We start from the raw sequence: 553,792 nt of genomic DNA, 5'->3' as shown, positions 1-553,792 counted from the left end.
ATCCACAAGAGCCCAGCTGCCTTTCAAGTCGGGCCTCAGAAAGCACGAGGAAGAATGGGGTGGCTGAGGCCTTCTAGGCTCTAAAGGCTTCACATTCTGCAAGCCATTCAAAGGCTGCTTCCTCTGCACTTTAAATAGCTGCGCTGTGCTGAGTTTTAAATTTGACACATTTCTTTTTCTGAAGCTAAAAAAGGCACAATGGAGAAAGCAAGCAAGCAAGAAATGTAGTGAGTCATCGGGAGGAAGAGAGCTGCTCCCGCTTGGAGGCCGTGGTCAGGGGAATGGTGGTGGGAATAGGTGAGGCCAACAGGATTGGCTCTGAGTCCTCTCGGGAATAGGCGAGACTCTGGCGGGTCTTAAGAGCTGGTAAGCCCCAGGTATGTTGGAAAGATAGAGGAAGGCGGCAGACATTTAAACTGAACATCTGGTCGAGTAGCACATCCCTCAGACATTGGAAAAGAACACACTTTCACCCCCGTACATTTGCTTAGTTAGATGACCATTCTTAGCACCAGGATTTTACAGATGGGGAAACGGAGGCTCAAAAGGCTTGTGAATTTCATAAATTCTCCTGCGTTAGATCAGGACTAAAGCCTGTGTTTCAAGACTCCATGTTTACCTAGATCTGGGCAAAGAATATCGCATTTCATTTACAAATTTACCTCAGAAGACAGCCTCTCATTTTCTTGGATTACACAAGACTTGGACGGCAGATACGGAGACAGCTATTGCAGGGGATGCATTCCAGCCTACTTAAGAACCAGACGCGCCGTACAGGCAGGCGCCAGGCCTCGGGTGGGCACAGAGCTCGGGGCTAGACTAACAGTGCTCCGAGCGTGGCCCTCAGCCGGCCCCTAGGTGGCCCTTAGCTCCCCAGCTAAAGCCGGGAGGCCATGTCCTGCTCCACTTTCTCTAAGGGTCCATTTCAATTGAGAAGAAATGTGGTTAGTGCTTTGGAAACTGCAAAGCTCTTAACCAGAGTGTCTGTTTTAATGTGGGCCCTGCCACCCTAGAGACCTTGACCAGATGGTGAGCCTCTGACAAAATTGGAAGCGAGGCAGAGGCAGCGGCTGCCTTAAGGCATCGAACCTGGCTTTGACCGCTTCCGGGGCCCCCAGCCCTTTCTCCCCCAGGCACTCTGGGGTCAGCCGGGCAAGCAGTCAGATCCCCACATTGCTGCTGGGAGCTTGGCACCCTTGGATTGTACATAGTCTCTTGGTGCCTCAGTTTTCTCCTCTGTGAGATGGGATGGGGATTATATAAACCGTCCTCACTGGAGGTTCCAGAGATTAACAGGATAATGTGTGTAATAATCATCATCATAATGTATATAAACTAATGTCATGATAACGCGTGTAAGCCACTGGCACGTGGCAAAGGCTAAGTAGACAGCGGCTGTAGTCACCTTCCCCCACGGCGCCGCCCACCTAGGTCTGCAGACTCCAATCTCCATGGGAGGCAGCCCAGGTGCTTTTGAGTGTGGGCTGTGGATCCAGACAGGCTGCTTTTTAGCTGCATACCCGTGGACAGCAAGTCCTTCCTCTGAGCCGCGCTTCCTCGTTTGTCAAGAGGGGATAATCAGAACTCTCCATTTAAGGATTTGGAGGACGATTAAAAATTAGATAATGGGAGTGAAAAATTGTTTAAAAGAAGGTCCGTCAGTACTGCAACCTGGCAAAGCTTGGGTTAAGCCCAATTCAGGTGTTAGTTATACTCTAGAGAGGCCAAGGTCACTGCCCTCTTCTCCGCCCTGAGCAGGGCTCTCTGCTGTGGACCAAGGACAAAGCAGGGCAGACAGAGGCAGGGGATGGCACTTTGGGGAGAAGGAGCAAAGAGTTTCAAAGCCCTATCTTCATCTTCAACCTCTGAATTCCTTCTTCCTCTTGGAACTTGTCATCAAGGGCCTGGCGTGACAAGAGAGGGCTGGAGCCTCCTCCCTTCCTTGGGAGAAGTATTGCTGCTCTCGGAGAAGAGAGCATCTGGGATGGGCGCAGGCCAGGCAGCAGCTGAGGGGCAGAGCCAGGGAGCCAGCAGGACATGGCGTTGCTTTGCTGAGACCACAAGAGCTGCCTTGCTTGGGAGTGGTTCAGAGCACCGCCCTGAGCTGGTGCCTGCCTGCCTGGGGTCCAACTCCGCTGTGAAGTGGGGCCTGTGATAGCACCTCCATCTCATATGATTGTTACAAGGATTAAATGTATTAATTCTTAAGGTGCTTGGATATCACTTGGTACCACAGTAAGTGCTAAGTAAATGTTTGTTTGAATTTTTTTGAAAAAATTAGATAGAATAAAACTCCTGGAACCTAGCAAACATTCAATGAATTCCTGTTTAAAAACAGCCCCCAAATGCCTTCTCTCCCCGACTGTCCTCACTCCAGCCAGTCTTCTGTTTCCTCTGAGAGACTCATGTTGCTGAAGTATTAGAGGAAAGAAACCTTGATGGTCATTGGCCATTCCCAGCCTTTTCAGGGGTGTTTGCCTTTCATAAGTCATGTTTTAGCCTCAGTGAAAGCAATAACTTGAAAGCAATCTCAGCCTCTGAGCTAGACAGTATGATGGGGAGCTAAAGGGGAAAGGAGATGGGACAGTAAAAGGCCCTCAACCCCCTCCCGTCATGTTTTTTGCTTAAGTATGGGATGGCACCGCCCGAGGCCATGGCGGGGGGGTGGGGGTGGGGGGGGGCACACGTGCTCTGAAGACCTGTCTCTTCCCAGAACTCTAAAAGGCAGGATGATACTAGTGGATAGATTCTTCAGTAATCTCTCAGGATACTTTCAGCTGTACATCATAGGCTACCCAGCTATCAGTGGCTTAAACAATAAAGATAATCATCATCTCATTTAACAAGGAGTCTGGAGCCAGGAGGTTGCAGGGTTGGTTCAGTGGCTCAGTAATGTCATGAATGATCCATACGCTTCCCATCTTCCTTCTCTATCATCCTCAGAATGTGTTGTTTCCTTCTCTCATGGTTGCAAGACAGCTGCCACAGCACCAAGCATCACACACTTAAAAGACAACCAGAAAGGGAGGGGCAGGGCTTTCTTCTTGAGTCTCTCTCTCTCCCTCTTTCTCCCTCAACCCATTCCAGGCAGGGAAATCTTCCCCAGAAACACTCTAATAGATTTTCCCATAATTCTGATTGGCCAGAACTGAGTCACATGCCTGTTTTAGACTAATCATTGGCAAAGACAATAAGGATTAACAGGAGAGTTTTAGAGCTACCATAGTTTTGAATATACAACTATTTGTGGCCCTGGGGGAAGGAGCCACCTTCTGAGACATCACCTGTCAAATACCTGACACAAAGTTGGGGTCCTGTTAACAAGGAAGGGGAGGGATGGCTGCTGGATGGGCAACCTGGAGCTTATCCTGAACACTTAACCCCCTGGGTCATTGTCTTGGCCTCTTTCATGTTTCTTGAAATTTCCTGTGCCTTGTCCAGGGCCCTTTGCAGCTGTAGGAAAGGTGTTGCTCACTAAATACTTCGGGCGCTTCTACTTGTTGCCATAACTGTAACCACCTCCCCCTGCCTTCCGACCTTCCTACATGGTGGATTAAAGCAGAGAAACATAGACAAGATGAGACAAGCCACAATGTAGGTGAAGGTGTTAGAAAAAAGCTACAAGAGAATCATGATTAAATGTTCCAGACTCACCAGTTAAAAGACAAATGTCAGCAAATTAGGTTAATATGGAGAGATATGTACTGCTTATAAGCATACAGACATGAAAGGTTGAAAGGAAAAGGATGAAAGAGGACATGTCAGGCAAATGTTAACCAAAAGAGAGCTGGTATCACTGTGTTCATGTCAGGTAAAATAGACTTCAGGACAGAAAGCAGTATTAAGGATGAAAAAGGTGACTATGTGATGATAAAAAAGCAAATTCACCAAGAAGAGATTTCCATTTTAAACATATATGTACCCAACAAAATAACTCCAAAATATATGAAGGAACCATTGATAGAACTACAAGAAGAAACCAATGAATCCATTTTCCTAGTGAGAGATTTCAACATATATCTTGACTACTAACAAGTTAGGCAGAACAAAATATCATCAAGGACGTAGAAGACCTGAATGACACAATTAACCTTGATCGAATGGACAGATAGACAAGTCAACGCAACATTTTGAGAATACACTCTGGGTTCTCCATGCACACGTGTAACAGTAAAATTTTGATTATATACTAAGCCATAAAGAAAAAAATTTTTTTACAAAGAGCAAAGCTGGAGGAATCACACTCCCTGACTTAAGACTATACTCAAAACTACAGTCATCAAAACAGTATGATACTGGCACAAAAACGGACACATAGGTCAATGGAACAGAATAGAAAGCCCAGAAATAAACCTACACACCTATAGTCGATTAATCTAGGACAAAGGAGGCAAGAATATACAGTGCAGAAAAGACAGTCTCTTCAAAAAGTGGTGTTGGGAAAACTGGACAGCATCATGTAAAAGAAAGAAATTCAAACATTTTCTCACACCATGTACAAAAATGCACTCAAAGTGTATTAAAGACCTAAATGTAAGACCAGAAACCATAAAACTCCTAGAAGAAAACAGAGAACACTCTGACATAAATTGTTTCAGTATCTTTTTGGATCTGTCTCCTAAGGCAAAAGAAACAAAAGCAAAAACAAATAAATGGGACCTAATTAAACTTAAAAGCTTTTGCACAGCAAGTGAAACCATCAACAAAATAAGACAACCTACTGAATGAGAGAAAACATTTGCAAATGATATGACCAGTAAGAGGTTAATATCCAAAATATAGAAACAGCTCATACAACTGAATATCAGAAAAACAACCCAATCAAAAAATGGGCAGAAGGTCTGAATAGACATTTTTCCAAGGAAGACATACAGGTGGCCAAAAGGCACATGAAAAGATGCTCAGCATCCCTCATCATCAGAGAAATAGAAATCAAAACCACAATGAGATATCACTTCACACCTGCGAGAATGGCCATCATCAAAAAGAACACAAATACAGGGAACTCTACTCAATACTCTGTAATAACCTATATGGGAAAAGAATCTGAAAAAGAATAGATATATGTATATGTATAACTGAATCACTTTGCCATATACCTGAAACTAACACAACATCGTAAATCAACTATACTCCAATATAAAATTAAAAGAAAACACACAAATAACAAATGTTGGTGAGGATATGGAGAAAAGGGACCCCTGGTACACTGTTGATGGACAGGTTAAGTTGGTGCAGCCACTGTGGAAACCAGTATAGATGTTCCTCAAAATAACTAAAAATAGAACCACCCTATGATCCTGGTCATGTGGTCCCCACCCCATCCCATGCCCCATCCCACTCCTGGGTATATATCCAAAGAAAATGAAACATTAATTCAAAAAGATACATGTACCCCAACGTTCACAGAAGCATTATTTACAATTGCCAAGATATGGAAGCAACCTAAGTGTCCGTCAACAGATGAATGGATAAGAAGGTGTGGTATATGTATACACAATGGAATACTTCTCAGCCATAAAAAGAATGAAATTCTGCCGTTTGCAACAACATGGATGGACATAGAGAGCATTATGCTCAGTGAAATAAGTCAGACAGAGACAAATACTCTGTTATCACTTATATATGGAATCTAAAAAATAAAATGTATATTAAAAAAAAACCAAACACTCACAACTATAGAGAAGAAATTAGTGGTTACTAGTGGGGAGAGGGAAGGGGGAGGGACAGATGGGGTAAGGAATTAAGAAGCACCAACTACTACATATAAAAATAAATAAGCTACAGGGATATATTGTACAGCACAGGAAATATAGCCAATATTTTATAATAACTATAAATGGACTATATTCTATAAAAGTATTGAATCACTATGTTGCACACCTGAAACTAATATAATATTGTAAATCAAGTATACTTCAATAAAGAAAGAAATAAGCAGACCACAATCCTTGACCTTTAAAAATGTAAATAACCCCGAGACATTTACAAATGTTTTAAAAATTGCTAAGTAACTCACAGGCTAAAGAGGAATTCACATGAAACTTTTTAAAATCTCCAGAGGTGAATGAAAATGAAACTGGTGCATATCAAATCTTGTGACATACAGAAAAAACAATGCTTTGAGCGAAATTTATAACCTTAAATACTTGTATTAGAAAAGTTGACAACCTCAAGATTGATGAGCTAGGTTTCCACTTTAAGAAATTAGAGAAGGAACAACAAAGATAATAAAATAAGCACAGATCATTGAAATAGAAAACAAAGATACAAAAGAGATCAACAAAGCCTAAGGTGACCTTTTTAGGAAAAGTAACAAAATAGGTAAACCTTCATCAAGTTTGCTCAAGAAAACAGAAGAAACAAAAAGTATTATGAATGAAAAGGGGGACATGACTACAGAAGAACTAGATGTTAATAAAAAGATAATAAAAGAATACTAGCAAATTCAACAATATGGCAGCAATTTTCAAAGTGAGACAAGAAGTGTCGGTGATGCTTGTGGCACACTATTCACGACAGCAAATGCCTGCAAGGGCTTCACCTGTCTGCGGGCGGGAATATCTTCGCCTGGCCAGATTTTCTGAGGGATTCAGAAAGAATGGAGCACTGTGAGATGCAACAACATGGATGAATCTTAGCAATACAGCAGGATGATCAAAAAGATTACAAACAGCATGACACCCTTCTTATAAGATTAAACACACACACACATTTTAGGAACACATACAGATGCATATGAAACCACAGAAAAGCAAGGGAGAGAAGAACAAGGCACACAGCCTTCTTTAACAAGATTCTGTTGGCTGGTGAGACAGGCATGAGATGGGGTAAGGACCATGTGACCAGGCTGAAGTTAGTGTCAGGGTTCTGACTTTTGTTTGGGGTAGTGGGTTTGCATGTGCTTATTGTTAAAAGTAGCAAGCTAAGGATTTCCCTGGTGGCGCAGTGGTTAAGAATGCGCCTGCCAATGCAGGGGACACGGGTTCGAGCCCTCGTCCGGGAAGATCCCACACGCCGTGGAGCACTAAGCCCATGCGCCAGAACTACTGAGCCTGCGTGCCATAACTACTGAATCCTGCGTGCCTAGAGCCCGTGCTCCACAACAAGAGAAGCCACCACAATGAGAGGCCCGCACACCGCAACGAAGAGTAGCCCCCGCTCGCCGCAACTAGAGAAAGCCTGTGCACAGCAACGAAGACCCAAGGCAGCCAAAAATAAATAAATTTATTTAAAAAATTAAAAAAATTAAAATAGCGAGCTAAATAACTAAATAAATAGGAGCAGGCCATGCTGGACCAGTGATGAAGAGTAGGTTGAGTGGAGAAGAGAAAGAGGCAGAAAAGCTATTCAGTTGGCAATCGTCATCATTATTCTTCCCCACAATCTAGGGGACAGACAGAGCTAACACAGCTGAGCGGGGGTCTTCGCCTGGGCCACTGCTGTGGGTCTGCTTCTTAGCTTCCCCCAGCTCAGCCCCGGCAGCTGACACCTCTCGTGCCATGTGGAGGAGACAGGGAGCCAGGGAAAGTGAGCCGCTGTAGGGTGGAACTTAGAACAGCTGAGGTCAGCTCTTCATTCTGACAGGAACCAGCAACCGTTGAGGATTATGTCTTGACCCTCCCTGATACAAAACTAACCAAAGAGGAGAGGACTGCTGAGATGGCACGGTTAGCCTGAAGGCAAAAGGACCAGGTGACAGGCCACAGAGACCTTGGAAACATCATTCAGGTGTCTCTCAAACTCAAGGGCCACTGGCTGCTGCAGGTGCCTGAGGGTGGCGGGTTATGACCTCCTAGAGAGGGTCTCCATCAACCTAGGGCAATTCAGGGGAAAGTAGTGCAGCTGTGAGTACTTAGTGATGGAGAGGGGGAGGGCTGCACCGCTGAGCGGGATGTGGGCGGCCACTGCAGCTTGCCTCTGCCTCGTGTGCCAGGCGCTCGGCTGCATTCTCTTTCACCTGTGCCATCGTGGCCGCACTTACTCTCATTCTGCAGGAGAAACAGAAGCTCCAAATACTCAAGTCATTTTTTCCCCCAGCGTTTCAGAGCCCCTTCTGCTCCTGGCAGAAGGACAGACGGGCAGAAGTTGTGTGACTTCAAAGGCCAGGTAGGGTTGCTAAAGTCACCAAATAAAAGCACAGAATGGCCAGTTAAATTTGAACTCCATGTAAACAGAGTCAATTTTTAGTTCACGCATGTCCCGGCTAATATCTGGGACATGCTTATACTAAAAAACTGTTTGTCATCTGGAATTCAAATTTAACTGGGTGCCCTGTATTTTGTCTGGCAACCCTGAAGCCCGCGGTATCAGGCCGCCCTCTGCCACCATTGGTGACTCAAGAAACAGAGGCCAGGTGGTGTGAATTACGCAGAATGCCAGGCAGTGGAGGCAAATGCACCATGTGCAGCTGAAATGCACACTAATGCTTTCCCGCTTTGCAGGGGAGGGGAGCTACTGGTTTTGTCTGCGATCAAGGATGTAACTGTGGGCTCATCCCCACATGTGTGAAGCGATCCCCTTCCAACGCAGAAGCTCCGGCGCCCGCACGAGCCAGCCGGGAGGCAGCCTCGGTTTCCCTCCACCTCGGCGCGAGGGAGCCCTGACTAAATGCTGTTTCTCCCCCTCCATCCATCACTCCAGACACTCCCGCTCCGATGCTCGTGCATCTCAACTCCAGCCTCTGCACAAAGGGGAAGCCCGAGACGCAGACACCGCACAAAGCTTTGCGGGCTTGGTGGAGGAGGCGCCCTCCTTGCCCACGTCCCCTAGAGAGCCGCCCGCCGCGCCTGATGTAACCAATGGCACCCGCGGCAAACCATTTCCAGTGCCCTCTGCCACTCCCCCCCAGAGGCATTTCAGCTTGTGGAGCACCACGGTAGGGAGGGATGGGGTGTGCTCCGGAGGCTCACCGAGGCAGCCGCGAAGCAAGGCTAAAATTAAATCAGACTGAACATATTGTTCGCGGAAACCTTAGCAGAGCATGAGTCATGGTGGTGAAGTGCATCACACAGCCTCAGAATTCCCATTTATATTAGGTTTATTTGGGGTCTTTATGCTTTGGCTCAGGATCCCTTGCTCCTCTACCCTCCCCCGCCCCGCACTGATTCTCCCTCTTTGGGGGAAAGCCTCAAGCCTATGGTGGCTAAGGGTCCAGCTGGGCAGCCAGGAAGCAGAGCAGGGTGGGCGCCTGGCGGGTACCAAGGGAATCAGCTCACCAGCGCCAGAGGTGGATGCCCCGGGGCCACCAGGAAAGAAAAGGTGGGGAAATCTGGCCATTTCGACGAATGCTAGCATCTCAATTTTTTTTTTTTTAAGTGAAATTCGGTGAGAAGCAAGAGGTTGAAACTCCAGGTTAAAATGAACTTGCCAGGTTCTTGTGCAGTTTTTGGTTAACTCAGCCTCCAGACAGCGCAGCCCAGTGAGCACACACACGCTCACTGCCTCACAGCCGTCTCCACAGACCACTTACCAGCTGCATGACCCGGGGCAACTGGCTTCATCCCTCTGTGTCCATGAAATAGGAGTGATGATAATAATATTTACCTCTAGGGTGGCTGCGACGATTACTGAGTTAATATGCGTGAAGTACTTAGCACTTGGCTCAGAGGAAATGCTAACGTGTGAGCTTTCATCACCATCACCGCCACCACGCCCCCCAGCAGCGGACCCTCGGTGGCACTGCCGGGCACTGGGGGAGCAGGGCCACACGTGCTTTACAGACAGCCACAGGCCAGAGACCTGGCAGAGGTAGGATTCACAGGCTGTGGGAGCCACAGGGCCTTCCCCTGCAACCTGTCCGGTCAAGTTGGTTGCAGGTGGGGAAATGCATGTCACGCACGTTAGCAACCCAGTGCGGCAGAGCCATCTTCTGACTCCCCATCCAGTGCTCTTCCATGTGTTCCCTGAGGGGCCCTGCTGCACTGACACAACTGGAGAGGGAAGCAGGTTTCGCACCTTGGGAGACTTGCAGTGCAGGCAGGTGAAGAGGGACCACCTGCCACTTTGAGCCACACCAGGCTGTGTAGGCAGAGTCCCCACAACCACAAGGCAACCACCCTCATCACTCAGCACACGTTCAGGCTACAGCAAGTTCCAACACTGTCACCTCATTTGGACCCTCACACCAAACGCAGGGGGCTAGTGGCGGGGGGAGCGGGTGCCCTGCTCTGACTGTGGATTCCCTGGGAGCTTTTGAATGAAGAGCTATTTCATCTACTCAGACCCAACATGTAAGTGGCCTCAGGGATCCCCAACTTTTTCCAATGGGGGTCTTTTTACTATCACCCCATGTTCCCTATGCTTTGAAAGATTTTATCTACCATGCTGCAAGTAATAAGTTAATTTTTTCTTCTGTAATTTATTAATTGGAGACCAACATAATGGCCAAATGAAGTTTCTGTGCAAGGGATAAATGCTGTGCCCAAGATGAGGAGCTGGGATTCCTGCCAAAAGCAAAGAAACGGGACATTTTTATTGGCCCAAGATGACTTATCAGAGCTCCATGAACAGTCTCTGGAAGGCTTTATAAAATGACAACATCTCATGGACTCCTGTTAAGATGACTGCCCTCCCAAGAGGTCCAGAGACCCCAGGAGGAGAGCCGTGTACTCTGATGCCAGCATGGCAGTCTAAGCCCCCCAGGATAATGGCTGGGTAAGGACCCAAGGAGGCAGCAGTGTGGAAGAGGAAGGGACCTAATTGCTGATGCTGGGAACAGGGCCTCGAGCCTATGCCCAAGGCAGAGACTACCCACTCTGATAACTTGGGGCCCTCTTCCCTTGGTGACAGCCCCAAAAGCCATAGGGGCCCCCAGAATGGCACCTTTCTAGACCTCTAGACACAGAGCCCAAAGCTCTGCCCCTGTCCTAAGATGCTCAGAGTCTAAGGGAGTGCCTCTCTAGTGGTAAAGACTCATTCTAGAAGGGCAGGAAATCCAGGGCCTTCCTAAGGGTCCTCCTGGAGTACACAGCCAACAGGCCTGCAGTTCTAGCCATACCAAGCCTGTGGAGCCACGCTTCCCACCTGAGATGCTCAGTTCTCACTCATTAGACATGAACATACCTCACAGATGTACCCCAAGAGAGAGGGACAGACCCTGACCCTAAGCTGACTTGAGCATGAGCCATGTTTATTTAGTTACAAATTCTTGGCTTTGTTCTAAATCTCTGGTATTGTGGAAAGACCACTTGGACTAGAGTCAAAGGGACATCATTTTGATTTTCAATTCCATGAATTTATCTCTGCTCCTTTGTCACTTCAAACTCTGTGAAAGGCTTAAAAATAAAACAAAACCTATACAACTTTAGGTTCCATTAGAAGTCGATTTACTCATAGTAGGTATCAATAAGAAGGAAAATGTTTGTTTGTTTGCTTGTTTTTGCGGTACACGGGCCTCTCACTGTTGTGAGAGGCAGGCAGACTCTCAACCACTGCGCCACCAGGGAAGCCCAATAAGGGGGAAAATGTAATGAATGGCAACTTAAACTAGAAAAAATGAATAAAACAACAATTTAATAAATAAACACAGAGCAAGATGAGTAAAGTTAAATTGAGTCTATCGGTCAATTCAGCAAAGTTGATTAAACTGAATTCACCCAATAAAATACAAAGACTGTCAAAGTTAAAAATAAAAATCCAGGGGCTTCCCTGGTGGCACAGTGGTTGGGGGTCCGCCTGCCGATGCAGGGGACACGGGTCCGTGCCCCGGTCCGGGAGGATCCCACATGCCGTGGAGCGGCTGGGCCCGTGAGCCATGGCCACTGAGCCTGCGCGTCCGGAGCCTGTGCTCCGCAACGGGAGAGGCCACAAGAGTGAGAGGCCCACGTACCGCAAAAAATAATAATAATAATAAAATTAAAAAAAAAATCCAGGTGTATGCTGCTTAGAGGAAAAACAAACTGACAAAGACCGAAAATAAGATGCCAAAAAGATATCAGAAAAAATGCCAACAAGAAGAAAGCAGGCTTTCCACCGTCCTTTTACCTCCCTGCTCACCAGCCCCATGCACTTAAAAAGAAGGTCATTGGAGCACACAGTGGAAAAGTGCCTATCTACAACCCAAGGACCCAAGGCTGCGCCGTGCACTTGAGGGATCTCAGTTCCCCAACCAAGGACTCAATCTGGGTCACAGGACTGAAAGCCCGGAATCCTAACCACTAGGCCACCAGGGAACTCCCACTTAATTTCTTGTCTTGAAAGCTCTTAAATTTTAGTAACAATTTCCATGAGTAAGAGAGTAATAAATCACGAGATTGGTTCAAGATGGCAGAGTAGACGGACATGCTCTCACTCCCTCTTCAGAGAACACCAGAATCACAACTAACTGCTGAACAATCATCGACAGGAAGACACTGGAACTCACTGAAAAAGATACCCCACATCCAAAGACAAAGGAGAAGCCACAATGAGACAGTATGAGGGGTGCTATCACAATAAGATCAAATCCCATAACTGCTGGGTGGGTGACTCACAAACTGGAGAACATTTATACCACAGAAGTCCACCCACTGGAGTGAAGGTTCTGAGCCCCACGTCAGACTTCACAATCAGCAGCTCTGGCAATGGGAGGAGGAATTCCTAGAGAATCAGACTTGGAAGGCTAGCGGGATTTGATTGCAGGACTTCGACAGGACTGGGGGAAACAGAAACCCCATTCTTGGAAGGCACACACAAAGTAGTGTGCGCATCGGGACCCAAGGGAAGGAGCAGTGACCCCATAGGAGACTGAACCAGACCTACCTGCTAGTGTTGGAGGGTCTCCTGCAGAGGTGTGGGGTGGCTGTGTCTCACCCTGAGAACAAGGACACTGGCAGCAGGAGTCCTGGGAAGTACTCCTTGGCGTGAGCCCTCCAAGAGTCCGCCCTTAGCCCCACCAAAGAGCCGGGGTAGGCTCCAGTGTTGGGTCGCCTCAGGCCAAACAACCAACAGGGAGGGAAACCAGCACCATCCATCAGCAGACAGGCGGATTAAAGTTTTACTGAGCTCTGCCCACCAAAGCAACAGCCAGCTCTACCCATCACCAGTCCCTCCCACCAGGAAACCTGCACAAGCCTCTTAGATAGCCTCACCCACCAGAGGGCAGACAGCAGAAGCAAGGAGAACTACAATCCTGCAGCCTGTGGAACAAAAACCATGTTCACAGAAAGACAGACAAGATGAAAAGGCAGAGGGCTATGTACCAGATGAAGGAACAAGACAAAACCCCAGAAAAACAACTAAATGAAGTGGAGATAGGCAACCTTCCAGAAAAAGAATTCAGAATAATGATAGTGAAGATGATCCAGGACCTCGGGAAAAAAATGGAGGCAAAGAGTGAGAAGATGCAAGAAATGTTTAACAAAGACCTAGAAGTATTACAGAACAAACAAACAGAGATGAACGATACAATAACTGAAATGAAAACTACACTAGAAGGAATCAATAGCAGAATAACTGAGGCAGAAGAACGGATAAGTGACTTGGAAGACAGAATGGTGGAATTCACTGCTGAGGAACAGAATAAAGAAAACAGAATGAAAAGAAATGAGGACAGCCTAAGAGACATCTGGGACAACATTAAATGCAACAACATTTGCATTATAGGGGTCCCAGAAGGCGAAGAGAGAGAGAGAAAGGACCAGAAAAAATATTTGAAGAGATCATAGTCAAAAACTTCCCTAATATGGGAAAGGAAATAGCCACCCAAGTCCAGGAAGCGCAGAGAGTCCCATACAGGATAAACCCAAGGAGAAACACGCCAAGACACATAGTAATCAAACTGGCAAAAATTAAAGACAAAGAAAAATGACTGAAAGCAGCAAGGGAAAAACAACAAATAACATACAAGGGAACTCCCGTAAGGTTAACAGCTGATCTCTCAGCAGAAACTCTACAAGCCAGAAGGGAGTGGCATGATATACATAAAGTGATGAAAGGGAAGAACCTACAACCAAGATTACTCTACCCAGCAAGGATCTCATTCAGATTTCATGGAGAAATCAAAAGCTTTACAGACAAGCAAAAGCAAGGAGAATTCAGCACCACCAAACCAGCTCTACAACAAATGCTAAAGGAACTTCACTAAGTGGGAAACACAAGAGAAGAAACGGACCTACAAAAACAAACCTAAAACAATTAAGAAAATGGTCATAGGAACACACATATCCATAATTACCTTAAAGGTGAATGGATTAAATGCTCCAACCAAAGGACACAGGCTTGCTGAATGGATACAAAAACAAGACCCATATATATGCTGTCTACAAGAGACCCACTTAAGACCTAGGGACACATTCAGACTGAAAGTGAGGGGATGGAAAAAGATATTCCATGCAAATGGAAATCAAAAGAAAGCTGGAGTAGCAATACTCCTATCAGATAAAATAGACTTTAAAATAAAGAATGTTACAAGAGACAAGGAAGGACACTATGTAATGATCAAGGGATCAATCCAAGAAAAAGATATAACAATTATAAATATATATGCGTCCAACATAGGAGCACCTCAATGCATAAGGCAAATGCTAACAGCTGTAAAAGAGGAAATCGACAGTAACACAGTAACAGTGGGGGACTTTAACACCTCACACCAATGGACAGATCAACCAAACAGAAAATTAATAAGGAAACACAAGCTTTAAATGACACAATAGACCAGATGGATTTAATTGATATATATAGGACATTCCATCCAAAAAGAGCAGATTACACTTTCTTCTCAAGTGCGCATGGAACATTCTCCAGGATAGATCACATCTTGAGTCACAAATCAAGCCTCAATAAATTTAAGAAAACTGACATCATATCAAGCATCTTTTCTGACCACAACGTTATGAGATTAGAAATGAATTACTGGGAAAAAAACCGTAAGAAACACAAACACATGGAGGCTAAAAACAATACGTTACTAAATAATCAAGAGATCACTGAAGAAATCAAAGAGGAAATCAAAAAATACCTAGAGACAAATGACAATGAAAACACGACAATCCAAAACCTATGGGATGCAGCAAAAGCAGTGCTAAGAGGGAAGTTTATAGCTATACAAGCCTACCTCAAGAAACAAGAAAAATCTCAAATAAACAATCTAACCGTACACCTATAGGAACTAGAGAAAGAAGAACAAAACAAACTTAGCAGAAGGAAAGAAATCACAAAGATTAGAGCAGAAATAAATGAAATAGAAACAAAGGAAACAAAAGCAAAGATCAGTAAAACTAAAAGCTGGTTCTTTGAGAAGATAAGCAAAATTGATAAACCATTAGCCAGACTCATCAAGAAAAAGAGGGAGAGGACTCAAATCAATAAAATTACAAATGAAAAAGGAGAAGTTACAACAGACACCACAGAAATACAAAGCACCCTAAGAGACTACTACAAGCAACTCTATGCCAATAAAATGGACAACCTGAAAGAAATGGACAAATTCTTAGAAAGGTATAACCTTCCAAGACTGAACCAGGAAGAAATACAAAATATGACCAATCACAAGTAATGAAATTGAAACTGTGATTAAAGATCTTCCAAAAAACAAAAGTCCAGGCCCAGAGCGCTTCACATGTGAATCCTATCAAACATTTAGAGAAGCGCTAACACCCATCCTTCTCAAACTCATCCAAAACTGCAGAGGAAGGAACACTCCCAAACTCATTCTATGAGGCCACCCTCACCCTGATACCAAAACCAGACAAAGATACTAAAAAAAAAGAAAATTACAGACCAATATCACTGATGAATATAGATGCAAAAATCCTCAACAAAATACTAGCAAACAGAATCCAACAACACATTAAAAGGATCATACACCATGATCAAGTGGGATTTATCCCAGGGATGCAAGGATTCTTCAATATACGCAAATCAATCAAAGTGATATACCATATTAACAAATTGAAGAATAAAAACCATATGATCATCTCAACAGACGGAGAAAAAGCTTCTGACAAAATTCAACACCCGTTTATGATAAAAACTCTCCAGAAGGTGGGCATAGAGGAAACCTGCCTCAATATAATAGAGGCCATATACGACAAACCCACAGCAAACATCATTCTCAATGGTGAAAAACAGAGCATTTCCTCAATTGGAAAAGAAGAAGTAAAACTGTCACTGTCTGCAGATGACATGATACTATACATAGAGAATCCTAAAAATGCCACCAGAAAACTACTAGAGCTAATCAATGCATTTGGTAAAGTTGCAGGATACAAAATTAATGCACAGAAATCTCTTACATTCCTATACCCTAATGATGAAAAATCTGAAAGAGAAATTAAGCAAACACTCCCATTTACCATTGCAACAAAAAGAATAAAATACCGAGGAATAAACCTTCCTAGGGAGACAAAAGACCTATATGCAGAAAACTATAAGACACTGATGAAAGAAATTAAAGATGATACCAACAGATGGAGAGATATACCATGTTCTTATATTGGAAGAATCAATATTGTGAAAATGACTATACTACCCAAAGCAATCTACAGATTGAATGCAATCCCTATCAAATTACCAATGGCATTTTCTCCAGGAGTAGAACAAAAAATCTTAAAATTTGTATGGAGACACAAAAGACCCAGAGTAGCCAAAGCAGAGTTGAGGGAAAAAGAACAGAGCTGGAGGAATCAGACTCCCTGACTTCAGACTATATGACAAAGCTACAGTAATCAAGACAATATGGTACTGGGACAAAATCAGAAATATAGATCACTGGAACAGGATAGAAAGCCCAGAGATACATACATGCCCATACATCTATGGTTAACTAATCTATGACAAAGGAGGCAAGGATATACAATGGAGAAAAGTCTCTTCAATAAGTGGTGCTGGGAAAACTGGACAGTTATATGTAAAAGGATGAAATTAGAACACTCCCTAACACTATACACAAAAATAAACTCAAAATGGATTTGAGACCTAAATGTAAGACTGGATACTATAAAACTCTTAGAGGAAAACAAAGCAAGAACACTCTTTGACATAAATCACAGCAAGATCTTTTTTGATCCACCTCCTAGAGTAATGGAAATAAAAACAAAAATAAACAAATGGGACCTAATGAAACTTAAAAGCTTTTGCAAAGCAAAGGAAACTAGAAACACGACGAAAAGACAACCCTCAGAATGGGAGAAAATACTTGCAAACAAATAAATGGACAAAGGATTAATCTCCAAAATATATAAACAGCTCATGCAGCTCAAAATTAAAGAAACAAACAACGCAATCCGAAAATGGGCAGAAGACCTAAATAGACATTTCTCCAAAGAGGATGGCCAAAAAGCACATGAAAAGCTGCTCAGCATCACTAGTTATTAGAAAAATGGAAATCAAAACTACAATGAGGTATCACCTCACACCAGTTAGAATGGGCATCATCAGAAAATCTACAAATGCTCGAGAGGGTGAGGAGAAAAGGGAACCCTCTTGCAGTGTTGGTGGGAATGTAAATTGATACAGCCACTATGGAGAACAGTATGGAGGTTGCTTAAACAACTAAAAATAGAATTACCATATGACCCAGCAATCCCACTACTGGGCATATACCCAGAGAAAACCATAATTCAAAAAGACACATGCACCCCAATGTTCATTGAGGCACTATTTACAATAGCCAAGACATGGAAGAAACCTTAATGCCCATTGACAGACGAATGGTTAAAGAAGATGTGGTACATATATACAGTGGAATATTACTCAGCCATAAAAAGGAACGAAATTGAGTCATTTGTAGAGACGTGGATGAATCAAGAGACTGTCATACAGAGTGAAGTAAGTCAGAAAGAGAAAAACAAATATTGCATATTAACACATATACACGGAACCTAGAAAAATGGTACAGATGAACTGGTTTGCAGGGCAGAAATAGAGACACAGATGTAAAGAACAAATGTGTGGACACCAAGGGGGGAAAGTGGTGGGGGGGGTGGTGGTGGTGGGATGAATTGGGAGATTGGGATTGACATGGATACACTGATGTGTATAAAATGGATGACTAATAAGAACCCGCTGTATAAAAAAATAAAATAAAATTCAAAAAAAAAGAAGAAAGGAGGATGAGAATGCCCCCATGCAGCAACAAAGACCCAACCCAGACAAAAAAGAAAGAAAAAAAAAGGAGAAGAAAACAGGAATACCAGAGGTAAGGAGAAAATTAAGGCTCAAACACTAAACAGGATCAAAAAGGAACACTGTGTATGATAAAAATACACAATTAAGAACATATCATCTTTAGGGCTTCCCTGGTCGCACAGTGGTTAAGAATCCACCTGCCAATGCAGGGGACATGGGTGCGAGCCCTGGTCTGGGAAAATCCCACATGCCGCGGAGCAGCTAAGACCATGCACCACACCTACTGAGCCTGTGCTCTACAGCCCGCGAGCCACAACTACTGAGCCTGCATGCCACTGAAGCCCATGCACCTAGAGCCAGTGCTCCGCAACAAGAGAAGCCACCGCAACGAGAAGCCCACACACTGCAACGAGCCCCTGCTCACCACAACTAGAGAAAGCCCACGTGCAGCAACAAACACCCAACGCAGCCAAAAATAAAAAAAAAATTTTTAAAGAACATATTGTCTTTATAAACTTATGTGCATTAAATAACATAGATGCTAAAATCACAAGGCAAAGAAACCAAACTACATAAATGCAAATAGAATAAAAATGCAGTGTTAGTGGGATGCTTCAATTCACCTCTTTCAGAACTATATACATCTAATAAGGAAAAAGTTAGTAGAAGCATAGATGAAATGATTGCTGCAACTACTAAACTGGGGTAACAAATACATAGAGAGCCTGGCATTCTTCAAATGGAAAAATACATTTTGTTTGTATGTACATGAAACATTTACAGAAATAGGTCAGGGACATGGCGATGAAGAAAATCTTACTAAATCTGTAAGAAATAATGAAAGAGTGACATTTAAAACTATGAACTATTTTAAATGTGGAAAGAAACATTCCACTAGAAACCCCTTAAAGAGGAAATTAAAAGGGGAATTACTGCCTAGAAACTAATGAAAAAGGGAACATTTCATACTGAAACTTACAGGACACAGTGAAAGCAGGGCTTAGAGGAAAATTTATTGCCTTAAATATCTTCATTGTTTTATTTAAAATTATTTATTTTTGGCTGCATTAGCTCTTCGTTGCTGCGCACTGGCTTTTTTCTAGTTGTGGCGAGCAGGGGCTGCTTTTCCTTGCGGTGCGCGGGCTCCTCACTGCAGTGGCTTCTCTTGTTGCGGAGCACGGGCTCTAGGCACGCGGGCTTCAGTAGCTGCAGCACGCAGGCTCAGTAGTTGTGGCTCACAGGCTGTAGAGCACAGGCTCAGTAGTTGTGGCACGTGGGCTTAGTTGCTCTACAGCATGTGGGATCTTCCTGGACCAAGGCTCGAATTCCTTTCCCCTGCATTGGCAGGTGGATTCTTAACCACTGCACTACCAGGGAAGCCCCTTCATTTTTTAAAATGTCTAGAAATGAAAGACCTATACGAATATTAAAAAAATTAGAAAAAGAACAGCAAAATAATGAACAGAAATTAGAAGAGAATATTAGTACAAGTAAAAGCTCTAACAGTGAACAAATACCCCTCCCCCAAAATAGTTCAAAGGAAAAATAAATGCAAAAGCTGGAACTTACAAAAGACAAGCAATAGTGTCTTGCAAGCCCCCTTGCAAGGCAGATCAAGGGAAAAAGAAAGCAGCAGAAGTTCACAAGAGGAGGAATAAGAAAGATAACAAAAACACAGATTTAGTAGAAATTAAAAGAACTATAAGAAACAGTATCTTTCTATTTTATTAATTTTTAATAAATATTTTTTATTTTAATAACTTTATTTTTTCTTTCTTTCTTTCTTTCTCCCTTTTATTCTGAGCCGTGTGGATGACAGGCTCTTGGTGCTCCAGCCGGGCGTCAGGCCTGTGCCTCTGAGGTGGGAGAGCCGAGTTCAGGACACTGGTCCACCAGAGACTTCCCAGCTGCACGCAATATCAAACAGCGAAAATCTCCCAGAGGTCTCCATCCCAATGCCAAGACCCAGCTCCACTATACGACCAGCAAGCTACAGTGCTGGACACCCCATGCCAAACAACTAGCAAGACAGGAACACAACCCCACCCATTAGCAGAGACGCTACCGAAAATCATAAGGTCAGAGACACCCCAAAACACACCACCGGACGTGGTCCCGCCCACCAAAAACACAAGATCCAGCCTCACCCACCAGAACACAGGCACTAGTCCCCTCCACCAGGAAGCCTACACAACCCACTGAACCAACCTTAGCCACTGGGGACAGACACCAAAAACAACGGGAACTACGAGAGTGGTAGTGTGGACATATATACAGTACCAAATGTAAAACAGATAGCTAGTGGGAAGCAGCCACATAGCACAGGGAGAGCAGCTCAGTGCTTTGTGACCACCTAGAGGGGTGGGATAAGGAGGGTGGGAGGGAGGGAGACGCAAGAGGGAAGAGATATGGGGATATATGTATATGTATAGCTGATTCACTTTGTTATATTTATAAAGCAGAAACTAACAACAACAACAACAACAAAAAGATGGCCAGCCATGGAACACAAGTGTCTAGGGGTCCAGACTTCAGAATATGAAAAACCATGTTATGTCTTGCCCATAGCATATTATAACAAAATGGGACCTAGTGGTTTTTTAACTTATCAGCTTCTTTATTTATAAGCTGGGGATGATAAAAACGCCCATGTTATGACATTAGAAACCTTACGAGTCATTGACATAAAAACTACAGTAAGTCATAAAAACAAAAAACAACAGCAACAAGTAAATGTGAACAATATACAGGAAATGGATGATTCCTTCGCAAAACTGAAGCCACCAAAATAGACCAACCTATCAAGATCATTTGCCATGGATGAGATTGAACAGGAGAGTAGCTGTCCACCATGAAAAAGGCACCAAGACCACCTAAGCCCACAGCTGAATTTTATCTAACCTTTTGTGGACTAATGAGTCTGATGCTCTTTGCACCTGCTTCTCTCAAACTGAATGTGTACACAAGTGATGTGGGGCTCTTGTCAAAATGCCGATTTGGATCCATCAGGTCTGAGATGGGCCCAAGACTCTGCATTTCTAACCAGTTCCCAGGGGAGGCGGATGCTGTTGGTTCATGGACCCCACTTTGAGTAGCAAGGATTTAACTATTTCAGGCAGTAGGAAGAAAGATATAAGGTTCTCCAGTTCCCCACAAGGCCAGCATAACTTATATACCAAAACCAGACAAAGCTCATTTCAACAATAACAAATTCTCAACCTCAATTTCATTTATAAACATAGAGGCAAAGTCTAAAAAAATAGTAGGAAATAGACTCAGATATGAAATTAAAAATTAGAAAGTGCTTCAATATGAAGAAACCTAGCAATATGAGTCTTTTTTTTTAATTAAATTTTTTTTAAAATTTATTTTTGGCTGCATTGGGTCTTTGTTGCTGCTCACGGGCTTTCTCTAGTTGCCGCGAGTGGGAGCTACTCTTTGTTGCGGTGCCCAGGCTTCTCGTCGCAGAGCACGAGCTTTAGGAGCACGGGCTTCAGTAGTTATGGCTTGCGGGCTCTAGAGCGCAGGCTCAGTAGTTGTGGCACACGGGCTTAGTTGCTCCGTGGCATGTGGGATCTTCCCGGACCAGGGCTTGAACCCATGTCCCCTGCACTGGCAGGCAGATTCCTAACCATTGCGCCACCAGGGAAGCCCACAATATGAGTCTTTATATCAAAAAACTAAGAGAAAATATAAGCATATTAATAGATGCTAAAATCAGCCATTCCTAATTAAAACTTTAAGGAAAATAGGAATAGATGGAAACTAAGGATATTCATCAAAAACCAACAAAAATTATTTTAAATGTCAAAACACTAAAAATATTTAATTAAAATCATGGAGGAGACAGGGATGCACACTAACACCATTATTATTTAACACTGCTTTAAGGCCGTAGTAGTTCTCAACCCCGCATGCCTATAAGAATCATCTGGAAAGCTTTCCAAAATATATACCAATTCAATCTCTGACCATAGGGGCCTGGCACTAGAAATTTTTTTAAAAGTTTTCTGGCTGATGTTAATGCAACCTGGGGTAAGAACCACTGTCTTAGAGATGTCATCAAATGCAACATGTAAAGAAAATAAGACAGGTATAATCTTTGGGAAAGAAGTGGAGGGTTGCCAGACAAAATACGGAACACCCAGTTAAATTTGAATTTCAAATGAACAATGAATACATTTTTAGGATAAGTATGTCCCATGCAATATATATTTCCAGACAGTCTTATTCTAAAAATTTATTGTTTATCTGAAATTCATATCTAACTGGGCATTCTGTATTTTTGTTTCCTATCTCTGGTAGCCTTGAAAGAAGATATATAAATTAGATCTGTCTGCTCATACTATAACTGCCTACCCTGAAAACCCAAGAAACACTATTAAAAAACTTTTAAAATTAATAACAATATTTGGTAAGAAGGCTGGATATCAGATATATTACAATAGAATTTTTTACTCTAACAATAACTACCTAGAAATGCAAATGGGGTTAAGTTTTTCATTTATAATAGTGGCCCAAAATGATAAAATATTTAGGAAGAAATTTAATATGAGAAACATAGACCCATAAAAGGAAACTTAAAATATTCTATTAAAAGACAGAAAACAGGGACTTCCCCGATGGTCCAGTGGTTAAGACTCTGCCTTCCACTGCAGGGGGCACGGGTTCGATCCCTGGTCAGGGATGCCTCATGGTGTAGCCGGGAAAAAAAAAAACTGTATTAAAAAAAAAAAAGCAGGATGGCTGAATAAAGGGTGATCCTTCATAGCACTAAATTATAATAGCCATTAAAAAGAATTAATGGACAAAAACATTCCTGGCAGCACTGTCCATAATAACCCCAAAGCCTATCAGTAGAATGGATAAATTCTGGTATATTCACACAATAGGATATTATACAGTAACCAGAATGAACAAACTATAACTACATACATTACGAATGTCACAAATATATCATTAAAAAGGAGTATGGGGCTTCCCTGGTGGCGCAGTGGTTGAGAGTCCACCTGCCAATGCAGGGGACACGGGTTTGTGTCCCGGTCCGGGAGGATCCCACATGCCGCGGAGCGGCTGGGCCCGTGAGCCATGGCCGCTGAGCCTGCGCGTCCGGAGCCTGTGCTCCGCAACGGGAGAGGCCACAACAGTGAGAAGCCCACGTACCGCAAAAAAAAAAAAAAAAAAAAAAAAAGGAGTAAGTACTGAATGGTTTCCATTTGTATAAAGCATAAAACAGGCTTAAAAGAAAATCTATGCTGTTACAAGTCAGGATGATGGTTACCACCAGGTTGGGGTAGAGGGGGGTATATGGAAGGAGGCATGAGGGGGATTCTGGGACACTGGTAATGTTGTTTCTTGATCTGGGTGCTGGTTACATAGGTGTATTCATTGTGGAAATTCACCAAGCAGTACACTCACGATTTGTACATTAAAAAAAAGAAAAAGAATTACAGTTTACAGGGATCTCAACTAGGTATTGTTGGTTGAGAAAAGCAGAATGCAGAAAATTATGTATACTAAAATACCATTTTTATAGAGCATATAACAATAAACCACCTTGATTATGTAGTACTGTATATGTAAATATATGTGTATATGAGGACATATTTAGCTCTATATAGGTCTATATGGGACAGATAAAAATATGGAAGAGGCCATATAGGAAGTTAACATGACTTCCCTAGGTGAGGGCCATGCTTATGTTGGGGGAGGAAAGGTAGAAGAAAAAAAAGTGTGCCCCTGTCTTTTAAAGATTGTATAATATGGTCCCATTTATGTTAAAAGAAACAGTAAAGAAGAAAATTATTTAGAAATAAGTTCTAACAAAGTTTAAAAATTGAGACCCAGTAAATGACATATGTTGCATAATTCAAGCCCCATGTCATATTATGAACACTGTCCAGGTAAAAATACGAAGTCTCAAGATTATGAACAAATAGCAGTGGATACAAAAAGTCTATTTCTCAGCTTTTAGCAATATGGTGGACTCAGACAACCTGAACATTCTTTTACTATAATCACCTGTAAGTACTGAGTAAAATGTAACATAATTACATTTAAATGTACAGCTAAGGTCACGAAAAATAAAAGCAAATCCCCAGGTGCCAAAAACAAAGAGGGAAGTGAAAAAGCACAGGGGTAAGTGCTTGAGCTACTAGCGGGTATTTGTCTCTAGAACCTATAGGGGTTTGGTGTTAATTCCCACACAGGGGTAGCAAATGAAGCTTCGGGCTTTGGGAGGTAGGGAATTGGAACTGAGAACTTTATATAAAGCCAAGACCCTCAAAAGACTATTCTGTTTATGAAAGGATTTAAAAACAAGACAGACCACAGGACACAGGGCTTTGGGTGGGAGAAAAAAAAGAAAAGCTCTCCGAGAATTCAAAACCACAGGACCTCAATTCACATCACTTTTACTCTACCCACATAGTGCAGAAACTGCAGACGAAAAAGTAATGCAAGATTTATTCCTCAAGCAGTGATACTCCTGACACACGAAGCAGAAGCAAACAAAAAACTTCTCTGAAGAGATGCTCCCACAACCCAAATACCACGGGATTTTCACAGAAAAAAATATAAGCCCTGCTAATAATGAGTTCACAATAAAAAATGTCAAAGCCCCTGAGTGAACAGTCCAACCTGTTCAAGTCTGCACATACAAGAAACATCCATTTCTACCCCCAGGAGCTCCAAATACAGAGAGAGAAACAGAAAGAGATTATAAAAGAAATACACAGGGCTTCCTTGGTGGCGCAGTGGTTGAGAGTCCGCCTGCCGATGCAGGGGACACGGGTTCGTGCCCCGGTCCGGGAGGATCCCGCATGGTGCGGAGCGGCTGGGCCCGTGAGCCGTGGCCGCTGAGCCTGTGCGTCCGGGGCCTGTGCTCCGCAGCGGGAGAGGCCACAGCAGTGAGAGGCCCGCGTACCGCAAAAAAAAAAAAAAAAAAAAAAAAAAAAGAAATACACATAAAATGACTGAAGACTAGAAAGGAAGCAATCAGATCTTATGAATAGAACTAAACCCTATGAAATTACGAACTTTTAGGGAATATACGGAACTTTTAGAGAATATAATTGATTCTCATTATTTGCAGTAGTATGTTCTATATAATCGCTATATAATGAATTAGTGAATACTGAAGCATCGCTCCTTTGTGAAATACAGGGTTTGGTCCTTGCGAGCCTATGGTCACAACATTTCAGTCGGCTGATCAATAACATAACCTTGTTTTATGTGTGCTTCTGTTTAAAGACAACTCATTTAATATATATTGTTGATTCATTAACACTGAACTCACAGCAGCACTGTAACTCAGGCCCGAGTGAACCTTACCTAATACACATATTTTCTTCTTAAGGCACCTCACAGCCTTCTTGCATTTAGGAACACTAGATAGTACTTCAGCACCACACATGGGGCTATTTTAGACACCGAGATCGCCAACAAAAAAGCATAAAAATGCAAAAAACAAGGCACTAAATACACCTCAAAAAGGTCACTTGTTTACAGTATGAGAGCAGACACAAGAAGGCAGAACGTCGCCTTGTCCCACCACAGCTGGGAATGTGTACAACTCAAAATAAACTCACTCCTTTGCACATGACCACCGTAAATATTCATTTTGGGTTACACATAAATTTTAGAGAGTAGGTGAATTTGCAAATACAAAATCCACAAATAAGGATCCACTGTATTTTTACGGTATTTCCAGAGTTGGAAAGGATATTTTTGTTTTTAGACAAGATGCAAAAAGCACAAATTATAAAGGAAAAGACTGATAAATTGAAATAAAATAAATTGAAATTTAAAACTTAGTTGAAAACATATGTCAGAAAGGAAGTGAAAAATCAAGTCACAGAGGGATAAGATACCTGCTTCCCGGGAGATCAGCTCGGTGCTTTGGTGCTTTGTGACCGCCTGGAGGGGTGGGATAGGGAGGGAGACGCAAGAGGGAAGAGATATGGGAACATATGTATATGTATAACTGATTCACTTTGTTATAAAGCAGAAACTAACACACCATTGTAAAGCAATTATACCCCAATAAAGATGTTTAAAAAAAAAAAAGATATCTGCTTCCCAAATCAAGAACAGAGAATTTGTACCAAGAAGCGTTTTAAAGTTCCTAGACATCAGTAAGAAAAAGACAAATAGCTATTAGAAAAATGAGCAAAGGATAAGAATAAGCATTTTCTTAGAAAACAGACTGACCAACAAACTAATGAAAAGATGCTCAATCTCATTTGCAATTAAGAAATATAAATTAAAAATGATATTTCACAACTCTATACATATAAATTTTTAAAATATATACATTTACGTTTATATACATACTTTGTAAAACTGAAGTGTGGTTAAGTACAACTCGTGTCAGGCATAAGTTTACAACATTAAATGATAATCTTTAGTAAAATCAAAGGATATTTTTAGGTAAAATTTCCAACAAAGGCATATAATTAATTGCAGGGATTAGAAACCCAAGGGAGAAAATGAGAGTTGCAGGAGGAAGCCCGAGAATAAATAACCAAATGACATTCAGGAAGCAACAAAAAAAGACTCATCTGGTTGTGCCAGAGATTGGACGTTTCTTAAAACAACTATTCCGGGATGAGCAGTGGATTTTCACGTGAGATAACGCAGCAGAAGCTCTGCACACATCAGCTTATACACATTCAGAGCACACGTTTTTTAAGATTCTGTTTTTCCAGAACCACTCTCAGTACCAAATTCTGTATCAATCAGGGTTCAACCAGAGGCCAAGCCAGTAGGAGATATATATACGTGTGCGTGTGTGTGTGCGTGTGTGTGTATCAACAGTTGAAGTGGCTTGTGCAAATGTGGGAGCTGGCTAAGCAGGCTCCGTAAGGCTGCTGACACCATACCTGATTCCGGAGCTCGAAGTCCACAGGGCAGGCAGTCAGGGAAGATCCGGAGCAGGCTCAAACCCACAGGCACAAGCTGGCACCCCACAAGAACGGACTAAAGCCTGAGGCCTTGGCGACCTGAAAAAGCCAGGGCCCTTCATCATGGCGGTCAACACGCACACTGGACCCGAGAAAGCTCATCATGGCGCTAAACACACACACCTGGCCCGAGAATCGCATCATGGCGCTAAACACACACACCTGGCCCGAGAATCGCATCATGGCGCTAAACACACACACCTGGCCCGGGCGGCCATCACGGAGCTAAACACACACAGTGGTCCCGGGAATCGGAGCAGCTAACAGGGGAGCCAGGGGACTGTAGAGCAACTGCAGGCCTAGCTGCTGCTTCACACCCACAAGGTGAATCGGCAGCTCAGCAAGAGCGTGTGGGAGCTACACGATGGTTGCCGCTTCTCTTTGCCTTCCAACTCTCTCAGGAATCTCCACTGTGGCCCACCTTAACCAGAAACATACAAGAAGGGGAATTCTGAGAAATGTAGTTCAGCCTAGCCAAACCGACACATTCTTTAATGGTTATGTGTCTCTTTAGCCCCTCCTATTGTTCTTGAGTTAGCATTAGTAAATTATATTTTTCCCCAGGAAAATTATGCACAATGACCAGAAAATGTAGCATCTTTGTTAACTGATTGCTTAGTATTTGAGATATGTTTTGTGGTCTAATACATGATCAGTTTTTATAAATGTTCCATAAGTGCTTGGAAATGTGTATTCTCTGAAACTGATGCAGAGTATACATATACATGCATGATCAGGTGGATTAACTGGGTTGTCCAATTTTCTATACACAAGTTTTTTATTTACGTGCTCAATTACTGACAGAGGTATATTAAAAATCTCCCTCTATCAATTTCTCCTATTAGTTATGTCAACTTTTGCACTATCAATTGTAAAGCTCTAATTTTTTAGATGCATATCAGTTTATAAACTATTACATCTTCCTGGTGAATCATTCCTTTTAGCATTCAGTAATGACCTTTTTATACCTAATGATATTATTCTTTGCCTTAAAGTCTATCCTGTCCAAAGTTAATATTGCTATGATTTTAATTAAGCTCTCTTTTTTCCTAACCTTGGGGTTTCTTTTTTAATTTTATTTATTTTTGGCTGTGTTGGGTCTTCATTGCTGCAGACAGGCTTTCTCTAGTTGTGGTGAGCAGGGGCTACTCTCTGTTGCAGTGCACGGGCTTCTCATTGTGGCGGCTTCTCTTGTGGAGCATGGGCTCTAGGCGCGCAGGCTTCAGTAGTTGCAGCACACAGGCTTCAGTAGTTGTGGCGCACAGGCTCAGTAGTTGTGGCTAGCGGGCTCTAGAGCACAGGCTCAGTAGTTGTGGCACACGGGCTTATGTGCTCCGTGGCACGTGGGATCTTCTTGGACCAGGGATCGAACCTGTGTCCCCTGCACTGGCAGGCAGATTCTTATCCACTGAGCCACCAGGGAAGTCCCCCCTGCCCCTGGGGTTTCTTTTACTTACTTGCCAGCTCAGCTATGCATTTTTAAAAGATATTTGTTATATGTGATCCATTATTTCTGGTGTGTGTAGCAGGATATCTAACCTGGCATATTCATAGATCTTAAAGTTCTCAAACTTCAAGAAGAAAATGAAACATATACTCACCTTCAAACAGAAATCTCTTATTATGTTTGATAGGCCATCAGAATGGCAGAATAAATTGCACAACGTATGCATCACCAAGGCCCCATCTTACCAGTGAAGGTGTCAAACCATATTAACTATAGGGCTCAGTCTGAATGTACTCACTTTCTATCTCCAACAGACAAGAAAAAAATACGCTTTTTCAAACAATACACTCCCACAGCTTCCCCCGCAGATTCTGATATGGCCCCCATCCCTGAAGGTGGTTCCCTCACAGCTGAAAATCACTGGTTTATGATATCTCCAAAGAAGATTACAGTTTAAAGATGGAAATATTTTTAATAGTTTGGTATTCCTCCTCCCATCCCTCAACCACTCACAGATGTTGAACTTTCCTCTGGTATTCTATGGGTTCTTTTCAATATGTTTACAAACTGCTCAGGTCTCCTGGTTAGGTGGCATCCAAGAGACCAACACTAGGCTCAAATCCAGTTACTACCTGGCAGTGTGTGAGTCCCGCCACTGGAGCCAAATCCTATCAGCTGACATTTAACCTAGTCTTACCAATAGCAGTTTACTAGGGACTTCCAATACCCACATTATACATCTGCTCATGGTGTGAATTGGGGTCTACTTTTCTCTACTACTCACTATGAATTTCAAGGGTCGTGGCAAAGATTGTGTCAGTGATTTGGGCCAACTGTTTACAAGGAGAGAAAGCCCTAATTCTTGTTAAGCAACCTTGGTGTCTGATTTACTCAACTTGTCAAATTTATGCACTACATAGAAAGCCTTTAAAAACTCATTAAAATCAATGCTTCCATCTTTGTTTAAGTCCATCCTTTCGGTGAGCTCATCTAACTGGGAATCATCAACACAGACACGGTAGTGACTTTTGAAAAGTTTCCATATGCTACGAAATTCTTCCATGGAGATCAGGCCTAAAAGAATATAGGAGAAGGTCATGAGTGTTCATTTTAAGACCCACCTTAGAGAGGGGTGGGGAAAGCCATACTGACTGAATAGTCCCAATTAGCAGCTCACTAACATGCCTGACCATCGAGACACTGAAGGAAATGGAAAAGTAAGATTGTAAATATAAGAAACAATATGTCACTTTCAACTACCAAGTGATCCTGAGATTATTCTTCTAAAGCTGGAATGAGTGAACAGTGAAGGAATGGGGCGGGGGAGATTGTAGATGTGGTACTATATGTAGTATAGAAATTACAAGATCTAAAACCTAAGGGAGAGGGACATGGAAGGAGGGCAGAGGAGAGCTACATCAAAGCAGAGGGAGAATTAACCCTGGGACTCAAAAAGAGGATTGCAGACAGTGGCTCTGCCATTTTCTATAGGCAGTAATTTACTTTTGTGTTTTGATTATTGGTTTTTTGGTATTCAATGGTCTCTGCAGTTGGGGATTATCTGATGATTTTTTTTTAAGTTTGAAAATAAATAACTGCACATCAAAGCTAAGCAGAAAATGAGTTCTTAGTCCCCAAAACAGAATCAGAACTCTAGGAATGATTTTTATTGCCAGGAATAAGTACAATTTTTAAATGGACAGTGAATTATCTTTTCATCTGTGCTGGTGATTTATAAAAGGAGCTATTCTTGTCTGACTAATGGATATATAAGCCTATACTATATGGACTCGAATAGAGAGTCTGTGGCCAAACTAAAAAACACAATAATATTAAACATGAGTTTGTCCCTACCCCCCACCCCTGAGTTAAATCAAGTTTGGATGAAGAATGCAATAGATGAAAACAGAATTCTGGTTTAAAAAAACAGACTAGCCTTTGCTTTCTATTGCTACTGAACCAATCAAAGTGAACCTACCTGAGTGATTAGAGTCAATGACATTAAAGATGATTTGCAGGTCAGATCGGTATCTGTACACTGTTTCAATCAGAGTAGACTGAACCTAAAATAAAGACTGTCTAAGTGTTAAGACATATAGAATTTATAACAGGTTAATTTTAGTAAAAGTAACAAACACACAACATGGTCACCAATTCGAAGTATGTGATTTAGATAGAAATTTGAGAAGGCAGGCCTTCCTTGGAGGCCCAACCCTCTTAAATCAGATAAAAGACCATGCTCTTGCGTTCTGTAGCGCCTGCAGTCTCTGTTCCTTAGGGGACGGGCCAAAGCGAATCTGTGTGCCAGGCTCTGCACTGACAGCTTCTATGGATTATTTAATTCAGTCCTCAATGTAGTGGAATAACTGAGGACATGGAAAGGAGACGTGACCCATGAGCCCCCCCCCCCCCCGCCAGCAAACCGGGGGCATGCGAATAAGCCAGAACTGCAAACAGTCCTGGATGCTTTGAGCCCCCCCACCCTACCCCCCGGCAAACCGGGGGCCTGCGAAGAAGCATTGAGTGCTTTGGGCACTGATCCATGAGGTGTCCTCAGTCTAATCAGAGTGGTGGGAACACAAGGAAACGTCCTTGTGCTACTTCAGTATAATCAGAATAATGGGAACACAAGGAAATGTCCTTGTGCTGCTTTTGCGCTCAAGGCCGAAGCACGGCATGTCTTCAAGAAAGCCCATTGTTGCTTGTATAATCAATAAAAGCATATGTTTCTGCTTTGGCATTTCTGGAATGTTAAGAAAACAAGTCTTGAAATGAAAACATAGATAATGCTTAAATAAAAGCTACCACAGCAGGACAGACCGCGCTGTTTTGCCTGAGCGAGCGGCAGCCCTCTACTGCTGTGCCTCGGCACAATTCATCCCGTGTGATGAGCTTACTTTCGGCCCTGTCATAAGAAAACTGCAACACCTCAACAATAGCCCCAAGGAACAGAACTATTATTATGCCCATTTTACAGGCTGGAAGACAGAGAGGTAAAGTAAGTTTCCCAAGGTTCACATAGCTGGTAAGTGGGATTTGAATCTTGGCCTGAAGCCAAGGCCTAGGAGCTTAGCCACCATGGTAAAATGTCTCTCAAGTGAAGCCAAAAGCCTCCTTTCTGTGGATATTTTAGTTTCCCACGTGCAGTTTTACTTCCCTTTTCCTGCTCAACTTCTCAACTCTCCTGCAAACAATCACCCCAGTTCTAGTTCCCATCAACTCACTTTCAGCCCAATATTATAACTAATTGCTGATGAGTTGTTAACTAATAAGTACTGGGGGTCTGACAACTCTCCCTGGGGTATTCCCATTTTAATAAGAAATTCTAAATTTTAAAATTCTTTAAGGTATAAGATGTCATATCAGTAAGTCTATACTTACTGACAGTTAATAGGAGTATGTTGAGTATTTTAAAGAGTATTATATGAAAGAATAGATGTCATATATGCCCTTCTGGTGGACAGCACTTAAGAGAAGAATCACATATGTGACACAGATTTGCTTGCAGAAGCCTTTTCTTCTTTTTTCTTTTTGCCTATCCTTAGAACACACAAACTTCCTGAACAGATCACAATGTATCTGGAAGATCCCCCTTAGGTCTTTCCTAAGAGTGCCACGCCCACCCATTAGACGATTCCACTCCCAACTTTTCAAAGAACAAAGGAACTCTTAAAAGTCGTGCAAAGGCTGTTTTGACGCCAGCCAGGTTTTAGCCGGGGGCTGTGTTTCACTTACCTCTTTCACAGGTTTCTGAATGTGGATATCCTGGAAGCTGGACATGTAGTCAATATTTCCATCTTTGTCTGTGGTTACCAGATGTGAACTCAGGGATCTCCATGGCAAGTTCAGCCCCAAAATGTTCTCCATGGAAAAAGCCCACTGGCCCACAGAAAGTTTTCCTAACGACAACAGCAACAAAGCCCATATAATTGGTTGAGAATTTGATAAAAAATGCAACCTCATCAATGGAGCAAGCAGACAGCCTTGGTTTTGAGGCCTGGGTGCCTCTGCTCCCCTTTATGATCTGTCCTACCAGACCCCCCGACTCTGAGGGAAGAATAACCTTTGGGGTGCTGCAAATCTTTCCTTTACTGTTATGGGTAAGCAATCAGAATTTGGGTATACTATATTTTTTCCCTTTTTTTTTTTTTTTTTTTTGTGGTACGCGGGCCTCTTACTGCTGTGGCCTCTCTCGTTGCGGAGCACAGCCTCCGGACGCGTAGGCTCAGCGGCCATGGCTCATGGGCCCAGCCGCTCCGTGGCATGTGGGATCTTCCCGGACTGGGTCACGAACCCGTGTCCCCTGCATCGGCAGGCGGATCCTCAACCACTGCGCCACCAGGGAAGCCCTGCTTTTCTTATTAACAAAGTAAGGTATGTTTATAATAGAAGATTTGAAAACACAAAAGGATATAAAGGATAAAAGATTACTTTTATTTTTAACATTTGGGCATATTGTTCATGTCTCATTTTCCCAGGTAATATCCTTTCATCCCCTAAAATTATATGTAGGTTTTTGAAATATAAATACCTTTATTTTTTCTGATTATTAAAGATATGTTCTTCCATGTATATAAACATGTATATTTTACCTTTCTTAAAGCCAAATATACTTTATACCATGTTTTACATACGTGTATTACATATGGCAACACACACACATAACAAACATATATATTCTAGCCTGATTTTTCACTTACAATAAATCATGGACATGCATCTACGTTAATAAACATAGATCTACATCATTCTTTTAACGGCTGTGAAACTATTCTATTATTTTCTTAGGATCATTCCTAGAAGTGGAATTGCTGGATCAAAGGGTATGTACATTTTTAAGCCTTTTGATATATATCGCCAAACTGCTGTCAAGAAAGAGTAGCCAGGGGGCTTCCCTGGTGGCGCAGTGGTTAAGAATCCGCCTGCCAATGCAGGGGACACGGGTTTGAGCCCTGGTCCGGGAAGATCCCACATGCGGTGGAGCAACTAAGCCCGTGCGCCACAACTACTGAGCCTGCACTCGAGTCCGCATGCCACAACTACTGAGCCCGCGTGCCACAACTACTGAAGCCCGCACACCTAGACCCCGTGCTCCGCAACAAGAGAAGCCACCGCAGTGAGAAGCCCGTGCACCACAATGAAGAGTAGCCCCCACTTGAGGCAACTAAAGAAAGCCCACGTGCAGCAACGAAGACCTAATGCAGCCATAAATAAACAAAGAAACAAACAAATAAATAAATTTATTAAAAAGCAAAAAAGAGAAAGGAAGAGTAGCCAGGGACTTCCCTGGTGGTGCAGTGATTAAGAATCCGCCTGCCAATGCAGGGGACAGGGGTTCGAGCCCTGGTCCAGGAAGATCCCACATGCCGTGGAGCAACTAAGCACGTGTGCCACAACTACTGAGGCTGCACGCCACAACTACTGAAGCCCACGCACTTAAAACCCATGCTCCACAACTTCTGCACAGCAAAAAACCAACACCAAAATGAAAAGCCAACCTACAGAATGGGAAAAACTTTTGCAAACCATATATCTGAAGAATGGTTAGTTTTCAAAATATATAAAGAATGCCTACAACTCAATAGCAAAAAAATTTTTTTAATAAAAAATATTCAGGGACTTCCCTGGTGGCACAGTGGTTAAGAATCTGCCTGCCAATGCAGGGGACATGGGTTCGATCCCTAGTCCAGGAGGATCCCACATGCCGCGGAGCAACTAAGCCCATGCGCCACAACTACTGAGCCTGCGCTCCAAAGCCCACGAGCCACAACTACTGAAGCCCGTGCACCTAGTCCGCACGCTCCACAACAAGAGAAGCCACCACAATGGGAAGCCCACGCACTGCAAGGAAGAGTAGCCCCTGCTTGCCACAACTAGAGAAAGCCTGCATGCAGCAACGAAGACCCAACACAGCCAAAAATAAATTAATTTTTAAAAAAAAGAGTAGCCATTTTACATTCCCACCAAGATGACTCCCCAAACACTTACCTGCTAAGGACATAATTCTTTTTTTTTTTTAATTGAAGTTTAACGCATACAGAAAAGTTCACAAAACAAATACAGAACTCAGTGAATTATCACAAAGGAGTTTCTTATGCAACCACCACCAAGGACAAGAAATACAACATTGCCAATATCCAAAAGCCCCCTCTGTGGACCCTCATAATTACTATCACCTCCCACTTTCCCAAGGAGAGTCACTATATTGATTTCTAACACTATAATTTACTTTTTGCCTTTTTTGATCTATATATAAACAGAATCATAAAGTAAATATTTTGGGAGGAATCTTACTTCCTTTGCTCAACACTAAGTTCATGAGATTCAGCCATGTTCCATTTAGTTGTAGTGTCTTCATTTTCATTGATGTATAGTATTCCACATATTCAAAATTTATATACCCATTCTATTGTTGGTGGACACTGGATTATCTACAGTTTGGTGCTATTACAAACAGTGCTGCTAAGAACATTCTGTACATGTCCCTTTGGTGCATTAAACCTATAGCTCAATTTGGGGAGAATTTATATCTTGACAACTTTGGCCCTTGAACACAGTAATACCCACCCATGTATTTCAGTTCTTTTTTATTTCTTTTAATAATATTTTAGAAATCTCACACATCAATCATTTGGTTTCCTTCTCGGTACTTGATTATCTATTGTGAATGGTATCTTTTAAGATTTTCATTATCTAAAAGTTAATGGCTGCCTATACCAGTTATCAATTTACTTCCACCCACTTAAAAATCTACCTTTCTTTGCCGTGTTTTGTGATATTGGAGCTGAACCCTGTAAATATTTCTCCTTTGGCACCTGGCATAATGCTAGGCTTTGTCAGCAGAGGGTGCAGGAAGAATGCTCTAAGACATAGCAGAAGAAACGGCTCTGGTGTACTTTGCTTCTTGCTTCTACAGCATAGCATGGCTGCTAGGTGTGTGGGAAATGCAGTGGCACCCACTCTCTAGTGAACTTCATGGACACCGCAGTGGGTGGTTCCCTTGCCAGCAGTGTGTGGGAGACACAGTGGTGCATAGCCCAAAGAGAGTTTTGATGGCACCACAGTGGGTGGCTCCATTCTCTTCCTAGCCCACTAGCTACAGGCCAACTCTGACCTGAGACACCTCAGTGAACTTTCACCCCATCCAGCAGGCCAGAGTGACACCCTCTCCAATGAGGTCTGAATCTTAGCCTTGGTTGGAAGTAGGGGACTCTTCCAAGTTTGTTCCTTCCTTGGATACTCTCTCTCAGCTTTAGAGACAGTAGTTGTTCCCTACACTTTCTGTTCTTGTATTCTTTAGAGTTCTCTTTTATTCCTACTAGTAATTAATCACCTTTTACTAGTTTATAATTCTTTATATTTTTTCCTTGTTCAAATTACTGATGTGGTTTCTTTCTCCTGAATAGACTCTGACTGATACACTAGTATATGGAAGTGCAATCAATTTCTGTTTATTGACCTTGAGGTTCTACAACTTGCTAAATTCACTTATTAATTCTAACAGTTTTTCTGTGGATTTATTTGGCATGTTGTCTATGCACAGTGACATTTTATTTCTTCTTTCTAAGCCTTATCATTTTATTTAACTTGCCTTATTGTACTGGCTAGCATCCCTAGTACAAAGTTGAACAGAGTCTTGAGAGGGGGCCTCTTATTAGTTTCCTACTGCTGCTCTAACAAATTACCATAGAGTTAGTGGCTTAAAATAACACATATTTATTCTCTTACAGTTCTGGAGGTTAGAAGTACAAAATCAGTTTCACTGGGCCAAAGTCAAGTGTCAGCAGGGCTGGTTCCTTCTGGAGGCTCTGAAGGGAGAATCTCTTTCCTTGCCTTTTTCAGCTTCTAATGGCTGCCTATATTCCTTGGCTTGGGGCACCTTCCTCCATTTTCAAAAGGCATTATTTCAATATCTGCTTCCATCATCACATCACATTCTCCTCTGATTCTGACTCTTCCTATGTCCCTCTTATAAAGACCATTGTGATTACACCAGACCCACCTAGATAATGCAGGATAATCTCCTCAGGTCAAGATCTTTAACTTAATCACATCTGCAAAGTCCCTTTTGCCAAATAAGGTAACAGTCACAGATTCTGGGGATTAGAATGTGGATATATTATGGGAAGGGACATTATTCAGCCTGCTACAGCATCCTTCCCTCATTCCCAAACTTTGAAGGAAAGGTTTCAATATGTCTCCATTAAGTATGGTATTTTCTATAGGCTTTGGTAGATATCCTTGATGAGATTAAGGAAGTTTACTTCCATTTTTAGTTTTCTAAATGTTTTTTAAACCCATGAAACCAGGGCGAAATACATGAAACAATTTTTTTCTTGAGAGAATTATATTACCTCTCTAAGTTTTGTTAAGTGGTGAATTACACTGATTGATTTTCAAATGCTAAAACAACCTAGAATTCCTAGTGTTCCTAGAATAAACTAAACTCTGTTCTGATACACTAACCTTTTGCTATTATTTCATTATTTCTTCCAGGATTTTTTTCATCTAAATGTATGAGTGATATTAGCTTTTAATTTTCCTTTTCCATAATGTTCTTGTTAGGTTTTGGTATCAAGGTTATGCTGACCTCCTAAAATCATCTTGAAAGTGTTCCCTTGAGAATTCCCTGGTGGTCCAGTGGTCAGGACTCCGTGCTTTCACTGCCAAGGGCACGGGTTTGATCCCTGGTCTGGGAACCCTCAAACCATGTGGCACAGCCAAAAAAAAAAAGAAAGTGTTCCCTCTATTTCTATTCTCTGGAAGAGTTTCTGTAACACTGGTTTCATTTCTTTCTTAAAATATTAAATATGCATACTGTAATGGCTAATGAAGCTATATGAGCTCAGAGCTTTCTATGTGGAAAGTTTCAAAATTTCAGATCCAATTTCTTTAATAGTTATAGGATTGTTCAGATTTTCTATTTCTTTTTGTGTCAGTTTTTATAAGTGTATGTGTACATATATATTTTAAGAATGTGTCCATTTAATCTAAAGTTTCCATTTATTAGCATAAGAATTTCCATAATATATCTTATGATCTTTTTAATATCTGTAAAGTCTGTAGTAATGTCCCCCCTTTCAATTCTGGCATCAGTCATTTGGTCTCTCTTTCTTTCTCTCCTTATGAGGGTTATATCAACATTTTCTTCAAAGAACCACTTTTTGTTACTTTGTTGATCACAGTTTCATCTTTTAAAATATATACATTGAAGGATATCAATGCCTCTCTAATTTGCATCCCATAAGTTCTGATATGTTGTATTTTCATTACTCAATTTCAGCATTCTAACTTCCACTGTGATTTCTTCTTTGATCCAAGGGTTATTTAGAAGTGTATTTCTCATTTCCAAGCCCAAGGGGATTTTCTAGCTACCTTATGTAATTGAGTTGTAGCTCAATTCACTATGTCAGAGAATTTATTCTATATGTTTCCAATACAAAATTTGTTGAGATTTACTTTATGTTCCATTTAATGGTCAATTTTTGTAAATGTTCCATTTGTGCTTGACAGCAATGTATATTCTGCAATGTTGGATGCAGAGTTCTATATATTAAATATGTCTTTTAGGGAACGTTAGCTAATCTTTTTGTCTGTTTATACTTTCGGTTCCTGTGAGAGAGGAGTGTTAAAATCTCTCACTATGATGGTAGGTTTTTCTACTTCTACTTGTTCGGTGCATTTTTGTTTTACATATATTTGAAGGAGGCTATATTAATAGGTGCATACACATTTAGAATGGATTTAGTTGGAAAACTGAATATTTTATCATAAAGTGTCCCTTTATTTTTCTAGTAATGTATATCTCCTTGAAGTCTACTTTGTCTGATATTAATACAGCTGTTCCCACTTTGTTTTTGTTAGTGTTTTCATGTTGTATCTTTTCGTAAATTTTATTTTCAATGTTTTGTACAGATTTTCCCTGACGTAAAATGCAGTTACATCCCAATAAACCTATCATAAGTTTAAGATATTGTGAGTAAAAAATGCATTTAATATTTACATCTAACCTACTGAACAGCATAGCTTAGCCTAGCCTAGCTTAAATGTGCTCAGAACACTTACATTAGCCTATAGTTGGGCAAAATCATCTAACACAAAACCTATTTTATAGTAAAGTGTCGAATATCTCATGTAATTTATTGAATACTGTACTGAAAGTGAAAAACAGAATGGCTGTATGGGTATGGAATGGTTCTAAGTGTATTGGTTGTTTACCCTTGTGATCTTGTGGCTGACTGGGAGCTGTGGCTCAATGCTACTACCCAGCATCATGAGAGAGCATTGTACCACATATTGCTAGCCTGGGAAAAGATCAAAATTCGAAGATGGTTTCTACTCAATGCATATGGCTTTCACACCATTTTAAAGTTGAAAAATTGTAAGTTGGACCACCATAAATTGGGGACCACCTATATATATGACTCTACTGTCTACTGGCTTCTGTTGCAACTGTTGAGAAGTCTGATGTCACTCTAATTGTTGTCTCTGTAGCACCGTGTGTTTCCTCTGCTTGCTTTTAAGATTTTCTCTTCACTGTTGGTGCTGTGCAGTTTCACCACAAGTGTGTGTAGGCGTGAATTTAATTTTATTTACCCTATTTGAGAATCACTGTTCCTCTTTATCTGTGAATTTGAGTCTTTCAACAGTATTGGAAAAGTCTCAGCCATCATCATGTCAAATATATTCTCTCTTACATTCTCTCCTCCTGGGACCCTGATTAGATGTATGTTACACATTTGATTCTTAATCTTTCTAATTCTTTTTTTTTTTTTTTTTTTTTTTGCGGTACACGGCCTCTCACTGCTGTGGCCCCTCCCGCTGCAGAGCACAGGCTCCGGACGCGCAGGCCCAGTGGCCATGGCCCACAGGCCCAGCCGCTCCGCGGCACGTGGGATCCTCACGGACCGGGGCACAAACCCGTGTCCCCTGCATCGGCAGGCGGACTCTCAACCACTGCGCCACCAGGGAAGCCCTCTAATTCTTTTTTAAGCAATGTCTAATCTTCTGTTAAACCCACTTACTATGTTTTCTTAATGAGTTTTTATATCTATATAAAATAAAAATGGTTCTTCTTTAAATCATTTTCAAATGCGTATTTGTGATTCCATCTTTCATTTCTTTAAACATTTTCTTTGTCAGTAATTTTTTATTTTGTATTTGATAATTCCAATATATGATGTCCTTGGGAAACTAATCTGTTGCTTATTGTTTCTGCTGACTCTCCCTCGTGGTAGCTTGTCCCCTTGTTTGTTTGGTGATCTTCGGTTGTGACCTCACATTAGTTGATCTTAATCTCTGGATATACTAGTGGCCCACATTAGGGACACTTCCCATGAAGATGGATTTGCATTTGCTTGCCAGGAGTTGGGGGCACTACAGACCTAGGACTACTTTAGTCACTTTGAGGATCTAGGCTTAATGTTGTCAGTCTCAAATTCAGCTTATCCATCTTTCTACTATCCTATGGTTTAGTCTCAGGATTGACTGCTACACCAATATTAGTATTTGCCCCCAGGACAATCTAGCCTTTTGTGCTTGCTTGCTGCTCCATGTTCCAACATGTGGTTTTAAAAATCCTTTAATGGGGAGAGGAAATGCAGCCTAGAGATTTATCTTAATTACTGTGAGGCTGGTAAATGCATTAAACTAATGTATCCTCTAGAATCTAGCTGTTTCTAAACAGGAGGACCTTCCAGAGTGTCTAGTCAAACATACTACCAGAAGAGGAGTCTAATTCTGGGTTGTTGTTGTTTTTTTTAAGTTGAAAGAAGCTTACTGAAAAGGAGGAATATGCTTTTGTCCAAGCATATAATGGATTATATTTCATTTTTATCTCTATCATTCCTTGCTGGTAAAAGTAGAAAACTGAAATCTTAAGGAAACAATGAAAATGAAAACTAATTTGTATGTAACCTGGTATGTTAAGAAATGGTAAGCATTACGTAATTTTTTTTACCTGATTTACTGCTGTCTTGAAGTTGGAAAACACGAATGAGGTCAGTTTTTTGTGAAATCATTCTCTCTTTTAACATCCTGATGGCTCTACTTTCAACAGCATTCATCCTATGTTAAGAAAATAATTATTAGGTGAAAGTTACATAAGTCATCCTGTTCTGTTTCATTTTAATATGATTTGTTGCCACTCATCAGTTTCTACATTAAATGAACTGTCTAACTTAACAAATAGCATATTACTAGGTGGTGAATGTGTTTATATGTATGTGTGTGTGAAATTTTAAAAGGATTATCACCGGTATTTTCTTTTTGATTTCAAAGATTCACATGAGGGCTTCCCTGGTGGCGCAGTGGTTGAGAGTCCGCCTGCCAATGCAGGGGATACGGGTTCGTGCCCCGGTCCGGGAAGATCCCACATGCCGCAGAGCCGCTGTGCCCGTGAGCCATGGCCGCTGAGCCTGCGCGTCCGGAGCCTGTGCTCCGTAATGGGAGAGGCCACAACAGTGAGAGGCCCACATACCGCAAAAAAAAAAAAAACCAAAAATAAAACAAAGATTCACATGAACAATTAGTGTACGAGAATATCCAAGACAAGAAGGAAAACAAAGAGGGACTTGCTATAGCAGATGTTGAAATTTACCTTAAAGTTACTTAAACAAAACAGCAGGTATTGACACAAGAGAAGACAGATACATACATGAATAGAATAGAATTTTCATAAATATAGTGAACTATAATATATATGGGAACAATATATATGACAAAGGAGGTATTAAAATTCAGTAGAAAAGGACGATTTTTAAAAATAGTGCTAGCACGATTAATGTCTGGATGTTAAACTTCTACCTCAGACCATTTACAAAAATCAATTCAAAATAAAGGAGGAACAGAGGAACAAAGTAGTCATGAGTCACCCCCAAAAAGCAAAATGGCAGATGTAAATCCAACCATATCAATAATAACATCGTATTTGAATGGATTAAATAAATAAAAAAGCAGAGATTATGAGACTGAATTTAAAAAATAAGATCCAACTATATGTTGTCTACAGGAGACACACTTTAGTTTCAAAGATACAAAGAGTTTGAAAGGAAAAAGTATACCATACAAACAGCAATCAGAAGAGAGTTAGAGTGGCCATACTAATAGGAGACAAAATAGACTTTAAGACAAAAGCTATTACTAGAGAAAAAGAGGGATATTTTATAATGATAAAAGAACCAATCAGTCAAGAAGATGAAATAATTATAAAACATATATGAAACTAACAACAGAGCCCAAAGCTACATGAAACAAAAACTGACAGAATTGAGGGGGCAAATAGACAATTCAATAATAACAGTTGGGGACTTCAGTACTCTACTTTCAATAACAGATAGAACAACTGGGCAGAAAATCAAAAAGGATATAAAAGACTTGAACAGCACTATAAACCAATTGGATCTAACAGATTTTTATAAAACACTTCACCCAACATCAGCAGAATATATATTCTTCTAAAGCGTATATGGAATATTCTCCACAATAAGACCCCATGTTAGGCCATAACATAAGTCTCAATAGATTTAAAATTATTAAAACCATACAAAGTATCTTTCCTGACTACAAATAAATAAATAAATTAGAGATTAATAACAAAGAAATTGGGAAAATCACCATGTAAGGAAATTAAGCAATACAATCCTAAATAACCAATGGGTCAAAGAAGAAATCACAACAGAAATAGAAAATACTTTAAGATGAATGAAACTGTAAATAAAACATGCCAAAACATATGAGATGCAATTAAAGAACTGCTTAGAGGAAAATATATATCCATAAATACCTATATTAAAAAAGAAAGATATCAAATCAATAGCATAATGTCTATCTTCAAAAGCTAGAAAAAAAAGATTCAACTAAAATCCAAAGCAAATACATGGATGGAAATAATTAAAAAAAGAGGAGAAATACATGAAATAGAGAAATAAAAAACAATAGAGAAAATCAACAAAACCAAAAATTGGTTCCTCGAAAAGATCAATAAAATTGACAAACTTTTAGCTAGACTGGCTAAGGAAAAAAAAAAGACCCAAATTTCTAAAGTCAAATGATTTTAGAAAGAGGGGTCATCACATTTGACCTTATAGAAATAAAAAGTATAAGGGAATACTATGAACAATTGTACACCAACAAATTAGATAACGGACAAATTCCTATAAAGATACAAATTACCAAAACTGGCTAGGAAGAAATAGAAAACTGAACATACCTGGAACAAGGAACAAGACTGAATAAGTAATCAAACAACTTCTCACAAAAAAAAGCTCAGGGCCAGATGGCTTCACTGGTGAATTCTACCAAACATTTAAAGAATTAATACCAATCATTCACAAACTCTTCCAAAAAATAGAAAAGGTGGGAATACTACCCATCTTATTATATAAAGCCAGTATTACCATGATACCAAAACCAAAGATCACAAGAAAACTACAGACCAATAACTCTTATGAATATAGATGGAAAATACTAGCAAACTGCATCTAGCAATATATAAAAAGGATCATATACCATTAACAAGTGGGATGTATCCCAAGAATGCAAGGTTTGTTTAACATCTCAAATTAATCAATGTAACACATCATATTAATAGAATAAAGGACAAAATCCACATGATCATCTCAATACATTCAGAAAAAGTATTTGACAAAATCCAACACTCTTCATGATAAAAACAGTCAACAAACTAGGCATGGAAGGGAACATCCTCAACCTGATAAGGGGCATCTACAAAAAACACATAGCTAATATACATAATGCTGAAAGAGTGAATATGTCCCTCTTAAGATCAGGAAGAAGACAAGGGTATCTGCTCTCACCACTTCTATTCAATATTGGTTTGGAGGTTCTAGCCAGGCAGTTAAGCAAGAAAAGAAAGTAAAAGGCATCCAGATTGGAAAGGAAGAAGTAAAACTATCCGCATTCACAGATAATATGATCTTGTATATAGAAAATCCCATAGATTCCACTAAAAACTATTAGAACTTTGTACAGCAACTATACTTCAATAAAAAAGATAAATTAAAAAAACTATTAGAACTAATAAAGAAGTTCATTAAGATTGCACAACATACAAAAATCAACTGTATTTCTATACATTATAAATGAATAATCCAAAAATGTAATTAAGAAAACAATCCCAGCTCTCACTCCCTCTTGTGAGAACACCAGAATCACAACTAGCTGCTGAACAATCATCGACAGGAAGACACTGGAACTCACCAAAAAAGATACCCCACATCCAAAGACAAAGGAGAAGCCACAAAGAGACAGTAGGAGGGGCGCAATCACGGTAAAATCAAATCCCATAACTGCTGGGTGGGTGATTCGCAGACTGGAGAACACTTATACCACAGAAGTCCACCCACTGGAGTGAAGGTTCTGAGACCCACGTCAGGCTTCCCAACCTGGGGGTCAGGCAACGGAAGGAGGAATTCCTAGAGAACCAGACTTTGAGGCCTAGTGGGATGTGACTGCAGGACTTTGACAGGACTGGGGGAAACAGAGACCCCATTCTTGGAGGGCACATACTAAGTAGTCTGTGCATCGGGACCCAGGGGAAGGAGCAGTGACCCCAGGGGAGACTGAACCAGACCTACCTGCTAGTGTTGGAGGCTCTCCTGCAGAGGCAGGGGGGGTGGCTGTGGCTCACCGTGGGGACAAGGACACTGGCAGCAGAAGTCCTGGGAGGGACTCCTTGGCGTGAGCCCTCCCAGAGTCTGTCATTAGCCCCACCAAAGAGCCCAGGTAGGCTCCAGTGTTGGGGTGCCTCAGGCCAAACAACCAACAGGGAGGGAACCCAGCCTCACCCATCAGTAGTCAAGCAGATTAAAGTTTTACTGAGCTCTGCCCACCAGTGCAACAGTCAGCTCTACCCACCACCAGTCTCTCCCATCAGGAAGCTTGCACAGCCTCTTAGATAGCCTCACCCACCGGAGGGCAGACAGCAGAAGCAAGAAAAACTACAGTCCTGCAGCCTGTGAAACAAAAACCACATTCACGGAAAGACAGACAAGATGAAAAGGCAGAGGGCTATGTACCAGATGAAGGAACAAGATAAAACCCCAGAAAAACAACTAAATGAAGTGGAGATAGGCAACCTTCCAGAAAAAGAATTCAGAATAATGATAGTGAAGATGATCCAGGACCTCGGAAAAAGAATGGAGGCAAAGATTGAGAAGATGCAAGAAATGTTTAACAAAGACCTAGAAGAATTCAAGAACAAACAAACAGAGATGAACAATACAATAACTGAAATGAAAACTACACTTGAAGGAATCAATAGCAGAATAACTGAGGCAGAAGAACGGATAAGTGACCTGGAAGACAGAATGGTGGAGTTCACTGCTGCGGAACAGACTAAAGAAAAAGAACGAAAAGAAATGAAGACAGCCTAAGAGACCTCTGGGACAACAGTAAAGGCAACAACATTCGCATTATAGGGGTCCCAGAAGGCAAAGAGAGAGAGAAAGGACCACAGAAAATTGTTGAAGAGATTATAGTCGAAAACTTCCCTAACATGGGAAAGGAAATAGCCACCCAAGTCCAGGAAGCGCAGCAAGTCCCATACAGGATAAACTCAAGGAGAAACACACCGAGACACATAGTAATCAAATTGGCAAAAATTAAAGAGAAAGAAAAATGATTGAAAGCAGCAAGGGAAAAACAACAAATAACATACAAGGGAACTCCCATAAGGTTAACAGCTGATTTCTCAGCAGAAACTCTACAAGCCAGAAGCGAGTGGCATGATATACTTAAAGTGATGAAAGGGAAGAACCTACAACCAAGATTACTCTACCGGGCAAGGACCTCATTCAGATTTGATGGAGAAATCAAAAGCTTTACAGACAAGCAAAAGCGAAGAGAATTCAGCACCACCAAACCGGCTCTACAACAAATGCTAAAGGAACTTCTCTAAGTGGGAAACACAAGAGAAGAAAAGGACCTACAAAAACAAACCCCAAACAATTAAGAAAATGGTCATAGGAACATACATATCCATAATTACCTTAAACGAGAGTGGATTAAATGCTCCAACCAAAAGACACAGGCTTGCTGAATGGATACAAAAACAAGACCCATATATATGCTGTCTACAAAAGACCCACTTCAGACCTAAGGACACATACAGACTGAAAGTGAGGGGATGGAAAAAGATATTCCATGCAAATGGAAATCAAAAGAAAGCTGGAGTAGCAACACTCATATCAGATAAAATAGACTAACATAAAGAATGTTACAAGAGACAAGGAAGGACACTACATCATGATAAAGGGACCAATCCAAGAAGAAGATATAACAATTATAAATATATATGCACCCAACATAGGAGCACCTCAATACATAAGGCAAATGCTAACAGCTGTAAAAGAGGAAATCAACAGTAACACAATAATAGTGGAGGACTTTAACACCTCACTTACACCAGTGGAAAGACCATCCAAACAGAAAATAAATAAGGAAACACAAGCTCTAAATGACACCATAGGCCAGATAGATTTAACTGATATTTATTTATAGGACATTCCATCCAAAAACAGCAGATAACACTTTCTTCTCCAGTGCACATGGAACATTCTCCATGATAGATCACACGTCGGGTCACAAATCAAGCCTCAGTAAATTTAAGAAAATTGAAATCATATCAAGCATCTTTTCTGACCACAACACTATGAGACTAGAAATCAATTACAGGGAAAAAAAGTAAAAAACAAAAACACATGGAGGCTAAAAAATACGTTACTAAATAACCAAGAGATCACTGAAGAAATCAAAGAGGAAGTCAAAAAATACCTAGAGACAAATGACAATGAAAACATGACAATGCAAAACCTATGGGATGCAGCAAAACCAGTGCTAAGAGGGAAGTTTATAGATATACAAGCCTACCTCCAGAAACAAGAAAAATCTCAAATAAACAATCTAACCTTACACCTAAAGGAACTAGAGAAAGAAGAACAAAGAAAATCAAAGTTAGCAGAAGGAAAGAAATAAAGATCAGACCAGAAATAAATGAAATAGAAACAAAGAAAACAGTAGCAAGCATCAATAAAACTAAAAGCTGGTTCTTTGAGAAGATAAGCAAAATTGATAAACTATTAGCAAGACTCAACAAGAAAAAGAGGGAGAGGGCTCAAATCAATAAAATTAGAAATGAAAAAGGAGAAGCTACAACAGACACCACAGAAATACAAAGCATCCTAAGAGACTACTACGAGCAACTCTATGCCAAAAAAATGGACAACCTGGAAGAAATGGACAAATTCTTAGAAAGGTATAACCTTCCAAGACTGAACCAGGAAGATATACAAAATATGAACAGACCAATCACAAGTAATGAAACTGATTAAAGATCTTCCAAAAAACAAAGTCCAGGCCCAGATGGCTTCACAGGTGAATCCTATCAAACATTTAGAGAAGCGCTAACACCCATCCTTCTCAAACTCATCCAAAACTGCAGAGGAAGGAACACTCCCAAACTCATTCTATGAGGCCACCATCACCCTGATACCAAAACCAGACAAAGATACTACAAAAAAGGAAAATTACAGACCAATATCACTGATGAATATAGATGCAAAAATCCTCAACAAAATACTAGCAAACAGAATCCAACAACTCATTAAAAGGATCATACGCCATGATCAAGTGGCATTTATCCCAGGGATGCAAGGATTCTTCAATATACGCAAATCAATCAAAGTGATATACCATATTAACAAACTGAAGAATAAAAACCATATGATCATCTCAATAGATGCAGAAAAAGCTATTGACAAAATTCAACACCCATTTATGATAAAAATTCTCCAGAAAGTGGGCATAGAGGGAACCTGCGTCAACATAATAGAGGCCATGTATGACAAACCCACAGCAAACATCATTCTCAATGGTGAAAAACTGAAAGCATTTCCTCTAAGATCAGGAACAAGACAAGGATGTCCACTCTCACCACTATTATTCAACATAGTTTTGGAAGTCCTAGCCACGGCAATCAGAGAAGAAAAAGAAATAAAAGGAATACAAATTGGAAAAGAAGAAGTAAAACTGTCACTGTCTGCAGATGACATGATACTATACATAGAGAATCCTAAAGAGGCCACCAGAAAACTACTAGAGCTAATCAATGCATTTGGTAAAGTTGCAGGATACAAAATTAATGCACAGAAATCTCTGGCATTCCTATACACTAATGATGAAAAATCTGAAAGAGAAATTCAGGAAACACTCTCATTTACCATTGCAACAAAAAGAATAAAATACCGAGGAATAAACCTACCTAGGGAGACGAAGACCTATATGCAGAAAACTATAAGACACTGATGAAAGAAATTAAAGATGGTACCAACAGATGGAGAGATATACCATGTTCTTATATTGGAAGAATCAACATTGTGAAAATGACTATAATACCCAAAGCAATCTACAGATTCAATGCAATCCCTATCAAATTACCAATGGCATTTTTTACAGAACTAGCACAAAAAATCTTAAAATTTGTACGGAGACACAAAAGACCCCGAATAGCCAAAGCAGTCTTGAGGGAAAAAAACGGAGCTGGAGGAATCAGACTCCCTGACTTCAGACTATATGACAAAGCTACAGTAATCAAGACAATATGGTACTGGCACAAAAACAGAAACATAGGTCAATGGAGCAAGATAGAAAGCCTGGAGATAAACCCACGCACCTATGGTCAACTAATCTATGACAAAGGAGGCAAGGATATACAATGGAGAAAAGACAGTCTCTTCAATAAGTGGTGCTGGGAAAACTGGACAGCTACATGTAAAAGAATGAAATTAGAACACTGGCTAACACCAAACACAAAAATAAACTCAAAATGAATTCAAGACCTAAATGTAAGACTGGACACTATAAAACTCTTAGAGGAAACCATAGGAAGAACACTCTTTGACATAAATCACAGCAAGATGTTTTTTGATCCACCTCCTAGAGTAAAGGAAATAAAAATAAACAAATGGGACCTAATGAAACTTAAAAGCTTTTGCACAGCAAAGGAAACCATAAACAAGATGAAAAGACAACCCTCAGGCTGAGAGAAAATATTTGCAAACGAATCAACGGACAAAGGATTAATCTCCAAAATATATAAACAGCTCATGCAGCTCAAAATTAAAGAAACAAACAACCCAATCCGAAAATGGGCAGAAGACCTAAATAGACATTTCTCCAAAGAAGACATACAGATGGCCAGGAAGCACATGAAAAGCTTCTCAACATCACTAATTATTAGAGAAATGCAAATTGAAACTACAATGAGGTATCACCTCACACCAGTGAGAATGGGCATCATCAGAAAATCTAAAAACAAATGCTGGAGAGGGTGTGGAGAAAAGGGAACCCTCTTGCACTGTTGGTGGGAATGTAAACTGATACAGCCACTATGGAGAACAGTACGGAGGTTCTTTAAAAAACTAAAAATAGAATTACCATATGACCCAGCAATCCCACTACTGGACATATACCCAGAGAAAACCATAATTCAAAAAGACACATGCGGGCTTCCCTGGTGGCGCAGTGGTTAAGAATCCACCTGCCAATGCAGGGGACATGGGTTCGAGCCCTGGTCCGGGAAGATCCCACATGCCGCGGAGCAACAAGCCCGTGTGCCACAACTGCTGAGCCTGTGCTCTAGAGCCTGTGAGCCACAACTACTGAGTCCATGTGCTACAACTACTGAAGCCTGTGTGCCTGGAACCCACGCCCCACAGCAAGGGAAGCCACCGCAGTGAGAAGCCTGCGCACCACAATGAAGAGTAGCCCCCGCTCGCCTCAACTAGAGAAAGCCCGCACACAGCAATGAAGACCCAACACAGCCAAAAAAAAGAATAAATAAAATAAATTAAAAAAAAAAAAAAAGACACATGCACCCCATTGTCTATTGCAGCACTATTTACAATAGCCAGGTCATGGAAGCAACCTAAATGCCCATTGACAGACAAATGGTTAAAGAAGATGTGGTACATATAAACAATGGAATATTACTCAGTCATAAAAAGGAACGAAATTGAGTCATTTGTTGAGACGTGGATGGATCTAGAGACTGTCATACAGAGTGAAGTAAGTCAGAAAGAGAAAAACAAATATCGTATATTAATGCATGTACGTGGAACCTAGAAAAATGGTACAGATGAACTGGTTTGCAGGGCAGAAGTTGAGACACAGATGTAGAGAACAAACGTATGGACACCAAGGGCAGAAAGCCGCTGGCGGGTGGGGATGGTGGTGTGATGAATTGGGCAATTGGGAATGACATGTATACACTGATGTGTATAAAATTGATGACTAACAAGAACCTGCTGTATAAAAAAATAAATAAAATTAAATTTAAAAATTAAAAAAAAAACAATCCCACTTACTACAGCACCAAAAAGAATAAAACACTTAGAAATGAATTTAACAAAGGAAGTCCAAGACTTGCACACTGAGAAGCACAAAATATTTTTCAAGGAAATTAAAGAAGATCAAAATAAATAGAACAATATGGACTGGAATATTTAATATTGTTAAAATGGCAATAGCCCGAAATTGATATTACATATTCAAAATAATCCCTATCAAAATCCCAGTGGGCATTTTTGCATAAGTTGACAAGCTGATTCTAAAATCACATGGAAAACAATCTTAAAAAAGAAGACTCAAATTCAACTCACCTTTCTCAATTTCAAAGTTACCAAAAAGCTACAGTAATCAAGACAGGGTGTTACTCACATTACGATAGTCATATAGGTCAATGGAGTACAATTTAAAGTTCAGAAATAAACCCATACCTTTATGGTCAATTGATTTTTGACAACTGTGCCAAGACAGTCAAATAGAGGAAGGATAGTCTTTCCCACTGATGTTGCTGGGAAAATTGAATATCCACATTTTAAAGAATAAGGTTGGACCCTTACCTCACACTATACACAAAAATTAACTCAAAATGGATCAGATATCCAAATATAAGAACTTAATCTATAAAAATAATCTATAAAATTCTCAGAAGAAAACATAGGAATAAAGCCTCATGACTTTGACTTAGGCAGTTGGTTCTTAGATACCTCATCACAAGCAGAAAACAGAAAAAGCAGAAAAAAAAGATATATTGGATTTCATCAAAATTAAAAACTTTTGTGCTGCAAATAATAACATCAAGAAAGTGAAAAGACATCCCATAGAATGGAAGAGACTATTTGCAAATCATATATCTAATAAGTGACATGAATATAGGATATATGAATAACTCTTACAATGCAATAATAAAAAGAGTAGTAACTCAATTAAAAATGGAAAAAGGATCTGAAAGAGACATTTCACTAAAGAAGATATACAAATGCCCAAAAAGAACATGAAAAGATCCTCAAAGTCATTGGTCATGAGGGAAATGTAAATCAAAACCAAGAGTTCCTACCTCACATCCACTAAGATGGCTATAATCAAAAAGACAGATCATAACAAGGGTTGTCAAGGATGTGGAGAAATTGGAATCTTCATACATTGCTGGTGGGAATGTAAAATTGTGCATCCCCTTGGGAAAAAAGCTTGCAAGTTCCTCAAAATGTTAAACATAACCATTACTATATAAGCCAGCAATTCCACTTTCATGTATATACCCAAGAGAAATGAAAACAAATGTATACACAAAACCCTGTCCACCAACGTTCAAAACAACATTATTCATAGTAGCCAAAAAGTGGAAACAACCCACATTTCTATTAGCTGATAAATGGACAAAGAAAATGAGGTCTATTGATACAATGGAATGTTATTCAGCCATTAAAAGGACTGAAGTACTGATACATGTTACAACATGAATGAACCTCAAAAGCACTGTGCTAAGAAAAAGAAGCTAGTCACAAAAGACCACATATTGTGTAATCCTATTTACATGACATTTCCAGAATAGGCAAATCTATAGGGACAGAAAGTAGATTAGTGGTTAACTAGAGTTGTGATGGGGGGGGCGGTGGCCAGGGATGGGGAGGCGATAATGATGAGTGACTACTAATGGATACAAGTTTTCTTTTTAGGATGGAACAAATGTTCAAAAATTAGTTTATGGTGATGTTACACAACTCTGTAAATATACCAAATATCATTGAATTGTATACTTTAATTTGGTAAACTTTCAACAAAGCTGTTAAAATAAATTACAAATATATATGTAATATATATATATATGTAATATATATATATGTGTGTGTGTGTATAAAATTTATGTGGAGACATTTTTCTACTGAAGGGGAAAATCCAAAAGTTATAATGAAATTATAAAATGTGATTTCATAGAATAAAGTAAAATCAAGACACCAACAAAATATATGCATCATGCCCATAAAAATCCTCCATCCCTTCTATGCAAACAATTCCTAAAAATTTATCAGAAAATGACAAACAGCCCAATATAAAATAGGGGAATACTATAAACAGGAAATTCAAAGAAAAGAAAATGCAATGTTCAAAAATATAAGATGGGTAAACTCAGCTGTCTAAAATATGCTAATTAAAACAATGAGATTTATCATTTTTATCCATCAGCTTGGCAAAAATTAAGAAGAGTAATAACTTATGAGACTAATGAGGATGTGGAGAAATTAATATGTTGTTTTCCAGATTGTTAATTGTTACAACTCTTTTGGAGTATCTAATGCATACATTGAAAATTGCTGCTCTTGGTTTCAAATATGAGCGCATTCACCACTTGGCTTCTGGAATTACTTCCATTTTGTTTATACTAATGAGTAATGAGTAAGTCATTTTCTTCACTCCCATGGCTGCTCTTAGTCACTCTGGACTGGTTCTACTTGGTCACTAGTACCAGAGCTCAAAAATCTCCTTAGAGTATACATACCTTTGGTAAAGAGGCCTCAAGCATGTTGCCCTAGTTACTTGGTACTGGAAAAATCGAGGGGGCGTACCAGAACTCACTCTGATGTAAGCTCCTCGATTGCTACCTTCTTCATAATAATTAGATGCAGAAAATACAGTAATAACCTGGTTAAAGAGAGTGTGAGGTTCACATAGAGTTAGTTCTCAAAAGGTCCTTCAATAAAGTCAGAAACAGCTCAATTCTTAAAAAGCAAAAATCAAAGTTCAAAATCCATACAAATCATCCAAGTCTGATGGGATTTCCTGTGATTCCATTGAAGAGAAACAAGGCTTTGAAATCACTGTCTCCAGGAGTACGAACTTCTAGCCACTCATCCCCACAGTGCAATCTTGTGTACAATTTCAGTTCCATATCTTACAATCCTCCTTAATGCTCAGTTCTGTAAATTCTAATTTTCCAAGGGGGTAAAGCCTTTATTTTCTTTCCTTGTGCTATTTGAGCATTCAAAATAAAACTTGTCTAGTATCACAGTCCTTTTCTTTTGTCTGTAGCTGACTGATTTAGAGGGTTCAGGGCCCCCCACAAAACCAGTGCTTTAAGGTCAGAGAAATAGTGGCTAGATAAGGGACCATGGCCACTCTGTTGGGAAGGAACCAACCTTGGGGGCGTGGGGGAGGATGGGGAGCCTTGGGAGGGTAATACTTGTCAGTGACAGGAAAGCTGGTTTAGGCCCAGTCCTGCCCTAATGGGCAGGTCACTTCAGACAAACCACTGCTACTTTCTCCCGGTTTTCTTATTACAAATAAACCCTAAATAATACTTGCCTTACCATTTCGCAATGTCAGTATGAGCCTCCAATGAACTAAAAGAGTTAGGAAAAGTAAAAGTGTTGAAACAGAAGGAAAGGCCATGCAATTTGGTATTCCTTTTTAATTATTGCTGTTCACTATGAGAAAAGGGGGCATCCCAGGACAACCTGGGACCAGAAACCAGCTCCTCAGGCCTCGCCTCTCTAGCCTATCAGACACCACTGAAGAAGCACAACGCATTCCATTTTAGTGGCTGCAGCGAAACTGCCCACAGAGAGGGACTTGCTAGAGCTCACCTACCCAGTGAATAGAAGAGAAGTATGTTTTGTGGTTCTGCTCTGCACAGGGAAAGTGCAAAAGGTGAAAGAGAGCAAACTGGATTCACTGCTGCCTTTCTGTGCTCAGTGACGATAAGTACATTCTTAACCCCACTACTGGAGATTTGCCTTGCGATTAGCACAGAACAAAGCCTTTCTGTGTGTGTACTTAGTGCCATGTGTCAGAGTTTCTATCTCTGGGATTAGGGAGGATCGGAGAAATAAACCAAATATCTCTTAGGGTGAGGGACAGTGATCTACCAAAGCATGCAGTTCTGTTTTGGGTCTAGGGAAGACATTTTCCCGTGGGCTTCGAGGTCAGACACATCCTGTGAAGAAAGACTAGGCTTAGGGGAAGGATGTCTGTGATGATGTCACCAACACTGTTAGCTTACCTTCCCATCATGGCAAATTTCATACCCTTCGGGCTTACATTCATGAGACCTAATGAGCATCTTCAACTGGTATTTATTAAGAATCTTGGAGGTAATGTCTGGTCCAAAATAGCAGCCCCCTCCTCGACCTGTATTTGGGTAACAGCCTCTTTTGCCTCTCGGATCACTCCACAGAATGTCGATAACCTTGGAACAACAAATCAGATTAGGCTGTCACTTACAACTGAGAGTTTATCTTTCTAGATTCCAACTTCTTTTCCAGAAATATTATCCCAAGTTATCCCAAAGTCTCACTATTTCTCATTCCTCCTTCAAAACTGTTTCACACTCATCTCCTCCATGAATCTTTTCCAGAATAATGTGAATGCCCATAGCCACCACAATCCCTTTCTACCCATCCCCAATAACCAATGTAGCAATACTTAGTAACCATGAAGGATCAGCCCTTGGGCTTTTTCTTTTCTTTTTTTTAAAATTCCATCGCAATTGCTTCACAATTGCTTAAACTACAGGGTCTTTTCTCTTAAAAAGAACTTCACTGCCATGTTCAAAGGAGAAAGTAGCTCCCCACAGTGAACATACAGCCACTTGGTGTTTTTAATATGTTCAAAGAGATAAGGTAAGTCTCCCAGCTATGGTCTTGGCCCTGGTTTTTGTCCTGTTGAGTACATAGCATGATAAAGCCTTTTCTCCATCACAAATATAGGCAACTGTTCACCCAAGAATACCTTGTAAAGCATCTCCTTCACTTTTTGCCCTCCTTGATAAGCACATTCTCAGCTTCAGGAGTACACTTAGCCGTTGACTGGGTTTCCACAAGTATGTTATTAGCATAACATTTCCTTGTGGGGATGAAAGAGGCAAGTGCAGCCTGCATGATGCTCACGACTGAAGACCCAAGTTTCTAATAATTTTTTCATAAAAAATTGGGGGCTCCCTGTTTGTAGCTCTGATCTACATATAATGTTTCTTTATTCAAACATCTCCTATGGGAGCTTCAGCAGTAGTGTGAAAAACTAGCTTTGTAGTTAAAGCTATGCAACCTTGAGAAAAGTCTTTGGGTCTTACTTTCTTTAAAATCAGAGATTTGGGCCAGATGGCTTGTGAAGTATCTGAAAGTTCTAACAGACTTCATTTTCTAATTTTTCATAGTCTAATAGACTGTATTTTCCACATGTTTCTTTGAAGGGCATGAAGAAGCATGTATTTTAAGTTGTGCAGTTATTCTAGTGGGTCCAAATCAGATCTTAAAAAGACCAGAAATGGTTGTCCCACTAAACCTGACTGTACACCCATTTATAGGTCTGGTATTGAAGGGGAGCTAGAAATAAGTGAGGGGAAAGACAGTGAGGTGGAGAGAACAGAACTGGTAGGAGAACTTCTCTGGAATGCTAAGCACCTCATCAGAACTGGAGACACTGTGCACCAGGCACATTCCGGACACTTGCAGATGATTGATTTTTTTGATGATTGACTGAAGTGAGAATTAAAACCACCTAAGAAGATGCAGATCAGGATTCTCCTTTCTCCCCCACTGAATTCCAACACTGGCACAACCCTACCCTACAAATAAATATAATGGAACCCATTTACTTTGCTGGTGATTATGATGAAAATAACACTTGCATTTGAAACTGAGCCATATCTGAATCTTACACCATGAATTCATGTCTGGGAGACATGATCTGACCTTTAGTATAATGAAGGAGAAAACATGGAACACGAGGAGGCGTGTTTTATAAGGAGGGGATTAACTTTTAAATTCCTACATAAGATGCAAGTCATTTACAGCCAAAATTACCCCAGGAAAACCTTCTAAATTACTCTTAAAGCATAGTATACATGATTTTGTATATAAAACCCTATACAGACATATGGATGTGTGAATATTTTATATATGTGATAATGTAGAACATATGATAAATTATATGAAACTAAAATTTTATACTTTTTTCTCCTTTTTGCCATATGTATATAGTTGAAATTTACATAAGTTAAATGTACATATGATGGGACCCTGTTAAACTAGAATAAGCACTGGCCATGGAGTTAGCTCTTCAAGTGTCACCTATGTCACCATGGAACCTATTCGGGCCTTAGCTGACTCCTCAGTGAAATGAGGAAGATATAGCTAACATTCATTTTTCTTTGGTTCAAGGTCATAAGGGGTCATAAGGGGTATCAATTTTATAGAAGGGAGCTTCTTCAGAACCATCCATTCAATGAGTTCTGCATTTCTTTTCTCTGCCCAGAATTCATTCATTCATAAACTTTACAGAGACTGTGACGACAATATAGATTTAATTCTGAGGCTCACAAACAAAAAATGCTATAAAAGTCACTTTGTTGGTGAAACAAATTCCTCAGCAGAGACAATCTCTTTCCTCTCAACAACATCCTATCCACTGAAATGCAAGGGCCTTTGGGAGTACATGAAAGAATAAGTATTTACAACATTCCTTCCTGAAAATTTTCAAACCAAAGATTGGAAAGGTTTTTACTGAATGACAACTTTTGTATGACCTGGTCAACAAAAATCTATTTGTGTCTCAGCCTTTACACCTCCTAAATCCAAAATAAATCCTGCAAGTGTCCCATGCTTGCCTACAGTTTTAAGTAATCCCGTTTTCAAAAGTATGCTTTTGGGGAGAGATAATAGCTCTGAAAGATGTATCTAAACGCTTCTCTTCTAAGACACTAACACTGTAGATTCACTTTTGTATTTTCCCTTAGTTATGTGTCCTCCTTCCAGCTTTTGAATATGTCGTCTTAAAAGCTGTGCTCAGTCCAAACCTTCCAGCCAAGTACCTAGATGGCTTTAGATACCTACTCCTTGCCTACCCATCGCCTCATTGGATGAGGGGAGACTAGAGTAGTTCATTTCTTTCTTGAGATCTCTCATCACTCTTTTTTTTTTTTTTTTTTTTTTTTGCGGTACGCAGGCTTCTCACTGTCGTGGCCTCTCCCGTTGCAGAGCACAGGCTCCGGACGCGCAGGCTTAGTGGCCATGGCTCACGGGCCCAGCCGCTCCACGGCATGTGGGATCTTCCCAGACCAGGGCACGAACCCGTGTCCCCTGCATCGGCAGGCGGACTCTCAACTACTGCGCCAACAGGGAAGCCCTCTCCTATCACTCTTAAATCATCTTTCCCTTCAGAAAAAGAGGATGGGCATTAAAGTCAGACCTGGGATCAAATCCTGCTCCATCTTTCAGTGACTAGCCAAGTGACTACAAAAAAGCCATTTCACTCTTGGGCGCCTTCTCAATGAAGCTGACTACCCTATTTAAAATTGCACCTCTGTCCCCTACCTCCAGTTCTCTGTTTCCCCTAACCTTGTTCTAGTTTTAATTTTTTCCATAGAACTTCTCACTTAACATAGTTACTTGGTATTGTTATATAATTATATATGTAATATTATATAAATAACTTCATATATACATATTATTTAGCTCCTCCCCCTAAAACATAAACTCCACGAGGGAATATATCTTAGGTCACTTACTTTCTCAAAAGCTTAGAACAGTGCCTGACACATAGTAGATACTCAATAAATTTTACTTGTTAAGTGGATTAAGAGAAGGGAGTCACTCAGGACATAAATAATTAAAATTATTTTTTAAACCTTTCTGGTCTCTTTGTTGTTTCAAGTCTGTCCCGAAAGAAGAGGTCACGCTTGTCTCTATACGATGACTCAGCTATGAATACATACATCCCCCACATCTCAGGGAATATAAGATAAAATTTAAATTACAGCACTCTGCCAAGAATCATGCACTTCCATGAGTATGGAACAAATAGCCTACGATCTTTACTGCAACACAGCTCACAGATATTAAGAAATAAAGTAATTGTGAAATCTGTTTTTATCTGGAAATTTCAACTCTAGCTAACTAAAGTGTGCATGTCCATGATATACCAGGAAATGAGGAAAGAAAATTAAAGGTACAACTGAAATTATTAAAATATTGGGAATGAGATTCTGGTCAATTTTACCCTGTGTCAGCTCCAGTCATGTACACTGAGTCTGTAACATGCCTCATCTACATTGTTGGGGTGAGGGGAGGTTCTATTACAGAATAATGACCACCAGTTTCCTTCCTCCCACTTCTTAAGGCTCCAACTCTCTACAATTCTAACTCATCCAAGCTTCCAGACTCCCTGATTTTCTTCTTGTGCAACTCCAATCTTTCTGGCATCATCCTTTTTATTCACTATAACCTTTGGTCTTTGGAATTTGGATATCAAAATTTAAGGAGGCATCTTTTCCTACTTGCTATAGGATGCCTCTTATACTTCTTTGATTTCTAAATACTTTGAATGCACAAGCCAGTGATGAATTCTATTTCTCTCTTATTACCTCTTCCTCTCTCTCTCTATCCTCCCGCCTCTCTTTCTCCTCATTGATTAGAGATTATTTTATATCAGAAATCACATTTTAGGGACTTCCCTGGCAGTCCAGTGGTTAAGACTCCACGCTCAGAGTGTAGCTCGGGGTGCAGACTTAACCAAACTAGTCCAGGGAAGCCACTAAACAAATAAATGAGCAAGAAAGCAAATAATAACAAGCCCTAGAGGAGCATGGAAATAATTAGAGTTACTATATTACCTAAAATATCCAGTTTTCAACAAAAAATTACAAGACATGCAAAAACACACACACACACACATACAGGGGAAAATAAGCAGATAATTGAAATTGCCTTTGAGGGGATTAGAAGTTGACTTAGCAGACAAGGATTTCAAACCAATTATTATAAATATTATATTAAAACACAGCTATATATATATATAACACTTCACTGAATAAGAACAGAATACATTTTCTTCTCAAGAGCACATGGAGCATTTTCCAAGATAGACCATATGCTAGAGCATTAAAAAAAAGCCTCAATAAGTTTTAAAAGGATTTTAATCATGCTAAGTATGGTCTCCAACCACAAGTGAATTCAAGCAGAAATAATTAAGAGAAGGAAATATGGGAAATGCACAAATATACAGAAATTAAACAACATATTCCTAAAAAACATATAGGTTAAAGAAGAAATCACCAGAGAAATTAGAAAATACTTTGAGATGATTGAAAACTAAAGTACAATACAGCAAAACTTACAAGATGGAGCTAAAGCAGTACTTAAGGGAAACTTACAGCTTCATTAGCAAAGGAAAAGGGGTTCAAATCAGTGACACTACCTCTCACCTTAGGAAACTAGAAAAAGAAGAGCAAAATAAATCTAAGTCAGAAGGAAGGAAATAATAAAGATTAGAGCAGAAATAAGTGAAGGAGAGAATAAAAAACAATAGAGAGAAGTCAATAAAACCCAAAGTTGATTCTTTGAAAAGACCAATAAAATTGACAAACCTTAGCAAGATCGACCAAGAAAAAAAGAGACTCAAATTACTAAAATCAGAAATGAAAGAGGAGACATCACTACCAACCTTGCAGATATTTAAAAAAATGTTTTAATATATATTTCACATATATGTATATATTACAAACAACTTTAGGCCAACAAATTAGATAAATTAGATGAAATGGACAAATTTCAAGGAAGATACAAGCTATCAAGGATACCAAGATACAAACTACTCAAGAAGAAGTAGAAAATCTGAATAGAACTATAGCAAGAAAGAAGACTGAATTAGTAATTTTTAAACTGCCTACAAAGAAAAAAGCCTCGAAAAGTATCAAAGTGAAGCCAGCAACATACAAAATGGATTATACACCATGACCAAGTCGGATTTATCCCAGAAATGTAAGGTTGGTTTAACGTCTGAAATCAACCAGTGTAATACACCACATTAGTAGAATAAAGGACAAACAATACATGATCATCCTAATAGATACTGAAAAGCACTGACAAATTCCAACACTCTTTCATAGTAAAAACACTCAAGAAAGTAGGCACAGAAGAGAAATTCCTCAATCTGATGAAGGGTAGGTAATATACGGACAAACAGCTAATATACTTAATGGGAAAGACTGAATGCTTCCCTCTAATATTAGGAATTAGACAATGATGTCTACTCTCACCACTTTTATTTTTCAACACTGTACTAGAGGTTCTAGACAGGGCAATGAAGCAAGAAAAAGAAATAAAAGGGGCTTCCTTGGTGGCACAGTGGTTGACAGTCCGCCTGCCAATGCAGGGGACACGGGTTCGTGCCCCGGTCCGGGAAGATCCCACATGCCGCAGAGTGGCTGGGCCCGTGAGCCATGCCGCTGAGCCTGCGCATCCGGAGCCTGTGTTCCGCAACGGGAAAGGCCACAACAGTGAGAGGCCCGCATACAGCAAAAAAAAAAAAAAAAAAAAAAAAAAAAAAAAAAAGAAGAAGAAATCAAAGGCTGCTTGATTGGAAAGGAAGAAGCAAAACTATCTTTATTCACAGATAACATGCTCTTGTTTATACAAAGTCCCAAGGAATCCACTAAAAACCATTAGAATGAACAAACAAGTTTATCAAGGTTCACAACATGAGATCAGTATACAAAAGTCAGTGTATACCAGAAATGAACAATCCAAAATGCAATTAAGAAAACAATTCTATTTACAATAGCATCAAAAATATTTGGGAATAAACTAGGAATAACTTTAACAAGTGCCTCACTGTACGTGATTACAAAACACTGCTGAAATTAAAGATCTAAACAAATGGAAAGACATCCCACCTTCATGAAATTAAAGATATAATATTGTTAAGGTTGCAATAGTAACTAAATTGATCCACGGATTCAAGGCAATCCCTACCAAAATCCCAGCTCTTTTTTGGTAGAAATTGGCAAGCTGATTCTAAAGTTCATATGGAAATTCAAGGGACCCAGAATAATCAAAATAATCTTGAAAAAGAAGAATAAAAGTGGAGAACTCACACTTCCCAGTTTCAAAACTTTCTACAAAGCTATAGTAATCAAAACTGTGTAGTAATGATAAAAAGATAGACATATAGATCATGGAATAGAATTAAGACTCTAGAAATAAACCTTCATATTTACAGTCAATTGATTTTTCGGAAGGGTGTCAAGAAAATTCAAGGAAAGGAAGTCTTTTTAACAAATGGTGCTGCGATAATTGGATATCCACATGCAATAAAATCAATTTGGACACCTACCTCACACCATGCACAAAAATTAACTCAAAATGGATTAGACACCTAGACGTAAGAACTAAAACTATAAAACTCTCAGAGGAAAACATAGAAATAAATCTTTATGATTTGGGGTTAGGCGATGGCTTCTTAGATACAACACCAAAGGCACAAAGCAAAAGCACTTCTTTTACTGTGACTGAGTAAAAGGAGCCACAGACAAAAGATCACATACTGTATGAATCCACTTCTATAATATGTCCAGAATAGAGAAATCTACTAAGACCAAAAGGAGATTAGTGGTGGGACTTCCCTGGTGGCGCAGTGGATAGGACTCTGTGCTCCCAGTGCAGGGGGCCCGGGTTTGGTCCCTGGTCAGGGGACTAGATCCCACATGCATGTTGCAATGAAGAGTCCGCATGCCACAACTAAAAAGACTGTCGGCTGCAACTAAGGGGCCCATGTGCCACAACTAAGGAGCCCGCCTGACGCAACTAAGACCTGGCACAACCAAATAAATAAATAATTTTTTTTTTTTAAAAAGGAGGTTAGTGGTGGTCTAAGTGTGCAGGGATGGTGGTCGGGGGTGGGGAGAGAATGGGAAGTGACTGGTAATAGGTATGTCAAGTACCTTTTTCAGGTATGAAAATGTTCTAAAATTAGATTGTGGGGATAGTTGTACAACATTGTGAATATACCAAACCCAATGAATTATATACTTTAAATACCATTTAAATATGGTATTTGAATTATATTTCAATTAAGCTATTAAAAATATAGTAATGAATTTAGAGAGAAGGATATGATCTGCTTAGAAAGGTAAGTCACTTTTTGTATATTAGAACAACATCATCTATGCTGCATCTTCACTGCCACTTTAGTGAACAGTTTGATTACTTACCTGTTCCCATTCATGCTTTGTTAATTGTTCAGAAAGGGATCCATTTGTTCTGATTCCCCGAGCTGTAATGGTTGTACCTACTTTATTTCCCTTCTCAGTAGCACGGTCTCCATCTATTGGAATTGGTGGCATCAGCACAGATTTCAACTACAAAACAAATTTATGCTTTAGCCAAACCCTATGCTCAGGGTGCTGCATGTAGAAGCTTCAGCACTAGTTGCTATTCTGTCTATATTGTTGTGCCTTGACCCAATGGAAAACACATGGTCCCCTTTTCCATCTCACCTACCTCATGGTCACCTTTTCCATCTCACCTACCTCCTTCATCTTATTGATCAACTGATCTCTAAAAGTGGGGCTGTTATGTTCTGTTTGTACATTTTTCAAAAAGAGATACTGTCCTAAGGGAAAGTTTCCCATTAGAGTTTCTAAAAGACCCCAGAGGCACAGATATCAGTAGAGATATGTTCTGTGGCGTCCTGACAGGAAAAAGAAGATGCTAAGGGAAAACTAGTCTCCCTCTGAGCCTTTATCTATACATGGGGCTAAGAGAGAGAACTAACAGGCCTAGAGTTCAGAAACACCTCAAGAGGATGGTTGCTTTTCCTTTTGCTGTGTTTTCCAGGAGAAATGAGAGAAAGTACATCTGTGCCTAGGAAAGTGCACAAAGGGGACATAAGTTGAAAACTTCGGAAGCCCTTCAACTTAAATGCACTGGGTTCTCAGTCAGACCTGCAAGCAATTGATTACATTCTCTAATCCTAGTAACAAAGGCAATGTATTTCTTTGGAAATAAAATATCTCTCTGATAGTACATCAATTACTATAATCCCTTCTACATTCCCTTACATAACTTGAGACTGTAATTTTATACTTGTTTCTTTGCAGTACCATACCTTTATACAAAACAATTGGAAATAATACTTCTGTTACATTGGTGACCTTAGTTCAGTGATGGACAATTCTCTGTGGTAGGCACTTAAGCTTCTTTTATAAACTAGGGTGTATATAAAATCTTACCTTTGTTTTTCAAAAATAAAATTGAACCTTATTCTGAGGTCCTGTCTCATTGAGATGGTTGGAGTTCAATTTCAGCTATTATTAGTGAGTTCACAGCCTACCTTCCCTGTCTCCCCACCAGCAAATGTCGCCAGGTCTTAGGCAGAGCATAGTATTCTGGGAGGACACTCTGGACGTGGCTCCACACAACTCACTTCTGATAAGGTCATCAGGCAGGGCAAAACCACATGGTCTCTTAAGTACATGTGGCTCCACCGTTTTCAAGGCCACTTGGGATCAGGATACTTTGTCCAGCCCCTGCTAAGGTACCACATCATCATTCTCTCCTGGGGGTCCTACTAGCCATCCCTTCTCACAACCCCTGCCAGGGAGTTTGAAAAATACTAAACCAGAGTCTTAGTGTTATAGAGTCTTCCTTCTCTGTCCCTCTGCATTCACCCTCCTCCCCAACCTGCCTACCTTACAAAATACCTTTAATGAACCTAGAATGGAGGTTGTCATCAGGTTCCCCCAACCCTACCCCTCTCCTATTAACAATTATACCATAACAGCAGGTATCAACAGGAAGCATGGTCACCCCTACACTTGGAGGGTCCAAACAGATGGGCAAGTGGGGGTTATAAAACTGAACTTGAAAACCTGTTTTTGTATCTCATCTGGTAGAGTTTCACACAACAAGCACGTGCTACCAGTTCAACTTCACTCTAGGCAGGGTAGACAAAAAATACACAAGTCAAATTTCTACCTTTAAAGCCAGTCTTTTCAGTAGGTGGAACAATGATCCCCAAAGGGGGTGAAATTTGAGGTATCCTGGTAAAATTCCTGGCCCCAAAATTTCTCCCCAGGGTCTGTCTTGGTGACTGAAATTCAAACCTTAGTTTTAAGTATCAGGAAAAAGAAGAGAGAGTTGCAGAAGAGAGTTATGTTCAAAGCTTACTCTATGCCATTTTCTTCATCTAGGAAATTATATTTAATCCTCCCAACAATTCAATACAGTAGGTATTTTTAGCTTCAATGTATAATACATGTGGAAACTGAGGCTTAGAAATCGTTGGCAGCTTGCCCAGTCACCCAGCCAGGAAGTGGCAGAAGCAGGATGTAATGGATGTAATGCTAGCTACATCTGTCTGATATCAGAGCTCCATGGTGTTTGCTAGGTTAAGGTGGCTCTCAATTTAGGGTCTCCACAGAGACAGTAATGGGCATTCCAGACACATGCTCTTAATATCTCAAATAGCCCTAGAGAGGCCAGGCTTCTCAGGCTAACCTCAGGAAAGGAAAAATTTTCAATCTGATCATTTGGTACTGGCTGCCATGGCTGATTAGCGCTGTTGTCACAGGGCAAGTGGTGGTGGACTGTTGCATTCCTGCCATGTGCTTGCCGATATTTGACTGACAGAAACATCATGTTCCCTTGCTCCTGGCTAGAATCATATCCACTCATTATGTTAACAGTGACTACCCCATGTTGATTGAAACGTCTTATTGACTTGACTGTTTGCTGATATTATAAGAAAGGTGACTTAAACTAGGTACCTTAAAATTTACTGCAACTGGGATACTTTTGAGAGTAAAGGGATGTGCTATTAATAACTACACCAAGACAACAGGTGTAAACCAGGAAGTATGGTCATCACTGGGTGAGGCTGGGGACTGCGGTATGTAAAGTCACCACAGAATCAGGAAAGGGTTGTAAAAAGATTTTTTTCCAGTTTTATCTTACACTTGCCCTACTTTGGTCTTAAACCTCTTAGGAGATATTCAACAAACATTAATTAATACTTAACTACATCTTGGTGCTGGGGTTGTATCAGTGAACTAGCGAAGCAGGGGAGGATGGTAAACAAACCAGTACTACAACTGCTTATTTAATTTTGGTAACTTTTATGAAGGATATGTACAAGGGGCTTGAAAGCACACAGAAGGGGACCTGATCTAGTGTGGAGGTCATGGATGGCTTTCCAGAGGAGGGGTGTATATTTAAGCTGAAATTAAAAGGATGAGAAGGAGTTAGCAACAATATTATCATTCATATGTGTATAAAGGCATAAGGGCTCTAAAAACTCAAGGTGGGACTTCCCTGGTGGTCCAGTGGTTAAGAATCTGTTTTGCAATGCAGGCGACGCCAGTTCGATCCCTGGTCGGGGAACTAAGATCTCACGTGCTGCGGGGCAACTAAGCTCACGCGCCACAACTACAGAGCCCACATGCCGCAACTACAAAGCCCACGCACTCCGGAGCCCGCGTGCCACAGCTAAGACCCAACGCAGCCAAAAATAAATATTAAAAAAAAAAACTCAAGGTGAACAGGAATCACATTTCTGTCCATATCAAATTAAATTCTAGCTCTAGACCCCACTTGCTTAGATTGGTTGGAAGTCGATTATCAGTCCTGAGGAGTAAGGGTTTAGGTTTCTCACTAGGACCGTACAAGATCACCTGGCTCCAGAGCTGCCACTGGTCCTCATGCCCACCTGGCACCCCGTCTACCCCCTAGTCTGGGAGTGTTGGCTGGGCTCTGGTACAGGCGGAAGACGATTGCAGTCACTCTGCAAGGCCCAGCCAAAGACGCTGTTCACTACGGCTGGGAGCTTCACAGGCCCCCCACACCCACTACCCTCAGAGTGTCAATACATATTCCTGCTCTGCTTCTGCTGTATTGAATATGATTGCTTAAGTTGAAATATTAAAATATTCCCCCCCAGATTACCCTGAGCCATTTGGAATATATAAGGGAAATCATACCAATTCAGAAATAAATTGCTGTATGATTCCATTTCTATGAGGCACCTAGAGCAGTCAAATTCATAGAGACAGAAGACAGAATGCCAAGGGCTGGGGAAGGTAGAATGGGGAGTCTGTTTAATGGGTAGAGTTTCAGTCTGGGAAGATGAAAAGTTTTAGAAATGGATGGTGGTGTCAGTAGTGATGGTTGCAGAACAATGTGAAAGTACTTAATGTCACTGAACTATACACTTAAAAATGGTTAAAGTGGTAAATTTTATGTTTTGTATATTTTACCACAACTTTAATTAATTAAGTAGAAATTTTAACTTTTCAAAAATCAGGATTTTTCACTTTTAGAAACTATACGAAATGCCGATACTTCCTCATTTTTCCACTTTCACCATGAATTTTTTTTTTTTTTTTTTTTTTTTGCGGTACGCGGGCCTCTCACTGTTGTGGCCTCTCCCATTGTGGAGCACAGGCTCCAGACGCGCAAGCTCAGCGGCCATGGCTCACGGACCCAGCCTCTCCGCGGCATGTGGGATCTTCCCGGACCGGGGCACGAACCCGTGTCCCCTGCATCGGCAGGCGGACTCTCAACCACTGTGCCACCAGGGAAGCCCTCACCATGAATTTTTAACAATGCATTTTCCATATATAGAAGTTATCCATTTAGTTCCTTATCATGCAATCATAGATTTTCTTAAAATTTGTACTAATCTTTTCAGAGTTACAGCAACCACTAAAACACGAATCAATACAAAATAATAAATGAAGGGAGGTACGTATCCCTTTATAAATCTCTGAGACAACATTCATGCAAACACTGCTTCTTACTTTGTTTCTTTCTATACGGTGGAGTAAATTCAAGTCTGTGGACTCTGATATCCCTCCGTGTATGACCAGGATTTCATTGTCAATGATTGTACCAATTGGGAGCCAGGTATAGATGTCTTCCAAGACTTGTAAGATCTTTTTCCCATGTAGCTGTAAGTAAGAGCTTGAGTAAGTTTGTTTTTTTCTGATAGTTCAAGTTTATTGAATAGTCCCAACATATGGACAAAAACCCACAGTTTTCATGCCACCCAAAGAAGGTCAGGATGGAATCACTAACCAACAAGCATGCATTAATCATGTCTTTTTGGTCTGTATTTTTGATACTTTGACATTTTGGTGCCTTGCTGACCCTTGAGAAGAGACTGCCCCTCCCAGGGCTAGTTAATTCCTAGAGATAGTAAAGGACTTGCCTTTTGTATGTAAATGAGGCTACCTTTCATATGCAAACCAAACTATCCAGAGCCTATCCTCCCAATTAGTCCTTTATGGAATTCTCACACCCAGGGTCACTATTGTCAGCTCCAGTCACCCCAGGGCCAGATACCAGACAACCTTGGACAAGCCCTAAGCCCCAGAGCCTGCTAAAACTATTCAAACTAGCCAATCCTAAACCTGTTTACAATGCCTCACCCATTTCTTCCCAAGGAAACCACAATAAAGGCTTTTGTCCATGTCAAGGAAACCACAATAAAGGCTCTTGTCCATGTTTGCCTGCATTCCCTCCGCCTCTGACTGACCCCCGGAGTGCTTCCCCATGTGGCCGCAGGGTGTGGTGTGCCATGCCTCCAGTTTCTAAGGAACTGTGAGTAAAAACCTTTTTCTTCATGACAGTCATTTCCATGTCTGCACGTTTTACCATACCTGAGTAGAACAAATCCCAGGTACCTTTAAAACAATGGAATATGTTTGTATCTATGCTAAAACTTACACAGAAGTCACAATGAAAAAGCTTGTGTCTAGAAAGAAAAACAGGTCTTCACTATGGCCAGGGCTTCCTTTTTTTTTTTTTTTTTTTTGCGGTACACGGGCCTCTCACTGCTGTGGCCTCTCTCGTTGCGGAGCACAGGCTCTGGACGCGCAGGCTTAGCGGCCATGGCTCACGGGCCCAGCCGCTCCGCAGCATGTGGGATCCTCCCGGACCGGGGCACGAACCCGTGTCCCCTGCATCGGCAGGCGGACTCTCAACCACTGCGCCACCAGGGAAGCCCCAGGGCTTCCTTTTGTGCTTTTATATTATTGGCATGAATTCTGACTAGTTCTCCCCTCACCCTTCTTGAAGCTTTCTTTTTTTTTAACTTCTATGTATAAACAGCAAAGAAAATGCAAAAAACAAAGAGCCTTACCTTATATTTATGCAAAACTTCGTTTGTGAAGCCATACCTGAAAAAAAACAATGGGATTTCAACGCTTTCATTGAATGTTGAGAACTCCTATTTACATGAGTCAAGTCATGCAAAAAAGGGAGCCCTTGCCATCTCGCTACCACAAGTATCAAGAACTCAAGAAACTAGACTTTATTTGGAATGATTACTTATCCAAGACTTTGCTAGGCACGATGGGAAAGAAGAAAAGCAGCAGATGACATTGTCCCTATCCTCAAGGAGCTTCGGGAAAAGAAGATAAATTTTCATGAAATAATTACAAGACAACTTAAGAAATACATGGTATGCACAGGTGTGTAAGTACTGTAAGTATTCAGAGATGTGTGCTGTGGCCACTGGGGGAGAGTGTGTGGGAAAATGCTTTTCATTTAGATAGAATTTCTCAGACATCCTATATTTTATAGTAAATGAATGATCAGGGGGCAAAAAGACTGAATAAAGACAAAGAAAAGCCTAGAAGATAACAAGTTGGCTCTTTATACTCTCTCATAAAGTTCATGTAATGGTACTGAGGGTTTTAATAGAAAGTGTCAGGAATTTTAATGCCTGAATAGCAGTCACTAAGGGAGAATTAATGATGAAAAATTTTTTTCAATTACTTTCCTTGCCTTAGGATAATAATATATACCTTTAACACCTTTAACACGGTGAAGTCAGAACACAGCACACTCACTCCAGGTTTCCATGCAAATCATATCATGTGAAGCTTCTACAGGGTAACGTTATGTTTTCCAAGATGAACTCAGCCCTGCCTACTCAACAGCACCTCGAATCAGCTTACCCCAAACTGAACTCATCCTTCTCCCTCACCCCAACTTTCTCCACTTATCATGTTCCTAATAACAGTGATCTTGCAAATTCAAGCTAGGAACCTGGAGGTCATCCCTAATTCTCTCTCCTTTCAAGTCCCCCATATCACGTTACCAAGCCTTAAATCATTGCCTAAACTTCCTCCTGAATGTATCTACTGCTTTGGGTCTCCATCTTTACCACACAAGTCTAAGTGAGACTCCATCATCTATCTCTTCAACTACTTCCTAATTGGCCTCCCCATATCAATTCTTGTCCCTCTCCAAACTAATCTTCCTGCTGCATTTTAAAACACAAATTGTATAATACTCTTCAATGATTTTCTCTTGTCCTCAGGAGAAAGCCCAAATTTCTTTGCAATCATTTCGTACGTCTCCAGCCCTATCAGGTACCATCCTGTCCTTCAGTCTTTGTTCCTCCCATCCTGAACTTCTTTCAAGTCTAAAAAGTCCTTTCTCAAGTTCTGCATAAGTTGTCTCCTCACTGTGGAACAGTTTCTCATCCCCCCTGCCACGGTCCTCTCTTGATCGCCTAATTCATCCTCCAGGTCTCAGGCTAATGCCGTACTTCTATGGGAGAACCTTCCAATCACCCCTCAGACAGATTGGATCCCCCACTTTACAAACTCATCACACTTGAAAAACCTGCTCAACTCGTGTCTTCCCTGTTAGATGTAAACTCCAGTAGGGCAGGGGCCATGTCTCTTTCACTAACCATTGTAGGCACTAGATAAATACAGTTGACTAGCTAAATAAATGGAAGGATAAATGGCATGCCCAAATAAACAGATTGAGCTATATTATATATAATGGGTCTCTGAAAGTAGCCTTGAGATTTTGGGTTTTTTTTTTCTTCATAATCTTATCATTTGCTTCCATACTTGAGGATTAGAATTGAAACTGTGTTCAGGCCAAGCGCCAAAACTGCCCCAAAGACAAAACTAATCAGCTGCTGAGCTTTGATCTAGGCACCCAAAAGCCCAGGACCATAGCATGAAACATGCCATGCCTTCTACTTCCCTAGAGCAAACTGGATTCTGTTTTTCATAAAACAAGAAACAAGAAAAACAAAAGGAGAAGGAGAGGAAGAAAAAGAGGAAGGGAAAGGGAAAGGGGAAGAGGAGGAGGAGGAGGAAAGAAGAGAAAGGAGAACATTTGTCACTTACTGAGCCTTTCAGCAAAAATTGGTAAACCATTTAACCAATCTTTATTCCCCAAAACTCCAGTGAGTCAGATAGTTGAAATGCTATGTTACAGCTGTTCTCAAATACGTTTATGAACAACTATGCCAAAAGCAATCACCGTGTCATAAAAAATATACACATCAGTGAAAAACACAGTACTAGTTTCTGAGACAACATGTGATGCAAGCCAAAAGAGTAGCAAGAGAATGAGTCCATCTAAACCTGCTCATACAACCCACCACACCTCCAAACCTGGCCCAACACGTCTACTCGGCACACAATTTGGCTTGTGAAGGCTGGGCACGGGAAGAAGGAAACATAATAGAAGGGCGAAGGAAGAACGGGAAGAAAAGATAGGAAGGGAACTTTAGAGCAATTTATACTCACTCACACAGCAGAAGATTGGGGGAGGTAAATCGCTGTAAGAATTGAGCTCTTCCTTGAGATTCTCCTCATCCCTGCTTCTCTACACTCACCTCTCACTCTCCGCTAGGAGCTAAACATGGCAGCATTTTCCAGAACAGGAAACAAAAGAGGAAATCCACAGGCCTAGGTTACCTCATATTCATCATAAAATCTTCATGGTTGCCTCTGTTCAGGTGCAGGTCATTGGGGTAGACCAGAAAACTCACAAACAGGATCATTAGGATCTCCATGGAATTTTTTCCTCGATCCACAAAATCACCATTAAAAACATATGGGTTGCTCACTGAGGGGAGACCATTCTGTGGAAGGAAGAAGGAGAAAAACAAGCAGTTAAAAGAATGTACTTTTAAAAGTAACGCTTTGTACTTAATGTCCATGTGGATGTGGAGAAAAGAGGCTGAGTTAGTTCTTCCACTGGGAAAAATCTGCTCACTCACTCAAGCCAGTTTCACTTTCCAGGGCAGGCATCTCCTGCAAGGGACCTTGGAAGTGAAGGATTAGCTTGGGACAGGAAGACTCCAGGGGGATGGGGATTGCTCATTCTACTCACCACCACCTACTATGAGTTTTCTCTGAAAGAACCTGATATTTGTCCTATTAAAAATGGTTATTCTCGGGCTTCCCTGGTGGTGCAGTGGTTAAGAATCCGCCTGCCAATTCAGGGGATACGGGTTCGATCACTGGTCCGGGAAGATCCCACATGCCGCGGAGCAACTAAGCCCGTGTGCCACAACTACTGAGCCTGCGTTCTACAGCCCGTGAGCCACAACTACTGAGCCTGCGTGCCACAACTACTGAAGCCCACACATCTAGAGCCTGTGCTCTGCAGCAAGAGAAGCCATGGCAATGAGAAGCCCGCGCACCACAACAAAGAGTAGACCCCGCTCACCGCAACTAGAGAAAGCCCGTGTGCAGTGAAAAAAGACCCAACACAGCCAAAAATAAATAAATAAAATTAATTAATTAATTTAAAAAACAAACAAAAATTAAATAAAATAAACAAAATAAAATAAAATAAAAATGGTTACTCTCATCTCTTCCTTAGGTAGAAGAGGGAAACTTCTACCCAAGGAAGAACACTAAACTAAGAGCCAAATGTCGTTCATTCTAAGGGACCCTTATTTAACTTCTCTGGGCTGTGATTCTCTCAATTTGAAAAAAGGGAATGACACTATATTCTCCACACACACCCCCACCCCAGAGCAAACGAGAGAACGGGTATGAAAGCACTCAGGAAAGTGTAAGGTACTGCCCAACTGTGAGCAGGGCTAACACACCATCAGTACACTCTGATACGATCACACCAGGTGTTACAGGCATGTGTTTTGACTTCTCACTGACCAGGGCCATATTTGTTGTTAAATATTTTGATTACCACTCCTGAGTATGAGATAATACTTTAAGATACAGTGTTAGCACAAAAAAGGACTGGGATCAGGACAAAGGTCTGGTCTTTATAGCAGCTATTCGCTCGTTTACTTCTGTACTACTAAACTCTAAGATAAAACACGTCATGCCTGGTAGGGAAATGGTTGAGTGCATTTCTATTGCATAGTAAGATAAATTCAAATGTTTAAAAAATACATTACAAAGAGAAAATTTTAAGTACTCATACATCCTAATATATGTCCTCCTTCAAAAAAGTTACCTTCAAGAAATAATGCACGTATTCTAGTTATATTAATCTTTCTCAAATGATTTTCAAATTCCTTTTTTGTTAGATTTCAAATTACATAAGAAAATCTTATTACTTTATACTCACCACCTAGTATTTATATACATTTAAAAATTTTCATATCAATATGATAGAAATAGTTGAAAAAATATAATACAAGTTGTAGCAAGTAACTTAGGGATTCCAGAAATCATTATGCAATGAAACATGTCCTGAAGGCAACTGGAAACAAACAAGCAAGCAGTGGTGTAGTGTTCTGGGCCAGAAGACTTATTCTCTAATTCAGCTCCACTTTTACTCATGTGCCTGTCCTTGGGCAAGTTATTTGATCTTTATGAACTCTAGTTTCCTCATCTGTTAAATGAGAATGATAACTTCCATACTTATCACACAGGGCTACTTCGGAACTAAAATGAGACTGTGTGTATAAAATTTCATGAAAACCATAAAGCACCATACAAATTAAGAGATTCGTTTTATTATGGCCTCCAAGTTATTTCTATTTTTAAGATCCCATTATTTTATATTTTCTTATACATTAACTCACATAACCTTATTCACACTGGGCTTAGATAGTGTGAGCCAGTTATAAAAATATAGGCTATTGGTCATCAAAACGTAAAGAAAAGGGGAATGATTCTGCATCTCTGATACACTTCCTTCCCTCAGCCTTCAGCTGGCTGGGATGAGTAAGCTGGAGAAGTCTGAGAGGTGCTGAAGGCTATAGGTTCTATTGGGATGTCCAAGACTGAAGGGGGCTCAAGGAGCAGCAGCAGAGAGCCATGGAAGAACTAGGTCTGAGAGGACATGTGGACTCCTTGATTAAGGGGAGACCCTGCCTCAGAGCATGTGTGTGGTCTTGCTTGGGAGAGAGGGATCTGGATCTTACCAGAAAAAGTATAGGAGAACTTCTTTTACATCTCTGAAGCTAAAAGAATACTAATACTTGTATTTAGAGACACCTAGGAACATAGAGACTTCCTCTCACACTCTTGATGCAAGAGTAGAAAGTGTTGTGCCTCCAACTATGGAGAGGTTTAACCTAGCTTAAGCAGAAAATTAAAAATGGAAATAACCTAGTACTTAAGGGGATCCACTAACCAGAGAGAGGCAGACCAATCAGATCTGCCAAAGTACAATCCCCTAATGAGACAAGACCGCTGGAGGAGACAGAGGACACTTTTTTTTTTTGAGAGTACCATGAAATAAAGAACAAAAAGTTAATAATTCTTGGCATGAAAAATATGCTATTCAAATTTAAAATAGCATAGATTGGCGCTAACTAAAAGAAGGAATGGTTGAAAAATACATTACTGACCTGAAAGAGCAAGCAGATAAAAAATCTCTCACACAGAGCAAAAGGCAAAATGATGGAAATCATGAGGAATGAGTAAGAGATTAGAGTTCAGAGCCAAGAGAACTAATGTGCCAATAATAAGCATTCCAGAATCAGGAAAAAGGAACAGATGGAGAAGAGGCAATAATTACATAAATAAGAGAGGGAATTTTCTATGGTTAAAAAGAGACTTCAGCCTGAAGTTTGAAAGAGCTCATGATTTCTATGCTCAATGAACATGTATTGATTGCTTGTTATGTACTAGATACAGTTTTAGGGTGTTAGAAACACAGAAGTAAACAATACAAAGTCCCTGCATTCAAGCAGCTTGCATTTAGAGAATCTAACACCCACATGCCCCATAGAGGAAAATACTCAAGACAATATTCTAACCAAATAATAGCAGTAACAATAAAAAGTCCTTAAGCCAGGGAAAGACTAAGAGGAAAGAATACAGATGTGAACAATGAACCTTGCAATATATAATTAAATATAAATCAATAGCAATAATATGGAAATTGTGTTTAAGTACAAAGCAAGGATTCAAGAAATAGAAGAGACATACTATGAAGGAAATCTAATAATGGTCAAGAAATAAAAATATGGCATGAACAATAGCTAAGGATTTGCAGGAGAGCTGAAGGGAGAAAAGTAAAATTCTCTACAAATCTCATCTGAATGGGAGATGTACATGGAAAATGTGAAAACAAATACATTTGTCTTACTGGAGGAGAGAGAGGCTAATGGTGGAGGAATAAAGTTATAGCTATTTGAGAAGTATACATACATACATCATTTATTAGAAATGTCAGGAATGGGAAGACAATGACTAATGAATGGAAAAGCACAGTAAAAGTGCCAAAGAAAACAATAATTTTAAAATCTTCACCAAAACAGCAAAAAGAAAGGAAAAAAGGATGAAACCAAGAGAAATAAATAGTAAACAAAGTAAAATAGAAGGACATTTTTCAAAAATATGTGTTGTTATACTAAATGTGAGTGGGTTAAATTCTACCATTAACATACCAAGACTACCAGACTACATTAAAACACAAAACTCAGGTATGTATAGTTTGTGAGAAATACACATGAAAAAAATAAAGGGAGACTGAAAACAAGGTAACTACAACAAAGAAAAAGCAAAAATGCAAATATTAATATTAGATAGAGTGGAATTTTTAACATTAAAAGTGCTAAACATGATGATAAAGCAACATTATATCATAATAACAGGCACTTTATAAAGAAGATACAATTCATAAACTTGTATTCAATAAACAAAAGAACAAGTTTTTGCTTTGTATATTTAGCTACTATAAATTCAAGAAGATTTTTTTAAAAATACAAACATAGTAAATCATTCAGATCAAATTATTGGTTTAAAATAATGTCCACAAATTATTTGACACTCCCTTTAAAAGGTGAAGTCTAATTTACCATTCCTTGAATGTGAGTTGGACTTAGTGATTTACTTTTAAGAAAGGAATAAGAAAAAGCAGAAGTGATGGTGTGCAACTTTGGAGACTAAGTCATAAAAGATACTGCAGCCTCCTATCTGATCTCTCTCTTGGATCACTCACTCTGGGGAAAGCTAGCTGCTATGTCATGAGAACACTCAGGTACCCTGTGGAGAGGCCCATGTGGCTGTTTTGTCAACAGCCAGCAAGGAACTTAAATGCTGTGCCATGTGAGTCAGCAATCTTGGAAATGGGTCTGCCAACCCCAGTCAACCTTACAAATGACTGCAGCCCTGGCCAATAGCTTGACTGCTAGCTCATGAGAGACCTTAAGCCAGAACCACCCAGCTAAACTGCACTCAAATTTCTGAACCATAGAAACTGTGAGATACTAAATGTTTGCAGTTTTAAGCCACTAAGTACTGGGGTAATTTATTACAAAGAAATATACAGTATACATATTTAGAAAGATATAGATGGAAAAAACTGAATATACAGTTTACCCTTGAACTGCAAGGGTCCACTTATATGCAGATATTTTTCAATAGTAAATACTGCAGTACTTGAGAACCTGCTGTATAGCACAGGGAACGCCACTGCGCTGTACAGTAGAAACTAACACAACACTGTAAAACAACTATACCCCAATAAAAAATAAATAAATAAATTTCATTATATAATAGGTAAAAAAAAAAACACTACAGTACTACATGGTCCATGGTTGGTTGAATCTGTGGACACAGAGGAACTGCGGATGAAGAGGGCCAACAATAAGTTATTCGTGGATTAACTCTTGCATTGTTCAAGGGTCAACTGTATAACTAATGAACTTAATAGATAGATATATGAAGAACTTTGCATCCTATGAATAGAGAATACAATTAATTTTTCATTTGTCCACAGAGGCTTCATGAGAATCAATCATATACTTGATTTCAAAGAAATCCTTAACAAATTCAAAATAAGAAACATTTCATAGAACACATTCTCATATCATAATCCAATAAAATCTGAAGTAAATAAAAATATGATTCAAAAAATTCCAGCTTCTTGAATTAAGATCCTTGGAAATTAAAAATTGTAGTCTTAATAACCATTGGATCAAAGAGGAAATTAATAGCAATATTATAAGTTCAACAGAAGGCTCAGTTAAAACTAAAATTAGAAAAGATGCATTGCCTGAAATGCCTTCATTATTAAAGAAGATGCACGTGAAAGACTGTATTCATCTTAAGACATTAGAAAAATAAAACCAATCAAATAAAGATAAAAGCTGAAATTAATGAAATGGAAAACAAAAAAATGAAAGTTATATAATCCAAAGGGTGATTCTTTGAAAGAACAAATTGATAAAATTGATGATAAAACTCACCATGAGCCTGATTGAGGATAAGTGAAAAAAGAGAATAAATGTAAGATTAAAGATTGGAAAAAAGACAAAGATATACAGAAGTAAATTTTAAAACTATATATATATATATATATATATATATATATATATATATATATACATAGAGAGAGAGAGAGAGAGAGAGAGAGAGAGGAGAGAGAGAGAACATAATATTGGCATCTGTGGCAATGTACTTTGACAATCTAGAGAAATGGAGGATTTTCTTGAAAATTAGAAGCTACCAGAACTGATTCAAAAGAAGTAGAAAACTTCGAAAGTGCATTGGTTGCATGTTGCTTTATAGCAGAGCTGTATCTCAATTTTTAAGAGCAAATAGTTTTAATGTTACTTAAACCAGCGATTCCCATCCTTGGCTGCACATTAAAATCACATGGAGACTCCTAGGTGTCCATCAGAATCTCTGGGAGTGGGACTCAGGTATCAGTAGGTTTTTTTCCCCATTTTCTTGGGTGATTACAATGTATAGCCAAGTTTGAGAACAAGGGATTTAAGTTCCAAACCATAGAAAATGATGTACATCTCTCCAATTTATTTCATAAGATCAATAAAACCTTAATATCAAAATTTGAGAAAAGCAACAGTCAAAATTTGAGAAAATATGTAAACATATTTTCCACTGGAATGACCAATTTTCTGGTAGTAGAACTCATCCCCAGTTAAACCAAACTTTATAAGTATTTCACCTCTACTATGAGCAACGAATTCACCTCTACTATGAGCAAGAAATTTGACTAATTTCTTTAGTCAAACCTAATTTTAAGCCCCTAATAGTAAGGGTCAGCTAAGCCATCCACCTTACATGGCATGCTTGACACCCAATAAGTTTTAACCTTTTCAAAAAATCACACGACTTCAAAAGATTGATTTGTGATAATGAAGCTCGTTCAATAGAAAATGTTACTGTCTGTGAAAGTGATTCTAAAAGGAGTCCTAAATATATACTGAACTTCTGTAAGTGTTGAGCCTCTGAAGGCAAAGGCAAGACTTACTTGGATGTATAAGAACTGCATTGTTGAGCCAGGACTAGTTGTATTACTCTATATAGTCTGAGTTCAAATACGTTTTAGTCTTAGAATAATAAGAGAATTGGAAAACAGATAAAAAGAATAGCTAAGTCTCCTGGGACATGGGTCTCTAGGATATTTAGGTTTCTAGCTACGCTACTGAGATTTCTCTGGATTTTCTTCAAAGAAGCAAACACTGCTGCTGAGGGAACCCATCCTTCACTCAGTTCCAGTAAATCAAACTCTCTGGCTTATTCTGCAGCTGATATACAACAAACCATCTATGACATGGTGATCAAGGTGACAAATACAGAAAACCTGGGGTAACTACAACTCTGAACAGCATTAGATGACCTTCAGGGGGAAAAAAATAGCAGATCACAATTAATTAACTTGAGTAGAGATAAGGAGACCTATTTCCCACTGAAGTATTTTACATAAGACATCTAGAAGTTATCACAATTTTGGGGGGGCATTTTCCCGAGGCACATCAAACAATAACCTCTGGACCTCAACTCCACATAATTTTAATTTTTATTTCTTTTGCAAACTCTATTTTAGAGATCTGTTCTGATTATAACACACTGCCTTAATCTCAAAAGGTAAAGAATTGACTACTGTGGCAGTGGGAAGCATATCAGCAATAGAGAAAAAAGAAAATATTTAATGACCTTCACAGCCGGAAAATTTGGGGCATAGGGCGTGGGGTGGAGGATAGTGGAGAAGAGATAGAAAAGGAAAACAAGGCTGCGTGGCTTCCATGGACAGCATCAGTATGACACCCATAGGGGTGAGAGGTAATTAGCTTCTCTCTGTCCATGTGCAGCTCTTTTTCAACTGTAGGAGGTTTCCACACACAGCATCAATTTAACAAACTAACTTGCCAATACTTGGTCTAAAATTTCAAGCTTTCTCGTCAATGAGGAAAAGGATCTGAATGAAGTATTCCAAACTGGTCACTCTAATTAAGCAAGAGTGGCTGATTAAAATTAACCTTTTCAGAAAATAAAGTCTAAAAATATGACCTAACTAATGCCATGTAAATTGCTTCACTTGATGATATGTGAAGCCATATAAAGTTGGGATGCCCTTTTAGGAAAGGTGTGCCATGGTTAACCGTGTGGAACCCAGAGGAAAGAATTCCCTTCAAATCCAGATAGGACTGTGAGCTGAAACTGTCTAGCTTAGTCTTAAGGTGCTAAATGATAGAATTTGTAAGGACAACCAAATATTAAAGAAACCAAAAATGTCAAAACAATCAAAAACGATCACTGGTACGGATTCCATCATTTATTGCAGCACACCACAAAAAGGGTGTGGGAATAAAATCTTTTCTGATCCTTCAGAACTTTCCTTCATGATTTAGGCACTTATCAAATTACTAAAACTCTTTGAAGGGATTGTCTTAAATGTCACCTCCTCCAGGAAGTCTCCCACGACTTAGACGCCCCTCCAATGTGCTCCCTTGGAAACTTGTTTACCCCAGTTATAACATGTCTCACCCTGAACTGTCTTGTCTTTTCATTAGGTGACCTACCCCACTAAACTGTGATATCTTTGGGGCCAAAAACAGTTCCATACTCTTTCATCGCTGGGCTCTCAATCTCCACTTCCTGAACACCGTCATTGGTTAACACTCAAAATATTTCTTGCTTTCATGTGAATGCTATAATTTCACCTTTAGTCCTTTTTATAGTACTTCTTACCACCCACCTCCTCCTGTTCAATCTTTACATTAGCACTTTCCAGTTTTATATATTCCATTTAGTTTTGCCAATGGAATTAAAGAAACATTCTCTTTTTGCATCTATCTACTCCAGAGTCCTTTCCCTGATCGCACCTTAATATCTTCAACTACCTCTTGAAAAATTTTCTAATTGCCTAGGAAGTCACTTTTCCCATTTAATTTACTCAACTATTTTCCCTTTTTTGTATTTTCCAAGACCTCTAGAAAAATAATTACCAGATTTTCTGTTGTGGCTATTCCCCACATACCTCCACCCCCTCCTCCTTCCTCAGATTGTAATTGTCAAAAATAGCAGGACTGTACTTCTGAACATTTATATGGTGTTATGTAGACTTAAACAAATCTCATTCCTCAAACTGCATAAATAAACTCCCTTTTGCCTTCAACTCATTCAGAAAGACTTCCCTCTGGAAATCTGGGCCTCCCTTCGGGATGGTGCCAGACTCCTGACTCCTGCAGCCCTCTGGAAGGAAAGGACCCACTCTTCACAGGATGGAGACCTCAGGGTCAGGAGTTGGGGTGGGTCCACTTGCTCTTTAGAGCCACCAACAGACTAACACTTTGCCAGCCTCTCCTCCTTCTAGGCCCATGAGCTCTAACTAAACGTCCTTCCTCTGCATCTCATCTCTCAGTCCTGTGGCCAACCCACTTAACACACCTGCTTTCCACTTGCTTGACCTCCTCATCCCTAATATTCTCTTTCACTCACTTCAGCCACCCACATGCTGGATTCCACCTTGGACTCATTCATCCCCTAGGACTACTCCCCTTGCAACTTCCCAGCCATCCTGCTTCCTGGGCCTCCTGCCCTGACCTCAGAGAGCATGGCAATCCTTCATTCCACCCACTTCTCCCAGTTGGTTGCCATCCTGGCCTCTTCCTTCCCTGCCCAGACTGGATTCCGTAGCTGATCTCCAGAATTGCCCTATTTACCAGAACCCTCAGTTCCCTGCCGGCAAACCTTTGGCTGGACTTCCTGACACCAACTCACTACCTGGATGGCCTTCTATTTCTCCTGACCCCACTCTCTGGCTACCAGGCCCTAGACCTTTGCTTAGGCCTCCTGCAGTCTCAACTGAACCTCTTCCTAAGTGCTGGCTCCATTCATCCACTCCTGGTTTGGCTTCCTCCATTCCCTTCCAAGCTCCCATTCTGAATGAATGAAATGAAAACCTTGTATTTCTATTATAATTTAGTACTTTAAAAAATGCTTTTGGATATTTATGTTATCTTATTCACAAGACAACCTCTTATGGGGTGGAAGCTCAAGAATACTGCAGCCAAAGAAGAACTAAATAGACATTTATCCAAAAGACAAACAGATGGCCAAAAGGCACAAGAAAAGATGCTCAACATCGCTAATTATTAGAGAAGTGCAAGTCAAAACTACAATGAGGTATCACCTCACACCAGTCAGAATGGCCATCATCAAAAAGCCTACAAATAATAAATGCTGGAGAGGGTGTGGAGAAAAGGGAACCCTCCTACACTGTTGGTGGGAATGTAAATTAGTGTAAATCAGCCACTATGGAGAACAGTATGGAGGTTCCTTAAAAAGTTAAAAATAGGGACTTCCCAGGTGGCACAGTGGTTAAGAATCCGCCTGCCGATGCAGGGGACATGGGTTTGAGCCCTGCTCTGGGAAGATCCCACATGCCACAGAGCAACGAAGCCCATGCACCACAACTACTGAAGTCCACGTGCCTAGAACCCGTGCTCCGTAACAAGAGAAGCCACCGCAATGAGAAGTCCGCACACTGCAATGAAGAGTAGCCCCCGCTCGCCACAACTAGAGAAAGCCTGCGCGCAGCAACGGAGACCCAACACAGCCAAAAAAAAAAAAGGTTAAAAATATGGTAACCATATGATCCAGCAATCCCACTCCTGGGCATATATCCGAAAAAGACAAAAACTCTAATTTGAAAAGATATGTGCACCCCAATGTTCATAGCATCACTATTCACAATAGCCAACATATGGAAGTAACCTAAGTGTCCACCGACAGATGAATGGATAAAGAAGATGTGGTATATATATATATATATATATATATATATATATATATATATATATACACAATTGAATATTACTCAGCCATAAAAAAAAGAAATAATGCCATTTGCAGCAATATGGATGGACCTAGAGATTATCATACTAAGTGAAGTAAGTCAGAAAGAGAAAGACAAATACCATATGATATCACTTATATGTGGAATCTAAAAAATAATACAAATGAACTTATTTACAAAACAGAGCCAGACTCACAGACATAGAAAACAAAATTATGGTTACCAAAGGGGAAAGTGGGGGGAGAGATAAGTTAGGAGTATGGGATCAACAGATACACACTACTATATATAAAATAGGTAAATAAAAAGGATTTACTGTATAGCATAGTTTCAGGTGTAAAGGAAAGTGATTCGGATATCCAAATCACTTTCCTGTATACCTGAAACTAACACAATATTGTAAATCAACTATATGTCAATACTATTTAAAAAAAGAGGGCTTCCCTGGTGGCGCAGTGGTTGGGGGTCCGCCTGCCGATGCAGGGGACACGGGTTCGTGCCCCGGTCCGGGAAGATCCCACATGCCGCGGAGTGGCTGGGCCCGTGAGCCATGGCCGCTGAGTCTGCGCGTCTGGAGCCTGTGCTCCGCAACGGGAGAGGCCACAACAGTGAGAGGCCCGCGTACCGAAAAAAAAAAAAAAAAAAGAAAACCCAACCAACAAAGAGGAGTCATAGCACTGGAAGAGCAGCTGAGCCTGGCAATGATGAATCAGGGTGGAGAAGAGAAGAGCAGTTTGGAACTTGCTATGGGGGACTACTTTCATGCATCATTAGTGCACAATGGAGGAGAAGACTGCTGTGGCATGCTCACTTCTGAACCAAATAACAATAAAATAAAACAGACTGTTTCCCTCCCCTTCCTCTGCCATCTAGACATTTGCCATATAATAAAGAACATAAATACAATCAGGTACAAATCCTAATGGATCTACAGATAACAATAATATTAAACAAAGGCCCAAATTAAATCTTTAAAATTTTTTTGTGAAACGTGTGAAAAAACCAAATCTTTCAACTTCTTGGATAAAAACTGTCCTATTATATCTGTATTTGTACCTATCCCTAATAAAACTAATATTGTTATTTGTCCTAGGACTGCCTTCCCCCAACAAAAATATAAATATTTAGCAAAATAATCATTTACCTTATAGTAGATCAAAAAAAGATCATCCAGTTTCCCATGCAAATCACCTGGAAATGAAATGAAAAATCGCTATTCAGTAGGAACAAGAATTTAAAAACTGAAAAGACAAAAACTCTAATTTGAAAAGCTACGTAACAGAATTTAAAAACTGAAATACTACTGATATACTCCAAGCGTTTTCAGGACATCGGGTTTTTACCCTATGATGATATTAATTCAACAGACAATTTGTTTCCATAGCACTCTATGGAAACTTTGTCCCCTTTCCTATAGGGGACAGCATCCAATGTGGCAATTACCTATTTACTCCTGCCATTTATGGGCCTCCCTTCGGGATGGGCCTCTGTGCCAAGTGCTCTGTGCCACTCTCTGCCAAGTGCTAGACTAAGGGTTTACGTGAATTGTCTTGTTCAATCCTTACAACCACTCTATGAGATGGGTATTGTTTTCATCAGACTCATTTTACGAATGAGGCTCGGAGTAGTTAAGTAACTTATGCAAAGTTGCCCAGCTACCAAGTAGCAGAGCTGGAATTCAAACTCAACTTTATCTCTCTTCAAAAGTGAAGCTCTGGGCTTCCCTGGTGGCACAGCGGTTGAGAGTCCGCCTGCCGATGCAGGGGACACGGGTTCGTGCCCCAGTCCAGGAGGATCCCACGTGCCGCAGAGCGGCTGGGCCCGTGAGCCGTGGCCACTGGGCGTGCGCGTCCGGAGCCTGTGCTCCGCAACGGGAGAGGCCACAACAGTGAGAGGTCCGCGTACCACAAAAAAAACACACACAAAAAAAATTGAAGCTCTTAGTGATTGTTCTGTACTACCTACCCTGTAATCTCTAGGAGAACAGCAGTATCATCTATATTGGCATTAAACCCCAAATGCCTCCCATAGTACCTGCTGCATAGTAGCACTCAATAATTAAGTTTAATTGCTAAATGCAAAGGTTTTTAAAGCCACATTTTCAAAAATATGCTCCAGCAGTAGCATCTGAAACTTAAAAATTTTGAGTAGATAGTTGACATTCTCTTGATGAGACTATTAGAGAAAACAAAAATGAAAGCATGGCTTTATAAAACTCAGCCAACTGAGGGAAAACATATAAATAGATGAAGCCATTAATTTAAAAACAAGAGTAAATATGTGAGTATTCAAAAGCCCTATTTGGATAACTATTTCTAGGTAAATATTTGACTTTCATAACCTCTGATCATAAGTTTTTATTCCTTGTATCCAACTTAATTACCAAATATAATTTAATTCAGGAATACTTTTCCTCAGTTTGCTTAAAATGCTACAACCAAACTTAACCAAATATATGCAAGAAATGACTGCAATTATAATGGGAATAATAAAATTAAAATCCTACATCACCAGCACTTATTTATAAAATGACTACAATATTAAGAGCATATTAATACTACCATATACTTAAATCTCATTGCTCTCACTCCAAATCTAAGGAAATAAAAATGGAAGGACTTTACTTATCAGTTAAATATATATTTTTAATTATTTTGTTTTCCTAATTTTCTTCAGGATACTCCAATAAAGATGGTTAAAAAAAAAAAAACAACTTCAGCTAAGAAAATATGAGCTCATTCACTCAGCAGCTACATTATGCTGCTTTAAAGGAGAGGCACCAACGTACACCATTGAGAATAAAGGTGCCTTTCGGGCTGACACAGCAGAGGCCTGTATATGTTTGCCAAATCTGTGTGTGGTTAGTGCTTCTGAGGCCACATCAGAAAAATATGAGTTCTGATGGCAGGGAGGAATTTCTGAGAGGGAGACAAGCATAATAATAAAAATGCTGTGAGTCAGGTATTCTGTAGAATTTGTTTAATTGGGAGCTTTAGAATATCTGCAATGCCTTAATGGACAAAGTATTTCACTTCATATCAATAAAACAAGCTACTATTAGCAGCTTTGGTTCCAGTTAAAAAAAAAGCAAAAAACAAAAAACCCCAAAGATTTGGGTGGTCAGAACTGTTGCAGCTGGTATGCTAATAAATGAATTGCTTTCAGAATATTAAGAGTTGAGGCTATACAAATATTTTTATTTTCATTTTTTTCATAAGCTGCCTTATTATTTTTTAATTAATTAATTAATTAGGCTGCTCCAGGTCTTAGCTGCAGCACGTGGGATCTTCGTTGCCGCGTGTGGGATCTTCCTTGCAGCATGCAGGGTCTCTAGTTGCGGCATGCAAACTCTTAGTTGAGGCATGTGGGACCTAGTTCCCTGACCAGGGATCAAACCTGGGCCCCTGCATTGGGAGCACTTAGCCACTGGACCACCAGGGAACTCCCTAAAAATATTTTTAACTTCTAGTTGGACAGCAAGAGATAAAACTCAATGTATCATGGAAAGGCAGCCACAGAAAGATATTTCCACTGCACACAAAAACCTAAGTGCATAACTGGTTATCATTTATAACATAAACTAAAACACCTACTATATTTCATGCACGTTGAGAAATGTGTAGCATGTTTAGATGTGCATGTAAAAAAATGCATCTGGAAATTAAAATAATGGTAAAGGTTCACCATAATTTCTCCCCCTTTCCTAATACTGTCTTAAACAGAGGATGTTTATGAAAATATGGCCCTGATTTTAAATTTTATTTTAAATGATGACCAAATTTTTCTAAGTTCAATGGGGCTATTAAAGACAGAAAATAATAATTCCTATGCTATGGGAACCTATGGGCCTTGGTTTTTCCTTCTATCAATGGTGCTACATGGAAGAAGTCTGGAAATAAATGCCCTGCCAAGATGTGAGTATCTTTAAAATAATGGAACTGTCCAATCAATCCATTCCCTAGTCCTTCTCTCATGATGGAAAATGAAACATCAGTCAGAGCAGTGCATGATGGGAGTTGGGATAGCAGATACGGAGTTGGCTCTAACCTGGGATGCAGAAGATCTGATTTTTAATTCTGACTCTGCCACTAACCAGCTGAGTAAGCTGAGGTGGAGAGAGGGGGACAAGTTACTACATAGAAATGCATGGAAGGCAATACACTTTTCTCTCTGGGCCTCAATTTCATCCGTAAGAGCAAGGGATAGACTAGATGGTCTCTGTAAGAACCACTCGGTTCTTACACTGCATGATTCCAGGACTTACATGCCCTCTAATTAATTCATGTCTTCTTCCAGATCCTTTTATGCAAAGCTAAGTCTCCAATGGCAACTGGAGGTATACTGGAAACATATGGGAGCAGATCACACTCCCTGTTTGGCCTATTATATACACTCTGAGAGCAAACCTCGCCTTGGCTCCAGAGGCTTCATGGGTTGGCATCGCTTCCTGAGCCTCATGACCCAAAATTCTTTATCTCCATGAAAAGTAAGTGCTGATGAGGCCTTGAATAAAAGGTCCCCACTGCTGAGATGCATCATCTGGAAGGCAGAGATGTGGTGGCCTGATTTGGCTGGAATTGAACCATTAAGGACTCTTCAAAAGCCTGAGTCAGGACATGTCAAGGAGCATGTACTGCTACATCGAGTCCCTGTCACCACTATCAGATGCTAGAATGGAAATAGTTTAATTAGATTGTCAAATCCATTCTACCTGCCAGAGTAAAAGAAACATGGGCTAAAAATTGATTTGGAAAATAACAATCACTGTTTTGTAACCTAAAGGCTTAATTAGAAGTTAAGGGAATTGCTGTTCCTTCCACGCACTCCATTCTCAGACAGTTGCAAGCACGCTGAGCACCAACTGTGTTGAATTTCAATGTGTACTGCTTCTTGAAGCAATATCCTGTCAGACTGGCCTATATGATAACAAAATCTCAGCTCTTGTTATTTAGAAGAACAAGGAACAGATTTCTGGGACATTCCCACTCTTCTAAAAGCTGCAGAGACCAGTTGGAAAAATCTAAAACAGCAGCCGAGGGCAGAGAAGAATTTAGTCTCCACCCTTCCTTGGGCTTTTCTCTTCCCAGCATAAGTGGCATGCAGAGGCCCACCTAGAAAAAGCTACATTGAACAAAGATAATGAGAGCCAGAGGGAGGGCAAAGAACACTTATTCCACCCATGGGTGATTTTCTGTATTAAAATGCTGCCTGCCTTTATAAAAAGCTATGAGTTCTTTAATTTCTCACATAATTAATTCCTGCCAGCTGGTATGCAAAACAAAGACAAGATAGGAAACAGTACTATCATGATAGAAAACTCTATATTAACACTTTTCCCTTAACACAGTCCAATTTACACAGTTTTCAAGTTAGGCCAATGATGTAGAACCAAGAGGCTCCTAAATATTAATTTGGCAACACTGCTCTGAAACTTACCACAGATTGTTATCTCTTTGGAGGGAGAAGTTTTTATGTGAGTGAAATTCGGCATTTGCTGCAGGAGCTTCTTGGTTTCAAAGAGCACCTCTAAGACATAATAAGCATGAAGTATCTGTGAGGGCGAAGGAGAGGAAATAGATATCATGAACTAGGAGAAAAGGCATGAGTGTGTAGAAAGCAGTATAGGTGGAACATATGAGCACGTTTCAGGTAGCTGTAGTTCACGACAATCTCTAAATTATTTTTAAATAGATTTTCCTAGCACAGTATCTGGCACATAATAAGCCCTCACTAGAGATGTGTAAGTTGAATGAATGAATGGTTCCTAGGACGTCTATATTCTCATGTTCTTAATTGACATCACCCATTCACAGAACATTTCTTATTATTCTTGGTCCTTAGAGCCCAAGAGAGGTGACAAGAAAAAAAGGAGACTCCCTTGCCCTAAGGAAATGTGCAGGCAAAAAAGTAAAGAAAAGAGAAGGAGGGAAAAGAGAGAGAAGTAGAAAGGAAGAGAGAAGCAGAGAGAGATTGTTCAAGAGGAGCTGCTTTGCATCTGCTTGTGACCTCCTGCCCCGGGGCTGGGAATTAGATGGGGGTGCTGGGTTAGGAGGTCTCACAAGGTAGCCAGACAGGCCCCAAGGGACTCCTGAGCCAGGTGTCCTAGGTGTGGCTCAATATTTGGTGCACAGACATGAGTTTACAGGACAGCAAGCACACTTATATACAAGTGTAAGTATAGAACATATTGCCAATTCAAATAAACCATTCAGATTAGCTCCTATTATGACTATTCATCCCTTGATCTCCTCCAGTTACAGTGTTGATGACAGCATTGTTTTGGACAGATTCACTGGGTTTTCTCTTCCAGGCTTTTCTGTTTATTTGTTTTTAAATACAGTGTGTTGTTCTCCCTTTTTTTAAATTATGAACTATTCCAAATACATAATTCAAAAAGTGATGTAGCTGATACAAATTTAACAGATGCTAACACCACTTTCTAGTCAGGAGTGTCTGCGCCTGTACTGTCCAATGCAGTAGACACTGGTCACATGGGGCTATTGACCACTTGAAATGGGGTCAAAATTGAGATGTCATGTAAGCACAAAATACGCATTGGATTTTAAAGACAGTATGAAAAAAAAGTAAAACATCTCATAAAAAACTTTTAATATGATTACATATTAAAATGATAATTTTATATGTTGGAGTAAATAAAATACATTATTAAAATTAATTTCACTTGTTTCTTTTTGCCTTTATAATGTTGACTACTGGAAGATTTTAAATTATGTATGTGGATCACATTATATTCCTATTGGACAGCACTGGTTTAGATTATTGGAGGCTGAGAGAGAGGTCATATCTACATATTGTTCAGATAACGCTTTGGGCATGGGATTCAGGACAGATGGAACCCTTTGGAACAATCCTATCTCGTGGTGTCCTGAAATTTCCATTTCCACTTCCTATTAAAATAATGAAATTATTTTCCATTTCCACTTCCTATTAAAATTATTTAATCATGAAATTCTCCAAACTTATTTTTTTAAAAAAAACCAGGAAGCAGGATTGGAAGCAATGTGAGAATTAGGAGGAAAGAGAAGGTCCCCTGGATGTTAGTGGGGAGCAACCCACATTTCCTGTCTCTCCAAACCTAATGGATTGCTAAGGATTTTCCCCACAAAAGCATTCTAAATCGGTGAGTCAAATCTTTAGCCAGATTTTAAAGGAAGAGGCAAAACACTCTGATAGCATGATTTATTTTAATTTCCATATTTAATTTATTGATTCCCAAAACTGGCTTCAGTGTTACCTTAAGTTGCCACTGTAGACTTTCTGGACCATTTGTAGTGCTAATCAGAGTAATTACTGTCTGAAAAGGCAGTTGTTTTATTAAGTTAAATTAACAAATAATCATTGAGGATATATTGCAACAACAGAAAATCCCTATTATGAAAATGTTTTTTCTGGGTCCTTTTTCAATTGGTTAAAATCACTTTGGTATTATTAGTTCCTACAAAGCCAGTCTACTTCTCTTTAAGTAGCATTATAATCGTGTTTATAGCAATATTAAATACTCAAAAGAGTTAACTCAGAAGTTGATTTCTATGTTTACAAATATATTCAGATTAAATGGCAACTTGAATAAAATACTCACATTCTTTTAAAGGCACTGAGGGAGGAAAATATTACTTTGAAAGGATTTTCTTTTTAAAACAATAACTAGTTTTTAAATGAAAAAAACCCCCACATTTCTAAAGTTGAAATAAAAATTTAAACAGCAAAAAGGAGTATAATAATGAAAAGCAATTTTCCTTCTTCCCCAGACTTCAGTCTCCTTTCCCCATTCCCCAAAACAGCCACTGTTAAGAGTATCTTTCCAAAAAATATTCTATGCACTTGCAAGCATATAAAAATCAATATAACCAGGCTTCCCTGGTGGCACAGTGGTTAGGAATCCACCTGCCAATGCAGGGGACATGGGTTCAAGCCCTGGTCCGGGAAGATCGCACATGCCGCGGAGCAACTAAGCCCGTGTGCCACAACTACTGAGTCTGTGCTCTAGAGCCCGCGAGCCACAACTACTGAAGCCTGCACGCCACAACTACTGAAGCCCTCGCGCCCAGAGCCCATGCTCCGCAACAAGAGAAGCCACTGCAATGAGAAGCCCGCGCACCGCAACGAAGAGTAACCCCTACTCGCCGCAACTAGAGAAAGCCCGCACGCAGCAACGAAGACCCAACGCAGCCAAAAATAATAAATAAATAAAATAAATTTTTAAAAAATCAATATAACCACATATGAATATGCAAACACATGTATAAGTACATAATCCCTTAAATAAAATGTGGTATATTCACACAAAGGAATATTATTCAACCAAAAACAGGAATGAGGTACTGACTGATACATGCTACAACATGAATGAACCTTGAAAACATTATACCAAGCAGAAGCCACCAGACACAAAAGGCACACATTATATGATTCCATTTATATAAAATGCACAGGTTAGGCAAATCTGTAGAGACAGAAAGTAAACTAGTGGTTGCCAGGGGCTGGGAGAAGAGGGAATGAGGTACAGGGTTTTGTTTTGAGGATGATAAAAATGTTCTGGAATTAGACAGTGGTGATGGTTGCACCACATTGTGAATATACTAAAAACCAATGAATCATACACTTTATTTAAAATGGTTAAAACAATCAATTTTATGTGATATGAATTTTATCTCAATTTTTAAAAATCAAAATATATAATGCTTATTAATTTTGTTGACAAATGGGAGCACATTGTACACTATGTTGAACCTTTTATTCTTCCCTTAGCATCATATATTTTTCATTTTTATAAAATCAAAATTGTCTATCTTTTCTATTATAGCTCCTTGAATTTTTGCCATAGCTTTTATGTCCTTGAGCATATTAAGCATATTTATTTTCAACTCTGAGTCTGATAATGCCATTATCGAAAAACTCTATAGGTTTGTTTCCATTGTTTGCTGTTTGCCTCAGTTTTCTTTTGTGACTCTTGCATCCTCCTGTGCCTGGTTAACATTTGTGTTAAGTTCTGGATACTGTATATGAAAACTTGAGGAAATCATTTAAGGCCCTATTTTCTTACAGAGAGGGTTGAAATTTTCTCTTGGCAGGTGGCTAGGAGCACTAGCTGTCTAGGATGATATCAATTCAATTTCAGGAATTAGATGATTCAAAATTTTGCTTCAGTTCCTACAGAGCCAGTACTTCTCATTCACTCTTACTCCTAGGGTACACCCTTAAGGTCCTAACCTGAGAATGAGGGTTCTGGGGTGATGTCAGAAAATAATGAAGTAGGTAGTTCCAAGATCCCATCCCTCTGCAGAAACACTGAAAAATCAAGCCAAAAAACCAGATCAAACAAACAAAAAAACCTGTCCGACCCAGCTTTGTCAGAACTCTGGAAGATAGTCAAAGCTCACAGCAACCAATGCTGAATTAAGAAAGAGGCAACTTAAAAATGGCACAGTGCAAGCAGAAAGGAAAGGCTAAGATGGATTTGTAAACAGCCAGGCTAAGCAGTAAAGGAGTGTACCAACACAGAGCCAATCTGCAAAGACTAGATTTTCCTTGCTTCCCTTTCCTTCCCCTCTGTTCCCTTCCCTTCTTTCTTTCCCTCTCCCTCTTTCCTCCTTTCTTTCCTCCTCCCTCCCTCCTCCTCCCTTCCCCCCCCCCTTTCTTTCTTTCTTTCTTTCTTAATGGCTCTTGGTGTTCAAGGAAATCTCTGTCGAAACACTAGGTGAACACAGCCTAAAAGAAAAGAAACTTTGGAAACCTCACACCCAACTAGACCTAAGAGACATCTATAGACGACTCCACCCAAAACAGCAGACTACACATTTTTTTACAAGTGCACATGGAACATTCTCTAGGATAGACCAGATGTTAGGCTACAAAACAAGCCTCAATACATTCTAAAAGACTGGAATCATACAAAGTATCTTCTCTGACCACAATGGAATGAAACTAGAAATCAATAACAGAAGGAAAACTGGAAAGTTCACAAATATGTGGAAATTAAACAACATACTCTTGAATATGTTGAAGAAATCACGAGGGAAATTAGAAAATACTTTGAGATGAACAAAAATTAAAACACAACATACCAAAACTTATGGGATACAGTAAAAGCAATGCTCAATGAGCAATGTATGGCTGTAAATGCCTACATTAAGAAAGAAGAAAGATCTCGAATGAGAAGCTTGACTTAATGCTTAACACATTATTGACCAGAGACACATTAATACGTCTTTTGTTATCTGAACATCATTGACCAGAGACATATCAATACGTTTTTAGAGAGTGATACAATTAACATCACCATGCAAAGTTGTTAGAGCTTAAAACTGATCAAGCGTTCATCATATAACTTATGATTGTCATTATCATTCACATTTTGCTCCATTAGGTTTTTGCTCCAACCTTGTGTATATCATAAACGTAAAATTTTCAAAAATGACACATTGTGAAATTTTGAGTGAAGAAGAACTGTTCCGTGAATTTTATGCAGAAACTTTCTCTGACTGTCCAAGCAACATATATACTAGTGTCCAGAAGATGACAGTTCTTCAGAATATAGTTCTGATTCAGACGATGTGAAAACAAGACCAACAGAAAGACAAAAAACCTTAGTGATTGATTCTGATACGGAAAGTGAAAATGAAACTCGTGGTGCTGGAGAATGCTCCTTTGCTTCTAAGAAGAGTGGATAGAAGACAACATTTCACAAAAATTAGAAGACTTTACAGGTGTGTCAGATATAACTACTGAATGTAATAACCTGCAAAGTGTTAGTGAAATAACAGAATTGACTTTCTGGCCAGCCAAAATAAAAATCGCCAGCCACAGGCATTAGTTTCTACAAAAATCCCCCCATCAGTAATGAGTTAAGGAGCTAGAAAAAGAAGAGCAAATTAAACGGAAAGCCAGCAGAAGGAAGAAGATAGGGATTAGAGTGCAGATAAATGAAATAGAGAACAGAAAACCAATAGAATCAACAAAAACAAAAGTTGGTTCTTTGAAAAGAGCTACAAAATTGACAAAATTTTACCTAGACTCGCCAAGAAAAAAAAGAGAGAAAGTGCAAATAACTATAATCAGAAATGAAAATGGGGCCATTACCACTGACCTCAAAGAAATAAAAAGAATTATAAGAGAATATTACGAACAACTGTATACTAACAAATTAGATAACTTAGATGAAATGGACAAATTCCTGGAAACACACACATTATCAAAACACTCAAGAAGAAATAGAAAATCTGAACAGATCTAGAACACATAGAGATTGAATCACTAATCACAAACTTCCTAACAAAGAAAAGTGCAAGACCAGACAGCTTCACTGGTGAACTCTATGAAACATTTAAAGAAGTAACACCAATCCTTCTCAAACTCTTCTAAAAAATAGAAGAGAAGGAAGCAATTCCTAACTCATTTCATGAGGACAGTATTACCTTGATATCAAAGCCAGATAAAGACACCACACAAAAAGAAAATACAGACCAGTATCCCTTACAAATAAAATGCAAAAATCCTTGACAAGATACCAGCAAACCAAATCCAACAGAATTTCTAAAGAATTATATACCATAACCAAGTGGGATTTATTCCAGGAATATAAGAGTGGTTCAACATAAGAAAACTAACCAATGTAATACACAACATTACTACAATGAAGGGAAAAAAACACACAATCATCTCAACTAATGCAGAAAAAGTATTTGACAAATTCCAACACCTTTTCATGATAAAGCCACTCAGAAAACTAGGAATAGATGGACACTTCCTCAACTTGATAAACAGCATTTATTAAAAACAAAACAAAACAAAACCATAACTAACATCAAACTCAATGGTGAAAAGATTAAAAGCTTTCTCCCTAAGATCAGGAACAAGAAAAGCATGTCCACTCTCACCACTGCTATTCAACATTATACTGGAAATCCTAGCCAGAGCAGTTAGGCAAGAAAAAGAAATAAAAGGCATCTAAACCAGAAACGAAGAAGTAAAACTCTATTCACAGATGATGTGATCCTGTATATAGAATATCCAAAAGAATACACACACACACACACACACACACACACACACATATTACAGCTAATAAATGAATTCACCAAAGTTGCAGAGTAAAAGATCAACCCACAAAAATCAGTTGTGTTTCTATACACCAGCAATGAACAGTTCAAAAGGGAATTAAGAAAGCAATTCGTTTTATAATAGCAACCAAAAGAATAAAATACCTAGGAATAAATTTAAGGTAGTGAAAGACTTGTACACTGAAAAGTATAAAATTATAAAGCATAGCTGAAGGAAATTAAAGAAGACCCAAATAAATGGAAAAACATCCCATGTTCATGGATTAGAAGACTTAATATTGTCAAGAAGACAATATTACCCAAAGCAATCTACAGATTCAGTGCAACCCCTACCAAAATCTCAGTGGGCTTTTTTGCATAAATGGAAAAGTCAATCTTCAAATTCACTGCAAGGGACCCTAAATGCCAAAACAATATTGAAAAAGAATAACAAAGTCAAAGGATTGACACTTCCTGATTTCAAAACTTACCACAAAGCTACAGTAATCAAGACAATGTGGTACTGGCATAAGGATAGACACACACACCAATGGAAAAGAATTGGAAGTCCAGAAATAAATCCAGACAGCTATGGCCTATTAATTTTTTACAAAGGAACCAAAACCATTCAATGGGGAAAGAACAGATTCTTCAACAAAAGGTATAGGGACAACTGCATATCCACATGCAAAGAATGAAGTTGGACCCATACTTCATACCATATAGAGATGTTAACTGAAAACGGCTCATAGAGCTAAATGTCAGAGCTAAAACTATAAAATTCTTAAAAGAAAACATAGGGGTAAACCTTCATGACCTTGGATTTAGCAATGGATTCTTAGATATGATGCCAAAACACAAGCAACGAAAGAAAAAAGGAGATAAATCGGACGTCATCAAAATTAGAAACTTTTGTGACTCAAAAGACATTATTAAGAAAGTGACAAGACAACCTACAGAATGGGAGAAAATATTTGCAAATTGTATACCTGATAAGGGACTTGTATCCAGAATATATAAAGAACCCTTACAACTCAATAGTAAAAAGACAAATAACCTGATTTTAAAATGGGCAAAGGATCTGAATAGACATTTCTCCAAAGAATGTGTACAAATGGCCAGTAAGCATGAAAAGATGCTCAACATCTTAGCCATTAGGGAAATACATATGAGAACCACAATTAGATACCACTTTACACACAACTAGGATAGCTATAATAAAATTAAAAATTTTTTTAAAACATAAAATAACAAATGTTGGCAAAAAATGTGGAGAAACTGGAACCCTCACCTATTACTAGTGGTAATGTAAAATGGTACAGCCACTGTGGAAAACAATTTAGCAGTTCCTCAAAATGTTAAACATTGAGTCACCATATGACTCAGCAATTCCACTCCTAGATATAGAAACAACAGAATTGAAAACATATGTTCATATAAAAACTTACACATAAATGTTCATGGCAGCATTGCTCATAATAGCCAAAAGGTAGAAAAAATCCAAATGTTCATCCACTGATGAATGGATAAAAATGTGGTATACTCATATAATAGAATATTAGTCAGCCATAAAAATAAAGGAGTGATGAAATATACCATGGCATGAATGAATCTTAAAAACATTATGCTACGGGAAATAAGCCACATACAAAAGGAAACATATTACATGACTCCGTTTGTACAAAATATCCAGAAGAGACAAATCCACAGAGACAGAAAGTAGAACAGTGGTTGCCAGGAGTGGGGGAGGAGGGAATGGTAATGGGTACGGCACTTCTTCTGGGGGTGAAGAAAATGTTCTGGAATTAGATATTAGTGATTGTTACACAATCTTGTGAATGTACTAAAAAGCACTGAATCAATCGTACACTTTAAAATGGTGAATTTTATAGTATGTGAATTAAACGTCAGAAAAAGAACAAGGAAATACTGTAAGCCTACAGATAGAGAGGAGGTTTCTGTGCACCTGAGGAGATTTGTATTTAATGGGTTAAGCAGAGCAGAGGGTAGCTCTCACTTAATGTGAAGTTTTTTCCCAAGGGAATGCATTTCTGCTGTAGTATTTTCATCTATTCATTCAACAGATAGCACATGTTATGTACAAGAATCAGGACAGTATCTGCTTCTACTTGCCTGTTGTTGCTTGAAGGCCTCAATCAGTAAATCAATATCAGTAAAAGTGAGAGGAAATTGCAGTCGAGGACCACAGTAGGAGTCTGGGACGTCTATCAACACCCAATAGTCCTGTCTATCCTTGTCCTGGATGTTGCTGTCAAAAAGGTGAGTTACTAATTCTGGAAATGGAAAGACAGAAAAGGGGGGAAAAATCTACATTCCCATACTTAAAATGTAATAAATAACTTCTTGAATACCTAGCCCATGTAAGGCACTGTGCTAAGTGTTATGAATACCAAGATAACCCACACATAACCATGAGGAATGATTTGTTCTGAGATCAGTAGGTACATTCACATGAAGCATCATTATCCCTTCCCAGGTGGACATTTTACCAAAGCAGTGAGTTCATCAGCGGGGAGGAGAGGGAGGAGCACAGGGAAAACTGGTCAATCAAGGTATTTTGATACTCTGAAGCTCTAACTCTACATTTTTTTTTGCCCACTCTAATATCTCAGATTTTTACTAATAAGGCTAGAAACATAACAATACATTGTATTTGGTTCAAATATCTGTGGCTATTCAGAATCTACAGAAAATTAAATGGCAACATTTAACTTTTCCCTGTTAGACACTTCAAATTCTACTTACGTAATTGATTTGTTTCTCTTGTCACATAAAAACCAATTTTCTGACATGATTTTCTTTTTCTTCTTGGTAACAAACCATAGGCAGAAATTCCCAAAGGACCTCTCTCTCGAAGAGATATTTCTGTGTAACGGATTACCTGCACTGCCCATTTCAGTAGGTGCTGAGACCCAGGATCTCTTTCTTGCTAGACTGCCTATGAAACAGTCAGCCCAAGAAAAGAAATCTGGCCAATTCAGGTGGAGAAAGATGAAAAGTGATATGGTAGATTGATTGCAAAAGTATCCCCAATTCTCTACTCCAACCTCTAGTCATGCTCTTTTTAATGTGATTTTGCAGCCACTCTCATCAAGAGTCTCCTTCCCCAGACCTTGAAGCTGGGTTGGGTTTGTGACTTGAGTTGGACTAAAGAATATGGTGGAAGTGTTATGTACCAGTTCCAAGCCGGCCTCAGGAGGCCTTGTATGCTTCCATGCTCTCTCTTTTGAAACTGTGCCACTACCACAAATCCCAGGCTAGTCTACTGAAAGCTCCAAGACCATGTGGAGCAGAGCTGAGTCACCCAAGCCACAGCCATCCTTGATCAGCCACCCGCCAGCAGACCTGTAAACACGAGGGAACTCCAACCAAGACCCAAAAAACTGCCAAATCAAGTCTGCCAAGATCAGCAGAAGTGCTCAGCTGATCTGTACACTTGTGAGCAAAAAGAAATGTTTATTACATGCTACTGAGCTATTATGGTTGTTTAATACACAGTATTATTGCAGTAACAGATAACTGATAGAGAGGACAATGACATACTCTTCAGCTCATTAATACTGAATTGCTACTAAGCTCATTAATTAGAAGTTCTCTAGGGTTTCCCTGGTGGCACAGTGGTTGAGAATCCGCCTGCCAATGCAGGGGACAGGGGTTGAAGCCCTGCCTGGTCTGGGAAGATCCCACATGCCACGGAGCAACTAAGCCTGCGTGCCACAACTACTGAGCCCACGTGCCACAACTACTGAAACCCGCACGCCTAGAGCCCGTGCTCCGCAACGAGAAGCCACTGCAATGAGAAGACTGCACACCACAACGAAGAGTAGCCCCTGCTCACCGCAACTAGAGAAAGCCCGCATGCAGCAACAAAAACCCAATGCAGCCAAAAATAAATAAATAAATGAATAAGAAGTTCTCTATAGGTTTGGAAGGTATGATGTTAGCAGATGTAGACAGAATACGTTGTTTTTCATTATTCAGTTATGCTGAGAGATTACAATTAAAAATTAAACTTGAAATTTTTTCTAAAGTCATAATATTTGGTAATTTTAAAATGTTTTCTAAATTATTGTGTACTCCAATATTTTTTTGTGGTAATTGACGATGTTTTATAAGAAGTTAAATTTAGGAGTAATAATGTCTGTCTTCAGTGTGGTCCAGCAGAGGTTATTTTTCTCATTGGGATTTGGTTTGAGATTTGAGAAAACTTAATTATTTCATTTTATGTTTGAAAACTAGAAATGCAGAGCATCTTGGTCAATTTTATCTCAGGTTCATTTTGCAGGCAGAAAAGCCAAACTATTCTACTTGACTATCTTAATGATCATTTCTACTTGGTAGTCTTTCTTAGAATAGCATCTTACTCCAAAAAAACACCTTTCTTCTTCCCAGCTTTACTTACTGAAAAATCAGGCTCCTCTTGGGAAAACAACAACAACAACCAAACAAACAAAACCAAAAACAACCTCAGCAGTTTCACTATATCATCTTTTTTTTTTAGCATCTTTATTGGAGTATAATTGCTTTCCAATGGTGTGTTAGTTTCTGCTTTATAACAAAGTGAATCAGCTATACATATACATATATCCCCACATCCCTTCCCTCTTGCGTCTCCCTCTCACCCTCCCTATCCCACCCCTCTAGGTGGTCACAAAGCACCGAGCTGATCTCCCTGTGCTATGCAGCTGCTTCCCACTAGCTATCTCTTTTACGTTTGGTAGTGTATATATGTCCATGCCACTCTCTCACTTTGTCCCAGCTTACCCTTCCCCCTCCCCGTGTCCTCAAGTCCATTCTCTAGTAGGTCTGCGTCTTTATTCCCGCACTATATCATCTTATAACTACCTCACTGAGAAATCCCAACTGGTGAGGTATAAAAAAGAACTGATTTTCTTTTCCCGATCATTGCCTTCACCAATGTTCTGTCAACTTTCCCTTTCTCATCAGCTAACTGACACATCAAGTCAATTCCACCAGTTCTGGTTATTAAAACTCAGTCTTGTTATTTAAGACCATAATAAAAATATTGCTTTTCTTCTTAAAAAAAAAAAGTCCAGTCTGGCCCTTCCTTTCATACATTTGATGACCCTCATTTCTTATAAGTTCAGTGATAAATATATGAAAAAGCACCATTTCCCTAAACCAATTGTTTTCTTTTTTTTTTTGGTCTTGCTGTGCAGCTTGCAGGATCTTAATTCCCCAACCAGGGATTGAACCTGGGCCCCCTGCAGTGGAAGCACAGAGTACTAACCACTGGGCCACCAGGGAATTCCCTAAACCAATTCTTTTTTTTTTTTTTAATTTAGTTTTGCCTGCATTGGGTCTTCGTTGCTGTGCACGGGCTTTCTCTAGTTGCAGCAAGCAGGGGCTACTCTTTGTTGCGGTCTGCCGGCTTCTCATTGCTGCGAAGCACAGGCTCTAGGCGCCTGGGCTTCAGTAGTTGTGGCATGCGGGCTCAGTAGTTGTGGCTCGTGGGCTCTAGAGCGCAGGCTCAGTCGTTGTGGCGCACGGGCTTAGATGCTCCGCGGCATGTGGGATCTTCCCGGACCAGGACTCAAACCTGTGTCCCCTGCATTGACAGGCGAATTCTTAACCACTGCGCCACCAGGGAAGCCCCCAAACCATTCTTAATCAAAACTACTCAATATGAAATATCAATAAACATCAAATCATAATCCTTCTGCTGGTTTTTATCCACATAAAAAAGAATAACATAGATTTTCTTCCTAACGTGGGTAGCTAACGTGCATCATATGTGAAAACAATCAAAAGCGTTAACATTTCAAATGCAAGTACTGTCCTTGTGGGCTGTAACTATTATAACTAATAATAATAATTTAATGAATGCCAGCTATAAGAATATTTGTGCAACAGGTGATTAGAATTAATCCATACCTATTTGGTTTACAATTCTGTCAACATGAATCTACAGTAATTAAATATAATAAAATCTTGACTTATAACTGAATGATGCCTTAACAAGTTGTTCTAAAGAAAATACCTCAAAAATACCCCCTACACACAATCTTCTTTTGCCCAGTACAGACTCAAAATCTGGACTAGGAAAAATCTAAAGCCCATAATTAAAAAAAAAAAACAATTTCTGCCTCTACCACCTGCATATGTCACTTTGAATACAAGCTCCAGACGTTGCTGGAAAAAGAAAAGCACAAACTGAACCATGTTTATAGTTATTTCATTTCTCAATTATGAATCTGGATTAAAATCATGAGTGTTCATACAATAAGTTCAATAGATGCCAAGATGAAAGTTTGTAAAATTCAACACCTGTTCTTGATTTTTTTAAAAACTCAGAAAACTAGGAATGGAAGGATACCTCCTTAACGTATTTTTTAAAATTTAAATCAACGGTAATGGTTTTTCCATTAAATCATTAACAAAACGAGGATGCCCACTTTCACTGTTTCATTTTAACACTGTTCTGTATCTCCAGCAAATATAATAAAACATGAAGCCAAAATAAGAGCAGTGACTCTTGCATAGAAAGATATAAAAATAAAGTTACTTGTGACCAGTGTGATTAAATATCTACACTCAAGGAAATCAACTGAAAAACTCCCGGAATTGATAGGAAAATTAAAATAATACAGCGGTTAATCTCACTGGTTTGAATCACAGCTTCACCACTGATAAGATGAATAACCTTGGGAGGTTACCTTATAAGCCTCAGTATTCTCATCCACAAAAGGGGGATGAGAATACTAATTCCACTGGTTTGTCATGAAAACTAAATGAAATGATATATTTAAAGCACTTAAAAGACATGGCACATGGCATTTAATAAATATGAGTAGTAATAATAATTATTATTATTATTTAATGTTACTGCTCAATAGTATCACAATACAAAATAAACAGACATAAACCAAACGCTTCACTAAATACTACCAATAATCTTTAGGGAGATATAGGGGGGGAGATATCTTATTCACCATAGCAACAAAAAATATAAAATACGTGGCTTGATAGGACATTTTGATTGATCTGGGAAGCAGAAAGAAAAGTCAAAACAACACTTCCACTCACTCCATCCCACTCCCCACTTCCACCAGACTCTGTTTAAACCTGTTGCTATGTATATAGCAGCTTTGGCTTTCTACCTGTGGGAGGAGGCTGATGTGAAAAATCAGACTGGGGAATGGATGTGCAGCATCTCCCCATCAAGTCCTATGAATTGGCTTTGAGCAAGCAGTAGGACATGTAGGTCACCTCTCATCTTTGGAACACCCAGAATGTCTCAGCATACTCTGTGCCTCAGAGTTAAAACCATTAATCTGGCCCTGGTATCTGGAAATGTTAAGTGACCTTCCAGTCCCTAAATATACCCTGCTTAGGGGTCATAGCACTTCTGCCAAACAGGCCTAGGTAGAGGTTGTCTGGGACTCTCCCACCAAAAAGGGCCATCAGAAAGCAACTTACAGTAATGTACAGTATGGTGACTCTAGTCAATAATACTCTATTATATATTGAAAGTTGCTAAGAGAGTACATTTTAAAAGCTCTCACCACACACACACAAAATTGTAACTATGTGAATGGATGCATGTGTTAACTAACATTGTGGTAATCATTTTGCAATATATGCATATAAGAAATCATTATACTGTACACCTTAAACTTATATAATGTTATATGTTAACTATATTTTAATAAAGCTGGAAAAAATTTTGAAAGTGAAATCAACATACAGCAATAATCTGTAAATCTCTTTTTCTGATACATATAATAACTAAATCAGTATGATTCTAGGACCCTATAATAGAGAGATGTATAAGATAACAGCCCGGAAATATGCCCTATTACACATTTTTAAATGAATATATTATGAAGGAGGCACTACAAAACATGGTGAAAAGATACATTATGAAATAAATGTCATGGGGAAAATTTGGTTAACTACTTGGACATTTTCTTCGTAGGTGTGTTTTTTAATTATTCTCAACCACTAGGCATCAAATTTTCCTTTTTTAGTTTAATATCAAAAATTCAAAATTTATGAAATGTTAAAACTTTTAGAAGTCAAATCATAAAAAATCTAGAAAAATAGCCATGGTAATCCACATTTTAAATATTTCAGGGCCTTCTAAGTTTAAAAGCCAAGGATTCACAAAGAAAAAGATATTTAGACTTGAAAAGAAAGATAATTTAAATAATTAATGGATGAAAATTTCCTAAACCTGACAAAAATATCAACTTAGATATAACAGAAGCTCAGCAAACCCCACACAGGATAAATAAAAATGAAACCTCATCAAGGCATATTATGGTTGAATGCTATTTTCCAATGTCACTTAGGTTATTTTGTTTCTTCCCCACCTCCTTTGGGTGATGGTTATTCATTTGTAATACAATTAAGTTCATTTGTCACAGTGTGTATTCTACTTGGGAATCACATTCTCTCTCTCTTCCTATTTTTAATTAATTATTATTATTTTTTTTAGGGATGTGAAACATTATCATGGTTCTAAGAGTCAGAACTACAAAAAGGTATTCTCAGAGATGTGTCACTTTCCCCTCATCTCTCCTACCCAAACCCCATTCTCCCCATTCTTTCTGCCCTGCTCCCACCCATCCCTCCATTTCCTGTAGGTAAATAATGTCATTAGTTTCTGATTTACCCTGTAGGTTTCTCCTGTATTTATTTTTGCACAAATGAGCACACATAGACACACACACATGCGTGAACACTCTTATCAGGCAAGGGTTTCTTAAGCAGGATACAGAAAGCACTAACCATAAAAGAAAAAACTTGTACTACATTAAAATCAAGAATGTCTACTCACGGGCTTCCCTGGTGGCGCAGTGGTTGAGAGTCTGCCTGCCGATGCAGGGGACGCGGGTTCATGCCCCAGTCTGGGAAGATCCCACATGCCGCAGAGCGGCTGGGCCCTTGAGCCATGGCCGCTGGGCCTGCGCGTCTGGAGCCTGTGCTCCGCAATGGCAGAGGCCACAACAGTGAGAGGCCCGCGTACCGCAAAAAAAAAAAAAAAGAATGTCTACTCACCAAAAGACATCATTTAAAGATTAAATACTAGGGGGATAGATAAAAGCCAAAGACTAGGAACAGATATTTGCAATAAATTTATCTAACAAAGATTCACATTCTCATATTTAGAATACCTACAGAACTCTTAGAAATTGGTAAGAAAAAGGCAGATACCCAATAGAAAAATGGGCAAAAGACCTGAACAGGCACTTTGCCATATGGGATGTCCACGTGACTGCTAAACATTCAAACAGGTGAGCAACTTCTCTGCTCACCAGGGGAATGCAAATTAAAGCAGAAATGTGATACTACTACATACTCACCAGAATGAATAAAATGAAAAGGACTGATAATTTCAAGTGTTGGCAAAGATACTGAACAATTGGAACTCTCATACACTGTTGGCAGTATAACTTGGTACAACAATTTTGTAAAACTGTTTATCAGTACCTAATAAAGCTAAGCATATGCATGCCCTATAACTCCAAACTTCCTTTCCTGGGTTGTGGTACATCTTTATAATAATGGTCCCCAACGAATCATGTCTCCTTGTATTCATATCCCTTTACAAGATAATGCTGCTGCTACTGCTCCCTGCAAGAGACGGATCTTTCCTAACCCCTTTGAATCTGCACCTAGCCTTGTGACTTGCTTTGACCAATAGGATATGGCAGAACTGATTTTGTGTGAGTTCCAGAGCAAAGGCCTAAAGAGGCCTTGTGGCTTCTGCCTTTGCCGTCTTGGGATCTAGATGCCATGTAAAGAAGTCCAGGATATCCTGTTGGACAGAGAGGCTGCATGAGGAGAACTGAGGTACCCAAGTTCACAGCCCACACCAAAGTCCCAAACATGTAAGAAAACCATTTGGACCTCCCTCTCTAGCCCAGCTAAGTTGAGTGAGCCCAACTGACAGCACGTACAACAAAGACAAGCCATCCCCACTGAGCCCTTCAAATGCCTGACCCACAGAATCACAAGCAATAAAATGGTTGTTGTTTTAAAGCACTAAATTTTGGGGTGGTTTATTATACAGCAATAGATAACTGAAAATGAGCATATAGCAAAAGAAAAGAATATATATGTTCACTAAAAAGGACAAGTACACGAATGTGCATAGCAGTACCATTTAAATTACCAAAACTGAAAACAACTCAAATGTCCATAACAATAGAATGGATAAACTTTGGTATATTCATAAAATTAAATATTATTCAGCAATAAGAATGACCAAATGGATGACTCTCACAAATATAAAGTTGAGTAAAAGAAGCAAAACTGTATGTTTTCATTTATACAGAGAAGTTCAAAAACAAGCAAAACTAAACTAGGAGGTAGAAGTCAGGAAAGTAGTGAGGAGGGTGCAGGGATTGGGTAGTGAGTGGCGGAGAACAGGAGGGGGCTTCTGTGGCTATGATAATGTTTTATTTCTTGTTCTGGGTGCATGTTACAAGGCTGAGTTTACTCTGAGAAAATTTATTAAGTCATATACTTATCATTTGTGTACTTTCCTATAATTTGTATACTTTTCTTCCAGAAAAGTTTACATAAGAAGTTTAAACCACTGTCCCCTTCTCTGATAAAATTTTAAAAATATTTTTAAATCACTGGTATAATTTTTTTAAACAGATTTTTAAAAATACAGAGCCTAAGTAAATATCTTTGCGCTGGAACCCAGCCATCTGTGGCTATGAATATCCATAAGTGATTCTGATGCATAGCTCAGATTAAAATATTAGGTCATTGGCAGAAAGAGGGCTGTTTCATTTCATTATTATTATATTTCCTCTCAGAAATATTTTTGCCAAAGAACATGAAGCACAAACAACTGTCTTCAAATTGTAATTAGCTAAAAGAAACAAAATGGCAAAATACCTACTTCCCACCCACTCCCCACTCCTCAGGTTTGGCTATTCCACCTTTCAGAAACCTTCTACAGATCATTAAATGCTTTAATTAGTTTCACACATATGTACTTAGCTCAGAGCATACCATTAAAACACCCTTCTTTCACCACTTTGAAGGATGCTCACTAGATTAAAAGATGCTTTAGATGCCATACACATTTTTAACTAGAGCAAAAATAGTTGGCCCAAATTAAAGAAAAATGAGCTTCTAAGTCAAGTGCCTACCTTGAAGATAACAACAGGCAGATCTTAATTTGCAGAGAAATACATGACTTGTGAATAACTATAATTTTTTTTTTTTTGGCTGTGCCGAGTGGCATGTGAGATCTTAGTTCCCTGACCAGGGACTGAAGCCATGCCCCCTGCAGTGGAAACACTGAGTCCTAACCACTGGACCGCCAGGGAAGTTCCTCAATAACTATCATTTTAAAATCATTTTGAATCACCCCTATATTGTCTGTATCTGAAATGATTTATTCAGTCATTTCAGAATGACTAAATAAATGATAGATAAATACACAGCCTGACAGACAGCTAGCTAGCTATGGAGAAAACAGAGACATGATGGTGCCAACTGTGTTTAATCCCCCACCCAGATCTGTTTCATGAAATAGTCAAGATATTTTGATCTCTCAGCACAAAAGTTCTGTAGATTAAAAATAAGATCCTCTTTACTAAGCTACTATTGTACATTAGTAGGTTGTGGTTCAGAGAAGGTATTCAACATACTAATGTAAAATGAAATCTAATTCAGTTTATTTATTTATTTATTTACTTTTTGCGGTACGTGGGCCTCTCACTGTTGTGGCCTCTCCCGTTGCGGAGCACAGGCTCCGGACGCGCAGACTCAGCGGCCATGGCTCACAGGCCCAGCCGCTCTGCGGCACGTGGGATCCTCCCGGACCGGGGCGCGAACCTGCGTCCCCTGCATCAGCAGGCGGACTCTCAACCACTGTGCCACCACGGCAGCCCTAATTCAGTTTTTTGAAAATGAAAAAATTAAATGGTCAATTAGTTAACAGCAATCAAGGATGGAAAAAGCCAGTTAAACTGTTTTCACCAGTTGCTTGGTGTCACACAGACAAGACAGATGGGCATCTTTTTAATTTCTTAGTGTTCTCTCATCTTCAGTTTACATTCCTTGATGAGACAATTCAATATTTAATGACTCCTTTTCAAAAGACTAAACTTTTTACTTACCTGAATCTTCCTCAAGTAGACGTGTATAGTTTTCCAACATGAAGGAGAAGAAGTTCGATAGCTGGACAAAATAAAAATACATTGATCAATTAATGAATCCCAAACAGGTACTGTTGGTATTCCACGCAAGTCCCCTTTACTCCTCTGAAGGTTCTCATCTCCCAGCTGCCATAGATGGTAATGGGTATCGCTTCTACCTGCCCGCCTCCTCCCCAAGATTGCCCTTGGCAGATGGGCAGCAGCTCCCCCAGAGTCGCTTAGGATATCAGATACCCCTCCCTCCTGGGGGGATGCCCATAGAAAAAGACTAACTGAAGCAAGAGTATCACAGCCCAGACCCCCACCTCTCTTGCCACTGGGTGGGACAAACTGACGCATTTCACACTTCAGAGCTCCCAGTGGGATCAGGCTGAGGTCAGACTTCTCCAGAAAACATATTTTTCCCTAGCTTCTTCCCTGTCCTATCTTGCTTTCCTCACTCCCTTATAGGTTTTTCCTGAGAATACTCTCTCAGGAAGTCACTTGTACCAGAAGCCCCTATCTCAGACTCTGCTTCTAGGAAACCCACTTAAGACAGCTGCTAGATTTTTTTCATTATGATCTCTTCTATTTCTTTCGGTGGTGAGAATAAGGGATATTCTTAAATGCCAAATATATTTGGTAAATGAAGGAAGGAAGGGAGGGAGGAAGGGAAAGATGGAAATCTACCAGTATTCCAACCATCACCTAGATACTGCCTCTATGCCCACCAATTAGCTGCAAAGACCTGCATGTATACAGGACAAATAACTTCCAAGCCCTGTCTCCCGTGAAGAGTGAACACTAAGGAACCTTATCAATCTGGGAGTAGATCTGGCAGTTGAGGGAAGGAAGACCTTCCATACAAATATATCAAAATCTATGATTTTAACGCTGTTGATGGATTTGTCAACTAAGAGTCAACAGAAATCACAATGAGATACCACTTCACACACACTAGGATGACTATCATCAAAAAAGACAAATAATAACAAATGTTGGCAAAGATGTGGCAAAATTAAAGCCATCATACACTGCTGGTGGGAATGCAAAATGGTACAGCTGCTTTGGAAAACAGTTTAGCAATTACTCAAAAAGTTAAACACAGACTTACTCGATGACCCAGCAATTCCACTCCTAGGTATATACCCAAGAGAACTGAACAAAAATGTTCACATAAAAACTTGCACACAATTATTCATAGCAGCATTATTCATAACAGCCAAAAAAGTGGAAGCAACCCAAATGAGTTATCCACTGAGGAAAGGATAAACAAAATGTGCTATATCTATACAATGGAATAATATTCAAAAATAAAGAGGAATGAACTATTGACACATGCTACAACATGGATGAACCTTGAAGACAATATGCTAAATGAAAGAAGCCAGTCACAAAGGATCGCATATTGTGTGATTCCGTTTATTTGAAATGGCCAGAACAGTCAAATCCATAAAGACAAAAGCAGATTAGTAGTTGCCGGGGGCTGGGCAGAGGGCGGGAATGGGGAGTGAGTGCTAATCAGTATAGAGGTGATTTTTTTCCTTCTTTGGTTGGGGGGTGATGAAAATGTTCTAAAATATATTGTGGTGATGATTGCACAACTTTGTGAATAAACAAAAGGCCATTGAATTTTCTACTTCATTATTCTTTTTTGAATTTTATTTTATTTTTTATACAGCAGGTTCTTATTAGTCATCAATTTTATAAACATCAGTGTATACATGTCAATCCTAATCGCCCACTTCATACCACCACCACCCCGAGGCCTTCCCCCCTTGGTGTCCATACGTTTGTTCTCTACATCTGAATCTCAATTTCTGCCCTGCAAAATGGTTCATCTGTACCATTTTTCTAGGTTCCACATATATGCGTTAATATATGATATTTGTTTTTCTCTTTCTGACTTACTTCACTCTGTATGACAGTCTCTAGATCCATCCACGTCTCAACAAACGACCCAATTTCGTTCCTTTTTATGGCTGAGTAATATTCCATTGTATATATGTACCACTACTTCTTTATCCATTTGTCTGTCGATGGGCATTTAGGTTGCTTCCGTGACCTGGCTATTGTAAATAGTGCTGCAATGAACACTGGGGTGCATGTGTCTTTTCGAATTATGGTTTTCTCTGGGTATATGCCCAGTAGTGGGATTGCTAGATCATATGGTAATTCTATTTTTACTTTTTTAAGGAACTTCCATACTGTTCTCCATAGGGGCTACATAGGTTGACAATGCCACCAACAGCGCAAGACCGTTCGCTTTTCTCCACACCCTCTCCAGCATTTGTTGTTTGTAGATTTTCTGATGATGCCCATTCTAACTGGTGTGAGGTGATACCTCATTGTAGTTTCGATATGCATTTCTCTAATAATTAGTGAGGTTGAGCAGCTTTTCATGTGCTTCTTGGCCATCTGTATGTCTTCTTTGGAGAAATGTCTATTTAGGTCTTCTGCCCATTTTCGGATTGCGTTGTTTGTTTCTTTAATTTTGAGCTACATGAGCTGTTTATATATTTTGGAGATTAATCCTTTGGCCACTGATTCATTTGCAAATATTTTCTCCCATTCTGAGGGTTGTCTTTTTGTCTTGTTTATGGTTTCCTTTGCTGTGCAAAAGCTTTTAAGTTTCATTAGGTCCCATTTGTTTATTTTTGTTTTTATTTCCATTACTCTAGGAGGTGGATCAAAAAAGATCTTGCTGTGATTTATGTCAAACAGTGTTCTTCCTATGTTTTCCTCGAAGAGTTTTATAGTGTCCGGTCTTACATTTAGGTCTCGAATCCATTTTGAGTGTTTTTTGTGTGTATAGTGTTAGGGAGTGCTCTAATTTCATCCTTTTACATATAGCTGTCCAGTTTTCCCAGCACCACTTATTGAAGAGACTGTCTTTTCTCCATTGTATATCCTTGTCTCCTTTGTCATAGATTAGTTGACCATAGATGCGTGGGTTTACCTCTGGGCCTTCTATCTTCTTCCATTGATCTATGTTTCTGTTTTTGTGCCAGTACCATATTGTCTTCATTACTGTAGCTTTATAGTATAGTCTGAAGTCAGGGAGTCTGATTCCTCCAGCTCCATTTTTCTCCCTCAAGACTGCTTTGGCTATTTGGGGCCTTTTGTGTCTCCATACAAATTTTAAGATTTTTTGTTCTAGTTCCGTAAAAAATGCCATTGGTAATTTGATAGGGATTGCACTGAATCGCTAGGTAGCTTTGGGTAGTATAGTCATTTCCACAATATTGATTCTTCTAATCCAAGAACATGGTATATCTCTCCATCTGTTGGTATCATTTTTAATTTCTTTTATCAGTGTCTTATAGTTTTCTGCATACAGGTCTTTTGTCTCCCTAGGAAAGTTTATTCCTAGGCATTTTATTCTTTTTGTTGCAGTGGTAAATGGGAGTGTTTCCTTAATTTCCCTTTCAGATTTTTCATCATTAGTGTATAGGAATGCCAGAGATTTCTGTGCATTAATTTTGTATCCTGCAACTTTACCAAATGCATTGATTAGCTCTAGTAGTTTTCTGGTGGCATCTTTAGGATTCTCTATGTATAGTATCATGTCATCTGCAGTGACAGTTTTACTTCTTCTTTACCAATTTGTATTCCTTTTATTTCTTCTTCTTCTCTGATTGCTGTGGCTAGGACTTCCAAAACTATGTTGAATAATAGTGGTGAGAGTGGACATTCTTGTCTTGTTCCTGATCTTAGAGGAAATGCTTTCAGTTTTTCACCATTGAGAATGATGTTTCCTGTGGGTTTGTCATATATGCCCTTTATTATGTTGAGGTAAGTTCCCTCTATGCCCACTTTCTGGAGAGTTTTTGTCATAAATGAGTGTTGCATTTTGTCAAAAGCTTTTTCTGCATGTATTGAGACGGTCATATGGTTTTTATTCTTCTATTTGTTAATAGGGTGTATCACATTGATTGATTTGCATATATTGAAGAATCCTTGCATCCCTGGGATAAATTCCACTTGATCATGGTATATGATCCTTTTAATGTGTTGTTGGATTCTGTTTGCCAGTATTTTGTTGAGGATTTTTACATCTATATTCATCAGTGATATTGGTCAGTAATTTTCTTTTGTTGTAGTCTCTTTGTCTGGTTTTGGTATCAGGGTGAGGGTGGGCTCATAGAATGAGTTTGGGAGTGTTCCTTCCCCTGAAATTTTTTGGAAGAGTTTGAGAAGGATGGTGTTACATCTTCTCTAAATGTTTGATAGAATTCACCTGTGAAGCCATCTGGTCCTGGACTTTTGTTTGTTGGAAGATTTTTTTTTTTGGCAGTACGCGGGCATCTCACTGTTCTGGCCTCTCCCATTGCGGAGCACAGGCTTGGGACGCGCAGGCTCAGCAGCCATGGCTCATGGGCCCAGCCGCTCCGCGGCATGTGGGATCCTCCCGGACCAGAGCACGAACCCGTATCCACTGCATCGGCAGGCGGACTCTCAACCACTGCACCACCAGGGAAGCCCCGTTGGAAGATTTTTAATCACAGTTTCAATTTCATTACTTGTGATTGGTCTGTTTATATTTTCTATTTCTTCCTGGTTCAGTCTTGGAAGGTTATACCTTTCTAAGAATTTGTCCGTTTCTTCCAGGTTGTCCATTTTTTTGGCATAGAGTTGCTGGTAGTAGTCTCTTAGGATGCTTTGTATTTCTGTGGTGTCTGTTGTAACTTCTCCTTTTTCATTTCTAATTTTATTGATTTGAGTCCTCTCCCTCTTTTTCTTGATGAATCTTGCTAATAGTTTACCAATTTTGCTTATCTTCTCAAAGAACCAGATTTTAGTTTTATTGATGCTTGCTACTGTTTTCTTTGTTTCTATTTCATTTATTTCTGGTCTGATCTTTATGATTTCTTTCCTTCTGCTAACTTTGATTTTGTTTGTTCTTCTTTCTCTAGTTCCTTTAGGTGTAAGGTTAGATTGTTTATTTGAGATTTTTCTTGTTTCTTGAGGTAGGCTTGTATAGCTATAAACATCCCGCTTAGAACTGCTTTTGCTGCATCCCACAGGTTTTGGATTGTTGTGTTTTCATTGTCATTTGTCTCTAGGTATTTTTTGATTTCCTCTTTGATTTCTTCAGTGATCTCTTGGTTATTTAGTAATGTAGTGTTTAGTCTCCAAGTGTTTGTGTTTTTTACGTTTTTCCCTTGTAATTCATTTCTAATCTCATAGCGTTGTGGTCAGAAAAGATTCTTGGTATGATTTGAATTTTCTTAAATTTACTGAGGCTTGATTTGTGACCCAAGATGGGATCTATCCTGGGGAATGTTCCGTGCGCACTTGAGAAGAACATGTAATCCCCTGTTTTTAGATGGAATGTCCTATAAATATCAATTAAATCTATCTGGTCTATTGTTTCATTTAAAGCTTCTGTTTTCTTATTTATTTCCATTTTGGATGATCTGTCCATTGGTGTAAGTGAGGTATTAAAAGTCCCCTACTATTATTGTGTTACTGTCCATTTCCTCTTTTATAGCTGTTACCAGTTTCCTTATGTATTGAGGTGCTCCTATGTTGGGTGCATATATATTTATAATTGTTATATCTTCTTCTTGGATTGATCCCTTTGATCATTACATAGTGTCCTTCCTTGTCTCTTGCAACATTCTTTATTTTAAAGTCTATTTTATCTGATATGAGTATTGCTACTCCAGCTTTCTTTTGATTTCCATTTGCATGGAATATCTTTTTCCATCCTCTCACTTTCATTCTGTATGTGTCCCTAAGTCTGAAGGGGGTCTCTTATAGACAGCATATATATGGGTCTTGTTTTTGTATCCATTCAGCAAGCCTGTGTCTTTTGGTTGGAGCGTTTAATCCATTCACGTTTAAGGTAATTATGGATATGTATGTTCCTATGACCATTTTCTTAATTGTTTGGGGTTTGTTTTTGTAGGTCCTTTTCTTCTCTTGTGTTTCCCACTTAGAGAAGTTCCTTTAGCATTTGTTGTAGAGCTGTTTTGGTGGTGCTGAATTCTCCTCGCTTTTGCTTGTCTGTAAAGCTATTGATTTCTCCATCGAATCTGAATGAGATGCTTGCTGGGTAGAGTAATCTTGCTTGTAGGTTCTTCCCTTTCATCATGTTAAGTATATCATGCCACTCCCTTCTGGCTTGTAGAGTTTCTGCTGAGAAATCAGCTGTTAACCTTATGGGAGTTCCCTTGTATGTTATTTGTCATTTTTCCCTTACTGCTTTCAATAATTTTTCTTTGTCTTTAATTTTTGCCAATTTGATTACTATGTGTCTCGGCGTGTTTCTCCTTGGGTTTATCCTGTATGGGACTCTCTGTACTTCCTGGACTTGGGTGGCTATTTCTTCTCCCATGTTAGGGAAGTTTTCGACTATAATCTCTTCAAATATTTTCTCTGGTCCTTTCTCTCTCTCTTCGCCTTCTGGGACCCCTATAATGTGAATGTTGTTGCCTTTAATGTTGTCCCAGAGGTCTCTTAGGCAATCTTCATTTCTTTTCATTCTTTTTTCTTTATTCTGTTCTGCAGCAGTGAAATCCACCATTCTGTCTTCCAGGTCACTTATCCGTTCTTCTGCCTCAGTTATTCTGGTGTTGATTCCTTCTAGTGTAGTTTTCATTTCAGTTATTGTATTGTTCATCTCCGTTTGTTTGTTCTTTAATTCTTCTAGGTCTTGGTTAAACATTTCTTACATCTTCTCAATCTTTGCCTCCATTCTTTTTCCAAGGTCCTGGGTCATCTTCACTATCATTATTCTGAATTCTTTTTCTGGAAGGTTGCCTATCTCCACTTCATTTAGTTGTTTTTCTGGGGTTTTATCTTGTTCCTTCATCTGGTACTTAGCCCTCTATCTTTTCATCTTGTCTTTCTGTGAAAGGAACTGCAGGACTGTAGTTCTTCTTGCTTCTGCTGTCTGCCCTCTGGTGGGTGAGGCTATCTAAGAGGCTTGTGCAAGCTTCCTGATGGGAGGGACTGGTGGTGGGTAGAGCTGGGTGTTGCTCTGGTGGGCAGAGCTCAGTAAAACTTTAATCCGCTTGACTGCTGATGGGTGGGGCTGAGTTGCCTCCCTGTTGGTTGTTTGGCCTATGGCAACCCAACACTGGAGCCTACCTGGGCTCTTTGGTGGGGCTAATGGTGGACTCTGGGAGGGCTCACACCAAGGAGTACTTCCCAGAACTTCTGCTGCCAGTGTCCTTGTCCCCACAGTGAGCCACAGCCACCCCCCGCCTCTGCAGGAGACCCTCCAACACTAGTAGGTATGTCTGGTTCAGGCTCCTATGTGGTCACTGCTCCTTCCCTTGGGTCCCACTGCACACACTACTTTCTGTGTGCCCTCCAAGAGTGGAGTCTCTGTTTCCCCCAGTCCTGTCGAAGTCCTGCAGTCAAATCCCACGAGCCTTCAAAGTCTGATTCTCTAGGAATTCCTCCTCCTGTTGCCGGACCCCCAGGTTGGGAAGCCTGACGTAGGGCTCAGAACCTTCACCCCAGTTGGTGGACCTCTGTGGTATAAGTGTTCTCCAGTCTGTGAGTCACCCCCCCAGCAGTTATGGGATTACATTTCGCTGTGATTGCGCCCCTCCTACCGTCTCATTGTGGCTTCTCCTTTGTCTTTGGATGTGGGGTAGCTTTTTTGGTGAGTTCCAGTGTCTTCCTGTCAATGATTGTCCAGCAGCTACTTGTGATTCTGGTGTTCTCACAAGAGGGAGTGAGAGCATGTCCTTCTACTCCACTATCTTGGTTCAGGCTCGAATTTTCTACTTTAAATGGGTGAATTGTATCCCAATAAATTTGTTATTAAAGAAGACTCAATATTTAAAGAATGTACTAATACTGGAATGTCTGTGTACAAAGCATATCAATTTGAGAGCTCACCCTCCCTTTGTCTCCATCACTATATTCTACAGTACTTAAAAGGACAGTCAATGCTGTGAACTGCTAAAGGAATACCTGACTGAATCACATTATATAAGTTTTATAGCTACCAAGAATAAATTCAGCAATTTCTTTAATTCTTTTTGAAATTTTAATTATTTTAAATATTTATTATTTTATTTATTATTTTTATTTTAATTATGTTTATTATGTGCTAAATTTATAAATATATGATTGTTGAAAACTACAAATGATACAGAATGAAAATGCGAAGTCCCCTTCTACCCACTTCCACCCACCAACCATGCTTCTCCCCAGAAATAACCAGAGTAAATACTTCCTGTATATCTTTTTCCAGACTTTTACAGTATGCTTCATTTTCTTTCGCATATATGGGATAAAACTTCATATTGTTCTACAAGTTGATTTTTTCATTAACAAATACGTTATACCAGATCTTTCCAAGATCTTTTTATTGTTAAAAGTACTTTTTTTCTATTAAAAAGCATTAAAGCTGGATTTACATACCGCTTTTGCAAGCTTGACAAAGTCCTTCCTCACCCATTTATATTTTCTTCTAGAATTTTCATATGTTTGCTCCCTGCTCCCAGGAAATTCTTCTATTTATTTAACTCCTTAAAGTACTTTTTTTACTTCATAAAGTAACAACTTTACTATTAGGGCACATACCAGAAAAACAGAATAAGACCATTTTTTACTAGTTAACTAGACATCTGGCAGCCCTCTTAAAAATATGAACTTCAGAACTGAAAAACACCATCCTCTTCCCAAATCATACTCTCTCAGTAGCTAGTTCCAAAACAATGCCACTATATCTTCTATAAAAGTCTTTCACCAAGGTTCTTCAGCTTAAAATGCACTCAAACTTTCATTCTTTCAATAAAAGGGGTAAAGGGAAGCATTTTACCAAAATAAGAGACAAGCTTGCAAAACAGACCTCCAATTGGCCTTGTTCATCAGCATATTCGATGGACTGGAAGATGGTGAGGGCATAGCGTTGTCTGGTCTTCAGCTGAGCACTATGACCTCGGTACCAGTTCTGGATGACCAATGCGGCTTTTAGCGCTGCAGACCCACAGGATACGAAAGGGAAAGAAAAACAGTTACTGTGGAGCTATGGGGGGAAGGTAAGTGCTTCAGAAAAAATCAGTCCACCTGGATTCCTAGGTTCTAAGAACATAAAAACTACAGACAACGAGATGTTCCTTTATGTTTTTGTACAATGTCCTCAAGTCTCAAATACTCAGGAATAATGATGACCCAGCCATCAAGAGTAGCATTTTTGGAGCCTGAATTTGAATCCCAACTCTGCTGACTACCGTCTATGTGATTTTGGGAAAGTTATTAGAACTCTCAAAGCTTCAGTTTCCTCGTCTGGCACTATTTGAAGTCTATGTACACCCTATGAAGTAGCAATTCCATTCTTCATTATATACCCCGAAGCAATTCTCACACAGTCCATAAAGGAGACATACGGGGATACAATGCTTCTTTGTTGGCAGCCGTAGGGAGTTTGACACCAATGCAACCTGGCTTTCCACCGCTAGGAAGGAGAAGATGTGACTGTGGTGAGTGTACACCATGGAATATTATGCCACAACTGGAAGCGATATATAGCGACGTGGATGGGTCTTCAAAATAGTGCTTCAGTTAGAACAGTTATCAAAAAGTTAGAGACAGAATGGAATATAACATGATACCATTTTATATAAATTTAAAATACACGCACACGAAATCGCAATATACGTTTCGTAAGAATATACAGAAAGGAAAAGATACTAAAAATAAGAGATTGGTTATTTGTGGGGGGTGGGTGAATGAATGAGCATAGAGTATATGGTTAAAAGGGAATAAACTAATGAACTAACTACCATAAGAAAGGGCCTTGCGCAGACCAATGATGACAATGTACAACATACTGAGAAGTATGATTCACTCCACCTTCTCCACCTGCGATTCAACTGATAAAAGACAGATGGATAAATGAACACACCTCCCTCCTTCACAGAGTTACTATGAGGATGAAATGAGATACTACAGGTGAAGAGTTTAGGCCAGTGCCCAGTGTAAAGCATTTACTAAATAAATGGCAACTATAGTGACAAGTATTGTGTTGTTTGTGGATTATTCAGGCACACTGACTCTCTTCTGGGGCTGGGAGCCTTTGAACCATCCTATAGCTTCATAGTTTTGAAGAAAGAAATCAGGTGAGAGAGAATGAGATTTAAAATATAGTCTCTTACGCCTTTCTCAACTTTTACAGTGACGAGTAATCAACACCAGCTGGCTCCTTTTATTCATGCTATAATTTTTCCCAGTTAGCCCATAAGAATCAAGAGTTAACTCTAACAAGAACAATTTGAGTTCTGAAGCAGCAATCCAGCCTCTCGGCTTAGTACTGCTGTGGTATAACGAGTACACACTATCCATCTGAGGGTGTGTGTTTATGAGCTTCTCCAAGGCTGTTGGGTTCCAGAGACTCTTGTTTCATTATTCAGCTCTCAGAAAACCCCAGGAAATAGGCGTAAGGTCAAGTACCGTTATCTTTATAGGGAAAAACCACAGGGAGAAGAAATCAAGTGACGTTCAATATCACTAAGTGAATAATTCCATGTCTGAAATCTCAAGTGTTCTCACCATATCATCATGCGGAGCCCAGCTTCACCTGAAAGGTCTGTTCTGTGGGACAGTCACTGTCATGACCAACCAAGCCTCAGCTCAGGGGCTCTGTTCACCAAGCACAGCGGAACTGTTCCAGGGCTGAACACTTACTGAGGGCCAAGCAGTGGACTCATCTCTGCAGTCAGTCCTCGCCATACTGTGAAGCTGGGAGAGACTAACTTACTTAAGTGCACTTAGCCAGTAAGCTGAAATGGACAGCGAGGAATTGCACCCACCTCTCAACCTCTTAACCTCCATAGAGCTATTGATCTTTTTCTGTGCCTCACTTTCTACGTCCGCACAATGACGTAGTGGAATAAATGATCACTAAAGTCTCTTCTATTTAGTATTAGCAACACCAAAAAAAAAATCAAGCTTAGTGTTATTTCTATAATTAACAGTAAAACAAAGTAGCTACCATACGTTAATGGTCTACTACAAGACATTTAGTCCCCACAAGTATTATCATCTCCATGTTACACATAAGGAAACTTCAGGTTCAGAGAGGCTAGCAACTTCTAGTACCCTCAAAGACTTCCTAATTATATATAATATTTCATTAAAAAATTCACAAACTAGTGTGAACAAACAGGTTACCACCTCAGAACCCAAGAGCCAGGAGCAGAAGAGCCATGCCAACCAGGACGCACAGGGCTCACTTCCTTAGAGTCCACAGTCTTGGCTCAAATGTTGCCTTCTCCGTGAGGCCTTTCCTGAACACCCCTTGTAAAATGGCACCCATCCCCATTGCCTATCTCCTTCTTTCCCTCCACAGCACTTGTCACCATCTGATATAGCATATATTTTACTCATTTGTTACTGTCTGTCTCCTTTCACTAGAATGTAATCTCCATAAAGGCTGGGATTTTGGTCCATTGGGTTAGCTGCTGTGTACCCTGAGTCTGGAACAGTCCCTGGAACATAGTAGATGCTTGATAAATATTTGTTGAATGAATGAATGAGTGAAATTACTGTTTAGTTAAAACTTCCTGTCTTGCGTTTCTCTTCATGCTAATTGCTGAATCTTATGTTTGGTTTTGTTTTTTAAATAGGAGTTTATTTGACAGTCCTTTAAATAAGAAGTTTTATATTCAAAACGGTAAGGCATTTAAAGACTCTGCTTTTGAAATTCTGCTATCAGAGGCCTCCTGAGGAGGCAACAGGATGAGTGAATATTTAATGTAACTTTAAGGGGCCTGATATCCAAGCAGGAAGAGCGACACAAGTGTGATAGAACTGATTAAAATGAATTCAAATGAACTGGAAAGAGAATGAACCATCTAGTGGCAAAAGGCTTTAAACAAGGAGGAAAAGCATCTATTACCTCAGCTGTTCAAAGCACGATGAGAATAGGGTATGCCTCAACTCTGGGACCACAGTTTTCACTGTTGCTTTTGTTTACAGATATCTGCCATCTGCTAGAGTATGTTTCTGTCCCAGCGAGACTTTCAACTTCACTGGAAAAACAGCTCAAAGCACATGCCCAGCAGACATGAGATGGTCACAAAGCCTGCTTCTTGAGCAGCAAGGCAGGGACCCTCTGAGGCTCGCTCCTCCAGAAACTCTGACATCCCTGCAGAGCAAGGGTACAACATAGGATCCTTGCCCCTGGAAAGTATTTTTCTCAAACAAGAGGGAAACGAGAGGAAAGCATGAGGTCCAGCCTCCAAAACAATGACAGATATTTTAAACAAAACTATCACTTTCCCAAATGACAGATCATAGTTTTATCATTCTTGGAAACATATGGCCTTCCAGTCAGAGAAGGGCAAGAAATAGAGGTCATTACTTTGACTTTTTATTTACCCACATACTCGCCCACCCACCAACCCATCCACATGGGATAATAAAAATAAGTTCTGAATTTGTAATCTGGAGACTTCCGTTTTGGTCCTAACTCAACCAGGTGCCAACTGTGTAACCTCAGGCAAATTGCTTAACCTCTCTGGTCCTCGGTTTCTCATATGAACAATGATAACTTGGGATTATGTGACCTCTAAGATTCTTTCCAATTATAAAATACTCTAATTCATCCCTCTATTTTTTTAATGCCCCAGCTGCAGCCTACCTAGCCTGTAGCAAAGCTGAAAATAACCATTAAAGGACAAAATAGGATGTGTAAATATGAACACTCAAATCAGAAGCTTCTGGATACAAAAGACAAATTCTAAAGGCTACTCAAAAAAAAAAAAATCTGAATTATCCTTGTAGAAAAAATCCAAGTCAATTCATTAATATCCTTGGCTTTCCCATCAAGGAACCGTAGCCAAAGTTTGCTAGCAATTGGTCTAGGAACAAACATTTCACCTATTACTTCTCCTTTAAATGGCCTAAAACATGATTACTGTGTATATTCTGTTAACTGGTACAAGTGATAGCCAATAGAAGATGGGGAGAAATGGATGGGGAAGGAAGTGAAGACAAGAGGGGGTGGGGATACAGAGACACATGGGAAGGGTCTAAAGTCCAGAGGTTTCAATGAAAATTGAGAGATCAGAGAATGGGATAATGATCATAAAGATCGCAGAGGTGGAGCTGATCCAGGAGGCCACAGGGGCCAGGAAATGGGAATGAGCAGCTGAAGTGGAGCAGGTGAACGACTGTTCTAAAACAATCATTATCGTGAAAATACAAATTTTTAAAAATTATTATTGTATGAGAAATTTATCTATGTAAAAGATTTACTATCATTTTAAATCATTAAAATATTTTCTTGTAGGAAGTATGTTCTATTCAACAATTCAGTAACGACCTTTAATCCTCACTCAGAAAGAAAAATTAAATATCTTGACTACAATTCTGTTTTATGTCTCCCTTGTTATTAATTAGTAATCTGAGTTATACTGCCACACTCATTCACCCAAGATCAAATATAATGAGCATTAAATTTTTGTCTTTTGCAGCTGCTAAAAAGATAATGCAGTATAAAGCCATGATCATATAGAAAAGTGTTCTGATTATGGGAAATACAGGCATATCTTGGAGATATTTCAGGTTAGGTTTCAGACCACCACAACAAAATGAATAATGCAATAAAGAGTCACATGAATTTTTTTGTTTCCCAGTGCATATAAAAGCTATGTTTATACTATATTGTAGCCTACTAAGTGTGCAATAGCATTATGTCTAAAAAAATGTACATACCTTAATTAAAAAATACTTCATTGCTAAAAAAATGTCAAAACAATCACAATAGTAACATCAAAGATCGCTGATCACAGATCATCATAACAAATATAATAAAATGAAAAAGTTGAAAATACTGTGAGAATTACCAAAATGTGACACAGAGACACAAAGTGAGCAAATGCTGTTGGAAAAACGGTGCCAACAGGGTTGCCACAAACCTTCAATTTGTAAAAAATACAATATCTGTGAAGCACAATAAAGCAAAGTGCAACAAAACAAGGCATACCTAAAACTGGCAATTGGGGCTGAGGTACTGCTCTTTCTTACACTGAATCGATGCGCCTGTCTGTAACAGGATTTTCTAATAATTAACAGGATCCAACTATAAGGCTGGCTTCTTTGTAAATTATCTAGTCAAGGCTGGAATCTGGTAAAAAAATAAAGAGGTGGGACTTCATATCCTTTCAGCAGTACTTTCTACCTTCTAAAGGCTCACGATTCTACAGTAGATATCTAAATAGTCCATGTCAGAGTCTCATAATACCTGACATTTCTAAAGCAGAGGTGGATCAATCACAAAGCAAATAGAGAAAAAGATGAAGATGAATTTAATTGGTATAAAGAACAGAAAGGATGCTTGGCTTTTTGTTTGCCTGTTTCATGTAGGCAATAAATGTGTCTGTAGTATCAATCCTATATAAACCTCAAGGCCAACACATTATCATATTAAAAAGTGAGTAATTAACTGAAAATTGTTATTGAGAGGGATCACAATTTCAGATGAAGAAAGCAGTCTCCTTTTACAAAGAAAAGTACTTGTTTAAAATGATTCCCAATTGATGCCAACAAACTAGGGATTATAGTATATGATGTGGGCTGAAAATAAAGATATGGCAGTTTGGGCATACTGATGATAATTAAAGCCATGGGAGTAAAGTCACCCAAGGAGAGCATTAGAGCGACAAAATAAGAGGGCCAAGAGGAACCCCAATATTTTAAAGTTGGGAGAAAACAGAGCCCTCATAAACAGTTAAAACAGAGACATAAAAGGAAACCACGAGAAGATGCTGTCACTGAAGCTAAGGGCCATGAGTATTTTAAGACGGGAGTGTACAGGAGTGCCAGGTGCCGCCAGGAAGTCAAGCAAAGTAAGTACTGAAAATGCTCCATGGGATTTCAAGGTCATTCAAGAACTTGTCTAAATCATATTCCACAGGATGAGGTAAATGAGAAGGTAGGAGACAGCAGTGTGAACACACCCTTCAGGAGCAAGCTCTCTGAAAGGGAGGAGAAAGAGCAGAGTGACTGGAGGGGACAAGAGGGCTAGGGAAAGCTCTTCTTCCAAAGGGAAGGAAAACACAGTTACAAAGGGCAATTATGCACAACTGGGAAATTATGAATATGAACTATATGCTAGAGAATATTACTCTATTAGTTTTAATTTTTTCAGTGTAATATAGGATTGTAGTTATGGAAGAGAATATCCCTTTTTTTAGGACATTAATGCTAAAGTATATAGAGGTTAATATATAATGTCTGCAACTTACCAATACTTTCAAATAGAGAGGGAAATGGAGCTGGAGAGAAAGAAGGAAGAGAGAGCGAGAGAAAGAGAGGGAGAGAGAATGGTAAAGTTAACGTGAATCTAGGTAAAGTGCATGGGGTATTCATTGTATTATTCTTACATCTTCTCTGAAGGTTTGCAATTTTTAAAAATAAGATGTTGGGGGGCTTCCCTGGTGGCGCAGTGGTTGAGAGTCCGCCTGCCGATGCAGGGGACACGGGTTCGTGCCCCGGTCCGGGAAGATCCCACATGCCACGGAGCGGCTGGGCCCCGTGAGCCATGGCCGCTGAGCCTCCGCGTCCGGAGCCTGTGCTCCGCAACGGGAGAGGCCACAGCAGTGAGAGGCCCACATACTGCAAAAAATAAAAATAAAAAAAAAAATAAGATGTTGGGGGGAAAACAAAGCAGAATGGTCAAACCTCCGACTCAAAAAAAAAAAAAAAGGAAAAAAGAGGAAAGGCACTAGAACCTGTTAAAATGTTAATGAAGTATCAGCTAAGGGAGTGAGGGGGGAGGCAGAAGGGGAAGAGCAATGCCCCTCACTCCTACACATGCACCTGCAGCTACAGAGAACAGTCATAGTCCTTTGAGTGACAAGAACTTTAAAGAACATCTTATCTGATGTCCCATTTCACTGAAGAGGAAAATGAAGGAGGTCCCAGCTCACAGGGATTTCTGCTAGACTACACAGTGCCAGTAAAGACTGATGGCAATTATAACCAAGAATCCTCCAACACAATAACAAGAAGGATGGCAAGGGCTCCTCTAAATTTTCTTTCAGAAAATTCTTTAGAGAACAACGAAGATAAAGGAAACGGTGGTGTTCATAGTTTTTCCATGAAAGTCCCAAATTTAAATATGCAGCATTGTAAAGGAGTTAACACTAGGAAGGAGGAGGCTGGGGGTGAAGGGAGGGGATCCCTCGGGCAGTTATGAATGGTTTGATTATTAGATTTTTTAAACAGCTAGGTTAACTAGATGTTATTCCAAGAATTAAAGAAATATTTTGTTTTGTTAGAAAAGAGACAACAGGCCCAAAATGGAGTCACTTGTGCTAAGCTCCATGTCAGTAAACTGAGACTTAATACATAACCTAATTGTATTTTCCAGCCTCTCCTAGGAATGTAATCTTAACCAGTCTAGAATTTCCTGGCCAGCACTAGTGAGGTAATCAACCTGAAAGACCCTTGTCTTCCCACAAAGGAAGGTGATGTTACCTGAAATATTCCTTTCTTTCCGTTTATGACTTCCCTATCTTACCCCTTTCTGCCTTTAAAAACCTCTCCTTTCCTGCAGCTTTTTGAAGCTCCTTTCTGTTTTCTGGATGGGATGCTGCCCCATTCATGAATCACTGAATAAAGCCAATTAGATCTTCAAACTTACTCCGTTGAATTTTGTTTTTTTAACAGATTTGGTGGCAGCACCAGGAGGACTGAAGGAGACTTCTGATGTCTTCAGCTAAAATGAGAAACAAAGGTGTGGTACCCGTGAACACTTCTGATTTCTCTTTCTCACCATTTCTGAGGGCTGTGGGTAATTTCCTCTCAATTCTGAGCTCTGCTCTCTTTGCAGGAAGCTCCTGATCTAACTGGCTTTCCAGTACACATTACCCCTTTTGGGAAACCCAGTGCAGTCCACAGTCTTCATTTTGGGGGTCTGCTGGTTCACTCCTTTCCCCAGTTCCATTTTGGGAATTGCTGGTGGTGCACACAGTGCCTTCTCCTAGCCAGTCCACAGTAACATCTCTTGGTTACCGCTGGTGTGTTGAAGTACATGTTTGTCTTGTTTTGTGTAGATAAAGGCTACTGGTAATGGGAATCTTAGAGGCCAAAAAAAAGCTGCAAAAATTGATGGACACAAGTCTAGCACTTTGAAAGCTGTTAGAGCGCTTGCCACCTAACTCTAAAAGACTCCTGTGTTAGGATAAGGTGGCCACTGAATGGGTCAGATTGACACTAGGTTGCCGACCAACCTCAAGAAAATTTCTGTGCAACAAGGTACACTGTAAAACACCACACAATCTTCAACCCAGCAGCATATCTGTCTTAGCTATTAGTTTGGCTCTGAGAGACTCAAAGGTTTAGCTAAAAATAAATTAATAATAATAATAATAACTGGAATCCTTAAGTTCTAAGGAGTTAAGTGTGCCACATTCTGACACATATGCTTATTTTATGTCTAAAAACTGTGATCCAGGGCTTCCCCGGTGGCACAGTGGTTAAGAAGCCGCCTGCCAATGCAAGGGACATGGGTTCAAGCCCTGGTCCAGGAAGATCCCACATGCCTTGGAGCAACTAAGCCCATGCGCCACAGCTACTGAGCCTGCACTGTAGAGCCCATGAGCCACAATTACTGAGCCCACGTGCCACAGCTACTGAAGCCCACACACCTAGAGCCCCTGCTCCGCAACAAGGGAAGCCACCTCAATGAGAAGCCCACACACTGCAACAAAGAGTAGTCCCCACACGCCACAACTAGAGAAATCCCGTGTGCAGCAACGAAGACCCAACGCAGCCAAAAATAAATTAATTAATTAATTAAAAAAATTTTAAAAATCAAGAACAAGAAACTGTGATCGAGGAAGTTATAAATACCTACAAAAATGACAAAACCTTACTAAAAACAGTCTAGAATTAGACAAGATCATTGCTTTGTATCCTGGGAACTTAGCTTGATAACCATCAGGTTAGGGGCCCCAAAATATGGCCAACAGAAAACTGGGTTGTACTCCATTTGCACCTAAATATGGCTGGACAGAAATGTGGATTGAAATTCATTTGCTCTAAGGATCTTACCAAACTGCTACTGGCCCTCAGGGAAACTACAACAGCCATTAAGAGGAACATTACAATTAGAAAAGATCATTTAAGAAGTGCAGATGAGAGCTCTACCCACCACCAGTCCCTCCCATCAGACAACTTCCACAAGCCTCTTAGATAGCCTCATCCACCAGAGGGCAGACAGCAGAAGCAAGAAGAACTACAATCCTGCAGCCTGTGGAACAAAAACCACATTCACAGAAAGACAGACAAGATGACAGCCTGTGAAACAAAAAACACATTCACAGAAAGATAGACAAGATGAAAAGGCTATGTACCAGATGAAGGAACAAGATAAAACCCCAGAAAAACAACTAAATGCAATGGAGATAGGCACCTTCCAGAAAAAGAATTCAGAATAATGATAGTGAAGATGATCCAGGACCTAGGGAAAAGAATGGAGGCAAGGATGAAGAAGATGCAAGAAATGTTACCAAACCTCTAGAAGAATTCAAGAACAAACAAACAGAGATGAACAATACAATAACTGAAATGAAAACTACACTAGAAGGAATCAATAGCACAATAACTGAGGCAAAGAAGATAAGTGAGCTGGAAGACAGAATGGTGGAATTCACTACTGCAGAACAGAATAAAGAAAAAAGAATAAAAAGAAATGAAGACAGCCTAAGAGACCTCTGGGACAACATTAAAGGCAACAACATTCACATTATAGGGGTCCCAGAAGGACAAGAGAGAGATAAAGGACCAGAGAAAATATTTGAAGAGATTATAGTCGAAAACTTCCCTAACATGGGAAAGGAAATAGCCACCCAAGTCCAGGAAGCGCAGAGAGTCCCATACAGGATAAACCCAAGGAGAAACACGCCGAGACACATAGTAATCAAATAGGCAAAAATTAAAGACAAAGAAAAATTATTGAAAGCAGCAAGGGAAAAACGACAAATAACATACAAGGGAACTCCCATAAGGTTAACAGCTGATTTCTCAGCAGAAACTCTACAAGCCAGAAGGGAGTGCCATGATATACTTAACGTGATGAAAGGGAAGAACCTACAAGCAAGATTACTCTACCCAGCAAAGATCTCATTCAGATTTGATGGAGAAATCAAAAGCTTTACAGACAAGCAAAAGCTAAGAGAATTCAGCACCACCAAACAAGCTCTACAACACATGCTAAAGGAACTTCTCTAAGTGGGAAACACAAGAGAAGAAAAGGACCTACAAAAACAAACCCAAAACAATTAAGAAAATGGTCATAGGAACATACATATAGATAATTACCTTAAACGTGAGTGGATTAAATGCTCCAACCAAAGGACACAGGCTTGCTGAATGGATACAAAAACAAGACCCATATATATGCTGTCTACAAGAGACCCACTTCAGACCTAGGGACACATACAGACTGAAAGTGAGGGGATGGAAAAAGATATTCCATGCAAATGGAAATCAAAAGAAAGCTGGAGTAGCAATACTCCTATCAGATAAAATAGACTTTAAAATAAAGAATGTTACAAGAGACAAAGAAGGACACTACATAATGATTAAAGGGATCAATCCAAGAAGAAGATATAACAATTATAAATATATATGCACCCAACACAGGAGTACCTCAATACATAAGGCAACTGCTAACAGCTCTAAAAGAGGAAATCGACAGTAACACAATAATAGTGGGGTCTTCAACACCTCACTTACACCAATGGACAGATCATCCAAACAGAAAAATAATAAGGAAACACAAGCTTTAAATGATACAATAGACCAGATAGATTTAATTGATATTTATAGGACATTTCATCCCAAAACAGTAGATTACACGTTCTTCTCAAGTGTGCACGGAACATTCCCCAGGATAGATCACATCTTGGGTCACAAATCAAGCCTCAGTAAATTTAAGAAAATTGAAATCATATCAAGCATCTTTTCTGACCACAACACTATGAGATTAGAAATGAATTACAGAGAAAAAAACGTAAAAAACACAAACACATGGAGGCTAAAAAATACATTACTAAATTACCAAGAGATCACTGAAGAAATCAAAGAGGAAATCAAAAAATACCTAGAGACAAATGACAATGAAAACACGACAATCCAAAACCTATGGGATGCAGGAAAAGCAGTTTTTGTTTTTTTGGTTTTTTTGTTTTTTGCGGTATGCGGGCCTCTCACTGTTGTGGCCTCTCCCGTTGCGGAGTACAGGCTCCGGACGCGCAGGCCCAGTGGCCATGGCTCATGGGCCTAGTCGCTCTGCGGCATCTTCCTGGACCAGGGCACGAACCCGTGTCCCCTGCAACAGCAGGCAGACTCTCAATCACTGCACCACCAGGGAAGCCCAGGAAAAGCAGTTTTAAGAGGGAAGTTTATAGCTATACAAGCCTACCTCAAGAAACAAGAAAATCTCAAATAAACAATCTAACCTTACACCTAAAGGAACTAGAGAAAGAAGAACAAACAAAACCCAAAGTTAACAGAAGGAAAGAAATCATAAAGATCGGAGCAGAAATAAATGAAATAGAAACAAAGAAAACAACACCAAACATCAAAAAAACTAAAAGCTGGTTCTCTGAGAAGATAAAATTGATAAATCATTAGCCAGACTCATCAAGAAAAAGAGGGAGAGGGCTCAAATCAATAAAATTAGAAATGAAAAAGGAGAAGTTACAACAGACACCGCAGAAATACAAAGCATCCTAAGAGACTACTCCAAGCAACCCTATGCCAATAAAATGGACAACCTGGAAGAAATGGACAAATTCTTAGAAAGGTATAACCTTCCAAGACTGAACCAGGAAGAAGCAGAAAATATGAACAGACCAATCACAAGTAATGAAATTGAAACTGTGATTAAAAATCTTCCAACAAACAAAAATCCAGGACCAGACGGCTTCACAAGGTGAATTCTATCAAACATTTAGAGAAGAGCTAACACCCATCCTTCTCAAACTCTTCCAAAAACTGCAGAGGAAGGAACACTCCCCAACTCATTCTCTTTTTTTTTAAATAAATTTATTTATTTGGCTTTGTTAGGTCTTCGTTGTTGTGTGTGGGCTTTCTCTAGTTGCGGCTAGCAAGGGCTACTCTTTTTTTTTTTTTTTTTTTGAAGTACGCAGGCCTCTCACTGTTGTGGCCTCTCCCGTTGCAGAGCACAGGCTCCGGACGCGCAGGCTCAGCGGCCATAGCTCACGGGCCCAGCCGCTCCGCGGCATGTGGGATCTTCCCGGACCGGGGCACGAACCCGCATCCCCTGCATCAGCAGGCGGACTCTCAACCACTGCGCCACCAGGGAAGCCCAGGGCTACTCTTCGTTGAGGTGCGCGGGCTTCTCCTTGTGATGCCGTCTCTTGTTGCAGAGCATGGGCTCCAGGCACGCAGGCTCAGTAGTTGTGGCACACGGGCTTATTTGCTCCGCGGCATGTGGGATCTTCCCAGACCAGGGCTTGTACCTGTGTCCCCTGCAATGACAGGCAGATTCTTAACCACTGCGCTACCAGGGACGCCCGTTCCAACTCATTGTATGAGGCCACCATCACCCTGATACCAAAACCAGACAAAGATACTACAAAAAAAGAAAATCACAGACCAATATCACTGATGAATATAGATGCAAAAATCCTCCCTACCTAGGGAGACAAAAGACCTGTATGCAGAAAACTATAAGACACTGATGAAAGAAATTAAAGATGATACCAACAGATGGAGAGATATACCATGTTCTTTGATTGGAAGAATCAATATTGTCAAAATGACTATAGTGCCCAAAGCAATCTACAGATTCAATGCAATTCCTATCAAATTACCAATGGCATTTTTTACAGAACTAGAACAAATAATCTTAAAATTTGTATGGAGACACAAAAGACCTCGATTAGCCAAAGCAGTCTTGAGGGAGAAAAACAGAGCTGGAGGAATCAGACTCCCTGACTTCAGACTATATTATAAAGATACAGTAATCAATACAGTATGGTACTGGCACAAAAACAGAAATATAGATCAATGGAACAGGATAGAAAGCCCAGAGACAAGCTCATGCACCTATGGTCAACTAATCTATGACAAAGGAGGCAAGGATACACTATGGAGAAAAGACAGTCTCTTCAACAAGTGGTGCTGGGAAAACTGGACAGCTACATGTAAAAGAATGAAATTAGAACACTCCCTAACACCATACACAAAAATAAACTCAAAATGGATTAGAGACCTAAATGTAAGAGCGGACACTACAAAACTCTTAACTGAAAACATAGTGAGAACACTCTTTGACATAAATCACAGCAAGATCTTTTTTGATCCACCTCCTAGAGAATGGAAATAAAAACAAAAGTAAACATATGGGACGTAATGAAACTTAAAAGCTTTTGAAAAGAAACCTACAAACAAGACAAAAAGACAACCGTCAGAATGGGAGAAAATATTTGCAAACAAGTCAACGGACAAAGGATTAATCTCCAAAATATATAAACAGCTCAGGCAGCTCAGTATTAAAAAATCAAACAACCCAATCCAAAAATGGGCAGTTCTCCAAAGCAGACATACAGATGGCCAAGAAGCACATGAAAAGCTGCGCAACATCACTATTAGAAAAATGCAAATCAAAACTACAATGAGGTATCAACTCACTCCAGTTAGAATGGGCATCATCAGAAAATCTACAAACAACAAATGCTGGAGAGGGTGTAGAGAAAAGGGAACCCTCTTGCACTGTTGGTGGAATGTAAATTGATACAGCCACTATGGAGAACAGTATGGAGGTTCCTTTAAGAACTAAAAATAGAATTACCATATGATCCAGCAATCCCACTACTGGGCATATACCCAGAGAAAACCATAATTCAAAAAGACACATGCACCCCAGTGTTCACTGCAGCACTATTTACAACAGCCAGGTCATGGAAGCGACCTAAATGCCCATCGACAGAAGAATGGATAAAGAAGATGTGGTACATGGGCTTCCCTGGTGGTGCAGTGGTTGAGAGTCCGCCTGCTGATGCAGGGGACACAGGTTCGTGCCCCGGTCCAGGAAGATCCCACGTGCCGCGGAGCGCATGGGCCCGTAAGCCATGGCTGCTGAGCCTGCATGTCCAGAGCCTGTGCTCCGCAACAGGAGAGGCCACAACAGTGAGAGGCCCGTGTACTGCAAAAAAAAAAAAAAAAAAAAAAAGAAGATTTGGTACATATATACGATGGACTATTACTCAGCCATAAAAAGGAATGAATTTGGGTCATTTGTAGAGACGTGGATGGATCTAGAGACTGTCATACAGAGTGAAGTAAGTCAGAAAGAGAAAAACAAATATTGTATATTAACGCATATATGTGGAGCCTAGAAAATGGTACAGATGAATCGGTTTGCAGAGCAGAAATTGAGATACAGAAGTAGAGGTAAAACGTATGGACACCAAGGGGGGAAAGCCGCGGGGGGTGGGGGGGTGGGATGAATTGGGAGATTGGGATTGACATGGATACACTGATGTGTATAAAATGGATGACTGATAAGGAAGAAAAAAATGAAGTTCAGTTGAAAGTAGGGTTCCCAAATTAAACAAACTGAATGGGACATCTATTTTAATTGGTACGTAGAACCTTCCAAAAGGCTTCAGGACCCCAGAATAGCTTCATTGAAAAATTCATTGAAAAAGTCTAATGAAAAATTAAAGACACAAGAGGTACCTAAAACAAAAGATTGCAAGACAGACGCAACTTTTACTACTCGCCTCTATCGTCCTTTATTTGAGTACTCATTCTAGTAATCCTCAGTCTAAATTGTCTTTCCTAAAGAGACTACCAGACCATAAATGAAAGTCTGCCAAGTTATAGGCCTTACATATACCCCCATATCTACCCTTGAAGGAGGGCCCCCATATGGACCCCTCTCAGAGTTGATGAGACTCTGAGGGCCTTCATGGTAAACTGCTATGTTATCCCCTTAAGCAGCTAAGGGAAACTAAAATTAAATTAATGAAAAACCTTGACATCTGGTAGATACTGGAGCTACACCCTCTACTTTAAACCCCCCTCAGAGCCTGCAAATGGGATCCTGGGAAAACTGGCAGAAGCCAGCTAAGGGTGAGAATTCTTACCAGAGTCAGCTCTCCCAGATCTCTGTCTGTAGTACCCAAAAAGAGAAGAAAATAAAATAGTTTTTGCACCTTCTTTGGGGATGCCTCTTAAGTGCAAGGGGTTGTTCATTACTACCAGAAATATTTACTGCTTGTCCCAACTGAAAACTGACAAGATATTTAAAAGGATTTTTTTTTTAAGTAGCTCTGTGGTCAAAAGTTGGTCAGAAACTGGAAGATGATATTCAGAGTCTGATAGGAATATTTCTTTTAGGTGTCCTCCACTAAACCAAAATGAAACTATGCACCCAGAAGGAAAGAAAAACCTTCTAAAGCCTTTGTGAAAGAATTTACCAAAATCTTCCAAAGGAAAACAGCTCTAAGTCCAGAACATAGAAATTTTTTTTTTTTGCGGTACGCGGGCCTCTCACCGTTGTGGCCTCTCCCATTGTAGAGCACAGGCTCCGGACGCACAGGCTCAGCGGCCATGGCTCACGGGCCCAGCCGCTCCGCGGCATGTGGGATCTTCCCAGACCAGGGCACGAACCAGTGTCCCCTGCATCGGCAGGCGGACTCTCAACCACTGCGCCACCAGGGAAGCCCCGGAACATAGAAATCTTTTAATTTCCATCTTGGTTAGAAATCTTGTCCCTGATATATATATATATATGAAAAAGCAAATTAAGAATAATGTAGAATGTAGCTGAATAGGAGGATCGATCTATGAGGTCATTTAGGCTGCAACCCAATTCTTTGGGGAATTGAGAGCAACTATCCTTATCTTACAAATCTTTGCAAAACTAGAAATATAGCTCCAGAGGCAGTTCACAGTCCACCTATTCCTTTTACCAATCCCCAAATCTCTCCTATTTATCTCAAAAAGCTTGTAAGTATTGTAAACAATCTGGCCTTAGGAAACCAAAGTACTCCTCAGAGGAACTGGTATTCTTTTTCTGTACCTTTGAGATACAAATGTTCTACAGACTTCAGGGAGGTAATTCTTATCAGAATGTAAAGGAAAGGGGAAATGGTCCTTTGAAACCTAGGCAAATAAAAAATCTTTTAAGTGTCTTCCCCCAAAATATTAGTAAAAAATGCTTTAGCCATCGGAGCAGATAACCTTAACTTGTTCCATCTACCAGAAAAACAACTTAGATTCATTCAACTTATTTTACAACTAGTCAATTACTGTACTTGATTCATGGCAGTAATTTTAAAACAGAAGCTATAAGGTCCCTGTTTGCAACTGTCTATTTATGTGTGTCTATGTATGTATTGTAGATGTATGGTATTTTCTACCTTCAGAGGGTATTGCCAAAATTAATTTGTAAAAGAGCTCTATTTAATTGGCTCAAAGAAATTAAGCACTTATATAAATTAAGTGAAATCAATAAATTGAATAGATGTAAATGGAATAAAAGTTTTTAGGTGAACTTTTTAAACGGTTTCTCCAAATCTTTTTGGTAACCTGAAAACTTAAAGTTTTGCCAATTAAGTTAAATTAAATGATGGACAGTCAACGAATAGACAGATCATTTCCAAATAAGATAGAATACTGAAATATTAATTATTGAACATAGATTTATCCACTTTGGGCTTCCTTTTACAGGGAAACTAAAGATATTTGGGTCTCCTAGTAAACATGGTTTCTGCCATGCTGAGAAATTTACTAAGAGAAAATTTAATTATAAAAAGTATAAAAAATTATAAAAAGTATTTATAAATTTGCCAAGCCATATAATGCTAAAATAAAAAGAAAGTTCATAATTGACCTAAAGCATAAATAAATAATCTATTTTTAAAAAAAGTAATACTAAGCCTTTATGTTGTAATTGTACAGGTATATGTTATAAGTGTTCCAGAAACTATATGCAACTCCTAAAGTCTGATATGTATGTCCTGGTATAATGTAATCATCATAATTCCAGTTATCATTTTACAATATTGAGTGTCACAGAAATAACCAATTTCCTTGCTAATTCTATTATAATAAACTCTCATCAGAACTCTAACAATGGGCATTTTTTTTAAGTTTTCTGTCATTTATAGACAATTATTGTTTTAACTCAGATGCTTTTGCAAAAATGTTGCTGCAAAAGTGCCTCATCTTCAAGGAGATTCATGGAAAGGACTCCAGCAAACACAAGTTTCTGATAACTTTAAGATCATAAACTGAACTGGATAAGAATTTCTAGAACTAATGGAAAAAAACTGGATTAAAGCAGAACAAGAATTAATAATATGGGACTGAATGAACTGAAAAGGGTGATTATAATTTTTATTCCTTCTTGCTTGAAGCACTACTGGTTCTTTAATGTTTTGTTTTTCCAGATTTGAAGAAACTTTTTCTCTTAAGTTATCTATGACTTACAACAATTTGGTAAAGTATACTTTTGTAAACAAAGATGAAACATTTACTTTTTCTCCCTACCTGATCCCTCCAGAATTTGGAAACTCTTGAATATTCTTTTTATGGCAAAATAGTTAGTTATTTACATAAGTCCAATGAGAATCTGTTCTCCTTGCAACAGGACACAATTGGAAACACCGGTTATATTACCAAAACTTTAACTGGAATGTTATATTTGAGAGAGATGTACATAGACTCAGATATGACCAGACAGCTTTAAAGAACTAAGGTTGACTTTATGGAGCCAATAAAGCCCCTTGGAAAAATCGACCTGGTACCTTACTACAAGGTTCTAGCAAAGCAGTCTTAAAAAGAACTCATATGGTCAAGCACTACGCTTGCTACACCTATGTAAATAATCAGGCCAAGTATAACGCAAATAAATTAGTTTTACGGTGATTATCTTTGTTTTTTTAAAAATGGAGGTAGTTATAAAGATTATGTTTGCATCTTTGTAGATATTAGATTCTAATCCTGATAATTGTCTTTGAGATTTTGTTAAATACCTGTAAATTAGACCAGATCCTGAATTCTTCTAGTTTCCTCAAATACCTGGCTATAACTCACCAAACGAATGTTTCCAATTTTCTCCTACCCTTCTGATTTGGAATCACTAAGAACAAAGACTGCCCTTGAATCTCCTTGGAATGGACTATACCAGGTCTTCCTCACTACCCAGATGGCAGCCAACCTTTAGGAACTTGAACCTTGGGGACACATCTCACAGCTGAAGAAGGCTCCACCGGACATCTGGCCCTGCACAAATGGTAGAGACCTCCAAACCAAATCGACGAAGAAGAGAAGTAGCTGACATCAATGTGGACTGCTTCCTCCCAAGATGCTGGATCAAGACTTCATACTTTAAACATGAAACGCTTTCTTCTTCTCTTTCTTTCCTTTACCCTGGCATTGGCCTTGGAAAGGTAACACCATCACCTGTATCTCCCAGCCCATTGCTAAGGGGGGGTAACTTTTCACTGCTAGATTTGTCATTATCAAAAAAACTGATCTGTTCATTTATAGTATTACCTTAGTGGGAGTGCTTTGTGCCCTGACAGGATTTATCTTTGTCTGTGGTGATTATCATTCTCCTTGGGCCTATGAATACCTAGATGGCTGGCGCATAACTCGGCAATGCCTCTTCGGTTACCTAACTGTGCCCCTAACTGTCCACAGAGACACCTCATTGGTCAACTCTCCTGAATTTGCACTGTCAAGTTAGAAAGAACCTACCAGGAGGCTTTCATGATTCAGGATTTGCTTTCTTTGGCAGGTGCCTACTGCCCTGGTTAGAAGTAAATGCAAAGGAGCCTATGATCAGGAACCTCTCCTTAACTCTTGAAGATACTGCAGAATCTGTTGATAAAGCAATAGCTGCTCAGTGAAAATCCTTAGACTCTCTGGCCCAAGTTGTTTTTGATCATTGGATAACCCTAGATTATCTTTTAGCTTTGCAAGGAGGTGTCTGCTGTGGCCAACACCACCTGTTGCACCTGGATTAACATTTCTGGGGAAGTTGAAACTCAGCTACATACGATCACTGAACAAGTCACTTAAAAAGGTGACTCCTTCAATAGGGTCTTTCTTTGACTTATTTGATTTTGATTGGTTTGGGTCCTGGGGACCACAGCTTCGAAGTACACTCCAAACACTGGGAATTATCCTGCTTATCATAATCATAGTAGTCTCCCTGCTACACTGTATTCTCTCAAAAGTTTTTTTTTAATAAGATTTAATTTTATTTATTTTTGACTATGTTGGGTCTTTGTTGCTGTGCACGGACTTTCTCTAGTTGTGGCGAGCAGAGGCTATTCTTCGTTGCGGTGCACAGGCTTCTCGTTGCAGTGGCTTCTCGTGTTGCAGAACACGGGCTCTAGCTCTAGAGCGCAGGCTCAGTAGTTGTGGCACATGGGCTTAGTTGCTCTGCGGCATGTGGGAACCTTCCCGGACCGGAGGTTGAACCCGTGTCCCCTGCATTGGCAGGCGGGTTCTTATCCACTGCGCCACCAGGGAAGTCCCCTCTCAAAAGCTTTAAATGCGTGATTGCAGCCACTCACCACCAAGCAAATGATCTCCCTAACACCGGAACATCAGAAAAGGAATAAAGAGAATGACCAACTTAAAAATTGTGAAACTGAAGTTGTGGCCTGTGTGTATCACAGAGATTAAGCAAATAACATTATGATCTGTGAATAGCACACAAAAGATCAACAAAAATCGTGAGAACTCAGAGCAGTAGCTGGGAGTGGCACTAACATCTTACATTTTTATCATATCTTTCAGGCTGAGAGTCTGATGAAAAAGGGGGCATTGTTAAAAAAGAAACAACAGGCCCAAAATGGAGTTACTTGTGCTAAGCTCCATGTCATCAAACTGAGACTTAATACCTAACCTAATTGCAGTTTCAGCCTCTCCTAGGAATGTAATCTTATCCAGTGGGGAATTTCCTGGCCAGCACTAGTGAGGTAATCAACCTGATAGACCCCTGTCTTCCCCCAAAGGAAGATGAACTTGCCTGAAATATTCCATTCTTTTCATTTTTGACTTCCTTGTCCCACTCCCTTTCTGCCTTTAAAAACCTCTCCTTTTCTGCAGCTTTTTGGAGCTCCTTTCTATTTTTTAGATGGAATGCTGCCTGATTCATGAATCATTCAATAAAGTCAATTAGATCTTCAAATTTGCTATGTTGAATTTTATTTTTTAACAGATTGCTGCTTAGTATTTTTAAATTTTTAAGCAAAAATACAGAACAAATATTTTTTAGAAGAACAATGTCCATTAGAGAAAATTTCCATTTGTCATAGCTTAAAGAATCAAACTTCAAAACCAAAAATGCTAGGTAGCCTTTGCAGCACTGAGAGAAAATGAATAAATGCATTTCTAAGTGGTCTCAAGGGAAAAAATAAAAGAAAATATAGTGTTCTCAACGTGGTCTACAAGAAAAAAAAGGCAACAGATTATTAATTCAAAACCCATCAGTATAAAATTTTAAGTGTAAAGTGAAGTTCAGAAGAAGGAAACTGCAATGTTTAATTTCTGGGTGTTGGATAAATTCCAATTTTACAAGTCAGGGCAGCATATCAAAAGGAGCATGAACTCTGGAAACTGTCAAAGCTGGTTCCAATTCAGGTTCAGCCATCAACTAGTACATGACTTTGGGCAGCTCTCTAAGTCTCGATTTCTTCACGTGGAAAAAGAAATTAATTAAAGCTTCCTCCAAGAGTTTTGGCAAGAAATAGAAATAATAAATGTAGTAGGCACTCAATAAATGATAGCTGTTATTACTCTCTTCCCTACTGCATATCACAAAAGAATCAAAAAATAACAACAATAATAATACAACAACAATGCTACTTCTCTACACGGAAGGGGGATAGCCCATAAGAAAGGGATAGTCTCAATTTTATATGCAGGCTACTCTTTCTCAAAAATGCCATGATACTCCAGAGGCAGAGAACTGTGCTGGGGCTGAATGACCAACGTAGGGAAAAACCCTTCACACTAGTCAGAAGTAAGCTCTAGGCCTGGCTCTGCCACTTACTAGCCATGTGTTCTTAAGCAAATCACTTTGCCTTTCAAAGCCTCAGTTTCCTTTTCTGCAATTTGAGAACAACCCTTCACAGGTTGTGAAGATCAAATGTATGTGAAAGGACTTGTCCAGCTATAAAAGCACTATGCAAATAAAAGGTACTTTACATAAGTACATTTAATTAAAGCGAGTTTCCAAGAACAGCAACTTTGGAAGGCACGATAAAAGCATGTAATGATTGACGGCAAAAAACACTGTAGTCAGAACACTTTGGGTTCAAATCCCAACTCCGGCAATTGTTAGTTATATAACCTTGACAAGTGCTTACCTTACTGAGCACAAGCTTCTTCATCAGTACAAAAAGCAATAACACTTTACTCAGGTTTATTGTAAGGATTAAGTAAAATATATGTAGCACACTCTCTGGAATACAGTTAGTAATAAGGAAATAATAACTATTATTTTCTATCAAGACCTTTCAAAACATTCACAGCCCTTGACACAGAAATTTCATGTCTAATCACTTGAATATGGGAATAATCCAAAATAAGGAAAAATATTTACATGAAGAAATTCTTCAATGTGTTGTTTATATTAGTAAAAAAAAAGTCCAATATTAGAGGAATAATTAACTATATTATGGCCTATCCACTAATGAAACATTTAGTAATGGCTAAAATGATGTTTACAAAACATTTATAACAACTTGAGAAGTGTTTACATAACAATGTCTTAGTGCCAAAAGCGAGGCTACAAAAAAATTATCATTTAGGGTGATCAAAAATATACACTAAAAAAATACATATATACTATACCAAAAAAACTGGGTAGTAGACTGATGAGTAATTATTAATTATTTCCAACTGCTTTTCTATATCTTACAATATTCTGAATGAGAAAAACTTTTTATGGTAAATGTAAGTAAACACAGTATATCAGTTTTCAGCAGATTTATTATTATGAAATTATAATAAACATTGATTGATATATTCAACAAGAGATAATGGAAGAATAAAAAGAATAAGGGAATACTCTGAACAAGTATGTGCTAATAAATAATTTAGATGAAATGAACCCATTCTTAAAAGGACACAAACTACTGAAAATGACTGAAGAATAGAAAATCTGAATAGACCTATAACAAGTAAAGAGTAGAATAAGTAATCAAAAAACTACCCACAAAGAAAGGCCCATGCCCAGATGGCTTCACTGACAAATTCTACCAAACAGTTAAAGAATTAATCCCAATTCTTCACAAACTTTTCTAAAGTATGGAAGAGATGGAATACTTTCCAACTCATTTTTTAAGGCTACTACTACCCTGATATCAAATCTAGACAAAGACATCACAGGAAAAGAAAAATAGAGACCAACATCTCTTTCGAATACAGATGTAAAAATCTGAAACAAAATACTACCAAACTGAATCCAGTAACATATAAAAAGGATTACATAGAGAGCTTCCAGGTTGGTGAACTCATGGTGGCTTGGAGAGGGCACAGAAGCTCGCACCCTTCCTGTAGCCTTGCCTAAGCATGTTTTCTCATAAACCGCTTCCCACCGGCCACAAAGCTCAGACCACCTGCCAGCACTGGGAGGAGGCTGGTGTCCATCCGCCATGATGCCTCAATGTGCACCTTTGGCCACTTGCTCACTTGAAGAAGTTCAAAGGTGCATGGCTATGTGATCACCCAGCACAGGGATCAATGTCAATCACACCTCACTATGACCACTGAGGAATTCAAGGGAAAAAAAGCTCACAGAAACATCAGATAACCTTGGCCACAAGATCAACTCATGAAACGATACGAAGTTTTCCTGTGGTGTTCTCCTAAGATGATGGTAACAATGTTGTGTCAAGGATGAAAGAAGCTACACTCTATAATAAGAGCTCTATACATAACATATACGATCAGAATACAAAAGTGTCAAGGATACGCTATTTTCTGAAATCAGTTTCCATTTCTGATCATCTATCTGTTAACCTAAACTAGGAATCATCTAAGATAAAGTCTGTCCCTCACAACATTCAAAAGTCTAAAGTAGGAGAGGAATCAGATGGCAGAATAGAAGGATATGGAGCTCACTTCCTCTCACAAACACATCAAAAATCCATCTTCCTGTGGAACAATTCTCAAAGAATACCTACTGAACGCTGGCAGAAGATATCAAGACACCCAAAATTACAAGAAAAGTCTCCACGTAACCAGGAAGACCCCTCAATGCTTTTATCTGGATTCATGTTTAAAATGGGAGAGATTTCGTCCTTCATATTCCCCTGTAAATTCTCAGCATGGAACAGAGACTCCAGTGCCTGCTATGTTCTCAGTATTTCTGGCAGAATGAATGAATGAAACCATCATACATATTACTTCATGTTATATAAAACCACATTTATCGTTCAGAGCATTTGTGCTTTCTCAGTATTTTCATGCATCATCAATATAGGTGTATTATATTCAGGAATAAGTAAAACAGTGCTTGTTTAAAAAAAATAGAGTTTAGGGACTTCCCTGGTGGTGCAATGGATAAGACTCCGTGCTCCCGATGCAGGGGGCCCGGGTTCGATCCCTGGTCAGGGAACTAGATCCCACATGCATGCCACAACTAAGAGTTTGAATGCCACAACTAAGGAGCCAGTGAGCTGCAACTAAGGAGCCCATGTGCCGCAACTAAGGAGCCAGCAAGCCGCAACTAAGGAGGCTGCCTGCCACAACTAAGGAGTCCACCTGCCACAACTAAGACCCCGTGCAACCAAATAAATAAATATTTTTTAAAAAATAGAGTTTAGGGGATTAAGAGGTACAAATTATTATGTATAAAATAAGCTACAAGGGGCTTCCCTGGTGGCACAGTGGTTGGGAGTCTGCCTGTTGATGCAGGGGACATGGGTCCGTGCCCCGGTCCGGGAGGATCCCGCTTGCCGTGGAGTGGCTGGGCCCGTGGGCCATGGCCGCTGAGCCTGCGCGTCCGGAGCTTGTGCTCCGCGGCGAGAGAGGCCACAGCGGTGAGAGGCCCGCGTAACGCAAAAAAAAAAAAAAAAGCTACAAGGATGTATTGTATAGCATGGGGAATATAGCCCATATTTTATAATAACTATAAATGGACTATAACCTTTAAAAATTGTGAATCACTATATTATTTACCTGAAACTTATATAATATTATACATCAACTATACTTCAACTAAAGAGAAAAAAATAGAGTTTATAAAGGTAATGCATGCAAGACCTCTTCAATAAAACCAGGTGGCAACTGCAAACAGAAAAAAAAAAAGGATTATATACCATGATCAAGTGGGATTTATGCCAGGAATACAGAGTTGGTTCAATATCTGAAATTCAATTCATGTACAGTACATCATAGAATAAAGAACAAAAACTACATGATCATCTCAATACATGCAGACAAGGCATTTGACAAAATTAAATACCACTTTTTAATTTAAAAAAAACAATCAATAAACTAGTATTAGGAATGAACTTCCTCAACCTGATAAAGAGCATCCACAAAAAAGTCACAGCTAATATCCCACTTAAAGGTGAAAGACTGAATGCCTTCCCCCTAAGATTAAGAACAAGACAAGGAAGTCTACTCTTGCTTTTCTGTTTAACAGTGACTGAGACTGTAGCCAGGATAGTCAAGCAATAAAGTGAAATCAAAGGCACAGAATAGAAAGGAGGAAGCAAAACTTCCTCTATTTGCAGATGACATGATTTATAAATAGAAAATCCTAAGGGATCCACTAAAAATCAATTAGAGCTAATAAATGAGTTTAGCAAAGTCTCAGGATACAAGATCAATCAATATACAAAAATCAATTGTTTTTCTGTACACTTGCAATGAACAACCCCAAAATGAAATTAAAATGACAATTCCATTTATAATAGCATCAAAAAGAATAAAACACTTGGGCTAGATTTAACAAAAGAAGAGTAAAACTTAAACTCTGAACACTACAAAACATCGCTGAAAGAAATTAAAGACCTCAATAAATGGAAAGCTATCCTGTGTTCATGAATCAGATGATTTAACTGTTAAGATGACAATACTTCCCAAACTGATCTACCGATTCAACGTAATCCACATCAACATTCCAGCTGGTTTCTTTTGAGAAACTGATCCTAAAATTCATATAGAAATGCAAGGGACCCAGAAAGCCAAAACAATCTTGAAAAAGAGAAACAAAGTTGAAGGATTCACACCTCCAATTTCAAAACTTTCTACAAAATCTATAGTAAGCAAGACAGTGTGGTACTGGCATAAGGATGGACATATAGATCAATGGAACAGAACTCAGAGTCCAGAAATAAACCCTGACATTTATGGTCAATTGATTTTTTAAAAATAAATTTATTTATTTATTTATTTATTTTTGGCTGGGTTGGGTCTCTGCTGCTGTGTGCGGGCTTTCTCTAGTTGCGGCAAGTGGGGGCTACTCTTCGTTGTGGTGCACAGGCTTCTCATTGCAGTGGCTTTTCCTGATGCACAGCACAGGCTCTAGGCACGTGGGCTTCAGTAATTATGGCTCGCGGGCTCTAGAGCGCAGGCTCCGTAGTTGTGGCACACGGGCTTTGTTGCTCCGCAGAATGTGGGATCTTCCCGGACCAGGGATTGAACCTGTGTCCCCTGCATTGGCAGGCAGATTCTTAACCACTGCGCCAGCAGGGAAGCCCTGGTCAATTGATTTTTGACAAGAGCGCCAAGATCATTCAATGGGGAAAGAATAGTCTTTTCAACAAATGGTGCTGGGACAACTAGATATTCACATGCAAAGGATAAATTTGTATCCCTACCTCATACCATATATGAAAATTAACTCAAAATTGATCAAGAACTAAATGTAAGACCTAAAAATACAAAATTCTTAGAAGAAAACATAAGCACAAATAATCTTGACTTTGGCCCCAAAGCACAAGCAACCAAAGAAAAAATAAATTGGACTTCATCAAAATTAAAATCTTTGTGCTTCAAAGAACATCATCAAGAAAATGAGAAGAAGGCTTCCCTGGTGGCGTGGTGGTTGGGAGTCTGCCTGCCGATGCAGGGGACACGGGTTCGTGCCCCGGTCTGGGAAGATCCCACGTGCCGCGGAGCAGCTGGGCCCACGAGCCATGGCTGCTGGGCCTGCGCGTCCGGAGCCTGTGCTCCGCAACGGGAGAGGCCACAACAGTGAGAGGCCCGCGTACCGCAAAAAAAAAAAAAAGAAGAAGAAAAAGAAAATGAGAAGACAACCCACTGAATGGGAGAAAATATTTGCAAATCATACATTTGATAAGGAGCTTGTAACTAGAATATTTTAAAAACTCTTACAAAAAAATATAAAAATAAATAACTCAATTAAAAAATTAGCAAATGGGACTTCCCTGGTGGTGCAGTGGTTAAGAATCTGCCTGCCAATGCAGGGGACATGGGTTCGAGCCCTGGCCCGGGAAGATCCCACATGCCGCAGAGCAACTAAGCCCGTGTGCCACAAGTACTGAGCCTGCACTCTAGAGCCCGCAAGCCACAACTACTGAGCCCATGTGCTGCAACTACTGAAGCCCGCACGCCTAGAGCCCATGCTCCGCCACAAGAGAAGCCACCACAATGAGAAGCCCCCACACCACAACAAAGAGTAGCCCCTGCTCGCCACAACTAGAGAAAGCCCGTGCACAGCAATGAAGACCCAACACAGCCAAAAAAAACCACATCAAATGATCTGAATGGTATTTCCCCAAAGAAGATCTACAAATGTCTAATGAACACATGAAAAGATCCTCAACATCATTAGTCATTAGGGACATTCAAATAAAAACCCTAATGAGATACCACTCCATACCCACTAGGATGGGTATAATCAAAAGGACAGACAATAACAAGTGTTGCTGAGGATGTGGAGAAATAAGAACCCTCATACTTTCCTGGTGGGAATATAAAATGGTGCAGCGACTTGGGAAAACAGTTTAGAAGTTCCTCAAAATGTTAAACATTGAGCTACCATATGACCCAGCAATTCTACTCATAAGTCTATAGCCAAGAGAACTGAAAACATGTTTTATATAATAACTTTTACGTGAATGTTCATAGTAGCATTGCTCACTATAGCGAAAAAATAGAAACAATCCAAATGCCCATCAACTGATGATTGGAGGAATACAATGTAACATATTCATACAATGGAATATTATTCAGCATTAAAAAGGAATGAAGTTCTGATTCATGATACAACATGGATGAACTTTGAAATACAACACTGAATAAAAGAAGTCAGACACGAAAGACTCCATATTGTCTGATTACATTTATATGAAATGTCCAGAACAGCCCAAACATATAGAGACAAAAGGAGATTTGTGATTACCTAGGGCTGTGGAGGTATAGGGTAGGAGAGTAACTGCTAATGGTTTGGGGGGCGGGGGATGAAAATGTTCTAAAACTGACTGTGGTGATGATTGTACGGCTCTATGAATATACCAAAAATTCACTGAAGTTTACACTTTAAACTGGTGAATTGTGTAGTATGTGAATAATAAAGCTGCTATTATTAAAAAGTGATCCAGGAAAACAGTTTGGCATTTCCTCAAAAAGTTAACCACAAAACTACCATATGACCCTGAAATTCCTACTACTAGGTATATACCCCAAAGAATTGAAAACAGGGCCTCAAATAAGTACACGTACACTCATGTGCATAGCAACACTATTCACAATAGCCAAAAAGGTGGAAAAAACCCAGATGTCCATCAAATGAATGGACGAAAAAATGAGATATATTCATACGATGAAATATTATCCAGCCTTAAAAATGAATGAAGTACTGATACATGCTACAACACGGATGAACCTCAAAAACATTATGCTAAGTAAAAGAAGCCAGACAAAAGGGTCACATCGAGTATGATTCTATTTACATGACATGTCCAGAACAGGTAAATGCATAGAAAAAGAATACAGATGGGTGGTTGCCAGGTGCTGGGGGAAGAGGAAATAGGGAGAAACTGCTTAATAAATAAGGGACTTTACTTTGGAGTGATGGAAATGTTCAAGACGAGATAGAAGTGGTGGTTACACAACTTTGTGTAAATGGCACTTAACTGTTCCTTTTAAGATGGTTAATTTTGGGCTTCCCTGGTGGCACAGTGGTTAAGGATCCGTTTGCCAATGCAGGACACAAGGGTTCAAGCCCTGGTCCGGGAAGATCCCACATGCCTTGGAGCAACTAAGCCCATGCGCCACAACTACTGAGCCTACGCTCTAGAGCCCGTGAGTCACAACTACTGAGCCCACGTGCCACAACTACTGAAGCTCGTGTGCCTAGAGCACATGCTCTGCAACAAGAGAAGCCACTGCAATAAGAAGACAGTGCACCACAACGAAGAGTAGCTCCCGCACGCCGCAACTAAAGAAAGACCGCGCAGCTACGAAGACCCAGCACAGCCAAAAATAAATAAATTTATTTTTAAAAAGATGGTTAATTTTGTGTTACATGAATTTCACCTCAATAAATTATTTAAAAGAAACAGCAATCCAAAAATTGAAGTTAATGTTCCCATTTGCATGCAACATTTTAAAAGCTGAAAAGTATTTCAAAAAGAGAGAATTTACGTTTACGTTTTTATGTTTTGTTTTCTTTTGTTTTTGCGGTATGTGGGCCTCTCACTGTTGTGGCCTCTCCCGTTGCGGAGCACAGGCTCCGGACGCGCAGGGTCAGCGGCCACGGCTCACGGGCCCAGCCGCTCCGCGGCATGTGGGATCTTCCCGGACCGGGGCACGAACCCGTGTCCCCTGCATCGGCAGGCGGACTCTCAACCACTGCGCCACCAGGGAAGCCCTACGTTTTTTTTAACCTAAGAAATTTGGCTAAATTTTTAAAACTCTGGGTAATCTTAGATATAAAAAGAGAATAACTCTCTTTACTCTCATAATAAATTACTACCATGGAATTAGTTCAGTTGGAGCTTTTGAAAGATTTATTTCATGACATGCTTACAGATCTGAAAGAGTTAGTGCATCTCCTGTTGCCCCACTGTCAGAGATTAACTTGCTAACTCACTGGCACAAGTCAGCTGGGAGGGAGACCAACATGTGATTCCCAAAGGAAAACATTCCACACTAATTAGAATAGAATACTCTGTATCCTAAACTCCGCATCTTAAGCCTGAGTAAACTGCTAAAACCAAGAGGTGGAACAGAAACTGGGAAAATTATCTATAACCTAGATAACAAAGGAATGGAGTTTAAGAGCAAGTTATTCACACAAGCACCGCAGCTTGTTTGTTTCTGGTTTAATTTGCATGTGGAGACTATGTCCGTTAAACACTCAAGTGAGTTTCAAATAGATTCTAGTATCTATGAGAAAGAACATCAGTACAAAATAAACAAAGGAAATACTGAAGCCTCTAATTACATGGGGGTAGTGGGGGGCACATCATCTATTCAGAAACAACACACTTTTCAGGAAGCAGATAATCTAGCATTTCTCAAATTCTACGTAGAATATTCTAAAAACATGAAGCAAATCTCATGAAGTTCTGTATTGAATAGCTATAAAAAATCTGATCGAGTTATAAAATCTAATAAAAATTCAATGATGCTACCAAATGTCACATAGGTATGGACAGAGCTATTTATAAACGTACTGAATAAACAGATATAAATTTACAGAGAGGCTTTCTTGTTCCCTGCCACTGAGTTTTAAATTGAGATTTTATATTGGTACATTTTCAACTGAAATCAAATCAAACATAAAATATCTCTCAGATAATACTTTATGGCACATCATATATTCAAAGCTACATCTTCCTAAAGGTAGTTTCCAACGTTATCCCAATTTAACCTTCAGTTCAAGTGATGATGCCTCGTGCAAAATCACTCTGGGCAGCTTGAGAACTGTGTGCGTAAATGAGAAAGGGGCAGAGGGTGAACCCAGCTCACTCTCCCCTTTTGATCCAGGAAGACAGGCGCACTCCTAGCACTCACCTTTCTCAGATTTCTTGTCTTTCATTGAAGATGACGTGCCACAGCCCATGTCTTGTAAATCATGAATCAACTTCTCACTCTAAAACAGGGTGAAAAGTGCTTCCCTTTACTCTGCGAGGAGCCCCTCCTGACTGATCCACTTCGGTCACAGATCCTGATGAGGAGGACACACAAGGGAGGGAGGAAAGCGGCCGTTAACAAGGTGTCTAAGGGCTGCTCAGCAGGATTCATTTTACGCTTCTTCTGAACTGCTGTTCATCATATGATATGGAAAGTGATCAGACATAGTCTAATCCTGGTTTATTTTCCAAAACACAGAAGCAGCAACAGAGCAGCTGTACATTGCTTTTCTGCAACACATAAATTACATTTTCCCCGTGTCTAGGTCAGATCAATACTCTATAAAATAAAGCATTAAAATGAAAAGAAAAATGGAAATGTAAGATCATACAATTTTCTAATTGAAATATAGGGAATGGGATATGAAAGGATCTGACATAATTTAACTGTTTTGCTTTTAAGCTCAAAATAGTTAAATCTATCTGGGCTTTTAAAAACACAAATTGGAGAATGGCTATGAGACAACAACAACATATTTATACAACTATGCCAAAATTCAAATCAAAATGAGTTCTTTGACACTATTTCTCAGAATCAGTCAGGGCACTTATTTAAAAAAAAAAAAAAAAAAAAGGAGGCTTCAAGGCCTCCCCAGAAACTAAAGCATCAGAATCCAGGAAGTTCCCTTTTCAAACAAGCTCTCCAGGCATTTCTGAGGCCCCTCCAAAGTCTGCCCTTGCACTCACCAGGCCTTCCGATGGCTCAGCTGAGACTGTTACATTGGATCTTCCACAATCACTCCATGGGAGTTTTCAACAAAATTCCTTTCTGTAGTAATCCCACCTCATGCCTTTTTAGGGTGATGTTTCCTTTATTTCGTGATACTCCAAACCAGCCTGTGCTAATCTATTTGCATTTCTTGATAGTAACAAAGTCAAAGAACAACTGACTTGGGACTCTGCCAGGCATGCCTATTTTTCCGTTAGTACTACACTAAACGCTGCAAGATTGCGACTCAATGAAAGAAAGGGGCAAAACAAAATGAGCAAAACATCTGAATTATGGAAATATTTTTAAAACGACAATAACCTTAATAAACAGATATTCTGATCAGAGCTAGGCTTGATTCTATTATGTATTGAATTAATTAACCCTCCTAAACTTTGGGTTATTTCCAAATTTGAGAGGCATTTCTTACATATCTCTCTTATCTACATCAGGCGTAAAAAATGTTAACAGGGTCAGCTCCAAGGGCAGAAAACCCTTGTGGCATTCCACTCCAGACCAATCTCTAGGGTTACTACAGACACATTACATTCACACTCTCCTACTCCTTCAGTTAGGTGGTAAATTTACCCATCGTAAGCATCCACTTCCTTATCTATGAGACGTCCTGGTAAATTTCGCTAACTATTTTAATGAAATTAAGATATATAATTTGACACCTTGACATTCCAGGCTAGCCAGCAGCAGCAGAAGAAAAAGAGGAGGAGGAGGAAGAGAAGAAGGAAGGAAGGAGGGAGGAAGAAAGGAAGGAAGGAAGGAAATCAGTTTGCCATTACTTTTAATAACAGAATTATAGACGTTTAAAGGTGGTAGACTTTTAGAATTACCCAGAATTTACACAAAGTGCAAGAAAACCAAGCCCCTTGTCTAAAGTCATATAGACAAACTGGCTGTCAAACTGTTGCATATTAGCATCACCTGGGGAGCTTTTAAAACTCCCAATGCTCAGACGGCACCTCACCAAATTAGTCTCTGGGGATTTAAAACATAGTGATGCCTGGGTCCCATCCCCAGAGATTCTGAGGTAATTGGTATTGAGTGGGGTTTGGGCATCAGGGGCGTTAAAAGCTCCCCAGGTGATTTTAATGTGCAGCAAAGTTTGCCATTCTCTACTGCAGACAATGTTCTAGGGAACCCATAGTGATGCCTAGTGATCATCACATTTTCCTCTAAATGCTTTGACTCCATCTGTTTGGAACAGAATTTTTCCAGAGGTCATGTCAGGCTTATAAGGCAGTGGCTTCTGGCATCTACTCTTTGCTTGTTTTTGAAATTGGGGCACTATTTACTCATCACCTCTGCTCTCTCCATTCTCAGACATTTCTCAAAGGTTATCTGCAGTGCCTATGAGAACACGTCTGCTGGGTTCTTCCTCACCCTTTGAAGTAGTTCATTTGGTCCTGGTGAGTTTCTCCAAGTGCCTAGATCCATGCTCTCCTATATGAGCATCACAAAACTTACCAGGGGAGATTATTTTAAAATGCAGACTCCCAGGCTTTACTGCCAATACTTGGATTCAAGCAGTCCAAGGGGGCCTGGGAATGTGCAATTAAAAGTGCACCCTTCATGGGACTTCGACACAAGCACTCCCCATATCTCAGTTTGAGAAAAACTGCTCTCCATATCTCCCTTGGGCTTTGCTTCCATCTTTATGCTATTTTTTTCTATCCCTTTTTATGAATACATAAGAGTTAGGCATTGAGTAGGCAACACTGACGCTACGATAGGAAGTGATATATTTCAAACTCAATTTTTTTCTCCAGAAAAAAAAAGCAATCTCTCTCCAAAGGCATTTGGTTCTCAGCCACTCCTCAGTCAATTCATTACACAACAAACAGAAGTCCATATAAAAGATTCACTAGGAACTAAAAAGCATCAAACTTGAATATATTTCTGCTAGACTGTAAGCTCCATGGGTACCTTTGTTTCTAAATACTCTTTGAATCTCTGGCACCTACACAGTGCATTTCACATAGCAGGTGCTTGATAAATGCCAAATGAATGAATGAATGAATGAATAAGGGAATGCATATTTCTAAGCCAGGGTCCTTTAAAAAGTTAATGCTAAAAGTAATTATTAGTCCATCATTTCGTGCACAGATACATGCTATTTGACTACACAAAAGCCTTTTATTAAACCAGAAAATGGGTAGTACTTATATATTCATTTTTAAAGAAAAACTTTAAATCATGATAGAAAGAAATGAGCATTGTTCTAGAATTCTTGGGTTATTAGAAAAAAATAATTTGCTATTAGAATTTTTACATTATTAAATAATAATAATTTAATTTCCTTAGGTAACAGGTAAAACAAAACAAAAGAGTCAGCTCATTTTAATTCTCACCAAAACAAGAGCTGGTTAAGGCCAGGTGCCACTTACTACTCCCATACACTACCCAACCTAGACTGCAATCACCCACTTAAAGGCTGAGAGGGACGCACGTTTGTAAGCAGTGTATGTCCCTTTGAGGACAACCCTGGGTGGTGCAAAGCTGATAAAAATGATTTGGGAATTTTCCATTATTTGGGACAATCTAAGCTTCTTCCACTCCCTGCCCTCTGTCAGCATCAGATAAACAGTGTGCTAAAGAGGTCTCTGAAGAAATCATTTCCCTAGTGCCTGAAAGGAGTTCTCCAGCTCAAGAGGTGGGTAGTCTCTGCAGCATTCACAAAGACCCAAGGATGCCGTAGTCAGTGACATAAACCACTTAAAAGGTGGATCTTGGCAAATAACAGCTTGAAACTTGCTCAGTGCTGCTGCCCCTACCAATATATACCGAGGGTGGTTTTAAAGCATAAACGTAAAATAATGACTCATCCTTGGCACACTTATAATCTGCAAAAGGAAAGTCTTCCAAGGCTTCTGCTAAAAGGTTTTCACTGTGCGTGGCGGGGGGTGGGTGGGGGTGCGGGGGAGGGTAGAGTGGGGGAGAACTGTTTGACGTTGTGTAGTTCTTTTCATCTTAACCACTATTCATTTCCCAAGGCGAAAATACAAGGAAAGAACAAAAGATGGCCCTTGGAGCCAACCCAACCTTGGTCTCCAAGCACCCTCCAAGTGCTAGCCCAGCCTCCCCAAGTTGTTCTTATTCATTCTTGATTTTTTTTCAAAGTGCATCTCTATTGAACGTCCACACCTTGGCTCAGCCACCTTGACCTTGATTCTGCTCCGCCTCTGGCATTCTAGATGTGACTTGTGTGGTTTCCCATGCTAGAAGCTCAGCTTTTCCTACAGATGCTGACTTTTTTGAGAAATCTGTACTCCAGCTTGGCCCCAAGAAACCCAAATCCAGAACCCATAGTCATTTAACTGGCACCATACCCCAGCCCCCAGAGTGGGAGGTGAGCAGATCTAATTCTTCCCCCTTGGACTGTGAGACACAAGCATGGAGGACAGATGCGTCTTCAGGCTTACTCTGCGGCATTCTCTTTGGCATTCATTGAAACAGAGGTTCTACAGCCTGATGTCTGTGGACTAAAGATAATGAAGGGGCATAGAGCCGGGTAGAGGAGTCCCTGGCAGACTGCTCTAGATAGGCCCCTTCCACCACTACTCTTCCAGTAGAACACTGTAGCATTTGCTCCTGTGTGCGGTCTTAAATGAATAAAGGGAGTTCTGTAAGATGGAGCTGGTGATTATTCCTGGGTCCATGAAAGGGTAAGAAAAAGGAGGAAACGATACTGACCACCAGAATGTATCTGAGGGTGTGTGTTCTATCAGACAGGATTGTAATCAGGAGGCAGCTAGGCCTAGTGCCAGGTTTTCCAAAGTGTGTTTGTGGAAGAGGAGTTCTATGTGGTTTATGATTCTAGAAATAAGACCCCCCCAACAAGTAAAAGTCCCACCATCAAATAAGTTCAGGAGAAGTAGGATTAAACAGGTTCCTTTACTGCAGAACTCTTCAGAGCTTTCTGGATGTTAATATGCATCTCTAATATGAATCTAACTGCCTAATGCTGGTCCAATGGACACTGGAGTTTAGAAGTCAGACGAACCAGAGTTTAAATTCTCCTCAGATAGTCATTAATTCCTCTGCACCTCAGTTTTCTCATAAGAAAATAGGGATAATAACACCTACCTTACAGACTTGTATCAAAGGCTAATGAGAAGATCAATGGTGGAAAAAACCAACTGGAACAAAGAGCAATTCTTCTTAGTTGACGAGTTAGGAGGAGCCATGCACGGGTGGTACCCACTGTGGTTGACGTGTTGAAACAAAACGTGTTTGCTCACATCTCTTCCTTCAGAATGCACTGTCCGGGACCTCCCAGAGGTTAAATCCCACAGGTGTCTGTCTGCTGGTTCTGGGATAATTATAGACTCACAGAGAAAAGGACTCTTTTCCCCTGAGACCGCTAAGATCTGAGAAAACGCTTTACCAGTAATAATAATAACAGCTAAAGTCACTACTATTTATTAAGGGACTATTTACCCAGCACAGTGGGTACTTTATATTTCTACTATTCCAGTTAATCTTCACAGCAACATTCAAGGGGAAAGTTGTTCACTCCCGTATTAGAGATGCAGAAACTAAGACTAAGAAATTAAATATCAGACTCCATGGCACAGCCGAACAGTGGCAGAACTAAAGACCCATTCTGTTTCATGCTTAAAGAACAAAAATGTCTGTCCACCAAAAAGTGAGCTGTGCCTTGGTTTCAGGATCCAATTTGATCAATCTACAGAAGCACTAAATCACTAAAGGGAATTCTTGAACATTGCAAGGAATTCTGTTTCCATTTCTTACAGATAGATGGAAATCCTGTGGTCCTCTGCGCCAACAAGAGGGCAAGGGAGCTAAAGGAAGATTTCTGAACATGAAGTTGTATAGTGGGCAATGACCCATGAGGGGCCTGGAAGGGTTTCTCAAAGTATCCCCTCCCTCATTTTCTAGCTCTCACCCAAGTGACCACAGAGTTTTCCCAAGTATGGAGTTCATCTGAAACAGGCTACAACCCTTCAGAATGCAAAGTCACTTGTATACCTTTTTAAGCTGATGACAACTGATTTGTAATCAGCATATTTGAGAAAAGTCATTCTGAGAAATTGCAAAGCAATAAAATAAACTTCAAGTAGAACACATTTCCTGTTCCATTGCTACACAATGTATGTTTATAATGTAGACTTCTGCTTGCCCAAAATACCTAAGAACAAACAAACATATTACCTGTTCCTTCTGCTTGGCCGATGCAGAGGATTATCCTCACCCCAGGTGTTTCAAGAAAAACAAAATCAGAAAAAAAACTTCTCTGTGAAGGATGCAGAGATCTGAAAGAAAAGAGGTACAATTCCAGCTCTCTCTGGAGCATCCCCCTACACATACTTAACACACACACACACACACACACACACACACACACACACACGCTCCATACATCTCACATTTCTGCAGCTCTCTGCAGGGAGAGCTCTTGTTTAAACAAATCAAAAAACAAATACAGGGACTTCCCTGGTGGCGCAGTAGTTCAGAGTCCGCCTGCCAATGCAGGGGACATGGGTTCGAGCCCTGGTCCTGGAAGATCTCACATGCCACGGAGCAACTAAGCCCGTGCTCCACAACTACTGAGCCTGCGCTCTAGAGCCCGCAAGCCACAACTACTGAAGCCCGCCTGCCACAACTACTGAAGCCTGTACGCCTAGAGCCCGTGCTCTGCAATAAGAGAAGCCACCGCGATGAGAAGCCCGCAGACTGCAACAAAGAGTAGTCCCTGCTCGCCACAACTAGAGAAAGCCCGTGGGCAGCAACGAAGACCCAATGCAGCCAAAAATAAACAAATAAATAAATTAAAACTAAAACAAAAACAAATACGCATGCATACACACAAAGAAATAACTCGAACAGACTTTGCCTTTCAGCCTGGAAGGTGAACCCAGAGCCGTAGATCCAGGAGAGGCTGGGCTGGCCCGTGAGCCGCAGCTGTCTGCCCCAACCCTGCCCTGTTCCCAGTGAAGAGATAAACGGATGCACTCAAGTAATGCGCTGTGGTCACATGACTGCTTCCAAGGGGACCAGGTCACTGTTTGCATAAACAATCTGATCAGTACAAAATACAAAATAAATTTTGGTAAATAAGGGCAGAAAAGCACTTAGTAGCTGACTCTTTAGGTCAACTGAGGATCATTTTTAGGAAACATTATAGTAACCTGGGCACGATTAAGAAAAGGAAGTGGGGGCTTCCCTGGTGGTGCAGTGGTTGAGAGTCCGCCTGCCGATGCAGGGGACGCGGGTTCATGCCCCGGTCCGGGAAGATCCCACATGCCGCGGAGCGGCTGGGCCTGTGAGCCATGGTTGCTGAGCCTGCGCGTCCAGAGCCTGGGCTCCGCGACGGGAGAGGCCACAACAGTGAGAGGCCCGCGTACCGCAAGAAAAAAAAAAAAAGGAAGTGGGAACACTAAACATTACTCCTTAGGATTTGAAAAGGCATGGGTTTAAGACAGTAACCTTTGGGTGCCATACTGCAAATTCATTTCTATGACATTTTTATTCTTCCAGTTATTCAATTAGCTGCTGGTTGAAGAACGTGAAATGGAGTCCCCCTAACACTGAGTTCCTCTGTGGAGTTTATGATTAAACTCTCTATCCCAAACTTTATTCCCTTTCTTGCCCTGCACCTGTTCCCCTCAAGTTGAGGAGTACCAAAGAAAAGGGAGGATTGAAACTGAGCAGGACCCTGCAGGGGCCCTCCCAGGTACAAAAGCCCCTCCATGTCCCCTGTTTCTTGTTCGTAGAGAAAGGCTTTAGTCTCCTAGGCTTCTCTGAGTTCCAAAGAGCAGACGCAAGCAGTTAATGATGAGGACAACAGTCACAGGACTCCTAGCTCCTCCTGAAGGGATACAGATAATCTGATGTATATCTCTGAGCTGTTCGGCAGAAACTAAGACCCCTTACCCAGCGGAGGATGGTGACTCCCTGCTGACCACAGGTATGTAGACACCACACTGGCTGGAAGCAGAAGGTTGAGATTCCTGAAACACCACCCTGCTACCTCACCACCAACCAATCAGAGGAAGCTCCACAAGCTGGTCATGCATCCTATGACCCTCTCCCCAACACTGTCTTTTAAAACCCTTGCCTGAAAGCCATCAGGGAGTCCAGGTCTTTTGAGCATAAGCTGCCCGTTCTCCTTGCGTGGCACCCTGCAATAAACCCTTACTTGGCTACAAACACCCGCTGTCAGAGTTTGGCTTTCGGCGCCACGGGCACACGAGCCCTTGCTCGGTAAAAAAAAATATCTGTGAGAGGGAGATTCACCTCCCATCATCAGCAAAACGGAAAAGGAAAGTTGACCTGTGATTTTGCTGAGTTTGAGAAGGAAGACGAGGAAGACATGACTGAAAAACTGAAGTGCCAGTGTCAGTACTGGATGTCACCAGCCTCAGTTCTGCTGTCCTTTGAGGCTATCCAGAGGCGAGTGATCTTGTTCCTAGAGTCTCATGCTGACTGCAGCTGCGCCAACAGCAATATTCCTCCCAAACTCTTCCTAACTGGTTACACAGCGTATGTATTTTTGAGCTTACTGGCCTTAGGCATCGTGAGCTAGGATTTAAAGGTCTCCAGCCATAATCATTTCATAACCCCACCCAAGCTGGTCTTTAGTCAATTCCTTTCTGCAATTGAGAACCACAGGAGATCCAGTAAAGTGGTTACCTAGCTTACTATTTAATCTAATGGAGTCACTTTAAAAATAACTGGAAAGGCAGTTCTGGGCTTCTGTACTCCTATTAGCATATTAAATATTGTCAGAGGGCCTCATTATGAGCTAATACAAATGTATAGGTTTCCATGGCAGGGACTCCAAGATTAGAACCTGATGTGAGGCTGCCATACACACTGTAAATGAGAATATAATTACCCAGGCTCCCCCAAAATAGTGGACAATGTCACTATATGGTTGGGTTTCCAGCCAAAGGCCTATTCAATCCACGTGATTAAATGATGGCTATGTCTAGATACAGTTGTTCAAATGTCACCTCCTCTGCGTGAAGCCTTTCCTGAATCGCCAAAGGGGACTTAGTCATTCTGTCTTCTGGCTCTCAAAGCCATGTGTGTGTCCAATTATAGAACTTTCCAAAGTGTGCTGTAATTTGTCCTTTTACATGTGAAATCCTGAAGGAAAAGGATCCATTTCATTCCTCTTGGCATCTCCAGCTCCAAATGCATAAGAGGTACTGAAGGGGAGCAGGTTTTGCCACCCAAAATATGCCACTTTGGCATGAGAATTATTTTGAGCTAAAGGCAATCAAAAACCCAACAGATTCAGGAAAAGTTCTTTACCTCCCCCTCAACTGCCTAAATTTACATTGGAAAGGGGCCCTGTACCAGGAAAAGAACTATTACCAGAGATACCTTTTTACCTAACAAACTTATCTGCATTACAGGGCAACCTCTATTTTCCAAACCTCTCCTCTGCCTTCCTGCGAATGGCTTTCCTTTTCTTTGTATCCCCAGTCCCCCACCCTTTTCCTTAGCTCAGGACGTTATATAAGCCCCAATTATCTGGCTACCTTTTGAGTCTTCATATCTTTATGGGATTCCCATGTGTACATAATTAATTTGTTTTTCTCCTGTTAATCTGTCTTATATCAATTTAACCATTAGACTAGCCAAAGAACCTAGAAGGGAAGAAGGGAAAATTTTTCTGCCCCTACAGTACTCACTAAATATTTGTTTAATCATGGAAAGAACTCATGATTTAGGTGCTTATTTTAACAGCCAGTCTCTGGACCATGAATTGGATTGGCTGTGACCTTTATGTGATTTGGCTAAAATTTAGAATTTGCTTAAAATGAAGAACTTCACCATATTTTTCCACTGTACGAAGAACACTAAAATGTTACTTTGAGCACCACAAAGAGTCCTGTAGCCAGCTTCCAATTGTTAAATGAACCAGCATTGATGTATGGGAACAAATCACAATAATGATAATAACATTTATTGAGCACTTACCATATTTTAGTCACTTGTTAATTTTAAAGGTGTTAATCTTATTTAATTCACACACCATCCTATAAGGTATATACTATTATTATCCCTAATTACGCATTAGGAACTATAGCCCGAAGTCAAACAGCAAGCGAGTGGCAGAGTTGGGATTTGAACTCGGGCACTTTGACTCTAGAACCTCTACTTATGATCATTACACTATACTGCTTCAGTCAGCCCCTTGTGTGTCTGCAAAATGAAGCTTCCAGCCTCTTTGCAGATGTTCTCTGACTTTCCTCCAGCTAGGCAGGGCTATGTTCTCCCAGCCTGAAAAAAGAAAAAATGATGGGCAAAATACCATTAACTCACTCAAAAACAGATTTATACCCCCAGCAGGCAAGTTGGGTCAATTTATCTGTCAATGGGCACATCATCGTATGAAAACAGCCAATAGGAAAGGTGAGAGTTCAATTTCCCCCTTGGAAAAGGCCATAGAAATATCAAATCATCCTGAACTAAGATGCACTGGGCTCTTCTACTCAATTCAACACATTTTTATTGAGCTCCCTCTATGTGGCAGGCACTGTGCTGAGAAGCAAGGACATAAATGGTGAACAAAATGGATATGATTAGGTGAGGTAAACACATAGGTAAATAAGAAATCAAAATAAAATTACAAATAAAAAGTAACTCCCCTATTGGAATATAAGCTCCAGGAATCTAAAACAGTGCCAGGCGCATAATTGATATTTATTACATGAATAAATGAAAGCAATATGGTATGACAAAGTCTCTAATAGGACAGGTATGAGGCACAGAGAAAGAGCCCTACCCCAGAAAGGGCGATGAAGCAAGGCTTTCTAGAAGAAGTGATGCACTGAGACCTGATGATTTCACAGCCAGAAGTTAGGAGTTAACCAGAAGAAAAGAGAGTGTTCTTGTAGATATGTACTTAACAAGAATGTGAAATGGGAGAGGTGAAACAAAAATCAGAATGAAGTGAGTCCCTAATTATAATGCTGCAATTAGACTTATAAGCAGATAGAGAAAACTGTCCATCTGCTGTGTTTGAAAAATGGTGGCCTCTCCACCTCTGAAGGCTGGACTTACTCTTTCTTGGCTGTCTTGGTGGTCTCTCCTTCCTTTCTCACTTCCCCACTCCGCTACTGGGTTTGCCTTCACCTTCCAAATAAACTTGGTCTCAAATGCTTGTCTCAGGGTCAGCTTCTGAGGGAACCCAAACCAGGATGCTCAGTTAGTCTATGGTAGTAGCAAGCTATAGAGGAACAGAGAAGACTGGTTTCCTCACGAGGAAGAAACTGGGCATTGCAGGCAAACCTCTACTATTGCACAAGCTTCCTGAAGCTGGCCACAGTTCCAACTTCTACCAAGGAAAAGTCATTCTAATAGGCAGCTCCTATAATTGGTCATGACACACCCTGGGGAATATACTAGAATCTAGGCAAAGCAGCTGGACTTGGGAATAGACTGAGAAAAGAAATGACGTGTGCAGATCTATTTGGTGCTGAGTACTTCAGGTGTCTGCCCACTCATGGCCCTGATAGCGCCAAAGTGGGGAGCTCAGATGGGGCTGGCCTCCCAGCTCTGACAACTCTCAGCTAGCCCTCTGGTGCTGGGGCTGTTACCAAACTCAGGTTCAGCTGCCTGCTTGAAAGCCAATACTCGAGAGATGAGTGTTGGTTGGAAAGGAAAGGCTGCTTTATTCAGGAGGCCGGCAACCTGGGGAGAAGGTGGACTAGTGTCCAAAAACCAATTCTGAAGATTCTGTTCAACCATGAAAGTTTTTAAAGGGAGGATCATTTGGGGAGGGTGGTCAGAGTCTTCCTTATCTTCCAATGTGTTCAGACTTTATTCTGATTGGTTGGTGGTGAGGTAACAGGGCAGAGTTCCTGGGAGCTTGTGCTCAGCCTGAAGTTACCATCCTCCACCTGGGTGGGGGCCTTAGTTCCCTGCAGAACTCAAAGGTATTGTTAGTGTATTACTCGAGGAGGCACCACGACCCTGGCTGCACTGTTGTTTCTTGACTGCTCCTTCCCTGTTTCTGCATTCCCTCCCTTCCCTGATTAGCAACTGTTTGAATCTGCCCTTTGGAACTCCAGGAAGGTCAAGGAGGCTGAATGAAGCTTATTTCGTACAAACAAGAAACAGGGAACCCAGCTTTCTAGCACCTAGCAGTCTCCAAACTGAGGTACCTGCCCCACAGAAAATACACAGGTATGTTGGACAATAGAAAGCAAAATATTAGAACTCATATTTTCTTATTCTTTCTGAATTTTCTATTTTCCTCTATGTTTGGTAATGTAAACAAAATATGAGTTCAGTAGTATTAGTTGTAAATAAATAAATATAACTGTATCAGAAGTCCATTCTCAAAAAGCTTTCACTGCGACAGGTTCATGATCAAAAACATTTGAAGAACCTTGATTTAAAGAGCCTGCTTCCTGGGGCTTCCCTGGTGGTGCAGTGGTTGAGAGTCCGCCTGCCGATGCAGGGGACACGGGTTCGTGCCCCGGTCCGGGAAGATCCCACATGCCACGGAGCGGCTGAGCCCGTAAGCCATGGCCGCTGAGCCTGAGCGTCCGGAGCCTGTGCTCCGCAACAGGAGAGGCCACAATAGTGAGAGGCCCGCGTACCGCCAAAAAAAAAAAAAAAAAAAAAAAGAGCCTGCTTCCTTTTGAAGAGAGGGAAGGAATACTAAGTAGTTTTACATTTTCATAAAGAGAAAGGATCAAGCATATTTCCAGGGATGAGTTCTGGGTACTGAAAAACCACAGTAAGTAGGAGAAAAGTGAGGCCATATTTGGCAAGTCATTAGAAAGTTATTAAAATAAATCAAAGGTGGGTTATAAGTCACTATCAGGTGAAAGAAATTCATAAAGGCCAGGGCTGGGCAGATCTGTCTGTTGGGGTCACCTGGTCAGCAGCCACAATGACAAGCTGAAATAGCTGTCCTGTGTTGAAGTTTATAAATTCATCATTGAAAGGCTCCATCTTGGGTACAAAAGTTGAGCTTTCCATGGTTGTGACTTAATAAATACAAGATTAGTAGATACCAGAATTTAAATTTTGACCACTGATAATCTAACCCTAGCTATGTCCTAGATGGCTTGAGTTTAAAACAAAGCAAAACAAAACAAACAAAAAAACTCCTTACATTAACCTTGAATGTTCATAAATCAAATGAAAAGTCTTCAGAGAGAGTAAGAGGGAATAAGGACACTCTACTCACTCTACCCTGTCTCTCCCATGGAATGAAGCTATAAAACCTGGACAGAGGGCTTCCCTGGTGGCGCACTGGTTAAGAATCCTCCTACCAATGCAGGGGACACGGGTTCGAACCCTGGTCCGGGAAGATCCCACATGCCACGGAGCAACTAAGCCGCTGCACCACAACTACTGAGCCTGCGCTCTAGAGCCCGCAAGCCCCAACAACTGAAGCCCGTGTGCCTGCAACAAGAGAAGCCACCGCAATGAGAAGCCCGCGCACCGCAACGAAGAGTAGCCCCCGCTCACCGCAACTACAGAAAGCCCGCGCACAGCAATGAAAACCCAACACAGCCAAAAATAAATAAATAAAATAAATAAATTTATCTTTTAAAAAACCCAAAACCTGGACAGAATCCATGGACCAGCTATTTGAAGACTGGCAAATTCCAAGATGGCTCCTAATGATCCCTGCCTCCTGGTGTTCGTGCCTTTGTGTAATCTACTCCCTTTCAGTATAAGGCTTGACCTAGTGACTGCCTTCTAATCAACAGAATATGGCAAATGTGTTGGCCTGTCACTTCCGTGACTTATGAAAGACTGTGCCTTTCTGTCTTGCTAGCAGACTCTCTCTATGGCCTTCACAACTCGTGCGCTTTTGATGAAGTAAGCTGCCGTGTTGGAGAGGCCCACATGACACAGGACTGAGGGAAGTCTCTGGCCAAAAGCCAGCAAGGAACTGGGGCCGTCAGTCAGACCTCAAGGAACTGAATCTTGCCAACAACCACGTGAGCTTGGAAGCAGATCCTTCCCCAATTAAGCCTTAAGATGACTGCAGCCCAGCCAACACCTTGATTGTAGCAGCTTGTGAGAGATCCTGAAGTAGAGGGCCCATGTAAGCTTTGTCCAGATTCATGACCCACAGAAGCTGTGAGATCACAAATGAGCGTTTTAAGCCTCTAAGTTTTTTGTAATTTGTTATACAGCAATAAATAAGTAACACAAGGACTCTAGAAAGTAAAAAGCAGAAGGCATACTGAGGAAGATCAGAGTTTGAAGTACCACCACGCTGGTGGTGAGTTGACCATTTTTTCCCCTCCAATTCCCCCAGACAGGATTCAAGGAAGCAGAAATTAAAATCAAAAGCACAGTGAGAGTGCTTGCTTCGTCAGCACATATACTAAAACTGGAACGATACAGAGAAGATTAGCATGGCCCCTGAGCAAGGATGACATGCAAATTCGTGAAGCGTTCCATATTTTTCAATGTTCATTGCATCTCTATGTACAATAGCCAGGACATGGAAGCAACCTAAGTGTCCATCAACAGATGAATGGATAAGCAGATGTGGCACAGATATACAATGGAATATTACTCAGCCATAAAAAGGAACGAAATTGAGTTATTTGTAGGGAGGTGGATGGACCTACAGTCTGTCATACAGAGTGAAGTACGTCAGAAAGAGAAAAACAAATACCGTATGCTAACACATATATATGGAATTTAAGAAAAAAAAATGTCATGAAAAACCTAGGGGTAAAACAGGAATAAAGACAGAGACCTACTAGAGAATGGACTTGAGGATATGGGGAGAGGGAAGGGTAAGCTGGGACGAAGTGAGAGAGTGGCATGGACATATATACACTACCAAATGTAAAATAGATAGCTAGTGGGAAGCAGCCGCATAGCACAGGGAGATCAGCTCGGTGCTTTGGGACCGCCTGGAGGGGTGGGATAGGGAGGGTGGGAGGGAGGGAGACGCAAGAGGGAGGAGATATGGGGATATATGTATATGTATAGCTGATTCACTTTGTCATAAAGCAGAAACTAACACACCATTGTAAAGCAATTATACTCCAATAAAGATGTTAAAAAAAGCACAGTGAGCTAACACTGCACACCTATTAGATTTTTTAAAAATCCTAATAATATCCAGTGCTGGCTAGGATATGGAGCAACTAGAACTCTTATACTTTGCTGGTGGGAATGCAAAATGGCGCAGCCACTCTGAAAAAAATAGTTTGGTAGTTTTTCATACAGTTGAACATGCATATGGCACTTGCCATATGACATAGCAATCCTACCCATCGTGGATATTTACTCCAAAGGAATGAAAGCTTATATTCATACAAAAACCTGTACACAGGTTCATATGGTCAAATACCGAAAACAGCCCAAATGTTCTTCAATGGGTGAATGGATACACAAACTGTGGGACATCCATACAATGGAATGTTATTTACCAATAAAAAGGAACAAACTACTGATACACACAAGCTGGATGAATCTCAAAGGCATTATGCTGAAAGAAGCCAGGCTTAAAACGTTGAGTATACTTACATGACATTCTCGAAAAGACAAAACTGTAGTAATGGAGAACTGATTAATGGTTGCCAAGGTTTATGGGGTGGGGGTGGGGATATGACTACAAAGGAATAGCAAGAGGGAGTTTTGGAGGCGATGTTCTGTATCCTGATTATGGTGGTGGTAACACTAATCTACCCACGTGTTAAAATTCACAGAACTGTACAACAAGTCGGTTTTACTGTACACTAATTTAAAAATAAATTTTTTAAAAAACTTCAGAGCTGGCTCTGGCTTAGCACCTTTGGGTCTGTAGATTAAAGTCCCCATGGGCTGACTCTGATTGCCAAGGGCCTTCTTAAAGCACAGCCAGAAGCAATGTCTGCTGCTGTAAACTACGAGCACTACGGAAAACACTTGCCTTTCCCTCTGACTTCACTTTTAGCTCTCTATACATGGGCAAAACTCAAAAAACAGAGATCCCAGTGAGAAAACGCACCCCATCCATCCTTTACTTAACAGATACTTACTGAGCAAGTTCTAGCTACGAAGCAGGGATACAACGATGAATACATTCTGATTCATTTCCCTACCAGGTTCACAGTGCAATGAGGGACACGGGCCCGTCCACAAATAATTTCAAGACAGGAGGTGTAGGTACAGAGATATGCCGTGTGCTATTGGAGCCCAGAAGGATACGAGCCCTACCAGGGCAAGTCAGGTAATGCTTCCTAGAGCATACAAAGTGGAGAAAGGCATTCCAGGGCACTCGGAAGCAGGTTACATTTGAGTAATGTTTCCTGAGACTAGGGGATAGAGGGTGTATAGAGCAGGGGATGGGGATGTGAACCTGAGGAGGCAGATTGGTGCCAAGTGTGACTGTTCTTGAAAATCGCAGCAAAGAAGTCATACTTTAATCTGTCAGTTAGGGATTGCAATTTCAAATGCTTACATAGGCTGGAGTACATAATATAAATGAATAAAGCAGCCTAGGTGGAAATGATGGGACATTCTAGAGAGTTCTTGTCTAAATGAGGCAGCTGCTACTTACCAGTAGCTCCCTCTTAGGCTGTCATCCAGAAATCCTGGTCCACTGTTACCCAGTGTAATTTTTCAAGAGAAACTGACATACTTTTATGTAAAATCTCCCTATTTTTAAATGTCAGTATGAGTATACGTCTACAAATTATAAGATGCCATCGATTACAAGGTGTATTATTATTTTATGTACGAATAAGAAAGAAAAAAGCCACCCATCAAACTATGACACTCCATCGATTTTAAGGCACGTTCCAATTTCAGAGGTGCTAAAATGTGAAAAAATGTGCATCTTAGAATCAATGAAATGCAGTAATTCTCATTTTCTCAAAACACTGTATAGACTCCGGGTTGAGGCTGCCAGATTGCAAACTCTGTTTAAGTGAAGGGGAGCCTAAGAGTAATCTGATTAGATTCACATTTTAGGAAGATCACCCTGAAGGTCAGATGTGATGACCTGGGAAAAAGCCAGCCAGAGAAAGACCAATGAGGAAGCTCCTGCAAGGATCCAGGAGATCGATGATAAGTGCTGAATTAAAGCGGTGGCAGTGGAGATCAGGGGCCAAATGTGAAAGCCTTTTTCTTTTTAATGTGAAAGTCTTTTAGGTAATAAGTCCCACAGGTCCCAGACTGGGTATAGGTAGCAAGGGGGACAGAGGCATCCAGAATGATTCCAAGGTTCCTAGTTTGGAATACCAGATGGATTCATCACTTCTTCAACAATGCTCACTGGGTGCCAGGCACTGCACTGGGCCCTGGGGGTACAACGGTGGATAAGACAGACATGGTCCCTGCTCTCTCGTCATTTACCGTCTAGTGAGTGACGCCATTAATTGCGGTAGAGGGCTACCGGGTATGGGGTAGGACGCGAAGGGGGACAGGCGTGTTTATGGTGGAGAAAAATAACGAGTTAAAAAGTCATATAGCCAGTAGAAGCTCCTTTTAAAGCCCAGAAAATAAATCAGGTCTGCAGATTCTGATTAAAGAGGTCATCAGGTTACCGATAACAGTTAAAGTGATTAGAGAAGATAAAACAGGCTGGGAGAGCTTGTAAAGTCACAAGGCTTTAGGGGCAAAATCAGAAGCCCGGAGGAATAGAGACATTTAAACGGAATGAGGAGGAAGGAGCAAACAAAGGAGACTAAAAAAGCAACAGTGCAGAAAGGAAGAGGCCCAGGAGAGAGGGTTATCTGTAAACCAAGGGAGACATATTATCATATAATCCAATATGCCTTTATCTATAATTACTGCACAGAGTAATTTACCTTGGCAATGTACAATTCAGATTTTCAGAGTTTATGGGTATTTTGCATGAATTCCAAATAGGCTTATCAGAACTGCTTCTTATTTAGAGAGTTGTGATATTTTTAAATATTGCCACAATCTGTTCGTTTAGCTTGCATGTGCTTGCGTTTTGCAGGCGCCTCAGTTTGACATCTAGCATGAGTCAATGGCAGAGCAATGTAATTCCTTCTTTTTTTTCCTTCTGCAGGAGCTATAATCTGTCATTCCAAGACGAATGTAAAACAAAGAATACACATTTATGCAATTCCCTCTCATGTCAAAGCACTGTGAATTGGGCAAAACTGACCTAGGCACAGACAGCGGAGTCCCTTTGCAAGATCATCACGAGGGCCTTGGCCCAGAGCTCTGTAACAGGTGAGCCTGTGATATGATAAGATACTCTGGTCCTCTGGACTTGTTCAGAAAGGCCCTTCATTTTATGGGAGAGGAAACCAGGCCCAAAGAGGTTAAGCAGCCTCCCCAACATCATAGTTGTACAACTTGGTGGCCAGTACTCTTTCTATTACATCAAGGTGATCCAATTCCACCCTATAAAGATAGCTCCAGGGATTTCCCTGGCGGTCCAGTGGTTAAGACTCTGAGCTCCCAATGCAGGAGGCACAGGTTTGATCCCTGGTTGGGGAACTAAGATCCCGCATGCTGCACGGTGTGACCAAAATAATAATAACAAATAAATACCTTTCTAAACGATAGCTCCAATGCAATATATGTTAAAGTATGACAAACTCCATACACAAAACATTAACTCTACTAGAGTTGGCCAAACAACTAGACAGAGGAAGGTTAACTTTTAAACATCTAGTTCCATGTCTACCCAGATCTCATTCAATTTATCTGCTACTTTAAGAGTTTTTATCCTTCCCTCTAAGTTTTACCAGTTCCACACAGGTTGAAGGAAAACAGACTCCTAGATTTTCACTTTGCTGGTTGCTGAATTAGCAACCATCGTCACGCTTGTAGATTTACTTGAAGAGGATTCCTCAGGCTCATCTGGAATTTTCCAGAGGTAGATTCTAGAATTATTCTTTAATAGGTTGCCTTGGCAACCCCACAATGATGGAGGCAGGTATGACAGTACCTGCCAACAGAATGTGAACAACACAACCTGGATGAGAGAACCACTTCCTGCTTACTGGGAAGGCAGGTTCCAGGTTCTTCAAGCTTTCTTTTTGCCAACCGTTGCCTCCCTTTCAACCATTTTTGTTTTTATGAACACAGACAACAACAGTTGGTTTCTTAGAGGAATGTTGAAACTATTACCTAAAGCAAGGCCGAGGAAAGATCCATGGCTTTCTTTTCAAAACACTTGCCAGTATTGCCTCAGATGACTAAGAGTTTATGGTGAAGACTGTGGAAAAGGTTTTGGTTTAAGAATACTTATTCTTGGGAATTCCCTGGCGGTCCAGTGGTAAGACTCGGCACTTTCACTTCCATGGGCCCGTGTTCGATCCCTGGTTGGGGAACTAAGATCCCACAAGCCGCAGAGGCGCGGCCAAAAACAAAACAAAACAAAAACTTATTCTTGTCTTGGTTTTATTCATACATTCATTCAACAAATATTTGTTGAGCATCTACTGTGTGCAAGGCACTGTTCTAGACCCTGGGGATACACTACCAACAGAACTGACAAGGTTGGTCCCTTCCCTCATGAAGTTTATAGCCTTGTGGGGGAAGTAAACATTAATCAAATAATCATAAAAATAAATGTGAAATTGCAAAGGAGAAGTACATGGATTATAAGAGTGAGTCAGGAGGTCAAGCAAAGGCTTCTGAAGATAACATTATTTTATTTTATTTTATTTTATTTGGCCACACAGCATGGCAGGTGGGATCTTAGTTCCCCGACCAGGGATCGAACCCATGTCCCCTGCATTGGGAGTGTGGAGTCTTAACCACTGGACCGCCAGGGAAGTCCCTGAAGTCGATCTTTAAACTGACATCGGAAAGACAAATACTGATTACTTAGTTGAAAGTGCTGATAGGGGAATGGAGTCAAGCATACACTTGAATTAAGGTTCAGTGACCTGGAGTACATAACTGGACTCCATGATTTGGGGACTTTCAAAGGAGAATCTAGGGTTTAATATAGGTCTTAGTTTACTAAAGCTTAAGTTAGTATCTTCACCAATATCCCAAAGAGGGCACAATCTGTGAGTGTCATTTACATAAAACTCTCTAAAACAGTGCTTCTCAGACTCTGATGTGCTTATAGATAACCTGGGGATCCTGTTAAAACACAGACTCCTGGGCCCAGCCCCTAGAGGTTCTGATTCAGTAGGTCTGGAGTAGGGCTCATGAATCTGTATTTCTAATTAATTCCCAAGTGATGGTAAAGCATACTTTGAGAGGCACTGCCTCATAACACAGTATGATATTTGTTTAAATCTCTATTTCTTTTTCAACCCACTCTTTCATGACTTTTAAAGTCAAATTATATTCTACAATGCTTTTGTGATCTTTACGGTCAATTCAGTAGTATCACCGGAACAAGAGAATGTTGTCATGTATAAATCAAACAATGCCATAGCTAAAGATTTCAAATATTTGGAAAGAATGAGAGAAATAACAATTACAAGCAAACTGAGGTATCAGTAATGTACTAAAACTTCACTAATTTACCCCAGTGAGGTGGACTGTTAATTCTTATTTTGTAATAAGTCTGATTTACAAAGTGGTTTTAAGGAATGTAATACAAATTAACCTGATGTAACTAAGGACAGGCAATTCCTATATGTTTAATGACTTTCACTTTAACAGGTAGATAAGAGCTATTTGTAATGAATACTCTCACATTTTGAATGAAGCTCTGGATTTTACATTACATGAGATAAGAATAACCTCCCCGCTCGGTCTCTGTTTCTCACTACTAAACACAATTCCTGCTGATACGCCATGATCTTGTTGGTATGGCTACATGAAAAGGACACTAGGAAAACCAGTTGGTGAGAGATCCAAGATTTCTCTGCACTGTTTTTCTTGAGAAGGTTGTGAAGTTAATATAGGGTCTGGAGCAAACTACTGTCATTTTTAAAAATAAAAAATGAAGTCTCTGTGCGTGGAAGAATAGGAGGATTAGGAAAGGGGACCAGGAGTAAGTTTTTGTAATTCTGAGTAAACATCAGCTCTGCCACTTACAAGGTGGGCACCTTAGGTAACTTTTATTACTTCTCTGGGCCTCAGTCTTCTCATTTTTAATATAGGGATAATAATATTTAAATGGAATAATCTAAGTGGAAAATTCTTCATAAACTATAAAGTGCTAAACAGATATTAGCTACCATTTCTAGGAGAGCCCTACATTTTCTGAGTGGTTACACATCCTGGAGAAGAAATGTGGTCTGACCGGTGGGTTGGGGTATGTCTGGGAGCATCAGAGAATTCGGTTTCAGAGTCAGATCTAGCTCCACCACTTAACAGCTGTGTGTGAGCTTGGGAAAATTACATGACCTCTCTGTGCCTGTTCTTAAAAACCAGGATAGTAATAGCGCCACCCACACTGCGTTGACGTAAGGAATAAATGGGTTCATAGATATTGTGGCAGCCACTGCTAGTTGCCTAGCCAGTATCTATTCTCCTTTCTTCCTTACCAATAAAGTCCCAATTTTATTCTAGGTGGCAATGGACTCAGCCACCGAAACTTGATTTGCTAGGATCCCTCGCAGTTAGGGGTGGTCATGTGACTCTGTTCTGGCCAATACGACATAAGCTGAAATCTACTGGCTGAGGCTTCCAGAAAAGCCATTTTTCTGATAAAAAAGACAAGACAGCTGTCATGAGCCCTTTCCTTTTTGCCCTTCCCCCACTGTGCCTGGAACCATGACATAATGCCTGGAGGAGGAGCAGCCCTCTTGAGTGCATTAGGAACAGAGGCTCATGCTGAGAATGATATTGCAAAAAGACTAAAGGATGGGACACAGAGCCTGGGACACAGATGACGATGTGAAGTTGCTTCTTTCCTAACTTCATATCACATGAGATAAAAGGCAACCCCTCTGTGTTAAGTCCCTGTTATTTCATCATTTACCTCATCACACGCAGCCAAACATTCTCTAAGCGATACACTCGTAAAGCAGTTTGAGTGATGCCTGGCTTACAGTTAGTATTCAGTAAATGTTATTATTTGCCCAGCATTTTGTTGCCTAACCAGGTGGCCGACAAGTATTCCCCTCCATCCCTTGCAATAGTACCCCAATTTTCCTTTATGAGATCAACCCCCTCCCTATTCTAAGCCCTGTGGTTTGCATGGGATTGACACCACCCTCCACTCTAAGTGTGAGACTTCACTGGCTTAATTCAATCAGCATGAGCCCACTTCCCAAGCAACAGTGACTGCCCAGGGCTGGGCACATAACACAGGCCTAGGCAGCTCGCACATCCTCTTCTCCTGGCAAAAGGGAGTGTTCAGGTGGGCATGTAACTAAGGACAGGCAATATGAGTAATCTCCGGGCTCCTGTTCTATTTAATCAAATCTACAGTCAAGGACAATAAAAAATTCATATCCAAATCGCCTTTCCCAAAGAAAAGAAACAGCAATAAAATCTACCATTTGCAATTGTGTGAATTCATTCAAATTTCTCTTCCAAAAGAAAAAAAACCCAGCCGGCTGAAACTGTTTTGTTTTTGTTTTTTGTAAACACGTCCAGGAGAACTCCTTTAAGAACAGATGTGCATCTGGGTTTTAGAATGAACGTTGGACCCGGAGGCAGACACTGGAAACGTATGACTAATATTGAAATAATATTCACAGACAGTTGTCATGGCAGCCTGCTCATTCTGCACAAAATAGAACCCACTGCATTTTAACAAGATCTAGCAAAGGAAAGCTGCTAGCCTGCAGACAGCCTCTAACTGAGTTAAACAACCTATTAATTGGTTTTGGTTTTATTATTATATATAGCCTTCAGACTATACCCTAACTGTATCCAAAAAAATCACAAACACTTAAAATCACTAATACAAACACATAAGATGATCTTTGTTTAACACCTCCACCACTCTTGAAATCTTCCCATCAGACTAGGAGGAAAGCTTAGAGGCAAGGCCCATTGTGTGCACAGCTGAATCCACTTAAATCTAAAGACAGTAAGTTTGGTGGAAGTAGAGTGAAATTTCATTTCCCTCACCAATTAGCATTGGCTGGATGCCACTATCAGGCACCCCCTCTTAAGTGGGGTTCTGTAGGAGTGGGGAGGAGCCAAATTGTTCTGTGCTCAATTACATAGTCCCAGGGGAGTGACTTTAGAAACTGGAGGCATCTCAAGTCATATAAATAATGGAGGGGGAGACAAAGTATTTACAGCTGATCTGTTTCTCCCTTGAGCGGCTATCAAATCTAAGCTCATTGAATGTGACTGCAGGTGATTTTGTAGATTATATATAGCTGGTGTTGAGGGGAATACTACAAGAGGCCATCTTTCCCTTTAGACAGGCTTTCGCATATCACCCTGCCCCTCTGTCTGCTCTTTTGAGTTTCTTATTTAAGAAAGAAGAGACAGGGTCTGATTAAAATTCAGTAACATCCAAAGTTAGGAAAAACCACATCAAGCCATTATCATCCATTAATATCTTGGAATAAATCAGTCCTTTGGGTTAATTAATGTTGTTCAAACTCCTTGAGATGGGGCCATGTCATACACTTAAAAAAACAAAACAAAAAATTCCCACACTACCAAACACTGAGCTCCTAGACATGTTGCAGGTATGTGACAATAAACAACTTCAATCAAGGGACTGGGACACTGAGGAGCAGTCCCTCAGTAGCTGGTGGGCAGATTAAAGACATTGCCAAAATGGTATAGGAGAGAAATGTGGAAATACTGAATCAGTAGTGATTGTATTTTCCCTCAAATAACTGAAACTCCCACTAAACAGTAGCATTAAAGATTAGGGATTTTACTCTTCACATATAACGAGGAATCTGGAAGTAGTAAATTTGGGGCTGGGACCCAGGTAACTTCCTTCTTTCTGCTGAGCAATGTAGCTTTCTTCTTCCTGACTGTCAACTCATGGTCACAAAATGGCTGCTCTCCCTCCAGCATCACATTTGCGTTCTGAGGAGAAAGTGAAGCTAAGGGCAAAATGGGGCATACCAGCTGAGTCTACCTCCTTTTAAAGAAATGGTTTTGTAAACCCAACTACTTCCATACAAGTCATTGGCCAGAACTGTGTCACACAGTCTCCTCTAGCTGTAAGCGAACCTGGGAAATCAAACTGTTTTAGCTGGACACATTGCTGAGTCAAACAAAATCAGGCAGTGCAGTGTAGAGGTTAAATACAGCCTATAGAGCCAGATGGCCTGGGTGTTAAAACCCCACTCCTTTATTTACTACCTGTGTGACTTAGTTACCTAATTATTCTGTGCTTTGGTTTTCTCATCTGTAAACTAAGCATAGTAACAATACCTTTCTCACAGGGTTCTTGTGAGGATTAAATGAGTTAATATGAGTAAAGAGTCTGAATAGTCTCTAATACATAGCAAGCATTATACAAATGTTTACTCTTATTTTTATTACTGACAAAAAGAAGAATGGATATTGAATAAGCAACTAGCAGTATCTGCCACAGTTGTGTTGCCCACTCTGTAACCTCAACCGTCCTGGTTACTGTAATACGTGGGAACAAGTGCCCTGCTGCATCTGAGAACTGATGGCTGCCCAGGACGCCGGAAAACCAAAGCCCTGACCTGCCAAAGCGGCGATTCCCATGACCATCAGCCTCTTTCCGCATTTCCTGGGAACTGAGAGCAACAAAACTTCCCAGTATCTGAGCCAGGGAAGCAGTGCCAGCCACTGCGGTGATGCCCAACATTTTAGATATGAACCATCAGGACTCCTTCAGTTGCAAGAGTCAGTAAACCCGACTCCCACTGGTCTAAGCAAAACCGGAAATGCACCCTTCAAATAGCTAAAGAGCCAACAAGTATACTTAAGGTCTGACTTGGTCGAGGCCTTAAATGATAGCACCTGGTCGCTCTTTCTCAGCTCTAATCCCTCGCTGTTGGCTCCATTCTCAGGCTTCAGGCAGGCAGCCGATGTCCTTCAGACTTGTGGTCACCCACACTATCTTCTCAACATCCTCCCTATGTTTTGGTAATTCCCCACATCTGAGTCCTCGAAGGAGAAACAAGGAATTTGATTTTCCAGCCTCTCTCATAGCAGGAGCACAGGTATGTGACCTAGGCTCTGCGAGACCTAAATTTAGAAAAGGGCAACACAAGGAGTCAAGGGGTTATGAAAGCCATCCTCTCCCAAAGTTAGTGGCAGAAGGGTCCAGTTTGCAGATACAGCAGCGATAGAGACTCTGAGCCCCATCACTGGCTTGCATTGCTAACTCTGTATTCAGAAGGGGCAGCGGTGGGCAGGCATCTTTGATGGTGCAGCCCCACAGTGAGATTTAGACATTATTCCTGGCTTTGGAATCTCCAAAGCCTTCTCGGAGAGCCTGTGGGCCACTGTATATCCTTTAATAAACGCATTTTCTTCTCAAACTAGTAGGAGTGTTGAATCAGCTTAGGTGATATTATACCCCAAATCTTAGTTTATACTTATCAAGGTTTATTTTTCACTGCTGTTCCTGCGCAGGTTGGCTGCAGTTCTGTAACATGTGGTCTTCCCTGTAAGACTCAGGCCAACCTCTCTCTGGGGCACTGCTGTGCTCATAACAAAGGGGAAACATCAAAGCTGCACCCTGCAAGCTGGCTCTTCACACCTGTGCTTGGAAGCGAGGCACATCGCTTCCGCCCACACCCAACTGGCAAAAGTCAGTCACCCGGTCAAGACTATCAGTGGGGCAACTGTGTAAAAATCCCATGTAGGGAACAGCAGTAAATATTTTGGGCAAGAAGGTTCTGCTGTGGGCAACTCAGAGCCCCGTCTGATACAATGCAATAATCAGATGGCAGCAGAACCTCCAGCCTCTGGATTAGCTCACGTTGAGTCCAGGGTGAACACGGAAATGTCTCTTCTCAGGAATTCACACAAAAGGCCCAGGATTAGCTTTGATTGGGACTGACCTGGCGTGAGTCATTCCCCAACCCTGAACAGATCCATTCAAGACATATTCATCGAGCGGTTACTATGTACTAGGCGCTACTTAGGTTCTGTGGAATACAGCAGTGAACAAAACCAAATCCATGCCTCATGGAACTTTCATTCTAGTTGAGAATGATAGGGGACAGACAATATCTAGAAATAAGTAAATATCTAGAAAATTAGATAGTGATAAGCACTGTAGAGAAAAACAAAGCAGGAAAGGGGGATACTGAGTTTCCAGGGTGAAGGGGAAAGGAAAATAGCAATTTTTAAATAGGGCAGTCAGGAAAGGCCTCACTGAGAAGATATCTGGGCAAATACCTGAGCAAGATGAGACAGCAAGCAATGGGGCGACCTAGGGAAAGAGCAGTAAAGGCTGCGAGAACAGCAGGTGCAAAGGCCCTGAGGCAGAAGAGTCCTACTGTGTTTGAAGAACAGCAAGCAGGCAGGTGTGGTCCTGTAAAAGCAATGTAATAGGATATATGATCAGAGAGGTAATAAGTGGAAGATCAGATCATGTAGGGCCTTGCAAGCCACTGTAAGGCTGTGGCTTTCTTTCTAGTTAAGGTGGGGAGCTACTGAAGGGTTTTGAGCAGAAGTGACACAATCTAACTTAGGTCCTAAAAGGATCACTCTGGCTACTGTGTGGAGAACAGTCTGTAGGGAGAAAACGGCAGAAGCCGGGAGGCCAGAATATGAGGTTCTTGGCAATGATCCAGACAAAAAGTGATGGTGGCTTTGATTAGTATGGTAGCAGGGCAGATGGTAGAAAGTGATTAGATTCTAGATAGATCTTGAAGGTGTAGCCAATAGGATTCGCTAGTGAGATTAGATTTGAAGTGTGAGGGGAAAAAAAGAATCAAGTATGATTTCTTCCATTTTTTTCTACGTTTTAGGCCTAAATAACTGGAAAGATGAGGTTGCCCTTATCTGAGACAAGGAAGACTGAGAAAGGAGAGGGGATGGAGATCGGGAGTTTAGACACAGACAGAATAGGATTGAGATACCTATTAGACATTTAAATGGACATGTATAGTAGGTAGATTTGGAGTTTGGGGTAAAAGTCTGGACTAGAGATATAAATTTGGAATTCATCTAGGTTACAGACCATATTTAAAGCCATTAGATTAAATGAGGTCACCAGAGTGGTGAGAATGAATAGAAAAGTCCACGAACTGAGACCTGTGGAACACCCATGTTCAGAGGTCAAAGAGATGAGATCCAGCAAAGGTGACTGAGAAGGGGTGACTGGCGAGGTAGGAAGCAAAAATCAGGCGAGGGTGGCATCCTAAAAGCTGGGAGGGGAAAGTGCTTCCAAGAGGAGCAGAGGAACCGGAGAGAGCACCTAAAGACATATTTTCTAAGAGTTTTGCTATAAAGGAGAGCAGAGAAATGGAAGTAGTTGAGGCAGCAATGAGATTAAGAGATTATTTTTTAGTCATGAGAAAAAAATTATAGTATGGGACTTCCCTGGTGGCGCAGTGGTTAAGACTCCGAGCTCCCAACGCTGGGGGCCTGGGTTCAATCCCTGGTTGGGGAACTAGATCCCACGTGCATGCCGCAACTAAGAGTTCACATGCCACAACTAAGGAGCTGGCAAGCCACAACTAAGGAGCCCACCAGTTGCAACTAAGACCCAGTGCAACCAAATAAATAATAAATAAAAATTTCTAAAAAATTACAGCATGTTTGTATGCTGATGGGAATGATCCAATAGAGGAGGTAAATAAAGATGCAGGAGAGGGACTTCCCTGGTGGTACAGTGGTTAAGGATCTGCCTGCCAATGCAGGGGACACAGGTTCGAGCCCTGGTCCAGGAAGACATGCCACGGAGCAACTAAGCCTGTATGCCACAACTACTGAGCCTGTGCTCTAGAGCCCGCAAGCCACAACTATGGAACCTCAGTGCCACAACTGCAGAAACTCAGTGCCACAACTAATGAAGCCTGCGTGCCTAGAGCCCGTGCTCTGCAACAAAGAGAAGCCACCAAATGAGAAGCCCGCGCACCACAACGAAGAGTAGCCCCCACTCGCCACAACTAGAGAAAGCCCACGTGCAGCAATGAAGACCCAATGCAGCCAAAAATTTAAAGAATTTTTTTAAATAAAATAAAATTTTAAAAAATAATAGTAATAAATAAATAAATAAAGATGCAGGAGAAAGAGGGGAGTTGTTGCAGGGCTTTCCTTGAGTAGGCAAGCGCAGGTGGAGGGCTGGGTGTCGACAGGAACTCAGACAAGTCATCTAGGGCAGGAGTTCTTAACCATGGCACGATTGACATTTGGTGCCCAGTTATTTCTTGTGGTGGGTGGCTGTTCTGTGCACTGCAGAACGTTTCACTACATCCCTGGTCTCTACGCACTAGATGCCAGTAGCACACTAACCCCGACAGCCCAGAGCGTCTCCAGACATCGGCCGATAGCCCCCAAGATTTTGCCCCCTCCGCCAGGGAACACTTTGGGTTCTCACAACTCGGGGAATGGTGCTATGGGCGTCTAGTGAGTAGAGGCCAGGGATGCTGTGCAACCTCCAACAATACACAGGACAGCCCCCCACGACAGAGTTACCCGGTCCCAAATGGCAACAGGGCTGTGGTAGGAAATCCCCAGTCTAGATCTAGGAGGGCACAGATGCAGGCAGGTGAGCAGATGTGGGGCTTACCTGTGGAAGTTCTCTTCAGGCTGCTTGCATTTTTTTTTCACTGAAATAAGGAAGCAAGGTCATCAGCTGTAGGTGAGGTTGGGGAAGGAGGTACAGGAAGTTTAGGGAGAGAAGACATGAACCTGTCCTCTAGATGAGGTGGAAAATGAACGGACAGGGAAAGTAGACATGATTCTGGGCCGCATTAAGAACACACTTGAGGTACTTACTCAAGAATTTAATGTGAAACCAGTAGGTCTGAAGGTGTGTTCCTCCTGGGGCCATATTCAGAGGCGGAGAGGGGAAACAGTTGGATTTAACAGACTGGTTTTGCCAACAAGTACAAGCAACAAAGGGGCAAAGGAGTGATAAAAATGACCACAGAACTTGAACTGGGTAAAAAGACTGAGGGATGTAATTAACTATGAAAAGGTAGGTGGGCAAAAAGTAACGAACACCCATTCCAACAGGCTAGTTTCAAATGTTCTGATGAGCCGTAAAAGGGGAAAAATAAGGTGAACTCTGCCATACTAAGGTAACCACTCACTTTCCTTAGTAAATACTTGAATATACACTGAAAGACAAAGTACAATCATTTCTAAATGAAGTCAGCTCAATGGAGCTTCCTAAGTCAGCTCGGTGTTTGGGGCCATGGTTTCCTTGGCTGACGAAAGCCAAACCATCAGTGAAGGAAGCCGTCAGTGAAGGAAGCCGTCAGTGAGGAAACCATCAGTGAAGCCAAACGCTGGGGAAGCCACACTAAACACCTGAGAGATCAGAGGGCTCAAAAAGTTTGAAGTGACTTCTAGTCTTTATTTGCTAGTTCGTTTATTTCTCTGGTAGTTGTTCAGATGATTATGGGCAGACCCGGGGGGTCACGGGCCTCACAAATCTGACTGAACAGGCTAAAGTGCCAGGGGAAACTGTGGCCAGCTGCAGCACAAGCCATGATGCTGGTGGTATCAAAGTGAAAGTCATCAACAGCAGTTCACGACAGGCTCTTACTTCTGGCTTTTAGGGATTTCATTTAAAAATTACAAAAGACAAAAAAGGTATCCACTTCCTCACTGGCATGCATACAAAATATTATAAGACACCAATGGCACTCTTATGGGAACATTTAGCCTCTATGAACGCGGGCCTCCCCAAATCACTTAGATATCAGAAAACTGAGTATGAGCCCAGCCCCGCCACTCACCAGCAGAATGGTCTCGGCAAGACATTCGAACTCTTCGGCTTCAACTTCTTCAGCTGAAAAATGGAGATAGTAATACTTACCATGGCTACCTCATAGGAATGTATGTGAAAGTGCTTTGTAAACCATATTGCACTTTACTAGCAACACAGATTGTGAATACAACTTGAAGGCAGCAGGAGTGGAACAAAAGTCTCCCTCCTTTTTGCTAAAGGCAGAATCCTGTGTTGCGTGCATCAGAGGTGTACCAGCCTCTTTTCTTTGTGTGGGAACCCGGCCAAAGCTTGCACGTGGCGAACCCACCCTTATAGCAAGGGCAGACAGAAAGCTCGAGGAAGGGCAAAGTATTCCCTAGAGACAAACCAAAACACGACTAGTGAGTGTAATTTTAGGCCCAATTCTTGACAGCCTCGTTTTGAACTGACAAGGGTTTGGCAACGGGTTAAATATACTGATCACTGGGCATGATGGGAGTCATTATAGCTCACTGACTAGCAGGAAACATGGAGTTTTCATGAATTCATCCTCTGGCTAGTGGCTGTCCACTCATGGTCATCTCATGGCTCACAACCTAAGCGTCAAGTGTTCAAGAGGCCTCTCGAAACGTATCAACAAAAAGGCATTCTGGAAGGGGTCCATGATGAACACTACAGGGAGCTAACTAGGATATAGGAAACCTGGTACTAAAGAACCTAAGCCAGCTTGCCTCTGTTTCTGTGGAAAAATTTACATGGCAGATAAGTGCCTCCATTTTCCCAACCCGGAAAGTAGAGATAACATTTAGACCCAGACGGGAAAGGGGGTGTCTAGTCCAGCCCATGCATTTCACAAAGGGGGATACAGAGGCTTGGAAAGTGAACTGATGTTCAAGAGTACACAGCTAGTGAGTAGCCAAGGCAGCGCTAGAATCCTGACCACCACCCCAGATTAGTGCACCTTCCACCCACCTGTTTCTCCCAGGGGCCTTCCCAGGAAGACAGGAGTTGGCCGAAGGGGTTGCTTCATACAATCAGTATCACTTCTCCATCATTCTGCCAGCCTCAAAGTCAGACGCCTGGGAAAAGGACAGCCGCAGCCTTCAGCCACTCCAACTCACCACTGAAAGAGCCGCCCCCGACCCACCCAAATGGTTTCAAGTGCGTTTTCAAGCTTGAGGATGGCGAGCAATCCCAGCATGGTGACGAAGATCCATCTAGAAGCACTGGGGAGGGCAAACGGCACCGACAATGGAAACCAAGAAACGATACCATACAGGCGGCCTTCGTAATGGAGGGTCGCAGCACCTTATCGGGACCACAGTCCTGGAAGCACAGGGGCAGGCTCATGGGCTGCACTCTCACGGGCCCGCGCTGCGTTTAATGCTCTGCTGTCATGGTTGTGGAATTGTCAATAACTTATGATCAAGGAACCTGATATTTTCATTTTCCATTGGGCCCCTCAAATCTTGTGGCCGGTCCTGCTTCCCCCTCGCCGCGCCAGCCAAAGAGACGGCCTGTTTATACCGGCCTCCTCACCCCTCCCCTACCCCAGACAAATAAGATCAAACAAAAGCCCTGTAATTTTTAGCCCCTCTGGGGCTTCCGGAAGGGGAAGAATGTTGTGGAAAAGGTCAGGGAAGCATTAAGAGCCTGTATCCTCGGGGAAGAGGCAGAGTGACCAGCTGCCTTTTCCAACCCTGGCAAAATAAAGGCCAATATAAAAAGGAGCCCCCAGCCCTCCCCCGCAGCCCCGCGCTGCCTGAATCTTCGGCTCCTTGTGGTGCTCCTGTGCGCCCTGCTCCGGACTCAAGGCTTCCAATGCTGCCGGAAACGGCTCAGTGTGCCCGGGGGAAAGTGGGTAAGTGCGGGTCCCTCAGGCTGAGGGGAGCTGTCAAAAGGGGCCGCGCCCCGGGCACTGTCCCCTTCCGCCCACCGGGCCGACCTCGCCGACGCCCGGGCTGCGGGAAAGTTTGGGGAAGGGTGACTAGCGGGGCGACGCTCTGGCCAGGAGGGTAACCCCTCGCCCCGGCCTCCCCGTGGTCGCAGGGGCGACGAGGCCGGCGGGGAGGAAGGACGAACTACCCAGACGCCGGAGCCGGAGCCCGCCACCTGGCCGCGAACACCAAATCTCACAGGCGGCGCGGGGCCACGGCAGGGGCGGAGTTACGGCGGATGGGCGGGGTTTCAGCCGAGGAGCCGGTTCTCATGTGACACTATGAATAAAGTAATGATAAAAGGGAGGTGCGAGGGGGTTCCATAGTGTAGTGGTTATCACGTCTGCTTTACACGCAGAAGGTCCTGGGTTCGAGCCCCAGTGGAACCAAAGTAGCACGGTTGATTTTTCACTCTTTAAAGAAGAGAAGTGCTTTTCTTTCTCCCATTAATTTTTTTTTAATCTTTATTTGTCTACTTTTTGGAATGTTTTTATCGCAGAAGCGTAATGACAGATAGCCACTCCTCCCATCCCTGCCACCCTCGCCCGACCTAGGAAACAGCATAAGTGGGGGCCTGGCCGTGTTGTAGTCCCGAGGGCGACCCCGCCCCGCCAGGGCCCTACCCCGACCTCTCCTTCGGTGCTCCGGGGCGACCTCGGGAAATCCGGCGCTCGTGGGAACCAAGATCACCCAGCACGGCCCCTTCCTTACAAACCAGGGCAGGCCGGCCCTCCGAAGCCTCCAACTAAACTATGGCAGTACAGCGGTGCTTTGACTGCAGTTAAATTATTAAAGGTTTATTATTATTAAAGGTTTAATTTTTTCAGTAAACTCTAAAATACAGAGCAGAGAAAACAATAGTTCTTTTCTTTCTAGTACTGCAGTAGGGTTTGTTAAAGAGACCTTCGTCTGTTTAATGAAGAATCCATACATAGTATAGAATAAGCGTCAGGCTTGTGGACACCCCCAAAATGCTGATTGAATGAGTAAACTTTAGTTCCTTTTTGTTCCTCTGTATTAGTTCATTACAGCTTCCCTTTGGGGGGTTATTATCTTTTCAATATTGACCTTTTTCATCTTTGACAACAGGAGTGAAGTAAAGGTCTCTGGGACCCTGGGGGATTGAGGTGAAAAAGGTCAAGAACTAAAGTGGTGGCCAAGAACTAAAGAGGGAAGCGGACTAATGTACAGCACGGTGATTACAGTTAACAATATTGTATACTTGAAATTTGCTAAGAGAGTGGATCTTAAATTTTCTCACCAGACACACAAAAAATGGTTACTTTCTGAGACAATGGATGTGTTAACTAACCTTATTGTGGTGATCATTTTGCAATATATATGTATACGGAAAAAAAAAGGGAAGGGGAAACTCAGTATTTTTCTTTGAGTTTTTCCACATAGTTTTGTTCATACAGTGGGTAAATTTGTATCCTTTTCTAACTCAGGATTATAACATATGATTGTCCTTTTTATTACAATCACTTCATTAACTTTTTTTTAAACCTTCTTAACTGTTTTTAAGTGTATAGTTCCGAAATGCTAAGTAAAGTCACACTGTTGTGAAAAAGATCTCCAGAACTTTCTTACCTTGGAAAACTGAAGCTCTGTATCCATTAAACAACTCCCCTCCCCACCCCATCAACTTTATTGTTATTGGCTGTATAGTAATAATAATAGCTAATTATGTTAAACACTATTCTAAGTATTTTTTATGTATATCATCCCATTTAAGCCTCAAACTAACTCTATGAAATAGGCATTATTATCACCATCATACAGATGAGAAAATTGAGGCACAGAGAACTTAAGTGACTTTCCCAAGGCTACATAACAACTGGTTGAGCCAGGATTTGCATCCAGTCTGGCTTGGGAATCTGTGCTCTTAACCCTGCCTGCTGTCCTGAATCCCCTATGTAGATTGTTTCCAATTTTGTCCTATTATAAATAACACAGCAATGTAAATCTTTGCGTGTAACTGACCGCCCCCTCCCAATTTTGTATTTTCCTGAGTGAATAGGTGTAAACATGATGCCAGCTTGCTTTCTGAGAGGGGGAATCCATGTCATTTTCATAGAATTCCAGAATGTTAGTGTTTGTTTGGCAGGAAATTGCTCAAGGTCACCCCCTAGAAGACGATGGCAGAGAAAGGATTAAGACCTGGGTCTTCTGATTCTAGTTTCTATTTTCCTCCACTGCTTCCCTTACATTTAAAGATAGAATAAAGCCAATACCTTCCTTTGCTAAACTGACCTCAGTTGACGTTAGCTTCTCCTCTGAGACTTCTTATTGAGGCAGGTAACTATGTGGGTTAACTTAGCGGGGCTTGGCCAAAGCCCTAAGAAGTAAATGAAATAAGATGCTTAATGAGGCCAGTGCTCAAGTTAAGCTGCTGTTCCTAGGAAAGCTCTCCACTTTGATAAGGAAGAGCAGCAGCTAAGGACGAGGGGAGAATGCCACGCAAGATAGAAGGCTTCTTGCTTTTACTTCTCTTTGGCTCTGAAGGTATGTGCTATCAAACCATTAGCACTCATTAAATACCTAATAATACAACTGACTTAATCATACAGCTGATTAATAGAAATGCAACCAGAATAATTAAAATATTATCAATTAGCAAAGCATGCTAATGAATTAATGTGTTATTAATGAACAACAGTTGTCTTTGTGTGATGCAGTCCTCTTTGTCTCACCACTGGCTTTCTGGTTCCGTGAGGAGCCTTCTGAAGTTCAAAGGATGCTTAAAATGGGACAGAAAGAAGGAAGGGTCTCAAAAATCGTATGAAATAGCTATAAATTGCAACAATTCATAAGAAAGTGCGGTGTATTCTTGTAAGTTTTTGGGAGTCAAAGTTAGAGTGACTATAGAATTTAGTCTTCCAAACCAGGACACTACTGAGAGTGGTGGAGGATGCTATTAATAATTTTGCTGGGACAACAGGTGTGAACCAGGACTGTCCCAGGCAAATCAGGGTGTAAGGTCACCCTAGTTTAAATATGGATTAACATAGCACGCCGAATACAACTGGACACTAATAGAAAGCATAATCCAACTGAGAGTCAGGAATCCCCAAAGACTCAATATACTCAATCATTTTAAAATTTCTAAATATAGCCCTGGCGGGAGTGAAATGCTTAATTACGGAGAAATTGAAGGCAAATCTCTAAAATGTCATCCAATTCAACTTTTAAATTCTCTGTCAATCTTTGAAATCATGCTCTTCCATGCCTCTCTCAACTCTTAAGGACCCATCAACTCAGACATTAGAAATTGGTTCTTTGTGGTCACTGTGTATTTATGTGCGTTACAGGAAATAAATAAGGAGGGCAGGAAGGAGGAGACCTCTCCGCTCTGCCAATGACCTGGTAGACAGACATGACAAAACTCACACAGAGTCAGAAGCCCTGGTTTAAATCATTCTCTTCTCTACTCTCTCATTATATTTTATTGGTAGAATACTCACTTTCATGATTACCCAATCTCAAAACTTGTGTTAGTCACATTTCTCAATATTTGGAAAGACCTGTAAAAATATAACCCCAAGGTTATTTTGCAAACCCCCAAGACATATTTCTAAGTAGGGCGGGGGGGGGGGTTGTTGTTTTTCCTTTACTCCGTGCCTCTTCCTCACCAAGAAAATCTAAACAGAACCTTTCAAGGCTTAGATCCCAATACCCTTGGTTCTCAGACATCCACAGGGCTCACCCTCAGACTCCTCTTATTTGTGATTGGCATTGAGATTCATTCATCCATTGATTCATTCAAGAATCCATTGATGTCAGTTCAAGAATCCATTTCTGAGTTCCTGCTATGATAGGCCAAATGCTGTGTAAGAACTTGATACACCTGGCAGATTCTTGTTTTCGCTGTGCCAACTCTAAAATCTTTGTTCCGTGACCCCTAAATGGAAATAAGCCCTAGAAAAGTTATCAGGCCACTTTTCAATTACACCCGCGCAGTCAGGGGATAACAGTAATAAAAGACACGCTGTCAGGAGGCACAGTGCACAGCACTCTTTCCTGTTCTATAGCTTATCAATCTTTGTGCATGGCTGGGGAGCTCCAGAAATTTCCACGAAGAACAGAGAATCCCATCTGTCCTGGTGGAATGGAATGTGGTCCAGCAGGTAGGCTTGAAACACTTAAATTCTCTTACCCACCTAACCCAGGCCCTCCACCCTCACGGGCATCAAAGGAAAGCAGCCACACCAAAATTTGGCTTGGCAACCTAGGTGTGCTCTACCCTGAGCTAGAGGGATACGCCAGGAGGCAGAGAAAAAAAGGCAGAATACAACTGCTGCACTTAATCAGTTTACAATCCAGATAGAGAAATAAGGCCAATGCACAGGGGAAAGATGTATGCTGCACAACTGGGAACCTGAAGACAAAGGTTCTTTGTCTAATTTACTCTTTGCTGTTTCTGTTCCACGGCAGCAGTGGATCCTTACTACAGTGAAATAAGGTAAATGGATTGACTCCACTTATGCGTTGGATGAAGGGTCATTGGGGATACACAAATCATCATCGTAAAGCACTACCTCTGTCTCTTAACTGAGGCAGGCTTCTATTTATCTTGCATTGTACATTTCGGATTACATACCGATGATGATTTTTAAAACACCCACCTTACTGAAGTATATTGTTCCACTGCTTGGTCATGGCTATTATATAAAAACAAGCCAAAAAAAAAAAAAAAATCACCAAGCCTCATCTTACAGGTGAGTGTGTGTCCTTCCTTGCAGGTGTGTCAAGCATCAGGGATAGCAGATTTTTTTTCAAAGTAGCTTTATTGAGATGTAATTTACATACCACTAAATTCACCCATTTAAACGGTGTAATTCAATGGTTTTTAGTGTACTTACAGATTTGTGGAGCACACAATGTAATTTTAGAACACTTTCATCATCCCCCAAAGAAACCAGTAGACATTCAGTACTCACTCCCCACTTCCCCCTCCCCCTAGCCTCTGTCAACCACTGATCTACTTTGTCTCGTATAGATTTGCCTTTTCTGGACATTTCATTTAAACAGACTCATACAACATATGGTCTTTTGTCTTTCATTTAGCATATTTTTTTAAATAAGTTTATTTATTTATTTATTTTTGGCTGCGTTGGGTCTTCGTTGCTGTGCACGGGCTTTCTAGTTGTGGCGAGCAGGAACGACTCTTCGTTGTGGTGCGCAGACTTCTCATTGTGGTGGCTTCTCTTGTTGCGGAGCACAGGCTCTAGAGCGCAGGCTCAGTACTTGTGGCGCACGGGCTTAGCTGCTCCGCGGCATGTGGGATCTTCCTGGACCAGGGATCGAACCCGTGTCCCCTGCATTGGCATGCGCCACCAGGGAAGTCCCTAGCATATATTTTTGACATTCACCTGTGTTGAAGCATGTACAAATAACAGATTTACCCCATGAATATGCCTGTCACCTAAAAGGGTAACACTTTCACACCAGAAGCAATTTCCTTCTTTCTTCTTTGCCAGAGGGACATTATTGCAGCCTACTGTTTTTCTCCTGTGTCTTACTCTTGTTTCTCAAATAGATTGGAAGGTAGTTATAGGCAGTTTCTATCATTCATAATTTTATGCTTTTCTCCTCGGCTTCACCTGTTTCCATGGGAAGGAAAACTCTGTATTTAGTGACAGCCAAGCAAACAGACTGAAATAGTCTTCCCTAAGTGTGTCTAATGCGCACTTTGATTCTGGCCTTGCAAGGTACATTTCGAGAAATAGGCATGCTTGAATTTTCTGGCTGCAGTAACAAGCATTTCCCTATGGAGTAGCCCTTTGAGCAAAAGGGCAGAATCGTCCCCTATTGCATAAATCTAAGGCTGGTGAGTGGCAGATGTCGCAGACCCTCTGGTGGAAACCTGTAACCTGGAGGAATCGCAAAGATGATCTGAGTGAGGAGAAAAATAGACAACCATGTAATCGAAATCTTGCCCTTTTTCCTTTAAAGGCTGACCTGTTTTCTTTTGCTCATCCCAAGTGTTATATTCTGGTATCATAAGACATTGTCGTCAACATGATGTTTGCTTTTGTTCGCCAGCTTTGGGGTGATTAAATCATTTCAGGGATGACAGCAGCCACGTTGCTGCTCCCTTGGTGACAACTTTTCTTGTAAAAGGCTTGTTGTTCCTTCTCTCTCTGCTCATTTCCATAAGATCTGGTGCCTCACAACCCCAGGCTGCCTACAGACAAATGCTTTCTGGGGAGAGAAGTCCGGGAGGGGCAACAACGCCAGAAATCTGATTGAGCACAGGGGGTGGTTCTGAAACCAGGTCTCCCTCTTGGGTCTCTTCCTCTCCACAGGTAGAAACCTCCCCGCCCTTTCCTTTTTGCCTTCTGCTTTGTTTCTGCACAAGTTGGAGCCCCTCTGGGGCCCACCCATGGACCCAGGTAATGCAAAGGCCCTGAGCGCCGTGGCAATTAGAGGGGCCTCATGTGAACTCTGGGCTTGCTCAGTTGCAGCTGCACAGACCTTCTTCGGTGCCAGGGCACGTCCTCTGGGCCAATTTGATCTGGTTAGTAAGGCCGCTCTGTCAGTGACCCACACACCTCACCTCTGGTCCCCCCAAAAGAGATTCTTGGCACAGCTGACAAAGCCTTTCTGCTTTTCTGCCATCCCAGCTTCTCTGGAAGATGGGGCAGAGCCGAGTGCCTTCTGCATTAACAGCCCTTAAACCATCTAGATGCCAATTGCTCATCTACTTTGCAGTTCTTGGGGAGCAGCTGTGGGGCTGACACTATGGGTTCATGTACACATTAACTGGCCTTTCCCCTGGGCTCTAGTACCTTCTACCCAGCTGCCCACTCAACCTCAACACTTGGGTGTCCCGTAGGTCTCTCAAAAGGAACATCTCTACCCCATCCCCCCTATATCCCTCCTTCCCCTGGAATCTTCTCCTCCCCTAGTAAATGGTAGCTCTATCCTCCCAGGCACTCAGGCCTTGAACCTCTTTTTATTTCACACCCACGTCATCTGTCAGCAAATCCTGTTGGCACTACCTTCCAAAGACAGTCAGAATCCAGCCACTTCTCATCACTTCCACTGCCACCACCCCAGGGCCAAGCCACCATCATCTCTCCCCTAGATGACACGCCAAGCACCGGCCTACCCCGGGGTCTTTACATGCTATTGCGTCTGCCCAGAAGGCTCTGTCCACAGGTATGTCACTTCCTTCAGGTCTTTGCTCCAATATCACCTTCTCAGTGAAACCTTCCCTAAGCCCCAAAGTACCACTCCCTGTCCCTCCACCTCCCTGCTTTATTTTTCTCCATAGCAGTCATCATTATTTTACATATTATATATTTTATTTATACATTCACTACCCCCTCAACCCCCCCCCCCCACATTAGACTCTTAAGTTCTAGGAGGGCAGGTGTTTTTTTCTGTTTTGTTTACTGGTATTTCCCCAGCACCTAAAGCTAGGCCTGGAATATAGCAGATGCTCAAAGAAAATTAATGAATGAATGCTTTGGGACCAGTCATTATCAGCTATCTTTTATATCAATTTCTCTAATTGCACGGGTGCTTAGATAAACCTGTGGATAAGAAAGAAATAGGATACAAAGGCCAGAGCAAGCGGTGAGTTCTACATGAGGGACAGAAAAAGTCCTCTTCATAGGGAAGGGGATAAGTAGGCAGAAAAGTTGGGAGGGGAAGGCATTTGAGGCCAAGAAATCATATGCACAAAGGCATACAGGCATGAAACAGCCTGGCACATTTGATGAATTATAAGTAATAGAGAGTGCAACAAATAAATTTGGAGAGGCAGCCAGGAGATACATCACGGCAACCCCTTGAAGGACACATTATTATTATACCCATTTTAGAGATGAGGAAATAGAGAGACGCAGTCATATAACTAATAAATGTCAGAGGTGAAACTGGGGCCATGGTAATGGGGACCCAACAAAGGGTCTGGAGCAAGAAAGTGACACAGTCAGGCATTGGCAGTATGGAGGATGGATGAGGCAAGGTCTCTCTTTAGCAAGGAGAATATCCAGAGGAGAGAGGAAGTGGTAGTGGGGGTGGAGAGGAAAGATGGCTCCCGGTAGACACTGGATGTGGGGGTTTAGGAAAAAGAAGTGACTAGGAGGAGTCCCAGGTTTCTGGATGGGGTAGTAGGTGGATGGTGGAGCCATCAGTAGGCTAAGAAATAGAGAAAAGAGGGGCTTCCCTGGTGGCGCAGTGGTTGAGAGTCCCCCTGACGATGCAGGGGACACGGGTTCGTGCCCCCGTCCGGGAAGATCCCACATGCCGCGGAGCGGCTGGGCCCGTGAGCCATGGCCGCTGAGCCTACGTGTCCAGAGGCTGTGCCCCGCAACGGGAGAGGCCACAACAGTGAGAGGCCCGCGTACCAAAAAAAAAAATAGAGAAAGGAGAACAATATGAGGAAGGATGGAATGAGTTCAGTGTTTAAATTTTTTTTTTTGCTGAAGTAAAACATACATCCAGAAGAATACAAGTAAGTGTATACATCCAGAAGAATACAAGTAAGTGTACAGCTCAATGAATTTTTACCACTAAACACACCCAAGTAACCAGCACTCAGATCAAGTAACAGAACTTTGCCAGCTCCCCAGACACCCTCCCTGGGCTTCCTCCTTGCCACTCCCCACCCCAAGTGTGACCACGACCCTAATGTCTAGCGGCATAGATGACTTCTGCCTGCTTGTGTACATTTTAAATGGATTCATGTAGTGTGTCCACTTTATCATCTGACTTTCCACTCAGCATTGTTTGTGAGATGTGGCCATATTGTGGCATGGAGTTGTAGGTCATCCATTTTCATTTCAGTATAGTGTTCCACTGTGTAAATCTACCACTCGTATCCATTCTACTCGTGATGGACATATGAGTGTTTCCAGTTTGGGGTTTTTACAAATACTGTTGTTACAAATAATCTAGTACATGTTTTTCTTTGTTGGAGAACATATGTATGCACTTCTAGTGGGTAAATACTTAGGAGTGGAATTGCTAGGTCATAGGGCACATATATGTCCAGCCTTTGTATAAATTACCAAAGAGTTTTAAAAATAGGTTAGACCAACTTATACCCCCACCAGCAACATATGAGAGTTCAGGTTTCTTCATGACCTGGCCAGCACTTGGCTGGGTCCAGTTTTAGATAGTGAGAGACATCTACGGGGAGCTATCCAATAAGCCGTTCAATGAACATGTCGGGGATCTTGGGGGTGGGAGTAGAGGAAGCCGAGCTCTTGAGAGAGATTAAGAAGGATTATTTAGAGTGGTGGGAGAAGCAGGTGAGTAGTGTGATGGAAGCTAAAGGAAGATGGGAGGAACTGACAGTACCCAACACCGCAGCATGAAGATGTAAGGTTAGTGTTGGGAAGAGTCCATTGGTTGTGAAAGTAAGAAATCGATGGCGGGGGGTGGGGGGGTTAGAGTGGGGGAGGGACAAATTGGAAGATTGGGATTGACACATACACACTATTATATATAAAATAGATAACTAATAAGGACCTACTGTATAGCACAGGGAACTCTACTCAATACTGTGTAGTGGCCTATATGGGAAAATAATCTAAAAAAGAGTGGATATATGTATAACAGATTCATTTTGCTGTACACCTGAAAATAACACAACATTGTAAATCAACTATACTCCAATAAAAATTATAAACAAACAAACAAAAAGAAGTCATTGGTCACTTCCTTTGCCAGCACAGGGCTTGGCCTCCTACCAAGACGGTGCTCCCTAGTCTACATTGCTACCTGAGACGGTCAATTCTGCCCATAGCAGGTGAACCAAGGAGTCTCTAGGAACGAATCATCAGTGGACAAGGGACCAGGAGAGACAGCAGTTTGCTGACCACAGCTGAGAGATGGCCCTGAATCCGCCCAGGCGAAAAGATATGCCCCCTCGACTCCCCTTACAGCCTATGCATAACCCAGCAGAGGACTCACCATGTGTGTCGTCCAGTGGTCTATCTTCTCCTGAGTCCTCAAGCCCCTTGTGGGCAGAGAGTGAGGCTTCCATTTCAGAAGGCCCAGGCCCTGGTGCAGGGCCAGGCTCACAGTGGACACGCGAAAGTGGTATGTGAAATGGATACATATTATTTAAAGAAAGATACAATTTGAAAAAATAGCTTTATAATTCTAATGAAAAGGATGAGACCATTCCTTTAACTCTTTAAAACAATCTGAAAGTTTTTGGTGGGCATCAGATTCAATATTTAGATAGCAAAGTGGTTAAGGAGAGACTTTTATATCTACTGCCTACACTCAGGTTTTGTTTGAGATTTTTATAATAGGTATGTGCTGCTTTTATAATCAGAAAAGAAATAAAGGCATTTGTTCTGTTGAAAATGGGAAATGGAACTTGGTGTGTTAAACCAGCGCTGTCTAATGGAAACTTGCGCAATGATGAACATGTTCTGTATCTGTGCTGTCCAGTACAGGGGCCACTAGCCACGTGTGGCCAGCAAACACTTGAAATGTGGCTGGTGTGACTGAGGAACTGAATTTTTAATTTTATTAATTTAATGAATTTAAATTCAAATAGCCACATGGGACTAGTGACTACCACAATGGACAGTGCAGCTGTAAACAATCAGCTTATGCTAATATAGACAAACTCCTTTCCTGTTAAATTGTGCATTCATTCTATTTATTCATACTTCTATGAAGATAGGTTAAATGTTAGTCTTAGGTTAAATTTTACACATTTTCAATTTTTCCACATCATGTATACGGTATTTACACTTTGATTGTGGTTTGATATTTCCTGTAGATAATAGACAAACCTAAAAAAAATTTTTTTAAATATTTTTTTAACAATGTCCTAATTTTAAATCACCTGAATGTGTCACTTCCCTACTTCCTCAGCATCTGTGGATGTTTCTCCTGGCACGTATTTACTTACTTTGACTTCTTCCAGAAGGGGCTTTGTTAACTTTTACGTGACTGTGATCATTTCACTTTTCCATGTAATGAATCATTTGTTGAATTTTTCTTTCTTTTTTTAACTTGATGTTTCCTTTCATGTCCTTTTGCTCAGCCACACTGGGATTATCGTCTACTGAGGTATGTTACAGTAAGAAGGCTGGAATTCATATGGTTACTATTTTTGAAGATTTTTCCTAGCCAAAACAATGTATAGGATTATCACTTTTTTTTTAATGTATTTCTAAAGGTTTTTTTTTTTTTTCCTGGTGGTGGCAATAGCATGTTTTATCTGGACAAGCTCCAAGACTGGTTTTTTTAATGAGTGAATGCAAGTAAACCAGGTCTTAAATCAGATGGCGGAATCTTGAATCCAGTCCCTTTTAAAATTGTATCCCCACAAGGGACCTCCAGGAGATGTAAGGCGCCTGACCTCGGACTGGGGCTCCTCGAGCCCCTGAAGATAGATATAATGGGGTGGACATGGCTCTCTATGTGGGTGTGTCTGTGAGATTTTTAGCTGGTCACCCAAGGTGGCAAACATTTATCTAGACTCAAAGATGAGCGGCAACTGTGTGGGTTAAACTGGATTTATAATTCAGTTGTGCTGCTGTAGTGTGATAGCCGCCACAGACAATAGGAAATGAATGAGCAAGGTTTTTGAATGCGAGCTTTTCCAGTGGTGCTGACCACAGTTGCCTTTGACTGTGACTTTTCTGAAGCTCCTGCCCCTCTGGCTTCCCACAGGATGAGGGTGAGGATCCCTGGTACCACAAAGCGTGCAAGTGCGATTGCCAAGGAGGTGCCAATGCCCTGTGGTCTGCAGGCTCCACCCCGTTAGACTGCATACCGGGTGAGTGTCCCCTCTCCTTGGGGCACCAGATCCTTGGGGTATCCTTGGGAACACCCTGTTTCTCCTCTTTCTTTCAACCCTGATGAATTAAACCCCCTGAACGCCACGTTCTGGGTTTTCTCCAGTCGGCCATTGAACTTCAAATCTCAATGGCCACTGCTCCAACAAACTGCACTGATGTCATTGTTCAGGACAGTTTCCTGGATCTCTACTTGGCCTTGGTGAGATGGTAAGATGGGACCTAACTTTCAATGAAAGAGACTAATGGAATTTATCGAAAATAAACTAATGATAGGCAGCAATTTTGAGAAAAGCACAGGCTTTTGAGCCAGAAATACCAGAGTTGGAATCTTGGCTGCATTGTTTTTTAACTCTGGGACCCCCACTTTGGCCTTTTTCTGTCAAATGGAGGCAATACTACTGTGCCCGGATATTCATTGCTCACCAAACAACCACGTGCTTCCCCACATTCTCAGCCCCTTCCCAGTCAGGTGGCTTCACAGGAGCAGTTCCAGCCGATGGAAGCCGTGTCTCTTCTGAAATGAGGTCCACTTCCCTGCCTGAGAAAGTGGCTTCTCCTTTAGTCTGGGTGCTGGGGAGGTTAAGTGGAGTAGAACTTCCTGCTGACCCACAATGAACCACCTGAGTGAAAAATCAACCTTTGTTGTGTTAAGCCTCTGAAATTTCTGTGACAATTCGTTCTGCAGCATAAACAGCCTCTCCTGACTAATATGAATGACTTCCTCTAAGGCAGGGGCCAGCAAACTTTGCCTGTAAAGGACCTGGCGGTAAATCTTTGTGGCTCTGTGGGCCACAGGGCCTCAACACCTCAAATGGAAGGCAGCCACAGACTGAATGTAAATGCATGAGCATGGTTGTGCTCTAATAAAACGTTATTTATAAAAACGGACCCTGCTGTAAGGAGTTGTTACGAGGAATAAAATGCATGAGGCATTAAAGCATCTTGTCCTGGACCTGGCACACTGCAGCTCCTTTTCTTCCTGCCTTCTAAGAGGTCACACTCTGACTTTCAGAGGCTCGGGCGGCCTATCACACATTTGCCACGCTCAGTATTTACCACAGCTCGGAACCTCTTCTGCTGAAACTGTCCTTGCCCCCCCTTTCCAGGGTTATGATGGCGCCATGTGGCGGCCCGTCATTCACTTTACATAATCACCTAATAAGAGCTCCAGGAGAGAGGTTTGTGTGCAGCGTGTGAGCTTCTCTGCATTATTTCATTAAATTTGCATTAAAATAGCAAATGTGGGGGAGGGGGGCGTCCACAAAGGCTTTTACTGCCTGTTTTCCTATATACTAAAGGGGTAGGAATTGGTTTCTGAACTAAGCTTTCTGGAAGGGAACAGTGGGGCGCAGTAGTGAGGAAAGCAGTAAGTGCTGATGAGTTCAGCGGGCTTCTCCCACGGGAGGGACGTCCCACTGAGCTCCACGGCGTGAGCTCCCGCAGCCATTCTGTGCTGGGGTGATCTGCCCAGTCAAGGCTGAGGCACCCTCCTTAATAATCCATTTAGAATTCAATTCCACCCTCTGTCATCATGTGCCTATTATGTGCCGATAGGGAGACAAAAATGAACCATTGTCTCTACGCTGGAGGAGTTTACCATTTACTGGAAACAAATGTTCTCTTCACTAGAGACATGAGACGTACTGGAATTCCAGTCCACGGAAGCTCTTTCTAAGAAGAAATTGAAAAGAGATTATTTATACGGATTGGTTTCATTGACCTGATCAACTGTGCAGCTGAGGAGGGCTGTGTGTCTGAGGAATGTGAAAGATGACCTGGGCTGCCCAGGCTCTCTCCCCTACACAGTTGCCATGAACTTGAAGTTCTGAAATCAGAAATTCTTTTAGCTTAAGTGTTCTCCTCTCCCCACTGGGGTTTTCATTTTTGTTTTGTTTTGTTTTAACAACACAGATATTCCCAGGAAGGAAAAAAATGCAGCCTTAGTGTTAAATGGTTGATTCATTAATGTTCATTTGTTTTTCCACGGGAGAGATGATTCAGGGCAGCAGGACTAGCCACAACCTTCCAGAATTTACTTGCCTGTCAGTGCCTCAGATCCTCATTCGAACGCTGCTTGGTCTTGCTGGATCCTGAGATTCAGCGCTTCCACCAGAGTCCAACTTAGGACGGAAGGAGGCCCTAGAAAGCACAGGACAGGAGGGTCACTCAGAGCTGTCAGGAGATGCTCACAGGTGCATACTGGCTGTTACTGCCAGGGGGCCCTACCCACAGAACAGAAGGTGACCAGCTAGGTGCATTATGGCCTCCTAATCTTCAGCTTAACACTATTATATTAAAAGGTCTGTCTTTTCCAGAGTTGAGCCAAGATTACCTCGTCACTCTGAGAGGGGGAAATACGGCAGGGAACGTATCAAAGCATAAGAAATCTAATGACTCAACGCTTTACTTATATTCTGGATTTTATATTTCCATATTATATTCAAGTTTATACCCTATTCTTCTATAAATATTATTCTGTATTCCACTACATCATCATATAGATTCAAGTCTAACACATGTGCATAATAATGTTCACATGTCTTTTGTCAAAAATGGCCCCGAACTCTTCTTTGTGTTCCTTTCGGTTACTATTGTTTAAAAGCATGTCTGGCCTTTATATGTCTACATATCGAGAAATTATCTACTGCATAAGAAAGGCTAGTATGTTAAGTGTGCATAGCCTGGATTAACAGCACATATGACTATGTCTTTATCGATCTCATTATCAAATCATCGCTCAGAAGAGGCAGGTGTTTCCTTAAGAGTAAAATGAGTGTAGAAACAGGCTTAATAGCTTACAGTAACCTCCACTGAGCAGAAAACTTGGGAAGGACGTATTCTGTGTGTGTAAAGAGGATCCCTTTAATTCCTCCAGCAACACTGTTTATGTCGCTTGATGCTAGTTTAGACTCAATTGACAGTTTCTTTTTGATTAGGCCAGTGGGAGTTCTCTGGGCCAGTCAACTCCCACTTCCTCCCTGACCTCCCTGCTTCCTGTTCCTGCCATTTTCTTTGCTTATCCCCAGTGGCCACCTGAGATGGGGTGATGAAGTTTGTTTATCCCTCCACTCATCCATCCACTCAATATCTATTGAGTGCCTAGCACATGCAGGCATTCTGCTCGGCTCAGGAAAGCATGGTGAGCTAGACAGACCTGGGGAGCTGGGCAAGTGGGCAGAGATCCAAAGGATGAGGAGAGGTGTCCAGGTGAAGGGGAAAGGAGGAGACAGGGAAAATAGTAATCATGTAACTGGAGTGCCCTTCACTCCAGGGCACAAAGAGCAGGAGACATGTTACATTTTCTATTTTTCCAATTTTCAGATAACTCCGGTTTGAGTCCCCCTTTATCATGGGCTGTGTGGAGTCTAAAGACAGGAGGATTGTTGAAGATTCTGACCCTCCCCTTTGGACTACACCTCCCCACCCACCCCACCCCCCTGCCCCCAAGGGGCCTGCAAGGGCTGACTCGGCACAGGGCCCAGGCTCAGGCTGAGGGCAGCTCCCTGCCCGGCCGGCAGCCCCCAGGGGAAGGCAGACACCTTGTTGGTGCCCTTATCCCTCTGAACCAAGCTCAGTCCTGTGACCTTCCCAAGTCTCTGAGGGTGTCAAGAGTTCAGGGGTCCCGCCCCCCATCCCTGGTCCAGCCCCCTCAGAGGAACCATTTCCCCACTGAGATCAGGCCCCTACAACGAGCCCCCCACCACCCAGCAAGGGGCAAAGCCCAAAGCCTCTGGCCACCTCCTCTGGGACAGTCAGCTAGTTCCTGTTGAGGCCTAGACCTTCCAAATCCATAAGCCTGAGAGATGCTAGGCTGTCAACAGGCTTCTCCTCTCTCAAATCACGTTCATGCGCGTGCAAACAGCTTATTCCTTCCTGATGCAAGGAGACTCCAAATGTTTAGAAATAGGAAGCTGACTTTCTCAGGGTGATGTAGGGAGGATGATGGGGGCAAGACAGACTTGGGTAGAGGGGTGCTAGATTTTTTTCCCCTGGTGAGTCTTCACCATAAAAAACAAACATACACAACTCAAGACATTAATATACTCTCATAAATTCACCCTATTACACCAGTACTAGCTGCTTATTTTTGGTCAGGCACTACAGGCTCTACACTCTACAAACACTGCTTCATGTAATCCCAAATCAACTTTATGGAGGCAGGGACTACTGTTGTGCCCATTTCACAGATGAGGAAACTGAGACCCAGAGAGGGTGAGCAGCTTGCCTAAGCTCACCAGAGGGAGAGTGGGATCCAATCCGAGGTCGAATTGGCTGTAAGCAGGTGTTCTTGACCTTGGCTGCCCATTACCATCACCTGAAGATTTACCCCATGCCCAGGTCATGCCCCAGACCAATGACATCAGAATCTCTGGGGGTGTGGCCTGAACACCAGCACTTCTATAACTTTCCAGGTGACGCCCAGGCTGAGACCCATCACAGAGTCTGTGCTCTGTGCCTTGGGCCAAAACACTGCCTTTTCTGGGTTAGCAGCTATGTAGCTGGAGGCGCCAATGCCTGAGACAGGAGCACTGGACAGGGGCAGGCTTGGGGCTTGGGTGCTTAGTTTTGGACACATGAGTGTGAAGCATCTCTGGGTCACCCAGATGAAACTGTTCACTTAGAGAATATCCAGGTGGCAGTGGGATGGAGCTTGGGGCCTGGGGGCTGGGCACTGGCTCTCAGACACTGGCTGAAACCATGGGGATGGTGAGCTCATCGCCTCCCCTGGAGAGTATGGGCAGGATCCACGTCTGGACAAGCCCTTACAGGCCTCCAAGACCATTGCCACTGGCCAGGTCCCTTCAGTGTAACTCTTAACTGTTAGATGGGCTAACTGGGAAGAGACGGCAAAAGAGATGTGAGGGGAAAATAGAGAAAGAGCAAAATGCCAAGAATAAAGCAATCGGGAGAGGTGGCCATGGCTTTTCTTTCCCCTCTGCTTCTTGCCTCTGAGCTGGTGGCCCTGGAGCAAGAGAAGGGAGGTTCAGGATGGACGGTCCTTAGAGATATCCACAGTTAGAATTTAAGTGGCGACCGAGGGCCCAACTGAAACCCAGCTTTCTGACGCTGGGGCCTTGTCCCTCCTTCCAGTGGCATGGCTGAGCTTGTCTTCCAGGTCAGAGGGGAGCTGAGGAGGTGGAGAAGTCCCCAAGGCCACAGGCGCCAGGCCCCCGAATCCTCCAGCCAACGTCTTCCCTGGCAGACCAAGGTTCTCAAAGTGTGCTTGTTAAAAATGTGGCCACTCTGGGGGTAGAATCCTGGAAACTGCGTTCTTAACAAGCCCTGATGATTTGGCCACACAAGGCGTGATGGAGTCGCTCAGAAAGCGCTCCTATTCTCTCTCCCTTGACATTATTTTAATAGGCCGCCCCCCCCAAGCTTCGGGTACTTGATAAACTACAAATGCTGTCCCCTCACCCCCAGCCCCGCTGAGCTGCAGTTACTGGTGGGAGTTGGCCCTATTTCTTTGGTTCACTGGGCAGAAAGGCAGTTAAGCCGCCCTGGCCAGAGGCCTGAAGCTGTCCTTCTGTCTTCAGCCTCTGGGGACAGGGCATGACTATCCCCGCAGGCATTTTGGAGCCCCAGGATGGCATTCAAGCTTTTACATGCCTCATTCAGTTTTCCTGACTTTTGAAAATTATCTGCCAGAAAGACCTCAGCACTCATTTTGCTGTTGAAGGTGATGATGCCCCAGTAAATACACTTGGCTTTTCAATCTGAACTCAAATTTATACATGGAAAGAAAGTAGTTTGATCTTCCTTACTTGAAGTTTATCATTCACAACTGGGAAACTAGGAGAATGTATTTGCCTAAGTTTATCATTTGTTTTCTAAAGAAATTCAGCTAGAATCTGGGTTTGGTTATAAATAAGAGACCCCCTAAATAGTGGCTTATTGAAATAGGAGTTTTTCTTTGACCCACACAGTAAAAAGACTAGGGGTAAGGAGCAGCTTAAAGATATCAGGGCTGAGGTCTCTTCAGTTCTCTTGGCCTTACCTCCAGGGTGCAGGATGGCTACTGTTGCACCAACCATCAGGTCTTCCTTCTAGGCAAGAGGAAGAAAGAGGGGGCAAGCAAAATCTGATCGGAAATCCCCAGCAGACATCCTCTTCTATCTCATGAGTTAGAAACTGTGTCACGTGGTCACTTCAAACTGCAAAGGTGGCTGGGAAAGATTGTTTTGTTTTGTTTTTTTAGCTGGCTACGTTGCTGCACCCAACAAAATTAGGGTTCTTTAGTCTAAAAGCAGGGAAGAATGGATACTGGGTTGGCAATTGGTAGTCTCTGACCAGGTAACTGAACGCTAAATTAGTGAGAGGAAATCCGTGAGAAGCAGCAATTAATATACAAGAACCAGCTTCGGCTACTCTTATTTGGAAAAAGCAGCTCCTTTCAACTGTTCCTTATTCAACAGTCACTTAGACGCATTTCATTCCCGCCCCACCCTTTTTTTTCATTAGACTAGTGAAAAACTGCAATTTACAAGTGGGAAGTCAGTCTCAATATATAACTGCCCTTCCTGCCTCTCACCATTGTTTTGTTCCTATAATTGGCATCATATGCTGCCTGAGGACAATTAGGGGCCTTCCTGTCATCATGTGGGATGGCTAACCCGTTTTAATGAGGAAAATAAAGAGTATGACATTTAAGTATGATATTTTCCTGTGAACCTCTTGGTTTTTAGGTCTCTGAGTTTGTGGAGGAGGTGAAGTATTTCTCAAAATTCTCCCCCCCACCACCAAGAGGTTGCCATAGAACTACTTCCCTTTTATGAATATTGTGAGTCTCTATGGCAATCCCTTTACTTCATCTTCACTCTCTTCTCGCAAGAGCAGTGAAGAGGATGAAGACCCAGTCCTCCCATTGTGAACGGCGCCACCAAGGAAAACATCCTCCACCTTACAAAGCGCGAACGAGAGGGTCGGATTTGTCATTTTGATCATGCCGTGTTTGTTGAGTCTTGCCATGCGATATGAGTGTTTTAATGTGCATTGTTTTTCCTTTCCCAGAATGCCCATATCATAAGCCCCTGGGTTTCGAGTCAGGAGAGGTTACACCAGACCAGATCACCTGCTCCAACCTGGAGCAGTACGTGGGCTGGTATGCCTCCTGGACCGCCAACAAGGCCCGACTCAATAGTCAAGGCTTTGGGTAAGCAGAGCAGGAGGCTCAGGCGATTTTTTTTTTTTTCATGTGATTTGAAAAAGTAGGTCTCTGTAATAAATGAACGACACAGAATGCATTTATTTATTCAACAAATATTGACTGAGTGCCTTCCACGTGCCAAGGACAGTGGATACAGCAGTGAACAAGGTGAATGAGCTCCTCGCCTTCGAGAAGCACGCAGTTTAGAGGGGGGACTCTAAGCACATTGTCACACAACTGGCCATCCGCCAAGTGTGATGAGTGCTGCAGAGGAGAAGAAAGACCTGGTCCACTTGAAGCACCAGGGAAGGCTTTCTAAGGAAAAGATCTTTGACCTGAGAGCTGCAGTTGGCCAGGTGGGGGGAAGGGGAGAGAGGCACAGGGTACAGCCGGTGCAAAGGCCCTGAGTTGGGAAGATCCCTCAAGTGCATGGATGGGGACTGTAAAGAAAGCCAGTGAGGTTAGCGCACAGGTGAGATGAGGCTGGAGAAGCAGAAAGAAATCAGATGGTGCAAGGCCTTATAAGTCATGTTAAGGACTGTGGTCCTTATTTTAGGGATAATGGGAGAACCCTGAATGTGCATTAGTTAGAATACAGGTTTGTGCTGCTGTAACAAACAGCCCCAAAATACAGAGACTTAATCAACTTGGAGGTGATCAGGCAGTCTAGGGTTGTTATGGCAGCTGGATGGTATCAGGGGCCCAGACTCTTTCTACCTTGTTCTCTCACCCTAACATGAAGTTTCCACCTTGGGGTCCAAGATGGCTGCTCTAGCTTCCACTATCACATCCACATTCTAGTCAGGAGGGAGAAAAGAAGAGCAGAGTGCATATACTTTTCCTTTAAGGATACATACATAATCCTGCTGGCCACTTCTATCTACATCGCATTGATCAGAATCTGGTCCGACTGCCCCACCCAGCTACAGAGGAGACTGGGAAACGTCGTGATCTTAGCTGGGTGGCCTCTTGCCCAGAGAAAATTTAGGGGTTCTATTACTAAAGGAAATGGGAAGAGGATATTGGGAGACAATGAGCAGACTCTATCAGAGGAAGATTTAAAGTTGGGGAGCATCACAATCAGATTTAGGTTTTAAGTAAAATCTTCTGGCTCTTGTGGGAAGAGCTGTTTGGTGTGGGGTACGGGCGGGGGGTGAGGTGGGGAGAGGAATCCAAGGAGACCAGTTAAGTAAACTATGGCAGCTGTCCAGGCAAGAACTGAGGGTGACGTGGGCTAGAGTGGTGGCAGTGAAATGGAGAGAAGTAAACGACTTTGAGAAACATTTGGAGATGGAGCCAAGAAATGGATTAGATGTTTGAGGTGACAGAGAGGAAGGGGGTAGAATTCAGAGAGATGAACACTGGAATGAGGGGTTGGGGTGAGGATAATTAGGAGCTCTTTTGGGACATGTTTTATTTGAGCTGCTATATGGCATCCAGTAGAAGCTGTCTAGCTAGCAATTGATTCTCAGGGTTTAGAATTTAGAAAAAGTCTGAGATGGACCTAAAAGTCAGGAGCCACCCAAGGAGCAAGTCCAGAATTAGAAGAGAAGGCTGCCAAGGGCCGAGTCCCCGAGAAGCTTATTAACGCGCACAGGCGCGCACACACTCACACGCCACAAAGGGAAACCATAGGTTTCCACAACTTATGAGGACATTAACTAAAAAATAAATCAGTTCCTTCAGTGGTTGCTTTGCTTTACAATTGTGAAAAGCCCTTGCAGAGCCACTTGGTTCCATGTTCTGCACATGGTGCCTACCATGGCGTGGATGACAGCACCTGAAGGAGACGCAGATAGGTATGAAGAGAGTGAAATTAAAGAAAAAAAAAAAAAAAAAAAAGACTTACGGAAAAAGGACATCAGGGGAGACTAATGAAAAGGGAAGGGGGCTGGAAGGTGCGATTACCATGGATTTGCATGTTTTGAAGAAAAACATGCTCAACCACACGCCAAAGGTGATTTCAGCTACAGTTGAAGGCATTTCTTTGACAAATTATTTGAATCTGACAATTTTTCCTTGGGCGGTGGAGGTGCAGGGAGAAACTATACAAGTATCACAGAGGCCGGACACTTCTCGGAGACAAGCTTCTGGGTGCTTAACAGATTGCAGCTCAGACTGCCCGAGCATTGTGGGGGCTCTTCAGGTGCTGGCATCCCCTCAAAAGACAGCACCTCCCAGCTCTTTGGAGGCGCTCACGGGGAAAGGCTCCTGGTGACTCGCTGTGTCCGCGGCAGGTGCGCCTGGCTCTCCAAGTTCCAGGACAGCAGCCAGTGGTTGCAGATAGATCTGAAGGAGGTCAAGGTGATTTCGGGGATCCTCACCCAGGGGCGCTGTGACATCGACGAGTGGATGACCAAGTACAGTGTGCAGTACAGGACCGATGAGAGCCTGAACTGGATTTACTATAAGGACCAGACCGGAAACAATCGGGTACGTCGGGCTTACCCCAAACCAACTTCAACACAGCCCCTCTGGGACACCCCTCCCACCCGTCCCTGTGTTCCTGTCACCACCCTCTGTCAGAACACTGACCCCACGGTATGGTGAATCATCCGTGCTTTCTCCCCACAACACTATCTGCTCTCTGACGACGAGGCAGGGGTCTTTTCTTGTATCCCTCATGTCTAGCACAGTTGGCGAATGAGTGCCATCGTATGTGCAAAAGAAGTCTGAATTCTCACATCAGCACAGAGTTGCTTGAATAATCAAGACTGGCCATTTGGATTCTGCCCAAGTCACTGGACCTTGAACACTTTGCTGCATGGGTCTGGCTTGATCTACTACTGATGTGGCTAGGTTCTTGTCCCTTTATGTAGATATGGCCTCTCCTTACTATTGAGACCGACAATCTCAACAAATTAGCCACTAAACTGTATAAATGGTTAAAACAAGTCCAGCTGAGAAGAAACAGTCACTTAAACCTTTGAGCAACTTTATATCCTACTAATCTCTGAGGGCTGAGACCCACCCAATTCTTGCTCATCACAGACTGAACACAGTAGGCTTTTGATTTTATATATTTTATATAAATATACACACATATACACACATATGTATATTCATACATGCATACACATATATACACATATAAATATATAATCAATATTTTACATATACACACACACACACACACACACACACACACACACACACATAAAATGTTATCTGCAATGAATTAAAAACTCACTAGCTGTTTGGAAATGTTAACTGCCCTTTTGTCTGAGAGGACTTCCCCCAGCTAATCTGGACATTTCATCAGGTTAAGTAGACATGTGCAGCTGAACGTCAGAGGGCTCCGTACTCTCTTGATGACAATTTGTACAGCAAGACATTCATGGGTTGAAATTTCAAGGAGTTTGAACACAATAGGAAAAACCATCTTGATACTTGGACATTTTATTTCATTTTTGTTCTTATTAGTTGGCTTTTCAAAAAGATATGAAAATTCTTTTTCAAGCTCTACCTGTGTTTCTGAAGGCCTTGATAGTTCTTTGCAAAGAAGCGCTCCACTCCAGCAGTTGTGAGGTCTGGAGCCTGTTCCATCCTCCTTCTTCACTGGGCTCCTGATTTAAAGAGGTTCAAGGGCAAACAGCTTAGAGAAGGGGATGTGGGGTGTTGCTATTGGGAAGAAATAAAGGCAAGATCATGGCAGCTGAGGTCCTTCTTGATTTGTGTATGGATGAGGTCAATGTGGCAGCCAGATTTTTTTCAGGAGATAATTCCAGAAGGAAATGAAATGTTCCAGTGTCATTGGGCAGAGCACTAGGACTCTGGAAAAAGTGCACAGAAGTTTCTTTGAAGATATAGCCAAATATCCATTGTACCTTATGTTACAGCCACTGTGTAATTGCTGTTACATCCCAAAACACAGGAAGCAACACCTTTTTCTATTTTGGGCACTGCTCTCCCACTTCGAGAATCTTCTCTCTAGTTTTTATGTCTTTTTGTTTTTTAAAAATATTTTTTTCCAAAAAAAGTCTAAAAAGTACTTGCCAGGGCTTCCCTGGGGGCGCAGTGGTTGAGAGTCCGCCTGCCGATGCAGGGGACACGGGTTCGTGCCCCGGTGCGGCTGGGTCCGTGAGCCATGGCCGCTGAGCCTGCGCGTCCGGAGCCTCTGCTCCGCAACGGGAGAGGCCACAACAGTGAGAAGCCCGCGTACCGCAAAAAAAAAAAAAGTACTTGCCATTTGTATCAATGTAGACACACACAGTTAAGCTTTGGCTCACAACTTTAGAGCCAGCTCACAAGTTTTCACTTGAGCCCCACTTTGGCTACCTTTGGAACATGGGAACATTCCTCTCTAAAGTATAATGTGCTCCTTTTCAAAATTCTTGTCAAAATGCAAAGGATTAAATCACAAAATTGGTGATAAGAATCAAGCAGCATTTTCTATCAGCGCCGTCTAGTAGAACTTTCTGCAATGAAGGAAATGTTATTATCTGCAGTATCCACTATGGCAGCCATTAATCACATACAGTATTGAGCACTTGAACAGCAGCTAGTGTTACTGAGGAAGAATTGTTACCTAATTTTAATTCATTTAAGTTGATGCCTGGAGCATGTAGGTGCTGACAATCATTCAAGGTTAGATTTTGGGGGACATCAGCAAATTCTCTGCCCTTTCAGCACTGAGATTTTCCATAGTTAAAAGTTGGGGCCAACTCCAGACAGGAATCTGTCTTCCTTTTCTCTCCTCTTCTGTGATGGTGATAGGATTTCCTCCCTCTCTTTAGGTTTTCTATGGAAACTCGGACCGAACCTCCACAGTCCAGAACCTGCTGCGGCCCCCCATCATTTCCCGCTTCATCCGGCTCATCCCGCTGGGCTGGCACGTCCGCATTGCCATCCGGATGGAGTTGCTGGAGTGCGTCAGCAAGTGTACCTGATGCGCGCCTCAGCTCAGCACCTGCCAGGGGGTGGAGGGTGCAGCGCGGCCCATGCGGGAACGCTGACTGTGACCAAAAGGGCTGGATTTTACAGGCTCTTTTCAATGCGGAGCTGGGCAGAGAATACTTCTTTCTTTTTTGTAAGATATAGTTTCCAATTTCAGTGAAAGGAAAAGAAAATGAACTTATTCCCCACTCAGGGCCGAAGAAAATAAGAACAAAGAAAATGTCCCTAAAAACAATTTTCAAGCAAAAGCCTAAGTAGCAGGAGTAATTTGCTGCTCTCGGGTTTTTTTGGTTTGTTTTTGGTCTCAGTGACACTGTGAAAGGTGCAGTCCCAGGGGGATGAAAAGCAGCTCTGATAATTTGAAAATTCTTTTGCTTTACCATGTTCAAAACAGGAACATAGAGTTTCATAAAGCCTCCCTTTGAACACAAAGGGGGAGCAAGCTTGTGTTTTCTCCTAAGTTTTCATTAAATCATGGCCTTTTAGGACTTTAGAGCACTGCGTTTGCAGTTTTGGGGTGACTGGGTGGCACAGATGAGTCTGGTGGCTGGGAGCCCATGTCTCAGTCTCGTGAGAGCCGTGCATGACCAAACACCCCAGAGGTAGGAGGGCCTCCCCTGCTTTGAGCTTTCACCCCTCACACCTAACCCTGAACACAGGGATGGGGGGAGGTCCAGAGCTCTCATCACATATAGCTCCATTCTGCAGTCCCCTCAGGCAAATGATCCCAGTCTGTGGTCACTATTTAGGTGAATACACGGGACAGGCTGCATATGTAAGGAGCAAAGTTTCCCTGTATTTAGGAACCCCAAATGACCAGAACACACCAGAATTTCCTTTTATCTAGGGCTACCATTTTTCAACAAGCTTAACACTTGGAAAACAGTTGGCCAGGAGCTATCACTGGCTACACAGAGGAGGCCCATCAGCTGAGTACAGTCTGCAGAAAGTGGTCAGGCCCTACAATCTGAGAAGCGTGATGCGGCTAGGCCGCTGGTGAGCCCAACCTTCCAACCTCTGCCCCCTTGCCTCGTAACATCTGGGCTCAGCCTGGCCTTCCCCTCCTGGAGGAGCTCCACAAGCGGGGAGCTCGGGGGAAGGACAGTCCGCCTTTGTCGTTTATAGCTCAGCCTGAGTTTTCAGGCCTTTCCCTGGAAGAGGCTGATGACAGGGCCGGTGGGCAGGAGAGGATTTGAAAGCAGGAGCCGAGAAGGGGTGGAATCAGAGGATGAGGGCCCTCCAGCGAGACTGGGGAAGCCAAGACTGTCCTGGTCCTGAGGCAGTGCAGCCTCTGCTAGCAGCTCATTTCTCTGAGTTACTTTCTGTTTTCAAACGCCAAGCCGAGGCAATGGACTCACACCAACACGATCCTGGACATCGTATTCACCTCTGTGAACGGCCAGCCTCCTAAAATCCCCAAATCTCTTCCCTGGTGTTTTTGGGCTTAGAACAGCTTATTTAACCCAGCATCTTTCCAATCCCCATGCTGTACACTTAAATGTGGAAAAACACTTTTCTCTGCTCAATCTTCTCTCACATATAAAGGTATCAATTCAGGGTAGGGAAAAAAAAAAATCCTTCTCTGGCCTTAGGACACATGGACAAATCCACTTTGAACAGAATGCCTAGAGATTCTTACTAGGAAAGCTGAACGAACTTTTATCGTGACATGGATTGTCAGAGAAAATGGCAATAGCCTAAGAGTTCAGGACTCTACAACTGGCACACCAGACACAGGAGGGGAGTATAGTTAAGGGAAAAAAAGAAAAGAAGTAAACAGCGTGAGGCAGGGATAAAGGTTCTCCAAATAATTGTTTATATTGGAAAGTTTTGTTTTGGAACAGCTTTATTGAGATAAAATTCACATACCATACAAATTTCACCCATTTACAGTGTATAATTCAATGACTTTTAGTATATTGAGTTGAGCAACCATTATCACAATCAATTTTAGAAAATTTTCATCACCCCCAAAAGAAACCCTGTCCCCACTAGCCATCACACCTCTCCAACCCACTTGCCCACCCCAGCCCCGGGCAACCATTAATCTCGTTTCTGTCTCTGTAGATTTTGCGTATTCTGGACATTTCATATAAATGAAATCATGCAATATGTGGTTTTTTCCTGTCTGGCTTCTTTCACTTAGTATAGTGTTTTCAAGGTTCATTCATGTTGTAACATGTATCAGTACTTCATTCCTTTTTATGGCTGAATATCATTCCATTGTATGGATAAACCACATTCTATTTACCCATTCATCTGTTGATGGACATTTGGGTTGTTTCCACTTTACGGATATTATGAATAATGCTGCTATGAACAACTGTGTACAAGTTTTTGTGTGGACGTTTTCATTTATCTTGGGTATATACCCAGGAGTGGAATTGCTGGGTCATATGGTAACTCAATTTAACCTCTTGAGGAACTTTCAGACAATTTTTCAAGATGGCTGCACCATTTTACATTCCCACCAGCGATGTATGAGGGTTCCAATTTCTGCACACTTGTTATTATCTTTTTGATTGTAGCCATCCTAGTGTGTATGAAGTAGTACCTCTCATTGTGGTTTTGATTTGCATTTCTCTAATGAGTAATGATGTTAAGCATCTTTTCATGTGTCTACTGTGTTTGTACACCTTCTTTGAAGAAATGTCTATTCTGACCCTTTGCCCATTTTTAAAATTAGGCTGTTTTCAAAATATTGAGTTGTAAGAGTTCTTTATATATTCTAGATACAATTACCTTACCAGATAAATGATTTGCAAATATTTTCTCCTATTTCATAGGTTGTCTTTTCACTCTCTTGAAGGAGTCCTTTGAAACACATATTTTAAAATTTTAAGTCCAACTTATTTTTTCTCTTTTGTTGTTTGTGCTATTGGTGTCATATCTGAGAAACCATTGCCAAATCCAGATCATGAAGATTTATTCCTATTTTTTTTTTCCCGAGGGTTTTATAGTTTTACCTCTTACATTTAGATCTTTGATCAATTTTGAGTTAATTTTTGTATATGATATGAGGTAGAGGTCTAACTTCATTCTTTGCATGTGGATATCCAAATGTCCCAGCACATTTGTCAAAAAGACTATTCCTTCCCCACTGAATGACCTTGGACCGTTATGGAAAATCAATTGACCAGAAAGGTGAGGGTTTATGTTTCTGGACACTCAATTCTTTTTTTTTTGGCCATGCCACGCAGCTTGTGGGATCTTAGTTCCCCAACCAGGGATTGAATCTGCACCCTCAGCAGTGAAAGCATGGAGTTCTAACCACTGGACCGCCAGGGAATTCCCTGGACACTCAGTTCTATTCCATTGATCTATATGTCTGTCATTATGCTAGTACCACACTGTTTTGATTACTGTAGCTTTGTAGGAAGTTGTCAAATTGTAACGCATGAGTCTTCCAACTTTGTTCTTCTTCAAGATCATTTTGGCTATTCTGAGTCCCTTGGATTTCCGCAAGAATTTTAGGATCAACTTGTCAATTTCTGCAAGGAGGTCAGCTGAGATTTCCTACTGGAAATTGCTCAGTACTTCAGAATTTAATAAACAGTGAGATTCGTAAAACATTTATCTGTAGGTAATTTATTTACTACAGCATATGAATTTTTACTTCATTTAATTCATGACAGAATGTATAAAAAATAAAACTTTTATTGAGGGACATCTGAAGCCCAACAGAATCTTGCCATTAAACACATGAACTATGTTTGCAGTACTATTTCTTTTGTGGGGGAAACTTTTGGTTGAAGAATATTTTCAGAAATTCTAGAGTGTGGCCTATACTTGCAGGACATTTTTTTTTTAATTGTGGTAAAATACACGTAACATATTGCAGGAGATTTTTAAACAACTAGATGAAATCCTATGAACAAAGAAGTAACACTAAGTGTAGGCAAGGTTAAGAAAAAGTCTGAGCTGATTTTGGTATTCAGGGTGGGAGGAGGTTACTTAGATGAGGTAAAGGTATTTCAAAATAAAGGTACTGCTATGATTCCAGTCTCAGAACCCAGAAGATTGCACCCCTGAATTGAGCCTTTGAACAGACACTGACAGAAGCCCATCTTTTTGTCTGCCTGGAGCATGGTTGCTGAGGCTTGCTGACAAATGCACACCTGTAAGGGCTATTGCTTCCCCTGTGATCCCAAGAGTAGCTCTAAGCTGGGTGGTTCTTAATCGTGAGAACTTTACAGGGCTGATGTGAAGATCAAATAAGATAAATGCACCTAAAGTGCTTAATGAGCTCTGTATAAGTGGTAGTCAAGATTCAGTGACATTCCTTTTTAACTTCATAGGGCTGTCAACTGGGGCACAAATAATAGCAAAAATACTGTAGCAGCTAATATTTACTGAGAATCTATCAAATGCTTTGCAGGTTATCATCTCATTAAATCCTCACAACAACCCTATGAAGTAGGCACTATTATTTTTTCCATTTAAAGATAAGGAAACCGAGGCATAGAAAAGTTAAGTAACTTGCATAAAGCCACACAAGATGTAGGTGATGGAGCTAGGATTGCACTCCGGTAATCCGATCCCAGATCCTGTGCTTTCAGCCATTTCACTAGTCTCTGGACCTCTAGTGACTTGTTTCAATGAAATGTTCTATTCTCAAATCAGTTCAATTACCACTTGATGGGAGATGGGAAGAAGGGTGGTACATGAATCACCCCATGTCATGAACCCATGTCAGTTTCTATACATGGAGACATAGTGATCACACTGTATAGTAGTGTTAAAAGGGTATGGGCTTTCCAGTGAACATACTTGGATTCAAATCCTAGCTGGGTGACCTTGGGCAGGTTAACATAAAGTCCATAAACCTCAGTTTCCTCATCTACAAAATGGGGATACTACCCACTCTGCGGTCTTCCAAAAAATAAATGTAATAATAAAAGTAGGGCTTCCCTGGTGGCGCAGTGGTTGAGAGTCCACCTGCCGATGCAGGGGACACGGGTTCATGACCCGGTCTGGGAAGATCCCACATGCCGCGGAGCGGCTGGGCCCGTGAGCCATGGCTGCTGAGCCTGCGCGTCCGGAGCCTCTGCTCCACAACGGGAGAGGCCACAACAGTGAGGGGCCCGCGTACCGCAAAAAAAAAAAAAAAAAAAAAAAAAAAAAAAAAAAAAATAAAAGTAAAATACTTGGCAATGTGCCCAGCCATAGTAAGTGCTATGAACATAAAAAAATGACAAGCCCCAGTTACTTTGATTCAGTCTTGATAAACAGTATAGTTGAAATCACAGGCCACAAGTTTCTATGACACTTGAGAAACTTGGAGTGAAGATTTTGGTGACACAGGGTTTTAGCTCCTATCCTTTGTTTAGAAAGATAAAGAAAGTTGGAGAATATTTATACATGTTATCACAGAATTTAAGCTCTCCCCTGGCCACCCCATTTACTTAGTTGGTCTTCTTATCCTTAAAAACAAAAGTGAGGGCCTGAAACAGGCTAGCAAATCTGGTTCCCTGCCTGTTTTTGTAAATAAAGTTTTATTGGAACGCAGTCACACCCATTCATTTACATATCATCTATACTGCTTTTGCACTACAATGGCAGAGTTGCATGGTGAGTAGGGTTGAGTAGTCAGAGATCCAATGGCTCATGGAGCCTCAACTATTTACTATCTGGCCCTTTACAGAAAGAGTTTGCCAACCCCTTGCTCTAAAACATGAAGAAATCCTTATTAAGCTGTCCATCTTTGCTTCCTCCATGGCACTAAGCAGGAGGTTGACATCTCTTCCCATCTTCCCCAAACCACCAAGTGAGTGTCTGGCAACGTGCAAATGAGGCAACACTCAAGTGTAAAAGAAGCCAAAGTTTTCAAAATGCCAGAAGGGGAAAAAAGCTTTATAAATACAAAAAAAAAAAAATTATCAACATCGGTAAATAACAGGATTTGCCCTGCCTTACAATAATTTCTGTCCCTTAAACTGATTCCAAATTCAAAGGCCCATTATCCCTCATCTGAATTCAAACGAGTTCTTTACAAAGAAGGAACTACCACGGAGCTGCTTGTTGTTCAAACAAGAGGGACCACAGTGCTCAAGATGGGGAAGGCCTGGCAATCACATCAGTCAGTGCAAAATCTGCATTTTATTAAAGACATTTGGGAAGATCCATTCAAAAATACATTGTGCTCAGTAAAAATTAACCATTTCATGCTGATAATTAAGGTTACCACGGAATAGATATTTGTATAATATTTACAGCAACAATAGAAATTTTACAGAAGTTTAGAATGGAATACATGCCAGAAAAAACTTGATAAGATGTACCAATACATGATACAAAGAGTTATATAAACACCTTACAAATGGTTCATAATTAGCTTGTGAGGAATTTAAATATTCAACACTTTAAATTCAGCTTGGATTCAAAAATTAAAAAGGTTAACACCACGTCACACCCTTGCCACAGTACAAAGTATGGAATTACACTTTATATTATGGATTATAAAGTCTGTGCAATTAAGAATTTCAACTGATTCTTCATCTACCACAAACTTAGATGTTACATCATTCTGGCTTATCCCTATTTTTGTTTTCAGGCACAAGCAGGGTTCTCAAAGTCTCCCTGCTCTGTGTCTTCCCAGATACCCCCTTCAAACTTCCTAGAGATTGAAGAAGCTCAGAATAGTCTTCTAAATATATACAGAATAACTACCTGAATTCAAAATGGCACAAAGCAATTCTTGGAGATAGGAATTAGGGGCAACTATTTTGTTTGGTTTGTTTCTGTTAATCAGTCCACGTTCACGTGAGAATTTACTTCTTACAATCACAGCATTACCCCTCCAGCCTGACTCAATCAGTGACCAAGGAGGAAACAAGGAGAGGGAAATGGACTGAGGTGACTATAATCGACTGTATATCTCTAGTGAAAACAGATTTTATACAAGCTTTACTTTCCATTTTGGAAAATCTAAGCTGCTGTGGAGAACTTAAAAGTTCTCCAGAAGGAAAAGCATCATTTTTTTTTCCCTTGAAACTGAATGCGTTGTAACTGGAGCTTTTGACAACTCTGGCGATAAACACTTTAATCCCCCAACAGGGACAAAAGTCAAGGCATCTACCTTTTCTATTCCTGGGTTTTGTCTGATTAGCCCTGAAGCAGAGCACTAGGACAAGCTTGTCTATGCCTGAAATGAATCAGATCAGGCTTTTGGGAAAGTAAAATCCCAAACCAAAGGAAGTCCTGAGGAATTCTTTGCAGTCTGTCAAAACGGAGGGGATGGAGGAACAGATAAGGCCTCTTTCTCCCTGATACTATGCGCTGGAAGAGTAGTGAACAAGGCAACTTCTAATCTGCATACAACATGAGACCGATTTTTAAGATTCCAAAGGAAGATCAAAATACAACCCAAGGATCAAATGGGGTTCAGAGAGCTTAACCTTTTGGGTAATGAAGGGCCTTAGAAGAGATACCAGTTTCACTGCCACAGTTCTCTGGCCCTAGAAATCCAACGTGTAGACTATTACAAATTTTTTTCTGGCAAAACAAAAGACAAACTTCCCTCAAACTTGGGAGTAAACAGTTAATGAATGGAAGTACAAGGCAGGTTGTGATCATATTTAATAGCCTATAGGAGATACACAGAAAGGTGGGTCAGTGCCTGGAGTGGAGAAAGGTGGAGTCAGGACCAGGCCTAACACTGATGTATTAACAAAGCACTATGGGAAATGAATATTCACATAGTAACTGACTTGGCACAAAAGTCTATGACATTTTATAGTACATTCGATTAAAAAAGAAGAAATAGAATAGAATAGGGCAGCAGGCCCATAGTTTCCTAGCCACTGTACTTCTACCACATTGTGTGTATACAGAAAGACAAGGGACTCATCCTGTCACAGATTCACTTTCTTGCATTTACTCATGGTTTCTAATACAGAATTTTTTACCCAGCTGAATCAGACCTCAAGTTATTATATTCTATATCTCAGCTGGTCAAGATGCAGAAGGAAGAAATCAGAGCCACTTACAAGTTTTTATTTTGCAAGTTGGCCCTTTAAGTCTCTAAGAGAGCCTTCTTGTGAGATCCTGGCCCTGCGGATTAGCAACAGGACACTTATGACATTTGTACTGTTGTTTCTGCAGCCCCTTTTAAAGAAACCATTTTTTTTAACTGCAAATAAGTTTTCTCTGCCTACACACTCTATTAGTGATGAATTGAAGGAGGCAAGGAAATATTTCAATATTTTCTGACTTGGTTCAGTGTATCATACCACATTCCCAGTTCACAAAAGTATGAGTCTGTGGATCTTAGTGCTCGCACGGAGCTCAATATCTGACTATAATGCAGGAGCTAACAAACTTCTAGATATAAAAGCACTGCTCTCCAGAAAATATGTTCTGACCAGGAGAGATTATGCAGATTTCTGAGTCCCAGCTAAGCTCTAGGAATAAGTCGCAATGAGCCATTGCCCTTGCTAAAGGTTGAGTCCCCACCAGGACCTAGGTGAACAGAAATGGACAGAGCCTTCTACATACTTGAAAAGTAATCCTCTTGGCCTTAAAAAACAGTTGTACACTTATGAGTCATTCTCAATACTTAGCTAGAAGAAAATAAATGGCTTTTTTCCTTATTTACTCTAAAAACTAGTTTAAGGAGTGAGGGTACTATGATGTTAACTAAGAGGTGCTGGGAAGGAAAAATGGGGTAGCATTTCGTAGCAAAGCCCACTAATTTTCAGGTTAGAAATATGCTAAACTGTCTAACTCTACAACCACAGCATACTTTATAATACATGATGCGACTGGAAACTACCCAGCATGGCTCTGAGCTTAGAATTAAAGTACAACTGCAAATGGTGAATCTTAAAGTACATTTTAAAACAGATTTAACCAAAGCACACGGCACAAATACTCCTATAACAGCCACATCATGACCACCAATGAAGAGTTTTTTGCTTCTAATCGGTCATACGCCAATATTTGTAAAGAGTTATTAAATGACTTAAATTAAAAACAAACACATTTTCTTTTGGGAGAGACAGCTAAAAGCCACGGATGCCTTTGAGCAGTTGGTAAAAATCATGCCAATCTGCCAGGCTGCTGCTTGCTTCTAAATATAAGCTTCATGGCTCTATGAAAGATTTTCTAAGGATGCTGACCTAGAATTTAAGTTCTCAAACACCTATAAAGTGACTCTGGTCCCCTCCCAAAGGATGTACCTTTTAGCAGGTCCAAGATAATGAAAACAGACAGTAGGATTCCAGGGATTCAAGAAAGGTGGTAGAAGACTCTTTAAGAGAATGCAACGCTAAAGAATTCGTACCTGCAGTTTTGAAGCCTGCAGAGAACTAGCGCGGGGCCAAGCTCTGCAGACAGGTGGGCTTGGAATATGGTAGAGCAGGGTTTCTCAGCCTCGGCACTACTGACATTTGGGGCTGAATGATTCTTTGTCTGGTGGGGGCGGTCCTGGGCATGCAAGATGTTTAGCAGCAACACTGGCCTCTACCTACTAGATCCCAGTAGCACACCACCACCCCCAGTTGTGACAACCAAACATGTCTCCTGCCATTGCCAAATGTCCCCAGGAGGCAAAATTGGCCCTGGTCGAGAATCCTGCTGTAGATAACTCACTTGAGCCCCTCAGCATGGAGCACTTTTTGTCTTGGGCTCTAGAGAGGCTAAACCTCTGACTGAAACCAAACAAGGTTTAGTAAAAGTTCATTCAGAACTTCTGAGAAGAATAATGAGGACGGCGGTAAAGCAAAAGTAGAAAAACAGTAAAGCAGAGTTTCTTTTCACAAGATCAGCGATACTTCCATAAACAAAGCAATTCATAAGCCTTCATTCAACCTTTTTATCCTTTAGGAAGTTAGGGCAGATGATAGAACATGGATGTCATAAACTTCCCTTCCTAAAGAAAATGCAGACTTTTGTGACCTTAAGTCAAGTCCTTAATCTTATCACAGATGGCAATCTTTGTGAGGCCAATAATTCATCAACCAGAGGAAAATAAGTTCAGAGCTAAAAGAGGGCCCATTAGATTTGAGAGAAAACTTTACCATGTGACCAGGAAGAGAAATATGCATGCTAGAAATGCGAATTGTAGATCATTTACAGCTTACTGAGGTCAATGAAAGTCAGAATGGACAAAAGCTGAGAAGAGGATAAAAGAGCTACGTCAAAAACACTAGTTGAAAACATTGCAGATATTTTCTGGCTCAAATCTGGGAATGTACGAAAAGTATGTATTGACTCTTCATCAGTTAGGTTTACTTTGCTCTAGGTAGAAGGCAATTATTCTAGCCCTTCTTTGAAGAACCATCACGAATATAAATGTTCTGCAAATATCTAAGATCCCAATGTTAGCAAGGATGAAAACATGGGAAACCAGCCCCTAGGTGACGACGAGCCTCAAATGCCACAGCATGGCAATGTGACTGCGCAGTTCCTAAGCGCACAGCACAGTGAGAAGTCTTTCCAGAGGAAAAAAATGGAGTTTCTGGTTTGCAAGGGGGAATACAAGGTACAGGTTGAGTTTAAAAAAGAAGAGTTACACACCCTTTTAGAGTCATTAGTATCCAGGCAAAAACTGCTAAGGGTCCACATCACTATATAACTGGGCAGCTGCCTGGAAAAAGCCAGAATTCAGAGCTACTCAGACAGCACTGAACTGGTGAAAGCAGTAAGATATAAAAAGAACCGAAGAGCATGCAAACTATTGGTTTGAATCAAATTGTTTCAATGATAGTACCTAGTTGAGTTTTATTTTAGTGCCTATTACACTTATTAAAATTAAATTAAAAGCACCTTAAAATGACCTCTATATATAATCAATACACATCATTATAGTAGTTATATAAAAATGCAATATGCACACAATTTAAGCTTCAAAGAAACTAAGACCTTTTTCTTTATAATCTTCATAATCATCAGAGCTATGATTCTTAAAATGTTGGGGGAGGGGAACAGTAACTCAGCAGATTTCAATTATAGCCAACTTGATTCAGGGGCTGATACTCTCACAGTCCTGGGACAAGTAATAAATACCGAGAAGCTACCTCTTTGAGGGGTGGGAGGGGACCTTTAAAAATATTATTGCTAAGAGACTACTTCCGAAAATCTAATACTCTTGACGGATGATGGTATTGAGGTGATTTCTGTCAAGGATGGCCCAGAAACGCGGGGCTATGACCCTTGTTGGCCAAAGGCCTTGATGATACTTGGGAATAACCTGGGAGTTGAAGGAGATCAAATGAGGGAAAGGTAAGTCCTGTTCTGGCCACGTGTGTGTGCGTATGTGTGTTTATTGATGTGCATGATAAACTTGTTACAAATGGACCGTCTCAGGAAGATGAGTACAGCAATTTTCTCTACATCTGGAATTGCCTCAGGAGCCTTTTAAATATATTGGAAAGAGCGATAACAAAAGAAGCATTTAGAAATAGAAATGCCACACATGTATCTCACACGCTACCAGCCAAGAGTCTCCAGTACAGTGCACAGGATTCAGGAGCATAGAGCTGGTTTGCAAGATCTGCAGATACCTTTTACAACCTCGCAACTAGGAATGTTCACTGGCAAATCTTTGGTCTATGCCCTACGCTAATGCTAAGTAGAAGAGCACATTCTCTCTACAAAGACCCCATGAGTAACCCTGGATCTGTTCTCCCCTCAGGTGCAAGGAACGTCCCTGGACACGAAGAGGAGCCAACTGTGTGAGGACGGAACAGGCCTGCTGGAGTTCTCACTGGCCTAGCCAACTTTCTTTCCCTGTGGGTTCAGAAGGAGATGCTGCATCTCGTCTGCTACCAAGGATCGTGTCTACAAGCTGCCGCTGTCGCCTGAAAGTTTAGCAAGGTTCCTACGGTTACAGTCACGAGCAGCCACAATTCAACTCCCTTGATTAGAAGTATAATACTCACTTCATATCACAAATGTATAAAAATATGGCAGATAGTGTCATAACGATACTTTCTTTAAATGATTATATTTATAAAACAGACAGATATTTACCATATATATTTATATATAGAATAAAATACTCCTGATGCAATATATAAACGTTACTGTTTAGTTTTTATAGAAACTACTGTAGCTGTCCCACTGCTTCACAATGTTCCAAACAGCTCAAAATAACTTTACGTTTAACAGAAAAGGTATGATTATAACAGTACAATATTAATTAATTATAAATAAATGTTACAAACCCTATCAAATATGGAAGTTTAGAAAACAATTTAAGACATACAGTTAGTTCATCTGCTAACCCTTCAAAGGGATACTCTTGGATTACAATAAACCCCACATTTAGTCTAGGCGGAAAAAAATCTGTGGTAAGGACATCGGTCAACACATATTTTTCTATCCCTTGCAGTGCCAAAACACATCCTGGCTTTCCCAAGTTCAACGGCGATTGCACTAGAGCTGGAACCTAAGGGGGAGAACCTGGCAAAAGTGTCTTCTTCCTCAGCTGCACACTATCCACTCTCACACAAGACTCGTGGGGACTGGTGATCCCTAAGGAACTCCTGTGGCTCTAAGATCCCTGACTAGCATTTGTGGCCGTGAGGAGCCAGCTGGCTCCACACATACAATATTGCACACACTTTGATAAAGCTGAAAATACTGGCTTACCACCCCGGCCCCGCCCATTCTCCACCCACCCCACCCCGCCCCTCCCCTCCTAACCGGATTGTCCCTTTCCCCCCCACCCCCACTCCAGCACACATTACAAGGCTGTCTCTTTTAAATCATTCAGATTTGGCATTCGGGACCTATTTGTTCTGTTATAAGGGTGCCCGTTTGGCCCACTCTTGGCACCCAGCTGTTCAGAGTAGGAAGGCCCCTCTGTGGCACTCCGGGTCACAGACGACACGTGCCAACCAGGGTCCATCTGACCTGGCAGCTGGAGGGCCGGCCTGCCCTTTGGTGTTGGCTCCTGCCGGATGTTACTGCTCCCACCAGAGGCCTGGCTCAGTGGGTGAATCCGAATTTCTGAGAAGGAATTTTTGGCTTGTTGAGTTGTTAAGGGCTGGAAGCGGGGGTCTGAGGAAGCCGGGTGATTTGAGGCTGAAGAGAGATGTAACAGCTTGCGCAGTGATTTTAATGGCTGGCTCTGAAAGAAAAGATGAGGGTGCATGTAGGATTTAATTTAGAGTAGACTTGAAAGCTGGGAGGAAAAGGAGCACAGACCTGAGATGACCGTGTGGAGCCAGGGAGGGCGGGTGTGGGGGAGGACGGGCCAGTCCAGCCTTATCTGTTCTTTTGTTCTTTTTCAGGCAAGATTGGAGTTATTTTTCTTTAATGAAAAAGCCTAGAAACGTAGAAGAAATCTAGAGCTGGTATGGTGACTGATCAAAGGCTTAGGCACCTTCTATCTGGCTGCATCCCATCTTTATGGGGGGGAGGGGGGAGGTCTCATGCGCCAACCATCAGAAAGAAGCAAAAGAAGGGATGTGCTTCTCCCTTTCGAGAAGACTTCCTTCCCAACAACTCTGCATAAAGCTGCCACTTAGATTTCACCTGCTAAAATTCAGCCACTCCACCATGTCTAGCGGCAAAAGTAACTGAAAAAATGTAATGTTTCAATAGGTAGCAACATACTCGGCTAAAAATTGTGTACCCCCTTCTGTTCTTATCTCCCTGATTTTCCCTTTCCCTTGGCATTGCAAAATCCCAGTGTTCCCTTTCTGCACTTTATCATTTTTTTGGTGTTTTACTGTTTTGAGGGGGAGGTAAAGTTTGGGCACTAAAAATGCAAAGCACACAGAAATAAGCAAAAGCCCTAGAGACTCTAAAACACAATTCACTCATAGGGAGCCTTCGCCTCATGGGGTGCTGCACTGTGGGGGGGACTTCAAAACAGGAGGGAGGGTCCCAGAAGCCATCTGCCCCACAGGCTCCTCACTGGCCAAAGCTGACTCACACCCCTTTCCTCTTTATCAGGCTTGATGGGGTCACCGTCAGAAGAGGCATGGGAAAGCACCCTGACATTCAAGGCCCTCACCTCGGACCCCGGCACGTGGGCCGAAGCCCCAGCCTGAGGCACCTCCGGCTGCCAATCCTCAAGGGCCTCAAGGCTTTTAAGGGCTCAGTAAAGTAAAATGTTGATAATCTCAAGAAATACTAAAGAGTCGGAGGCACAGGGCATTGAAATCCAGGGGCTACTGCTTGAGCACTGACTCGAGTAGAAATTGCTCCTGGGGAAGCATCCTCCATGGTCATTTCTGGTGATTTTTACAGCCCTGACCACATGTAACTATTGAACAATCACAATAGTTCAGATGGAGATATAAAGTTACCTGAAAAGAGCTTCTCGGCAAAAGAAGTGGTTCTAAAAGAAGGTTCTAAAACTCTGTACTTTCTCTCTCTCTCTCTCTCTCTCTCTTTTTTTTTTTAATAAATGAGGAATAGAACATCAGGCCCTCTCACTCACAGCCTTGTGCTTTTAGTTCGGGTACACGTCCAATAACTGGGATATCTGGTTCTCTACACTGTCTTCGTCCCTCCAGCCAATATTATGTTAGAAGCAGAAAATATAAATGGCTGGGCAAATACAGTTGAAATTTAGGGAGCTCTTCTCAGCAGCTCTAAGTAACAGCTTATAGTTAAAGAGAGTAAACAATAAACCTATAAAATAGAACCTACTCCTCCGAATCACAGAAATCCATGGTCATTTATAGGCACAAGTAACCCTACAGCCTCAAAAGCTCATGAGGGTTGTGAGAAATTTCAGTACAGAGGACTAAGAGATTTATAAAATATTGAATATAATCAAAAACAAGTTAGATTATGTTACTATGCTCATTATGGGATGCTGAAAAGATACAATATTTAAAAATTTCCATCAAAACAGGTTGCTTCAAGGAGATAAGACCTCAGTTACCTGAAAAATTTATGGATTCGGATTCTGCTTATTCCCCCATTATGGCAGAGAAACGTGACTATACATACTTTCTAATATGCAGTTCCTAATGCGAATGTTTGCCGGTTTTCTATCAAAACTAGTACGGATTTCAGAAGCTTAAACAGTCTTTCAGAAAGCTTACTATATCTGTCTTTCAAGGCGCAGTTTGTAGGCTACCACCTTTAACGAACGCTTAATCTTCGCACTACCTTCTCTTACCCTCCCCTACATTTTACGGTACGCTTCACTTTTACCACGAATTATGGTCATTTGTGAATTTTCTCTCTCTCCTAGGCTGCAGAGTTTTTGTGGACTGGAACCGTATCTTATTCATTCCCCTTAATTGTCCTCCCCCTACCCGCAGGTGAAGACTAATAGAACCTCGCTTTTTTCCTCCATTCATCCGGACTACCAAGATGCATCTGGCTATTTCTGAGGGTATATTCTGGGCAGACTCTCAGCCTTGCTGTAACATTGAGAGGCTAAATTTCTCAACCCTGTCCTCTCTTCAGGAGAGACCGGTCACTGCAGAGTCTGAGAGTCTAGGAGTGATGCAGGCACCACTCACTTGGGTCTGTAGATCAGAGATCTTCTCAGGACGCCACTCCTTTGGTCTGCTGCTTGGGGTGCTAGCAGAGTGAATGGCTTTCTGTAATGTCAGAAGATCAGGGCCGTCAGAATTGGGCACCTAGAGCAGAATATGGACAAGGATTCAATAATCACACCAGTAAGCCTAAATAGGATATGCAACCACACGCAAGAGGAGAACGAAAGCAAATCAAACCAAACCAAAACTCACCCCCCTCCCCTCCAAAGAAGACTCAATAAAAAAAGAAATCACAACTCTCCCAATGTTCACAATGCAAGTGATGCTAGTTAAAGTCTGCTGCCCTCTTAATAATTTTCCCTGCATTAGGAAAAATTGGCAGATGTCATGCAGCTTTGTTAAACCTCAACCCTTAAAGCATTCCCATGCTGTTAGTTTTAGTCGCTGTAAGAGAGAGCAGTTAAATTGAGCTGTACCAGGAATTGCTGCCGTATCCTCATTCCATATTGCAGTTAGGTTATGAACCAGTTCAATAAAACAAAAATTTGTTCCTGCTGGGAAAATGATCCATACACTGTGTTTGGTGGTGCCAAAGAAGTCTAGCAGGCTTTTAAGGATAGCAAAGTGAGAAAGTGTGGTTTGAATCATATTCCCAAGACACTACCCAGTAAATCTGGGTCTAGCATTATGCACTATGTAAGTGCTAGAAATTTGTGCCACAAATTCCAGACGAATGCAATTGGTCCACTCGCCGATTCTGGTGGACAGAGGAGAGTGCAAAAGCCCTGGCCTTCAACTAAGTGACCAGCAAAAGCTAGAGCCAGGCAAGGAAAGAGCAAATCACCAACTAACAGAAGCTGTTTTTTCATGGAGCCTGCAAGCTCACCCAATTTGGTCAATTTCACTTGGTTTCAAAGAGACAAACTGCCAACCAAGTGTCAACAAACTTTGTGAGCCAAACCAAAAGACATTTGTTAATTGTAAATGTTAATCAAATTCTTTACAGGAAATAAGGGATTTTATGAATACTGTCTGCCAACAACTGGCTAATCAGACAACCCAAACTAGCCTTTCACTAGTTTGTTTGTTTAATAGCCTTTTATGCTTCAACCTCCTTAACTGATTCAGGAAATCCAGAGTGTCGAAGAATTTGTATCTCAGTGAATTTATGGAACTGGCTCAGGTACTTAACTAGCACAAAGAGAATATGACCCCATGAAAATAAAAGACATGCTGTTGTCATCAGTAAAACAAGTTTACTGGAGCAGTTTTCAGGGCTACCATACGTAAAAATGGGTACCATGGGTGGAGTGACTACAGGAAGCTTTTTCAAAGAAGAACTATGCTTTAAATGATTCTTTGAATTAAAAAGAGGAAAGAGGGATTTCTTGATGCTTGGATTCTCCCCGTTGGTGGAATCTGTCTGCAATATAAGATACAAATAAACTAATTGCCAAGGAAAAAAAAGAAGGTGTTCTTATCGAAACTCCTAGCCCTTGGATGCTCTCAAATTGTTAAATATTTACAGTCACTGAAAGAATCTCTGTGCTGTGTGTGCATCTTGAGAGGTTCTGTTTCATTTCTCACCTGGACATGAAGATGCCAATAATGTAAATTCAAGACATGTAGAAACTTCTGTGTATATAAAGAACATTTGGACAGGCTCAATACCTATAGCAGGAATGTCTCTAGAGACCTACACACATATATTCACATTAAGCTTACAAAACATTTAAGGATTTATTTATTTATTATCAGAAATAGGACTGCTACAAAGAATTATGTTTAAAGGGCTACTGATGAGCTTCAATCTTTTCCTAATTGCCAGAGGTCTTAAGCAACTAAATAATCTACCATGTAATCTGCCGGTCTATTAGGAAAAAAGAAAAAGACACCGCAAACCTTTCTGAACGTGGTCAACTCTTGAACCAGAAAACATCACTTGGAAGAGGAATATATCAATATTGCAGGATTCTACCGTTGAGGAAGAAGCCTGGTTCTACACTGTGAGAAGTATTCACCCCATGGAAAATAGCTGGCACAATTCAGAATACGCCACAAAAGTGAAGAAACAGAAAGTTCAATCCTTAAACTGAAGCATGATTACCAGTTGAGATACTAACTAGGGTAAAATTACCAAGTTGGCAAAGTCACCATATGCTCTGAGGGCTTATGTAACTGTCTGAATGTGGAACTGAAGCCAGATTTCCCAAGGAGGCTTCCAGATTTGCTTGAGTCAAAGCAGGCATCTTTACAATACAGAATGATTTTCTGGCACGACTTTTCCCTGTTTTGGATATTTCAATTGTCAGAGAACCAGAATGTATATGAAGGTGTTCAGATCATCTTTTATTGGTGTGTATGAAGACATTCGAGTAAAATAGCCCATAAGGTTTCCTGCTCCCAAGACAGGGATCCAGGAAGAGTTTAACTTGCATGTCTAAGGAGGCCACAAGAAAGCCCTCAGACACGTATATGTATAACTGATTCACTTTGCTGTACAGCAAAAAGTGACACAACATTGTAAATCAACTATACTCCAATAAAAAAAATAATAAATAAAATAAAATAGAGAAGCAACAAGGATATAATGTATAGCACAGGGAATTCTAGCCATTATCTTATAATAACTTTTGAGTGTAAACTGCAAAAATACTGAATCGTTATGCTGTACACCTGAAACAAATATAATATTGTAAATCAATTATACTTCAATTAAAAAAAAAAAAGACAAGTAGCCGGCGGCGCTCTGTACCGCTGGGCCCCTGGCAGGGACTGAGCTAGGCCTACTATTCAGGAGAACCCACCTCCCGTTCTCCCAACTGATTGTGCAACTTTGGGCAGGTCACAACTTGCCTGGGCAGTTAGCAAAGTAAAGGGGTTAAACTAGATTTAGGACCCACAGAGGCTACTCTCTGTGCACTGGGTATCAGATTACCATTTTGTTGAATCTTATGCAAAGGCCACAATGCTTTAAATCTTTCAAAGTTCATTTACCTAGTTTCCTTTTGCTGAGTTCTAGAGAGTGAAGAAAAGTTAAATTTAATTCTGTTCCAATGCTCATGTGAAGGAGGCAGAGTTAACACAATGTCAAGCCTGGGAGCCTGAGGTCTGCCAGGAAGTACTATGCTGAGTGCTTTTTGGAAATCTTACTCTAGATATCAAAGTCCTTTAAACATTTTTTTTCCTCTTTTAATTAAAAAAAATGCAGAGGGTATAAACAACTTTTGGTTTGGAAGGCTTAAGTCATTGTGACCTGTGCAGAGATATTTTGCAGTTGCTTTACATATCAAAAAAGAAAAGTATGAAACCCTAAAAAAAGTAAGTTCAAGTGGAGAGTATGTTAGAGAATAGTAAATTTCCTATTTACCCTACTCTACACTATTTAAACATCTAAAATTTGAACCAGATCTTGAATAATAGTCAGTCAACATGTACATACTTGACTCGTGCCATGGTGAGCCGCAGGTTTAACGTGGGTCTAAGGCAGATATCAAAAGCTAAATCTACACACAAAAACACCTTCAATTCCTGTGTCCTTGCTATTTTCTTCCACTTAATCACCCCACAATGGCTATGGGCCTGAGGTTAAGAACAAAAACAAACTCGAAATAAAAATAACAGTGGTTAGGAGGAGGTAGTCTAAGTTTAATGTTCATGATGGATAAATATGTTCCACAGATGATGATATAAGTTTTAATAGCACTTTACATATTTTAAACTTCTCTACTTCAAATCAGGTCTATTTTGTTCATCTGGTCTAAATAACATATGTAGTTAATATGCAACTAAGTGACATCTTGACTGGACCTTCTACTTTAAGTGAGTTTCAGTTAGCCATATAGGCAGGTTTTGCTTTTTTTCTAAATAAACATTTCAGGAATATTATGCAGCCATTAAAATGAAGATAATAAAATCTGTGTAGTAACGTACATAATGTGTGTATGTGTGACAGAAATACTATTAAAAAGCCAGAATACAAAATTATACTAGAATGACTACTATTATTTAAAACAAACTAAAAAACCACCTTCTTTCCATAAACATATGCACAGGCCAAAAAGCTAGGAGGAAATATACCAAAATCCTAATACTAGTTGTGATAGGGTGGTAAGATTAGAAATGATCATTTTTTTCCTCAATTTTTCTGTAATGAGCTCATATTTATATTATAGTGACATCATAAATTTAACAAACAAGCAAGTAAAGAGTAATCTAGAAAGGTAATCGAGGAAGGCCTTTATTAAATCCTTACTTCAAATATTATATTCCTTTTTACTATCATCTATCTCATCTTTACTCACCATTGAGTCATAATCCTAGACTTTTCGTAACGGAACAGACCTCAGAAAAACTGAGTCTAATCTATTCATCTTAAGAGATGAAATCAATGAAGTCCATCTGGGTAGGTCATTTTGATTATGCCTTTTTCCTTTTTAAATAAACGAGAGTCAATCACGTATGAAGTAAAACTAGAAACAAAATAATTTAAAATGGCTGACTCAACCTTGTCTAGTCTCAAACGTGTCATAAAGCAAAGGAGGAAGAACGCCTTGTGTGGGTGAAGACGTTCCTGCTGGCCTGGAGGCCTGGCTTCCCCACGTGTTCTCACGTCACTAACCAGCAGAATCCTTGCCTGGTTCGTTCAGTGATGTGACCTGCACAGTTCCATGCACCCAGCCCTTGGTTCAGGTGGAGGGCTCTCAGGAAATGAGACTCATTCCATTTCACAGTTCAATCACAAGATAAACATGTCCTACTAAAGCAAGCCCTGAAATGTCAAATACTATGACCTGTCTGTGACTAGGCAGCCCAGAAATGCACTTGTCAACATGGGAATCAGATAACCAGCCAGCGGAGAACAATGAACGATGGTTAGTTAAGAATTTTAAGATTTAAACACAAACCAAAACCATTTCCTAAATTTTCATGTATCTTTAACCCTCAGAGAGAAATAAATCCTGCAGCTTCATAGTTTTTACATGAATATAAACCCACATGGATAAGATGTTTATTGAGAAAGGGTTAAAGCATTCTCTTTCATCCAAATTAAATTTCTTCTATTCCTGGAGATTCTGTTGAACCTAGAAAAGGCTCTGTGAGAGGAGGATAGTTGTATAGAATTTGAGAGAGACACATATACAGTATATGCATGTTAAGTCTCAATAAGAAAATAATTCACTTTGTCACATACAAAGTGTAAAGTACCCACAGACTAATGCAGACTCATACGGATGCCACTGTAAATAGAAACTGGCCATCTACTTACTGTTTGAGATTTCTTCTTTTTCTTTTTCATTGACCTGAAAAAACCTTGTTTTTCCTTTTCCTTGAGTTGTTCAGAATGACTAATGTTTTCAGGACTTTTCCTAAATGGGAAGACATTTTTATCATATTGATCTTTCAATCATTCTCCTGCCATTATATGACAAACATAATGAAGACTAAAAATGCATGACACCAGGTTCAAATAGCCATGAAGAATCAAGCACATAGGTAAAGAGCCTCTAAAAACCACAGAAGGAACTGAATCTCATCAACCATGGTTAATGATTAGCCTTTTGGCAAAGGCTCACTTGAACGAGCAATTTGAGCATTATTACAAATGATCTGTATCTATGCCGCAGGACCATTTTCATGCTGTTGAAAACCTCAGAATTAGAGAGTCTGAATGAAAAGCACACGCTTTGAAGGATGGCTTTTCTGTAACCCTCTGAGAGAAACAGAAACATTTTCAGTATCTTCGTTTTTCTATTTACCTTTTAAAAACCAGCTTAACAAGTTCATTATTAGTGGCTTGCCAAGGTACTGAACATTAAAAAAAAAAAAAAATCAATACTGCTACATAAACCTTACAAATAAAAGTAAAAATTGCCTGAAACTGGAAAATCCCTTTATAAAAATCTTATATATATTTATTAAAACTAAATAAAAAATAGATAAGGTATGAAAAAATGGAGACAGGATGAATGCTTTAATACAAAGCACTCTTCTGAAAAAAAAGCTTCTAACTGAAAATAATGACATTAAGCTTCATACCACTGACACCACCAGGTATTTTAATACAAATAGGAGATATTAAAAGAGAGCAAACAAGACACCTCAGCCCCAAGAAGGTGACTACTTGTATGTTAACAGAGGCCCTATATTACTTAAATTAACTTACGGTCTTTAAAAAACAACTGGAATGGCGTCATTCTCGAAAAAGGCACATTCCACGGGCCCTATTTTGAATTTGAACATCTAGATGACTGTGGAAAACCATTTTCTCAAATGACTGAATTCCTTCTATTAGCTATTCCCCAAAATCAAGAGTAGAAACATTAACGGTGACAGAATTCATTCATATTTATGGTTTTAGAGTACTGAACAGTAAAGTTACCAGAACATCTAAAAAAACATGAGCAAACCAGCATCCTTTACTTGATTAAACCTCTGTGAAGGCAGAAAACATCTATAACAAACCATTACAGATCCACATGATAGAAAACACCATGAAGCTATTTTTAAAAATCACATCTTCACAGATTTTTCACTAATATGAAGGAATATTCCAACTACAATATGAAGTGAAAACATCAGGATTCAAAACTTTCTACATAATATGAGCCCAACTGTATTTTTTAAAAAAGGCATATATGTGTATATATACACACGTTTTTTAAAAAGCAGGAAGAAAATTTTTAAAAATCTTAATAGTTATCATTTCTGGGTAGTAGGATTATTGGTGATTTGTTGTTACTTCTTTTTAATTTCAAACAACAAACATGTACTGCAGATATAATAAAAAGGTTTTACAAACCACACAAAATTCATTTGAAAAGCCACGAACTCATGATCAAAGACCACAAGGGAAACAATTTAGAGAGAGAGAGAGAGACAAACACACAAAAAACAAGAAGTAAAAACCATGACTGTTTGAAGGAGCCATGGTCATTTCTTCTCAAGTGTTTGGCCTAAAAGTTAATGGGAATACCAAAGAAGGAAAAACATGTACTGTAGGCTCAAGTGTTCTTGAAACTCATTAGGACCTGCAATTTTAAACCTCACTGAGAGAGTTCCAAGTTCTGAAGTTAAAGTTTTGTAATACAACACAACCAATAAAATAATTAGCACTGGGACTCAGAATGATGCATATAAAATTTTGAAAGCTAAAAAGCTTCAGACATGATGGAATGAGTGAGAATGGAATAGTGAAAAGTTAAAGATTCTTTAAACTCAGTGTTGTAGTGCTGGAAAAAGCACTCTCATCCTAATGACAGACTGGGCCTATTCGGTCAAAGTTTCTTATGACAAGTACTGTTGAGATTAAGGAGATGAAACCCTTGGATGGGGCCTAAAGACAGACTGCCCTAAACTAAATTCCAGGCCACAGCATTCAGTTATGTGAGGGTTCTACGGAACACAGCAGAACAGTGTAAGTAGTTTGCTGGAATCACAAAAGCACCACTCTTAGAATTGAAAGTAACCTTAGAGAGCATCTAGTCCAACCAGCAATACTATTCCTAATGTTCTGTAACTTCCAGAAGTTAAAGAATTATATGCTTATGATATAGCTTATGCCCTTCCATAATGGGGTCTGCACATAACCTAGAAGCACAACAGAGTACTCAGATTAATGGGTAGAAGTTTTTGCTAATCAGAATTAAAGTCTAACAAAATCTCAAAGGTCTGCTGAGGGTCAGTAGTTAAAGTGCTTTCTGCCAACCCAGGAAATCTTTAAGGGGGACACATTCATCATGACCACAATCTCAGGATGGGAATGGGCGTTACTATAAGAATGTTAACATTGGCATGAGAGGAAGTGAAGGCTTGAGACACTAGTCCTAGGAGGAGCAGGATTTGGGTAGGAAGAAGAGTCTGTCCAATAAAATGAAAGTGAGAGGATGGGGGGGGGTGGGGGAAGGGTACTGAAAGAGAAGAAGCAGCAGGACAAAAAGACCGGTGTTTGCAGTTCCTTGTGTCCCCAAAACACAGAGGATGAATCAAAGACTCCCGCAGGGTCTCTTCAGAGGAACTGGATAAACTAGAGCCCGGGGGAAAGGGGAATGATGAGGAAAACATCCTCAAACTGGAGCTGCAGAGAGGCGGTAGGGCCAAGATCCAGGTGGGAAAAGATTGCAGGGGCCAAAGCAAAAAGAAAATAAATTACCCTTGGACTAGAGGATGAAAGCTAGGTGTAAGGTGTGAGTATGCATGCATCACAAAAGACACAAAAGGAAGTCAGAGAGAAAGAAAGAGTGCCAGTCGGGGAGAGAGAGGGAGACAGAGAGGGAAAAGCTACATTGAATCATACACATACAGAGAATTAACAGAAAAACATAAGAGGAAAAGCCTGTGAGAGACACTTAGGGATGGAGAGAAGCTGCCTGGAACACAGGCACCTAAAAAGCTGTGTGCTGTACAAATGAATGAAAAGACTTGAACATCTATAACCACCAGTGCACCCAAAGGGTAAGAGTCGCCGCACGACTTAATCTCATTTGTGAATTCTGGACCCTGTTATTGATTCTACCTGGTACGGTCAACAGTTGTGTGCTGAGCTAACTGTACAGGCAACAGATGGGTTCAAGAGGAGCAGCACAAGAGAAGGGCAAGTGGGTGATCACATAAATCACAGGGACAGGAGCTTTCAGAAGGACCACCCAGCTAGTCACTTGGCACAGTGGGGGGTGGAGTGGGCAGCGAGGATGATGGGGGAGGAGTGTGTGTGTGTGCGTGGGTGGAGGGAGCAGTTAACAATAACAGTCTCCTTCCTGAACAGTCATGGGACTCAAACAGTATCTACCACAACAGCTACTACTTCCATAAGGGGTTAAGAGGAAAGAGAATTCAAAAGACTCACCTAAAAAAAGGAAGGAATTAAAACTGACTGAATCAAAGCCAACCAACACTTACAGAGTACTGTGTATGCATCAGGATCTGTGTTAAGTGTTGGAGATACAGAGAAAAACTAAAACAAGGAGTGTGACCTCAGGCTGCTCACAGACTCAAGGCAAGAGACCCACAGGTTTGACGGAGGGCCAGGAAGTGCCAGCATAATCTCCCCAAAAGCAGCAGCATGAAGGCGCGCAGAAGAGGAGAGATGCTTACTCTGTGACACTTGTCCTGCCACCCTCCCGCCCTGCCAGTGTGACTAGGGTGGGTCGGCTAATGTCTGAGAGTAGGAAGTCAGTGACTAATTCTACAGGAATAATTCTGCGAGTTATCAGGACAAGCAATAATGGATACCAATGTCTTCATAACTTTACAAGAAGAGAAAGCCTGGGATTGTGCGAGTAACAGCAATTCTTCACTTATTTCAACGACTGGGATTTCTAATTAATTTGGTTTACTATTTAAGTGTCAATTTTTAACCCAATTTTGACAGCAGTCTTTCTAAACACTTTGTCTTTTTATGGAAAGTAAGAGCAGCCTATTTTAAAGATATATACTCTACATGGATATCTCTGCTATGTATAAGACCATACAGCTAGAAATGATTTTCCCACTGGGGCCTGAGAAAAAGCAAAAATACCTCTCTTCTCTCTACAGCTATTGTTTAGAATCCTTCTCCCTCTGCACACTGTACTGTTACCTGGGATTATTTCTTGCCTGACAACCTCAGTGCCAACTGCTAGAACTGTGCATAAAAGAAGAATAAACAGGCTCACAGGGAGGATGGAGGTGTTTTCCCGTTAGTAAAGATGATCAATCTGACTGCATTAACCCTATTTTTGTTGTTCTGAAATATTTTGGCTTATCTCCCAGTTCTTAACTGGATTCTGGACAGCTGAGATGGCCAGAATAACAGCTCTGTGTATTATACTACACTATCCATTTATCACTTTAAAGTATGACATAGTAGCTTGATTTTTCTATTGCAAGAAATGTGGACACTGTACAAATATCCTCTTCTCCAAAGAAATGGAAGTACTACTAACAAGGAGAAACAGACTGCTCTTAGGTAGGTGATAATTTAGGAACAGCAATTCACTATGTCACCATGGTTTGTTCATGTTTTTGTAACAGTTATCAAAAGGCATTTCTCTCAAATATAAATATGGTGAACCAATGAGAGATACTGTTCAAGAAAAAAATCCAAGACAAGTCAAGCTTAATGGATGACTTAGACTAAGTTAGATATGATGCGTGGAGAACTATCATAGCAGCATTATCATGAGGGGTAGTAGGAACAAAAGAATATAGCCAATTCATCCCTGGCAATTCTGGAATTCTCTCAAGCCTCATAACAGCAGTATCAGAGTAAAGATGACTTGATGAAGACTTATCTAAAGTTCAGCATCCCAACTGTGCCTCTTTTTTAAAACAATTGTTGTTAGGTTTCTACACATATCCAGGTCTAAACAAGCTCTACTTAAACTGATTATCAAAAAGACAGAAACAATATGCTGTTAAGTTGTTTTGTTTTTCTTTTTCAATATGCTGTTAAGACTGTTAATCCCACATTTGGATTTAGTTTTGATCTGACCTACCTGATTTTCATAGGACTACGTTAACATGCAATCGACGCACTTTTAAACCATCACCACTTCATCATGCAATGACCAAGACGAAAAACAATTCCATCTGAACTTCTGTGTTCTCACAACTTAGACACTATTCTCACGGCTTGTCAAAACCACACTTGAAAACTCTCAACGCCGTTAACTTAAAGAAGTTGTACCTGTGCTCTCAGGTTAATGTATAGATCTTGTCTACTGTTACACGTTGGAAGAATGCACTGAAGTTCATCAGCAAAGTAAGTGGAGACGAGACACCTGGCAAGTCATACTGAAGTTAGAGAACATTAATGGCAAAAACCACGGCTGCTAACGTTAACAAGTCACAACGGTGCCAGGCACTGCTCTAGATGCTTTTGATGTTTGACTTCATTTAACGATCATATTTACCCAATGAGGGAGGTGCTATTCTTAGCCCATTTTACAGACAAGGAAACTGAGGGGCAGAGAACTGAAGGTCACATGGCCAAAAGGTGACACTAGTCAAGATATCCTATTTCCAGGGTCTAACCTCTGAGTCATTAATGTTAAAACTCTCATTTTATAAATAAGGCGATAGATATAAAGTATGCTTACAAAAGAAAAAGTATTTATAGCTTTAAGAAAACCGTTTTTATTATTGTAAAAATAAGTAAGTTATTTTCCGCATAGGGCATGGTAACACTGAAACCTTGATATAACCCTGCCAACAGGGTCCAAATTGTGTGAATTCTGGCAGTAAACAGCAGAGATGGAATCTGACAGATTGGTCTCGTTCTCAATTCAGTGAGTTACAATGAGGCACCATTTTATTCTCTTGGTGGGGAGCTTAGCAGCTGTATGAAATACTTAAACACCCCTCACATCTAGATTCTGGGAAGTCTTTCTGGGGAGCTGAGAATATAAAGTCTACATTATTAAAAAAATAGTCCTACCCCTAAGACAAGATCTGCTAATGAGACTTGATGTATGTTATAATTCTCTCCTTAAATTTTTATTACACATGACACAAAGATTAAAGGATAAGCAAAACTGGCACATCATTTTATCCTCTGACTACCAGTACATTTTTGTGGTAGCATGAAGGGTTGTTCCCCTATTTCTCTCTTTTCACCCTGAATGAAAGTCAGGCGGCACAGAAGTACAGGACATGAGCTTCAGAGTCAGAATGCATCTAGGTCTAGATCCCGGCTCCCTCCTCCCTGTTTCTGGCTGTTCAGCACCAGGCAGGCTCCTTACCTTTTCTAAGCTGCAGTTTCCTCATCTGGAGAGTGGGAGGCACCCCTACTTCAAAGGCTGATTGTGAGTACTGAGTGAGACAGTGCACACAAAGAGCTAAGCAAAGTGTCTCCTACATGATTCAACAGCAACAAGTGGAGAAGACAGCAAAGGACATCAATCATGTCAGAAGAAGGCGATGGAAGACTTATGAGGTATGTACTGACCCAGGATATTTTCTTTCTTTTACATCGTATTTAATATAAATGGTGAACATGAAAGAAACTATTACAAATAATGACAAATCACATTTCCCTTATTAAACAATCTCTCTTTAGAAAGAAAGGCCTAGCAGGGGAAAGAACGCTAAAAAGTTTTATCCAGAATTTCTATGAAATCTAAAATCTACAATTAGAAAAAAGAAGAGTAAAAACAAGCTAAAATACCCACCATGGATCAAATGCTGGTTGTCTTTTTGAGTGATTAGTTCCAGAACTGCTTTCTGACGGTAGGGAAGAGACTCTGGTTGACACATTATTTTCATGGAAAGAATTATCTGGACGTGGAGATGGCACTGAATGAAGAAAAAGTAAGCCACTGATATACTCTTTTGGTTAAAGCAGTTCTCATGTTGTTCTATTGCACTTTCTCTCACACAAACAAAATAAACTAACAAAAAGATAAGTCAAAATCCTTATTTGCCCTTCATATAACTCGTATGTTTTCTGAGGCTGGAGGCATTCCAGGGAGCATTCCCCCCACCTCCAACTGCCTATGACAGTAACTTGCAAGGGCCAATTAACACCAGGCAATATATATTCAAGGCATAAATTGATGTATCAGCTGATAAACTGGAGAACATCGTAGGAGACTTAAAAGTATGAATATGATCCCCATCTCCCTGTTTTGACATTCTTTTAAGTTGAGGCTTTCTTACATCATAGGCCCAACTACGTAAAATCTATTCTTAGTGTGAAGTGATTCTTAACAGTATGTGTACTGGAATACACAAACTACAGTTTAACCCTTGCCACTTGGGAGGTGGCATCAATTTTATATTTTTTAAAACTCAATTCCAAAGAAATTTGGTTATTTTTACAAAAATACTATTTTTCTCTAAGTTTTCAATCCAGGAATAAACAAAAAGACAAACCACAATGTATGTGAGTAAATACTTTTCTGCTTTTCTTTGGGAGGTGGGTGGGTATTATCTTTTTCTATCAATTTCTAAGCTTGGTCATAAATGAAAATATATTGCAAATTTCATCACAAAAGGAATATACAGGCTGTATATAAAGACAAATGACACCATACTACTTGACTCTTGGCCAGCAGGACTGAAAATGGGAAATATACTAAAAAATCTGTCGTTTCAATGATACCACTAAATCTTTATCCAGTTAGATTTAGTAGCATGATTGAAACAAGCGATGTCTCCAAATGTTTCACCTAGTTAAATCTTTTCCTTCTATTTCTGGACTTTCTAAAATAAAAATGTTCTTCCTGCCAAACAGTGAAGTCGATTATGAGGGGCTTTGCTGATAGTAACCTAGTTAATTCACTTGCAATCAAAATAAAACCGTGTTTCTAGAAGTCAAGGACTAATTAATTAATTGAAAACTTAGTTAACATTTTAATATTAAAGTATACTCTCCAGACATCTATAGAAATAAAACATGTATGATCCACTTTGCACGTAAAACTTACAGTGAGAGAAGAAAAGACTTGCTTATATGTACACTACAATATTTTGTTTAATTAACTTTAAAAAAAATTTTTATTTATTTTTGGCTGTGTTGGGTCTTCGTTGCTGCACGTGGGCTTTCTCTATTGTGGTGAATGGGGGCTACTCTTCATTGCGGTGCAAGGGCTTCTCATTGGGTGGCTTCTCTTGCTGTGGAGCATGGGCTCTAGGCACGTGGGCTCAGTGGCTGCGGCACGCAGGCCCTAGAGCGCGCGGGCTTCAGTAGTTGTGGTGCACGGGCTCAGTAGTTGTGACTCGCGGGCTCTAGGGCGCAGGCTCAGTAGTTGTGGTGCACGGGCTTAGTTGCTCCACGGCATGTGGGATCTTCGTGGACCAGGGCTTGAACCTGTGTCCCCCACACTGGCAGGCGGATTCTTAACCTCTGCGCCACCAGGGAAGTCCCATGTTTAATTAACTTTAATATGAATTAAAATTTTAGTCCCATAAGGTTCTAAAGTACCCATGGCATCAGAAAAAAGAATAATAAATGCATCAAAAGGCATATTCAATGCCTTATACTTTTCTCAAAGGTTGGGCTAGGAGGGAACAGAGTAGCCTAATCATTCAATATACATTATGTCCTGCATAACACTTGTATGCATTTATTTAGCTCAGGTTCCTAGTTAAAATGACCAAGCAGTTGTCCGTGTTACCCCCCAGTTCCTGCCCTTTCCAGCTGTCCTCCCAGATCAACAGAATAATGAGAAGGTGGGCAGTGTGGATGTGGCAACTGTAGAAGGTCGTGGTGACCTTTGAAGGAGGCTTTGAGAAGCTGAGCCTCACGGACTCAGGAGGCTTACTGAGTGGGCTTACTGCCAGTCTCACCACTAGGGTCTGAGGATTCCTGGGGGCTCCCACTCTATTACTACATAGCTCCTTAAAGGTGATACCTTTCTCTCTCAATCTGTCCTAAATCCATTCAGCCACTGAAACATCTGTTACAGGTGTCAAACATCAAAGCACATTTTTTGTTTTTTGTTTTTGTTTTTTTTTATGGTACGCGGGCCTCTCACTGTCGTGGTCTCTCCCGTTGCGGAGCACAGGCTCCGGACGCACAGGCTCAGCGGCCATGGCTCACGGGCCCAGCCACTCCGCGGTATGTGGGATCTTCCCGGGCCGGGGCGTGAACCCATGTCCCCTGCATCAGTAGGCGGACTCTCAACCACTGCACCACCAGGGAAGCCCAAAAGCACATTTTTAAGGTCATGCAAGTACACTTGAAGATTTTCTTTCATCCAATCAACAAATATTTATGAAATTGCCAGGCAGTGTGCTAGTCAATGACGGTAAAAGAGGAAAAGGTAAAGGGCCTTGTAACCTTGTGAGAGAGAAATGCAAACAAAGAATCAGTACCATGTGGTGTGTGTCATGTTAGAGACACAGGGCCATGGGCGGAACAAAAGAGGGAACACTTCACTTCACCTAGGTGGGCAGGGAAGCCATCACACTGCAGAGGACCTCAAAGCAGAATCTCAAAAGGGACAGAAACAAGTTGTCCAAGCAGGGGGAGTACTGCATTCAGGTCAGAGGAGGGCACGGCCTGTGTGAGTCCCACAGGCTGGGCACCAGAGTGGAGGAGGAGGAGCTGGAGAGGATAGCAAGGGCCAGGGCAGAGAAAGTCTAGAATGCCATCTTAGGGAACTCAGATTTTGTCCTGATGCCAATGGGAAGTCGCCAGAGGACTCTCAGCAGATGAGAGATAGAGGACTGGGGCTGGGGTGGAGGCAATGGATTGTCCTGCTGTATTTTTTTCCCTGTAGCATTTATTATCTTTTACTGCTCTATGTAATTATTACATTTAGTGTTGCTCTCTCCTCATGAGAATGTGAACTCTGTGAGGGTCGAGACCTTTGGCTGTCTTGTTCACTGATGTTCTAAATTAGAAGTGTCAGACATACAAGTGACATCGATAAATATTTTAAGACTTGGGACTTCCCTGGTGGTCCAGTGGTTAAGAATCCGCCTTCCAATGCAGGGGACGCAGGTTCAATTCCTGGTCGGGGAGCTAAGATCCCACATGCCGCAGGGCAACTAAGCCTGCGCGCTGCAACTACAGAGTCCACGCGCTCTGGAGCCTGCGCGCAACAACTAGAGAGAAGCCCCCGTGCCACAGTGAAGAGCCTGCGTGCCACAAAGAAAGATCCCGCGTGCCACAACTAAGACCTGACGCAGCCAAAAATAAATAAATTTAAAAATATATATGTTATGACTTAATCGAATGAATGAGTGGTGTGGTCAGAACACAGCTTCAGAAGGATCATTCCAGGGACCGTTTTGATGGTGACCTTAGAGACAGGGAGAGCAGTTGGGAGGCTACTCAAAGTACCCAAGTCAGAAGCCACAAGGGTCTGAACTAAGACAGAGGGAACCAAGGCAGGGAGACGAGGTGGAAGGCAGTAGTGCAGGTAAGAATGACACTTACCGGAAGTCAGGGCAGTGAAATGTAGGGGAGAGTGCAGCCTGGATGTGTAGTTGGGGGGGAGAGAAGAGAGGACCCTGATGGGTGCTAGGAGCTGGGTTTACCTCGGTAGAAGCTGCCAACTCTCCTCGGAACAGGATCATTGTACAGGTGTCTGTTTTCTTTGGGGACAGTGCCATCATCAGAGTGGGGGTCATGATACGCTCCACCCTGAGATAAAAAATAGGTTTACAAAAAGTAAACAACAGAGAGATAATGAGGCAACCTGTGAACGTAGAAAGGTGCCTAATTGATCTATAATTTACTCCGGGATCTATTTAAGAGAAAACTCAGAATTATGGCATGAGGAAGACTGCTTACTTTATAAGCCAGTTCGAATAATCTGTGGGAGATTGGGTACGAATAAATCTTACAAGGTAGACTGTAATGATGTTGAGTGACCAATCTTTACAGACATGTTCTATTGTACAAGGTAACAGCTCTAGAAAATTCAGACCTCAGACTTCTGCCGTGAATGGAATGAAGTGGTGCCTTCTCTGGAGGACTCCTTAACGGAAGATCGCGCCACAGTCATCTCTGGAGGCAGTTGCTCTCCGGGCTGGAAGTCAAATTTCAAAGGATTTATAAGAGTGTCCTGTTCCTAGGGATGAAAATCACCTAAATCGCCATGGGTTTTATTTGGTATAACCAGTACCTTAACTGGCTAAAATTAAACATGTGAATTGGTTAAAACACAAATTGTCCTATAAAAGAGTGAATCATCTGATGAATGTAAAATAAGTCAAACAAATGTCACACAGATGGAAAGTGAAATTCTCATTAAAGTTAATGCAAGCAGGGAATGAATTACTCTGAAAATAGTTCAATTAATTATTAAAAATAAAGAAAATTATCTTCCTAATATCTAGAAAGTCATGGTCTGAGCAGCACTCAATTAGAATAGAGATTCTGTTAGTTAATCCAAAATTTCTCTAGCAGATTTTAGGCTGAGTTCTCAAAAAAGAACTACAGATGCAAAATTATATTTCATGAAGGACTTACATGGCAGATTAAGATGAAAACAAATGTTCTTTGGATATATCAAGGAATTGAATCAGTACCCTTAATAATTTGTCTTAAAAATTCCCTAACTACTGCAGTTTTTGTACTTAAGTTCTCTTCTTAATCTTCTCTAGGTTAAAAGTACTTATACTTCATGTATTTTCTTAATAATCACGACAGCACTCATCTCCGGAGACACTACCTATTTCTCTCAAGGAAGTGAGTCACAAGCTAAAAGCAGCCTTGGTCCACAGTCGTGTTCATTGAGGGGAAAAGTAGCATTTTCTAACCTCAGAAAAAAAAGATTAAGGAATAAAATTACCAAGCCATTCAGAGGAGCTAGCTGAATTGCATATCTGTATATTATGCACAGAAAATTATTTTTGAGCCTTACATGGTGTGTCAAAACCAGATTATTTGAGATTTAAAATATGGTTTTCTCGTTCTTCCCCTCACTCCCCAAATGTACTACGAAAGGATTCTGGGCAGGAAATTACCCAATGTAGCCTTTCTTCTTTCTACCTTGTGACAAGATCTCATTTGAATTTTATCACATGCATTGTTTACAAAGACCTCTACATCTAACATAAACTCTAAGCGACAGAGCCAGTCCAGTCCCCTTGCTCTTGAAGGTGCCTACAGTACTTTGCAGGAGAGTGATTCCCATCATTATTCACAGCTTCAGTTACTTTTCAAGCCATATGCCATCTTTGTGCCTTTAAACTTGTACTTTCTTGCAGCTTGGCACTGCATTTCCTGAACTGGACTTAAAATTCAGTAACAGTTGGATCTGTGTTTAGCCGACAGTTATTGTTTTATAATTAGCTTATTTCCACCATGTTCATGAAGCCTTTTCTCTAGCACTCTCAGAGAGCCAGTCCATTTGCCCATTTTCCAAGGTATAGTTGTTTTTTTTTTAACTTCTTCTCTATTTACACTATGCTTAATGCTAACACACTTTACTGGCTTTGACCTCCATGTAACATCTATGTGTAGCTGCCAGACTCTAGAGATCTTTCTAGGCCCTAAATGATCCCTTCTCTCTAGAGGGGCTCCTCTGACGACTGCTCTGACTCCAATCATGACATCTCCTACCCCTCCTTTCACCTGGGCCCCAGACAGTCTTTCCAACCTCATAGAGAACATCTCTGCATAGGGGCCCAGGGTCACTCTTCAACCTCAATATGTCAGCATGACATGATGCAAAAAGCTCTGGCCTACGGACCTGGACATTGCCTCAAGATCCCAGCTCCACCCTGAACTAGTTGGGTAAACTCGGGCAATCCACCTAACCTCTCAGAGCCTCAGCATGCTCATCTGTGCAATGGAGGGGTTGAATGAGGTGACTTCAAGTCCTCTCTTCTACTCTGAAAAGGAGCTCCAAGAAGAGAAACCTTGAAGGCTTCCTTTTTTCTATATTCAATCTTTCAATTCACAAGTCCCGTTTCTACTTCTGAGGGGTCTTTAGACCCACACTTTCTCTGTCTTCCCACTGGCACTGACTTAGTCCAGAACGTATTTCTCCTCACCCCATGCTTGGATTATTGCAAAAGCCACTCTAAATCTTGCATTTTTTCACTCAAGCCACGTGGCCCAAGTTGCAATCCCACAACTCACCATGCTACTTAATGTCTCAATTATCCTCCTTAACTTCCAGATACCCTTTTTGGCCCTCCCTCGAGCCTCTTTCCTGATGTCCACTCTACTTTCTTCCACTGGTGAAACCCCCAACATCTCAGAAGTTTCTGCTCAGATTCCACCCCTGCCCCCTGGGGGCCTCCTACAACCCCCCGCTGGGACTGTGCCACTCCCCTCTGTCCCTGTTCCCCTCTGCCCCTGCGGTGCACACAGCTCTAGCACAGTGTGGGCATGCAGCCTTACAGTATTATTACTACCTATCTATTGGCAAGTGTCATCCCACCACCTCCAGCCCATACATTCTAAGAGGACGGGGACCACATCTTTTTCATCAGACCCTATCATCGTGCCTAGCTCAGTAAATGCCTGAATACGTCTTCATCCTTTAGCCACAAAACCTCTCTCCACATCTGAGCTCTAAGCAAGACCTTCAGTTGCTCCTAAAGCCACTTCTGATTGCTCCTGCTCACAATGACCTCTCCCTGTCCCCAAGTACCTTTTATAGCCAGTGCCACAGAAATGTGGTTCTTAATTAGTTCATTTTTATCATGTATAATTTAATCTTCCTTGAGAGAGGATAAATTTCTCAAGAGCAAGAACCCTGTCTCAGACTCTTTTGAGTGCCCAAGAATACCCAGCATAGAGAAGGTATTCAGCGCCTAAAGAACAGCCCCCATCATCCCAAAAGCAGTAGCAACAACTAAGACATTTACTCTGTGCCCGGCATAGGGCACACAGTGCTTTATACACCATGTTTAATCCTCACAACAACACTCAGATGAGGTATCAAGGCACAGAAAGATTATCACTTTCCCAAATTTACAGAGTTTGAAGCACACTGCAGGACTGGCTGCCGGGCTTTCCAGCTCAAGATCTTAGCTGCTTTGCTATACCAACTGCTCAGTTATTGACAGTCTCCCCCTCCCCAGCACTGATCTTGCTAAGCTTCCCACTGCACAGTCCATCTTATTTTCTGGAGCTCTGACACATGCCGATGAACCAATTTTTGTATCTTCTAAAAGGAGAGTACTTTTCCTACATGACACTCTTTTCTTCTTCTAACATTGGTTTTTCTCCACCTTCATTTCTTTGATGCAGGTGAATGTTTCATATCACGAAAATATAATTTTAAAAATATGTGTTCTGTTACAAGAATGCTGCTTCTTTTAAATAGGTTAGTGTCAGTTCTAGAGTCTGAAGATCAGTAAGATAGAGGCAGCATTATGCTAAAAACATTGCCTTGGGATTTAAAAACAACCCAAAAGACTGAAAATTAGCATTTATCCTGGCCTGAAGTTATATTTACCTATAGTTCTGGATAAATTTAAAACTTTTCAATTCAGTTAAGATATCGAGTAAGGTATTAGCAAAAGGGTTTGATTTAAGCAAATGTGGTTTGGAGAGATTAGAGAAAATTCCCATGAACTCACACTGAATTTTGAGAAAATTAAAAACTAACCCATATAGCTGATGAATTCTGTAATAAATCAAACTAGGATTCTCTAATGCAAATCAAAACTACAATTAGGTACCACCTCATGCCGGTCAGAATGGCTATCAATAAAAAGTCTACAAATAACAAATGCTGGAGAGGGTATGGAGAAAAGGGAACCCTCCTACACTGCTACTGGGAATGTAAGTTGGTGCAGCCACTGTGGAAAACAGTATGGAGGTTCCTCAGAAAGCTAAAAATAGAGCTACCATATGATCCAGCAATCCCACTCCTGGGCATATATCTGGACAGAACTATAATTCAAAAAAATACACATACCCCTATGTTCACAGCAGCACTATTCACAATAGCCAAGACATGGAAATAACCTAAATGTCTATCGACAGAGGAATGGATAAAGAAGATGTGGTACATATATACAACGGAATACTAGTCAGCCATAAAACGAATGAAATAATGCCATTTGCAGCAACATGGATGCAACCAGAGAGTATCATATTAAGTGAATTAAGTCAGAAAGAGAAAGACAAATAACATATGATATCACTTACATGTGGAATCTAAAATACAACACAAATGAACCTATCTATGAAACAGAAACAAAATCAGGGACATAGAGGACAGACTGGTGGTTGCCAAGGGGGAGGGAGGTGAGAGAGGGTTGGATTGGGAGTTTGGGATTAGCAGATGCAAACTGGTATATACAGAATGGATAAGCAACAAGGTCCTACTGTACAGCACAGGGAACTATATTCAATATCCTGTGATAAACCATAATGGAAAAGAATATGAAAAAGAATGTATATATATGTATAACTGAGTCACTTTGCTGTACAGCAATAATTAACACACTGTAATTCAACTATACTTCAATAAAAAATTAATGAAAAAAAATAGTACAAAATATGAACAAAATATGCCAGAAAGGAACATTTAAGAAAGGAAAACGGATTTTGAAAAAAAGCTTTCTGCGTTGAGTACTCAACAATTAGCTTAAGTAACTAAAAAAAATTTTTTTAACAGATTAGTCCTTCAAGTATTGCTTCCTTAAATGTGTCCTATCAAGAAAGTATGACCTCCTGCTGTAGGGACAACTGCACACTGACCCCATCACATCCCCGCACCACCTTTCCATGATGAGCCGACAGATCTGGTCAAGGTCCTAAGTTGTACCTGAGGTGATAAGAGCTGCAGGCTGTTGGCTCTGGCCGCCATCCCTTGCCCTACGCTCAAGCTTCCGTCCAAGCCTTTGGCTCTCACTTTGTCCCGGGTCACGTACATGGAATGCCTGTGTGGACGCTGCTGGGAGGAGAAGGGGCTGGTGTAGCCAAGCCCATACGAAAAGGATTCATGAGGCGCAGACAGCGAATGTGAATGGCTGCTGTCCATGTGTTCGGGCAGCTTCAACTCCTCCATCGTCTTAGAATGCCTGGTTGTGGTTCGGCGTGAGTCAAGAGTGCCCTCACTTCGGTTATTTCTCCCCGAGGGGCTGAGCAAAGTTCTTGTGTCGCTGTGCCTGGTGAGGGTTGGGCTGGTGGGAGAGTTCAAGTCCAAACAGCTGGATGGGAAGTACCTACTGGTACTGGACTCTGCGATCTGGGCCCTGGCTTCGGAAAGGTTGCTCACAGACTTGGAGTCACTCAATGCCCCATGGCTTTTGGCCTTGGTCCTATAGGAAGGACTCCTAGAGGACTGGGGAATGGTGTCGATGTAGCTATGCCGACTCTGCTTTTCACTGGGCTGCAGCGTCCCGGCTTTGCTCTGAGAACTTTCCATAAATGAGTGCCGGTTCTGCTGAGATCTGCTGCTTGATTTGAGGTACTTCGTGCCCGGGCCTTCCGAAGGCTTTGGGTCAATATTAAAATCAAACTCTGTCTTTGATTTGGCTTCTTTTGGGCTGAGAAGGTGTGGTATGTTGTTGTTGGTCAGATCTTTGCTGGTAGGCCCAGGCTGGCTGCCCGCTTGGTAGGTTTTGGTGTGCATGGGACTAAGAGTAGCTCCAGCAAGGTTTCCGTTCAGGAAGCTTTCGTTGGCAGGAAGACCTTCGTCAGCCCGGGGCAGACCCACACCTAGGTTCTGGATGTCCTTGCTGTTAGATCTGTGATGAGACTGCAAAGCCGCACTTTTGCTGGCTTGGTTTCTATGTCAAAAATGAAAGAAGTATATCAGTTTCCCTCAAGAGCAGAGGCACAAAAAGTTATCATTAGAACAAAAAAGAACAAATACCTAAAACACTGCAAAGACTAAAAACAGTAACTCTCTCAAACATGTGACTATAAATAACATGTAATCTATCAATAAGAATTAAGTTGCTTAGATCAAGTCACTCTGCCACAAAGCACTGGTCCTGATGAAGTGCTTTGGCATTCTTAAATGCTCAGCTAACTTACTGCCAACACAGCTTCTAACTGATAATCTGGGCAAACATGCTTTTGCTATGTTGGTGCTCACATGCGTGTGTACTGTAGAGAGCCTGCAAAGAAAAAGAGGGCTGAGCTATAGGCAAACTCTTTATGACTCTTTGTCTGCTTGAACATCAGAAGGAGACATTTAGACTTGCAGATCACTGTGTTCCTTGAACTTCGTTTTTATTTGTAAAACTCACAGCCTGCCTCAGAGATACACACTCACAGCACATACACACAAGCACCAGTCTTTTGTCTTTAGCCTGTATAATCAACAAATGAGAATTCTACCAAGGTACTCAAGAAAAGAAAATGATACTCTGAAAAGAAGTGTGAACTGCCTAGTGAGGTTTGTTGGAAAACAGGATGATCAACGTTTATGTATTAGAGAAGCAGTAATACTCGGGGCATGTCAGTGTCAGATACCTCCTGTACACTAAACAGGAGCATGTCTCTAACTGGATCACAGGGATCTAAACAGGTAATTTCTCTCCAAAAGACATAATTTATTCTCTTCTTCATTTCACACTTCATTATTACAAATGGGCTGAGGCTTCATCTGGACTGAAATCTTTAGGACTGAAAGCTTCATTTCCTACTTGGTTTAAAATACAAAATATAAATCCTGAGGAAAACCCTGTCCTCTATTTGAAAGCTGAAGCTGACATCACAGCAAGGTCAGTTTGTTCTACTGTAACTATTTAAAGGACCAAATTGTGGTTTGAGATAGGTAAGAATGCTTTTAAATGAACAATAACTTACACAATTCCCTTTTTACTATGCATTCCAAAAAATTTGCTGCATAAATTGCTATTGCTAAAGACGGTTTGATCTGGGAGAGTTTTGTTCCCATTGCACACTAATTAGAGGAAAAGTCCCATTTTTTTCCCCTGTAGAGTGGTAATCTGTGAAACTATGCCTTCCTATTTTGTCTATGAGAATCCACTCGTTCAGGCATCAAAGGTAAGGGCCCTCATCCTTTCCTCCTACCTTGCAGAGGAGTGTTAAAAAGTATCTGATATCAAGCATGCCTGTAATAGTGTGGAAGGCCTCATCTCCAAAACGCACTTACTAATATCTCTCCCAATTGGGTCACAAAAATTGCAACATTAAATAAGGTCACTTAAATATGAGCTAACTGGCAGGATCAGAGGCCATGGATACTGACAACTGATTTGTCTGTCTTCTTCTGTCTTTTTCCGTGACTGTATCTACTGCCTCATCTTGATTTACAAGCAAAACCTAGAAAACCTACAAAAATAAGTGTTTTACGGTTTATCTAGGAATAATACAGAAGATATTGCTGTTATTTTGGGTGAAGAAAATCAATTTTGTATAGTTTATTTCAACCTAAATAAAATGTGAATTTTGTTTAAAAAAGAAAAATATGAGCTAACTAAATGGCAGACCCAGAAAGAAATTACAAAGAAAGGAAAGTTTCACTTTCTGTTAAATGATGGTAACAGAGTCTATCTCCAGATCTATAGAGGACAGTCCTCATGTCAGGTTTTAAACCATTAGAGTTGTTTGTCAACTTACATCCTGGTAACTAAAATATCTCAGCAACTTCTCAAAAAACCCAAATGATGATAGACAGTCTCACCCATAAATAGATGTAAGTGTGTTGGTTATTTCCCACGTGCCCAACCCCCAGTCCATTCTCCATTCCTCTCTGCCCCAGCCTGGGTCTGGGGAACCCAACACTGAAGAGTGTCACCCAGCCTCCCTTGTCACCTAACTCCCAGTTGGGCTTAGCAGTGCAAGGGGCTGGGGGCTGTCTCCCCCGGCAGTGGCTCCCTGACTCAGATCATAGCTGTGCCTCTAGATTACAGCTCCCACAGGGTGGTTTCCCCTGCCTGGCTCCCCTGGACTCTCACAACCCTATTTCTTCCTCTTTCTCCTTCAGGCCTAGAGAGGGTAATCGCAGAGATAACTCATGCAGATGTTGTGAAATGTCCAAAGCTCCAAAGAGGACATCCAGAAAAGGGTAGAGAAGAGTGAAGATAGCTGCTACAGCTTTTGAAACTCTTGGAAACACTGCTCTCAATGTGGAGCACAAACCTACGTATGTTACGAAGAACATATTCATAGTAACATAAGATATAATTTCTAATGTGAAAAGAGAGGCTATAAAGTTAAGGTGGAAACATTTGCCACAGAGTTAGGTTTCCCATAAATGTACAAAGTGCCCAAACCACTATTCTGAAAGTTTCTGTCTTGGTATTAATCTGAAGCCACTGAGCTCTGCACACAACTCTTACATCGAAAGGACATCATACTGTCTTCAAATTGGAGCTCTGCCAAAGCACAATAAAAAACTGCTTTAGAAATTCCATATATCTCTTTGACACACAACTGTAAGGAATCTGTGTTAAACTGCCAACCACTTAAGAGGATTTTATATATAAACCCTTCTTAAATGGTTGGCAGGATGGATAGATAGATGGTTAATTTCTAGTTAAAATAACTTTTCAAACCAAACATCAAAGACGCAAAACTACATTTTTATGGGGAAGACTGGCGAAGCAGGACTGCTGAGAGGGCAGTGTGTGGCAGGATGAAGCACCATCCCACCATGTCCAAGGTGAGCGGAACCTCAGGAGAGTATGAAGGAGACTTAGGCAAGGGCTAGGTAATGCAGAGTCCACTGCTTCTCCTACAGAGACATGAACGTGGAAGACAGAAGACAGGGTGTGTGAGGGTATGTGTATGACGATACTTGTCTCAGGGACAAGGCAGGGCACCAACACGATATGGTGCCCTGAACATCTCTACAATGGTGCTAGGAAGTCCAACGGAGCCATGGTTTGTGCAGAATTAGTGTCCCCAACAAGAGCTTCCATGGAGGAAATATGGACCGTAGGCAAGCGTGGAGCAGAAATATTTCCAGATATGTGTAAACTGAGCTAATGGTTTCTTTCCTAGAGAAACCAGTTAGGACTGTTTCTTTAATATATTTAATACAGTGTCAAGACCTGAAAACAAATTCTTCCAGAGATTTTTATTTACTTATAATTTTTATTCTCATCTGCTTCAAAAGGAGATTTTGTAGGACTCCTCAAAAACCTATATGAACCGTATCCTCATGGCCACACACATCCTCCTTGACAGATGCCTGAAGAGGGTTCCCAAGGAGAGCCATGGACCCCCATGGGGATTTCTCCCAAGTGAGTCATTACAGGATGAATACACAGGCCTCCTTTTATGGTATGGTTATACCACCCATCACTATAGCACAAATCAAAAATTTATCATCAGTCTACTGAACTTTCTATTGAGATCCTTCTTCTTTGCAAATGTAAACTAGAGGAGTCAAGTGACAATCAAGGTAGAAGGGAGACAAAAGCACCTGAACTGGGAGTGACCCCAGATAAGACACAGGCATAATGTGAACCTCCTAAACTCAAAGGAGCAACTGAAAGATGAATACTGGTCCTTGCCTTAGTGCACTGATCTCATGGAAACTGACAACAAAGTGAACACAAACTTGGCGAAATAGAATTTGAATCTCCTCCCAGGCCTCCTTGAAAACAAACAGGTAAGAGTGTTTTATAAGATGTGAGGGAAACAATGAACAAACCACTCATTTTAAATAGAGAACAGCTATAAAACACAATCACACCATCGCAGTTAAGCAGAGAAAATACAGGGTAAATGGTTATTGCTTATTTATAGATGCACTCACAGATCTAAAAAGTACCAGGTCTTAAGCTTTCAAAATTCCAATTGGTTAAAAATAATTGTTCAGGGCTTCCCTGGTGGCACAGTAGTTGAGAGTCCGCCTGCAGATGCAGGGGATGCGGGTTCGTGCCCCGGTCCGGGAAGATCCCATATGCCGCGGAGCGGCTGGGCCCGTGAGCCATGGCCACTGAGCCTGTGCGTCCGGAGCCTGTGCTCCACAACGGGGGAGACCACAACAGTGAGAGGCCCACGTACCACAAAAAAAAAATTAATAATAATTGTTCTATGTGGAGAGAAAGGGGGGATATGGGAAAAAACTTATATAAGAAAAGCTTCATATTAAGAATTATTGTTTTCTACTTCTCTTCTAATAGTAGATAAGATAAACTATTTCCTATCTTCCATAATTTAAGCAATGCTAGATGACAAGACCAGCTTCTTGGAAGAGGAAGGAAGACAAGGAGAGGAAGGACCTGCCCCTGAAAATGCAGCCAACAGAATTAAGGAATGTCACTTTTGGGGAGAGAACCTGATTGCAGGGTCCAACTCCTTGTGCCCCTCCTTGCTTCCCCTGCCCCAGGAAATAGATGTTTTTTTAAAGATTATGCTGAAAATTACATTAGAAAGCATCCATTTTAATCACTATCTACCAAACTAACTTTACTATTTCTATATTCTTATTCTTATGAAAAACTAATTTCTCAACTCAATGATTAAAAGACAAGGGCAACAAAAACACAAGCCCCTGCTATGGAGCCAGAACTACTTGGTTCAGTTGCAAAGGTTGTCCTAGGTGCCTTCCCACCCACCTACCTGTGTTTGGCATCCTCCGCTCCCTTCAGGAATCCCTTTGCCCTCACCCATCCTTCTTCCTCCAGGAATCACCCCTGGGTCCCATGTACACAGGATCTTCTAGCTTATGAGGCCAGAAACCCCCTTAGTTGCTAACCCATGCTACCTTTCCCAGGGAATGCATAGGTTTCCCTTGGAAAATCTTGTAAAAGATAAAGTCTTTATGACCCACACAACTCTTTAATTATGGTTCTGAATCATGCAATAAGCATAAGAAAGATATTTCTGAATAAGGAGGGCTTTCCTTCTTTTCTCTAATTGCATCATTTAAGCAGCCACCTCCTCCACCTACTTGTAAGACCAATACTGCATCTGTATTTCCTTAAAAGGGAATATTTACCTATTAGACAAAGTGCTGCTTTCCACGTGGTAAGGTTTTCTTTTTGCTGACCTTGAAGGGGAGCGATCCAAAAGTCTCTGGGTTTGGAATGTAGGGTGATTCAAACACTGTTCTGTCAAGTATCTGTCAGCTGGGTCCAACTTCAGTAAATTCTTAGGAAATGAAGTTAGGATTGGAAAGAACATCACAAAGTCAAATTTAAATTGTAATAAAAACCGTATTTCTTTTCCTTATAAAAGAAATGCATGGTCATTGCAGAATATCTAGCAAACAGAGTTTAGTCCAAAAAAAATTTTTTTAAAGGACTATCTAAATCACCCATAACCTTACCATTGTTGTCCTCTGGGAATATGCCCTCCCAACCCTTTAAAAAATACCATGTATACATTTTTTCTTTTCTAAAATCTGGCTTATATTATACAAATAAGTTTTGTATACTGTACTTTTCACTTACTAATCAAAAATATTGTTTACAACATAATTTAAACATCTAAAATATATTTTTATTTTTGGACGCAACATGCAGCTTGTGGGATCTTAGTTCCCTGACCAGGGATCGAACCCGAGCCCTCGGCAGTGAAAGCACGTAGTCCTAACCACTACACTGCCAGGGAATTCCCTAAAATATATTTTTAAATAAGTATATATTCATATCAAAGAATATACATTCTTCATCTTTTTCTTGTCCTCCTCTCTGGAGGCAGCCCATGGTACCAGCATCTTGTGAATCCTTCCACAGGTACTTTGTACATATCTCTATCTGCTCCTTTTATTTTATCCAAACAGTAGCATACACACAATAGGCTGCACTTAGCTTTCTTTCCACTCAACATTAGATCTTAAGAGATCATTCCATATCAGTAAACAGCCTCAATTTTAGATGTACGTTAGGCAGCATTTTGTTTTCCTTCTTTTAATATTGTGAACAATGATGCAACAAATAACTTTACAACATGTTTTAAATGACTACATGGAAGTTTGTGGTATGATTTATTTAATGATTTATTGTTGGATGTTTAGGTGGCTGCCACTTTGCACTATTATAATTAATGCTGTGATGTACACCTGAAACCGTTGCATATATCCATGATCCCTTGCATAGGATAAGTTCCCAGATATGGAACTGGTAGGTATGCAAACCCTTAAGGATTATCTTCTATGTGTTGCCAAATTACCCCCTAGGAAGGTTGTCTCAAATAGTACTTCTCTGAGCAATTGAGAGTCTACCAATTTCCTGGCACCCTCATCAATAATAGGCATTATCATTCTTTTTAGCACATACTTGTAAATTAGCTATTTAAAAAATGGTATCTCACAGCTGTTTTAATTCATATCTTTGATTAATAGTGAGGTTGAATATTTTTATGTTTACTTATATTCCTTCTTTTCATATTTTTCTATTTGTGTAATTTTCCTAATTTATTTGTATGTGTTCTTTATTAAAGTACTAATTTTTTTAACAACTAAAATGTTTTCTTCTAACATTATTTATCTGATTAGTAATTGGACAAGATTTTAAAAGGTGAATCATTATTAAAATTAATTGATTTTGGGGCTTCTCTGGTGGTGCAGTGGTTAAGAATCCGTCTGCCAATGGAGGGGACATGGGTTTGAGCCCTGGTCTGGGAAGATTCCACATGCCATGGAGCAACTAAGCCCGTGCGCTACAACTACTGAGCGCATGTGCCACAACTACTGAAGCCTGTGTGCCTAGAGCCTGTGCTCTGCAACAAGAGAAGCCACTGCAATGAGAAGCCCGCGCACCGCAAAGAAGAGTAGCCCCCTGCTCACTGCAACTACAGAAAGCCCGCAGGCAGCAACGAAGACCCAACACAGCCAAAAATAAGTAAATAAACAAACAAATAAATAAATTTATTTTAAAAATTAATTGAGTTTTATTGATAAGTTAGGCAAATACATAAAGAAGCATAACCTACATAACCTAACACAACTCAATAGAGCACACTGACATTTGTTCTTTTGAGTGATGGGCATTTTCCCTCAGAGAAAGGAAAAAGGGTGAAATTCCAGCATGCCCAAATGCGTCTCTAGCTCACTTTCATTGGCTTTGCCCACAGTCAATTTCTTTGTGATCCACTACTGAACAGTGAGAACAAACCTCAATTTGTTCTCAATAAGCCAGAATTCAATTTCAGACAACCACCTTCAACCTAGCACCACAGAAAATTTGAATTCTGATCCTATTGTATCCTATCCCACGTTGACTCAGACACAACTCTAAAATTATCTCAATGCTTTCTCCTTCTTTATTAGAAAACAAAAACTATGGAGGTATATGAAATGATTTTGGTCTTACTGGCAGTTAAGGCAGTTAATATCAAAATGGTTTCAACTGTATGGTACTAGTTAAAAACAAAGGAAATTAAAGTACATATGACCTTTTAGAAGCTAAACATCTACTAGCATTAAAGTGCTATTTTCATTTATTTAAGATTAACAAGGGTAGAAATTGCTGCACATACAATGAACTATTTTTATATTTATGAACACAGCTGTTAATTTTCAAACACCTGGAAGGATGAGGTCATTATGAGGAAAGTATGAAACTTAGTAAATAGTTTCAAAATTCAGTATTTGGGGGAAAAAACAATTTTAACTAAAATAGAGCCCATATAATTATTGTAGCTATTCTTTATATTATTAGGAGCTTTGATTAATTCTGGTAACTTGTATTCCCACTAAAATGGCTGATACGTATAAATAGACGCAGGATGAGACGGCCATTTTAGGTATTTATATATGGACAAAATTATCAAATCTGCTTTAGGGGATGGCATAGAGAATAAATTTCTTCATGAAAGGATAAATGGTACTATTTATTTTTCAAATTCATTTTCAAAAATAGCTAAAAGACAAAAGGAATAATTCTATTTATATAACATTCAATAATAACAAGGCAGTATTAACCTTTGGTGATAGAGGTCAAAGTCCTGGTTTCCAAGAGTGGGAAGGGGCACCTGGGAAGGGGTCATGAAGAGATTTCTGGGGTGTTAATAATTTCCTGTATCTCAATCCGGGTGGGGTTACATGGATACGTTTACATTATAAAGTTTTACTCTGAGGTACATTTATAATTTGTGTACCTTCTAAATATACGTTTCAATAAAATGTTTATTTAACATTAAAGAAATCTGAGGGTAAATATATTAAATGAATGGGAATTCAACTGTTCAACTTTCAAACTGGTATAAATGCATAATGGTTCAGGTTATCTTCGTATTTTTATCTGTGTTAGCGTTTACCAGGTGCTATGCTGATACTTGGTAATTACATTTGGTAATGATTTAACAAAAGAAGTTCAGTTATTTTTAACTAAAAGAGACAAAAGGCAGAAAACACGAAATTGTATTTCAGTTCTTCTATTTTACTCTATTTACATTTTAAAAGTTACCAACTAATTAAAGCCCTGATAAATAAACACTGACTGTGTGAAAGAACATATGACATAACGCAAATGATTTAAGAGATAATTTATGCCTAATTAACCTTAAAGAGCCTTGAGGATTTTTTAAATAGCATCTCTCAATCTGTGTTCAGAACTAGTGCTGTAGCATTTTATTTTTTTTTAAGTATTTAGTATTTAATTAAATTTGGGAAATGCTTCTTTACTGTGGGATTTCTGAAAGCCTTTATAAATTAATGAATATTGTGAATCTCTAAGAAAGGTTATATGGTAAGTGGCCTTTCCCAAAGGCCACACCCCCTTGCCCACCTCTGCCCCCACACCTATTTACACAGGGCTCCTCGGAACACAGATTAACATAGTTTTAAAGCAGAGCAAAGTTCTGAGAGTGCTGCTCAGCAATTTCCAACTGTGCTAAGTATGCCTTTAAAGGTCCTGGGCACAGTGTAAACTCCTCTGTTTTTGACAGTTGACTGAACGGGCAGAAAATAAAATTGATCCATTAACTAGTATCTTTTTTTCTTTTTTTAATAAATTTATTTTATTTATTTACTTTTGGCTGCTTTGGCTCTCTGTTGCTGTGCATGGCTTTCTGTAGGTGCAGCGAGCGGGGGCTACTCTTTGTTGCGGTGCATGGGCTTCTCACTGTGGTGGGTGGCTTCTCTTGTTGAGGAGCACGGGCTCTAGGCGCGCGGGCTTCAGTAGTTGTGGCGTACAGGCTTAGCCGCTCTGCAGCATGTGGGATCCTCCCGGACCAGGGCTCGAACCCGTGTCCCCTGCACTGGCAGGCAGACCTCCAACCACTGTGCCACCACGGAAGACCCAAGAAGTATCTTTTGAAGGTCTACTATCAAATAACTAGCACTTGCTTATGCACTGGCTGGCTGCAATGAAAACTGGAGAAATATGAAAAAGTAGTTCTCACTCAAGGGGCCATCTACTTGGGTAGAAAAGCTTGAATAAGAAACCGTGAGAGGGCTTCCCTGGTGGCACAGTGGTTGAGAGTCCGCCTGCCAATGCAGGGAACACGGGTTCAGGCCCTGGTCCGGGAAGATCCCACATGCCGCGGAGCAACTAAGCCCGTGTGCCACAACTACTGAGCCTGCACTCTAGAGCCTGCCAGCCACAACTACTGCGCCCGCGAGCCACAACTTCTGAAGCCCGCGCACCTAGAGCCCGTGCTCCGCAACAAGAGAAGCCACCGCAATGAGAAGCCCATGCATCGCAACAAGAGAAGCCACCGCAATGAGAAGCCCATGCATCGCAACAAGAGAAGCCACCGCAATGAGAAGCCCATGCATCGCAACAGAGTAGCCCCCGCTCGCCGCAACTAGAGAAGGCCTGCGCACAGCAACGAAGACCCAACACAGCCATAAATAAATAAATATTTTTTAAAAAAGGAAGTTTATTAAAAAAACCAAAAAAAACTGTGAGAACATTTTCAGTAGTCCAGAGCATGAAGACCTTCTGCACAGGGGCACCAGCATGAGGAGGAACACTCAGGCATGGTAGTAGCAGTGATTTTGCAGTTGTCAAATGAAGAGCCAGAGGGAGAGAAATCAAGTTAGAAAAAGAGCAGAATTAGGTTCGCTGATAAAATAATCTTATGGGAGGCCTTGAATATGCAAAAAATATTAGAATCTCTTTTCTTTCAACATTCATTTTAAGATTTGTTTTAAAACCTTATGCCTGAGCAGCTTGAGTGCTGGATAAATTTTTAAATGATTTATTTCTCATTATTTATATTTAGATTGTTACTATTCTGTCCATTTTAGGAATCTAATTTAGGTATCTCATAGTCCTGTCTAGACGGAATGTTACAATACCAGATACTTCTGCAATTTTAAATAAACTGCAACGGGCTGTATGTATATGTATAACTGATTCACTTTGTTATAAAGCAGAAACTAACACACCATTGTAAAGCAATTATACTCCAATAAAGACGTTAAAAAAATAATAAATAAATAAATTGCATGCCTCTTCAGATGACACAGTGCCCCATTATTCACCACTATACACCTATTAACAAAACATTTAATTCATAAAAGCAGGCTATGGTCATATATAGACACAAGAGAAATCACAAACCAAAAGACATTTTGTACAGATAACATCAACTTGTCCTACCTTCATTAAGTCAAGTAAAACGCTATTTAAAATTCCAAGGTATCTTCTCTCCAATGACTGAGGATGGTTAACAGCTGGAAACTGTAACAACAACATGACAGAAGTATTAGCACGTAGGTAAGGGTATGTGTGTGCATGTGCTTTGAGTGTTGGAGAAGGTAGCAGATGAGCAGAAGCTACTGCCCTAGTGCCAAAGTTAAATTTATTTCACATGTATATTACTTTCGGTGTCTATGTATTTGAGGTAGGGATTAATAGGATTGGGTGTTAAATGACAGGAAAACTCACAAGTGAAAGATGATACTTAAATCTAGTTGGACAACACTGAAGCATGTAAAACAAAACAAAATATAAAAATTTGAAACTATTTATTCAGTTTATACAGTCTTGTCTACTTATACAAATAATTTGGTTAGAATAGAGTTCATATAGAATTTGCTTATACAGACAATTCTTACACCCTTTTCACAACAACATATCATTTACTCCTGAAAATTAGAGAAGTAAAAAAAGAGAAAAAGGCCAGTACCTGAAAGGCTACAGAAGTAGAAATAATGAATTCGGACACATGTTCTATTATTGCTTTTAATATACTCTTTGAATGACCTGTTTTCAATTCCTTCCTTTATGTAAGTTGGAACAGAAGGCAAACAGGCTCCTAAATTAACAAATACATTTTTAAATAAAATGAGGGGAAAGGGTCAAGTTTATTCAGATGCTCTGTCCTTCCCTCTGCCAACTCACATTTTGCAATATCTAAGTGGATGGTAAAGTATTAGAGTCCAACGCCATGTACTCCCTCCCAAGAATACAGCCCACCGACCACATATCTACAGACTTCCCATAGGGAGCTCTGAAAAGCAAAGGGAGAGATTATCTTGGCAACTGAAGAAATAAGTTTTAATAATTTCCAAATTATTTTGAACAGATTCATGATTTAAAGCATATTTGGGTATTTAAGGAATTAAAAAGTACCACATGGACAAACGTGAGGATGAAAAAAAGGAAGTATGGATATCAAAGTAAAACTTCAGAACACGGGCTTCCCTGGTGGCGCAGTGGTTGAGAGTCTGCCTGCTGATGCAGGGGACACGGCTTCGTGCCCCGGTCCAGGAGGATCCCGCATGCCGCAGAGCGGCTGGGCCCGTGAGCCATGGCCGCTGAGCCTGCGTATCCGGAGCCTGTTGCTCCGCAACGGGAGAGGCCACAGCAGTGAGAGGCCCGCGTACCGCAAAAAAAAAAAAACACAAAAAACAAAAAACTTCAGAACACAAGTGAATAAATCTATGCTAATAAAGCCATCAGTTTAATAAAAATTTAGTTAGTATACACTGATTTGAAATCTATTCACATCCAGATATATTTTGAATATGAATGGATTAATAAACCCTAAATACAGCATACATGTCTGATGAGTTACCACTCACTTGGAGAATGAAATGCTCCCAAGAAATGTATTTTCTAGGTAATTATCCTTTAGCTCCCTGTATTTCCTTTATACCAACATAAGAGCATTTCAAAGCCTGAAATCTCTAAACATGCTAAATAAGTGGATGAGAGAAGTAGTTATGTAGAAAAATTCAAACAAGGTATTAAGACGTCATCCCCACACAGTGCTAGGTATGGCAGGAGATGCAGAATATGGGTAAGACCAAAACCTTGCATGTAAGCAACCCTCAGTCTGATTGTGAAAGCAATCAGTATGAAACTGTACTAAATTCTAGTTGAAGCTCAGAGAAAGGAGAGGCCAAGGTGGTTTGCAGCTGTAGAAAAAAGAATCCATACATAGATAATATCTGAACTAGCTTTTGAAAGATAAGAAAAAATGTGAGGACAGAGAAAAGTAGGACAGCACTTTCTAGATAGAGGACGTAGAGGGAATAACATGAATTTAACACAGACACACAGGCAATAACCTAAAACTGATTTCTGAGGGAAGAAATGCTCTGCGAGACATTTTAACAATTGTTATTCTTCTTATTTCAGAGATGAAGAAGGTGATGATCAGAAAATTCAAATAAATGGTTCAAGGCAGGTTACATAATTAAAAATCAGAACTTATATTTGCACCCAGGTCTGTGATCCAAACCCACATTTTTTCTAAACATGGGTGCCTTTCCTAAAGGAGGTACAGAGGTTCCTCTGGATGTTATTGGAGCATTGAACATCAGCCCAAAGAGAGAGACACCTGTCATGCTGTGATAAAAGACTCTATACCACTAGACTTTAATTAATATCTTGCTTATGAGGTCCTATCTTATGCTACCAAATACCCCCTCCTTTTTTTCCAGAAGTAACATTTCATCAATAAGAAAATTAATGCCCAAAGTCAGAAGGTATTAGAAATATGATTTTTAAATGACCACACAAACTCCTAATTTTAAAAAATTAATTAATGTTTTTTTGAAAGAAAGACACCATTCTCATATTAGGTAATTCAACAAATAACCAAAACTCAAGCATAGAAGTTTAAAGTATATCTCAATCAGTAGTTTGTTTTTTCTTTCCTTTCTTTCTTGATCACTTGGCCAATATGATACAATGAGAGTGCCTCTTTACTAAGCACTTACTATGTGTCAGGCACTGGTCTGGGCATTTTACATATATTATAATGTTTAATCTTCACAACAACCCCATCAGGTGGTACTTCTGTTATCACCATTTTACACATGAGGAAAAAGAGGCACAAGGAACTTGCCCTAGGTCATTCAAGTAGTAAATATGGAGTCAGGCTTTGAACCTCAGCAGTCTAACTTCAAAGTCTATGCCCTATATTATGGGATAGCAATTGTTATTTTTTTCAAAATAATACATACCGTTAGAGCAACATCTTGTTGATTTTCCAATCTCTACACAATTGAATCAAAATACAAATCACACTGGACTGGTTACTGGTAAGTCCATGTTTCAAGGCAGCTGCAGTTCACACACCCTGTACGCTTAGCTGAGAATGTCTCAGACATTCTCAAGTAAATGATAAAGGAAGACTTTTCCCTCAAAAGATGTGGTTAAACCTCCAAAAAGGTTAAACTAATTTAGCTAAAACACCACAAACACTTTCAGACTAAAATGTAAAAACATTAAGGCTTATAAAAATCAAAGTGTCAGGGAAGCAGCAATTTCTCCAAAGGATATTTACAAGCAGCACCGTCATGTACTCTCTACCATTTACCGATAATACTATTTAGTGAGGTCTGTAAACAAACAGGACCATAGACAAAGGAGTAAAAGATCTCCTTTGTTTAGCCTATCTAATCCAAATGCTACTCATTCTTCAATATCCATTTCAAACTGTAAATCCTCTATATATCATTCCTAGTGAATCCAGCCAACTTTCTAGAATGTTTAACATTCTCAAGGTCTCAACTATATTTAGATGTATTAGAAAACAGTACAATGTAGTAAAGAATGTAGTACTTTATTATATACCACACTTTATTATAAATTGTATTGTTTTCTAATTATTTCATGCACAAAAGTCTTAATTCTTCAGCTAGTTTACAAGTTATTAAAGCCAGGTACCATGGCAGATCTGTTTACACTCTCTTCAGAGAATCCAGCTTAGAGCCTCTTTAACCAGGCAAAGAATAATGCAGCCAGAAGACCAAGCTTGATGTTCCAGGTCAAATATTCAATCATTTAATACTATTCAACCTAGTAAGAGCAACTCTAGGTGTGTTGTGAATATAACGGTGGCCATGATAGCTCATTTCTTTACAAAATTCATTAGTCCAGTAAGGATACATTTTTCAAAAAGCTTTTTTTTTAAAAAAAAAAAATCTTATTACAATTTTTAAAAAATTGAAGTATAGTTAATTTACAGTGTTGTGTCAAACAGCTACTTAAAAGAGACTGCCATGTGTACTACAAGAGCTATGACCAGAGTGCTTCAGGAGCACAGAAGGGGGAGGCACCCATTCCCCTTGGAGGAGTCTAGAAGGGCTTCATGGAAGGACACTTGACTTGAGTCTGGGGGGAGGGAGGATGGAGAGCTTTCCAGGAAGTGGGGTAAGTATTGGGAGAATTACAGAAATGAAAACATAGCACTGCAGAAACAAGGAAATGGTGACAAGTTCAATGTGGCTGCAGAGCAGGGGGCAGGGGTAGGAAAAGGTGGAAGACAAGGCTGGAGGCCTAGAAGGAAGGGGTTTTTAATGCTATCCTAAGGAGTTTAAATTTAATAAGCAATCTTGCAGAGGTTTTCAGCACAAAGACGACAGAATTAAATGGGCAGTTTGCAGGAAGATCATTCTAAAAGCAATGTGAAGACTGCAGTGAAGAGAGAAACTTGGAGAAATCAGTTTGGGAGTGGCTGTTCAGGTAAAAGGTGGTAAGAGTGAAAGAAGCATTAGAGATGGAGAGAAGGGAAACATAAATGAGCTTGACTGCTGATAATGCAGATTGGTTCAAGAGAGCATTCAAATATTCATCGAGTCCCTACTACATGTGCTGGGCTAAGCTAGATGCTGGAAATACAGCAATAAAACAGATGATTTCTAACATTAATAATTAAAAAAATAAACAAAATAATTACATACTGTGATAAGTGCTATGATGGAAAAAGAAGGGTGCTATGGGAGAGACCAAGAAGGAGGTGGGGGAAGTATGTTGGGGGGTCAGAGACAGGGGTCATTCTTGGAGCTGAGATTTATAAAATGAGAAGGGGCCATGCAAGGGAAGTGCCTTCCTGGGAAAAGGAGTCACAAGTGCCAATTTCATGAAGCTGGAACACCTGGGAATGTTTACGGAAGTTAAAGAAAAAGAAAGGTAAGTGTGATGAAAGTCTGGAAAGGGATGGGAATGGAAAGGGGTATGAGCTGAAGTCAGGGAGCTAGAAGGGCCCAGAAAAGGCAAGGTCTGATGGGAAGGAGTTTGGATGCATTCTCAGTGAGACAGTAATTCATTAGTTATGACTTGCTTTATTTCTGACTAGAATAGATTTTCCTTTCTTCTGGACTGAGGGCAAGTCCTATTTATTATCATATTTTCAGCATCTAGTAGGACAAATGCTCAATAACTGTTGAACTATTTGTACCCTAATTAATGGTCATAATTTGGCTATTTTTCAGCTTACAAAAGCAAAAATAAAAGGAGAAGAAAGAAACTTGCCTGAGGTAACTCAGACAGATTTGGAAGAGAGAGAAAGCAGGAAGGGGATGGAAGAGAAATGTTTGCATTTCTGTTCCTTTCTTTCTTCCACACTCATTGAGCCTAGCAGGAGGTATACTGTGCTGGGCATTCATGTGTGAGGAGGAGTACTCTTCAAAGTGAAATAAACTGAGGCCAGAAAGTCAAAGGAAAAAAACAAAGTGCTTTGCAAATGTCAAGAAAACATGGTTTGAGAATTATGCATTTAAGAGAAACAAAAGAAGTGGTGGTGAGCTTATTTTATAGTTCCCACAAGGGCCAGCAACTGGCATGTTGGCCCAAACAGGGTAGTTGAAAACTAAAAATGTTGCTTTGGGGGTGGATGGAACAGAGAAGCAGCTTGTAACTGGCCACTCCAGTAAGATGCCTCCTGCGACTTGGTTGTCCCTCATTTGGGGAAAGTTTATACTTTAAGACTCTTTTTAGCATATTTTCTGAAATCAAGTTTTGCACAAAGTTAGCAAGTCTAGAAAAGGCTGCCCAAGACAATACACTAGTTTGAAAAGAAGATTTGATGTTTCACTAAACAGGAAATACCCACTAGAACAGCACCTTTAAATATGCAGAATGTGAGTATTCATCATCTTCCTCAAATCACTACAACTATGTTTGCTCAAATAAGCAATAGCCATTTATACATTTTTCTATCTTTTGGGGATGCTTAATATTTTGCATAAAGAAACATTCTGAGATAACCAAAGTTTAGAATAACGCGTACACTAAAAAAGGTTTTGAAAAATTGGAACTTACAAATTAGGAAAATATTAGCAGCTCCCACTTTCGAATTCAGAATTCACAAATACTATATAAAATTCAAAAGTAAAATATTATAGGGCTTCCCTGGTGGCACAGTGGTTGAGAGTCCACCTGCCGATGCAGGGGACACGGGTTCGTGCCCTGGTCCGGGAAGATCCCACATGCCGCGGAGCGGCTGGGCCCGTGAGCCATGGCCACTGAGCCTGCACGTCCGGAGCCTGTGCTACAACAGTAAGAGGCCCGCGTACCGCAAAAAAAACGAGAAAAAAAACCAAAAATAAAATATTATAATGGGGATTATAAACACTGTAATGGGAAAGGCAATAGTATTCGATGGATAGCTTAGCATTCCACTGTGCAATGAGCAATGATTTAAATACTAGTGTACTGATTCCATTTGGGGTTTTAGCAAAGCCTCTTACCCGGAGCCCGTGGAAGCGAGGATTACTGTAGAAGAGCTTCATTTGCTCAGGTGGAAGTGGTCCTAGCACCTTCTGAATAGTAAAAAGTTGGTCAATTTCGCTTTCTCCAGGAAATAAAGGCTGTCCATCACTAAGCTCCCCAAGAATACAGCCCACGGACCACATATCTACAGACTTGCCATAGGGAGCTCTGAAAAGCAAAGGGAGAGATATCTTGGCAACTGAAGAAATAAATTTTAATAATTTCCAAATTATTTTGAACAGATTCATGATTTAAAGCATATTTGGGTATTTAAGGAATTAAAAAATACCACATGGACAAAAGTGAGGCTGAAAAAAAGGAAGTATGGATATCAAAGTAAAACTTCAGAACACAAGTGAATAAATCTATGCTAATAAAGCCATCAGTTTAATAAAAATTTAGTTAGTATACACTGATTTGAAATCTATTCACATCCAGATATATTTTGAATATGAATGGATTAATAAACCCTAAATACAGCACACATGTCTGATGAGTTACCACTCACTTGGAGAATGAAATGCTCCCAAGAAATGTATTTTCTAGGCAATTATCCTTTAGCTCTCTAAATGTCAACAAGTTATACTGATCCATTTTTTGAGTTCAGCCTATTAAAATGTACCACTGACTTATGTGTCTTCTTAAACAACAAACACTTAATATTATTTAACCTCTGACTGCACAGAGTCAAGACAGCTAAGATTGTGCTAAACGCTATTGGATTATTTACTTCAATCTATTTATACCCTTTGTTTATGGGACTTTATGACAGGCATTTCCCTCAAAGCATTTTTTCCACTTCTTTAGGGATTTATAGCTATCTTCCAAGGTCTGAGTTTACCAGAAGGCTTTTGGAGTACTACTGTTGCTAATCAGCTATACATGAAAATCTACGTATCCCCAAAAAAGCTTTACATGTATACCGCAATATCTATAGCCTTAAATCAAATTACAGAAGGCAGATTAAGAAATCATATTTTTTAGTTTCAAACATAAATTATCTAAGTTTTAAGCAGGGAAAACCAAAATAAAATACCTGAAAAAAAAAAAGGAATTAAAATTCTAGAATGCCATAGTGCTATAGTAGTAATATAAAACTTTTAACAAATACTCTAAAGCACTTTTAACATAATACAGAATATGTTTCTAGGATGATAAATCATTGTAACAATAAGTCAATATTTTATTTATCTCATTTCCTCCCATAAAAACCCAAGAACCATACTAGGAAACTTCATTTAGATTTTTTTGGTAGCTTGCTGGGAAGGGAAGGATACTGATCTTTCTTTCATACAAGTATAAGAAAGACAAAACTTGTGCTAGATGGAGAAAACTATGGAAAATCTTTACATACCGACCATAAGCTATTTTTCTTCTGTCAACTAATCTGAATAATTTATGCAGCTGTAACTACTTTGAATGTCAAGGACAAAGTCTTGAGAATGTATAAAAACCTGTAAATTCTTCATGTTAACCAAATATCAACTGGTTTCAATGGGATTTTTATACAAATAATATGGTTCTTCAACCAGTACTTGACAATCATTTAATCAGTAATATTCAATTTGGCTCAAATTAGTTGGAGTCCCCATCTACTTTTGGTAGCTCCCATATAGCTCTAAACATAACTCAGTTAATGAGCTATAAACATAGCTCGGTTTTCCAGGAGGTATTATTAGGCAGCAAATACTCTCCGAAGTTTCATAATAAGGCTGTCCTCAGAATGAACTCCTCAGGGACATCTTATAGACAAAACCATATTATAATGAGTCCCTCTACCATACTTGAATCCTCAGATGGGGTTCTAAGAATGATTTACTTCGTACTCATTTCTTCTTTGGAAAATCCTGTCCAGGAATTTCAAACTCCCAATCCCTCCCAAAAGAATGAACAGATGAATAGACTACACATTAGAGTGAGTCCAGACAGAGGTACACAGAAGAAACATAGACAACACAAAAGAAAATCAATCCTAAATCCAAGTTGAAAAATGAGCACAGAAATTCTAAAATCTATCCACACAAGGAGGGATAATAAAGTGACTAGCCACCATTTATTTCACAGGATGAAGCACAAGCTTTTGATTAAAAAAAAAATGGTAAAGCTTTCAATAACCGACACCAATAATTCTTATAGGCTCTAGGTCAGCAATGAAACAAGATTTAACGCCAAATGGTTGGTAGACCCTGGGAAATCAATTGTTAACTTCAAAATAAACCCTCAATGAGAACCTGCTGCATAGTACAGGGAACTCTACTTCACTGTACAGTAGAAACTAACACAACATTGTAAAACAATTATACCCCAATAAAAAAAAAACTTTTTAATAATAAAAAAATAAGAAAATCAACTGACCACAAGTGTAAAAAAATAAAAATAAACCCTCAGTGGGGGGGGGGGGGTGGTGGTGGGATGAACTGGGAGACTGGGATTGACATATATATACACTAATATGTATAAAATAGATAACTAATAAGAACCTGCTGTGTAAAAAATAAATAAAATAAACCCTCAGTGAGTAGCTTAAACATATAGTCATCATGATCTTCAGAAGAAATACAGAAATTTATATTTCTATTATATAAAAAGTACCTTTATTTATTAAAAATTTTTTTAATTGAAGTATAGTTTACAATGTTGTAAAAAATATCTTTTAAAAATTAAATTTCTCATGTCCCCTAGATACATGTATGGCACACTAAAGAAAAGAGATGAAACCTATAATAATTCGTGCACTGGTCATCATTACCATCATATCTAATTTTATTTGTAGAGTGTGTCTTCTACCTCAATTCTCTGATGGTCCCAAAGAAGGAAATACGATCTAGGAAGAATAAGAAAATACTACAACTACGATAGGTAGAGAATTATTAGTGAAACTGTGATGGAGATCAAGACTACAGGTCCTTTCTTAGGTTCTGAAGTTAAAACATAGTAAGAGGAAGAAGTATCTTATCAGAAAATGTTTTTCTGGTGTTGACAGGTGAATGAAATACCACTGAAAGTGGAAGGGTGGCACAAAGTGGATGGATGTGGTAGTGTTGCTGAGAAAATTATCAATATATTAGTCTGGAAAGCCATTTATCATCAAACAGGATTTACAATGTTTGGAAGGAAAATATCAGTAGGTTCAATATTTACAGAAAAGTGGCTAGGCATAAGAGATACTCCATAAGTATCTGCTGAATGAATGAATGAATACATGAACAAACAGATAAGCCGGAATGTCAAATTCTGTGGATATACACATTCTTAATGTGGAAGACTATTAACAAAGATGGCAGCAATAATTTCCCTCCATTTCCATACACCTGCCACTTTGTAATGTGATTCTGCCACTCCTCCCATCAAGAGGCGAAGTTTATTCCTCCATCCCTTGAATCAGGGCTTAGACAAGTAACGTGCTTTGGCCAATGAGGCAAAAGTCATGCAAAGAGGCTTGAAAACCACCTTTGCTTTTGGGCTTGCCCTCTGCTCAGGGAATTCTTCTGCTATTATATGAAGAAACTTGGACTAACGCACTGGAGGATGAGTCCCCATGGAACAGAGATAGTTTGTCCCAGCTGAGGACCTAAACCAACCAGCCTCCAGATGACCTGCTGACTGTAGCTATATGAGCAACTCCAGTTGAGACCAGCAGAAGAATCATCCAGTTGAACTCAAACAGCTGACTCCCCCAACCCGATGGCACCCAGAATTGTGAGCAAATAAAATGGTGCTTGCTTTATGTCATTAAGTTTTTAGGTGGTTTGCTACACTGCAATAGGTAACTGGTATTTAATTAACTCAAGTTCTTATCTTCCACAGATAATCCCAAAGTTAACAATAGAGGATCAGCAAATATGTAGATGTCACTCTATTCTGGGAAGGTAACTCACCCAAGTAAGAGTTCTGGAGACCGATACCACCTGGTGGCCACATATTCTGTATAATTAGCATTATTGCCTTCTGAGAGATTCCGAGCAAAACCTGAAAGATAGCAAAGCCCAAAGGTGTAATTTTGAAAAAGAATTAATTTTTTTAAAGAATTAATTAGAATTAATTAATTTGTCATGTTGACAAAATATTTCAGTGCTATTAATACCTTAAAGGAACATCAAAAGAATATAATGATTGCTACTGAATGGGCTGTTTATTAACAGTGTCCTTGTCATTTAAAAAAGTTAGTCCATTGTTCATTCGTCAATTAAAATATACAGTGTATTCACTACAAAACCAGCCTCTCCTCTCTGATAAAGAAATCTATGTTTTCAAAGTTATTGCATGCTTTTATAAGCATTCAGAGCTTTTCCAATAAGTGTAAATCTTAGAAACAAAATGAAGACTCCACAAGAGCCAGAAGTCAAAGCTAAATTAGCATGTCGCAGATAGTCGTTAATTCTGCTATGTGGGACCTTAGATAGCATTTGTATATCTATTGGTGCTGATCAGCTCGGCCATTATGTAAACAACTATCGGTAGGGTTTGGCAATGATGGAAACAAAGCAGGCTAAAATGATTTTTATCTCCTAATGTGACTGAGAAGCATATTAGGGATATCTTAATTACCTTACAGACTCTATTGCTACCCCCCGCCCCCCGCAAGTAACAACCCTTTCAAAAGGTTTTGGGGCCACAAAATAAACTGGCAAGTAGCTTAATTACCCATCTAACTCACCAAAAGCAATACAGGTTCACTGTAAATAGTTACAGAGAACCAGAATATTAAAATTAAAGGTAAAAGTTAAGGTGTATGTCAGTTTCAAGAAATAGAAAATAGTGTTTCTTAAAGTGGAACAGTAAAAAAAAAAAATAAACACAGCAAAAACAAACCCCCTAACTTCAGTTAATCAACACTTCTTTATAAGACATATTTGGAAGAAATATTCGTATTTTTTAGTGGGATTCTTCAAGCCAGACAAAGGAGCTACACACTCTGGGAGGGAAAACAATCAGGAGGTTCTTGGTGGGGATGTGCAGGGCACAGAACGCCATATGTGGGGCCATCATGTGGAACTTCCTGACCGTTTAAAGCTGTCTTTTCTTTAAGAAATGATGCTAGACTAAGGATACTTTTTTCCTATTATTAACCATTCTATATGCATCTTTTTTATTTATAACTTGCTTGACAAATTTCAGCTCCTAAGTACTTCTTAAGATGTTTAGGTACAGCAGGACTCTTCTTTGCATTATTTTTTTTAAATTAATTTATTTTTTGGCTGCATCGGGTCTTAGTTGCAGCACACAGGCTCTTTGTTGCGGCATGTGGGCTCCTCTCTAGTTGCAGCGTGCGAGCTCCAGAGTGCGTGGGCTCTGTAGTTTGTGGCACGCAGGCTCTCTAGTTGAGGCACGCGAGCACAGTAGCTGTGGTGTGTGGGCTTAGTTGCCCCATGGCATGTGGGATCTTAGTTCCCTGACCAGGAATCGAACCTGCATCCCCTGCATTGGAAGGAGGATTCTTAACCACTGAACCACCAGGGAAGTCCCCCACTGAACATTTAAAGGGAATAAACGGAATCATTCTAAAAATGTCTTTTAACCTTACAGATATATAACTATTGCATATATACAACACATATGTATTTACATAGTTATATTTTCAGTGTTTATGATTATGCCTGAAACAATTTCTATCAATATTTAAAATATTAAATTTTTTTTTTATCCAACTCAAGTCAGCAGGCCATAGTGGTATTTCTGGAAAATTCTTTCTCTGAGGTCATTAAGTACTGGGCTTATGAATATATGCACATGCATGTATTTGCTTTGAATTCTCATTAAACAAATACTGCATGATGAATTTTTTAAAATAGTAGACAATACTATGCAAAGAGAGTAAAACTCTTCCCACAATCAACTTTTTAATATACAACCCAATAGAATGTTCATTTGCTAATTTAAGTCAAAAGATAAAAAATACTTTTAATACACCTGTAAAAGCTACTTAAGTGCTATATTAAATTAATTCTGTACTTACAGGGCTCAATTTCTTTTTAACTTACCAAAGTCACACAGTTTCAAAACATCATTGTGGCTGATTAAGAGATTTTCTGGTTTTATATCTGGAGTATCAAGATTAAAAAACAATTATTAAAAAATGTTCCATGTACTGCTGATTGATACTGTTAGAGCACTGTAATGGCACCTAATTAGAAATATCCAGAGTAATATGAATAGAAAACTATGGCAGTGAAAAGCAGAGTAACACATTTTATGCTGGTACACAAAAGTTCCAATTAATTTTTTTTTGAAAAACATGCAGACCACCATTTCAAAAATATTTTTCCCCTTAAATTTTAAAGGTATCAATTGGACCTCTGAAAGGAATTTAAAAATGATTAAATCTAGGCTACCACATTTTAAGGAACTATTTTTACTTTATAAAATACTAATAATACAAATTTTTGGAGATAGACTATAAACTGTTTACACCCACAAGATACTTTAAAAACATATATGAGAGTAAGTAGGTAGCATTATATTTACTGGAGAAAAAAATACAAATAAGATACATTGTTCATTATGATTTTCTGTATACTTTCTATATTTATGTATCTCTTTAGGTTTTCTATGATGTGGTTCACAATCATAAATGTCTAGTGCTGAAGCTATGATGGATGAGTCAAGATAAGATTTCTCATTTATTCTGTGGATCTTTTGAAGATGTGGTGGGAGTTAAGGAGTAGAAATACACAGAAAATGCAGTTTAATTCCCTCCCTTTGGAGGCATCTCACAATTCTATTTTTAGAGTGCCCATCATCTATATTATATGGTAGAAGTGAAAATGGAGAAAGGGAAGAGGTAGGAGTGAGATCTGTAGATTTCAGAATCATGGTTTCTGAATTAATTCACAACCATTAATTCACTATACACTTAACCAAATCTCAGTATCACTATGGAAATGCAGCTAAATCAGTTTCTTAATATCCTCAAACTGTAGTAGAGACTGTTATTAGAATCATTACCCTAGACACTAGATGTCCAGGTGACCAAGACATCTCTCCATGCTGCCAACAACCTTCATAATGTAACTGCTATGAAAGTCAAATGCAAGAGAAATACAAACTGTCTCTTTCCAGAAATAATAGGAGTTGGCATTCTTCACATGACCTTTAAGCTATTCTTAAAGTGAGGCTTTTTTTTTTTTTTTTTTTTTTTTGCGGTACGCGGGCCTCTCACTGTTGTGGCCTCTCCCGTTGTGGAGCACAGGCTCCAGACGCGCAGGCTCAGTGGCCATGGCTCACGGGCCCAGCGGCTCCAGAGCATATGGGATCTTCCCAGACCGGGGCACGAACCCGTGTCCTCTGCATCGGCAGGCAGACTCGTTTCAACCACTGCACCACCAGGGAAGCCCAAAGTGAGGCTATTTTTAAAGTGATATCCTTGTGTGCCTGTTTAGATAAATTAAAATGTAGTACTCATTTGTCTGATAATTCAAAGATAAGAAGTGGATACTGCAACATTTTCTGACAAACATCTTTGAGCTTCATTACTGTATCAATTTGTGTCCCTTGAATGCAAGAGATTATCAGGAAAAGATAAATGGTATAGATTAAAGATCTTGCTGAGCAAGTAATTTCCCTTTTACTGCTATAAACCACCCACTTCATGGCAATAAAGGACAAAATAGAACAGTTTATGGAAGTATAATCATGGCCCTTATGCAAGGTTCATCATGCCTACAACCTGCAAACAATGGGCACTTTTCATGAACAGGTAGGGAAAATCAGGAGGTAAAGGTACATACTAGAGATCTCGGTCTAAGAGGAAATGAGAAGTGGCTGTCAATGGGGGCCAGTGACTTAGCACCATGTCTAAAGCCTGATTCTGGCTTGTTTCACATTACCTGCTCTACCTGCAGGACCAAAAGGCAATGGAGAGGGTAGTTCCCCCTGCAAGTAAGCTTCAAAGTTTCCATTTGTTGAGTTCGTTTTATCACTAGGTGCTTTTGCTGTTGAAAGCGGATCTGGTTTTACAAACACAGAGATCTCACCATAATATCCAAATAAATGTGCAGTCCATCCTTTTGGTGATACAAGAGGAGACTTGGAGCCCAAACAATGTCTCATATCCTATACTTTCAAAATGTATTTAATTTAAATGGAATGTCAGTGCCTGTGTGAAATATTTTGTTAATTTTATTTGATATTTTCCATTTCAAAAATTCCATACTTACCTCGATGAACAATATCATTCTTATGGCACCAGTGAATAGCTTTGATTAGCTGATAGATATAACTTTTTACTTTTTCAGGTGGAACTCCATTTGGCATTTCTTCCAGCAATTCAAGCATATTCTAAAAATTAAATAGAGAGCCAATGATCTCCAAAATTAGGTGGCCCATAAATCATGTATTAACAATTTAAAAAAGCACCTTGGATGATAATTCATCTAATACACAGCATGCATTTTTAAAAAATTGCTTTGCTTTCCATCCACAACCTTTCTTGTGAAGCAGCATATTGTATTGAATCAAGGTTCTCTTTTAAGAGAAATTCCATTTTTACTACTCCCCAATGCTATCTCAAATAATAACCCTGTGCATTTTTCACTCTCCCTAAAATCTATCAGGCATCATTTTAGCCTAATTTCGAGGGAAAAACAACACAAAGTAGAGAAAAGACACTGTAATGTATAGAGGAGAGGGGAAACAGTCATTTTAACATAGTGCACTGTGCATCTCCAAAAGAACTTTGCGATAAAATCAAGACTTGAAATATTTCTGGGAGACCTGGAAAATATTCTTAAATGATCCCTAAGGTTAGCAGTGATCAATATAATCAGCACAAATATTTAAACAGGCTACAAAATATGGTTGAAATAAAAATTCACAGACTCCAAACAAACCAATATTCAAAAATCTTAATCTGGAGTCAGAGACCATTCTAAAACTCATGCACATTTTTTATTTATTTTATTTTTTTAATTAAAAAATTTTTTTTTTTGCGGTACGTGGGCCTCTCACCGCCGTGGCCTCTCCCCTTGCGGAGCACAGGCTCTGGACGCACAGGCTCAGCGGCCATGGCTCACAGGCCCAGCCGCTCCATGGCATGTGGGATCTTCCTGGACCGGAGCACGAACCCGTGTCCCCTGCATCGGCAGGGGGACTCCCAACCACTGCGCCACCAGGGAAGCCCCATGCACATTTTTTAAGTAGAAATTCCACTTAACCAATTTCTGCTGAATTTCCAGATTAACTAAATATTCTCCACTCCCTCTGTAAAGCATAAGACTAAGGTCTACAGCATGATTAGAGCTTATTGTTTGTAGATGACCATCTAGGACAGCAGTTCTCAAAGTGTGATCTGTGGATCTCAGAGGAGGGGGGTGTCTCAGAGGACCCATGAAGTCAAAACTATATTCATGACAGCACTCAGTTATTTGTCTTTTTCACTGTGTTGGTATTTACACTGATGGCACAAAGCAATGATGGGTAAACTGGTGGTACCTTAGCATGAATCAAGGCATTGGATTCTTCAATGCCATAACCTTACAGTTAAAAAAAAAAAAAAAAGGCCAATTTTAGTAAAGGATGTTTTTGATGAAGCAGTAAAAATTATTACTTTTATTAAATTTCAGTTCTTGAGTACATGTCTTTTTAGGAATCTACATGATAAAATGAGGAATACGCATAAAGCACTCCTGCTGCATATCAAAATACGATAGCTGTCATGGGGAAAAGCACTTGGGCAACAGAGTTATAAACTGAACTAGTCATTTTTCTTCGGGTACACCATTTTTACTTGAAAGAATGAATGATACACAGGTATTTATGTTAACATGTAATGGGTCCATTATTATTTTTAAATGAATTAATAGTTTTATATTGCTCAGTTTTGACTTCTACTATGATAAACATTAATAGATAAAACTCACATAAATACAAAGCTCTTAGGGTTCCCAATAATGTTAAGACTGTAAATGGAGTCCTAAGACCAAAAAGTTGCTGCTCTACTACAACTTTACAATGTTGTTCCCACCAGTCAAGTTGTATTCATATAAACAATCAGGTGTTTATAATACTCCCATATGTATTTATAACAGATGCACTTGTTATTTTAATATAATTAAATATCATATAAACCAATGAAATAATGTTTCTAAAAAAGAGATTTGCTGTTTATAAGAAAATGAAGTTTCATACTTTGAAAAGACGTAAAAAAGGAAAGCTACCACACATAATGCTATCTAATCGATTGTGAGTGCAACAACTATAAAACACTGGCAAGGGACGGTGGTGTGGTACAGATTCTTCACTGAAACTACTTTGCAATTTTTTTTGTTTTTTAACATCTTTATTGGAGTATAATTGCTTTACAATGTTGTGTTAGTTTCTGCTGTAATAACAAAGTGAATCAGCTATACGTATACATATATCCTCATATCCCCTCCCTCTTGCGTCTCCCTGCCACCCTCCCTATCCCACCCCTCTAGGTGGTCACAAAGCACGGAGCTGATCTCCCTATGCTATGCGGCTGCTTCCCACTAGCTATCTATTTTACGTTTGGTAGTTTATGTATGTCCATGCCACTCTCTCACTTCATCCCAGCTTACCCTTCCCACTCCCCATGTCCTCAAGTCCATTCTCTATGTCTCTGTCTTTCTTTACTCCTGTCCTGCCCGTCAGTTCATCAGAACCATTTTTTTTAGATTCCATACATATGTGTTAGCATACAGTATTTGTTTTTCTCTTTCTGACTTCCTTTACTTTGTATGACAGACTCCAGGTCCATCCACCTCACTACAAATAGCTCAATTTTGTTTCTCTTTATGGGTGAGTAATATTCCATTGTATATATGTTACCACATCTTCTTTATCCCTTCATCTGTCGATGGACACTTAGGGTGCTTCCATGCCCTGGCTATTGTAAATAGTGCTGCAATGAACACTGTGGTCCATGACGCTTTGAATTATGGTTTTCTCAGGGTATATTCCCAGTAGTGGGATTGCTGGGTTGTATGGTATTTCTATTTTTTGTTTTTTAAGGAACCTCCATACTGTTCTCCATAGTGGCTGCATCAATTTACATTCCCACTAACAGTGCAAGAGGGTTCCCTTTTCTCCACACCCTCTCCAGCACTTATTCTTTGTAGATTTTTTGATGATGGCCATTCTGACTGGTATGAGGTGATACCTCATTGTAGTTTTGATTTGCATTTCTCTAATGATTAGTGATGTTGAGCAGCTTTTGATGTGTTTGTTGGCAATCTGTATATCTTCTTTGGATAAATGTCTCTTTAGGTCTTCTGCCCATTTTTGGATTGGGTTGTTTCTTTTTTTGATATTGAGCTGCATGAGCTGCTTGTATATTTTGGAGATTAATCCTTTGTCAGCTGCTTCATTGGCAAATATTTTCTCCCACTCTGAGGGTTGTCTTTTCATCTTTATGGTTTCCTTTGCTGTGCAAAAGCTGTTAAGTTTCATTAGGTCCCATTTGTTTATTTTTACTTCCATTTCTCTGGGAGGTGGGTCAAAAAGAATCTTGCTGTGGTTTACGTCATAGAGTGTTCTGCCTATGTTTTCCTCTAAGAGTTCTATAGTGGCTGGCCTTACATGTAGGTCTTTAATCCATTTTGAGTTTATTTTTGTGTATGGTGTTAGGAAGTGTTCTAATTTCATTCTTCTACATGTAGCTGTCCAGTTTTCCCAGCACCACTTATTGAAGAAGCTGTCTTTACTCCATTGTATATTCTTGCCTCCTTTATCAAAGATAAGGTGACCACATGTGCATGGGTTTATCTCTGGCTTTCTATCCTGTTTCATTGATCTATATTTCTGTTTTTGTGACAGTACCATACTGTCTTGATTACTGTAGCTTTGTAGTATAGTCTTTTCTTTCTCAAGATTGCTTGTCTATTCGGGGTCTTTTGTGTTTCTATAAAAATTGTGAAATTTTTTGTTCCAGTTCTGTGAAAAGTGCCATTGGTAGTTTGATAGGGATTGCACTAAATCTGTAGATTGCTTTGGGTAGTAAAGTCATTTTCACAATGTTGATGCTTACAATCCAAGAGCATGGTATACCTCTCCATCTGTTTGTATCTTTAATTTCTTTCATCAGTGTCTCATAGTTTTCTGCATACAGGTCTTCTGTCTCCTTAGGTAGGTTTGTTCCTGGGTATTTTATTCTTTTTGTTGCAATGGTAAATGGGAGTGTTTCCTTAATTTCTCTTTCAGATTTTTCATCATTAGTGTATAGGAATGCAAGAGATTTCTGTGCACTAATTTTGTATCCTGCTACTTTACCAAATTCATTGATTAATTCTAGTAGTTTTCTGGTAGCATCTTTAGGAATCTCTGCGTATAGTATCATATCATCTGCAGTGAGAGTTTTACTTTTTCTTTTCTGATTTGGATTTTTTTCTTCTCTGATTGCTGTGCCTAAAACTTCCAAAACTATGTTGAATAAGAGTGGTGAGAGTGGGCAACCTTGTCTTGTTCCTGATCTTAGAGGAAATGGTTTCAGTTTTTCACCATTGAGAACGATGCTGGCTGTGGGTTTGTCATATATGGCCTTTATTTTGTTGAGGTAAGTTCCCTCTGTGCCTACTTTCTGGAGGGTTTTTATCGTAAGTGAGTGTTGAATTTTGTCAAAAGGTTTTTCTGCATCTAATGAGATTATCATATGGATTTTATCCTTCAATTTGTTAGTATGGTGTATCACATTCATTGACTTCATATATTGAAGAATCCTTGCATTCCTGGGATAAACCCCACTTGATCATGGTGTATGATCCTTTTAATGTGCTGTTGGATTCTGTTTGCTAATATTTTGTTGAGGATTTCTGAATCTATGTTCATCAGTGATATTGGTCTGTAGTTTTCTTTTTTGTGACATCTTTGCCTGGTTTTGTTCTCAGGGTGATGGTGGCCTTGTAGAATGAGTTTGGGAGTGTTCCTCCCTCTGCTGTATTTTGGAAGAGTTTCAAAAGGTTAGGTGTTAGCTCTTCTCTCAATGTTTGACAGAATTCGCCTGTGAAGCTATCTGTTCCTTGGCTTTTGTTTGTTGGAAGATTTTTTTTTTAAGTGTTTTGGTTATTTTTAGTTAAAGAAAAACAGCCTTTTTCAAGGGCAACAAAGTGAACTCAAAGTCAGAAGGAAACAGGGTGTGTGGGCTTCTCACAGTCTCTTGCTCCATAAACCTGGATGTGATTTTCCTCCTGGAAAATCAGGTGCGACTGGCCAGAAGAGGGTTGACTTTGGTGGGGTAGGTGGAGCTGCAGCCAGATTGGTCTGAGAGGGCTCTAAGGTGACTTCCATATGCCAGCCAGTTGACATGATTAACACTATTATTCTTGAGGGGCATTAAATTAAGGAATGACACAGGGGGCCAAGAGAGCGGCTTATTTGGTTGGTTCTCAATCACAATCAGGAAATAGTCTTTATAGGGTGCAACGATAATTTCATTTTTCTTGGAGCGAATTTGAAGGAAGGTGAGGTCATTCTGGGGGTCAATTTCACGCACGGTGCTCCGGGCCTTCTAGATGAAGTTGTGCATGAGGTTGGTGTACTGTGTGGTGTTGGGATTGTCCATGGTGCTCTTGATGGGAATGCCTTCTGTGTCCACCACGATGTTTCCCTGCACGCACTTCTGGTTCTGAAGTCGCTTCAGTGTCTCCTCCACCTCTACCATCTTGGACCAATCCAGTAGCTCCACGTCACCAGTCCTCAGCTCAGTCCCTGTTGGAAGATTTTTAATCACAGTTTCAATTTTCTTACTTGTGACTGGTCTGTTCATATTTTCTATTTCTTCCTGGTTCAGTCTGGGAAGGTTGTACTTTTCTAAGAAACTGTCCATTTCTCCCAGGTTGTCTATTTTATTGGCATATAGTTGCTTGTAGTAATCTCTCATGATTCTTTGTATTTCTGCAGTGTCAGCTGTTACTTCTCCTTTTTCATTTCTAATTCTCTTGATTTGAGTCTTCTCCCTTTTTTTCTTGATGAGTCGGGCTAATGGTTTATCAATGTTGTTTATCTTCTCAAAGAACCAGCTTTTAGTTTTATTGATCTTTGTGATCGTTTCCTTCATTCATTTTTCATTTATTTCTGATCTGATCTTTATGATTTCTTTCCTTCTGCTAACTTTGGGGTTTTTTTGTACTTCCTTCTCTGATTGCTTTAGGTATAAGGTTAGGTTGTTTGAGATTTTTTTTGTTTCTTGAGGTAGGCTTGTATTGCTATAAACTTCCCTCTTAGAACTGCTTTTGCTGCATCCCACAGGTTTTGGGTTGTCGTGTTTTCATTGTCATTTGTTTCTAGGTATTTTTCAATCTCCTCTTTGATTTCTTCAGTGATCTCTTGGTTATTTAGTAGCATATTGCTTAGCCTCCACGTGTTTGTATTTTTTACACTTTTTTTTCCTGTAACTGACATCTAGTCTCATAGCGTTGTGGTCAGAAAAGATACTTGATACAATTTTAATTTTCTTAAATTTACCAAGGCTTGATTTGTGACCCAAGATACGATCTATCCTGGAGAATGTTCCATGAGCACTTGAGAAGAATGTGTGTTCTGTTGTTTTTGGATGGAATGCCCTATAAATATCAATTAAGTCCATCTTGTTTAATATTTCATTTAAAGCTTGTGTTTCCTTATTTATTTTCATTTTGGATGATCTGTCCACTGGTGAAAGTGGGGTGTTTAAGTCCCCTACTATAACTGTGTTACTTTCGATTTCCCCTTTTATGGCTGTTAGCATTTGCCTTATATATTGAGGTGCTCCTATGTTGACTGCACAAATATTTACAATTGTTATATCTTTTTCTTGGATTGACCCCTTGATCATTATGTAGTGCCCTTCTTTGTCTCTTCTAATAGTCTTTATTTTAAAGTCTATTTTGTCTGATATGAGAATTGCTACTCCAGCTTTCTTTTGATTTCCATTTGAATGGAATATCTTTTTCCATCCCCTCACTTTCAGTCTGTATGTGTCCCTAGGTCTGAAGTGGGTCTCTTGTTGACTGCATATATACGGGTCTTGTTTTTGTATCCATTCAGCCAGTCTATGTCTTTTGGTTGGAGCATTTAATCCATTTACATTTAAGGTAATTATTGATATGTACGCTCCTATTACCACTTTCTTAATTGCTTGGGGTTTGTTATTGTAGGTCTTTTCCTTCTCTTGTGTTTCCTGCCTAGAGAAGTTCCTTTAGCATTTGTTGTAAAGTTGGTTTGGTGGTGCTGAATTTTCTCAGCTTTTGCTTGTCTGTAGAGGTTTTAATTTCTTTCTCGAATCTGAATGAGTTCCTTGCTGGGTAGAGTAATCTTGGTTGTAGGTTTTTCCCTTTCATCACTTTAAATAGGTCCTGCCCCTCCCTTCTGGATTGCAGAGTTTTTGCTGACAGATCAGCTGTTAACCTTATGAGGATTCCCTTGTATGTTATTTGTTGTTTTTCCCTTACTGCTTTTAATATTTTTTCTTTGTATTTAATTTTTGATAGTTTGATAGATTAATATGTGTCTTGGCATGTTTCTCCTTGGATTTATCCTGTATGGGACTCTCTGTGCTTCCTGCACTTGATTAACTATTTCCTTTCCCATATTAGGGAAGTTTTCAACTATAATCTCTTCAAATATTTTCTCAGCCCCTTCCTTTTTCTCTTCTTCTTCTGGAACCCCTGTAATTCGAATGTTGGTGCATTTAATGTTGTCCCCCAGGTCTCTGAGACTGTCCTCAATTCTTTTCATTCTTTTTTCTTTATTCTGCTCTGCAGTAGTTATTTCCACTAATTTTATCTTCCAGGTCACTTATCCGTTCTTCTGCCTCAGTTATTCTGCTATTGATTCCTTCTAGACAATTTTTAATTTCATTTATTGTGTTCTTCATCATTGTTTGTTTGGTGTTTAGTTTCTCTAGGTCCTTGTTAAACGTTTCTTGTATTTTCTCCATTCTATTTCCCAGATTTTGTAACATGTTTACAATCATTACCCTGAATTCTTTTTCAGGTAGACTGCCTATTTCCTCTTCATTTGTTTGGTCTGGTGGGTTTTTCCCTTGTTCCTTCATCTGCTGCATATTTCTCTGTCTTCTAATTTTGCTTAACTTACTGTGTTTGGGGTATCCTCTTCACAGTCTGCAGGTTCGTAGTTCCCACTGTTTTTGGTGTATGCCCCCAGTGGGTAAGGCTGGTTCAGTGGGTTGTGTAGGCTTCCCGATGGAGGGAACTGGTGCCTATGTTCTGGTGGATGAGGCTGGATCTTGTCTTTCTGTTGGGCAGGACCGTGTCTGGTGGTGTGTTTTGGGGTGTCTGTGAACTTATTATGATTTTAGGTAGACTCTCTGCTAATGGGTGGGGTTGTGTTCCTGTCTTGCTAGTTGTTTGGCATGGGGTGTCCAGCACTGTAGCTTGCTGGTCGTTGAGTGGAGCTGGGTCTTAGCGTTGAGACAGAGATCTCTGGCAGAGCCCACCAGGTGGGCTCTGGTGGTCCAATGTCCTGAACTCGGCTCTCCCACCTCAGAGCTCAGGCCTGACACCTGGCCGGAACACCAAGACCCTGTCAGCCACATGGCTATGTGTCAGGTTAGCCCACTTCAGGGTTGTAGAGGCCAGGGTCAGACCTTGGAAGCTGATGGGGAATGAGGCCAACTCCTGGTCCAGGACAGGGCGCAGGTCCAAAGGAGGTGGGGAGGGCGTGTCCTAGGAAACGATTGGGTCAATGCGTCCAGGCTGGGTGGGGGTGGTGCTGGGTAAAGGGAGGCCCAAGGATCTGGATCCAAGAAACTGGATATTTTCCCAAGATTGTCAGGGCCACGAGTCAGGAATCATCATGGAGAGAAGCCAAGGACAGTGCCAGGATCACACAGCTGGTAAATAATGGAGTTTGGCTTAAACTCAGGCCAGTCATCTCTGAAGCGCACATTTTTGTACCCTTATCCTATGCTACTCTCAAAGATTCTCAGCTGAAATAGTCCTGCCCCTGCTTCCTCAGCTCTTTCTGCTTTCCTCCATCCCAACGTGCACAATAATATACTGCAATAAACTGTTTACTTGCCATTCCTTTGCAATGTTTTTAGGTTTTCACTTCACTTTAAAGAAACCGACACAGGATATCATTGATACATTATGGGTAGGAGGTATGTAAGAAAACCCATCAGAATTCCAACCAGAAGATCAATACTCAAAAGGCCTTGACCCTGCCTCTAAAGCGAGTGTGGAAAGTGAATGTATATTGATATGTTTTAAGTTAAAACAAAATGTTTAAAGTATATATGCATCATTTTTTAGTGATTCTCCACTCAGATTGTCTTTTTCAATTAACAAATGCACAGGAGGTCCCAAATGCACAGGAGGAATAAGAGGGCTTTGTAATAAAGAACATAAATTGTATGTCTCATTTCATATTCAACTCTAAATTCCTGAGTTATAGAGAGGAATGTCCCCCAATATCCATTCTTCCCTTACTAGAGTAATACAACTTGTAAGTGGATGCCTAAGTGTCCAGAATGAAGAGTACATTTTGTTTCTGCCTTGCAGCTAGTGTGGCCACACAACTAAGTCCTGGCCAATGGGATGTGATAGCTGGAGCTCCATCTTGACCTTGAGGACAAATTTCAGGGGTGGTAGAGCAGAAAGGCAGAAGCAACCTGGGTCTCCTATGGCTGTGGAGCAGAGTTACCATACCCGCCTACCTTTGTATTTGTACCTGAGAGAGAAACTTCTATTTTGTTTAAGCCACTGTAATCCTGCATCTCTGTTACAACCCCCTACCCCTAAGAGTATCTTTCTCCTTGCCCTCTTGAGACTCATTGTCAATCATTAGGCATCGCCACTGATGGGAGGGTGATGGTCACCTTCCACTGAAAAACCATAAGGCCAGCACAAGAATCCCAGGCTTGCAGGTCAGAGGACTGGAGTTCTGGTAGCAGCTCTGCCACTTACCAGCAGAGATTGCAGACATTACATAGTGTCTGATACACAGAGGTAATTTCTCCATTTTTCATATGAAATTGTTATTAACCATGAACAATCACCATGAGTAGAACAGAAATAAAAAAGATAACTGAAATAGATCTGTCAGAATTTTATTATTTGGCAGTGAAAACTGCATGATTATTTTTGACAACTAAAAAGTAAGCATCTGATTTTACAGCAATCCTTTTTTATAACTTTTTTTTAAATATCAAACTTCAGTTTTATTTTGGTGGGAAGTGCCCCTTAGGAAAACACGTAAACTGACACAGAAAAAGAAGCCTTTAAATAGATTTTTGAAAAGAAACATAAAACAGTGTTTTAAAACAACAAAGAGCCTTGCAATATTTTTTCAAGTTTTGCTTGTAATGAAATCACTATATATATATTAATTAGAAAAATAAGTTGTAATGGTTGAATTAATTAAAAAGCCACATTACTGGTCGCCCATCTTGGCAACACTACTTTCCATTTCATGATGATGGTGCTGGTGGTGATACTCTGTCATTTATGACATAAAAAGCACCTGGGAATTGACTAAGGCAAAGATAAATCTCTCCAGTCTTAATATTCTTTAGATAATAACAGGAAATCAGGAGGATCCACCGTTACTCACGAAGGCAACCTCTAAAAGTTCTGTCTGACTCCAGTTTATTCTACTCTTGTTAAGGCACTTAGTTCTTGACAATAACCACCTGTAATAAGCCATCTGCTGTCCAAGAAATTCACAGGCACACAATATTGTTCACTGTATCGGACATTTGCCCTTAGGTCATATGATTAAAACTGTCACTACGAGTTAACAATTAAAAAAAAAAACTGAAGCAATTACAGAGACAACTTAAACAATGTGTGATTTTTTGCTTTTCTCCCATGCTTCTAATTCCTTACTTGTGGTCTCATCTACCTCCTCAAGCTTTACCTTATGGCTCCTGGCACATCTTCTTCCCTCAGATAAAGCCACGGCACTGGCAATTCACAAAAGGCTGCTTCATGAGCCCACTCGTTAGCCACTCTAGGTCTGATTCAGACACCCATCCTATGCCTGTCATCACTGACAATTTACGTGCCTCTCCCTCAGAGGCCTTGCTTAGTTTTAATTAAAATAAACCAAGTCTAAAAATTACTTGGTGAAGATAGAGTCTAAGACTTAAGAAGCCAAACCAATACATTGTTTAAATTTAAGATTATCTCTCTACAGTTAAATTGTACAAAATCCTTCAATATATTTTCAGGACTTCTAATGATTATGGGTACTACTGTCATTTTTAAAGTCAGATTATGAGCACAATGACAAATCATACTAGATAATAATACTTTCTTTAATAGTTTCAGAAACAGCCCTAAATAAAAGAATGAGGCAAATCTCTATTGCGTCAGTTAGTGACTTACTTTTTCAACATACTCAAACACCAAGTACAATTTCCCCCTCCGACGAAAGGCTTCCTTTAACTCCACAATGTTTTCCTGCTTGAGAGTACGAAGCATTTTAAGCTCTCGTAAAGTCGTTTCCTTGACTTCTTCATTTTCTAGAATGTAAACAATGGTGAATAGAGCAAAATTAAAGCTTTCAAACCACTATTCAAAAAATTCTAAGAACACTGAAAACATACCAATTTCACTTTCCACTTTGAGTACTTCTGCATAAGCAGTCCAAGGATGGAATATTCAATATCACATTTTCTTGTTGAAAGGATCAAGAAAAAGAAACTTAAAGAAGAAAAGGCTTACTTGACCAGCATGAACCTAATTTTCTGCTTGTATTTTCTTATACTCCTTACTGCAAAGTATATATGTAAAACAGACTTATAGATACGACATATAAATGCACTGTCATTTTAACTCTAACACTACATACTGAGGAAGAAGGAGTTTAAAAGGGTAAAAAGGAATTAACCACATCAGTGTGCAGAGGAGTCTTTATGCAACATCTGTAGCAGTTGATATTTTAAACTTTGGCCTGAAGCTTTGGTTTAGAAGAGCATTTTATTCCCCAGGCTGCATGTGAGTCACCTCTGTAAGCAGAGGTCATATGCCAGGCATGCACAATGCAGGTCACAGTCAAGTTGCAGGGAACTCTAAGGGTGTCTGATCTTCTCTTTGAACAGCGGCTGCTGCATGTTCCTGCTGTCCTCCTTTGGCACGTCCGTCTGTCCATCCCAGGTAGTGTAGCTGTACTGGGATGGAGAACTTATGCTGAGCCAATACACCCTTTCGTATCATCAACTCCACTCATGATAACCCCCACAGACACAGAGGAAGGACAGAAATCACATTAACTCTAATGGATCAATTGGCATGGGAGCAGGGAAGGCAATATTTCATGTTAAAGGAGTTTTTATAATAGCTTTAGATTTAACCAGGAAATTCTAACCATCATGTTTACATATGTATATACAAGGAAGGATATAGGTTCATAATCCCTTATCTGCATTCCAAAAACCAAAAAAAAAAAAAAAAAAATCAGTCTAAAAATTGAATACTTTTTCTAACTTTACGGCAAATCTCTTTAGAGGCAAATCCTGAACTAATACGATACCACTGACAATCTCTGTTTATCCTACTTAGTATGAATATTCATATATTGTGCTGTAGAAATAATACCTGATTACAGGATGCTAAAGTGACATGCCATATTTCCATTCTAAAATCTAAAAGTTATGAATTCTAGAATACATTTGGCCCCAAGGTTTTGGGTAATGGTCAGAATCCTAGCTTGAAAGTCTAAGCTGTGTAACCCTCAAGTTCAGGCATGTCTGGGAAGGTAGAAAATTGTTTGGGGACAGGGAGGAGAAAGATGAAGATGCCTTCAAGGAAGAAATGTTTCCTAAGCAAGATACACAAGAGAAAAGAACCTAAATGGGGCCAAAGGGGGAGGGGAGATCCTATATGCAGTACCAGGAGTACTTCTCAGATTACGGTCGCACCTCGCAGTGCGGGATCTTAGTTCCCAGACCAGGGATTGAACCCGGGCCCAGCAGTGAAAGCGCCAAGTCCTAACTACTGGACCGCCAGGGAATTCCCCTAATCCCCATTCAAACTGAGTTTAAAGAAAAGAGACTATAACAAAACCATGGGCTTTGGAGTAGCCCCAGAATATCTGTAACAAACAGACAACAAAGTCAACACTCCTTTGTGAAATTATTACACAAGGGAAATATTCTCCCTACTTCAAGAAAACTGTTGGAGAATGCTGGAGCACAGATTAGGAAAGGAGAGAGGTACTGCCTATCAGAAGGCAGGAAGCAGCAGTAGCAAAGGCTGACAGTAGCATAGGCAGTAAACCAGCCCAGCCCACATCAGGGGGGTCAACTGGGAACTGGGTACTCACAGGGCCCATGTCAGAGCATGAAACAGGGGGGCCACCTGGCAGTAGGAGCAATGTGTGTGACATGATTAGGGGACTTCCCGAAGTGGCTGAGAAGGCTTGTGGGGGGGGGGGATAAATGTCCAGCTGTTCTGCAAATTGGGGCTAGACCAGAGAAGTAGTATTTTGTAACTGTCAGAACTGCTAAAGCTTAGGGAAGCTAAAAGTCTTCAGTCTTATGAAGAAGGTTAACCTGCTTCTCTGCGGTCCCATCTGCGTTACTCCCAAGGTTAGGGTAATCAACCTAAAATCCACCTGTCTCTAAGATCTGCCACACAGATCTCAATATGAAGCAAATAAAATTACTTCTAATAAGGAAGTAATTCAGCAAGAGACAACTATGCTACTCATGACCTGATCCTTGTCTGCATTTCCATCCCCATCTCATGCCCTTCTCTCCCTCCCTCACGTTAGTCTTTCGGTTCCCAAAATAGCCCCAAACTTTACTTTTCAACCTTAGGGCCTTTGAGCTTGTTCCCTCTGCCGAGAACTCTCATTATACTACCAGACTCTTTACAGGGATGGCTCCTTCAGGCTGCAGTTTAAACGTCACTTGATCACTAAACCAAAGCAAGCCTCCATCCCCATGCTAATCCGAGAGCTCTAGGAGGACAGGTCTAAGTTCTGCTTGCTGTTCAACAACGAACACCCAACCACCTAGGACCGGACCCGGCACAGAGGGGATCAATAAATACTTCCTACACGAATGCTTTCACTGGTGTCATGAGGAAATCCTTGCCCATATGTGGCTAGCTCTTATTCCCTTAAAACATGGGAAGCAGCACTGTGATAGCAAACAATAGGCACTTTGCCCTCTCAGTTTTGAGGACACTGCTTTCAATCTTCTCTCTCCAGAACTTTGAAAGGGCAGCTTTTCAGACAGTTAAGACAAACTGAATTTATTTTCCCCTATTCACCTCTGCCCCGGTAGTCTTCTACAATATGTGATTATAAAAAATGGAGGCTCCAGAAAACCCATTGCACCAAGAGTCAAGAACACACATATATTCGGTCATTAGAACATCCCTAAGCTATGCTGGAGCTGGTTACAAATAAATGGTGCAACAAAGTCAAAGGTAAATAAAGTTGGAATACCTTTTCTAATCAAAAGCTTGGCGAATTCTTGGCACTGAAAAAAGGGAGCTTTGTATCATTAGCGACTTGTGGTAGTTTCACCTTGCTAACAGATAAAGCCGAATGGCCAAAGCAGAATGGCTATCGTAGAAGGAACGTTGGAGTAGGATCTGGGAGACCTAGATTTTGGACCCTTTTAACCAGCTAACACCGTAACATGTGATTTTGGGCAAGCCATTTAATTTTTCATTCATAAAATAACTAAATGGGCACTCCTCTGCACCCACACATGTACCCTTTTAACCAGCTAACACTGTAATGTGATTTTGGGCAAGCCATTTAACTTTTCATTCATAAAATAACTAAATGGGCACTCCTCTGCACCCACACATGTACCCTAAAAAGTCCCAGGGCCTTTTCCAAATCTAATAATCCATGATTTCTCTTCATTAAAATTTCATTGATTATGAGCCTAAACCTCATTGAATTTATATCATTTGAATCTATACTGACTTTGCTAAACAATGGCTAGAGAGAAAAAGGGAAACGAATCTTCAAAAAGAAGCTCACAAAATCACTTAGCATGCAGAGCCAAAACCACCTCATTTGAGCAGCTCATCCTGTTTAGGAAATGAAGGCTCCTGTAATTTATGTCAGTCATAGTTGTTAAAAGTTGAGGTAAGTACTTTGGCCCTAAGATTGTAATGAATGGGAACAGGTAGAAAGTGGAGTTATTAATTCCCTAAGTGCAAGCAAAATGCACACTCTTCATTATTTGGAGATCCTATCATTTTGTTCCTCTGAGTACTTTTAAGGTTCCTGGCCTACCCCCTGTACTTTATAATGAAAATTGTGGCACTAAATGATCAGATGATCGGGAAAAGGAATGAACATTCCACTTACAAATGCTTCTCTCCTCAGAGGTTCAGAAAGTAGCAAAGCTGCTGAGTGAGCCAGTTTTTTAAAGGTGGAAGCACAGCCCACTAAAGGGGGCGCAAACACCCCTGCCTTTCAGTTGAAATAATCTCATGGCTTTTTATTTAGGCTAGGCTCCTCCAGTTCACAAATGAATAAACCAAGTCTAGAAAGAATAACTTTCTCAGGGTAAGTGAAGGGAATGTCACACCGAGTAGAACACAGGGACGGAGGCGCCTTGGTGTAAGGCAGTGAGTGAGCTTTGGAGAGTGAGTCAGAACACCCAAGTCGGAACACCCAAGTCTAGACTCTGCTTCTGCTTAACTATGTGGCAAAGCAGCATGGTGTGGGCGGAAGAAAAACTCAATGAAGATCCTGGGGTCTGTGTCTTAGTCTCAGTTAATCACATACTAGCTGTGGTTCCTCAGCAGTAAACTAGAGTTAGGGTTCTACTAGATGATGCTGAAGGTTCCACCATGTGATTCCTGCTTACGTGCATGCTGATGGACCTGGTCATCAATTACCATGGAGGGTGTTTAGCTTAGTAGAGGCAGCAATTATGACAAAGTTATATAAATTCTATTGAGTGATGACTAAATGGTATGGTAGAAAAAGGACATTAAGTTAAAAAAAAAAAAAACTAACCTATTTCTAAGCTTGCCAGTAAGGCTGCAAGTTAACACACCTAAAAAGCAAGAAGGGAGATTCAAAGTAAAAGAAAACAATTTTTAAGAATAAAGATCACAGGAGCAAAAGAAATGCAAAGATAAGTGACGAAAAGAGAAAAATCTACAGATGAGCAGAAACTCTTCTGTAAAACTATTTTTAAAGAACTGTGGGCTTAGAAAAGAAATCCAGAAATAACTATAACCTACTTTATGAAATCACAAACCTGACATTTTTGTATAGCCAAAGAGGCCCTCCATAATGGACCTTTAAACAGGTACAATGTGGGGAAAAGTCAAGCCATCCTTGCACAAAACCATAAGGGTGCCATTTTTGAGTGTGGTTGCCCTGACTGAAGAAGGAACATCAACAGGAGGGCAAGTAACATGGCCAGGGGGTTTTGAATGGTGGTGCTGCTGTCATATATACCAAAAATGATGAGAAAACTTAAATCTTCAGAGATGAAGGCCAGGTAAAGCACAATGGAAATGTATTAAACCATGAAAGGTGCAAAATGTTCACCAAATCTTAGGAGAATCCCTGAAGTTTGAAAGAGATCCATTTTGGTCATTAAAAAGAACTGTGGGGAAATCATGACTAGCCAGAATGCTCAAGCTTAGTAAATTGATTTCTCTATTTAACCAAGGTTTGCAAAGTTTGTCTCAAAGCCTCTCTTACAGAGAAATCCGGTTCTTAAATTTAAAGATTATGAACCCTTGTTTTCTACACATGTACAAAATAAGAGACCGGGGTTCCCCTGATCCCGAGATCAGGATAGAGCTTTCTAGTGTCTGGGTTAAAATAAGGATGAAATAAACTGGAGCAAAGAACAGATGATCAATTAAACATTTTCTCATGATTAAGAACAAAAATGTCCATTCCAAGGTAAAGTATTTATCTATAGAAACATAAGCAGCAGCAGGATATGAAATGCAAGCAATTTTATTTGATATAAAAGCAAAGACACAACCTAAATTCCATGTTAACCATGGATTACAACACAGCTCCCTGACAGTCAGCCTCCTTGCCATGTACGGAGGCCCAGTGACAAGTGGGGAGGATCCCTCCTCACCCCATCACCCATACATTCAGGAAGGACTGAAAAGTTCAAATAATCAGAAGGTGTTGTCACATCAGAAGATCCAAATGTTTGTCAAATATAAAGTTTAGACCACAGGACTTCTTCAATTAAAGGTTAAACAGTGTTTTTTTTTTCTTGCTGGTCCAAAGCTATCTAATCTATATCAGTGTTCTTGGATTATTTAAAAAATTGAGGACGGTAGACACTGGCACATGCGTGTACGTGAAAATGATGATCCAATAGTGATAGAAGATTATCATCTGAACATCAAATCTCATTATACAAGATTGGAATTATAGGAAAGGTAGGAGGATTAGGCTAAATTTATTATTATACATAGTCTGAAAAGTACCTTTTAACTAAATAATCTCTAGTATCTTTTTGGTCTGTGGTCATTTTTCTCTTCTCAGAAAAATCCAAATATGTACTGAGCAGAATTAATTCTATGGAGACTTCTGGTCGGTTAGGTATTTATTAGTTAATGTTTCTCTGTGGGAATTTACATTAATAGACAAATTTATAATACTATCATTCAGGATATCATTAAGAATTCGTTATCTGAGACTCCACATTTGTGATGATGTATAAAGAAGCAAAAGTCATCAAAACAAGAAAATATTAACAAATGAAGTGATCTCAAATAAAACTGTCATCACTCAAATATTCCTTCCTTTTAACAGGTGTTGATTCCCACCAGTGTGTCAGTCTTTCAGGGAAAATCATAGGCACAGACACTGATAAATGATCTGATGGTGTTATATCAGCTAACAACTGGAGAATAAAAAATGAACAAGGATGAAGACAAAAAAACAGGAACATACAAAAACCAAGAGAAGAGTGACAAAGTCTTTTGTATATTTTTAATGACCTTCTTTTTATTGTGAAAGTCATTCACTGACCTAGCCTATGATTTTACTGTAAAAATTGCCCCACCCTGCCAAAAGATAGCAATTGATTCTTTTTTCTAAGAAACAGTACATAGTTGCTATTATAATCTAAATTGTGTTAACTATAAGATAAACTTATTTTTATAATTTTAGTTTCATTTTTTCAACTGAAACTCCCGATCTAACTTTTTATTTACTATGAAATTTTGGTTTCCATTTTAAATAGTAATCTATTGTCCTGGGATAATAAGGACTTCTTGAACTAAATAGTGGTCTACCTTAAAATGTTGTTTAAAAAATGTTTCATGCAAATTTGTGCATACATATGAATTTAACAAGAAAACAGGACATTATCATAATCTTTTAAAGCTAACAGGAGGTAATATATACTCATAAAATATTCCTTGACATAATCAGCATAAGAATACTTGATTAGCTTGAACGTGGGTCAGACCAATTTCAGATCCTATTTCAGTTTAACAATGCTTTCACAGGATTATTTCATTACCTTCACGAAGATTTTTAAACATTGGATTTGGAAAAGTCACTACCAAAATATCAAAATAATATATTCAGAGTAACTAATAAAAGAAATTCATGAGGGCTATATGACAATAAGGGCAATATTATCATGAAACTGTATTTTTTATTATAATTAGCCTGACTAAAATTTAAGATGATAAACTGATACAGAATTAAGTGGTTTACATAGGGGTTGAATGGACATCCTCACCTATACTAGACTATCTATGTATACTTCACACTCCAAAAGGGTGTTTACCACACATTTTCCCTAACTTTCCATTAAGCATGGTACTACACGGCAGGAGGAAAAGGGTAAAGACAGAAAAGATTGTGTGAGATCTCCCAGGGAGAACTGGAAACAATAGGAAAGTGTGCCTAGAATAGGTTTGGAACTAAAAAGTTATGAATAATTGGATATGTTTTTAGATTCTATTGCTGAAATATTTAGGAAGTGTCCCTCTAGAAGTATGTATAGGCGCCCTTACAAAGCTGTCCATCTGCAAAGTGGGTGGGTGATGCGGCTGCATGCCTGTGAGGTATGGCAACTGATAATGGTCCAGCAGAGATGAGGGCAGAGTGGATTCATGTTCTGTCAGCTCAGTGAAATAAAAACTGATCAAATGTATCCTATAATGTTTAGACTATCCATACACCCCTGGGATGCCACAGCTAGAAACAATCTCTCTCGCCTCAAAATTATACAAAGTCATTCAGCCACTGACTGCTTTCTACTCGTTTTACTGCTTTTTATTTACAGGTCTTAATTCTGTTAATAGGTCAGAAGCTTCTTGAAAGTATCCGGATCTGATTTACTACCTTCACTGTTCTTATAGCACCTGGCTCAGTGCTCAATGAATTTCTTTTTCTTTTCTTTCTTTTTTGGCCGCGCCACACGGCATGTGGGATCTTAGTTCCCCTGATCAGGGATCGAACCCGAACCCCCTGCAGTGGAAGTGCGGAGTCTTAATTGCTGGACAGCCAGGGAAGTCCCCAGTGCTCAATGAATTTTAACAGATACACTATTGATTGCCAGTCTGAAGGTACTGTAATTCAGGGACTAATATATTGTTTAATTGAAGCTAAGAATTGGTATTCATAGGATAGAGGTTGTGAAGAATTGGGTATTTAGTTTTCTTAAAAACAGCAATGACATACATGGCCTAGATTGCACTGCTTTTCAAAAATTTGATGACAATTATTATTTTTGGTGGTAGCTGATGGTTGACAATGTGCCTTACAAGATGAATGCACAGCCAGAAGTCTTTATATACAGACAAAGGTCATGCTTTGATCTACTGTTGCAACCACTCTTTTTAGTAGATCACCGTTTGTCTCCTGGCCACCTGCGGCTAGCCCAAAGCCACTGCTCAAAGAGCTTATTTCCAATGGTCTCCTAGGGGGTTGGCCTAGGGCTATCGCTTCCCATTAGACTACCGGTACATGATTGGAAGCAGGGCTTTTTTGGGTTTTGTTTTTAAAGAACAAGCTAAAGTATTTTTTTGTTGCCTTCTCCTTAAGGCTGCCAAGCCAATGCTAAAATTCCTGGCTGACATGCTTGTGCTCCACCATAACCAGCACATCAGAGCTGGGTTACATCAAATACTACTGCATCTACCCCAGGAGTTGTTAGCAAGGCCCTTTTGTTATTTAATGTTTGCTAAGTCTCTAAGGTAGGGGTGATGAAACTTCACAAATACAGAGGTTGGTGTCTTATATCACAGTCACTGTGTGCTGATGAAGGTAGGCTATGAATGCCTATTGTCACACCTCCAATTAGATATGAAGGTTGATGCTATGGTGGGGCCTCTTACTCCTGCAGCACTTGTTTTCAAATGGCAGGTTGTGACTCATTAGTGGTGACATCAAAGTATTTCATGCCAAAATAGGCACTTATATGAGCAAGAAAGAACAGAAAATGGAGAACCTCACATTAGTAAAATAAGTAATTTTGTGAAACTTTTGCTTCAGTTATATATATGACATTATGTATGAGGATACTGTGTAGGAGGTAAAAAATACTTCTGCTGTGGGATCTCTGTCAAAAAACAAAAATTGAAAAAATGCTGCCTAGAGCTTCTTAAAGGCCATCCATGTGTGTCTTTGTGGTCAGTTTTTCTACTTGGCTGTATTTGGATGGCCAAGAGTCTGGATTTAAAACCTAATGGCCTAATGAAATGCTTTATTTATTTTTTCTTTTGTACATTACTTTTTTTTGGTGCATTATTTTTTGTTGTTGTTAATCCTTTATTTTAAACTTTCTTGCCCAGGATAGGGTAATTTTAATACTCCATTTGAAATGGTTTGGATGTGTGACCAAAGCCTTCAAGTATGGTATTTCTTCTTGAAAAGCTTTTATTTTCCCAATGAGTTATCCTAAATATAAAACCATTCCCTCTGTACTGTTTACATACCACTTATCTTTATATTTCTAGCTAACTAGGAAGCAGAGATCGCAGTAACCAATATTAAAACCTTTAACATAGCACTTGCTACTTGTGTGAACCCAGGAAGTATTTACTTCAAGTAAGTTTTATTATTTTAAACTGTTAGTATTTAGAAACAGTGTAAATAGCATGTCTTCTATCCAGTATTTGAAGCAAGATTTCCAGTGTTGACTGTCCCTTAAAACACAAGATGAATTTTCTGATATCATGAGATTTGAAAAGATTCACACGGGAGGAACTAAATGTTTCAAAGCAAAGCATGATGATAATTAAGATACATTTACTGAGATTGAGACTGTAAAATCTGAGGAACACAGTCTAATCAGCTAGATTTCATCTCTTCCATATTCTATTCACAAAAACTAAATATAAAAAGAAAAAGTATATATATACCTTCACTGTCCTTGAATTTCTTGATTGCCACAATTTCATGCGTTTCCTGCAAAGGAAAAGAGGCAGAAGAAAAGTCATTCTCCAGTGTTTTTCAAACTGGGAATCCCAACTGTCTGGGGGTACATTGTGAAACAGAGTAGCAAGAACCCAGAGATTAAAAAATAAATCCTCCTCTTCCCCAGTCCCTCATTTCTCAGTTCCAAAATTCTCTTTCTTACTACCCTGCAGGCATTGTCAGGGAAGGAAAAGGAGAAGGGGGAGGGGCTGGGGGATGAAGAGCAGATTTGGCAATAGAATATGGATGAACCAGCAGTGTCAATGTCTTGAGACTACGCAAAAGTGCCAGGATGGCTGACAATAGACTGGCATCTATACTGCCCTCTGAAACCCAGGGACACATTTAATTGGGTTTCTAAGACCAGAGAAAAGGCTTCTATAATACTTGGTAGTTGCTGGTAGCAGAATACCTCTTCCAAGTCTCCTCCCTTCACTTACCTCTTCCTAACAAACCTATCTAGTTGTTCACCAGCTCTTCCCCATTGATAGCCATTTCATATCCAAAGTGAGATAAACATTTGCCACCAAATACCAATCACCAACTTTCCCCTGCCTTTATTTAGCTCTCCTGAACTAGCAGAAGTAGTTGGTGAGAAGAACCCTATTTTAAACTAAAAACATCACAAATCCTTTTTTTTTTTTGGTCTTTTGTGGCTGGAAGACAAGAAAATAAGGGCTGGGAAGGAAATGAAAATGCTAAAGATTAAGTATAACTAGGCTAAATAATTCATGTAAGATATTCTAGTCTATGAAAGGAATAAAAAAGCTTTTGGTAAAGTAATATATAGATTCTTCAAAGGCAACATGTCATATAAAAAGGTCTTCTGAATGATTCAGGCCTGTTCTTTTTTACTCTAAGTGGGTATACTTTCAGATCTGTAAGAGCAAATCTTTTATAAAACTTTGTCCCTGCATCAAAGCAAAGACTTGAAAAACAGACACAATACGAGGCAATAACCAACAGGGTACAAAATCATTAACTTATTAAAAATATATGCTTTTCTCCTAGATTCCTTACAAAAGCAAAGAGAATCAAATAAGTAGGGGGGAAAAAAAGAAATTTTAAAAAAGCTACCATTTCAGTCATTATGCTGAAAGACAAACTCTGAGTCGTAACTATATCTGTAAATCAAACCCTGTTTCTCACCTGCCCGTTGAAAAAAGAAGAAAATACCAGCTTTCATATTTGTGTTACAGGGGAAAAAGTATCTGAAAGTGCTATAGGCTATTGAGGAAAAAGATTCTTATTAAGTTATTATGTTTTTGTTTTTAAGGGAGGAACAGAATTGTAGAGTACAGAGAGCTTCGGGGATACAATTTATTTGTACATCAGCAGACCTTCTGACTTAAACTCAGCCACCCAGGTACTTTCTGATATTGTAACTGTTTCATTACTGAGAAGGAATAACTGCAAAGTCAAAGTGATGTGGAGGATGATCACCTAGAATATTAGTATAGGTAGTACCAGGTAACTCTGCTACGTATGCTACTCTCTCTTAATACATTGACACTGTTTTCTTACCCTGCTCCTTTACAAATGGCTCTAGCTAGCAATCCACCTGCGGCCTAAGAGAAAGTACAAAGCCCTAACAAGAAACTGCTCACAGCACAGAGAAAGGGGCAACAGGATTGCATCCAGGAAGAGAGGAGGACTGCCCACATTTCAACTGAGTGTTGTTCCAGGTACCATTTCACCCCATATTGTACATTTTTTATTTTTTATTTTTTTATGGTACGCAGGCCTCTCACTGTTGTGGCCTCTTCCCGTTGCGGAGCACATGCTCAAGACGCACAGGCTCAGCAGCCGTGGCTCACGGGCCCAGCCGCTTCACGGCATGTGGGATCTTCCCGGACCAGGGCACGAACCCGTGTCCCCTGCATCGGCAGGCGGACTCTCAACCACTGCGCCACCAGGGAAGCCCTACTGCACATTTTTTAAATGGCATCCTAAGTGTTAAAACTTTGCCTGATTTTATAAAAGGTCTTGCTTAGGTCAAAACTGTCCACTGATATGACTACATATTTAAATTTATGACTACCATCTTGAAGAAAGAAATTCATCAGATTTTTTTCTCCTGGCATCTCATAAATAGAATTTACAGTATAAAACAGTTGCCCGAAGGGGGGTCAAATAAGATGAAATGTTTATTCTTTTATTTATCCTTTCACCAATACCATGAAAATCCTCTTTCTCCTCAACACTCACACACAGACACATACACACTCAATATGGTTTATACATTTACTTATACAACAAAGCCAAACAGACGGAAGTTTTCTACATAAAATCCAATGTTTGGTGGAAAACACATGCAATCAAGGGCAGAAGATGCTGGAAAAAATTTAACATTTTACTTTTATTCAAACTACTTATAAAAATAATACAAACTCATATAAAAGAACATAAAGGGGTATAAGAGTATAAGAGAAGCATAAAAAGAAATAAAAAACTATATAACCCTTCCTAATAACATCTTGGTATATTTTCTTCCAGTAAATTTTTCTCAAATTGGAAGAATTTGAGAACACATATATTGTGCTGTATGTTGCTTTTATTTCATTTGATATTGTATAAGGAACATCTGACCTGTCACTAAATAATTTTTAAAACCACCATTTTTAATGGATGGTTATTTAACCAGTCTATCAATGAACATACTTCAACACCTGCATCTTCATTTCCATAAAGTAAATTCTGTAACTGATATAACTGGGTTAAAGGGTATGAACGGTAAAGGCTCCTAATACTGCCAAACTGATATCCAAAAATATATCATTTTACAGTTCCCTTCAGCAGCATGAGAACCCACGCTACAACCATAGCCAACACTAAATACAATCATTAAAAAAATCTTTAGACACCAACGAGATCAAAGGTTTGCTTCTATGAACTGGTAAGTGAAATAAGGTGTACTAAGCTTAATGTTTTTCTTACTGATTCATGAATGTGAACTTGTTGACAAATTTTGTTACAAATATTTTCCCCAGATTGTTGTGGACATGGAATTATTTAGGGTGTTGTTGTTATTGTTGCTGAACATAGTTTATTATTATATAGTCAAATTTATTGATACATGCCTTTGGTATTAGGTGCACAACTTTTGTCCTCAGACTCCTTACTTAGCTTGTATATAATTAATATTCATCCACATTTACCTGTCTCGATATTTCAATGATTTAATCTTGTTCCTTAAGTCTTTATTCACTTGTAATTTATTTTAATACGCTATATGGTGAGGGAATCTAAATTTAAATTTCTAAAAACGGAACCAATTTTCCCAATATCTTTTACCATGGATTTTTACTTCTGTTGCATCTTAGCATCCTTCTATATATACTCTAGATTTTCTTTCAGAGCTTTTTAATCTAGTCTATACTATTGACCTGTTGATTCTTATGCCAGAACCAGTTTAAATGACTGTGACCTTAAACTGTTTAAAATTACTCTGGGGTTACTGACCCTGATACTTCTTATATCACTTTGTTAAATAAATTTATTATTGAGAATAGGTTTTGGCTGCTATATTTAATTTGTAATTACACACACATGAGCTATTATATTTAGTCTCTATTTCTTTTTCTTTGTTGTTATCCTCTTGCTATATTTGACCTCTTTTTTTTTTGGCCGCGTTTTGCAGCATGTTGGATCTTATTTCCCTGGCCAGGGATGGAACCTGTGCCCCCTGTAATGGAAGTGTGGAGTCTTAACCACTGCACTGCCAAGGAAGTCACCTATATTTGACCTTTTTGTTAATGTATAATGTCCTTGTCTCTTGTAACCTTCTAAAAAAAAATTAAAGTCTATTTTGTCTGATAATATATAACATAATCACTTGTTCTCTTTTGCTTACTATTTCTGTGGAATATCTCTTTCCATTCTCCCACTTCAACCTTTTTGTCTCTTTGGATCTAAAGTGAGTCTTTCACAGACAGCATATAGTTGGATCATGTTTATGTTTATTATTTTTAAAATTTTTACTGAAGTATAGTCGATTTACAATGTTGTGTCAATTTCTGCTGTACAGCAAAGTGATTCAGTTTTACATATATACGCTTTTTCATATTCTTTTCCATTATGGTTTATCACAGGATATTGAATATAGTTCCCTGTGCTATACGGTAGGACCTTGTTGTTTATCCACCCTATATATAATAGTTTGCATTTGTTAATCCCAAGCTCCCAATCAATCCTTTCCCTACCCCTCTCCCCCTTGGCAACCACATGCCTGTTCTCTATATCTCTGAGTCTGGATCATTTTTTAAAAATTTTTTATTGAAATATAGTTGATTCACACTGCTGTGTTAGTTACAGGTGTATAGTTTCTATTTCTTTACATATTTCCTACCGTGGTTTTTCACATATTTGAGTGTTCAATTTGCATTACGTTTTTGCTCAGCCACTATTTATCTTTGGATGGCTTTCTGAGTAAGTATCCTATTTTCCAGGTCCTTACATATATCTGAAAGTCCTCACATGTGAATGGCAACTTGGAAGGCACAAAATTCTCAGGAAGACAACCTTATGTTCTCCACCATCCTCAGGGTCACTGTAAGGTTGTGTGTCCTGCAAAGCCCTGGAAAGTGCCATTCACATCATAGATGTCTCAGGTTTGTATGTTTATTAAAGCAACTTTCCAGTAGTTAGGAGTAAAGTGTCTTGTTGTAACAAAATCCATACACTAAGATACTTTTCCAAGAAGAAGAAAATGAAGGGAATTCCCTAGCAGTCCAGTGGTTAGGACTCCGCACTTTCACTGCTGAGGGCCCAGGTTCAGTCCCTGGTCAGGGAACTAAGACCCCACAAGCCGCATGGCTTGGCCAAACAAAAAAGAAAATGCAAGATCTTAAAAGAAGAATTGCCGTTTTCTAATCCACATAAGGCTCCAAATGGGCTAGCGATACCCTGATAGTCTTCTGGTATTTGTGTTGTAGAAAAGAACTCCGAGGTCAATTTGGTTTTTGTTCGGATGTAGATAACTTCTTTTTTTCTGCCTAGATGCTGTTATGCTGTTAGGACTTTTCCTTTTCCTTGGAATGGAAATTTTAAATTATCAGAATATATCTAGGGGTTTTCTTCTGGCAACCTTAAATGTTGTTTCTACTCCTATTTTTCTAATAGTTTCCACTAGAAATCTTGTAACTTTTAGGTTGAACTTTTCATAATTGCTTTATATGTTTTGTTCACTAATGCATCACAAATGCCTAGAATGGCAGGCGCATAGCAGGTGTTCAATAAATGTTCTTTTACTTCTTTCATTTTAGGTTTCTTCATCTTCTTTCCTTATCTCAGCCGACTTCTGCAATTTTTGCCTTCTTTCAGCTTGTTATCACTATAGAGGTCATATCCTCCTGGCTTTCCTTCAGGAGACAATTTCATCTGCTTGTTACAAAAAAAAATTTTTTAGAACTATGTGCAGCTCTTAAATCTGCAGAGCAGTGAAAGACATGGGTATCACCCCCAACTCCCAATTTTAACTCATCCTCACTAAGATAGGAAGAAATCCACCACGCTTGGTGTCTGGCAGGTAGTTGGGGTTTTTAGCAACCTCAATTTCAAAGGCAGATTGATGCACCAGAGCCCAATTTCAAAACCTGAATCATTAGCAAACATCTTTCTCGTTGGGTTGGCTGGTCTGAGGCTGGGCCGCCTGTGGGCATCGGTCCAAGTCTTTTCCTATTCCCTTTGGACAGTTTGCCCTATTCTGGTTCAGAAAGTAGAACAGATAGCATGTATTGTTCAATCTATCCCCCTGGACTTTGCCAATGATCCTCAATGTTCAGTTTCTTAGCTTACAGAACTTTTATGAGCTGAGCTTTTGGTTTTGCTTTTAAATAAATTCATGCCACCACCCTGAGATGCTACATGTAATATAGGTGTAGACAAAGGACAAATATATGAAAAATAACTCCAAAGAACTGTGTTTAAATTCAATTTATTCACAAAAGCACACCATTGCCCCCACAATGTCTGCAAGAGAATGTCACCAGCTGTAGTTAACAAGATAGGTGTAAACTGCTTACTTGTTTAAACAATGAGTTACTTAAGAACTCACATTTTGGGTTGGGCCTGGGCCTCGTGGCGGCGGCGTAAAAAAAAAAAAAAAAGAGCTCACATTTTAAATAACAAACTAAGGATGTAATAAAAAATATAAGTAAACACTAATGATAATTCCATGTCTCACCCTTAATTTTGCCTCAATAGGAATTATATTACTTTGGAATGCAGAAAGACAGAGGTTCCTGAATTGTACTACTACCTTCATGAGTGAATAAGCTATATCAAGGCATTTAACATTTCCCAGAATAAATTTCTACAACTGAAAAAAAAATTAGAAAGAGAATGAAAAATAAATTTTGTGAATAGTAACAAACAGAAAAATACCTCTAGGGCTTATATTTCTTTAATTTATTTTATTTCTTTTTTAAATTTTATTTAATTTTATTATTATTTTTTGCAGTACGTGGGCCTCTCACTGTTGTGGCCTCTCCCATTGCAGAGCACAGGCTCTGGACACGCAGGCTCAGCGGCCACGGCTCATGGGCCCAGCCGCTCCGCGGCATGTGGGATCTTCCCGGACAGGGGCACAAACCCATGTCCCCTGCATCGGCAGGCAGACTCTCAACCACTGCGCCACCAGGGAAACCCTTGAATTTTATTTATTTTTTTATACAGCAGGTTCTTACGAGTCATCAATTTTATACACATCAGTGTATACATGTCAATCGCAATCGCCCAATTCATCACACACACACCCCCGCCCCCTGCCACTTTCCCCCCTTGGTGTCCACACGTTTGTACTCTACATCGGTGTCTCAATTTCTGCCCTGCAAACCGGTTCATCTGTACCATTTTTCTAGGTTCCACATATATGCGTTAATATATGATATTTCTTTTTCTTTTTCTGACTTACTTCACTCTGTATGACAGTCTCTAGATCCATCCATGTCTCAACAAACGACCCAATTCCATTCCTTTTTATGGCTGAGTAATATTCCATTGTATACATGTACCACATCTTCTTTATCCATTCATCTGTCAATGGGTATTTAGGTTGCTTCCATGACCTGGTTATTGTAAATAGTGCTGCAATGAACATTGGGGTGCGTGCGTCTTTTTGAATTATGGTTTTCTCTGGTTATACGCCCAGTAGTGGGATTGCTGGATCATATGGTAATTCTATTCTTAGTTTTTTAAGGGACCTCCATACTGTTCTCCATAGTGGTTAAGCAGCTTTTCAAGTGCTTCTTGGCCATCTATATGTCTTCTTTGGACAAATGTCTATTTAGGTCTTCTGCCCATTTTTGGATTGGGCTGTTTGGTTTTTTAATATTGAGATGCATGAGCTGTTTATATATTTTGGAGAATAATCCTTTGTCCGTTGATTCGTTTGCAAATATTTTCTCCCATTCTGAGGGTTGTCTTTTCGTCTTATTTATGGTTTCCTTTGCTGTGCAAAAGCTTTGAAGTCTCATTAGGCCCCACCTGTTTATTTTTGTTTTTATTTCCATTACTCTAGGAGGTAGATCAAAAAAGATCTTGCTGTGATTTATGTCAAAGAGTGTTCTCCCTATGTTTTCCTCTAAAAGTTGTATAGTGTCTGGTCTTACATTTAGGTCTCGAATCCATTTTGAGCTTATTTTTCTGTATGGTGTCAGGGAGTGTTCTAATTTCATTCTTTTACATGCAGCTGTCCAGTTTTCTCAGCACCACTTATTGAAGAGACTGTCTTTTCTCCACTGTATATCCGTGCCTCCTTTGTCATAGATTAGTTGACCATAGGTGCGTGGGTTTATATCTGGGCTTTCTTTCTTGTTCCATTGATCTATACTTCTGTTTTTGTGCCAGTACCATATTGTCTTCATTACTGTAGCTTTGAAGTATAGTCTGAAGTCTGATTCCTCCAGCTCAGCACTTTTTCCCTCAAGACTGCTTTGGCTATTCGGGGTCTTCTGTGTCTCCATACAAATTTTAAGGTTTTTTGTTCTAGTTCTGTAAAAAATGCCATTGGTAATTTGATAGGGATTGCATTGAATCTGTAGATTGCTTTAGGTAGTACAGTCATTTTCACAATATTGATTCTTCCAATCCAAGAACATGGTGTCTCTCTCCATCTGCTGGTATCATCTTTAATTTCTTTCATCAGTGTCTTATAGTTTTCTGCATATAGGTCGTTTGTCTCCCTAGGTAGGTTTATTCCTAGGCATTTTATTCTTTTTGTTGCAATGGTAAATGGGAGTGCTTCCTTAATTTCTCTTTCAGATTTTTCATCATTAGCATATAGGAATGCAAGAGATTTCTGTGTGTTAATTTTGTAACCTGCAACTTTACCAAATTCATTAATTAGCTCTACTAGTTTTCTGGTGGCATCTTTAGGATTCTCTATGTATAGTAACAAGTCATCTGCAGACAGTGACAGTTTTACTTCTTCTTTTCCAATTTGTATTCCTTTTATTTCTTTTCCTTCTCTGATTGCCGTGGCTAGGACTTCCAAAACTATGTTGAATAACCGTGGTGAGAGTGGACATCCTTGTCTTGTTCCTGATCTTAGAGGAAATGCTTTCAGTTTTTCACCATTGAGAATGATGTTTGCTGAGGGTTTGTCATATATGGCCTTTATGATGTTGAGGTAGGTTCCCTCTATGCCCACTTTCTGGAGAGTTTTTTGTTTTGTTTTGTTTTGTTTGCGATACGTGGGCCTCTCACTGCTGTGGCCTCTCCCGTTGCAGAGCACAGGCTCCGGACGCGCAGGCTCAGTGGCCATGGCTCACGGGCCCAGCCGCTCCATGGCATGTGGGATCTTCCCAGACCGGGGCACGACCCGTGTCCCCTGCATCGGCAGGCAGACTCTCAACCACTGCACCACCAGGGAAGCCCTCTGGAGAGTTTTTATCATAAATTGGTGTTAAATTTTGTCAAAAGCTTTTTCTGCATCTACTGAGATGATCATATGGTTTTTATTCTTCAATTTGTTAATATGGTGTATCACATTGATTGATTTGCGTATATTGAAGAATCCTTGCATCCCTGAGATAAATCCCACCTGATCATGGTGTATGATCCTTTTAATGTGTTGTTGGATTCTGTTTGCTAGTATTTTGTTGAGGATTTTTGCATCTATATTCATCAGTGATATTGGTCTGTAATTTTCTTTTTTTGTAGTATCTTTGTCTGGTTTTGGTATCAGGGTGATGGTGGCCTCATAGAATGAGTTTGGGAGTGTTCCTTTCTCTGCAATTTTTGGGAAGAGTTTGAGAAGGATGGGTGTTAGCTCTTCTCTAAATGTTTGATAGAATTCACCTGTGAAGTCATCTGGGCCTGGACTTTTGCTTCTTGGAAGATCTTTAATCACAGTTGTGATATTCTATTTCTTCCTGGTTCAGTCTTGGAATGTTATACGTTTTTTAAGAATTTGTCCATTTCTTCCAGGTTGTCCATTTTATTGGCATAGAGTTGCTTGTAGTAGTCTCTTAGGATGCTTTGTATTTCTGCAGTGTCTGTTGTAACTTCTCCTTTTTCTTTCTAATTTTATAGATTGGAGTCCTCTCCCTCTTTTTCTTGATGAGTCTGGCTATTGGTTTATCAATTTTGTTTACCTTCTCAAAGAACCAGCTTTTACTTTTATTGATCCTTGTTATTGTTTTCTTTGTTTCTGTTTCATTTATTTCTGCTCTGATCTTTGTATCTTTTCTTCTGCTAAGTTTGTATTTTGTTTGTTCTTCTTTCTCTAGTTCCTTTAGGTGGAAGGTTAGATTGTTTATTTGAGATTTTTCTTGTTTCTTGAGGTAGGCTTGTATAGCTATAAACTTCCTTCTTAGAACTGCTTTTGCTGCATCCCATAGGTTTTGGATCGTCATGTTTTCATTGTCATTTGTTTCTAGGTATGTTTTTATTTCCTCTTTGATTTCTTCAGTGATCTCTTGGTTATTTAGTCACGTATTGTTTAGCCTCCATGTGTTTGTGGTTTTTATGTTTTTTGCCCTGTAATTCATTTCTAATCTCATAGCATTGTGGTCAGAAAAGATGCTTGATATGATTTCAATTTTCTTAAATTTACTGAGGCTTGATTTGTGACCCAAGATGTGATCCATCCTGGAGAATGTTCCATGCGCACTTGAGAAGAAAGTGTAATCTGCTGTTTTTGGATGGAATGTCCTATAAATATCAATTAAATCTATCTGGTCTATTGTGTCATTTAAAGCTTCTGTTTCCTTATTTATTTTCACTTTGGATGATCTGCCCATTGGTGTAAGTGAGGTGTTATAAGTCCCCCACTATTATTGTGTTACTGTCCATTTCCTCTTTTATAGCTGTTACCAGTTGCCTTATGTATTGAGGTGCTCCTATGTTGTGTGTGTATATATTTATAATTGTTGTATCTTCTTCTTGGATTGATCCCTTGATCATTATGTAGTGTCCTTCCTTGTCTCTTGTAACATTCTTTATTTTAACGTCTATTTTACCTGATATGAGTATTGCTACTGCAACTTTCTTTTGATTTCCATTTGCATGGAATATCTTTTTCCATCCCCTCACTTTCAGTCTGTATGTGTCCCTAGGTCTGAAGTGGGTCTCTTGTAGACAGCATATATATGGGTCTTGTTTTTGTATCCATTCAGCAAGCCTGTGTCTTTTGGTTGGAGCATTTAATCCATTCACGTTTAAGGTAATTATCGATATGTATGTTCCTATGACCATTTTCTTAATTGTTTGGGTTTGTTTTTGTAGGTCCTTTTCTTCTCTTGTGTTTTCCACTTAGAGAAGTTCCTTTAGCATCTGTTGTAGAGCTGGTTTGGTGGTGCTAAATTCTCTTCGCTTTTGCTTGTCTGTAAAGCTTTTGATTTCTCCATCGAATCTGAATGAGATCCTTGCCGGGTAGAGCAATCTTGGCTGCAGGTTCTTCCCTTTCATCACTTTAAATATATCATGCCACTCCCTTCTGGCTTGTAGAGTTTCTGCTGAGAAATCAGCTGTTAACCTTATGCGAGTTCCCTTGTATGTTATTTGTCATTTTTCCCTTGCTGCTTTCAATAATTTTTGTCTTTAATTTTTGTCAAAAAATTACTATGTGTTTTATATTTCTTCCAGTATTCTCAAGATCCTCCACCTCATAAAAACCATGCCTCAATCAGTGAACAACCATACTGAACACAGAGACTTGTAACCAAAACTCATTCCTGCTACTGACTGTCTAAAGTTCCTCAGTCATTGCTTTATTCCCAGAATCAATTGTCCCTTCTTAAGATGTTGGCAAAGCAACCGATTGGTATTAACAATCATAAGAGTTACTAAGTTATTTTAAATGCAGTTACATAACTTGATTTAATTATGCTTTGGAACAGTGAATTCTCTAAACCAATCATACACTGTTGTAAGGAAGTAGCAGGAGTCATTGTTTTAAATTTTTGCTCTGTAATTTAAAATATCCAACATGCATTATGAAACAGAACAGAAGAAAATACTGATTTTATTTTACTCTCCTATTCATGGATTAAAACATTCCAAAGGTTATGCTCTACAATTCATTTTCTAATTATTCTCTGAGGAAGCCCTTCCTTGGGAGAAATTCTTTATTTTTTCATCTAGATAGCAGGAAGACAACTTGACAACTAAAGTATTTTAAAATATTTCATTTGGTTTGCAAATATCACACTAAGTGTTTTCAAACACTGACGTGCTCATTCAGCAGAAGCAAAATCCTACAAACATAAATATTATCACCTTATAGACAGATATGGTAACTGAAAAAGTATGCTTTATTTTAGGTTATTATTTTTCAGTACTTTTGTGCCAGGGTCTGTGCTTCCCATGTAGTATTTCATTTAATCTTCAAATCAATACTCTGAAGAGAATCTTATCAGCATGTTCATTTTACAGATGAGAATGTACTGAATTTTAAAGAAGTTTCATAATTTGCCCCAAGATCATACAACTAAGAAGTAATAGGGCTAAATATTTAAACTCGGGAAGATTGATTCTGGAGGCCATTTCTCAACCATGGCAATGCTATTCACTGTTGCAAGCCATGTATGTAAGTTCTATTGTTGAAAAGGATATATTCTGAAACACACACACACACACACACACACACACACACACACACACTCTCTCTCACTCCTGGGGAGGGGGAGGCATGATTATTTCTCTTCTGTGTTTTCTCAAAAGTACATGTTAGCACCAACAAAACATTTCAAATAGTTTTCTAATGTCTGTTATATTTATACAACTAAAAGAATGTACAAATATTTCATTGTTTCCACCTTTATCTATATTCCAACTTGTATTTCACAGAATTTTCTCAACTTAAGATAAATTGTTTAAATTATTTTTACATTATGAGCAAAATTATAAAATGGGAGTAAATTCAAGCACGGAATACATTCCACGGCAGGTAGATACAATGGAGCTAATAGAAATACAAAACATTATCCAGGATATGCAATGATAAAAACCAGACTGTTTCCTAAGAAATCCTTTAAATATCTTTCCTTGACTTGTATTATTTATTACTTGTAAACTACCATAGTCTGCCAATACTAAAAGTTAGATTAACTACTAAATTTTAGTACTGCAGACTTAATCAGGAAAGATTAATACCCAGGGGAGCATTTCAGTCAGTCAGCTAAGAACTATCTATTGGGCCCCCGCCTTATGTGAGGTTTTTTATTTGACATCCTAGGTTTAACATGAGTGAGTAAATAAAGCATCTCATACATACAGAAGCTTGCATCCTGGTGTGTAATAATGCATGACAGTAAGTAAAAATTTATGACAAAAGTTAAAAGGTACGATGAATGTTATATGATATGCTACAGAAGTTTGAAACAGACTGATCATGTTAATATAAAGAAAAAACTGCATACCCCTTTGAGATTTAAGTTTATAATATGTTGGTTTATTTGCTTCTGATCTCTCTCTATCTGAAATGTGAAATATCATAAATATGTCTTCGTTCATTGCCATTCCTTCTCTCCCCAGAGGTAACTTTCACTCTGAAGTTGGTATGTACTGTTCCCATGCACATTTTTATTACTAGCGATGAATTTACCCATAAGCAAATTTACTACTATTTTGTACATTAAAAATTATATAACTGGCATGTTATTGTACACATCTTTTTGCAACAGTTTTTTTTTTTAAGTACAACATGGTATATCTGAGATTTAAACATAAATCTAGTCAACTGGGGATAATTGTGGCCCCCAGGGGACATGTGGCAATGTCTGGAGACACTTTTGGTTGTCACTATGGGGTGTGGGGGGTACTTACATCTAGTGGGTAAAGGCTACGGATACTGCTGAACACCCTACAGTGCACAGGACAGTCCCCACCACAAAGAATTACCTGGCCCCAAATGTCGAAAGTGCTGATATTGAGAAACCCTGCTCTAGATTATTCATTTTAATGGTTTTGTAGTAGTCCACTATAAACACTCCCTCTTAAAAGAGACACTGACCATTTGTTGAGATCAGGTAAAGCTTTGGAAAAGACTAATACACTGTGAAAAGAAATTTTAGTTGAAAACGGGATGATTAAAAGATTAATTCTTCAAAAATTATTAAAGCTATTAATCATGGCACTAAAATGTCTACATTCATCTCATTTTCATAAAACAACAATTACTTTTATAATAACTTTTGCAATATGGCTCCATTAGAGCATTATATAGTGAAATACCAAAAGATAAATTAAAACATATTCTTTTTTGTTGTTAAAAACTCTCACATTTTAAAAAGCATTATAAGGAAAACTCCCAATGAATTTACTTCATGCTCTGACTCTAAAAAGAGTATAGTCTTATGAAAATAGTACTACATCATCAAGAACATGAGAGAGCATGCAGCCAAGAAAGATGTGGGAAGTGGGATCTTACAAAGAGTCTTCTATAAAACAACTGCCTTCAAGCCAAGTCAGTAATAAAATTCCTACATAACAAAATCTATTTTCTCCTTTGTTTCCAATAAAACATCAAATCCCTTCTACCAAAGAGAAAAACAAACACTGTATGCTAACGCACATATATGGAATCTTAAAAAACAGTACTGATGAACCTAGTGGCAGGGCAGGAATAAAGACTCAGACGTAGAGAACGGACTTGAGGACACAGGGTGGGAAGGGGAAGCTGGGACGAAGTGAGAGAGTAGCATTGACATATATACACTACCAAATGTAAAATGGATGGCTAGTGGGAAGCTGCTGCATAGCACAGGAAGATCAGTTCAATGCTTTGTGATGACCTAGAGGGGCGGGATAGGGAGGCTGGGAGGGAGGCTCAAGAGGGAGGGGATATGGGGATATATGTATACATATGGCTGATTCACTTTGTTGTACAGCAGAAACTAACACAACGCTGTAAAGCAATTATACTCCAATAAAAATATTAAAAAAAATCCCTTCTACCCCCTCTGGTCTGGACCTGCCCTCTATGAATCTGTATTGAGATGTAAAATGAGAATAAGTAAAAGTAACCAGCATGCCTAACCATCCCCTCATCTTCCCCCTCTGAACCTGGTCCTGTCTCCTGTCCCATATCTCAGTGAACCCTAGCCAGAAATTTAGGATCACTCTTCCCATCTCTGCAATCCCAAATCCATCCAGGTTATCACCAAGTGCTGTTGATTTTTGCTTCCTAAATCTTTTTCAAATTGGTCCACTGTTCTTCTCTACCCGGACACTCCCAGCTCAGTTGGAGCCCTTGGCATTCCCACCTGGGGTACTGCCTAACCTCCTAACCCTTTTAATGTCTGCCACTCAGCAACCAGACTCTTCATTTGCAAAGGAAAATCTGATTTGACTGCCCCACCATTCCCCTTAGAACGCTCCCCAAACTCCCCTGCCCTAAGGACCACATCAAAGCCCCTTCGCCTGGCCAGCAAGGGATGCTCTCCAACCTCCTCTCCCTAGGTCTCCCTTGCTTGCTGAGCCCTCACCATCCTCACCACGATCTCTCCTGCTATTGAGCCTGTTCCCTTTCCTCCAAAAAGCTTGGCCCTCCCTGTGCCATTCAACCCTGCACTATCCCTTAGGCCTTAGCTCAATCCTCACTTCCTCAAGGAAGTTTTCCCATAGCCCCGTGGCTAGGTCTGAAGCCCCAAATGCTCTCTGAGCAGACACCTCTCCTTCATAACTTGTATTAAAGTGACACCTTCACATATTTATCTGATTCTACCACTGGACTGCAAGTATGTAGGTGAGAAACAAATGTATGACCGGTCTAAAAGTATGCTGAGCGAGAGAGAAAGATCTAGTGCAAATGTCTCATGCACTGCATCACCTATTCAAACCTCACATCTTGCCGGCCCGGGTTATGTGTCTGTTTGGACGTCATTTACTAATTCTGCCACAGCTTAACAGAGAAATACCTTTTCCTACCATAATTTTAAAAAGAATAAAAGACATTCCTTGGTATACAAGGAACTAAAACAAACAAACACAGAATACAAATATACACATTTATTGTTTTTAAGGACAGTGCATCCCTGGGAGACTTATTAAGATAGATCTGTTTCCTTCTTTCTTCAGAAAGTTTCAAAAAATGAAGATAATGAAAGAACATAAGAGCCTTCAAAACTTCATCTGGCCCTCTCCAGAAGTCCTTCAGCAGGCAGGAATCTGAATAAGCTCTTAAAGTTCAGAAGAATTATACTGTCTTGATTAAGAATCTCTTTTGCTTTTTGGCTACTCTGGCCTCCTGCAGATGTTAAAAAGGCACTGCAAAACCAATATGGCTGGGGCTTCCCTGGTGGCGCAGTGGTTGAAGGTCCGCCTGCCGATGCAGGGGACATGGGTTCGTGCCCCGGTCTGGGAAGATCCCACATGCCGCGGAGCGGCTGGGCCCGTGAGCCATGGCCGCTGAGCCTGCGCGTCCGGAGCCTGTGCTCCGCAACGGGAGAGGCCACAGCGGTGAGAGCCCCGCGTACCGCAAAAAAAAAAAAAAAAACCAATATGGCTTTCTTTTTGTTAAAAATTCTTCCATGGCATTGGTATAAAGTGTTTGCAGTTACTAGGTTGCCAGTAAAATGAATGCAGTTACTAGGTTGCCAGTATTTATCAAGTTATATGAGAAGCCTTACTAAATTAAAAAATTATTATTTATTGATTCATTTCTCCACCTGAAACAAGGATTGCTCTCCTTCACCATCACCTCTATTCCATTCTGTGATGAAACTAAAAGATTTCCTCTAGTCTGGCAAAACGTAATATGAAAACAGATGTCACATAATTACTAATATCTAACATGTGTGTGGTATGGGATAGTCCCAGTGAAGGAAATTGTCAAACACCCGGAACTAGCTAATACATCACTCACAGTGCTGTATAGTAACATGGTCCCCAAATCCTCAGTGCACACGTGCTACAAATGCTTCCAGTCATTTTGTATTAGCGGAGTTCCAGGAAATGTAGGAAGAGGGGTAAAGCTTGGGCCGATACGGAACAGAAAGAAGGGAGGAGCCTCTAGAGGTGAGATATAAGAACATGAGTTTAGTGGGAAGAGAAAATCAAAGGGAGAGGCTCTCTTGAAAATGTAAGCCACATTCTTAAGGAAGCCACTAGAATTTCCACAGTAAAGTCCTGAACTGTTTTTACTTGAACATTACAAGTGAGTGTACCCAGTAAAGCTGTGAGACTTGGAGCCACCTAGATGGCTGACATCTGAGTGCCACAAATATAAGAATAAAAAACATAAAAGTCTAGGACCATTTAGCTGATAAATGCAAACAAACTCACACACCTGGAAAGCCTTTATAAGTACTTTTAATATGGCCCAGTATAACTGTTAGTGGATCAATATCAACCTGAAAGGATATTGGCTGACAATGTCAAAGGATGTAACCATGACGAACTAAGGAAACTAGTTCATACAGAATTGTACACTTAAAATGGGTACCTCTTATTGTATATAAGAAGGTACATTCTTTGTATGTAAATTATACCTCAATAGAGTTTTTTTGAATAGAGTTGATTTTAAATGCATCATTTAAAAATAATTCACCTCATAGTTATAGACTAATATAAACTGACTACCCTAGTTATTATGATAGATTAGGTAGTTAATGAAATGTTCAAAAAATAAAAGGTAGTTATCAAGATAAAAGATGAGGCACCCAAAGAACAATTTTCACTTCCCCCTCTAGCAAAGCAAATAGCAACTCTCTTCACTAGAAAGAGATAGGTGAACTTTCAAAACAATTTAGCTCCATATTTATAGATCATACAAAATTCTAGGTGTACTTAATTTCATACAGCCCACACTTCCAGACATTATATACAGATGCTCTCAAATCACCTTGTCTACACCAAACTCAGACTTGGTATTGTCAGCAAATGAATGGAAATTTCAAAGAGTACATGGTAGACAGCATTTCAGTTTAGTAATATTAACCATCATGTTTGTACTGTAGTTATTGTGCAATTGTGTTACAATTTTATTTCATTTTGCCTTCATTTTATAACAATGAATAGATAATGAGAAAATGAAAACTCCATTTCTAGTGATCAAGTAATTGAGACAAAGATAGCATTAATTAGGCAGGCCAAATGCAGGCAATCTACAACCTCAATCAGACAATCATTGGATTTAAGCTGTGTTCAATAGTGGACAAAATTTAAATGATGGAAATACATCCTCTAAGACTAAATCTAAGATGTGCCAAGAAAATGTAGCTCTTTAATTTTCTACAACTGATTTAACCTTGCTTTTCAAGCTCTGACCTTGACTTTAACTTGCATTCTGTAGTAGCTCAGCCCTTGTTTGTTTATAGTTTCTTTCTGGCAAATGCTCAGTTTCTCCCTTCAGATTTTCTCCCTGCTCCTACCAAGATGGCAGCTGGATGTATGGATGTGGGTGGGGTTATGTAACTTCACTGTGGTAAGGGAAGGGCTCATAGATAAACATGCACGGGCCCTTGTGCTGTCCCCTGGGGCTCTATGGTCCCCAAGACAAGGTTCCTTATAGGCCTGGACCCCAGACACTGACCTGATGCTAATGCTGGACCCCGTGCAGGCTGTGGGCTCAGGTATGTGCTCTTGGCTTAGAGCCAAGGGGTCTGGCCTGGTTGTTTGGCTCCTCAGTTTTAATTGGTAAAGCCATCTAGATGCTGCAATCTCATTTACACCTGCTACCTGGCCAACAACTACAGTGTTGCTATCAGCTTGCCCCTCAACACAGCATCCCCACTGACAGGTTCACTGGCTCTCAACCTAGATACCTGGGGTGTGTAGTAACTTTGGGATTCCTTGGAAGACACTCACAAGCTGAAGGAGGCCTAGGCATCCTCTCTCCGCCTAACTACATCATGCCACATTTTACTCTGCTGTCACTGCTTCCATTGTGACGAGGCAAACTTGCAAGGCAGTTTCTTCCTTGAGTTCCAAGAGGGGAATGGGGCATAAGCGTGCTTCTCTTTGGGCTTTACCCTCAACCTACTGTCCTCCTAAACCCAGAATTTCAGTCCCCTGAGGTGGTGGGAGGGGTGAGGGAAGAGAATGTCAAAACTTGCCTGCCTTAACTCTTCTCTTCTATCCACATTCCTTTGGTATCTGGAAGGGCTGTCTTTTGTTTCTCTTTTAAGTCTCAAAGGAACTTCCCCTAGGAAGAGGCATTCACCCTAAGTCTCTCACATGGAACCATGATAAGAAAAGATCAGGAGAGAAAAACCAATTTACTGACCAAAGATACATCACCAGGTATTCCAGAAAGATTATCTGTTAAATATATAAACATTCAGGTATAATGACAGAAGAATAAACAAAGGTTTAGAATTAAAATGGACTGATGATCGACATAAAAATACATGGCCCAAATGAAGGCAAACATCTATTTTCTGTTGAACTAGTTATAGAGACAGCTTGGTACAGATCCCTTGATTGAGAGAAGAACTGACTGTGCCTAACTTCCTCACAGCCAATTTTCCCAGTAAATTATATAGATACCTTGGAAGTCAGCATACTAAGTTTTGCAGACATTGGTGGGTGAACAACGTACAGAACGCTAACAGCAGATTGTTATAGTAGCAATGATAATTGCTACTATAAAGGCAAGTTGCTCACTGCTTCCTGGGAGCCTAGCAAAAACCAGACCCATGAGTATAGACTCATACCTTCTGCTCAAGTTAGAGACAGTATAGCTAAAATGGTTATTAAATCATTGCTTAAGAATATCTGATTCTATTCTGCTTTTATTAATCAATACACTGATGAATTATGCATATGTATATATAAAACATAAAATCTATGATTCTTGATTTTGGGCAAATACTTTGCCCTAATTTAACAATTTCCTATAAAATAAGAAAACAAGTAAAGCCTGGTAAAGAAAGCTAACACACTGTCAGGGAGGGGGAAATTCATGCGCACAAAGGTCTCCTAGAAATAGGACCTAAGAAGTGGCCAAAGCAGGCTGCTTTTATACTTTTTAGACAAAGAAACAATAAATTTGTGAGGAATTGACAGGACAAAGAAACTTGGGCTTTGGGTGCTCAATTAGTGAAGAATTTTAAAAGAGCTTGGGCTTGGGGTAGTAAATTAAAGAAGTAACAAGGTTTATATATACAGGCTTCTCGGCTCCAGATTTCCTATCTCTGATGATGAGGGTGTCCCTCTATCTCTGGATACAGTGAGTGCACCTTTCACATGGGAGATTTATTTTCTGCTTTTAGGGGGACAGAGGTAGGTCAGAGTTTCCTTCTTGCATCAGCTGTTTCTCAAGCAACATCAATTCAAAATAATCAATATGCCATTGTGGCATATTTTGGGGTGACCCACCTTGAGTCCCACCATCACCGAGGCTTAGTTTTTTCCAATTCATGAAAAATATGCCAGGGTTTTAGGACAGAAACATGCTTAAGGAAACTCCAAAGTCCAAAAGCAACAGAAATTATGTTCTGTATAATATCTTTAGGGTAGCAAGGCATAAGGTCCTCAGGTGCGGGATTACTACGACACTGCCAAGATGTGAAAGGCTGGTAGGTATAACAAGAGAAACTGAGAAGCTCCCTACTCAAATAACTGAGCTGGATTACCTCTAGGGACCCTGTGATCATGCTTTCTGACAGATCTATTCACATATAGGCAGACAAGGAAACAGAATGGTACAACCAAAATCTGAAAAAAGTTACAAGTCACACCTTTTTGCCATAATCATAATCCATGTAGAAAACTGAAAAGTACATTCAACTTAGGTAGTAACAATTTTTCTTTTCTTAAAAAACTTATTTTCAAAGTATCTAGTTAATTTATTGAAAACTTGTTATGTGATGCATTGTGGGGAAAACTAGAAAATGCCAGATTCACTTTCTCTTACCATAGAAAGAGATTTGTATCAAACATAAATCAGCAACCTGTAATATTTTTGAAAGAGCTAAAAGTCTGGCTTATCTTTATATCCAAGTAGCCAGCACTTTATCTTACATGTGATAGGTATGCAATAAAGGTCTGCTGAAGTGAACTGTACCATATTTTCACACAGTCATGGAAGAGGAACTGTTTACCACCATCACATAAAGAAGCTGGATGACCTCATATATGCTACCTTAAGCGCTAAAGCAAAAAAGAAAAGGAGGGGGAGGAGGGAGAGAAAAATTCCAAAAGTGGCCGTGCCTTTGAAACAACCATGGAATGTAAATCTCAAGCAGTGCAATGTTTCAAGAGAATTAGCCAAAGAACACTGTAAACCTAACGAAATTCTGGTATGTCTGGCTACTTGATGTCAAGATTATCATGGAAGCTTTCTAGTTGAAATCCTCTTCTAGTAACATTCTCCCAAGGCCTCAGTCAGGTCATCAGTTTTGCACCTAACAGATATTTCAAACATACTCTGCTTGTCAATCACTGGATTCAGGAAAAGAAACATATATTACATTTCATGCAGCCTGGAAGCTGTTCAAGACGTCCAGTATAAAGTTTTAATTCCATGCTTCATCTCCTAACTTTTAAGGAAAAGCACCCCGCTCCTGTCACAGCTAATTATTCACAGTTTCTCAACTGAGCCTTCACACATACTTGCTTTTATCTGCTCACACTCTGCCTCCAGCATTCACCCTTTCTTCATTCATTCATTTGTTCAATCAACAAACATCTCCCAAGCTCCTATTAGGTGACAGGCACTGTGCTTAGCAGTGCGGCTACATAGGAAACAAGACAAATCGGGGGAGGGTCCCTGTTCTTATGGCAGTTACATTCTGGAGGGAAGAGACATAATAAGTGAACAAGTATCAGGCAAGAAGATAACGGTAACTGCTATAAAAGAAAGCAAAACAGGTCAACAATAGAGTGTTGATTTGGGTAATCGAGTACCCAAGGAAGTGACGTTTTAGCTGCTACTTAAATGATAGGAAGCCAACCCTGCTACTTCTAGTTAATTCTTCTTTTCCTCCTTCAAAACCCTCCTTCGGGAAGCACTGCATGATCCCCCAGCTTGTTTTGTGTGCTCCTCTCTTGCGGTCGGTAGCACACTAACCACACCTCCTACCAAGCTCTTACCACAACTTCCCTGGAATCTCTGGTTTGCAATCCTGCCTCAATGCCCACCTCAGACCACAGTTAAGATCCAAGAGTACAGACACTTCACATAACTCTCGCCCCTAAGACCTAGCAGAAAGGCCTCCAAATGGGTGGGCTGGGTGAATTAAGCAGTTCAATTGCTCTAAGTACTTCTTAAGGATCTTACAGGGACCAAGAAGAAATGAGGCAATGGACACACAGGGCATAGAAACGGGATAAGTAAATTTTATCATAACTAAAAACATCACAGAAAATAAAGACTGAAATATTATTTTTGTTAAAAGGACCAATCCCCTGAGTTTTGAAATGATCTGTTTTGTGACATTTTCATTCTCTGTTGGCCCAAGAACTCCTCAAGGGCAGAGACCACATCCCAATCATTATGCTGTCATGAGCCTTTCCCTTCCAGAATGTGGGTTCTCTACAATCACTAATCATGTCCTTCCTGTTTTTTATTCCAAACATCCAGCAGGATCCACTATAGCAGGTGTTTTAACAGATGTCTGCTTAATGAATTACATTTTAAGTTTCAAAGCTCACTCCTGTGGTTTCTCTTGAGCCAGAACTAACAAAGAATCTTTATATATCAACAAAGAATGTATTTAAACGGCATGGATAACAAATTAATACAAATTTTAAAAAGATATCTGCTTCAGATAAATCACGCAGTTATTCAGATAAATCACCTAGTGAGAAAGTGCCTGTAGAAATTTAAGAACCAATGGTATGAAAAAACGCAAATTAATGGATGACTTTAAGAGAAATTATACATTATTCTCTAACAAAACATGGCAGAAATTTTATATTCAACATTGTGTGTTTATAAGGGACAGAACAAACTGTTAGATTATACTATCAAGTACATAGAATACATATGTAAATGAAACTTGATTCCACGTTTTAAATGAATGGAAAAATTTACATATTTTCACTGAAAAATCAACTTAAAGGGCAGCACAAATCTTTTCTGAACAAAGAAACTTGGCTACATTACAACCACTTTATAATAAGCCCCTAAAGTAGAATTTAAATCTAAGGGCATGGATAATATTCATATAATGACTTGTGAATCACATCCTTCTAGTTATTCTACTACCTGTATTTGAACAAAAAGGCACCTAAAGCAATAGAAAATGTCACAACTGTATAAAGAACTGTGATAAATAATAGATATATCATAAAAAATAATCTGGTTAAATTTTCTCTTGAGCCCTAAACAACCAAAGAAAAAGGCAGAAATTTCTAACAAAATCATTATTTCCTACTTTCAGAAACAAATAAAAAAATCTGATTATTAGAGGACTATATACTCCAGCTTAAAATATAAGATATGGACAGGTTATTTTTCATACTCCTGTTGCCAGATCTATCTATATGGTTTCATATGAAAGAAAACAAAAAGTGTTTCTAATTAGCAACACTGTTTAATTACATTTAATTCTGTGATAATTTTCAGAAGCCCAGAAGCACTTCTTTCAGACACAATCTTGATTTCAAACAAATAATAATACAGCAAACTGAAAGTCAAAGGATGTCACACATCCAGAAGAAGTGTGAGCACTTCAGATCCAGAGCCACACTGCCTGGATTTGAATCCTGGCTCTACCATCTACTAATTGAGAGACTTTAGGCAAGTTTGTTAACTTCTCGGTGCCTCAATTTCTTTTGTCTAATGGAAAAGCATCAATTAGCAGAGCATTAGACCAGAAAACTGGCTCTAATGATATCACTTATTCCTGAGGTTGCTATTAGGATTAAATGAGAGGATACAAGGAAAATGTTCAGAACAGCACATGAGCTAAATGTTATTACCGTTATTACCATCATCAAGTTCAAAATGCTCTGCTGCGGGGCATTCCCAAATCACTAAAGCAAGTTTCCAGAGGAAAGCCAAGAGCATGGGATTTGTCCCTGAGGGGCTTCTCCTGACCCTGGAGAGAACTAACAGTCCTTACTACATAAAGTCCACTAAAGTCCCAGTAAAGCCAAACTTCCCGTCCAATACGCTAATGCCAAAGAAAGCTGACACTCCTCCTGGACTGGGAGGATTACCGGGCTGCAGCTTCCGCAGGAGGCAGAGGAGTGTCCAGAACTTGGGACAGTGGGGGTGCTTGAAGACATCCCTCCAGACTGATGACTAAGCACCAGAGCCTGGAGAGCTGAGGCCAGGGAACCAATGCCCACTGGAGCACAGCTCCTGGCAAAGGGTTTAATGGTAACCTGAGTAACAAGCAATGGTAACCATGGTAACAACAAAGCACTAAGGACTACGCCCCTTGCCCCATTTGCCTGGTATGTCATAAAACAAAGGAGGCTTGTATCAGTCCATGGGAAGCAAAGGAGCGCCAGTAATACCAACAAGCCAGGTGGTGTGGAGTTAGATTTAGTTTTATTTCTAAAATAAAAAATTGTGTTTCTACCTGAATGCCATGGGGCAAATTAAAATCTGTTTCACAGGACTTTGACTCCATAAAACTGTGAGATCTCTGAAGGTAAGGACTAAGTTTCAATCACAGTGTCTGATATGTGGTATATATGAAGAATGAACTCATGTTTATTATCACATAAATGGTGTTTACAGAATTTTCACACACACGAAAACTTGTACTTTTGGTAAAGATGGAGTAGCCCCATTTCTCCCAGGTCCTTCCTCTTAAAACTAAAAACCCTTGTACATAACACACAAAGATAGGAAGAAAGGGTGGAAAGCAGGAGGACGAGCGCCTAGAGACTTCAGGACCTGAGGAACACCACGGCAGTGAGTTCCCTGGGATTCCTCACTGTCTCCCATGTATGCCCAACAGGGTGCCACAGAAGGCTCTGACCTGGAACCGACAAGAGACAAATATAAAAAAGTGCCAAGAAAAGCCTGTTCCCACCGCTAAAAGACCAAGAAAAGGATGAGCTAACAATGGAAAATTTTTCTGGCAATACTCACCCTACTCAGGCAAACATGAATGGAAAAACTGCACCACCACCCCACTGAGGTTTCAGTGGGGCTAAGCGGGTAGACACTCTTACACACACACACACACACACACACACACAAACACACACTGTCTCCCCCGCGCCCCCCCCCGAGGAAGCAGGGACCTAATCTTCCATCCCCAGCCTGGCAGAAGCAGGCAGCGCTCCATTCCCCTCTTGTGGTGTTGGTGGGTCCAGCCCCTGAGCTGATCTTCTATCTTCCCCTAGGCAGAAGCAGGCAACAGTACGCTGGCGCCCCTGCGAGGGTAGTGTCTGCAGGACAGAGCAGAGGCAGTGCGAATTAGTGGTCCACTTTCTCTGGGAAGGTATTAACCGGGCCAAGTGAGGAGCTGAACACCTGCCCCATCTATCTGCAAGGAGGCAGTGGGAGTAAGAGCAACACTTCTGCAGAGGTGGTATCAGGGGGTCCAAGCAGGAAACTGAACGTACACCCCCCACCCGACCCTCACACAATCCCACAACAGGGAGGCTGCCTGCTTAGCAAAAAAAAAATCAAAAAGGATCCAGAGTCTCATAATATACAAATCGACCAGGATAGAATAAAAAATCACTTGTACCAAGGACCTGGAAAGTCACAACTTGAATGAAAAGAGACATCCACCAAGATGAAATAAATGTTGGAATTATCTGACAAGGATTTTAAAGCACCTCTAATAAAACTACTTCAACAAGCAACCCCAAAATGCCCATGACACAAACAAAAAATAGCCCCAACCAAAGCCTGCTCTCTCGAACTAAAAGACCAGAAAAGGAGCAGCCTAGCAAGATGGAAAACTTGTAGACAATAACCACTCTACTGCAGCCAGATGAAACAGTAAAAATTGTGACTCCATTCACACCAGCAAAGGCAGAGTGGGAAGCAGACCCAGTCCCCTGCCAGGGTAGTGTCAGTGGAGGCCACGTGGGGAGCAGTAACAAGGCACACCTGCCCCTCCCGCCCCTCCTAACCAGGGTGGTCAACATGTTACCAAATGCAAGTCCGTGTGCGCAACGCGCAGTGAGGCCAAACGATACCAAAACGTCAGCGTTTGGAGCAGAGAAAGGTTTATTGCGGGGCCATGCAAGGAGATGGGTGGCTCATGCCTTAAAAACCCTGAGCTCCCCAAAAGCTTTCAACAAAGCCCTTTTATAAGAAAGGTGAGGGAGGGGTGTGGTTAGTTGTTGCAAACTTCTTGGTGTCAGATCCTTTGTTCTTGAGGTCAGGTCATGATGTTCCTGTAAACCTCCACCTAAACAAATGCTATTCCCTGTTCTGACAAGAAAGGGCAAGGTTCCAAGGATCGACCTTCGCCCTCCAAGGTCCAGGTCCTGGCTAAGAAAAGGGGGTCCCTGAGCGGGAGCGTTCGTCCAGCACCCAGTCTGGGTCCTCCCACCAGTGCCCAGGCCCAGCTGAAGAGGCAGCTCTCAGCTGGCGGCGCCCACCCATCCGTCATCACTGAGGGAGCCAGGCATCCAGGACTCAGCCGGCCCTCAGGCTCCTCAGGCCGCCCAAAGGGGGCTGGGGGGGCGGGTCCTATGGACTGTGACCCATGGAGACCGCCACCGCCATTAGGTCAAAGAGGCGGGGATGGGGGACAGGTTTGCTGTCGCCTCAAGGCCTGGGCCTGGCCAGTGGGCAGCCGTGGCGAGGGCTCGGGAGCCCTTTGGGACACAGCCCACAGTCTGTCCCCTGGGCCCCCAGCTCACCTGACAGCCGCCATCTGCCTCTCATCGCGCTCTCCACCGCGAGGACCACTGTCTGGGCAACCATTGGCAGAGCTCGACCTCTAACCACCACGCTAAGGCTCGCGCGCTAACAGTTGTGCGGTAATGGCCACGTGCTCTCGTGCTCTCGGCAGTGTGCCCACCCAGCCCCTATTACAAACAGAGGCCTAGTGGAGAGCCCAACTCCCAACCACACCAGTCACAAGGAGTCCCCTCTCCAGTGGGTGTCAATGGAGGCGAACTGAGGAAACCAAATTTCCATCCCCATCTGGTGCTCCCTCCCCTGCCAGAGGAATGTCAAAGGAGGCCAGATAAGACAGAAGATTAAATAAGGTCGAATCTAACGACATAATGTCCAAAATGTCCAGGTTTCAATAGAAAATGACTTGTCATGCTAACGACCTGGAAAACCTCAACATGAATGAGAGAAGACTATCGAGATGCTAACACAGAGATGTCAGAATTATCCGATAAAGATTTCAAAGCAGCCATCATACAGAGAAGTCTAAAGGAAATTTTAATTTCATATCACTTAATGAAAATATATCAAAATATGTGGGATGCAGCCAAAGCAATACTAAGAGAGAAATTTATAGCACTAAATCCATATGTTAGAAAAGAAGAAAGGTCTCAAATCAATAATCTAAATTCTTACCTCTACACTAGAAAAAGAAAATAAACCCAAAGCAACATGGAAAGAAATAATAAAGATAAAAGCAGAAAGCAATGAAATTTCAAAGAGGAAAATGACTGAAAAAAAATCAATGAAGCAAAATCTGTTTCCACAAAAAAATTGATAAAGTTGATTAACCTCTACGAAGACTGATAAAGATTTTTAAAAAGAGAGAAGACAAAAATCATCAGTATCAGGAATGAAATAGGGGAGATGCCTACAATCCTGTAGCCATTCAAAGGATAGTAAAGAAATACCACAAATTTTACACTCATAAATTTGACAACTTACAAAAAAATGGGCCAATTCCTTGAAAACCACAAGCTACCAAAACTTAACCAAGATGAAATAAACAATAGTCAGAAAATTATTAAATACAGTGAATTTGTAATTTTAGAGTTTCCAATAAAAGAACTCTTCAGGCTCTGATGGGTTCACTGGAGAATTCTGCCAAGCATTTAAAGACGAATCAGCATCAATTTTACATAATCTCTTCCAGAAATTAGAAGAGGAAGAAACACTTCTTAGCTCATTTTATGAGGCTACTACTATGTGGATACCCAAACCCTGTCAGACAGCACAAAAAATGGAAACTACAGACTGATATCGCTCATGAACTCAGGCACAAAAATCCTCAAAATATTAGCAAATCAAATCCAGCGATATATAAAAAGAAGTATGCATCATGACCAAGTTGGATTTATTCCAGATATGCAAGGCTGATTCAATATTTGAAAACCATATCAACATGGTAAAGAAGGAAAATCATGCAACAGAAGAATCTGACAAAATCCAACACCCATTCGTGATTAAAAAAAAAAAAGAAACTCTCTGGCAAGCTAAGAATGGAAGGTAATTTCCTAAACTTGATAAATATCATCCACAAAACCCTACCGCTAACATCATATTTAATGGTGAAAGACAATGCTTTTTCCCTAAGATTGCAAACAAGACAAGAAAGTCTGCTCTAATCATTGTTACTTAACACAGTATTGTAAGTTCTTATCAGAGTAATAAGCGAAGAAAAAGAAATAAAAAGCAAACACACTGTAAACAAAGGAATAAAATGGACACAATTTGCAGATGACATGATTGTCTACATATAGAATCCCAAGGAATCCACCAAAAAACTCCTAGAACTAGTGAGTTTAGCAAGATTGTAGGATACAAGATAAACACACAAAAATCAATCACATTTCTATATACAAACTATAAAAATGTGGAGACAGAAATTAGAAGCAAAATACCATTTACAATTGCTCCAAGGAAATGAAATATAAACCTAAAAAAATAGCTATAGGATCTGTATCCTGAAAATTATAAAATGTTAATGAAAAAAATTGAAGAGAACCTAAATAAATTGAGAAACATACTGTACTCATGTATCAGAAGACTCAACAAGATGCCAATTCTCCCCAAAATGATGTATAAATTTAAAGTAATTCCTATCAAAATCCCAGCAAGTGTTTTGTAGATATAGGAAAGATTATTGTAAAACAGAAATTGAAAGGCCATATGACCTGGAATAGCTAAAGAAATTTCGAAAAAGCAGAATAAGGTGGGAGGAATCACTATATCTGATGTTGAGGCTTGCTACAGAGCTACATATCAGTAGTCAAGACACCATGATACTGGCAGAAGGATAAACACATCGATCAATGGGACACCTCAGAGAACCCAGAAATAAAGCCACGCGATTATGCTCAACTGATTTTTGCCTGCAAAAGAAATTCAATGGAGGAAGGAGAGACTTTTCAACAAGTGGTGCTATAGCAACTGGTCATCCACAAGCCAAAAAACAAAAAGCCTCAACCTACATCTCTCAAACAACTTATACAAAAATTAACTCAAAATGGATCATGGACTTAAATGCAAAATGTAAATCTATAAAATTTTAGAAGCAAACAAAGGAGAAAATCTTTAGGATAAAGGACTAGACAAAGAGTTCTTAGACTTACCACCAAAAATACAATACATACAAGGAAAAAAATTGTTAAATCACCTCATCAAAATTAAAATATTCTGCTCTGTGAAAGACCCTATTAATAAGCAATGAAGACAAGCTACAAGCTGAAGAAAATATTTTCAAACATATCCAACAAAGGATTTTAATCCAGAATATATATATTTTAAAAACTCCTTAAACTGAACAGTAATAAAACAAACATTCAACTAGAAAATGGACAAAAGACACAAAAAGATATTTCACTGAAGAGGATACAGAGATGCCAAATAAGCACATGAAAAGATATTCAACATTATTAGCCATTACAGAAATGCAAATTTAAACTACCATGAGATCACCTACATACCTATCAGAATGGCTAAAATAAAAAATAGTGATAATACCAAATGCTGGTGAGCACATGGAGAAACGAGACCAGTCATACATTGCTGATGGGAATAGAAACCACTCTGGAAAAAGAGTATGCTAGTTTCTTACAAAACTATATGCTCATTTAGCATACAACTCAGCAATTACACTCTTAGGCATTTATTCCAGGGAAATGAAAACACATTCACAAAGAAACCTGTACATGAATGTTCAAAGCAGTTTTATTTGTAATAGCCAAAAACTAGAAACAACCTGAAGGTCCTTCAATAGGTGAATAAACCGTGACACCGCCACTCTGTGGAATACTACTCAGCAATAAAAAAGGAACAAACTATTGGTCCACACAAAAACTTGGATGGGTTGCAAGGGAGTTAAGCTGAGTGAAAAAGGCCAATCTCAAATGGTTATATACTATATCATTATATTTAAATAGCATTCTTGAAATGACAAAATTACAGAGATAAACAGATCAGTGGTTGCCAGAGGACAGATAGAGGGGAAGGGAGGGATGCAGCTGTGGCTATAAAAAGATTGCATAAGGAATCCTGGTGATGAAACTGTTCTATATCTTGACTGTGGTGGTCACATGAATCTACACAAGTGATAGAACTACACACACACACACACACACACACACAAGTGCACGTAAAATTGGTGAAAGCTGAGTAAGGTCCATGGATTATATCAATGTCAGTTTTCTGGTTATGATATTCTGCTATAATTATGTAAGATATTACTATTGGGAGAAATGAGTTGAAGGATATATGGAATCTATTATTTCTTATAATTGCATGTGAATCTGTATCTCAAGATAAAAATTTAAAGAAAATCAAGCAAGCAATAGGTGAAAATTAATGTGAAACAGGAAGTGAGGGTGGCAGTGTCCAATCTAATTCCAAGGTTTCAAGAGTTTTGCAGTCTTCCACAGAAACACACACCCCATTAGAAAATAATAGTGATTCTTCCTCAAGAAAAGGTTTGTGAGGAGGAAATGTGAAACACTCTTGACTAAACCAAGAGAATGGGTTTTCCAAATGAGACTGTCAGAGCAAGATGCAGTCAGATGGATTGGCAGGCTTAATGCTGTCCCCAGCTTCACCTTCCCCGGGTGCCGTTGGGTGGAAGGAAGCTTCTGATGAAGAGTAGATCAGTTAGAAGAAAAACAAAGAAGCTACATTTTTTTGCACATCTGCAAGTAGTAAGTATATCCGTGATCCTGCTACATATAATTAAAAATGCTAATACTAAAACCTTCTCTAACATAGTCTCCACAATTCCATCTCCAAAAATCTATTCTCACGTATTTTGCTTAGATAAAGATGTACCAGTGAAGAATTCAAAAGACTAGGAAGATCAGTGCAGCCAGAAGCTCTCAGAGAAGGCAGTGATGCAGATTGCTCTCTTAAAACTTTATTGAACAAAGAACACTCTCTAGAATATATGATGGGCTAGGTCTACATTGCATGCAATAAAGCTGAACATGACAGTAGTTCAATGTGAAATGTTAAACAAATTAGTATTTCTCACTGTACAAAACTGCTTATGTAGCTGCCATGCAAGAATAAAGTATTAAGCTCAGCATTTTCACCAATCATCTGTGATGAGCTTTAAAAAAGACATTTGAAGAAATGGTTAGATTTCTTTGGTATATATTTCAAACAAATTAGTTACATGGATAATACTCAAACCTCTTTCAACCTCTCTTGCATTCCAAATAAAATCTTAGGACAAATATCAAAAATGCTTGCCACACCAAAAGACAGACTGTCAAACTCAAAAGAATATAAGTTCTGAAATAATGTTTATTCAGTAGGGTTTATTAAATTGGATAAAGGCAAGAACTGTCAGTTACTGCAAAATTCAGGTAAGAACACTTAGTAGTCCAGCTCTAAGCATTTCTTTTAAATTTCTCACATTAATGAGTTCTGTTTATAGTACTAAAATTCTATCATTCAACCATCAATGATTACATTTCAGAAAAAGGAAATCATTTGTGACATCGTTCTACAAAAGAGAAAAAATTATAATGAATAGAACCAGTATCTAATAGGATACACTAGGGGTGGGGGGGGGGTTAGGAAAAAAACAGTGCTTTATTTTCACAGTAGAAATTATGTAATGCAAACATCATTTTGACCCACACCAAAAAGTCCACGAGAAAAGCTCAAATTTGAACACTGTGAGCATTATTTTAAAATCTATGTTTGTGAGTTTATACTGCATCTGTTTATACCAATACGTGGCAAATATCTATCACTTTCACATACACTGAACCATTCTAGGGGAATATGGGAGAGAAAAAGGCCTTACTTATGCATCACCTAGTGCAACTTTTACTTAGAATGCAAGCTGAGTCAACCATTTTAAATATGAACATGTATCCCTGTTAATCCCTCTCTCTCCATCCTTCTATCCCAGACACCTCAAAAGAACCGTGGTAGTCTAACGTCTTTGTATCTGCTAAGCCTCACCACTGAGGTTGTTGAGTACCACCTCCACTGAAACAAAAGTATACTGTCTATTGCACTTTCCTTTTCTTTAACAATTGAGCAGAATTGTAATGCTTTCAACCACGTGTGTAGATTTCTAGGTCATTTACACTGCTGCTGGCATGACTGCTCGCTCTGCAGAACTGCTGCTGGGCTGCAATGGCCAGTGTCTAGTAGCTAGATTTTTTTTAGAATTCCGCTTGTCAACAGGGAAATCAAAAAGCTGTGTATGTGAGTTAGAAACGGTGCTTCCTGCCTGTCCCATTCGAACTGGCTATGTGCTGTAATTAGCAGGGTTCTGCTCACTTCCTTGTTTGCTGTAACTGTCGCAGGAAGAACTGTTTCTGTCTCCAGGAACCAGCTTGTCCCTGTGAAGGGACATGGTGGAGAGAGCAACAGTTGATAAGGAGCCATTGGAGGGGCTTGGCAGACCAGATGTATTGTGGTAAGGCTCACGCTCTGGATTCTTCACATGGTCTTTAATGCTCTCAAGAAAGACACAGAAAAGCTCTATGATATTCAAGGCAAGAGACACCAAGGACACCAGCGGCATGAAGAGGATGAAGATGCTTTTCTCTGTGGGGCGAGAGAGGAAGCAGTCCACCTGACGTGGCAGGGGTCTCGCTTGCAAGTGTAAACCGCATTCAGGCGGAAGCCATAGATGTACCACTGGCTCAGCAGGAAAGCCACCTCAAAGACTATCTTGAAGAAGAAACAGATGGTATAGGTTCACAGCAAGCCCCTCCTCATTTTCACCTTCCCATGTTCTTCAATGCCATACTTGAACTTCTTGATTTCAATTTCCTCCAAGTGCACCTCCACTCTAGCACCATCGGTTGGGGCAACTTTGAGTTGCTCCTCTTTCTTGTTCAACTTCTCATCCTTTCGCATTACACAGATCACGTGTGCTAGGTACAGAAGTGTGGGGACAGATGCAAATACAATCTGAAGGACCCAGAAGCACACGTGAGAGATTGGGAAGGACTTATCGTAGCAGACGTTTTCACAACCAGGCTGTCGAGTGTTACAACAAAAGGCAAACTACTCATCATCCCAGGTTAACTCAACTGCTGTACCCAGTAGCAGGATTCAGAAAATGAAAAGGACTGAGAGCCATACCTTCCCTCCAGCTGCGGAGTAAGCTTGAACCCTGTCGAGGAGTTAGCCTAAGGCACTCCAGTCACTCATGCTGCCTGTTTGCTGTTCTTTCCCTTAAAAGTGAAGTAGGCACGCCAAGTGACTGCACTCCTTAGAGGACGAAGTAAAATGAAAAAGCAACTTCAAGAACTCAAAACTGTCTAAAGCTCACAAGTCTGCTACTATTTGGTACCTTCCTCATTCTTCCCCCTAATGAAAGGCAATTGCTGATACCTGATAAAAGCTTATGTAGATTCATTTTTCATACATGGTGAGTAAATACTCTTAAATAAGGATGTACATATATTGATAATGGGACAATTTACAGAAATAGGGGAACAAAATAGACACATTTAAATATCTTCAATTCCAGAATAAGGCAATCTCCAAAGATTAAAAACTCAAACACAGACACTGAATTAAAAATTTACATGTATATACTGACTGATTCATCTTCAGACTTTTCAGGGCCATCATCTCCCAAACAGATAATGATATTCATCTAAGCATTATTTATGGAGTGCCTACTAGATGCCAGGTACTGTACTAGGCACTGGTTCCTACTGTGATTCCTTTGGAACTCACAATCAACTAGCGGAACAGATAATCAAAAGCACAGTATTTTATTGATTTTTTAATTACAATTAATTGTAAGATAAACCATTATTTTATTTACCATTCAGAAAGCAATCAAGGTATCCAGGGTAAGATGTGCCCCAATTTCAGAAATGTGGGGGTAAATGTATATCTTAGAATCAATGAAAAAGGCTAAGTGAGTAAGTGAATATACAATTGCAAATTTAAATAAGTGCCAAGAAGGAAACAAATAGGCACCAACAGAGATTACCACAAGGAAACCCAGATTAGAATGTATAGAGTCAGCCAAGCAAAGACTGGAAAAACCGCTGCATGTGAAGCAGCAGCATGGGCAAAAATTTGAAGAGGGAAGGACTCACTGTACTCAAGGAGCTAGCTCAAAAGCACGCAGCAGGGTTACCAGGTAGTAGGCAGAGGCAGCAGAATGGTGCCAGAGGGGGCTACCTCAGGCATCTGCTTGGCAGTAGCAGAGAATCCCAGAGGCAGAAACTGAAATTACACTGTGAGGCTGGGGCAAGATTGAGGCCATTGGAGAAATTATTAATGGCAGTTCAGGAGCTCTAGGGGACAGTGGGAGGGTTGTGGGAGGAACCAGGATGTAAAAGAGGGATGTACAGATCAGTACAGAGACAAGGGTTCTGGGCTAATGGACGGCCAGTGAGTTTCGGTGGTGACAGAAAGTAAAAGAGGATGTCAAGAATCATGGGTCTGGGCTTCCCTGGTAGCGCAGTGGTTAAGAATCTGCCTGCCAATGCAGGGGACAGGGGTTCGAGCCCTGGCTCGGGAAGATCCCACATGCCGCAGAGCAACTAAGCCCGTGCGTCACAACTACCGAAGCCCGTGTGCCGAGAGCCCGCGCACTGCAATGAAGAGTAGCCCCCGATCTCTGCAACCAGAGAAAGCCCGCGCACAGCAATGAAGACCCAATGTAGCCAAAGATAAAAATTTAAAAAATAAATTAATTTTTTTTTAAAAAAGAAAAGAATCATGGGTCTGATCCTGAGAGTCTCTGGAGAGGGAAATATGCAATCTATACTAGTGCTGTGGTCCTGAACGCTGTGGTGAATAAAGGGGCATTTTGCAAGGGTAGCTGCCATTCCAGTTAGCAGGGAGTAGTAGCAAGATCAGGACTAAAAAAGAAGAGCTGCTACTCTCTCCTTATCTGAGAACTGAAGTCAGGTCTCTGCCAACAGGGGCCTCAATTTAAATACTTATTTACTGAATGTGGACCATTATCTTCAGTTGAATTGTTAGCACATGGAAGCTTTTTTGTTAAGACTAAAATGCTGACACACTGTGTTCATTCTTGTGGGTTTCTTCTCAAGAGCTTTTAAAAAAAAAATCTCAAGAGGAGCAACTCTGATACCATCCACCAATCTGTTGAGAGTGGGTGGAACCTGACATGGGGCACAACATACACCTGCTGTGCCACTACTGAAGACCTTCTCTTCTTTCTCCATTTCCTCCTGACAGCACTCTTTCTTTTTAAGAAACGTCTCTGAGCAAAAAGCCTACGGAAAAGTTTCTGCCTCTAATTCAGAGCACGCCAGACAAACAGATCTTACTTTAAAACGGAGGACCACAGCTACCTGATTATTACATGGCAAAAATAATTATTTTCAACCAAATTATCTCAATACAGCACTGACTCATCATTTTTAAAACAAACTTTATTTAGTATATTAAGATAACATTCATAATATTTATATTTTAATTCTCCCACTTTAAAAAATTTAATTCCCAAAGGTATTCATTTTAAACAATCAGGAAAATTAAAAGAGGAAAATATTTCTTAAAGTAAAAATAATATGAATTTGCCTACTAATAAGCAATCTTAAATACCATACAGCTTATTTGTTTCTTGGTTTAATGGCTGTTCCTCACAGTAGATTCAGTAAGAAAAATAAAACTTAAAATGAAACCTAAAAAGGGGAGGCAAGGTTAATACAATTTACAATGCCTCAACTACCCAAAGTTGGTTACAACTGTTCTCCAAGGATAAGAACTGAAGCCTCCCAAAATGCAATTTTTTAGCAAGTAATCAAATTATAAGGCTTAAAAGTACACACAGTGCTTTCTCAGTTGCTTAAATAACACATTTTAGCCAAACTGTCCTCTATCACACAGATTCTGAAAGTAATCCTATTAAGCTAAAATCACCAAGATGTATAGTTTATGATTAATACATTCATCAAGGTTGATCGAAAAGAGACCATTTGCAGCATAAGAGTTGGGCATTTATTCTCATTAGTTTTTCAAATTTAACCAATGCTTAGTCTCCAGAGATTTCAAAGTGCCTTTAAAAATTGAGTTACTTCTTCAAAAACAAGTGGGGTAAAATAACAACAAATGAAGGTTAAAGAAAATAATCCCTGAAACTACTTTAGCATGGTTAAAGGTACCTGATAAAACAAAAAACAGTGCGAGGGGTGGGGGGGGTCGATAATTCTGGTTACTTTAGGATAAAGTTATTAGCAATTTTCTAGAACTACATGAAAGTTCTCAACATTTTCAAATATTTTGCCTGGAAAAAGTTCTTACTAAGCACTTTGAAAATATACAGATCTGAGATTCAAAGGGATGAAAATAACTGATCTAGCTAAGCAAATGGCTCATAGGCAAGTTAAAAGCCTCTTGTTGAACATTATTTTTAAATTGGACAAGGTATTTCCAATTTAAAAATATAAATATAAGATTTCAGGATCAGCTCCAACACATAAGGTGCTTGGATATTGTCACTCATGTCCTTACAACAAAAAAAACCTGAACAAACTGCCAATCAGCAACTTTTATTAGGCTTATCAGAGAATTGAGGACACGGGGCAAACTGAACTCTTGAAATCTGGAGAAACAGGCAAATACAGAGAATCACATCCAAGATCAGCTTACCTGGAGCAGAAGGTGCTGGAGTTAATACACTAGTAAGAAAACTTAAATCGTAATTTTGACAAAGGCTTGTGAGTAAGAACTCCTGGGGGCCCGATCTTAGGAGAGCCTCTATACTCTCATGGCTTTACCTCCAGGAACCTCACCAGGTTCTGACTGTGAAGATACAAGAACAATCTCCTCCCCTTTTGGGTAAGAGGAAGAGAAAAGTGATGATTTTGAAATACACCCATGGGAAAAAATAACAGTTTTGAAATAAACCCAGAAGGTTCTCCATAGCAAAGGCCAACACTCCAAGGGAAAATATACCAGAGCCTTCTATACTGTCCTGGGAGAGGGGAAATTAGCCAACAGACTTCTCTAGACTTGTTTCACCTAAAGGAAGCAGGGGTTGGGGGAAGGCTAAGAAATACTTCTGAAGGTTGCAGTCCAGGGCTCAGGCCCACCAAAAGACTAAGACTTGGTCCTAAGATTATAAAACACTTGCCCTTCCCCACACTCTACCACCACATCACCAAGGTTCCACAGTAATCCAGTAACAGTGGATTACAACGGAAAGAGTTGCAAGAAACAGACTCTACTTAAAAAGGACTTCTTAGGGAAACCCAAAGATAATGGGGGAGAAAATTTTAAAAATAAAGACACTAGAGGAAACAGAAGCCTCTGGCATCTACACCTACAACAAACATTAAACACAGCCTAGCTCCTAGCCAAATTAACATGAAACCTTATACTACAGGCCTATTTACCTCCATTTCTATTATCCAATATATCCTACCTGGCTTTTAAAAAACACTAAAAAGTATGCTAAAAGGCAAGGGAAAACAGAGTGTGAGGAGATTAAGCAAGCATCAGAACAAGACTTAGATATGGCACAGGTTTGGGGATTACCAGTGATAATTTCAGACAGGGAATTTAAAACAACTGATTACTATGGTAAGCACTCTAATGGAAAAGGTAGACAACATGCAAGAACAGACAGGTAATGTAAGTATATACAACTCTAAGGAAGAATTAAAAGGAAATGCTAAAACTCAAAAACACCATAACAGGGCTTCCCTGGTGGCGCAGTGGTTGAGAGTCCACCTGCTGATACAGGGAACACGGGTTCGTGCCCCGGTCCGGGAAGATCCCACATGCCGCGGAGCGGCTGGGCCCGTGAGCCATGGCCGCTGAGCCTGTGCGTCCGGAGCCTGTGCTCCGCAACGAGAGAGGCCACAACAGTGAGAGGCCCGCGTACCGCAAAACAAAACAAACAAACAAAAAAAAACACCATAACAAAAATGAATAATACCTTTAATGGGCTCATCAGTAGACTGGACATGGCCAAGGAAAGAATCAGTGAACTTAAAGATATGTCAAGAGAAACTTCCCAAACTAAAATGCAAACAGAAAAAAGAATTTTAAAAAGGAGAAAAGAATATCCAAGAACTATGGGACAATTACAAAAGGTGTCACTGGAATACCAGAAGAATAATGAGACAAAAGAGAAAAAATATTTGAAGGAATAATGGCTGAGAATCCTCCAAAATTAATGACAGACACCAAATCACACATCCAGGAAGCTCAGAGCACACCAAGCAAGATAAATACCCAAAAACTCTACACCTAAACATATCGTATTCCAACTACAGAAAACCAAACACAAAGAGAAAATCATGAAAGAAGCCAGAGGGGAAAAAAACACCTTACTTATAGAGAACAAGGATAAGAAGTACATTTGACTTCCTGTCAGAAGCCATGAAGTGAAATATTTAGTGTTGAAAGGAAAAAAAACACCAACCTAGAAGGTATTCAGTGAAATTATCCTTCAAAAGTGAAGGAGAAATAAAAACTTTCTCAGATAAACAAAAACTGAGGGAATTTGTCACCAGTAGGCCTGCCTAGTAAAAACTGTTTTAAAAAGTTCTTCAAAGAAAGAAAATGACATAGGCCAGAAAGTCAGGTCTACACAAAGAAAGAAAGAGCATTGGAGAAGGAATAAATGAAGGTAAAATAAAATCTATTTTTCCTATTCTTAATAGATAACTGTTCTAAGTAATAACAGTAATAGCGTATTTGCTAATTATAGCAAATGGATAAGTAAAATGAAAGGTACCTGTACTATCTCAGAAGCAGAGTAGAGTTATCCGGTAGTGGACTTAGATGATAAGTTGTTAATATACACTGTAAACTCCAGAGCAACAACTAAAAACCCTTTTTAAAAGAAATATAATGGATATGCTAAGACAGGAGAGAAAACAGAATCATACAAAATGGTCAACTGAAATCAGGGAAGGAAGAAAAAGGGGACCTGTTATTGTTTAAAAAAAAGAAGTATAACAAATAGAAAAGTTACAAACATGGTTCATATTAATCCAAGTATATTGATACTCACTTTAAATGTGAATGGCCTAAATATACCAACTAAAAGAGATTGTCAGAGTAGATTTTAAAAACGCACATTAAATATAAAGATACATCTAGGTTCAAAGCAAAGGGATAAAGAAAGATATACCATGTTAATATTAATCAAAAGAAAGCTGGAATAGCTATATCAGTTTTAGACAAAGTAGACTTCAGAACGAGAAAAATCATCAGGGATAAAGAGGGGCATTAGAAAATGATACATTCTCCAAGAAGGCATAACAATCCTTAATATGTATGCACCACACAAGACAGCATCAAAATATACAAGGGGCTCCCTCTGGGCCTCGGTCCTCCACCCGCGTCCGCCAGAGCCTGTTGGTGTCCATTGACCAGAGTCTGTGAATTCAACGCTCCGAGCCCGTCTGGATGGCCCCGACTCCCAGCTGTCTATCCTTCGAAAACACTAAGAATAATGTCCCTGCATCAATTTTTACTAGAGCTAATCACGTGCCATGCCTGGAACAGGGATCGTACCCAGATTGCCCTTAGCCCCAGTAACCATGAAGTCCACATCTATAAGAACGGGAGCCAGTGGGTGAAAGCTCATGAGTTCAAGGAGGACAACGGACACATCACAGGTATCGACTGGGCTCCCAAGAGTGACCGCATTGTCACTTGTAGGGCTGACCACAATGCCTACGTCTGGGGTCAGAAAGGTGGAGTTTGGAAGCCGACCCTGGTGATCCTGAGAATTAACTGCGCAGCCGCTTTTGTCAAGTGGTCCCCGCGAGAGAACAAATTTGCTGCAGGCAGCAGAGCACAACTCATTTCTGTTTGTTACTTCGAGTCAGAAAATGACTGGTGGGTAAGCAAGCACATAAAAAAACCCATTCGCTCCACGGTCGCCAGTACACCCTGGGGCAGCAAGATGCCTTTTGGTCAGCTGATGTCAGAGTTTGGTGGCAGTGGCACTGGCGGCTGGGTGAATGGGGTCAGCTTCTTTGCCAGCGGGAGCCGCCTGGCCTGGGTCAGCCACGACGGCACCGTGTCTGTTGTTGATGCCTCAAAAAGCGTGCAGGTCTCAACTCTGAAGACAGAGTTCCTGCCCCTCCTGAGTGTGTCGTTCGGCTCAGAGAACAGCGTTGTGGCTGCTGGCCATGACTGCTGCCCCATGCTCTTTAACTATGACGACCGTGGCTGCTTGACCTTCGTCTCCAAGCTAGACCTCCCGAAAGAGAGCATCCAGCGCAACATGTCGGCCATGGAGCACTTCCACAACACGGACAAGTGGGCCATGACCAAGGACCGAAACACAGCCCTGGAGACGCTGCACCAGAACAGCATCACTCAAGTGTCTATTTATGAGGTGGACAATCAAGATTGTCGCAAATTTTGCACTACTGGCATTGACGGAGCCATGACCATTTGGGATTTCAAGACCTTAGAGTCTTCTATCCAGGGCCTTTGGATAATGTGAAGCTGAGCGAGCCTCCCAGATCCAGCATGAGGCCAGATAGGCTGCACCAAGCAACTCCACCATTTGCATGATGGGGAGGAGAGCCAGCCTCCAGGAAACACTGAAGACGCATAAGGCGCAAACCTTGTTCTGTGTTTTGTTTGAGTGTAATTGGTGAAAGTGTTGGTTTTTTAAAAGCAGCAGTGATTTGGGGTGTTTTTTTTTTGTTTTTTTCTTTTGCTATTTCATTCCATTCTTGACCAAAGCTTCTCTTTAAGCAGTTTATTATGGAAAATTGTCACACTAACTTAAAGGAAGGGGTGGGGGAGGTATGTAAATTGTCTGTTAAAAAATTAAATAAAAATATTGAACAAAAAAACAAAACAAAATATATGAGGCAACAGACCTGCAAAGAGAAATAGACAAATCCACTATTACAGTTGGAGACTTCAACACCCCCTTTCAGTAGGCAAAAAAAAAAAAGAGAATAAAGATAGGTGAATTGAATAGCACTATCAAGCAACTAAATCTACCTGCCATTTACATAATACTTCATCCAACAGCAGCAGAATACATGTTCTCAAGCTCACATGGAATATTCATCGCGATAGACCAAATTCTGTACCACAAAACACAAATCAGCAAATTTTAAAGAATAAAAATCATACAAAGTATTTTCTCACACCACAATGGAATTAAACTAGAAAACAATAACAAAAAGATAAACGGAAAAATCTCAAAATATTTAGCCATTAAACAACACATTTCTAAATAATACATAGGTCAAAGAGGAAATCTAAAGAGGACTTTTAAAATATTTTGAACTAAATGAAAATGAAAATACAAATCAAAATTTGTATGATGCAGCAAAAGCAGGGCTTAGAGAAAAGTTTATAGCACTGAATGCATATATTAGAAAAGAAAACAGACTTAAAATCAATAACCTAAGCTTCTACCTTAGGATATAAGGCAAAGAAGGACAACTTAAGACTAAAGCAAATAGATAAAAGGATAAAACAATAAAAACTATAGCAGTAATCAATGAAATTGAAAACAGGAACTCAGTAGTGAAAAAAATCAATGGGAACAAAAGATGGTTCTTTGCAAAGACTGATAAAATTGATAAACCTCTAGCCAGGATAACCAAGAAAAAAATGAGCGAAGACACAAATTATTAATATCAGAAATGAAAGAAGTATCATCATTACCAATCACGTGGACATTAAAAGGATAATAAATGAATATTATGAACAAAGCTATGCCTACACATTTTATAACTTAGATAAGTGGACCAATTCCTTAAAAGATACAAACTATCAAAATTTACACAAGGAATAATAGATAATCTGAATAGGCCTTTATCTATGGAAGAAACTCAAACAATAATTAATAAACTTCCCAGAAAGAAAGTCCCATACCTAGATGGTTTCACTGGTGAATTCTATGAAACATTTAAGGAAGAAATTCTCTACAATCTCTTCCAGAAAACAGAAGTAGAGAAACACTTCAAAGCTTACTCTATGAGGACACATTATGTATGGTATTACCAATACCAAAACTAGATAAAGACATTAAAGAAAGGCAAACTACATGAACACAGATGTAGAAATCCTCAACCAATATTATCAAATCAAATCCAGCAATATATAAAAAGAAATACACATCTTGACTACATGGGATTTATCCCAGGTATGCAAGGCTGGTTCAACATCCTAAAATCAATTCATAATCAACAGATGAAAGTAAAAACACCACATGATCATACCAAGTGATACAGAAAAGCATTTGACAAAACCCAATACCCATTTGTGATAAATACTCTTAGCAATCTAAAAATAGAGAGAACTTCCTCAACTTGATAAAGAACATCTACAAGAAACCTACAGTTAACATCGTATTTAATGGTAAGAAACTGCATGCCTTCCCACTAAGCTCAGGAACCAGACAAGAATGTCCTCTCTCACCATCTGTATTAAACATTGTACTGGAAGTCATAACTAATACAAGACAGGTAAAGGAATTAAAAGGTATACAGATTGGGAAAGAAGAAGTAAAACTATTTTGTTCGCAGATGACATGACTGATTATGAAGAAAATCCCAAAGAACTTACCCCCCAAAAAACACTGGAACTAATACGCAATTCTAGCAAGGTCACAGGATACAAAGCTAACATACAAAAGTCAATCACTTTCCTATATACCAGCAAAGAACAACTGGAATTTAAAAATTAAAAACAATACCATTTGTATTATCACCAAAAGAAAAAAAGTACTTAGGTATAAAGCTAACAAAACAATTGTAAGATATGTATGTGAAAAACTAAATAACTTTGTTGAAAGAAATCACAGAGAGAAAAATCAAATGGAGACATATTCTGTGGTCATTGATTAGAACACACAATATTGTTAAGATGTCAATTCTCAACTTGATCTACAGATTCAATGCGATCCCAATCCTAGCAAGCTATTTTGTGGATATCAACAAACTGATTTAAAAGATAAAATAGAAAGGCAAAAGACCTGGAATAGCCAACACAATACTGAGAAAGAACAACAAAATTGGAGGACTGACACTACCTGACTTTAAGACTTACTACAAAGCTACAGTAAATCAAGACAGTATGATATTGGTGAAGAATAGACACACAGATCAATGAAACAGAACACAGAACCCCAAACTAGACTCAACACAAACACAGCTGATCTTTGATAAAGAAGCGGAGGCAATCCAATGGAGAAAGAAGTCCTTTCAACAAATGGTTGAAATAACCTAATCAAAAAATGGGCAAAGGACTTGACTAGACATTTCTCCAAAGACATACAAATAGCCAAGAGCACATGAAAAGATGTCCAACATCACTAATCATTAGTGTCATGCAAATCAAAACCACAAAATGATACCATTTTACATCAACTAGGATGGCTACAATAAAAAAAAATAAGGAAACAAGTGTTGGCGAGGATGTGGAGAAATTGGAACCTTTGTACAGTGCTGACAAGAATGTAAAGTGCTGCAGTCACTGAGGAAAACAGTTCTGTGGTTCCTCAAAAAAATTAAACACAGAATTACCATATACCTAGCTAGTATTTCCACTTCTTGCCGTATACCCCAAAAGAACTGAAAACAGGGACTCAAACAAAACTTGACCACAAATGTTCACAGCAACACTATTCACGATAATCAAAAGGTGAAAACAACCCAAATGTCCATCCACAGATAAATGGATAAACAAAATGTGATATGTCCATACAACAGAATATGACTCAGTCATAAAAAAAGGAATGAAGTAATGATACAGGCTACATGGATGAACCTCAAAAACATTACACCAAGTGAAAGAAGTCAAACTCAAATGGTCACAAATTGTATATGATTCTATTTACATGAAATATCCAGAATAGGTAAATCTATAGAAAAATCAGATTGGTGTTTGCCAGGGATAGAGAGAGGGAGAAACAAGGAGTGAGTACTTAATGGGTATGGGGTTTTCTTTTGGGGTGATAAAAGTGTTTTGGAACTTGACAGAGGTAGTGATTGTACAATATTGTGAATGTACTAAATGCTACTGAATTGTACACTTTAAAATGGTTGGTTTTACATTATGTGAATTTTACCTCAATTTTTTTTTAAAAAAGGTCACAACATTGTAAATCAACTATTCATCGATTAAAAAACAAAAAAAGAAGATGGGCCTATGAGGCTTACTTCCTGGCTCTACCACCTACTAACCTGTATGGCCTTCAGGAAATTAACCTATTATATTTGAGCATCAGTTTCCCTCATGTTAAAGGAAGGTAATTCTTTCTAACTTTTATAGTTGCTATGAGGATCTAAAGAGTAATGAAAATAAAGCACCTGGCATAGGACTTCCCTGGTGGCACAGTGGTTAAGAATCCGCCTGCCAATGCAGGGGGACACGCATTCGATCCCTGGTCCGGGAAGATCCCACATGCCGTGGAGCAACTAAGCCCATGTGCCACAACTACTGAGCCTGCGCTCTAGAGCCCACGAGCCACAACTACTGAAGCCTGCACACCTAGAGCCTGTGCTCTGCAACAAGAAGCCCGCACACCTCAATGAAGAGTAGCCCCCTGCTCACAGCAACAAAGGCCCAACGCAGCCAAAAACAAATAAATAAATAATTTATATTAAAAAAAAAAAAAGCACCTAGCATAGCACAATGCCTGGAAGTTAAGAGGTACTTGAAACAGAGATTATTACTATTGCTTCTTAACTTAATTTCTCATTTATGGCCACTTGAATTATATTAGGAAGCTATCTCAAGTTTTTTTGTTTCCAAAGAATTTAACTCTTCATATTTGTGCGAATGTCCTTCTCTTGAACTCAAGTAATCTTTCATAGTCTCAGTGGAGACTGTTTTCTTCTCTGTATTCATTTTGGATGAAAAGAGAGCTATTCAGGCCAGTGATGGAACACAGTCAGGGTGAATAGATTGTATGTGTCTCTGTATGCCCAGTTCCTAGCAAAGTCCACTTCTCCGTTCTGACAGCTGATCATGAACGAGGTAACCAATATAAAATTTCCTACTTAGGCAGCCAAAAGATTTACCCAAGCCCAGCTCAAGGGAAAAGTAATTTTCAGTGGAAGTTCCACACTTTATTAATTCTATTCCTCAGACTCCAAGAGCACCAAAGGCAAAGAGACAAACAGAAACTGAGATTGTTGGTCCACTGAGGCCACTATGCTGTTTCCACTGTATTCTCCTAGTTAGGGCTGCTCAGCATTAGAAGTCAGCAAACTTTTTCTGTTTAGGAAGGGCCACAAAATAAACACTGTATTTTAGGCTTTGTATGTCATACGGTCTCTGTTGCAACTACTTAACTCTGTCATTTTAGCGCAAAAGCATCCATAGAAAATACGTAAATGAACGAGTATGGCTATGTTCCATAAAATAAGTGGCGGGCCAGATTTGGCCCACAGGCACTCAATAGATTTTTCTTAAACAAATATTTGGTTGAATTTTACTTTGTAATACCATGCCTAGAACACAGTGCTTTAAGTACAGGAGGTAGAAAAAAATTTTAATTTGATTTTTTTAATTAAAATGCTTTAACATAGGAAACAAACCTTTAAATTAAGAAATAGTGGGCTTCACTGGTGGCACAGTGGTTAAGATTCTGCCTGCCAATGCAGGGGACACGAGTTCGAGTCCTGGTCCAGGAAGATCCCACATGCCATGGAGCAACTAAGCCCGTGCGTCACAACTACTGAGCCTGCACTCTAGAGCCTGTGAGCCACAACTACTGAGCCCATGAGCCACAACTACTGAAGTCTGTGCGCCTAGAGCCTGTGCTCCGCAACGAGAAGCCACCGCAATGAGAAGCCCGCGTGCTGCAACAAAGAGTAGCCCCTGCTTGCTGCAACTAGAGAAAGCTCGTGCACAGCAACAAAGACCAAACACAGCCAAAAAAAAAATAAAATAAAAATAAATTAAAAAAAAAAGAAATAGTAAAGCTCAAAAGCACTGCAGAATATGAACTATAGCTTCTAGTGGTATTTCATGGGTGGGTTCCTTTTTATATAAAAATAGATCCCCACGTACTACTTTCCAGTTACTGATTTCAACAACTGATAAAGAGTTATGCTTAACTATTTAAAAGTGTCCACTATACGGGCATTTGTTGATCAGTTCTTTTTCTTATATTTCCAGTGAATATATATTTCAGGCTGTGTAGAAAAATGATTCACACTCATTTTTGGTTCCTGAAGTTTTAAAGTCACATTAAAGAACTAGTTAAATCCCTTAAGCAGAGACATTTATCAAAGACTAATGAAATTACTCATCTTAAGATGTAGAAAGAATGTTCTCTCTCTCTCTTTTTTTTAATATTTATTAATTTATTTATTTGACTGCTCCGGGTCTTAGTTGTGGTGTGCAGGCATGTGGGACCTAGTTCCCGGATCAGGGATTGAACCCGGGCCCCCTGCATTGGGAGCAGAGTCTTAACCACGGGACCACCAGGGAAGTCCCAAGAATGTTCTCTTAAAGAAGGAAATAATTATGTTTTATGATCGGCAGAAAAGGGGACTTTAAAGTCCATCTAGTGCTCCAGCCAACTCGTCCTCTAGACTGGGGGGCTGTGGAGTCGGGGGGGGGGGGTACTGAGTCACTATAAGAAGGACAAATGAGGTAAAGTCTTCTATGTAGACAATGCATGCAGAGCTAGTAGTGGGGCTAGTTCTAATTTGACCATTCCCTTATCTCATTTACTAAAAAACAAACAAACAAAAAAATCCAGATTAGGACGATGAGGATAAAGGCAACCAGGAAGCCTGCAAAAGCCCCAGATTCTTCTGGTTCCCTGAAGAAGTCAGATTCAACTGGAAATTGACACCTGAGCCATTGTTTCTTTTACTGATAACAAGACAACAGAAACATGGGTAGTTTTTCCTATATCAACAGACTAGCAGAATTGGAAATACAAAATATTATAGTACAAAGAAGTATGATTTTGGTGAGACTTCTGTCGTGTTCCAGAGACTGTTCTACAGTCAATTGGATCAGAAACAAAAACCCGGTCAAGAGAGGAAACCACACAGAAGTAATGGTTCTACATGAGTGCCTCTGTAAGAAGAGGCAGATGTTTTCCCCCATTAATGATTCCTACTATCTTTGTTCCTGACCTGAAGTCCAGTTTAATATTGATATCTCATTAATCTTCATAACCTGCAGTAAATTCACATAATTTCAGACAGTGCAATTACTTAAAAAAAGATTATGATAAAATAATCAATTAATACTGAAATACTTCCAGCTTCTTACAATCTTTATGAAAAACCCCAAGCCTCGCTATAATCTTCTTCAAACGCTAGGAATTTTGCACACAAAAGCAAGAAACCACATCTTATTTTTATTTAAATAAGGAGGAATAAAATGACAAAGTAAATAATATCCCATATATTCTGTTTCTCATTGTTGACATCTTTTTTAAGTTTTAAAAACTCTAATAACATGTAAAACCTAAAACTAAAAATTAAAGAAAAACATCTGTTTTATTTAATGTGGGCAACAACCTGAAAAAATAAGTTTATTTTGGTCTAGTAGAAAATAACTATATGGTTTTAGATGGCAACTATAAATAATCTGTTAAATTGATAATGGTTCATTGACTTTTCCTCAAGCATCTTCTCAAAATAGTTTGATTAAAAAAAAGTAACCAGGGCTTCCCTGGTGGCGCAGTGGTTGAGAGTCCGCCTGCCGATGCAGGGGACACGGGTTCGTGCCCCGGTCCGGGAAGATCCCACATGCTGCGGAGCGGCTGTGCCCATGAGCCATGGCTGCTGAGCCTGCGCGTCCGGCTCCGCAACGGGAGAGGCCACAACAGTGAGAGGCCCGCGTACCGCAAAAAAAAAAAAAAAGTAACCAAATCATCATTCAGCTTTTTGGTGAAAAAATAAAATTAATCTGAAAAAGAAAAATGGAATCATTAATCCAAAATGCATATTGCTTGCTAAAAATGAAGGCTTATAACAAAAGACAAATTTGTGAATATTAAGTAATAACAAACATCCAAAGAATGCCTTTTAGTAGGGGAAAATATGGGTATTCCTACCTAGAAAATATTTAATCAAATCTACTCTTCCTACAACTCTCAAAAGAGAAAAATGACACAATCCAGATCTTCTCTATCCACTCTCTCCTTACCCTCTTGCAATTTGGCATTAATGTATCATTTGACTTAAAGAAGTCATTAATAAATGGCATTCTTAAATGAAATGGATTTTCTCACCCCTCAATCCTTATCATTATGGATCTTTTTTATGGATTTTTAACACTATTGGTGAATACCATTTAAAAAAAAATCTTTCTTCCTTGCTTTCAAGAGGTCTACTCCCTCTCCTTTCAGTATGATCATTTTAAACACGTCTTTCACTCTGCTCTGTACTCCCTCTTGGAAGGTTCATATCATTTCACACTTCCATCTCAGGTTCAAGGTAGCCATTTCTGGAGTCAGATCAAAGCCTGGTTTCGCCACTTATCAGCTGCATAACCTTGGCCCTGTTACATAGCCTCTCTCTGACTCAGTTTCCTCATATGTAAAATAAGGATGAGAGTGGGGATTGTGGGGATTAAATGTAAAACATCAAATAGAGTGCCTATCTACCATATATGGTAGATGCTCAATATATGGTATTTACTAATATCAGGTTTGGTATTCTGTTGACATTTTATTCTTTATTATGAAAGCCAAACTCATTATCTCTCCCTCCAAACTTATACATCCTTTACAAGTTTCCCAGTCAGATAAATGATACCAATGCTTTTCCAGTTTACCACAAATCCTTGGGATCATCTTTAATCCCTCCACAGGGACCCACCACTGTGCAAAAGCTCTCTACAGTGTCCTTCCTTTTTGGTTCTGTAATTTAAGTCAAGTTTATCATTTATTCAATACTTACAGCTGTACCCCAGTACTGGATTGTTCACAGCTTTGTATAACTAGCTATTCAAGAGCATTCGTTACCTACTACTTCAAAACAAACAAACACTTCTCGTAAGTCAACCCCAGCCATAGGAAAGGAACTACATGAATCAGCACTTCACTGTCCTAGGCTCAATTAGCATCAATCTCCAACCTCTCTCTATCCTCTCTCTTGCCTCAAGTTCTAATCGCATCTCCCTATTTCAACTCCATTCCATTCTCCCTACTTTGTTGTGAGGATGACCTTTTTGGGTTTCTGGGAAGAAAAGTGTACTGTAAAACATGCCTCCCCTCTCACAGGCACTTCAAAGCAGACACGTAAAGAAAAAGAAGATCAGCAATGCATATTTACAGGGCAAAGGTCCAAGCCAGAACTTCTTCCAAGTGCGAGTAATCATAAAGCTCCATAAAGAGTTTAATAGTCACTGCTAAGAGTGTTCATATACATGCCAATATGTATATATAACAATAAACAGAAGTTGTCAAAAAGAAAGTACAGTTACATTTTTCTTTTTTAATTGGGCAGCATTTATTTCAGTAAATTAAGGAGTATGATCTTTGGTCTGGAATAGCCCAACATCATATTATGTTCACAAAAGACAAGATATATCTGTTTATAAACATGACCTCTAAATTTCTTGCAACAGGACACAGATTAAAACAGTGACTTTCTTTCATACTTGTTCAAATACACCATATGCTAGGAATTATTTAGTTATATATACAATCATAGCCAACATTCTCAGAAACAGATCAAATTTATGCATGTGATCACATACCTGTGTAAGTAATCACAAGAGACCTGATTTATACATTTTTATAAGCATTTTATTAAAAATCTAAAAGGTATGCAAAATATATGGGCATGATCACTTTACACATAATAAGCACAAAAGGGAGGATTATATCCATTTTTGACTATGAGATTTCATAGTTATCCATTCGTTTGATCCTAACGGGTAAATCTTATCAGAAGCATCAAATTCTCTATTTTTGGACAGTGGGGTAAAGATCTGAAGGTCTGATGCTAGCTGAAAACAGGGTATACTGTAAGAAGTCTAATGACTAAACAGTTGCAAATTCTAGAAAGAATTTTATATTACTCTGAGTTAGGTACTAATTTATGCTTCAAATTTTCCATCCAGTGCTATCTTTTTAGGTACATGAAAGGAAAAAGCAACGATACTCAGACAGGTGGTCTGTAGGGCCCTCATTTAGTGAAGGGCAGTAAAAAAGAGGTATTTTTTTTAGATGCAATCCCATTTGCAGCAATCTCACAGGTTATTTTTTATCTATTCTTCTATCTATTCAGACAGACCATAAGACATATAAGGGCAAGAAAACTATGGTTTATTCATCCTTGTAACTCAAAATGCCTTGCACATGGCCACTAAGAATCAGAGTTCACGGTTAGAGTCGGTTTCCCAAGAGCAGAGAGGCCTGTTCTCGTCCACTTTCACTCTGAGCCCATCTTGCTGGCACTAATAGTGTGTATTATGAGAATGAGGTACAGTTAACAAGCATGTTTTAACAAATGAGTAAACCAGATATATTTAAAGATAAAAACAATATATTCAACTAATAAACTTTATTTGTACATAAAAGGCAGGAGAGCTTAGATAAGGTCATGCATATGGCTGATTCTCTTTGTTGTGCAACGGAAACTAACACAGTATCGTGAAGCAATTATACTCCAATAAAGATCTATTAAAAAATTTAAAAAATTTTTTTAATTAAAAAAAAAGAAAGTATAGGGGAAAAGGTCACAGGAAGAAGTGTGACGACGACTGAGAGAAAATACTGTTGGAAGATTTGTCATTATATATCAGAAATCCCTGGGTTTTAAAATTCAAGGATTAAGACTAAGAACTGAAGCTTCCATTTGCTATGTTGTATCAATAGAGCCATAGTACAAAAAGGAGTATTATGTTCATTAAAGAGTCAAATTTAATTTGGACACTAACAACCTATTTCCCCTGAGTAGTATCTACCCAAGAATTTTACTTTTTTAAAGCTTCCTAAATTTATTTTAACTCAAGGCACCTCCTTAAAAGCACAGTACTTCACTAGAGAGCTTTCTATTTGTTTAATTTCAAACTGCAGTGATATTTCTTAATTAGGAATTTAAGGTGCTAAATTTATTTTGATTACATTTAATTTATTATTTTAAATTCTTAGTCATCCTGAATCAACAGCCAACAGTATTCAAACCATTTTTTTAGGATTTACTGGCAGAGATCTTCAGATAACTATTATCAACATAAAATAACTCAAACACCCAATTTCAAGAATAATAGAAAATTCTTTGAATTAAAGAGATTTGTGATGTAAAACCCAAAATACATCAACTGTCATGAAGCCTTAAATTCAAAATGTAAGTAATATTTTGTACAATGGGAAAGAAAAAGCAAACATAAAAATTATATCATCTTTGTGTGTGTGTGTATATACACACACACACATACATATATTATGACAGATTGATAGATTGAGAGTTTAAATTAAATGGCTTAGGCTAAATTGCTAAGCTCATCTCAGATATAAATTATATCATTATAAAATATCCCAAAAATCTTTAAACCTTGGTCTTAACAAATTATACACAAAATAGTATGAGGCCAGATACTAATATTCAAACTAGGTATACCATAATAGAAAAATATTTAACCTAATGTTTGAAATTGTTACAGCTTCAACACTTGCCATCTTAACGGTAGTCTCTGAGTAAAACATGCTCAACACTGAGCAACACCTATGGAAACTTGAAATAATCTCCCTGAATAACTGGTGATTATTAATCATAGTCAAATAATCTATATATATAAGATTCATTTCAAGGCTGTTCAAGGGTGATCAAGCACAGCTAACAGTCATAATCATACACTATTACCCCAAGCCCTATTTCATAACCAAACACCTATACACTACCCTTCAAAATCTGGATTCTGACCCAATAAGCAGTTTAAGTTATTGGGTCTACAAGAAAAATATTGACATGAAACTCCTCCTTGCTCTTAAGTACTTGAACATAAATTAAATCTGTCACTACTTTGATTTCTTCTCTACTATCTTTTCTCTCTCCCCATTAGGCAGCTTTTCACCTACACATAGGTCAGTTGAAAAAAAGAGCACATGACTGTAAAGAACTAACTACTTAATCATGATAAAGCTTACCCAAAGAAGTCTCTTTTTTCAGGGTTCCCATATTAATTCTCCTTTATTAAGCATCATCACCATCATAGCCAGTTTTAATTATATGCCCACATGCACAGAACACTACATTAGTTTCAAAACAGTTAAACATATATAGATATTTTCTTTTTAAAAATTATGTACTTGCCTTGTGTCTGCATTTAAGTACAACTCCATAGGCTCCTATAATAAAAAAAGAAGTAAACAATTAGGGGCACGTATACAAATTACAGCTCTTGGAGACTGTAGAATCAAAGTTCTATTATATTTACATTGGTTATCAATATATGGTATAATAATGATTCCTAAAACGATAATATTCTGCAGTGATAATGCAATGAGCCATATACAAAGAGAGCATGAATATTTATTATACATTTTTTATAAACCAAGAGTATAAGCAACCCATTTCCCCAACAAGTGCATATTCTTAAATGCTTCTCTTTTTAAAGAAAATTTCACTTTTCTTTTTTAAACTTAAGTTTAAAAATTTCTAGAGACAAGATTTGGACATAACAACTTTAAGAGTAAATTAAAATCACCTCAAAAGATTCTAGAGAACTCAAACTTTAAGAGTTAATGGTTTCACAAAGGTAGGCTCAAGCATGGAGCCTACCAAATATGTTCGCTGTCCTAGGAGACATTTAAATTCTCTTCTAAGATACTGGAATGTTTTCCCTGACTGGCAAAATAGTACAGGCCTCACCTCAGCATTCCAATCAATAACTAGTAGGAGTTGCTACATTTTTGCCATAAATATTAAAATCAAAGGCACCAGCAGAGGGGTCCAAGGATCTCTGGCCATTTATAGCCAAGCACTCCCACTTTCTTTGATATATTTCAAATGAGATACATCACTAGCTTTTGGGTTACTTACACTATTAACTAGCCAGTAAGCTGCTTCCTTAGAGGCAAAACACAGAGTTGACAGCAAGGAAATTGAGGCAAAAGTTATAATGTGAAAATATCTAATTAGGAGAATCAAAATATAATATATGATAACTGACGTTTGTAGAAATGATTGACATTTACAGACAGGCAAAGCCCGTGTTCAACTCTGAGAAGAGGACTTCAGGGAGATGACATTAGGAAATGTGTCTCCAACAGAGCCTGGAGAGCCAGAATAAGTCTCCCTCACCCGATAGAGATGGATGAATCTTATTATCACAGTTAGGATGAACCCAGCCATTACAGCCATCCAACTCAACTCCACAATCACCAGGCAATCATCCAATCCTCATTTAACTGCCCATGCTAGTTTTTCTGTGGGGTAAAAATGCACTGCTTAGGCTGCAGGGACATAGAGCTTGCTTGACAGTTTTTAATTACCTTAATATATATGTATTTCATAGTCAGAAAAGCATATGAGGTAGTTTACAAAGAAAAATAAACATATAGCAATGATGGTTCTGACTACAATTTAAAACTGACATATTCTGATTTATATAACAGTCTGGTAGTTTTAGTTAATCTAAGCCGATCCCTGAGAAGATTATCACCTATGGGTATACTATGAAAAACAAGGCTATGATCCAGAAAATCTTAGGCCCAGAATCTGGAACATTCCAATCCTGTTACACCCAAGGAGCTGACCTTCTCCATCAAGTAGCTTTATGGCATGTCTCTATAATACTTTTGAAAAAACAAAAATAAAAATAATAAAGAAAGCAGGTATTATAAAATTAATAGTAGATAACACATTGAAAATGAATTTTATCTACATAGTTAATATCAATGAAAAACAGGAAAAGGAGTTGACTGGTGAAGGAAGAAGGATCCATTCTTTTTATATGGTTTCAAACTTCAGACCCTGAAGCAAACACGCAATGATTAGACAATATTTTAATTGTTTCTATTTATTTGAAAAGGATTTAACAACTTAGTATTAAAATCCAGAACAACTATCCTGTTGACATAGGTAAATTTTAAAACTTCTTTTGAAATTCAAAATATACTTGAAAATTCTGAAATATCAAGTTTTTGTAATATTTGCTTTAAAGATATAGATGCTAAGAAACCATAATTATAAATCACTTATATCGTGTTAACAGAATCATTTATCAAAATCTCCATAAAGTTATCTTTAAGCAAAGAGCAAAAATTACTAACAAGGGGCTTCCCTGGTGGCGCAGTGGTTGGGAGTCCGCCTGCCGATGCAGGGGACATGGGTTCGTGCCCCGGTCCAGGAGGATCCCACGTGCCACGGAGCGGTTGGGCCCGTGAGCCATGGCCGCTGAGCCTGCGCGTCCGGAGCCTGTGCTCCGCAACGGGAGAGGCCACAGCAGTGAGAGGCCCGCGTACCAAAAAAAAAAAAAAAAAAAAAACCTAACAAGGAAGAATCAGGAAGATTTATGAAAATGAATTACCATATTTCATGAAATTGGTATCACTGATTATAAGCATTAGTACTGCTAGGAAAGAAAAAGTGCTGTCAATCAAACCATGACATGCTACTGATTATAACACACATCTGATTTCAGAGATGTTAAAAAATGACCAAATTGGGCTTCCCTGGTGGCACAGTGGTTGAGAGTCCGCCTGCCGATGCAGGGGACACAGGTTCGTGCCCCGGTCTGGGAGGATCCCACGTGCCGCGGAGCGGCTGGGCCCGTGAGCCATGGCCGCTGAGCCTGCGCGTCCGGAGCCTGTGCTCCACAACGGTAGAGGCCACAACAGTGAGAGGCCCGCATACGGGAAAAAAAAACAAAAACAAGACCAAATGGTGTGGTTCAGAATTTATAAAATGTGGTTTGTTATTCTCAAAGACAAATAGAAGTTATTTATTCATTTATTTATCATGTATTAAGGAAAATTTGACATACAAATTTTAAGTTAGTCAAAATAAGCCTAGCTGACATAAAAAGTAAATGTAACCAAAAAAATGTAGACTAAAGAAATCATGATTGCTAATGAAAAGAATGAAATGAAGGCAGCCTTAAGAAATCTGATTTCTTAAACTTTAAAGGATTTTTAAATGTTATTAACGTTCAATTGGAGAATAAGACCCAAATAGTTTAAGAGTAATTTTACTTTTAATATTTTACTCTTAGGCACATATGTGAATTGATAAAGGTTAAGTTAACAGAATCTGAATTAATAACTTTTTTGGTGGTAGGTATAATTGTACATTGCTCAAAAACTCAAGGAATGCTAAACTTACCTTCACCTACAACCCCAAGGATCTCAAATTTATTCATCACATTACCAATGTTAGGAATCTTCATGAAGACAAACTCCTCTTTTGATGCAAGCCACAGAACATGGCACCAAAAAAGAACTTCTAAGAAAGTTGTACAGTAAGTAGAACAAAAAATGTCCAAAGGAAGAAATTCTCACAGGTTGGCAGGAACTTTCACATATTTGTCCTAATGTGAAGTATTAAATGATTCCCTGAAAGAACAAACACAATTAAAAGTCATAAGTTTTATTTCTCAGTACTCTAATAAACTAACCAATCTTTCTGTACAGTTCTTTTAAAACCACATTAATGTTTCATATACTACTACTACTACTACTGCTACTGCTACTGCTGCTAATAATAATAGGAGGGAAGAACCCAAAATGAAACACAAATGAAAAAATGTACCTAACTATATTTGAAATGAATAATATAACTACACTGAAGGAGGCTGGGGGAAAAGAATTAACCCCAGGTAACTTCTGAAAGCAGTATTTTAACTACATACTCTCCTTGAACTAAAGACAAAAAGAAATATAAACAAATATTATACTCAGTTATTTGTTTTTACACAGAGATATGAAACTTTTTCATGTATATTCTAGGATTGAGCAAATAAGTAAATACACTGTGGACAATGTGGGTTTGGTTTTATTCTCATAAAAGGAAGTTACAAAGATGACAAGGGGGAAAGCTTGGAAATAAGAGTTAACCATATAGGGTCAGTTCTTAATATAGACAGATGTAGAAATAGATATAAATGTGTATGTAAATATACATACACACATACATTCTTCCAAAAGGTAAAACATGAATCTAACCATAGGCAGCAACAGACAAGCCCGAACTAAGGGACATTCTACTCAATAACAGACCTGTATTCTTTAAAAACGTCTACATCATGAAAGACAAGGAACAACTGAGTAACTGTTCCAGAAAAGAAGATTAAGAGTCATGATAACTAAATATAATGCATGATCCTGGATTGGACCCTAGACAAGAAAAAAAATTTTTTGCTATAAAGGGTAACTGATAAAATTTAAATGTCTACAGATTAGATAGTAATATTGTAACAATGATAATTTTTTTTGTTTTGACAATAGTAAGGTGGTTACATAAAACAATGCTCTTGTTTTAAGAAATGACAAGATGGATGAAGGTGTTCAAAAGGTACAAACTTCTAGTAATAAAATGAACAAGTCCTAGGGATGCAATGTACAGCATGGTGACTATAGTTAATAATACTGTATTGTATATTTGAAAGTTGCTAAGAGAATAAATCTTAAAAGTTCTCATCACAAGAAAAAAATATGTTCCTATGTGTGGTGATGGATGTCAACTAGACTTACTGTGGTGATCATTTTGCAGTACATACAAATATCAAATCATTATGTTGTACACTTGACACCAATGTTATATGTCAATTATATTTTGATAAAATAAATAACTAAGGCATAGCCCAGATCTCTAGAATGAGAGTCTAATAAAAAGCTTAACCAGAAAAAAAAGAGGAAGAACACCAAAGTTTTTAGAGATAAAGCTTGCAACTTAAACCGTTCAGAAAAAAATATGTACAGTGTATGGAGGAAGAGAAAGAGAGAGAGAGAATGATAAAGCAAATACGGTAAAATATTAACATTTGGGGAATAAGGGTCAAGGGTCTAGGAAACAGGAAATCCTTTATATCATCTTTGCAACTTTAAATCTGAAATTATTTCAAAATAAGTTCTTTTGTTTCAAAAAAACCTATCTTTAAGAAGAACAGCTGTATCAATATATAATATTGGTTTAAAAGGAAGAAATAAATCTAAACCAGTAAAGAAATTTTTTTTGCTGCCTATGAAATTTGAAACTTTTAAAATATATGAGTACCCCATGTGGTGTAAAGTACTGACACGGAAAAGTGTGCCGTTCTGTACACTAATAGTAGGAATGTAAACTTTCTAAAGAGTAAAATGTCCATAATTAAATGCTTTTTAAAAGTTCATATCTTGATAAAAGTATGACAAAAACCTACAATATCATTCTTAAATGTAGAATTTTTAGATAGTCCCTTTAAAAATTAAGAACGTGAGAAGAAGTCCTACTATTAACACTTATTAACATTACTATTAAACATTTTCCTAGTGGGTTCCAGACAGCTCAGTAAAGTAAGAAAAAATAAATGAATAAACTATATAGGACTGGAAAGAGGAAAAGGTAATAGAATTTACAGATATTATTGTCTACATAGACAATTCAAAGGAATCTACAAATTATTAGAATTATAAGTGTTAACAAGGTAGCTAAATATAAGCTCAATATACAAATATCAACTGTATTTGTAAACATCAATATGAAACAGAAAATGTAATTTTTAAAAATCATCTTTACAATAACAAAAACGGCACTTAGGATTTAACATAAAAGACACTCAAGACCTCTATTCATATATATATATATACACACATATACACACATAACATATATAGATCACACATATATGTGTGTGCGTGTATGTATATATATATATATATATATGTAAACTTTATTCAAAGGCATTAAAGACGCATATCAATGAAGTTATCCCAATTTTAAGGCTAGAAAATTCAATACTATAAGAATATCAATTGTCTCCATATTAATCTATACAGTCAATGCAATTCCAATCAGAATCCCAAGAGGGTTTTCTGAGGAATTACAATAATCTGATTCTAAAATATATATGGAAGAGCAGAATTCCAAGTACAGCCAACACCCTCCCGAATAAGAAAAATAAGAAGGCTCAGCTTTGAGGGGAGGATCCGGCAAGATACTCTCTACCAAATATACTGAGGGTTAGAATTGAGCTATAGGACTTCCCTGGTGGTGCAGTGGTTAAGAATCTGCCTGCCAATGCAGAGGATTCAAGTCCTGGTCCAGGAAGATCCCACGTGCTGCGGATCACCTAAGCCCGTGCGCCACAACTACTGAAGCCCGGGCACCTAGAGTCTGTGCTCCTCAACAAGACAAGCCACCGCAATGAGAAGCCCGTGCACTGCAACGAAGAGTAGCCCCCGCTCTCTGCAACTAGAGAAAGCCCGTGCACAGCAACAAAGACCCAACGCAGCCAAAAATTAATTAATTAATTTTAAAAAAAGAATTGAGCTATAAAAATTAAAACAGGGTGGTCTTGGCACAGAGATAGACAAAATTAGCCAGTGGACCTTATATGAGAGCTCAGAAGTAGACCGTACGCCAAAATCCCTATAGCTCCAAACCCACCTCCATGTCACTTCTCTGCTCAAAACCCTCCAGGGGCCTCCCATATCATTAAGAGTGAAAGTCAAAGTCCACATAAGCCACCAGGTCTTAACCTCCTCTCTCCTCTGATGTCATCTCTGACTCTTCTCTCCCTTGGCTTGCTCCACTCCAGCCACACTGACCTCCTTCCAGCTCAATATATAACAAAGTCACAGTTGTCCCTAATGCTAAATATTTGTCACTCTAATATTTACTTTAGGTCAGATTCTTATTGTCTGATTTTTCATTCAATATTTACCAAAAAATGTTTTTGAAAAAAGGCAAGAGAAAGCAGACACTATACTTATTGTAGAAAACAACTTTAATTCAATGGAATCACAAATTTTTAAAGGATGACTGTGACATCTAGAGAAAATAATGTCACAATTTCAAAAGAAATAAACATTTATTCTATTCATTCATTTATTAAACAAAAAATTACTCACTGCCTAACATGATTCAAAGAATGGGTAAATAAGACACACGAGACAGTGGTGAACAAGATAGGCAAGGTCCTTGCCCTCATGGAGCTTCACATGTTACTGAGGGAGGAAAAAACTACAAGATTATTATCATATAGTGATACATGTTATGAAGGGAGAAAAAAGGAGTGATTACCCAGACAGACAGCCCCCTCTCTAAAAAGGTGACATTTGAGGTGAAATATCAATAACAAGAACGAGCCAGCCATATGAAGATCTAAGTCAGTCACATTCCAGGTAAAAGATGCTCAGAGTGTTTCTGAGAATAAATCATTCTTTCATCTTCTACGGCTGATTTGGAAGAACACCCAGGAAACATTTAAATATTCTACTCTCTGTCCATAATGGTATGGCTAATTTCAAAGGAAACTAGAGATAAATATTAAATTATTCCTACTAAGAGACTCAGCACCCCCAAAAGTTCTGTATGTAAGTATATATATAAAGAACATTTGGTCCCACCTATTCTCTATGGAAATCAAAACCGACTAATGCAAACTGGGAATTAGAATTTAAATGTGTGAGTAAATATATAACATAGGTGTCAAGAACGGTCTTTTAACTACCAGTATTCATACTGAGGAAAAAAATCTATGCCAAACTGGATTTAACTACCATTTTACATGAATAACGCTGATTAATTTTTTTTTTTTTTGCGGTACACGGGCCTCTCACTGTTGTGGCCTCTCCCGTTGCGGAGCACAGGCTCCGGACGCGCAGGCTCCAGACGCGCAGGCTCAGCGGCCATGGCTCACGGACCCAGCCGCTCCGCGGCATATGGGATCTTCCCGGACCAGGGCACGAACCCGTGTCCCCTGCATTGGCAGGCGGACTCTCAACCCCTGCGCCACCAGGGAAGCCCCTGATTAATTTTTTTAAGGCAGAAAAACTCAGACACTTCAGCTTCAAGTAACTAAATGACTTGGATGAAATGTCCCTTTGAGGACAAATACAAATGCTGGAGGTAATACTTTTAAAGAACAGCCTAAAAAGCCCCAAAGACTTAACAAGATTATGAAGAATTACCTGGCTGAAATCAAGGCAAAAGAATAGAACCCAGAGAGGTAATCCAAATCACCCAAAACAGTTTTAGCTCACAGACACTTGAAGGAAGATACAGAAAAAATGGGAGAAAAACAGACTTGCTCTTGAAACCTTTATAAATCCAGGGGCAAAAAGGTCAAAGGCAAAAGTGTTTCAGGGGCTTCCCTGGTGGTGCAGTGGTTGAGAGTCCGCCTGCCGATGCAGGGGACACGGGTTTGTGCCCTGGTCCGGGAAGATCCCACATGCCGCGGAGCGGCTACGCCCATGAGCCATGGCCGCTGAGCCTGCGCGTCCGGAGCCTGCGCTCCGCAACGGGAGAGGCCACAACAGTGAGAGGCCCGCGTAACGCAAAAAAAAAAAAAAAAAAGGGTTTCAAAAAAAATGGTACAGATGAACCGTTTTGCAAGGCAGAAATGGAGACACAGATGTAGAGAACAAACGTATGGACACCAAGGGAGGAAAGCGGGGGGGATGAATTGGGAGATTGGGATTGAGATATATACACTAATATGTATAAAATAGATAAGTAATAAGAACCTGCTGTATATAAATAAATAAATAATTTTTAAAAAAGCGTTTCAAAAGAAGGAAGTACGATAAGCACCACTCACTTGGAGCTGAAACCCCAAAGAGCTATACTCCTTGGTAAAGGAAACCAGAAAAGAAATCAGTCCCAGGACAGACTTGAATTACAGCTTTATGTCACCTGAGTGACCTAAATAAACCTCTAAGTGTACCCTGGATTGAGGTGGTCCCACATTCAGATTGTTAGTACACAGTTGTCTGGTTGAAAGGGGTGGCGGCAGGCAGTGGGGGCAGGAGTCTGCAGGAAGGTAACATGAACCTAGGCATCACAACATTGTTACAGATAATTTCTTGTTTACATCGTGCAGTACATAATCAAAGATAATCAGATACACAAAGTAATAAGATACCATTAACAAGAACTAACAGAAATGACCAAAACAGAAAATGACCCAGAAAGACTTATAATATCAGAATTATCAGAAATAGCCTATAAGACCACTATAGGGTTGAATTAATAAAAGCCCAAGGGTTGAACATTTTGACAGAACTGGAAGGTCCAAAAGGCAGAAGAACAAACTGGAAAAATAAATTATAATTCCAGAACTGGAAAATAGAATACCACCAAGGGAACTCAACAGACAGTATAAAGAGAAAAAGTATCATGATACATAAGATTTTAAACATTTTTAAAACTTGAGCAAATGAAAATAAAAGGATAGCAAAGAACTGCAGAATATCATTTTTTCCCCAAGCACACACATAACATTTACAAAAACTGATAAAGTGCTAGGCCATAATGCGGTTCAAAGCAAATTACAAGGATTTTAATCCAAGGATGATCTCTCTCCAAAATGCAAGTATGCAAGAAATTAGTCACAAAAGAAATAACTAGGAAATATTCATGTTTAGAAATTAATACATTCTTAAAATAATCCATAAGTCAGTCAAAGAAGAAACCATAACAAACATTTAGAAGTAACAAAAATAGGGACTTCCCTGGTGGGGCACTGGTTAGGAATCCACCTGCCAATGTAGGGGACACAGGTGCAAGCCCTGGTCCAGGAAGATCCCACATGCTGCAGAGCAACTAAGCCCATGCGCCACAACTACTGAGGCTGCGCTCTAGAGCCTGCGAGCCACAACTACTGAGCCCACGTGCCACAACCACTGAAGCCCGTGCACCTAGAGCCCGTGCTCCACAACGAGAAGCCACCGCAAGGAGAAGCCCACCCACCACAACGAACAGTAGCCCCTACTCACCACAACTAGAGAAATCCTGTGTGCAGCAACAAAGACCCAACGCAGCCAAAAATAAATAAATAAATACATTTATTTTTTAAAAATTAGAAAATAAAAATTAAAAAAATACAAATTCATGGGAAGAAGCTAAAACAATGCTTAGGGAGGGAATTGAAAGCCTCATACATGCGTATATCACAAAATATAAAAAAATAAACTAAGCATCTATCTCGAGAGGTTTTAAATAAAAGAACAGCAAACTAAATCCAAAGAAAGTATAAAGAAAGAAATAATTAAGAGCAGAAATTCATGAAATAGAAAACACACAGAAATAAAGAGGTCAAAAGAGCTGGATCTTGGAAATCAACTTTGGAACTAATCAAGGACAAAAGAGAACTCAGCCCAGTCAACACACGGGATTCTAGCTTTATGCTATCCTGAGCAGAGAACCCAGCCACACCGTGCCAGACTTCTGACCTAGAGAGCTGTGAGCTAATATATGGGTGCTGTTTTAAGCCACTAAGCTTGTGGTAATTCATCACAAACAACAGAAAACTAATAAAACAGTATTATTTCATTTATATACAGTTTTAAAACAGGCAAAGTTGAATTACAAACTATATTGTCTAGGCATGCATATATAAGTGGTAAATCTATTAAAAAAATAAGTGACCAAGGAAGTGTTTCTTTTAAAAATGAGGATATTTGGACTTCCCTGGTGGCCCAGTGGTTAAGAATACTCCTGCCAATGCAGGGGACACGGGTTCGAGCCCTGGTCCGGGAAGATCCCACATGCCATGGAGCAGCTAAGCCCGTGCACCACAACTACTGAGCCTGCGCTCTAGAGCCCGCATGCCACAACTACTGAGCCTGCACACCTACAGCCCATGCTCCACAACAAGAGAAGCCACCGCAATGAGAAGCCCGCTGACCGCAACGAAGAGTAGCCCCCACTCGCTGCAACTAGAGAAGGCCCGCGCACAGCAACAAAGACCCAACGCAGCCAAAAATAAAAGTAAATAAATAAATTTATTTTTAAAAAATAATTAAAATAAAAATGAGGATATTAATTATCTCTAGGGAGGAGTTGAGATTGATAAGAGATACAAAGGAGGGCTTTCTGGGGCACTGGTGATGTTCTATTTCTTGACTTGAGTGAAAGTTAGATAGACATTCACTAAAGTGTAAATTTGTTTTACGTATTTCTATGTTGTTATATTCCACAATAAAACAAGTTTTTAAGAAGTCAGAGAGTAATTCTGATAATGACACCATACATAAATAGTTCCATGGTCATTTATATGGAGGCAAAAGATAATTTTTATCAAAGATAAAGCATTTCAATATCATATTAACCAAAAAAGTTTACCTATCTCTCTCCAGACTCCACATATTGCCGTGTGTCTAGTGCTGGGTATCAACAACAAAACCAAAAACTCCCAGTGATGGATAACCTGGATGATGACCACACTCCAAAACCATGCCAGAGGAGGAGCTGGTGAGGAAACTGGGCAAAATAGGCCTCAATGAGAGATGACTGGCATCCCAATGTGTGAAGACTCTTTGAAAAAGAGGGAGTAGAGCAGGTGATTTGGGTTATTTCAGGGGGAATACCTAAGATCAGTGGTAGAAGTGAAAAGGAGACAGATGTCAGCTCAGTAGTGATTTGGACAATGATGAACCATCAATGGTTACTCATTCATTCTATAAATATCTTTCAGATCCTACAGTGGGCCAGCCCACCACAGATGCTTCAGGATACAGCAATGAACAACACAGACAGAGCCCCTGCTCTCATGGAGCCAATGAGGGGAGACAGACAATAAACAGACAAACACGATCATTCCAGACAGTGACAATTATTATGAAGGAAAGAAAACAGTCTTATGATAGAGAGTTTTGGAGACTGAAAAGGCGGGGTAAGTAGATAAGGTAGTCTGGGAAAGGTAGTCTGAGGAGGTAAAATTTGATCGAAATTTGTTTAATGTAAAGAAGCCAGCCATGGGAACAGGGATGTGAGAAGAGCGTTCAAGGCAGTACAGAGTCTTAGAGAGCCTGATAAATACAAGGAACAGAAAAGATCTGTAATCCGAAGCACAGCACACTAGAAGGGGACCTGCAGCGGGCAGGAAGAGCCCGCTGGAAGCATTCTGGCCTGGCCGTGGTATTAAAGAGTTGTGTACTAAATTAGATGTCCTCTAAAGTCCCTGCCAACAAAAAGACTGTAAGAATCTCTCAAAAATGGTTTGAGTTTCCGATTACTAACCATTAACTTTGTAAACAAACAACAGAATGCTTTTTAAAGTGGACTTGTCTTGCACTAAGAAAGACACCTAGAATTAAGCAATCTTGTCTCTGCATTGGCAAGCAGGTACCTACAAGAACTGACAGAAATGTAAGGCTTATAATTTATTTCATAGATTATTAGTATTGAATTTAAGAGCTGCCTGAGCCTTGAATGTTTCCTCTGTTGCTGAAATTATAATCTTCATCTCAACGGTTCTTTTCTTCTTCCCAAAGAAAGTACAAAATCAGTTGAATCATGAGTTTTGTTTTTGTTTCTGGCATTGTTTTTATACATACAAATGAAAGAGCCATTTTGTCACTGAAATTGGATAGGAATGAATTTGGTACATGACAAAACTTCTGCTATAATAAGAGAGTTCGAATGGTTTGAAAGCATCTTAAAACTTGTGATCCATGTACGGAAAGAAATCATTTCCGTGGAAAGCACAGCCTTATGAAAACAACATCCTACTCTCTTGCAGAGAATTCTCCATGTTGACTCTAAGTGAGGAGATAATGCACTTCTCACTCCTATTTAGTTTTCTTCCTTCATGGGACCACCTGAGGTATTTAACAGGATCTTCATTTTGCTTTATTCCCCCAATAGCGAAGAGTAATTTGATTCATCAATCCATTCTCTATAATTCAGTTTCCATTAAATCAAACTGATACTTGAGTATCATGAGTAAAATACACACAGTTTAATAGCATAAAAATTTCAAACTATGAACAAATGTAGGGATACCAAGGGGGAAGGGGGAGCAGGATGAATTGGGAGATTGAGATTGACATATACACACTGCTATACGTAAAATAGATAACTAATGAGAACCTACTGTATAGCTCAGGGAACTCTACCCATTGTTCTGTGGTGACCTAAATGGGAAGGAAATCCAAAACAGAGGGGATATATGTATACATATGGCTGTTTCACTTTGCTGAAACTGACACAGCAGTGTAGAGCAACTATACTCCAATTAAGTAAATAAATAAATAAATTTTTAAAAATTTCAAACTGTGAATCATGTAGGTTGCCTCCGCACCCTTTACTCTTAGAATCCTTCCACAAGGTAGGAAATCCAGTCAATGTATCTCCTACCCAGTTACCTGATATTTCTCCCAGCACTGCCAACCCTACTAAACTCCCAGTCCTTCCTGAGTATCTGAGGGCCTCACGGTTCAGAGAGAAAAAGAGAACTAAACTGGGATCAGAGAAATTCAGAGTTCACACTAACACTGTACTATTTAAGATACACTATTGGTGTAAAAGGTTTTCAAAGCACTTGCATGAAAATGTATCAATTTTATCATGGTTTCTATGGGATAATTTGTTCTGATCTCCAAATTCTAAATAACTGAATTTAGAACAAACTTACAGAAGCTGGGAACCACCTAGATTTTGCTGGGTTGATGTGGATCAGAAAATGTGGTCTAAGTTATTGTCCTCTACTCCCAAAAAACAAACAAAAAACGCCACCAACCAAACAAAAAACAAAACACTGACTTTCAGATGGAAAAAAAGAGAAGGAACTGAAGGCCAAGACTGCTGAAGAACACCTACAGGCTTCAAATGAATTCAAGACCATTGGCCTAGATAACATTTCATACCTGAAATGCTTTAAGACTTTGGAGGTGAGATTGCTGAATCTCAGTGGTCTTGGGAAAGCCATAGGGAAAAGATGAGAACAAAGACTGGCCTAAAGCAAATGCAGTCACATTTTTTCAGAAAGGGTAAACCAGTACATTCTTTAAACTCCACACCTGAGAACTTAAAAGTAAGCAATCATTCCATAAATATGTCTTGAGAGTTAACTATATGCCAGGCACTATGACAGTCACCGGGAATATATCGGTAAAGGAAAGACACAAAACCCCTTACCTCACGGAGTTTATCAAAGGATCACACAATAAGTGTAAAACTGCAAATGTAAGTGCTATGAAAAAGAGCTATAAGGCTCTACAAGGGCTTGTACAGAGGTTTGCCACCTAATTAGGGAGGGTTGGCTTTTCCAGAGAAAGCTTTCAGTGGGCTGAGATCTGTAGGACAATTAGGCATAAACTTACAGAGGAGGAGGGATGCACCAGGAGAAAATTATTTATGCAAAAATCCCAGGTCAGGAGGGAACATGGCCAACACAACAAACTCAAAGGTGGCAAGGGTTGGGTGGTTAATAACCCAGTACAAGGTGAGGCTGGAAAAACAGCAAGTTGTTTAAGTAGTTTTATCTGTATCATGAGACAGAGGGAACCACTAGAGGGTTTTGAACAAGAATGGGAGATGGGTTCAGGGGGTGGTATGACAATCAGATGATTTGCATTTTGAAAAGATCACACAAGCTACAGAGTAGAGAACAGCTCTGTGCCTGGAAGGGGAGCTATCAATTTGGGGGTTTAGCAACTAGGAAGCCACTGCAACCACCCAGGTGAAAGGATAAGGGCGGGATGGACTAAATTGGTACACATGAAGAGAAATGGAAAGATTTAAGATGTATTTGGAGGGGAAGCCAATACAGCTGGGGATGGATTAGAGATGGGAAGTGAGGGAAACAGAAATCAAAGATAACTTCTTGGTTTGGGGCTTGGGCTATGAGTAGGTTGCTGCTTCTTGATGCAAGGAAAACTAGAAAAGGAGCAGATTAAGGGAAGGGAAGAAATTCAGGATTCCATTTTAGGCATGTTAAGTTTGAGTTTACATATCCATAACAATGAAAAAGGCAAAACCAAAGGAAAAAGAGAAATTTAAAAATGAGTAAGAGAATCTGCAACTTACATCACAAAAAGAAAGAACCCTAAAACATAAAATGTTCCTATTGCTTGATAAGAGGGGTAAGAAACCCAATTTTTAAAATGGGCAAAGTGATATGAACAAATAGTTCACAGAAGAGAAAACACAAATGGCTCTTAAACATATAAAAGGTTACTCAACTTTACATATAATAAAAACTGAAGATTAAAACTATACTGAGATACAATTTTTCAGATTAGCAAAAACCAAAACTAACGTACCATGTTGATGAGAGCATGAGGGAATTAAGCTTGCTCATATATTGCTGGTAGGAATGTATATAGATAGATAGATAGATACAACTTTTTAGAGGCCAATTTGATATCTTTCAAAACTAAAAACAAACATATTCTAATGACACAGCAATTACATTCCTAGGAATTTATCCTCAGGAAACACTCACACACACACACACACACACACACACACACACACACACACACACACGATAAGCATATGCTATTCACTGCAGCATTGTGTGTAAAAGCAAAAGAATGGAAACAACCTAAATATCAAGAGGGGCCTGATTAAATGAATTATGGTACATCCATCCAGTTATTTTAAGTTAGAAATGGAAGTGAAATACTCTAATATAGCATTTCACAAATTTGAATTTTCTCGATGATTTATTTTCCAATAAATCAAAACTAAACTTAAGATTGTATTCTAACTAAATACCACTTATATCTGTTTTGTACACTGATTCTATATATATTTGAAAAAGGAGGTTTATTGCTGTTTTTTGGAAGTTTGAAAAATCTACTAATTGAAAAAGATAAAAGTACACAGTAGAGGGACTTCCCTGGTGGCACAGTGGTTAAGAATCCACCTGCCAATGCAGGGGACACGGGTTCGAGCCCTGGTCTGGGAAGATCGCACATGCCATGGAGCAACTAGGCCTGTGCGCCACAACTACTGAGCCTGCGCTCTAGAGGCTGCGAACCACAACTACTGAGCCAGCGTGCCACAACTACTGAAGCCCACGCGCCTAGAGCCCGTGCTCCGCAACAAGAGAAGCCACTGCAAGAAGCCCGCTCACCACAACAAAGAGTAGCCCCCGCTCGCCACAACTAGAGAAATCCCGCGCGCAGCAATGAAGACCCAACACAGCCAAAAATTAATTAATTAATTAATTAAAAAAAAAAATTACATGGTAGAGTTTACTGGTCCTGAAGACATCAAGTGATTTCAAACACTGTCAAATAATCTGGAAAATTCACAAAGGCTGCTTCCAGGCTAAACAATGTTAATGCTGTCACAAATTGATGTTACCAAGTTTCCAGATTCGTGGTAGACTGAAAATTACATCAGAAAGACACTAAATCCTGGGTTTCTCTCACCAAGGCAAAGTATCAGCTTTATGGTTGACCTTGACAACTTTCATTTCCTCAGTTAAAAAATAAGGATCCTCTGTTAGAAGTCCCACAGTTTCATTTCTAAACACTCAGAACCTCTCCAACTGAAAATGAGTGTCAAAATTCTCAATTAATAAATGTCAGTTAATAAAGGACCAGTATAAAATATATATAGCTTACCTTCTCTCTTTTCATTTCAGTTCCAAATCACCTACCAAGGTAAGTTTCAAGAGCAATTGAGTAAAATCGTTTTAGAACAAGGGAAGGAATGGAGTGATTACCTTTCAGCCTATTTCAGAAAAACTACAAAACCAGAATAAGTGGAATACTGCTGGCCAAACATCTGGTGATTAAGCTATTCCTGGGAGGGTCACTTATTTCAAAGAGAAAGAACAAACAGTAACAAGACAGCAGCAACTCTGCAAGGCATGAAAAAGAAGTCTGGGATATTTTCCAAATGTGTTGGGAGGAAGTTATTTTTATTTACAGAGATATTTGTGTCCTATTTAAAATACAGAAGGAACTCAAAAAAAAAAAAAAAAAAAATCAAGCTAAAGATCTTGTACTTCCCCAGCTGTATGTCCTGCTAACTTTAGAAGGATAAGTAACACTACTTTGACCAAAGAACAGTCAAAATTACAAGCAATTTTATCAAGGCCATTAATTGATGAAAGCATTCAATTAAGTACAAGAGATTTGAACACATAACTAATAAATAATAAAAATTTAATATGTTAAAAGAAAAGAAAGATAGGTTCTTTCCCTCAAGGAAATTACAATTAAAAATAAAACAAAACAGGGGCTTTCCTGGTGGCACAGTGGTTGACAGTCCGCCTGCTGATGCAGGGGACACAGGTTCACGCCCCGGTCCAGGAAGATCCCACATGCCACAGAGCGGCTGGGCCCGTGAGCCATGGCCGCTGAGCCTGCGTGTCCGGAGCCTGTGCTCCACAGCGGGAGAGGCCACAACAGTGAGAGGCCCGCGTACCGCAAAAAAAATAAAATAAAATAAAATAAAACAAAAGAAGATACGGTTAAGAGGACTTTTAAGCTATAGCTCTCTCCCACATACTAACTTAATAGAGCAGTCTCTTGAAGCTTTGGTTTGTTTCCATTTGTAAACTGAGGTTAAGTCACCCTGACACCAAATATGTGGCATCTTTTCCAACATCGAATCTCTAACACCTGGGTGTCCTACAATCTAACTACCCAGAGTTAACATCAGACTCCACAGATTTAAGGGCTCAGTCCCACAGACTTCCCTCACTTTAGATGCCAGTCACAAGTCCCAGGTCCCCAGGGCACCTGGGGGGTTTTCATGGAGGTTTTAGTACATAGGCATGACTGACTGAATCTGACTCGGCTAAAAAATTTGGGGGTTCCCACAAACCCTTCCTCAGGTTTGATAATTCCCTAGAATGACTCACAGAACTCAAGAAAATGCTTTACTTACCATTACTGGTTTATTATAAAGGATACAACTCAGGAACAGCCAAATCGAAGAGATGCAAAGGGCAAGTTACAGGGTGTGGAGGGAAGAGGAGCAAAGCTTCCATGACCTCCTAGGGTATATCACCTTCCCAGCACCTCCCAGCACTTCAATGTGTTCACCAACTCAGAAGCTCCCCAAAGCCTGTTGTTTAGGGGTTTTCATGGAGGTTTTAGTACATAGGCATGACTGATTGAATCACTGGCCACTGGTAACTGAACTGAATCTCTGGTCCCCTCTTCTCCCCAGAGGTAGGGGATAGGACAAGGGGGCTAAAAGTTCTAACCTTCTAATCATGGCTAGGCCTTCTGGTGACCAGGCCACATCCTGGTGTCATCTAGGGGCCTCTGCCAGAAGTCATCCATTAGCATACAAAAGACACTCATCACTCAGGAGGTTCAGGTGACATCTTGAGACAAGGTAAAGGCATTCGAGGAAAAGTTCTTGCTAAAATAGGCCAAAAAAAAAAAAAAAAAAAGAAACCAAAACACGAGGAGTGTTTGTAGAATCCAAGTCATTCAGCTTCTCTGAAATCTAGGGCACAGGTCCAGGAATGACAGGAACGAGGCAGGGACTAAATCATTAAAGGCCTTGTATGCCATGCAACAGGTATGTTTCCCTATATTTTAAGAAAGTTTTCAACTGCTGCACAAGACACTTGAAGGCTACTGCCATAGACAACAGTAAATCAAGAGCAGCCTTTTAGATGAGTACCTATCAGTATTATGTTTCAGAAAAATCACCATGGAGGCAGGAAGAGGGTTAGGGAAGAGACACTAATCAGAAAGCTACTAAAAAAAAAAAAAAGAAGAAAGCTACTGATTGATGGAGGCCAGGCAGTAAATGATGAAAATCTCAACTAAAGCAGCAGTGAGGAGAGAAAGGTGGATAGATTTGAGGTTTTTAGGAGGTGTACTCAAAAGACACAGTGCCAATTTAAAAATAGCTGATGAATGAGAAATGGAAAAGTCTAGATGATTATAAAATTTCTGCCTTGACTACTGGGCATAACTAAAACTGGGAATACAGAGGAGCATATGGAAAACAATATTACATGACTGACAATTATGGGGTCATTTAATTGTCATTTATTATGGGAAGTTTTATACTGCAAAATGCAGAGATATCATGGATAGCTGAATGAATACAAAGTTGAACTTCAGATCAACAGTAAGGAATATAAGTCATACAAATTGAGAATATAAGAATCTCAAGATTTAACTTAGTTTCCAGCTTCATCAAGAATATAACCTGCTCTATGGGTATTCTCAGGCTCCATTATGAAGTCACTTCTCAGATGAATACATTATAATCACATCCTTTTAGAATCTTTAGAAAAGATGCCTTGGAAAGAGGTGAGTTCATGTAATCATGGCATTTCATCTACCCAAAGCCAAAAACTTTGGAATCATTCGGACCAAAGATTCTCAAACTATTTAGAATAATAGTCTAGTTTTTTTTTTTAATCCCATGTAAATTATATTGTAAAATACAGTAAAAATGTTAAATTGCTATAAAAGTTTCTAAACTCTTACATTCAGTTTTAAAATATTTTTATACAAAAATACTTAATAAGTTTAAGACTCAATATTTTAAGTGTTAAAAGCACCCTGACAGGGACTTCCCTGGTGGTCCAGTGGTTAAGACTCCTTGCTCCCAATGCAGAGGGCTCAGGTTCTATCCCTCATAGGGGAACTAAGATCCCGCATGCCGGAGGCGCAGCCAAAAAATAAATAAGTAAATAATGAATTTGAAAGAAAGAAACTTTATTTTAAAACAAAAATGCCCTGACAATTCATAGTCCAGACAGGAATCCACTGACTCCTACAGAAAGAAACAAATTTTAAAACACATAACCATTATTTATAGGAAAAGACCATGACTTATTCTTTTTAGACTAAAGTTGTTATATCATTTTACTAGCAAAAATTGTTAATTTCCTACTGCCTACCAAAATTCCAAATTTCTAAGGCAATGATGTCAAGGAAAATGGCTAAAGACATCTCTTTCACTCATTCATTCATTTGCTCACTCACTTATTCATTCAACAAATACCTACTGAACACCTATTAAGTAGGTTAGGGATCATCTCATCTGACCTTATTTTACAGAGGGGAAAATTTAGGCTCATAGCAGTCATGTTACTTAATCTGAAATTAACTATAACCTTTGGCAATTGCTTTCCTGTGAATTTAACTATAATTTTTGACAATCACCCACTCTTCCACTGTAAGAATCCTTGGCTCCAAAGCAACTACACCTACTAATCAACACCTAGAACATGCCTTTTCACTTTCCCATTTCTATGCCTTTGTTCCAATCATTTCCCCACCCCTGCCCCCAGTCTTTGCCAACTGAAATATTAGCCATCATTGTTTTAAAAATCAAGTAAATTATAACTTCCTCTCTGTTCAGCCTAGCTAGAAGTTATTCTCTATAAACTCTGCCTTCTTTTTTAGTTAAGATTAACAGATTCCCATGATAAAAATTCAAAAAGCCAGTCTATAAATTCTTACATGCAGCACTTACATGACATTCATTACATACTTATTTAAACATTTATTGTTTGCATACATATCTATTTCCCTTAGATAAAACATAATTTCCTGGAAACTAGATACCATATCTCCACTATATCCTGTACCAGTATTTCAACTCTATTCTGCATATCAACAGAGCGAGAATAATGATCCACATTTCTAAAAGAAAGATACAGGGATAAACCACTCTAACAATTCTTAAATAATTAAGAATTGACTATGCATATTTATAACAGTAACTGATAGAGAATTAACTTGTAAACAATACTGTCAATTACTATCTGTATGTGGATTAGCCACAGTACATTGTGCTTTACAGTTCCACAGTACTAACTTAATTACTTGTGTTTTTAATTCCATACATATGATACCTAAAGCCCTCTGAAATACAAACTACCATCTTCTTCTTCAGGGAATCAGAGAATCTTAAAGCTAGAATAAACCATACCCATTCATTATAGGATTGAGGAAACAAAGCTTATATCAAAGTCTCCTAACCAGCTTCTGAGGAGGAGCTCTGCTCTAGCCTGACTGAAGGGCCCTCTCCCCATTCACAACAGAGTAGGTGGGAAAACTAGACAACTTCCTGGTTACCATGGTGCCTGCTCTTCAGTGTGGTATCATCATTTTCCTTGAAATAACTCCCACTTTACTTAATCATAGACACAGGATTCAATATTTTAAAGAAACCCATGTACATCCTGAATTTAAATATTGTTTATTGGGGCTTCCCTGGTGGCACAGTGGTTAAGAATCTGCCTGCCGATGCAGGGGACACAGGTTCGATCCCTGGGTCAGGAAGACCCCACTTGCCTGCAGCAACTAAGCCCGTGCACCACAGCTACTGAGCCTGCACGCCTAGAGCCTGTGAGCCACAACAAGAGAAGCCACAGCAGTGAGAAGCCTGTGCACCGCAATGAAGAGTAGCCCCTGCTCCCTGCAACTAGAGAAAGCTTGCACACAGCAACGAAGACCCAACACAGCCATAAATAAATATTTTTAAAAATTGTTTATTGGGCTTCCCTGGTGGCGCAGTGGTTGAGAGTTCGCCTGCCGATACAGGGGACACGGGTTCATGCCCCGGTCCGGGAAGATCCCACATGCCACGGAGCGGCTGGGCCCGGGAGCCATGGCCGCTGAGCCTGCGCGTCTGGAGCCTGTGCTCCGCAACGGGAGAGGCCACAACAGTGAGAGGCCCGCGTACCGCAAAAAAAAAAATTGTTTATTATCTATTTTGAATAATGCAAACATATGCATGACTGTTAACATAAGCTAACATATCCTAATAATTTTTAAAATCAAAAGTGAATTTTATTTTAGTTTATACACTTTAATATGTCCTTCTTAGAAGATGAAATAACGTTATTTCAATAATCCAAGACTAATTAAGATGATGAACAATCAGGCCGAGTGTACTGCTTGTTGGCACAAACCCTTCCTCTACCTGGACCTTTCTGTGTATTCTTCTGAGAATACTAACACATTTGGGTGTCAACCTTTATTAATTATGTGACCATGAGCAAGTTATTTAACCTCTTTAAGTCTCTTTTCTCATTCACTAAGAGGGACTGATACTACCTACTTATAGGTGAGGATTCAAGGTTATGTAAGTAGAGCCTCTGATGCACAGTAGCCATGTAATAAAAAAACAACTATTATTAGTAATTAAATAATAAGATTAATTTAACACAATAGATGACAGAAATAAGAAGGCTAATATCTCAAGAAAGTGGGATTTATCATCTCAGTTATGAGCCTGTGCTTAAAGAAATTCCCCAAATGAGACAAGTAATTTATGTCAAGACCCATAAGGAATAATAGATTCATGAAATGTCATTAGCATTTTAAGAGCAATATTTTTATTAAAGTAAATAAAACATTTTTAAAGCAGGCAATATTTTAGTCTCGCCAGTTCTGATGACAATTAAATTACCTGCAAAGCACTGTTATTTTATTAAGTTGAAACAATATCATTGGAAAATTTTCTACTCAGCCTAAACAATTTAGAACCATGCTAAATCTAGAACCACTTCTAAAATTTCATTGCACTATCAACATTACTGATAATTTACAGAGTCTTGTAAGCAAAGAAACCTTCAACTTACTTTATAAAATAAATCATCTTCTGTTGTACCAAGACAGAAAACAAGAACTGACAAATCAAAGAGCCATCTATAAGCAGAATTGCTGAGGTATATTTGTAAAGCATTTATTTGATGTGGAGGAAAGCAAAGGCACTTCAATTACCTTTAGCCCTATAAGATTTCATGAAAGAAACCACAGAAACAAGACACACACAAAGTACAGTCAGAGGACTACAAATGGGAAGTATTCTTCCTGAGCTATGGAAAATAAAATGAGGCTTCATTTTCAAAAGATAAAATACAGAGAGAAGAGGTGAGTTACTGAATCTAAACTCCAAAAAAAGTGTTATCAATTAATTACTATCAAAGAGTAAAGAAAACATGATGGAGGTAAGTGAAGATTATTATTTAGAACTAAGGGAAGGGATAAACTGGAAGACTGGGATTGACACATACACACTACTCTATATAAAACAGATAACTAATAAGGACCTACTGTATAGCACAGGGAACTGTACTCAATACTCTGTAATGGCCTATATGGGAAAAGAATCTAAGAGTGGATATGTGTATATGCATGACTGATTCACTTTGCTGTAGAGCAGAAACTATCACAACATTGTAAATCAACTATACTGCAACAAAAATTAATTTTTAAATTAATTTCTAAGTTATACAATTATAAAATATTCTAAGACTATGTCTGAGAGGTACATCTAACTCTCCAGAATACTTCAGTCGTTATCAGTGAATGTTCTTAAAAGAAATTAGAAGAGATTCTCCAACTCTAGAGAAGAAAAAAAGGAAAATTAAATGGGAAATAGACAAATGAACCCCCACCCCATTATGGACTGTAGGAAGGAGATAAATGAAAACGATTTTCAGCACTTTCTATCTTTCATCATGTCCTTACTCCCCTACCCTGTCAGATCATCCATTAAAAAAAATCAACTAGAAAGTGTTACACATGCACTGCAGAGACAGAAAGCAGACCTGGAGCACAAAGGATATAGTGGGAGTCTGAGAACAGCAGACCACTTAATTTTACTGGCTGAATGTATCAACCTAGCTGACAAATTTTTGAGGCTCTGTATTTCAAAGAGCCTAGACTTTCTCAAATTAAAATCTCTTGCAAAAGGTCATCTCCTTTTATTCACCATTACTAGAATGGAGTATGAACATTTCAGAAAGTCAGCAGAAAGTCTTATGGCATACTCGGTTATTTTTAATCCCAAATCCACCAAAGAGTATGTAGTTATTCATATTTAAATTTTGAAATAAATAAATAAGGAACTTCCCTGGTGGTTCAGTGGTTAAGAATCCACCTTCCAATGCAGGGGACACGGGTTCAATCCCTGGTCAGGGAGCTAAGATCCCACATGCCATGGGGCAACTAAGCCCACGCGCCTCAACTAGAGAGCCCGCAAGCAGCAACTACAGAGCCCACATGCTCTGGAGCCCGCGTGCCACAACAAAGAGCAGACGCGCCGCCACAACGAAAGATCCCGCATGCCGCAACTAAGACCCGATGCAGCCAAAGATTAATAAATAAATAAATATTTTTTTAAAATAAATTTTGTACCCGTTTTCCTCTCCAAAATTTGAATATTTTCTGACCTGTAATTCATTTATTGGGATTGTATAACTTTAATAACAAAGACAAAAATCAGTAAATAAGGTACAGAGAAATTATAATAAAATACATTAGGAAAAGGCCACAGTGTTAATAAGAAAAAAAAGAAAAGTTATTCAAAGTACAGCATTTTAAATCCTCAAGTGATAATAGCATATGAACAGTTCCTCAGTAAATACCATAAGGAAATGGAAATCTTGAGGCTCAAAGTATTATAACATCCTCATCATCTACTGATGAGATGAATCTGAAAGAGCAGCCCAAAATGGGAAGCATAATGCACTGGATCATTCTATTGTGAACTTGGTCCACCTGGGAACTGTGTTTCCCAGAATTTCCTTCCCTGTATAGTACACCAAGTTAGAGACGGCCAAACTCTTAGAAGGTCTTTATGATAAGACATGGTGAGAATAAATGCAGAGGTGCCTGGGGCAGGTTTCAGCTTGTCCTCAACTCTCCTCTTATCCCCTCTGTGTCCAGCTCTTCTTCACCTGATCAACAGTGGCCTAAGATCCAACAAGAGATGCCTGACTCTGGGCTTTGTACCCACAGAAGCAATAGGTACACAGAGGCAACAGCCTTCCACAGACCTCTCCAGGATCATCCTCTTTGCATTCTCACTTTGATGTCTGTATACACTTGCTTCTTAAAATTTTCCCAGTAAGTTCTGACTTACACGCCTGTACCAGTAATTCAGGAGGCTCTATTAGTGACTATTTTTCTGATCCTTCTGCTTCCTGACTTTCACATTCCCAGCAACTCCTACAATCCGTATACAGTCTGAGTACTATAATAAATCCCTTATTCAATAACACTCACAGTGGTTCAATTTCTCATACTGAATCCTGAGCATTATACTCAAAATTCAGCAATTAATTTGTAATCCAGCAGTACTGACAGAATGGACTGAATGACTGAACGCCATTTCCCTGTTAATACTAAGCTGAATTTTTCCTGAGATAACCAGGTACACTTCATCCATTTACTTCTGTAAGTGGGAAATGTTCTCTGCTTTCTATCAAGTGATTCCTAAAAAAGACTGCTCAATTACTTTCAGTTCCTAGATATAGCACATAAAAACACATATTAATAATCCAAATTATAGTATTTGTTTATTCCAAGTTGTTTTAATAAATGTTAATGTTTCAGTTTATTTAAGTGTTGTTTTAATCAATTTGTCATCTGGGGACTTGCTAAGAGAAGAGACAAATGGACTAAAAATTAATTATTTTTAAGAAGTCTTCTGTGAATTGGGCCCATGAATTCTAATTATAAAATTATAAAAATACAAAACTTCTCAAGTAGTCACTAGAAACATCTTCCCCCAAAAAAGAAACAAATATATACTAAGCACTCAAGGCCTAAACTAGATACTAGTAAGTCTGATTTAACAATACATATATTTTTTAAAGTCACGTTTTCTAAAGATTCCCCAAGCTCTATTTGGAACTTAACCTTAATAGCCTAACATACATCTTTATACAGCTTTTATAAATTATCAACTATTTCTATTTCTATCAACTATGACATTAAGATATCCTATAGTTAGCCTACCACATTCAAGGGCATAAAAACAACTCACAATTGAGAAGACATACTGCCATAAGTAAGAACTATAATTAAATACTAGATTCAGGTACCGATCTCTAAAGTGCTCCCTGTGACTGAGAAGAATTACTATATATGAAAACCCAGCTTTATAAGTAGCTAAAATATGCATGGAGTGGAGAGGGAAAGATCAGGAAATATTATTCATGCTAATAAATGAACCTTTGTTTTACAAAAGGAGTCACCTCATAATTTATTTGAAAGGAAGATCCTTAAGGAGTGTTTAAAATTATTCCATTTAGAAAAACTCTGAGAAACAGACTATTTTACAAGATAGTGTTATTCTATAAAAACACATTAAAAACTGTAAAAGCTAGCATTTGTGTTTACTTAAGGCCCACCATTGGGCTTCTACACACAAAATGGTATAGAATTTATATTTTGGGTGGAAAGGATTTCTTTATACAGGAAATCCTGTATAAATTTCCAACTCAAGAAAGGCACATACAACTAATAAAATGACTCAGTAAAACACCACTGGGAAAAGAAATAAGTAGCATTTTACTCTATGTGGCTTTCTACAGAATCCTAAAACATTTACTATAAAGATAAATTTTACTTACAGTGTCAATACATTTTGGAAAGAATACGGAGCATTCTGAATCATGAAGGTCACAATTTCTTTAACTTAAATCAGTCTCACACCCCATCCATTTGCTGTTTATAATTACAGCTATTTTTTTAAGATAGAAAACTGCGAATTGAATTCAAATATATCATGCTCCAAAATTAGAACAAGATTTTCCTCTAAACTTGATCTTTTAAAAATTGTAATCTAGAGGAATAATAAAATTATTTAACCTGCTAGATTGGTTAAAGACACTATATTTTTAATGAGCACATTTGAATCATCACTTGCAAAAAAGTTTCTAAAAGTTTTCTAAAGTCTAATGACAATTTGCACACATACCACATTAACTGAACACCCATCAAGCGTAAAGTGTTGTGAAAGGGGTGGTGGTGGTGGTGAGGATTTCATTCCACGACAGTAATTACAGCTGCAGCTTCTGTTTTCCCATTCCTATAATTCCCAAAATAGTCAATAGAGCCCTTGCTTGCCATAATTGCCTCTTGCTGGTCCATCACCACAGCTCCATTTTGCTACCATTGAAATTCCACAACCAGGATGGCACAGACTCCCCTGTGGAGAGAAGCCTGCAGAGGTTGTCTGTTTTAAGCTGCAATCACTTTTTCCTGAGACTCCTCAGCATCTGTTGACTACCTCACTGACAGTAGCCCACAGACTCCTCCAGATCAGAGAGGCGTGCATGACATTGCCAGAAGACAAGCTGCAACAAGACTCTGATCCCTCAGCTGCAACCCACCAAGTTACTAGTCAACTTGGAATTTTCCTCCATGAAACACTATCTGACACTTCCCCACACTGACACTCATATGCCACTTCCCTCCCCACGCAGTTCCAAGAGTTCTTCCTGCAATTCGTCTCTATTGGCACCACATGGCATTATCCTGGCAAGCCAATGCCCTCTGCAAAGTGGAGAGCTCCCTGGGCTACCTCGGGTGGGTGGCTTCTAGGAATGATGCTTAAGACAGCACATGAGAGGTACGCTGTGGCTTCACTAGTGACTCCACTACTTTCAGGAATTATTCAAACTACTGATAAGCTTTCATACATAAGTCCTTGGGATACACATTAAGAGTTCTCACCACTAAAACTAAATTTTAAAGGTTTAAAATAAAGATTTTTATAAGATCTGTTTATATAGACTTTAGGAACATTAATGATGTCTCAAAAGATACTATTACCTTTCTCTGGGCTTCATGGCTGTTGAAGTACCCAGAGATTTGGGTTTAAATTCAAAGGCAATTCAAAAACAAGAGTGGAATACAGTTTGAATTTTTTATTTAAGAAAAATTTCTGCTTCCAATAATGCTGCCTGCGTAATTCAGGCAAACCGTTCCACTGCAAACAAGTAGAAAGCTGGACAAAAGTATGACAACTGGGAATGAAGGGAAAAAACTATTATTCAGACGGTACATATAGAAAATCCAAAATAAGCTATAAACTATCAGAAAAAAATCAGTTTATCAAAGCTGAGGGATATAAAAGATAATATCTAGAAATCAACTGTATTTCTATATACCAGCAATAGTTAGAAAATGAATTTTTAATACCATTTACAATACCATCAAAAAATATCAAATTCCTATCAAAACAGAAAGAAAAGTGGCAAACCTCTACATAGAAAACTAAAGAAAACAGTATTTTTAAAAATTAAAGGACACCTAATAAGTGAAGGGATGGTCCATGTTCTTGAGATTTAACATTGTAAAGACGTCAATTCTATCCAAATTGATCTAGAGATCCAGTAGAATCCCAAGCAATCCTAACAAGTTTTTAAATGGAAATTTGTAGGCTGGTTCAAAATGTATAAAGAAATGCAAATGGCCAAGGAAAGCAAGACACCTAGAAGAATAACAAAGACTTTCTCTCCAGATATCAGGACTTATTATGAAGCACAGTCATTAAGACAATGTATAAGACAAAGAGATGAAAGGAAAGAACAGAAAGCACAGAAATATTACACATGAAATGGATGCTTTTTGTACACTAATGTTGTCACTGCAGACCAGTGAGGAAAGTTTGATCTTTGCAATAAATGGTGCTGAGACATTTGGATATGCATAAAGGAAAACAAAATTAAAATTGACCTCTAACTCATACCATACACAACATTAATTTCAGATGGATTATAGATCTCAATGTAAAAGTCAAAACAATAGGGCTTCCCTGGTGGCGCAGTGGTTGAGAGTCCGCCTGCCGATGCAGGGGACACGGGTTCGTGCCTGGGTCCGGGAAGATCCCACATGCCGCGGAGCGGCTAGGCCAGGCCCGTGAGCCGTGGCCGTTGAGCCTGCGCGTCTGGAGCCTGTGTTCCGCAACGGGAGAGGCCACAACAGTGAGAGGCCCGCGTACCGCAAAAAAAAAAAAAGTCAAAACAATAAAGCTCCTAAAAGATAATGTAGGAGAATATCTCTTCGGGCGTACAACAAGCACCAACCAATAAGGACAGATAAACTAGACACAGAGTAAAACAGATGTTACACACACACACATTTTTTTAAATGGTCAATGCATGGTGATAATAAAAAGCAGACCAACTTTTAGTCAGTAGTTACATTGATTTTAAATTCTGTATAGAAAATGCACTGTAGATTGTCTGAACCTGGGGCAGAACACACCCATTTCTCCCAGCCCTTGATACACTACTAACTTTGGCCGGGGGTGGGGTGGGGGGGACAGTGTTTACGTGTTCACCTGGGTTACATAAGTGTTGGCTTTGTGACAATTCACTGATGTCTTGTATACTGTAAGTGTTTATCATGCTTCACTATAAAATAGTTTAAAAAGTCAATGGACTGCAAATGGCAAAATTTCTTTCTTTTTTATGGCTGAGTAATATTCCTGTGTGCGTGTGTGTGTGTCTGTGTATGTGTGCGTATCACATCTTTATCCATTCATCTGTTAATGGACACCTAGGTTGCTTCCATCTTGGCTATTGTAAATAATGCTGTTATGAACACTGAGGTACATGTATCTTTTTGAATTAGTGTTTTCATTTTCTTTGGACTTATATCCAGGAATGGAATTGCCGGATCATATGGTAGTTCTGTTTTTAGGGTTTTTGTTACTTTTGTTTTAGTTTTTTTGTTATTTGTGGTCTTTTTGATGATAGCCATTCTGACAGGTGTGAGGTGATATCTCATTGTGGTTTCGATTTGCATTTCTCTGATGATTAGCGATGATAAGCATCTTTTCATGTGCTTGTTGACCATCTCTATGTCTTCTTTGGAAAAATGTCTATTCAGGTCTTCTGCCCATTTTTTAATCAGAGTGCTTGGGTTTTCTTTGATAGTGAGTTATATGAGCTGTTTATATATTGTTGACATTAATCTCTTATTGGTAATATCATTTGCAAATATTTTCTCCCATTCAGTAGGTTGTCTTTTTGTTTTGTGGATGGAAATTTTACCATTTGCAACAACACAGATGGACCTGGAGAGTATTATGCTTACTGAAATAAGTCAGAGCAAGACAAATACTATATGTTATCACTTATATGTGGAATCTAAAAGAAAAAACAAACTAGTGAGTATAACAAAAAAGAAACAGCCTCACAGATATAGAGAACAAATTAGAAGTTACCAGTAGGAAGAAGGAAGGGGAAAGGGCAAGATAGGGGTAGGGAATAAAGAGGCATGAACAACTATGTATAAAATAAGCAACAAGGATATATTGTACAGCACAGGGAATATAGCCAATATTTTATAATAACTATAAATGGATATAACCTATAAAATTTTTGAATCACTGTATGTTGTACACCTGAAACTAATATAATATTGTAAATCAATTATACCTCAATTTTTTAATTTAAAAAATTAAAAGAAAAAAGTCAATGAATATGTACACCTCTTAATATACAAAATAATAATTTAAAAAGAGCCAAAAGTTGAATACCCTAAATATGTTAGTGTGGTATTGTGACAAGAATAAGAAATACATACTTGGTCTTTGTTCCACAGTTTCTGGCACAGCACTCCTAAAACTCTTGGAAATTCCTAAGGGATGAAATCAACAAAGGTGTCTTTTGTTATGGTAATGAGGTGACTTAGAAAGCCCCTAGGTAACCTAAGGGTGGAGGTGGCTTGCCAGTGGAGCCAACCACATGATCAGAGGGTTGGAACTTTCAGTCCTGCTGCCACCCTACCTCTGGGGAGGGGAGAGGGGCTGGAGAATGAGTTCAATCAATGGCCAATGATGTAATCAATCATGACTACGTAATGAAGACCCCATAAAAACCCAAAGGGACAGGGTTCGGAAGCTTCCGGGTTGGTGAATATGTGGAGATTTGGTCAGAGTGGCAGTCTCAGAGAGGGCATGGAAGCTCCACGTCCCCTCCCTTCCCCCATACCTTGCCCTATGCATCTCTTCCATTTGGCGGGTTCCTGAATTATATCCTTTTATAATAAACTGCTAATATAGGAAGTAAAATGTTTCTGTGAGCCGCTCTAGGAAATTAATCTAACACAAGGAGGGGGTCATTAGAACCTCCAATCTGCAGCCAGCCAGTCAGAAGCCCAGGTGACCACCTGGACATGTGACTGGCATCTGAAAAGGGGGGCAGTCCTTTAGGACTGAGCCCTTAACTTGTGGGATCTGATGCTATCTCCAGAGAGTGTCAAAATTGAGTTGAATTGTAGGACACCCAGCTGACATGGAGGATTGCGTGGTGGTATGGGAAACACACACACACACACACACACACACACACACACACACACACACAGAGGAATCAGATGCAGAATCCTAGTTGATGATCAGAAGTGGAATTGGTCCCAGAATTGTAGTAGCATCTTACAAATCCGTATAACGTAAACACTCAGAGAAAACAGAAAAAGAACAGATATAAACCGACCTTTCACAAAAGAAATACAACTGTCTTAATAAATCGATGAAAGCCTGTTCAATCTCATTAGTCATCAATTAAGTAAAAAAGAAAAGAGAGAGAGAAATCTCTTTTAACCTATCAGGCTGGTAATGGTTAAAGTAACTGACAAATATCTAGTGCTCTTTCTGGGGAAAATGTGAACTCACATTCACAGTAGGTAGGAATATAAAGGTTTCTGGAAAGTAATCTGGCAATAGGTATCAACATTTTAAAAGTATGAGTACCATTTGATTCAAAAATCCATCCTACTTCTAGAGATTTATGCTAAGGAGACCATCAGACAAATGGACAAAGATGGATACTGCAAAGGTTGTATACTGCAGTGCTATTCATAATAATCAACAACAAAAAACCACCTAACATTAGTCAATGTAGGATTGATAAAGTAAACGATATCACATCATATAAATGGAAAATCATACCACTACTAAAATTATTTAACTATATTTAGTGATACAGAAAAGTGGCCATAATATTTTAAGTAAAAAAAAAAACATACTATAGAATATGGTATATTCTGTCAATAAAAAAACCTTTTTCACAAAACTAAGAAACGAGCAAACTGTATTCCACATCTCTGCTTGTCGCTTAAGAAATTCACTGGTAGCTAGCTGCCTATTTAAAAAGAGAATTCTGGAACTTGCTATTGGCCTATGTATGAGACCATTTTATGTCCAATATTAATTGGTTCTTATAAGACACCAGAATAACCTTGTTATTCTAATAAAAGACACAACGTTTCACCTTTTTCGTCTTAAAATATAGTTGGGGAGCGGCCACCCCTCCTTCTCCTCGCAGTGCCACACCACCGGAGGCCGAGCCGCGTAAGGAAATCTACACAAGAGGAGATCAAAAAAAACAAAGAAAGCAGTTCTCTTCTGTTTAAGCGATGACAAAAGACAAATAATTGTAGAGGAAGCAAAGCAGATCTTGGGCTCCTGAAAGTGCACCTTTAAAAAGCAAGATGATTTATGCTAGCTCTAAAGATGCCATTAAAAAGAAATTTACAGGTATTAAACATGAGTAGCAAGTAAATGGCTTGGATGATATAAGGGACTGTTCAACACTTGGACAGAAATTGGAAGGCAAGGTAGTAGTTTCACTTGAAGGAAAACACTTATAAAATGACAGTCAAGTGCCATCTGGATCTTAAGGGAGCTTCCATTTCTCCAGCTCAGTCAATTGAAATAGTATTAGGTTTTGTTTTCTTTCCTTCCTCTTCCCACTGGGTCCTTCCAGCACAATGAATGAAGGAAATATCATTCATGTAAGCAGACTATCAAGAGATTGCCATTAGACTGTTTAATACTGCTACTTTTATGTAGAACCCAAGGAATGCCTTCCCATATTTTAGCCAAAACAACTGGTTATGCCTCCCTTGCAGCAAGCACTACAATGAATGTGATTGTCAATGTGAATAGCTTAGAACACTACAAAGGGTTAAGCTAACTGAATGCCTTGAAAGTATTATCCACTAGTGAGATGGTAAACTTTATTCAGTATTATTTATAGTTGCACTTGACTGAAGTTCTGTGAGGCTTGAGCATTCGTACACCTCACCTGCCTTGGCAAGCCTATTTATTGTGACATGGCAGCACGGATATAATACTATGCATTGAAAGCATTCTTTTTTAGAGTTTAATTCCCTACCCCAAAAGGAATGCCAATTAAATTGTATTAACTGTGTCATCAACTTATCCTAGTACCTCAGTGTTCATTCTCATACCTGTGTATCTTCTTTTTTTTTTTATAAATTTATTTTATTTATTTATTTTTGGCGGCGTTGGGTCTTCGTTGTTGCATGCGGGCTTTCTCTACTTGCGGTGAGCGGGGGCTACTCTTTCTTGCGGTGCACGGGCTTCTCATTGTGGTGGCTTCTCTTGTTGGCGAGCACGGGCTCTAGGTACGCGGGCTTCAGTAGTTGTGGCACGCGGGCTTCAGTAGTTGCGGCTCACAGGCTCTAGAGAGCTGGCTCGGTAGTTGTGGCACACGGGCTTAGTTGCTCCGTGGCATGTGGGATCTTCCCGGACCAGGGCTCAAACCTGTGTCCCCTGCACTGGCAGGCGGATCCTTAACCACTGCACATCTTCTCAAAAGAAATAGCTGTTATTAATGCCTTTTTGTTTTCCATCGAGTGTACACTACTGAATAAGTGTAGGAGTTTTATGTTTACCATGTAAGTCTTCCAACACTAAAGATATTTTGAATATCAGTCATGATGGCAATTTCTGTATAAAAGAGCCTTAAATGGAACACTGTTTTTGAGATCAAACTCCCCACCCTCACAAAAATGGCCAGGTTGCAATAAAAATTGTGGCATATTACAAAAAGAAAAATGCACGCACACACACACACACACACACACAGAGTTAGCTGGGGTTCTTCTCCCTAGACTAATGTTGGCATACCAGACATCTGAGACTGTTCTGCGCCAGATTTCCTCTGTAATAAATGATATGGACAGGACTTTTGATGACCATGTGAAATGAAACTGCAGTCTTTAACAATCAGCTGCTTATATAAACCTTTTGTTTCTCAAATATAAAATTCATCAATTTCCAAACACACACTGACCTGGGTACACTCATGTGTGTAACACTGACAGGTGTTCAAGATCAATTTACCTAAGGAATTCTGTTTTTAGGATTGTATAATTCTATGTATAAAACACTGAGTTTAATTAAATAAGCAAATGGATACTCAGGTATTTAAATAGAAAAACGTATTGCTTTTCACTGGAAGGTGAGATTGGAAATGATTTTGCTTTCGCCCTCACCTTCCCTTATGGAGTTTCTTACACTGAGCCTGTATCATTCTGGGGAAGAAGCTATTCTTATTTTTAGCAAAAATTACCTTCCCCCATATCCCACTTCCCATACCATGTGGCATCTCTACCCTCTGCCCACAGTGTGTCAGAAGGCACCACCATGCTCTCCCAACACCAGGTTCAAAGCCTCAGCTTATTCTGAGGCAGTTACCTTTGTCCGGACACTTACCCAGGTGGCTGTCAAGGCTTATCCAGCCACATTGCTCCTTGGCAGTGGTTTCCTTTCATTTCCCAAGGCTACTCCTCCCCTAATTTACTTCACCACTTCCAATTATCTTTTAGTTTTAATTCACCGTATAAAAGTCTGTCAGCTCACTCTTCCTAAAGCAAGCCCCCTGAAGGTCCCTTCCTTAACTGAAATGGTTCCCTGGGGGGCCCCTACATACTCCTACTCTAGTATTCAAGGTCTCTATTGTAATCCTGTCTTTTTGTTCTCATCACTGCTTTTCTTAAACCCTACTCTTCAAGCGAAGGGCAACTGACTTTTCTCTGACCAAGCAAGTGTAGACCAGTGGTTCTCAAACTTCAGCACATCATAACCACCTGGAGGGCTTGTTAAAACCCAGATTTCTGGGATCAACTCCCAGAGTTTCTGGTTCAGTAGGTCTGGAGTGGTGCCCCAAAATTTGCATTTCTAACAGGTTTCCAGGTGATGCTGATGCTGATGGTCTGGGACCACACTCTGAGAACCACGTGGTATAGATTATATTGATACTTTCCTGCTCCATGACTCCATCAAGCAATTCCCTTCCCCAGGCATACACAACCACCACAGCTGACATTCTTTCATTGATTGACTTCATACAGCAACCCCTCTACCTGAAGTCATATATGAGTGTCTTCCCCTCTCTGCAACCCAAAGAGGATGTGATATGCTGTGATACAGAAGCCCCACAGCCCTTTATTTGTAATTCTAGTGACAATATATTTGGTTTTGTAGCATTATATGCGTCTCCATATCAATTAGACTAGGATTATGGGAGACTTATTGGCCTTTGGATATGGAGATGCCTAGAATAGAACTTTGCAGGTACCAAGAACTCAGTTTGATAAATATCGTATATTAATGCATATATGTGGAATCTAGAAAAATGGTACAGATGAACTGGGTTGCAAGGCAGAAATAGAGACACAGATGTAGAGAAAAACGTATGGACACTAAGGCGGGGAAAGCAGACGGGGAGGCGCAGGGGTCATGCTGGGATGAATTGGGAGATTGGGATTGACATATATACACTAATATGTATGAAACTGATAACTAATAAAAACAAACAAAAAAAGAGCTCAGTTTGAAACTTGCTGAATTTAACTAGTAGCATTTCAAATGGGTCTTGTTTTTCATTCTACTACACACTTCACACTGTAAGCCCTCAAACAGTAGCTAATGATATCAATGACATGCAAAGAACACAAGTTCCCATGGCAAAAGGCAACAGGAACACAGCACTCAACACAGTCAAGTTACAAAGGCAGGAACCAAAAGGAAGAGGAGGGTGAAGGAGAAAGAAGGGAGATGAAGGAGGAAGAAGGAAGAAAATCCTGCTATTTGCAACAACTTGGATGAAACTGAAGGGCATTATGCTAAGTGAAATAAACACTGTATGCTATCACTTATATGTGAAATCTTAAAAAGGAAGGAGGAAGAAGAAAAAAGAAGGCTAAAGCCTGGGAGGAAATCCAGTAGCTGTACTTTCTAGGCCTCTTCCCCTTGGGGGTGAGCAAGCAGCCTATGGAAAAGGACTGTAATAGGTCTGTGTTACAGTAGCACCCAGCACAGAGAAGGGTTTGACATACATAGTCTCGATAGTACCAGACTGTGTCTCTCTCTGCCCCACCAGTATTCTAACAACAAGGGATAGGATCTGTAATATTTGTATTTCCAGCACCTACACAGTGCTCAGAATGTAATACACCCTCAATATTTGTTTTTTTAATTGGCATGAGAGTGGAAAGAATGGTGTGGCTATGAATAACACTTTGAGGACAGAAGCAGCAGAACTTGCTAACCAGAATGTGGAATTAAAGGAAGAACTCTAGTACTATGAACAGAAAAAGGAAAGTCTGGAAGAGGGGCTGAGTTTGGGGAAAGAAGTTTAAAAGAAAGATATGTGGCACTTACTACTCACCAAACTATATACTAGATACTTTAAGAACTGCAAAGATGCAAATTGCTCTCAGAAGCTACAGTCCAGTAGAGGGAATGTATGTATACAACTATAGTGGAAAAAAAAGAGAGAGAGAGAGAAATGCTGTAAAAGGGACACTTATGAAGTGTTGTGGATGTGCAGAAGAGAGAAAAGCATATTTCCAGAAGCGCAGGGTTAGGGTTAAAACAATAAAGCATTACCGCAAGGACAGAAAGAGGAAGGCGGCCAAAGGTAGAATGTTAAAGAAAACACAGATACTGAAGAGGGAGGAGACTAAAAATGGGAATAGGAAGACTGGGAGTGTGTGACAGAAGAAGGAAAGACAGTTTGAAGGAGATCCAGACTATCAAATGCCATAAAGTAGTAAATACGTGCCAAAAAGCCCTAATTGTTGTTACCATCCACAGCCCAGTTCAGGTTCTACCTACTCTCAAACTGCTCAGATTCCTCCAGGCTCCAATTAATTTTGCCTCTCCATAAATTACCATTGTGCTATTAGGATACACGTGCACAGACAAGAACCATGTATTATTATTTTTTAATTGAAGTATAGTTGATTCCCAATGTTGTGTTAGTTTCTGGTGTACAATAAAGTGATTTGGTTATACATATATATAACAGTTTGCATTTGCTAATCCCAAACTCCCAATCCATCCCACCCCCATGGCACCCACAAGTTTGTTCTCTATGTCTATGAGTCTGTTTCTGTTTCACAGATAGATTCATTTGTGTCATATTTTAGATTCCACATATAAGTGATATCATATAGTATTTGTCTCTCTGACTTACTTCACTTAGTATGATAATCTCTAGGTCCATCCATGTTGCTGCAAATGGCATTATTTCATTCTTTTTTATGGCTGAGTAGTATTCCATCGTGTATGTGTGTGTGTATATATATATATATATATATATATATATATACATAAACACACCACATCTTCTTTATCCATTCATCTGTTGATGGACATTCGGTTGTTTCCATGTCTTGGCTATTGTAAATAGCGCTGCTATGAACATAGGTGTGCATGTATCTTTTTGAGTTATAGTTTTGTCCAGATATATGCCCAGAAGTAGGATTGCTGAATCATATGGTAATTCTATTTTTAGTTTTTTAAAGAACCTCCATACAGTTCTCCACAGTGGCTGCACCAACTTACATTCCCCCCAACAGTGCAGGAGGGTTCCCTTTTCTCCACATCCTCTCCAGCAAGAACCATGTATTCTTAAACTCAGTACCTTTGTGGACATAACACAGTATCTTGGACATATAGAATATAATACACTCAACTGAATATAACTATACTAAAATCTCTTCCGGACTTTATTTATAGATAATGATGGCTTACTTTCTATGGCACATCAGTGAAAACCACATCTCAGGGAGATTGGGTTGTATCATCTGTTTAAATGGCCACAACTTCTCTTTTATTCAATTTGTTGGGCACCAACTATGGATCAGACATGCTGTACAGAAGCTCCTTACAGGAAGAGCTTATAGAAGAGAACAGGTAGGTGAATTAACCACATATGAGAAATGCAAAAACGTATATGTGAGGGCTTCCCTGGTGGTGCAGTGGTTGAGAGTCCGCCTGCCCGATGCAGGGGGCATGGGTTCGTGCCCCGGTCCGGGAAGATCCCACGTGCCACGGAGCGGCTGGGCCCGTGAGCCATGGCCGCTGAGCCTGCGCGTCCGGAGCCTGTGCTCCGCAACGGGAGAGGCCATGACAGTGAGAGGCCCGCGTACCGTGAGAAAAAAAAAAAAAAAAAAGGTATATGTGAGGTGTTTTACAGGCCCAGAAGAGGTAGAAACTACCTATGTCTGGGAAAGGGGGGAAACTACTTGGGGAAGAGGCTTCACGGCAATCTTATTTGAACAGAGTGATTTTCTCCAAGCACTCTTGAGTAATTCAGTTATCTCTGTTATATTGTAAAAAAAAAAAAAAAAAAAAGCATGATATTGATGGAAAATGGTCTTTCTGAAAAGTATGAAAGGTACTACAAAAGTTCATTTGCTCTGTGCACTCAAGCTCTATTGGCCTCCAGCATGTCACTTAACAGACCTAACAGTTACCAACTCCTCATTACCTTTGTAAAACAGACCAGCTGATGCCTACAGTACAAAATGTTTCTGGCTAATAGGTAACTGTTTTAGTTCAGCTTCACACTTCTGCTCACTTAAATTGAGCTGCATGCCTGGCATCCAGAAGTCACTTGCATTTCTTCCCCAAAACTACTGATATTTGTCCACTCCTCTTGTGGTAACCATGATATGGTTTTCAACTAAACAGTATATAAGCCAATTAAAAGAAGGTTATAGTTCTGTGAAAATTAGGTTGGATGCTATGGCAAGATTCAATAAAAATGATGTCACTTTAAAAATGTGGCTGTCAAATTAGATCTGAGTTAGATAATATTAAAAGGAGGAAAGTATCTGCTAAAATCTATAATCCTGCACTAAATGGTTTCATAAATTGTCTAAATTATTGCTCCACTTTCAAGAAATCAAAACTGGACCTACTGCACAGACAGGACGGATTCCTACAAGAGAGATGACACAGAACTTCAGTCAGCTGACCCATACTCAAAATAAAGCCTTGGCCCTACATCAAAATATTGGCAAGGAAACATGCTTTATGGCAAAATATTTCTGTTGTATGTGCATTCTTATCACTCAGAACTTTAATAATTTTAAAAATTAACTTTCCAATAATTGACTTCAATCCACCAAATAAGGGGGTTCCCACCAGAAACACCTTGCCAACACTTACTAAAGTCTCTGTACAAAGGCCACCTCTTTCAGAAAACCCCAGGAGTATTAACTGCCTCTTCAAAATAGCCTCAACTGGTGCTAGACTGCTATTGGTTTGAACCTCAAACCACTTTTAAAAACCAAATTCGTTATGGATAATGAAAATTCTATTAACATTTTTTCTTTTGATCTTGATGTTCAGAAAGTAAAACTAAATGACCTCAGTAAATTACTGCAGAGATAAATCTTACAAAGATAACATATGAGAGAAATGGTAGTTGTCCAAAAGGATCCGTGAAAATTCAAGGTAAACAATTTAAGGAAAGATAACATTTCTACCTTGGTGGAGGAGAAATAAGTAAGAAATAAGTCAATGTATTTGAAAACAAAGAGGAAAATATAAATATGAACCAATATTAACAAAAATCCAAGTATCACAAATGCTAGACTGGTTCTGAAAAGGAGAATGATATTTGCAACTCAATTTTAACATTAATGAAACATCAACTATGTAATCACCCAATGCCACGTTTTGTTATGTATAAAGGAGTCATTCAGGGACTTCCCTGGTGGTCCAGTGGTAAAGAATCCGCCTTCCAATGCAGGGGATGTGGGTTCAATCCCTGGTCTGGGAACTAAGATCCCACATGCCGTGGGGCAACTAAGTCCACGTGCCACAGCATGCCACAACTACTGAGCTCGCATGCCTCAACTAGAGAGCCCGCATGCCACAAACTACAGAGCCCACGCACTCTGGAGCCCACGTGCCACAACTACAGAGCCCACGTGCCACAACTACAGAGCCCACGTGCCCTGGAGCCCACGCGCCAAAACCAGAGAAGAGAAAACCCACATGCCACAACTAGAGAGAAACCTGAGCATCGCAACTAGAGAGAAGCCCACGCACCACAACTAAGAGCCCACCCGCCACAACAAAAAGATCCCTCATGCCACAACTAAGACCCAGTGCAGCCAAATAAATAAATAGATAAAAATTTGAAAAATAAAGGAATCATTCATGAAACCAGGAAGTACATATCATAGTCTTCATTCTTAAAGTAGTGTTAAATTAATGAAACAAGGAGGCTACTAGACTGAGATGGCTCTAATGCCTTGGTGGCCTCTGTAGGCAAAACCTAAGCCTGTAAATGCCTCAAGTTTATGAAATCGAAACCTAGGGACAGCCAATCACAAACAGCCAACTAGGCTTTAAGCTATAGGCAATCAAATAATTTCCTTCCTTTGCCACCACACCTTCTCTGTATAAAACTTTTCCCTGGCTCCTGTCAGCCAAGGACTCCTAATACTCCCTGCTTGGCACTGTCCAGTTCAAATTGATTTTTTCTCTCAAAAATTTTAACATGCCTCAGTTTATGTTTTAACAGCATCTTACAATTCAATTGTGAAAACCCAAATTAATACATGAAAACTCTGTGCCCGGACATAAGGGTAATATAGGTGTTCAATAAACTTACTGGTTTCATTAAGAGTTAAACATTTCAAGATCCTAGTTAATACATCAAGACAACAGGGCAAGATCAACTGATTCAGATGCATGATTACCAAATGAACTATACTGATCACAGTGGCTATAAATGTTCAAAGAAAAGAGTGCTTGTTTTAGAGTGGGGAGGTTGTGTTTCACACAAGAAAGAGGATTTGAACTAGGTCTAGAAAAATGGGTGGGGTTACAGTTAACTGAGCAAGAGGGGTGGGCATTTCCAGCAAAACTGGACTAAAAACACTTGAGGATTACTATGAATGATGATAGTAATATTGTATAACTTGCAAAGTGCTCTTATGTTTACCACTTCAGTGACTGGGTATCGCAACAATGCAGTGAATTAATTCACATCCCAGAGATTCATACACTTGAAATGCGATAGAAAAAGATATCTGGTCAAAACTCCACATTCTAAAAGAGAAGAAACCTGGGTACAGTTAGATTCCATAGGTTTTTTAATGCAAAGCTAAGAAACTTGGATTTCAATCTGTAAACACTGGGAACTTATACAAGTCTTATTACACATTTTTTTTTTTAAACAGGGACTTAATGAAAAAACTACTTGAGTTAGAATATTGGCAAACACAAGTCAAGGAAAATGGAACATTCATCATCCATTTATTCATTCATTCCACAAATGTTTACTGAATAAGTACTCTATGCCAGGGGTCCCCAAGCCCCTGGTCCACGGCCTGTTAGGAACTGGGCCGCACAGCAGGAGGTGCGTGGCGGGCAAGCGAGCGAAGCCGCCCCCCATCGCTTGCATTACACATTACCACCTCAACCATCCCCCGCATCTGAACCATCCCCCCCATCACTCACATTACCGCCTGAACCATCCCCCCACCCCGCCCATGGAAAAATTGTCTTCCACGAAACTGGTCCCTGGTGCCAAAAAGGTTGTGGACCACTGCTCTATGCCAGTCACTATACCAGATGTTAGCAATACAGTAGTGAACAAAACAGACCGGGCCCTGCTCTCATAGAGTTTGAAATTATAAAGAGAAGCAAAAAATTCCAGTAGAACAAAATATTTCAAATAAAATCTGGTGGCCTACCGGGTTTTCAAATGTGATAAAACAATAACAACAGTTAAAATAAACAGCACTTTTGTGCTAAGCACTGATCTGCTAGCAGCTTTATTTACATTAATTTGTTTCATCCTCACAAGAACCCTTTATGGTCCTTTACTACCAGAAACTTCATTTTACCAATAAGGAGACTAAGAACCAGTAAATGGCAGAACTGGATGAAACCCAGGCAGTCAAGCTCCAGAATCCCCACACTTAGCCATTATGCTACATCCTTAACAGATAAGCCACAGGGCTTAAAACCATGCTTTTGGAGCACGTCCATACATTGGCACGATGCTAAGTATTTTTATATACGTTATCACATTTAATCCTAATACTTTTAAAAGATAAGAAAACAGTTCCAAAGTCATTAGTACCTTGTCCTTGGTCACACAGCTAGGAAGTATCAAGGCCAGAATCAAACCAAGGATTTTTCCAACCCCCAAAGGCATATTTTTACCTATGACATTATTTTACAAGACAATAGTTGTCTGTAAGCCTCGCTGAATGCATCCTAAGAAGAAAAATGGAGTGGGAAAACCAAAAATGCGATGAACAGGTCTACCCATGAAATTTGTAAAAATAAATGAATTTAGCAAGCTTAAGACTAAATGGAGTGTTCAAATCGAAAAGCAATAAATGCTGGAGCGGGTGTGGAGAAAAGGGAACCCTCCTGCACTGTATATGGGAATGTAAATTGCTACAGCCACTATGGAGAACAGTATGGAGGTTCCTTAAAAAACTAAAAATAGAACTACCACATGACCCAGCAATCCCACTACTGGGCATATACACTGAGAAAACCATAATTCAAAAAGAGTCATGTACCACAACGTTCACTGCAGCACTGTTTACCATAGCCAGGACATGGAAGCAACCTAAGTGTCCATCGACAGGTGAAGGGATAAAGAAGATGTGGCACGTATATACAATGGAGTATTTATTACTCAGCCATAAAACGAAACGAAATTTAGTTATTTGTAGTGAGGTGGATGAACCTAGAGTCTGTCATACAGAGTGAAGTAAGTCAGAAAGAGAAAAACAAATACCATGTGCTAACACATATATATGGAATCTAAAAAAAAAAAAAATGGTTCTGATGAACCTAGGGGCAGGACACGAATAAAGATGCAGACGTAGAGAATGGACTTGAGGACACGGGGAGGGGGAAGGGTAAGCTGGGACGAAGTGAGAGAGTAGCACTGACATACATACACTACCAAATGTAAAATAGCTAGCTAGTGGGAAGCAGCTGCATAGCACAGGGAGATCAGCTCAGTGCTTTGTGATCCCCTAGAGGGGTGGGATAGGGAGGGTGGGAGGGAGACGCAAGAGGGAGGGGATATGGGCATACATGTATACATATAGCTGATTCACTTTGTTATACAGCAGAAACTAACACAACATTGTAAAGCAATTATACTCCAATAAAGATGTCAAATAAATAAATGGAGTGTTCCATGTGCACAGTGAAGAAGATGCGTGTGTTAACACTACTCTGCAGTAAGTCCATGGATGTCCCACCACCAATCCTTTCCAGGGTCTTATCATTTTTACTAAGAACCCTTATTTCACTATCTAAGCCAACCAACTACAGAAAGCTAAATACACAGCAAACTCTGACATGTTAATCACTTATTCCATTAAAGTTTGTATATTTGCTAGTTCATCCATTAAAAACTGTCCCCCTCAAATCTCCAGAGCCTAACTATAATTGCTAATTTTTCCTTCTTTACTAGAGATTATATGAAAAACCTGACTGTTAACAGCAGAGTCATCCTTAGAGTACAACGAATTGGGCCATTTACCCTAGCCCCAAACCTTGGGAAGCCCCTTGGAGCTGTTACAGGAACCAGAAAGGTGGTCTTGCAAAGAATCAGCACCAGGACAAAAAATTAAATTGGAAAAAAATAAAATCAGATCAGCACAGAATCTCCACTTGAGCCTTTTTTCATTATGACTAAAACAGAGTAGCATTTGTCTTCCAACTTGCAATGTCTTGCGTACCAACCATTGAATTTTAAAGCTTATTTAACCACTTTCACAGCATAAAATATAAAAGGGGAAAAGTAAAACAGTAAGAAGCAGAGATGCGATTTAGGAGTGGGCTTAACATATCATTTAATAAAAGACGATTCATTCATTCAACAAATATTTATTCAGCACTTACTGAGGCTGGAAATACAGTCGTTAGCATTCTTCTACATCCCAACATATCCTATTTTTACCCCAGCCAGAAGCTGGGCAGAACACCCTTCAGGGCCCCCACGTATAAAATGGAGCTAATAACTATTCTCCCAGAAATGTAATGGATTAAACGTGGCACACCAACCTTTCAAGTGTTCTGTGCTCAAATAAAATAACACAGTTTAAAGACCAAAAGGTTTTTGGAATACCATGGTTTAAAAACAAGAAAAAGGGCTTCCCTGGTGGTGCAGTGGTTGGGAGTCCGCCTGCCGAGGCAGGGGATGCGGGTTCGTGCCCCGGAGCGGCTGGCCCCGTGAGCCATGGCCGCTGGGCCTGCGTGTCTGGAGCCTGTGCTCCGCAACGGGAGGGGCCGCAACGGTGAGAGGCCCGCGTACCGCTAAAAAAAAAAAAAAAATTCGGGAATTCCCTGGCGGTCCAGTGGTTAGGACGCTGCGCTTTCACTGCGGAGGGAGCAGGTTCAATCCCTGATCGGGGAACTAAGATCACAAGCCACGTGGTGTGGCCAAAAATTAAAATGAAAATTTAAAAAAAAGGACATTCTTTGCCATGATGTCTACAACAGAGAAAAATGAGAAACCACATGTAGTATAAGGCACTGTAGTTCTGCTTTAAAATGGCTAACCAGACACATGCGTTTACCTTTCCTCCCACACTAAAACCCCCTGAAATAGGCAAAAGAAATATAAAAATAAACCCAGAGCAGCCCTGAGAATATAGGAGGGCTCACAGCAGACAGATCTCTGAGGAATTCCAAGGAGCTATGAAGCAGGTTGAGATCGGGACTAAGAAAAGAAATGGCTTAATAGTAAACCACATAACTGAAGAGCTGTGAAACACCTCTACCTGTGCCCACTCCCCACCTTCTTTCAGTAGGACTGATGCCAGCATTTACCCAGTCCTGGCTCTCCAAAATGATAGTTCAGACAAGGAATACTCCTCAGTAACACTGAGGCCAGAGAAGTAGGGAAAGATGTCAATTAACTGCAGCTTCCATGAGGAATAGGGAGTCCCACCAACCTGAGAGCTAGCAACCCACACAGTCTGCAGTAGACACTGCGTTCCACAGAAAGGAGACAGCACAAGCAAAGATACCAAGTTTGAAACAATTTTATGGAGAACTCTACATGCTGGAGAGCGCAGTGTTTGAGGCAAACAAGAAAAGGACGTGCGGCTGGAGAGGTAGGCAGGCAGAGAACACACCAAGGAGAGCCTGATGAGCCAGATAAAAGGAGATCAGACTTTCTCCTAACTTTCTCCTCTTGTCAGCAACAGAGCACCACTGCAGGCTTTCAAGCAGATCAGTTTCATAATCAAAATCACGTTTTATATCATACTAGCAACTGTAGATAATATATTTGAGTTGGATAAGACCCAACTATCCACCTTAGGAGCCTCGGTGGATGGTGGAACCATTAACAGAGTTTTGTTTTGTTTTTTTAATTAAGGAGGAAGAGCAAGTTTGAGGAAAGTATGCTGTACTTCATATTAGACATCCTGAGTATAAGGTTCCTGTAGAATAGTCAGGTGTAGCTTTCCAGCAGGTTATTAAGAATGAGTCTGAAGGCATATAGTGAAAAAACAGGAAAGAATTTAGAAATTTAGAAATACATCTGCATGTAAGTAGAACTGAAACTGTGGGTGTAATTGAGACAATGACCTAGGATAATACTTGGCCAAGAAGTCAAGCCCAGGTAACAGTAGTGTGTAAGGAGTAAGTGGATCGAGACAAGCCCACAGAGAATGCAGAGAAAAAAGTGTAAGAGAAAGACATGGAGAACAAGGATGCAAAGGAAACACACTGCTTCAAGGAGACAGTGACTAACAGTGTCAGGTGCAACAGAAATGTCAAGTAAAATTAGGATTGAATGAATCCACTAGATGCAACAAACAAGACGTTACGGGAGATCTCAGCAAAAACAGTTTAAGTAATGTGAGACTGGGAAGTCAGAGATCGAGCTGAAGTGTGAGAAGTGGATGAGAAATGGATAGAGTATGTATAGACCACACCCAGATGTTTACAGAAGAAGGGGAAGAGAGGTTAGGTAGCTAAGAGAGGAGTGGACAACTGGTTCAGGGAAGGTTTTCTAGGACGAGAACCTTAGGAATAAGATAATGGGCAGAGAAAAATTTAAAAATCAAAAGGGAGACTCTGAGAGTCTATCCGCAACAGTGAGAGGCCCGTGTACCGCAAAAAAAAAAAAAAAGCAGGATAACTAAAAACAAATCCACATCTAGAGGTATCGCAAAGAAACCGCAAAAAGTCAAAAACAAGGAAAAAATCTTAAAGGTAGCCCAAAAGAAAAGATAATTACTTACCTACAAAGAAATTATACCTGAACTGACTAAAGGCTTCTCATTAACAAACAAAACTTGTCAAAAGACAAGAGAATAACATTATCAATTGTCAACATAAATTCTGTACCCAGCTCAACAATCATTCAAGAGAAAAAGTGAAGTAAAGACACTTTCAGAAACACAAAGACCATGTTTACTACTAATAGGCCTTTAGTGAAAGAACTACTTAAGAACATTCTTTATAAAGAAGAAAACTAAACCCAAAAGGAAGAAATGGGGTGAATAAAGAATGGTGAGCAAAGAAAATTGAAAACATATTGATGAGTAAATATTCACTATTTTACAAACTTAAGGTGGTTTCAACAAGGCAAAGCCAAAGCATAAATAACTAACATGGAAGAGGGGATAAGGGTTAAAAAGTAAGCCATTCTAAAATCTCTGTCTTATTTGGGAGGATAGGAATAATAATTAAGCTTTGACTTAGTTAAATGTGCATGTTAAAATTTTAAGGGTAACCAAACTTCTGTCTTCCGTCCTGGAATAAGAAAGCTAGAAGGAACAGAGCTGCCCGCCCTTACAATGTACTAATTTCAAATTCATGTCTTTCTTGAAAGCCATCAGAGAACAACCAACTGGCTCAAAATCTTCGGAGAGAAAGGGCCTGCAAGGAGAGAGACAACCTTGTGCTCACCTAGGGTAGACTGTAAGTGGCCACTGACAAGAGGAGTTCAGCTAGAATAAAAAGCAAATTGATAAAAGCCCGATGTGGCTTGCTGAAGGAACAGTGTGAAACCAATGGAGGTCACAGAAACTGGGGAGACCCCAGCCTTCTGCAGGATCTTCCTTCACCAACGCCACCAACCACTCACAGAAAGAGCCCTGAGGAGTGCCCACTGCGATGCAGACTTGAGGGAAGGGAACTGCAGCAGTGTCTCAGGAGCAAGATGTTCACCCAGATCCTTCCCTCCCACCTACACTAGGGAAGAAAAACCTTTATCTGTGAAAGAAAGGCCAATAAGTGCTTCTACCCTTAAAGCACAGGTGAAAACTCACTGCAGCCGGAGGAAGGGGTGGGCACCCTACTCTGGGAGAGGGGCAGGACTCCACACTGAGCCCACAACAATAGCTAGGGTAGGGGCATGATCTTGGGACATTGATGCAGGCCTAAGCCTGAGGTTTAATCAGAACAAAAGACCACACCCCACCATCACTCCCCACCTCTAAGCTAACCTACTTCCAATAACAAGTAAACAGCATAATACCACTGGCAGAGGGACAGGAGGAGATCAAGAGCATGTAAGGAGACCCTAAGTCACAGTCCTGAAGGAAGACCCAATAAAATAAACCACCTCCCACCCTAATCAGAGAATTTGAAGCCTGAGGTATACTGAGAGGAACCACAGCAACAACCAAACTTAAAACCAGCCCAACTCCAAACTAGATTAACTCAAATTCCTGAAACAAAGGCCTAACACAGGGAAAGATGTGTCCATTTACAGACATAAAAATTATGCACCTCAGCTCTTTCCCACCTAGAACCATGGAGGGTGCAAGAGAGAATTAAAAAAAGGTTCCTGCTGTGCCAGAAACCCTTAAGAAAAAGCAAAAGAATTTCACAGAGCTTAAGATCAAGAACCTGAGAAAGAAGTATGCCCAGAAGATGCTTTGAAAGGCAAGGAGGAAGCTTATCTATGAAAAAGTTAAGCACTATCACAAGGAATACAGGCAGATGTACAGAACTGAGATTTGAATAGTGAGGATGACAAGAAAAGACAGCAACTTCTATGTACCTGCAGAGCCCAAATTGGCATTTGTCATCAGGATCAGAGATATCTGTGGCGTGAGCCCAAAGGTCCATAAAGGTGTTGCAGCTTCTCCACCTCCATCAGATCTTCAATGGCACCCACGTGAAGCTCAACAGGCTTCAATTAACATGCTGAGAATTGTGGAACCATGTATTGCATGGGGGTATCCAAACCTGAAGTCAGTAAATGAATTGATCTACAAGCATGGTTATGGCAAAATCAACAAGTGAATTGCCCTGACAGATAATGTGTTGATTGCTCTATCTCTTTGTAAACATGGCATTATCTGCATGGAGGACCTGATTCACGAGACCTATACTGTTGGAAAACGTTTCAAAGAAGCAAACAACTTCCCGTGGCCCTTCAAACTATCTTCTCCATGAGGTGGAACGAAGAAAAAGACCACCCATTAGAATGTAGAGATGCTGGCAACAGGGAAGACCAGATCAACAGGCTTATTAGAAGGATCAACTAAGGTATCTACCATGATTATTTTTGTAATCTGGTCAGTTTTTAAACAGTGACTGCTTTCAAAGTGAAAAAAAATTTTTGCACCTCAGTTTCTACTGTTCTACAAAATAAGTCAGTGTTATAATAAAAAAAAATCACAAGGCATAACAAAAAGCAGAGAAAAAACAACACTCAGAAAAGACAAAAAACATGTCAGAACTAGACACAGAATCAGATGTTGGAAATATCTAGAATCAAAGTTAAAATACTATGAGTAACATGTTTCGAGCTCTAACCCAAAAGGGGAACATGAAAAATCAGATTGGTAACTCAGCAGAGAGATGGAAACTATAAGAAAGAATACAATGAAAGTGCTAAAAATTAAAAATACAGTTAAGAAAAATGAAGAATGCCTTCAATGGGCTCTTTAGTAGACTCAACTCAGCCAGGGAAAGAATCAGTGAACTTGAAGATGTCAGTAGAAATTACCCCGACCGAAAACACTGAGAAAAAAGCGTGAAAAACAGAACAAAACAAAACAGGACATTCAAGAGGTGTGGGACAATATCAAAGGTTCTAACATACTGGTAACTGGAATCACAGAAATAGAAGAATGGGACAAAAGAAATATTTGAAGAGATAATGGCTGAAAATATTCCAAAGTTAATATAAGACATCTAACACAAATTCCAGATGATCAGAGAATAGGAAGATTAAAAAAAAAAAAAAAAAGATTATCACTGCTGAGCACCAACACCACTTGAGACTGAATTCCATAAGCTCTGCCCCCACCAAACACCTCTGTCAACATGATCACCAGGTCATCAGTTCAACTACACATGATGGCCACCTCACAATGCTCACTTCTATATACAAGTCTCACTCTGCGTAAATGACTGGTCAAACCTAGGTCACAAGCCTGTATCCTAGCTGTAAAAGAGACTGTGGATGAGTTTTCTGGGAAAGTGGGACCTATAATATGAGAAATTACCAAAATGTAGAGAGGATACTTAAAAGTCTACTATAGCATCTAAAAATAAAATAAATAATTTTTTTAAAAGCCCTCCATCTAACTAACCAACCGTTAGTGTACGGTAGATTCTTTGGTGAAATCATTGCATCCTAGAGAGCCTTTCTGTAAGACACATATTCTTACCTCAATGTGGTAACACATTTTAAACTAGCTTCCCAATCTGAGGGACCTAAGCAGTGATGGGGGTTGGGGGTGAAGCCACATAATAAATAAGCAAACATCTTCACAAAATATTGGTTTTGCTTAATGTTAAGTAAGGTACAAAGCAGATATATACAAACACACATATGCACACACACACAAGAGCTTATTATGGAACAGAACTCAGCACTTCTATGAATTCATGCAACAAATCATGAAAAAATTCAAAGAAATATCATTCTTATATTTGTAAACTTTGGCTTCCCCTTCATCTACCATACTGTAAATGTCGACAGAAGTTTGAGGAGTCTCACAGAGGGAGCCATTAGCACCTAGTTATACATTAACACGGATCCAATTATAACACAACTATGTCCGAGACCAGTGACTAGACCTACAGGACAAGCACGTCTATAGGACGAGCAGAGAGGAAGATCCACTAGACAGGTAACTGACAAAGAAGAGAAACCACCAAACAAGGAAGAAGGCATTGACAGGAGGAGATGGGGGGGGCAGGAAAAAAGGCACCTTTCATAAGAGAAATATTTATTGAGCATTTCCTCTGTGCCAGGCAATGCACTAGATGCTCAGGCAACAACAGGCAACACTCCATGCCTTACAGTAGAAAACTGATACCATCTGCTTATCCATTTTACCAAAGGCCCACCCCTATTTAAACTCCTGGCTTTAGTATTTCCTATGTATACTCTCAAGTAAAAGTGAAAATGAACAGAAAAAAGCCAAATGGCCATAAAGAAAGAAAACCAAGGTCCTGGGATGTCACTGGGGTCAAAGCATCAAAGCAAGGCATGCAATATATAAATCCACGTCATTTCTTGCTATTCACCCAGCTCCATATGCTCTTAGATCCTTCTACCAGAAAACCCCTTCCCTCCACCTGACATTCTGGGCCTCCTTTAAGACTCTTCACAAATACTCAGGAATCATTACCTTCCCCAGTCCCCTTAGGTCTGCGTTAAGTGCACCTCTTCTGGCCTACAGTACCAGCACCCTGTGTTTCCATCTAAATGTGCATATCGTCCTGTTCTTTAGTCATTGCTTTTGGCCTCTTCTGCTGGAATACAAACTCTATAAAAGGGCACAACACCACAGCTTGGCTTTGTATCTCTACCACCTACCATCACAGTGACACCAAGATACCCAAATCATCACCTCATCATAAAGTTAGTCAAAGAAAGACAAGTATGGCCTTCCTTTACCAACCCTGCACAGAGGGACAAGACTGGAAAGCACAACTCCAAATCAAGGGCAGTCACTGTGGATGGTAGAGAAACCACTAGCACAAAAACATCAAACTCTAAACTGAGGCAACTCTTTAAAAATAAATGTCCTGGGCTGGATAGGAAGTGAAAATAGTAATGACACAAAACCACTGTAAATTCTTCAAGTTACCAGCACAAGGGGAAAAAAAAAAATCAACAAGGAAAGAATACAGAGTAGGTATAAAATGGTTCAGAAAAGCCTCAGAACTCAAGGCCAAAGTGAGCTAAGTTAGAGACTGCATCAAAATGTAGATTTCAAAGGAAATATTTGAAGAAGGAGGTGATGCTGTGGTTATTCTTTGTATACATGGAGGGGAAGTGCACAATGTCATTTTATACTGACACAAACTAACCACTTTACACCAAGGAAGCCCTGAATGAATGCTTGTTCAGTCATCAAAGCAAGAAAAACTTAGCATGGTTGAAGATTTCCAAAACTGAACTGAGCATGTAGGGATACATACTGTAGAAGGAGAAAGAAACAAATCAGGATATATAAAATAAAACCTGTGGAGCACTTTTATATACATAAGCTCACTTGAAGGTAAGAAGCTCAACAGAGACTAGTTTAATATAAAAGGTGGTAAAACCACAGAATGTGAACCAGATTTGAAAATGGTACTCCTGCTAAAGATTACTGATTCTAAACATTATTAACAAAATTCTCTAAAAACACTGTAGGTGCTCAAATGAGATTTCATAAAATATGAAATAGCATAAATGCTGAAAAATATTAAACTAGACATAAGATGTTGTATTTGGGGAAAGAAAAGAATAAAGCAAATTTAATATTGATATTTAATGAAATGTTTCATTAAAACCTTGAGCAGATTAAAGATGTCTGGGGGAAAAAGAAACCAGTGAAGAGTTTTAAGTTTAAATATGGAAGAGAGCTAAAACTGTTAGAAAAAAATTTTAACTCAGTTATAAATAGAAATGACATTCCTATATAAGGTTAACAGACTGGTGAAGGATAAAAGAAAAGAAGGAGCCTTTAGAAAACTGAAGCTAATTTCTATAAAAACAATGAAAAGAGTACCACAAATGACAATCAACTAAGAAGGCAGTTGCAAAATTTTTAATGAGATGAGGAAAGAATATTTTACCTTGCAGGGATTATGACCTTTTTGGTAAATCATCAAGGTTCCATTGAGCTAAAACTCTTGTTTTTTGCGGCATTTCATTTCATGTCACATTTCTGCTTAAAACCTTCAATAGCTTGCCAGGAGACTTAGGACAAGTTCAAAAACCCAGCAGATGGCCTACTAAGCCTTTTCAAGACCTGGCCCCTGCCTACTTCTGCGTCATCACCTGCTTCTCTACTTTCCAGCCATTTCTGATTTCTTTCAGTTCTTTAAAAGGTTCGGTTTTTCAAAAGCCTCTATTTCTCTCAACTTGCCTGAGGGCATTTGCACTTTCTGCCACGATAACTTATTTCCCCAACTAAACCATGCCCTTCTCATCCTTCAGGTCCCACTTAATGTTACCTCCTCGGCGTGCCCTTCCTACCTGCTCCCCACATGGCAGATCCCCCTACCCTGTTAGTGCCTGGTACTTCTCCTCTGCCTCCATTTCAAGCCTATAAAGTCTTTCAGGGCCTACTTCCCTTTGATGTATCACTCTATCCAGCCTCTATCACAGTTTGGTACACCGTAGACACTCAATAAGTATTTGCTAAATGAAGGACAGATTCTCAGGATATAGGACAGGTTACTTTAGAAAGAAATAACAAATTATGAAACACCAATTTGCACAAAATTAGTTTTTGTTCTACCTCAACTGTTTTCGATTACTAACAATTAAAATAAAACTTTTTCTTTTCGTTTGCAATGCTAATCTTAAATTTTAGTGGTAATATTACCAGTAATAATTACTAGCGATTAAAGTTAAAACATCCACCATTGGCTCAAAAACCAGGGTGGAGTTTGTGGATAAATTCTAAGATGTGTCACATTTGAACAAGCTTTCATAATCTCTGAAAGATTCTATTCATCAGGAAACTAGTTTCTACTACTCTTGGGCAATATCGAGGTAATTGGGCAAATCCAAGTCAGTAAGTTGTTCTTCAACTGTTACTTATCACCATTTTTTATCTGCCACATCTTCCTCACGTGTGTGTGTGTGTGTGTGTGTGTGTGCGCTTAATCTGATTATTATAATATGATCTTACACTGCCAAGAACCTAATCTTTAGGCATAGTATCAAATCTAAAACTGAGATCTAAAACTGCAACTTACCTAAAATAATTTAAAGCAGTCTTAAAAAACAAATAAAAAACATAATGTATTCATCCATATGTTTTGTTAACTAACTTCCAGAAACCAAAGTTGTTACTTTTTTTTTTTTTTTTTTTTTTTGCGGTACGCAGGCCTCTCACCGCTGTGGCCTCTCCTGTTGCGGAACACAGGCTCCGGACGCGCAGGCTCAGCGGCCATGGCTCACGGGCCCAGCCGCTCCACGGCATGTGGGATCCTCCCGGACCGGGGCACGAATCCGTGTCCCCTCTATCGGCAGGCGGACTTTCAACCAGTGCGCCACCAGGGAAGCCCCAAAGTTGTTACTTTGGAAATCACTATTTCCCTCTAAATCGAAGTCAGAAAGCTCATTTGTTGCTATTTGATATTAGGCCTTTCTCTTAACAAAGAATACAAAGCAACAACAAAATCACACAGCCATAGCAATTAAACACGGTTTTGTTTTGTTTTGTTTTGTTTCCGGTACGCGGGCCTCTCACTGTTGTGGCCTCTCCCGTTGCAGAGCACAGGCTCCGGACGCGCAGGCTCGGCAGCCTTGGCTCACGGGCCCAGCCTCTCCTCGGCATGTGGGATCTTCCCGGACCGGGGCACGAACCCGTGTCCCCTGCATCGGCCGGCGGACTCTCAACCTCTGCGCCACCAGGAAAGACCCAAACAGGTTTTTTTTTTTAAGTAAAATTATTTCAAGCCAGTTATGATTGAATTTACAGTAAACTATTATTATCAGAGCAGTGCTGTGTCCTTTCTGTTTGTTATTAAAAATCCAGACACAGGGGCTTCCCTGGTCGTGCAGTGGTTAAGAATCCGACTGCCGATGCAGAGGACAGGGGTTCGAGCCCTGATCTGGGGAGATCCCACATGCCGCGGAGCAACTAAGCACGCGAGCCACAACTACTGAGCCCACGTGCCACAACTACTGAAGCCCGCACGTTTAGAGCCTGTGCTCCGCAACAAGAGAAGCCACCGCAATAAAAAGCCTGCGCACCACAACGAAGAGTAGCCCCCGCTTGTATCAACTAGAGAAGGCCCGCGTGCAGCAAGGAAAACCCAACACAGCCAAAAATAAATAAACAAATAAATTTATTTTGTAAAAAAATCCAGACACAACCTACCACACAAGGAGGTATTGATTTACCTGCCTGGCACTTGTGTCACTTTCCATAGAGAAATGTTCATCTAAAAGCAATGAAAGTTTGTTTCCAAAACACTTTACTTCCAACCAAACAACTGCATTCCTCTATTATGTGTACTCAAAAAATAACATCCCCAAGCTATCCTATCAGTAGTGTCCATCTACACATGCAGAACAGGGAGCAAAGAGAGCACCTGGGAACCAAACGGGTGGAATTCATCCCATCCTGTACAACTCGTTCCCAAGGGAGCTTTATCTCCCCTGCCTACCCTTCAGGGTAACTAAAAAAAAGGATGCAGGCAGGGAAAAGCGGCTACAGTACCTTGCAGGTTAAACTATTTCTAAATCTCCCAACAATCCAGTCTGAAGTACTGCAAAAAGTAGACAATGCGTTTGCATACCCGAATTTAATGAAGCCTACTCTCTGGCATGCACCGTAAGCATGGATCTCTCAAGGGGGATTAGAGCTCAAACAATAAAATGCACAATGTTATTGGCTTAAAATCAAGAAAACCAATTATTTTGCCCTTGGTCTTAAATCCTAAAGGAATTTTTTCTTGCCCAATAATTATATTACTTTTACCTTGATTTCTTATTTCTGCTTTTCCAACATATCACTAAGAGCACTGTATTTTATTTGCTGGTTTAAAAAAGATCAAAACAGAATCAAATCAAAACCACAAAGACAAGGTAATGGATGGCACTTGCAGTACTGTCCTCTATATTCTGCTACATATTATGTTTAGGCAAAAACTTTTGAATATACAAAAAGTACTAAGAAATTGTAATACATGTAAGAAGGTATTTTTAAAAGACATATCTTTTAAGATCTACATGATTTCGTTTATCAGTGTCTAATGATAAAAGGATCTAGGTGGAAGCAAGTAAATAACGTTAAAAAAAATGTGTGTTGGCCGGAGAGATCTTTTTGGGGTGATGGAAATGTTCTAAAACTGGATTGTAGTGATGGTTACACAATTCCATAAATCTACAAAAATAAATCATTGAACGGTACGGTTAAAACATGAATTTTATGGTATGTAAAGTATACCTCAATAAAACTGTTAAAAATGCATATTCAAAACCCATACTTGGTAAAGAAATCCACAGCACTTCTGTATAGGTCCCATCTTGGTAGAACAACTGTCCTGCTTTGGCCGAGGTGATTTCCAGCCCTGAGGTTCTACAATATTCATCATTCCTTTCTAACTTTAATAACTGGCAAAAGTGATTCTCATCAATTACAGAGTAAGATGTTAAGTCCTCTTCCTCCCTAACATGGACCGCTGGGGGTTCCTTTGGGCTAAGCAACTGTAGCTCTCTTAAGGATGGGTCTTGTTTAAACACACACACACCCATAAGAGGCTATAAGTAACAGGAAATTCTACTTGCAAGTAGAAAAATGTTGTCAAACTGTAACTCCTACATAGTGTTAAGCAACATCAATAACATATCTCTGTAGACTTCACCTCCAAATTTTATTTCACTGAAGTCGTTACAATTACAGAAGAGATGGGTACCCATCTGCAGATTGTAATGGCTGCCATTTTACTTCAAGAGTGCATCTAAACCACAAAATTGAATTCAAGGAATATCTTCACAGCCTTTATTAGTGTGGCAAATTTAATCAAAGTCAGTCAAAAGTTAAAATGAACATGAAGAAACATGAAATACCAAGTGGTTAATCAGAAACAGCTACCTCATTTGAGTGTAAATAATTATGTACAAGCTTCAATTATGAAGAAACAGAACTAACGACCCTCTTAGAAAAGTCTGAACTTGCAGTTGTCCTATCCATCAGTGCTGATGGATCTGAGTCCAGCCTCCCATGTGACTAAAGGTCAGGCAGCCTTGCCAACGTAGCCTATAAACTCCAGGAGGCATATTTATACCTCCAGTAACCACCCCAGGAGTGATGTACAGTAGGAGCTCAAAACATGTCTGGGAAATCAGATTTCTAAAGAGAAGCAGAAAGCAGAGTTTTGAAGAGCACATGTTCAAGTCATACCGGTTTCAAATGGAAGTTCTGCCTCAGCTACTGACTAGCTAGGTAATCGGGGTAAAATATTTTCTCTCCCTCAGCCCATTTGGTCAAGTGTATACGGAAAATAAGAAAAACATCTACCTCACAGGAATGTTGTGAGAACACACATACACACATATATTCATGCAAATAAATTATTTGCCATAGAACCTGGTATTCAGTAAGGCTCAATAAATAGAATATTAGAATTTAATTATTATAGAGAAAACTGCCCAAAAGAGACCACACCCAAAACTTAACCCTAATTAGAAGTGACCACACCCAAAACTTAACCCTAATTAGAACTATCTCAAACACAAATGTTTCTAAGAGCTTAATTCAAAATGAAGAAAATCAATTCCAAAGACTGGAATGGGTTAAGTCCTTTTAACCTAATAAATAATTTTCTGTTAATTCCCAAATCTGAATTGTCTAAATGTTATCAGGCTCTTTAGGTGGAAGGTCCTCACTCACAGCTTTCATTTCCCACTGACAGAATTGTACCCACGTTCATATCACACAGTATTAAGAAGTAACTGTACAAACTTGAATGAGAAATGAGGCCAGATCTTTGAATAATCCAGTCTTCCAAGCACTGTTCTATATAAAGGAAACATTCTAGAAACTATCAAGAATTTAAATCCAAACACTAAAGTAAGTGATGCATCACCAACAAAAGAGTTCTAATGTTGAATTTAAGATAGAAAGTAAACTGGAAAACCCTCCCAAACAGAAAGTTTAAATATAGTCTTTCAATTACATTATTTTCTCAAGTTGAAATATGTGACCCAACTGACTTCATCATCAGATGATAAAGAACCTTTGAGGTTCGATCTCTGTCTCTATCAAGAAATTCAATGTTCCCAAAAATTCAAACTTTAGAAACTAAAATTATCAAATTCTGAGTAAACTCTTTTCTACTTAAAAAGTGACTTAATACTTCAAATTCTGCTGTTCTTGTACCAAAATTAAGCGTTACCTAAAGGATTCCCCTCACATTTTGGATCTAAGTATGTGGATTCGTTTGTTCTTAAATGCCTTCTGTTATTACTTGATATCAAGTTATTAATGAAAAAGTCATATCCCCACACTAACAGCCGAAAATGAAGTACTATGTTAACATACCCGCTAACATGTATTAGAAATAAAGGAGATAACCACCAAAGTTATCAAAATAAAAAGGGGAAAAAAAAGGTGAACTTCTAACAGACACACTGAAGAAGGCTTCTTTTCTCTGCTCACCTCCTTACAAATTCCACAGCCATATTCTCAGATATACTGGAATTTTCTACCATAAATTAAATTGAAACATAAATCATAATGAAAGGTTGAATTTCTGCAACAGAAGCCACTGTCATTTCCAACAATGCAACTATTGTTGAAAGCATCTCTCACAGATTCTTAGACACAGTGGTGAAGCAAGGCTGGGGGGTGGGTGCGGGCGGCGGTGGGAAGGCATACTTGACGAAATGTCTCCACCTCTGTATTTCGTTTTGTAACAATACCGCACCTTCAAAGCAGAAATACCAAGTAAAATCTGGTTGTTATTAAATGAAACTGCCTTAACTCCATGCAGCACATTTGGAACAGAATACATCTGATTCGCAATCAGTCAACCTTCTATTACTCATCTATGCGAGATGGCCCTGCAATTTCCCTCAGTGGGAGCCTTTTCTTTTAAAACCCCAGGGAATACTGTTGATGCCACACTCTGATTTAAATAACTCCAAGAAAATTACAATGAAAATAGTGGCACATTTAGCCCAAGGAACTTGTATAAGTAGAAAATCAAAAACCTGAGATAAAGGGGTAAAAAATCCCTACCACAAGCCCCTAAATCATGAATAAATTACAAATCTGAGCAGGAAAAAAAAAAAGGAATCCTCTCTGGAGAAAGAATGCTTATTTCTAATTTTTTAACAATATTTATTTATTTGGCTGCGCTGGGTCTTAGTTGTGGCTCGGGGGATCTTACGTTGCAGCATGTGGGATCTAGTTCCCTGACCAGGGATCGAACCCAGGCCCCCTGCATTGGGAGCGCAGAGTCTTACCCACTGGACTGCCAGGGAAGTCCCTCTAATTATTTTTTTGATATATCAAATTTTGTTTTAAAAAATATTAGGCTCAGAAAACTTACTAAATAAGCAAAATTAGAATACTAAACTGTTTTCTATATATACATGTATTTCAAATGAATGCTTGCATTGATTAGGTTAAAAGGCAAGACAATTCAAAGGGATTTGACAATTGAAGACCCTCCAACTCCTCTGAAATAGTAGATTATTTAACACTCTTGTAATTACTAACTTTATTTAGCATGCCTCTTTTGGAGCTCTATTATTTAATACAGCCAAACTGAATTTTTTTATCCTAATTAGGTTTCCTTGTACTTGTGAAATGCTCAGCATACACTGCGCTGGCAGCTTTAGTTCTTCTACAGCTTCTCTCTTCTGGCTCCGTCCCCCACTCGCCCACCCCCCACCCTTAGAAAAAAGATTTCCTTCCCAAATGTTCTCTTCTCTGCATTTGTCAACAGAAACACCCACTGGTGGTGTCAAACTGGTAATACTGCTGCAGGCTTCCTTACTCCCGTTCCAGTGGCAACGCCAAAAATGCTCAAACCTAAAATAGTGTAGAGGCACACCTTTTTAAAAAATGTATTATTAATGACCGTAACTGGGTTGTTAAATATAAGATTATACTACCCCCCCTTCAACTCTTCACATTTTATGAATAAAATATTTTAAAACACTTAAAGAAATTTAAAACAAATTTACATCTAAATGTCATTCACAAATAATTCCGAATAGGCTCGGTAAAGATGCCTTCTTTTGTAACCCTACAGCAAGAAAGGAACAACCTGGAAATGTTCCAGCAGATGTTACCTAAAGCGATAATTCTATTCTATACATATTTATGTCTCCTGTTTCGGTCAAATGCTCCCGGACAAATTAATTTGTGTAATCCTTAACATTAACTACATAAACCATTACATCCAAACATACCTAATTCAGATGCACGGAAAGAAATCATTCCGTGTCTGCAATACTTTCTAAAATCAGCTTAAATTTCAGTCAATTAAAATAGATTGTGTTAACAGAACACTGATCTGCAACTACTTAAATATCACAGCATCCGTCTAATCTCACTGTGGAGATACTAAGGTCAGGCTTTTCTTTTTCAGGCATCTGTGCTTTAACACTCAAGTGAAGCGAAAAACAAAACCCTCAGGGAAGATCTGCCTTTACACTGAAATATGTTCAGGTTATTTTTTCCCCCAACGTGGGCACTGAACGTGTCATTGCGAGCAGAACCTGTTCGTTCTGGGAAATGGTTCCAAACCCCAGGATTTAATTTCTATCAGGGTCCAAAGGGTACGAAGGTCTGGGAAGGGGCCAATTTCTGCTTCTCCCCACTATGTTAGTCTTGAACTTCATAACGACGCCTGAAACTTGTTCGGGGGAAGCTGGAGGAACCGCGGGGCAGGCGGAGGGTCGCTCGCCCACCCTCGCAGGCGACCAAGGTCAGCAGGGCAGGGGCCGCAGCTCGCAGTCCCCGGCGGGTCCCGGACTCCCACGGAACTCGGGCGGGGGGCTCCAGCGCGCAGGCTCCTCCTCAGCGCCGGCGGGAAGGGGCTTCCCTCGCCGCAAGCCCTGGGGAGCTCGGGCCGCGGGGGCGGCGGGGCGGGGATGCAGCAGACCCGCCGCTGAGGGGAGCCCCACGGGGCGGCCTCGACCCGCCGCCCCTCCTCACACCCTCCCGTCTCTCTACACCCCAAAATACATCCCCAGCTCCTCGCCGGGGAAGCCCCTCCAGCGGCGCAATGGGGCGCTGAGGAGAAGCCACTCCAGACTGGGGTGCCCTCGCCGCGTCGCCCCATTCTGGGGGGACCCGCGCCACCTCCCCGTCTCACGTCTGCCCGGGGGGACCGGGTGGGTCCCCTCTCTCAGGAGAAGCTGGGTGGGCGCGGGGCTGAATGAGGACAAGTAGGCTTGGCGGGCGGGTGGCGGCGCGTCTACTCACCCCGCCGAGATCCCCACCTCCAGGCAGGGTTCCACAGCTCCCGAGGCCGCCGTCGCCGCTTTACCTTCCCCAGCGGCGGCGACAACTAATCGAAACCTTCGACCCCGCCCTCTCTCTCAGGCGAACGCGCAGCCTAAGCTGCTAACTGCCCCGCCCCAACCCTCCCGTTTGGACCAATGGAGAAGCTCCTCAGACTCCGCCAGCTCCCGCCTTATCCCCGCCCACTTCTGATAGGAACCAGTAAGGAGAGAGCGCTCGTCCTCGGGCTCGGGCTCGCGCGTCCCGCCCGCGCCGCTCGTGCACTGGTCCCCGAAGCAGAAGACAGCTGGTTCCCTGTATAAGCTTGTCTGCGCGCGTACGCGCGCGCCGTGCCTCCTCGCGCGCCAGGTTTGGTTGCCCCGCCAGGCCCTAGCAACCTGGGCTGGGCGGCTGGGAGGGGCGGGGCCCGAGCCTTGAGCTTTCGAAGGGAGGGGGGATGGGGGGGGAAGATCGTGACTGGGAAAGGGGCGGCTGCGGGGGTGGTGGGCCGAGGAGGCCCGGGAATCCGCCTGTCACAGCGGGAAAAAAGGGGGAATCCTGCCTGCAGCGCAGCTATCCTGGCCTCTTCCTCCCTAGGGACACGTGCGGGCGGGGGTGGGGGATCGGAGAAGAGGGGTAGAGCACATTTGGGGCGGAAGCCGAGGCACTGCTTGGAAATAAAGGATGGAGGACTCTTTATCTCTGTTGTTGGTAAAAATGATATCGAAATCCATTGCTGCTGATGCCCATCTGTTGCAGCTGCCCGTGCGCACACACACGCACGCACATATACACACATTCACACATACACTCGTCCATCAGCCTGCGATCCCTTGGGTGATTTAGGTGCAAAGAACTAGTAGCCTGAGGATTCCTTACACAGCAGCTGGATACATGCAAACGGCTGTTAAGCAGCAGCAGCAACCCACAGCCCTGCTTCGGTCCAATGCTCAGCCACACAAGATTCCCCAGCTGGCATGAAAGAAATGAAGTCATCGCCCAACCAGTAGAAATGTAAAGATCTTAATACCTACTATGGATCAAGTTTCCAACGAGGATGAAGAGGTGATGGAATGGAAAGAGATACATTTCCAATGCCACTTTTTGAAAACTAGGAAAAATAATACTTTTAAAGACATTGCAGACTAATCTATGTAATGTGCATAATAATTTCCACTTAAAAAAACAAACAGGAAAAATGGCTTTTTTTCCTGGTTTATAGGAAAAGCACAGAAAATAAGCAGTGTATGAGATCATAGCAGCCACCAAATTAGAAATACGCAGTACTGTACTGTAATGGGAATTAGATATCTTGGATAAAATCCACTTAATCTATTCCTGTTGTGAATCTGGTAACAATATGTAACAATATGCTGGGTTTGGCCATTCAGTGCCAAGTCAGTAGGGTTTTCCTTTTCATAATATGGTGAATATTTGATGACAAAATGAAGGTGCCTGCTCTCTCTTTGGCTTCTCAGGAAGCATATTAGAAAATTTTACAGGTAAGAACAATGAATTAGCAGTGAAGGAAAATGGAGTCAGAGGCAACAGCAGAGAGCTTTGCAGAGTCTCCTGCCTCCTCCAGATGCAAAGTAACAGTTGCTGTGACCTCAAGCTTCACCCGCATGGAGCTAGAATTCCTGAAGCGATCACTCCATTTTCAATCTTGTATGTTAGTGCCTTTGTCCCAGGAATTGTAGCAGCATTACCTTCGAATCAAATGAAGAATGGTTTATCTGTATAGACTTAGAACAAGATAAGGAAAGACCAATAACTAACTATCTGGTGATGCAAGTTCAATTTAGTTTTAAGTGGTAATATTAGATGCTTTATAATGTGCCATCCCATGTATGCAAATATGACCCTCCACTTAGGGACCTTTGCTTTGATCTCATTTTGAGTAGTGGTGAAGGGATGCTTAGAGTCACATCCAGTTCAGTTAATTGCAATTTTGATCAAAAGCATATATTTTCTATGTTAGTAAGAGTTAAAAAGCACCACGCTGCCATTTAACTGAGCTCTTTTCTTATATAGAAACAACACTAATACTTACCACTGAATGAATGCCTGCTATGTGCCAAGAACTTTGCATACATTTAGAGTTGCCAGATAAAATACAGAAGGCCTGTTAAATTTGAATTTCAGATAAACAATGAATAATTTTTTAGTATAAGTATGTATTTTTATCCTGGATACAGGGTAGAGGGCTAAATAAGGTTTCTAATCACTGTCAAAAGAAAAAAAAATTTTTTGAAATGCCCCTCTGGGCCCAGACCTCATAATCTGGGAGAAAAGCTTAAAAAACAAATCAATGTGTAAATCTGTAACGTTTGTAGAAAGAGGTGTACATACTCATACTAAAAATTATTTGCTGTTTATCTGAAATTCAAATTTAACTGGGCATTCTCTGTTTTTATTTGCTAAATCTGGCAACCCTACATACATTATCTCTGAGCATCGTGATTCTCTGCAAGATTCTCTGATAGGTCACCTTTTTCCAGATGAAGAAACAGCTTCAGAGCCTCCCCAACATCTATATGCTCCTTCTTCCTTCTAATAGAACCACAACTGTGTTCTAGTATCCACATTTCCAGGGCGGTGGGTGCTTATTACTCTTAGTCAATCAATGTGTGGCCCAATTAGACTAAAGGAAAGAACTTAACAACATATGGTTTGAGAGAGAGGTTTTCCCTGTCTATCCTGCTGGATGAACAAGGAAGCAAGTATCCCAGGTGCCACTGGCAGCCATTTTCTAGCTAGGAGGAAAAACCAGCCTTAGGTCAAAGCCTATACACTAAGTAAGGCAGAGTTGAAAAATAGAAAGAAAGAAAAAAACAGGTTCTTGATGACACCACTGACTTGTTTAATGAAACAAATTCTGCCTTTTCCTTGCATTTAAGACAATTTGGGTTTGAGTTCCTATTAGATGCCTCAGAAGCTTCCTGCTGCAGAGACCATGTGTGCTACTTATTATGGGTCTCAATAATAAATAAACAAGTGGTCATCAAGATGCAAGACATTTTTATCCTGGGTATATGCGGAACAAGTCTAGAAGACTAAATAAGCCTTCTAATCATTGTCAAAAAGCATTTATGAAATGCCCATCTGGGCCTAGATCTCATAATGCAATCAAGATCTAGGAGAAAAACTTAAGAATCAAATCAATGTGTAAATTTGTAGTGTGTGTAGGAAGAGGTCAGCATTAGTTGTTCGCTGGCCCTGCTCAGAGCTTAAATCAGAATGTCAGACCTTACATGCTTTTGTTTAAAGTTCATACCATTTGGGAAAATGTCATTTTAGTAATGCAAGTCCAGTAGCTCATTTTAAACTATTAAAACCTCTATTCCTGTCCTCCATGCACTAAGTTTAACCACAAACAGGGTAGAAAGAAGAGAAATGTCAGCCTCAAAAGACCCAAGAGGGAAAAACCACACCAGAATAGAATGCCATATGAAAGTGAATGGTTGGCAAGGCAGTGTAACTTTAATGGCTAAAACCATAGACTTAGGAGCCAGATTGCCTGTGATCAAATGCCAGCTCTAGTGATGCCCTTGGGCAAATTGCTCAAGTTCTCCGTGCCTCAGTTTCCTCCCCTGTAAAATGGGGATGATGACAGTGATAATAGTACTCACCTCACAGATCTATGTGAATGACTATTTGTGAAATGCTTCACAGAGTACCTGGCCCATAGTAAGGACTTTATAAAGATTACCTATTGTTGAGCAGGCTCAATTCTGCAGGGTATAAACTAGAAGCAGTTTCTTTTTCTTCAGTCATTACTCTGAACCATGTTTTTACAGCAAATTTGTCTTTTGTGTCCCTTCACATCTTGGACAGTTTTTCTGACTCTTAGGTCTTTGTCAGCTATTAAAAATCAATCTAGTTGGGCTTCCCTGGTGGCGCAGTGGTTAAGAATCTGCCTGCCAATGCAGGCGACATGGGTTCGAGCCCTGGTCTGGGACCCGCGCACCTAGAGCCCGTGTTCCGCAACAAGAGAAGTCACCCAATGAGAAGTCTGTGCACCACACTGAAGAGAAGCCCCCGCTCGCCGCAACTAGAGAAAGCCCGCACGCAGCAACGATGACCCAACACAGCCAAAAATAAATAAATAAATTTATTTGTTAAAAAAATCAATCTAGTCTAAACCTGAATGTTGTGTTTGATTTAAATCCTGTCCCCCTCCCCCTTTCTCCATCACCATCATCACCTGCCAGGCCTGTGGCTCAAGACACTGAAGTGACCAGGGGGTGTGGTCAGCCCATTTTTATGTCTACTCCAGTTCCTTGGAGGGTGTGGTCAGTTTCCTCACCAACCCTAACTCCCCACAACCAAAACTGGGGTTTGTAGGAGGTAGAGGGGAGAAGGAACCATCAGTTTTTCTCTTAGCAACCCATGAACATCGTCGCCGGCTTTCCTCACTCTCTTCCCATCTCCCATCTTGGCTGTAGCTGACCTCTGTTTAGAGGGCGTCTGAATGACAGGTATAAATACCCCTTCCAACCTCTAGCTGTCACTTCCCCTATAGAAGCCCTCCTAGGTAGAGGCAACAAGAAAAAAAAATCTCTCTCAAAATACTGTTATGCATGTGTCGATACTACACAGAAAACAAGCCAAAATTTCCCAGAGTCAACTCAAAAGCTAGAGCTCCAATAACTCAAAGAACCACTCCAGCATCCTGAAAGAATGTTGCCATGTTTACTGCCTGAGTCTGAATAATGGTTTCAGTGGTTTGAACAGTGTGTGCTCTTGGGCGGGTTACCCTCTCTGTGTGTCAGTCTCATCTGTAGGAGAGTAATAATAACGGGTTGTTTATGAAGATTAACATAGGGTTAGATGAATTTATACATGTAAAGTGTTTAAAGCAGTGCTGACACAAAGAAACTGATCAACTGGGACTTCCCTGGTGGTCCAGTGGTAAAGAATCTACCTTACAATGCAGGGGACGCAGGTTCGATCCCTGGTCAGGGAATTAAGATCCCACATGCCACGGGGCAAGTAAGCCCCTGCGCCACAGCTACTGAGCTCGTGAGCCTCAACTAGAGAGCCTGCGTGCCACCAACTACAGAGCCCATGTGCTGTGGAACCCAAGCGCCACAGCTAGAGAAGAGACAACCCGCACGCCACAACTAGAGAGAAGCCTGTGCTTCGCTACAAAAGATCTCGCGTACCTCAACGAAGATGCCACGTGCAGCAACTAAGACCTGATACAGCCAAAACTAAATAAAGTAAATAAATAAATCTTTTAAATAAATAAATACTAGCCGCTGTTATTATACGCCAGGCATTGTGCATACATCGTCTCTTTCAACCCTCACATCAACCCTATGAGGGATGTCTTAATTTGGGTTTCCCCAAAAGCAGACGCTGACACAAGGATTTAAGTGTTCATAGTTTTGAGAGTTAATCCCAAGAAACACCAGAAGATGCGTGGGCAAGTGAGACAAGGAAGAGAAGGAAGCCAATAATAGGTGTGTTATCAAGCCAGTTACTTCTGTAGGCGACTGGTGCTCAGAGGATTTGCTGGGGAGCTCTGGGAGATGATGGAGAAACTTCTCCTCTCCCAGAGATGAGAAGCTGGGGTGTTTCTCCACCATACTGAAAGCTCTTCCGGGCATTAACCCTCCAGCATTTTCAATTCTCCCAACATGCAGACCAAGTGTGCTCCCAGAGAGTCCCAGGTGATCACAATAAGTGGCCCTGGGCAGGTGGAGGTGAGTGCCAAGGAGACACTGCTGGGGCAACAAGAGTATGTCCCTCAGCTAAGAATATTATTATGCCTATTTTACAGAACATGTATTTTACAGAATTGTAGCCATCTTAGGAAATGTTCTCCAGCCACAGGCTAGCAGCATAAATAGCAGTGAATATTATGGACTCCACAATTGATGAGGGATTTTCTTGGAGAAATTTAAATCTTCTAGGAAGAAGCCTGAAACTTGGCTATTTTGAGGCTCCTCTCAGTTAACAGTTACATCTAGAAGCCTCCTCCAACCCTCCCCCTTTCCCTGCCCCTTTTTCAATCCCTTAGGGTGGTTGTGGATTCCCTGGTCTACCTTAGTCTAGTATGCGCAGGTCATCTGAGATCAGCGGTACCCAGGGAACTGGAGCGTGGCTGTGCTAATAGATGCTGTTACTGATGTAGAAGAGCTTTTTATTTCAAGAAGAATATCTAATGAGATAATGGAGATGTGCTGTCTTTGGCTTTGAAAGAAGTGAGACAGCTAATTTTATAGCTAGCAGCAGGAAAATAACAGTGAGAATTGGGGCACAAAATGGAGAGTAATTCTAGCATCTTTCCACCTGGCCTAAATAACTTCACAGTCCTGAAACCCCTGACCTGATGATTTTAGGGCAGTCCTCCACATCCAGTTCCCCTTCCTCCCCAACACAGTGCACAATAAATTGTGAAAGAGACGTCAAGCCAGTGAAGTACATTAGAAATACTTGTTGTCTCAGATACCTGTTTCTACTGAACATTCGTACTCCTACATAATTTTAAAATATCAATAAATTAATTTCTTATGTATTAATGTCTTAATCCACATGAAACCATATTTCCCTAGCTAAACAGCAGTCTATTGATCTTTCTTTAGAAATAATATTAATCAACATTTATTGAGTGCTTACTGTGTGCCAGGCATTGTGCTGAACATTTTGCATGGCTTATCTCATTTAATCCTTTCTATACCCCTCTGAAGTCATGTAGTGGTTTTAAGATATCCCCAAAACATTTACCCCTCCCGTCAGCAGCCAGTAAGGAACTGCCAACAGCCATGTGAGTGCACCATCTTGGAAGCAGATCCTCTAGCCCCAGTCAAGCTTTCAGGTGAGTGCAGCCCTGGCTGACATCCTGACTGCTACCTCATGAGAGATCCTGAGCCAGAACCACTCAGCTAAGCCACTCCTGAGTTCCCAACCCACAGAAACTATGAGATAACGAATGTTTATTGTTGTAAGCCCCTAAGTTTGGGGGTGATTTGTTGTACAGCAGTGGGTAATTATTTCAAGTGGATGCTCTCTCCATTTTACACACAAGGTTTTAGTAACCTGCCCAAGTTTACCCAGGCAGTAGGCGGTGGAAGCAGGATGCAGACCCAGCCAATTGCCTCCAGAAGCCTAATCCTTAACCACTAAGCTATACTGTCTCAGCAATAGAAACCATTTATGTAACGGTGCTATGTGCCAGGAACTTTCCTTACACTGTCTCATTTACTGCCACAACAGCTCTGCAAGGAAGACTTTTTTCCACCTCCCAGAGGCATCAAAGTAAAGTGACTATCTTCTTTTAGGAATCGAATGATAGTGATGTGCATGAAGGCATAGGAGTGGGGCAGCACTGTTGTCCATTGCTTACTTGATTCGCTCAAGTGTGAGGTGACTTGATAAGCACCTTACTAATATCCTACCCTCAGAGGGCTTTGAAAGTTTAAAATGACCCCAAATGATGCCCTTCCCTTGAATATATGCAGAGAGACTAAGATGTAATACATAATAACTATTATCTCAAGATTTTAATTAAAAGTGGAAAAATTAAAAACACACACCTCATTTAATTTGTAAAGGAAACAAATGAGTTCGTAGAGTCTAAGTACTAAAAAGGAATAAAGTGGCTGTGCCATTCATTTTCTAGGTTTAATATCACACCTGATTCAATGCAGCTTTACACACCTTTTTATAAGGCACCCTGGAATTCTGGACTAGTTAGATAAAAACACACACAGTGGAAAACATATTGATCTTGCTTCTTCTCGAATCCATAAAACAATTCTTGCTCTTTTAAAACTGTTCTGATATAATGAGTCATTAGCATAACATTGGTCTTGTGTGTACACTCCTATTTCGTATCTATACAACATAAAATAAAGCAGAGATTAGCACCATTATATAGTTACTGTCAATGGAAAAGTGGAAAAAATCTAGTAGGCCTCAGTTTTTGTCACCTATACTGATCAATGTATCATATTAATGGCTTTGCATTGAAAATAAAGATTATGTCTTATTCGTTTTTGTTTTCCCAATGCCTAGCATAGGACCTGATGCTCAGTAAGTGTTTGCTAAATGAATCAATCAATTAATAAACTGATCAATAGTTCCCACATCATTTTGTGCTGTGTTGATACACAATAGTGGAAAATTAAGGATTCAGACAATTACCTGAAGAATATGCATTTTTTAAAAGAAGAAGAGGAAAAGGAAGAAGAAGAAGAAGACGGGCCTTCCCTGGTGGCGCACTGGTTAAGAATCCGCCTGCCAATGCAGGGGACACGGGTTCGAACCCTGTGCCGCGAAGATCCCACATGCTGCGGAGCAACTAAGCCCGTGCGCCACAACTACTGAGCCCACGTGCCACAACTACTGAGCTTGCACACCTAGAGCCTGTGCTCCGCAACAAGAGAAGCCACCGCAATGAGAAGCCCACGCACCACAACGAAGAGCAGCGCCAGCTCGCCGCAACTAGAGAAAGCCCACGTGCAGCAACGAAGACCAAACACAGCCAAAAATAAATAAATTAATTAATTTTCAAAGAAAAGGAGAAGGAGGAGAAGAAGGAGAAGAAGAAAAAGATGAACACAAACAGCTAGGTAAATTGAGGCTATACCATTTGGAGGAGGCAGGTTGGAATAAAAAAAAGGTATGGGAGCTATGGAGTGAACCTGATCTACCTCTACAATTCCCTGGCGTCTTGGTTTCATTTCTCCAAAAGAAATTCTTGACCAGCTTTACGGATAAAAATTCAACATGGCTTCCAATACACTTAACGAAATGAAAAGGTACAATGCTTATTTTATTTATTAGTCAGCCTTTTTACTATCAAGGGACACAACTACTCGGTTCCACATGTATAAGTTTTTATTACATTCTCAAGCAAAGGCAAAGATATGATCTGAATCACATTAAATAATATGCATCACAGAGCACAATCTTTCCAGAGTTTGTTTCTCCAGCAATTTCTTCACTAAATTCTCATAGATTTCATTTTCAATACGATGAAAAAAGATCAAGTCCACCTGATCTTTTGTCATATATTTGTCAAATATAATTTTTACAAGATAGATTGAAATAAGAGGAAAACTGTCCACACTTTTAAACAGAACTCAAAATATACTACTTTGTCTACTGACAACTGTAAGTTACTTTGAAATGTATAAAAAAACCAAGACGGATTGATGGATGGATGTAGGGATGGATGAATGGATAGATATGTAGTACATGTGGATATAAACAAATACAGTAAAATGTTAATTGTAGAATCTGGGTGGTGGGTATGTGGATATTCACTGTGCAATTCTTTCAACTTTTAGTATTTTGAAAACTGATTGAAATGTTAGGGGAAAATGTTACTTTGGTGGAAATATATATTTTGCTTTATGATTTCAAGTTCAGGATTTTATACAGAGTCATGACCAAATCACTGTTAGCCTCAGTATTCCAACTTAACTTAAGACCAGGTATACACACACACACACACGCGCACGCGTGCGCGCGCACGCATGACATATATCATTAACTTGCATTGCCATGATAATCCCAAAATAGAACCACTTATTATTCCACATGTCTGTAAGATTTTCCACTGAATCCACCCACCACCTACACCACAGAACCTTCCAAAAATTGACTTAAAGCTGCCCCAGGCAATATATATATTTTTCCTCATTTATTTTATTTCTTGTATTTAAGGCTGTGCCTACCTGTGTGTTATTCTCTTCTCCAAACCAGGTAGAGATAAGAGTTATAGAGAGGAATATACCTAGTGGAACACACACCTATCCGGGAAAGATGCTTAGTGGGTACCTTCAGTGTACTGAAAGGATAATCTTCCACACATAAATTATTTTCAGGAATGTTAGCTTCTGTGCTTCCCTGGTGGCGCAGTGGTTGAGAGTCCGCCTGCCGATGCAGGGAACGTGGGTTCGTGCCCTGGTCCGGGAGGATCCCACATGCCGCGGAGCGGCTGGGCCCGTGAGCCATGGCCGCTGAGCCTGCGCATCCGGAGCCTGTGCTCCGCAACGGCAGAGGCCACAGCAGTGAGAGGCCCACGTAACGCAAAAAAAAAAAAGAATGTTAGCTTCTGAGATATTATTGCTACCAAGTTTAAAGGGGACAGTTGGAAAAATGATGATAAAGACAAATAGAAAAAATTTTTAAACTTGCAAAATTGAGGTATAGGGAAGGATCAAAAATAATCCCTATGGCAAACTGTATTTTCCAAAGATGGCCACAACAATATCTTTCATTCCACATGTCCTTCTTACAATGTGATTTTGACACTGTTCCCATCAAGAGGTGGAGGTCTATGTCCCCTCCCCTTGAATTTAGGCTGCCTTTTGACTATGGTGAAAGGGGCATTGTGTGATTTCCAATGCTAGGTTATAAAAGGCAATATAGCTTCTACTTGTTTTTTTGGGGCGCTCATTGTTTTTACTCAGCCATTCTGTTGTGAGGAAGCCCAAGCCACCCTATAGAGAGGTCACTCTGGAGAAGAACTAACAGCCAGTCCCAACTTAAACATGTATGTGAGTGAGTCACTTTTGGGAGTGTATCCTCCAGTCCTAGGAGAGCCATCCCAGCTGATGCTACCTGGAATAGAGACCACCAGTCCGCCCTAAGCCCTGCTCAATTTGAGATTCAGGATCAAAGCAAATAATTGGAATCCACTGCATTTGGGGGTAGTTTGTTATGCAGCAGTAGATGGCTGATCCAGTGCTCAAGACAAAAGCCACGTGCACGTACACACACTGACTTCAAAAACAAGAGAACAACTATATTACTGTACTAGCAAGAGATAGAGATTTTGCAACCAACTGACATCCGTCAGTAATCCAACTCTTTCACTTAAACCAATTTTGTTGGTTTCTCACATATGAAATCTTTTTTTTCATGAAAATTGCCAGAAGATGGCCCGGTTGACTTGAGTTCATCCATCCAACAAAGATTAATGAGAGCCTATAACATAGAAAACGCTATACTTATCACAGTGGGGATATACAAATGGAGCAACCAATCATCATAAGCTATATTTTCCTTATTGTTCTCTTCCAAACTAATAAACATGGACATAATCAAAAGATAATCATGAGAAAAGAAAGAAAAAAATCTCTTACTTTATTGATTCATAAATAAGGCAATCAACTCCTGGAAACGTTGCATAGACTAACCAAATAAAAACAAAACCTAGGGACTTCCCTGGTGGCTTGGTGTTTAAGAATCTGCCTGCCAATGCAGGGGACACAGGTTTGATCCCTGGTCCGGGAAGATCCCACATGCCACGGAGCAACTAAGCCCGTGCGCCACAACTACTGAGGCCGCATGCCACAACTACTGAAGCCTGGCACCTAGAGCCAGTGCTTCACAACAAGAGAAGCCACCGCAAGGAGAAGCCCGCGCACCACATGGAAAAGTAGCCCCCACTTGCCGCAACTAGAGAAAGCCCACATGCGGCAACAAAGACCCAACACAGCTAAAAATAAATAAATAAATAATTTAAGAAAAATACCAAAACCTAAATTTATTTTCTCACTAATCAATTTCACTAGTGTAAAAGATATAACTTCAAGACTTTGTGGATAGGCGACTTCAATGCATTTTATTGTCTATTCACTGGCTTCCAAGCAAAAGAGTATCTAACTAGAGAATTCCCTGATGGTCCAGTGGCTAGGACTCCACGCTTTCACTGCCGAGGGCCCAGGTTTGATCCCTGGTCAGGGAACTAAGATCCCACAGGCATGGCACGGCCAAAAAACAATTTTTTTTTTAAAGAAAAGAGTATCTAAACATACCAATTAAATGGTTGCAATATCTCTGCCTCCTTGGGAAGCTTTATAATGAATATATTAACACGAGGCAAGTTCAAGGAATAGTGTTCATTTTAGGGACCCCAATCTCGCTTTCTGCTCCTTTTTCCAGCCTTCATATTGTCTCAAATTCAGTACACCCAGTGCTCTCCTACCTTCTCCCTTTCAAAAGTAGCTCTAAAATAACACCTGATAAATTCATTGAAACCAGCCTATAAATAGCTGTTAATGTGTTATGTGTAATCTTTCCTGGCAGTTTACATTTTAACAGTGAAGTAATCAATCAATCAACCAATAACATAGACGCAAAGCCTCTCATTATAAAATTCCAAGATTTAGTGAGACTACCAGCATTGTTCACAATAGTCAAAAAGTGGGAACAACCGAAATGTCCATTAAATGATGAACGGATAAACAAAACGTGATACATCCATAGACTGGAATAGTATTTGGCAATAAAAAGGAATGAAGTACTGTTACATGCTACAACGTTGGATGAACCTTGAAGGCATAATGCTCAGTGAAAGAAACCAGACACAAAAGGTCACATAAAGTTGGCCTTGCCTTTATGATAAGGAAGTTTTTCCTTAAAAAGAATCTGATTCCCTGGCTTGGAGGAAATTCCTCTTGTTCTTTTCTCAGTGGAAACGGTAAGTAAATGGTCAGATTCTTAGAACAACTTTTCAGGTGCCAAATCCTCTGTTTATTGATGACCTTCAGCCTTTTGCCTGTTCACTTTTGCAACTTTTCCTCATCTGTCCCATTTTTCAAGTCAAATTCTTTTCACAACTATCCAAATGACGTTCATCTACTTCTTAGAATTACTTTCCTTTTGGGTGGGGGGGCATGACGCTTGCTTGGCTTGCGGGATCTTAGTTCTCTGACCAGGGATTGAACCTGGGCCACAGCAGTGAAAGCGCTGAGTACTAACCACTGGACCGCCACGGAACACCCCTTAGAATTACTTTTAAAAGTGGGAAGCCAAAATGAAACAATGTTTTTCTCCATTAGGTCCAAGCAGGAAAACAGAACCCACTCTAGATATATCAAACAGAAAGAACTTACTGGAAGGAATTACTAACAAAAGAGATGGAAGGACCGAAGAAGTGAAAGGGAGGGAAATGAGGTTATCCAGAGATAACTGGTTCGGGAAGCCTTACCACGCGTGGGACTGGAAAGCGGAAGGGCAAATGAGGTTCCCCTGAACCCAGAAGGGCTGTGCTGCCAGGTTGCTGGAGTTCTAAACACTGTGCTCCTAAGCATCTCTATGTATTCTTTTTTTTTTTTTTTTTTTTTGCGTTATGCGGGCCTCTCACTGTTGTGGCCTCTCCCATCGCAGAGCACAGGCTCCGGACGCGCAGGCTCAGCGGCCATGGCTCACGGGCCCAGCTGCTCCACGGCACGTGGGATCCTCCCGGACCGGGGCACGAACCCCTGTCCCCTCCATCGGCAGGCGGACCCTCAACCACTGCGCCACGAGGGAAGCCCATCTGTGTGTATTCTAATTGATGTTGCTGGAACCCCATGGTGACCTCAACAAAGGGATTTTTTTATAACATGGGGAAACTATGACATAATGTTCAGTGAAAAAGAGCAAAACTTACATGATGATAATAACTGCCAATTTTTGAGCAATTACTATGTGCAGGCCTTTTATATACATTAATTATCTCACTTAACAAGATAATTCTCATGGAAACTCTGGGGTAGGTATTATTAGCTCCACTTTTACAGGTGAGAGAGTAGAGACTTTAAGAAAGGTTAAATTCCCATCAACATGTGAGTTCATGAAGGAAAGGCTGTATCTCTCTTTTTTTACTCTCATATTTCCAGTGCTACATAACAGTTATTTTGTGAATGAATGAAAGTTTCACCACTAATAAGTGACAGGGAGAGAATTCAAATCAGATCTTTCTGTCTTCAGAGTTCATGTTCTTAATCACAACACACTGATGCCTCTTTAAGTCTAGCATGAGTTCAACTATGGGGGAAAAAATTTATATATATATATATATATATATATATATATATATATATGTCAGAGAAGATTAGGGGAAATATATGCTAAACTGTTAACAATGATTACTCTGGTCAGTGGACTCGTAGGTGATTTTCCCCTGCCGTTCTACTCTTTTTGTACTACGCATATTTTTTTTTACAGTAAACGTAAATTGCTTTTATAGTCAGGATAAATAAATAATTGAATCTGCTTCTTTTCTTAAAAATAAGTGTTGAAGAGAGGCAGGCTTTCCTTTTTCTTGATTGCCATGGCATGTCTGCTGGAGGTTGCCACGGTAGATGGATAGAATGACCATGGTAGAATGGAAAGGCCTTGGTCTCAGCCCAGCTTCTGTGCTCAGCCACAGGTACAGGAACCCGTCGGCCCATGGATTGCACTCTGTTGCTCCTTCTGCTGAATGAATCAGTGCAGATGAGAATAGCACTTTAAGCAGGCGTGCTTTTTGATTTTACACTATAAATTCTTAGTTATCATCCATTTCTAGTTTGAGTATCACAATAGACACGTTGGTGCACCATGCTGAGCTCCCTTCAGTGAAGGGCTTGTTGCCCCAGCAGCTGGGAGTGCTGTTGGCAGGCAGCCTTGAGGTATTGGCCATTTAAGGAGGTGCCTCAGCTGCGGAAAGCCACCTGGTCCAGGTGGCCAGCATCCAATGACTGATGGGTGCAAGGTTATATAGGGCTGGCCAACTTGGCCCAACACAGAACAAAGCTCCAGAACTTCCCGAGGCTGTGGTTGGGCCTGTATGACACATAGACTTTTCCCTCTGCCCAGCTCTGCTTCCTGCCCCTCCCTTTCACGGGAGTGGACACCAAGAACACTTCCTAATAAGCCTCCTGTGTCTATCTCAGAGTCTGCTTCCAAGGGAACCCAACCTGTGACAAGTCTCAATTCTTATTTTTTCACTAAAAATTCATCTCTTACTCAATAGAGAAAGTGGAACACTATAGGAGGAAAGGAGGAATGGAAAGGCATTTTATAATTTAGAAGATATCAGCACAAATAGCTAGCTTTCCCATTAATCCAAAAAGCTCCATTATCACTAGGCAACTCTGGCTAAGAGAATGTCTAAATTATCCCTGCTCTCAGAGGAATCTGCAAATGGAAAAGCCTTTCTAACATGCACCTTCCCTAAAAAAATGGAATCTAGTGCAGATATTTGGGGGCTAGTGACCCTTCTGTGCCACTCAAATCCTCTTCCTTGTGGGATGTACTGGTCACAGCGATGTTCCCGTTTCTCAACCATCTGCCTACCCAGTGGCCTCAGGCTTTATCCGGCTTGTCACCAAAAGGAATCCTTATAGCTCTTAAGATAAAATGCAAGGACAGCCAAAGTCTGACGATTCTTCTAAAGTAGACTAAATTTCTACAATGTGAAGTGCTTGCTTCAGGGACAGCAATATAAAGTAGAAATATGGAGGCCATGCGCTGCTCCAGAACAGACCAGGGAAGAAAGGAAGTTTTTGGAAGCATCTGTTGGTAGTAGCAGGAAGGGAAGCAGGTGGGCCATCACTGGGTCCAGCTAAAGAACCAGGAGGGGATTGGGGGAGCATCCCAGTCCCCATAAAGTATTCTGTCACAACTCCCTGCTGTCCCCCGGGGCCTCAGGCCTGCTCCCAGCCCACCTATCAACCCATCCCTGACCACTTACCATATTGTACACGTGTACTCCCAGGCCCGGCACCTTCCATCTGCACCTGGTGTTAGGGAAGCAGCCACTTCTGCTACCCTGCAGGTGGGTGGGGGAGAAGAGGAGGGTCCATAGGGAGATGGATCGCTGGCATTCCAAGTCAGAATCTTCAACACATTTTTTACAGAAACACTGCTGTCTTATGACAGTGTTTGGGCTCTAGGATACTACTGTACTCCTGGAGCACTGGTTAAATGTGTTTTGTAAGTTGAAGCCTCTCTCCCCTTCATCCTCCTCCTTTCCTTCTCCCTCTCTCCCCCCCCCACCCCCACACTCACACAATTAATTAAAGGACCTTACAGTTTTCTAAAAATATAAGTTTCAGATAATATGCATTGATTTCATTCATTCATTAAGCTGTAACAAATTTCTATAGACAGAACGTACAAGGAAGGAAGTCTGTGTGCAGGCCCAACCCTGCAGCAGTGTGCTCAGATTATACACACATGCCCTCAGCTTGCTTTGAGCTCCGCTGCTCACCAGCAGGGTAACCCTGAACAAGTAACTTCCCCTCTTTAAGTCTTGGTTTCCTCGTAATTGTACCTTCCTTAGATTAGCTAGAACTCAAAAAGCATCAGGTTTTATTACCATAAAGTGACTACCCCTGAAATAACTGCAACCAGGCCTATATTTACTCAGCCCCCAAAAGGCTTCTTTGCCTCTATTTCAGATTAAATATGGTTCCAAAAGGTTTCTTTCAAAATGTCAAATTGGGGAAAAGACTTAGTCATAGTTAAACAATTTGAGGGAGCAATGGTGCCAAACAGACACCATCTGGGAAATCCTCTGTCTATATTTAATGCTTAATCTTCTCACTGTTTTTTTTTTGTTTTTTTTTTTTTTGCTTTGCATTTTGTCCTGTTGAAAGCATCCAGTTGTGGTGGTGTCTGTTACTCAGATACCCGAGTCATAAAAATGTGCAAATCATGGGCAAAATCCTGACCTCACACTCTCTTTCCAAATTTGTGCACTTTGCTTCTTTTGTAACCCACATAAAAGTCAGCGCCTCACATAATCCAGTCTCCATACTGAATGGCATTCAAAGCAGCACAGCTCAGCCTCCAAAAGTAACTAAACTTCACTGGAGTCTCTGAGAGAGTGCCAAGGCAGGCCCAATTTGCAACTCCCATAATACTTATAATCCAGTTTTCCCCTTCTTCTCACTTGCAGTATCTCTCCCATCATGTAAGTTATCTCTATAACACCTAACCTATATGATGTTTTCCCTTTTTGACTGACCTCCTCGCCCCCAGTTCAAGCTTTTCTTCTCCCTGCTAGCATCTCTTGCTCCCTTTTCCAAAGTAACATTAAATCAGTCATGCGCCTTGCCATTCTGCAGCTCTTTCTCTTCATTACAAACTTTTTCACTGGAGGGGTATCATGGAAGGAATTGAGTTACACCAAAATTCATATATTGGAGCTCTGACCCCCCGTGTAACTGTATGTGAAGATAGGGCCTTTAAAGAGGTAATTAAGGTTAAATGAAGCCCTTAGGATGGGCTTGAATCCGATATGACTGGTGTCCTTATAAGAAAAAGAAGAGACGCCAGGGATGTGCACGCACAGAGGAAAGGCCATGTGAGGATACAGCAAGAAGGCAGCTGTCTGCAAGCCAAGGAGAGAAGCCTCATGAGAAACCAATCCTGCTGATATCTTGATCTTGGACTTTCCAGAACTATGAGAAAAGAAATTTCTGTTGTTTAAGTCACCCAGTCTGTGTTACTTTGTGATGGCAGCCCTAGCAAACTAATACAAAGGGCTTAGGGCAACAAATTGGTCTAGGCAAGCCTTCCCTAAAAACTGTATGTTCACATGGACACACTGTATTCTTATTTAGACAGTGTATTTATTTAAGTTAGCTTTCATGACGTTGAGGGTTCAAAATATTATTTGCGGCATTCAAGCCCCCCCCACAAGGCCCCTCTTTGCATCACCAAATCCATCTAAACCCCAGCTCCTTTACTCTGAGATATTTGAGCACCCTGCTCCACTCTCTGACCTAATTTCTCATCATTTCCCAGCTCTGAAGTCTGCTGGATCCTATCCAAGCAAACCTGCCTCCTTTGACCATGGGCAGCTGGCCTCTATGACTGGACCTCAGCATACTTTGTGTCCCTTCCCTCCAGCCTCACCTTCATCAAAGAAATGCTCATGCCATTGACCATAAGCCTCAGTAGTTCGCGCACGTACTTAGAGCACTGTGCCCAAACGAAAGAGGTACACACTTCCCCCTCTATATTCATGTGCTAGGGACGCAGTAAAAAGTACCGCAGGTTGAGGGGCTTAAACAACAGCAATTTATTGACTCACAGTTCTGGAGGCCAGAGGCCCGAAGTCAAGCTGTCGGCAGGGTTGGTTCCTCTCCTTCTGAGAGCTGTGAGGGAGGATCCTTTTCCCTCCCTGGCTTCTGCAGGCAATCCTCGGCGTTCCTTGGCATCACTCCATTCTCTGCCTTCATGTTCACGTGGCGTTCTCCCTGTATGTGTGTCTATGTCCGAAATTTTCCCCTTTTATAAGGATACCAGTCATATTGGGTTAGGAGCCCATGCCAGTATGACCTCATATTAACCAGTTACATCCTCACGACCCTATTTCCAAATAAGGTCACGTTCTGAGGTACTGGGTGTTAGGGCTTCAACATATGAATTTTTTTTTTTTTTTTTTGCGGTATGCGGGCATCTCACTGTTGTGGTCTCTCCCGTTGCGGAGCACAGGCTCCGGATGCGCAGGCTCAGTGGCCATGGCTCACGGGCCCAGCCGCTCCGCGGCATGTGGGATCTTCCCAGACCGGGGCACGAACCTGTGTCCCCTGCCTCGGCAGGCAGACTCTCAACCACTGCGCCACCAGGGAAGCCCCAACATATGAATTTTGAGGGGAGAACACAATTCCACCCAGAACACCCACCTTATACAAAAATATCTCTGAAGTTTCCCAGAGCACTTCCTCCTCCTCCCTGGGAGTTGAAGACAAGAGGGGAAATGGCAGAAAACACCATGGTAGAAAGGCCATTCCATTTTCACAGAGGATTAGTGAGCACACTGTCTCTGTACCTCAGGCTCCCTATTAGTGATGTGAAGGGGCTGGGGAGTACTAGCTTGCTGATAAAACTCCTAATTCAAAAATTCTCCAATCTATGGAAGTAAAGTACTTCAATTTCAATAATGAAAAGGGGTGAAGTTAAAAGTTCCATAGAGTTATTCTGATGGTCATTTTGTAATATATACAGATATCAAATCATTACTTTGTACACCTGAAACTCAGTTAACGTTATGCCAATTATACCTCAACTTAAAAAAAATTTTAGTTTAAATTAAAAAATATATATATGTATACCAGACCTTTCCACTCACATGTTTAAAACCCTCCAGTATGTAAATCCACTATACTTCAATAAAAATAAATAAATAAACTTAAATACGTAAGTGAATAAATAAAACTCTCTGGTGACTTCCCATCATATAAAAAAAAGAGTTCTAGAGCAGGAATTCTTACCCTGAGGTCCATAGATTTATTTCCAGTGGGCGGGGTGTCTATGGCTCCCCCAGATTGCATGCAGAATGTGGATTGGTCATGTGCACCCCTCTGCCTTTCTTAGGAGACAGTCCATATTTTTCATCAGATTTTCAAAAGGCCATGCCTCCCCAAATTTACAATCTTTGGGAGGTTGAAAGGCTCACGTCTGGCAGAACTGACCACACAGCGACCACCAGGCAGCGCCGCCATGGACTGAGGCCTCCCATGATCACCTATAACTTTTCTTAGGAATGTGTCTCTCTGACTCAGCTTTTCCTGCCTGTCGCCTGTCATCACCACTTCTGCTTTCATCCCTGACTTGATTTCACTCAGCCTGTCCCGCCCACCTCATCACTGATGAGACTCCACTTCTTTGTGGGTCAATCCCCCTGTATTGTATTTTTTTTAATTTATTATTTATTTATTTCATTTATTTATTTTTGGCTGCATTGGGTCTTAGTTGTGGCACGCGGGATATTCTCTGAGGCACGTGAGATCTTTCATTGTGGCACGCGGGCTTCTCTCTAGTTGTGGCATGCAGGTTTTCTCTTCTCTAGCTGTGGCGCTGGGGCGTGGGTTGCGTGGGCTCCGTAGTTTGCGGCACATGGGCTCTAGTGGAGGCACGCCAGCTCAGTAGTTGTGGCATGGGCTTAGTTGCCCCACCGGCGTGTGGGATCTTAGTCCCCTGATCAGAGATCGAACCCGCGTCCCCTGCATTGTAAGGCGGATTCTTTACCACTGGACCACCAGGGAAGTCCCCCACTGCATTCTAAACCAAATTATTTAATCTCTCCCTACCTCCATCTCCTGGCCTCACCTGAAAACTGTGTCTATCCAGATACCAAGTCCCCAGATCTCCAAATCTTCGCTTTATCAGACATCAGAGAGGGTCATGGTGGGGCAAGGTTCTGACCCCTGAGCTGCTGTGCGCTTTCCCCCTCCCCACCTTGAGAGTTTAGCTGGACTGAGGTGGAAGGTAAAGGCTGGGACCTTGGGAGCCTGGGTGCAAAGGAGAGCAAGCAGGTTTACAATCTGGGAACTGGACCAGGTTCCTGTTAGGAGCAACATGGGTTATGTAGAGCCAGAGGGACAAACCTAGTCAGAGTCCCTGGAGACTCCAGTGGAGACCAAATACAGACATTTGTTCCAAAGGCCAGAGACAGGATCTAGATTGTCTTGCAAGGCTAAGAGTTACACGTCAGAAGGAGACCAAACTCGGATGAAAAACAAGTCAGGAACAAGCGAGAAGGATCCAGGACCACGGTCATGGTTGGTCTTAGATATTCATTTTTATAACGGCAGTAGAGTGGTTAAGAACATAGTTCAAATTTCAGCTCAGCCATTTCCCAGCTGACCTTGGACAAGTTACTTAAGTACTTCATGCCTCAGTTTACTTATCTAAGTGAAGTGAAGCGGTGAGTTCAGTAACATTTAGCTTCTCTGAAGTTTCTCCAGAATAGAATTTCTAAACAGAAACACTTGAGCTGATGTATTGCTTAAGTCTGCTTTGGGGGACTTCCCTGGTGGCGCAGTGGTTAAGAATCCGCCTGCCAGTGTAGGGGACATGGGTTCGATCCCTGGTCCAGGAAGATCCCACATGCTGCGGAGCAGCAAAGCCCGTGTGCCGCAACTACTGAACCTGCGCTCTAGAGCCCGTGAGCCACAACTACTGAGCCCACGTGCCACAACTACTGAAGCCCGTGTGCCTAGAGCCCATGCTCCGCAGCAAGAGAAGCCACCGCAACGAGAAGCCCACGCACCACAACGAAGAGTAGCCCCCGCTCGCCCCAACCAGAGAAAGCCCGTGCACAGCAACAAAGACCCAGCGCAGCCAAAAAAAAAAGAAGTTTAAAAAAAAGTCTCCTTTAGGCATACATGTACTACATAAGCACATATACCTTTATCTGTTTGTGCATGAAAACTTCAAGGATTCAGTACAGGATCAGTTTAAGTAATAACATATTTGGCATGATGGTTTTCTCAGCTAATTACTATTAAATGGTATTTAAGATTTGTATTTCTTCCAAAGAAATTTTTTAAAATTTTAATAAAAGAGAGGCAAACTCCTTCCTTTGGTGCTTATGATTTAAATCCTTCCCGCCCTCTTCCCAGTTATTAGCCCTACAAGATTCCTTCCCTTTCCAGCTCTTGAACCTACATTGGTTCTTTTCTCCTCTCTTCAATTACACACAGGTCTTCACTATCCTGGAAAAGCCTTTCACTGCTTCCTCTAGTTACCATCCCATTTCTCTCTGTTCTTTACTTCTGTACTTCTTGAACACATAATCAATATTCCCTGCTATTGCTGAAAATATCGTGGTGCCGACAGAATGAAAATATGAAGACAAAGCAGGAGTGATGTGTGGAGCCAGGAGTTTTGCAAAATCTGATCTAACTCAATAACTATTAACTGCATTAGTCACTGTGTTAGGCCCCCAGGATACAAAGTGAATCAAACATGGCAGGTAAGGGCTTCCCTGGTGGCGCAGTGGTTGAGAATCTGCCTGCTAATGCAGGGGACACGGGTTCGAGCCCTGGTCTGGGAGGATCCCACATGCCTCGGAGCAACTAGGCCCGTGAGCCACAACTACTGAGCCTGCGCGTCTGGAGCCTGTGCTCCGCAACGGGGTGGGGGGGGGCCGCGATAGTGAGAGGCCCACGCACTGCGATGAAGAGTGGCCCCCGCTTGCCACAACTAGAGAAAGCCCTCACACAGAAACGAAGACCCAACACAGCAAAAATAAATTAATTAATTAATAAACTCCTACCCCCAACATCTTAAAAAAAAAACCAACATGGCAGGTTCAGGAATGGGCTCCAGGTCACAGATAATAATTGATGGAGCCCAGATTCAAACTTAGGTGTGTGACCCCACAATCTTCTTTGGATGGGTTTATCTGATGGCCAATGGAAAAGCAAGAAATGTGCCGTGGGGTTTCAGAGGAAGACGTGCTTAATTATTAGTGCCATTTCAAGATAGACAAGAAGTGAGAGGACTGCGAAAATGAGAGCTTCTGAAGAAAACTGAAGATTATCCAAGATTCTAGGTCCTCCTGGGTGTCTGTGACTAGCCAGAGCTGAGAGAAAGCTAGAGAACATTAGAAGCTCTTCTGGACTAGATTCTATCCTGTTCAAAGGATGCTAGGTGGGCAAGCAATTGGCAATGCCCATGGAAACCTGGCTCTCCTCTTGTGCTGGTCAGCATGGCCTTAGAGGCCATACTCTCTCCACCATCTGCTTCTCCCTTTCTCTCTTTCCCTGGTTCCTTGTATCTTCCTATCCTTATTCTCTGAGAAAATACCTTTGGTGCACCATTTTTTCTCTTAATCATTCATCTCAAAAAGTATATATAATACAATCCCGTGGCTTTTAAGACTGCACCCAAATCTGTATCACCAGCTGTGACTTACCTCCCAAGCCCCCAGTCTCAAATCTCCTGCTTAATGGATTGGCCACTTAGATGTCACTTTAGTCTCAAAATTTATACAAGTGAACTTCTTCTAATGTTTCCCAAAGCTTCCTGCCCTTCCCAATGCCATTTACTGTCCTTAAGGACATCACTATTCTCCCAATCCTTAGAGCCCCCTTCAATTTCTCTTTAGTCTTCTGGATGTATCAGTTGTTGAGTTCTGTCAATGATTTCCCAGTTTCTTTTCATTTCTTCCCTATTTCCACTCCTGGGGCCATGATCATAGCTCAGGCCATGACCTCTGCATGTCATTCAACAATTGACTTTGACCTCTGAACAGCTTCTCCTGCCTCTGGCTATCTCTCCCCTTCAGTCCACCCTGTGTGGAGTTGCCAAGCAGATTGCCTAAATCACAGCTTGGATCCTGTCACTGCTTGGCTAAGAAAAGCCATGACTGCCCATACTCTACTCTACAAAGAAAGATCCAGGCTCCTCAAGGGACTGTGGAGACCTTTTGCAGGCTGCTCTTCCCCTGGCAGGTAGAGGCACAAGCAGAATGATCCAGATGGGGAGAAGCTTCGGACTTAACAGAGTCCTGCTCCAACCAGCTTGCCATCCTGGGCCAGAACTTTGGACTTACCCAACCCTCTGCTGGCCATCCAGGATGCCCCACTCTGTGACTGCTGTGATTTGACACATTCTGTTTCCACTGTTTGGAGTACTAACCCTGTTCCCGCCCACTATACAGATGTCAGGCAGGATCAAGATCCCATCCCAATAAGGACCTACTGTATAGCACAGGGAACTCTATTCAATACTCTTTAATGGCCTATCTGGGAAAAGAATCTAAAAAAGAATAGATATATGTATACATATAACTGATTCACTTTGCCGTACACCTGAAACTAACAACATTGTGAATCAACTATACTCCAATAAAAATTAAAAGAAAAAAAGAAGACCCCATTCCATTCCCACTCTTCCATGAAGCTTTCTCAGAATCTTCTCAGTGCTCTTCCCCTCTTCTGACCGTCTCTCAAGCAGTCATTTGAGCATTAATCTTCTACTGCCGTCACTAGATTTCTTGCACTGGCATGCCGAATTGTCAGTTTTCTCCACATCTTTGTATGGTCAGCACCAAGGAAACACTAACATATAAAGTTATATTTAATGACTCTGCACAATAGATAACCTTGTTACACTTTTAAATATTTAAAACATATGAAGAATAAAGACACCAACATAATAGACAACCATACTACAAACACCCAGATTTAACAGATGCTAATATTTAACAAAATTTGCTTCAGAAATCTTTTTTTTTTTGGTTGCGTTGGGTCTTTGTTGCTGCGCACGGGTTTTCTCTAGTTGCAGCGAGCAGGGGCTACTCTTCATTGCGGTTCACGGGCTTCTCATTGCGGTGGCTTCTCTTGCTGCGGAGCACAGACTCTAGGCATGTGGGCTTCAGTAGTTGTAGCACGCAGGCTCAGTAGTTGTGGCTCGCGGGCTCTAGAGCGCAGGCTCAGTAGTTGTGGCACACGGGCTTAGTTGCTCCGCAGCACGTGGGATCTTCCCGGACCAGGGCACGAACCCGTGTCCCCTGCATTGGCAGGCAGATTCTTAACCACTGCACCACCAGGGAATTCCCCAGAAATCTTAAAAAAGAAAATTAAAATGTTACAGAGAACAATTAAAGCCTGCCTCCTCCTCCAACCCACAGATATACTTGCTCCTCCCCTTTCTCTCCAGAGGTCACCACTGTCCTCATTCCCATGAATGTTTCTACTTTTAAAGATATATGCATATTTCTATAATTGTGTGCTTTAAAATTTTACACAAATATTTTGTATCTATCCGTTCTGATGTGACTTTTTTTCCACCTAATGTTCTGTTTTTGAGATTTATTCATTGTGCCATTATAGCAGTTGAATCAGTCAGTCCCTATGAGAAAGAGATGGGGAACCTGAAAGATTTAACTGAAGGGACTCTTTCTAGACGTGTGGGGGGAGTTCTTTGGCTGCTGGGGAGTGACCTTTATTACAAAGCAAGGTGACAAATTAATGCCCAGAAACGCATTATGATGGTGAAATGTGTTGCCTCCCAAGAGCATTTGTGTTCTAAGCAGTAATTTAAATGGCTGGAGGTCTAACAATGGATTTTAAGACAATTTCAGAGAACCTTTATGACACTTAACACATAGAAAAGAAACTTCTTTCTCCCCTTCCAGAGGAAAGTCCTTGTCTTCTTTTTCACCACTTCCTCCACAAGCTTATTTTATTTTTTCCTCATCCAGAAGAGCTCCTAATCTTCTGACCTTGGAGGTGTAGATTTTAAATAGGTCCACATCTAGCTGAAGACTGCTGTGTTCCATCCTTCTTGTTTCCGGGGCTTCCTCCTGGCTGCAGGAAAAACAGTGGCTTTTAGTGTTGATCCACAGTGCCATCTGCTGCCTGAAAATGGGAGGTATCACAAGTTCCTTCGGCGCGTATTTTCCAGGAGCAGTTTTTTTCTTAAAGGGGACAAACATCATTTTGGTTTGGTTTGGTTTGCTTTGTTTTGTAACGCTCATGAACATATGCACTTCTAGGTAACTGAAAAGCTTTCCAAAGCTTTTCGTCGGCTAAGAAGACATTGCCCAAGGAGTGGATTCTGTCTCAAGGGGTCTGAATCTGAGATTGTGCATTTCTAACAAGCTCTCAGGTGATGCCAGGGCCCCTGGTCCCGGGACCACGTTTGAGTAGCGAAGGGATAGAACAGAGTAGTACGTGCGCCTGGGCAGGGGACTTTTACAGATAACCCTCCTTGGAGGTGTAGATTTAAAATAGGTCCAGATCCTGTACCAGATTGCCGTTTCATTTTGTGTTGCCCTGGCTTCCTCCTAGCTACGCAGAACAGTCACTTATACTTGTCCCACAGTGCCATCTATTGTCTGAGAGTGGCAGGCACCTGAAAGTTACTTAACTGTGTACACTGTTTTATCAGGCGAGTTCCTTCTCTAGAAGGAAACAGAGATTATTTGTTTCTTTGGTGTTTTGTTTTGAAACACTAATACACTTCTGCAGTTCTGTATAACTAAAACTTTTTAAAAGCCTAAAAGTACTTTAGGAACATTTAAATAAGGGTTTTAGAATTTGAGCACCTGAACGATCTAAAGTTTTGATTTTTATTATGTCTTCATTTGACGGTGCCAGAAATGAGGTTTTCATTCAGTTAGGCTGTTGGGGGAGGAAAAATCATTTTCCCTCTACCCTTCTAGGTTCTTGGCTGAGACCTTCCTGTAATATAAGACAGATTCACAAGAGAAAAGCAAAGAGAAGTTTAATAATATATACCCTCCTGTATAAATGGGAGAGACCCAGAAAAAATGAGTAACTCCTGGAAATGGCCCAAGCCATCACGTTAAATACCATCTCCAGCTAAAGACAAAAGAAGATGTTGGTGGGGGTAGGTTATCAGGCAAAGCACAGAAAACAAAGGTAAGGGTGTTATGTAGATTTAGGTCCAAGCCTTGTCAATCGGTAAGCGTTTCTAGAGATCTAGAATCCTCCTTTTCCTGGTACAGAGAGGGAGACACCCTTACAAATGGAGATTTCCCTTATAAATATAAATGTCTCTTAACAGAAGGTAACTTCTTCTGGGTTTTCAGAGCTTTTCCTGTCTGCAGTTTCTTAAAAATAACAAGCTCAAAATAATCCTTATGCCAAAGGGGCATATTTAGGGGTAATATATTCTGTTCCCCTTCAAGGCTATCAACCCATCAGTATTTTTGGAGCATCTACTGGGGGCAAAGTTCTGTGCCTAGACCTCTGCAGGGATCTGTAGGTAATGAGAGCTCCCCAGGGATTGGGCTGGAGCAGTACAAAATCCAGGTGGAGCGTGAGGGAGCTGCTGGAGAGCCAAGCTTCCCCTTGGGAGAGAGAAAACTCAGAGGGTTTCTTGCTGCTGTTTGGGGAAAGATACCAGAGAGGGACCATCTCTCTCCTTCCCAGGTCTGGAAAGTAATCATCTCTCGCAGGGACATTTACAGGCCACACCCAGCATTAGGGCACCAACCAGAAAGCCTCTCTCACCAAAGCATCAGTTGTGGCTTTGAGTCAGGATGCTTTAGTCTGCTAAACCTCCATTGTATTTTGTATGGAAGCAGTGAAAGTGCCTCTCCTTCCCCTTGGAGTGACCCTTTGTCACAGTGTACAAATTCAGGATTGCTTTTGTGCCAAACTCCTACAGAGTTCATAATGAAACCATTTTCCCACTTAAAAGAAAAAATCCTCCTCCCTTACCCACAGGACTTAGGCCTGGTTCTAAGGGAGCAAGGCCACGAGATAAATTTGAGTGACCAGTTTCTTTCTGGGGGTTACTCCTCACACCGCCAAAGCTCTGTCACTGCACCAAGTTTGATCCTCTGTTTCTGTAGGATCAATTTGTTCCTGGGAGGCTCCCCAAGCTGTGCCTGGGTTCGTGCCCTTTCAGTTGCAAGAGTTAGAAACCCAAGTCATCTGGCTTAAGAAAATAAAAGGGGGGGGGCTAGTGTCACTGGGAAATCTGGGGGTGACCCTCAGGCATGGATGGATCCAGGGGCCCACAGGATGTTAACAGAACTTTCTCTGTTTTAACCCTTAGTTCTGCTTTTTTCTCTGCTTGGCTTCATTCTCTCCTCCATATGGTTGGAAACATGAGCAGCAAAATCTTCAGACATATAGCATCGCAGCTTGAGAGCCAAGGAAGATGAGAGTGACTCTCATTCCCAGCACCCATATATGTGATTCTCAGAGATGCATTCTAACAAGCCTCATTTGAGACATATGCCCATACCTTGAACCAATCAGTGGCTAAGGGGATGTGGTAGTGAAGTCAAGTGCTGCAGTAGTCTGCCTCCATGATGGTCCCCAACGATCCCCACCTCTTGGTATGAATGCTCTTGTGTAATGTCCCCCCCAAATTGTACCAGGCTAGTCTGTGCAACCAATGGGAAAACGCAGATGTGCCGATATGTGACTTCTGACACCAGGTTATAAAAGACCCTGCAGCTTCCTCTGGGTCTTTCTCTCGGATCATTCCCTCTGGGAGAAGCCAGCTGCCATGTCCTGAGGAGAGACCCACATGGTTTGGAACTAAGGTCTCTGGCCAACAGCCAGCAAGGAACTGAGGCGTTCTGCTAACAGCCACTAGCCTTCAGATGATTGTAGTCCTGGCCAACATCTGGACTGCTACCTCATGAGACGCCCTGAGCCAGAGCCACCTAGCTAAGCTGCTTCCAAATCCTTGATGCATAGAAATTGTGAGATAATAAATGTTTCCTGTTGTGAGCTACTAAGTTCTAAAGGAATTAGTTACACAGCAATAGATGACTAGCCCATATGCCAACCTTCGTGGTCAGGGAAATCAGGTAATATAGTTGAAAGCCCCATCCAAACCAGAGCCAAACCAAAGGACCTGAGTGGAAGTTTCCCAAAGGAAAGCTGTGGTGCCAATACCTTAAAAATGGAGATCTTGCTGATCTTTGAAATGATGCTGGACAGGCCAACATAACAGTTGTCTAATACCATTCCTTATACAAGCAGGCGTTCAGCCACCTGCCAGGCCTTCAAACCTGCCCAGGTTGGCCTGAAGCTCAATGGTGGCCTTGGCTCCAGTTACTACTACTACTACTAGAGGATTAATTATCAAATATACAAAGATATTTCTGGTCCTCATTTTCCCTGTTACCAAGCGATGGGTCTTGGCTGCCAGCTGGGTGACTGTGGACAAGTTACCTGTCTAAGACTCAGCTTCCTCATCTGTAAAATGGGGTAACAGTTGTATCCACCTCTTGGGGTGATGGTGAGGATTAAATAAACATACGTGCGTAGCTCAGTACTTCCCATGTGATAAATCCCAAATATATGTTGCTGTTAGAGTATCTGGATTGGCCCTAAATGCAATCACAAGGGTCCTTAAGAGAGGTAGGCAGAGGGAGATTACACGCACAGAGGAGAAGACAACGTCGCCACGGAAGTAGAGGTTGGAGTGGTGCTGCCATGAGCCAAGGAATGCTGGCAGTCCCAACAAGGAGGAAGAGGCAAGAAACAGTCTCCCCTAGAGCCTCTAGAGGGAGCGTGGACCTGTTGACAACTTGATTTCAGCCCAGTGAAACTGATTTCAAACTTCTAGCCTCCAGAATTGTAAGAGAATAATTGCCTGTTATTTTAAGCCACCAAGTTTGTGGTAATTGCAACAGCCACAGTAAACTAATACAGTATTATTATCTAAAAAGTCACCTACAGCTGTCCAGTCCATGGCAGGCAATGTAAAAGAAGATGCAGAAATGGGAGTGGTTTTGTAATTAGACTTCATTGTTCCTGACATTTCCTATGAAATATACAGAAATAACCTATATTACACAGACATAGGTATTCACTTTTACCTTGCAAGCTAAAGAAATAAAAAGAACTTGGCAGAATATTTGACCTGAAAGTTCTAAAGAGAGAAAAAGAGATTTTAAAATGCTGCTTATGCTTCTTTACTACCAATGGCATAAACTTCTGTGAGATCTACTCTCCTAAAAAAAACTTTAAATTGTATAAACACATTAGTTTTGGATCTCTTTTCTGACAATTCTCTTTAGAATGCTTCTTTATCAACTTATCACCTTCAAATTTTGGTAGACTGAGAATATTGCTAGTAAAATTTGTCAGTGGAGCAAAGACTTATCTAAGCCATCTATTCAAATTCTGTTTGCAGACTTCTATTTCAGGAATGTAATTAAAATCCATTACAGAAGCTTGAATTCTCACAGGATCTAATCTCTGCTGGCCAATCGCTTTTGTGAATTCCATTCCAATGCTATATTAACTACACGTTGCATTTAATTAAAACTCCTACTTTGTGGTCCTTCTCCTACGCTTTATGCCTTGATATTCCTAAGGTGAACCTGGCAGTCACTGCTTTGTATGTGCGTCATGCGTATGTTTTGTACTTACAGGCAGTTCTACAGTGTAGAAAATTAGAGTTCGTGCCTTGAAATTCATAATGTCTGGGGGACTCTTTCCAGCAAATGTTGCCCCGTTGATGGAGGATCAGTAGCTCTAATATCTTGGTTCTCACAAAGCCACCTTCAAAACTACCCTATCCTGGGTGCTAGGGCAAAGTATGTTAGAACTGCAGGGCACAGTTGCCTGGGTGTTATACAGACAAAGACCCAGATGGTACAGCCATAGAGACAAGAACTCCTGTTGCCCATTGATTTAATTGTTGTGTGTGGATACCAAAAATAGAAGCAGATTCTACCTCTCCTTTCGTGGCCTCCCACTAATGACATAATGATGGATCAAATGTTAAAACTTCCAGAGCTTAAAAATGCTGATTTCACAGTAATTGAGCTCCTTTAAAATTGTCATGACAGCGTGACACAATGACAAAGGAGGTGGTTGTGAGAGACACAAACCTAGCAGAACAGCAGCAGGCGAAAGAGAGAGGACTGCAGCCCATATGCCCAATACGTAGACACCATACATGGTAGGTGACTGGGCCAACACTCATGTGCATGAGGGGATCTGAATGTGAGATCTTTTTTTTTTTTTTTTTAATTTATTTTTTATTTATTTACTTTTTTGTTTGTGTTGGGTCTTCGTTGCTGCTCATGGGCTTTTAGCTGTGGCGAGCGGGGGCTACTCTTCGTTGTGGTGTGCGGGCTTCTCACTGTGGTGGCTTTTCTTGTTGAGGAGCACAGGCTCTAGGTCTGCAGGCTTCAGTAGCTGTGGCGCATGGGCTCAGTAGTTGTGGCTCGTGGTCTCCAGAGTGCAGGCTCAGTAGTTGTGGCGCACGGACTTAGTTGCTCCACGACGTGTGGGATCTTCCCGGACCAGGGCTTGAACCCGTGTCCCCTGCATTGGCAGGCGGACTCTCAACCACTGCGCCACCAGGGAAGCCCATGTGAGATCTTTTAAAACATTAAATTATATACCATGATTTTCAGTGTTTGGATCATCTGGATCTTGACACCCTTATCTCATGAGTGCTGAAGCTTTATCATGACTTTTCATCTGTGGCCCAATGCATGCTGTTTCTCTTCTGAGGCTGACTCTGCTTTGGGCTCGTGTTCAGTTTGTTCTAAACTGAAAATAAAATTACATTTAAACGTAACTGCTCAGGGTCAGAGACTTGGTGGGTAGTAGGGAAAAGGGAGGTCCCTGAAGCCAGTCAGATCCTTCCATAATGCCACATTGCCTGCTTAAGAGGTGGGACATAGATTTATTCATGTAAGTTATTACTCACTAGAAAATTCAGAGGCAATACAAGGAGGCAGGTTGTCGGGTACAGTGATGTAATAATATTTTCTCAAATGATCATTGTAGCTGCTACCACAGCTAATAATTACAATTAAACTTCCTTAATGAATATACCAGTAACATTGACTTTGTAGTTGAGCTGAAGCATATCGTTGTATTTTCTTTTTTTTTTTTTTTTTTTTTGCGGTACGCGGGCCTCTCACTGTTGTGGCCTCTCCCGTTGCGGAGCGCAGGCTCAGCGGCCATGGCTCACGGGCCCAGCCGCTCCGCGGTACGTGGGATCCTCCCGGACAGAGGCACGAACCCGTGTCCCCTGCATCGGCAGGCGGACTCTCAAGCACTGCGCCACCAGGGAAGCCCTGTTGTATTTTCTATAATGAAAATCTGTTAAATAAATTAATTGTGTAGACAAGACTATTGAGTGGAGAGGCTGTATTCAATCCCTTTAGAGGCAACAATTTACATACAATATGTAAACACTTGATATGCTAAATATAAGCACTAAATCAGTATGCTGATGACAAAAATTTTTATCTGTTTGCTAAAATTGGTTTCCTGGGCAACGCATCACTAGTCCAATTACAGATGCTATTATATATATTCTTGAAAGCATGAAAATGTGTTTTGCTTTAGATCGAAATATTCCTGCTCTTCTCTAAATGAATATGCTGCTCTTACTTCAATGTACTTATTGAGTTTGACTATTTCTAAAGTAATAGAAATCTGGTCTAACCATGTCATTTTATGAGTTAGTACACTGAGGCTCGAGAGCTTCCATGATGGAAGTATACATCTTCTTGTGACAATCAGCCTACTGTCATAGACGTGAGCAGTTTCTTTCATAAGTACAAAGAAGGTTCAAAGTCATTAGCACTTTCCTGCTGCTGCTGCCACTGTAAGCTACTACTTCTGCCATCTATTCCTCCTCCATCTATTTGGTTGGTATGGTCAATTGGCACCTGGCATGCATTTCAACCTCCTTCTCATGTGTATGCTGGGCTAAAAAGCTAAAAACTACAGGGGCTAAAAAGCTAAAAACTACACTCCCCAGTGGAAGTGAGGTAGAAGGCATCTTCCTGATGCTTCAGTGTTACCGCTGACAAGCACAATCCTGAAGACGAGAGGTTTATGCATCCATGATCTGGGGTCTAGTCAGCCTGGTGGGTGTCAAGAGGCTGTAGCCATGGAAACTAGATTTTAGCTATGCATCTGTAACAGGGAAGAGCTAAATCAGACTCCATGTTGGATCTGTTTCTTTGACTTTAACCTTTGTTTTGTTTTGTTTTTAAAATTTATTTAATTTTGGCTGTGTTGCGTCTTTGTTGCTGGGCACGGGCTTTCCTTAGTTGTGGAGAGCGGGGGCTACTCTTCGCTGCCGTGTGCGGGCTTCTCATTGCGGTGGCTTCTCTTGTTGTGGAGCACGGGCTCTAGGCACGCGGGCTTCAGTAGTTGTGGCACACGGGCTCAGTAGTTGTGGCTCACGGGCTCTAGAGCGCAGGCTCAGTAGGTGTGGTGCACGGGCTTAGTTGCTCCACGACATGTGGGATCTTCCCGGACCAGGGCTCAAACCTGTGTGCCCTGTATTGGCAGGTGGATTCTTAACCACTGCCAGGGAAGTCTCTAACCTTTGCTTTTCGTTGCTTTTGTTATTGTAATCATACATAATGGCCTGCCTCTGGGAACCCTGCCCACCTGTGAGTGGCTGCAAGAAAAAAAGAAACTAACACATCCCCTCATCAAGGCTGGTGATTCCAGGAGATGTTTTGCAAGACTGATGGACCTTTTCCTTTACTTCCTCACTGCCTCTCCCTCTCTGATTCTATAAAAGAAACTGGCATCCAGACCCAGATAAGATGGTTTTTCAGAGACACTAGTCTGTCATTTTCTCAGTCGGCCGGCTTTCCGAATAAAGTCGTATTCCTTGCCTCATCACCTCGTCTCCGATTCATTGACCTGTCGTGCGGCGAGCAGAGCGAGCTTGGACTCGGTAACACATCCAATCATTATAGTAGCAACTCCTGCTTTTCACCTTCTCCTTCACTGCATTATGCACTTTTCCCCCAGGAAAAAGTGGCCACTAGGACTTCCTCTCTTCCCCACTTTAGCTACTCTGGGTTGCTCTAGGACAGCTGGAGGATCCAGGACTCTATGTCCACCTTGCCCCTTGCAGTCCCTGTAAATGAAAGCTGGTGGGGAGCCCTGGGAGTTTTAATTCTTTTCTTGCAAAAACAAACAAACAAACTTATCATTTCTGGAGAAAAAAAAATCTTCCTCATAGTATCAATTTGGACAGACAGCATAGGAAAAAACTATGCAGGCACTTGAAAACTTTTGTACTTGATCTGTAAGAAACGAGGAGCAATTAAATGCTTTTAGCGTGATGACAGTGGTGTTTTAGAAAGATAAGTCTAACAAGAATTAAAGGAGAAGAAGGTGGAATCAGGTAAGCTATCTAGCAGGCTATTTTCATAGAGACTTTGTTCATTCGTTCATTTGACAGACACTTATCAAGTTGTTATTATTCCCCAGGCTTTGCACCAGATGCTGAGGATACAGTTGAAGCAAGACTGACTCTGCCTTAGTGAAGTTTATAGTAATTAAGTGAGAACTGACAATCCAGCATAGTAAGTGCTAAATAGAGGATACTCTGAAAACACAACAAAGACAAGTAGAAAAAGCACCATTTAAGCTGACATCTGAAGGATGAGTCAGGAGTGACTCCACCGAAGGATGAGGCGAAGTGGCGGGAAGAACCATCCAGGCAGATTGAAAAGCACATTCAAAGGCTCAGAGGTGAGGTAAGAGAGCTTCTTTGAGGAACTGGAAGAAGTTCGGTATGTCTAGAGCCTCTGAGTTGGAGGGTAGGGAAGAGGAGGGGGAAATGGGGAAATATGAGATTGGAGAGAGAGAATGAAGCCTTGAAGGGCTTTCCAAGCCTGTTAAGAGGTTCAGGATTTCTCTAGGGAGCAACAGGCAGCTACTTAAGCAGAGCAGGGACATGATTACTTTTGCACTGTAGAAATTCATTCTGGTTGTCATATGGAAAATGGATCACAGGGGAGGAAACTGGAAGTTGAGAGACCAGCTGGGAGGTTGCTGCCCTAGGCCAGGAGCAAGACAACCATGGCCTAGATTAGGGCAGTGGCAGATGGCTGTGGAATGGACCCAAAACCCTTTTCAAAGAGGGATCTTCAAGACATCCCTTTGTACAGTTTCTCTAAAAAAATAATTTTAGTTTTTCAAATTGCATACGTAGAATTGTGGGCTTTGATACATCTCTCACTTGGCCATGTTGGAATGGCCTAACCACTGGACACTATTAACAGGCACCACCATACATTCAACGGCAGCTGCTAGAATGAATGGCTTGGGGCCACAGAGAATATAACCAATTCCTATAGGTAGTCGTGCAAAATTAAATCGATTTTGTGATGCCAAATGTCTTTCTCGGTTCTCCAACTGAATTCTTAGTTTCTAGAAGGCAAGGCTTGTGGTATGAGATGACCCTGGAGAGGAAGGAAGGGGTCAGTTCCCAGGGCCTTGTAAAACCCAGTAAGCACTTTTGTCTTTATCTGAAGAACAGTGGGAAACCGTGGAGGGATTCTAGGTAGGGAGTTGACAGAATCAGACATGCCTTTTTTTTCACATTAAAAAAAAACTTTTTAAACTTAAAAATTCCACTTACTCAAAGGTATAGAGAATAAGTATAAGAAACCGGCAGAAAACCATCATTCCAGTTTTAACAGCTATTACCATTTACCACACTTGATTCATCTATCCCTTTTTTCCTTCTCTCTCTCCTTTTACTTTTCATTTTCTTTTTGTTGTTTAGTTTTAATTTCATAATCATAAACTAAACTTTGCAATCCAGTTAAACTTGGAGGGGGATAAGGAAAATATGGAACTGAAAGAACTGCAGTGAGAGTGTTACCGAGCCCAGGTCCGGCTGCTCGCCGCTTGAAAGCCAATTCTCAAGAGACAAGTGTTGGTAGGAAAGGAAAGTTTGCTTTATTTCGGAGTGTGGCAACTGGGCGGGGGGGGGCGGGGGGTGCATACCTGTCCAAAGGCCAACTGCCCCCCTGACAATCAGGGGACAAGAGCTTTTATAGACAGAGAGAGGGGGCTACCTGCAGAAACAATACAGTCAGCTCTGACAGTCATCTTGAAACTGGTCGTCAGTGGTCTGACCAGCATCATCTCGATTGTTTTAGGTACAGTGTTGTAGTTTATCTTAGGACAGGGCCGAAAGTAAGCTCGTCACACGAGATGAATTGTGCCGAAGCACAGCAATAGAGGGCTGCCGCTCGCTCAGGCAAAACAGCGCCGTCTGTCCTGCTGTGGTAGCTTTTATTAAAGCATTATCTAGGTTTACACTTTAAGACTTGTTTTCTTAACATTTCAGAAATGCCAAAGCAGCAACTATGTTTTTATTGATTATACAAGCAATAATTGGCTTTCTTGAGCACCTGCCGTGCTTCGTCCTTGAGCGCAAAAGCAGCACAAAGTTCCCACCATTATTCTGATTATACTGAAGTAGCACAAGGACATTTCCTTGTGTTCCCACCATTCTGATTATACTGAGGACATCTCATGGATCAGTGCCCAAAGCACTCAATGCTTCTTTGCAGGCTCCCAGTTTGCCGGGGGGTGGGGGGGGCTCAAAGCAATCAGGACTGTTTGCAGTTCTGGCTTATTCGCCAGCCCCCAGTTTGCTGGGGGTGGGCTCATGGGTCACGTCTCCTTTCCATGTCCTCAGTTATTCCACTACAGTACAGTTAATCTTCAGTTCCAGGATCGGTTTGTTTCCATTTCTTTGAGGCCAGTAAGAATTGTGGCAGCTTATGTCATGGCTACAGCCTGGTGGGGGTCTTCCACCTGGTGGGGGTCTCAGTATCTATAAGGCAGCTCACAGGATACTGCTCAGAACATGATCTATAGCCCTTAAGGAGGAACTAAAGGTCCTTGACATTGCTTAATGACTAAACTATTATTATTTGGTCTCCTTTGACGGTTTTCCTTTGTTTCTGCATTTTCTCACTTCTCTGATGAAACTTATTCTTTGGCTAAAGTTTTTCACAGACAAAAGGCAGGCTGAGGACATGGAGGGGGGGCGGCAAGGACCATAGGGTCCTGCTCCTTTTCAAGAGCACAAAGATTATAGGATATTTTGAGCAGATGAGGTTGAAGGGGTGCTCTCCTGAGCTACAGAAGGAATGGTCTGGTGGTTAAGATAAAACACAAGTCAAATTTATTAGATTTGTCCACAGTCAGCAATGGTGATCTTCTTGCTGGTCTTGCAATTTCTGGACCCAGAGCACTCCATGGCTTCCACAATATTCATGTGCTCCTTTACCTTGCCAAAGACCACATGTTTGCCATCCAAGCACTCAGTCTTGGCAGTGCAGATGAAAAACTGGGAACCATTTGTGTTGGGGCCAGCGTTTGCCATGGACAAGATGCCAGGACTCGTACGCTTCAGGAGGAAATTCTCATCATCAAATTTCTCCCCATAGATGGACTTGCCACCAGTGCCATTATGACATCTGAAGTCACCACCCTGGCACATAAATCCCGGAATTATTCTGTGAAAACGGGAACCTTTATAACCAAATCCTTTCTCCTCAGTGCTCAGAGCATGGAAGTTCTCTTCTGTCTTTGGAAATTTGTCTGCAAACAGCTCCAAGGAGATGCGGCCCAAGGGCTTGCCATCCATAGCGATGTTGAAGAACACGGTGGGGTTGACCATGACTGGGCGGCGCAGGAGGCTCAGGGGCAGCAGTGTCTGCAAGGCGTCTCTCTCTCTCACTTTTTAAAATTGAAATATTTAAAAATAAATCCCATACGTTATGACATTTTACCTCTGAAAACTTCAGTGTGCATATCTAATAAATAAGAACAATTTCTCGGGACCTCCCTGGTGGCACAGTGGTTAAGACTCCGCCTGCCAATGCAGGGAACATGGGTTCAAGCCCTGGTCCGGGAAGATCCCACAGGCCGCGGAACAACTAAGCCCGTGCGCCACAATTACTGAGCCTGCGCTCTAGAGCCTGTGAGCCACAACTACTGAAGTCCTCACACCTGGAGCCCGTGCTCCGCAACGAGAAGCCACCGCAGTGAGAAGCCCACACACCGCAACAAAGAGTAGCCCCCATTCGCCGCAACTAGAGAAAGGCCGCACACAGCAATGGAGACCCAACACAGCCAAAAATAAATAAATAAATAAAAGGAAACTGTCAAACTGTTTGCCAAAGTCATACATCTCCATCATTTGTATATAAGAATTTTTCAAAAAATAAACCACAATTTCTCAAGTAACCACAATACCATTATCACATCTAATAAAATTAACAATAATTCCTTAACATCATCTAATACCTACTCTATATTCCTCAATAGTCTAAAAAAAATGCCTTTTGTTACCGTTGGTTTTTTGGAATTAGGATCTAAATAAGGTCCACACATTGTGTTCATTAGGCCTTTTATTATTTTTTTAAATTTATCTAATTTATTATTTTATTTTATTTATTTATTTTGGCTGCGTTGGGTCTCCGTTGCTGTGCGCGGGCTTTTCTCTGGCTGCTGCGAGCGGGGGCTACTCTTCGTTGTGGTGCGTGGGCTTCTCATTGAGGTGGCTTCTCTTATTGAGGAGCACGGGCTCTAGGCATGCGGGCTTCAGTGATTGTGGCACGTGGGCTTCAGTAGTTGTGGCTCACGGGCTCTAGAGCGCAGGTTCAGTAGTTGTGGCACATGGGCTTAGTTGCTCTACGGCATGTGGGATCTTCCCGGCCCAGGGCTCAAACCCGTGTCCCCTGTGCTGGCAGGTGGATTCTTAACCCCTGCACCACCAGGGAAGCCCTATTAAGCCTTTTAAATCTCTTTTACTTTACAACAGTCTTCGCTCCCTCTTTTTGTTTCATGCCTTGACTTTTGGAGGAAACCAGGTGAGTTGTCTCATGGAATATTTAACCCTCTGAATTAGTCTGGTTACTTCCTCATTATGTGTTTAATTTTTTCCTCTATCCCTCATATTTCCTCTAAAGTAGAAGTTAGATCTAAAGGCTCGATTGGATTAAGGCTCAATGGTTTGGAGAACACAGCATTTCATAGGCAATTCTATGTACTTCATCTTGATCACATCAAGAGGCATAAAATGTCTGTCATCCCTCTTTTAGACTGAACACTGGGTTCAGGTGATGACAGTCTGATCCATCCATTGTAAAGATGCTTGTCCTTTACAGTGAGTGATCAATGACGTGATACTTTGGTCTCCTGATATCGTCTAGTTCCACGGCCGCCTTTCCTGTAATGGTTTTATCACCCCTTGATGATAATTATCTGTATCAGTTATTTCATTAGGCATGTCAAAAGTGGAGATTTTATAATTCTGTCATTCCTCTTGTGCTTATTAGTTGTAATTCTTCTGTGGGGAACTTTTTTCCATCAATCAGGACTATTTGGCAATCCTAAAACAGGATTATTATTCTTAATAAAGACTAATCCTTTCCCCTTCATTACCAGTTTTCAAAGCAAGGTGTTGATGACCGAGCTACTTCCAATGGCAACTAGTAAGTCTATTTGTTTGTTTTGGCTTTCTCTTTTCATATTATCAATTCGAACTCATGGATTTTATACACTCAATGTGTTTTAATCCATTCTATCATTATGTTTTATGCCCAAATTGTCTCCTTTTAGGCCAATGGGGACCACTCAAGGTGGTTCCTGCTTTTTTTTTTTTTCTTCCTGTTTCCTTCTGACAGACTTCTTAGTCTTTGATAGCTTTCTTGCTACCTGGCAGGAAAAGGGTTATCTCATGCATTTCATGCCGCTGACCAGGAATCAGCCATTTCTCCATGGAGTCCTGGTTCCTTTTAATGGAGAGTGGCATTTAAAGACCAGAGTCTGAGTGGTAAGAGTAGATTTGCTTTTGAGTAGATCACTTAGACTACATTGAGAAGAACAGGAATCTAGGAGGACAGAGTGGATATATGGGGACCAGCTAGGAAGCTATTGCAGTAGCCAAGGTCAGATGACTTGGATGAGGGAAGTAGTGCTGGAGATAGAGTGAAGTGGATGGACTTAAAAACTATTAAGGAGGTGCAATTGACAAGGCTTAGTGAAGGATTGGAAATGATGGATGACAGAGAGGGAGACACCAAGGTTGACTCGTAGCTTTCTGGTTGATTGATTCTGGGAATCAATTGATAGACTTGATACTCAGAGCACTGGTAGGATCAATTGATTCTTTCAACTCCAATTGAAAAAATAAAAATGGTAGATTGATATTTTCACGGAGAAAAAAGAATGTTGGAGAAGACCCGGTACGTGTGGGAAGATCATAAATTCAGTTTAAGGCCAGATGAGTTTGAAGAGCCTTTGAGTCATGCAAGAGATGTCAAGTAGAAGGTGAGTACAGATGTCTGGCACTCACAAGAGAGGCCTGGAATGAGCATAAAAATGTGTGTGTAAGTCATCTATGCATAAGTGGTAATCTTTTTTCTTAAACTCTGGTTCTTTATATATTATGGAAATTAATTATGTGACTGTAATTTGTGTTACAAATATTTTGTACTAGTCTACAGTCTGTCTTTAAACCTTTAGTGTCTTTTAAAATGGGACAGAAGGTTTAGTTATTACTTAGTCAAAATTATGAATATTTCCCTTGATGGTTTGTGAACTCTTTTCTTCCTTAGGATGAACAACTCTGCATCAGGTTTACAAACATGTTCCATTATGTATACTTTTACTGTTTTCAGAGATTTTAATTTTTACAGTTACACCCTCAATCCATCTGGAATTCCTTTTTGTTTATCGTGTGGAGTAGGAGTCCTTTTTCCCCCCAATGGATAGCTAATCATTCCAACACTTCTGACCAGGCTGTCCTTTGAAATACCACCTTTATCGTAGGCTAACTTTTCACATATATGAGTCTATTTCCAAACTCCTTATCCTGTTTCATTGATTTGGTTTCTTCATCAGTACCTTATTGTAGAGAACATTTTGATATCTGGTGAAGTGTTATCTCTAGTTGGGTATTATTAAATTCTAGTTCTGAGATTTAACCCTCTTCTTTTGTTAAAGAATCCGCAAGGTCCGTTCTCTGCTTGCATTTGTCATTACAAAATCTCATTGTACACATTATAGTTCCCAGGTTTACTGGAAATTTTCCTTTATATTTTAGGTTGAGAAAGGATTATAATCTTAGCATCAGTCTTTCTTAAATCACACCACACTGGTGTATCCTGGGATACTTTCTGTCAGCCAACCCTCCCCATGGGGTCTAGATTCTGGTGAATTTCTAATAGTATTCATTTCTTTTTGATCTTGGGTCTATGTTTAGGAGTCTTTCTATGTTAATTTTGATTGCTCTCTAGCCATCCATTAAGTACCTCCTTTAGACTAGGAAACTGAGTTATCTCAGCCTTTTCGTATTTAATTGAATGTCATCAAATGTTAGCTTTGCTTTTATTCTGACAGGTGGGCAAATTCTTACCATTATTAGAATTTAAGCACAAAAGAGCACAGAGGAGAATGTCTAACTTTTCAGCAACTTTTAGGTTGCTTTTAGAAAAATGTTTTTCACTGCTCCCAGACCATTAAGAAAGTATTTGTGTGAGTGAAAGTTTTGTGTGAAGCTAACTTTGTAGCTAGGAAAGGAGGGGTGGCTTGATTGCTATGGCTTGCCTAATGCATATTTTTTAACTAGAGAAATGAAATATAACATCTTTTAACTTGAAAAGAAAAAGAGCATGACATTAATCTGATCAAGGTGTGACTAGTAAACGTTTTCACTGTTCATCAAAATCCTTATCATTTAAACTATTATAAGGATTTTTTTAATGTGAAAAATACAACACAAATTAGTTATACAAATAGCCTTTGTCAGAAGGCCTTCCAGCCTGGAGTCTGCCACATGTACAGAATTTTGAAACCGATTAGACTTAAGTCCTTTTACAAAAGAGCTTAAAAAAAAAAACCATTCATCTACATCCTGATGAGACAAGTCATTTGCGTGTTCGCTGAGTGTCTCATAAAGCCCCAAACTCACCTTGCCCACCCTTACAAAACTCTATGATATATTTGTACATTTTTCCCCTCAGTCCTTTATAGGGGCTATAGCGACTTCTTTGTCTCTTGCCCGAAATTTTCTCTCCTGAAAACTCCAATTCATCTATCAAGATCCAGTTCAAATGTCTCCTCCTCTGAGAAGCCTACTTTTATTTTCCCAGGCAGAATTAGTCACTTTTCTCATAGTAGACCTTCCTTACTTCTGTAGGTATCAGTTTACTTGTTTACCGGCCTTTCAAAACTCAGAGTTCCTCAGCACCAAACAATATTCCATGGTAGTTGTGCTCAATAAATGGAATGAATGAAGGAATAGTAAACGCTGAGGCTTTCTTATCTTTCTCTTCTTGATATTCCAGTCCTTATTCTTTTCCTTAATATGCTCTCAGATTTTTTCAATAATAATAATAATGTCTTGTTTTTTATAGTGTTTTATATTTTCTCAAGTAGTCTCATCTGTTTCTTTTCAGCCTTTCAACTATCTTTGGATGGGTAGGTGGATCCCCCCCACCTCATTTTTATCGATGAGGAAACCAAGACCCAGAAATGCCAAGTGCCGTATGACTGCCCAATTAGTAAGAGAATCAGAAATGGATCCTGGGTTTTCTGATAACTAGTCTAATGTTTTTTTCCATGATATGACACTTTTTCTACAATATCTTCTATTCTCCAGAGATTTAGTTGAGTTAAACTACAAAAACATGCAAGGCAAATAGCATTTTAATGTGAAACTTTGAAAACTTTCCTTTAAATAGGGAAAAAGACAAAAATGATTATTTTTTCCACTTCTAATTCATCATTCTTGAATGTCTTAAATATCGCACAATTTAAAATTTATTAAAAGAATAGTTTAAAAAGCAGAGTCTACTCTTAAATCTCTAACTTTGTATTTTCTTTAATTCCTGCTCTGAGCAATAGTATTTGTTTTGATCTGAAAAAGAACCCACAAATCTTGATTTTTTTTTTTTACTGGTACTGTACATACAAAAATTACACTGGCATGCTTCATACATTTTTGGATGAACTATGTCTCTTTATAACATCCACATGAAAAGTTTTCTGAATTACATAAAGAGAGAAAGCAGTACCAAAATATGTTCTTGATTATTAGCCATTTCTTGAACTGGTGCAAGCAAATGCATGAATGTTCCAAAATTATTCAGCTATTGATTTGGAACTTGGCAAACATTGTTCCACATAATTGGTGTTCCCAGAATTTCTTCCTTTGTTCCTCTTTTCTTCTTCAAATATGTGTTCTCCTTGGATGATCCCAGCTCTTCCTACGGCTTCACCTTTGAGGTGCCAGCTTACCACTGCCAACGTTTTAACTCTACCTATGATCAAAGCTCTTCACTAAGAATTCTCTCAAGCTACTTGATACTTCTTCCTTGACATCTCAGTTAAACTGAACATGGACTTATTATTCTCTCCACTTCTGGCATTTTGTCTCCTCCCTCCCACCCCCTCCACAAATCCTGTAGGACCCTCTTCTCTATTCCCAGGACCACTTCTGTGTCTCTGGCCTAGTCTGTCCCAAGAGTGTCTTATCTGATCCTTTGGTCCTCTGCCTTTCCCTACTCTACCCCCTTCTTCACACTGCTGTTAAATTTTCCCTCCCCAAACCAAATCTGACAGTACAATTTCTTTGCTTAAAATTCTTCCCTGAAGAAGAGACAAATCTCCCATGCAGAAGAATTGCAAATAATTTATGTGGATACTCCACCCTCAAGAAGGTGGAGCTTGACACACACACACACACACACACACTCACACACACACACCCCTCTTGAGAGCAGGCTGCACTAAATTACTTCTCTCCAAAGAGTATAGTATGGAAATTGTGGGGGATCAGGGGTGAGAGGAATAACTTTATAGTGGAGAAACCTGGTAAACACTATTCAGCCAGTTGATCAAGGTCAACAACACCAGTGATAAGCCATGTTGATAGTATGTTCCCTTAATATAATGTGATAATAATGACATTTTACCTCTGTGGTCTTCTTGACAGAAATGCATAACCCTATCTAATCATGAGAAAAGCACAAGACAAATTCCAGTGGAGGGACATTCTACAAAATACCTGACCAGTCCTCCTCAAAACTGTCAAGGTCATCAAAACCACAAAAAGTCTGAGAAACTGTCATAGAGAAGAGGAGACTAAGGAGACATGATGACTAAATGTGATATGGTCTCCTGGATGGGATTTTGGAACAGAAAAAAGACATTAAGTAAAAACTAAGGAAATCTGAATAAACCATGGGTTGTAGTTTATAATAATAATGCATCAGTATTGGTTCATTAGTTGTGACAAATGTACCTTACCAATGTAAGTTGTTAACAATAGGGAAAACTGGGTATGCGGTATATGAGAACTTTCTGTACTATCTTCACAACTTTTATGGAGATCTGAAACTATACTAAAATTAAAAATGTATTTAAATTTTTTTTTTCAGTGTATCACAAATTTAATTAAATTTTTTAAAAAGAAAAAAAAAAAACCGCTCTCCTGGCTACCTGTTACCTATAGGATTAATCCAAATCCAATATCATTAACATTAGAAAACCCTTCACAATCTGGCTCCATCTACCACTTCAGACAAATTTTCTGCCACTTCCTACATATCCAATGCTTCACTCTCAATTAACTTTTCACTGTTCTCCAAATGTACCAGGTTTCAGCATATTTTGTTGGGTCAATGGTTAGGTCCGCATACAAAGTCCTATTTAACCCAAATACACATGACGTGTTGGTTGCACTCATTCTAAAAGACATTAGGTATTCTAAGCTTCTTAAAAAAGAAAAGTAAGCTGCCTTCTCCAGTACCTTGCCCATCACCCAGGCAACCTCCTACACAATGTCTTCTGCCTCTACCACTATAGGACATTGGTCTTTCAAAGAACTCCAATAAGATTAGGGCAAAATATTCATAAAGAGAAAAAACCAGTTTTGATCTCGATTTTGTAAGTTTTGCGGCATTATTTCAATTTTGTAAAAACACACGAAGCAAAAAAAGGGTATTTATGCCCAGGAAAAGAGAAGAACAGGAAGGAAATCCATTAAAAAATAAACTATTTGTATTCCCAAGTGGTGGATTACAGACAATGTTTCTTGCTTTTTTGTGCTTTCTCTTTTAAAATTATGAAATATAATATACATATAAAATGTATGACAAACACATGTATTTTAAACCCAAAACCAAATACAGGGTAACTGTCACCCATGTCAATAAAATAGAAACTGACAGACGTTCTCCACATGCAACCTACTTGACCATGACCCCCAACCTCCCCAGAAGTAACTCCTAGCTCCTGATAATCATGTCCTTGTTTTTCAAGTTTCTTTGTTTTGTTTTACCCCTAGGTATGCATCCTGGATTGAGTATTGTCTGAATGGAATCATACCATTTGGGTTATCTTTCTCTCTCTCTTCTTCTTTTATTTTTTAAAAATATTTATTTATTTATTTGGCTGTGCTGGGTTTTAGTTGTGGCATGTGGGATCTTTAGTGGCGGCATGCAAACTCTTAGTTGTGACATGTGTGATCTAGTTCCCTGACCAGGGATCGAACCCGGGCCCCCTGCATTGAGAGCACAGAGTCTTAGCCACTGGACCACCAGTGAAGTCCCACTTCTTTTTTTTAACATTATGTTTTTGAGGCTTCATCCACATCACAGTGTGTAGCTGTGTATTTTCGTTGCTATTGAGTATTCCACTGAATGATTATACCACAATATATATTTCTATTTTACTATAGATGGACTTGGGTTTTCATTTTCGGGGCTATTACAAATCATGTTGCCATGAACAATCTTAAAAGTTTATTTGTTTATGATGTGCATGCACAAGTTCTTCTGGGGTATATACATAGAAGTAGAACTGCTGGGCCATAGGCTATGTTTATCTTCCACTTTATTAGATAATGCCAAACTGTTCTCTAAAGCATTTGTACTAATTTATACTCCCACCAGTGGGTGTATGAGAGTTCCTATGTTCCACTTTATTCTCAAAACCTGATAAGGTCAGTCTTTTTTTTTAAAATACCTTTTTATTGATGTATAATTGGCATTCTTTTAAAAGACTGCAAATTAACATTTTTGCCAACCTGGTGGGCTTGTAGTGGTATCCCACTGTGGCTTTAATTTACATTTCCCTGCTTGCCAATGAGGTTAATGGAGTTTTGTCAGGCTTTGATTGGTGGCCAAAGATTCCTACTTGCGATTTCAAGCTTATCCTGTTTCTTGTCTAACTTCCCTTATTCCCACATCTAAGTTTAGATGAATACCAGTGTCTCAGTTACTAATTTATTGACTGTTGGCTCCAAACCCAACCTTCTTTTTCCTACTTTGTACAATAGTACCAGAGCTGGTCTCTGCAAACCCTGTTTTCTCCTTTGGCAGCTGGCTCCATGTTAGGCTCTGCCAATAGGGGGCGCCAGAGGACTTTTCTGCTTCCGGTTTGCTTATTTGTTTCTTCCCACTGCTGTGAGCAAGTGGTCGCTGTGGCGTTCTCTCGGCAGGGCGCTGCTCTTACAGTTCTGCCTAGCCGCCTCCAGTGGGTTTCTTCCTCCTTCTGGCGGTGGATTGATGTGTTCCTGCAGCTGTCGCACTATCACCTAGAGGTTTGAATCTCAGCTCTGGGGGAGTGGGAGTGGAGGGGGGTGAATATCCTCGAATTTTCTAAGTTCCTTCTTTGTTTACTTTTCCCTCAGCCCTGGAAGTGGTAGCCTCTTTCCGCAGTGTTACTTCTTTCTTTCTTTCTTTTTTTAAATTTATTTTATTTATTTATTTTTGGCTGCGTTGGGTCTTCGTTGCTGTGCGCGGGCTTTCTCTAATTGCGGCGAGCGGGGACTACTCGTTGTTGCAGTGCGTGAGCTTCGCATTGCGGTGGCTTCTCTTGTTGCGGAGCACGGGCTCTAGGTGCGCAGTCTTCAGCAGTTGTGGCTCACAGGCTCTTAGAGCTCAGGCTCAGTAGTTCTGGTGCATGGGCTTAGTTGTTCTGCAGCATGTGGGATCTTCCCGGACCAGGGCTCGAACCCGTGTCCCCTGCATTGGCAGGCAGATTCTTAACCACTGCGCCACCAGGGAATCCCCGCAGTGTTATTTCTGTTACACCTTTCAGTTCTCTATATTTCAGTAGTTAACCACCCTTTGCCAAGTTAACAATTCTTTATATTCAGTTTTCCCTGTTCCAATCGCTGGTGTGGTTCCCGTTTCCTGACTGGACCCTGATTCTGATTTTGATCCCACCTTTCTCTATATCCCATCTAGTAGCTGCAGGTTAGGGGCAGTTCCCCAGTTCTTGCATGGACCCCAGGCTAATGAAAAGATATCATACTGTAAAAGTTACTAGAACCAAAAACGAGGGGCGGAGGCCAAGGTAGAATTGAATGACAAGGTGTGGAGCCCCTAGTAGGGGACTGAGATGTTAAGCAAGTTTCCAGAACAGGACCTAGGGTGCAGTGACAAAGTCAGAACCAAATAATGCGAAAAGGCAGATGAATGCCTATGTCCAGCCTTGCAGGTGACTGGAGACTGTTAAGTGCTTCCTGCCTTAGGTCACATTCATCCTGGGATCTGGATCAGTGTTGATTTTATAGCTGTGTCCAAGACTTGACACATTACTTTCTCCCTTGTAATTATTTCTGCTGTATGTGTGTCATCTCCTCCACTGGTCTGCATGTTCCTGAGGCAGGGCTTCTTTGGTTCACATTATATCTCCCATTGTACCTAATTCAGTGCATTGAATATAGTGAAAGTATATTTGTAAATATTTGTTGAGTGAAGAAAGGAATAGGCCTGGTCTCGAGTGAAGAAATAGGGACTGGGGTGTGGTTGTTGGGGATGGAGAAGGAGCTGTGCATTCAAAAAGCATAGACCAGGCTTCCCTGGTGGCGCAGTGGTTGAGAGTCCGCCTGCCGATGCAGGGGACACGGGTTCGTGCCCCGGTCCGGGAAGATCCCACGTGCCATGGAGTGGCTGGGCCCGTGAGCCATGGCCGCTGAGCCTGTGCGTCCGGAGCCTGTGCTCCGCAACGGGAGAGGCCACAACAGTGAGAGGCCCGCGTACCGCAAAAAAAGAAAAAAGCATAGACCTGAACAGGCAATGAGATGCGATGAGAAGCCGGGACCAGTGAAGTGTGAGAGAGATGCTAGGCTGGAGAAGGGTAAGCTGGGTTGAGGGGATGGAAACCCTATCTGTCAAAGTTGGGAGAGGAAAGTTGTGGGAGGTCCCCTGGGTAGCTATTTGTATGAAGGAGATTATATATGTAGAGGATTTATATGTATATATATATATAGAGAGAGAGAGAGAGAGAGAGACAGACAGACAGACAGACAGAGATAGAGAGGTCAGAGCGTGGCTGAAAGCGGAAACTTACTAAATATGTAAATTAGGAGATAACTATATGCACAGCAGAGTGGTTATTTACCTTACAGAAAAATTTGTTATAGGGTTGCTCATAAAAACAAAAATAGCAACAAAAGACAAGGTCCAGTAAGACATTTGGAATTTGATTCTGTTCCACTGCCAAAAAAAAATGTTGTGTACAGTTTTTCAGAAATACATGCACAGGTTCAAGTGAGTGTGTGCTTTCTTATTTTCTTTAATTATGAAATATTTTATATGTGACATGTTTTTAATGGACCTTAGATACACAGATTTGGATTAATTTTAATCCTTGGTTCAGGACTACTCTCATCATTATTCCATTCATGACACTTTCTAACTACTATGTCTGTCTATCCATCCATCTATCTAATAAAATTTACAATTAAGTAAGCAGCAGTGAACCTACCATCTAATATGAAAGCTAGGACTTGTACAACAACGTACATCCAGCTATGTGGTCTTCAGCTGTTTCATCACTCTGCTCCTCCTGAGCTGAGCTAAGCATCTGAATCCTTTGTTAGTCATTCTCTTGCTTTCCTTTTATTTTTTTTAAATTTTTATTGGACTATAGTTGATTTACAGTGTTGTGTTAGTTTCCGGTGTACAGCAAAGTGAATCAGTTATACATATACATGTATCCACTCTTTTTATTTATTTATTTTTTTTATTTTTTTAGATTCTTTTCCCATATAGGCCATTACAGAGTATTGAGTAGAGTTCCCTGTGCTATACAGCAGGTTCTTATTACTTATGTATTTAATATATGGTAGTGTGTATATGTCAATTTATCCCTGCCCCTCCTTACCCCCTGGTAACCATAAGTTTGTTTTCTACATCCATAACTCTACTTCTGTTTTGTAAATAAGTTCATTTTTACCCTTTTTAAAAAATTCCACATATAAACGATTATCATATGCTATTTGTCTTTCTGTGTCTGACTTACTTCACTCAGTATGATAATCTCTAGGTCCATCCATGTTGCTGCAAATGGCATTATTTTGTTCTTTTTTTATGGCTGAGTGATAGTCCATGGTATATATATGTGCCACATCTTCTTTATCCATTCCTCTGTTGATGGACATTTAGGTTGCTTCCATGTCCTGGCTACTGTAATTACTGCTACATTGAACACTGGGGTGCATGTATTGTTTCGGATTATGGTTTTCTCAGGGTATATGCCCACTAGTGGGATTGCTGGGTCATATGGTAGTTCTATTTTTAGTTTTTTAAGGAACCTCCATACTGTTCTCCATAGTGGCTGTACCAATTTACATTCCCACCAACAGTGTAGGAGGGTTCCCTTTTCTCCACACCCTCTCCAGCATTGATTTATTTTTTAAAATAATTTTATTTATTTGTTTGTTTATTTATTTATGGCTGCGTTGAGTCTTTATTGCTGTGTGTGGGCTTTCTCTAGTTGCGGTGAGTGGGGGCTAGTTTTCCTTGTGGTGTGCGGGCTTCTCACTGCAGTGGCTTCTCGTGTTGTGGAGCACGGGCTGTAGGCGTGCAGGCTTCAGTAGTTGTGGCGCACAGGCTTAGTTGCTCCACTGCATGTGGGATCTTCCCGGACCAGGGCTCGAACCCATGACCCCTGCATTGGCAGGCGGATTCTTAACCACTGCACCACCAGGGAAGTCCCCAGCATTTATTGTTTGTAGGTTTTTTGATGATGGCCATTCTGACCAGTGTGAGGTGATACCTCACTGTAGTTTTGATTTGCATTTCTCTAATAACTAGTGATGTTGAGCATCTTTTCATGTGCTTTTTGGCCATCTGTATATCTTCTTTGGAGAAATGTCTATTTAGATCTTCCTCTTGCTTTCCTTGATCTCATCTATATTCAGACCTAAAAGTCCATTTTTAATTTTAGTTGTTTCTAACTTTTAAAAAGTGTATCAAGTTGTATGACATATTTGCACTTACTCTTTTCACTTAATATTATGTTGCTAAGATTTGTCCTTGTTGGTATGTGTTGCTATAGCTTACTCATTTTGACTGGCTATAATATTCTATTGTATGAATATATTACAGTTGATCAATCCAGTCTTCTATTGATGCATATTTGAGTTATTTTCAGATTTTCGCTATAGTGAACAATGCTACTATGATCATATACGTCTCCAAGTATACATGTGTAAGAGTTTCTCTGGGATAAATTTAGGAATAGAATTACTGTATCATAGAGCATGTGACTGTTCAACTTCATGATATAAGGTGAAACTATTTTCTATAATGATTATATCAATATACACACCTAACAGCAACAATTCTTTTGAAATATATCATTTTCAACACTTGATATTGTTAGACTTTAAAATTTTTGCCAATTAATATGTGGAAAATAGTATCTTATTTTGGTCTTGATTTGAATTTCCCTGATCATTAATGATATTTAACAGCTTTTCACATGCTAATTGGTCATATGTGTTTTGTCTTCTGTGAAATGTATGTTCTTGCCTGTCTTGGTCCTTTTGGGCTGCTATAACAGATACCATGGACTGGGTGGCTTATAAACAACAGAAATTTATTTCTCACTGATCTAGGAAGTCCACTGATCTTGGACTTCCTAGGAGGCTAGGAAGTCCAAGATCAAAGCACTGGCCAATTTGGTGTCTGGTGAGAACCCACTTTCACATTCATACATGATCATCTTCTTGTTGTATCCTCGCATGGGAGCCCTCTGGGGTATCTTTTATAAAGGCACTAACCTCATTTATGAGGGCTCCACCCTCATGACCTAATCACCTCCTAAAAGCTCCACTTCCCAATACCGTCACATTGAGGGTTAGGATTTCAACATATGCATTTTGGGGGGACACAAACGTTCAGTCCATAACAATGCCTTTTGCCCATTTTTCTATTTGATTGCTTGTGCTTTTCTTATTTATTTGTAGGAGCTCTTTATATATTCTAGTTGTGTGGATTGAAAATATCTTCTCCTAGTTTGTAATTTGGAAGGAGGACTATATCTGGGTTTGATGGTCTATTCTAGGACCATATAGTTGTCCTAATTACTATAGCTTCATAATTAGTTCTGAGATCTGGGAGACCAGGTCTGTTCTACTGTAGAAGTATTCTGGCTATTTTTGGTCCTTTCCCTTTAAAGCTATAAAGCTGTTGTTCTCTTCTGGAAGAGATTTTATCACCCCCACCCCCACCCCTGCCACCGCATTGGCAATGTCTGTAGTCTTTTTTTTTTTTCTTGCGGTACGCGGGCCTCTCACTGTTGTGGCCTCTCCCATTGCGGAGCACAGGCTCCGGACGCACAGGCTCAGCGGCCAATGCTCACGGGCCTAGCTGCTCCATGGCATGTGGGATCATCCCGGACCGGGGCACGAACCCGTGTCCCCTGCATCGGCAGGCAGACTCTCAACCACTGAGCCACCAGGGAAGCCCATGTAGTCATTTTTGATTGTCACAACTTGCAATGGGGTAGGGGGTAGGTTTTCCACTAGTATATAGTAAGTAGAGGCCAGGGATACTACAAAACATCCTACAATGCACACAGGACAACTTCCCAGGACAAAAGTTATTCAGCCCCAAATGTCAACACTGTCAAGGGTGAGAAAGCTTGATAGAAAGTTTATAATCAGCTTATCGGAATTCTTGAAAAAAACCCATTGGAATTCTGACTGGAATTGCACTGAATCTACAGATTAATCTGGGGAAAACTGATTGACTATATGAATCATTTCTAATGTTGTTGTTGTTGTTTTAAGAACCAAGTTTCAGCTTTGCTAGTCTCTATTCTTTGTTTTTCATTTCATTGATATTCTCACTTGTTTTTTATTTTTTCTTTCCTTCTACTTTCCTTGGGTTTATTCTTTCTTTTTTTTAACTTCTTAAGTTGGACAGTTAACTAATTAATTTTAAGTCTTTCTTATTTTCTACTCTAGGCATCTAGGGCTATAAAAGTTAAGTTATAAAGCATAATAATAAAATTAATATCTTAGAAACAACAGACTTTTGTTTTCTGATTCTGGACACTTCCCTATCATGTTTTGACACTTCTCTTTTTGTTACCCACTCATATCTTTAGGACTGTTAGTTCTTCATGGGTGGGTAGTCTTTTTTCTGGGGCTTTCTTATCTGCTGCTGTTGCTATTAAAATACTGTGGCTTTGTTTTATCTGGGTCTCATTATCGGTTAATATGAGTCAACAAGTGTATATTTTGTGGTAGGAGTCGTAGGCTCCAAAAATTAGAAAATCTTAGTTTTATCCTCGAGCTAGTCATTTTATTTAGAAAGCCAAGACATAAAAAAATAGATAAAACATAACAAAACCAAAAAAGTACCATATAGAATTCTGATTATATAACATAGAAATTGGCAAAGTAGCCAAAACTTTATATCAGTGCTTCCTGTTTTAGCTCATGGAATCCAGAACAAGCTCTTTAGCTGTGTTTCTAAACTGCATAGACTGTTAAATTTACTTTTTTAAAATTAATTAATTGATTAGTTTTTTTTGGGCTGCGTTGGGTCTTCGTTGCTGCATGTGGTCTTTCTCTAGTTGTGGCTAGCAGGGGCTTCTCATTACGGTAGCTTCTCTTGTTGCGGAGCAAGGGCTCTAGAGCACGTGGGCTTGAATAGTTGTGGCGCATGGGCTTAGTTGCTCTGCGGTATGCGGGATCTTCCTGGACCAGGGCTGGAACCCGTGTCCCCTGTATTGGCAGGTGGATTCTTAACCACTGCACCACCAGGGAAGTCCCTAGATTTACTTTTAATGTCATTTCATTTTTCATCTATTTAAAAATCTAATACCCAATTTTAAGACCGGAAGTAGTTTTGAGATCTAATAATTTATAGCAGTGGTTCTTAACCTGGGCTGCCCATCAGAATCCTGGGGAGTTCTGAAAAAATATCAGTGCCCAATTCCAGAGTAATAAGAATTACTTAGAGTGCTTATTAAACATACAGATTCCCAAGCACCTGTTCTGAAGAGTCAAATTTAGTAGATCTAGAGCAAGGCCCTGGACCCTGAATGATTCATGAGTGCACTAGGTGATTCTCATGACCAAGCCAGGTCTGGGAAACACTGATTTAGATCAATGCTCCTCAAACTATGTACACAAATCGCCTGGGAGACTTGTTAAAAATGAAGATTCTTGGGACTTCCCTTGTGGTCCAGTGGTTGACTCTGCACTCCCAGGACTTCCCTGGTGGAGCAGTAGTTAAGAATCCGCCTGCCAATGCAGGGGACAAGGGTTCGATCCCTGGTCCAGGAAGATCCCACGTGCTGTGGAGCAACTAAGCCAGTGCGCCACAACTACGGAGCCTGAGCTCTAGAGCCCTCGAGCCACAACTACTGAAGCCCGCGTGCCTAGAGCCCGTGCTCGGCAACAAAAGAAGCCACCACAATGAGAAGCCCACGCAGCGCAACGAAGAGTAGCCCCCGCTCACCACAACTAGAGAAAGCCTGCGTGCAGCAATGAAGACCCAAAGCAACCAAAAATAAATAAATAAAATAAATTAATTAAAAAAAATGGAGATTCTGATTCAGTGCATTTGGTGTGGGGCATGGATTCTGTCTTTTCAACAAGTTCTCAGAATTCCCTGGCTGTCCAGTGGTTAAGACTCCACGCTTCCATTGCAGGGGGCGCTGGTTTGATCCCTGGTTGAGGAACTAAGATCCCACATGCTGCTCGGTGCAGCCAAAAAATTAAAAAAAAGAAAAAGACAAACAAGCTCTCACATGCTGAAGCTGCTGGCCCACCTTTTGAGTAATAAGGATTTAGAATAACTCAGTTCAATAGAATTTTCTTTGAGATGGAAATGTTCTGCACTATCCAGTATGACATCCGCTAGCCACATGTAGTTATACAGCACTTGAAAGGAGGCTAGTGTGACTGAGGGACTGCATTTTTAATTTTATTTCATTTTAATTAGTTTAATTCAAAATAGCTACACGTGATTTGAAAAAGGATACATGTATATGTATAACTGAATCATTTTGCAGTACACCTGAAACTAATACAACATTGTTAATCGACTATGTTCCAATATAAAATAAAAATTTTAAAAAATAGCTACATGTGGCTAGTGACTACCATATTGGAAACCAGATTTAGAACAAACGTCCTTCAGGATAACTTGCAGAAAGAACTCTAGAATCATTTCAGGTTAGTAAGTTATACTGGTGTGTCAAACCTTTGACTTAGAAATCAGCGTTCTCATGTGGTCAAAACTGCGGGTGTATATTATTTTTGGAAGCCTCAATAGAATCATGTTCTCTTTGAGTATGCTTTCTAGGAAATTATTATTTATGTCATCCTCTGCAATTTGGCTACTAAAGTTTGCTTCTCATTTACAAAGTTTTCCAAAGTCACTAATATTTGAGAAAGGGAATTAGGATAACTCATTTATTGAAATATTTGTTGTTGAAAAATATCCCCTTAAAATAATCCTGAAAGTCCAATTCAGAAATAGTAAAACATATTTGGGACTGTTGGCAACTCTATTTACCAAGGATTTAAAATACTTAAGGTTGTTCACACCAAAAAACATTTGCAGTCATTTCCTTAGAGAGACGGCCAAAAAGCTGGCCCATCCTGCACTGCCAAAACGTTTTATGAAAGTTCTGAGCTTGCCTGTTATTTGTGGAAACTTGCTAGCAAATGGGTAGACGACAAGGACCTGATTGTTCATGATACTAAACCTTTAACGTGTTGTGTCGTGCTTTGGAAGTTCGTGGACTTAGGCTTGGTATTTTTTTTCCCCCTTTCCTAGCCGACACTATATAATAAAAAAGGTTTGCACACTGTGGGTTTACACAAAGCAACCCACAAAACCACAACTTTCCATCTTCTTTTCTCAAGCACCTGGGTTGAGGTCCCCAGCACTAGAGGGGAGAAGAGAGGCCATTGAGAGTGCTATGCTGTTAGAGGTCTGCAGGACCCTGGGCTTTAAACCATGTGGTTGACTGGCTCCCTCCCTCCAGATGCCTAGAGGCATGGTTTGGAAAGACAACTTGCTGGGAATGTGTGAAGGAGAGTTTGGTGGAAATTTCCAAAAGCTAGGAGCTAAGGAACTTCTTTAAGAAAAGGAGGAAAATATTCTCTGAGTGAATTTCATGTTGGCTTGTCTGATTTCACTGTGTCCTATATTCAAAGTTTACAAGATTTTGTATGAGGGGTTATTTTTATTCATTTACATAAACACAGGTAAGAGTCCATTTGCTTAACAAGTGAATAAATACCGGTTGGTGCCTATAATTGGTGTGTTAACTTCACTGATAGCTCTTAACATTAAGATCCTTCTTTACTTGTCTGCAGATTGTATGCATCTAGCACATGGTCTGCATGTAGTAGGCTCAGTAAATACTTCCTTCCTGAATGAGGACTGAATGTCCCCAGGGTATCGTGCAGATGGATTACAATGCCAGATACTGGCTTTAGACCAGCCCGAGAGGGGCTTATGGCCGGCTGGTGGGGTTGTTTTCCATTCACTTTAGAGTCTGGTGCACTTTAAATCAGTCCCAGTCCCAGAAAGGAGCAGAGCCAAATTTAACCCACGTCCCCTGACTCCCCATGCTTTCTCTAATACCCTCATGATAGACCCTGTTTGGAAATCACGTACCTTTGGAATAGAGATACTGCTATAAAACCTGTCTAGAATGTTTGAATTGTGGTTATGTCTTTCTGAATTCAAGCCTTTGAATGCCCAAGTGTCCATAGTATTGCCTTTTATTCTTTCCATCAGTTTGCTCATTAACTCAACATTGCTGTTGCTATTGTTCTCCATTTTTAAAAATCCTTCCTAAATCTTGATGAGAGATTGTGTGGATTCCAAAACATTCTTTTTTTTTTTTTTTTTTGCGGTATGCGGGCCTCTCACTGTTGTGGCCTCTCCCGTTGCGGAGCACAGGCTCCGGACGTGCAGGCTCGGCGGCCATGGCTCCCGGGCCCAGCCGCTCCGTGGCATGTGGGATCTTCCCGGACCAGGGCACGAACCCGTGTCCCCTGCATCGGCAGGCAGGCTCTCAACCACTGCGCCACCAGGAAAGCCCCCCAAAGCATTCTTAACTTACCCTGTTATTTCAAAGGAATAAATTTATATATTCTTAAAGGGTAAGCCTTTGTTTTTGAGTTTCTGTAATGTGTTTTGGGAAGCCAGGATTTTTCCTTCTTTCTTTTTTTTTTTTTTTTAGTAAGTTTATTTATTTATTTATTTTTGGCTGCATTGGGTCTTCATTGCTGCGTGCAGGCTTTCCCTAGTTGTGGCGAGCAGGGGCCACTCTTCGCTGCAGTGCGTGGGCCTCTCATTGCGGTGGCTTCTCTTGTTGCAGAGCACGGGCTCTAGGAGCACTGGCTTCAGTAGTTGTGGCGCACGGGCTTAGTTGCTCTGCGGCATGTGGAATCCTCCTGGACCAGGGCTCGAACCCGTGTCCCCTGCATTGGCAGGCGGATTCTCAACCACTGCGCCACCAGGGAGGTACCCAGAATTTTTCAACTATCAAATTGCAAGGGGAAAAAAAAATAGAGAGATGGAGAAGCGACCTATAGATGAAAAGGGACTCCAAAGTCTTACCATCCAAACTTGTGGATCTTACTTGCATCCTTGTTTTTTTTTTTTTCTAAAGCTGTGGAAGAAGTATGATACTTTATGGGATAGTTGGAAATTTGAACAGGGAGTGGATATTTGATGATATTAAGAAACTATTTCTAATTGCTTAGCTCATTGTGTTATTGTGGTAGACAGGATAATGCCTTTCTCCAAAGATGTCCACATCCTAATCCCTGGAGCCTGTGAATGTGTGGCAAAAGGGACTTTGCAGATGTGGTTAAGTTAATGATCTTGTATGGGGAAATTATTTTGGATTATCCGGTGTGCCCAGTGTAATCACAGGGTCCTTATGAAGGAAAGAGGCAGGGCAGGAGAGTCAGAGTCAGAGGAGATGTGACAATGGAAGCAAAGGTCAGAGTGAGAGAGATTTGAAGATGTTGTACTGCTGGCTTTGAAGATGGAGGAAGCAACTGTAAACCGAAGAATGCAGGTGGTGTCTAGAAGCTGGAAAAGGCAAGGGAACTGATAGTCCTATAGGGCTTCCAAAAGAAACACAGCCCTGCTTACTCATTTTGGACTTAGACCTCCGGAACTGTAAGATAACAAACTTCTGTTGTTTTAAGTTGCTAAGTTTGTGGTAATTTGTTATAGCTGCAATAGAATACTGATGCAGTTATGTTATACAAAGAGTCATCTTTTAGAGATATATAATGAAATGTTTACAAAATAAATATGATGTCTAGAATTTGTTTCAAAATAATAGAGGATGGGGGAGATCGGAGAGGGGTGTGGATGAGGTAGGATTGGCCATAATCATTGGGGCTGAGTGATGGGTGCATAGGGTCCATTACACTATTCTACTTTTGTGTATTTTAAAAATTAAACACATTCACACACACAAGAAAAAAAGTAGTTAAGTGTAAGTGTTATGACCTAAAAGACTTCCAAAGACCTAGGTTGGTGTAATCCAAGCTGGACTTACCTAGGGATGGTAACATAGCCAGAGTAAAAGTATTATCAGGATGGGAAGTGAAAGGGGCCATTCAAGCTGGTGCTGGGACAGGAGGCTGGCCCAGAAAAACAGGGGCTGGAAGGGAAAGAATGGTGGGAGGCCCCAGGGAAGTGGAAGAGTTAAATCCCCAGACATCCATATGCACAAAGGAACAGAAATGCAATTAATTGAACCAGTCAAGGAACAAAGAACATTCCATGCTTCACAGGGCAAAAAATGATTCGTGCTATCTCTTAGGCTTCCAGTCACCTTGGCCTTTGAAGGTAGGCAGGTGACCACTTCTATTCACCACGTTCCTGCTTCTCTTGAAGCCAGACTCTCCTAATTATACTCTTCCTTTCGTCAGATGCCATTGCCTGCTTTTCCACTATTGCTTATGTTAGTTTGCCTTTCTACTTTTTCAATCAAACTCTCTTGGTAGTTGGCTTTATTTTTTGCTTGTTTGTTTTTGGCCAGGAAGAAGTAAATAGCAAACGAAACCCAGCTGCCCAAATCTATGGACTACATGGAACCCAAAGGGCCTCTAAGTGTTTGTCTTCCCAACCACTGTGTTGGTTTACAAATCTGTATTTAGACCAGAGGACCCAAAATGGAAGAAGGGTCAATAGTTTACCTACAGAGTACCCATTGCAGGTATGAAGTGAAACCTGCCCTTGACTTTGAATAAAGCAAAGCTTTCACTATCAAGATAACTAAAGTTTAACATAATTGGAGGCCAAACTACTGCCTTAATTAAAGAGAATTCATCATAAGAAGGAGAAGGAGAAAATAATTGGAAGACAAATTACAATAGCTTTAATAAAAAAGAACAGCTTGTGGGAAAGAGGGGGACAGTGAAGTTGTCTGCAACGCTTGCTAAGAATGAGGGTGATGTTTCAACAATACAGATGAATCTTGGGGGCAAAACGTTAAGTCAAGAAACTGATCCATAATGATAGTGTAGTGTAACTGAGCAGGCCTTCCTGGGACAGGCCTTCCCCCATATCCTCTGCTTTAGCTCCTCTCTGAAGTACCTAGATAATAATAGTTGATGCAAATTTCCTGAGTTGTTTTGCAGATGTGAAGACCTCCCCCCCCCCCCCCCCCCCCCCCCGCATCAAATGGAAGAACTACTTGTTGACCATGGGCACAGAGCCCCAGGCCTCCTAGAGCCTAAGGACTGATAATGTGAACCCCTGTGACAAGACCCTGCTGCCTCACCATCAGCCAATCAGGGAATTGTGCACAAGCTGATCATGTACCCTGCGACCCCCGCCCCACCCTCTTCTGGCCTTGAAAAATGCTTTGCCGAAACCCTACGGGGAGCTCGAGGCTTTTCGGGGCATGAGCCACCTTGTCTCCTTGCATTGCCTGGCAATAAACCTTTCTCTTTCTCTGCTCCAAACTCTGACGTTTCAGTTTGTTTGCCCTCACTGTGCGTCGGGCACACGAACTTGCCTTAACAATGGAAGTCAGAATAATGGTTACTTGGAGGCAAGGAAGGGGATATTCTTTTTTTTTTTGGAAGGGGATATTCTTGACTGGAAGGAGTCATAAGATTTTATGGCATGCTGGAAATCCCTATACCTTGATGTCAGTGTGAGTACATCGGTGCATACACATGTAAAAATTAATCAAGTTGTACATTTATGATATGTGTACTTTATTGAATGTAGCTTAAAGCTCAATTGAAAAAAAGCCAAGAAGGAGAGCACACTTGTTGAAGTGGCCTTGTAAGGTGGTCAGTCTGGCTTGCTGGCTGCCTGCTCTGTTGCTCTGGTCCTCATCCTCCTCCCTGTGACCATAAAAGCCTAATTGCTCTGACAGTTCCCAGCCTCCGCCCACTCCAGCCCATGCTCTCCGGGGCTGCTGATGGATGGCCAGTGATGTCCTGCCAGCGCATGCCCATCTCGGCTGCTCTCACAGAGGTCAGGCTTCCATTAGGAGAGGGGAGCAGAGCCCTCAGCACTGTGGCAACAGCTAGAGGGGTTGCAGGGATCTGCAACTCTCTTTCTACAACTACCCGGCTTAATAACCTTCAATAGCTCCCCATCCACCCACTGAATAAGGTTCAAACACCTTAGCATGGCACTTAAAGTCATCTCTAAATTGACCCCTTCTTATTTTGTTCAGCCCAATGAACCTTTTGAACCTTTCCCTCTTCAAAGACCATGCAGTGACTTTTCATTACTTTGCACATATGTTGTTCCCTATGATCTTGTTTGCCTGCTTGGCAAACTCTGTGTTCTTCCCCTCTAAGTTCAAATGTCATCTCTTTTACCCTCTTAAGAAATAGGGGGAACACATGGAGTACTATTTGGCAATAAAAAGGAATGAAGTATTGATGTGCAGTAGATGAATCTCAAAATAATTTTACTCAGCGAAAGAAGTTAGAATCATATAGTATGTGCTTTTTTTGTCTATGCAAAATTGTTGAAAATTAACTTACAATGATAGAAAGCAGATAAATGGCTACAGGAACAACTTGTTAGTGGTAAAGGGAGGGAATGGCAATGGTGGATGGTAAGAGAGGCAGGGAGAGGCAGAAGAAAGGGATTACCAAAAGAAGGGAGGGGTGACAGATGTGTTATCTTGATTGTGGCAATGTTTTCATAGTAGCAAACATACCAAAACTTATCAAATTGTATCCTTTATATATGTGCAGTTTGTATGTTAATTGTACCTCAACAAAACTTGAAACAATAACAATAACTCTGCTTAACTATTAAAAAAAAAGAAATAGGGGGGACTTTCCTGGTGGTTCAGTGGTAAAGAATCTGCCTTCCAATGCAGGGGAAGCAGGTTCGATCCTTGGTCGGGGAACTAAGATCCCACATGTTGCGGGGCAACTAAGCCCGCGCACCACAACTGGAGAGAAGCTTGTGCGTCGCAATTATAGAAGCCCGCATGCCGCAACAAAAGATCCTGCATGCCGCAATTAAGACCTGACGCAGCCAAAAAAAAAAAAAAAAAAAAAAAGAAATAGGCATATGGGGAACTAGTAATTGTGGAATGTTTATTATCAAACAGACAGCATTTAGGTGCTTTCCACACATTATCTTCTTTAACCTTCACTCTAAGACAATATCTCCAAGTTGTTTTATCCACAGTATTATAGTGACTTGTTTACAATATAACAGGCTGTAAAAATCCTTAGGTGCTATAGACACAGTGCCTCGGGTTCATAAGTTCTCAAAAGGCTTACAGAAATATCTGAAACCCCTACCCTATCCTCTCAATTGCTCTGCTCGAAATATGAGAATAAAACCATTTCAATAATGGTCCAAGCGGGAACAGAAGGTACAGTCATATATGATTTTGAAGAGCATTGAATGAATTATTTAAAGAAGTATGGGTAGGTTTAGGGGAACTAACAAGGGATGCTGAGGTTGCCCAGGGATTAGTAAAAACTGGAAGCTGGAAGCTGTACCTGCTCCTCCCCTTCCTGAGGACCCAGTGAGAACCAGCCCTGAAAGGGGAGCCACTGCCACTACTGCCAGACTGCGGTCCCAGGCAGGAAGGGAGTGGGGAAGAACTCCTCCCCGCCTCCGCCACCCGCTTCAGTCACACTTGCCATTGGCCAGACCAGCTGACAAAAGAGCCAGCACTACTGAAGTAACTCCCCAGGGACAAAGAAGGGTGAAAATGCATGGGGGGGTGATGGCTCAAATGGAGAATAACCAGCACAAAAAGTGTAAAATCAGAACGAATAAATGTTTTAATTAAATGTCCGAAGGACATTATGTCAGTTGGTCAGCTGCAATTCCATTCATCTAGTTATACAGGATTATATGGTACATCAAAAAATGTTCTTTTAAAGACGTTGAAACAACCCCCCCCGCCCCCGCCCCCGCCACTTTTTCTGGACTCTGGGTGTAAACTGGAGTGTTCAGTTTGTCATACTCATTTTGGTATCCCCACCTCCATAAAACAAGCACTCAATAAATGTTTGGTTTTTGAATGAAGGACAGAGTGAATGTAATAATGGCCAAGTGTAGTGTATAATGTTTATTGAGGTTATGCCACTTTTCACAACATATAAAATATTTGACATGGCCAAAGTCAGCTTAGATCTCATATGTTTTGTTGGTAAAAGATGAATTTATGTTTTTTAAAAAGTGTGCAGATCCATTAAGGGAAGACCATGTGGTTTTCTGATAGATTTGAGAAGCACTTTCTCATCTGTGGAGTGTGGCAGATAAGTGAGGCATGGAAAGATTCTAAAGAAATCTAGTTAGTGGATGATAGACTAGGAACTCAAGACAAGGGCTCAGACCTCCTGATGCGATTCTGTCCTTTGACAAGACATAGCCTTTCTGTTAGACTGGCTTCTCTCTCTTCATGTCACAGACTTCACCTCTTGATATTTTTCCAAGGAAGTTACTATTTTGAAGTTAGAAAAAGAGGTTTATTTTAACTACCAATAACAATTCTAAAAACAACTTATATCTTACTGATATGTGCTCTTAAGTTTATTTATTTATTCATTTATTTATTTATGGCTGTGTTGGGTCTTCGTTGCTGCACGTGGGCTTTCTCGAGTTGCAGCAAGCGGGGGCTACTCTGTGTTGTGGTGCGCGGGCTTCTCATTGTGGTGGCTTCTGGTTTTCTTTTTTGAATTTTTATTTCTTATACAGCAGGTTCTTATTAGTTATCCATTTTATACATATTAGTGTATATATGTCAATCCCAATCTCACAGTTCATCGCACCACCCCCCCTCCCCCCGATGCCGGGCCACTTTCTCCCTTGGTGTCCATACGTTTGTTCTCTACATCTGTGTCTCTATTTCTGCCCTACAATCTGGTTCATTTGTACCATTTTTCTAGGTTCCACATATATGCGTTAATATACGATACTTGTTTTTCTCTTTCTGACTTACTTCACTCTGTATGACAGTCTCTAGATCCATCCACGTCTCTACAAATGGCCCAATTTCGTTCCTTTTTATGGCTGAGTAATATTCCATTGTATATATGTACCACATCTTCTTATCCATTCGTCTGTTGATGGACATTTAGGTTGCTTCCGTGACCTGGCTATTGTAAATAGTGCTGTAATGAACATTGGGGTGCATGTGTCTTTTTGAATTACGGTTTTCTCTGGGTATATGCCCAGTAGTGGGATTGCTGGGTCATATGGTAGTTCTATTTGTAGTTTTTTAAGGAACCTCCATACTGTTCTCCATAGTGGCTGTATCAATTTACATTCTAACCAACAGTGCAATAGGGTTCCCTATTCTCTACACCCTCTCCAGCATTTGTTGTTTGTAGATTTTCTGATGATGTCCATTCTAACTGGTGTGAGGTGCGGTGGCTTCTCTTGTTACAGAGCACGGCCTCTAGGTGCACGGGCTTCAGTAGTTGCAGCACGCAGGCTCAGTAGTTGTGGCACGCAGGGTCAGTAGTTGCGGCATGTAAGCTCTAGATCACAGGCTCAGTAGTTGTGGCTCACAGGCTTAGTTGCTCCACAGCATGTGGGATCTTCCCGGACCAGGGCTTGAACCCGTGTCCCTTGCATTGGCAGGCGGATTCCCAACCACTGTGCCACCAGGGAAGCCCAGTCTCCTCATTTTCATGTTATCTAGGCAAAATTAATTAAACATCATAATAGTAGGAATTCATTCATCCATTCATCTATTCACTCATTCAACTTGGTATTTACCAAGTTCCTACTGTGTGCAAGATGCTTCCATGTAATGTAAAAGAAACAGTGATGTTTCAAACTATGCTAACATCATTAAAAAGCAGTCTTGAGTTTATTTTGGCAAAGGGGGAAAAAGCAAGGTATAAGTAAATAAAAGAAATTTTATTGAATGTTTATATACATAATCTATGACGAAAGCATATGATTGATGACAAAGATGGAAGGGATAGTTAGGAGAGTTTCAAGTATATGTTCAGAAGCTGATTCTGCCACTTATTTGCTGTGTAATATTCAATTTCCTCGTCTGTAAAATGGGAATAAGGGTACCTACCTCATAAGAACTCTGTGAAAGAACATTATGAATATTGAAAATTATGTAACTAAAGAGGCTAGCATGATTCTCAGCACATGGTAGGTGCTCAATAGATGGTAGCTCTTATCATTATCAATAACTCATATTTAATATAACAAGGAGACACTTCTATAAATGCTTAGGTGAACAGAGTCATTGAGAAGATGTTCTAATATAGATAATGTGAATTACATTTTTAGAATAAGGGCTTCAGTAATTTCATGGGAAATATGGGAAAGAAATATGGGAAGTAGACAAGGCGTCCCTGAGACAGGCAATTTACAATCAGAGTAGTATTTGTACAACTTAAGAAAAGGTCTATACATGTAAAAGAGGCATAAATGATAACTCAAATCTTTCATAGAATGTAGAGATGACTTTCAAATATTTCCATTGCAACCAGATTAGAAAGACAATGGCCAGTAATTAAAAATTTGACACCCCCCCCCACCGTAGCCCATACTAAGGGTTTGCTAAGATTAAACTTAAACCTGTTTAATTTCTTTCTGTTAAAGGTACCTTTCTGGCTCTTAAAAACATTTTCGAACCTTCATCTTAGACCATTTCAACATTCCCTCCTATGTGCTATATGTTATACAACTGATGGACCAAATCTCTCTTTAATATTTGCACATCAATGGGTTAGTTTTTCTATTTTTGCCTTCAAGTTTTCTTGAATTTTGCATTAACATTTACTTACTCATTTTTTTTAACATCTTTATTGGGGTATAATTGCTTTACAATGGTGTGTTAGTTTCTGCTTTATAACAAAGTGAATCAGTTATACATATACATATGTTCCCATATCTCTTCCCTCTTGCGTCTCCCTCCCTCCCACCCTCCCTATCCCACCCCTCCAGGCTGTCACAAAGCACCGAGCCAATATCCCTGTGCCATGCGGCTGCTTCCCACTAGCTATCTACCTTACTATGTTTGTTAGTGTGTATATGTCCATGACTCTCTCTCGCCCCGTCACAGCTCACCCTTCCCCCTCCCCATAACCTCAAGTCCGTTCTCTAGGAGGTCTGCGTCTTTATTCCTGCCTTACCCCTAGGTTCTTCATGACATTTTTTTTTCTTAAATTCCATATATATGTGTTAGCATATGGTATTTGTCTTTTTCTTTCTGACTTACTTCACTGTGTATGACAGACTCTAGGTCTATCCACCTCATTACAAATAGCTCAATTTCGTTTCTTTTTATGGCTGAGTAATATTCCATTGTATATGTGTGCCACATCTTCTTTATCCATTCATCCGATGATGGGCACTTAGGTTGTTTCCATCTCCGGGCTATTGTAAATAGAGCTGCAATGAACATTTTGGTACATGACTCTTTTTGAATTTCGGTTTTCTCAGGGTATATGCCCAGTAGTGGGATTGCTGGGTCATATGGTAGTTCTATTTGTAGTTTTTTAAGGAACCTCCATACTGTTCTCCATAGTGGCTGAACCAATTCACATTCCCACCAGCAGTGCAAGAGTGTTCCCTTTTCTCCACACCCTCTCCAGCATTTATTGTTTCTAGATTTTTTGATGATGGCCATTCTGACTGGTGTGAGATGATATCTCATTGTAGTTTTGATTTGCATTTCTCTAATGATTAATGATGTTGAGCATTCTTTCATGTGTTTGTTGGCAGTCTGTATATCTTCTTTGGAGAAATGTCTATTAGGTCTTCTGCCCATTTTTGGATTGGATTGTTTGTTTTTTTGTTATTGAGCTGCATGAGCTGCTTGTAAAATCTGGAGATTAATCCTTTGTCAGTTGCTTCATTTGCAAATATTTTCTCCCATTCTGAGGGTTGTCTTTTGGTCTTGTTTATGGTTTCCTTTGCTGTGCAAAAGCTTTGAAGTTTCATTAGGTCCCATTTGTTTATTTTTGTTTTTATTTCCATTACTCTAGGAGGTGGGTCAGAAAGGATCTTGCTGTGATGTATGTCATAGAGTGTTCTGCCTATGTTTTCCTCTAAGAGTTTGATAGTTTCTGGCCTTACATTTAGGTCCTTAATCCATTTTGAGCTTATTTTTGTGTATGGTGTTAGGGAGTGATCTAATCTCATACTTTTACATGTAGCTGTCCAGTTTTCCCAGCACCACTTATTGAAGAGGCTGTCCTTTCTCCACTGTACATTCCTGCCACCTTTATCAAAGATAAGGTGTCCATATGTGCATGGGTTTATCTCTGGGCTTTCTATCCTGTTCCATTGATCTATCTTTCTGTTTTTGTGCCAGTACCATACTGCCTTGATTACTGTAGCTTTGTAGTATAGTCTGAAGTCAGGGAGCCTGATTCCTCCAGCTCCTTTTTTCATTCTCAAGATTGCTTTGGCTATTCGGGGTCTTTTGTGTTTCCATACAAATTGTGAAATTTTTTGTTCTAGTTCTGTGAAAAATGCCAGTGGTAGTTTGATAGGGATTGCATTGAATCTATAGATTGCTTTGGGTAGTAGAGTCATTTTCACAATGTTGATTCTTCCAATCCAAGAACATGGTATATCTCTCCATCTATTTGTATCGTCTTTAATTTCTTTCATCAGTGTCTTATAATTTTCTGCATACAGGTCTTTTGTCTCCTTAGGTAAGTTTATTCCTAGATATTTTATTCTTTTTGTTGCAATGGTAAATGGGAGTGTTTTCTTGATTTCCTACTTGTCATTTTTAAAGGATGCAAGAACAACTAGAGCAATTTGATCTTGTGCCATTCGCCAGTGTTCAGATACAATAGAAAATACTTTAATTTGGCCCTTGTTTAGCATTGCAAAAGTTGTGCCGTATGAAAATAATTTTATTCTGCATTGTAGAAAATGGCTATATTCCGCGGGTTTTTTTTTTTAATTTTAGGTTCCGATTTCCGAGTTATGATTTAAAAAATACTCATGTCCTATATACTAAGTTAAGCAGATCACGGATGCAAAACCTCCATCCGACTTTTGAAAAGAGTTGTAGAGAGAGAGAAGGCCTGCCAATGGTTTACTTTTGGCTAACACAGCATGTTGTATTATTTTTCAAACAAAAGTTTTAAATCTGCCTATACCCAACCTAACAATGAAGAATGGGATGTTTTTCTCTGGATTTCTGTTTGCCACATTTTGTGCGGAGAGATTTCTTTTGGAGCTATTTTTACGCCCTCCCCCTCCCCCCTGGTGCGACCTCCACCTGCGCAACCGCTTGGTCCGGGGCGAGGGGGATAGGGCAGAGGAGACCCCAAAATGCACTCTCGAAGACGCTCCCGAGCACGCTCCCGAGCACCCTGAAACCTGTGAGCAAATTATTTTACTCTCCAGGTTAATCTAGTTCCCGTTATCTCAAACCAGGGTTTAGAGGAACAACTAAATCCGGAATGTGGAGCTGGAGGGGAATGCGTGGCAAAAACCCACGGGAAAAAGAGAAAAGCTGTTTCAAGAACTATGCTGCAACCCGCGAAGGAATGGCTTTTCTCAAGCTGCTCTAACTAGCTGCTTTTTCCGTGCTCATCGAACTTGCTTGAGTTCTTAGGGAAGCGCCTGCCTTTTCGGTGCGTGGCGAGGGTGGGCGGTGGCCGAGAGTCGAAGTCGATGGCCAAGGGAAGCGAGTTCCCCTTGGATGAAACTTGACGCGGACCCTGGGTTCCCAATTGGGGGCCCACCACGGTCTTGGGTGCATGGGCTGCGACTGGCTTTTTTTTTTTTTTTTTTTTTTTTTTTTGGCGGGAGGGCAGATTGGGGCGGGGGGAGGATGAGGGAGAACTGCCTAGGGCTTTCCCCGAGCCGCAAAGTCTCATCGCTCGCCACCGCCCGCGCGGGCTTCCGGCTGAGCCCCGGGCTCGAGCCCCGCACGCGGCCGAGGTCAGAGGGCAAGCTTGCGGCAACCCCAGGGCACGCGGGCAGCGGGGCGGGGGGCGGGGCAGCGGTGGCGGTTGCGGGGCATGCGCGGCTCCGCGCGCGGCTTCTCAAACATGGCGGCGGCGGCGTGAAGACCTGTACCGGCTCGCTGGACCAGTGTGACAGAATTTCCCTCTTTTCGCCGACGAGACTCGAGGTGCGTGGCGACTCCAGGCCCCGTGAGTACCGGAGAGGCGCAGCTGTGGCGTCTGGGCTCCGGCCGTTGTCTGCGGGCGGGTGGGAGTCCTCGGCGGCGCGTCTCCCGCGCGGAACGCCCCCTCACCGCCCCGCGGGGTCCGGCCCGAGCTCGGCCCCGCACTCCGGTCACCCACTCTCGGTGGCCTCACCCTCGAGGTCAGAGCTCCCCTGCCCCTCGGCGGCCTCATCCCCAAGGCCGGGGCTCCCCTGCCCCATGTAGCGCTTTCCGCGACGCCCCTCACTCACCCGGGGCCCGGTCGCTGGACACCGGCCCATCCCGCCCGCGGCGTTCGGGTGCCGGGCCTCTCTTCCCCAGTCGTCCCCTTACCCGAATCTGGGACAGCACTCTCCAGAGCATCCTCCGGCCGTGGATGGGGCCGGGCTGGGGTCTCGGGACAGCGCGGGTGGGCGGCGGGGCTGAGGAGTAGGGATGACTTTGCGTGGTCTGGGCTGAAACGCGCCCGGGAGCCTTCCGGGGACTTGTGAGATAACTTTTGGAGTTTGGAGGTAAAACGTCAGTGCGGAAGGATGCGCCTGTGGCCGAGCGCGGGCTCGGGTCCCGGTGTCAGGTGTCCGTTGGACTCGCGGCCCGGGGCTCCGGGCGGTTGGGTGGGGGGCAGCGCCGGTGGCTCGCCCTCGGGGGAGAAGCGGGGCGGGAAGGCGTGGCCCGCCCTGGGGGTGGGGTGCGGGTGGCAGTGGGGGCCGGAGAGCCGGGCTCCAGCTCTCCCCAGGAGCGGAGAGGCGGCCGCCGTGCACTTGCGGCATGAGTGGGTCAAAGGACCACTGTTGCCTTCACTTTGAGATACCGTTCTCGCTTTTTCCACCTGGATATTGGTTGTGCTACACCCTAGTGTGAATCGCCAGGGGAAGAGCGAGTAGACGAATTTAATAGATTTTGCGTCTTGAGGTTATACGTTGCTTTGAGGGCTGAGCTGAAAATTCGCGCCGCCTTCCCCTCGCCCCCCCCCCCAATGTTAGGGCAGCACAGGTATTTAGTTACAGGTTCCCGTTTAAGGTCTTGATTTTTTTTAAAAGAGGTTTTAATACGTTTGTCGTTCATTATAAAGTGTGATTTACAATTTGGTGTTAGCCTCTTCTTTGAAGAATTAGAAGATTAACATTTATGACGTACCTATAAGGTGACTTTAGGACAGACATCTCTAAAAGTGAATGGGTCGGTTTGGAGGGGAAAACTGAGGCAGGGAAAGTGAATACTTCCTTCTGATCATGTGATTTGCGAAATTATTGGAGATGGTTTTCTTCCTGAAAACAACTGCAGATGCTGCTGCATTTTTAATGCTCCCAGAGCTATTCATATTTCTAGTTTGGGGAAAGAGTATTATAAGATGTATAACATTTATGGAGTACAACTTCCTATGACAAGCAGTTGTATTATAACGATAGTTCATAGACTCATATTTAATTTTTCTCAGTAACACTGCTTGGCAATGTTCTTCAGTAATGACAGTTCTGCCTCTCTTGCCATTCTTTTTTTAAATTACGCGTTAAATAATGTATTTCCAAGGATGAACGTTCTTTCACTATGTTTGTGGTTTTGTATATTTAATGGCAGGAATGTGAAAATAGCTTTTGGAATTGAGTCCAATTGGGATTTTGAGAAAAGTTTGAGTTCTCACCTGATGCCTTGTATTTGTTTGGCTATGTCTTTATCCATATTCTTCAAAACAGTCGGATAGAATTTTTTATTTTTAATTTATTTTATTTATATATTTTTGGCCGTGTTGGGTCTTCGTTGCTGCGCACAGGCTTTCTCTATTTGCAGCGAGCGGGGGCTACTCTTCGTTGAGGTGCGCGGGCTTCTCATTGCGGTGGCTTCTCGTTGCGGAGCACGGGCTCTAGAGCGCAGGCTCAGTAGTTGAGGCACACGGGCTTAGTTGCTCCACGGCATGTGGGATCTTTCTGGGCCAGGGCTCGAACCCGTGTCCTCTGCATTGGCAGGCGGATTCTTAACCACTGCACCACCAGGGAAGCCCCTGGAGTCACTCTTCAAGAGGTGGTGTTTCTCATGAGGCAGTTGGTCAGTCTTTTTGATTTATGCTTCAGTCAACACATTTTTATTAGCTATCTGTGCTGCCTGTAGTATGGGGTTCAGTTCAACCTACTGCTATGTGTGCTGGTTTCTGGGGTGTTTAAGGCTTCCCATTAGTAGTTTATTCCTGAAAATTTCAAGGTTATAGTTAAGAAAATCAATACGAATGTAGAACAAGTAGTCCTCTTATTTCAATGGCAAATTCAGGGAGTCAATGTTTTGGTCATAATTCTCTAAACAAAATTTGAGTGGAACTATGAATTATTTCTGACTTATGTGATATTAACTTTGTGCCTTTTTGTTATGATTATGTTGATATAAAGATATATTTTTATGAGAGATTGTTTTCTGGGTCAAACAGGTAACATACTGGTTAGGCTTGAGAGAGAAAATGAATTACTGGTATAAATTGAAATCAGTATGGGCTCTGGATAGTGAGTTTTTAATGCTAAGTAACTTTACTTCTATGACCAAGAAGTTTAGGCTGTAACAAGATATGAACTGATAATTTAGAGCACTTTCTGTTTTCAGAACGTTTCAGAAATCTCTCTGAGCTAAAAAATAACAAGGGTTATGATGGTCAGCTTTAAGCCAGATGTGACTCTCATTTTCTTTTGGGTTTGTTCCTTTTTAGCTGCCTGCCTGTTCCTCCCAGATGCTTCCTATCGCCCCTCTTCCTGCCCCTGTTCCCTTTGCTGTTGGTGTCTGTTTCCGCATCAGTGAAATGGTCAGGGTAATCCTGCACTCTCTCACTGAGAAATAATTGATGATAGTAAAGTGCCTTGAGAAGACTGAGTAAATGCCAAATTTTTTGAATGAAAATGATGTAGCCCTTTTTTCCACTTAAGGAAGGTCCAAATCCCAATTTTAGTTTGAGCTCTTGCAGGGTGGGGAGAAAGGGAGGGAGGAGGAAAACTTCACTTGAATATTTTACTGCCCCTCTGTTTGGGTTAATAGAAATGACTGTTGGAACTTTGGTAACTGGAACACTGGAGGATGCAAAGGATCCTCTGCTATTTGAGTTATTAGTCACCTCTAGTTTTTTTTTTTTTTTTGCCAGGTTACTCTGCTGCTTTTTTTCCCTTTAGGCCAGGGCAATTTTCATTCCAGTTGTGAATGGAAATCTGAGGTCATGTTCTCTATTAGGTCACCTCCCTGGGAGTCTCATTGTCTCCTCCTAGTAATATTCCTGGTTTTTAGGATGTATAAGATATGAACAAAGTGAACTCTGCTAACCATCAACGTTAGAGCCATGAGGCTATGGTATGAATATTGGTCTGCCATTGCCAGATATTTTGTACTTTGGAGTGAGCAAATCAAGTGCCCCTAAGAATTTAAGGAACATTATTAGTGTCTGAAAATTACTATATAATATCTTAGAATTTGAAGTGATTGATGATTTCAGGAACCAAAGATGTGGAAATTTTGAAAATGGCAAATGTTGGTCATTTTGAAAGGAAAAGTTTACCCTTCCTTGGCTTGGAGTCTTTTTTTGTTTTTGGCTGTGTTGGGTCTTAGTTGCTGCGCGCGGGCTTTCTCTAGTTGCCGAGGGCTTCTCATTGCGGTGGCTTCTCTTGTTGTGGAGCATGGGCTGTAGGGCGCGCGGACTCCAGTAGTTGTGGTGCGTGGGCTCAGTAGTTGTGGCTCATGGGCTTGGTTGCTCCGCGGCATGTGGGATCTTCCCGGACCAGGGCTCGAACCCGTGTCCCCTGCATTGGCAGGCAGATTCTTAACCACTGCGCCACCAGGTAAGTCCCGTCTTGGAGTCTTAATCTTTATAATCCTTTCGTCTTGGGGAAATAAATAAGAGAAACCACTGCTCTTAGATTAAAATAGGTTGGTATAATTTAGTGATAAGTTTTCCAGGCTCTAACTAATTTGAGCTTTGGTTACTCTAAGAGTAGAAATGACTTTACTGTAGCGATAACGTCTCATTTTTTAAAAAATAGCAGAGGTGACCTTTTTTTTTTTTTTTTGCGGTACGCGGGCCTCTCACTGCTGTGGCCTCTCCCGTTGCGGAGCACAGGCTCCGGACGCGCAGGCTCAGCGGCCATGGCTCACGGGCCTAGCCGCTCCGCGGCATGTGGGATCTTCCTGGACCGGGGCACGAACTGGTGTCCCCTGCATCGGCAGGCGGACTCTCAACCACTGCGCCACCAGGGAAGCCCGAGGTGACCATTCTTAAAGCATGATAACTTTAGAAAATTTCAGAAACCATCTAAGATTTGAAATATGCATATGTTGTTTGGTTTTCACGAGTAAGGCGTTTTTGCTTATTTTGTCTTTACGTTGTCTAATAAGTAAACCTTGGCTACCTTAGAAATAATAATACTTGTGATTTTTATGCTAAATGATTTCTACTAAACATATATTCCTAAACCTTTCTCTTACTTTTATTTTTTAGGCATGTGATGGAAAGGTTTTAGCTTAAGAAATGAGAATATCTTACTGTGTTAACAGTGAAAGATTTGAGGCTCCTATAAGCAGTTTATATGATGGTGCTGTTCAACTGAATTTCATACTTGTCTGACATAGACTAGGTGAATTCATTATTTAACCAAGGAGTTAAAAAAAAAAAAGATAAGCTTTGTATGAGTAATGAGCTGGGAAACATTTGAAGGTAGAGAGCATTTGACTACCTACTACTTGTGACCTGTGTTTATGGCTGTGGCTCTGCCCCTTCCTAAGTTTATAGGAGCAAATTGTTGTAAGAGCGGAAAGAGAGTACCCACCTTTTGTGGTAACATGCCATTGTAAACTTCTGGAGGGACAGGTATATTGCAATTTTAGGGCATATTTTGAGGATGCTTTCTTTTCTCAGGGGAAAGGTGGTGGAACTCTCTTCGCTTTTTGGGTTTAGAATACATATTTGATTTTTCTCGACCTCTGTTTCTCATAAGGATTAACTGGTGTTGAATTCCAGACAAACAGCTCCGTTTGCTTGGTATGTACCTTGTAACCTTGACATAGTCTTTTAAGCAAATGTATTGACAAACTTCTTTTAGTTTTAAATTAAGCAGTGAGTGAATCACATGCTTATTTTCTGCAGTTCTCTTGCCTCTCTGAATACAGTTGTAAACTTGTGCCCTTTGCTGTGAAACTGCCTTTTTTTTTTTCTTTTGAAAGATGTTAAGTATAATTTGGAGTGTTTTCCAGTATACTTTAAAGTTATTTGAAAAGTAATGTTCATTATTCTCTTTATTTTTTATTAATTTGGTAGAGTTTCATAAATCTGTTCAAATGAACTACATTGTCTTTGATGGTTACTAAAAGAATTAAACTATAGTACTCAATAATTTAAATACCTTTGTATATTGCTTGGCTTTAGATTAGAAACTCTGATTTGAGATTTTTTTGTGCTGAGGTTTTGAGAGGTTGTAGAAATGTTTAAATGGGTAATTTACTGACACCTGCCTCATGTTTTAAGCATTGTCAGGGATGTTTAGTTTTCTGGTCACTTCAGATTGTGGTTTATTGCATGCTTTTCTGTAATCTGTTGTCTAGCAGGGATTGTTGTTGTCATCATTTCCATTATTTCTTGTAGGGCCAGTGTTAGAAACTATAAATCTAGACTGCTGTGATAATAGGAACAGGCTGTAACCTGACCCAGTTCTTTTGTCAAAATGTCGCACCGGAGAGCTGCCTGTGGTAAATTGACATGCCCTGCTATTAACTTCAGTCCTCTGCAAATGTCGGTGGGCAACAGGTCTTTGGGCAATTAGCCTGTGGCCGTGCTTTAAAACCTTAGGAATTTACAACTATAAACTGGGATTTTGGCAACCCTTGACTTTTTTCATTTATCTGTTTTCTGAATGACTCACTTCTTAACTAAATGCATAGCATTCACATATATTGTTTAAAAATTGTAAGGGATTAATTATTTAACTTGGAGACTATAATTTATTTATTTGGCTGCTTTGGGTCTTCATTGCTGTGCGCAGGGTTTCTCTGGTTGCGGCGAGCGGGGGCTACTCTTCGTTGAGGTGCGCGGGCTTCTTATTGCAGTGGCTTCTTGTTGCAGAGCACGGGCTATAGGCGCGTGGGCTTCAGTAGTTGTGGCACACGGGCTCAGTAGTTGTGGCATGCGGGCTCTAGAGTGCAGGCTCAGTAGTTGTAGTGCAGGCTCAGTAGTTGTGGTGCATGGGCTTAGTTGCTCCGCGGCATGTGGGATCTTTCTGGGCCAGGGCTCGAACCCGTGTCCCCTGCATTGGCAGGTGGATTCTTAACCACTGAGCCACCAGGGAAGCCCTGGAGACTATAATTTGTTAGATAAATTAAAATTTTTTTAAAATAGTTGTTTTCTTCTTGGGTTTGCTTTAACACAGAAAAAGATTAATTTCTAAGTCGTTGGGGGTAGACTTTACTGAAGCATAAGTAAGTTGCTCCTCCAGAAGGCTTGATTTGATACATCCTCACTACTAAAAATGTTCATTCTTTTAAAAAAATATTTATATTTATTTATTTGGCTGCACTGGGTCTTAGTTGCGGTGTGCGGGATCTTTTAGTTGCAGCATGTAGGATCTAGTTCCCTGACCAGGGATTGAACCTCGGTCTCCTGCATTAGGAGCGCAGAGTCTTAACCACTGGACCACCAGGGAAGTCCCTAAAAATGTTCATTCTTAATATTGACTACTCACAGTTCAGAGATGGGATCTTAATTTTACAAGTAATTACAACATTAGAATTTAGATTTTTTCTGATTATATTTATAAATATATCAGAAAATGGGGAAATTTGAATACTAAGTAAATAGAGTAGATGCTTGTGAAATCTTAAAATGATGAATCATGTCCAATTCAACAAGTTATGTATAGCTGTGCAATGGATATCCTACAGGTGTCCCTCTGTATCTGTGGGGTATTGGTTCCAGGACCCCCTCGGATACCAAAACCTATGGGTGCTCAAGTCCCTTATATAAAATGCGTTAGCACATTCGGCCCTCTGTATCTGTGGGTTCTACATCCATGGATACTGAGAGCCAACTGTATACACTTCTGTAAACCTGTTAAGATAATCATCTTACCAGGATCAAATTTTTAGTTAGAAGAGCCAGCTTCTCTTTGTCAAAGGAAAACATATAGCTATAATATATTTCAATTAAGTCAAGTGCTTTTGCATTTAGGTATAAATGTGAAGTACTTCTTGAAATGAAAGTAATAAACTATTTTCAAGTCAAAATGAAAAACTTAAAGGTGTTATTTTATGCAGTTAATTTAGACTTCTCTATCATTTTCTTGCATATTGACTGAGCAATAAAGAACTTTTTTGTTTGTTTTTCAAATTTGAAAACAGTGTCTTTATAACAAGATAGACTAAAAAAGAAAAAAGTTCTACCTGTGCTATTTCATCAATAGTTTGTGGTGAATTATGTGTGTGTATAACTTCAGTCACTTCTTTCAACCTTTTCTTTAAAACTACCAGCAGACATATATGTAAACCTCTTTTAGCCTTGAAACTTCTTATACTGTTGATTATGCTCAAGGGGATATAATGAAATATTTTTGCAGTTAAATTATTTTGTGTGTAGGGACTGTGTCTTTTCCTTTTTTTGTGAATATTGGTTTAAAGCGCATATTTTAGTTCAAACTGCTATGTAGTTGCAATTTATAAACTGAATTCTGGTACAGCATAGTATATCTAGATCTTCTCCCTGGAAAAATGGCTGTAATAATAACACATTTGTACTGGGGCCTGTCTTTTTGAGACTTCAAACATCCTAGAAATCAAATTCAGAGTAAGAAAAATGAAGGTGTATTAGATGTTGGGAAGGAGGGAGATGTGGGGACTGGGGGACTATCTCATATCTCACAGAACTTTCTCCTTGGCCCACCGATCTAGATTTGTGGGTAAACTAAGACAGCAGAGTAGACATTGCAGAAAAGAATGGAGAACAATGACAGCCAAAAGAAAACCTCACCAAAATTATTTTTAAAAACCACAATGTTCTGGGACTATATGGTTTAGGTATAAATATACTGTAGCACAACAGATTTACTCATTTTGCAAACATTTTGGGGGCCGTACTATGTGATAGACATGGTGGATAGACACTGCAGAATACAAAGGTGAACCAGACATAATACTGCCCCCAAAAGCTTATCTAGTAGGGGAGATAAGGCATGCACAGAAACACAACAGAAGCAATTTTAGCATAATGGCTTAGCATTCATGGACCTAGGTTTAAATCCAGCTGGGTAATAATTGTACAGGTCTTTGAGCTTCAACATCTTTAACTTTCAAATGGCCATTAATAACAGTATTAACCCTACAGGCTTGTAATAGGCTTTAGATAAGAAAAATGACTATAAAGGCCCTAGTTGGGTACCAGACATTTAGCAAGAGGTCAGTAAGTGACAGCTCTTAGTATTTATTATTACCACTGCCAGCACCACCATCAGTAGACCCCAGGGACCATAATCTTTATTTTCTCCTGCCTTCAAGGATCCATTCTGTGCAGGGTACATGGTGTGTATGTCTCCTTACTTCTCCCTTTCAAAGCTTGAACAGTGTATTGTATCCCTGTCTTTTGGTGTCTGACAAACTTAGGTTTGAATCATTTTTCTTTCACTACCAGCTTTCCGAGCTTCTAGAATCAACAGAACTTGGTAACTGATAAGATATTGGGCAAAGGAGGAGGGGACTCAAAGATGACTTCTAATTCAGAAAAATTGGGAGTTTGTGATGTCTAGAATAGGAAGCAGAGGAAGAGGAGCTCATTTTGGAGGACAAAAGAGTTTTGTTTTTTTGTTTTTCTGTTTTCTGGCCGTGCTACTCGGCTTGTGGGATCTTAGTTCCCCAACCAGGGATTGAATCCAGGCCCCCTGCAGTGGAAGCGTGGAGTCCTAACCACTGGACCACCACGTAATTCCCGAGTTTGATTTTTAAAAATATGTAGTATGTGAGGAGTTGTGAGGCATTCAGACTGATGTTCATTTGGCTAGAGTAGAAATTTTGGAGAGAGATTGGGACTAGAGGTGCTGATATAGGAGTTATGCACATAGGGATGTTGCATGAACCGTGGAATAGAACGAGATTCTAAAAATTTGTAGAATATAGAGGAAGAGACTGAGTGACTACAGAAGATCAATGGCTGGGACAGAAGGAGGAAGTAGACACAAAGAGATAATAGAGGTAGGACCACCAGGTCCTACCTACATATGAGGCTCAGAGAGGAGCGGTGTCTAAGATGAGGGTTGACGGATCTATCACAGAGGGTTCCTGAAATGTCAAGGGGAAGTAGGACTGAAACACTGTAATTGGGTTTGTTGTCTGGGGGGTAATTGGGGCCTTGGAAAGCAGTTATAGAAGTGAGGAGGTAGAGGCCAGATTGCAGGAAGTGAGGTAGCCCAGCAACTCTTTGTGTTATGGGTGTTATCATTATATTTATTACCCAAAACCCTGGTTATCAGGAAACAGTAGTCTGGTAAATGTATAATATAGTTGAGAATTTTTCTACACCGATAAAAAATTCAGTGTTGTCTCAATTTAAGGTCACTTTACTCTTTCAAAAAATGTGGATTTTAATGTCTGTCAAATGGGAGGTTGAGTGAACAAGTGAATAATGAATGCTTAAATTTGGACTTTATTCTCACCTATGGGACTTCTGTCTGACACATATGGCAGCAAACCTTGCTGTTGCTGAGGGAACAAATTTATTGTTTTCAGTTTAGCATCTGTATTTTGTTTATTTTTATATTCTCTCAGGTTGAGATTCTGTAATTCCATCCATTTTATAACATCTGACTAATGGCCTGAAGTCGAAAAGGGCCCTGGGAAATTTCTTGCTAGTTCCTGTCCTTGTCAAAATGTTGCCCCTTATTGACTCTTCAGGTAGTGGTCTCTAATTAGAGACTCAAGGTGTATTACTTCATCTTCAAAACAAAACGCAATGGAAAGGCAAAAAGAAAAAAAAAAGCAAACAAATAATGGAAGAGCCCTGTAATCTTAGAATTATGGACCCATTAACTTGCTAAATAGTCCTTTAAAACTGTCTTTCTCAAAAAAAATTGTAGAATTTTCTCCAGAATCAGATAAGAGCAATAGGAGTTTTAGGTTTAATAATTTCACTTTAATCAGTGTTTTACATTGTTTAATCATACTGAGAAAATGTTTTAAAACAATGCAAGACTTTCAAAGCATTTGTTGATCTATTATCAGCCCTTACTTCTGTTATAAGATACAATCTGCAAAACAAATGGTTTTGTAAAAGACCCCAGTCTATCTATCCTTGTTCAAAGCCTGCTGGATACAACTACTAGGTTTAGTGTAACTGTGGTCTTGTGGTAAAGGAAATAAATGTCAATGTCAGACACTATAACCTACTACATTTTTGGGCTTATACTTGAATTTTTGGATTTATTTTTTAAAATATTTTTGAGCACAGTGGATGTGCCAAGAGCTGTTATGTGATTCAAACACACAGTACCAGGTAATCTTTATTATTATTATTTTAAAATATTTATTTATTTATTTGGCTGCGTCAGGTCTTCGTTCCGGCATGTGGGATCTTCGTTGCGGTGTGCCGGGATCTAGTTTTCCTGATCTAACCCGGGCTGCCTGCGTTGGGAGCGTGGAGTTTTAACTGCTGGACCACCAGGGAAGTCCCTGGATTTTTTTTTTTTTTTAATGCAGTGAAGTTGCTCCTTATATACATTTAGTGAAACATTCTCTTAGTGCTGGCAAAAATAAAACAAAGCTTTTAATTTTTCTCTCCCATGTAACATGGAGAACTACTTTGGGGGTCTTATTTGAGTTTTTCTTGAAGTGCTGAGGCAGTTCAAAGTATATTGAGAGCAAAGCTAAGCTTTTCTCTAGTTTCTTCTGCAGACCACCATTGTGGAAATGAGGTACGTCTTTATTTCTAAAAGGTCAGGCTCCTAATATTTTCCAGAAAGGTAATAGCTGTGCTGTCTGTGTATGTGGTATGTAAGTCTTAACTCCACAGTATATCTTTATTTGAAGCATTCTGAATTGATACTATCCAGGGTTTACCAACAGATCATGGTGTAGTCCCTTAACTCCTATAATCTCTGTCCTTCTACTGCGACTGAAGGACATAGGTGAATTACATTGTAATGCTGGGGCATTATAACAGGGACAATGCAAATTTTATTTTTTCTCAAATTATAGTCAAAGATACTTCCTATTAAATTAGCCAGTATTCCTTTACATCAGAATCTGTACAAATTTCTCCTAGTATTCAGTCCTAGGAAAACGTCTATCTTTCCCATTCAATTTGTATGTGCTTTTTTTTTTTTTTTTTTTTTTGGGTGCATTGGGTCTTCGTTGCTGCGCGCGGGCTTTCTCTAGTTGCGGCGAGCAGGGGCTACTCTTCGTTGCGGTGTGTGGGCTTCTCATTGAGGTGGCTTCTCTTGTTGTGGATTGCGGGCTCTAGGCACGTGGGCTTCAGTAGTTGTGGCTTGTGAGCGTAGTTGCTCTGTGGCATGTGGGATCTCCCCGGACCAGGGCTCGAACCCGTGTCCCCTGCATTAGCAGGCGGATTCTCAACCGCTGTACCACCAGGGAAGCCCACAAAGGCCATTTTAGTTCACAGAGAACCTAAAGCTATTTCCAATACTCACCAACCCTAAAGGAAATAATATATTCATGAATAACTATACCTCAGAGTCATCCAACATGGGGTGACATCAAGTTTTTTTTGGCTTTAGCTAGAATATATAGGCTTTCTGATAATGCTGGTTGGGAGATGGTGGCTGCTTTCTTTAGTAATTATATGTCTGGGCATTATATATATATATGTATATTACTGCTTAATTTAAGAGTGCCTTAAAGTTAGCATTTGTTTCTTTAAACAACACCTTTTTAGTTTATACTTTGGAAGAGAATAAGTAATGCTCAGGAATCAAAGTAGGAATGTAGTTCCACTTTACAATGTAATTAATGTTGTGTTAATGCTAAAACTCACTCACCTTGGGGTGTTGGGATGGGATAGAAAACAGTCTTTGAGCTTCCAGTTGTTCAGGATACTATGCTAGATGCTGTACCTATACTATCTCGTTTAATTTCATGACTACATTTAATTTCATGACCACACTATGAAGTGTAGATGGTATTAGCCTTAATTTACACATGGGAAAACCCAAGACTCAGGGAGATGAAGTAATTTGTAATGGCTTTAAGCACTAGAAATAATATTTTTGTGTAATTGTTATGGCTGCCAGTAACCATCACAGTAACCATATAATTTGTTAAAACTTATGTGATAAGCCAGGATTGCATATACAGAGCTTCTTAATAATATAACAACATTTAGGGATTATTTTAAAAAAACTGTCAGGGTACATTCCCCCCACAAATGAAAATAACTTTCTCTGATTATTTAATATATACCATTGTAAAGAATTCAAATCATACATAAAAATATAAGGAAGAAAATAAAGGTCACCTGAAATCTCACCACCCTGTGATGCAGAAAAGGAGGATCACCAAAATATTTTTGCATTACTTTATGCAAGCTTGTGCAAAATTTTATACAAATAGAATTATATCACACAAAATATATTTATAATGCCCTCTCCCCCACACACCCCATCATCTTTACCCTCCCAGGTAAGCCTTATTAACAGCCTAGTATATGTCCTATGTTTCTCTCCATGCTTAAATAATCTTTTACTCATATAATCCTATAGAGACCCGTATATACATTTAGAGTGAGATTTTAGTTACTAACAGAACCTTTGAGTACTTTTTTTTAAGTGCAAGGCTTTGTGCTAGCTGTGGGAGAGCTACAAGGAAGAGTAATTCTCAATCACTTTACAGTCTGTGAGGAGAGGTGAGCAGGTAAACAACTCGTATTATATAAGACTTGCTTCCATATCTGCTCCACAGCCTGGGAGCCCTGCCGGGGACCTCCCAGAGGGCAGAGGCCTTGTCTTGTTGATTCTTATGGGCATAAACCCTTGACACATGGGATTATGCCCACATGTCTGTAAATAAATGTCTGTAACTAAAAGTCATGTGTTCAAGTAAAACAAAAAAGATTATTCTCTTTGCAGGTTTAAATGGATTAGCTTTTGTAGTTTTGAGAGCCCAGTAGAGAGACAGTTGGTATATTTACTTTGTTCCTTTGGAATGGAATTACCCATTTTCCCATCAGAGAGTTTGATTGGGCATTTTTCTAACAAGGAGGATGCTGTAATATTTTGCTGTACTGTTTTGTCTGTATAGTGCATGACACTTTGAAGTTTAAGATAGTTTAAGTAGTGATACTTTTTAAGACAGAACTCTATTTGCTCAAAAGTAAGTTTAGGCATTCACTTTGGTTGTACATTTGGTACATAAATTGAATGAGAATTTACACATTTGCATATGCCAAATATAGAACTTGGATAGTAGGAATATTGGAGAGAGTAGGAAATAAAATAAGTCTCCAGTGAAGTTTATGAATTTCAAAATATTTGAAAAGAAACAGTTTTATTAAAGGTTGGTGAATATTCACTCAGGTGTTCAGTTTGAATCTACCTGTGCGTAGTGCTGTTCTAGGTGGTGTGGAATATATATAAAGGAAATAAAACAGGGCAGGATCATATTCTCTTAAAGGGAAAACTATTTCATTTTACATTGGAATGATTGGTGCGGTGGAACATGGAAGCTACATGGCTCAAGAGGGAAGACAGTAAAGGCTGTTTATAGTGAAGAAGAGTGTTTAGGGCAAATGATTTTGACTTTATCGTGACCCTGCAAGAACTCTTAAATTACCACAGTGGACACAAGCTCACTTTTGATGATGTCTTCCTAAAAACTCACTGCACTGTAAAACCATAATGACTGAAAGGGAAGGCTTATTGAATCACTGACTCATTTCCTAAAGAGTTTGGGTTCTTTTTTTATGTTGAAGTCTTTTTTTTGACATGACTTCGGACTTCATAAGAGTATATGTCTGCTCAGTGGTGCTGAATGACTATGATAATTGAAAAGGAAACGTTTCCAAACTCTGAAAGAGTTGATTTTGTCTAATATGGCTAATCTCAAACTAAAGGGGTCTGGAATTCTTTCTGTTTTTATCTAGGGATAAGTAGAATATTTGATTCTTTGGTCTGTGGTTCTACCTCTAAAGTAAGTGCTTTGGATTCCAAAACACTGGTTTTGAAGTTAAGAATATTTGCTTTGCATTTAACTCTAAGAAGGTTCTATTTTAATAGGAGTACTTATTTTACATTACCATCAACAATGAATGAGAGTTCCAGTTCCTCATCTTCACCAGCATTTGGTAGTGTTAGTCTTTTTAATTTTAGCCATTTATGTGGTGGTATATCATTGTGGCTTTAATTTGTGCTTCCCAGAATACTAATGATGTTGAACATCTTTTCACATGCTAGTTGGCCGTTTATGTATCTTTTTTATCGAAGTGATTGTCCAAATCTTTTGCCAATTGTGTTTTTTTTTTTTTTTTGCGGCACGCGGGCCTCTCACTGCTGTGGCCTCTCCCGTTGCGGAGCACAGGCTCCGGACGCGCAGGCCCAGCGGCCATGGCTCACGGGCCCAGCCGCTCCGCGGCACGTGGGATCCTCCCAGACCGGGGCACGAACCCGCGTCCCCTGCATTGGCAGGCGGACTCTCAACCACTGCGCCACCAGGGAAGCCCGCCAATTGTGTTTTTATTGGGCTCTGTTTGCCTTTTAAAATTGAGTTGTCAGAGTAGTTTGTATATTCTGGGTACAGATCTCTTATCAGATATGTGTTTTGCAGATATTTTCTCCAATCCTGTAGCTTATCCTTTTATTTTCTTAACAGTGTCATTTGAAGAGCAGTTGTTAGTTTTGAAGTCCAATTTATCATTTTTTGTTTTATGTGTTGTGCTTTTTTGTGTCATATCTAAGAAATCATTGCCTAACTCAAAGTCACAAGAGCTCTATGTTTTCCTCTAGAAATTTTATAGTTTTAGGCTTTACATTTACATTTATGATCTATCTCAAGGTAGCAGTTTTTGTCTGTTGTGAGGTGTTTTTTTTCTTTTTTTTAAATTGAAGTATAGTTGATTTACAATGCTGTGCCAATCTCTGCTGTACAGCAAAGTAACTCAGTTATACACATACAGACATTCTTTTTTTAATATTCTTTTCCATTATGGTTTTTTTTAAAGATTTTTTTGATGTGGACCATTTTTGTTTGTTTATTTAAATTTATTTGGCTGCGTCAGGTCTTAGTTGTGGTGCTCAGGCTTCTCTAGTTGCGGCGTGCGGGCTTAAGTTGCCCCATGGCATGTGGATCTTAGTTCCCCAACCAGGGATCACACCCTCTTCCCCTGCATTGGAAGGCGGATTCTTAACCACTGGACCACCAGGGAAGTCCGTCCATTATGGTTTACCACAGGATATTGAATATAGTTCCCGTGCTATACAGTAGGACCCTGTTGTTTATCCATCCTATATAAGTAGTTTACATCTGCTAATCCCACACTCCCAGTGTGGCATTTTTTTTCTTTATTGTTTTGGCCGCATCGGGTCTTAGATGTGGCATGTGGGATCTTCGTTGAGGCACGCGGGATCTTTTGTTGTGGCATGTAGGCACTTTGTTGCAGTGCGTGGACTTCTCTCTGGTTGTGGCGTGCAGGTTTTCTCTCTCTAGTTGTGGCGCGTGGGCTCTGTAGTTTGTGGCATGCAGACTCTCTCGTTGAGGTGGGCGAGCTCAGTAGTTATGGCCACGGGCTTAGTTGCCCCACGGCATGTGGGATCTTAGTTCCCCGACCAGGGATCGAACCCACGTTCCTTGCATTGGAAGGCGGATTCTTTACCACTAGACCACCAGGGAAGTCCCCAGCATTTGTTATTTGAAGACTTTTTAATGATGGCCATTCTTTTTTTTCCCCACCCAGCTTTATTGAGGTATAATTGACTAATAAAATTGTAGTATATTTAAAGTGCACAAAGTAATAATTTGATATTCATATATAGTGTGAAAGGATTTCCACAAGCAAATTAATTAACATATCCATCACCTCACATATTTCCTTTTTTTTTTTTTTAAGATTTCACATGTAAATAATACCATGTAGTATTTGTCTTTGGCTCATTTCATTTAGTATAATGCTCTCCAGGTTCATTTGTATTGTCACAAATGGCAAGGTTTCCTTCTTTTATAAGGTTAAATAATATTCCATTGGACATATACACACCACATTTTCTTTATCTGTTTATCTGTCGATGGACACTTAGGTGTTTCGATACCCTCACTATTGCAGATAATGCTGCAGTGAACATGGGAGTACAGTTATTTCCTTGAGATGATTTCGTTTCCAGTGATGGCCATTCTGACGGGTGTGAGGTGGTACCTCATTGTAGGTTTTTTTTTTTTTTTGTATGTAGATATGTTCTAGCACCATTTGTTGAAAAAATAAGCAAAAAACCAAAACCATCCTTTGTCCACTGAATTACCTTGGCGCTTTGTTGAAAATCTATTGACCGTATATAGGTGCACCTTTCAGGACTCTCTGTTCTGTTCCATTGATCTGTATGTCTGCTCTGATGCCAATACTACTCCATCTTGATTAAACAGTACCTTTGGATAAACAGAAAATTTAATCATGGTTAAATCCAGTTTCTCTTGTGATTAGTGCATTTTTATCCCTATCCAAGTAATCTTCCAACTTGTGAACATGATACATGGATTTCTTTATTTAGGTCTTCAGGAAAAGTGTGTGTATGTGTATAGAGTATATACACATGTATATGTATATATACATGTATATATGTGTATAGAGTCACTTTGCTGTAGAGCAGAAACTAACACAACATTGTAAATCAACTATACTTCAATTTAAAAAAAGATAAAAAAGATTTGGTTTTAATTATTTCTAAACATATATTTTCACCTTCTAGGATTTACAAAATCACTTACTCAACTAATGGGAGGAATTGATACCAGTTGAGATTCAGAACTCAGTTATGAGTTAGAGATTTTAGAGAAGGACATAGGAACCTGGGTATATCTTCTATGTGTGACCCATCCCTGAGTTTTTTTGAATTGAATCCCTTTGTGTAGTAATGGGACTTAACTTTAATGTAATTCACAGCTTTTTACTTTCTGACTAGAGTTGGTTAAGTGCCTTTGTTCCCTACCTGGATTACAGCTCGTCTCCCTTTACTTTCTGCTTCGATTCAGCACTCTATATATTTCACTTTTTCTTTTGCTGCTAGGCTATAGTCCTTAATTGACAGCATCTTCCCAGTGGTATCAAATAGCCAATCCATTTAATTATTTCAGTCTGACTTTCAGAGGAGAAGTCTGGGAAGGAAAGGTAATGCTTTGCAAGTCATCTGTGTATGGGTGGCTCCTGAGAGACTGTAGAGGGAGATGAGAGCCCAGAAGGAATCTGAGCAACTCCAGCATTTCATAATCAAGTAGAGGAGGCAGGCTCTTCTTTAGTGTCCACTCATTTTGTACCTTCAGCCTGAAATTCCTCTCTCATTCTTCTCTGTTCATTGAAATGCTCACCTTTAAAGTACCAGTTTACCTACCATTTCCTCTGAGAAGGCTTCTTATATATTCTCAGTTCACAGTACCTCCTAACTTCCCAAAGAACCTGTATTTTATCCTGCTTTGTTAGATAATTATTTATTTATCTGATCTGATAATTAAATCTGATCTTTTTTTCTATGAGTTTGTTTCTTTGTTTTTAAAGTGTAATTGACCTACAACACTATGTTAGTTCCTGTTACACAACATAGTGATTTCATATTTCTGTACATTTCAAAATGATTACCACGGTAAGTCTAGTTACAATTATGATCTGTTACCATACAAAGATATTACATAATTATTGACTGTGTTCCCCACACTGTACATTTCATACCTCTGACTCATTTTTTGTAGCTGAAAGTTTGAGCCTCTTAATCTCCCTCACCTTTCTTTCTTCCTCCCAACCCCTTACCCTGTGGCAACCCCCTGTTTGTTTTCTGTATCTATGACTGTTTTTGTTTTGTTATGTTTGTTCATTTGTTTTGTTTTTTTAGATTCCACGTATAAGAAATCATACAGTATTTGTCTTTGTCTGACTTACTTCACTTAGCATAATACCCTCTAGGTCCATCCATGTTGTTTGCAAATGGCAAGATTTTATTTTATTTTTTATGGCTGAGTAATACTTCATTGTGTATATATATCACATCTTCTTTATCCATTCATCTGTTTATGGACGCTTGGGTTGCTTCCATATCTTGGCTGTTGTAAATCATGCTGCAGTGAACGTAGGGGTGCATATATATTTTTGATTAGTGTTTTTGTTTTCTTTAGATAAATACCCAGGAGTGGGGTTGCTGGATCGTACAGTAGTTATATTTTTAATTTTTTGAGGAGTTTCCATACTGTTTTCCATAGTGGCTGCACCAATTTGCATTCTCAACAACAGTGCACGAGGGCTCCCTTTTCTCCACACCCTCACCAACACTTGTTATTTGTTGTCTTTTTTTTTTTTTCTTTTTTTCTTTTTGCGGTATGTGGGCCTCTCACTGTTGTGGCCTCTCCTGTTGCGGAACACAGGCTCCAGACACGCAGGCTCAGTGGCCATGGCTCATGGGCCCAACCGCTCCGCGGCATGTGGGATCTTCCCGGACCGGGGCACGAACCCATGTCCCCTGCATGGGCAGGCGGACTCTCACCCACTGCGCCACCAGGGAAGCCCTATTTGTTGTCTTTTGATAATAGCCATTCTGACAGGTGTGAGGTGGTATGTCATTGAAGTTTTGATTTGCATTTCCCTGATGACTAGTGTTGTTGAACATCTTTTCATGTGCCTATTGGCCATTTGTATATCTTCTTTGGAAAAGTGTCTGTTCACATTCTCTGCCCATTTTTTTTTTTTTTTTTCTTTAACATCTTTATTGGGGTATAATTGCTTTACAATGGTGTGTTAGTTTCTCTCTGCCCATTTTTTAATCGGGTTGTTTGTTTTTTTGATGTTGAGTTGTATGAGATATTTGTATATTTTGGATATCAACCCCTTATTGGATATATTATTTGCAAATATCTTTCACCATTCAGTAGGTCGCTATTTCATTTTGTTGATAGTTTCCTTCACTGTGCAAAAGCTTTTTAGTTTGATGTAGTCCCATTATAGCTGATTTGTAATAATACCACCATTCAGAAATGTATTACGTTAAAAGGAGGTAGTAATTGATTTTTCACCTTGTAGGAAAGAACACCAGAGAGGGATACCATGGGGCAAACAGTGAATGAAGGTAAGATTTACTTGTCTAAAGATGATAAATATTTTTATTTATTCATTGGGAATGAGTATCTTTTGGTAGATTGAATGTTTGGGGGAAAAAAGCCTTTTTAAAAGTAAAGTTATAGAAGACGTTAGGTGCTTAGAATTGGAATTTTAGAACTGAATAGCTATTAAAGGTAATCTTGTCTTCCCTTCTTAGTTTTATAAATGAGAAAGCTGACACTGAGGGAGTTTAAGTGAACAGGTCATAAAACAATCTGTGACAGCCAAGATCACAGTCCAGATTTTCTTACTCTAATATGGGTGATTTAAAAAATGCTTCATCCTGTCCTGCTCTAGTGAGAAGTTTGCTCACTGTCCCATGAATATGCCACACTCATTTGCACTCTCTGTTTTGAGTTGTGTTTTCTTTCCCGTTAATACATTCTTCATACCTTTGTTGTTCTAAATCCTGTTCTTCCTTCAAGACCCAGTTTAAGTCTTCTGTCTCTCATGACTTTTTCTCTGGCTGCATGCTGAATGTTGTGCTCTGCTATTTCCATTTTTGTCAAGTGTATTAGTTTAGTATAGTCTCTGTACCTAGATTCTTAGCTTCCCTAGAGCAGGAACCAGGCCTTTATAATTTCACTTTCTTTCCTATTAGAAAATCTTACTGTAGAACTATTTAGTAAATATAAATGTGTACTGTCTTCATACTATCCAAATTATTTAAATAGAGAGCAGCCCATACATCCCTGTCGAGTGTTCACGTATCTTGAAGAGTCACTCAGTCATAACCAGAAAGTAGATCTGTTACCTTAAATGGTACACCTGGCATCATTCATACATTCTTTTTTAAGAAATTTGTCACTTGACAATTCAAGCATCAGTAAGGGTAAAACAGCAATAGATAGAAACACATGAAGTGTGGTTAAATTCGTTAGTTCATAATGATACTAAAAAACAAAACAAAATTTATTTGTCATCTGTGGAGAATGGTAGAGATACGACTCTTTTTTTTTTTTAATTTTTAAAATTTTTTGGCTGCACGGCATGTGGTATCTTAGTTCGCCAACCAGGATCGAATCCATGCCCCCTATATTGGAAGCACAGTCTTAACCACTGGACCGCCAGGGAAGTCCCACGGATACAATTCATTATCTTGAAAACTAGAAAATAAAGGAAAAGAACAAAGTGTTGATTGTGACTTCCCTTTGTGAGCTCTACCTCAAGGTAACTGAATGGTTGAAGAGGGGAGGTTTCTCTCTATAGAAGTTTTCTGGCTAATAAAGACAGGACGATAATTAGAATACCTCCATTTTGCAGCCACTAATGAACTAATGGATCTAGGCAATAATCATCCATGGCAGCTCATATCACAAAAAGAGAGAGAACTAGGTATATTAGGAACCCCCTGTGAGAAGTACCTATGAAGTCATCTTCTCTCTTCCTCCCAAAGAAGCCAAACCTGAATCTGGTTAAGCTCTTCTGGCTCGAAATAGCTATACGAATTAAGAGAAAATATAAGGACCAGAAGAACCCAGCATTATGAGGAAGTAGTCAGCAAACTCCAGGTTGGAAAAATCTGAACTGGTATCATCGGCAAAAAAATTGCTAGGGGAAGGGGGAAAAAGAAGGAGGAGGAGGAGGAGTCTATAGATCAAAAGAAATTTAAGAAATGTATCTGCCATTGCTCTGTATGGACTTTATTTGGGTCCTGATTGAAACAGACACATTTAAAATATTTAGGACAATGAGGAAAATGAGAATACTGACTGCTTATTTGATAATATTAAAGAATTTTGGTTAATTTTTCAGCATAATAATAGTATTCTGATTAATTTTTAAATGAGTCATTTAAGAAATATATACTGTAATAAATGTGGATGAAATACATCTTAGACTTGAAGTCCCAAGGTCCAGTACTGTTTGAGTTCCTCAGCCTAGCACAGAGAAAAACTTTGCCTAGTCCATTGAATTACATTGTAATTTAGCTTCCCTTTTTTTTTTTTTTTTGCGGTACGTGGGCCTCTCACTGTTGTGGCCTCTCCCGTTGCAGAGCACAGGCTCCGGACGCGCAGGCTCAGCGGCCATGGCTCACGGGCCCAGCCGCTCCGCGGCACGTGGGATCCTCCCGGACCAGGGCACGAACCCGTGTCCCCTGCATCGGCAGGCGGACTCTCAACCACTGCGCCACCAGGGAAGCCCCCCTTTTGTTTTAAATTCTCAAAAGCTTGCGCTTTATTTCTGAGGCACATTAATCTGAACATTGTAAGGATCAGCCTAGCTCATTTTGGTTTGTTCGTTCATTCATTTAACAAATGCTCAAGGGTGTTCTGTATGCCAGGTCCTTTTCTAGGCACTGAGGATACAGCAGTGAACAAAGGAGACAAAGTAAAATTTAAAAATTCCTGATCTTTTGGAGCTTATATTTGAGTGAAGTGAGACATACAGTAAACAAATAAGCAAATTATAAGGTACATTATGGGCTTCCCTGGTGGCTCCGTGGTTGGGATTCCGCCTGCCAATGCAGGGGACACGGGTTCGAGCCCAGCTCTGGGAAGATCTCACATGCCGCGGAGCGGCAAAGCCCGTGTGCTACAGCTGCTGAGCCTGTGCTCTAGAGCCCTCCAGCCACAACTGCTGAGCGCACGTGCCACAACTACTGAGGCCCACATGCCTAGGGCCCATGCTCCGCAGCAGGGGAGGCCCGCGCACTGCAACGAGGAGTGGCCGCCGCTCGCCGCAACTGGAGAGAAGCCTGCACGCAGCAACAAAAGACCCAACTCAGCCAAAAATAAAAATAAATAGATAGATAAATAAATAAATAAAATTTAAAAAAGGTAAATTGTATATTGGAAAGTGAAGTCCTATGCAGAAAATGAGGATATTAATTATAAAATTAAAACTGGCTTCTATTAGAAAATAGTTTTAGTTTATGGTTTTTATAAGTACTCTTTCAAACTGTTTCTCTGGCCTTCTGTTATTTCTCACTATTTTCTTTCTTTTTTTTTAAGAGTCAATGGATGCAAAGAAGGAGAATCAAGAGAAGGCTCCTCAGTCAGGCACATCTTCTGTGCAAGATGGTAGGTTTTAAATTAGTTCAGTACAACATATTTTTCTTCCTCACTCAGTGTTGATATAAACTCTTCTCTTACTGCTTTTGGTATAATCTCTGTATAGTAAGCTCCTGTAAATATAAAATCTAAGCAATAGGAAAGGTCAAAAAGATAGTGTTTAATTTTGGAAATTTTACTTTGGTTTCACGTAGAGAGGGATTAAGTTAAAAGATAACCCTGTATTTCAGTGCAAATGTTGCCAAATTAAAGATATATAGTTATTAATTACCATGAATTACCAATTTAAAATAATTTGATTATTAATAAAAACTCTTCTAACACTAGAGTCAATGTGAAAGTCCTTTTTTGATGGTCAAAAGACAGTCCAGTGGATTAAAGCTTAGGCATTGAGGGGGTCTGACAGATCTGTTCTAGAATCTTGGCCTCATTCTTTACTGGCCTTGTGACCTTGGGCAAATTACTCAACATTCTTAGTCTCCTTTTTCTCCTGTGTAGCACAGGGATAATACTACTTATCTCGTGGAACTATTAGAATTAAAGAAAATGAGTGTAAAGCACCTAATATAATGCCTAGGCTTATAGTAAATGTTCAGTAAATGTTAACTTTGTTTATGAAGTCTGAGTTATTAATTCATGTTTTAAGTTTTTTTTATTGTGAACAGCATGTATATAGCACTACATCAGAGACTCAGGAGATAGAATCTGACTCATTGCACCTGCTCTTAAGGAAAATGAGAAAATAAGTCATACATAGACAAAAGGCTGAATTTAAAAAATACTACAGCAAACTTACCAGAGATTTCCAGGCAAACCTCTTGCCCCTTGTCTTTCTGTTGTAGCTGCCCTGCCAGCCCTAGTCTTGGAGTAAGTAGTTCACCCATGACTTTCTGTTCCTACAGGAAGATTGCCTATAGAGGTAATCCCCATGGAGTCATTCTTTCTCACTGTAGCTGTGTCCTCAGTGTTTCCTTAGCTCTCTTTCTCATTGGCCTTGTTTTGTTCCTCAGGTCTTCCTTCCAACCCCCAAAACCCTCCAAAGGAAATGGAGGCCATTAGGTTAGAATGTTCTTCCTTATCCCTACAAATTCCTTTCCATTTTTTTTAATATAACAGTTTTATTGAGATATAATTCGTATATCATACAATCCACCCATTTCAAATATACAATTCAGTCCTTCTCAGTAGTACATTCCCAGAGTTGTGTAACCATCACCATAATCAATTTTAGAACATTTTCATCACCCTAAAAAGAAATCCTGTACCCAATTAACAGCCACTCCCCATTTCCTCCCAGTGCCTCTCCCTAGGCAACCACTTATCTATTTTCTGTCTCTATAGATTTTCCTATTCTGGAAATTTCATGAAAATAAATTTGAAAAAATATATTCTTAAAGGTTGAAACTAGTTAACTTTTCAAAATTCTCAAACTCTGAGAAATTCTGATTAAAAATGATATTACTTAATCAAATTGACAGACATCTGCAGATATTTCTCAGGACTCTCACTCTAACATCTCATTTTAGAAATCAGTGAGTGACTGCTGGAAGGTAAGCTCCAAGAGAGCCAGGATTTTTGTCTGTTTTATTAACTGCTGCATCTGCAGTACCTAGTACAGTGCCTGACACATACTGGTGACCTTCTATGGGAATCCATTGATGAATAAGACAGACATGATTCTTGCTGTCTTTGAGCTTAAGTAGACATTAAACAAATGCCCAGTTACAGTTGTGATAAATGCTATGAGGTATTGGGTGCTGATCATTCAGCTGAGAAGCTTCAAGCTGTAGATATTTTGCCCATTTTCTTTACATAGCCTCTGAACCCAAACCCAGCACTGGTAGAAGACATTATGATTCTGATTTACTCTGGAGAAGACTGGGGGGCCTCATAGATTATGTTCAGTTTGCTGAAAGGTGTTTGGGTTAATGTATGGACTAGAATAGAGTACAAATCAAACAAGAAGGACCATAAACATGTGCAGGTAACAGATCACAAAGTTATGTATGTACATCTGTCTCATGAACAGGTCTATGAGTTCCCAGGGCTCCTTTCTGAGAGAGGGTAAACCCCCCCCCCCCCCCACCCAAATCTGTCAGTGAGGATAAGATGCAGAGGCAGACGGGAACTTCATGCTTGTCTGTGACTTTGACTGTTTTGGCTCCTGGTCAGCAATTCCAGCTGTGATATTGTAGATGTATCAAATCTAAATTAGTAAAGCCTTTTGCTATGTGTGTTTCCCCCATGTTATTGGCGGGCTCTCATCATATGGACAACCAAGCTGAACGGTTCTGTGGACTAAAAATTTTTGCCTTATGAATAAAGAAAAAAATTAAGGCTCCAAAGGTTAAATTAACTAGCAGTGCAATAGAAAATAATTGTATTATGGAGCACTGGTATAAAGGATTTGCTAGTTCAAATTATAGCCCATTAAGACACAAATGGTAATAGAATATTTTAAAAATTGTGTTGGATAAAGTATTTTCCAATGTCGTTGAAAAATTTTACAAATGTAACTGGTTTGTGGAAGAGTCTTAATTAAGTTCTTTGAGGTATAATTGTGAAATGGTTTTGATTTCTCAGTCATTATTTTCAACTTATACTCCTTTCTTCCTGGTATGGTGGCTCCTTAATGACATCCTAGTCAGATTTTTTCCCCCATTCATGTTTTGTTTTGTTCTTCTTTTGTAATGCTCTCCAAGGTCATATGGTGGTAGAGCTTCAGTTAGAACCTTGGGTCTCTTGATTGTCAGGTTAGTGCTTAGGAGGTCACTGAAATAACCTGGTCAGTTAAATTTTGGAACCACAGATCTCAGTTTTCACTTTTAATAAAGCTATCCAGTATTCTTAAGTTTAGGCACAACTATGACATTTAGTTTTAGAATAATAACATAAACCATTTATTGAGTTACTTGCATGTGTACTACTTCACTTAGTTCTCAAAATACCTTATATCATATGTATTACTTTCCTCATTTTATAGGTGAAGGAACTGAGGCTGAGAAAGTGAAATGACTTGCTCAGGGTCACATAGCTAGTAAGAGGCAGAGTCCGACTGAAAGGCGGCAGGTTCATCTCCAGAGCCTGTATTCTTGACATTCTGCTGCATACCTTTCAGCACTGTGGTAGTGCTTGCTTTACATTATCTGGAAGAAGAATTAAACCCAGTATTTTTTCTTTTAGTGGAAAAATCTCTAAAAGAGTATACAGTGTTACATATGACATGCTTAATACCACATATAATATGTGTACATACACATATAAATGCATACTTTCAGGTAACAGTGGTATTCTGAAGCTGGCTCACATCAGCTTGGGAGAGCCAGTGGTACACATTTCTTCCCAACTTTGTGGTTGGTGACTTTACCTTGGCACCTTGCAATCACTCAGCCATGGTGGTAGTATTTACACCACAGAAATCTGCAAACACTACCAGTCAGGCTTTTTGTTTGTATTTTCTGGAAAGTTGGCTGTTAAACATTTATTAGCAGTGTGTAAGTGGAACTGTTATATCCTTTGAAGGATATATAAGAGGCTAGTAACACAGATTCCCCTAGGGAGGGAACTGTCGAACCCAATATTTTTATAGTGAGGAAATTAGACAAGAGTATAGAAAAAAACGTCATGGTTGATGAGAATTAAACTTTGTATGAATTAATAGTACCTTTAATACTGCTATCAAGTCTTTCAGTGTCTTGGCAGTGTGACTGGCACAGTGAATTGAAGTGTCCAGGCAAAGTATACTGCTTTCTGACCTTCTCTTCTAGCATTATAATATATCATGAAGACTGAGTGAGAGAAAGGACAGCAAGAGTTTGTAGAAAATACAGATAATTACAACAATGCATATCAGTCATTGCACTGACGACTGGTTTCTGCTTTGTTCTGCTACCATATTCTTAACACCCTGGATGGGGATCTAATAGTCAATTGAGAAACAATGCTGGTTCTCAGAGTTTTTCTTTCCATAAAGTATTGCTTTATTTCTGCTATACCACACATCTAAACACCTTTAGGTCCCTGTGAAAAACAAAGAAACGCCTTCACAGTAATGGGATGAAATGGTAAAAACACGTCTTGAGTAAATTTATATTTGAGACATATGAGTAGAATTTGCTATTACTCTATAAAAAGTCCTTTAGTTATTTCTAGAGTTCACATTTTTGGAATCACTGTGCTGCAGTCTTCATTTCATCAAGATGATCTGGATTGTAATTTATATCAGAGCTGTTATTAGGAAGTTGTCTTATTTTTTATTTCCATGCTGGTAGTCAAATGTAGATCAGGAAATTTGAATGTTCTTTAAGAAGTATTTCTTTGAAGAGATATGGAACTAAAACCCATTTTATTCCTGAAAGTTAGTATACATATTATATGCATTAATGGGAATTCCCTGCTGGTCCAGTGGTTAAGACTTGGCACATTCACTGCTGTGGGCCCAGGTTCGATTCCTGGTCGGGGAACTAAGATCCCACAAGCTGCATGGCATGGCCAAAAAAAGGAAACAACAGAACTATTTTTGCGTGTTTTTTTCCAGATGATTTTAACTGGGAAAATTACTTGAAAGAGACTGGATCTTTAAGTGCTCCTTCAGAGTGTTTCAGACAGGTATGCCAAAATTCTGTAGATGTCATGTTGTATATATTGATGTAAACTATTAACTTGTTGAAGGGTGCCTGTGTGATTGTTAGGTTCTAGTAGTGTGAGGAGATAGTGGGATTGTGTTAGTGCTGCTTAAGAACCAGATGGTCTCTTTGCATCCATTCATTAAGAATTTACTTTATGTCAGATCTGGAGAGAAAGACAGACATGTAAATAATTAATTATGAAAAGTGTGATAACTATACTGGGAGGGCTTACAGAAGAGGTGGCTATCTGAGGTGATTGGGATGAGGGGAGGGATATTCCAGGCAGAGAGAACATCCAAAGCAAAGGCACGTGGGTGTAAAAGAACCTGAGTGTTAAGGGATGGTGTGGAGTGGCTGAAGCACAAAGTGGATAGAAGTGATAGTATGGGAATGAGATTAAGGTGCGGTGGCTTTTAACCTGTACTGAGGATTTGGACTTTATGTTAGGCAGTGGTGAGCTGCCGTTTGGCTTATTTTAAGGGGGATGGCCTAATCATATTCTTATTTTAGAAAGCCACTCAGGATGCATTTTTGAGGCTGTATTTGGGTTGCCTGGAAGTGGGCAGATTAGCAAGACCAGCAGTGGGCAGCCAAGTCAGGCTGCATGTCAAGCCAAGGAGAGGGTTTGGAGAAGATCTTTTTCTTAACCCTTATAGCTCTTACTTTGTTCACCAACTGCTGTGACTGTTACTTAAAACGTGCTTAAAAATCAAACTGACCATTTGATTTTCTTATAGTTGATGCGTTTTAACAAAATTTTATTTATATGTATGTATATATATAGTCCCAGATTCCACCAGCTAATGACTTCAAAGTTGGTATGAAACTGGAAGCCCATGACCCTCGCAATATGATTTCAATATGTATCGCCACAGTCGTTGGAATTACTGGTGCCAGGCTACGTTTAAGACTGGATGGTAGTGACAACAGAAATGATTTTTGGCGGCTTGTTGATTCTCCGGACATACAGCCTGTTGGGACATGTGAAAAGGAGGGGGACTTACTTCGGCCTCCACTGGGTAAGGATAAACAGTTCTTAAAATAACATATTTTTGTTAATGTAATATTCAATAGAAATAATTTTAACTGGCCTTTTAAAAATCTCTTCTTCTGGGCATTCTTACAAATAGATAGTCAGGTGGTTACTGTGGAGAATGTATGAGAAAGTAACTCAGTACCATATGTCACAGAGTTTCACCTAAGTACATATTTGGCATTTGTGTGCTAAAGGTTCCCCACTCCAGAGCAAGACTCATTCTGCCTTAAAACTTGAAATGTCAAAAGCAGCTCTACTGGATTACACAGGCAGATTCAGAAACCCTTCTGGGGGAGAAGTTTGTAGCATTTGATATGAGTCACTTCCTCCCTCAATATTGTCTAATGAGCCATTCATCATTTTTGGTATGGGGATGAGCACAGCAGAAGGGTATGATTTTACATCGGGACTCCAGTTTCAGACTTGGAAATTTCATTACACCTATGTGGGAAGAAGTCATGGTGAGAGGGGTAGGAGTCAGTACCTATAGATCTTTGAAAAGGAGGAGATGGATGGAACTCTTCAGCAAAGATTTTTAATACAAAGCTCTCAATTTTGACCAGGTTTTTAAAAGGTAAGTGTGTGACACTAATTTTGTGCAAAAATTTTCTCTTTTAATAAGAGTACCATGGTATTCTGTAGAATATAAGGATTTAGTTTATTACTTCTACATTCTGAGTGAATGGTGGGTATTGGCTTTTGTTTCTTTACAATGCTAAAAATGAAAATTCTCTATTATAAAGCACAGTGAGAGAATGGATTTTTTTTGTCTCCTACTAGTGAAAAACTCCCTGAGAACCAAAAATGTAAGATAATAATAACTACTCTTTTAGCAATATCTTTTTATACTGTCCTTGCTGTAATTGTTACTTATTCCTAATTTGGTTTAAAATATTTGAAAAAACTAATCAGAGATGTGTTATTCCAAGAAGATGGTTTAGGGTGTATGTGTTTTATGCTTTTCCCCTTTTCTTTCTTCATATCATTCACATTTTTCGTTGTTTATTTTTATAGTATTTCTTAATTCATACAGAATTCTGTAAGAGACATAATATGAACCTGAGACTTAGTTCTTCCCTGTTTGGATTTTATTTCTCTGTTTACAATATGATACTATGTGTTTGTATTTTGTTTAAAGGAAACATAGCTATTGTGATTGTCAGCATTTCAAACACATAACCAAGTTTATAATCATTCTTTTTTCAAATTACTTTTAGAGTTTATTAATTAAAAATATGAAATAAATAGCAATACATGCTGATGAGTGTGTTTTTTGACAGCACATAATAAAAAATACAGTTTTTGCCAATTTGCTCGTCAGGCGCTTTTGAATAGTTTCCATTTTAATGTAACACAACTTATTTCATTTTCCTTTTTAAAAGCTTTATTTATTTAAACCTTAAAGGTTATTATTTAAAAGTGTTATTTTTGTATTTTTTTGTTTTTTTTTTTTTGGCTGCGTTGGGTCTTTGTTGCTGCGCACAGGCTTTCTCTAGTTGTGGTGAGCGGGGGCTACTCTTCGTTGTGGTGCATGGGCTTCTCATTGCAGTGGCGTCTCTTGTTGTGGAGCACGGGCCCTAGGCACCCAGGCTTCAGTAGTTACAGCACGCAGGCTCAGTAGTTGTGGCACACAGGCTTAGTTGCTCCGTGACATGTGGAATCTTCCTGGACCAGGGATCGAACCCATGTCCTCTGCATTGGCAGGTGCATTCTTCACCACTGTGCCACCAGGGAAGTCCCTAAAAGGTTTTTTTTAAAGTTTCAACATACATGGAGAACAGTGTACAGCTTATAAATGAACACACTTGTATAACCAACACCCAAATCAAGAAATAGAACATTGTCAGCACCCTAGAAGCCCCATTCCTGCTGATCCCCAGTCATATCCTCCTCCTTCCCAAAGGTAACTACTGTCCAGACTTCCTAATATCATGGATTAGTTTTATCTATGTTTGAATTTTTAACGTGCACTTTGATCTTTTTTGACGTTTTAATCTATGTTTGACTTTAGGCAATTAAAGAATTAAGAAAAATGCTAAATTAAAAAAGAAAATCGTGGTACATCATGTAATAGGATAAGATGGGGGTTAAGAGAAAGGCATAAGGACCAGAGAATGATTCTTATGTACTATTCTAACCACAGTGTGGAGAATCCATGCTGTGGATAACTATTTATTATAGATCACTAATAATACTGATTTATTTTAAGAGAGTGTGTAACAACCCTCCCCCATGTTTCCCTAGCAACAATTATTTTCCTAGTCAGATTAAGGGTGTTTTGGTACATGATCATTATAGGATGACTTTCTGTCTGAACTTCCTTGCGTATTTTATCCTATTGATGGACCCACTGCCAATGTGATTCATGTGCCTCCCTATCTTAATGCATGTATTCATCAGGGATGCATGCCAAGTTCTCACCAATTCTGGCATCAAGGGAGGCAAGTGTTGCATGTAACAGATTGCCCCCAGAAAATACTAAAACTAGCAGATCGCTGCTCCCTGCTACACATGCCAGATGCTGTGATATTCACCATTAATTGATGAGATCTCTAGAGAAGACACCTGTTGAGTCTATTTTGATAGTATCTGATAAAAGTTCTAAGATAAGATCATTTAGTGAGCAAAGTTTACTAAAGTGAGAGCTGTCTTTTTTCCCAATATAATGTATGAAAAATTTCAAACCTACAAAAAAGGTGAAAGAATTTTGCAGTGAACCCCCACATACCCACTACCTAGGCTCTACCGGTTATCATTTTACTATACTTGCTTTATCACTTATCTGTCCATCTGTCCTCCTGTCGATTCATCAGTCCATCATATTTTTAAATGCACTTCAGGATAAGTTATTGACATCAGTGCATTTCTCCTAAATACGTTCGCATGCATATCATTAACTAGAGTCCACTGTTTATTTACAGGTTTTTTCCTTTTGAGGCGAAATTTACATATGGTGAAATGCACCATCATAAGTGTACATTTGCTGAGTTTGACAGAAAACTGTCTTTCGGAAAGGAAATAAGGCAGAGGCTCTGAGGAAAAAGAGGGACTGGAAGTCTTTTGCGGCCTTTTTACCCTGCGTGTGTGATTGTTGGTGGGGAATGGAAGCTCTCCTGGGCTCTGGCTTGGATTTCTCCTAGTATTGCCCATTCCCAACATATATGTGTATGTTGGTGAACCCTAGCTAGTGGCTTCTTTAAGATGAGAATTTCTACCCCCACTGTAGCATTCTTGTTTAATAGTACAGTGGATACAGTAGCACTGATTGGAAGGTACACCAGCTCCTCTTGCCCATTTCCTGAGTTCGTCAATAAGAAAGTCATTCTCTGAAGGAGAATGGTAAATGAAACATTTTTTTAATACCACCTTGCTGTAATATCACAGGGAGGCTTTTTAAAATTGATTTCTGCTTTATTTTATAAAATAGGGTACCAGATGAACACATCATCTTGGCCAATGTTCCTCTTGCGAACACTGAGTGGATCTGAAATGGCACCTGCAACATTCTTTAAGAAGGTGAGAAAGATGTTATGAAAAGCTTCCATCAACTGGGCTGTGGTTTTATTGTTTCAGTGGGTGCTTAAATGCTTTGTCTTCTCTGATATGGAAAGCAAAAATGGTTTTAAAATTACTTGATTGGCAAGCGTATTAGTCTGCTCGGGCTGCTGTAGCAAAGTACCACAGACTGGGTGGCTTAAATAACTGAAATTCATTTTTTCACATTTCTGGAGGCAAGAAGTCCAAGATCAAAGTGTCATCAGGGTTGGTTTCTGGTGAGGCCTCTCTTCTCAGCTTATAGTCTTTTCGCTCTGTCCTCACATGGCCTCTTCTCTGTGCATGCGTGGAAGAGAGGAATCTCTGGTTTCCCTTTCTCTAGAAAAGACACTAGTCCTATGGGCTTAGGGCCCCACCGTTAGGACCTCACTTAACCTTTATTACCTCCTTAAATGTCCTGTTTCTAAATATAGTCACATTGGGAGTTAGGGCTTCAAATTATGAATTTTGGGAAGATGTAACTCAGTCCATAACAGTGGCTTGAACAGAAATTTATTTTCTCACAGCTCTGGAGGCTAGAAGTTGAGATCAAGGTGTCAGCAGGCTTGGTTTCTTTTGAGGCCCCTCTCCTTGGTTTATAGATAGTCGTCTTCTCCTCTTTGGGAGGAAAAGATACATGAGCTACGTATCTGCATCCTAACTTCCTCCTCTTATGAGGACATTGGTCATATTGGATTAGGGCCTACCATAATGGCCTTATTTTAACTTAATTATCTCTTTAAAGACCCTATCTCCAAATGCAATCACATTCTGAGGTACTGGGGTTAGGACTTAAACATATGAATTTTGGCTGGGTGGGGGGGTGAGACACAGAAACACAATTCAGCCCGTAACAGCAAGTCATAAAAAAGGCTCAGTTTTAATCATCCAGTAGTCAAAATGAATTAGTACCTTCCTTCTTGACCTCAGATACAAAAAGGGGTACTCTACTGGAAGCAAATGTTTGTTATTATTTTTTATGTACCTTCAGAAGTGAAGCTTCGCCTCAGTTTGCTATGTTAGTGGTCTCTTTGATATTGGAGAAAATGAAAGTTGAAAGTTGAAAGTTGAAACTTTCACTTGAAAGTTACTTGGAGAGATTTGGTTGCAGAAGTAAAAGAATGTTATAAACAGTCATCAGAAAGAATTTGTTACAAGGAAATACTTGTTATATAACAAAGAGGGAAAATTCCAAAAATAGTTTATGCTCTTGAGAAAATGTTGAAAGAGTACACTGTGTTAAGAAACAATGAATGAAAGCCAAGTTTTAGTTAAATTACGGGTCAAAATATTTCTTTCTCACTCTCTGTCCTCATTGTTTTCTCAGTCACTTAAATTTTATTACAACCATTCATATCAGGAGTGGTAAACATTGATTGTACGTTTTAAAAACTTTTCAAGAAGATTAAAGATATAAAGATGTGCAGTGTCATTTGACATGATTCCTGCATTGCAAAGAAAAAATCTTGGAGTATAGCTTTGAGCAGCATGAATGCTGTAAGTGGGCTTGCCCTACCAGCAAGGGGCACAGGTGAATGCAATCCCTTTGGGCATTGTGTAAAGCATATATGAGGATAGCTAACAACAAAAGAGATGTTTAGTAGTAGTCTTTATTAAATACTTACTAGCTTAGGCTGTGGCTTTAGAAAAGCCACTGGATCTATTTTACTTATTAAGTTGCTTTATCAGCTAGTCACATGCCACATGTCACATTATGTTTTTCATTTTTAATATTATAAAAGTAATTTACTTTTGTGTGGGGGGAAAAATCAAACTATATACTTAACTAAAGTGAAAAATGAGTGTCCATTTATCCCGTCCATTCCTCCGTTCTACTGTTCTCTCCAAAATGTTCTTCTTGACCTTTATCTGTGCATTCACAAACATATATGGGCTTTTATTTCTTAAACATAAATTGGAATATATTTTGTGATTTAGTTTTTCCCCTAAAATATGGATTTTTTTGAAATTTCCATTTCGTTTCATATATATTTTAGGTTGTATTGTACTCTTCTGTGGTATGGATTACCGTAAGTGATTTAACCTCTCCCTAAGGATTGATGTTTAGGTTGTCTCCATATTCTTGTTTAAATCATCTACAGTGGACATTCTTATAGAATGTTCTATAGTTCATATAGAACTTTTTATATAAGTGTGAATGCCTACATTCTTAGAAGTAGAATTCCTGGTTCAAAGGGAATGTATGCTTTAAGTGTTGAAATATACTGTTAAATTGCACCTTAAAAGGGTGTTCCAAACTATGCTCCAGTATTAGTGTATAGATATATTCATATTCCCACACCTTTACTAGCAATGAATATTATCTATCTTTTAAAATTTTGTAAATCTTTTTTTGGAGGTGGGAATGGTAATGGTATCCCATTGTAATTTGCCTTGAAGTGATTACCAGTGAAATTGAACTTTTAAAATGTGTTTAATGGCCTTTTATTTTTCTGTGAATCGCCTGATTATAGCCTTTGCCTTTTTTCTACTGGATTTCTTTTCTTACTCTTACTGATTTGTGGGGTGCTCTTTTCAGCCAAGCTTGGAACTTGGCCAGGAGCCATCCTAAATCCTCACTCCTCCTTGACCCTGGCCTCTGGATAGCCAATTAATTAGGAAGGCCCACCTACTTAGCTTGCTAATTATTTCTTTGTTGTGTCTCTTCTTTCTAACCTTAATACCACTGCCCCTTGTGCAGGCTTTCCTCTTGCCTAGACTGTTCAACTAGCCTTATAACTGCCTATAATTGTCACCCTTAAACACAACTGCTAGAAATATCTGATACAGAAGCCATATCACATCATTCCATACTTAAAACTCCTTTGAAGTTACCATTTGCATTCAGGATGAAGTATAAGTTTGTTAATATGGCCTTTAAGGTGCTCTGTGATCTATCTGGTTTACAGTTGCGACTTCTTGCTTTGGATTTTATGTTCTGAATTGCTTATAATAGCCTGTCCATACCATATTCCTTTTTTTAGGCTGATTATCTCTGGTTAATTCCTATTTTTATTTTAAGATTCATTTCAGGCATTAAATCCTCCAGGATACCTTCCCTATTTTTGCCTCTGTATTCTTATACTTCTGTAGCGCCTTGTGCATATGTCAGTCTTTTTAAAATAAATAAATTTATTTATTTCTTTATTTATTTTTGGCTGTGTTGGGTCTTCATTGCTGCATGTGGGCCTTTCTCTAGTTGCGTCGAGCAGAGGCTACTCTTCATTGCGGTGCGCGGGCTTCTCATGGCGGTGGCTTCTCTTGTTGTGGAGCACGGGCTCTAGATGTGCGGGCTTCAGTAGTTGTGGCTCGCGGGCTCTAGAGTGCAGGCTCAGTAGTTGTGGCGCATGGGCTTAGTTGCTCCACGGAATGTGGAGTCTTCCCGGACCAGGGCTTGAACCTGTGTCCCCTGCATTGGCAGGCGGATTCTTAACCACTGTGCCACCAGGAAAGTCCCCCATATGTCAGTCTTTGTGGTTATTGGATTATATTATTATTTTCACTGTCTCTTGGTTCCTAGACTGTGAGTTCGTTTTGAAAAGTTAATATGGCTTTGTATTTGCAGTGCCTATCATACGTCCTGGTACGTACTTGTTTGTTCGATGAATAAAGAAAGGATGGGGGAGTACAGGAAGATGAATACATAGAGAGGGAGAAGATAGGTTTAGTTTTTGACATGTTGAAGTGCCTCTGGGAAGTTTGAGGAGGAATGACTACCACCAGACATTAGACATAAAGTATTTAGAACCTAGAAATAAGGTTTGGCTTGGGTACGTGGATTTGGGAATTTTCAGCTTAAATGGTAGGGGTGGAAGCCTTGAGCATGAATGAGCTAGTCCAAAGAGAATATATAGAAGGAAAAGAGAAGAGTGTCAAGTTTAGAACCTTGAGAAATACCCACTCACCTTCATGATGTATAAGTACCCATATCAGGTACTTAGTAGAGGTCAGTTAAAAGGAAAGCTGATTCTTGACTATTTGGTAGATAGGAAGTTCATCAGTTACATTAGCAAGAACTGAAGACCAGCTGAAAAGTGTCCCCAGATAGAGTTAAATTTGTAATTGTGGGGGCAGAATATTGATAGAGTTCATTCCTGATGGCCTCGATTTACTGTGAAATAGGAAACTGACAAAGGCTGGAGGGAAGGATTCATACATTGATTGAAAGTCTACTATATTCTAACACCAAGGCAGAGAGCTTACTCTGTGGTTTAGGAGAAAGTCAGTTAACGAAGTAATGAATGTATAGTGAGGAAACATCGTTGGTCTTAAGGCAAATGATAAAAGTTTGGAATAGGTGCCATGTGGGATGGGAGAGGGATCGACCTAGGGACATATGAGTATTTTGGAGGGTTCACCTGAGGATGAAGACTAAATATGTGTAGCACTACATGTAATAAGCATGTGGGACTTTTCTCCAGCAGTGCTTGGAAACTGAGAATAAATAGTAAAGTGGATGGTGATATTGAACTAAGGTTTGGAGGTAACAGAACAAGGACAAGGGGATAAGTTGGTTTGGGGTGCTGAGAAGAAAGTGGTGATATGATGCACTGTAACCTGGATGTGAACGGGTGTGATAGAATGTTAGAGTGTTTGGTCCTCTTCTTTTTTTTTTTTAAAATTAATTATTTATTTGGCTGTGCCGGGTCCTAGCTGCAGCACGTGGGACCTTTGTTGCTGTGTGCAGGATCTTCATTACGGCATGCGGACTCTTAGTTGCGGCATGCATGTGGGATCTAGCTCCCTGACCGGGGATCGAACCTGGGCCCCCTACATTGGGAGCGTGGAGTCTCAACCCCTGGACACCACCAGGGAAGTCCCCTCTTCTCTTCTTTATACAGTGGTTCTCAACAGGGGACGTTTTGGGTTATCACAACTGTGTGTGTATGTGGGTGCTACTTACACCTAGTGAGTAAAGATCAGGGATGCTACTAAACATCCTACACTGCACAGAACAGCCCCTACAACAGAATGTTCTGGTCCCAAATGACAGTAGTGTCATGTTCGAGAAACTCTGATCTGTATTAATTCCTTGGTGATCTCATCTAATTCCTGGCTTTAAATACAGTTTGTATGTAGGTGACTTTCAAATTTATATTTCTGCTCCAGATGTTTTGCTCCCATCTCAGACTTGTATATCCAGCCTACCTACTCAGTATCCCTACTTGGATGTCTAACAGACATGTCAAACTGCTCCACCTGCAGCCTTTCCCATATCAGGGAGTAGCAACTATCCTTCCATTTGCTTCTGCCAAAAACCTTGGTGATTATTTCTGTCACATACTACATCCAGTCCATATGGAAACCCTATTTGCTCTACCTTCAAAATATATTTGAAATTCAACCAGTTATTGCCATCTCCGTTGCTATCAGGCTGGAACAAGCTGCCTTTATCTCTCACTTGGATTACTGTGGTAACCTCTTCATAGATCTCTTTATTTATAACCTTACAGTCTGTAGTCAACACAGCAAGCAGAGTATTCCGTTTAAAACATAAGTGAGGGGCTTCCCTGGTGGCGCAGTAGTTGAGGATCCGCCTGCCAATGCAGGGGACACGGGTTCGTGCCCCGGTCCGGGAAGATCCCACATGCCGCGGAGCGGCTGGGCCCGTGAGCCATGGCCGCTGAGCCTGCGCGTCTGGAGCCTGTGCTCCGCAACGGGAGAGGCCACAACAGTGAGAGGCCCGTGTACCGCAAAAAAAAAAAAAAAAAAGTGAGATTATATCACTCCTCTGCTCAAAACCACCCAGGGGGCTCCCTGTTTTACTCAGAGTAAAAGCCAGAGTTCTTACAGTGGCCTCCACAGCTCTACATGATACGACCCCTCACTCTCTCTCTGACCTGTTTCCTACTGCCCTCCCACTTGCATACTGCATTTTAGCCACTCTCTGCTTCCTTGTTCTTCGAATATTTCAGACACATCTCCTGTTTTAGGGCCTTGGCCCTGGCTGTTGGCCCTGCTTAGAACACTCTTCCTCTAGATAACTGCATGGTTAATAATCACCTCCTTCAGGCTTCTGTTCACATGTCACCTTCCAGATGAGGCTTGTCCTGATTACCTTGTTTACAGTTGCACAACCCCTCCCCTACATTGCTCTCTGGATCTCCCTTTACTCTGATCTTCTCTCTGTCTCTGTCTCTGTCTCTGTCTCTGTCTCTCTCTCTCTGTTTTTGCAAAGCACTTATCATATAACATAGAATATATTTTACTTATGTTCCTCATCTTTCTCTTTACTAGCATGTGAGCACTGCAAGGTGAGATTTTTATTTTGCTAGCTAATATATATCAAGAACCTTCAGTAGTGTCTGGCATTTAGTAGGCACTCAGTAAATATTTGTAAATGAATAAATGAAGGTTAAAGGACTACAATTCTTGATGAGGTCAAAGAAGTAATTGATTAAAAGTAAGGAAGTAGAAATTAAGGATAGGAGTTTGTGATCACAGGTAGACTCTAGGAATGTAGCTGTAAACAAAGCTATAAAAAACTCCAGGCTTTATGGAGCTTACCTTCTAGCTTGGTAAATTTATAGTAAGCCATAATAAATACATGTGTATTATGTTTGATAGTTTTATATGCTAAGGAGAAGGGAGGGTGACATTTTAGATAGGTTGGCCAGGAAGGTCTTGCTGAGAAGTTGCCATTTGAGTGAAGATGTGGAGAAAGGGAGAGAATGAACCTTGAGACTACAAGGGTAAAAATATTCCAGGCAGAAGGGTAATGTAGGTAATGCTGAGACTGGCTTCAATCACAGGGATATGTGAAAAAGTAGCCTGTAAGGAGAACCATATTGTAGGTAAGCAAGGAGGGAGGTTAAAAGGCCATTCTTTGCTAGCCACCTTCTAGAACAGAATCATTTTCTTACAGTAAAAGAGAATGATCCCTTGTTTATTTTAGCTATTGCTTTTGCAAATTATATCTTTGTGTTTAGGAAGTCATTCAAGAATGGATGATGACAAACTATATATATTTTAATTAATTAATTAATTAAATTTGGGGGCTGCATTGGGTCTTTGTTGCTGCGTGGGCTTTCTTTAGTTGCGGTGAGTGGGGGCTACTCTTCGTTGTGGTGCATGGACTTCTCACTGCGGTGGCTTCTCTTGTTGCAGAGCACGGGCTCTAGGCGTGTGGGCTCTAGAGCGCAGGCTCAGTAGTTGTGGCTCACCAGCTTGGTTGCTCCGCGGCATGTGGGATCTTCCCGGATCAGGGCTCGAACCTGTGTCCCCTGCATTGGTAGGCGGATTCTTAACCACCGCACCACCAGGGAAGCCCACGAACTATATTCTTTAAAAACATATTTTAGGGCTCGAGCCCTGGTCTGGGAAGATCCAACATGCCGCTGAGCAACTAAGCCTGTGAGCCACAACTACTGAGCCTGCGTGCCTAGAGCCCATGCTCTGCAACAAGAGAAGCCACCGGAATGAGAAGCCCGCGCACCACAACGAAGAGTAGCCCCTGCCCGCCGCAACTAGAGGAAAACCGCGCACAGCAACGAAGACCCAATGCAGCTAAAAATAAATAAATAAGTAAATAAATTTATTTAAAAAAAAACAACACATTTTAAAGCAACTTTGTATCATTACCTTTTGTGGACAGCAGAGGGAACCATTTTGCCAGTTACCTAAATCTGGAAGGAGGTTGTTTTGAGATAAAGTCCTTTCATTTACTGTGTTATTAAAATAGTAGTTCCTTTGATTTTTTTAAAATAAAAATTTGTTTTCTCCTAGAGCTTTATTAATATTTATTTGTATGGCTGTACTTATGTAAGAAAATTTGATAGAGTTTTCATGAAATTTAGAAGAATTAATACAGTATGAAAATCTTTAGAGAATAAATTGCATTTTGTTTGTAATCATTTTCTGGTTTTTGTTACTTGCCAGCCAATAGTGACATTGATAACATACTGTCATATTGGGATTTCTTTTTAGGTTATACATTTGAATTTTAAAATTAGTTCTGTTTCTCTTGTCTTGACTGTCTTAAATCTGTTTTGTAGCAGAAAATGTATATTGCCATTTGATCTAGTTTACTTTGCTATGGAAAGACTTACTCTTACTCTGTTGAATGACAGTGTAAGGCCCTGTGATCCTTACATGTGTCTTGAATGTTTTTTGCATTCTGTGAATGTCTAGCACAAATATATCAACCTCCATGGTTATACTTTGTAAAATCTGCCCCCCCTTCTTTCCATGTGTAATAACTGATAACGGACCTTTGGCCCTTTCATGAAGTGTCGGTATGTGACTCTGCTTCTTACTTACCAGCTATTTATCAAATACTTTGATCCTTGATCAATCTAACTTTTGCCCTGCTGACTTTCCGGGTGGGTTTTTTTTTTTTTTTGCGGTACGCGGGCCTCTCACTGTTGTGGCCTCTCCCGTTGCGGAGCACAGGCTCCGGATGCGCAGGCTCAGCGGCCATGGCTCACGGGCCCAGCCGCTCCGCGGCATGTGGGATCTTCCTGGACTGGGGCACGAACCCGTGTCCCCTGCATCGTCAGGGGGACTCTCAACCACTGCGCCACCAGGGAAGCCCTTCAGGGTGGTTTTAAGAATCATATTAAGAGTATGTAATTAAAAGGACTTTGAAGGCTAAGAATTAAGGAATTTTCAGATTGCAAGGCTAAAGGAAACAGAGAAAGCATGGGATGTTGAGATGGGTTTAAAGGAGGCTTCTTTTTTTTTTTTTAACATCTTCATTGGAGTATAATTGCTTTACAGTAAAGGAGGAATTTTTAAAAGGAACCAATCTACCAGATAGGTTTTTAAAATTATATCTTGGTGAAAGAGTTAGTTGAGAGCTCATTTACTGTTCTCCAGGTGATTCCTTGGTTCATTCATTTAAAAAATGCTTACTGTTGGGTACTGTGCTGGAAATAACAATATGTAAAAGTGATACTTGGTTTTAAGAATCCCTTTGTCTCATAGAGGAGTGAACACATTTTATTTTTTAAGTTTTTGGCCACACCCCACGGCATGTGGTATCTTAGCTCCCCAACCAGGGATTGAACCCACACCTCCTGCATTGGAAGGCAGAGTCTCAACCGCTGGACTGCTGGGGAAGTCCCAGAGGAGTGAACACATTTTAACAATAGTTTCACAGTTGAAGGCAAGATCACCTCTTTGGTGGGCCTTGGAGTGGGCAGGCATTGGTCAGGGAAGGCTTAAAGAGACCAGGAGAATTGGGCTTTGAAGTGTGGATGACTTGGAATTGGCCCAGCAGATGATGGGGTGTAGGGTGTTTCACAAAGTTGGCTATTTAAGTTTAAAATCTAGCTCTGATACTTATGGTATAGTCTTAGGCCACTGTGCATCAGTTTTATCTGTAAAATGGGTATAATAATTGCACTGACTTCATAGGATTGTTGTGAGAATTAAATTAATATGTGGGAAATATTTAAACTGTGCCTGGCATATACTAAACAATTGAAGGTTACCTTTTATTTATATATATATATATATATAAAAAAATAAGCACTCCTTAAGGTTAACTTATTTATTTATTTATTTATGGCTGCGTTGGGTCTTCGTTGCTGGGCGTAAGCTTTCTCTAGTTGCGGTGAGCAGGGGCTACTCTTTGTTGGGGTGCACAGGCTTCTCACTGCGGTGGCTTCTCTTGTTGTGGCTCTCGGGCTCTAGAGTGTGGGCTTCAGTAGTTGTGGTGCGTGGGCTTAGTTGCTCCGTGGCATGTGGGATCTTCCTGGACCAGGGCTCGAACCCATGTCCCCTGCATTGGCAGGCGGATTCTTAACCACTGCACCACCAGGGAAGTCCCCTGAAGGTTTAACTTTCAATATCGTTATTCTAAAGATCTAGGGGGTGGAATTGGCAGGTTGTGGTCTTTGATTGTGTTAGGGGGAAAGGATGCATCTAGGGTAGTGGTTCTCAGCGTTGGATCTGGGCAATTAAAACATGCCCTGGGCCCCACCTAGACTGATTTAATCAGTAGTGCTGGCAGTGTGGCTCCAGGTGATTCTAATGTTCAGTCAGGCTGAGAACCACAGGTCTAGGACCATTTCCACGTTTCTGGCTTGGGTGATTGGATTGCTGATGGTGCCATTTACTAGGATAAAAAGCAAATTGAAAAAAAAAAAGATGTTGCTTTTAACATAGCACTTGGTCTTTCTAAGAATCCTGTTAGCATTTGCATGCTTTAACTTTCTGTAACTAAGGAATACTTTTATTTTTATTTAACATTTATTTATTTATTTGGCTGCTGTCAGGTCTTAGTTGTGGCATGTGGGATCTTTCATTGCGGCATGCGGGCTCTTCCTTGTGGCGTGTGGGCTTGTCTCTAATTGTGGCACGTGGGCTGTAGAGCAGGGCAAGCCCCGCGGCATGTGGGGTCTTAGTGCCCTGACCAGGGATCGAACCCGTGTCCCTTGCATTGGAAGGTGGATTCTTAACCACTGGACCACCAGGGAAGTCCTTAAGGAATACTTTTAAATATTTGTTTCTGGATTGCTTATCATAAATGACCCCAGACTTGTGTGACTTTCATGTTCTTGTATCTGCATTTTATACTTTGAGGTTTTTTTTAGATATTACCTGCTGCTGTTCCTTCTCTTTGGACTTACTATGTTTCAAAATACCCTATAATTTTTATATTTTTAGGTTTGTTTGACTCTCTTTTAAAATTTCTTGTTATTGCTTCCTCCCCTTCATCCTGTCTGGCTCCCCTACCCCTGCTACCACCACTACTAGAATATAAGCTCCACCAGAACAGGGATCTTGATATTTTTGTTCACTTACGAATGCTAAATTCCTGGTACATAGTATATAATACATACTTCTTGAGTGAATGAATGAATGAATTACTATCAGGCTGGTTTTGTTTTCTTCTAGGTTCTTGGCTCTGCTCCAGAGTAAGTGAGATATTGTTGAGCAGAGTTTCAGAGGAATCTGTGAGAACTGTTTCTTCCTGTATTTAATTGATAAACATGAAGCTTAATTTTTGGTTGCTGAAGGTTGTAAGAATACAATTGAGCAAATGCTTCTTAATACATTTTAACAATGAAAACTTTTTTTTAATGTTTTGGTAGGAACCACCAAAGCCACCTCTAAATAATTTTAAAGTGGGAATGAAACTTGAAGCTATAGACAGAAAGAACCCTTATCTGATCTGCCCTGCAACTATTGGAAATGTTAAAGGAGATGAAGTTTATATCACATTCGATGGCTGGAGTGGAGCTTTTGATTATTGGTGCAAGTATGATTGTCGAGATATTTTCCCAGTTGGGTGGTGTCGCCTGACAGGAGATGTATTACAACCACCAGGAACTTATGGTAAGATAATAACTAACTAATACATGTTCTTTTATTTTCTTGAAGTTAGATCTATCTGCTCTTGGCATTGAGAGTAGGATTTCATGTCCAACTGAGGAGCATCAGGCAGAACAGCAAGGGTACTGTCCAGGTTAGAGAACTGGAGGTAAAAGTTTACAATTAGAATTTTTGAGGGCCAACACAACATCGTGGTCTGAATTGACAGTCCACACTGGGGAATATGGACAAAGCTACAAGTCACACTTAGACTATTGAAGCCTTGCTGCTAGAAACATTTTGGGGTGCTCAGGTACCTTTATAGTTGATATTCTATTTAAAATTACACATGGCATTCCATTGTTTGTATCTTGAAGATAGTTTTTTAAAGGTTGGGCATAACAAGTGTTATATACATGTTTTACATGATTTTGGTTGTTTTTTCAAGTTAAATTGATACTTTGATAGTGTTAAGTAAAATGTACATGTCCGTAAAAATTTTTGACTGTGGAAGCCATCATAGATCAGTATGTTATTTCCGTCATGTGTTTATCAGTTGTAATGCTGCGCCTCCTAAGTTGAATATAGTGTCATCTAGTCTAGATATTTTCTTTCAAAGAAAAGTCATCAAAATATTGAAGCTTCTTGCTTGACTCTTCCAAGGACGTAGACATGCCTAACCTGGTCTTCTGTGATGGAATAACTGCTGAGATTTAAGTGGAGTCTAAGCACAGAACGCAATCATTTGGCCTAAGTTAAATGTAAACTTATAAGTGGAATCAAATGTAAACATACTTAAAATTTACCCCACTAAATTTATTTATTTATACCAGAAAAAAAAGATGGGTGTAGCAAATGAGTAGGTAGTGTGGTGGAGGAGGGCAGTGGCTAGGTATGAGCACATAGCCATATTATTCTTGTAACTGCTATTAGAATATTCTGTAATTTGGAACTTTAACACATCCCATTATACTACAATACTACATACCATGATGATCTTTTTGTTAGGTACCTCTTTGGTTCCCTGCTGCCATAATTTTAGGAAAGAGATGTTAATGGTTGATTTTTGTAAAATTTAGTGTGATACAGATTTATGTGCATATGATACTAAAATAAGACATGGGAATCCCCTCCCGGTCCAGTGATTAGGACTCCATGTTTCCACAGCAGGGGGTACGGGTTCAATCCCTGGTCAGGGAACTAAGATCCCACAAGCCCTGTGGTGTGGCCAATAAATAAATAAAGTAAGGCATAGTCTCTGCCCTCAAGAAGTTTACCTTCTAGTGGGAGAGGGATGAATGGAGGGATAGACTTTAAAAAAAAATACAGTACAGAATTAGCAGTGTAAAACTAGAGATGTATGCTAGATATGAAGGTGCCCAAAAGACCTCCGGTCTGTTTAGGCTGGCGGAAGGGTGGTCGGGTAAAGGAAAGCTTCACAAAAAGACACATGATGTGGGTATTAAGAGAGGAGAAGGAGTTTGCCAGGCAGAATGGAGATAAAGGTAGGGTGGACACATCACAAAGGTGTGAAATTGCACAGTGTGTTCTGAAAACTGGTGAGTTCAATTTGGGACATGGTAACTTTGGAATGTGTAGCCCAGAATGATATTGTCCTTGAGTATCTGGTCTCCCTATATTTTTCCTTAATAACGCAGTTTGGCTGCCTGACATAAAGACTAGATTTCCAGCCTTTTTAGCAGTTAGTTACAGCTGTGAGACTTAAGTCCTTGTCAGTGGGATAAAAGCACAGGTAGTGTGTTACAGAGAAGTGAATGTACCATTCTCTCTTCCTTCTTCTTGCTTCTGTCCTGCTGCTAGGAATGTGGTTGTTTTGGATGGAGCTCTATCTTGGATTATGAAATGGGGACCACATTCTAGGCATTTCGAAGTGGAAAGCAGAAAGGAGCCAGAGTCCCTGAGAACTTTGTGGAGCAGAATTTTTATACTGGCCTATTCCAGACTATTATTTGAGAGAGAAAAATTTCTGTGTTATATAAACCACTGTTTTAGGCTTTTCTGTTACTGTTAGCTGAATTTAATCTTAACTGATTCAGGGTAATTCATCTAGGTAGACATGTCCATTGGATGGATGTACATGCAGGTATGAAGCCTAAAAGAGTTAGGTCTTGGTTGACAAAGCAGGTTTGAGAATCATCACGTTCATTCAAATAAATACGTTTTGTGTCAGGTGGGATTATAGGTGCTGGCGGGGGAGTTGGTGTGGAGGTGGGCAGCTTACACATCCTGTTGATAGCAGTGGGTGTGATTTTATTTATAGATGTGTAACAGGTGGAGGTGGATCAACCACAGAACCTTGTGCGTCAACATTTAAAACAATAATTCTCACACTGGAATCACCTGGGAGAGCTTGTTAAAAGGCTGATATTCCTGATGCTCACATCTAGGGGTTCTGAATCAGTAGGTCCGGAGTGGGACTCAGGTGTTTCCACTGTACATGGTTTGAACTTTGAGAAACACAAGAATAAGAGATGGGTAGGGCTTCCCTGGTGGCGCAGTAGTTGAGAGTCCGCCTGCTGATGCAGCGGACACTGGTTCGTGCCCCGGTCCGGGAAGATCCCATATGCCGCGGATGCGGCTGGGCCCGTGAGCCATGGCCGCTGGGCCTGCGCGTCTGGAGCCTGTGCTCTGCAGCGGGAGAGGCCACAACAGTGAGAGGCCCGCATACCGCAAAAAAAAAAAAAAAAGATGGGTAGATGATAGAATTCAATTTAGGACAGTGAGAAAAAGTATATAAACGTAGGAAAAGCACTAGGTTGATTCCCCCAACAACAGGAGAGGAAAGATTTTAAGCAAATAAGTATTCAGCACTATCAAATGCAGCATAAAACTCAAGAGAGAGAGCTCATTAGTGGTCTTAAGTAAAAGCATGGTTGCTAGACTTCTTTGAAAAACCAGATTTAGAAAGTTGAGGAGTAAATAGGAGATGCAAAGTGTTTTTAAAAAAGTGATTTCAGGGCTTCCCTGGTGGCGCAGTGGTTGAGAGTTCCGCCTGCTGATGCAGGGGACACGGGTTCGTGCCCCGGTCCGGGAAGATCCCACGTGCCGTGGAGCGGCTTGGCCCATGAGCCATGGCCGCTGAGCCTGCGCGTCCGGAGCCTGTGCTCCGCAACGGGAGAGGCCACAACAGTGAGAGGCCTGCGTACCGCAAAAAAAAAAAAAAAAGTGACTTCAATACTTTCTGAAATATGCCTCCTCTGTCCTTTACCCCACTATACAGTTCACCAGTTAATGTGAAATTTAGAACCTTTACCTCAATTTATAATCCTTTACCCTCTACCATTTATAGTTGTCTTAAATATTTCCTCTATATTCATTGAGAGTGGCATTATATAGTGTGATAATTTTGGCTTCAATCATAAAACATAATTTAGAAAACTCAAGAAGAGAAGGAAAATCTATTGTATTTATGCACAGTTTTGTCCTTTCAGTTGTTCGTTCTTCTTTCCTGGTTTTCAAAGATTTCTCCTTTTATCATTTTTTTTTTTCTGTTTAGAGAACTTCTTTTAGTCATTCTTTTAGGGTATGTTGGCTGGCAACAAATCTTTAGTTTTCCTTCATCTAAGAATGTCTTTATTTCCCCTTCATTCTTGAAAGGTGGTTGCTGGATATAGAATTCCAGGTTGGCAGTTGTTTTCTTTCAGCACTTTAAAAATGTTGTGCAACTTCCTTCTGGCTTCCATGGTTTCTGATGAGAAGTTTGCTTTTATTCGAATTGTTTTTCCCCTATAGGTTCCATTATGATTATGGGTCTGTTTTTCCTTGTAGTTCTTCTAGTATTTACATTATGCTCTATCTGTTTTCTGGCTCCATTATCAGGTGTGTACAAATTTGAATTCTCTCATAACTTTCTGGTCCATTGAACCTTCTGTAGTAATCCTCTTTATGTTTTTTTAGCTTAAAGTCTGCTTTTATCTTGTATTAATGTAGCTATACCAGCTTTTTGTTGTTGTTGTTATACCAGCTTTTATTTGGTTGGTGTTCTTATTCTTTCTCTTTCTCTTTCTAATGTTCAGCCTTTATCTATCCTAATCTAAAGAGATGCGTTTCTTGCAAATGGTCGGATTTTTATTTTTTTGCCAGTCAGCCAGTCTGACTGGAGCTTTTAATCTATTTCTATTTATTGTAATCACAGATATATCGGGTTTTCAGTATGCTATCTTATTTTGTGCTTTTTATTTGTCTTGCCTTTTCTTTGTTTTGTTTTCCTTTCTTATCCTTTTTTGGATTATTTTTTCTTATTCCATTTGTTCTCCTCTTGTTGGGAAGTTATACACTGTATTTTCCGTTCTTTTAATGCTCTAGGAATTTTAACATGCTTTCTTCAAGGAAGTCTGAAATTAATATCTTTCTTCTGCACTAAGACAATAAAAGAAACTTAGAATACTCTACCTATTTACTCCCTTCAAATTCATGTTATTACTGTTGTATATTTTAATTATATATTTTTGTAATCTTATAAACTATTACTATTATTGTTTAAGTAATCAATATTTGTTGATATTCACCAACATATTCAACATGTTCTTTGCTCTTTATTCCTTCTTAGTAGGAATCCTCCTTAATCCCTTTCATCTGGGATTAATTTTCTGCTGCCTGAGGTAGATCCTTGAGAATTTCCTTTAGTGAATGTCTGCTAGTGGCATGCTTTCTCAGTTTATGTTCATCTGAATATGTCATTATTTCACCTCCTTCCTTGAAAGACATTTTTTCTGGGTGTAGAATTCTAAGTTGACAGCTGTTTTCTTTCAGCACATTGAAGGTATCATTATTTTGCCTTTTGATTTTCATTGCTGTTGACAGTTCAGCTGTCATTCTATTTTTCCTCTGACTGTAATGTCATTTTTTTTCCTCTAGCTACTTTAATATTTTCATGTCATCTTTGATGTTTTTTATTTTCACTCTGATAATTCTAGGTGTGGGTTTTGTTGAATCTTGGCAAAACCACACAGATACAAATGATAAGTTGTTTACTTTCATTTTGAAAATTTTTAAATGTTGGATATTATAATTTAACTGTTTTATCATTATTAAGGATTTCAAATGCCACAAGTAATTTGACATTGTGAAGCATTTTTTATGACTACTTTTTTTTTCATTTTGTTTTTGTACTTTAAAAAAATTGAAGTACAGTTGATATACAATACTGTGTTAGTTTTGGATGTACAGCAAAGTGATTCAGTTATATATATATATTTTTTCAGATTGTTTTCCATTATAGGTTATTAAAAGATATTGAATATAGTTCCATGTGCTATACAATAAATCTTTGTTGCTTATCTGTTTTATATATAATAGTTTGTATCTCTTAATCCTATACTCCTAATTTATCCCTCCCCCCTTTTCCCCTTTAGTAACCATGAGTTTTCTGTGTCTGTGAGTCTGTATTCTGTTTTGTATATAGATGCATTTGTATTATTTTTTAGATTCCACATATAAGGGATAGCATACAATTTTTGTCTTTCTCTGTCTGACTTACTTAGTATGATAATCTCTAGGTCCATCCATGTTGCTGCAAATGGCAGTATTTCATTCTTTTTAATGGCTGAGTAATATTATATATATATATATATATATATACGTATATATATATATGCCACATCTTCTTAAGCCAGTTGTCTGTTGGTGGGCACTTGGATTGTTTCTATGTCTTGGCTATTGTAAATAGTGCTGCCATTGGGGTGCATGTATCTTTTCGAATTAAGAGTTTTCATCTTTTCCGGATATATGCCCAGGAGTGGGATTGCTGGATCATATGGTAGCTCTATTTTTAGTTTTTAAAGGAACCTCCATACTATTTTCTATAGTGGCTGCACTAATCTACATTCCCACCAACAGTGTAGGAGGGTTCTCTTTTCTCCACACCCTCTTCAGCATTTATTATTTGTAGACTTTCAAAAATAGATTTTAAAATTAATTAAGTTTTGGCTATGTTGGGTCTTCGTTGCTGCTCACGGGCTTTCTCTAGTTGCGGCACGTGGGGACTACTCTTCATTGCGGTGCATGGGCTTCTCTTGTTGCATAGCACGGGCTCTAGAGCACGTGGGCTTCAGTAGTTGTGGCAAGTGGGCTCAGTAGTTGTGGCTCATGGGCTCTAGAGCACAGGCTCAGTAGTTGTGGCGCAGGGGTTTACTTGCTCCACAGCATGTGGCAGCCTCCTGGACGTGGGAGACCAGTGATCGAACCCGTGTTCCCTCCATTGGCAGGCGGATTCTTAACCAGTTGCACCACTAGGGAAGTCCCTATAGACTTTTTGATGATAGCCATTCTGACTGGTGTGAGACAGTACCTCATTGTGGTTTTGATTTTCATTTCATTAATAATCAGCAGTGTTCAACATCTTTTCGTATGCCTGTTGACCATCTGTATGTCTTCTTTGGAGAAATGTCTATTTAAGTCTTCCACCCATTTTTTGATTGGGTTGTTTGTTTTTTTGATGTTCAGTGCATGAGTTCTTTGTTTGTTTTGGATCTTAACCCCTTGTCGGTGGCATCATTTGCAAATATTTTCTCCCATTTTGTAGGTTGTCTTTTTGTTTTGTTGATGGTTACATTTGCTGTGCAAAAGCTTTTAAGTTTGATTAGGTCCCATTTGTTTATTTTTCTGTTATTTCTTTTGCTTTGGGAGACTGATCTGAGAAAATATTGCTACAATTAATGTCAGAGAATGTTTGCCCATCTTCTGTTGTAGGAGTTTTGTGGTGTCATGTCTTATATTTAGGTCTTTAAACCATTTTGAGTTTATTTTTGTATATGGTTTGAGGGAGTGTTCTAATTTCATTGATTTACATGTAGATGTCCAGCTTTCCCAGCACCACTTGTTGAAGAGACTTTTCTCCATTGTATGTTCTTGCCTCCTTTGTCATAGATTAATTGACCGTAGGTGTGTAGGTTTATTTCTGGGCTCTCTATTTTGTTCCATTGGTGTGTGTCTGTTTTTGTGCCCTGCCATTGCTGTTTTGGTTACCTTAGCTTTGTAGTATCATTTATGACTACTTTTTGAATACAAATAAATCAACCCATGACAAGGTAGAATTTGGAAACAGTAGAGTAGAAACAAAGATGTGCCCACTGGTGCCACATTCTGATTTGTAAAGATTCACAGAAGTCCCCAGAAGAACCTTAGGATTCTGGGAAAAGTATGGTTAAAGATTGTTAGTTGATACTTAACGTTGCATATATGATTCATTTTGATTTTTTTCAAGCATTGCTTATTAATTGCAGAGAGATTAATAGGGTTAGTACTGTACTTGCTTACACTAGGTGAAATACTCTTTTTGAGTAGAGAAAACATTTACTTTAGCCAATATATCATTCATTAAATGGCAGCTATAATATATAAGTATCATTTCTTAGATATAATGTGATATATTCTTGAAAGCCAAATATTTTAAAATTATTTTTTATTAGTTTTAACTCATTTTACTCTAATAGGAAAAGTAATGTTCAAAGGAAAAAGTTGAGAAAAGCGTGCAGAGATAACCATGGCAAACAGTTTTATCTATATTTGGGTTCATAGTGCCTTTTTTTCTTTTTGTTTCACACATGCACCTTAAGAACACGCATACAGCCAAATCAGTAGAAAAATGTTAAGTTATGGTGTATTTATTCTTTAAAATCATATAGAACAGTTTAGAAGAATGAAAGTGTTCCTGTTTACTGAGAAAGAAAACTCTCCAAGATGTATTAATTGAAAAAAACAACCCCCCCATACATACAATATAATACCATTAAGTTAAGAGAAAACAAGTAGTTATGTATTTCTATATTTAATTGTAGATATATGTATATAAATACACAGAAAAGATCTGAAAGGCTATACAGTATATCAAATCTGTGTCATAGTGATAATTTCTGAAAAGGGGTATAGGGTGGTAAAGGAAGTGGTAATGGGGACTTTTGCTTTTATCTGTGGCCTTTTTTTTTAAACAAGAATGTATTGGTATGTTACATTTGTATCTTTAATTAACAGTTTCAGTTTGAAGACAGATTATCCTTCATATTCCACTTTCTTGCCTACTTTTTCATGCTGTCTTGTGACTGTATTCCTATGTGAAATATATCCTTACAAATTCAGTTTTGTTTTTTACTCCATCATATGGCTATACCATAATTTATTTAACCAAACATCTATTTTGTTTGGCATTTAGAATGTTTCAACATTTATGTTATTAAACTAGATGATATGAAGGATGTATCTTTGCATACCTTTCTAATTATCTACATAGAATAAGTTTGCTGTGTCAGAGGCTACGTTTCTAAGGCTGACAAATTGTCATTCAGAAAGCTATACTCACTTCCACTCCCCCTCAGTGGTGGGTGAAAATGTTTTTTTCCTTCTCTGGTCAACTTTGGGCATTATCTTCTTATTTTTGCTAATTTAAAAAATGTTATTTTAAAAATTTTCATTTCTTAGATTACTAGTGAGGTTGAATCTTTTTCTTTCCATGTATTTTGGCCATTAATATTCCTTTATCATTTTCCTAATTGTCTTCTCCCATTTTTTTCTTAGAGTGTTCCTTTCATTGTTGATTTGTTTGAGTGCTTCATTTATTGCACATATCAACCCTTTGTCATAAAAGTAAAAACCTTTTCTTGGTCATTTGCTTTTTAATGTTATTTATGGCCTTTTAAGAAAATGTACAGAAATATTAAATTTTTTGACTTGAATATTAAATAATTCAAGGGCCTTAGAGTTAAATAATTTCAAAAGGCACAAATAATATTAAATCAATTGAATTTTATGAATTTAAAAAATCTATTTTTTTCATTTGTTTTGAGTATTTCTTGAACACATTGGAAATGTTCATTTTTTGACCTTTGTTTAATTGCTTTTCCAATTTTTTTTTTTTAGACTGCAGCACATAAAACCTTTTCAAATAATTAATGACTAAAGACAATTCACTAGCATAGTTTCTTAAAGAAATGTAGTGAGGCTTCCATGAGTGCTACTTTATTTGACTTTACATTAAAAACCTTATTTAAGCTTTACTGGTTTTCCTTTCAAGAATAGTAATAAGGTTTAATTTACTTTAAAACTTTTTCTAACAGTTTTTCTGCTGGTGTTAACACTTCTATAATCAGAAACAGCTAAGTTCTTATCAGGCCTATCATTGGTATAAAAATCCACTGAGAAACATACCTTCAATAGAAAATAAAGCAAGCTGAGTGGCTTTTTTTCCTCGTTTATTTAGATTTTCCTTTCTTGGCTCTTGTTAATGACTCTACAGTCTTTCAAAGCTCTTTACTTCTGGTTGGTGCTGTCACAGCTCATCAGATTTATTCTAGAGACCTGCACAGGGTGTCTGGTGAGAAAGAGGAAAGAACTATGTATGCTGCTGTGTCCTTGGCAACTTAAGGCTGAGTCAAGTAAACTAAAACAAAGTTCATTGTAGATTTTTTCTTGCAAAATTTATTTGATCTTGCTGTTCTCTGTTTCGATTTTTCCCCCTCCCTTTGTATCTCATACTTAGTTCTCTCTAAAGAAATGATAGAAATTTAGGAATGCCCAGTAAACTATTGGTTAACTATTGGTTTCTTCTCATATTGCCCTTCCTTTGTCTCTGGCATATACAGTCATAGGGATTTATAGCCAGTCATTTCATTAAAGTCCACATGTTTAATACATGAAGGACAAGACTTGGAATCCAGCAACTTAGCATCAGAACTGGGACACCTGTTATTTTAAAGGCTATGTATGATTTTTTAAAAAAACTTTTCTTTTCCCTGTCTTTATTTGGGAAAGTTTGTAAACAAATAGGTTACTATTTTGTTTTATAAACACAATAAATGTAGGTTTTTAGTCTTCTGAGAAATTGGGGAAATTCAGAAGCAGAGGATTCTTTTAAAAATTTGACCCAGTGTTAATTTTTTACTAATATTGTGGGATATTCAAAGGTTTTTGTTTTGTTTTATAAATATAGCTATATTATAAACCATTCTACCTGGCTTTAAAGGTACTTAAATACTTTTAAAGTTAACTATATAAATTAAACTTTAAATAATTTCTGAAACATTAATGAATTAGTTTTATTTAACGTAGTTTCAGATTTATGCATCATTGATTACAAATTAATGACCCATACTAGTGTGAAGTGTCGTCTTGTAGTCTAATTTAAGCATTTGTGACCATACAAACCAAGAAAGAGGGCAGCAAGCTTCCAGATGCTTAGAGTATAAAGTTGCAGGATCCCAAGGGTATAGAGGAATTCCTCTGGTCCAAAGGGAAATGCAGAGGAGGGGAAAACCTAGAATCAGAAAGGTGTAGCCAAGCATTCCTGTCTAGTGGCACCATATCCTGGCAGTGATCATTTTAACTCTTCTCTTGATAAAAATCCTTCAATTTATTTGGGTCCCCCACCACCTGCCTCTCATGGAAACAGCTTTAATTTCCAGGTGGAACTCAATGGTGACATGACATTTCCTTCACAACTTTGTAAAACATTTCTGATTATGAATAATTGATAGAACTGGCATATTAGATTTTCTTTGTTGGTAATTCAGACATAAATTGTATGAATAGGAACTTTCTTCTTAAGCTTAAAGTGAAAAATAGGTTTTAAATATAATTATCCTGGGCACTGTTAGCTGCTGCTTTGAATGGTGGTTTATTTTATATCGTGTCTGCGCGCACAAGTGTATGGTTTAGCTTTTAATTAAAATTTTAAGGGAGTGGGTTTTAAAATCTAAACTTTTGATCTTTAAAAAAAATGTAATTAGTCATTTTATATTGTAGTCTTATTTTCTCCTATGTAACATTTTCCTTTGGAATTATTTAAAAGTTAGTCTTTTTAAAGTTTTATTGAAGTATAGTTGATTTATAATGTGTTAATTTCTGCTATACAGCAAAGTGGCTCAGTTATACATATATATATTCTTTTTCAGAGTTAGTCTTTTGAGAAATATTTCAAAGTTTCCATGTGCAAACAAGAAATAGCTCTGCTCCCCACCGCCATCTCATTCTCATTTTTTTAAAAAACAAAACCAGAAATTATGGTTGCTTTTGCTCTTTGTTTGGGTAACCAGAGGAGTATGTGGTTTCTATAACTTGTGCTTCACCTCTTTAAATTTTAAAATTAAGATTTTATAGTTTTTCAGACATACCTTTACCAAATTTTTCCCTATTTTTATATGACTATGTGTGTTCAGTAAACACCACATAAAGCAGCACTTTTCCTCTCTCTCTGTTATAGTGGGTCAAAAGTAGCAGAGGTACATAAAATTAAGGCTGTAAAAAGTTCAAGGTGTATCAGTCCCACCCGAAAGGTTCTGAATAAAAATTCGAGTATTTGTTTAGATATTTGCCCTTAATGTAGCTCAAAATAAAATACAGACTAATAATGCTTAGTATATTTAGTACTTTTCCTGTTTGGTATAAAAGAAATAGGTAGAAATGCTATCAACCCAAATTATTTACTAAAAAGCCAAGAAATTTTCAACAGCTGATATTTTCTTTTTCATACGTACAGCTTGGAACAAATGTTTTGCTTGTGCAAATGAGACAGCTATTATGATGCAAAGAAGTATCTTGAAGAAAAAAACAAATGTCCTTTTTCTGTTTTCAGCTAAATACTGCAGTAATTGCAAGCAGAGCCTGAAGCTTCTTTCTTGTTTCGGTTCTGTGATATATTTTAACAAGTTCTCTTGAGACTATTAAAGTGTCTTGGTTTTTAGGACATGTGGTCCAGCGGGAATAACTTTGTCTACATACGCAGTGAGTTGGCAGTTAGATTTTTGCATGTCTTCTCATTTGTTTCCAGATTCTCTGACCCAGGGTAACCTTTGGTTCTTTTCTGAAGGCAGGAGTGAAGGAAGTTTGAGCAGGTGACTGATGATCACTGTCTATACAGCCCACAGACAATATGCGAATTACTTTAGCAGCCCTCTTAATCCCCCCCCCCCCCCCCCCCCCCCCCCGCAACCAACAAATGCAAATAGTTTCATCCCATTTGCTAGAAATTCAGGCTTGCTCCGGCAACATGGGCTTTGTTGTTAACTCGCTTTCTTCAGAAAGGCAGTTTTATTCCTGGTAGAGGAGAAAGGCTATCAAATGGAACCTAAATCACCCTTGTGGTAAATACAGCAACAGTTTGGTTCTCTGGAATATTTCTAAAGGTAGGAATTACCCCAAAAGTTTCTTTCTATTGCAGTTGAAGTTTGGTTAAAGAAATTCATTGTCTGCTTTGTTAGCTTTTGTATATTAAATATCCCAGTCATTTCTGTTATCTAAAAAAAAAAATCCTCTATTTTGTTCTAAATATTACGTGCTGAAATTGTTGGCACTATTATTTGATGAGTCACTTCTAAAAACTGTTTTACAGTACAAGGGAAAAGTCAGATTTTGGTTATTTCCACCATAAAAATGAATTAAAATAAGAAAGGAACAACCCTATTGTAAGTCAAACTTGATCACTTAAATCTCCAGTTTATAATTAAACGTTGCCAAGTGTTTTTCTATAGCTTTGAGGAATACAACATGATTTTTCACTGGTATTACGTGAGACTTATTAAAAGGACTTTTATGATATAGAAATGTGGATAACATATTTTACTAATTATTGTGTCAATACATTTAATGTGTTTTGTGGAAATTATAGTGGTGACTGCTATATTTTTTTTTAGCATAATGGAAGTCACTCTATAGAAGTCATTCCATAAGAAAAAAGACGTTATGGTTTAAAAATTGAGTGACTTTTAAAAGCTCAGTCTTGATAAACCATAATGGAATAGAATATGAAAAAGAATACATATATATATAACTGAATCACTTTGCTGTATACCTGAAACTAACACAACATCGTAAATCAACTATACTTCAATAAAATAAAGAAAAAAGAAAAGCTAGTCTTGTTAGGTGAATTGTGAATTGACCTGAAACAACTGAAGTTGCTTCTTTTTGTGTGAACTTTCCTCTCAAAATATTAAAGATTTTGGAAACTGTCATCTTCTTTAGTAATGTCATTTTAACCAAAATCTTGGTTTCTCATGAACTGAGCCAGATATGAGTAGTAATTGTGAAATAAAATGATCTTCACGGGAAGCACCCCCAGTGAAGCTGACAGGAGTGGTTTACAAAGCATCTATGATCCGAAAGTAGAAAACAAGTATATTTTTAAAACAACACTCTTAAAGCCCTTCTAAATTCTAATTGTAATTTGTAGCTTGTTCTTGCATTTTTATGATTTCCTTTCTAGACTAAATACATATGAGAAATAATTATATAACAGGGTAGAAAAATAATGTAAATTCTACTAAATTAGATTTTCTTTCTTTTTTTTCTTCCCCCCACCCCCCGTACGCGGGCCTCTCACTGTTGTGGCCTCTCCTGTTGCGGAGCACAGGCTCCGGACGCGCAGGCTCAGCGGCCATGGCTCACGGGCCCAGCCGCTCCACGGCATGTGGGATCTTCCCGGACCGGGGCACGAACCTGTGTCCCCTGCATCGGCAGGTGGACTCTCAACCGCTGCGCCACCAGGGAAGCCCCAATTTTCTTGTTTTAATTTTGTATGTATGCCAAGGGTAAAAGGCCTTGTCACTTAGGTATGGAGATAAATAACTGGACTTTTGTAATTTGTTTAAGTTAGAGAGCTATCCTTTCAATTTTGTTTGGAAAAATTTTCCCAGTAACATTTTTACAAGTTTTAAATCACCTTAAGATAGAATATTCTATGCAGGTTAACGTATGTTTTATAAGGTATATGTATGAAGAATTTCTTCTTTCTTCTTTAATCTGTTTACCTTAGATCTCCAAGCCCTGTTTTGAAACGGGGGAAGGAGTGACTCAAAGCTGCAGATCCTTTCAGTATATTTGGTTTTGGTTTACTTGTCCAGACATAATTCTTGAAGGCTACTGGAAGAGACATAGCAGCACTTTCCAAATGGAGACGCTCTATCAGACCCCAAAAGCAAGTTCTTTTAAATGAGATCTTTATTTTTCCGAGTGAATGATTTATTTCTTTTTATGTGAAAGTTACCTTCTATTATATGTTTAAGGTGTTTTTAATACTGTAAAACTGTGGTTCTTGGTGATGAGAGAAATCTACATGGTTCATGAAGGAGAATCAGGAGGGGCAGTGGAGGAGCTAAGGGTTTGTTCACACTACTGGACTCTCACCACGCCAACCAAACCACCTCTGCTTGGTCAATGAGCAGGGAACTGGGCAGAGCCCTCAGGTCAGAATAGATAACTGGCTGCAAGGCCCAACAAGGGTTAAATTCGAAAAGACAGGTCCTGTCTCCATAAAAACCAGGATAACTACCACTAAAAATTAGAGATCTTGTTTTCCTTTGTAACTTTTTTTCCCTTGTAGTGTTGAGTGGTAAAACAAATAAACCTTTTAAAGTGAACAAGGGGTGAGGGTCAAAAAAGGACTTCTGTGTTTGTTTTGGGCAAGTAAGAGATAGAGTAAAAAAGTGGTATGGTAGAGAAGTCTTTAAGTAATGATAAAAGGAAGAATGGTAAGCAGAGACCTGTGGGAGGCAGGATTGAGGTGTGGGAAGGTATCTGACCAGGACAGAGAGTGCCCCTGCTACTATGAATGGTAGGCCCCATATGTCTCTGATGGTCAACTGCTTGGGCAATAGAGATGCTTTTATGACTATGTTCTGCTGAGTAAGCTTCTCTGAAAGATTTCTGCCTTGGTAATGAGGGGATCTGCTCTTTAATTCTGAAACTGCTGGAGACTGAGCTGTAGATTCTAAAGGTCTCTATAAGGTATGCAGTGAACCTGTGTAGGTTTTTCTAATGTTATTTTTAGTGGATACATATATGCTAGTCTAAAAGTTGTATGGCTTTTTATCAAAACAGAATATTATAATGCTTATGTTGAATAATTGTTTTCTCTAGAGACATCTAAATATTTAGAGTGACTGGTTATATTCTTATTCAAAAAGTGGCTAGGTTGTTTATCTTTGTTGGGGCATTTTATATTTTTAATGAAAAAATTGGTATTTATTGTAGAACATTTAGAAAACAAAGATAAGTGATGAGTAAAATCTAAAAATTGTTTATATTCCTGCCATCTGGATATAATCACTGATAATATTTTTGGTGTATAAACATTAGGAAACTTTAATTAAAAAATCAGTAATGTTCATTGCCAAGAGTCATTGAGACCGACTGAGGACAGCATATGTTGTATTCTGTTCCATGTATACAGAATTGTATTGGTTTGGTCCCATCTACTTAAGTAGTCTTACTCTGTTATTCTAGTAATTAATAGATAAATATAAAATGTGTTATGATTGTAAATATTTGAATTAGAGAAAATCCACAAAAAAATTTAAAGAGTAAAGAAAGACTATCAGAAGATGCTCCAATATTTGATGCAGTTTTTTTCCTTAAGCGTTTATATTCAGCCAAGAGAATTGAAAAAACTGAAGCACCTAAAACACTGGATTATTAAGGGCATGTTGATAGTTTGTTTTCAGTATTACTTTAAATATTTTTCTTTGTTGTTTACATGTAAGCTTCCTCAGATTTGAACCTGAAAAAATGTTTAAGCCAACCACTTAATTCTGCATTTTGTTCATTAAGTTTATAGAAAATATTTTAATTAAAAGACCGTGTCTTTTCATTTTTTCCCTCACTAATTAAAAATAGTACCCGGTTTAAGCAGAGAGCGTGGGCTTTGGGGTGAGATAGACCTGAATTTGAATCCCATTTCTACCACTTCTAGACTAGATGTGTGATACTGGATTGGATGTTACTTACCTCGCTGAGCCTCTATTTCTTTATATGTAAAATCGAGAGAATAATACTTGCTTTACAAAATTGTAAACACAAATTTTAATAATATATGTGAAGTCTCTGGCTCATTTGAAGTATACAAATTTCTCTTCCCTTTTCTCCCCCAGTGTGTTTTTTTAAATGAGGTGAAATTCACATAATATAAAATTAACCATTTAAAAATGCACAAATTCAGAAACACTTATTAGTACATTCACAGTGTTGTGCAACTACCACCTTTGTCTAGTTCCAGAACATTTTCATCACCCTAGAAGGAAACCCCATACCCATCAAGCAGTTGCTCCCCACTCCCTCTTCCCCCTTGCCCCTGGTTATCACCAATCTCTATTCTGTTCTATGGATTTACCTGTTCCAGATATTTCATGTAAATAGGATCATGTAGTATGTGATTTTGTGTCTGGCTTCTTTCATTTAGCATAATGTCTTCAAAGTTCATCCATGTCATAGCATGTATCGGTTATTCCTTTTCATGGTTGAATAGTATTCCATTGTATGTATATACCACACATTTGTTTACCCATTTATCTATTGATGGACATTTGAGCTGTTTCCACCTTTTGGCTACTTTTAATAGTGCTGCTATGAACATGCCCATACATGTACTTGTTTGAGTCCTTGTTTAACTTTTTCTTGGACCACCAGACTGTTTTCCACAGAGCTGCACAACTTTACATTCCCACCAGCAGTGTATGAGGGTTTCAATTTCTCCATATCCTTGCCAACACTTGTTATTTTCCTTTTTTTAAAATTATAGCCATCTTAGTGGGTGTGAAGTGGTACCTCACTGTGGTTTTGATTTGCAGTCCTTCCTTCATTTTTGAATGGAATGTATTCTAGAAGTTGATTTTTAAGTTGGTTGATTAGTATTTGAAGCGTATTTTTCCAAGAAATCTGTAATGTTGTGATCAAGCTGTGGTCATCTATTTAATGCATAAACTACCTGAATTGTCTCTATAATAATATAAGATCAGAGACAAAACTTGAATATTAAACATTTATTCATTTAACAAGCATTTATTGGATGCCCATTATGTGGCAGATGTTGGAGATATAACCAGATGTTGGAGATATAACAGTGGAACCCTAGACCAGATGTTGGAGATATAACAATGGAACTTACATGGTTCCTTCCCCTAAAGGAGCTCACAGTGTGTCTAGACAGATAGATGTGTAAGTAAAGATAAGATGCTGTAAGATCTGTGCCAGTAGAGATAAATGCCGTATGTGTGGTATATGACCATTAAGATCCTACAGTTTGCCTCGGAGCTTAGTGCTAGAGTTTTACAGAGCTGGTAATTGAGCAGAATTTCAAATAATGCATGGTAGTTTAGCTAGTGACAAGGGAGGGAAGACTTTTCTTGGGTCAGCCTCTGCAAAGGCAGTAAAGGTCAGAATGTTTGGGGATCTGAAGCAGATGATTATGGCTGAATCTATAATGATAGATGGGGAAGAGATGAGATGAGGCTGTGAAGATATCTAGAGGGCCTTGGATACCAGGCCAAGGAGTTCAGATTTTAGCATATGGGTAATGTGGCATCACTGAAGATGTTTAAGTGGAAAAGTGACATACAATTTGTATTTTAGAAAGGTCATGCTGATGTACTATAGAGTATGTATTGGAAAGGGCAGCTGGGAATGCCAATTAAGAAGCTAGTATTGTAGCTTATGTGAGAAGTCATGAGGTCTTGGACCAAGTCATTGACAGGCATAAAGAAGAACACAACTAGGAAGTACTTAAAGGAGGTAGGCTTGGTTAGACATGTGAAGGGAGGAAGAGTACAAAGATGACTTCAAGATTTCTGACTTCTGGTAATTTGGTGAAAAAAAGGTAATGGCATTCATCAAGATAGAGCATATAGGATAAGCGTGATGATTCTCCTTCTGGACATGTTGAGTTTGAGATGCCTATTTAGATTATCTGTTAGCTATTGAAAACACAGCTCTGGAACTTGAGACAGGCCTGTTGGGGATGTGGTGGGGGGAGGTAGGCACGTGAATGCTTGAATGAGCAAGAGAACAATTTGGGAATCATTATTATGTGTAGGCAGTAGCTGAAATCAAGGGTGTGAACCAAAGTGCTCAAAACTGAGATGAGGGTGGGGAGAAGATAGCTAATCCTGGGGGACACCATAGGAAAAGTGACAGAGGTACAAGGAGAACAAGGAGGGAGTGGCCATGTGAAATCCAAGAAAGAATTTTAAAAAGAAGTGTTTAGTGCTTGCTGGAAGTCAAATAAGATCAGGAAGAAGCATCATTGTCAGTGGCTGTTAGGAGGTTATGGGTGATGTAAGCACACAGATTCCCTAAAAAGAGGTGCCTGAAGTGTGCTTGCAGAGGGTTGAAAAATGAGAAAATGACAATAATAGTGACCATGAGCTAGTCTTTCAGGAAGTTTGGTTATAAAAGAAGTGAAGGTATTAGCTGTAGATAATGTAGATAAATAGGAGTTCCTTCTTTGGAGGAAACTTCTTTCTTCCATTTGTTAGGCATTGACAGCAGTGTTTCCCCATTATCCAACCCATTGATGGAAGAAGGCAAGGAGCACCCTTAGAATCTGGGAAGGGAGAGTGAGAATAGAGACAGGGATGGTGATGGTGTTGATAATAACAGCTAACATTTATTGAGTGTATACCATGTGCCACGTACAGATTTCAGTTAATTTGCCCAAGCTATTATTTCTCATAGATATTATGTGGTAAAGCTGGATTTGAATGTAATTAATCTGGAGCCAGTGTCTCTGCACTAGATAGTAAGAAGCAGGGGAGAGAATAGGTGTAAAGAGTGGCTCGTACCAGAGTTCCATGTCCATCTGATCTCTACCCTGCTTCTTCCGAGAAAATTCATAGTCCTCAGCTAGTTCCTGCCTTCCAAAACGCCCGCTGTGATAAGTGTCAGGAACATGCTTCCTTGTTTCCTTTTCCACTAGTAACTACCCCTTGTGGTTTCCTTCAAGAGTTTTTCTTAGCTTATTTGAGGTTTTCTAAAAGGATTTTTTATTGCAAAAAATAAGGAAATAAGTGCATTTAAAAGACTGTCAGTATGCTTATGAAAAGGTGAAGTCACTCTTATGTGACAATAATAGTCCTTTAAAAAAAACTATTCAAAAAGCTAGTTTCCGAGGTAAAGCAAACTCTGTCCGTTATGAACGTTTGATTCCTAAAGCAAGATTTCTGGGATAGGATTGTGGCTTCTCTGGTACAGGTGTGGGGAGAGGAGAGAAGAAATAGGGTAGTGTCTGAAGATACCAGTCCAGGAGGCCAGTGCTATGGTGTGGGATGGCAGCAGGAATGAAGGAACGAAGTTCATAGGGTTTACACTTGATTCTGCCTCCCCTTGGCTTTTATTGCTGCCCGTGACCCATCAGTTTGTGGCAACATGGGCTCTATGGAACAGGGAGCAAAGTTCCAGGTAGGGGCATTGGGTACCTTGACTGAGTTTCTATGAATGCCAGGCCTCCAGGTTGGATAGTTTAGGTGTAACCATCTCTATTGATATCTCCATGTTTTTCATAATTGAGGCTTGTGTTGCTCTTTGGTTTTATAGTTACCAGTATGAAAGATCCTTAGAATAATGACAGTTTCATTGTACATGCATTTTTAAAATAAGGAAGATGACTTGCAAAGAATTCCTCAGTCTGAAAAAGTTTCCCAAGTCAAATGTTTACAGTGACAGATTTTTTACTTAATTTTGTTTTTTCCAAACCGTATTTTACTTTTCTATTTTTGGCTATCATATTTTGATTTTGTCTATTTCTAGCCTCAAATTCAAGGCATCTGTTTTTACAGTAGTTTCTGCCCTTGTTGTCATATGGTTATATATATAGCATTCAATCTGTTTGAGGAGAAGGAAATCATAAATCTGTCTTCTTAAGGAGATAGGAATTATATATATATACACACACACACACACACAAATATACATATAAAATATGAACTGTATGACTGGGACCATATTTATTTCTTCTGGATTTCCTAAATTGCCTAGATTGGTAAAAAGAACACACTAGGTATTAAGTAAATGGTGGATGGAAAAATCTGGAGAACAGTAAGCAGCCATACCTCTATCATGTCTTTTTAGATCAAAAGCAAGATACATATAAATTTATATCTCTAATCCATTTTAGTTCCTCTTCAAGTCAGCCATGTGTAAGCCAAACCAGCACATGTATAACAGTAACTGGAAATAGGGGTTGCTGTTCATTTCTAAGTGTATTTCCTTTTCTATGGTAATTGTATGTGCTACTCTCTTTTCATAGCTCAGAGAATGCAAGCAGTATCTTTCAATAATAAAGCATCTTCATGTGTCAACAGAAACATACATTTAATGAGTACTGTTTGGCAATAAATACTAAATAAGGTTAAATCTCCAGGCATGAAACGTTTTACCAGCATGTTTTTGTCTGTACTTGTTAATGTTTTCTCCTTATAAGTATGCCTCCACATCTGATTTTAAAAAAACTCAAGACTTCCTCTGTCAGAGAGCACCTAGCAACTAGTGAATTATCATAGGAGTTCACAGGGTTGTCTTTTGGACCTTCTTCTTCTTTTTTAAAACACATGCACTTTGACTCAGGGGAGTGAATTTAATAGGCTTTTTTGTTAGAGGACAGAAAGCAAGGTGGCATATTAGAAAAAGCATGCACTTAGGAGATAAAAGTCTCTTAGCCAAATGGGTGATCTTGGCAAAGTTACCTAATCGCACAGAGCCTAAGTTTCCTCAGGTATAAAGTGGGGAATAATACCTACCTCATAGGACATTTGGGAGGATTACATGCAATAACAGATATTGAAGCACTTAGCATGTAACGGGTAGCCAGTACATGTTGGCGTCTACCTCCTTTCTTTCTTCAGTTCCCCCTGTTCCAGGCTTCCAGGGCTACTCTTGACTTTATTTCCTGCCTTCTGATTGTTTCCCAAGATTTATTCATTTCTTTTGCATTTTCATAATTGAGTAACTTCATATCTCTTGGACATTTTTCTTACCCAAACATTGTCTGTTCTACCTGAAGATAAACTGAGGAACCAGGTATCTTTTGTGTTAGGTGTTCACATAAAACTTTTATTAAAGATGATTAGCACATCCTTCTGTATATTTTACATACTTTTTTCAAAGAGGTTTTTACTCACTTTGTAACCACTATGAACACATGGTTGTAGTGCTATATATAATTTTCACCTTATCTTTTAAACAAATCTATTTTCTTTTTCAATAGTTTAATTAATACTGAATAGAGTTTTAGCATGGTGTGTGTATGTTATATGATTGCTCTTTGGAGGAGAGATAAAAATACATGTATAATATATATAGTTTAATTTTGCTGTTCAGTGTATTGAATGATTACTCATTCCTCTTTAAAGTAGTTTAAAAAGTATTTTGTTCTAGATGCTGGGGATATGGCAGTGGATCAAATTGAGTCTTTGCCGTTGAAAAGCTTGCTTTCTAAAGTGAAAAATTTTTAATTTTTTATAATGCATTTTTCTTGCTTTGGTCATACATATATATATATACCATGCATCAAGGAGTTTTATTGTAATAGAATATTATATTTGGGGGGAATATTTGAAGCTATGGCTCAAATATTTTGTGTCCCAAGATTTATTAATATCAAATGTCAAATTTTTTAGATCAAATAGTGATTTCATTACATTTGCCATGTTCCACAAAGTAATATTTTATTACAATTCTTTATATAAAATATACTTGTTTTGGAGGTCTAACATTGGCTTGCAGGTTGAAAATATTTTTCATTCATTTAGTAAACATTTTTTGAGGACCTCCTATACGCCTAGGTTCTGTCTTAAACTAACTTAGTACAGGAATTTAAACTCATGTCCAGAGCGCAATCTATTTCCTTTTCTTCATGCCATATATTAAAAGGTGGGGACAAGAGAATGAGGATTTATTTGGATTTAGTTACTGGGAAGGGGACATTACCTTGGAAAGAATTCTTTTTGAATGGTTGGGGGAAGAAAAGCTTATTATAGGAGACTAAGGAAGCCCAGAATAATAAGGAAACTGAAGTATGAAGTATAGGCGATTCTTCTTTGTATCTTGGTAGTGAGTAGAAGGAAGATTCATGCAAGGGCTTGAAAGTACCAAAAACTAGGGAAGGAGACTTCAAAATAAGGGATATATGAGGGTTGTAAGAGAGAGCAAGGAGTTGGGGATCAAGTGATTAAATACCATGAAGAGAGGAGATAATTGAAACTGTAATGTTCCAGAGGAACCAGAGAAGATAGTTATTAGGACAAAAGTGAAAGGGGATTTGGCTTAGAAGAGTAGGGAGAAAACTTCATTTGATATAACAGGAAGAGATGAGAATGAATGAAAATAAAAGTATTTTAAGATGGAGGAATGGGATGGTTATGATCACTCCCAAAAGATAGCCTTTAATCTTCTCATAAAGTACAGTAGGGTCATTTGCTGACTGGAATGGGGTGAGAGGGAGAGGGGAGCTTAAAAAGGGGAAAATGTTCTGCCATTGAAACATACTTGGAAATCAGTGAGTTGCAGCAGTGACACCCCAGTTGAGGTTAGCGTGGATGTTACAGTGATCTACAGTATCCCAATGTTCTGTAGCAGGAGTTGGCAAACTACAACCTGAGGGCCACATTTAGCCCATGTAGCCTGTGAGCTAGGAATAGTTTTTATATTCATAAAGGGTTTAAAAAAAGAGAAAGACAAAGAAGATTGTATGACAGAGACCATATGTGACCTTCAAAGCCTAAAATATTTACTCTCTGGCCCCTTAAGGAGAGAACTGACCCTTGCTCAGGACCAGAGAGAGCAAATGATAGTGTGACTCAGTGGTTGGAGCTGACATGTTGGACATGATCGAAGATAAGGGGGTGATAACGTAAGGGATACTAGTTATGAGGGTTTTGGTGGAGGTGGACAGTTGGGTGCAGGTTGATAAGGGGGTAAAGTAAAGCCAGAAGAAAGCTAACAGATTGGATGAAAATGGAGAGGGCTTGTGGCTAGATCTCACAATGAGAATGAAAAGCATGATCAGTTGGTATAAAGCAAAGATGACAGGTAAGGAAGTTGGAGGTGGAGAAGGGAAGCACAGTTGGTTATCTTGGAGGTAGAAGAGCTTCACAAATTGTCTATTGATGAGATCGGGATGATGGAGCATCAGAAGTATGATATTTAAATTCCTGAAGATGATAACAGGGAGACTCTGTAAGAAGAAATAATGTGAATTAGGTTACTAGAGTTATTTGAAGAAAGTGGAAGTGGGTATGGAGTATGAGGTAGATGATGGTAAAGAGTTAAACAAAGGCTGGTGTATGTAGGTAAATTACTATAAATAAAGGGAGGGGGAAAGTGATGGTGGCAGTTAAGTGGTCTTCCATTTGCCCTGGCAGCTGTTCCATTCTCTTGACTAGGTAATTGGTAGAGGTAGATAAAAAGGCTGCAGGGAAGATGTGGGAGGTCATAGGAGGTCACATTTACACATAGTCTTTGAGGATGGGAGAAGCAAGGTGGTAGATTCATTTCAAGTTGTAAAATGAAGCCCTCAAAATAAAAGTAGTTGATTTTTTTTTTGCACAGATGTATAAATGTGTTACTTATACAGCTCTTCCTGTAAAGACTTTTTGACGTTAGTACTATTTACTATAAAGTAAAGTTCATTTTTTTGTACTAATGAAATTATTAAGGGATTAATACTAAAAATATCTCTCTTTACTTAACTATGAATATATACAAGAGTAACCTGGCAGGTAATCTTCATTTGGAATATTAAAACTGTCTTGATTGGGCTACAAATAACTAATAGATACAAATCACTTGGGCATGATAGTGGTCCTTCCATGACAATGTTAATGTAGAGTCTATATTATAGCTTATGAAGCTTTACTATTAAACATACATATAGGAACATAATGTATTTTAGCCACTAAAAAAAAAAAAAAAAAAAAAAAAATCTAGTTAGGGGGATTCCCCTGGCGTTTAAAAGATGAAGCAGGAGCCGTTGGTAGCTGCTTTGTTATGTTTTTCTATATTGGTGGCCAAAATGATTCCTGTATTTATGGCATAATTTTCTGAAGGAAAAACTCTTTTCTGTGCCAAGGACTAAAAATACGAGAAGCAGACAAAAGGTAAATTGACAGAAATTTTCACTGTGCTAATTAAGTGGGAAGTTACTGGTTCTTATTATAAAAGCCTCTATTTTTTCTGGAGAATCAGACTATATCCTGATAATCTGAAATCTTAAATACCAAAAACGTCATTTTAAATGGTACCTTTATTTTAAGTGGTTTTCAATGAATGACCTTTGGAATATTTTTAAAGATTGAGTTAAATTTCTTTTGAATCATAAGAAGAAAATACCTTAATTATGTCATTTATTTTAATTGTATTTTTGTGTTGTGTGTTTTTTCCCTCAGTTCCTGTTACAAAGAATATAGCAAAAACACAGCCTTCTCCTTCCAAAGCAACCCAGCGTTCAATGCAGTCTCTACAGAAAACTGCTGTAATATTACCAACACAGCAGATCAGGAAATCAGGTCGTACTAAACCACCTGCACATACTTCAGTCCCCAAGAAGGGGAGTTCTGTTAAAAATATCACACCAAGGAAAAAAGGCCCAAACTCAGGAAGAAAGGTTAGTTGTATCTCCTACTAATTTGCATTACAGGTCTCTGTAGTGCCTTATTATTAAACACACAGTTTAGGACTTACTAAGAGTGTTATGATGCCTTTTAGGAATGTACCAAGAGTGTATAAGGCTTTTTACAAGGTGGAGCGGGGAGGGGAACGGAAAGATTGGGAGTTTGGGACTAGCAGATGTAAACTATATATAGGATGGATAAACAACAAGGACCTACTATATAGCACAGGGAGCTATATTCAATATCCTTAAACCATAATGGAAAGAAATATGAAAAAGGATATATAGCTGAGTCACTTTGCTATACAGCAGAAATTAAACACAACATTGTCAATCAACTATACCTAATTAAAATTAAAAAATAAGTATATAAGGCTTTTTAAGGCCTGTGTAACAATCAAGATTGTTATTTCTTTTCTTGGATAAATTTAAAACTAAATAGTGTTCGACCTCTTCAAAACCACATTGAAAATACTGCATGGGTGTATTTATGTTCGAGCCAGTTTATTTAAAACTCAGTATATTTTAAAAATCAATGTGAAGTGAATTTTACTGTACATAGATTATACCTCAGTAAAATGGGGGTGAGGGGGAAATCAGTGTGATAAATTCAGTGATGCTAAAGTCACATCCTACCTAACTGACTCTCCCCCAAAGAAAACAACTCTAATACCTGGAAGTAATAGAAAAAGCAGCTACCCGAAGACACTAGAGAATGAATGGAAGCAGACAGACTGTGGTTGGGGGGAATACACATAGGAGGAGGGGTGTTATACGAAATGCTATATTCAGCAAACATACTCTTCAAGAATGAAGAACTAAGGACATTTTCAGGTAAAAGCATACAAAAAATTCATCACTGGCAGACAAACACTATAAGAAATGCTGAAGGAAGTTATCTCTAGGTAAAAATACTAATGACTTTCTTTTTGCTTTTTTCCTCTTAATTTCCTTATAAAAATAGGACTATTTAAAGCAATAATTATAATACAATACAGTCTTGTGGGGTTTATAACATACATAGATATAATACATAAAAAAATTATAGTATAAAGGCTTAGGGGTTGGGGATATGGATTTGTAGCATTGCAAGGTTTCAACATTTTCTGTTAAGTAGTACAATATTAACTTTGTGTGGATTGTACATTGAAACTCCCAGAGCATATTGTAAAAATACAAATGCAAAGAAATATAGCTAAAAAGCCAGTAGGAAAATTAAAATAGAATTCTAAGGACTATTCAGGTAATCAACAACAACAAAAAAGAGGAAAGTAAGACAGAGGAACAAAACACAGAGGAAACAAACAGAAAACAAATAATAAGTGGTAGACCCAGACCCAAACTTATTAATAATTACTTTAAAAATTAGTAAACTAAACTTTTCAATTAGAAGACAGAGATTATCAAAATGGATTTTTTAAAAGATCTAAATACATCCTGTCTACAAGAAATACGCTCTAAATATAAAGACATAGAATCTCTCTAGATCTGTTAGAACTGAGTTAAATTTCAGCAGTATTACCTTAAACATTTCTGAGTTCAGCCACCTGATATCAATATATATAACGTTTCTATTTTGTTACAACTAATGTTTGCAGTATGGAGCAAAATGACAATACCATTTTGATTTTAAAAACTTACATTGGTATTTTATTTTAAAAGGCATTCAAAATTTATAAAATAAAAATCAAAAGTCAGGGCTTCCCTGGTGGCGCAGTGGTGGCCTGCCGATGCAGGGGACATGGGTTCGTGCCCCGGTCCGGGAAGATCCCACATGCTGCGGAGCGGCTGGGCCCGTGAGCCATGGCCGCTGAGCCTGCGCGTCTGGAGCCTGTGCTCCGCAATGGGAGAGGCCACAACGGTGAGAGGCCCGTGTACTGCAGAAAAGAAAAAAAAGAAATCAAAAGTCAATAAAACTGAATATTTTTCAAATATAAAATCATAAATATTGAAAAAATCAAATAAGCACATTATTCTAATGTAAATTCTTAGCAGATGAAATTTTTTAAATTAAAAATAAATTATAAGGGGACTTCCCTGGTGGCGCAGTGGTTAAGTCTCCACACTCCCAGTGCAGGGGGCCTGGGTTCAATCCCTGGTCAGGGAACTAGATCCCACACGCATGCCGCAACTAAGAGTTCGCATGCCACAACTAAGGAGCCCTCGAGCCGCAACTAAAGGAGTCCACCTGCTGCAACTAAGGAGCTGGAAAGCCACAACTAAGGAGCCCTCCTGCCACAACTAAGACCCAGTGCAACCAAATAAATAAATATTTTTTAAAAATAAATTGTATAAACTTAAGGAAAGTTAATGAAATTTAAAGGCAAATCATTTATTTTAAATGCATTTTAAAAATTAAAATGTATCAAGGGTGTCATTGATGCATATATTTAGTACATATTTTCCAGTTGCTGAAAAAGTCTTTGTGATTAGCTGGTATATGGTCAAGATATGATAACTCCAAAAAGTTTCTCTTCATTCTTTTACTTTCAAATAATTCCAATGCTGGTTTGACAATTTTGAAGAGATCTTTTTGAAAATATTGTTGTATGGTGGTGAGGAGGGGCAAGGGAAAGATAATGTAATTTTTTTGATAATAAACTTTTTTGTTGCAAAGGAAGCATTTCAATCCACCTTCATCTTTTTTGGCTTCATTATTTCATCATAAAAAGATGAAGATTCAACTCTTTGAACTAGAGTAAGAATTGTTTTTGCTGTACTCTCCTTTGTCAATTATTTTCTTCCCTTCCTTAAGCATTCTAGAAGTATGGAAGTGTGGAAGCACATTTTCCAAATAAATGTATTCAATTTACATTGTTAGTGCAAACACACTATTTTGGTATGTCTTAAGTCAAAGGATTTAGATTTTAGATTTTTAAAATACTGAAAGAACGAGAATATATTGACACAATAATTGTAATTTAGTATTTTCAAAATAATTTACTAAGATACTGTGAACCCAAATGACAGTCACTAATTTAAACAAATAAAGAAAAATCCAACAACACTGTTTGTGTTTTTCTCCTTTTTCCCTGCCTTTTAAATATCTTCTATTATTGCCTTTTCTAGGCACAAGATCCCCTTCTCTGATACTGAAGAGTTGTGTTAGAAGATAGCTCCTAGAAAACCCCAAGAGTTGATATAAAATAAACAAAACACTAGTGATGTTAATAATACCCATGAGACATTTGGTTCTTACATACAATAGGCATAATTTTGTATGGACTTCAGCAAGCCACTGACAATTTTGTCATAATTATCGTATGTAATATGGAGAATTGCAGGCTAGATATGGTAAAAACCCAGATGAGTGACTGCTTTCTGAAGACAAACTTTGTCCTCTGCCTTGTTGAGTTCCCCCACCCTCATCTGATGAATTGCTGGATTAGATTTCCAAACTACTTCAGCAGTGTAAAAAACTTACTGGGAACCTCAAAAATAAAACAAGTTTTACAGAGTGAATTATTTTGGCTAAAGTGTGACTAGTTGGAACAGGGGGTAGCATTGGGAATCCCAGCCTCTTGGTCTCTTCCTCTCCTACCTGACCAGCTTATGGGCCCCTCTTAGGAGCACAGTTTGAAAAGTACTGCAGTTTGTGACACAGGGATTTCCAACCCAGAGGACTTCAGACAACTGATCATTTGTGAACCAGTGATGCCAATAATTTTATGACCTCCTTATCTAGGAATATTTTTTTTTTAATAGGAAAAACGTATTCCTGTTGTATGTTCCACATCTTCAGCTTCTGTCAGTATGCTGGCCAGAGGACGTGGTGGTGTTTTATATGATAAGGATACTGTTCCTGGATCATCTAAAATAGTGATGTCTACAGGTAAATTAATATTTTTAAAAGAGCGTAAAATTAGTTATCTTTTGTTGTATTATTTTCAGTGTCTTTGAAGTCCTGGAAATAAAATAAGAGGGAAAAAAGATGATAGTAAACATTTCTTATAGCATTTTTCATATTAAAATATTTTGAAATTCTGATTGTTCATTTTGATGTCAAGGAAAAACAGTTTGTTTAAATACATAAGTCACTTGAAAATTCAACACCCTTAAGATATCCCTCTTGGTAAGATTTATAAAATTTACATTATTGTCAAATCTATTCTTGTTTTCCCATGATCTCATTTCACAATTTGTCTTTTTTGTCTTGTATGTATTTTTAAGGTACCTCAAACCTTATTTTAATGCCTTATAAAATTTTCACAGATCCTTGCCTGTCAGGGGGCATGATGACTTTAAATTGTTTTTTGCTATGTGAAGAGTGTGAAATGACAGACACCCAAACTAGTCAGTCCCTTTTATTTGTCGTTTCCTGCAAATTTCCTTATTCCTTTCCTGTTACTTAAAGCAAGTTTTTTTGCTCCCTCTCCTAGATCCTTAATTATCTCTCTTACATTCTTCTGTTCCTTGGACTTTTCCCCTCAATTTTTCTTTTCTTATTAAAAAGAAATTATAATTTAATTTTTTGAAATAGAAATCACTTTAAAAATGATTATTGTAACATACCCCCCCCCCTTTTTTTGGCTGTGTTGGGTCTTTGTTGCTGCGCATGGGTTTTCTCTAGTTTTGGCGAGCGGGGGCTACTCTTTGTTGTGGTGCATAGGCTTCTCGTTGCAGTGGTTTCTTCTCTTGTTGTGGAGCACGAGCTCTAGAGTGCAGGCTCAGTAGTTGTGGTGCACGGGCTTAGTTGCTTCGCAGCATGTGGGATCTTCCCAGACCAGGGCTCGAACCCGTGTCCCCTGCATTGGCAGGTGGATTCTTAACCACTGTGCCACCGGGGAAGCCCGTTACATACCTCGTTTTGTCTCTTTATTATTTCTGATTTTTAGTCCATTAGGAGGGGAGCCTAGCTAAATGAGTATAAACATTGAAATCCTTGTTTAGCTCACTTGTGTTCAGTAGAACTTTGTCCATGCCATCAGCACCTCAGGTTAAGTTTTTAATAGGTGTTTCATTTCTGTGACAGAGTCTATCCTTCCTCTGGCTATTGCCACAAAGCTTAAGTATCATATATTTCAACATAGTGAAAGTGAGATTAATTTTTTTTTGGTTTTTTTTTTTTGCGGTACGTGGGCCTCTCACTGTTGTGGCCTCTCCCGTTGCGGAGCACAGGCTCTGGACGCGCAGGCTCAGCGGCCATGGCTCATGGGCGTAGCCGCTCTGCGGCATGTGGGATTTTCCCGGACCGGGGCACGAACCCGTGTCCCTTGCATTAGCAGGCGGACTCTCAACCACTGCGCCACCAGGGAAGCCCTTAATGGGTTTTTATTGTACTAAATATAGACTGTATACATGAAAATTTTGCAATAAATTGAGTAGTGGATAAAAATAATGTGCCTCTTGATTTAGGGGGACAATATATTTTCTGTTAATAATTATATTACGTTGTGTGTTAATTTGTATTTGTTGATTCTCAGTGAAGAAAAATTATAGAAACTTGACTGATTGTGATTATAGATTATTTGCTTCTAAATTCTAAATGCTTTTATTATACGAAGGGAAGCATTTATTTTTAAAATTTTCTTCCATGAACCTCGGCATGTATATAAAGAACATTTTTATTTTCTTAAAAATTAATGAAAAGGGCTTCCCTGGGGGCACAGTGGTTGAGAGTCCGCCTGCCGATGCAGGCGGACATGGGCTTGTGCCCCGGTCCGGGAAGATTCCACATGCCGTGGAGCGTCTAGGCCCATGGGCCATGGCCGCTGAGCCTGTGCGTCCGGAGCCTGTGCTCTGCAACGGGAGAGGCCACAACAGTGAGAGGCGTGTGTACCGCAAAAAAAAAAAAAAAAAATTAATGAAAAAAATTTCTCTAGGTCATTAGAACTTACTGTGACACATATCTGAAATGATTTGGTTACTTTAGAAAATACTATATAACGAGAGTGCAATATTGTTGATTTAAAATAAATTCAGTCCAAAAGGAGTGTGCTAATATGACCAGTTTTGAAAGAAAATTCTTATACTGTGATTGCTGTTAAAAAGTGAAAATATTCTTGACTTTAAGCCATTTTATATAACCTGAGAATGTGTGAAGAATTGTTTTATGATGTTACTAAAACTTGTATTGTTTTTATTATAATCAGTTTGGGCAGAATTCTAGAAAATTGAATAAGCATTTGGATTATTTATTTCTAGATTTCATATATTTACAAAATGTGAAAATATATTTACATACATATTTTTAGGTAGCAGAAATGATCACCGATAGTAACTATGTTTAGGTTATCTTTGAGTGAAGCGTGGCTAATGGGATATACAGTGATTGATTATGTAGTGTTTATGTTCCTTCTAACCAATCTCATTGTTTGTTATATCTATATACACATTTTTAATCAAGTCTGTGTCTATGTAAACAAATATGGAAGCTCTGGCCCTTACCTGGATCAGAATAAAATCCAGCAGCTGCCCGATCACTTTGGCCCAGGCCCTGTCAATGTGGTGCTCCGGCGGACGGTGCAGGCCTGTGTGGATTGTGCCATTCAAAGTAAGACTGTTTTTGGATTCCTTAAGCCAGATGATCGTGGAGGAGAAGTGATAACCGGTATGCTCATCTAATCCTTTATGAGCTTTTATTCCCTAATTTGTTTTTAGGTTTCAAGAAGGCAAGGATTTTATAATACATAGATTATTTTATAAATTTATATTCTGTTAACTATAATATTTGAATACTATATTAATGTAATAGAATATGGATAATAATTATATGTTTATAGACTTTTAACCCTGGTTTGGAAAGTTTAACTTTCAAAATAGACAAATAATGTCAGAGTAATACTGTATATTGAGGTAAGAGGTACAGATTTTTCCTTTTACCTGCTGTATTAAGCTCACTATAGATAAAGTGAGCTTAATATATTTTAATATTTTTAGAAAACAGACTAATCTGTAAGAATCTCTAAGTAAAAAATGTGATTCAAGAAGTAAGAGGTAAGATACACATGGCTTTCATGATTGTATGATCAGATACTGCATTTGTACCCATGGAATGTTTGGAAGAGCAGAAACTATTGTACATCAGTGGGTTTCTGTTGTTGTTGTTTACTTTATGAATATTTTTAAACGAGAATGCTTTTATTAGTTCAGACTATGTGTTTGAATGAGAGGAACTTTTATAATTTAAGATTATTCCTTTATAAATTACAAAAACCACACGTTAGATTTATAATACATTTCCTAAATTGATGACTTTCATTTTGATGTGGTTCTCATCTTTCTGTGATGTAACTCTGACATCTTTTCTTCCTTATAATAGCCTCCTTTGATGGGGAAACTCATTCCATCCAGCTCCCTCCAGTGAACAGTGCATCATTTGCTCTTCGCTTTCTTGAGAAATTGTGCCACAGCCTGCAGTGTGATAACCTTTTGAGTAGCCAGCCTTTTAGCTCTTACAGAGGTAATGGTCATAGTCCTGCAGAGCATGATCAAAATAATTCAGGTAAGAGAAAATGTAAAATTTTATACTGTGCTTCTATTTTATATTAGATTCTACATTAACTTGAGAATCTTAAATAATTCAGTTTTTCCTGCGTCTTCCTCAAAGTAAACCTTTTAGCCACAGTGAACTAATTAGACATGTATAATATATAGTTTTTATTCATTCAAAGTGGAAAAGTCATTTCTTATTGTATTCATAATTAACTTGAGAATCAAAACCTGAAACGTGTATCATTGTGGGGTCTTTTTGTTTTTTAAAATTTATTTATTTATTTTTGGCAGCGTTGGATCTTCGTTGCTACGCATGGGCTTTCTCTAGTTGTGGGGAGCGGGGGCTACTCTTCGTTGTGGTACGCAGGCTTCTCACTGCGGTGGCTTCTCTTGTTGCGGAGCATGGGCTCTAGACATGCAGGCTTCAGTAGTTGTGGCTTGCGGGCTCCAGAGCGCAGGCTCAGTAGTTGTGGTGCACGGGCTTAGTTTCTCCGTGGCATGTGGGATCTTCCCGGACCAGGACTCGAGCCCGGGTCCCGTGCGTTGGCAGGCGGATTCTTAACCACTGCGCCACCAGGGGAGCCCCCCCAGTCCTCTTTTAAGTACTGTCTGTATGGTATATTTTTTCCCATCCTTGTACTTTCAACCTATTTGTGTGTTTGAATTTAAAGTGTAAGTTTGTAATACAACTTTAAAAAAAACCCATTCTGCCAATCTGATTTTTTACTGGAGTGTTTATTTCATGTACATTTAATTTAATTACTGATAAGGTAGGATTTACATCTACCATTCTGTATGTCTCTCTTTTTTTTCGGGGGGGGGGTAGTCTTTTCCTCCATTACTGCCTTCTTTTGTTTTAAGTAGATGTTTTCTTGTGTACCATTTTATTTTCCTTCTTCTTTTTACTATTTTTTTGAGTTATTTTCTTAGTTAGTTGCCTTGGGGATTACAATTAACATCTTAATTTAAAACAGTCTAGTTTGGATTAATACCAACTTAATTTTAATATTATGCCAAAACTTTGCTCCAGCATAGCTTTGTTTTCTGCCCACTTCTTTGTGCTATTATTGTCATACAAATTATATTTTATACGTTATAAGCTCCCAAATACAGTTTTATAATTATTGCTTTTTTAAAAAAGAAATTTATTTATTTTATTTATTTATTATTTTTGGCTGCGTCAGGTCTTCGTTGCTGCGTGTGGGCTTTCTCTAGTTGTGGCGAGCGGGGGCTATTCTTAGTTGTGGTGCATGGGCTTCTCATTGCAGTGGCTTCTCTTGTTGCAGAGCACGGGCTCTAGGCGCGTGGGCTTCAGTAGTTGTGGCTTGCGGGCTCCAGTAGTTGTGGCTTGCGGGCTCTGGAGCACAGGCTCAGTAGTTGTGCCTTGCAGGCTCTGGAGCACAGGCTCAGTAGTTGTGGCGCACAGGCTTAGCTGCTCCGTGGCATGTGGGATCTTCCTGAACCAGGGCTTGAACCTGTGTGCCCTGCATTGGCAGGTGGATTCTTAACCACTGCGCCACCAGGGAAGTCCTATAATTATTGCTTTATGTAGTTGTCTTTTAAATGAGAAAGGAGAAGAAAAGAGTTATAAACACAAATATATTTACTGGTACTGTTTTTTTTTTTAATGTGGATTTAAGTTATTCTCTATTTTCATTTCAACTTGAAGGAGTCTCTCTAGTATCTCTTATAGGGTAGCTCTCTACAAGTGAGGAATTCTCTCAGTTTTTCTTTATGGAGAATTTCCTATTTTCTCCTTCAGTTTTTAAAGTTTAGTTTTGCTAGATATAGAATTCTTGGTTGACCGTCTTGTTTCAATGCTTTGAATATGTCATCCCACTTCCTTCTAGCCTCTGTAGTTTCTGATGAGAAGTCAGTTGCTAATCTTATTGAGGATCCTTTGTATGTGATGATTTGCTTTTCTCTTGCTGATTTCAAGATTCTCTTTGTCTTTTGCTTTTGGTGGTTTGACTTTTTTCTAGGTGTGGATATCTTTGCATTTATCATAATTGGAGATTCTTGTGCTTTTTGGATTATGCAGATTAATGTTTTGCATTAAAGTTGGGAAGCTTTTAGACATTATTTCTTCAAATAGTCTTTTTGCTCCTTACTCTCTCTGTCCTCTCCTTCCAGGACTCTCCCATTATGTTTATTCTGGCATGCTTGATGGTGTCCCACAGGTCTCTGAAGTCTGTTCATTTTTTCTCTCTCTCTCTCTTTTTTTTCCTGTTCCTCAGACTATATAATCTCAATTGACCTCTTAAAAAATTTGGTGATTCTTTCTTCTGCTAATTCACATCTGCTGTTGAGCCCCTCTAGGGTTTTGTTTTGTTTTTTAAATTTCATTTATTATACTTTTCAAGTCGTGAATTTCTATTTGGTTCTTTTTATAATTTTTATTGCTTTATCGATAGTGTGAGACATTGTTCTTACACTTTGCTTTAGTTCTTTAGACATGATTTTTTTTTAAGTTCTTTAAACATATATAAAATAACTGACTTGATATCTTTGCTTAGTAAGTCCAGTGTCTGGGCTTCCTCAGAGGCAGTTTCTGTTGACTTTTTTTCCCCCTGTGTATGGGTCATACTTTTCTCTTCCTTGCATGTCTCCTAATTTTTTAATTGAAATTTAAAAGTAATATAACGTAGCAACTCTGAAAATTAGGTTCCCTCCCCCTTCGTAGGCTCTGTTGTTGTTGCTGGTGCTGTTTGGATTTTTAGTGACTCTCCTGGACTAATTTAATGACTTTTCCAGGTCTAATTTTGTTATATGTGGCTACTGAAGTCTGTTCACTTAGCTTAGTGGTCAGCTAACGATTGGACAGGGATTTTCTTAAGTGCCTGGAACCAGTATGTCTCCCAGCCTTTGCGAAGGGGTTCATAGTGTGTGTTGGGACTTACCTTGAACATTCCAGGAGGCAGTTTACAAATCTGCTTTGTGCAGAGCTTCAAGGTCAGCAAAAAATGAAAGATTATGGCCTTCTAAAGTCTTCCTGAGCATTCATACAACCATGTACATACATATGGCCTTGTAGATTCCCAGGAATATCTCAGTGCTTTTCAGAGTCCCCTAATGGACATCTCATTCTCCAGTTTTTCCTTTTAAGCTTCTTGGTCAGCATCTTGTCAGCCCCAACTGGTAATACTACCTCTGGAAGCTGCAGTGTTAAACAATTGCCATTGTTGTGGGTTTTTTGGTTTGGTTTTGGTTTGGTTTTTGACTAGTGCTTTGGATAGGGCTGTTACACAGAGCAGGCTCTGATTTAGGTCAAATAAAACAAGCCCAGAGATCAGAGGTTTTCAGTGAGCTGCAAGATTGATCAAATAGTGACACTTCTCTGTGGGTGGAGCTTTTGGAGAGTTCCAAATCCTTTGTGCCCCCTTCAGTGCTAGGCTGGCTGCTGGCTTTCACAGCTACTGTAGTTGCGAAGCTGTTGGTTTGCAAGGCTGCTGCAAAACTGGGGTGAATGGGATTATATTAGGGAAGGTAAAATGCCACAGAATTTGTTGTTCTTTCTGAGATTCAGCCATTTTTCTTGAATAAAATGCTTTTTGGGTTGTTGTAATCCTTTAGTTAACGTCCACAATTTTGAAAAAGTTAATTTTGCCAGCGCTGTCATTATTTTTATGAAGGAGTGGATTTTCTGAAGTCCTTAATCAGTCGTCCTGGAAGTGCTTCTCTATGATGACTTCTGAAGTACTTTGTAAATTGTCTGGCCTTTTCTAGTTATCTCTGCAGGAACAGTTTCATGCCTGAGCTCACTACGATACCCAGAAGCAGAAGTCAAGAATCAGTTTTATGTTTGTATCAACCTCAGATAGTAGACCATATACCAGCTTCATAAACTTTTCATAAAGAATGTATTATAATATTACAAGTAAAAGATAAGTAAAGACTTTTTCTGATCTTCCTATGATTCTGAGGTAAATATCTATAGAAAACTATAGAAACTGTATATTTTAGTACTCTAATTTTCTGTATCATTAAATGGGTATGAAAAAAGTCAATTATTTTTCTTCTTAGAATTTAACTGTCCTAATTGTAGAAATATCTCTCATTCACTGAAGTATGTTTTGCCTGTTAGTTTTGTAGTTGATGATTAAAAATAAAATCAAATGGTGAGAGCTCTCTTAGACTCATTAGTAATCAGTCAGTAAATGGATGGCTAAAGATTGCTCATCAGACGATTTTGAGAGGCATGCCTGGCCCCCAGCCATTTTGAACTAGATGAAGTTTGACTTTGGTACTTTCTCATTGCAGTCTTTCTTCTCTCTGGAGGTCTGTTATCCTACTTTATAGATTTCTATTGCACTTTGTTTTTCCTTTTAGTTGGAGATTAAATCAAAATATTGATCAATAATGTAGTGTAACGTAGTCTTAATGTAGTGTAATTAATAAATTGAAATGTCTTTATTTTCAGGATTATGCCTTAAAGTGTGGTCCTTTAGGAAGAAATGCATTTGGTTGATGATAAGTAACCAGTAGGATTGTTGTAAGTGTACCCCTAGGCCAGGATTGTTGCCTATAAAATGGAGTGTTCATTGTACCCTATCTTCTCTTTAACTTCTCTGAATTCTTAACTTTTCTTGCTCATGGGAGCAATTTTCCCAGGTCTTTTTAGACACATTACAATTGGTTGCCTCACTGTTGGCCTGTGAGAGCTAGAAAGATGTGATGACCCTAGAATAAATGAAGCCTAAACATAGTGCCTTTAACCCTTGAATATAATATCACTGAAATATTTAATAGGATGAAATGAACACATCTTGTTCATAAATAATTGATAAATTATTGATGAAGTTATAGTAGGCAAATGATTTAGAAACAAAAGTGTTTTATGCTGATGATATGAAAACGCTTGAGTATATTAATTAGTTATAACAGATATTTCTTTTTTTGAAAACAGTAAAAGAAGATACAACAGAAAAGAAAAGCACCAAACGACCTTCTCAGGAACCTCTGCCTTATGTTGCTACTCTCTCTCCTAAGCGCCCCAAAACAGAAGTGCATGCCTCTGAAGGTAAATAGTATTTACATGTTGCAAGACTGGGGAGAAAAGTCACTCTTCTATCACTTATATGCTCTTGAGTGTTGATGCTGGAAGTTGGGGAATATATTCCCCCAAATCAGTTTGGCAGTTAGGCTACTACTTTGGCAGCTTTGTTGAGCACTTCATTCCCTTCAGAAGTGCACAGTTGTCATTTCTTCTCAGATTAAAGAAAAACAGTTATAGCCATATTTTCCATTCAGCTTTGTATTGCTAAAAGCTGATAGAAAGAGGAATAGAAAAACCTAGTACATTTCTCCAGTGAAAGTTTTAAGTGCCCAAGGAGTAAGCAAATGTTAGAAACCAACTCTGTGATCATATTGTAACAAAGAGTTGTGAAGAACTGCATTCCTAAAAATAAATGCTTTAGTGAGGTGTTCATAGTTTTGGTGGCAAGACTGTCAAGGGTTAGTTGCCATGAGAAAAATAGGTGATATCATTAGAATCAATTTGAATTTCAGGACAGTGTCCATTACTATAAACACCAAGAAGGGGATGGCCATGTGCTTTGTGTTAGAGGTTTGTGGTTCAGTATAGCATGGCTTAAGTGAACTATTGTTGGCAGTTAGGGGATTTTTGACCTTTTAATAGTATTCGAGCTGTAAGTCTGTTGAAGATAATTGCCTTTGTCTTTTTTCTTATTGCCTTTGTCTTTTTTTTTCTTGTAGAAGAAGTATTATCTTCTGAGGGAAATGGCATGCCCAAAGGGGAAATGCTTTCTGAAGAGTCCAAAAACTCACCACTAAATCCAGCAAGTTCTTTGAATCCTGCCAGCACAAATCCTATAAGCACTCATACTCCGGTCTCCAGTAGTGTTTCTCAAAGTGTGCCATGCACCTCGAGTTCAACACTGGTAGGGACCGAATCACCTCCCAAGAGCAGTCACCATGAAGTTACATTCCAGATGCAGAGGAAAAGTGAAGGTATATTCAAAAACAGTGATTCTCAGCCAGTGTGTTTGTCTTTCCCCTTAAGGTTTCCATGCCCCACAACATCCCCTGAGAGTTTATCGCATTGGAGAAAGTGCCAAAAGTGAGGAGGTCGAGTCCTCCCCTTCACATCATTTTCAGGGCCAAGCTGCTACACATGCTCTAATCCTCATGGCATTACAGAACTATTTCTGGGAATCTGGATCACCAACCATGTTTCTGATGGAGACTTCTCAGTTTAGTGCTTTTCTAACCATTGTAATTTATCATTTCCTTGGGTACTGCCTGGACTCACAACCCTCACATGACTCTGAGGCCTGGAAGGATGCACTCCCTCTTCTTTCTGACGTCCTCTCTTCCTTGTCCCTATTGAGACCTTTCCTGGCCCCAGCCTGTGTGTGGTTCCCAGATCTAGCCTCTGGCATTCTGTTGCTGCAGGCGTTTCCCCATTTTCCACACTCCCAGTCATTCCCTCAGACCCCGCAGGAGAACATGATATGTATAAACAGGACAGCATCCTACTCTTCATTTGGAAAGAGCCAGAGCAGCCTTCCATGTGCAAAGATAGCTACTATCCTGTACCCTTTTAAGGGTTAAGGGTGCTGTGGTGAGAGGAATAAGTGTTTTGTCTTTTGTCACCAGATAGGCATCTAGGCAAGGTTGAGGAGTAAAGGAAGTAGGAATCAACTAACTCCCCTGCCTTTCATAATGGATATTATCTATGGGCAACTGCACTGTACACATGCTGTGATACATTTAATATCGTCACCCCCATCTCCTACTCGGTGTAGATTGTCTCTGGTTTTGGAGTGATTTTTGTAGAGAGACTGAAGATAGATGTTCATTTTATAAAGGGGTCACTGAATTTTTAGATATTTTCACAATATATGAGTTCATGAAGACAGGCCTTCTGATCTCCTAGTGTATATAAGACAGAGCCATTAAGGAGAAGAGCATGACTGGACTTTGATTATTTTTCACATAATTATTTATTTCATGTAATTATTTGAATAACACTAATGTTCATAACTTTCTCTGATTATTTTGAAGATGTGGGCCCAGTTAAATTATTTTCCATGATAGATTAGAAATAGATGAGCTCACAGTTGTTTTATTTTTATTTTTTTAATTTTTTATTTTTTAAAATTTTTAAATAAATTTATTTTATTCATTTTATTTTTAGCTGTGTTGGGTCTTCGTTGCTGCACGCGGGCTTTCTCTGGTTGTGGCGAGTGGGGTTACTCTTTGTTGCAGTGCGCGGGCTTCTCATTGCAGTGGCTTCTCTTGTTGCGGAGCATGGGCTCTAGGCATGTAAGCTCAGTAGTTGTGGCTCACGGGCTCTAGAGCGCAGGCTCAATAGTTGTGGTGCAAGAGCTTAGTTGCTCCGGGGCATGTGGGATCTTCCTGGACCAGGGCTCAAACCCATGTCCCCTGCATTGACAGGCGGATTCTTAACCACTGCGCCACCAGGGAAGCCCGTTTTATTTTTAATATAAAATTATAATTTTATACCAGAAATCATATCTTTACATATAGTTTATTTGTAGTAATCCGTAAAAGTAGTTATATGTTATTCAAAGCATAACTATACCAGATTCTGATGACAGAAACCAAAAATCCCACACAAATATAAGTTAATTTAGAGGTATGGTTAGCCTTGCCAGTAATTTTTTTTTTTTTTTTGCGGTACGCGGGCCTCTCACTGTTGTGGCCTCTCCCGTTGCAGAGCACAGGCTCCGGACGCACAGGCTTAGCGGCCATGGCTCACGGGGCCTAGCCGCTCCGCGGCATGTGGGATCTTCCCGGACCGGGGTACGAACTCGTGTCCCCTGCATTGGCAGGCGGACTGTCAACCACTGTGCCACCAGGGAAGCCTCACCAGTAATTTTTTAAGTATTAAATTGAGTCTGTTTTGAGTTAAAGGAGAAGACTTTTCTGTCTGGATTGTTAGAATGCCTTAGGCATGGCATGGTCTATACCATCATCGTTTTTACTTGGGTTGATACAGCCCAGCAGCATTTCTTGGTAGACCAACATTTTTGTCTCTGACAAGTAGAAAGTAGGATAGATTTTACTAAAGACTTTTTATTTCATATCAAAGTTACGCTATTTAAAAAGAAAATAAGATTTACCATTGTGAGTTCTTTTATCTTCTGTTTTTCTTTGCCCTTTCCCTGGGTGAATACTCAAAATACTCATAAAATGGCCGGAGCCCAGAGGATAGGAAAGAAAAGGTGTACTTTTGGCTAATTCACACATACAAAAATATTAAATTTGTATTGACGGTCCTTGTTTAGAGAAACAAATCCTCCTAGCAAATTACAAAACCCACTTCTCTTATCATACACTAACTTTAGAGAGTCAAGTACTCTGGTTGAGTAAATGAATGCGTGTCTGGACACAAAGAAATTTCAATACAGTGTAGTGAACGGCATAGCTATAACTTTTTGAGGTATGAGCACTTAAATTGTTTCATGTCTTAGTTCTTTTTTAAACATATAAACCTTCAACCAAAATATCTATTACTATGCAGTGAAACTTGAAAGAGGCATTCAGTATAATGTTAAAGTTACTTCTGACCTAGCTAAGCACAAAATAATCTTGTTTTCTTCAAAATTCAGATAAGCATTAAGGCTTGAGAAACAGGAATTTAAAGAGTAAAGTGATGCTAAAAACCATCCATATTGAATACATTAAAGTGAATAAATTTAAGCAACTATCAAACTGTAAATTCTGGGGATTTCCACTGCAATTAGCTAGTAAAATAAACCTAATCTGGAGATATCAAGAGGAGAAAGATTGAGAGAAATTCTTTGAAATATTTAAAGTAAGAAAGCAATAAGTTAGCTTAGATTAGCCTAATTTAACCCAAGTAACAGATCTTTTGCTGTATTTTCCTGTGGCCAAAGTGACCTCGGATTGCTCAGTCTCTTTTATGATCTTTGGAACTGTAAGGTGTCTTCCGAAGCTGCTTTTGTTGTTTGGGGGAGGTCAGGTGGGACATTCTTGAGTAGCCATCCTCAGGTCATCTTTGTCTAGGCTTTCCCTGGATTTTACCTTGGAGTCCTGGGTCCATGCCGGGGTACTTCACACAAGGTTCCAGGAATGAGACAATTACTCCCTACCTAACATCTCTTCTTTCAGGATAATGATCAGGTCAAGTATGATTTGTCTTTTTTCCCCCCATTGAAGCTCCAAGTTATATAGCTGTACCTGACCCCAGTGTCCTGAAACAAGGCTTCTCTAAGGACCCTTCAACCTGGTCTGTGGATGAAGTGATACAGTTTATGAAACATAAAGATCCTCAGATATCAGGCCCCCTCGTCGACCTCTTCATGCAACATGTAATGTATCTTTTGATCCGGTTTTCCTGCCGTAATGACTTTGAATGACCTCTGTGCAGGCCCTTCAGTTGGATACTGATTAGTGTGGATGGTGGGGGAACCCTATCAACTGATTATTCCATATGCGAGAAAGTTTACTTTGCCCAAAGTTAAAGCCTTAAAGGGTGGAGGCTGGATCTGTGCTTTAAATGGGTACCCGGGTACCTAAAATACTACAAGTCTTCAAGTTCTCAAGAGAAGATGATTCGGCATGGCCGCTCTCAGGTTTCTTCTCCTTTCTAACAACAGCTACAAGGATCCTCCTCCCCACCTGCTCCCTGCTCGGCCCGAGGACCGTGAGTAGGAGGGGTGACCACAGCTGTGACAGGGTGTCCTCCTTGTTATGACGCCTGATGAATCCAGTAACTGTAAAAGATTAAGTGCAGCTTTATTTTAAATAGGAACTCATGAAAACCAAATAATATGCTTCCACGACAATAAATTGCTTAATTAAGGAAATAAAGAATTTTAGGAGGATGCCTTGTGTCTGTTAAATAATGTTTATAGTCTTTTCTAACAAATTCATGACCAAATATCTATGTATCCTTTTTGACGTTGTAAGAAAATCAGTAATAAGTTTTCGTATCTAATTAGCTTCACACAACTAACTGAATAGCTTTCAACATAATGACAACACTGTATAGCACATTTACAGTTTGCGTTAATACTGATATACTCATATTCCCAGCCTTTCTAAGAAAGTTAATGACTGTCTGAAATTCATTTCTACAGTTCACAGTTTTCTACTCTTTGTCATAAATACGTGGTATTTTATTCAACATATAGTATTTAAAATCAGAGTTTGATGCTAAGGCCATTTTTCAAAGATACTGGGTTAAATTTCCTTTTTCTTAAAATTTGAAGTGAATTTAGAAATTTTCAAATGATGCTTCACATATAAGTTATATTTTTAATAGTTTTCAGGAAATAAATGCATATTCAGAGAATATATGTTGAGAATGTACAGCTGCTCCCTGTTTTACATGTTCTTATATGTACGTAACGTGACAAAACATGAAATCAGTATTAGTAATTATAATTTCTTTCTCTCTGTAGGAGATTGATGGGAAGGCTCTGCTACTACTCAAAAGTGATGTGATGATGAAGTATATGGGGCTGAAGTTGGGGCCAGCCTTAAAGTTATGTTATTATATTGAAAAACTTAAAGAAGGAAAATATAATTGAAAAAAAATGTGTAAGTTTAGACATAATTTTCAATTGTCTTGATAACTTTTTAATTTAAAAATATTTTTATTCTCGTAGCAGTTTTTGTTCTGTAGACAGTTCCTCTAAAACTACGTTATATCCAGAATTGCAGAACTACATTACAAGTCCAGTCTACTTCTTTAAAACACATTAACATGTTAGTATTAGCATATTCAACTTGGCAGTCCTTTATGTCTTTTTATTATTTTACACTTTACAATTTATTATTTAATTGTACAGTTTACAAATATACTTAATGCAGGAAACAGAGAAACACCATTGATTTTGATTAATGTTTATATATAAAACCAAAACAGCTACATCCCAAAGGGGGGAAAGTATCAGGGACTGACAGGCTCTCTAGTGAAATCCATGAGAAATTTTCCTTAGAAAAGAATTTAAAGATGCAACTGTAGATATCATCTCTTTTTCAAATATTTTATGTCTGTTACTGCAGTGTTCTGTTTGTGTTCTACCAATTTCTGGAAAGGGAATAGCCATATAAATTATTTTCCTTTCGTTATTATTTCTCTGTATGTTGTGTTTGTTCATATTTAAAGAAAAAAAACAAGCTTATAAACTTTCATAAAGTGTTCTTATCAGTTTTTGATAAATTTCAAACAATTGTAAGATAGAATGGTTGTTTTATGCAGGAGATATTATACTACAAGTGTAGTTTGGATGGAGTCTGATTAAAATTTTTCAGTGAAATACCCATTATTTCAAAACTTTACATATTTTCTCTAAGCTTAGACATTTAACTAGGCATTCATTTCTCATATCTCTATATGAGGACACCTGTGCCCAAATTTTTAAAATATATATATTTTATTGTCTGTTTATTCTTCATACAGATACTATACCATATTTATATATTATTCTATACCTGTAGGTATTCAAACAAATCTGTTGTTTTGAATTTAATATGGCACTTTGCACTGCCACAGAGGTAATGGTGAACTATTTATATAGTTGGATGTTTTTATTCTGAAAAATATACGTGCATCATTTGCTATCACTAGTACCTCTCAGCTTAGTCTTCAGGGGATAAGAAACAATCCATAGATTGGTTTCCATACAGGGAAGTTCTCTGTCCTATGCAATGTTGCTAGTTAATTTGCTTAGTTCTGAGCCATTTATTCTGCTAAATTTTGGAAGATGCATTAATTCAGCCTTATCATTTTGGGCTTTATTTTTAAAGTTAGAACTTTCAAGGGGAAATGGTGCTATATGTTTATTGTTAATTAGTTTGTATAAGTTTGGTGTAATGTTAATAAGCTATGAGAATCTGTGCTAAAAGTATTAGCCATTTGTTATAAATGCCAATAAAATGTACACCAGGGGCAAGAATGTACATTTTCTTTTTTAGAAAACCAAATGTACTTTATATGAGAATGCTTCTATTTAAAGGGTGGTTTCATCTATGTTATTCATTTTGTGTTATAAGACAAAATTCTAATTTAAACTTGGTCTTCTCTCAAATTGTTTGTGTGAAGATGCTGTGCCCAGTTAAACAGTCCTCAGGTGTTTGTATAAATACTGTTTTACAGTTTTCAGATTTTAAAATATAATAAAGTTTAATAACCACAGCCATTAATGTCAAAGCCTCAGATTTGATTTTACTTGCTTTCACCACATTATATTAATGTATGAATCAGCTATAGTTGAAAAAGCAGCACTCTAGTAAGTTTGTGGCTTTATATGTCCAAATACTTGGTTTTAACACTTGCCATTCCTAGGAGCAAAGGGCTGATCTTTTGCAGGGGCCTTAAATGAGACCCCAGGGAAGCAGTAAGAAGTTAAATCAATGAGTTTTATCTGTACTCAAGTTAGTTGGCAGTGATGCAAGTGTGCTAGAAAATGCCAGTGCCCCCATATATCTCATCCCACCTGAGTTCATGTATCTGGCTGGCAATTCTAGCTGCTTTTTTACCACTGGGGGCCAGAAGCCATACTGCTACTCAGCCGTCAGCTCTCCCACCATAACTGGTGGAAAAGCCCTAGAGGCTCAGGGTTGTGGTTGAATCACCTTCAAGAGCCGACCCCTCAGCCCACCCGCACCAGGAGCTGCTGCCTTGGAACCCAGAAACTGTTACTGCTGTTAATTGGAGACAACCGGGCCGTAACTGAGGCTCCAGGGATGATGATCTCAAGTAACTGGAATGGAGGTGTCAATTTTCACTATCTGGTTTGTAAATTTTTGTCCAGAGACTGTCATGCAGTGTTAGCGCGGGTTACCTGTGAACTTAATTATCTTTGCTCTAGTTTTCCCCCTCAGTCCATTCTTCAACTTTCTGTAGGCAGCAGGATTCTGCAACTTGAGCTCTAAAGCCCTCTGGGTACATTGAGCATGTGCTTTTCTGTCTTCTGTCTACGTGATTTCTAATTGTTGGAGAGTCTTATGGTACATGGTTCAGAATAGAATTTCCCAGACTTTTAAATTGGTACTCCCTCTGTAAACATGAAAAAACCATGCCCTTCTGTAATATTAGAAATTAAAAATTAAACATCATGACTAGCAACAGTGATTCTGGGAGGAAAAGTGCTGCTTTTTCAAGCTACATAAGGGACTGTACTCACAGTTGGTTGAGTAAATGAAGTATGTTTAAATTTCTGGGGCTGTTTCTACAGTGTGATGTGAGGACTTGCTTATATTTTTAAGCGCTCTGACGTTGATCCAGGGAATGGAGAGAGCTGTTAGGGAGGACATGTAAGCCAGGGCCCACCTTCAGAACACATGGTGGACAGTTTGTGTCTGATCCCTCCTGACGTTTCCCCTGTTTTGTCCAGCATTTTGATGAAATTGAACCTTGAAAGCAGCTCTCCACAATGATCGCATACTAAGACCAAGCTTGTCCACTCTCCCTGCAGTACAAGAGGCAACAGCAAAAAGACTTTATTGTATCATTCAGTCTTTGACATAAGGAAGCAAAATTAAAGGGCAGATACTGGTATAATTAAAAAGGCATTATTGATAGACATTAGATTCAAAGAGAAAATTCACTGTTAAGAATCCATGGAGCTTTCACAAAATTGAGTACATACTAAGCTACATAGAACACTCTGAATCACAGGAAACAAAGTTAGTACAGGCTACAGTCTGGGACATAAAATTCAGAAGTTAATGAGATACTTCTGAAATGCTAACAAGAAAAACAATAAGCACCCCTACCTTTGTAGCCACAGCTTCTTTCCTGAACTTTCTCCTTGAGTTCTAGGCCTGGGTATGTCACTGTCTACTGATGTCTCCACCTGCAAGCCCACAGCATCTCCTCATCACACCTGAATCTTTCCCCACCTTCCTTTGCTGATGTGCCCCTCTCCAGTCCCTGCCTTAACAGCGCCTCACCCACTGATGCATCCGGGCACCTGACAGAGTGCCTGCCAGTGTTGGCCTCAACTCCTCATCGTCCACAGCCCACCGCAGCCCTGACGTCACCTGGTCCCAGGCATCCTACCTCTCACAGCTCTCTCTCGTCTGGGCCCCCCAGTCTGTTGTTTCCCGAGTTTGCTGCCAGATGCCACTTCAGAAATGCTAAGTTTCTTTCCTATGAGCACTTCCAGAGCTGATACTTTTATTATTGTATTCCCAGGATTTAGCATACTATCTCCTACATAATAGATACTTAGATGTTGGTTGACGGAAAAAAACACAAAAGCAAATTTTCTTCTTAAAAACACGGCCGTTTCCAGTACCTCTCTCAGTTTACAAGAAAATCATTTTTATTGATGCTTGTACTTCATTAATGCAGTGTGGCTCCCCGCCACCACCATGGAGCAGCTCAGATGTGTCTGAACAGTAATGGGAGATGGCCGATCCAGAGGACTCTGAGGGCAAAGGCAGTTAGGCCCAGAGATTTGGGGCTTGTTGTAGGAGAACTGAAAAAATCCCTCATCTTTATGAATATACTGAAAGATTTGTCAGAGACACAAACGAAGTGCTTTCAATAAATCTGTTGGTGTTTTGCATGCGCGCGCGTGTGTGTGTGTGTGTTTGTTTAACTAGGATTTGAAGATGTAACTGTGAGCTGTAAACCCTTAAGTTTAACAGAGCTGTCCCATGTCCTACTGACAATTTATATCTTATGTCTGCAAACCAGTTGGCTGGGTGGTTCCATTTTGATTGAGCCAGGCTAATATTTTTCTCTCCTATTTAGGAGCCACCTTTTGCATGCTTTGGAGTTGGAATTTAAAAATATAAATATAGAAGGTCAAAGTTGTGCTCGCTGTTGATAGCTCCTGTAAAACACCTGACTCAATGAGCAAATATTAGCTCTATCAGCTACTTTTAAAAAAAGCTTCATTGTAGTACATTTCAAGTACATGTGAAAATAAGGAGAGTGAAGGGACACCACCCAGCTCCAATAATTATCAGCTCATAACCCATCTTGTTTCATCCACACTCCCACTCACATCTCCTATTTCCATGTTGTTTTGAAGCAAATCTGATAGATCATTTAATGTATAAATAGGTCAGTATGTATATCTAAAAGATAAACTTTTAAAAAAGTGACCATACCATTATCATACTTTAAAAATTAATAATTCATTTCTAACACCATGCTGTAATGAGAGGAACCAGGGCTCCTTGGAGAAATGACCGATTCTAGGACTGGGACGGGGAATATACAAGTTGAGCTTGGAGCATCTTGGAAGTGTCGAAGGATGTGCTCCAAGAAAGCACAACAATGAGGAATGTCAAAGGGACACAGGAGCGAACTGAAAGAGCTTCCAGTGGCCAGGGAGTCTGGAACGGTTTGAGCAACAAAATAAAGCAGTATTGGATTATAACCCAAAGTATAACAAATATCCCTGAGTCCATACTGCTGTAAATCAACGATTGAATCAGTAAATAGGGGAGAAGAGAGAAATCTGTGCAGAAGAATCCCAAATTATGTAGACACTCACCCTCAAGGAGGTGGAGCATTACTCCCCACTCCTTAAGTGTGTGCTGTGCAGAGAAGTATGTGCTTCCTTCCAAAGAGGGCAGTATGGAAAGGGGGGGAAAGAGGAACTCTCCAGGGGAGAGACCTGACAAACACCCTCATCCAGGTGGTCAAGGTCAACATCAACAGCGAGAAGTCCTGTTCATAGTATGTACCCTTGATATGATAGCATGAGAATGGCCCCTTATCGCTGAGGTTTTCCTCCCCAAAACCCACGACACCAGTTTCATCACGAAGAAAATCATCAGACAAATCCCAATTGGGGAACATTCTGCAACATACCTAACCAGTCCTCCTCCAAACTGTGTAGGTCATCAAAAACAAGGAAAGTCTGAGAATCTGTCACAGTCTAGAGGAGCCCAGGGAGACATGATGAGTAAACATAATACGGGATCCTGGAACAGAGAAAGGTGAAAAGGAAATGTGAATACAGTGTAGGCTTTAGTTAATAATAATGTACAAATATTGATTCATTAGTTGTGGTAAATGTACCACAATATAAAATACTAATAATGTATGAAAATGGGTGTGGGTACTGTCTCCACTATCTTAATAACTTTTCTGTAAATTAAAACTGTTCTAAAATTAAAAGTTTATTTAAAAAATTAGCAATTCCCTTCTATCATCCTACATTCATACAGTATTCAAATTCCTAATCATCCCCAATATTTCTTTTTTACCATCTGATATCTCCCTGTAATTGTCTGTTAGAATGCTGTCGAATAGAAATGTAATGCCAGAAGATGGTTGTTGGAGACATTAGTCTGCCATCTTCTCAGTCTGCTGGCTTTCCAAATAAAGTCGTATTCCTTGCCTCAAAAAAAAAGAAAAAAGAAATGTAATGCCAGCAGCATATGTAATTTTAAATTTCCCAATATCCACATAAAGTGTAGAAATAATCAGGTAAAATCAATTTAATAATAGTTTATTTAATCTATGCAAACTATGATCATTTCAACAAGTAATTAATATGAAATTATTAAAGAGATAGTTTACATTCTTTTTGTTTGTGTGCCATCTTTAAAGCCGGATGTGTATTTTGCACTCAGAGCACATCTCATTTCACCCTGGCCCCATTCACGTGCTCAATAGCCAGGTGTGGCCACAGTATTGAAAGATCAAATGTGGGTCTCTAAGTGCCGTCCTGGACCAGTAGCATCAGCTCCATCTGGGAACTTGTTAGAAAGAAACATCAGACATGCTGAATCAGAAACTAGGCGTGGAACCCTGCAATCTGTGTTTTAACAAGCCCTCCAGGTAGTTCTGGTACACTCAAGTTTGAGAAGCGTTGCTGGGTATTAGAAGACAATTTAAATGCTGGTCTGACGCAACCAATGAGTTACTAGAAATAAAAGGATATGTTTCTATCTTCTAGGACAAGAGCCATATGGAATTTAGAGACAGAGAGGATGTTTGTTTGCTTTTCTTAAAAAAAGGTTTATTCTTTTTATGGGGAATTAATAGCTGCCAACAATATCTAATACTATTTATAATGGCAATTTTTAGCTAAGAAGTTCTCCTTCGCTTTGAAATTTTAACTGAATTTTGGTTGAACCTTAAGAAATGTTAACCATAAATGTGTAATAACTGCCCTACTACAAAATTTACAAGTCACATTTCCAATGTTCCTCTTGCCTTGATGAAAATTACTGAAGGTCTTCCTTTATCATCAAAGCTCAAAGACATTTATGCCCTGGTATATGGTAAGTAGATTTGAAAACTTTGTCATCACTTACTAAGTTACACAAGATTCCTGTTCAAGCTGATAGACGAAACATAAACTAGATTTAAAGTACTGTATTAAAAACAAAAACAGAGTTTGCATTTTGGAGTAACTAAAATGTAGAGATCTAACACAAAAAAAGTGAAAAACACATATAAGATTACCATTATGTAATTGTTCTGTTTAGCTCTTTTTACTCTAAGCATATAGTCTTATTTAGAGAATGACTGTTAGCTGGTCAAATTTATGCTTAAGACATCCATACTTAATCAGAGGTTTCAGAGACGATAACACCAATCAAGTATTCTGAATTCTTTTATGTTAAATAGGAACATCTTCTCAATCGTACTCTCAAGTCACATCTCATTTATCTTCCTCCTTAAGAACTGCATAG

General features: G+C 39.9%; 6 protein-coding genes and 4 pseudogenes across 32 annotated transcripts; 5 read left to right on the top strand and 5 right to left on the bottom strand.

The window, feature by feature from the left end:
* Positions 1-27,021: 27,021 nt before the first annotated feature.
* PPEF1 (protein phosphatase with EF-hand domain 1) lies at positions 27,022-175,683 on the bottom strand. 11 transcript variants are annotated; one of them, XR_013825664.1, is made up of 23 exons: positions 175,643-175,683; positions 174,530-174,636; positions 173,586-173,638; positions 172,409-172,448; positions 150,088-150,188; positions 144,073-144,226; positions 113,912-114,039; positions 105,076-105,136; positions 95,078-95,238; positions 86,322-86,436; positions 82,030-82,076; positions 70,319-70,485; positions 67,729-67,765; positions 66,386-66,535; positions 61,802-61,948; positions 53,816-54,001; positions 52,316-52,458; positions 40,418-40,524; positions 32,194-32,357; positions 30,437-30,521; positions 28,066-29,532; positions 27,213-27,432; positions 27,022-27,050 (listed from the first exon to the last, which is right to left on the bottom strand). XR_013825664.1 is itself a non-coding variant. In XM_079910172.1 (21 exons), exons 6-21 carry the CDS (start codon positions 144,119-144,121, stop codon positions 29,324-29,326), a joined length of 1,956 nt encoding a protein of 651 aa, XP_079766298.1. In that variant the 5' UTR covers positions 144,122-144,226; positions 150,088-150,188; positions 172,409-172,448; positions 173,586-173,638; positions 174,530-174,636; positions 175,643-175,683; the 3' UTR covers positions 27,423-29,323. The 11 variants fall into 11 exon arrangements, 1 of the variants encoding a protein (XP_079766298.1); XR_013825668.1 differs by lacking the exon at positions 172,409-172,448 and adding an exon at positions 154,954-155,070; XR_013825669.1 differs by lacking the exon at positions 172,409-172,448 and adding an exon at positions 148,999-149,224.
* Positions 175,684-177,947: 2,264 nt separating this feature from the next.
* Positions 177,948-199,313, top strand: RS1 (retinoschisin 1; the record flags this gene model as incomplete). Its single annotated transcript, XM_079910259.1, has 6 exons — positions 177,948-177,999; positions 186,518-186,543; positions 187,150-187,255; positions 194,289-194,430; positions 196,662-196,857; positions 199,161-199,313. 6 exons carry the CDS (start codon positions 177,948-177,950, stop codon positions 199,311-199,313), a joined length of 675 nt encoding a protein of 224 aa, XP_079766385.1.
* A 12,690-nt stretch (positions 199,314-212,003) lies between these two features.
* On the bottom strand, positions 212,004-462,080 carry CDKL5 (cyclin dependent kinase like 5). 5 transcript variants are annotated; one of them, XM_079910150.1, is made up of 20 exons: positions 394,892-394,962; positions 364,997-365,050; positions 338,115-338,344; positions 335,103-335,137; positions 283,148-283,193; positions 273,188-273,324; positions 262,064-262,184; positions 259,889-259,948; positions 257,786-257,876; positions 253,886-254,075; positions 247,560-247,640; positions 242,006-242,157; positions 235,901-236,867; positions 231,092-231,193; positions 230,700-230,805; positions 226,883-227,006; positions 220,003-220,102; positions 216,034-216,156; positions 214,755-214,874; positions 212,004-212,395 (listed from the first exon to the last, which is right to left on the bottom strand). In XM_079910150.1, exons 3-20 carry the CDS (start codon positions 338,176-338,178, stop codon positions 212,009-212,011), a joined length of 3,006 nt encoding a protein of 1,001 aa, XP_079766276.1. In that variant the 5' UTR covers positions 338,179-338,344; positions 364,997-365,050; positions 394,892-394,962; the 3' UTR covers positions 212,004-212,008. The 5 variants fall into 5 exon arrangements, with proteins under 5 accessions (XP_079766276.1, XP_079766278.1, XP_079766275.1 ...); XM_079910152.1 differs by lacking the exons at positions 364,997-365,050; positions 394,892-394,962 and adding an exon at positions 461,847-462,080; XM_079910149.1 differs by lacking the exon at positions 364,997-365,050 and having other exon boundaries at positions 394,892-395,011.
* On the bottom strand, positions 267,055-267,534 carry LOC307180168 (dynein light chain roadblock-type 1-like; annotated as a pseudogene). The gene has a single exon. The product of its transcript is annotated as a dynein light chain roadblock-type 1-like (transcript).
* On the bottom strand, positions 314,546-316,491 carry LOC307180072 (gap junction alpha-1 protein-like; annotated as a pseudogene). Its single transcript has one exon. The product of its transcript is annotated as a gap junction alpha-1 protein-like (transcript).
* Positions 322,374-323,993, top strand: LOC307180823 (actin-related protein 2/3 complex subunit 1A-like; the record flags this gene model as incomplete). The annotated part of the gene is given in 2 exon segments (XM_079911335.1): positions 322,374-322,394; positions 322,397-323,993. Coding segments are annotated over 2 exon segments (963 nt in total). The 3' UTR covers positions 323,339-323,993.
* On the top strand, positions 348,801-367,063 carry LOC307180215 (cofilin-2-like; annotated as a pseudogene). The gene is made up of 3 exons: positions 348,801-348,899; positions 351,313-351,331; positions 366,706-367,063. The product of its transcript is annotated as a cofilin-2-like (transcript).
* Positions 382,287-383,026, top strand: LOC307180123 (large ribosomal subunit protein uL30-like; annotated as a pseudogene). The gene has a single exon. The product of its transcript is annotated as a large ribosomal subunit protein uL30-like (transcript).
* On the bottom strand, positions 430,558-431,386 carry LOC307180792 (peptidyl-prolyl cis-trans isomerase A-like). Its single transcript, XM_079911289.1, has one exon. It carries the CDS (start codon positions 431,348-431,350, stop codon positions 430,856-430,858), a length of 495 nt encoding a protein of 164 aa, XP_079767415.1. The 5' UTR covers positions 431,351-431,386; the 3' UTR covers positions 430,558-430,855.
* SCML2 (Scm polycomb group protein like 2) lies at positions 440,156-549,015 on the top strand. 9 transcript variants are annotated; one of them, XM_079910160.1, is made up of 15 exons: positions 440,156-440,284; positions 480,800-480,845; positions 483,832-483,900; positions 488,429-488,499; positions 489,304-489,538; positions 492,983-493,071; positions 504,129-504,372; positions 528,507-528,724; positions 532,436-532,562; positions 535,164-535,280; positions 535,992-536,174; positions 541,071-541,184; positions 541,880-542,134; positions 545,333-545,484; positions 546,580-549,015. In XM_079910160.1, exons 2-15 carry the CDS (start codon positions 480,824-480,826, stop codon positions 546,706-546,708), a joined length of 2,025 nt encoding a protein of 674 aa, XP_079766286.1. In that variant the 5' UTR covers positions 440,156-440,284; positions 480,800-480,823; the 3' UTR covers positions 546,709-549,015. The 9 variants fall into 9 exon arrangements, with proteins under 9 accessions (XP_079766286.1, XP_079766280.1, XP_079766288.1 ...); XM_079910154.1 differs by having other exon boundaries at positions 535,077-535,280; positions 546,580-549,013; XM_079910156.1 differs by lacking the exon at positions 440,156-440,284 and adding an exon at positions 461,478-461,559 and having other exon boundaries at positions 535,077-535,280; positions 546,580-549,014.
* Positions 549,016-553,792: the final 4,777 nt, after the last annotated feature.

The sequence above is a fragment of the Stenella coeruleoalba genome, assembly GCF_951394435.1.
Source record: "Stenella coeruleoalba genome assembly, chromosome: X".
Classification (NCBI taxonomy): domain Eukaryota; kingdom Metazoa; phylum Chordata; class Mammalia; order Artiodactyla; family Delphinidae; genus Stenella; species Stenella coeruleoalba.
Note: the sequence above shows the minus strand (reverse complement) of the source record. Positions and strands in the feature narration are given on the sequence as shown.

Coding starts and splice junctions, on each gene's coding strand:
- PPEF1 (XM_079910172.1), bottom strand. CDS start 144,121: ATGGGCTGTGGCACGTCATCTTCAATGAAAGACAAGAAATCTGAGAAA. Junction 95,239..105,075: donor TCTACTTGAGGAAGATTCAG/GTAAGTAAAAAG, acceptor TTCCATTTCCAG/AATTAGTAACTCACCTTTTT. Junction 82,077..86,321: donor CAAAGAGATAACAATCTGTG/GTAAGTTTCAGA, acceptor TTTCATTTCCAG/GTGATTTGCATGGGAAACTG.
- CDKL5 (XM_079910152.1), bottom strand. CDS start 338,178: ATGAAGATTCCTAACATTGGTAATGTGATGAATAAATTTGAGATCCTT. Junction 335,138..338,114: donor CCTTGGGGTTGTAGGTGAAG/GTAAGTTTAGCA, acceptor TTTTTATTATAG/GAGCCTATGGAGTTGTACTT. Junction 259,949..262,063: donor GAATGATATTGTTCATCGAG/GTAAGTATGGAA, acceptor TTGATACTCCAG/ATATAAAACCAGAAAATCTC.
- LOC307180792 (XM_079911289.1), bottom strand. CDS start 431,350: ATGGTCAACCCCACCGTGTTCTTCAACATCGCTATGGATGGCAAGCCC.
- SCML2 (XM_079910156.1), top strand. CDS start 480,824: ATGGGGCAAACAGTGAATGAAG. Junction 483,901..488,428: donor CACATCTTCTGTGCAAGATG/GTAGGTTTTAAA, acceptor GTTTTTTTCCAG/ATGATTTTAACTGGGAAAAT. Junction 535,281..535,991: donor TGGAGGAGAAGTGATAACCG/GTATGCTCATCT, acceptor TCCTTATAATAG/CCTCCTTTGATGGGGAAACT.